Below are 576,716 nucleotides of genomic sequence, written 5' to 3' on the forward strand. Positions count from 1 at the left end.
TGAAGCTTGTGTATTACGTGGGAATGAATGAAGAGGATGTGAAGAAGATTCCTAATTTCTCTAAAAGTGAGCGTCCTAGTAGCTGCAGGTTGATCTTTCTTATTGCTATTGGTTCTCTGTCATACCTGCACATATATTAGAATGGATAAAATAGAGAAGAATTTATTTTTCATATTTTTTTTGTTTTTCTTGTTTTTCTATTATGAGCCCCAATTCATGCCTCACGGGGGCTTTCAACCTTAGTAGGTTTACCCCAGGTGCCTCAAGGGAGGTTTTCACTTGGGGATATTTTTTTTTTTCTTTTCTTTAGGCTCATTGGCTACCTTAGGGAGGTTTTCATCCCATGAGCCTACCTTAGGTGCCTTAGAGGAGGTTTTATCCTATGGTTTTTTTTTCTTTTTTCTTTTTTCTTTTTTCTTTTTTCTTTTTTCTTTTTTCTTTTTTCTTTTTTCTTTTTTCTTTTTTCTTTTTTCTTTTTTCTTTTTTCTTTTTTCTTTTTTCTTTTTTCTTTTTTCTTTTTGCTTCATGGCATACAAGCAACTTCCTATACTTTATGCTCCAAAGAACTGAATAAAACATGCAGAAGGTAACTAATTGGTTTCAGTCCTTGTGTGAAGTGAATGTTTAACCATCTAGTTTAGGATGGATATCAGCTTGAAATCATGACCAAAAACATTTATTCACACAATGCATTGGCAATCTGAACTAGGAAATAAATAACAGAGAAAACAAAACAATGAGTAAACTAATCAACAATGCATCCTTATTACTTTCAACCTTACCCTGTTTAAAAACAAAGTTATTTCCTTTATGAAATGGGTTAGAGAAACAGGACTGCACCATCGAATTCTAACATTGTGCTATTGATCATAACTAAAAGAAAACAAACTACAAGGAATCAACCTAAGTTACAAACACTGCTAAAAGAAAAAAATGAAACTAAAAACTGAACAGTAAACAAATAAAACAAAAAAAAAACTCCTCCAGTGCAGGAGCCCTATGCAACTGACTGAGTTGAGCTGCTATCTAACTGAAGATACTCTTTCAAATGATCACTGGTCAAAACATGGCTTCATATTATTAACAAGAACAAAAAGTTCAAAATTGCAGAGCTACAAGTTTGAGCTTAATACATCCAAAAAATTCAAACGGCTTTCAGTTCTGTACAACTGGTATTTAAAGAAAACATTCATAACTGTCTTTTGAGGAAAATTAGCTACAAGTGGTCTACACATATTACAACCAATTTGCGTAAATGTTTGATCAGCTACAGGTGACTTGAATTCGAATAAGGTGGTTGCATAGAATCGTTGACACAGGTGGCTGATCCGAGTTAATTCTTCAATAGATCTGTTGGATTTATTAATTAACCACGAAAGGGTAGACAAAAAGTCCTATTGCTTCTGGGTTTCATATATTTGACACCTTTGACTGTGGCCTTCAGCTGGCATTTTTGTCGATCTGGGCTGGGTGACTAGGATAGGATCCATGTTGAGATGATTCCAGAGATGCCCATGTGGCCGGTTTCTTCATTTGACACCTGTAACCTATTCAACTATGGAAGTAGATATGGAACACATGATTAGCTGCAGAATAGGCTGCCTTACATAGCTAATTTTCAAAAACTTATTTCATTCAAAAAAAAAAAGCAAAAAAAACATAAAAGTAAAACATGTCAATGATTTAATGTCTTCCTTGAGACAAAATCTATCATTTATCAGTGATGGGGATCTGTCTTTTATGGAAAACAAGAGAAAGAAGTGAGAAAAGTTGTCAAAGAGAGAGTAATTCTGAAGTCCAACAACCATGAAGGGAGATGTACCATTAATCACCCCAAGAGGAGGAATCGGCATTGATGTGTGTCATTCTGGAAAACCATCCAATTCTACTATTAGGAGGCACTATCATTACTCCCATCATCATCATCCAGGAAGAAAGGAAAAGGATTACATGCCTGAGGAGTTTAAGAAAGCCAAGCCACCCACATTTGATGGGGATATGAAAAATGAAGAGGATTTCAAAGCTTGGTTGTTAGGCATGAAGAAGTTTTTCAGAGTACATAATTATTTTGAAAATACGAAATCTAGAGTCGCCACCTACAACTTGAAAGGAAAATCAGATATATGGTGGGAAAATCTAAAGAATGTTAGAGGGGTTGTTGAGAGGGAGTTGATTTGGACGGAATTTTAAGATCTCCTCAAAGGGAAATATCTGTCTGAATGTTATTATGATGACAAGGCAAAGGAGTTCTATGAACTCAATATGGGACAGTTATCATATGATGAATATGTCACCATGTTCCTAGAATTATTAAGGTATGTTCCATATCTCAGAGATGAGAAAGCCAAGATTAAAAGGTTTATTAGTGGGTTGCCTATGGAATTAAGGGATAGAATTGAGTTGTTGGAACCTCATACCTTAAAATATGCCATTAAGAAACTAGAGCATTGTTATGAGATAACTAAACACATGCTAGAGATCGAGGGCAACTCGCGGGAAAAGAAAAATGCTAGAAATAAGAGAAATTGGCCCAAGAAAAACTTTGAAAAGAGGGAAGATAAGCAATTAACCCCTGTAAACCAATTTTAGACAAAATATAACACTGTTGTTAAGAAAAAAATGCAACAACTAGCAGTAGGGTAGACCAAGTTTGAGGGAAGAGAGCCACTAAAATGTTGGATTTGTGGTGAAAATCATAGAAAAGGGACTGCCCACATCAGCAAAATGTTGGATGAAAGTTCTATAGTGCTCAAGAAGCTCACACAATAGGTGATGTAGCTTAGAATGTGCAGAGAATTTATGCAGCAGTGGACAATCGCCAAGCAAACCACCAGGCATCCATCATTAAGATGGAAGGTAAGATGCATGACCAAGTTACCCATTTTAGTTGATTCAATGGGTTCTAATTATAGTTATGTCAGCCCAGATCTTGCTGATAAAGGAAATCTAGTCACGTAATTGCATGAAGAACCATGGTTGGTTCAGTTAGCAATCATAACAAAAAGGAAAGTCAGGCATTGGGTAAGGTCATGTGTATTCAAGCTAAGTGACATGCCTGTGAAAGCTAACTTGAATGTATGTCCATTGGGTGCATATGGCATACTATTGGACATGGATTAGTTGTATTTACATCGAACAAATGTGGATTGTTTTAACAAGGAAATTTAAAGCTTATATGAGAAAGGAGAGAGCATAGTTATGCAGGGAAAAAAGAAGCCTACAACAGTAAGGTTGATCACTATTATGCAAGCCAAACACAGCAATAGAAAGGATGCACATTGTTTGCAATGCATATTTTTAGAGATGAGAAAGATGACAGTGACAGTACGAATGAGGAAAAGGAACTGTTGAAGACGTACCATGTTTTATAGCAATATGCAGATGTCTTTCTAGGGGAGGTCCCTAGATTACCTCCTCATAGAGAGATATATTTCTCTATTGAGTTGGTACCTAGAGCAGCACCAACATCCAAGGCACCATACATAACAAGTACCCCTGAGTTGGTGGAGCTAAATTTGCAGCTAAAGGAAATTCTTGTTAAGGGTTACATAGGGCCAAGTGTGTCTCCATGGGGAGAACTTGTATTGTTTGTAAAGAAGAAAGATGGAACCCTAAGATTTTGCATTGATTACAACAAAATAAACAATGTGACCATAAAGAATAGGCACCCATTTCCAAAGATAGATGATCTCTTTGATCAGTTGAGAGGAGCGACAATCTTCTCCAAGATTTACTTGAGGTCGGGATATCATCAAGTGAGCATCAAGGAGGAGGATATCCATAAACTACTTTCATGACAAGATGTGGACACTATGAGTTTGTAGTGGTACCCTTTGGGCTTACTAATTCCCTTGCCTCATTCATGTGTTTAATGAACAATGTGTTGCATCCCTATTTGGGAAATTTTGTCATTGTATTGCTGGATGAGATATTGGTGTACTCCAATACAGAGGAAGAGCATGTAAATCATTTGGTGGTAGTGCTACAATTTCTGAGGGAGCATAATCTCTATGGAAAACTCAACAATTGTGACTTTTTCCAATCACAAATACACTATTTGGGACATGTTGTCTCTAAAGAAGAGATATTAGTTGATGCAGAGAAAATCAAAGTTATAATGGAATGGCCAACGAAGGAATGTGAATGAGATCAGGTCATTCATGGGATTGGAAGGTTACTATAGGATATTGATTAAGAATTTCCCTAAGATAGGCCACCGTATCACATCCTTGCAAAGAAAAGGGAAGAAATTTGAGTGGACAACTCAGTGTGCAGCAAGTTTTGAGCAGCTGAAGCAGTTGCTCACCAATGTTGAGAATTACAGACCCTGACAAGGATTTCGTGCACGGATGCCTGCAAGGAAGGGATCAGTGGATTCTTGATGTAGGAAGTGTAGGTTTTAACCTCGTACAGAAATTAACTGCATACGAATTCTAAAAACAGAAAATAAACAATAGCGAGAGAATAACACATAAAACAAATATACACAGAGATTTTCCCATGGATCCCAAAACCGAGACTACCAGCTTGATTTTTCATGATGTTCCTTTCAATGTTACAATACATATATATACATGTCGAAGCATCCAATACCATGGACCGAAAACAATCACACCCAAAACCATGTGCTAAAACCATGCACAAAACCATAGGTAGGTTTTCCCCACCTAATATAGGGTCCCAAAAAAAATTCCTGAGGCGCTGCCCTGGACCCTGTAGAGGGGGGCTACCCGCCCCCCCCCCCCCCCCCCTCAAACCCCCTGGATGGGGGGGCTTCCACCCCCCTAGCCATGGAAAGAATATAACACAACCCAACATTCTCCCACTTGTTGTTTTCTTTCCACAGGAGAGCTTAATCATTTATCCAAACCTCCAACACCCATTGTTTCTCTACACCAAGAGAACTTCTCAGAGCTCACATATTTTGTCAATGCATCTGCAGTATTCTTCAAAATGTCCACCTTTATGAGAAACACCTTTTTGTCTTCTACCATATCCCTCACAAAGTGATACTGAACCTCAATGTGCTTTGTCTTTGAATGGTAAGCAGGGTTCTTTGCCAAGAAAATTGCACTTTGGCTGTCACAGCCTATCCTTATAGCTCCCTATACTAACCCCATACTTGAACACAATCTCTGCAACCAAACTTCTTCCTTGCTTGCATGAGTGGCTGCCATGTATTCTTGTAGTTGATAGTGCCACTACAGATTGTTTCTTACTCATCCAACTGACTGCACCTCCAAATAGGTTAAACACATACCCACTTGTAGATCTTCTCCTATCCAAATCTCCAAGCTAGTCTGCATCAACAAAGCCATGAATATCCCAAACTCTGCCCAATCCTGGTCTTCCTTGGTAGCACAAACCATAATCACTAGTTCCACGCAAATACCCGAAAACCCGCTTCACTATTCTCCAATGCTCCTTCCCTGGTTTTGACATAAACCTACTCAATACTCCCATTGCATGTGCAATGTCTAGTCTAGTACAGACCATCGTGCATACATCAAGCTATTAACTACACTTTCATATGGAACACGGGACATGTCCTCTTCCTCTTCTTGTGTCTTGGGACACTGTTCAGCAGATAACTTTACACCTATAGGAATAGGAACCTTCACCTGTTTACTATCATGCATATTAAACCTCTGTAGTATTGTCTCGACATACTTCCTCTGCTTTAATCAGAGGTTCCTCTTTTCCCAATCTCTTTTAATTTCCATTCCCCAAAATATAGTTTGCAGTGCCAAGATCTTTGATGTCGAATTTGGAGGACAATTGGGTCTTCAAATCCTGGATAATTTCTTTGATATTTCCAACCAACAACGTGTCGTCCATATACAATACCAGATAAATAACACGGTCACCAATTAATTTAAAATACACATAGTGATCTGCTTTGCTTCTAGTGAATCCAAGTCCCCGTATAAATGTATCAAATTTATGATACCACATCCTTGGTCACTGTTTTAACCCATACAAAGACTTTTTTAACTTGCATACCAGTTCTTTCTTACCCTTCACCACAAAGCCTTCAAGTTGCTTCATGTAGATCTCCTCTTCCAGATCCTCGTGAAGAATTGTTGTCTTCACATCCATTTGTTCTACCTCAAAGTCAAAAGCAGCAACAACAGATAAAAGTAATCTAATAGAAGCTACCTTGGCAACAAGAGAAAAAATATCACAAAAATCAATTCCCGGCACCTAGGAATAACCTTTTGCTAGCAACTGAGCTTTATATTTCTCCAACTTTCCTTCTGCATTTGTCTTCTTCTTGAACACCCATTTGTTGCCAATGGGTTTCATTCCAGCTGCAACTCCACCAGATCCCATGCCTCATTTTTGTGCAAAGATGCCATTTCATCAACCATGGCCTCTTTCCAAATTTTGCTATCCTCTGAATCTACCACTTCCTTCACAGTTATGGGATCATCATCAGTAATATATAAAGCAAAATTTGAACAGAAAGCAGATGGACTATACCTTTCTAGCTGCCCTCTTTATCGAACTGATCTTCTCACACCTGGAGTTTGTGGCTCTTCATCTTTTGATTCCTCTTCTGTTGTAGAGTATGATTCTTCCTCCTTTAGCGCAAACTCTATCTTGTCAGGTTCCTTTGATTGGACTTCATGTTTAATAACATCTTTAACCTCTCTGAACACCACATCTCATTTGTACACAACCTTCCTTGTTACTAGGTTCCAAAGCTTATAACCCTTTAAACCATCCTTATACCCAATAAAGATGCACTTTTCAGATTTACTATCCAACTTTGTTCTCTTCTCCTTTGGAACATGTACATATGCATCACATCCAAATACCCTCAGATGTGAAAGAGAGGATTTCTTACCAATCCATACCTCTTGTGGAGTCTTATCCTCCAACACTGATGAAGGTGACCTTTTGACCAGGTAACATGTAGTCTCCACCTCCTCTGCCCAGAATTCTTGTCCTAACCCGGCACCACTAAGCATGCTTCTTTCCCTTTCCATCAACATCTTGTTCATTCTTTCTACAACTCCATTTTGCTCAGGTGTATATGGATTAGTCTTCTGTCGTGCTATACCACACTTCTTACAGAATTCTTCAAATTCCTTACTGCAAAACTCTCCATCGTTATCTATCCTCAACACCTTTATCTTCTTCTCTCTCTGGTTTTCCACCAGAGCCTTAAATTCTTTAAACCTGTCAAAGACTTCAGATTTCTTCTTGAGGAAATATATTCATGTATTCCTTGAAAAGTCATCTATAAATGATACATAGTACATATACTTACCCAGTGATGGAACCTTCACAGGTCCAAACACATCACTGTACACAAGCTCTAATATCTGTTTCACCCTCTTACCACCAGAGGGGAAACTCACCCGATTCTACTTCCCATATACACAATTTTCACAGGAAACAAAATCCAGAGAGCAATTAGTCATACCTTTACCATGAAGTATTCGAAGGCCCTTTTCTCCAATATGTCTAAGCCTTTGATGCCATAGCATGGTCTTTTCTCCAGAGACCACTAGATTTTATGCTCCACTTTCAGGAACCACGGAACTATTGCACCCATCAACAACAGTGCTACCTTGCAGCTTGTACAGAGTTCCAATCCGAACTCCCTGCATCAATACCAGTGCTCCATGAACCATCTTGCAGGTATCTTTCTCGAACACTGTATTTACACCTGCATCATCCAGCTTGCTTACAAAAATCAGATTTCTGGCTAATGTAGGAATATGCAGAACACCCAGAAGTGTTATAACCCTTCCACCTTGCAACTTCAACTTGAATTTTCTGTGACCAATGATTCTAGCCTTCCTGTCATCCCCCAAGAATACATCACCACCATCATATTTCTCATACTAGCAGAACCACTCTCTATGGGGAGTAAAGTGAAAGGATGCACCTGAGTCAATCAACCATGCCTCATGATCTACATGTGTACTTGAAGAAGCCACGTACACATCCCCACCTTCATCTGAGGTGGTTTTCACCTCTGCAGAAGGAGCATCATCAGATCCATTTCCTTTTTCAGGAGCTTTAGATTTGCAGTCCCTTTTGTAGTGCCCTTCCTTTCTGCATTTCCAACACACCACCTTTACAGGTTTTCCTGGAGATTTAAATCTCCCTCTAGATGTAGATCTCCCACTCGATGACTTATTTTTGCTTCTGTTATGGGACCATCCTCGTATAGACAAGGCATCACCATTTTGGCTCTCCATATTTTTCCATCTCATCTCCTCCGTCAGCAAGGATGAGACTATTTCATCAAACTGCAAAGCAATTGCATTGCTACCTATTGCAATAACCAGACTATCCCACGAATCTGGTAGAGAACACAACAAACTGATGCACTTATCTTCATCTAAAATTTTAATATCAACAAATAATAATTGACTTACCACAGTATTAAATGCATTCAGATGCTCTGTCACCTAGTCTCCATCTTTCATCCTCAGGTTATACAGCTTTTTTCCATAGGAATAGTTTATTCACCAGAGACTTAGATTGGTACAAAGTCCCTAACTTGTCCCACAAAGCCTTCATCATAGCTTCCCCTGATACATTCAGCAATACTGAATCTGAGATATACAATCGTATTGTCCTCTTTACCTTCCGATCCAACTTCTTCCATTCTTCATTGAACACTCCTGTTGGTTTAGTACCTGTATCTACCGCGATCCACTGATCTTTATCCACCAATAGATCTTCCATTTTGAGTTTCCACAACTCAAAAATCTAACCATTAAATTTCTCGATCTCTATCTTTCCACTGCTCACCATCTTCTTTCACCACCAGAATCGATCCCGCAGATCTCCCACTGAACAGGGTCTACCACAGGCCCGAGCGAAACCCCTCAGCAATAAAGGTGTCCCCTTGAAGCCAAAACAACTCTGATACCAAATGTAGGTTTTAACCCCGTACAGAAATTAACTGCATACAAATTCTAAAACCAGGAAATAAACAATAGCGAGAGAATAACACATAAAACAAATATACACAGATATTTTCCCCTAGATCCCAAAACCGGGACTACCAGCTTGATTTTTCATTATGTTCCTTTAAATGTTACAATACATGTATATACATGCTGAAGCATCCAATATCATGGACCGAAAACCATCATGCCCAAAACCATGTGCTAAAACCATGCACAAAACCATAGGTGGGTTCGCGCCACCTAATATAGGATCCCAAAAAAAATTCCCCGGGGCCTGACCCGTAGAGGGGGGCTACCCACCCCCCTCAAACCCCCTGGACAGGGGGGTTTCCGCACCCCCCCCCCCCCACCCCCGTTGCACAATCAGTGCAACGAAGGGGGGGCCCCCCCCCCCCGCCCCTATTGCACAATCAGTGCAACGAAGGGGGGGCCCCGCCCCCCCTCTAACCCCCTAGTCGTAGAAAGAATATAACACAACCCAACAGGAAGGGCAGGTAATGTGTTATGAGTCAAGAAAATTAAATGAGCATGAGGTGAATTATGTAACTCATGACTTAGAGTTAGTTGCCATCATCCATGCATTAAAGATGTGGAGGCATTATCTTGTGGGTAGGAAATTCATACTTATGACAGACCATAGTGGGTTAGAGTATTTGTTTGAGTAGCCCAAGTTGAATGCCAGACAAGAAACATGGTTTGCCACATTCAGTGAGTTTGATTTTGAAATTAGGTACATTAAGGGCAGATAAAATGAGGTTGTTGACGCTCTTAGCAGGGTAATTCAGGTGAGTCAAGTGGAAGCTATAAGTTCTTATAAAAAAACCTGGTAGAAAAGGTCAAAAATGTTGGACAACGTGATGAAAAATACCAGCAATTGAGAGGAATCTTTCTACAAGGTGGTGAGGGTGAGGAATATCACCTCACTAATGATGATCTAATCAAATTTAAAAATAAAATTTATGTACCGGACAGTGAGAAATTAAAAAGGCTCATAACGAAAGAATTCCATGTTAAGCCTTATTCAGATCAACTAGGGTACTAGAAGACCGTTACAACCATTAAAAAGTACTATTACTGGTCGAATTTGAAAAAGTAAGTAGTTCATTTTGTGGAAAAATGCATAGAACGCCAGTAGGTAAAGGCCGAGTGCAAGCATCCAATAGGTTTGTTGCAGCCTATTCCCATTCCATAATGGAAATGGGAGGTAATTTCTATGGATTTGATTACAGGATTTGCCCTGAACATCTAAGCAACATGATGAAATCATGGTAGTGCAGATAAATTAAGGTAGCTCATTTTCTAGCAGTCAATTCCACTAACTCTGGTAGTGACGTTGCATAAATCTTCATAAAGGAAACCGTGAGGATGCATGGTATCCCAAGAAAATTATGTCAAACAGAGATGTTAGGTTCACTTCAAGGTTTCGAAAGGAATTGTTTGCAGGATTGGAAACAAAGGTGGCATTTAGTACAACATATCATCCATAAAAAAATGGGTAAATAGAGAGTACTAATAGAATCCTTGAGGACATGTTAAGGATGTATTTAATGCATTAGCATAAGAAGTGGGAATAATATCTTCCACTTATGGAATTTTCTTACAATAATGGACACCAAGAATCCATAAATATGAGCCTATTTGAGGCATTGTATGGCAAGAGTTGCAACACTCCTATTAGCTGGAATGATCTAGTGACCAAGGTACATGTGGGACCTAATATGCTCAAGGATATGGAGCAGAAAGTTCATATCACAAAAAATAATTTGAAAGTGTCATAGGATAGGAAAAAGAGCTATGCAGATCAGCATAGGGTGCACAAAGAGTTCCAAGTTGGGGAACATGTTTATCAAAGAATTAAACCCAAGATAATTTCCTTAAGGATTGGGTCATATTCCAAGTTGGCACCATGAAACTATGGGGCTTTTGAGATCCTTGAGAGGATTGGATCAATGGTATATAGGTTGGCTTTACCTCCATTAGTTAAAGTTCATGATGTTTTCCATGTTTCCTTGCTTAAAAGGTATGTGCAATATTTTAATCATGTGATTGATTGGTATATGCTACAGGTGAAACCAGAGGGTGAGTTCCAACCAGAGCCAATGTGAATTCTAGACCAGAGGAGTCTCATGCTCAAAAATCGAGCCATAGAGCAAGTCAAAGTGCAATGGAAATGTTTTGGGCCAAAGGAGGCAAGTTGGGAAATGGTTGATACCATGAAAGCTAATTGCCCCTTCATGTTTGTTGGTTAAGGAAAATGTGTATATGACTGTAAATATTGTATAGAGTTGTGTATATAAAGCTCCATAAAAAAATATGTGTTGTGTTTTATTTCTAGTGTTGCATATGGGAAAAAGAACACCGAGGACGATGTTCCCTCAAGGGTGTAGGGTTTGTGATAGCACCAACCATGGTTCTCTTATAAAATGCATTGTATATATTTTTACAGAAATACAAATTCAAAGGGGGGACTGAGTCAAGGGACACTGATTCCAAAGCTGAGAGGAGGTTGCTTGCTTGGGATGTTAATGGGTTTCTTGTGCAGGAATATAAATTGTTTTGGGATACCCATTAAATTGTTGGTTGGTGAGCCTTAATAAATTGGTAAGTAAATTAATTTGGGTTGCAAGGAAGTACGCAAGCCATGCTGCCTTGAGAAACACTTACAGGGCAAGAAGACCTAAATTAAGGAAGTTGATTGTGCTGGCAGGAAGGATAGAAAAGAAATTCTAGTGCAAAAGAGAAGACAACAAAAAAGAGAGGAGTTCGACCTCATTGGGTAGACTCACTCTAACATTCAATCAAGTAGAGACATAATTATTCACTCACTCATTCATCCATACATGATTCAAAATTTAGCAAGAAAAAGGAGAAAGAAGAAAGACAATGAATTTATTTTCGGTTGGCAAGATCAGTATATAGGTGGTTTCTCCTTGGTGAGGAACAATTCCTCTCAAGTCCTTGTAAATCCAGAGGTTGGAGATGGGTTTCTCTTGATCCCTTTAGTGGTGTGGTTGGAAGACTGTGTCCTTGGAATCCTAGAGGGAGAGCGTCTGAAACCTTCTTGTTGTTGATTTACAGTGGGTTCTGGATTCCCTTAAGTGGGGGGGATCACTGTGTTTTGTTTAAGGGTGGAGATTTACTCTCTAGATTCCCTTGATATCTTTGGGGTTTTGGCAACTAGTTTCTGAATTCCCTATGCTTTATTTGACTACTGAGTGGTTGGTGGGTGGAGGAGGGAGGTCCTCTGGAGTCCCTTTTCATATGGAAGTTGGTGTTGTTATCCCTGAAGCAATCCCCTCAGTCTCTGGAATCTGGCCCAGGGGTGACAAATGCAAGTGAGCTTCGTTGTACCTATCTATGGTTGGGTGGAGAGTCCTTGTCCCCGACTCAATTGCCCAAAACATTATAAGATAAGTGTTCTTGTGCTTGCAATGTCATTAAGTATGTGTTTGTTAGAAAAATATATATTGCACAGCAATGGAACACACAAAATATTGCAGAAATATAAATACAGAAAACGCATAAAACAAGAAAGACACAGATATACGTGGTTCACCCAGTTTGGGCTACGTCCATGGACAAACAACCAATCCTTCCTTTTATTATATTATCCAGCAAACTGAAGAGATACAACCTATAGCAGATTTGTTGTAACACCCTCTTCGCTCTCAATATCCTCTCTCTTCCTCACTCAGAATACAGATCTACATAGACGCAATACAATTCCCTCATATATAGTGAGGGATTGCCTTCTAGGGCAAAAAACCCTAAACTAAACATAACTTCTACCGTCAGATCATCCGCCTAATGAACGGCCCAGATTGACTAGAAATTACTAGACTTTTACAAGGAAATTTTACATCTATTTTTAGCTTCGGGGGCACTGCCCCTGAACCCCCGCCGGGGGGGATTTACCCCCCTGCGTGGAGGGGTGTACAGTCTTCCTGGGGTATACATCCAGCTGAAACCTTTGAATACAGAAGATAATCAGGCTCCACACCCAACAGTGTTTACATTCTTGGACTGAATGGTGTGTACATAAGAAATGAGTATGTGTTATGTTTTGGATTCAATGGTGCTCATGAATGTGCTAAACAAAGTATAGTGCTTCTCTATTTAATTTATTATATCTCTGAAACATGAGATAGTGCCATTATTGTAACGTAAATTATTACGATGTTAAGAAAAGATCAAAGCATTGGAAATGGTCCCACAGGACTGATCTAGACTATCACATAATAAATAATAAAAAATGTGCAGAGTAAGGTATAAAAATGATTTATAATAACCAAATTCATTCATGAAAATATTTCTTATACAAACGCTTGTATTACATGTATAATGATTACATGTGAGACAACCTTTTGGACAGGGTTTGTGTGCGCCCATGCTATTATAAACCCTATTACAATCTATGTAGCTTGAGAGGAATTCGAGGACGACCTCCTCTTCTAACTATATTAACTTGTGACTTTACATTAGAGGCTTTGGTATCCTTGCATTTTTAGCAATCTTGGAGGTATTCAACAAGCTTCACGGTGATGATGGCCATGGCACTACAAGCCTGAGGGTGTGCCTTGGCCTACAGATGATCAAGGAGTGTTGGTCTCCTCAAGACCCTTTTGGTATTTTACAACTTTTGTGGGATCGACAGGAGAAAATCGGTGGTAATCTCATGAGGGATAGCACTAGTAGGAGTTTGTAAACCATAGAGGCCATGGCATAATGCTGGTATGAATCTAGATAATTGCAGAGCCTCTACAACCAAATCCAAAAGGTTCCCATGCTTAAAGGTCAAGGTTTTGCAACAGAGTTGTGTTACAGCGGAGTTGGGCGGCGACCCAACTTATAAACTAAATCGACATATTGTTCCGAAGAACATGGCGGAACCCTAAATGTGGAAGATTCTAATTTCCACACGCATATAACACCTTATCATGATTGGGTGATGGAAAGACGATGTGTCTGGAACAGGCATCCCAGATCATTCCCCTTGGATGAATCAAAGACGAGGTGAATAGAGGTAATTCCCACCAACGCATGTTGCTACTCCCCTCTCGTGTGACATCACCAGGAAGGGTGCGGGGATGGCGCAATTTCCCCGAACCATTAGATTTGGTGGAGGATACAAGGGTCGATCGATGTAGGGTAGGAACCCTGATTACACCGACCCATCTGTGTCTAAGTTAATAGTCGTGCTAATTGCACTAGCACAAATAGTGAATCGGAAATGTGTGATGCATCGACCGCTCAATCAGCAAAATGTGGGGAACGGGGCCATGTGGCCAAGGTGTACATGTTAACAATATGGGGACCGTCAAGGTTTGGTGGTGGGGTTAATTCAATTAAAATTAAGTAAATAAAATTATAGATATAAACCATAATGATAATATATATATATATCTTATTTAATTATATTTATTAATATTCATATATATATTATCATTATGGTTTATCATTACCCTTAATACATATATGAATATTAATAAACATAATTAAATAAGATATATATATCTATATATATATATATATATATATATATATATAAGGGAAACAAATAATAAATGTTATATAACTAATATCCCATTCCTCTAGCTGAACTAGAGGGGTTGTATTCTCAGTAACATCTTATCCCACTGGTAAATGGGGTGAGATGGGGTTGTTATAGCAACCACGAGTGAGAGAATGTTCCTTGTACTCCAAAAGTGCGCAAAGCTAAAAAGCAAAAGATGAATGTAAAAATGAACTTTGGACTCAACTCTTTATAAAAGGGGAGGACATATGCAATTATGGTTCATATTTGTGAGTTCTCTTAGTGCATATTAGGAAACTAGGAGTCGAGGTTGAATTGACTGCCACTAAGAGGTGTGATAGTACTGACTTAAAGAAGTACACTCTCGCTGTCAATAAAGAGTGCACAATCATTATCTGCAGAGAAAGTCCTTGCATTGTCACTGGGAATTGTGCAATTACTGGGAGTGAGAAATGTGTGTTCATTGTGGGTAGGGACTTCACAATCACTTAGAGCGAGGGTTATTCAGTTATTGTGAGCAATAAATGCACAGTGATTTCCATTGGAAATTGCGCAGTCACTGATTATAGGGACTACACAGTCACTGTTGTTAGAGACTACGCAATCACCAAGGCATGTGTTAACTTTTGAACACATCAAAATTTGGGCATGTGACAACAAGTAGATCGAGACTTAGGATCCCTAAAGGAATAATTTAACACTTAGATTGCAAGACCAGGCATGATCATAAGGGGGCTACAAAATTTTAAGGTTGGCAAAATTTGGAGGGTGTTGTAGCAGCAATAACATTTTTCTATCCTTAATGACTAATAATTTGACCTCGAGGTGCCTATCATGAGACTACTCTTTGCATGTAACCTAAATCTCACTACCTTTAACCTATTTAATAAGTATCAAAGCTTCCATTTTGGGAACCATCCTTTCAGGAAATTGGACATATGTAGATTTGGAAACTTATGTACGAATTTGGGACTTTTTGCATTAGCTTTGGGAATTGTTGTTGTCATGAGTTGCTAAGTAAGTATGGCACAATTTTGACCAATCATTTGTGTTCTTTTGTTGGGAATATGTTGTAGGTAACATCATCTCTTATGAGTCATATCTATTTTCCTCATTCTTAGTTCTATATGGTAGAATGGTTATTATGGGTGTGACACACCCTAGCAACCAATCTATATTGTAGCATGAGGGCATAGGTGTATGTAACACCCTCCTCCCACACTTACCCAAGACTACTGGTCCACCGAGTTAAATATGCAATGAAGAGTTAATGATATGAATAAACTCCCTAAGTACAGTTAAGGAAGTGGAACTGACAAACCAAAATTTTACAGACCTCCCTCAGGTGTTATAGGACCCCCAGGAGCTAACCAACCACCCCAGGTGCCCAATCCGTGAGTTAAATTAGATTTTCACTGACTTGGACTCTCAGTCACTCCCAAGAAAGGGAAATCCAGTAGCTAACACCCCCCCCAGTCGCTCTCATGAGCCTACATCCCAACGACTATAGCCTTTTTCACTCAATTCTGTGCTAAAAACCCCGAGATGCAAGCAACGTTTTCAAGGCTAGGACTCAAGCCTTTGCCCAAAACTTAAGGAAACTTTCAGAGAAGATAAATTAAAAGGAGAAAAGGCCTCTAAAGAAAAACTTGAACAAAGACCTAACCTGACTCATCCTAACCATGACAGGCATTTCGTCAAACACATCATGAACATGTAACGTACAGGTATTAAATACATATTTCAACATAGGGACCTCATAATTATCTGAGATTCATCAAGAAGGTCTGATGCCCTCTAATAATAGTTGCATTATCATTTATTAGGTCATACATTCATTAATCATTCATTCACTAATCAAAACATTATGATATCCATAACTAAAGTTTGTCATAAAACCATACTTATAACCAGAACAATAACAATGATAGAACAACCATAAAAGCCACATAATAGCAAGTACATTTACTCATGAAATACTAGGGAAAATAGCTATTATTAACATATCCAAAATCCAACCAAGTCAGGGACTTCCACTTACCACCGACCATAGATTGGGCTGAATCAAATCTTTCTTTCAACCAATCACCCCCGTGCCATATTCCAAGCATGAATGTGGGACTCACAACAAAACCAACTAGGGCTTCTCGGACTTTACTTTGTATCCCGCCATTATCGGTCAAGGGATTCCTAGGCCCAAACAAAGATACATACACTATAGGCTTTACAACAATCCCACCATCACTGGTCAAGGGATCACTAGGCCTAACAAGCATGGATGTCTTTGTATTCCTTCACCAATACCTTAAGGAATTTTCCTGTCTCCACCGTAATGCTTTACCGTGTATCCCGCCATTACCATTTTTTAGCACTCCATAAATTACTTTAGGTTGAGAAAGGATTACATAGGTAACCACAAACCTCTTTTTAACCAGAATCTAGCCCTGCTAGCCTAGAGAGGCCTCTCTCTATACAATCTTCAGTCAATTAGATAACTAAGTGTTTCAAATTTTAGTCTAGTTATTAAGGACAAAGAGCAATGAATTTGTTTTGATTTGTAAAAGTTTGATGGCAGAGTGATAGAGACATCCATTGGGTATCGAGTCACTTGTTTTAGAAAATTTCACTGATCAAAGTGCGATAGTGAGTAGTTCTACACTAAGGCAAAGACAGCCAATGCTTTAGATCTTAAAAATATGGTGTAGTATATGGTGGAGGAATAAAAAATTATAGTCCACTAAGCATAAAGCATCTATCAGGGATGAATTTTACACTTAGGTTCAGATGAAAAACATTAATATTATTTGAAAGGAGAAAACATAGCACCTGTTAGAGTCGGTCTAGTTATCCCTCCGTCAGAGATCAAAGCTCTTTTATGCATTTCATGTTTAGGTGTCCCATCAAATTCAATTAGTTGCATTTCGTTAGGCATGCCATAACTCTGACGGAATGGTTTGTGTTACTCATTCCCCTCGTGCTTGGCACTGCTGGTTCAGGTCTATTCATAAAAACAAGTCTTCAAAGGTCATGTACAGTCTTGTTTCAAATATATGGGTCATAACAATGGTTCTTGGTCATTAGGTCTTGGGTTGAGTCACTCTTGTTTTGCAAAGTCTAAGAAGACCAGCAGGCCAGAGGGATGTCCTCGATAGGTGGTTACTTCAATAATTTTCATCATTATACAGATAAATTAGGACTTCTCTTCAAAACTATGTTTTGAAGATAAGTCGTCATCTCATTTTTGTAAAAATCTTCAAAAATTTCAGTTCTTGAATCGTCCAAGCGCAGCCTTGGTCTCCTTTGCCAAATCATATCACAGCTATCCCTACAAAGAATTGCAAAGAAAATCATTATTTCAACCAAATTTAAGGAGGAAACCAAAAAGGTCAGAAGTCTATTAATCCTGAAAAAGTGTCAACGACAAAACATTACAAAATGGGTCATGGACCAAGCAAAAATCAAAAGGGAGTCTTTATAAAGATATTTCATGAATTTTCAACTCATTTTGCATGCCAAGAGTGAAGAACATCATTCCAAAGCGAAATTGTGAGTTTGTGAGGAAGTTGGAGCAGTTTCAGGGGTGCACGACGCATTGGACTAGGCGTGCGGCGCATCAGGGGCGCGCGGCGCATCTGACAAAAAATCGCAGTGTAAAAATACACACGCGTGACGCATCAGAGGCGCGTGGCGCGTTGGGTGAGGCGTGCGGCGCACTGGGGTTTAAGCCCAAAATTTGCTTGGAAACGCATGAACTCGCCTCCTCTCCGCACAAAATTGCAGGTAGGCTCACATCCACCACTTGTGCTTGGTTTTTGAAAGATAAACGTAATGGGTTCATGATATGTTTGCCTTAGAAATCCAAGTGGAAAGCCCTCCTTGTCAATGAAATTGCTGTAGGGTTTGAATGCAAAAAATTGCTGTAAGGGTTTCAAAAACAGAGTGTAACCAAGGTTGTCATTATTTCTCCATTTCCCTTTGTTTCCCATTCCCAAATTCACCCTTATTTTTCCCCATTAATTCCCTCCTTCATCCTACACTATAATCCCTCAAATTCTAGTCCCTCACCTCTATTACAAAACACATTATAACATCCCAAAACCCTAAAATCCAAGATTTTCATTTCCCTTCCCTTCTCTAAGTCCCTTGTTTTTATTTCCAAATTCCCTAATTCCCTAATGTTTCCCCTTTCCTAATATTCCCTTGTGCATTTGTGTCCCCTTGGTCACAGCATTTTTAGAGCAAAAGAACAGTTTACAGGCAATTGTGCACGCAGTTTATACATCAGCATATATATTCCAGCTATCTTGTTTTCAAAGACATGTCAGAGACCAAGTCAGTCTATGAGCAGGAGTATGATGGTGATTCTACACCGGAGGTAAATGTGCTAAATGTGCCATGGAGGTATCACAAAGGTGGCAAAAGTGGTCAGCATGTCAGGGAGGAGCCTACTTCTTTGGCCCAATTGCAAGCTTGCCCATTTGCAATGGATTGTTTTCGTCGTCAATCATGTTTCCAATACTATGAGATGATCTCACAAATCCAGCATCATCGGGAACTAGTCCGTTTATTTGTTCTACATTTACACGATGGTCGTGTAAACCTTGTCGGAGTGAATTTCACCTTGTCACCCGAGACTATTGCTCAGGCCACCAGGATACCAAATGTAGGGGAGGAATGGAGTAAACGCCAGCTGTTAGACAGATTCTACTATGAGCCATATATCAAACCCGGGTATATGAGACACTTGAGCGCAGTTTTTCCTTTCAGATTCCTGAGGGATGAGTATGCACCATTGATGAAACTCATCATTCGATATTTCAATTGCGAGGCAGATTCTCGCGTCTCTATGCGTACCATGTCTGTTTGTTGATGCATTTCACGAGGGTACGTATGATGAACATTTCGTTTTTCATGTGTCGCAACATAGAGAGGATGGTGCCTTTAGTACAAAGGAAAAAGCCCAGCACATCACCATAAGAGCATATATCATTATGCGTTGATCAAAATCATAGTGATGCATCAGTTGGCACAGCAGGGCATTACTTGGGAGGATTTCATCTCCCGTGATTACTTCGCAGCGCTACAGCCGCCTCCCGAGATAGTTCATGATGAGGGAGCGCCTTCACACTAGCCAGGCATTCCCAAGACTGAGCATATAAGTTCTCCTCCATATGTGACATACCAGCGAGGCCACAGGGCCTTATTTGCATCTACACGACGAGTACTATCTCCACCCGGGGTGCAAGGGGTCTCGTTGACTCCATCAGCACAGCGAGTACTATCTCCACATCATGTGGAAAGGGTCTCGCCTTCTTCTTCAGCACAGGTACAGATCCAGGATAGGGGCAAGAGGCCCATGTTTGATGAGGGTCCTTCAGGAGGTCAGGACACGGATATCATTGATCTTGATGCGAGCTCTCCTAGCTCGGAGCTAAAAGAGATCATCCGACAGCAAAGGGCTGAAAATGACTCGCTGCAAAAGAAATTGCAGATGGCTAAGTGGACGATCAACTACTTGGAGCAGCGCAACAAACAGCTGGAAGATGAACATACACTTTATGAGCTACGGCAAATCCGGGAAGACCGAGAATTGGCCCGAAAGAGACCCGGTGATTTGACACCGATTGATCGAGAGTCTATGCTCATCCGGGTGAACACTCATTTGGAGAAATTGTTGGCGAAGGTAAACAGAGACAAGTACATTTCGTCATATGAAAACTCACTATTGGGCTCGCATGCATGTTTGCAAAGCAAAAATGAAGATCCTTAAGAGGCGATTGAGCAAGGCACTAAAACGGCGGAAAAATCCTGATCCACTCCAAAGTTTGGCCGAGGCTTCACTGGCGGGGAACAATACATGATAGAGGGTCTTTACTCTGAATTTGAGCAAATTCGGAGAAATTTTTGTCATTTTTGAAAATTTTGTCCTAAAAAACAGGTTTTTTGGCTCAACGCGTAGCGCACCGTGCGCGACCCATAAGATTGGGAGGTCCAAATCACAAATGGCTTGTAGTGTTGGATTTGTCATGATGAACTATGCATGCTAAGATATGGCCAAAGCATTTCATCAAGTTCTGGGTGACCAAAAGGCTCAAAAACACCATGAAAATCACCTTTCTGCCACCTTTTGCACCAGCAGGAAGTACTTCCGGGAGAATGCACTTTTGGAGGGGAAAATGGACACCAAATTGGAAAATTTCACTTGGGTTAGAAAGTAGACATCCAGGGCCTTCCAACAAGCCAACCTGAGCTCAATTTGGATGCCGGGAAGTTCCCCAAAAACAGGTGGAAAGGCGCGCGGCGCACAGGGTTTTTTGGCACAATTTTCATCTTCAGCTCAAGAAACAAAGCCAGTTTGACAAGTTTTGACTTGTGATGTGATTTTTTCACTCCTCTTGATGTAATTAATGAAACATGATGTAATTTTTGCACTTTATTACTTGTTCTAGAAGATTCATTCGCTAAAAAGTGAAAATTAAATGAATGAATCAGTTTCCTACCTAATAGAGGCAAGTTGTTTTGACTGCCTAGATTGTAGTGCTTTGTTTAGAATTGGTTGAAACAGCTCCTAGGATGATGAGCTCGACCCCTAGAAGCAAGGGAATGGGTTGGATTGCCTATATTATGTATTTTCTTAGTCATTTTCAGGGTTGGACTCTTGGGGAAAAGGTTTTGAGACTCTATTGTACATTTTACTTCAGCATTTTGGCAAAGGAAAGACCAGGGTTTTGCAGCACTGTTTGGAATTCATGTGGCTTTATGTCTTGATGGTGTGCTTCTTTCAGTACTTGTAAGTTGTTATGTGTATCATTTTCCTTCTCTCATCTTCTGCAATTGAACAAATGAAGTGTTAAGGTAGAATTCATAATCTGTAATGCTCTGCCTTTAATTTTGTTTGATCTCCTATGTTTTCATCTGTTTAAGGAGAATTCTTGAGGTTCCTTGCTCTCCTTAGCTCCTCACCTATCTGATCTACTCACCTCATTAGATTTTAAGGCATCAAACAATTGCCTACCTTTCTCCAATCAGACCTTTGCAGAAACTGTGTCTCATCCCCGCACCCAAAATTGCCTTTCCCTTTGATTCAACAAAAACCCCAAAAAATCACCTTTAAACCTCTGCACTTAATACCTAGCCTAAGATTAGTTACAATTTCAGTAATCTCGAGCCTCATTGATTATATTTTTCCGATATTGACCCGGAGAGAGCCCTCTCCTGTCCTCGTAGGTCTAGCTACGAGGCTGAGCGTGGTTTGATGTTGCCTTGAGTTTTGCCTTCCTCGGCCTGGGGCAGATTCGAGCGTTAACAGCACCTATCTTTAATGAATTCTTTATTCACATAAATTTCATTCAAATAATGAGGAAAGTAGATTCATGGATAACTAAAAAGAAAAGAAAAAAGGTCATAGAAACACAGAAGAAATCACATCACCAAACCTTGTTGACACATGAATGCTTGAAAGAAACAACTATGGCCTTCTTCATTTACCACTAAGTATAAAAAAAATCACATCATACACCAAAACTCTCTCTCTTGCATTTTCCAATCAACCATTCTTCATAGTTTGTATACCTTAAATACATTTTAGCAAAGCAGATCGATATGACCAGACACAGTGTACTGCTTATCCACTGAGTGTATCGAATCCAACTTAACTTAGCAACATCGTGTTGTTTTTTAACAAAAGCTAAAACAAAGCTGACATAAAAACTGCAATTTTATCCTTAAAAAGAAAGTAACTTTATCTTATCTCCTAGCTAATGGCCTATCCATTCATATTATATGTATCTCTATCCTTAATCATCAACACAACAAAGTTCAATCTAAATAAAAAAAGAGGAAACAACAAGTAGTTGAGTTGCGCAGTAGTTGCACAGTAAGCTCCAGCCTGGAATACACACGTGTAACACTGACTGACAGGCTGGCTGATGAAGATGATGACTAGGTGAATTGGGTGGAGAGGGACCCATATGATGTATCCTTTCGCACATGCAAGCTCCAAACCTGTTCAATTTCACCCTTGTGAGCAAAATTTTAAATATGAAGTTGAACACCTTTCTCGCTTCAGAACAGAACTAAGACTAGCAAGTTATCACTTTAGCCTTATGTCTCCCAAACAACATCCAAAACCACAAAACTTATCCATCATTATCCCAAAAACTAAAAAATAAGGTGAAATATCCAATAACTGGAAGAAAAAAAAAATGGACTTACTGGATGAGGACTTAACATCTTTGCAAGAGGTCTTAGTTTATCTAGCTGGTTGTAATTGTGGATGTGGCTTTGGTTGTGTAGGCACACTTTCATATGTTTGTTTATATTTCTTCAACCGTCTCCTAGCTTTTGACAGCATTTACTTCATTAGCCTTAACCTCTTCCTCAAAATCAAATTTCTCATGTAATAATTTCTTAAATTATTATGCAAGGGAAGATTCCATTTCATGAATTGTTTGGCTTCATTAAGTGCATCTATGGCTTCTACAATTTGAGTATCAAATTCTTTAATAGTATCATTGATGGCCTTCTTGTATTTTTCATTGTTCTCTTCTATTTGATCAGCTTGCCTTTGGCAAACTTCAATCTCTTCGAACAACCTCTAATATGCATTCCACTCATCAAACGCTAGTTTTTCTGTTGATTGAAAAACCTCCTTCATTTGTTCTTTCCACCTAGTTGTAGCCCTTGCTGCCTTTGTCATAGGTTTTCTTGGTTGTACTTTAGGTTCTTCCATTTCTTCCAAATATATCACATGTTTCCATTTTTCTTGGGTAGTGAGTCTAGGTGGTCCTTTAGATTTGTCACTTTCTTCCTGTTGAGTTTCCTTTGCTACTGTGTGTATAAACTCCTTATTTTCCTTTTGAAAATAGGAAATATGAAGCTAGGCTTTGGCGAGATCATCTTGTAATTTTGCAATTTCACTGTATTTTTCCTCTTCCATTTGAACATTTAGTGCTTCACCTGTGTCCTTCATTGGAATATCTTCGAGAATATTAATTGTTTGTTGAGCAGTTGGCTCCTCATTCATCTGTTTGGTTCTCAATCTAGTTCCTCGTCTGAAAAAAAAAAAAAAAAAAAAAAAAAAAAAATTGTGTTTCCTCTATGGCTGCTTGAACTTTTTCTTTCCCTTTTATGGTTTCCTTCTTATCCTTAACCAGTTTTTCCATTATCTCTTTCACTGTTGCTTCAGTTTTGGGCTCTTCTTCTTCTTCATGTATCTCCATTGGGGAGATGTATGCATGAGCTAACATGCCTACATTTGACAAGAAACTCTCCCATGACATTTTCCTCTTCTCCAGCTCATGCAACACTAGCAACTTGATCAATGAAAAATGGAAAAGGTTGGGCATATGTTTATCTCCCTTTCATTGCACCCTCTCTGCCATTTTACTCAGACTCTTAAACAAAGAGTATGACAAATTTAAACTCTTCTTAGTAGTAAAATGCATGAGAAGTTTATTTTTTGGGCATGATCGTTGAGCTCTGGAGTGCTGCCATGAAACCCTAGTTGCACCTCTGCGCCCTTGCTGCTCTACGGTCCGTGGCTTTGGGCCCTCTGCCTTCCCTTTCTACGTTCTTTTTTGAGTTCCTGCAGTTCAGAGCTCTTGTCTACTGCTGGGGGGGATGAGTAAGCCGGGTTCGCCCTCATGGAGGTCCCAAGCTCGCCCCAGGCAAGCCCGCCTTCATCTGTTGAAGCCTTCTCTCGGATATTGGTCGGCTTGCCGCAGAAGAAAAAGAGTGAAGCAGCCAAGTTTTTCAAGAGGCTAGAAGACATTCCTGAAATCTCCCTGCTACTAGAGACCCCGATTCAAATCACCCTCTCCTTGGTTGAGCGGGCTCTTGTTGGCCCGTTCACTGGTTTATGACCTTCTCCTAAGACCATTGAAACATGGGTTAACAGGAACTGGGCTCCTCTGATCAAGAGCAACGTCACCTCTTACTTCTTAGGACGAGGGTTTTTCCTCTTTGAATTCACCTCAAAGGATGACAAGGACCTGATCTTTCAGAATGGCCCCTATTTCATGGGACCCCAGGGCCTATACCTCAACAGATGGATGCCGAATTTTGACCCTACAGTCGATGTTCCCACGGCTGTCCCTGTATGGGTCAGACTCCCTAATCTCCCAGTTCATCGCTGGAACTGGGACTCACTAAAACACATCGAAAGCGCCCTTGGGAAATTCATAGATAGGGCAAACAACAAAGATCAATATGATTGTGCCCGTATCTGCGTAGAAGTAGACCTAGCGGTGGGTCTCCCGGAAGCCATCAAAATCAAAGTAGGAAATTGGACCCATTTGTCGAAGCTGGATTATGAGTAGTTGCCTTTCAAATGCCGAAAATGTCATGTCTACGACCACTTTGCCAAAGGATGCCCAACCAATGTGGAACCAGATAAGGGTAAAGAAGAAGGTTGGAACGAGGTCAAGCACCAGGAAAATCCAAAAGCAGGTTGGTCCAAATGGAAGAGGTCCTTAGGCCCCCCCTCAACAACCCCCTCCCAGAATGGATCAAGAAAATAAATTCACTCCTCTAAGCTCGCAAATAGAGGAAACTCAGGAACTAGACAATCAAAAATCAACCCCTCCCTCTAAAGGTACCCGCCCCTGAGTTCCAAAGGAAACACTGTCAAAGTAGAGGAAGATGAGCATGAATCGGATTGTTGGGAGGAAGAAGGGGAAATAGGAGAACCCTAAGCTTCAATAAGGAGATCCACAAGAGGTCACAAATTAGATCGGGAAAAAAGAGAGCAGGAAACTTTCAAGGACAAGCTCCAAGGCAGCCAACCAACCCTTGAGAAGCTACTAGCATCAAAAGCAAAGATGGTGAGAAACCAGCCCCAAGGCTCCAAGGGAGCCAACCAGAAATACAAATGATGAAGATAGTCTCCTGGAACTATAGAGGTATGGGGAGCAGAAACAAAGAAGAAGCCATCAGAATTTTAATAAGAACAGAAACTCCTGACATACTTCTCATCCAGGAGACCAAACTGGAAGATTTTGTCTTCCTTAGGAAAGTAAGAAACTCTGGAACAAATGTGAGGCGAAATCAGTCTCAGCCCGAGGGGCTTCTGGAGGGTTGGGCACTCTTTGGAACGCTAGAAAATTCACAGTCATTTCTGAGACCCTCAATACTCACTGGCTGCTCTTAAAATTGTAGCACTTAGATTCAAAAGAGATTATCAGTCTCTTCAACGTGTACATCCCTGTGAACGTTGTGGAAAAAAAGGCCTGTTTGGACTCCATAAGAACCCAAGCAGATCTCGTTAATCTTGAGAATACCATCATAGCAGTAGATCTTAACCTCACTCTCTTATCAGCAGACAAGAGAGGAGGCAGCATTGTTCAAGATCCGGCAAGGGAATGGGCAGAGGACCTTATGCAGGACTGGGACCTGCTGAACATCAAGCCAATCTCTGGTAAGTACACTTGGACTAATAAAAGAATTGGCCCTAGCCACATTGCTGCCAGATTAGATAGATTCTTACTTCAAAGCTCTTTACTTCTGCTTGGATTAGAGGCTAGAGTTCATATCCTCCTATGCAGCACTTCGGATCATAAAACCATCAAGCTGGAATTGGTGTTTCAGCTTGACCTAGGTCCAATTCGCTTCAGATTTAGCCCACTCTGGGCTAAGGAATTGGACTTCATGCAATTAGTTAAGGGCATCTTGATGCAGCCAATCAAATGCTCCCCCGTTTTTGTCTCGGAGGAGAAGCTCAGAAGAGTGAAAAGGGCTTTAAAAAGCTGGGCCAAAACTCTGCCCAATCCAGCAAATGAAAGAAAAAATCTCCAACGCATTTTGGAAAATCATCATCTCCAAGCTAAAACATTTGATATAACTAAAGAGATCCTAGACAAAGAAGCCCGGCTCCAAAAACTATCACAATGCTTGTCTAGCAAAAGAAGAGTATTGGAGACTTAAGTCACGCAGCCTTTGGCTTAAAGCAAGGGATAGGAACTCTTTCGTCTTCCATAAACAAGCTCAAGCAAGGAAATGTACCAATTCCATTTCCGAAACCAAAGATGGCACTATTACTCATAAAGACAATGCAAGCATCAAAAATGCTGCCTCCCTTCACTTTAAAAGCCTGTATAGTGAAGATATAAATCTGGACCAAATCTCTGATATGATTGACGTGGTTCCCTCCTTGATTACTGTTGAAATGAATCACCTTATTGAAGCTAAAGCCTCCAAGAATGAAGTCAAGGATGCCCTTTTCGCCATGGACCCAGACAAAGCCCCTGGGCCGAATGGATTTATAGCCATATTCCTCCAATCTTGCTAGCCAATTGTGGAAAAAGATCTATACAAAATGGTTATTAAGTCCCAAGCTTGCCAGAAAATTGAAGGCAGCACGAACTCTGCTTTTCTTGTTCTCATCCCCAAAGAGAAAGGTGCCAACACCTTCAACTGGTTTCAACCGATTTCGCTATGTAATATTGGTTAGAAAATGATTACTAAACCATCGCTAATACACTTAAGCTCATCCTCCCCAAAGTCATTGCGAAAAGCCAAGGGGGATTCATTCAAGGGAGACAGATAGTGGACAATTTCATTCTGGTCCAAGAGGCAATCCACTCAAGTATGAGTCGCAAGGAAAAAGGTATGCTTGTCAAGCTCTATTTAGCAAATGCTTTTGATATAGTCAAGCATAGTTTTCTGCTGAAAGTCTTACACAAATTTGGATTTGGGGAGAAATTTATCAATTGGATTCGGGCCTGCATTTCGGACCCTTGGATTGCTCCATTAGTAAACAGTAGAGCTGCTGACTTTTTCAAAGCCACGAGAGGGCTTAGGTAGGGGTGTCGTTTCTCACCCCTTCTATTCATTCTTCAAGCCTCTATCCTCAGCTTCTATTTAGACAAAAAAATGATGGACCAGGAAATTGTTGGGCTTTGTATAGAAAGAGGTGTTAAAAAAATTAATCATGCCCTCTTTGTGGATGACACCTTGTTATTGGGAGTTGCCTCTGTGCTTATAGCCTCCAGATTTAAAGGAATCCTGGACGAGCTTTGTATGATTTCGAGAAGCAGTCTAAACAATGGCAAATGCATATCTATCGCTAGAACACCACTTCCAGCATGCTCAATTCCATTTCCAGAACCTTTGGTTTCTCAGCCTTCTCAAACTGGACTTCCTTCAAGTATCTAGGTCTTCCTGTATTTCTTAAAAGAGCCTACAACAGAGATTGGCTCCCCCAACTGGAGAAATTCAAGAACAATCTGCTTGCCTGGGGATTTTCCTAGCTCAACATTGTTGGTAAGTCTGTCCTTATTAAATCAGTCCTTAACAGTCTTCCCTTATTTCAGTTTTCTGTTCTTCTTGCTCCCTCTGGCATTGTCAGAAAAATGGAGGATATCATTCGGATATTTTTTTGGAAGGGGGGCAAGCAAAATGAGAAAAATATTTTGTTAGTCAGCTAGGATTCCATCACCAAACCGCTCTTGGAAGGAGGCTTGAACTTCAAAAATCTTGGATATCAAAATATTGCTATGGGAGCTAAGCTCATCTCGAGAATTATTGCTCCTAACCCTAGCTGGGCACTTCTAGCTCTTTGGAAAAAATACTTTAAGGGCAAGCGCTCCCACTGTCTAGACCATCCTCTGCCGCTCCTGAATACGCCCTTATAGAAGCTCTGTTTTAAAGCCTGTCCACCTATAAATACTCATGCCTACTGGGTCCCCGGCAATGGAAAAAGGATCAACCTTTGGACAGACAGAATTATGAACAATGAGCCACTGGGAGACTGTCATTGTCTTCAAGCATTGCGCAGTTGGATGATCGATGCAGGAATTCGTTCCTTGTGGGATATCTCAGTCTGGCAGGATTCACGCTGGGCTGGCTGGAAACTTGAAATGCCCCCAGACTTGTCTATGGAACGTGAGGAACTTCTCTCCAAGATTCACAGATTGGCTCCAATGCGGATGCGAAGCAGGGATTCAAGAGGTCGGGGTGTGCAGGCTGGTGGTTATTCCGTTGCTCAGGGATACGCCAAGCTGTGTGAGCGCCCCCATGTGGCCACGAATCCAGAGCCATGGAAAGGGATATGGCATTATCCCTCACTGCCAAAAATCAATTTTTTCAATTGGCTGTTATGCCATTCCAAAATATTGACAGACAATAATCTTCAGAAGCATGACTTCCACGACCCTTCAAGGTGCAAACTTTGCAAGGTAAATCAGGAAAGCGTTTCTCATTTGATGCTTGAATGTTCCTTTACATTGCAGATCTAGACCGCGTTGCTGGAAAATTTGAGTTCCAGCTTCGAGTTGCCTTCCCCCACTGCTGATTTTTTTGTCAAATGGCTGCAAAGGTACCCTAGTCCTCCTCCAAGAAACAAAATTATTAGAGCTACTTGGTTTATTCTCCATAAAATTACCTGTTGGCAGATCTGGCTTGAGAGAAACAAAAGGATTTTCAGAAACTGTGAGCAGGATGTCAAGCTAGTGGTAGTTAAAATTAAATACCAGTTAAAAGAGTGCCTGAGAGACCACAAAGATGATTTAAATCTCACCCAGCAAGATAAAAATTGGGGATCTTCTCTCGATCTTCAGTTCCAAAAATTGGCAAAGAGTATCTCCCTCCCAAAAGTTTGGCAAATAAGGGCTACAGCAAAAGAGCTCCAGGGATGGATTGCAAACCATCAGAGGCACTCTCTATTTTTTGATGGGGCTGCAAAGGGCAATCCTGGAAGAGCTGGTGCTGGAGGAGTTATATTGAATCCAGCTGGTTTTAGGATTCACAGTTTCGCCTAGGGTTTGGGCATCGCTTCCAGCATTCAAGTTGAGGCTTTGGCTCTTTTTCAAGGACTCAAGATTTTGAAAGTGCTGAACATCAGGGAGGCTAATGTTATTGGAGACTCTCAGGTTATTATTAACACTATGGTGACTCATTCTAAGCCAATGGACCTAAGGCTAGCAAGGCTGATTCACAGAATTTCAAACCTTGGAGACTCTTTCCAGAATTTGAATTTATATCATGTGTTGAGAGCTAATAATAAGGAGGTGGACACTGAAGCTAACAAAGCAGCCCTTCTTACGGCTGGTGCCCTGCTCAGAGGCAGACAGGAAATATGGGAACCAATTCCTTAAATTAGAAAATTGTCATGTTTTATTGCCTTCTATTAAATCAGTTTGTTTGTATCCAAAAGCTTGGGAAAATCTCTGAAATTGACTGCATAATAGCAGTTAAGAAGAGATGTGAGCTAAACATAATTGTCACGGTCTTGCAAGATTGTTCGGCACTTCTGGATTTAGACTCACCTTTTGTAATCCACTCTTTGGCATTAATGCCAAGTTTCTAATATATCCACTACTCGTTTCTATTAAAAAAAAATGCATGAGAAGTTTGATATGGTACTGGTATACCTTACTAAACCGACCCTCACAGGTGAAGTACCTTTAGATTACTTTCAACAACTTATTGTAATGGTTTAACAAGTATGTTCTCGGAAATGTAGTATCATACTTATCCTTGGACTAGGGTTTGACAAATTATACCTTGCAAAGGTATAATTGTAGCTTCAGAAATAGCCTTCTCTGTAACCAGAAACTCCAGATCACCCAACCTGACTCTATCTCCATTGAAATTGAAAGCAAACAGGCTTGCAAGTTGTACATGATGGCCATAAGACTGTATTTTTCACAAAAATAAATTCATTTATTGCGTTTGAAGGCCACTCTAATATTTGGATTGAAATTTACAAGGTCTAGGTTCTTGGGCTCAATGCGTAGTATGTCCCCTCCTTTGTTTTTTCTCTTGATAGCAGTGGTATCCATGTGACTTTAAAGACTACATGACATTCTTTATTTAGTTTCGTGGCACACTATTTTTGTGGTGGTATGACAACGCTATACACACATCGACAGCACCATGGAAACAAGTGATTTGGTTCTCTCACAAGTGTTAAAAAGGCTCTGCATATCAGTTTTGATTAAAACACGCTGCACATATTATAAAATGGGGGGTAATGTGGTAGGTATAAGTGGAATTTCACTAAAAGGACTTACCAAGCTTATGACTCGACACGCTCAAGCTTTGACACCACCCACACAAACCCTAGGCCTACGATTTCGATCCCCAAACTTGAACCAAAAGGGAAAATAGGGTCCTTGCACAGCAATTAGGTACTAGCGTACACAAAAATCCCTAAATGACTTAAACTGAGCTTTAATAAATGGTTGTAAGGGATGATGTATCCTACCTCAAGCTCTGAATAAAACCAATCTATGATTGTTTGTCTACTCTACAAGGTGTTGGAGGATGTTGCGCAACAACTATGAAATTTCCAGATACTGGGTAGCGCTTGTACAGCAGTCTCTTACAATGAAAAACTACTATGTATTGTTACCGTGCCTGCTGGGTTCAATCTCTAAACTAGTATATTGTTGTTGAGTATTCAAAATGGAAAAATTTGCTAGTGAACAGTGAGATAAGGGTGGCATGAAAAAATTTGAAATGTGCCTTTGTATTTTGTCCTTTAGTATGCTCGTTCATCCGATCACTTTGTTTTTTTTATTGATTTGTCATGAATGTAGGTCTAGGGCAAAGTGTTATGGGAATAATGGTAATTAGGGGCATGATGTGTGAATGATAACGATTAGACATGAGAGTATAACATAGATGATGGTAGGAAATGAGTTTAGGAATGTAGATAATGATGTTTAGAAGGTGGGTTTAAAATGGGGGGGGGTATGTATGAAGGGAATTAGTGAAATAGGGTACATGATGGAAAAATGTATGGTAGAGAGATATGAATATAATCATAAAATGTAAATGGCAAAATGACTTAATGAATCATACTCTGAAACAAGCTTAATAGAACCCTTTCAAATGAACCAAACTTATTTTTAATGGTTCTAACCAGTGAATACTAGCACATAACCCTTTGAACCTGAGCTGACTTTTTATCAACAACTGACGTTGTGACTTGACCAAGACTCCTTCCAACTTTGTGTGAACCCTTTATGAACAACTGGTAGTGATGTTGGACAGTGACCTTTAGACTATGACAACAACACTAGTTCATAGGCTAAACTGTTACTCAAAAACAAAAATTGAATGAATGAGACAAAGGTATTTGACCTCAAAACCCTAAGACCTTAACATTGGATCCAATGGGGATGGCAACCTCCTAGTGATGTGCTAAGAACATTACCACAGACTAGTACCCTAATTATACCATTAGGCAATGGAGTCAACCTAAAAACTGAAAAAAATGTAACTAATTCACTGACTCAACTTACATATGGCAGCAGATCACTCAAACCTTAGGGCCTTCTATTCGAGCTTCAAATTCTAATAATAACCACCCACACTTGGAATATTGAAAGTAAATAGGTATGTAAAATGAAATGGTGGGTTAGCTGCAAACCAAGTAAGAAAATGTTTTAGAAATCTGCCATTGACAGGCACTCCTCCAAGTGGTTCATCCGACAGATCTTTAGCAGATAAGCATTTTTTGCACAGAAAGCAGCAATTTTGAAAGGTCCTTTCCATTTATCTTTTGAACATACTGGCATCGTTGTCAGGGATCAAAATTCCAATTTTCCCTAGAAATATGTATCATTTTGAGAGCTATATCCTAGCCCTGTGGGCGACAGGTTGTTAGGCATTCATAGGCTGAAAATCACCCTGTGTTGTGATCAGTTGTATGTGAAATTGTGTGAGAAAATATGGCTTCCAGGAGACACACTAGGCAAAACCCTAATCCAAATCCTCCCAAGATTGTAAATAGTCCTGAAAGGTTGCTTAGGAAAAAGAGAGCATCTGAGGAGAGTCAAGGGAGTAATATCCCTCTTGAAAGGTCCTGCTCTTTGCCTGAAATTTTGAGCACAATTGATAAATTCCATTTATCTGTTGAACACCCTTTGTCCAAAACTAGCTCTGAGTCTTTTATTTCCAAATTTGTTGTGGATGAATCCACTTTCAGTCCTTACATCCCACTTCCAAAGACTGGGTTTGGCAAAAATTATTGTGCCAGTTCAAAAAACTTAAAGGTCTAGTCGGTAAACCACAGCAGACTGTCGAGAAGGCAATTCTTCTCCAGAAAACAATTCATTCACCAACCATAACTCCTACTTATTTTGTTGTCCCTACATATGTTATTCCTGCAATTCTATCTTTCAGTGCAAATCCTATATTGTCCGTTATTCCTACATTATCTACCATAGCCACCACTCAACAATTCTTTTTCTTCCTTCCCTTCCATCTACACCAATTACCACCACAACAAGTTCATCAACTACTCAAACCACAGTTATGGTAGCAAGATATGCCCCTCTGGTTTTACCTGCTCAGTTACATGACTTGCCTTAGAATTATGTTCAAAGTCTCCCCCAGTATCATGGCACTAGTGAAACTACTACCAAACAACATGTATATAAAGTCAATGATACCATGGACCTTGAAGAAGTTGGTCACGAGGATGTAAAGATGAGGTTGTTTGCACAGAGTTTCTCTAGAGAGGTTAAAAACTGGTTTAGACGTGTTAGAGTCAAAACTTTTGCTACCTTTCAAGAACTGGATGATGCCTTCATTGCAAGATGGGGCGAGAAAAAAAACCCTTTACAAATCCTTGTTGAATATGACAATTTGAAAAGGCATCCTGGTGAAACAGTCCAAAACTTTTCAACACGGTTCAACAAAGTGTACAACTCTATTCCAGCAAACATAAAACCCCCTCCCAGATTAGCTTTATTCCATTACCCTAATAGTTTCAATCCCGAGATGGCATACCAACTCAGAGAAAGTAATCTTGCAACACTTGAAGATATGTGGAGCAACGTAGTCAGTGTGGAGGCTAATCTATTGGTGAAGAAATCTATGATGAAATCAAAGAGAAGATTAACAGTAAAGGAAGAACCTACTACCTCATCTGATGCAAAGTTAGATACCCTAGTCAAGGCCATGGATAAAATGATGGAAAAAATAACATTGTCTGATAGGATTGCTGCTAGAGAACCTCAAGGGGGTCCACAGATTCGAAACCCAAATTTCAGAAGGAAGCCACGGGTCCAAATTAAACAAAGGGAGAAAACGGGTCTAGAACAACCACAAAAGCAAGTGAGACCACCTTTCCAGCAAAATTATGCACAAGATCAAGATAAGGAATATGAGAAGGCACCTCAGGATCAAATTCATTTTTTTGGCGATAGGCAACAAAATGTATATTTGACCAAAGAAGACCTGGAGCAAGAATAGTTTGAAAATTTTGTGACAAAAGAAGAAGAATTGTTGTTTTATCAGTCTCAGGATGATATGATGATGTTTGAATCTGAAGAGTATAAAAAATGCTATCAAAATGCCATCATGTAGGTCCAAAGGCGGTATAACTTAAGGAGAGAAATGTTGGAAACAGTTTAGCAAAGAAGGATGTAGCAGCCAGCAGTGAAAAGAAAGATGTGCCAAGTAGCAGGGGTCAGAAGAAAGATCCACCAATCATCATTCTGCAACGGAAAGATGATTCTACTAAATATAATGCACACAGGAAAGATTCAATCCCTAAGGAGGCAGATAGGACCCAGAATCCTTTCAATTTTGAGACTGAACTTGCTGAGCTTAAAATTTCTATTCCTCTAGGTGAGCTGCTGAAAAATGATCAGTATAGGGTTCAAATTTTAAAATCTTCAAGGACCGACAAGACTTATGATACTGCTAATGTCATAGATGATCATCCTGCTATCATATTCGGGCCAAAAATTGATGACAGGGGTCGGGATGGTGAAGTGCCTCCTTTTTATATGAGTTTAAATGTGCATGAGCAAATTTTGCACAATGCCATGCTAGATTTTGGGGCTTCAATAACCTAATGCCGAAGTAATTATGGAAAGGCTTGGACTTTATGTGACTAGACCATACAAAGACCTGTATTCTTTTGATTCTAGCAAGGTGAAGTGTTTGGGGTTGATAAAGGATCTAACAGATTCCCTCCAAGAGCATGGATTGCCATAGGAAATATACCTCCTAAGTTTGGCATGCTCTTATCGAGGTCCTGGATAAAAAAATTGCAATGGTTTGTGCAAACAAACATGTCTGTCTTCATTGTTTTATTTTTTTGTGGCCAAACTAGGAGACTGTATATGCAAAGAAGAGCCCACCAATTATCCTTTGTATGTAGTTCACTCTAATTTAGACTCTTTTGTTCTTTTTAATGCTAGCTATCCTAAAGAAGAGCAATCAAGTTTAGTAATTATAACATAATTAAAAGGAGAGGAAAACGCAAAACATGACAGTAAGGAAGATAAAGGACAGGACAACAAACAAGTTGATAAGAAATCTAAAGATTTGAAGGCCAAGATGAGTGAAGAAGAAGGGGAAAACAACACCTTTGGAGCCTGCATTTTGATGGTGTGGAAAGTAAAGAAGGTGTTGGAGCAAGTGTATGGCTAGTCAACCCTATAGTTGGAAAGACCAAACTGTGTTCCTATAAACTAGCTTTTGATTGCAAAAATAATGTAGCAGAGTATAAGGCACTCCTCTTGGGTTTGTAGGTCTTGAAGAAGTCAAGAGCTAGAAGGATAGTCGTTTATGGAGATTCAGAATTAGTTATAAAGAAAATTAAAGGTGAGTACCAAACAAAACATCCCAGAATGTGTGCTTATCGGAATGTTGTCCTAGACTGTTTGCGGAATTTTTCTGAGTATAATTTTTCAGTTATTCCTAGAAGATAGAATGTTGTTGCAAATGCCTTAGCTACATCAGCTTGTGATTTTGAAATTCCTAGTAACACTAAAGGAAAATATAAAGTTAAAGTTAAATATAGGCCCATTGTCCCAAATAATATGAAGCATTGGTAGATTTTTTAGAATAACAAGTAGTTGGAACAAAAATTGTTGATGAATGATGAATTTGCCAAGATGCGACTTCAGAATGACTGCAGTTGGCAAGATGATGATAAGGAAAATTTTATAAATTAGATTAAAGAAGATTTGGATAGGAATGAGACATAATTGAAGGTTTTGAAATTAAATGATAATGTCATTCCGAGAGGGATGGTACCACTGGAAGAGATTTATGACCAAAATGATGTAGATAAAAGGTCGGAGTTGATGCCTATTAAGACTAGAGTAGAGAAATGTAACATAGGTACATCATATAAGCCCAAGATGGTCAAACTATCCAAAACTCTAAGTCTAAAATTGAAGTAGAAGTATTTAGATTTTCTAAAGGAATTTTCTGATATTTTTGCCTGGGGATACGAGGATCTGAAGGTTTATGACAAGAGTATCATCCAGCACACAATTCCAATTAAAGAGGATCAAAAGCCATTCAAATAGAAGTTGCAAAGAACAAATCCTATTTTGTTGCCTTTGATCGAAAAAGAGGTAAGAAATTTATTTGATGTTGGTATCATATTACCTCTCAGATTATCTAAATGGTTGTCTAACTTAGTTCCAATCAGAAAGAAAACCGGAGAAATCAGGTTGTGTGTTGATTTTAGGAATTTGAACAAGGTATCTCTAAAGGACAATTATCCATTGCCCAAGATGGATCATATTTTTCAAAAGGTGGTGGGTGAAAGAAGGATGTCACTATTGCATGGTTTTTTGGGATACAACTAGATTCTTGTTCATCTGGAGGATCAAGACAAGATTGCATTTACTACACCATGGGGTACTTTCAAATATGCTAAAATGCCTTTTTATCTTATGAACGCAGGAGCAACATTTCAACGAGCTATGGATATATCTTTTGCGGATGAGAAGGACATATTTTTAGTGATATATCTTGATGACATTAATGTCTATTCACAGTCAAACAAAGATCATTTGCGACACTTTAGGGCAGTTTTTGAAAAGTGCAGAAAATATGGCATCTCGTTGAATCCCAAGAAGTCTTTGGTTGGGTTGGAAGAAGGAAAACTATTAGGACATATAATTTATAAAGATGCCATTAGAATAGATCCTAGCATAATAGAGGCAATTCAGAAAATGGACCTTTTGAGAAACAAAAAGGAAATTCAATCCTTTATTGGTAGGATAAACTTCTTAAGGAGATTCATCCCCAACTTGGCAGAAATTTTGAGGGAAATTACAGAAATGTTTAAAAAGTACAACAAAGGTTAAATGGAATGATGAAACCAGGAAATCTTTCAACGAGCTAAAATCAACCTTGTCCCATGCCCCTGTACTTATCATTCCAGATTACACCCAACATTTTATCATTTTATCATTTTATTCAGAGCATAGTATAACATTTGTCCTAATGCAAAAGAGCCAACAAGGTGTAGAGCAACCAATAGCATTTTTCAGCAAGACTCTCAGAGATGTTGCCCTCAAATACAACATTATGGAAAAGCAAGCCTTTGCTCTGGTGAAAGCTCTAAAGTATTTTCGGGTGAACATTTTTCATACACACATTATTACTTATCTACCAAGTTCTGTTGTGAAGGATATTCTTACTCAAAATGATCTAGAAGGTAGGATAGGTAAGTGGACCACTTCAATACTTGAGTATGACATAGATATTAAACCCACAAAGTTGATTAAAGGGCAAGGACTCACGGGGATGACGGTAGAATCAAATATGCGTGCACTTGAAATCAATTTCTTGGTTGCCCTGTCAGAGGAGGATGATTCAAGGTTAGTTCAACAGGTATCAGAAAATTCTATTGTTTCTCCATGTTATGCAGACATTTTGTATGTGTTCCATCACTTGCAAGCACCTCCAAGTTTGACCAAAACCAAACCCCGATTCCTTAAATTGAAAGCAGTCAAGTTTTAAATCATAGATCATTTTTTGTGTTGGAAAGACACTGGTGGTATGTTGTTTAATTGTCTACTCGAAGATGAAGCACAGAAGACCATAGAGGAGTTTCATAAAGGAGACTGTGGCAAACATTTGTTTTGGAATACCACTGGAAACAAGATCTTAAGGGCTGGTTTTTATTGGCCAATGATATTTGCTGATGTATATAAGAGGATTACTTGTTTTCGTGAATTCCACATATTTAAAGGAAGAAAGAAATTTCTCCCGCTGCCCCTGAAACCCATAGTAATAGAGTCACCATTTCAGCAGTGGGGACTTGATTTCATCAGTTAAATTCACTTAGCCTCATCTGGACAACATAAATGGATATTGACAACAACCAGTTATTTTTCCAAGAGGATTGAAGTAGTCCCAACTACGCAGGCTACAAATTTGGGTATCATTCAGTTTTTGGAAAGAAATATCTTGTCTGGATTCGGCTTCCCGCAGAAAATAATCACAGATAATGTTGTTTCCTTCAGATCAAATAAAATGGTGAATTTATGTCAAAAATATAACACTACCCTTGGCCAATCAACAACCTATCACCCCCAGGGTAATGGCTTAGCTGAATCTTCCAACAAAAGATTGGTTAACATAATCAAGAAATTGGTCCAAGAAAACAAAAGAAGTTGGCATAAGAAGCTAGTGAATGCATTGTGGGTTGATCGAGTAAGCACCAAAAATTCAATAGGCATGTCTCCTTTTCAATTAGTTTATGGAACATATGCAATTTTTCCTTCTTCATTAGGAGTTCAGGTGATAAAGTTGTTACAGGAGGCTGAAGTGGAACCCAATGATATACAAAGAAGAATTAGTCAAATGATACAACGCCAGCGGTCTAGAGAAGAAGTGTTCAAGAATACTGAGTTGATACAAGACCGGATCAAAAATATTTATGACGGGAGGAATAAGGCAGATGATTTTCAAATTGGATACTTAGTATTAAAATGGAATGTTAGGAATGAAGAGAAAGGTAAGCACGAGAAGTTTCAAAATTTCTCGAAAGGACCTTTCAAAATTGTTGCTTTCTGTGGAAAAAATGTTTATTTGCTCGAATATTTGTCAAATGAACCACTTGGAGGAGGGTTTGTCAATGGCAGGCTGCTAAAACATTTTCTTACCTAAAGTTGCAGCTAACCCAACATTTCATTGTACATACTAATTTACATTCAATATTGCAAGTGCGACAGGTATTATTGGAATTTTAAGCCTGAGGAGAAGGACCTAAGGTTCTCGTGATCTACAACCATATTTTTTACGGTGCTGGACCAGCCAACATGTCAGGGGATCTCTCGGTAAGAAGTCCCAACTAGACCTCAGACTGTTTGGTGTCAGAGTCCCAACAGTGGGTCGTATAGTATCGCCTTGACCGTGATTGTGCACAGAGGCAAGTAAGATGTCCCTATTGGTAGTAACGGTGTGACATATGTAGCAAGCCAAGGAAGGTGCATGAACGGTTCTAACACATGGAAAGTGAGGTGAGTGCGTCGCTTGGAACCTATGGAAGCACGTAGCTTGGAAGGAAACACACGAGCGAAGATGCATCACAAACTGGAAAGAAAGTAAGCTAACAATCCAAAGTGATGGTTAAACCAACAACACATCTTAGTAAGATTCATACATACTAATACAAGAAGATTCCATACATGCATGTGTAAGAAAACAGATACATATATCATTAGAGTAACCAAGATAGCTGAAATACAATAACAATATATGTATGAAACATGTTGGCTCTGTTATATTAAGAAGTGCAAGTTCCAATCATATAATACAACCATGACCAACCACTAGTCCCAATAGCGAAGCATTACAGTCACTGTTGCCTACTCCTCCAAATAGATGTACTAGCTCTACATTGTGGAGAACTAAAGACTCGTTACAATACTCTCCAAGCTTTCTCTAAGATACTCCTATTGGAAGCTTGGCTGACCAAAAGCCTCTACAATGAGTTATGAGGTACTATATATAGCAAAGGGTGGGGTGACCCTTGACATTCCCCTTTGTGACTATTCATCTACCCTCATGAATCTTGAACTACTCTATGAATGTTACATTCAGCTATTGACACTTGAACTTCCACTTGACAAGACGTTACATACAATCTGCACATGTACCCATGTGAGACAAAATAGGCTTGAGCAAGCCATGCAAGACATCACTATGACTCGGACAACTATGGGAAGACCAACTCTTCGACATCCTCATGATGGTCAATGGTGGCGAACTGATGCCAAGCTCGATAGTCCGCGATGGTTTCCGTGTACTCTGATGAGCCCCAATTTTGGTAACATTTTGGGCTCATTTGGCCTACTTACCCTTGCTCAACCCTTCATTTTTCATCACTTATGCATCATTTCTTAGTAAATTCATGTTATTTGTAGGAAGGAGGGCAGTCACTATTCCTAGGTGGCTAATACATGTTTATTTCAGGTTTTTTGACATTAAATGGAGCAAAACCACGCAGATGAAGGCAAGGAGACAGCCAAGGTGGCATTGCGGTTTTGTAGGAAGGTTGTCCACAGACTTGAATGACCTTCCTCGTGATCTCCACCCCAACTCCGAGCTCCAACAGCTATCACCACCGAGCTAGAAGGCAGCCAACGGATTCTAAGGGAACATCAGTTTACTTTTAGTTGGTCAGCCAAGCCCCACTAATTTAGGAGGCCAGCTTGGCCCTCATAATGTATAAATATTGAGGTTGTAGCCTTCGATGGGAACTTTTGAACCTTTGTTGCAGATTCTGAATTACGAGCTATAGCTCTATTTTGCTTTTTGTAAGCCATTTTTGGCATGTTGTTAGACTTTTGACTATGATCTTTTAATAAAAGGCAGACAGATTCGAGTTCAGTTCTGAGTTCTTAGAGGAGCTATAGCTATCAGGGTTGGGCCCAACCTGAGAGCAATAGGCCTCCTTTCTTTGTATTATTACTTGTCTTTCTTTCAGCATTATATTTCTTTTCCTTTACATGCACTTGGAAACAAAGTTTGCTGAGTTGACCGTTTTGATGTGATTAGGTAAGTTAGGTTTATGAACACAATTGCTTCGGTAGTTTAGATTAGAGTAAGAGGATTGGAGTTAATCAGAGTTCAAAAAAGGGTTGAATGCACACTCACTTTCACCTCTGTTTGGGGACCGGAAGTGCAGACCGTGCCAACTACCAAAAACACTGTTTTACATATTCATGCAAGTCTTGAGGTAATGTTTTCGGTTGTAGAAATGTCCATGCATTTAGATCTTGTGGAATAACTCTTTGTTTCAGCACCATGCACGATTTCCCTTTAAACTACATTGTTGTTCTTTGGTTTCTAATAAAACAATTAGAGTAGGTTGATGGCATTTCGGTTATACGCAAGACAGAGGTGATTTGTTTCATTTACACTGCGCAGCACCACTCCATCATTTCCTTATCCTTCTAAGCCGTACCCAAGCCATCTACTTATCTCCCAGCTAGATCATTTGCCTCCCAACTCTTCTATTATCCATGTTGTTTTATCTTTTCGGCCTTCCATTGCCTCTACCCTCCTATCGACCAACCAGCTTTGCACACCCCCTCTCCATCTCATCTCTCTGTCCATAAGCCATCACAAGCTCCCCTCTCATCCTCCCTATCCACCCATACAACTCATTCACTCATCCATCACCCAAAACTCCGATTGCAGAACATCCTGCAGAAATTAGCAGACTTCCTGTAGAAATCCTGAACTTCCTGTAGAATCCCCTGCAGACATCCTGTAGAAGCTTGCAAGCACGGTTGCCAGGCATCTGAACTTTGTGAACTCCTGAGGAATGATGTTAGGGATCCCTTGGACCCTCTCAGAAGTCCTCCTGACCTTTTCCAAGCCTTCCTCCCCTTGATCTACCCCTGCACAGTCAAGACCCAGTAAGAAGCACAGTCATCATAACTCCAACCACTTGAGCAAAAATACAAAAACATGTTCTCTTCAGATGAAAGTAGTTTAGACACATGCATCTCATCTCAATAGAAGTCATGGCATCACTTTTAGAAGTTGCATTCCCACCATTGCATCGTAAGAATTAAGCTGGTAAAATTAGGGTTTACTAGGGTTTCCATGTTTTGTTGGCTTTCAGTTCATTCTTGCAAAGTAGGTTAATTTCCTTCGAGATAGCTTTCGTTCATCACTTAAAAAGCTTCTTCTGAGAACATATAGAAGTTGGCTTGAGCCCTAGCGGACTTGTGCCAGCTGACCAAGTGACAGCTGCGACAAGAGCTAGTACTTGTGCATACAGCACCGTCGCTTCCAAGTTTGTTACGAACTACCGGGTTGATAAAATTAGAGAAGGAAGACCCAGGAGTTGTAGCATTATTGCTACAATACTGGAGCCCACCATCTTTTTGGCGCCATTGCCGGGGAAGCGTCAGAGTATTAGTAATTGTTGCTTTTCTTCTACTTTCCTACTCTCGCCTTCTGCCAAGTAGTTTATTTCATTTCCATTCTGCAAAAGTAGCATAGACATTTCCTGCTTTCATAGATTAACATTTCAATTCCGCAATTTCAATTTTGCAAGCATAGATTAGCATTTCAATTCTGCAAGCATAGACTAGCATTTCCATTCCTGCAATTCCATTTGAGCAAAGTAGATTAGTTCTTTCCTGCTTTCATTTCAATTCTGCATTTTCACTTCAGCAAGATAGTTAGTTGTAGATCAATCTGTTTCAGTTTTTGCAGGTACTTGAAAAAAAAAAAAAAAAACAAACAAAACAAAACAAAACAAAAACAAAAGCAATAAAAAAAGTCTTTCCATTTCCCGCCTCGTAGGAATCGAGATAAAACAGGCAAATTCTTACCCAACACCCCCACCACATCACTGAGTCACCCTTCTCTCTTCTTCGGTGACAGTGATCCAGAAGAACCTATAGGTGAACCTCCTGAGATATACGAAGATCCTATAGCAGAAGAAGAATTAGAGACCATCCCATCTAAAGCTATGGCTGACAATAGAGGAGAAGATGAGAGAATAGAAGGTGCCTTCCCCATCCGAGAGACCAATGGAGACATGAAAATGAAGAACATTAGCCCCTCCGCTTTACCTCACTTCCATGGACTAACTACTGAAGATCCTGATACCTTCCTGTTTGAGTTTGCTGTCCTTTGTCGAACCTATGACTATATTGAAGATGAGCAGAAGCTGAAACTCTTCCCTTCAACTCTTAAGGATGCAGCATTACGCTGGTTCATGGGCTTACTTGGGAACAGTATCACCACTTGGGCTCAGATGCAGCAAGCTTTCAATACCAAGTACCGGGACTATTGTAGGTCCAAAGAAACCAAGGGAGAAATCTTTCGGATGACCATGGTAAATGATGAGTCCTTAGAAGATTATGAGGAAAGGTTCCAACTTAGCTATAAACAGGCCAGGTGCACACTTGAACTTGAATCCCTCAAGTTGGTCCTGCTCCGCGGAGTCCCTGAAGACCTCTTAGATACCCTTCACATGTTAGCTGGAGAAGATATTTACCAACTGCCTTATGAGGACATAAAGACTGTGTTTAGAAACCACTCTAGGGCAGCCCGGAAACGAGGTAGAGGAAACCTCCTCTCAGCTGGTATTCCTTTCTCCAAACATGAGTTTGCAAATCAATTAGAGGATCTCAAGTGAGGTGAGACAGACCATTGCCATGCAACTTGATACATTCAGGGTCCAGCAGAAGAAGGAAGAAGTTGAGAGGGCCTTGGCTATCTTCTGCCCTAGATGTACAAGGAGACACCCTAAGAACGAATGCCCATTACATTCGGTTGAGGTATGTTTCGTTTGTGAGGAGGACCATCCCACAAATCAATGTCCAACCTTACCGGGGCTTAAAGCCATGTACCAAGGGACAGAAGCCCCCACTGAACCTCTCTATTTCCTCAACCAAAGGAGGCCACAAGGACCTAGACCTTACCAGCAGGGGATGCAAGGGGCACCCCAAGCTTATTACAGCCCCAACCACTCCACTCCTATGCCTTCCTGGGGTCCCCCTGCTCATCCTTCCTGGTCTGTGCCCCTCCATGGTCTTATCCACCTCAGTACCATACTCAACCCACTACTCATTTGTATCACTCACATGCCCAGCCACAGCCTCAGTGGAATGCACCTCAATCGGGGTGGAGGCCCCAGTACAACACTCCTCCCGCCATTTTTCCTCCACCACCAGTTCAACCTCAACCATTACCTCCTGCTCCTCCAAGGCAACCTCAAATGCCTGCTCAACCGAACCTGAACCCCAACAACAGACAGGCCCAGCAGGTATACACTGGGGAAACATCATGCCCTACCTATGCTGTGGAGATCCAGGAGATCAATCTTCGATCTGGAAAGACTCTTCCGGATCGCCAACCTCCTCCCCCAGAGGACGAGGAAGACAAACAGGAAAGTGAACCAAAGGCCATTCCACCCTTTCCTGAGAGACTAACAGCCACCACACAACCCAACCCAGAGGAGGACGAGCTTCTAGGAGAGCTCAAACAGTTGTGTGTGAAAATACCACTTCTCCAAGCCATCAAAGATGTACCGATATACAACAAACTGGTTAAGGAAAAGTGTTTCAGACACCCAGGCAGGCGAAAGAGAGATGCTTCAACCATCAATGTCTTAGGACAACTGTCTAACCTTATGTTAGGACAAGTCATCTGCCCAAAGTACCTAGATCCTGGGAGTCCTGTAGTAGATTTCCACGTCAATGGCACCATCATACCTCACACCTTGATTGATCTGGGGGCTGCCATTAATGTGATGACCAGGGATACCATGCTCAAACTCAATCTTCAGGGTTCCCTGAGGAAGACCTCGACAGTCCTGCAACTAGCAGATCGCTCCACCGTGACTCCCGAAGGGATTGTGGAGGATGTCTTGGTCTCTGTCGACTCTTGGGAATACCCTGCAGATTTCTTGGTTCTGCAACCAAAGGCAAAGCTTACTGGATATCCTCTTATTTTGGGAAGGCCTTGGTTAGCCACTGTAGATGCTTACATAAGTTGTCGTGCAGGAAACATGACCATCAAAAATGGTCCTATGTCCAAGCAGCTAGTCCTATACCCTCCTGCCCAGCCCTCCTTAGAGCATGACTTACCACTGTGGTTGGAGGAAGGAGAAGAGGATGAGGTGTACTCAGCACCTGTGTGCACCCTAGACACCACTAGAAGAGACCCCCCAATCGAGGATGACTTGATTGAGACCTTGATCCAGAATCCACCTCCCAGTGCACTACCCTTAGAGAAATTGGTGCAGGATGCCCAAGCGAGCACCTTAGTGGACCTTTGTGCAACTAACCCTGTCACTCCCAGAATCAAAAATGTGGAGTTCGGCCCTGAGAGGACGTTAAAGATCAGCTCCTCCCTATCTCCTTCTTAAGAAAAGGAGCTGTGTAGCCTGTTGGCCAGTCATCTAGATGCTTTTGCTTGGAGCTATAAGGAGATGAAAGGAGTCCATCCTTCGGTCTGTACCCATCACATCTACATCAAAGAGGATTGTAAACCGGTTAGGCAACCCCAGAGGAGGATGAATCCAGCCCTTAAGGACATTGTCAAGGAAGAATTGCAAAAACTGTTGGATGTCGGATTCATTTACCCCATCTCAGATAGCGAATGGGTGTCCCCTCTAGTGTTGGTTCCCAAGAAAAATGGGAACTGGAGAATCTGTGTGGACTACCGAGAACTGAACAAAGCTACCAAGAAAGACCATTTCCCTCTACCTTTCATAGATCAAGTGTTGGATGGATTGGCAGGAAAGAAGTTCTTCTCTTTCCTAGATGGGTTTAGCGGGTACAACCAAATCCAAATCAGCCCGGAAGACCAAGATAAGACCACCTTCACTTGTCCTTGGGGTACCTTTGCCTACCGAGTTCTTCCCTTTGGGCTATGCAATGCTCCTGCTACCTTCCAGAGAGCTGTCTTGAGCATCTTCTCGGAGCTGGTCCATGATGCGGTGGAAATCTATATGGATGACTTCACTCCTTATGGGTCCAACTTCCAGGAAGCATTGTCCAACCTGGGAAAAGTCCTAACCAAATGCATTGAGATGAACCTGTCCCTTAGTCTTGAAAAATGTGAATTCTTGATGACTGAAGGGACCGTGCTAGGCCATACCATTTCTTGCCAAGGGTTACAAGTGGATCCTAACAAAATTGCTCTCATCAAGAAGGTTCCACCTCCCCAAAAGGTAAGGGATGTTCGGAGTTTCTTGGGATTAGCAGGGTATTACAAGAGATTCATTAAAGACTTCAGCAAGCTAGCCTCGCCATTGTTTGGCTTGTTGGCAAAAGATGTGGAGTTTAAATGGACTGACGATTGTCAGAGGGCTTTGAATGAATTAAAGGACAAGTTGGTGTCTGCCCCAATCTTGAGAGGTCCAAACTGGGCCCTACCTTTCCACATCCACACTGATGCATCGAACAAAGCCATAGGGGCAGCTTTAGGACAAGTTGAACAAAAACTTCCATATGCCATTTACTTTGTTAGCAAAAACTTATCCAAAGCTGAACTGAATTACACTGTAACCGAGAAAGAATTCTTGGCTGTGGTCCATGCACTGAACAAGTTCCGACATTATATCACTGCCTATCAAACATTTGTACATACTGATCATGCTGCAATTAGATATTTAATGAATAAACCAGATGTGAATGCTCGTATTATTAGATGTTTACTTTTGTTGCAGCAGTTTGATTTGACCATTGTTGACAAACCAGGTAAAGAAAATGTTGTTGCTGACTTTTTATCTAGATTGGACTTGTCTGCAGATGAGGATGGAACAGTGGATGACCAGATGCCTGATGAACATCTGTTTGCTATCTCAGTACTCTCTCCATGGTTTGCTGATATAGCGAACTACCTTGTTTCAGCGCAGTTCCCTCCGCACCTATCTTCAAGAGAGAAGAGCAGAATCATCAGAAAAAGTGCCTTATTTACTTGGATCGGGGGCAACCTGTTCAAGCTTGGCCCTGATCAGATCTTAAGGCGTTGTGTAAGGGAGGAGGAAGTCTTTGATATCCTCCTCACCTGTCATGATGGGCCTTGTGGAGGACATTTTGCAGCAAAGAGGACTGCCTTCAAAATCCTGCAGGCAGGCTACTATTGGCCCACACTTCATCAAGATGTCAGAAGGTATATCAGCCAATGTGACCGATGTCAAAGAATGGGGAAACCGACTCAAAGGGATGAGATGCCTCTCCAACCTCAAGTGACTCTTGAGCCATTTGAGAAGTGGGGTATGGACTTTGTGGGTCCAATCGACCCTCCTTCGAGGCAAAGGTCTTACATCATTGTGTGCACTGGCTACCTGACAAAGTGGGCAGAAACTAAGGCAATCAAAGCAGCAACAGAAGAAAAGGTGGTTGAGTTCTTAAGAAAGAACATCTACAAATTTGGCTACCCAAGAGAGCTAGTCACCGATCAAGGAAGCCAGTTCACATCCAACTTAATTGAAGACCTACTAGCTCATCACAAAATCAAGCATAGGACTTCCAACCCCTATCATCCACAGGAAAATGGGCAAGTGGAAGTCACCAACAGAGCATTGGAAGGGATTTTGACTAAGGTGGTGAGCAGCAGTAGGAAAGATTGGGCAGATCGCCTAGTTGAGGCCACATGGGCTTACAACACCACCTGGAAGACCACAACTGGCTTCACACCTTATGAGCTGGTCTATGGGAAGAAAGCTTTGCTATCCATTGAATTTGAATACAACACTTTGAGGATGGCAGCTCAACTGGACCTAGATCTCATCCATACACAACAAGAAAGGTTATTGCAGTTGAATGGACTGGACGAACACCGAATGCAGGCCCTCCTTCACTCAGAAGTGGTTCAACTTCAGAGAAAGGTGTGGCATGACCAACACCTCAATGACAAGCAATTCCAGCCAGGAGATTGGGCACTGTTGTATGACTCCAGGCACAAAGATTTCAAGGGGAAGCTGAGAACCAGATGGCTGGGACCATATGCAGTGGAAAAATGTCATGACAATGGATCTGTTCTTATTCGGACCATTGATGAGGAGGCCATCCCCATGCTTGTCAATGGGCATCGACTGAAGATCTACAAGAAACCTCTCTCAAGACAAATGTTCATCAAAACTGTGGAGAAGTCAGTACTGGTCATAGAGAAGGGTTCTGCCTCTGCTTTGGGCATACCCTGAAAGATCTAAAAAAAAAAAATAATAATAATAATAATAAAGATCCTTGGGTGAAAACCTTTCTGAGGCTCCCAAGGCAGGTGGTAGGGGTGAAAACCTCATTGAGGCGCCCCTATTGTCTTTCAAAAAAAAAAAAAAAAAAAGATTTGAAAAAAGATCCTTGAGTGAAAACCTCTCTGAGGCGCTTAAGGCAGATGGCAAGGGTGAAAACCTCATTGAGGCGCCCCTGCTATCTTTCAAAAAAAAAAAAAGGAGATAAGAAAGAAAAAAACAATAAGCAAAAAAAGACAGGGACAGCAAGTTTATAATGTGGAAATGCATGCAGGTTGCAGGTGTTCTATGAAGGAGAGGAGGTCTCTCAACTCAAAGTCAAGGATCCTTATCATGCTGCCAAGAGACCTCACCAGCACCTCCTCCAAGAATACTCATCTTCTCCAAGGTATGGGCACGATTTCATCACAACTTAGTCTTCTACAGGAAGTTACAGACTTTCTACAGGAAGTTACAGACTTTCTACAGGAAGTTCTGTATTTCTACTAAAAACTTCCTGTAGAAGTTTGGGACGGCCCAGAACTGATTATATGAGGAGATCTAATGACCAAGGTCCAGTATGGACGCATGCAAGCTACCATTTTCTCCCTCACACACTGTTGTCACCTCTTTCTACCACCCCTGTCGACATGCAATGAAGATACCTGCACCATCAAAGCAGATCATTGAGTTATCAAGAGAAAGCAATTTTTAAATGAAAAAGACGCTGAGATGCCATGCCATACCCATCCCAGCCATCCATGAGCTCTGTGAGCGTGATCGTGAGGCCACTGTCTTCGTCGTGCAGCATGCACCCGAGGAGGAAAAACTGCTACAGGACATCCTGCAGGAGTCCCGTAGCAGTTAAGCCAACTAGAGTGTACACCATTCCATCGCCTGCAACATGCAAGGATAACGCAGGCACATGCAGCCGAATCATAAGATTCATCATCAGCGGCCTGTGAAGAGGAACCTCCGGGCCTGTGCAATCCACCAGCAGCAAACAAATCTACTCATCGTCGTCCAAGAGCCTGAAAAATCGTGTCGCGGCCGCACAGGTAAGTGCCTCCACCCTTTCTTCCGTCGAATTGCATGAATTTTACTTTGAAAATGTTTGCAAGTGTGAAGTGAATGGGTTGAGCGGTTGTATGGCCAATCGACTAGCCACGTCGACCAGTCAGATGGTCTAGTCGGATGGTAAACGGTGGTCGTGGCAAAAGGAACGGGCAGTGCACACGTGAGAGCCATCCAGTCGGGGAGAAACGAGTTGTAACAGAAATGACGGCGGCGGATCTGCGGGGAATGATGCGGCAGTAAGGGAACTTGCAGAAGAATGATGGAGTGACGTCGTCCAACGGTCCGGCAGGGACAGCTCACCCCCGCGCCACGGATTCCACCGGATTCAAATCTAATCGGCTAGATTGCCACCCCACGCATTTATCATTCGCCGTTTGAAAGTCGAGTGAGCATCTGGATTCCTCTGAAGCTCGACACTCCAAGTCTTCGGCCGTTCAAACGCCTGTTAAGCAGCACAGAGAGCGCAGACCCACTACAGTATCCTCCAGAATTCGTGCGCTGCTTCTACAGGAAAGTTGCTTCTACAGGAAATTGGGTTCCTCACGTCAAAAGGTGGTGATTAAAAAGAAGGGAACCAACCGACTCAACCAAGCTAAGAGAAAATCCTGAGGTGGTGGAGTTGTTCACGCAAGCGCAATGGATGTCATTCTGCGACAAGTTGCAGGGCTATGACGATGAGGTGGCAGAGGAGTTTTTGCAAGCTCTGAAGCCGAAATCCAAAACATTGGCCACCGTTAACTTCAGGGGTTTGAGTCTCAGACTCACCCCACAATTCATCAGCCGAGTTACTGAGCTCCCAATGGGATTACCATGGGATAAAGAAGAAAGGAAACTGGGCCAGAAGGCTAAGAAAGAATTCTTTCCACCAGAGGAGGAATTCTCAGAAGATAAAAATGGGGTTCGTAGAACCAGCTTACTGCCACTGTGGAGTGAAGTTAGCCTCCAGATTATGAAGTACATCACCTGTGAAGGTCGTTTTAGCATTGTATATGGGTACCATTTTCGGTTACTCACGGAATTAAGGCACCAGATGGACCTACCTGTAGAAAACAAACTGAGTATCCCCTACTTTCTACTACAGTCTATGATTGAATGTGCCACCAAGTTAAAAGAAGGCACACCAGACCAGGTAGCCCACCATGGACTCATTAAACTCCTCGTGGAGGATGCGCTCCACACATACAAGGTTCCTCTCTCATGGGAAGCCTTCAGAAATTTGACCAAGGATGGTGATATAAAGATGTTGACCGAAGAGCTCGGTTCATCTAGCAGTGAGGAGAAGGAATCAGTGCCCGCAAGGAAGAAAGAAAAAGGCCAAAAGACCACGACCACGGAGCAGAAGAAAAAGCAAGAGAAGAAACAAGAGAAAAAGGGTGCCAAAGAGAAGGATGACACACCCATGTTGACGGCCAGAGAGAAAAGATTACAAAGCAGAGTGGACAAGGCTGAGCAGGTCCACATCAGCAAAGGCACCTCGTCAGCAGCCGCAACCAAGTCAAAAAGTAAAACACCCTCAGCAAAGCAAACTAAAGTGGTGCCACTTGTCCTTACAGGAAAACTAAAACCGGCTTCTACAGGAAGCCCGAAATCAACTGAAAAAGGGTCTTCTACAGGAAGCCCTGATAAAGCGAAACCCAAGGAGAAGAAAGCTGACATTCTTGCAAGGGAGGCAGCAGCTGTGCTGGCCGCCCTCAGTACACCTCCTAAGCCCAAGGAGAAGAGAAAGAGGGAGACCCCTCTATATTTTAAAGCTAGGAGAAGTGTGAGAATAAAGACGGGCAAGCCACAGCCTCCGTCCAGCAGCCCAATCACTATAGATGATGCCCCTACTTCACCCAAGGAGAGGTCCCCCTCAAGGATATCAGTCACCTATGAGAGGGGGAGCCCGAAGAAAACTACTTGGAAAGAAAGGTTAGACCAATTGGCTTCAAAAGCTCGGCTACAGGATGCTGAGGATGCTCTACAGGAAACCTTAGCCCGACTTAAGGAAACGGAGAGAATGGAAGGAGAAGCACCCTCATCACCACCGAGGGAGGGCGAAGTAGAGCCACCAAAAGAAGTGGAGAAACAGCATATTCCAGAGCCTAGCCCTCAGCCAAGCCTGAGTTCATATTACAACTTCTTAGAAGCTGGCAAAATTATACCTCAGAAATTCACTGTGCCACTGTTCTTTGCATTGGAGGAAGAGAGAGTACGTACGCACACGTGGATGAAAATAGCCAAGTCAAAGGGTGTGGCAGACATAGGCCCCTTGCAAGAGCAACTTAAGGAGGCTAGAAGTGAATTAGCCATGGCTAAACACGTGGCAAATTGCCAAAGAGTGTTCCTACAGGAAGAAAACGAAAAGCTTAAATTGCAGCTACAGGAGCTGAGGACAGGAACAGGTACACCCTCCAATGACACCACAGTAGAACAGCAAGGCAAAAAGGAACTGCACACCGGTCTTGGGGAACCAACCACACATCTACAGGAAGCAGAACAGCAAGCACAAATTGAGGTGCAAGCTCTCAGACAACAGCTGCAGCAGTAAGAGGCACAATTGGCCTGCATGGCCAGTTGGGCCATGGATGCTATACAATGCAGACAGCCGGCCAAATCCTATGGCCTGTACCTGAAAGACCAATGGTTGCAATTTCAAATCAATACCTTGGCGCAAAGAGGTATCTCTCAACTCCAAGACCCACAGCAATTCACTGAAGTATGCAGTACTAGTTCATCAGAGGATATGGCCAAATTAGCGGAGTTCTACCTCCATAATTTGGCCCTGCCTAATGTAATTTCATGGGATCCCAATACGGCCTTAGGAGATATGCAATTAATGGCATTTGCCTCATGGTTGAACCATGAGGACAAAAGAGCAGCAGAAGCCAAAGCGGTCATGAACCGAGAGCTGAATGAGCCATTGCTAATTCGAGCAGAACCAGGGGATCCAGTTGCACTAATCTCGGCACACCAACACTTGTCCACTGACCCTCAAGCTTCATTGAGATATATGGATCAGCAAGCCCAAGCCATAGCGCATTTTGAGGACATGGAGAGACTATTAGGAGACAACGCTGTCCAAGCTTGCATCCGCCGATGGAATACATTGGCCCACAGTCTGAAAATCAGAGAGTACCATACCCCAACTCGGATGAGGGAAGCTCTAGTACGGGTGGCCCTCTATAAGAAATCCATGCAAAACCTCCAGGCCAGCTGGATTGGCCTCAAACTAAGCCCACCACTGCTGCTAGGATTAATGGAAGGCAGCACATAGAAGGATGATAATGAACAGTGGGAAGAGGTGAACAGAAAGGCTGGGTTTCACATCAGCAAGGAGGACACTACTACAGAGGCTTGGGATGTAAGGGTGGCAGTAAAGGCAATGAAGGATGAGGAGTTGGACTAGTTGCTCAAGGATGAGAAAATATTTTAGCTGGGGGGTGATGATGAGCCCCAATTTTGGTAACATTTTGGGCTCATTTGGTCTACTTACCCTTGCTCAACCCTTCATTTTTCATCACTTATGCATCATTTCTTAGTATATTCATGTTATTTGTAGGAAGCAGGGCAGTCATTATTCCTAGGTGGCTAATACATGTTTATTTCAGGTTTTTTGACATTAAATGGAGCAAAACCACGCAGATGAAGGCAAGGAGACAGCCAAGGTGGCATTGCGGTTTTGTAGGAAGGTTGTCCACAGCCTTGAATGACCTTCCTCGTGATCTCCACCCCAACTCCGAGCTCCAACAGCTATCACCACCGAGCTAGAAGGCAGCCAACGGATTCTAAGGGAACAGCAGTTTACTTTTAGTTGGTTAGCCAAGCCCCACTAATTTAGGAGGCCAGCTTGGCCCTCATAATGTATAAATATTGAGGCTGTAGCCTTCGATGGGAACTTTTGAACCTTTGTTGCAGATTCTGAATTACGAGCTATAGCTCTGTTTTGCTTTTTGTAAGCCATTTTTGGCATGTTGTTAGACTTTTGACTATGATCTTTTAATAAAAGGCAGACAGATTCGAGTTCAGTTCTGAGTTCTTAGAGGAGCTATAGCTCTCAGGGTTGGGCCCAACCTGAGAGCAATAGGCCTCCTTTCTTTGTATTGTTACTTGTCTTTCTTTCAGCATTATATTTCTTTTCCTTTACATGCACTTGGAAACACAGTTTGCTGAGTTGACTGTTTTGATGTGATTAGGTAAGTTAGGTTTATGAACACAATTGCTTCGGTAGTTTAGATTAGAGTAAGAGGATTGGAGTTAATCAGAGTTCAAAAAAGGGTTGAATGCACACTCACTTTCACCTCTGTTTGGGGACCGGAAGTGCAGACCGTGCCAACTACCAAAAACATTGTTTTACATATTCATGCAAGTCTTGAGGTAATGTTTTCGGTTGTAGAAATGTCCATGCATTTAGATCTTGTGGAATAACTCTTTGTTTCAGCACCATGCACGATTTCCCTTTAAACTACATTGTTGTTCTTTGGTTTCTAATAAAACAATTAGAGTAGGTTGATGACATTTCGGTTATACGCAAGACAGAGGTGATTTGTTTCATTTACACTGCGCAGCACCACTCCATCATTTCCTTATCCTTCTAAGCCGTACCCAAGCCATCTACTTATCTCCCAGCTAGATCATTTGCCTCCCAACTCTTCTATTATCCATGTTGTTTTATCTTTTCGGCCTTCCATTGCCTCTACCCTCCTATCGACCAACCAGCTTTGCACAACCCCTCTCCATCTCATCTCTCTGTCCATAAGCCATCACAAGCTCCCCTCTCATCCTCCCTATCCACCCATACAGCTCATTCACTCATCCATCACCCAAAACTCCGATTGCAGAACATCCTGTAGAAATTAGCAGACTTCCTGTAGAAATCCTGAACTTCCTGTAGAATCCCCTGCAGACATCCTGTAGAAGCTTTCAAACACGGTTGCCAGGCATCTGAACTTTGTGAACTCCTGAGGAATGATGTTAGGGATCCCTTGGACCCTCTCAGAAGTCCTCCTGACCTTTTCCAAGCCTTCCTCCCCTTGATCTACCCCTGCACAGTCAAGACCCAGTAAGAAGCATAGTCATCATAACTCCAACCACTTGAGCAAAAATACAAAAACATGTTCTCTTCAGATGAAAGTAGTTTAGACACATGCATCTCATCTCAATAGAAGTCATGGCATCACTTTTAGAAGTTGCATTCCCACCATTGCATCGTAAGAATTAAGCTGGTAAAATTAGGGTTTATTAGGGTTTCCATGTTTTGTTGGCTTTCAGTTCATTCTTGCAAAGTAGGTTAATTTCCTTCGAGATAGCTTTCGTTCATCACTTAAAAAGCTTCTTCTGAGAACATATAGAAGTTGGCTTGAGCCCTAGCGGACTTGTGCCAGCTGACCAAGTGACAGCTGCGACAAGAGCTAGTACTTGTGCATACAGCACCGTTGCTTCCAAGTTTGTTACGAACTACCGGGTTGATAAAATTAGAGAAGGAAGCCCCAGGAGTTGTAGCATTATTGCTACAATACTGGAGCCCACCATCTTTTTGGCGCCATTGCCGGGGAAGCATCAGAGTATTAGTAATTGTTGCCAACCGTTGAGATGGACAATTGCCTTATGCACGGTACCAAATCTGGAATACAATGCCTGCATGACTGTCTCGAGGGACGATACTTCATCCAGTATTGCCTTCTTCAACTCTGCTCGGGCAGATGTTGTAACTAGTTCTCCCCCCTGCTTGGTCGTCTGTAACTCCTTATCGATTCGCTCGTTCTCTACTATCAAGAAGTGAACACTTGAGCTAGTGGCTTCGGTATATGCTCTGTTAGCCTTGGACAATGTTGTTGGATGCTTGCACACATCAGATACGATCACTCCTTCCTCAAACTATGCAGGATATGTGTGGTCATCCGGAGTAGACACTTTGCGCGATTGCACAACTCTATGTTGCGACTCATCGAATGATATGTCGTGCATCACTTCTTCTAGATTGTCTCCAAGGATCTCAGTATCTCCTTGGTCACTTGGGACCTTCTCTGCTTCTGGCTTCGGTGAAGCTGGTGGATCGACCTCTTGGTGGTAAGGCATGAGGTCGATGTCATGCTCTAACTTTGGTTGCTCCATCTCTGTATCCATCTGCTCACGTGCTCATTCAATATCTTGAGCGAAGTCCTCCTCCTACAACTGCTCACCCTATCTGCTTTGCGCCAGCTATTCAAATGAGTCTAATACTTGTATGGGCACAGTTTCATCAATCTATGCCTGTTGCGCCCCCTGTTGTATTTGTTTCTGCTGCTCTTCCTTTTCTTGTCTGTGAAACTCCTATTCCTTTTAGAGTTGCTCCTTCGACTCATGCAACTCCTTCATTGTTTCCTCCATCCTCTATTTTTCTCTCTGCCTTTGCGCATTCCTCTTGTCACGTTGTTGCCTCTTCCCCTCTATTGCCAAAGTTGCTTTCTACACAAGTGGGGCTGCTCTGAACTTGCAGCTTTGTTCTACCTTTGTGTTGTCAACAATCTTTCTCTTGCCTTTGTTGCGCGTCGATATGCTTACCTCTGTTACTGATGCTGGTGCTCTCCTAGATGCTACTTCGCTAACCATTCCACAACGATGCCCACTGGTTCATTGGGCCTGGAGAAGTTGTGACAATATCTCCATTGGTCTTCTTCAGCCCAATGACATACCCCGTGGATCCACGGAAATTTCACTCTCGCGTAGTGATCCTTCAAAAAACAATGCAGGTCATACAGATTGAAGCTTCTGGCGCTGAAAGTAAATTTCTTGAACTCTTCTATCTCGACATCCGCATGCTTGAGATTTCATATCTCATACAACACAATATGAAATGGAAGAGTGGGCTAGGGTTCCTTCTTCTTCTGGTGCAGCCTAGCTGACGGTCCTGTAGAGACGTGGTATGACACTTCTTGTATGATGACCTTGTCCGTGGCAAACTTTGGCAAAACATGCGGAGGATTCTCCACATTGTACATCCGTATGAAGGTTCCAAATGGTGAGGCATACCAATCCGCTATGTCGATCAGTGCCTCCATTATTGTCTTTGACATGCAAGGTGGATCCTGCTCAAATATCATCTTGTACACTGAGGTGGCGAAATGATTTGACAGTTGTGTGATGACTCCATGAAAGTTGAATTCAAAAAACAGTTTACAATAAGTGTTGACAGAGGTTTCTGTTGGTGTCCATGCCCACTTCAAGCCCGAGAATTCTTGATGAGCACAAATTGCATCCAAGATGTAAGCAGACATGTATATTTATTCTTATTGACCTTTAGGCGGCTTTCGAGCTCCTGCGACTTGTTCCTTCAGCTTGTACGCCAACATGTCGGACAAGTTTCATGCTTTGCCTTCACTGCCCAGTTGGTCCAACGCGATCACCCAATTCTGCAAGAAGGTATCTATGCTCTCTTGGTCATACCAGCGACATGAAAAGATGACCAAGTACTGATACACCTTCTGCAGTATCTTCATCTTCTAAATCAGGTTTGGTGTCATCTTGAAATTGGCTGGCTCCTTCACCCAGTTCTTCAAGATATCCCTGGAGTTGGCATTGCTGCTGAGTATGTTGAAGGGCGTCTCCATGGTGATCACTGGCTTCAGTAAATGGTACATCTACTGATAATCATGTAACTTGAGGGTAGCAATCTCTCTCCCACTAACACTTCTTAACACCATCGTCTCGAGATCAGTGTGCGAGACGATCCAATGTATCATGTTTGTGCATGGGAATGCGGCATACCTGCATGAAATCTGGTACAATCCGTACTTGTGAATGTTTACATAAACTTTGCGGTCTTCGATATCTTCCCCAAATGTTCCTGAGAATGCATCATTGACCTCTTTCCATTTCGTCTTGATGTCTTTGTCTATGATCAGCTTGGTGTCTTCGTAAATCGACAAGCTTGTAAAAACTCGCTTAACTGCATCTCCAGTTGCACTTATGTTGGTGTCCTTTGACCCTGCTCTCCTAGAGGCCATTGATCTCAAATTACAGAGAGACAGATGAACACCTATTATATCTAGAGACATGGCGACATGTATGGCAAGAAATATGTCAGTTAAAACCAAAGCAACTTGAGGATTGACATGCAACATACCCGGGGAACTATTGGCAAGGATTGCGCAATTATCAATGGGAGGCAAGGAGACTGGCTGCCGGAACTATGAAAAAGGCAGTCTGAACTATCGAGAGGCTATTTGACTACTGAAATTGCACAATGTGCAATCCAGACTGGCCTAGTGGGTGATGAGATTGTGAAATGCGCAATTTCAGTTGACAAGTGATGAGACTAGCCTAGGGACTGCATTACGCAATTTTTTGGGCCAGCAGACACTGCCTCTTAGAATTCTACAAAGCAAGAATGGAGGGCACTAATTGGCTAGATTTGTGCATTTTCTGGGAGGAAGGCAGAGCCTTCCCTCTCAGAATTGCGCAATAAGATCCGGGCCAGGCAGAGTCCGGGACAAGGTTGCCCAGACTCGCCAATGGGCAACCAAAAGCATATGGATATGTGAATGCATGGCGACACTGAGCGTAAGAAAGAGTGAATGATCATGCATGAAAACAATGAATGTAAGATTCAAAAAATGGAACAACATGCATGTGTGTGAAACGAGTCATTGATCGGTGATTGTTCGCGCAAAACAGTATCATACATGCAACAATAATGAGATGAAAACGAAAACTAAAATGGTCCTTGTACAGGCTAACATGCATGCAAACGATAGCAAGCGTTCATAGAAATCAAGCAGACAATACTCACACAAGCCAAAACACAAAAAGCGACAGAAATGCTGCAAAACACAAGTAAAGCGGACTTACCCAAAAATAGCTTAGTTGGATGTGCCAAACACTCCTGGATGTGCTGTGGGATGTTAGAGCTCCAAGATCAATGTGAAGAATTAGCTCTGAAGCATCGAAATAAATAAGTTTGAGGCTCATGATGCGCATGCCACAAATATAGGAAAAAGCGACACTTATAGGAAAGTTTTTAAAATGATCTTTGCATGTAACCTTCCAGCTGCTAAAAATAAATCCCTAAAATCTAGGGATTCTTTTTGCATATAGCTTCTTCTATTTTTGTGAAAAAGTAGCCCATGCATTCAAGTCAAGTTGTTGGGTCCCAGGTGGAACCGTCAACCTGAAGGAACATGCAACAACCTGCTTGACTGAGGGAGATTTTTGCACAATTTCTAGGAGGAGTTGGGCTGGCTGTCTAGAGGGATTGCGCAATTTCTAGGAGGAGCAGCTGACTGCTGCCCAGAATTGCGCAATTTCTGGGATGAGCTATAATGTTGGGAAAGATTGCACAATTTTCCTAAGGAAGGTTGTTTGACTGCATTGCACAATTTTTGGGCCCAGCAGATTTGCGCATTTTTTGGAGGGAAGGTTGGTTCCCCTCCAGAATTGTACAATTTTCTGAGGGAGCTGCTCAACTAGCAGCTAGCCCAAGTCCAGAGTGGCAACGTGTGAGGCGAGTGAATCAATCTATCATGCAAAGGTTGTAAAGCTGGTAAAAAACTAATGAAGCCTATGTAATTGACAGTGGAAGACATGTTGCTAAGGATGGTTGGTAGGGAGGCTTCAAAATGAAGCTAAGGAAAAATTTTGGAGAGTGGTTGTAGGTGCTGCAACACTTGGTGACACACTGGTAGAACTCTAGCTCTCTAAATGGACCTTGTTCATAAAAAGCAATTCTAACACCTCCAGAAGTATTGTTCAGTTCTCTGTTCATCTTGTTTTCCACACTTGCTTGATTGTAAGATATAGAATCTGCCAAGATCTTCGCCGGTCGACACGCATTCCAAGCCAAGCCAACACAGTTGTTTCGATTGCAGTGACGAGTATATTGGTGCACAATCTTTATGGTCATCTGAGTTTTAGTTTCATCTCTGGTGTTGCTCCGCTGCTAGCAGGCCTGGACAGTACCCCGTCTGAGTCACACAGGAACACAAGCATCGCTCTGCTGCCAGCGAGCCTAGTTAGTACCCCAAAAAAGTTATTTGTATCACCTCTCTGCTCAAGAAGCCTTTCTCTTCTTTCACCTAATTCATTTTTCATTTTTTCGAAATTTTTCACATTTTCATTTTTCGTAACTATGCATAACACTTATTCATTTCAGAGGCAAAAGAGGGATCCCGACTTATTGAGAGAAGAAGAGGTTATCCCTTCAAAGAAGTAGTTTATATATACCTCTGACATGATTTTTAAGGTTTTCCCCCTCACCTTACTCTACTTGACTGAGCTAACAAGGATTAACCCAAAAACAACCGACTAGAGTAGGTGACACTAGTTAGCGCACAAGCGTTGTGTTTTCACCAAGGTTCACTTCGAACAATACGTATTTTCCATCGACGTATCATGAGCTGAAGATAACAATTTCTTCATACGGAGGCAGGATGACAGATAACCAAGTATTGATAACTGCACAAGTCCTCTTGTACTTTACCCAGCTTGTTTCAAGAGTCGCACATGGTTCCATGTGAAACTAACCTACTGATGGAAATAAGAAAACAAACAAAAAACAAAGCAAAAGTAGAAGTAAATGCATAAGCAAAGCGAGTACGCAAACAAGCAAGCAAGAAGCAAACTGAAAAAATAAGAAGCAACATTTGTGCAAGAAAACAAACCAAAAGAGAACACTACTCCTACTCCTAAGCTAATGGTGCATGGGTCTGCTCACATGAAGTGATACTTCTAATGCAGTCACCGGCGCATTGGTCAACCCATGTTGGTGAAGGCATGGTTCGCGAGCAACACAGTTGTGCAAACCATAAAATAAGAAAGATAGAAGAATGAAGACAAACACACCCTGAGCTTAAATGCGTCCACAGATGATAGTGCAAGTGCATGAAATGAAATCTGTGGACTTACCATGGCGTTGTGCGAAATTGCGTGCAGTTGTTAAGCATACGCATACTCTTGATTGTGACATGCAATAAAACGTGAGAAGGGTAGACCACTTAGGTTGAGCAAGTGTGCTTGTTACGTAATATTCCTCCAATTCATGAGCGACAGGATCGTGTAGTTCGAGTGCAGGAAGAGAAATCTAAGTGTTAGATTGATCTTCAATGCATACAAATGAGTACTGAGGAGCCTCGGGTGTTTGAACAATTTCATGATCGAAAGTGAAACCGACCCCAGGACAGCAAGGGCCTGACCTAACCATCAGCTCGGGCTGAAGTGCCTCGAAAGCCTATAGGGTTTCGACTTCATCGACAAATAGATCATCGTAGACTAGTGTCTTTTACAGATTAACAACAATTGAATCAACATCATGATAATATGAAGATGTAGATACACATGCAAAAGCATGGATAGCAGAATCACCAAAGATGTTAGGAAAAAAAGGAGGAGGTTGGGACGGAAGGGAGTCATCCTTCGCCGAGGATTGATCCTCAAGCTCCCATTCATACTCTTCGTGATTAAAAACTCAAGCTCCTCATGATGGTCAATGGTGGTGAACTGATGCCAAGCTTGGTAGTCTGCGATGGTGTCCGTGTACTCTGTGGTGACATCTTTCTAGAAACGAACTCTTGCCTCTGTTGCATCTGGGTACACTGCTTTGGCTTCTCTGTCCAACTCATCTTATAACATGCACATCATTTCCTTGAGTGCGATCGGACCAGCGACATATTGATGCATAGTGTCTACACTGATCGCCAAGTATACGTTGGTGGCTATGCACATCAGCTCCTCAGAGTACGAGTATAGCTCCAGTCAGACTTGTGCCTTTGTCTTTGTCTCAGTGAGTGTCCCAATAGAGGGGATCACATGTGTGTGCATAACAACATCCATGCTTCCGAATACTCATGCATGGGAAGCCTGCAAACTAGTGATGAGTTGAAGGAGTTCTTGATAGTTCCATATCTCACTCCAGATGCATGCCTTCAACTCAACCACTCTAGGCTTCATCATCTTGGGAAAGTGTAACGGGGATCCCTTGTAGTGCATTATCCATGTTTGCATGTAATCGACAACAGCATGAAAGTTTGACAAGATACGTGCTCTCCCGGCATTGCTGCGGCCAATCGTTGAGATGGAAAACTGCCTTATGCATGGTACCAAATCTGGAATACAACACCTGCATGATTGTCTCAAGGGATGATACTTCATCCAGTATCACCGTCTTCAAATCTTCTCGAGCAGATGCTGTAACCAGTTCTCCTCCCTGCTTGGCCATCTGTAACTCCTTCTCCATTCGCTCGTTCTCTGTTATTAAGAAGTGAACACTCGAGCTAGTGGCTTCGGCATATGCTCTTGTAGCATCAGCCAATGCTATTGGATTCTTGCGCATGTCAAATACGATCACTAGTTCCTCAAACTGCATAGGAGATCTGTGGTCATCCGGAGTAGACACTATGCACGATTTCACAACTCTATGTTGCGACACATTGAATGATATGTTGTTCATCTCTTCTTCTGGATTGTCTTCAAGGATCTCAGTATCTCCTTGGTTGCTTGGGACATGCTCTGCTTCTAGATTCGGTGAAGCCGGTGGATCAACCTCTTGGTGGTAAGGCATGAGGTCGATGTCTCGCTCTAACTCTGGTTGCTCCATCTTTGTATCCATCTACTCAAGTTCTCATTCAATCTCTTAAGCGAAGTCTTGCTCCTGCGACTGCTCACCCTTTCTGCTTTGTGCCAACTACTCGGATGAGTCTAATACCTGTACAGGCACAGTTTCATCAATTTGTGCCTGTCATGCCCCCTGTTGTATCTGTTCCTATTGCACTTCCTTTTCCTATCTTCGCATCTCCTATTCATTCTGGAGTTGCTCCTTTGACTCATGCAACTCCTTCATTGTTTCCTGCATCCTCTATTTTTCTCTCTCCCTTTGCGTGGTCCTCTTTTCACATTGTTACCTCTTCACCTCTATTTCCAAAGTTTTTTTCTACACAAGTGGGTATGTCTGAACTTGCAGCTTTGTTCTACCTCTACGTTGTCGACCACATTTATCTTGCCTTTGTCACACATCGGTATGTTTATCTTTGTTGATGTTTTTGCTGCTCTCCTAGATGTTGCTTCGCTAACCATTGCACAGTGATGCCAACTGGTTCATTGGGCCTGGAGAAGATGTGACAATATCTCCATGGGTCTTCTTCAGCCCAATGACACACCCCGAGGATCCACGGAAATTGCACTCTCGCGCAGTGATCCTTCACAAAACAATGTGGGTCATACAAATTGAAGGTTCTGGTGTAGAAAGTAAATTTATTGAACTCTTCTGTCTCGACATCCGCATGCTTGAGATTTCGTATCTCGTACAACTCGATCCACAATGGAAGAGTGGGCCATGGTGCCTTCTTCTTCTGGTGCAGCCTAGCTAATAATCTTGTCTAGATGTGGTATGACACTTCTTGCATGATGAGATTGTCCATGGAAAACTTCGACAAAACATGCGAAGGCTTCTCCACGTTGTACATCTGTATAAAGGTGCTAAATGGTGAGGCATATCAATCCGCTATGTCAATTAGTGCCTCCATTTTTGCCTTCGAAATGTAAGGTGGATCCTACTCAAATATCTTCTTGTACACTGGGGTGACAAAATGATTTGACAATTGTGTTATGACTCTCTGGAAGCTTCATTCAATAAATAGTTTACAATAACTGTTGACAGAGGTTTCCGCTGGTGTCCATGCCCACTTCAAGCTCGACAACTCCTAACGGGCATAGATTGCATCCAAGATGTAAGTGAACATGTAGATTTCTTCTTTCTGACCTTTGGGCAGTTATCGAACTCCTGTTACCTGTTCCTTCTGCCTGTGAGCCAACATGTCGGACCAGTTGCATGCTTTTCCTTCACTGGCAAGTTGGTCCAATGTGATCACCCAACTCTACGGGAAGGTCTTTGTGCTCTCTTGGCCATACAAGAGACATGCAAAGATGACCAAGTACTAATACATCTTCCGCAATATCTTTATCTTGTAAATCTGGTTGGGTGTCATCCTGAACTTGGTTGGCTCCCTCACCCAGTTCTTCAAGATATCCCTAGAGTTGGCACTGCTTGTGGGTATGCTGAAGGGTGTCTCCATGATGATCACTGGCTTTGGAAAATGGTACATCTGCTGATAATCCTCTGCCCTGAAGGTAGAAATCTTTGTCCCATTGACACTGCTTAACACCATTGTCTCGGGATTAGTGTGCAAGACGATCCAATGTATCATGTCCGCGGATGGGAACGCGGGATACCTGCATGCAATCCGGTAAAATCCGGACTTGTGAATGTTCACATAGACTTTGTGGTCTTCGAGATCTTCCCTAAATGTGCCTAAGAATGCATCATTGACCTCTTACCATTTCATCTTGATTTCTTTGTCTAAGATCAACTTGGTGTCTTTGTAAATCGGCAAACTCGTAGACACTCGCCTAACTGCATCTCTAGTTGCGCTTCTGTTGGTGTCCTTTAACCCTGCTCTCTTGGAAGCCATTGATCCTTAACTGCCGAGAGATGGAAAAATGCCTGCTATATCTGAAGACATGGCCATGTGCATGGCAAGAAATATGTTAGTTATAACCAAAGAAAACTTGGGGACTGACATGCAACATACCCAGGGAATTGCTGGCAAGGATTACGCAATTTTCACTAGCATGCTAGGAGACTGGCTGACAGAACTGTACAAAAGGAAGTCCGGACTGTCGGGAGGCTAGTCGACTGCTGGAATTGCAGTAATGCGCAAGCCAGACTGGCCTACTGAGTGCTGATATTGCGCAATGTGCAATTTCAGCTGGCAAGTGATGTAGGCCCAGGGACTGCATTGCACAATTTTCTAGGCTAGCAAACAATTCCTCTCAAAATTGCACAAAGCAACATTATAGGGCATTGACTAGCCAGATTTGCGCATTTTCTGGGAGAAAGGCAGAGCCTTCCCTCTAAGAATTGTGCAATGTTGTCCGAGCAAGGCAGAGTCCCGGACAAGGTTGCCCAGACCCGCCGATTGGAAACTAAAATCATATAGAGCTGTGAACTCATGGCGAGGTTGAGTGTAATCAGGAGTGAATTATCATGCATGAAAACAATGAATGCAATATTCAAAAAATGGAACAACATGCATGTGTGTGAAACGAGTCGCTGAATCGACAACCGTTCGTGCAAAACAGTGTCATGCATGCGACAGCAGTGAGATGAAAATGAAAACTGAAATGATGCTTGTACAGGCTAACATGCATGAAAACAACAGCAAGCGTACACAGAATCAAGCAGACAACACTCACGCAAGCCAAAACACAAAAAGGGACAGAAATGTTGCAAAAGACAAGTAAAGCGGACTTACCCAAAAATATCTAAGCTGGATGAGTGGAAGACTCCTCGATGTGTTGTGGCATGTCAGAGCTCCAAGATCATTGTGAAGAATGAGATCTAAAGCGTCGAAATAAATAGATTTGAGGCTCATGATGCGCCACAAATCTAGGAAAAAGCGACACTTGGAGGAAAGTTTCTAAAATGATATTTTCTTGTAACCTCCAGCCGCTAAAAATAGATCCCTAAAGTCTAGGGATGGCTTTTGCATGTAGCTTTTGCTATTTCGGGAAAGAGAAACCCATGCATGCAAGTCAACTTACTGGGTCCCAGGTGGAACCGATCAACCTAAAGGCACATGCAACAACCTGCTTGACTTAGGGAGATTTTTGCGCAATTTCTGGTAGGAGTTGGGCTGGCTGTCTAGAGGGATTACGCAATTTCTGGGAGGAGTTGGGCTGGCTGTCTAGAGGGATTACGCAATTTATGGGAGGAGCAGCTGACTGCTGCCCAAAATTGCACAATTTTTGGGCTGAGATGCACTGCTGGGCCAGAATGCACAATTTCCCTGAGGAAGGTTGTTTGACTACATTGTGCAATTTCTAGGCCCAGCAGATTTGTGCAATTTCTGGAGGGAAGGTTGGCTCCCCTCCAGAATTGCACAATTTTCTAAGGAATCTACTCAGCTAGCAGTTGGCCCATGTCTAGAGTGGTAGCCTATGAGGGGAGTGAAGCAAACTATCATGCATAGGCTGACAAGCTGCTGAAAAACTAATGAAAACTATGTACTTGATAGTGGAAGACATGTTGCTAAGGATGGTTGGTAGGGAGGCTCCAAAATGAAGCTAAGGAAAAATTTTGGAGGGTGGTTATAGCCACTACAACACTTGGCAACACATTGGTAGAACTCCAGCTCTCTGAATGGACCTTGTTCATGAAAAGCAAGTCTAACACCTCTAGAAGTATTGTTCAGTTCTTTATTCGTCTTGGTTTCCACACTTACTTGAATGTAAGATATAGCATCCACCAAGATCTTCGTCGATCGACACACATTCCAAGCCAATCCAACACAATTGTTTCGATTGGGGTGAGGGATATATTGGTGCATACGCTTTATGGTCATCATAGTTTTAGTTTCATCTCTGGTGTCGCTTCGTTGTCAACAGGCCTGGATAGTACCCCGATGGAGTCACGCATGAACACAAGCATCGCTCCACTGCTAGTGAACCTAGTTAGTACCCCAATGGAGTTACTTGTATCACCTCTCTATGCAGGAATCCTTTCTCTTCTTTCACCTAATCCATTTTTCATTTTTTCGACATTTTTCACATTTTCATTTTTTCATTTTTCATTTTTCGTAACTGTGCATAACACTTATTCATTTCAAAGGAGGAAGAGGGATCCCAACTTATTAAGAGCAGAAGAGGTTATCCCTTCAAAGAAGTAGTTTATATATACCTCTGACGTGCTTTTAAAGGTTTTCCCCCTCACCTTCCTCTACTTGACTGAGTTCACAAGGATTAACCCAAAAACAACTGACTAGAGTAGGTGAAACTAGTTAGCGCGCAAGCGTTGTGTTTTCACCAAAGTTCACTTTGAATAGTACGTATTTTCCATCGATGTATCATGAACTAAAGATAACAAGTTCTTCATACAGAGGCAGGATGACAGATAACCAAGTATTGATAACTACACAAGTCCTCTTGTACTTTATCCAACTTGTTTCAAGAGTCGCACACGGTTCCATGCGAAACTACCCTACGGACGGAAATAAGAAAATAAACACAAAACAAAGCAAAAGCAGAAGTAAATGCATAAGCAAAGCAAGTAAGCAAACAAGCAGGCAAGCAAGCAAACTAAAAAAGTAAGAATCAAACATGCATGCAATAAAACAAACCAAAAGAAAAAACTAGTCCTACACTTAAGCTAATGGTGCATGGTCTACTCACATGAAGTGATACTTCTAATGTAGCAACCAGCGCATTGGTTGACCCATGTTGGTGAAGGCATGGTTTGCGAGCAACACAGTTTTGCGAACCAAAAAACAAGAAAGATATAACAATGAAGACAAACATACTCTAAGCTTAAATGCGCCCACAAAACATAAGTGAGTGCAAGTGCATGACATGCAATCCGTGGACTTACCATGGTTTTGTGCGACACTGCATGCAACTGTTAAGCATACACATACTCTTGACTGTGACATGCAAACAAATGTGAGAAAGGTAGGTCACTTACATTGCACAAGTGTGCTTGTTGTGTAAGATTCCTCCAATGCATGAGCGATGGGATCATGTAGTTCGAGTGGAGGAAGCGAAGTTTGAGTGTTAGATTGATCTTCAGTGGCTACAGATCAGTAATGAGGAGCCTTGGATGTCTGAACAATTTCCTAATTGGAAGTGAAATCGAACTAAGGATATTGTGGGCCTGACATAACCATCAACTCGGGCTGAAGTGCCTTGACAGCCTACAGGGTTTCGACGTCGTCGACAGATAAATCATCGTAGACCAGTGCCTTCGACAGATTAACAATGGTTGAATCAACACCATGATCAGATGAAGAAGTATAGATATCATGACAACCAAGATCAGAAAATTTAGGATGTTTGTCGGCATCCTCATGATTCGATGAATCACACAGAGGGGTCGATGAGAAGCAAGTGGATTTTCAATGAATGATTGATTCTCTCTGTTGTTGGATGATGGACTGACATCCAGTGTGTTCTTCGAATGCTCAACAATGGGTGCATCCGTAGAGAGATATACACATGTGAAATCATGGATTGCAGAATCACTAAAGATGTCAGGAAAAAACGGAGGAGGCTCGGATGAAAGGGAGTCATCCTTCGCCAAGGATTTAATCTCAAGCTCCCAGTGATACTCTTCATGAATAACAACGTAGGTTGGTTGCGCAGGACCAACTCCATCAATAGATTGATCCTTGTTCATGACAAGTGTAGAGTCCGGAATGGAAGAACACAAGACAGTGGAATCTGGAGGATCATCACAATACGAAGAGGGAGGTTGAGGTACGAAATACATGTGACAACCCATGGGATTCACAACCCAATCTGCACGAAAATTGAGAGAAGTGATGTTGGGAGGATGTGGAAGTTGAATGGATGTGTGTGCCTGTTCTCCCACATCACTCTACAGTGGTGGAGCTGTTTGATGAGGGGATGGCGAACATTGTGACAACGACCGTGTCCGTTTGTGATTGCGCAACTCCATCACCAAAGTATGTTGAGCGGGGCTTGGTCTTGAAATTCCTTTTAGTATTAACAGACTTGGTAAGACATTACTCAAATCTATCCATGAGATAATAGAATTTCATCTAACTTTTTGGAGCTTGAAATTGCAACACACAGAAGTGATCCCAATATTTCATAGGCGATTCATGCGGGAACTTCCATTGTTCTAAAAGTGTTTTATCAAGAGGTTCTAGATCAAAATGATGGAAAGTAGATTCAATTAGATCACAGAACTTCTCAAGTGAGTACACGCTTCCGAGTGGCAGACTCCAGCACCACCGTAGTGGGGATTTGCTGATTTCGAACAAGAGATCAACACACTCCCTTGTGATGTCGAGAGGTTCGCCATACGAAAAACATGGCGGAGGGACAAGTCTGATAGTATCTATGATAGATGTATGGAGATTCAAAACAAGATGCAAGGGCTCCACTTGTCATCTCGCCCTCCTTCTAGCACCAGAAATGTTGATTGTGTTGGACCCTCCAACATGTCAGGGGATCTCCCCGGTAGGAAGTCCCAACTAGACCTCAGATCGTTTGGTGTAGGAGTCCCAGCAGTGGGTCGTACGGTATCGCCTTGACCGCGGTTGCACGCAAAGGCAAGTAATATGTCCCTGTTGGTAGCAAGGGTGTGACATGTGCAGCAAGCCAAGGAAGGTGCATGAACAGTTCTAACACACAAAAAGTGCGGTGAGTGCGCCCCTTGGAAACCTGTGGAAGCACACGGCTTAGAAGGGAACACATGAGCATAGATGAATCACAAACTGGAAAGAAAGTAAGCTAACAATCCAAAGTGATGGTAAACCAACAACACATCTCAGTAAGATCCATACATACTTATACAGGAAGAGTCCATACATGCATGCGTAAGCAAATAGATACATATATCATTAGAGTAACCAAGATAGTTGAAATACAATAAAAACATATGCATGAAACATGTTGGCTCTATTATATTAAGAAGTACAAGTTACAATCATACAGTACAACCATGACCAACCACTAGTCCCGATAGTGGAACGTTACAGTCACTGTTGCCTGCTCCTCCAAAGAGATGTACTATCTCTACACTGTGGAGAAGCCAAGGCTCGTTACAATACTCTCCAAGCTTTCTCTAAGATACTCCTATCGGAAGCTTGGCTGACCAAAATCCTCTATAATGAGTTATGAGGTACTATATATAGCAAAGGGTGGGGTGACCCTTGACATTCCCCTTTGTGATTGTTCATCTAACCTCATGACTCTTCAACTACTCTATGGTTGTTACATTCAGTTATCGACACTTGAACTTCCACTTGACAAGACGTTACATACAATCTGCACATGTACCCATGTGAGACAAAAGAGGCTTAAGCAAGCCATGCAAGACATAACTATGAATTGAACAACTGTGGGAAGACCAACTCTTCGACATCCTCATGATGGTCAACAGTGGCGAACTAATGCAAAGCATGGTAGTCTGTGATGGTGTTCGTGTACTCTGTGGTGACATCTTTCTGGAAATGAACTCTTGCCTCTGTTGCATCTGGGTACATTGCTTTGGCTCTTTTGTCCAACTCGTCTGATAACATGCGCATCATTATCTTGAGTGCAGCCAGATCAGTGACATACTGATGCATAGTGTCTACACTGATCTCCAAGTCTGCGTTGGTGCTTATACGCATCAACTCTTCAAAGTACGAGTCTAGCTCTAGTTGGACTTGTGCCTTTGTCTTTGCCTCAGTGAGTGTCCCAATAGATGGGATCGCATGTGTGTGCACAACAACATCCATGCTTCTGAAGACCCGTGCATGGGAAGCCTACAAACTAGTGATGATCTGTGGGAGTTCTTCATAGTTCCAGATTTGACTTTGGATGCATGCCTTCAACTCAACCGCTCTGGGCTTCATCATCTCGAGCAAGTGTAATGGGGCTCCCTTGTATCATATTGTCCATGTTTGCATGTAATCGACAACAGTATTCAAGTTTAACAAGATACGTGCTCTCCTTGCACATCGCTACTACCAAGCGTTGAGATGGACAAATGCCTTATGCATGGTACCAAATCTAGAATACAATGCCCATACGACTGTCTCGAGGGACGATACTTCATTCATTATCGCCTTCTCAACTCTACTCGGGTAGATGTTGTAACCAGTTCTCCTCCCTACTTGGTCGTATGTAACTCCTTAGCCATTTGCTCATTCTATGCTATCAAGAAGCGAACACTCTAGCTAGTGGCTTCGACATATGCTCTGGTAGCATCGGCCAATGCTGCTAGATGCTTGTGCATGTTAGATATGATCACTTGTTCCTCAAACTGCGTAGAAGATGTGTGTTCATCCGGAGTAGACATTCTGCACAATTGCACAAATCTATGTTGCAACTCATCGAATGATATGTTATGCATCTCTTCTTCCGGATTGTCTCCAAGGATCTCAGTATCTCCTTGGTCGCTTGGGACCTACTCTACTTCTGGATTCAGTGAAGCCGGTGGATTGACCTCTTGGTGGTAAGGCATGAGGTCGATGTCTTGCTCTAACTCTAGCTACTCCATCTCTGTATCCATCTACTCAAGTGCTCGTCCAATCTCTTGAGCGAAGTCCTGCTCCTGTGACTACTCACCCTATCTGCTTTGCGCCAGCTGCTCGGATGAGTCTAATACCTGTATGGGTGAAGTTTCATCAATTTGTGCCTGTCACACCACCTGTTGCATGTGTTCCTGTTGCACTTCCTTTTCTTGTTTGTGTAGCTTTTGTTCCTTTCGAAGTTGCTCCTTCAACTCATGCAACTCCTTCATTGTTTCCTCCATCCTTTATTTTTCTCTCTGCCTTTGCACGGTACTCTTGTCGAGTTTTTGCCTCTTCGCCTGTATTTCCAAATCTTCTTTCTGCACAATTGGGTATGCTATGAACTTGCAGCTTTGTTCTACCTCTACGTTGTTGACAATCTTTCTCTTGTCTTTGTCACGCATCGATATGTTTGCCTCTTATGTTGTTGTTGCTGCTCTCTTAAATGTTGCTTCGCTAACCATTCCACAGCGATGTTGAATGATTCATTGGGCCTGGAGAAGCTGTGACAATATCTCCATGGGTCTTCTTCAGCCCAATGACACGCCCCATGGATCCATAGAAATTGCACTCTTGCACAGTGATCCTCCATAAAACAATGCGGGTCATACAGATTGAAGATTCTGGTGCTGAAAGTAAATTTCTTAAACTCTTTTGTCCTAGATTCCGCATGCTTGAGATTCTGTATCTCGTATAACCCAATCTGCAACGTAAGAGTGCGCCAAGGTGCCTTCTTCTTCCAGTTCAGCCTAGCTGACAGTCATGCCGAGATGTGGTATGACATTTCTTGCATGAAGAGCTTGTTCGTGGCAAACTTCGGCAAAACATGTGGAGGCTTCTTCGCATTGTATATCCATATGAAGGTGCCAAACGAAGAGGCATACTAATCCGCTATGTCGACCAGTGCCTCCATTGCTGCCTTCGACATGCAAGGTGGATCCTGCTCAAATATCATCTTGTACACTGGGGTGACAAAATGATCTGACAACTGTGTGATGACTCTGTGGAAGCTGCATTCGGAAAACAATTTACAATAAGTGTTGACAGAGGTTCGCTAGTGTCCATGCCCACTTCAAGCCCGGGAACTCCTGACGGGCATAGATTGCATCCAAGATGTAAGCGAACATGTAGATTTCTTCTTGCTGACCTTTGGGCGGCTGCCGAGCTCCTATTACCTGTTCCTTCAGCCTATGAGCCAATGTGTCAGACCAGTTGCATGCTTTGCCTTCACTGGTCAGTTGGTCCAACGCGATCACTCAACTCTACGGGAAGGTCTCCATGCTCTCTTGGTCATACAATGGACATGCAAAGATGACCAAGTACTGATACGCCTTCCACAATATCTTCGCCTTGTAAATATGGTTGGGTGTCATCTTGAACTTGGTTGGCTCCTTCACCAGTTCTTCAAGATATCCCTGGAGTTGGCACTACTACTGGGTATGTTGAATGGTGTCTCCATGGTGATCACTAGCTTCGGCAAATGGTACATCTGCTGATAATCCTGTGCCCTGAAGGTAGAAATCTTTGTCCCGCTAACACTTCTTAACACCATCATCTCAGGATCATGGTGCGAGATGATCCAATGTATCATGTCTGCACATGGGAACATGGGATACCTACATGCAATCTGGTACAAGCCGGACTTGTGAATGTTCACATAGACTTTGCAGTCTTCGAGATCTTCCCCAAATGTTCCTTAGAATGCATCATTGACCTCTTTCCATTTTAGTTTGATTTCTTTGTCTACAATCAACTTGGTGTCTTCGTAAATCGACAAACTCATAGACACTCGCTTAACTGCATCTCCAATTACGCTTTCGTCAATGTCCTTTGAACCTGCTCTCTTCGAGGCCATTGATCTAGAACTGCCGAGAGATAGATGAACACCTGCTATATATGGATACATGGTAAGAAATCTGTCAGTTAAAACTAAAGCAAACTTGAGGACTGACATGCAACATACCCGGGGAACTGCCGGTAAGGATTACGCAATTTTCAATGGGAGGCTAGTTGACTGTTGGAATTGCGTAATGCGCAATCCAGACTGGCCTACTGGGTGCTAAGATTGCGCAATGCACAATTTCAGCTAGCAAGTGATGTAGGCCCAGGGACTGCATTGCACAATTTTTTGGGCCAACAAACACTGCCTCTCAGAATTGCGCAAAGAAATACTGGAGGGCATTGACTGGCTAGATTTGCGCATTTTCTGGGAGGAAGGCAGAGCCTTCCCTCTTTGAATTGTACAATGTTGTCCGGGCAAGGTTGCCCAGACCCACCGATGGGAAACTGAAATCATATGGAGATGTGAATGCATGGCGAGACTGAGTGTAATCAGGAGTGAATGACCATGCATGCAAACAACGAATGCAATATTCAAAAAATGGAACAACATGCATGTGTGAAACGAGTCACCAAATCAGCGAATGTTCGTGCAAAATAGTGTCATGAATGCGACAAGAGTGAGATGTAAACGAAAAATAAAATGGTTCTCATGCAGGTTAACATGCATGCAAACGACAACAAGCGTTCATAGAAATCAAGCATATAGCACTCACATAAGCCAAAACACAAAAAGCGACAGAAATGCTGCAAAAGACAAGTAAAGCGGACTTACCCGGAAATAGCTGAGCTGGATGTGCCAAAGACTCTTAGATGTGTTGTGGGATGTCAGAGCTCCAAGATCGATGTGAAGAATGAGCTCTAAAGCATTGAAATAAATAAGTTTGAGACTCATGACGTGCATACCACAAATCTAGGAAAGAACAACACTTGGAGGAAAGTTTCTAAAAGGATCTTTGCATGTAACCTACAACTGCTAAAAATAGATCCCTACAACCTAGGGATGTTTTTTGCATGTATCTTTTTCTATTTTGGGAAAAAGAAGCCCATGCATGCAAGTCAAGTTGTTGGGTCCCAGGTGCAACCGGTCAACCTGAAGCCACATGCAACAGCCTGCTTGACTGAGGGAGATTTTTGCGCAATTTTTGGGAGGAGTTGGGCTCACTGTCCAAGGGGATTGCTTAATTTCTGGGAGGAGCAACTGACTACTGCCCAAAATTATGCAATTTCTGGGCTGAGCTGCACTACTGGGCCAGATTTCGCAATTTTCCTGAGGAAGGTTGTTTGACTGCATTCCGCAATTTCTGGGCCTAGTAGGCCAGCCAGCATATTTGTGCAATTTCTGGAGGGAAGGCTGGTTCCCCTCCATAATTATGCAATTTTCTGAGGTTTTTGCTCAGTCAGCAGCTGGCCCAAGTCCGGAGTGGCAGCCTGTGAGGGGAGTGAAACAAACTATCATGCATAGGTTGGCAAGCTGCTGAAAAACTAATGAAGCCTATGTAATTGACAGTGCAAGACATGCTGCTAAGGATGGTTGGTAGGGAGGCTCCAAAATGAAGCTACGACAAAATTTTGGAGGGTGGTTGTAGCCGCTACAACATATATGTAAGTTTTTTAAGCCAGTGAGTTAATTCATTTTCAATCAGTTAGTTACAATTTTCAGTTTTTATGTTGACACCATTTCCAAATGGTCTAATTAGGCTACTAGTCCGCGGTAATGTTCTTGGAACCTCACTAAGAGGCTTCCATCCCCATTGGAGCCAATGTTAGGGTCTTAGGGTTCTAAGGTGAAATACCTTTGTCTCATTCGTTCATTTTGTTTTTTTGAGCAGTAGTTTAACCTATGAACTACTGTTGTTTTCATAGCCTAAAGGTAATTGTCCAACATCACTACCAGTTGTTCATACAAATTCAGAAGGAGTCTTGGTCAAGTCATGAGGTCAATTGTTTATAAAAAGTCAGCTAAGGTTTAAAGGGTTATGTGTTAGTATTCAATGGTTAGAATCATTAAAAATAATATCAGTTCATTTGAAAGGGTTTTGTTAAGCTTGTTTCGGAGTATTGTTCATTAATTCATTCCACCATTTACATTTTATTCTTCTAGTCATATCTCTCTACCATATATTTTTCCATCCTCTACCCTATTTAACTAATTCCCTTCATGCATACGCCCACCCCCCCTCCATTATAAACCCACCTTCTGAACATCATTATCTACATTCCTACACTCATTTCCTACCATCATCTATGGTATACTCTCATGTATAATCGTTATCATTCACACATCATTCCCCTTTTCCCTAGACCTACATTCAAGACAAATCAATCAAAAAAATAAAGTAATCAAATGAATGAGCACTCTAAAGGACAAAATACAAAGGTGTATTTCATTTTTTTTCATGTCACCCTTATCTCACTGTTCACTCAAAAAATTAGCCCATTCTGAAAACTTAGCCATAGCATACTAGTTAAGAGATCGAACCCAACAGGTACGATAACAAGACAAAGTTTTTTTTCACTGTAGGAGACTGTTGTACAAGCACTACCAAGAATCTGGAAATTGCACAGTTGTTGTGAAACGTTCTCCAACACCTTGCAGAGTAGACACACAATCACAGATTGGTTTTCTTCAGAGTTTGAGGTAGGATACATCATCCCTGACCACCATTTGTTGAAGGTCAGTTTAAGTCAATTAGGGATTGTTGTGTACGTTGCTACCTAACTGTTGTGCAAGGTCCCTGTTTTCCCTTTTGGTTCAAGTTTTTGGATCAAAATTGCAAGCCTAGGGTTTGTGTGAGTGCTGTCAAATCTTAAGCTTGTCGAGTCATAAGCCTGGTAAGTACTTTGAAAGAAATTCCACTTATACTATCGCATTACCCCCCATTTTATAATATGTGTAGCATGTTTCGATCAGAACTGATATGCAAAGCCTTTTTAACACTTGTTTCCATTGCACTGTCGATGTGTGTATACCACAAAACATGTGTTCCATGAACCTAAATAAAGTTTGTCATGTAGTCTTTAAAGTCACATGGATTCCATTGCTAGCAAGAGCAAACACAAAGGAGGGGACCTAGTGCACAATGAGCCCAGGAACCTAGACCTTGTAAATTTCGATCCAGCTATTAGAGTGGCCTTCGAACACACTAGATGTATTTATTTTTGTGAGAAAATACAGTCTTACGGCCATCATGTACAACTTGCAATCCTGTTTTCTTTAAATTTCAAAGGAGATAGAGTCAAGTTGGGGGATCTGTAGTTTGTGATTATAGAGAAGATTGTTTCTAAAGCTACAAATAACCCTTTGCAAGGTGAAAATTGGTTTAAGGGGCATGAACTAGATGCAGTATACTTCAAGGAATTTTTCAAACCCTAGTTCAAGGATAAGTATGATACTACATTTCCCAGAACATACTTGTTAAACCATTACTGTCAGTTGCTGAAAGTAATCCAGACATACTTCACCTATGACAGTCAGTTAGTAGGGTATACCAGTATCATATCAGACTTCTCGTGCATTTTACTTCTAGGAAGAGTTTAAATTTTCCATACTATTTGTTTAAGAGTCTGGGTAAAATGGCAGAGAGGGTGCAATCAAAGGGATATAAGCATATGCCCAGTATTTTACATTTTTCATTGATCAATTTGCCAGTGTTGCATGAGCTGGAGAAGAGGAAAATGTCATGGGAGAGTTTCTTGTCAAATATAGGCTCGTTAACTCATTCAGACATCTCCCTAATGGAGATACATGAAGAAGAAGAAGAGCCCAAAACTGAAGCAACAGTGAAAGAGATAATGGGAAAATTGGTTAGGGATAAGAAGGAAACTAGAAAAGGGAAAGAAAAAGCTCAAGCAACACCAGAGGAAACACAATTTTTATTCAAGCCAAGGACTAGATTGAGATCCAAATAGATAACCAAGGAGCCAACTCCTCAACAAACTATTAATATTCCGGAAGATATGCCAGTGAAGGACACAAATGAAGCACAATGTTCAAATGGAAGAGGACAAAGACAGTGAAATTGCAAAATTACAATATGATCTTGCCATAACCCACCTTCAGATTGCCTTTTTTCAAAAGGAAAATAAGGATCTCAGAAACACGCTAACAAAGGAAACTCAACAGGCACAAAGTGACAAATCTAAAGGACCTCCTAGACTCACTACTCAAAAAAAGGGAAACAGGTGTTAGATGTGGAAGAAATGGAAGAACCCAAGTTACAACCAAGAAAATCTATGATAAGGGCAGCAAGGGCTACATCTGGGTGGTGTTGAAGCCCCGAAAATCGAGTCGACAACAAGGGGGATACCCGCCCGGTCCGGACCTTGGTTGGCAGCTCCTTATCCGTTTGGTATAGCGAGTCCGACTGGGGATAATGGGACCAGTTTCCCAATATATGGGTGTGTGTGTGTAGAATTGGATGTTGCTGATCTAACAGTAACTATCTAAGCTATTCTAATTCAAACTTTAATCTAATTCTATGCTATGGTAATCTAATAAAAACAACACATCTAATCTATGCTAACCCGGGATGTAATTCTTTTATTATGCGATCTAAAGAGATTTCAAATAACAACTGGTAATAAATATCATTCAGCGATTATAAGAAAGGAAATCAATTAAGATGAACTATTTCGCATAAAAAGTTAGGCAAAACAGTTGTGAACAGCATATCGCATAATAAGTTATTCATACATTAAACATAAATAAATAGCTACCATCGTACAAAAGTGCCAAATGGTAACTCAAGCATTCGTGCAATAACATATAAACAACTAAAATCTGTATATCACTTTAACATATAAGCAGAAATGGTCAAGAGATAAAAGTACCATTTATGACTGGTCCTACTCATAAGCTTCAAGCAACAATGATTTATTTCTCCTTGCTCTAAAATCTACTAAGAGTACAGAAGTGCAACATCAGTAGCAGATATCAAATGCAAACATCAACAAATCCTGATCCATTCATTCACCAAAACCTCCTCTAAGGGTGCAAAAGTGCATGTTCTGAGGACAAGTTTTTGATAAATTTCTGGACCCTTCTCTAAATGCATGAGAAGGGTTTAAATACTACTAACTGAATAACTTAATTACACATATTCAGGATACGGTTTAAATGACCGCCCTTTTTCTAAGCGAAATTATTTCTAAAAATTAAATCTAATATCTAACTATTTCTGCATTTGCAACTTAATGTTGCGAGCATTCAATGTTTGCCTGGGTAGAGTTGGCTGACTGTCTTCCGCTTTTGGTTGAGCTAAGCAAACAGAAATGGCAAGAGTTGGCACCATTTTTTCCTGCAAAATAGCAGATATACTTGAGAATCATCTCTGGCTATGTGGATTTACTGTGTATGCTCAGTAATAACCCAAATTCCACTTGGTTAACCCTCAAATTGCCTCTGCCTTTGCTTTCTTGCGCTTCCGGGCTTATGAATGACTGAGCAGTTAGGGACTTTGCTTTTTGAGCAATTTTCTCAGCGATGCGCGATTAGCGCTAGGCGCTAATCGCGCATCGAAAACTGCCTCCGTTCTTTGATCCGGGCCTTTCTGGTGCGTTTTTTGCCTTTAGCGCCTTTCCTTCACCGGGTATAAGCTTTAAAATTTTGCAAACATACTGCTTTCGTGAGCTTCTAACCTTGAGCGTTAAATCGCCTGTTGATATCAACATTGTTCAACTATTCATTGAACCATGGCTCTGACTGATAGATCTGTAATGGATAGCTCAACAGTGCTCTGGAATTTGCGCTCTGTTGCATGTGGTATCCGTTCATGAGGGCATTTCTTCTCTGCTTCCGAGCCTTGGAGCTTTACCCTTTTCCTTAATCGCTCCCTGCACATTGCTTCATATTGTTTCTGTTTTTCATTCCTGCAGTTCACACATAAGGAGAGAGTAATGATAATACAAATTGACAAGAAAGCTCTCAGCTCTACGGATGTACAAAAACATGCCACCTGACGTGAACTAACTCTTCGAAAAAAACAAAACTGTCTTTCATTAACACTTGGCGTACATTCATTAATTTTCATTAACGTGCGTATTCAATTTTTCTTGAATGTTGAGCCGAGGAAAATCTGCAATGGGCGATCTCTGCGATTCACATCGCATCATTGCGTTATCGCGTTATCGCATTTTCATCAAGATGTGTTATCGCAGGGTTGACCAATCACGCTTATCGCAGAATTGCATAATGTTGTTTCGCGCGATCGCAAGATCGCCGATCGCAGTATCGCGTTATCGTAAGATCATAGATTGTTACAATTCGTTAAATAGTTATGTGTTGTTTTTGTGATGTTGCGATATGCGATATCGCATATCGGCCATCAGAGATTTCTTAAAGTTTTCGTTTATGAGCGTTTCTTAATGCATGCGATGCGATGGATTTCTCGCAATTTATCATTTTACTCACAAGGAAATGTCTTATCTTCTTCGCGTGATGTAATATTTTCTTAAGGAGTATAATACATGAGTTTTAATTGAATTTTTGAATTTTTTACTAAGGGTCCCCACTTACCTAGTGTTATTGCTAATACTAAATAAGGAGGGGGGTTGTTGGTGGCCACAACAGGTGGAAAGAACAAATGAAGGAGGCTTTTCAATCAACATAAAAACTAGTGTTTGATGATTGGAAGGAGTATGAGAGGTTGTTTGAAAATATTGAAGTTTTCCAAAGGCAAGTTGATCAAATAGAAGAGAACAACAAAACATACAAGAAGGTCATCAATGAGATTATTAAAGAAGATTATACTCAAATTGTAGAAGGCATGAATGCACTTGATGGAGCCAAACAGTTAATGAAATGGTCTCTTCCCCTGCACAAGAATTTAAAAAATTATTACATGAGAAATTTGATTTTAAGGAAGAGGTTGAGGCTAATGAAGAAAAAGTTATCAAAAGCTAGGAGGCAGTTGAAGAAATACAAACAGACATATGGAATTGTGCCTGCACAGCTAAATCCACAGCCACAGTTACAACCAACTAGAGAAACTAAGACCTCCTGCAAAGATGTTAAGTCCTCATCCATTAGACCTTCACCCAATAAAAAAGAAGGAGGTAATGTGTTTGAATCATAATGTTTTTTTAGTTACTGGAGATTTCACCTTTCGTAGTAGAGCTTATTTTTATAGTTCTGGGGAGAATGATGGATAAGTTTTGTAGATTTGGATTTTGTTTGGGAGACATAAGGCTCAAGTGATCAGTCGTTGGTCTTAGTTCTGTTTTGAAGCGGGAAAGGTGTTCTACTTCAGATCTAAAATTTTGTTGTGCAAGGGTGAAATTGAACAGGTTTGGAGCTTGCATGTGTGAAAGGATACATCAGATGGGTCCTTCTCCACCTCAATGACTTAGTCATCATCTTCATCAGCTTGTTGTTAGTCATTGTTACACGATTGTATGCCAAGTTGGAGCTTGTACAAATTCCCATTGTAGATCAACAGATTATGCAATAGACTAAAGAAAAATACAAGATCTACTTCTACAACACTTTGCGGAAGCTTAATCGAATTGAGCAAGATCAAGAGAACACATATAACTAAGAATGAGAAATCAATCACACATAACACAGAAGAAATAACCCGGGGAAAGCCTCAGCCTAAAACCCCAATCTCTATATTATCATACAAGTGGAAATCTTGTTCAAGTTACAAAAAGAATCAACTCTCAAGCTATCCTGCTCTCTCTACAATCAAACAATACAGCTCACAGACTGAATAGACATAGTATATGTCCTCCTCAAGCCCTCCAAGCCTCCTATTTCCTTGCGCAGTTTTTCTTGGGGTCCAGTGAAGCCAAATGTGTGAATTGGTCTCATCACACTCACAAAACCTGAAGAAGTAACTGCACAATCCTCAAGGAAAGAAATCCTTCTGCATGCAAGAGATATTCACAATGGAATATTCTAGCAACTGATATTACATTGTCCCTCCATTTGATCTCAACTGGGTCTCTGTTTGAACTGACATGCATGAGTTATTTATGTGAGAATATTTAGTTATCTGAAGTGTAGCAGTTACATGCATGCATGCATTAACTAACTGAACTTACATTAATTCAACAAATTGTTTGAATTCATCTAACTGGACTTGATTGAGTTAACTGAGCCAACTAATTACAACTCATCCCTATCTCTTTAACTAATGGATAAATTCCTCAATTAATGGAGAAATTGTTGGATATCCCCACATAGACTTCATGTTTGATTTTCCTTAACTAATTAACTCATGGTGAATTAATTAATTAATTTACAAACAGCTGCTAAGATCAAATTCGAATTTTACTTCACTATTTTAGTTTTAGGGACTGGCTAAAATAGGAAGGTATCCCAAAATGGTATTTATAGCAGTACTAAATTTAGCACTTCTATATTTAGCATTTCTTGTTGCTATTTTCAACACTCCCTCTCAACAAGAAAGGGATTATTAGTAACCCCAATCCTGTCTCTATGGAACTCGAACTTGCATTTTGACAATGCCTTAGTCAAAATATCTGCATCCTGTTCCTCGGTCGAAACATACAACAACAACATGATCCTCTTGACCACACAGTCTCGAAGATGGTGATACCGGATATCAATGTGCTTGGACCTGTCATGAAAAATTGGATTCTCAGAGAGTTTGATACAACTTTGGTTATCGCAGTAGATCACTGTAGGATCCATCCTCTGACCAAACAATCCCACTAGAATCTTCCGCATCCAAATGGCCTCACATGCAGCCTGACTAGCAGCCATGTATTCAGCCTTTGCTGAGCTAAGTGCAACTGATCTCTGTTTCCTACTGTACCAGGAAACTGCAATTGAACCAAGGTTGAAGATTCCTCCAGAAGTGCTCTTTTGGTCTGATGGACTCCCTGCCCAATCCGCATCTGTGAAGCCCTGAAGCTTCACTCCCTCTGTCCGTCTGTACCACAATCCGAATTGAGATGTGCCTCTGAGGTATCTCAGCACATGCTTCGTTGCCTTCCAAAACAGCTTGGTAGGCTGAACCATAGCTTGACTCAACTTGTTCACTGCAAAGCATAAGTTGGGTCGTGCGTTCACCAGATACATAAGTGAACCCACCAGCTGCCGATAAATAGTAGCAGCTACTACCTCACCTGTAGTAGCATCCTCCTTCCGCCAGTTCCCAGCTAGAGGAGTCTGCATGGGCTTGCACATCTCCATGTGAAAGCGCCTGAGTGTCTCATTGGCATACTTGCCTTGAGACACAAATACTTCACCATCTTTCTGCCACACCTCTATGCCTATAAAGTAGTGCATAAAGCCCATGTCCTTCATCTCGAACTCTCTTGCAAGGTCCTCCTTGCAAGACTGTATCAGCTGATCATTACCTGTCAAAATCAGATCATCTACATAAAGAACAATGATCAATGGTTTACCTTCTACCATGATGTGGTAAAGGTTCACATCTGCTTCACTCTTGGTGAAGCCTAAACAAGTGAAATAGCTGTTGATCCTGGTGTACCAAGCACGGGGTGCTTACTTCAGCCCATACAAAGCCCTCTTGAGTCTGCACACATGTGGCTCATGATCGAAGGTCTTGAAACTTTTTGGTTGTTCAATGTACACCTCCTCCTCAATCTTCCCATTAAGGAATGTTGTCTTCACGTCCATCTGGTGGATCTTCCACCCCATCTAAGTTGATAGTGCCAACATCGATCTAATCCATGATTACCTTGCTATGGGAGCAAAAATCTCATCGTAGTCAATCTCCTCAACCTGTGAGAAACCTCGGGCAACAAAACTTGCCTTGTGTTTCTCAACACTGCCATTAGCTGCTTGCTTTACCTTGTAAAGCCATCTGGAACTCACCATTGACTTACCCTGAGATCTTGGGACAACATCCCACACACTATTCTGAATGATAGAGTCGTACTCCTCTACCATTGCATCAACCCAGACTGGTTGTTGCACTGCCTCATCGAATGAAGAAGGTTCGGTATCTACATACTCCCCAACCAGGGCCATGTACCCAGTGTACCGCTCGGGCGACCTCCTCTATCTGCGCTGAGAAGATGGTTGTCCCACATTCTCCGGTGCCTCCAACATCAACCTGTCAGCTTCCCTTGAGCGTTTCCACCCATCTCTGTAAGTATCAGCATCAGTGGATGTCTCCACTCCTGGATCCTCTGCATGCGGCTGCTCCGCATCAATCTGAGGCTCCTCCTCCTTAGGAACTGAAATTTCCTCCTCTACATACAACTTGAGCTCCCTCTCAAGTGATAAGCGCATGGCTTTCTGCTTGTCAAACTTCATATCCCTGCGTACCACTATCCTCTGAGTGGAAGGCAGGTACACCCGAATGTTGTGGGGTGTATCCGTGTACCCCACAAGTATTCCCAACTCAGCTATTGGGTCTAGCTTCTTCCTGGCATCTTTGGTCACATGATAGTAAACTGATGATCCAAAGATTCAAAAGTGACTTACATCAGTTTGCTTCTCGGAAAAGGCCTCCATAGGTGTCTTCATCCCTAGTATACGGTGTGGGCTTCTTTTCTACAAGTATACTGTTGTATTGCATGCCTCAGACCACAAATGCAATGGTAGGATTTGGTCATGCAACATCACTCGAGTTGCTCCCACAATTGATCTGTTCTTCCTTTCGGCCACCCCATTCTGCTGTGGGTTATGGGGTGTCATCAATTCCTGTTTAATTCCTTCTGCAGCACAGAAGTCTTTAAACTGTTGGGAGACGTACTCTACACCATTGTTGCTACGCAAGGATTTTATTTTCTTCCCAGATTCTTTCTCTACCAAGGCTTTAAACTCACAAAACCTCAAGAAGGTATGATCCTTCTTTTGCATAAAGTAGATCCAGCATCTACGAGAAAAATCACCAATAAAAATAACATAGTACCTTTGTTCAGCGGTGGAGGCTGTAGAGAAAGGTCCACAAACATCTGAGTGAACTCGCTCCAGGATTACTCCAACTCTACTGTCTCGATCCGAAAAGGGAGATTTCACATACTTACCCAAGGTACAACCTTTGCATGTATTCGTCTGCTCAAGTTTTCCCTTGGGTAATCCGATAGAAATCTGTTGAATGATCTTTAGGGCTCCATGGTGCAAGTGGCCCAGTCTTCTATGCCATAGCTCGCCAACATCTTGGCTCTGGGCCATCTCAGCTTTGGAACTCAATGCAGCACAGTCGACTACCTCCAGCATGTAGATATTCTTTACTCGAATCCTAATTCGCTTTGTCTGTCCAGTACCGATATGCCTCATGAATACCTTTCCTTTACTAAAGACTACATCATAGCCTTTATCTTCTAGCATAGCGACAAACACAAGATACTTCTTCAGACCTGGTACATACTTTACATCAGTCACGGTGAGGGGAGCTCCATGCTCCCTCTAAAACACAACCGTACCTTCACCTGAAACACGGTACTTTCCATCATCGCCCATCTTGATCCGCATCTGGAGATCCTTCTCCTCCAAGGTATTGAAAATATTCTTGTCACTTGACATGTGGAATGAAGCTCCACTATCCAGGTACCACACACATCCTACCATGGATTAAACCATGCATACAATAAGCGAGAAATCTAGCTCAAATTGTGAGGCCAGTACCTCACAATCAGATCCCTTCGAGGAACCCTTCTTGGATTTCTTCTGTGGATAATTTGTAGCATAATGGCCCACTTCATGACAATGAAAGCATCGCACTTTCAATTTGTCAATCTTCTTCCCACCATGGGAAGACCCAGGTTTGGGATGGGACGCCTTCCCTTTCCCTTTCCTCACCTTACTCGCTAATGCTATATTTTCCTCATCATCTTGCTTCGATGAGGATCCATCTCTGGTGCTTCTTCTTATTTCCTCTTGCATCAGATCCGACCAAAGTCATTCCCAATCTGGTAGTTTTTCTCTTCCATTAACCGAGTCTTGGTAGCTATGCTAGCTCTTAGGAAGATCGAGGAGTGCAAGACTCACCATGTCATCATCAGCGGTCGTGATCCCTACACTTCCAAGCTCATCCCTGCAGGTGGTGAGCTTGTTCAGATATGTAGAGATCGTGTCGCCCTTTTCACACTTGATCTTACGAAGCTTGTCTTTCAGCGCCAGCTTCCTCTGATCATTGTTGTTCTAATATAGATATTTCAATGTTTTCCACATCAAAAATAGTGTCTCATTCCCATGGAGGCTTGAGACAATGTGGTCTCGAACTCCCTCCAGGAGGATTCTCCTTGCTCTAGCCAAACATTTCTTGCATTCCGCCAGTTGAGTAGCATCAGTCGACTTGGGGACTTCTTGATCAATTAAGTCCTTTAGACCGTTATCCTCTAATACTGCCTCCATGTGATCCTTCCAGGCTATACAACTTGAGCTGCCATCGAGGGCATACTCGAGTCTTACACCGCTGAACTCCATTGGTGAAATTGAGATGTGATAAGAAATTGATTTCTATATTCAAGAACCTCAAACTTCAAACTTCTCCCTTATTGTATACTATTCTTCGCCTTGATCACCTTTTCTCTGATACCATGTAGAAATTCCCATTGTAGATCAACAGATTATGCAATAGACTAAAGACAAATACAAGATCTACTTCTACAACACTTTGCGGAAGCTTAATCTAATTGAGCAAGATCAAGAGAACACATATAAATGAGAATGAGAAATCAATCACACATAACACAGAAGAAATAACCTGGGGAAAGCCTCAGCCTAAAACCCCAATCTCTATATTATCATACAAGTGGAAATCTTGTTCAAGTTACAAAAAGAATCAACTCTCAAGCTATCTTGCTTTCTCTGCAATCAAACATACAGCTCACAGATTAAATAGACATAGTATATGTCCTCCTCAAACCCTCCAAGCCTCCTATTTCGTTGCGTAGTTTTTCTTGGGGTCCAGTGTAGCCACATGTGTGAATTGGCCTCATCACACCCACAAAACCTGAAGAAGTAACTGCGCAATCCTCAAGGAAAGAATTCCTTCTGCATGCAAGAGATATTCACAATGGAATATTCTAACAACTAATAGTACATTGTCCCTCCATCTGATCTCAATTGGGTCTCTGTCTGAACTGACATGCATGAGTTATTTATGAGAGAATATTCAGTTACCTGAAGTGCAACAGTTACATTCATGCATGCATTAACTAACTGAACTTACATTAATTCAACACACTGTTTGAATTAATCTAACTGGACTTGACTCAGTTAACTAAGCCAACTAATTACAACTCATCCTTATCTCTTTAACTGAAGGATAAATTCCTCAATTAATGGAGAAACTGTTGCATGTCCCCACATAGACTTTATGTTTGATTTTCCTTAACTAATTAACTCATTGTGAATTAATTAATTATTTTACAAACAACTGCTAAGATCAAATTCGAATTTTACTTCACTATTTTAGTTTTAGGGACTGACTAAAATAGGAAGGTATCCTGAAATGCTATTTATAGCAGTACTAAATTTAGCACTTCTATATTTAGCATTTCTTGTTGCTATTTTCAACAGAACTTACTATGCAACTGTTGCACAACCCTGCACTTTTGGGCAACTCAACTACTTGTTGTTCCCACTTTTTGTATTTAGCCTGACCTTTGTTGTGTTGATGATTAAGGATAGAGATCAAGATGAAATGAATGGATAGGCCATTAGATGGGAGATAAGATAAAGTTACTTTCTTTTTAAGGATAAAATTACAGTTTTTATGTCAACTTTGTTTTAGTTTTTGTTCAAAAAAAACATGATGTTGCTAAGTTAAGTTGGGTTCGATCCACTAAGTGGATAAGCAATACATTATATCTAGTCATATTGATCTGCTTTGCTAAAATGTATTTAAGACTATACAAACTATGAAGAAAGGTTGATTGGAAAATGCAAGAGAGAGAGTTTTAGTGTATGCAGTGACTCTTTTATACTCAGCGGTAAATGAAGAAGGCCAGAGTTCTTTCTTTCAAGGATTCTTGTGTCAACAATTTTTGGTGATGCGATTTCTTTTGTGTTTGTGTCCTTTTTTTCTTTTCAGTTATCCATGAATCTACTTTCTTCAATATTTGAATGAAATTTATGTGAATATAGAATTCATCAAAGATAGGTGCTCTATTTTCTCCTTTCAAATAATATTAATGTTTTTCATATGAAGTTAAGTCTAAAATTCATCCCTGATAGATGCTTTATGTTTATTCAACTATATTATTTTATTCCTCCACCATATAATACAATAGATTTTGAACATCCAAATCATTGGCTATCTTTCCCTTAGTGCATAACTACTCACTATCCCAATTTGATCATTGAAATTTTCTAAAACAAGTGACTCCATACCCAATGGATGTCTCTATCACTCTGCCATCAAACTTTTAAAAATCAAAACAAATTCATTTCTCTTTGTCCTTAATAACTAGTCTAAAATATGAAACACTCAGTTATATAATTAACTAAAATATCCTATTGAGAGATCCCTCTCTAGGGGAGAACTGCGAGACTAGGGTTCGGGCGATGGCATTTTCTCAGGTGAATAGGGTATCTGAAGGCCCGGATGCCGCCGCCGATCACAAAGATCAACACGGCGCAGCAAAGGAGGGGTACCGGGCAGATGGCAATGCGATACATGATCGATTCAATCGGATTCTCGCATCAAACAGACCGGATCTCATCCGCTATCGAACGGAGGCGACGGTGAAGGCGATCTACAGGAGCACAATAGATCTGGTTTGTGCCGCCGCTAAGCACATAGAACAACACGGGATAGAGACGGATGGGGCCCTGGTAAATGGATGCGCAGAGTACCTTTTCTTTCGGGCTTGGTCCGGATCCACCAACGGAAAGCAGCCACAAGACTGGGATCTATACAAACAGAAATTGGGATTGCTATTTCGCTTCTGGGTTCAGGACGGATCTGGGATTCATCATACAAAACGCATGGCCACCTGTATCAAAACAGCTGGATCCCAATCTGTACCGGACAGCAGCGATTCCCCCAGCGAGGGGTATGCCTGGGAAAGGAAGCAGTGCCTGCGTTATTGGAAAAATGATCCGGCAGCATCCGGCCTGATCTGACATTATCTAGCAGATCTCAATCAATCTGGTTGATGAACAATCAAGGGGCGAGAGCTTAGATCTAGATCCACAGCGATCTACAATAGGAAATGCTGAAAAAGAACTGATCGCAAAACAACATTTTCTCTTGAGAGACAACAAGGAAACCCCACATAGATCTGGATCACAGATTCAGAACTTAGACCGAAACAGAGAACAGAGAGAGGAGTTGCCGGAAGAAACAAAAAACAATATCTTCATCAGATCCATGGAAGGAATTACACTATGCATCAGAATAGGAAAAGGGGAGGAGATAATCATCCTCAAACAGAGGATACAAGAAAGAACTGGAATAACTCCGTGCAAACAGCTTCTTCTTCACTCAGGAAAAGTATTGCAGGATGATCGCAAACTAATAGAATATGGAATAGGAAACAACTCAACAATATGCCTTAGCACAAGGATACGCGGAGGCTGTTCCGGCACAAGCACAAAAGGACCAGCATCCTTCAAAGATGCACTAAAAGGGAAGGTAGAACCACAAACGAAAACAGAGCAGCAAACTACAATACCTGGGGCCTACATTGTGGAGCAGACAACACATAATCCAGCCTTAACTATTGCTATACCAGAGGTAAACGAAATACACACTGATTATCTAACCAAAGCAGTGGTTTGCAGATTTAATGGATTCTGGCCCAAACCAGAAGCTCTCCGACAATGGATCTACTCCATATGGACAGAAAGCTGTGACATTCATTTATGCTCAAAGGGATTCTTCATTGTCAAATTTGATACCATAAAGGACAAGGAATATGCATTAAACGAAGGGCCATGGTTCTGGGGCAATGCAGGCCTGTTTGTAAAACCCTGGTTCCCAGATTTCGACCCCAACAACATGGTGGTCTCCAAAATGCCTGTATGGGTAAAACTGTTCAATCTACCTATACATTTTTGGCACTATAAAGTACTAGAAGGCATTGGCAACGCTTTGGGGACATTCCTAAAAGTAGACAGCGAGCGACTGTCAAAGGATATCTACACTTTCGCCAGGATCTGTGTGGAGGTCGATCTCAGTCAAGGACTACCGGAACACATCCTCTTACTCCACAATGGGAAGCAATGGAAACAGCCACTTGATTACGAAAACACTGCCTTTCGCTGCCGTATATGCAGACAAACTGGACATCTTCAGAGTGCCTGCCCACAAAATAAAAAAGAAAGGAAAAGAAGACAGCCCCCAAAACCAAAAGGCTGGCAGTTTTCAGCCACATGGACAGAGGACATAGAAGAGGAACAGAAGAAGGAAGACATCAGTGTACCTCAAGAAGATGCAGAAGAAGGAAATAATCCAGAAAACAAAAATGAAAGCAGCACACAATACCCACAGATAAATGAAAATCTGATTGAGTATGCTACAGATCCAAATGATAGCAAACCACAGCATCAATTTGAGAACACAGGACAGGAAGTCGGGAGCAGCAAGAGAGCACACTCTTCATCAGGATCAGATTCTGAAAAAGAAATCATGGCTGACACAAACGAACTTCAAATGACTATTGTAACTACCACACCCAACAATGAAGGTTGGCGGAAAGTGGAGAAAAAGAAAGGCAGGAGGTAGGAAAGTCTAGATTGTCTAGTTAATTGATCATTAGCTCCTGATTAGCAGGACAAGTTTTGTTACTATGAATTTTACAGCAATGCCAATGGCATCTACTTTATGTAATTTTCTAATCTTAATGAAAATTACTGATTTTTCCAGTGGAAAAAAGAGAGATCTCTCTCTAGGCCATAAGGGTTAGATTCTGGTCAAAAAGAGATTTGTGGTTACCTCTATAATCCTTTCTCGGCCTAAAGGAATTTACAGAGTGCTAACACCAGTCAAGGTATTCCTAGGCCTTTGGGTATTTTCCTGATACCACCTTACCGGGTTCCAAAACCATTTGGAAATCCAACTCAACCGAATGAAAGAACCCCATCACACCATGGTTATCTAGAAATGGCAAGGCAAGGCTGAAACCATTGTCACACCAGGAAAAACCCATGCCAATGATAGGAAGAGAACAAAATACAAACATGCATGTACCATGCATGCCAAAACTAGCAAGGAAATCATACATGCAACTTGATACCCATAAGTAATTCCGTTGTAGCCTCTTGATCCAACTCTTCCTTGCTTATTTTTGCTTCCATTTGCCTCCTTGTCCTTCCTTTGCCTTCCTTTCTCGAATGCTAGAGTGTTATAAGTGTGTAAGAGTCTGAGAGAGAGAGCTCCAACCCAAAACTGTCAAAATGTTGTGAACTGACAATTAATGCCTCTTCCCTTTCCAAAGCCCTTGTCATTGCCTTTGCCAATTTCCCTTAGCCATAATAAACCAAATGAACACCCACTAGGATGTTTTTCCCAACATTTAGCTTGGAATATGTGTCCCATGACCTTCGTTTTGCTTTTCCTTTATTAACTTTATTACATGAAATTTTAACCCAAGGTTGTTACAAACCCCTCCCCCTTAGGGGAACATCGTCCTCGGTGTTCTATGACACCTACAACCAATAAGACCGCTGAAAAGAAAAACATACTACCTATAGAGATTTATAACTTATCTCGATGTAGTATTTACAATATCAACCTACTGAAAAGCAAACCAACATGACAAACATAACAACATGACACCCATACCACTTATTGGATCTTTATAACACAACTCGTTGCAGTATTACAATGACAACCATACATAAATATGTACATATACCAAAACTCATTTCCTTCATCGGCAAATAATGAAAGCTACATAGCCCACAACTGATCAACCATCTCTCGTGTAGCTTCATCGGACCCAAAGTGCTTCCACTGCACTTTAACTTGCTCAATTTCTCGATTTTGGAGCATGAGCATCTTTCGCTGCAATATGCATTGAGGTTCCAACTGGAATTCTCCTTCTGTCAACCTGCTATACAGACCAATGAATAACATGATCAACATCCTTTACATATCTTTTAAGTGATAAAACATGGAAAACATCAGGGAATTTCACTATTGGAGGCAGTGAAAATCTATAGGCCATTGGTCCAATCCTCTCAAGGATCTCGAAAGGCCTGAAATACTGAGGTGCAAACTTCGCAAATGACCCAATCCTCAAGGAGCTCATCTGAGGCTTGATGCGTAAGTACACATGCTCTCGAACTTGAAACTCCTTAAATGCCATGTGTTGATTTTCATAACTCTTCTATCTATCCCGTGTTTCCTTTATATTCTTCTTGATAACCAATATTTCTTGTTCCATCTCTACCAACATATCCGGTCCAATCAACACCTTGTTCACTGGATCACTCCAGTTGATGGGAGTATTATAACTTTGCCCACAAAGTGCCTTATATAAACTCATCCATAGTGACTCTTGATACCCATTGTTGTAAGAAAACTATATCAGTGGAAGGTACTCTTCCCACTTATGATGTTGATTCATAACATACATTCTCAACATGTCTTCCAAAATCCTACTGACCCTCTTTGTTTGTCCATCTATCTGTGAATGATAAGTTGTGTTGAAGGCCAACTCTATACCCAAACCTGCAAATAACTACTTCCAAAACCTGGAAGTGAACTTAGCATCTCTGTCTGACACAATCTTCTTCGGAACACCATGCAAGCTCATTCTCTCCCTGATGAAAACTTGTGCTACATCACTAGCCGAATAAGTATACTTCACTGGAATGATGTGTTCTACCTTTGTCAACCTTTCAACCACAACCATAATAGAATCATGCTATCTAGATGTCCTCGGCAAACCTATAATGAAATCCATGGAAATGACCTCCCATTTCCACTCTAGAATCAGAATCGATTCTAATAGACTACTTGGATACTTACACTTTGCTTTTACCTGTTGATAATCCAAACATCTAGCCACAAACTCTACCACTTCCTTCTTCAGATTCGGCCAATAATAGAACTTCTTCATCGTTGTAAATGTCTTATGGTATCATGGGTGACCTGATTACTGCTTAGGATGAAATTCCCATAAGATAAGCTTCTTGATCTCACTATTGTCCGACACATAGATCATATCCCTAAATCTGACCAAACCATCTGCGGTGAGATGATAGTCCACATTATCGTCACATGTACCCTGTTGTTGTAACCTGTGCCTAAGCTCCCTATACCTGTCATCCTATTTTCCTTCCTGTAAGATTTGATCCTATAAATTTGTTCCATATGTACTTATAACTGCCATATGATTTACCTATACTCTTCTGCTAAGAGCATTTGCAACCCTCTTCTCCTTTCCCTTAATATACTTGATCTCGAAGTCAAACTCACTGATTGTGGCCAACCATCTAGCTTGCGTGACATTCATATTGAGTTGGTCAAATAGGTATTTAAATCCATTTTGGTCGCTCAGTAACACAAACCTCCTACCAAGAAGTTTTTTCATCCACATATTCAATGCATGGATGATTGTTGCCACCTCAAGATCATGTGTCACATAATTATGCTTGTGCTTATTTATTTTCATTGATTCGTAGCATACCACATGTCCCCCCTACATCAAGACTCCACCAAGTCCTCTCTTGTAGGCATCTGTCCACACTATAAAATCTTTATTTGGATATGAAATCTTGAGAACTGGAGCATTTGTCAGCAACTGCTTCAACTACTCAAAACTTGTTGCACATTCTTCTGTCCATTCGAATTTCTTTCCTTTCCTCTGCAATGAGGTGAAAGGATAGGCAATCCGTGAGAATTTCTTAATGAACCTCATGTAGTAACTTGCTAACCCCATGAATGATCTGATCTCATCCACATTCCTAGGAGCTGCACATTCCATGATAGCTCTTATCTTTTTCGGATCCACTACTATGCCTTCTTTGGAAACCACATGTCCCAAGTAATGTACCTTTGTCTAAAAGAAACTGCATTTGCTAAACTTGGCATACAATTAATTCTTTCTTAGCAATCTCAATACTGATGCTAAGTGTTTGGTATGATCTTCCTCATTCTTATAATATATCAGTATATCATCAATGAATACAATCACAAACTTGTCGAGATAAGGATGCAATGCACTATTCATCAAACACATGAAGGTATTTGGAGCATTAGTCAAACCAAAAGGAACCACAACAAATTCATAATGCACATACCTAGTCCAGAAAGCAGTCTTGTAGATGTCCTCTTCTTTAATGTGTACCTGATGGTATCTTGATCTCAAATCAATCTTCAAGAACATTGTTTCTCCTTTCAACTTGTCAAACAAGTCATCAATCCTCAACAATGGATACCTTTTCTTGATGGTTACCTTGTTCAACTATTTGTAATCAATGCCCAGTCTAAGAGTACCATCCTTCTTCTTCACAAACAATATCGGTGCACCCCACAACGATACACTTAGCCTAATGTATCCTTTGTCAAGCATTTCCTTCAGCTGCAACTTCAGTTCCACTAACTCTAGAGTGCTCATCCTGTATGGTTCCTTTGATGTTGGTGCTGCCCATGGTACCAACTCAATAGAAAATTCCACTTCCCTATGAGGCGACAACTCTAAAATCTCTGCTAGGAATACATCCTGAACCTACTGCAAGATCGGGTACCTATTCAAAACTTATACATCATCAACATCCTTACCTTTATTACTAGAAATATGCACTACAAATAACACATATCCTTTCCTGTGACTACGCTTCACCTGCATAGTTGTAACCATTCTAACTGATGTTGCCTTATTATTACCGTGTAAGATTCTCTCTTCTCCATTGTCATCCAAGCACTCAATAGCTTTGTCATAATAATCTACTTTGGTCTTGTGAAGGTACAACCAATCCATACCCACAAGCATATTATATGATCCCAATGGAAGTACACTTAGATGCATTGATGTAGGCATACCTTTCAACTCAAATCCACAAGATCTTAGCCAATGATGAACTCTCTTCTTAGTACCTGTAGCCAACTACACTAACCAAGAATTTTCATGCACTTCTTTATTCAAACCACACTTATCCACTAGGTTAGGATTAACATAACTATAATTAGATCCAAGGTCAATCAGAATAGAAACAACTTGATCACAAATCTTACCATCCATCTCGGTAATAGATGCTTGGTGATCTTCCTGCTTGTTATCCAATGATGCATAGAACTGAGGAATGATTTTTCCAACATCCCCAACTATCTGCGCTTCCTGTGCACTGTAGATCTTAGGCCTACCACCCTGATATGATAGACAATCATTTCTCATATGCTCCTTGTTACATATCCAACACTGCAACTCTCCCTTACCCACACCTTTATTATGTTTCCCTCCTGGATGTGACCCATGTCCTTGTCCAACTACATTAAACTTCTTGTAAGGAACCACAGTCTCTTTCTCACCTACATCCTGAGGTCTTGTTCGCTTCGGTGGCAACTTTCCCTTTCCAACCTTGCCGAGACTGGGTCTTACGCTTCATAACGATGTTTCAACTTTCTGATGGCTTCCTCCAACGATCTAGGCTCATCAAACTCAATCTTGCCTTTGAACTCTACTGGTAACCCACTATTGAATCTCTAAAACTTCGCTTTCTCCTCCTTCAGATAAGGTACATACCTCAACAACTCTAAGAATATGCTAGTATACTCGTCATCGGTCATAGACCCCATCTTCAACTCCTAGAACTCCTTCACCCTATCATCATAATATCTCTTAGATAGATACTTCTTCTTGAAAAGTGTTTCAAACTCCCTCTAAGTCAACTCCTCTTTCTAAATGCCTCTGACATTATTCATGTCTTCCCACCAAATGTTTGCTTTACCTTTAAGACATAAGTTAGTTATCATGTCTTTCATGTTCTTTGAGTAGTCATGCAATCTGAATAACTTATTCATCCCAAGCAACCAAGCTTTTTCACCCTGTGACTTCTTCATTTCTCCATCAAATGTAGGTGGCTTGAATTTTTTGAACTCATCCAGAAAATATCCCCTATCATTCCTCCTGTAAGGATTATAACGATGATGACCATGGTTCCTGTCTGAATAAGAACTAGAATAAATCCCATGTCCACTGCCTCTCCTATCAGGTGTGTCCAATAATTTTCCATCCCTAACGGTATCATCCTTGTCTGACCTATGCCCATCATGAGATTTGCTACCATAGGCTCCATTAGTCTTATTCTCCTTACCATGACTAGTCCTAAGTGGTCCCTGTCTCTGCAAGTCTGAAAAACTCTGAAGAATAACTGCATTAATCTCTGCTTGTTTCTCTTGTGCCCTGGCAAATCTCTCTTGTGACTGAATGATTATGTCATTATCTTCTTTGCAATTTATTATTTATGCCTTCAAACTTTTCAAAGTGTTTTCTATGTGAGTGGAGTACTCATTGCCATGTTGATAATATGATCTATAGGGAGAATCTTGTGAACTATAATCCACCATTTTGCTAGTCGTCTTTGATCTTCTTCTTCCTACAAGTGTATCATGTCAGCTAAACCAAAATATAAACATAACCAACATACACCAGTATAGCTTAGGGGAGGATATATCGTCTGCAAGATCAACCAGATTAACACAATACATATAAGATCATAATCATAACAGTATATAGACATAATCTCAATCATCATCCCAGTTACCATCCATGATTCCACAACTATAACACCAACTAGACACAATGCAGGCATAATAACATATATACACTAATATGTATAACAAACACATATATCCCTGACATGCATTCACGGAAAACAAATCCCAACAACAATGTCATCAACTTCTTTATGAAAACACAACTGCAACAATGACCATCGTCGTGAATACACATCAAGCTCATAGACAACCTACATGCATGCATGACAACACATTCTACCCATCCAATCCAAGGGTTGAACCATGCTCTAATACCAATCTGTAACACCCTCCTCCCACACTTACCCAAGCTTACTAGTCCACCAGGGTAAATATGTGATGAAGAGTTACTATGATATGATTCAACTCCCTAAGCACAATTAAGGAGGTGGAACTGCTAAACCAAAACTTTATAGACCTCCCTCAGGTGTTAGAAGACCCCTAGGAGCTAACCAACCACCCCAGGTGCCCAACCCTTGAGTTAACTTAGCTTTTCATTGACTTGGGCTCTCAGTCGCTCCCATGACAAGGCAATCTAGCAATTGAGACCCCCCAGTCTCTCTGATGAGCTTGCATCCTAGCCACTGCAGCTTTTTTCACTCAGTTATGTGCCAGCAACCCCGAGATCTGAGCCATTTTTTCAGGGATAGGACCTAGCCTCTACCCAAAACTTAATGAAACTCTCAGAGATGATGAATAATAAGGAGACCAGGCCTCTAAAGTAAAACTTGAACAAAGACCTAACCTGACTCATCCTAACCATGACAGACATTTTGTTAAACACATCATGAACATGTAATGTACAGGTCATAAATACACATATGAACATAGGGGCCTCATACTTATATGAGATTCATCAAGAAGGTATGATGCCCTCTCTTAATAGTTGCATTATCATCTATTAGGCCAGACATTCATTAAGCATTCATTCACTAATCAAAACATGATGAGAGCCATAACTAACGTATGTCATAAAACCATACTTATAATCGACATATAACCATAATAATAACAATGATAGAACAACCATCAAAACCACATAATAGCAATTACAGTTACTCATGGAATACTAGGGAAAAGAGATCTTATTAACATATGCAAAAGCTAACTAATTCAGGGACTTCCACGTACCACCCGACCATAGATTGGGCTGAACCAAATATTTATTTTAGGCAATCACCCCCGTGCCATATTCCAAGCATGAATGTGGGACTTAAAACAAAACTAACAAGGGCTTCTCAGGCTTTACCATATATCCTGTCATTACTAGTCAAAGGATTCCTAGGCCCGAAACCCTCATCTATACAACTAGGCTTTACCATGTATCCTGCCATTACCATTCAAGGGATTCCTAGGCCAAAATAAAGAAACATACACTACAGGCTTTACTGTAATCTTGTCATTACCGGTCAAGGGATCACTAGGCCTAACAAGCACGGATGCCTCCAGATTTCTTCACCAGTACCTTGAGGAATTTTCATGTCTCCACCCTCAGGCTTTACCGTGTATCCCGCCATTACCGATCAAGGGATTCCTATGCCTTTGGGAATTTTCCTGAGACCACCTCACCTGGTTCCAAAACCATCTGTCGATCCAACTCAATCAAATGAAAGAAGCCCATCACACCATGGCTATCCGGAAATGGCAAGGTAAGGCTGAAACCATTATCACACCTGGAAAAAGCCATGCCAATGACAACAAGATAACCAAATACACACATGCATGTACCATGCATGCCAAAACTAGCAAGGAAATCATACATGTAGCTCGATACCTGCAAGTAACCCTACTATAGCCGCTTGATCCAACTCTTTCATGCTTGATCTTTGCTTCCCTTTGCCTCCTTGTCCTTCCTTTTCCTTCCTTTCTCCAATGCTAGACTGCTCCAAGACTGCTCTAAGTGTGCACGAGTATGAGAGAGATAGAGAATAGAGAGAGAGATCCAACCCAAAACTGTCAAAAGGCTATGAATTGATTCTCATAAGCCTTTTTATTAATGAGACCTCTATTTTCTTCAATTTCCATTATTTTCCTTCAATTTCCTCCTCACATGCAACATGTGACCTTTCACCTTCCTTTTCTCCTAATTTTCTTTATGTCATAAATAAAATGTCAAATAATGTCTCTTGCTTTTCCAAAGCCTTTTTCATTGCCTTTGCCAATTTCCCTTAGCCATAATAAACCAAATGAACACCCACTAGGATGTTTTGCCCAACATTCAACTTGGAATGCATGTCCCATGACCTTGGTCTTATTTTGCCTTTATTAACTTTATTACATGAACTTTTAACCCAGGGTTGTTATAGTGTAGATTCACACCATATCTTATGGGGTGGAGGTGTTGAAATGTATTCCTAATCTACATTGTAGTTCGACAGTTGGAGGTGTAAATTCACATTATAGTTTGTGAGTTGGAGGTGTTGATGTTTACTAATGACTGCTTCACCAAATTGAGCATCGTGGCCTTATACATGTTCTATTTCAGGTTGCTACTGTTTCATTGAGTTCCTATTTTATATCTTGCCACCTATTTTGGGAAGCTTAACTTTTAATATGTTGAGAGAATCTAACCTTGTGTTGAGCTTTAGGGCCCTTTTAGAGGTTAATGATAACACCTCTAACAATACATATGGTTGGAAGGAAATCATCCATGAGTGAATATTCCCCAACAACTTTTTATGTGGACTAGTTGAAGGCTTGGTTTACACCAAAAAGTAGACTTCATTGAGGCACATTTGGCACGATTAAATGTTAAGTTATGGTTCTATTATTATTTAATTATTATTTGATGTGACCTACCTATTGAGTAAATGTGTACTTCTGCTTATTATTGAGTTGTATCATGTTGTAGAACCACCATAGTAGGCCACCACAACTAGGTTGACTGAATTGTTACTGTGCTATTTGAATATTGTCTAACTAGATTAGAGTTTGAAACCAAAAGTTGACAAAAAAAATATTTTTTCATTCATTGAAAAAACAATAATTTAAAATATATCAAAAGCAATTTTTTAATCACTTAAAAATTAATAATATCAAAACTAAATATAATTATCATTTAAATTTTATAGTAATTTAATTATAAAGTTAAATATTATCAATCTTATTAATAAAAATATATTGACACTAAACATGGTTATGCTTGATTAGAACAAAAGCTTATAATCAATTATGACTAGGCCTTGCTTACATTCACAATTAAAAATCTAAAGAAAATCTAAAAGACATCAACATGTATGCTTGTATAATCTCAGAAAATAAGTCATTAAATTTAACACAACATATTATAGCTAAAATTACACTCATCCACATATCCACAATACAAATAGGAGTGACTCCATCTTAACTTAACTTAATATTAAATCATATTCACAATAATCATTATTATGTTGATAAGAACACTAACTTTATTATTATTATGTTGATAAGAACACTAATTAAATTGGTATCCCTATCCTCACTATTGAGCATCTTCACTCTCGACTCAATGATGTATATCCCCTCTCATGATTTAGATGTACCGAATATTTTATAAAATATATGTTCATGACTATCCATACATTCAATGATATATTATTGCCTCGTGGTTTGGAAGTTGATATTTGTTAAAATATATAACTTTATAAGTAGCCATTGCGCTTTTTAAAAAGTAATATTTTAAAAATGAATAGAGAAAAGGAAAAATAATTATATGATTAATTTTCCACATCACCTTCTACATAAAAGCCACTACTTGTATATATCCCTGAAATGTGTTATTTAGTATTTATTTATTATTATCGTTCCTTATCTCATAGTGGTGCTCCATGCATTTCACTACTGGCCCACTTTCTAGAGAATACCGTTAATGCTTTTTATAAAATATTCTAGTTGTTCCTATAGTCGGTTTCTTCATTGTGTACGCCCTTCAACAATTCTAAGTGGATGAATGTTTTTCTTGGGGTACAAGTGAAGTTCATGCAAGATTCATTTAAGGTAAAATTTCCAAATTTAAATTAAAAAAAAAAATTAAATATAAATATATTTTTTTTCTTCTTAGTAATTTAATAAATATATTAAATTATTTTGTAAGGAGGTGCGTTCTATATTTTAGTATACTGAAGATGTGTAATTTTTTCTTATTCAACGTTGAGTTGAGTCTAGTTTGTTTTGTTGTTTTTGTTTTTTTTTAAATCATTTAGAAAAGAAAAGAAAAAACCAAATGACTTTTTATATTAATATTAGGTTGTTTACATATAGTAAAATTTTCCAAAAAAATCACCATTTCTAGTGATTTGTCTAAGTGCATTAAATGTTATCACATATGCGTGCTTGAATTATGCCTTTGTAAAGATTGATATGTGTAATAGAAACATATAATAATCAATACTTCTCAAAATTTTATGACATTTATACAAAATATGACAACATAGAAGATGAGTAACAAGAGAGATTAAACTTATGTGTAGTGGATTTTCTCCATCCTTTGTAGCTTGTCATCGTAGTAGGCAAAATATATAATCCCCCTAGGTAGATATATGTGTCTCAGCTTTGATAATGCATCAACAACCCCATTTTGTTCTCTGTATATGTGGGAAAAAGTCACCCCACTGAAAAGTTTAATCAGCATCCTAATTATTTTCATCCAACTAATGAGCATAGGAGGGTCGAAAGAACGTTTCTCCATAGCCCAATCAATAACAAGCTTTGAATCGCCAAAGAAATCAATTGACTCTATAGATAAAATGCGTGCACAAAATAATATCCCCCAAAGAGGAATGGTCTCCTCCCTAGTGTTGGATCTCATCCCACTATTCCAACTAAAATGATAATAGTGACTAGGCTTTATGATGACAAATGCCTCACTACCACACTTATAATTCCTTGTCGCCCCATCAAAAAAACCTATAGGAAATATGCACCATATATTCAATAACTAAAAGCATCTTGAATTTCTCTTATATACCACAGACCCAATTTCATTGAAATGTGCACATATCTTCAAGCAGATACATTTAATGCTGAGTGGAGAATTATAAAAAAATAATAACATTTCTACCTCTCCAAATTCCCCAGAAAATGTAAATAGGAAGTGAGTGATATTCCTTATAGCTCGACCATTGGTCCTGTAAACACGCTTCTATAGATGTGGAATTCCAATTTACAAGTATATTCAAGATATTCATCACTTTGATCCATAATGATACTGCAAATAGATATTTTAGGAAAAGGTGAACCACGTCCTCTAGCTCATTCTGGTACAAAACATACCTTTCAAGACCGATGAACACATGCCTACACAGATTATCCCAAGTTAAAATTATATTTTTCCATGCCAAACACCCAAAGCATTTGAGATTATGTCGAAGATTCCATTGCCATATTTTATTGAACCACCCATAATCACACATTGTTGATGTGCACACGTGATATACCTATATGCCTCAGCAACATTGATCTGTCCCTACATTGATTTCTTATCCCATGCGACGATATCATCCTTCCCATTCAAAGTGATATCGACCAGGTATAAATTGCAAATATACATGTCCCAAGATACAACAAATTCGCCATATAAACCTAAATCCTTAGAGCTAATCCAAGAAGGACATTTAGTGTTTGAATAAAAAGGAAATTGTATTTGATTTATGAAATAATAACCAAATTATGTGAACTTGATAAGCATGATGGGAAATGTATGGTCACCAACAAATCCTCTAATAGGATCCAAACCATCTCCACCAAATTTCTTGAATCAATCTCCCAGCTCAAATTTCTAATCAATCATTGTTTCACTTTGTTAAAATTGCTCCATATATATGAGATAGAGCATGGACATTGGGCTCCCTCCTTTATCCATTCCAGAACAGACTAATTTCTAAGGTATTTATCCTTTATAATCCTTTGCCAATAAGTCATCACCATTTAATGCACGCCATAAGCTCTTAACCAACGCGCAACCAAATTGCTCAATGTTATTTATACCCCGTCCTCCATCCTCAATCCCCATAGAAATGTCCTCCAACCGAACAAGATGTGTCTTTTTTACATAAATGGAACCCGCTCATAAAAATTTGGAGATAAATGAATTAACCCTCCTGATAATATTTTGGGCATTAGATACAAATGCATCCAATATACTGTAATACTCTGTAAGACAAACTGCACAAGGATCATCCTTCCCCCAAGAGTCAACCATATATGTCCTCAGGATGACAATCATCACTCAATTTTTTCAACATTGAGTGGACACATATCCCTTTTAAAATAAAAATTAAATATTCTATTTATATTTTTATGTAATTTGATCCCTCTCAATGCAACCACTTATAAAGGAGATGTGGTAAAACTAGCTTAGATCCATCTTAATTTTGGATCTATCGAGTGTTGAGAGGGATCAAACATCTTCTCACTCTAAAAGAGGTTTGCACGTCGAGAGATTTGAACACTCTTAGCTCTTGGTAGATCCTGAGTTAAGATGGATCTAAGTTAGTTAAATATATACATATAGACTATTTTACCTCAATTTTATTTTAATTATTATTTATTTTATTTTAATTGATTTTTAATTTTATTTTTATGTAATTTGACTAAGTCAAAATGTTTACATAACATAACAAGACAAAACATTACAACATCTCTTCCATACTAGACTAGAAAGAACATCTCAACACAAACATTTCACTCTCAGTCAACCATAAATAAAATATTAGGATGTCCATGTTAACATAATTTTACATTAACTTTAGAGAGATAAAGTACTTAAAAGTGAAAAAGGGAAGAAAAACAAAAAAAACAAAATCTTATATTTTCACTTTTCAGTGAAGATGTATAATTCTTAATATTTTAATATATAATTTAAATAAACTTTTTGAGTCTCCATATTACCTAGTACGTTTCAATATCAACTTCTTAAATATATATGTATATATAGAGAAAGCAAAATTAATTGTGATAAAATATTTCAATGTTCAAAGAGAAAAGTAGTTGAAAGATAAACAAAATCAATTACTTTTTAATAAAAGAGATATGCAATTCATTAAATATTTAATATAAAAGTGATATATAGTATTTAAAAGTTTGTGGTTAGTTCTCAGAAACCCTCATGGCAATCAAGACTATCATTGTTATGTCTATGGCATCTCCACTAACATTATCAAATGGCCACAATCTGTTTGAGTCAAAGTTCAAGGGGTCCATGGTTCGAATCTTGCAGAGAGCATTTTCCTTTACACTGTAGCCCAGGTGCTAACAATCGTCGCAAAGGCCAAGAAGTCTATTGTCATGCGTAAGGAGAGTTCATAGGTCGAGGTATATGTCAATATTTTGAAAGAAGACGTCGATCTAATTGAAAAAACCCCATAAGAACCATATCTGGACATGGTTGTAGTAGTTGTCGATGTCGCGGGGGTTAGAGGACCCTAATCCCGTGGTTGAAACTTATGGTGATCTGCGGCTCCATTCAAAGGAAATCAGAGGCTCCCATAGAGAGGTGGGTTGAGGAACCCCCACGTAGCTCCTAGATTATATGTTGTCGGGAGATAGTGTGCCAAATTCACCAACCTGTTATCAGATCTTTATCAAACTCCCCTTTGGGAAGTCACTACTCATTAGGATTTTCTCCTCAGATCTGGTTCGAGACCTCAAGTTTTATTTAGAGCTCCAAGTGAGTGTTCACTCAAGCATGTAACACCTATTTTTTTAAGGTAAGTAGTTGGAGGATTCTTCTCCCCTATTAGTTTAAAACATTGGTAAAGATGCCATTGTTTTTATTGTTCTTCATCTACAAGGGGGGATTGAAGGTAAGCCTTCCCCCTCTCAGTCTTTTTGTTATAAATATGTCACCCATGCTCAGCCCCCTCTAAGGTAGATTAGGCTAGACGACTCTTGGGTCATTTTTAGTGGAAAAAAATGAGGAAGTTACCTCCTTAGAAATTTGCCACTCGAATCTAAAGGATCTTAATCAGTTGTAATCCTAATATGTCGTTTTAATGGCTTCTAGCCCCACACAAACGATCTTTGCCAATGGATCCATTTTATATGGACCAAGAATTGTAAGGTTATTTTTTGCTCAAAAGGCTTCTTCACTGTGTTATTTAGGTAATTCATAAGATTATCGAAAATCTTTATCTAAAGGGCCCTGGTTTTGGGGCAATGTTGGAGTATTTTTAACCCCTTGGTTCCCAGACTTTAACCCTTTTACAATTGTCATTGCCAAAATGCCAATATGGGTCATGCTTCCTAATTTTCCAGCTCACTTGTGCACTACACAATCCTTCAGGGCGTTGGAGACTCTTTGGGTCGTTAACTTACTATTGATGCCTCTCATGGGTAGTTTGGTGTATATGTTTGGGGCAGAATTTGTGTTGAAATTGATATTAGTAAAGGGCTACCAGACCAAATCAATTTAAAAATCGGTGATTTTCACTGGATCCAGGCTCTAGACTATGAGAATATTGCTTTTCATTGCCGCTTATGTCATCAAACAGGCCACTTATAGAATTCTTACTTGGTGTTGAATTCTCAATAGAAGCGAAATGTCCACAATTCCAAAACTAAAAGTTGGAAGCCTTGGAACCCTCCTCCTATGGAGGGTGAGGCCTCCTCTACATCAAACAAGGACAATGAATAAGTTGACGATGAAATCCAATCGGGGGACATGGTCTAAGACTTAAGGCCTCAAACATCTCTTACCACACCTAGTGTGGATCATGCTCCTTCAACAAACACATAGATATTGAATAGTAATGCTTCTCCGGGTATATTGAAATGAGTTCATGAGTCGACTTCTTAGACTCTGATAAGGAATTTCCATTAGCACACGGTGATAATTTTCAAATTGCTTTGATCAAAATACGTTCAGAAGGTTGGGTCAAGGTTTCAAAAAATAAAGGAAAGAAAGGTCACCTTGAGGATCAACCCCAATTTGGGTGATTCTCCTCTCTAGTTGTTTCTTTTGTCCCTTTACGTCTACTTTGCTATTCTTAGTATCATTCATCTCTACTTTGATACCATTAGTATAGGGCACACTGAGCCAAAAAAAGAGTCATGATAACAAATGATCTAATTATAGAGATATAACAGATTCAATATCGAGCTCCTAAAATCAAGAAAAAGAATGACTCGAATCAAGAAAATAGAAACACCTCGTAGGCAAAATTGGAGGGATGATTTGAAGAATGTGATAAAAGATATGATCAATAAGATCAATGGTATAGAATAAAAATTGAATGGAAACATGGAATATTTGAAGAAAGACATGGAAGGTTTGAAGGAAGGTGACAAAGTCGCTACAAGAAAGGCTTCTTAATGGTGAAAAGGTAGAAGAGAAAACTCGTGATGAGAACAAAAGTGATGTTAATCATGATTTCATAGAATCGTGTTGGATTGAAGACTCACCATGTTCCAAAGACTGATATGAGGAATTTTGGTGGCAAGGATCCCGTAACATGGATACTACAGATGGAGCAATATTTTGATCTACATGATGTGCAACGGCCACAAAAGGTACGTATTGCATCTTTATATTTAGAATCGAATCAGTTTGTATGGTATAGAGGGCTTTATTATCATAAACCACTTGTCACCTGGTCAATTTTCACGGAGGAAATGATAGCTCATTATGAGGATGCAAAGAGAAACACCTTCTTTAACCAATTGATAAATCTCAAACAAAAGGGTTCAATGGCAGAGCACATTGAAGAATTCCAAAAATTGAATATAAGGGTAAAAGATATTCCATAGGAGCATAGAATTGATGTGTTCATAGGGACTTTAAAGGATAACATCCAACATGAGGTTCGCCTTTGGGAACCTGATTCATTGGAGAAAGCATTCAGGTTGGCAAGAAAAATTGAAAGCAAAAATATGGCAACAAGGAAGCTTACCACTCACAACTATAAAGATGGAAGTGTTTCCTACCCTAGCCTTCCACAACCTACAAGGTTGACACCACAACAATTGGAAAAAAAGAGAGGAGAAAAAGGGCTTTGCTACAATTGTGATAACAAATACACTAGAGGTCGTAAGTGTGTTGAGAAGAAATTATTTTACATAGATTGTGAAGAGGAGGAAGAAAAGGAACAAGAAACGTCAAAAGAAGAGGATATACACCAAGAACCAAACCTAAAGAAAGAAGAAATGAATATGACCATATCTTGTAATGCATTGGCAGGAATTACCTCTCCTCAAACTCTCAAGATAGAAGGACAGATCAAGAAGAAAAAGGTAACAATATTGATTGATTCGGGTAGTAGCCATAATTTTATTCATTGTAAGATAGCCAAGGAATTGAATTGCTTCCTATATCCAACACTAGAGTGTCAAGTGATGGTTGCAAATGGAGGAACAATAAATTTCTCTCGAAAGTGCCATAATATCAAGCTATCCACGGGAGAATATGTAATGAATAGTTCAATGCTTTCCATTCCGATGGGCAGTGTTGATGTTGTATTAGGAATCCAATGGCTACAAGCTTTGGGTACGATAGCTTTTAATTTTCAAGAAATTTTCTTGAAATTGTTTTGGGAAGGAAAGGAAGTTGAATTAAGGGGTATCGCAGGGAAACCGAGAAAGATAATCAGCTCTAACAGCATGACAAAGCTTCTAAAGATAGAACAACGAGGTGTAATTGCACAATTGTGTTCACGAGAGGTTCCCATATCGAAATCATCTATTTCTCTAGATATCCAAAAAAAATTGGACAACCATTCCAAGGTCTTTGAGACTCCCAAAGGCCTCCCACCTATTCGTGACCATGATCATGCTATTCATTTGATTCCAGGAAGTGTTCCCCCAAACATCAAGCCTTACAGATATCCATATCCCCAAAAGAGTGAAATTGAACATATGGTTGCAGAAATGCTAGAGGTTGGTATAATTCAACCTAGTCAAAGTTCTTTCTCTGCTCCAGTGGTATTGGTACACAAGAAGGATGGATAATGGTGCACGTGTCTGGATTATAGGGAGCTCAACAAGCTTACTATTAAAGATAAATTTCCCATTCATGTCATTGATGAATTATTGGATCATTTTACTTCACCAAGTTGGATCTTCATTCGGGATATCATAAAATCAAAAAGAAAACTGAAGACATTCCAAAAATAGCATTTAGAACTCATGAGGGTCATTATGAATTTGTGTTCATGCCTTTTGGCCTTACCAATGCACCTTCTACATTTCAAGGTTTGATGAATTCCATTTTCAAACCCTTCCTTAGAAAATTTGTGGTAGTGTTTTTTGATGATATACTAATCTACATCAAGTCTTGGAAGGATCATGTTCAACATGTTGACAGGGTGCTCAAACTATTGGAGGAGAAACAATTATATGCAAAAAAAGCTCCAAATGTTTCTTTGGAGTACAAGAGGTGGAATATTTGGGTCATATTGTATCTCATGAAGGTGTTAAGGTGGACCCTAGCAAAATTAAAGCCATTTAGGAATGGAAAATTCGCAAATCCATAAAGCATCTGAGAGGATTTCTCAGGTTGACAGGGTATTATCACAAGTTTGTTAAGAATTATGGGAGAATAGCAGCACCTCTAACAACATTACTAAATAAAGATGCATTTTCTTGGACTCTAGAAGCAACGAAGGCCTTTGAACATCTTAAAGAGGCAATGTGCCAAGCACCGGTCTTAGCTACGCCAGACTTCACAAAAACCTTTATTGTGAAATGTGATGCCTCAAGAAATGGAATTGGTGTTGTTTTAATGCAAAAAGAAAGACCCATTGCTTTCGAAAGTCGTCCAATCAAAGGAAAGTATTTACACAAAACTATTTATGAGAAGGAAATGTTGGCAATACTACATGCACTTAAGAAATGGAGACCTTACCTAATGGGAAGACATTTAAGGGTAAAAACGGATCATGATAGTCTTAAATACTTTTTAGAACAAAGATTGTCTTCAGAAGAACAACAAAAATGGGTCACAAAGATGTTGGGTTATGACTTTGAAATCATCTACAAAAAAGGGAACCAAAATGTTGTTGCAGATGCACTCTCAAGAAAGGATGAGGATGTGGAAGCATTGTTTTGTGCCATTTCTATTATCCAACTAGATTGGATAAACAAAGCAAGGGATGAATGGAAGAATGACGAAGAAGTGTGGGCACTCATTCAAAAGGTGCGAAGATCCCAATTCAAACAATATTGCTAGAACTTGATGAGGAAGGAAAAATCATATTGGAACCTGAAGCAGTCACAGAAACAAGAAATCGAGAGCTATGAAATCAATCAATTTCAGAGTGTCTCATCAAGTGGAAGAACTTACCCGCTGAAGATTCCACATGGGAGGATGAGAATTTTATATAGAAGCATCCAAAACTACTCAAGCATTGAGGACAACACTTTTTGAAGGAGAGGGGCATGTTAGGTCCCTATACTACTAATGTAACCCCTTATTGCTATTAGTGCAAACCCCTTATTGTATTATTGTGCTCATATAGTCCCCGTGTTGTTATTATTGTGCCCCATAGAATCCCACTATTGTTATTGTTGTGCCCCTACAGCATTATTGTTATGTAGGCTCTGATTGTATTGGGACCCCTTAGACTCCTATATATAGAAAGGAGGTCTTGTCATTCGTATCATCGAAGAATTGTTCATTTGTGTAATGTAAAGGAGGTTGCCCCCTCAAAGACACTTATTTTGAAGTCGTTGATATATATTTTCTTTTATTTTGTGAGCTGGTTGCATAAAAAAGTTTAAGATATGTAGTCTATAAAATCCAAGTTCCCAAGGGAATGGATTAAAAAATGCACTTTAGGCGTTGAATCCATTTATGAATTCAAAAATGCAATTGAGACAATGGAAAATTACACCATGGTGTTTGTGTTTGTGCGTGTATATATCTTAACCATGGATTTATCAAGCACCAAGAGAGATCAAATTTCTTAAGGTGCAAACCTTTTTTCAAATTGTGCACTCTAAAAGAGGTTTGCACCTCAAAAGATCTTATCCCTCTCGACACTTGCTAGATATGTGGTTAATATGGAGCTATACTAGTATAATTATATTTAATTTTTATTTGGTTTTTAATGAGTAAACTTGCATTGCTCTAGGTTGTAAATTAGTTGGTACTAAAGTGTATTATTAATGCATTATTTATAACGACATTGGTTTAAACCTCGACTAGCTTTGTGTGCCACGATTGGGACCTTGTGGACAACCCTGGAGGTTATAGTGATAACGAATGGAATCAACCTAGTGTGACACAAGTAAGAATCGGCCCTAGTTTTCGATTCCACTAGTTAAAAAAAAATCCCCTTTAAATTACTATTTTTCAAATATCTTGTAAGCTTTTCCTTGCAATTTTTCCATATATCTTACCACTTATACTTTGTCACATGGATTCAAGTTCACCTTCTCTTCATTATGTCTGGTAAGATTTTCCTTCCATATATCTTACCACTTATACTTTGTCACATGGATTCAAGTTCACCTTCTCTTCATTGTGTCTGGTAAGCTTTTCCTTCCATATATCTTGCCACTTATACTTTGTCACATGGATTCAAGTTCACCTTCTCTTCACTATGTCTGGTAAGCTTTTCCTTCCATATATCTTGCCACTTATACTTTGTCACATGGATTCAAGTTCACCTTCTCTTCACTATGCCTGGTAAGCTTTTCCTTCCATATATCTTACCACTTATACTTTGTCACATGGATTCAAGTTCACCTTCTCTTCACTATGTTTGGTAAGCTTTTCCTTCCATATATCTTACCACTTATACTTTGTCACATGGAATCAAGTTCACATTCTCTTCACTATGTCTAGTAAGCTTTTCCTTCCATATATCTTACCACTTACACTTTATCACATGGATTCAAGTTCACATTCTCTTCACTATGTCTCATAAGCTTTTCCTTGAAATTCTTCCACATATTACTACTTCCACTTCGTGACATGGATTGAGGTTCACCTTCTTTGTACTATATTTTTTAGTTTTTTTTTTTTTTTTTGACGAAAACGGGTATGGGGTATTTATATTCCTCTTGGGCTAAATGCCGGTAAACTGATTACATAGAGGTCTTCTTTATTCTGATGCGGGTCACTTCTGTGAGTGAGCATGCATCTTATTCTTACAAAGTTCTTCCTTGATCTAGTGTCTATGTTTTTAATTCTTGAAATTTTCCCCCACTTGGAGATACAGACAAATTGCTTTAAGAGTAGGCAGTAAAACATTGCAGCCTGCAGATTAAGGGATGGGATCCCATGATTCTTCTTTGTCTTTCTGCTTGATCCCTGTTGGGAGGAGAGTAGCTTTATTGGCCTCTTTGTCCGCCTCTTTATTGAGGGCTCTCAGCACATGAAAGTAGTTTAAGCTCTGGAAGCGTTTCCCAAGGCCCTTGATTTTGGATATCAGTCTAATAAGCTTGAGATCCGTCACTGCAGAGTTGGATATCATTGCATCTATTATAATTTGAGAGTCACCGATTACATTGGCTGCTTCAATATTTATGTCTTGGAGGAACTTGAGGCCTTGATATAGAGCTAGAGCCTCAGCTTGAACGCTGGTTGTATATCCAAGCCCCCATGCGAAGGAATGAATTATTTCCCCATTTGGATTCACTATGACCCCTCCTGCACCAGCTTTGCCCGGGTTTCCCTTTGCTGCCCCATCAAAGAAGAGGGAATGTCTTGAAAGCGAATTGAGCCATTCTTGAAAGTCATCTTCAGATTTTCTTATATGCCAATTTTTGTAAGAGAGGGCAGTTCTGTCTGCTGGTTGGAATTGCAAGCCAATGAGAGAACCCCAGGAAATGTCTTGTTGGTTGAGGTTTGAATCATCTTTAATGTCAGCTAGGCATTCCTTGATTTGGCTTTTAACTTTGCTCTCTAAAACCTTGCTGCTCTGATTTGTGCCTCTGAAAATTCTTCTATTACGTTCAAGCCAAATTTGCCAGCAGATAGTCTTTGGAAGAATGGCCCATGCTGTTTTAACTACCTGATTTTTTGGAGGCTGACCTGGATATCTGGCTGTCCAATTTGAGAACAGCTCCACAATGGAATTAGGCAATAAGAAGTTGGAGTTCAAATTCTGAACGAAAGAGCACCAGATTCGTTTGGAGAACTTGCATTCAAGAATTATATGAGCAGCTGTCTCAGAGTTTTCTTTGCACAATGGGCATATAGATGGTCCATGAATTCCTTTTCTTTGCAGAATATCGTATGTAAGAATTCTTTCATGACAGAGTTTCCAGGCAAAAAAATCCGTCTTGGGCCATGAGGGGGTGCGCCATACTCCTTGCCAAGGTGCTGGATTGGGAGGAACATGGGGTTTCTCATTTAGCTTTCTGTATCCCATGGAAACCGTGTACCCTCTGTCATGTGATCCCCATCCCTTCTGATCCTTTTTTCTCATCTGCGTGGGGGCCAGGCCATGGAGATGCTCTGTCAGCGTGATCCATTCATTGCGCAGGTGGTCCAGCACTTCCACGCTCTTCCAGCCCGCCCAAGACTCATCGTGCCATAGTGAAATATCCCAGAGAGTGCGCAGCCCGTTGCTGTCCATCCACGTACGCAGATCACTGATGGCGGTTCTATTTTCCATAGGCTCCATGTTCATTATTCTATCAGACCAGATGTTAATCCTCCTGCCATTCCCGGGGATCCAGAATGAGTGCGTTCTGATTAGAGGGCCTGCTTTAGCATATAGTTTGAGGAATGGCGAGTTCTGCTTGAGGAGTGGTGAATTCTGAACCTGAATTTCATTCTCTAAACATCTTAACCGAGATCCCCTGAAATACTTTTTCCATAAAGCGAGCTGAGCCCATCCAGGTTTGGGCGCAATGATCCTCCAGATGGTCTTTGCTGCCATAGCCACGTTCTGGTGACCTATGTTTTTGAAATTCAGACCGCCTTCCCACAGCGGTTTGGCAATAGTTTCCCAGCGGATGAGAGGGATTTTCCTTTCATTTTGCTTTCCGCCCTTCCAAAAAAACCTGCGCATAAACTCATCCATCTTGTTAAGAATGGTTATTGGAGCAAGGAGTCCTGCAAAATGGAATATTGGGAGGCTGGAGAGCACAGATTTCACAAGGACTGACTTGCCAGCAGCGTTGAGCCAGCGGAAGCCCCAGGATTGGATCCTAGACTTGAATTTTTCAAGCTGAGGATGCCAGTCTTTGACAGAGAGCCTTTTATGACAGACAGGGAGGCCCAGATATTTAAAAGAGGTCCAGGAGGATGTGGCAGCAAAATCCAGACATCTAGAGATAGCAGAGAGAATCCTGGGCGAGGTATTCCAGCTGTAAATATGACATTTGTTCTTGTTAAGAGCGCTGCCAGAGGCCTTGATGGAGACATCCAGGGCAGCTTTAAACTTAGAGGCAGAGGAGAGGGTGGCACTGCCTAACAGCAGGGTATCGTCCGCAAATAAGGCATGGTTTAAGCTTTTAACTCCTCTAGCTATACACAGACCATTGATATCATGATCTTGCATCTTTTTATCTAACAAAAAACTGAAGACAGAGGCTTGAATGACAAAGAGCAGGGGGGACAGGGGGCATCCCTGCCTGAGGCCTCTCGAGGCTTTGAAAAATTCAGTGGCTCTTCCGTTTACAAGGGGGGCAATCCAAGGCTCTGAGATGCAATCCCGGACCCACTTTATAAAATTTGCTCCAAAACCAAATTTACACATAACTTTTAAAAGAAATCTATGATTGACTCGATCAAAGGCATTTGCTAAATCGAGTTTGATCACCATACCTTGTTCCTTTCGGAGAAGACTTGAATGTATTGCCTCTTGAACGAGAGTGTAGTTGTCCACGATTTGCCTTCCCTGTATAAAGCCTCCTTGATTTTCCAGAATAATTTTTGGCAGGATGGGCTTCAGCCTGTTTGCAATGACCTTGGTAATTAATTTGTACCCAGTGTTGCAAAGCGAGATCGGGCGAAATCTGCTGAAATTGTTGGCACCTTTTTCCTTTGGTATGAGAGCTAGGAAAGCAGAGTTTGTGCTGCCTCCTATTTTCTGAGAATTTTGAGACTTTTGTACCATTTTAAGAAGGTCCTTTTCAACAATCGGCCAGCAGACTTGAAGAAACCTGGCAGAGAAGCCATCTGGTCCCGGGGCCTTGTCCGGATCCATGTCAAAGAGGGCTTTTTTAACTTCCTCTTTAGTGATTTTGGCCTCTAGAATCCTGTTCATACGAGGAGAGATTGCTTGAGGGATAATGTCTAGCAGCTCTTGGTGCTGGAGCGGCTCCTGATCATCAGTGTATAGATTTTGGAAATGTAAGAAGGCTGCTTTCTTGATGTCTGCAAATTCCTTGTGCGTATCATTATCTTCCTTGATCTCAGAAATAGTGTTAAAGCATTTCCTAGCCTGGGCTTGCTTATGAAAGAAGCCCGTATTCCTATCCCCTGCTTTAAGCCACAGATTTCGCGATTTTAATCTCCAGTATTCTTCTTCGGCCAAGCAGGCCTTATGATAGCTCTGCTGTAGCTGAGTTTCTTGGTCTATCATCTCCTCTGTGATTATGGCGCTCTCCATGCAAGTTTGATGAGAGGCAAGAGAGGATTTGATGACTTTCCTTTCTGTTGCAGGATTTGGAAGGGTTTTTGCCCAGCGTTTCAAGACTCCTTTTACCCTTCTGAGCTTTTCCTCCCAAATGAAGAAAGGTGAGCCTTTAACAGGCTGGCTCCAACAGTCTTTGATTGATTGCATGAAAAGGGGCTCCTTTACCCAGAGGGGACTGAATCGGAAGGGGATGGGGCCCAGATCTAGGTGGGCAAGTAGCTCTAGCTTTACCGGCTTATGATCCGAGATGCTGCAAGGAAGAATGTGCATTCTAGGTTCTAGACCAAGTAGCAGGAAAGAACTTTGGATGAAAAATCTATCTAGCCTGGCAGCAATATGCCCAGGTCCTACTCTTTTGTTAGACCATGAGAACTTACCTGTTGAGGGCTTGATGTCCAGCAAGTCCCAATCTTGCAGAAGATCCTCCGCCCATTCTCTTGCCGGATCTCGGACTATGCTTCCTCCCCTCTTCTCAGATGAGTGGAGAGTGAGATTGAGGTCTCCAGCAATGATTGTATTTTCCAGACTTATCAGATATGCCTGTCTTTTTATAGAATCCCAACAATCCTTTTTCTCCCTTATATTGACTGGAGAATATACATTGAAGAGAGTAATGATTTCCTTTGTGTCAAGGTTCTGCATTTTTAGCAGCAACCAATGAGTGTTACTTGCTTCAAAGGTGAGTGCATATTTCTTGGAGTTCCATAGAGTACCGATCCCTCCTGAGGCACCCCTGGCTGAAATTGCTCTTGCTTCGCTTTTAGGCCACAAATTTTTGCTTATTTGCAGGAAGAGTTTGTCTTCCAGTTTGGTCTCCTGGATGAGAAGTATGTCTGGGGCTTCTGTTCTTATTAGATTTCTTATGGCTTCTTCCTTGACTTTGCTCCCCATACCTCTACAGTTCCAGGAGATGGCCTTCATTATTTATGCTTCTGCTGGGCTCCCTTGGAGCCTTGGGGCTGGTTTTTCAACATTTTGGGCTTTGAGGCTAGGAGTTTTTCCAGAGTTGGTTGGCTGCCCTGTAGCTTATCTTTGTAGGTCTGCTGCTCTCTTTTTTCTTTATCTGTTTTGCGACCTCTTGCAGATCTTCTTACCGAGGTTTGGGACTCTCCTATTTCTCCTTCTTCTTCTGACTCCTCAGTTTCTTGCTCTTCTTCCTCGTCTTCTGGGACCATGTCTTTGGGGTTCTCAGCTTCTTTGGGGGAAGCTGGAGGTGTGCTTTTCCTTGAGGATTCTGGCTTTTGGATCTCTGCCTCTGGAGTGTCTTCTGTCGGTTGGCTTAGAAGGTCAAATTTGTTTTCTTGCACCTTTTTTGTAGGGGGTCTCTGGGCATTAACCTGAAGATTGCCTTTGCCGGATGGTCCACCCTATTTCTGCCCCTTGTGGTTGGCTCTAGCTCGTCTTATTTGATTCCAGCCCTCTTCATTTCCTTTCTCTGGCTCTGGGTTAGTCGGGCAGTTTCTAGCGAAGTGCCCATACACGTGGCATTTCTTGCATTTGAAAGACAGCTGTTCATAATCCAAGATCTGCACATGGGACCAGCTGCCGACTTTGATTTTGATTGCTTCTGGTAAATCCTCCTCTAGATCTACTCCACACATATCCTGGCACAATCGTATTGATCCTTGTTGCTTGCCCGATCTATGAATTTCCCGAGGGAGTTGCCAATGTGTTTCAAGGAATCCCAGTTCCAACAGTGAACCGACAGATTTGGGAGACGAACCCATACTGGAACAGCCTTGGGAACATCTACCGCCGGGTCGAAATCCGGTGTCCATTTATTCAGATAGAGACCCTGAGGACCCATGAAATACGGTCCATTTCTAAAGATCAGGTCTTTGTCTTCTCTGGAGGTAAATTCGAAAAGAAAAAACCCTCGCCCTAGAAAGTAAGAGGTAACACTTTGACTGATCAGAGGCGCCTAGTTCCTGTTAACCCATTGCTCTGTAGTTTTCAGGGAGGGCCAAAGTCCTGTGAATTGGCCAATAAGTCCCCGATCCGCTAGCGACAAAGCTACTTGCATGGGAGTCTCCGGAGGCAGAGAGATCTCTGGAATTTCATCTAATTTCTTGACGAATTTAGAGGCATCATTTCTTTTTTTCGGAGGCAAGCCTACCAGGAGCTGATTAAATGCCTCTACGGCAGGACCGGAGGGCGGATCTTGGCCCTGAGTCTCCATCAGGCTTGATGCCGGCCGCCACAAGGGCAGCGCAGTAAAGGCCACCCCCTAGCCAGAAGGGCGACTGACTGTCTTGGTTCCGATCAGATCTGAAGCCGCAGATTGCAGGATCAACAAAATCGAGGAGGATCGCAGGTTTTAGAGCCCGCGGAGGGCAGGTCGAGGGGAGCCGAGGCTCGTAGCAGCAGACCTGGTCGCGCTCTCCTCCTGAAGCTTGGTCGTTAAAAGTTCCTTAGTGTTATTAAATGCATTTCTCATGATTTTTCTATGGTCAAGGCGCGATAAATCATATTGGTTGTTCTAGATCTTGTCATTAACGGTAATCATTTTTAAATCTAGAGTCAACTATATTTTTTAGTTATTATTAAGTCATATAATTTATATTTAACCATTCTTTTGCTTTTAAAAGATTTTGAATTTCATTTAGTAATTATAGTTTACTATAAAACTATCCATTTTTAATTTTTATAATTAAGGTTCATATATAATATTAATGTGTTATTCATCTATTTTTTCTTATAAATTTCAATCTAACTAGTAAATTTGGCCACATAATATTAGAATTTCTAAAAGCAATACTTATCATATATTTTGGAGTGGTCAAGATGTCTGTTTCCCTTTTCTATATTAAATTATTTAATTTACATATTTGTTTCAAATTTTTGATAAAATAATATAAAAAAAAACTAATAATAATAAGGTCACCTACTTATGTGTCCTTATATCATGGTTTCATTAAATCAATAAATATGTTTTTTATTATATATAAACAAAATCTCTTAACCAAAAACCCATACCTCTTTCTTCTTCTTTTTTAGTATGAAAAAGCTTGATAGTATTAAAAACCAATAATCATATAAATACATGAGTATAATCTGAGATAGAAGAAGTAACATGGCTGTACAGCTGGATAGAGAATAGTGGGAAGCAAAATTGCCTGAAAGCCAAAAGTACCCAAATGCACCGGAAGAAGAAGTCTTCATGTGCAGTACATCAAAGGGAAAAAAGAACAGTGCTTTTACCAGATTGATGGCCTGAATAAGAAAAATCCTCAATAAAGGTCGAAATATGCTAGTAGGTCTAGCGAATGCCTTATGTACAAAAAAAGATTGCATTGAAACATACTTGGGAGATGATATGAAACAAGAGAATTATGAGCCAGGTAGAGAAATGTCCTTAATCGAATGAGTTTCAGCTTCCATTTTTATGTCCATTTTCCAATTTCCCAATTGAATTAGGAGTCCTCTCTTTGACAATTCATCAGCTTGTGTATTCTGGGATCTACTGACATGATGAATAGTATAATCCTTCCTCCTTTTCCATAGTGTGTCTATTATGTTCATCCATCCAGAAAGTTGTTGATTTTCTATAATACTCTTTGTTGTGATATGGTCAATAATTATTTTAGAGTCACCATAGATTTTTAAAGACAGAATATTTAGGAATAAGCCAAAGTATAGTAACTCTAATAGCACCATAGGCTCAACCTTGTTGTTGGTTGCTTTTCCCCCATTCAAGTATATAGAGAAATGTTGATCTTCTTTCATGACTATGAAAACCCCACATGCTCATATACCATTTTGTGCCGCCCCATCAAAATAAGCTCTTGGGAGATTCATTTGGCATGTTGTCTGCTCCTTTGATTTGTCCAATTTATGCTGAGAAACCTTAGGAGGGATGGAGTTATATAGAGATATGATGTTTTCAAAAATGGATCCAAAAGATTCCTTTCTGTTTTGGAACAAAGTGTTGTTTCTCCATTTCCATATAAACCAAAACACTAGTTGAGGAATAGGCCTCTAAATTGCTTTCTAGTTGCTCCACCAATACAGAGCTTCTTTTAGTGAAGGACGTGGAACAAAATTGAAACCAAAATAGGAAGCAAGGTTCCTCCATAGCTGGAGAGAGTCAATGCAATGCAAAAACATGTGAAGGTTGTTTTCAGCCTTTGCTTTACAACATAAGCATATACCAGGACCTTACTAGTTCCTCTTTTGCAAGTTTTCCCATGTTAGATTTTTGTTATGGAAAACTAACCATGAAAAAATGATGATTTTATGAGGGCTTCCAGTTTTCCATAATGATAAGGGATAAATGCTAAGTGATTGCATAGATTGATACCTGATGAGAGTTGAGTAGATTTCTTTTACATTAGCCATGTCCTTTCCACCATATCCCTTCCAGATAAGAGTATCCTCGGCTTCAGTTCTATAGATTCCTCTATTCCTTATAATCCACTGTATCTGAGTCCACTGTTGAGCTAATGAATATTTTAAGCCCAATGACGAAGTAGATTTCTAGATGGGGAAAGGCCCCTGCCAGTCTGAGATGAGTTGATTCCATGTGAAAAACCCCTTTCGATGGAAAAATTCCATTAGTTGTCTTGATATATTTATATCATCTCCCCCACCCGATATAGGGTCAAGTCCAATAATTATCTTATTTCCTGTTTGAAATCTCCAGGCCAGGTTCTAAAGGAAAAAAGATTGAATTTTCCTAAAAATCATCCAGATGGCAGAACCGTGAGAAGACCTAATCGATCCCTTCCTGTACCGAAACGAGATATCTCTACTTGCCATATACTTTTTCTTAATGGATCTACTCCATATATTGTCCCCAAATACGCCTTTCCATAAAGATTTGCATCGCAATGCCCTCCCAAAAGTGCGGAGATCCATTATTCCCCATCCCCCCTGATTCTTAGGAAGAGTAAGGTCAGATAGTTTGGACAAGTGATATTTACTTTTCTCCTTATTTCCTCCCCATATAAAGTTTGCAGTCATTTTGTTTAGCATATGAATGACACTGGCCGGTATATGAAATAGGTGAGCCCAGTAAACTGATATCAGAGCCAGCACAACTTGAGCTAAAACTGCTCTTCCTGCTATGGAGAGACACTTATATTCCCATTCATTTATCCTTTTAAAAAATTCGGTCTGTAATCCATAGCCAATCTGATTTTGAGTAGCCCACTGGTTTTAGATGAAAACCCAAGTATTTCATGCCTTCGCTTATGGACTTTGCTTCAATCTTGAATAGATGAACCAGGTATTCTATAAATTCTCTATTAACTTCTCCATGATAGAAAGAGGATTTCCTATCATTTATAAAGAGACCCGTAGCTTTTTGGAATTTTTACAATATCTCATGTAAACAATTCCAAGTAAGCCGACAGAGCATGCCAAAGATCAAGATGTCGTCCACAAACAAGTTATGTGATATAAAATTTCCTCTGCTAATCATTAGTGGGCGACATCTTTTTTCCATGTGTTATCACTAGAATCTATAGTTCATGTATATGTTAATTGTCCATAAGTTTTTATAAAGTCTTGAGGTCTTGTAAATAGGTTTGTTAACTTATGTCAATTTCAAATTTTGAAATTCAAGAGTTATGAATGAAATTCGTGTAAAGGCAAGGGCATTAGTCATCTTCCATCATGGTTAGTTATGTCATGTCATGTCATTGGTACTTGCGCAGTTTCGCAGCGTGGGTATGATTTCTTAGGTACTTGCGCAGTTTCGTAGCGCGAGTGTGATTGGTCAGTTCTGCTGCTAAATAATGTTTGCGTGTTTTCGTAGCGGCCCGTTTGTCAGCGATTTCGTAGCGCATTCCTTTAAATTTGAACTGCCCGCGCTACGAAATCGGGGTTTCGGGCTGTTGTGCAGCATTTTTCCTTGAATGTCTAATCCGAGAAATAGTGAGTCACGAGTCCGGTTATGATTGTTTCCTCACACCATTTATGTGTCATGATTAACCATTACTTTGCCATCAGGTCTGATTTCATTGAGCTAGGTGTCAGTTTGGAGGACGTTATAGGAAGTGGTCATTCCATAATGTGTTTTTCATAACATATGAATGTCTTCTGCTCTATGAAAAGCGTGAGCTTTATTCTAAACAGACTACTGCAAGCGAGCCTGATTTCTACAGCCAAAGAGTGTTTTCGTGCTGCAAACCATCGTCATTTCCTTGTGTAGAATTGTGCAAAGAAACATGGAAAGAAAGGAGCACCGTTCGGGTAGATGTGTGAGAACAGAGCCGGAGGGATTAGATGTAACCCTCAGGAATGAGGAAGTAGCAAAGGCGTTCAGAGGTGCTGGTTGTTGGCGGTTCTGTGAAAAACTCAAAGGTGGACATGCAGAAGTGACCAAGGCATTTGCAGTGAACTTCACGGGATTAAATTCAAAGGTGGCCATGCTGGAGTTTCCGGTTTCCCCTGAAGTCATTTCTACAGTCACAGAAATCCCAAGAGGTGGCCAAGAATGGTTCAAGAATTTCAAGTTTGATATGGGTCCGTGTAAGGAGTTCTTAAAGGCACCATATGTAGACGAAGATCTTACTAAAGCTGTCCCAAGGAGCTATCTTAAGGAGAATTATGCTACATTATTGACATGCATCCAGAAGTACTTGACATGTGAAGGTCGGTACAACAAAGTCTACTCATATCATTTCAAGCTGCTACTACACTTCACTGGTAAGAGCTCAATAGACATCCCTTTTTACTTATTCAGGAGTATTACTAAGATGTGTGACAAGATTCAGTTGAAGAAGGAAGCTTATGAAACATCTCTTTTCCATCATGGTCTGGTTAAATTATTGGTGTTGGATAGCCTACATAAAATTGGTAAGGACTGGGATTCGTTTGTATTCATGGCCGGTTTCCCTAGTAAAACGGGCCTCACTCCATTACCTGTAAGAGAAAGAGAAGATAGGAGTGAGGATACTACTTTGGCTGAGATTAGGAAAGAAATAACAGACCATAAGAAGCCCAAAGCTAAAACAAAGAAGCCAGAGAGGTCTGTAACAGTCAAAGAAACACCTGAAGCATCAACAAAGAAGACTCCTAAGTTAGCAGTTAAAGAAACTCCTGAAGCATCAGTAGTCAAATCTTCAAAATCATCTAAAGTATCTGAAAAAGAAGCTTCTAAGTTGCCTCTTAAAGAAACACCAGAATCATCTAAACAGAAGACTCACAAAAGAAAAGATGAAATTAGGTCTAGTGAAGTTGAAAGAGTTTCAAGAGTAAGAACTAGAGGCCAGCTGAACAAAGAAAAAGGAAAATCAGCTCATGTGGAAGAGAGTCCTGTTTCTAAGGGTAGTCTAAATGATTTGTTGGAAGCCATTGAATTAGAACAAGAACATTCAATTCAAGTTGAACCACTTGAAATAGAACTAGATCAATTGGTATCACCTATGCATATTGATCTAACACAATCTTCACCTGAGAGTTCTAAGAAGTCAAAGGCTTCCAAAAGGTTAAAGTTTGAAGAACCAGGTGAAGAGTATGCCTTTAAACCTCGCAGACCAATGACTAGGAGGCAAATGAAGGAAGCAGAAAAGGCTCAAAAAGAGAAAGTCCCTTCAGACATGCCTAGGACAGAGGCACTTGAAATCTTCTCTGAAATAGTCCAAGCAGTTAAAAACAAGAATAAGGACAATAAGGTGGTTATTAGTCAAAGTGGAAATGTGATTGCCATTAAAAAGCAAGCTGGAGCAAGTAAGGAGATACCTCAGGTTCATAATATTTTTAAAGAGAAGGCAGTGAGATATACTAGTTACAAGAAAGCTGTGATGAAAGGTAAAACAAGTTTGATCAGTCAAGCTAGTTCGGTATCTGATGCCTATGTATGGACAGTACCAGCTCTAAAACAGGCAAAAACTATGAAACAAATGAATGCAAGTCTAAGAGCAGAGAACAAGAAGTTGAAGGAGGAAGTCATCAGCCTGAAAGAAAAGCTAGACAAGCTAGCTAAATGATTCAAGGAGAAATGTGTTTTCTCAAATTTTGATATATTTTGGGCCATTGTCTTTTTAAAAGTTTTTGAGACTTTTTTGTGTCTTCACACCTGTATGGAAAGACTAAAGGAATCATAGATTTGAAATATTGCTGTTTTGAGGTTCATATATTTAATTTTGATGACCTACAGCAGTTTCGTAGCGCGCTACGAAACTGCTGTAGATGGCTGGTTAGGTTTAAAGCTTGAGTTGGAATGCTGAGGTCAGCATATATTTAAAGAGATGGTTTAATATCAGCATGGAGATTATAGAAGATCAGTCAGATATTTTGAAAAGGAGGCCAGGTGTAAATATTCAAAGAAAAAGCCGAAGTTTTGTCTTTTGCCTAAAAGTCACTTTATCTCCGAAATTTTAGGGTTTGGATAGAGCTGCTGAGGTGTTAAATGATACACTTGTCCAGTTGTGGGATGGCTGGGTTATGAGTTCTCTTCAGTCACACGGGACTATCCAAGGTTTAAATGGCTTAAAGATGGATCATTAATATATGAACACCGAGGGGAGGCAGCAACCAAGAATATAGGCTTCATTTTCTTTTCGGTTGTTGAATCATCTATGCATCAAGTATCCGGAGCTGTATATACATTGAATCTGTTTTAAGTTTGGATATGGCTATTATTGCAATACTACAGGTGGCAAGCTCCAAGGACACAGCAGGGTATACAAGGAAGAAGACTTAAAGTGCCAATATGATGGAATCCTCTGTTTTCGTAACATCATATCTCTTGTAATCAATTAGTTTGTTTATGTTATTGTTAAGGTCATTTATGTCAAAAGCCCGAGCTCCCTTCATGCTTGATGAGGAGTCTCGTACAGTAGTGTTTTGATAGGCTATATATAGGAATAACTTAGATGTAAAAAAGGTTGGATACTTAATAGAAAAAGTGTGTTGTTTTGGGCCACTGTAAGACCTTTTTTGACAGTAATAGTAAAACAGAGTTATTCTCTTCTCAAGATTCTCGAAGGATTGTCATGGTCAAATGAAATGATGATGTGTTATACCTTATGTTATTTTATGGTTTTGTTGTATGCAATCACTCAGAATTCATAATTATATGCTCTGACTTCCTGTGTATACATCAAGCTATGTGTGGTGGAATATGTTTGACTTGTAATGCTAAGAGCCTTGATTTCTATGAGATCACTGTGTTTTTCTTGTCTACTTGATATTATAGACTCCATAGCCCAATGAGATATCTTTTGGTGTGTTTCCAACCAGTTATATTTTCATAAGTAAATAAAGAGTTAGCCATCTAGTGTGTGAAGGATTTTATCAAGAGTTTTGAGAGAGCCCTCTCTGATCAAAGAGGCTAATCTTTGGTCTAAAGATAGGTTGAAATAGTTACATGAGACCATGCTTAGTTGCAGCCCTCAGTACTGGTTTTGTGATAACATTTTGGTGCGTCTGCCGAGAGCTTAAGATTGAATTTCTGAAGGTAGCAGGAGTTCAAATGATTTTCGAGGCTGCATTCTACCTTGGTGACTCCATTTGTTATTTTAAAGTTTAAAGGTGGCTTCGAAAGGAAGGTACACAAGGAGTAACCCTGATCCAAATCCACCTAGTCCTGTGGAAAATCCGAATATCATCTCAAGGAGTAAACAAAGATTCTCTGACATACCAGGTACTTCAAGTATTTCAAAGTCATTATTTACTGAGTTTTCTTGAAGTCTTGAGAACAAACTTGTGGATGATAAGGTTCAAGAGGTCATATTAAGGTCTGAAAATGAAGAAGAAGTAATAGGCATTATCTTGGATTTACAGAAGAGAGGTATTGATACCTCTTCTTTAATTTCACAAAAAGATAAAGAGGAGTTTTGGGAAATTGTTTCTTCTGAGCTTTTGTTAGAAAAAGAAGATTTAAAACAGCTCAAGGAGCTTGATCCTTTTGAAATTCTGCTTAACTCAAACCTTGGGTTACCTCTCCCAAATTGGAGCTCTTTTGTTGGTGGGTTACAAAGTCCTAATAGTCCTTTTCGTACTCATATTTTGTCCTCAGCTTCTGCAAGTCCAAACAGTCCTCAACTCACATCTCATACTAGTCCTGGTCATAGCATACCTATTGTTGCTGTTCCTCCTTTCATCATGGCTGTACCTGCAAGGTATGCGCCTTTGGCCCTCCCTGCTGTTTTGCATGACTTACCAAATAAATATGCTTCTAAGATTCCAACCTAGGGAGGGGATGAAGACATTACAGCTGAAGAGCATGTAGATAGATTCAATGACTTTATTGATAGGTATGAAGTAGATGATGAAGATGTCAAATTGAGATTATTTGCTCAGTCCTTTATTGGGGAAGTTAGGAAATGGTTCAAAGCCTTGGGAGCTGGTAGTATTCACAGTTGGATTGAGTTTGAAGATAGTTTTTTGAGAAAATGGGGAAATAGAACTAATCCAGTACAGGCCCTCACTGAATATAATAATTTGAGAAGAGCCCCAGATGAGACTATTCAAAACTTTTCTAAGAGGTTCAATAAGATTTACAATTCCATTCCAGCTCACTTAAAACCTCCTGGAGCCCTGGCCCAACTAAGATATGCTGAGTCCTTTGAATCTGATTTTTCTCTCTTACTCAGAGAAAGAGAGTCTGCTACATTGGCTGATATGCAAAATGATGCTATCAAAGTTGAAGTAAATATACTTGCTGCTAAAAAGTCTAAGATGGCTAAGACCAAAATTAAGGAAGAGGAGAGGCCCTCTACTTCAGCTCAAGATGAAAAATTTGAAACCATGATGAAGACTATGGAAAAGTTAATGGACCAATTAGCACTTGGGAATACTGCTGCTCCTCAAGCACAACAAGAATCTCGGTTTAGAAATCCTCAGTTTAGGAGACCTCAAAATCAACAACGGCCAAGGGAAAATAGAAATCAGCCAGCTGATCCTCCTGTAAGACCTCCATTTCAGCAAAATATGGTAGATGGTGAGGAAGAGACTGAGGAACCAGAAGAAGCTATTCATTGTCTTGGTGAAGAAGATTCAGAAATCTTTTTAACAAAAGAAGAGCATGATGAGTCTAGCCAACAAAAAGTTGAGGAAGAACCTTCAGATTTCCTAAAGGGGTATCAGCATGCCATTTTTGAAATTCAAAAGCAATATAATCTCAGAAATAGAGAGGTGCCTATTACAGCAAATAAGGGTCAGCTTAAGAAGAATATTCCAAAAGCAGTGGAAGACAAAAAAGAAAAGCCAAAACAAGCTGAAGAAAAAGGTGATGCTCCTATTGAAAAGAAAGAGAATCAAGCTCTTGTTCTTCCTAAGGAAGTTGAGAAGTCTACTCCAGGATTCAATATAGAAAATGAGATTTCTAAAATTAAAATATCAGTCCCATTTAATGAACTTTTGAAAGTAAACAAGTATAGAAGCAAGATTGTGGAAATGCTTAATTCTCCCCCGGGAGGAGCTGATATTCTAAATTTGCAAGAAGACAATCCTATCATTTGTTTGGGCCCAAGGCTTGAAGATGAGCAGAATGATGAATTTCCTCCTTTTTATATAAGCATCAATATACATGAAATGACTCTTCATAATGCCATGTTGGACTCAGGAGCATCTCATAATCTTATGCCCAAAGTCATTATGGAAAGGTTAGGATTGGAAGTGACCAGACCTTATAAAGATTTATTTTCTTTTGATTCTAAGAGGGTGCATTGTATTGGGTTAATTAAGGATGTTGTTGTGGCTCTTACACAAATCCCAGCCAAAACCACTGTCATGGATATTGTTGTGGCTGATGTTCCACCTAAATTTGGAATATTACTTTCAAGATCATGGGCAGCTAAAATTAAGGGTACTATGCAAATGGATTTGACTTATGCTACTATTCCAGTATTTGGAGAGCAGAGAAGGTTATACCGGGAAACAAGGATGGCATATATGGTGAGTAGTAAGGATAAACCACAGAATTTTCCTATCTATTCTTGTGATACATGCTTGGGATCAGCCATTCTATTTAATGAATCAGTGGGAGAAGAATCACAGAAAGAAAAAGCAGAAAATCAGTGTGAAGAGTTGCAGCAAAGTAATGAAGAAGACATTTCTGGTTGCTGGTCTTTGTATTTTGATGGAGCAGCAGGGAAGGAAGGAGCTGGCGCTGGAATTTGGATCATGAGTCCAGCTGATGAGAGTAAGTTTCTGTCTTATAAGCTCAATTTTGATTGCACAAATAACATGGCCGAGTATGAGTCCTTGGTTTTAGGCCTAGAAAATTTGATTGAGTTCAAGGCAAAAAACATTGCTGTTTATGGGGACTCTGAGCTAGTTATAAAGCAAGTTCAAGGTGTTTATCAAACAAAAGATGCAAGAATGAGAGCTTATAGGAATTTGGTGTTAGAATTGTTGGAAAAGTTTCAATCATACACTTTCAATGTCATAACCAGAGAACAGAATTCCATGGCAGATTCTCTTGCTGTAGCAGCTAGTCTTTTTGTCATTCCTAAACATGCTTCTGACAGTTATGAAGTCAAAGTCCGCCATAGGCCAGTAATCCCTGATAATATATTAAATTGGCAAGTCTTTGAAGATGACCAGCAGGTGAAAAGTTTCATAGAATTGAAAGGAGAATTTGAGCATTGTCAAATTGATCAGCAAAACATGTTAGTTGAAACAAAAGAAAAGTCTGAGGTATTACAGCTCCAAAATAATCTCATCCCTAAAGGTCTTATTCCACTTGAGAAGCTTTTTGATCAGAATGATGTCTTTAAGGCACCAAGGTTGCAAGCAAATGAAGAGGAGATAGAAAACTGCAATCTAGGTGATTTAGTAGCGCCTAAATTGATCAAAATTTCAAAATTTTTATCAGCTGATCTAAAGGTTAAGTACATTGATCTGATGAAGAAGTTTATTGATGTGTTTGCTTGGAATTATACTGATCTCAAACAATATGATTCCTCAGTTATACAACATACAATCCCCATCAAGCCAAATGAGAAACCTTTTAAGCAAAAATTGAGAAGAATAAATCCTCTGCTAATGCCATTAATTGAGAAAGAAGTCAAGAAGCTGTATGATGCAAAGATCATTGTTCCTATCAGATTTTCAAATTGGTTAGCCAACTTGGTTCCAGTGAGGAAAAAGAACGGAGAAATAAGGATTTGCATAGACTTTAGGAATTTGAACAAGGCTTCACTCAAGGACAATTATCCTCTTCCTAAAATGGATCTCATGTTGCAGAATATTGTAGGTTCTCAAAGAATGTCAATGTTAGATGGCTTTTCAGGATACAACCAAATCCTTGTTCATCCAGAGGATCAGGAGAAGACAGCCTTTACTACACCATGGGGCACATTTATGTATGCCAAGATGCCCTTTGGCCTCATGAATGCAGGGGCGACTTTCCAAAGGGCTATGGACATTGCTTTTGCAGAGGAGAGAGATAAATTAGTTGTGGTATACCTTGATGATATCACAGTATTTTCAAAGAGAGAGGAAGATCATTTAAAGCATCTAGAAAAGATATTATTGAAGTGTAGAAGGTTCGGCATTTCTTTGAATCCAACTAAAAGTATCTTTGCTTTGACTTCTGGTAAGTTGCTTGGGCATATCATTTCTCAAGAAGGCATTAAAATAGATCCAAATAGAGTTAGTGCTATTTCAAGGCTGGATTTGCCAAGGAGTAAGAAAGAAGTTCAGTCTTTTCTTGGTAAAGTCAATTTTGTTAGGAGGTTCATTCCTAACTTTGCAGAGGTGGTTAAGCACATCACAAAAATGCTAAAGAAGGGAGCAGACTTTAGGTGGACAGCTGAGGCAAGAAAGTCATTTGAAGAAATTAAAAAAGCACTCACTCAAGCACCGGTGCTTATTAGTCCTGATTTCTCCAAGGAATTTTTAATATTCACTTATGCCTCTGAAGATACAATCGCTGGAGTTCTTTTGCAGAAAGGGGATCAAGGTACTGAGCAGCCTATTTCATTCTTTAGTAAAACATTGGCAAATGCTGAATTAAAGTATAACATTTTAGAAAAGCAAGCATATGCTTTGGTTAAGGCAATCAAAGATTTTAGAATCTATGTGCTTCATTCTCATATTATTGCATTTGTGCCAAGTGCTGTTATTAAAGAAATTCTCACACAAGCAGACCCGGATGGTAAAAGAGGGAAATGGATAGCCAAATTGTTGGAATATGATATTGAAATTAGGCCAACTAAATTGGTGAAAGGCCAAGGGTTAGCAGAGTTGCTAACTCACTCAAATCTAGACTGCAGTGATATTAATTTTAATGCAGAAATATCAGAAATTTTTGAAGAAGAAGAAGAGTTGGTTCAAATCAATGAAAAATTTCTGATATCTGAATGGTATAAGGATGTCTCATTTGTACTACAGCACAACAGAGCCCCTGACAATCTTCCCAAGTCTAGAGCTCGTTTCATCAAGCTGAAATCTCTTAAATATTTTGTTTATGAGCAGAATTTATTTTGGAAGGATGCTGGAGGGATTCTACTAAGTTGCTTGGTTGAAGAAGAGGCTGATAGAGTGATTGAAGAATTTCACAAAGGAGACTGTGGAGGTCACCATTATTGGAAGGCTACTGCTAACAAAATATTGAGAGCTGGGTATTTTTGGCCCACCATGTTCAAAGATATTTATAAAAAGGTTGCAGCCTGTCATGAATGTCAGTTGTTTGAAGGTAAAAGAAAGCTCATGCCTATGCCTCTAGTTCCTATTTATGTAGAGGCGCCTTTTCAGCAGTGGGGGCTAGATTTTATAGGTGAGATACATCCCTCTTCATCAGGCCAACATCGGTGGATACTTACAGCCACAGATTATTTCACAAAGTGGATAGAGGCAGTGCCAACTAGACAAGCTAATGATGCAGTCATTATTTCCTTCTTAGAGAACAATATTTTATCAAGGTTTGGATGTCCACTCAAGCTTATCACAGATAATGCTCAAGCATTTAAGTCTAAGAGAATGATAAACTTTTGCCACCAATATCATATTACTCTTGGTCACTCAACAGCTTATTATCCACAAGGCAATGGTCTAGCTGAAAGTTCAAATAAGAGTCTTGTGAGGATTATCAAGAAATTGCTGGAGGAAAACAAGAAAACTTGGCATTTGAAACTGAAGTATGCATTATGGGCTGATCGCATTTGCACTAAAAGATCTATTGGAACCTCTCCTTATGAACTTGTGTACGGAGCAGAAGCTATTTTTCCAACGTCTCTTGGTGTCCCAGTTATGAAATTAATTCAAGGACTTGAAGAAGAGCCCAATGCCATACAGAGGAGGATTAATCAATTGATTGCATTACAAGAAAAAAGGAATGAAGTGGTTGAAGATTATCAACAAAATCAGAATAGAGTCAAGAGGGCTTTTGACAAGAAGATTAAAGATGTGACCTTTCAAATTAATGACAAGGTTTTGAAATGGGAAGCCAAAATTGAGGAAAAGGGCAAACATGGTAAGTTTGAGAATTTATGGAAGGGGCCATATTTGATCTCTGCCTTCCATGGAAACAATACTTACATTTTGCAAGAAGTTGATGGATCACAGTATGCTGGTGGGCCTGTCAATGGTAGGTTCTTAAAGCATTATTATCAGTGAAAAGTCTGCCAAGTAGTTCATGATCATTGTAAATAATCATTGCTTTTGAAGTGTTTTGTGCTAGCAATAAGTGACAAGCTGAACTAGCAGATTTTAGCCCGAGGAGAAGGCCCACAAAGTTTGAGAGGAATGCTTGTCAGCCAGATGTGAGTGTAATAAATGGATAAAGCACTGGTACTACGTGTTCTTAGTGTACCACAGGGGCACACTATCCCTAGTGGAGCCGCTGTTATCACTAGAATCTATAGTTCATGTATATGTTAATTGTCCATAAGTTTTTATAAAGTCTTGAGGTCTTGTAAATAGGTTTGTTAACTTATGTCAATTTCAAATTTTGAAATTCAAGAGTTATGAATGAAATTCGTGTAAAGGCAAGGGCATTAGTCATCTTCCATCATGGTTAGTTATGTCATGTCATGTCATTGGTACTTGCGCAGTTTCGCAGCGCGGGTATGATTTCTTAGGTACTTGCGCAGTTTCGTAGCGCGAGTGTGATTGGTCAGTTCTGCTGCTAAATAATGTTTGCGTGTTTTCGTAGCGGCCCGTTTGTCAGCGATTTCGTAGCGCATTCCTTTAAATTTGAACTGCCCGCGCTACGAAATCGAGGTTTCGGGCTGTTGTGCAGCATTTTTCCTTGAATGTCTAATCCGAGAAATAGTGAGTCACGAGTCCGGTTATGATTGTTTCCTCACACCATTTATGTGTCATGATTAGCCATTACTTTGCCATCAGGTCTGATTTCATTGAGCTAGGTGTCAGTTTGGAGGACGTTATAGGAAGTGGTCATTCCATAATGTGTTTTTCATAACATATGAATGTCTTCTGCTCTATGAAAAGCGTGAGCTTTATTCTAAACAGACTACTGCAAGCGAGCCTGATTTCTACAGCCAAAGAGTGTTTTCGTGCTGCAAACCATCGTCATTTCCTTGTGTAGAATTGTGCAAAGAAACATGGAAAGAAAGGAGCACCGTTCGGGTAGATGTGTGAGAACAGAGCCGGAGGGATTAGATGTAACCCTCAGGAATGAGGAAGTAGCAAAGGCGTTCAGAGGTGCTGGTTGTTGGCGGTTCTGTGAAAAACTCAAAGGTGGACATGCAGAAGTGACCAAGGCATTTGCAGTGAACTTCACGGGATTAAATTCAAAGGTGGCCATGCTGGAGTTTCCGGTTTCCCCTGAAGTCATTTCTACAGTCACAGAAATCCCAAGAGGTGGCCAAGAATGGTTCAAGAATTTCAAGTTTGATATGGGTCTGTGTAAGGAGTTCTTAAAGGCACCATATGTAGACGAAGATCTTACTAAAGCTGTCCCAAGGAGCTATCTTAAGGAGAATTATGCTACATTATTGACATGCATCCAGAAGTACTTGACATGTGAAGGTCGATACAACAAAGTCTACTCATATCATTTCAAGCTGCTACTACACTTCACTGGTAAGAGCTCAATAGACATCCCTTTTTACTTATTCAGGAGTATTACTAAGATGTGTGACAAGATTCAGTTGAAGAAGGAAGCTTATGAAACATCTCTTTTCCATCATGGTCTGGTTAAATTATTGGTGTTGGATAGCCTACATAAAATTGGTAAGGACTGGGATTCGTTTGTATTCATGGCCGGTTTCCCTAGTAAAACGGGCCTCACTCCATTACCTGTAAGAGAAAGAGAAGATAGGAGTGAGGATACTACTTTGGCTGAGATTAGGAAAGAAATAACAGACCATAAGAAGCCCAAAGCTAAAATAAAGAAGCCAGAGAGGTCTGTAACAGTCAAAGAAACACCTGAAGCATCAACAAAGAAGACTCCTAAGTTAGCAGTTAAAGAAACTCCTGAAGCATCAGTAGTCAAATCTTCAAAATCATCTAAAGTATCTGAAAAAGAAGCTTCTAAGTTGCCTCTTAAAGAAACACCAGAATCATCTAAACAGAAGACTCACAAAAGAAAAGATGAAATTAAGTCTAGTGAAGTTGAAAGAGTTTCAAGAGTAAGAACTAGAGGCCAGCTGAACAAAGAAAAAGGAAAATCAGCTCATGTGGAAGAGAGTCCTGTTTCTAAGGGTAGTCTAAATGATTTGTTGGAAGCCATTGAATTAGAACAAGAACATTCAATTCAAGTTGAACCACTTGAAATAGAACTAGATCAATTGGTATCACCTATGCATATTGATCTAACACAATCTTCACCTGAGAGTTCTAAGAAGTCAAAGGCTTCCAAAAGGTTAAAGTTTGAAGAACCAGGTGAAGAGTATGCCTTTAAACCTCGCAGACCAATGACTAGGAGGCAAATGAAGGAAGCAGAAAAGGCTCAAAAAGAGAAAGTCCCTTCAGACATGCCTAGGACAGAGGCACTTGAAATCTTCTCTGAAATAGTCCAAGCAGTTAAAAACAAGAATAAGGACAATAAGGTGGTTATTAGTCAAAGTGGAAATGTGATTGCCATTAAAAAGCAAGCTGGAGCAAGTAAGGAGATACCTCAGGTTCATAATATTTTTAAAGAGAAGGCAGTGAGATATACTAGTTACAAGAAAGCTGTGATGAAAGGTAAAACAAGTTTGATCAGTCAAGCTAGTTCGGTATCTGATGCCTATGTATGGACAGTACCAGCTCTAAAACAGGCAAAAACTATGAAACAAATGAATGCAAGTCTAAGAGCAGAGAACAAGAAGTTGAAGGAGGAAGTCATCAGCCTGAAAGAAAAGCTAGACAAGCTAGCTAAATGATTCAAGGAGAAATGTGTTTTCTCAAATTTTGATATATTTTGGGCCATTGTCTTTTTAAAAGTTTTTGAGACTTTTTTGTGTCTTCACACCTGTATGGAAAGACTAAAGGAATCATAGATTTGAAATATTGCTGTTTTGAGGTTCATATATTTAATTTTGATGACCTACAGCAGTTTCGTAGCGCGCTACGAAACTGCTGTAGATGGCTGGTTAGGTTTAAAGCTTGAGTTGGAATGCTGAGGTCAGCATATATTTAAAGAGATGGTTTAATATCAGCATGGAGATTATAGAAGATCAGTCAGATATTTTGAAAAGGAGGCCAGGTGTAAATATTCAAAGAAAAAGCCGCAAGTTTTGTCTTTTGCCTAAAAGTCACTTTATCTCCGAAATTTTAGGGTTTGGATAGAGCTGCTGAGGTGTTAAATGATACACTTGTCCAGTTGTGGGATGGCTGGGTTATGAGTTCTCTTCAGTCACACGGGACTATCCAAGGTTTAAATGGCTTAAAGATGGATCATTAATATATGAACACCGAGGGGAGGCAGCAACCAAGAATATAGGCTTCATTTTCTTTTCGGTTGTTGAATCATCTATGCATCAAGTATCCGGAGTTGTATATACATTGAATCTGTTTTAAGTTTGGATATGGCTATTATTGCAATACTACAGGTGGCAAGCTCCAAGGACACAGCAGGGTATACAAGGAAGAAGACTTAAAGTGCCAATATGATGGAATCCTCTGTTTTCGTAGCATCATATCTCTTGTAATCAATTAGTTTGTTTATGTTATTGTTAAGGTCATTTATGTCAAAAGCCCGAGCTCCCTTCATGCTTGATGAGGAGTCTCGTACAGTAGTGTTTTGATAGGCTATATATAGGAATAACTTAGATGTAAAAAAGGTTGGATACTTAATAGAAAAAGTGTGTTGTTTTGGGCCACTGTAAGACCTTTTTTGACAGTAATAGTAAAACAGAGTTATTCTCTTCTCAAGATTCTCGAAGGATTGTCATGGTCAAATGAAATGATGATGTGTTATACCTTATGTTATTTTATGGTTTTGTTGTATGCAATCACTTAGAATTCATAATTATATGCTCTGACTTCCTGTGTATACAGCAAGCTATGTGTGGTGGAATATGTTTGACTTGTAATGCTAAGAGCCTTGATTTCTATGAGATCACTGTGTTTTTCTTGTCTACTTGATATTATAGACTCCATAGCCCAATGAGATATCTTTTGGTGTGTTTCCAACCAGTTATATTTTCATAAGTAAATAAAGAGTTAGCCATCTAGTGTGTGAAGGATTTTATCAAGAGTTTTGAGAGAGCCCTCTCTGATCAAAGAGGCTAATCTTTGGTCTAAAGATAGGTTGAAATAGTTACATGAGACCATGCTTAGTTGCAGCCCTCAGTACTGGTTTTGTGATAACACCATGACCACTCTTTTGATATGAAGGCTTAATGAATCCATAACTAAAATAAACAAGAGAGGAGATAGAGAACACCCCTGCCTTAGACCCCTAGCAGCTGAGAAAAAAGATGATGGTAAACCATTGATGATGATAGCATAATTTACTTTTTCCACACAAGCCATTATCCAGTTTGAACATTGAGAATTTAGGCCATTTTTTATGAGCAGACATATTAAGAAGCCCCAGTCCAGGCAATCATAGGCTTTCTTGAGATCAATTTTTAGAATGGCCGCTTCCATTTTTTTGTATGCATCGAATGCAGGCTCTCCTGAGTGCTTGCAACCGCCTCCAAGATATTCCTTCCCTGAAGAAACCCATGTTGTTCCTGAGTCAAGTATTTGGATAGAGTACCCCTAATTCTTCCCGCAATGATTTTGGATATGATTTTATAAATGATATTACACAGAGATATAGGCCTATAATCTAAAAACGAGCAGGTTCCCATCTTTTTCGGAATGAGAGCTATGTAGGTAGAAGAGATGTTCTTGTGAATTTTACCCTTTACTCTAGATTCCTCTACCATACTCAATATTTCATTTTTCATTAGATCAAAAAAAAGTAAGAAAAACTTGATCGTCCATACGTCAGAACCCGAACTTTTGTCTTTTTTGAATGACTTCATTACCATTAGGAGCTCCTCCTCAGTAACAGGTTGGAAAAGCCTATAATTTTGCTCCATGTCAAACATAGTAGGGAATAAGTCAATTCCCCAGAGTATATCCTCTATCCTACAGTCCCCATTTCTTTTGTATGCTTTTTCAAAAAAATTCACTGCCTCTTTTGAGATGTCTTCCTGAGAGTGAAACAGATTACCCTCCTCATCTTTTATCTCCCAAATAGTATTCCTTTCCCATCTGGAGTTTGCAAATCTATGGAATTTTTTGTTTTTGTTTTTATCACCATCTTTTAGCCATAATGCACGACTTTTGAGTCTCCAAGTCGTTTCTTCTATGGCCAGTAAATTATGCTTTTTCCTTTCCAAATCCTTGATATGACAGCGTAATTCTGGAGAAATAGAATTATCTGTCAATTTCGCAGCTGTTCTATCCAATTCCAATTGTATGTCAGACAATGCTTTTCTGTTCAAGAGTCTCTTTCTGGCTTGCCAATCTTTAATTTTCTTTCTAAGAGTCTCAAGCTTACTCAAGAATGTCATAGAGGGAGAAGGATGGTCAAGAGTAAGGTTGCTTTGCCAATGTTTCTGAATAAGATCATTAAATTCTACATCATCTAGCCAGACTCTGTTAAATTTGAAAGGATAGCCTTTTCTGAAACTTTGATTTCTCCATTGAAGTAAGATGGGTCTGTGATCAGAGATGAAGCATTTTATAATATTCGAGAAAGGAACCCCTAGACGGTCCAATAAAATGATATGAATTAGAAACCGATCTAATCTTTTTGCAATATAAGTTGCTCCAGTTCTACCATTATCCCAAGTCAGTTCCATTTGTGCACGGCAAACATCCACAAAATTTTGCTGCAACATAGCCTCTTTTATGGATCCTGCCAGCGGATCATTCTTCCTTCCACCTCCCCAAACTTCGTCTGAGGTCAACGTGAAGTTTAGATCCCCAACTATCATCATTGATTCTATCTCCATAATTTCTGAAGTGAGGAGACGGTTCCAGAAGGAAAACTGGTCCTTGTATGGAGCATATACATTCAGGATATGAAAAGAGCCCGAAAAACCCCTAAAATTTGCCTGAAGTAAGATGCCCGCAAAACATCTGAAGGCCCTTGCCGAAATCCAAAAAGGATCCCATAGAACAGCCAACCCCCCAGATTGACCATTTGCCTCAGTAGCAGCAATATGCCATGAATGATACATACGTCTAAAATATGATATGGATTCAGGAACTCCATTCATGGTTTCCTGAATGAGAAGAATCTTGGGCTGAGAAGACAAAAATAGATCCTTTAGGGCCAAGTATTTATGGTCCGCCCCAAGACCTCTTATGTTCATAGATAGAATGTGAATCATGAAGGCCTATTCCCGGCTTGGCTTGCTCTAAGAGGCCCGTTTTCAGCAGGATCAATGATGGGAATGTCAATTAGGGAGAGGTCACGGAAGTCAATCTGGGAATTATCATTTTTGCCTCTAAAATGCCTACTACCTTTGTTTTGCTTTCTTCTAACAGTAATATTCATTACGGAGGAAGGACTGATAATAGGGAGAGGATTATTGGGCTTGTGGATAGTGAGTGGATGCAGCTCAAGTGATTTTTTCCTCAACAAAAGTCTAAATCACTTCCAACTGAGTTTATGGGAGATGAGATAGGTGAATTTTGAGGCGTGACAAAGATACAAGGAGCCTTCCCTTTAGCTTCAGATGAAATCTTTATAGGAGATGGAGATGAAGATGGAATGTAAGTGATATGAGAAGTAGATGGAACATCAAGACAAGGAGGAGAAATAGGTAAAGGGGAACAAATTCCTTTATCAGCTTGTGTGGCAGCCCGCACCATAGCGGACGTGTCAGATTCATCCGTTATGATTTCCATAAGACCGAGGCTCCCGGAAAAACGTCAGCCACGCTGATCGATGATGTGAGAAATTTGAATGAGCGAATTACAAGGATGCGACCAGAATTTAATGGAGCTTGACTGAACCCAGTACGATCCAGATCAGGAAAGGATTGTCCACATTATGGGAAATATTCCCATTACCTAAACTCTGACAAAAAAGGATGAATCTGGAAAAACGGAACTCAGCCTTTCCAAAAAGGACTAGTCCTTGAGTACTTTCGCTGACAGGAGTGAAAAGGCAATGACGTAAGTGGCTGATAAAGAAAGGAAGGTGCTTACTACGATGAAGAGAACGATGGCGAGAAAGGACAGATCCCAAGAAATTATCATACATAAGCCTACGTCACTGAACCCCCCGGTCCCGGAAAAATAGAGACTAGTAAGAAACCGGCCCTGGAAAAACCAGAGAGAAGAAAACAAAGGGTTTTGCCTTCAGGTGATAGGTCGAGGAACCAAAGAGGAGATAACCAGAGGGAACTGCCTTCAGGAGGCAAGCCGGGAAAAGTCGCAAAGACTCTTAAGAAGAAACTTAAATTCCAGATTATGAAAAATATGGAAGTGATATGCAACAAATGTAACATCCATTGCATTTGCACCACCAGTTTCCAATTTTGAAACTAAAATTTTTACATGGCCTAGATATAAAACAAAACTCCGATATCTTAAAGATTGAGTTGAGAAACTTTGCTTGCTTAATGAAAAATGCTTTTATATCCTCAAAGATACTGTTAAAACAGAACAGTGACATATGTTGATCTCTAAATTCATCTTAGATTTGTAAAAAATGAAACATCAAGCAGGAACCATGATAGATTTTTCCATATATACTAAGATTTTCGAAATAACCAGGATTTAACTGAGGATATGGCTGCAAATGGCTTACCTCTTTACCACGAAGAAAGCCGCGACCGAGCCTCCCCAAGAACCCACGCTCCCTTCGTTCATTCACGAGCCTTCCTCTAGAGTAACAGATGCATATCCTTATGCAGACCAACCAGTACCGGAAACAAGTGATATAGACTTAAAAAACCCCAAATCTGATGTCGAAGGTCAGGAAAAACAGGGAAATGAAGATAGACTGATAGATATCAGGTTACCCCTACAGGCTTCTATGCAGATTAAATCAAACCAGCTTTCCCAAAATGGCCCTGGCAATGATTTGCAGAGACGATTAGGGGAAGAGACTGTATGTAAAACCTATAATTCGAGCCTAATATGGACCCTGAAAACGAAAGACGAAAGTCCTCAGCCGATGCACTGAGGCCCTTAGGGAAAGAGAATCGTAAAAAAACTAAAGCGAAAGTTCAGTCCAGGAAGAAAAAACCGCTATATACTAACAGGGATGAAGGAGAGATAGGTGATGTCTGTACGAAAATGACACGATACGCTCATACGAAAGGCACTTGCATGCCCATGTGAGGACTAGGTGTTTCATGGTCCATGAACCTTCCTCGAAATAGATGCTACGTGTCCGAAATAACTATTCCCGCCTGGTCCCTAGTGAGAGAACAACAGTTGTCGCAGTCCATGATCCTGTAGATTCCGTTAAATTGTCGATTGTGGGTTCTCAGCTCGGTTAAGCTCGGCTCCTTCCACTATTATTTGTTTTTCTTACATCCATAATCATTATTACAAACTCGACTTGTATCATCATCCATATAACAAAGGTGTTAAATTCTCAAATTTGAAAATACAAAGATAAATTCTCAAATTTGAAAATACAAAACCATTATCTTTGATAATTATTATTAGAAACTCACCTTATATCATCACTGATAACAAATGTGTGTTGAATTCTAAAGCTTTATATATATGGAATTTAAAAGTGCTTTAATGAATATGTTTTAAAGGACTGCATTGAAAAAACAAAACTGTGTATATATTGTACTACCAAAACTGCTCAACTGTTTATATATTTTACTACCAAGACTACTCAAGATGTGCACTTGATTTGTCATGTGTGAAACTCAATAAAAATCAATGAATAACTTTATGCAATGGCCATCTTGTAAGTGCACTTTGCTTCATCTATTAAAACATATGCCATATGAGTAGAATGTATTAGAGCAAGGATGTATAGCAATGCAACAACTTTATAAGTGCAATTTGCTTTATGCATTAAAACTTGTGTCATATGAGTAGAATGTATTATATCAAGACTGTATAATGATGTAACACAGGTTGTAGGTCAAAATTTTGGTATAAATAGAGTTGATTTATTTATAAAATTATGGTGGCGTAATTTCTCATATATTGCAGTTTTAAGGTCAATTTTTCATATATTGAAGTTTTAATGAGATAGATATATATATATTGAAATATTAGATTTTTGATAGTTGAGTGATTATTGTCTATTTTTTTGTTACATTTTTTTTTTGATTTAAAAAAAGAAATAAAAAGTTTTAATGATAATTTTATTATGGTTATATCTATATTTTTGAAATATTGGGTTTTTGATAGTTGAGTGATTATTGTCTATTTTTTGTTAAATTTATCTATTTGACTTTAAAAATAATGCTTATTGTTTTACGATTCATATTAAGATTTGAATCTATGTATATTTACGCAAAGTTCTTCCTAACCACATTATGTTAGAAAATAATTATTAAAATTGAATCAAATTCTTAGATTACAAAAATGTTACCTTTTGGGGCAAACTTTGCTTCGATCATGATCACATGATGATTTCTTGCTCAATGACAAAATCCACTCCAATGCCAAAGGAAAAGCTTTAAAGGCATTGCAATGATAAGACTCTAAGCTATATGGCCATCAACCTAATAGATCTAATTAAGATCCCACTAGAATCAATATTCATTTCTTCTCCAACTACATCTTTTTTGGTGTCTTAGAGTATTATAAACGTCAATGAGATTCCCATATTCAATGATGTAACTCCCCTCCCTCTTATTCCTAATCTCAATATTCATTTTAAAGTAAGAAATGGGAGAGGTGAATCAAATTCTTTAGATTAAGAAAGGGATTGACTTCTGTGTTTATAACATATGCATAATAGTAACCAATGGTGTTCAGTGCACCAAGAAGGTAATAGTAAATATCACAACTATGAGAAATTGCAAGAATAACATAAATATAGAAGTATGATTATTTATAGATATTAATTATCGTTTAGATTCTAAGAAAGAGGTCAATATTAAAGCGTTAACAATATAAGTTTAGTTAATAGTTGAAAAAGAGAAGAATGATCATTTAATTGAGTAAGTGGCTATGTATGGACATCCATGTCTTATAAATTCAACATAAGAGATCAATATTTTATGAAATATAATGGATTTGGTAAAGGGAAATATTTTATTATATTGAATATGAAACTATACTTTCAATTGATAAACAAAATTTAAATAATTAACTATCTAATAAAAAATTTAAATTATTAATTGTCTAATAAAAAATATATATCCTTTTTTTTTTTAAATATAAAAGTTTTAAATTAAAAATTTATAAAAAAATCCACATTCCAAATATTTAATCGAGTTGACTTAAAAATTAAATTTAAAATATTTGCTATCAAAATACATTTTTATTATTACTATTTTAGTGTAAAAAGTTTATATAAAGTAAATGTTCCACTAATTCACTCGTAACACATCTACTTTATATTAAATTATAAAACAAGATCAATCAATATATAAATAGTTTCTAATATTATATTTATATATTTTCATTAAACAGTGAAATGAAAATAGTTTCATTAATATAAATAGTTTTATATATTTATATATTTTTGAGTTAAGACCTTTTTAGTATCTTTTAATTTAATTAATTAATTTATAATAAAATTTTATAAAATAGTTAAAAGCTCTCTGTAATATATCCCTTTCACTTCTAATTTAATAATTATATAACTAACTAACATTTTATTTTTCAGTTAAAATAATTTTATTTTATTTATTTATTTATATATATATATATTTTAATTAAGTATGGTTATGCCCTAGGTCCAGTTCAACTAACCGTTTCCTAGTCAAATTTAGCCGTTAGTATACCGTTAGAGGTTCTGCTCTGACAATTTAACATGCGAAGCTAGGTCTGATTCTTCAACTTGTCCTGACGATGAACCACACTGGTTGGTTCGAAATTTGTCGATAAATGAAATATCATGTGATTTACCCAGAAAAATCTCTCATAAAGATCAATCAACATAATGAAAAATAAAATAATAAACTCAATAGAAAAGTAAAATAATAAAACACATTATATTACATTTTGGTGATAAATATATTTTTCTTTATTTCTTGAAAATTATACATATAAATAATTATAAAATGATTAAAATAAGACAATAAAACAATTTAATCTCTTATCAAATTTATTAGTTACTTTTAAAGATTCACTGTGTAAGTTTATATATATATATAATTATAAAAAATATTAAATTAGATATCATTTTTGGGATTCAACTGCGTTAAGTAAGTCATTCAAACGTATGACCATTTCCATGAGAGGTAGTTGTAACTGACTAATTTCTCATGATTTTTGAATAGTTCACTTAGCACTCATTGCATCGGGTGATGCACGAATCACATAGCATCAATCATCACTTCCGGGGCTTGCACCCGGTAACCAGGACTTCCGAGGAGGTCACCCATCCCAGAACTCCTCTGGCTCAAGCGCGCTTAACTGTGGAGTTTTTCCCACAATCAAGCCCACTTAGCTTGCTACCCCATTTGCAAAACCTTAGCAAGTATTGTGCCTCATGAACCATTCAAGTAGAGATCCCTTGATTCTTTTTGAATTTAAGTATGGGGGATTTACGCAGTGCATTATATTAGATATCATTTTTGGGATTCAACTGCGTTAAGTAAGTCATTCAAACGTATGACCATTTCCATGAGAGGTAGTCGTAACTGACTAATTTCTCATGATTTTTGAATAGTTCACTTAGCACTCATTGCATCGGGTGATGCTCACAGGGGTGAAGAAGTGGGATTGAAACTAAAAATTAACTAAAATCTATTAAAAAATCCACATTCAAAATATTTAATTTCATTGACTTGAAGATTAAATTTAAACATTTGATATCAAAATACATTCTTCTTATTACTATTTTAATATAAAAAGTTTATATAAAAAGAGATTTTTTTATTTTTTTTAACAGTGGAATTGGCAACGGGGTCGATTCTGACCGCTACCTATATAACCACTGGGAGCATGCGCCCGCCCCTCTCCACAACTCCGTTTTAGTCCGGGGGATTTGAACTCGTGACCTTCAGTGCGGAGTCGCCTTTCTAACGACTTCCCGCAATGTGATTACCAACTCGCCTACCCCGTGGGACTATATAAAAAGAGCATTTCACTAACTCACTTGTAACATAAAGTTACAAAATACATCTATTAACATAATGAAAAATAAAATAATAAACCCAATAAAAAAGTAAAATAATAAATAATAAAACATATTATATTGCATTCTAGTGATAAATATATATATATTTTTTATTTATTTATTGAAAATTATGTTTATACATAAATATAAAACGAGTAAAATAAAAAAATAAACAATTTAATCTCTTAAAATTTATGTTATTGAGCATAAAAAGATTGATTGATTAGTTATTTTTTAAAATTTATGTTATTGAGTATAAAAAGATTGAGTGGTAGGTTTTCATAATTAATTATGATAATTTTTTTATTATATATATATTAACATGAATGGATGTGTTGGAAACAAAAAAAGTTGAAAAATAAAAATTAAAGTATTTAATTGAATTATAATATGTTTAAAAAATTGTTTGTTTTTGTTTTTTTATTTTTTATTATTAAAGTAAAAGTTTTAATATGGAGAATATATCCAATATATGCAAGATCATATTTTGATCTATAAATTAGTTGGATTATGGTTTTCTGAAAAGACTTTGATTGGGTGGATCTAAAATAAATGGAACCCCAGGGTAAAAAAGAATTAAGAATTGGAGTTAGGGGTTAAGGTTTTTTTTTACAGTCATTTTCTCCAACTTGGAAGACATATTGCGAGTTTTGAAGGAGGGTCGTATTTTTTCAACAATGTAGGGCTCTTATGTGAATGTATAAGGAGCAATATAATCCAGAGAAGGATGATTTCTTTGTAGCCATGGTGTGGATCCATCTCTTTTCTCTTACCAATGAATATTGGGGGGAGGAAACCCTTAAAGGTATTGGCAATGCCATCGACAATTTTGTCAAAGTGTCAGAGGCTACAAGAGAGGGATGTACACTTCATATGCACATATCCATGTTTACATGAATATCTCCCAACGTCCATCGATATTCACTATCAGGATAGTGTTTGAAGTAGTCTCTAGATTATGAATAAGTCCCCTTTAGATGCAAACGTTGTCATCAATACACGCATCTTATTAAAGATTGTCTAATGAATATCAAGGAATTGTTTAAAGAAAATCCTTCTAAAAAAGAGCTAGTTGGCTGGGAAAATTTCCCCATAGAAGAAGAAGTTTGAGTCCCTGAAGCACCTCAAATCCTGACCAGATCCCTAAATTGGAAAACAGGTTCGAGTCTCTCTCCTCTTTGCAGGAGGCTTCAAAGCGTGTTAACATTCAATTAAGCATGCAATCAATAGAAGGTAAATCCCATACCCCTACAAAGGCCATGCAAAAGTATCTTGAAGAGCACCAACAAAATCCATTACCACAGGAAATGGTTAACTCTCCTTCTGAAGAAGCTGATGCATAATCTCTTCCAGAAGATACATATCTAGACGACCCATGACTGATTTCCCTTGCGACAAAATGACATGGAAAAGATGTGAAGGAAATGCCACATCGTGAAGCTAGGATTTTGTAAGGCCTATCTTTGAAGCAAGCAATTCGGCTCGAGTTCCTCACAATTTGATCTAAGGGTTCAAAAGATGGATTTCAAGGTGGACTCCAAGAAAGACAAAGAAGATAAAGAAGAAGGCCGCAAGAGCAATAAGGCATGGATCCAAGAAGACGATGAAGAATTAGTTAACTCAGGAAAAGTCATGTAAATATCTGAGGCATTTCCCCCCTTAAAATCTTGAATCCACGAGGAGTTTTCTATGTTGTTATGAATAACGTAGTCATTTTTTGAATCTATGTTATTGGTACAAAACATGTAGTCTCAAGTATTTGCTAGATGTTAGTCCTCTTTTGGAAATTCGAGCTATATGCGACTTTTTATGATTAATGAGTAGATCCATTTACCCCACAAATAAGTAATAGTTTTGTATCGTCTGTGAGTAGGATACGGCATTTCAAGTTTTGGTTTGATCTGATTAGCCACTAGAAAGACCATACTAGATGCATAATTTCAATCTCTTTAAAAGAGCACCAGACAAAAAACTAAATCTATCTTTTGAGTCCAAACAACTAAAACAGATAGTTGAGCCTCTTGAGACTATTGCAGACTAATAATTACAAAATTGTTGAATAAGATAAAACTAAAGAAACTAAAATACAATTAGGAGTTATCTAAATCAGTGGCTTCAACTTGGATGGGCTCCTTGTTGCTACGAGGAGAGCAACCTGGTTCAAGAGGGATGCCCATGTATTTTTCAATGTGTCTTAGCCTTCGATCCTTGTTGCCAATTGCCTTTGCATGTGATCCAAAGGGAGAAGAAATGTCCTCTACTTTCATTTCTCTTTATTAGAATTCTGCCTAGGAGAAATTTTAGGTGCCAGCAGATATCCACAGTGTACATGTATTAATTGTATCTTTCGCTAATATGACCAATGTCAAGAATCCAATCAACAAACTTTGCTAACACTTTAGTGCCTACAAGGGTGTGACACTCGTGTCCAATTCCCTTTCAACCCAAGATATTTCTTCTTGCACTAGCTGTGGAGTGAGTTCTCTGAACCTAAATGCAGAGCTTTCAACCATTAATTGGGCCTAAGTACACCAACTTTCTTGATAATATGCAGCTCCTCGGTGGACATAGGCACATTAGTGCAATATGGTGCCTTGATTTGGTGTTATTGAATAGACAAATTGGACTGCAAATCTTGCAAGCGAGGAGCATAAATTCATAGATAAATTAGGCTTGTGATTTGCGAAACCAATGAGAGTTGACTCAACCCTAGGGGGAGGTCTAGAGCTTCCAACACTAGGAGGATTGCTAATGGCTTAAGGAGAGCAAGAAGGCTCTCTCCCAGAGGCGAGTTCGTAACATTCCCCTTGTTTAGATATAACAGATCACATGAAAATAAAGATAATGGAAAATAAAGAAATTTCCTAGTGGAGAAAATCACAAACTTATGTGACCAAACTTAGTCGCTTTCCACGACCTACAAGCTAACCAAATTTGGAACTATCTGACACAAATGGCTCAGTTGGTTCCTTCTCAAATTGAGCCTACATGTTGGAAGATCTGATAGAATTTTGAAAAATGACCAGGAAATCTCGGAAGCAAGCTCGTATTTCCAGCCTAATCTCCTGACGAAGCTGCTAGTATGTGTGTATGCCCAAAATACTGACCTAAATAGATGCCAAAGAGGCATAACCATGAACCACTGCTATAGTAGATAGGAAAAACACTAAGCCCGAGTGCATTGAGGAGGTTTTCTCCCCAAGTTGCTTCCTTGGGACTTGAATCCTAGTTGGAGGCCTTCTGTGAAGTGATGAATAATGAAATCCTTAAGTTGGAGACGAGACCTTAACCCTTTTGCATGCCACCAAATGAATGCATTATTAATGAGACTAGACAAAACGATAGGCACATCGAGTGAGCGAGTATCCATTTCAAATATGATTTTAGATTTAATCTGCTTTGCCCCATTGAATGTCAATTGCAGGGTCTGAAGGCAAGCTCTATATAGATTGTTGGGAGATGAGTGAATGAGCTCCCTTGTTTCTGCTACATATAGTATGACAAGCCACTATGAGAGCGTGCTACCACATCCCATGAGCATGTGACCTGATGGGATGGCAACAACTTCCCCGCCACACTTTCTCGATTCTAACACCCATCCAAAAATCAAATTATAAAAAATTTAAACATATAAAAATTATTAAAATTAATTTCTTTATTCATAAATAAATAATTCAAACTCCATAAAATTTAAATATTAATATAAAAATATTTCTTATTATTATTATTATTTATAATCGATCTTAAAACAAAGTCCAATTGTTTCAAGTTCTTGTCTTTTAATCAAAATTTTGTAATGAATATTGTGGTGAGAGCACCTTTATTTTTACATGACATCCATTTTAAATACATAAATAACTCTTAAATTTTAAAAACATAAAATAAAATATTTAGACTGCCCTATGACGTTGATACATTTAATAAAGCGAATTAAATATAATTAATAAAATTTAATTCAAGCCAAAGGATGAAAAAGGAGAAAATGTTCTCATAGATGAGAGCCACTCAAATTCTACTATTACATCATACTTCCAAACGTAGACCAACCAGTTAGGTGGGACGTGGGACGGACCATGGTAAAAACTGAAATCTATTTCACAGGTAAACACTGAGTCAACCTCGACCTCGGGAAGCGGAAATTAATGCATCTCCCTTGTTTTTCATTCACTATTTCGACGAACTCCATTCATTCAATGCAAGTTACATCATAAAAGTAGACTTACGTTTCCATTTTGAGCGGGGCGTGGGTTTTAGTTTTGGCCTCTAGTGGTGGGAGAAGATAGTGAAATAAAGACTTCACATGTCATTTTTTCACTCCACTTTTTTAATGCGGGGCTCTGCTGCTTTGCTAAGCTCTGGATAACATGCAAACAATCCCACAAACAGCAGGTAACAGCGGTACAGCATCAACTAGTCCAAGCCAAAGCTGAAGTCCATGTCTTTTGAAAAATCCACAATGCCACTCTTTGCTTAGTTTCGGGTTTGTTTTCTTTTTGGGAGAAAGAAGAGAGCTACCGAGGAAGGAAGCAATCAAAGTGGCAATCAAATCAGGATTTGATGGAGAAACTCGAGGTGCTCGAGTGGGTCTGTCTTCTCCGAAGGTATGCAGTCCCATAAAGTCGATCCAACTGAAATTTTTTACATATGGTGATCTCAGACTCTACAACGGACCCCGCTAGCAGAATTCAGATAATGATATCAGAGTTCATATTGATGTTTGCAGTTTTGGTAGATTAGGTTTTATGCCAGTGGATGGTAGGAATGGTTAAATGAGGAAAGGACATTGGTGCTGATGACCCAATAGGCGAAAAATTTCATTCGGGCGTTCATGGCCTTTACAGAGGTTAGCCACTAATTGATAATCCGGGTTTACTGAGTTTTAGGGCAAACAGAGAGCAAGGATCCTCTACTAGGGCCATTTTATATTGAGAATCAGGTGGGTTTTAGTAGAAAAGCACAGTACTAGTTTTACTGGTTACCAGAGGCAGGGTCACCACTGCAAGGCACGCCAGGAAGGCTGCTTTTGAGGCTTACAACGTAAGTCAATACATCATTGGCTCTATACTGAAATGCAATATATGCAGTGCATATATTTTAGTGATAGTTATGAGAAAGTCGAGATCATTTTTTTTTGTAATGCTTGTGTACATATGTGGTCGTTAGTGACAATTTGGGATCTTCTGTTTTCAGGATTTTTTGTTTCTAAATGTGTGTGCAGATAATGTATCAAGTGAACAATTCAAGCATGCCGTCACTTGAAAAGCCCCCATCTTTTGAGGAAACACAGGGTGGACCCCTTGAAGGCACAAATCTTCCTGGGGATGCATGTTTAGTTCTCACAACGGATCCCAAGCCTCGACTCCGATGGACTACTGAGCTTCATGAGCGTTTTGTCGATGCTGTTACTCAGCTTGGCGGTCCTGACAGTAAGTACTTCACACAAAACACACCTTGTTTATTTTGAACTTTATCCAAAGCTTGGGCTAATAGCCTAATAGTTAGTGTAAAAATTTTGTTCTATTCAGTAGAGAAATGAAGCAACTGAAAATCATGTCCCAATATTGCTTGGAACTGTCAAAACTTAATACAAAGGACGAACTCTGCCTTGCTGGCTTGATGTTTGTGTATTTGTAGCTGGGTGGTTATTCTGTGAACATCCTTTGTATGCACGTTAACTATTTCCTGCGACTAGCTATTATCTATTTCATACTCATGGGATAGAGAATGTGAAAGCACGAAGATACAACACTTTTTTCGTTTTCTTGAGGTGAAATGTGCGCTGATGATGCTTTATGTTTCTTTCACAGTTACACATTTTGGTAAAATTTCACATGTCAAAGATTTCTTTATTTGTCTCTCTTGCTAAAATCTTAGTGAAATAGTCTGTGTCATATGGAATCCAGGAATTGTTTACGACATATGACTTACAGGTCTGGCAAGACAGGTATTACCATTTAGCCCCCCAATGCCTGATTGGGGCAAACAAATTTTTTAGGGGAATATACACCGGAGTCTCGTAACAGATTCAGGAAAAGTTTGGGATGTATTTGCTAAAATGTAGGTCTGTATCTTCATTCGAGATCATCAGGAGTCTTGACCTTACACGTCATTCTTTGGTCCTCATCCAAGAATTGAGAGTCTCTAAGCAGTCTGTGACAGTCAGGATTATGAAACCGAGTTTTAATCACGCGGATTGGGGCACATTGTCTGGATCACAGGTCATCGTTGCAATCTGATTTACAGTTGACATATGTATAGGTGCGGAGTTGATTTCAGTTCACGAAGATTAAGGGTGATGAATATAAGAAGGCCAAATCTTGGAGGTTAAAAATTAAAATAAAACAAAAAGTAAAAGAATGGAAATTTATTTGGGATTAAATCTTTGATTTAAATAGGTAATGTTTAAAGGGGGTTATTGTTTTATCTGGTTAATATTTCATGTTTCAAAGGTATTAAAATTCTTTGATTACAGGACAGGTGGCAGCATAATATTTGGCTATGCAGGTATCTTTGGCATATTATTCCCACACATCTCAGCCATTGATGATTGTTAAATGATAGCATTTGACCTTGATCTGGATCTGATCAGTTTGTTTGGCATCGAATGCTTGAAGGCAATGCGAGAATAGATTTGACTCGATCTCAAGGGCTTTGTAATGGGCTAAAGTTGAATGGAACATGAGGGCTTCATGTTTGTTTCAAGGATGTTTGTCCGAAGTCGATAGATTTTGAAGCTTGAACGAAAGGCAGTTGATGACTTGCCTTGAACAGAAGTCCTGGAAGAAGTCAATACTTAAAGCATGTGACCGACAAAGATGCAGAAAACATGGAAAATGGTTGTTAACTAAACTGATCAATAACTGAATCAGTTATTGCAAACCCAACACAAAAGGGAATTGGTTCCATTTGATCCATTTGATCCATTTGGAATTTGATTCCTTGACTTCCAGTTTCAATTTACTTCTGTGGGATCCAATTCAGAAATAGTTCTGGACAGTACATTAGAAAGACAAATATTAGAGAGAGATTATGGTAATGGTCATATGTTAAATGTAATATTATATTTTTGTGCTTTAATTTAATAAAGATAAGTGGCTTAAATTAATAAAGTCACATGTTATAAATAATATTAAGTTAAACCGGGTTAGTCATGTCTTAATGAAACAGGGTGGTTGTACGGGGTAGCCTCGCTCCTCTTTATATATTGAGTCTTGACATTTTCCATATTAAGTTATAACAAGAAATATCTCCATTTCTTCTGTCTCTTCTCTTTTTGCAAATATTCTGCTATTGTGTATGTCCATTTACCCAACAACAATGGGTCCAAAGACCAAGGTAACACAAGAGAGTTGAGTGTATTTAATCACCAGAAAAATATAGATTTAGTGGCAAATTCAGTTTGCGTAGAGTTAGAAGCAATCAAACTAAGAGGGGAATAAAATAGTAGGTGACCGAGTCAAGATATTGCCTAGCATCCATGGACTTGAGATTGAGCTGATCATATTCACTGAAGTATTAAAGAAATTATATGCATGAAACTTATACTAGCACTTTCTAGTGGAATTGATAGTGCACTAATCCGTTGTTTGCCAATATTGACCATATCACAGGTCGAGCTAAACCTGTAGCACTCTTGATTGAGGTTCAAGAAAATAGTTAGCAATTAAACTTATAAATCTAGATAAGAAAGCTTTGAAAAGTCAGGTTTAGGCCTTGATCCTGGTCTTAAATTTTGACAAGCTTGTGAAGATAGAGAATAATACTTTGTAGTTTGTAGTTGTTGGAAGAATTGCAAGTTGGTTGCATTTTTGATGTACAGCATGTGATTGAGAGTGGAAACACCATATCGGATGAGGCAATTTCCATTTTTGGAAATTTAGGCATCTCGACACTGTGGTTACTTGGACCTTAAATCCAATTCAAGTAAAGCCATTAAACCTTTACAAGAATCAACTAAGAAGGCTGAGAGAGATTTCTAGTGGGATCTGAATTTGCACGCCAACAAGTGGAAGTTTCAAATCATAGATGTTTAATTGAAGTTCAAGGAAGGATGAAAGTGAGTTGACAAAAATTGATGAACTTGTGTCTTTGGTGATGGGGATCAGTGAAGTCCAAGTGCAATTTGAAGGTTTGACAAAGTCCAATCATAATTTGAAGGATCATTTTGGTATCAAAGACTAGATCTTTGGTAATTAAAATCAGATCAAATCAAATTTCGGTATTGAAGTTTGTTTCATGCTGATGGATTCCAAGAACTTGCAACCTGAAGGCCTAAGCCAAGAAGGTTGAGGACAAAGTTGAAGATTAAAAAAGAACAAACTATGGGTATGAAAAGAAACCAATAGATTGTAACAAGAGAAACACCGCAAGAGCCTGAAAATATTGGAGAAGGAAGACAGCTAGAGTATCGTCCCAAATTAAATAATCGGACAACATAAAATATCTTTGAGACTTGGCAATGAGCTAGAAGATGAACTCCTAAAGCCAACATCAAAACTCTGCTAAATTTTGAAATTCACCAGAAGAGAAGCTCAATATGCTTCAATGATTCATGCTGACTAATTTGAGTAATTTTTGGAACCAATTCCATGATGCCAAACAACAATATTCTTACTAGTCAAATGCAAATGACATGATACAACTATATATGTTAGTTGTGGAAACCAGACTTGTGATCCTAGTTGTTTCAATTTGATGGAAATTTGGAAATCCATAGCTTTATTTGGGATATAGATGCCAATAGACTTGATTATTGGTTAAGATAGCTTGATATGTACTTTGAGACACAAGAATATTCAAACTTGCAAAAGATAATTTTTTCTAAGCTGAATATGAGTAGAGCAACACCAATAACTTTGTTGAAGGCCAATGATAGTTAGGTAATATGTCTATTAGCAACTAGTAAAACTTTCAGCAGTCATGGAGCAAGTTTTCTATAGTAGAGTATGAGAGAAGTTTGAAGATTAAAGGGTAATTTTTGAAGTAGAAGTTGGGCCAAGCAATATCATAATATATTGAATAGTTGCATTGATACATACATTTTAAATCTTGAAATCTGTCATGTACCTAATTGCCCATTTATTCAATGGGGCTTGCCAATATTTTGGTCTTTTTTTTACTTTGGTACCACCTTGTAGCATATCTGCGTTCAAATGCTATTTTTCATTGCGGACAGTTGAATTTTGCTTCAACTCTAATTGTTTGTCGATGGTAGTCAGAAATGTCATGTGACAACCTTGTGAAACCCCTTGACAAATGATTCTAACTAGATGAACAACTACGTAATACTAGCTACTGCTACAATAACACATAAACCAAGAACCATCTAACTGAAATAAAGTGGTATTTCAAAGATCTGATTGCAATATTAGTATTCATTCCATCAAAGCTAAAAGAGAACTGCACTAAAAACAAATGATGCTTTTCTTTTAAATGAAGCTTCAATGATTTTGAATTCTAGAAGAGGGATCCACTCCCTAGCTGTAGGCACTCCTATTCACATGTTGTTCCTGACCAGCGGCACAAGTGATCCATGTGCATAGAAAGAACTCTCTTACTATCTATAACAAGCTGCAATTGTTATACCTTTGCTAACATCCTCACTAAAAGAAGGGCAAAGGTATGTTGTATCAACATAAAACCCTTGCTAGCTTACTCACTAAAGCAAGTAGAGAGCTATAGCAAAACAAGACTTCAACAATGAAGAAACTAGTACTATAGTTGCTAAATACCTTTTTAGCCTACTCGCTAGAATAAGGACTTTTGGTTGGCCTCCTCACTAGATAAAGGGAAACTCTATTAATATTGCAACAAATTTCTTGAATCAGTCTCCCATTACCATTCTCGCATTGTTGGAAATACATAATGAATGAATGGAACGAAAATGCTATAGATAGCCACATGTTGTCTCATATACTTTTTACCTGCAAATATGTGTTAGCTTTTGGGGTTACTCCAAAAGAGTTTCCACCTTGCTAGGAGAGCGTCTCCTAGCCTATTGGTGATGCTTCATAATAGTGTTGCACATATCGCAATAATATCAAAGTTATCCCAATATAACTGCCAAACTACCCATTGTTGACATTATCGCCATAACTTATCGCGATAATTTCTTTCTTTTGAATTTATCACAATAATTACCTAATTTATCATGACTATTTAGGAAATTATTGAGATAATTTTGAAATTATTGAGATAATTTCGAAATTATTGCCTTGTCTCTATCAATTTCAACTTATTACCATTTTTTCTTTTCTTTTAGCCATAGTTTTTTAAAAGTGAGTTAGGGGATTGAACTGGTATTCCATAAAGCAAACAAGGGGAAATCTGTTGTTTTCATTTTCCAAGATTCATCTCATGAGATAGATACCCTAATAAAAATGACATTTCCTTTATCTTTCATTTTTATCCTTTTACTTAAATTTTTAACATTACCATTAGTTGACTCAGTATGTTTGGGAGTGGTTCCGACCTCATTGGATTTCATGTGGAGAAAGTAGGATTTTAGATCCTGTTATTGCACAATCTAGCAGGCCCTAAGGAAGGAAAGCCTATGGGTCAAAAAGCTAGACTAAGTGATAACAATGGGATAATGGCCCACTGTCACCTTAGCCAGTGTCCCCCGATCTTTACGGACGTTCACCGATGGGAGGAGTCCCGGTAGATAGATAATTACCTTTGATTGATATTCCAGGGTTTATGGTACTAGGTGATACAGTAAAGTCTCTTGAAGTAAGCTTTGTATGATGTTTTGACACTTCTAAAAGGCCCTTCGCTCCCTTTAAGAGACCTAGATAGATCTTGCATGAGACCCAGGGTTTTGTGAATTATCGTGGTTAAAGGTACTCTCGAGGTCAAGGCAAGGAGAAAAAAGGGCTTCTTATGGTTTACTCCATCGAGTAGTATGCTCATACAACCTTCAAAGAAGTCCCCAAGTTAAAGGAATGCAAGCTATGGTTTCCATTCTAGGGCACACTTAGGGCAAAATTTTCTATGGATGAAAACAGAATGGATTCCTAAAAAACTTTGAGGTCTTGTACAAAAGACCCTAAGCTCGATGTATGTGCTCTCAGAATCCACCAATTCATCCTCTAATGCAATTTGCTCTATGCCCTAGCCTAACCGTCCAAGAAGAGGGGACTTAAATTTTAGAAGGAGAAAATATGGAGGAGAAAAGGTTTGATCACCAAATGGCTTGGACCAATGCCTTCTCCTTTAGGCTATGGAGTCCTTGATGCTCTAGATTTGTTAAAATCATCCTTAAGGAGGCTAAAGGTTAATGCCCTAGCTACCAACCTGCAATAATTACCCACTCAAAATTTATGGAGTTCCATGGAAGAAAACTAGTTTTTCATCCACTAGGAACATTCATCACATGTCATGCTATGAGTAACATATGCGATTGCCAACCAAATGACTTTCAAATTGATTTTCAACAATTAGGGAACAATATAACAATAATCTAGTTACAACAATTCCATACATTATACATTTTTCAAGAACAAAACTTCAACTATAGGCACATACAAGGTGACAATATGATATATCCATCCACAAATCAAGAAATGGCTCCAAAGAAGATCGAATTTCAGCTCCAAATATTGAAATGCATCCACGACATCCAATAGCCAATCCAAAGAAAAAGTGCGAATTTGCCAAGAAGGCCGAAGTTCCCAAGTGTGATGATGATCCATGACAAATAAAGTCAAGTTCTTTTTATATGAGACATAGTTGGTCGAATTATTAGCTTAAGAGCCCCTAACATTATAAAAATGTATAAAATACATCCCTTGCTCACAAGCTAACCAAGTAGCTTTTACAAATTATGAATAAGCCATCCAAGTGCTAGCCGAATTGATGATGTCATGCTGATGTAGGGTCGTTGGAGGGCCACATTGAGTCCTCTTGGCGCCAAAATGTGTGATAGGGCTCAATAGATCACGAACTAGGGGTGACCCCTATCTCTCTATGCAAGTCATCATGTGGGGCCTCAAATTGGTTTTGGGGCACGAAAGCTGGTCTCATGGGTCTCCTGGTGATGGAATAGTCTGTAGTGCTCCAATACTGAAGGCTCTGATGATGGTGCTTGCCTTCTCATGTCTCAAGGGGTGAGACAAACCTCCTTTGGGCCTTGGAATAGCCGCTGACCATGTGATCCAAGTGCATCATCTTGTGAACGAAGTGGGGCAATGAGTAGACTGTTGACGGTGATGAGGGTGCCTATGGCTTGAAATGATGCTCTACACATGATAGGAGTCCCATGGCTCTCAACGCTTCCCTTGGGGATGCCAATATGATCCTTTGGTGGGCTTGGGCCCCAATTAAGTTGCTCAACCCATGATGAAACCACCTGCCAATTACATATACGATCCAATGCACTTCTTCACCATTAGGTACAACAATTTATTAGTGCATCTAAGTGAACCAATCTTGTTAATCAAGGGCAAAATGAGACTTCATATGGGGTTTTAATCTCGTAATAGTGTTAACTCCTTGGGTAGGAGTCACTAATAAACAACCCTTTTAGGTGTTCCCAACCCCTAAGGGAAAGGATAGTTCCTTGGTACATTAGTGTCATTGATGATGAATGGATGGGGACACGGGGGTCTCAGGGCCTATTGTCGCTCAAATTGTACATGCATGATGCGACAATGATTAGGGCGGGGGTTGTCACTCTGATCCTCGCCCTCTCCATTCTAGCCGTCTCCATACAATAGGCTATGGGGGGTGGTCCCTATGAAATGTGAAGATGCAAGACTTGTTGGCAACCAACAAGTCCGGGAGACACAACTAAATGGCCTAGCAATTTGGTTGATTTAGCAAGTTTAAGGATTAGATTAGATTATCCTGAGAGACCAGTGCCTTATGGAGTGAAATACTTGCTTGATAAATTATATACCAAGTAACCTAATGAACAATTGCTGCTTTGAGGATGCTTCATTATTCTAGATGAGATTGAACACCTAAAATCTAGGTGAGATGTAAAATCTTGGTTTGTTTTAGTTAGATGCCTACTTTAAATGTATCCTTCCTCTTAACTGTTTTGAAGCTAGTCTCTAGAGTAGGTTGTGAGAGAGAAGCCAAGGGGAAGCAGGCTAGGGCCTGGTTAACGATACCTCCCCATGGGTTCTAACCACCCGATGTCTCTGGTGCTGCAGAGACCGTGGCTCTGACGACTACAAAGTCACTGTGTTAACCACTAAAGAATTTCTAGACTGAGAAAGGTGGTCCTATTCTCTATCGACCAAGCTTAAGCTTGGAAGTAAATTAATTAGTTCAATAGACTAATCCTAGTATGCAAGTTCAAGAGATGGATGAGTGCTTCTTAAGGCGAGGTTATTAAAAAATTCTTAAGAACTTAGTTACGATGATCTTCAATTATGACAATAAAGTACTTAAACAATGTATGAATGATGATCTCAACCATAGGAGGAAAAGTGCTCAAACTTAACGGAGTCAGAAAATGCAGCCAATATAACCAAAAGACAATTGCTTAAGTGATAAACAAAACAAAATCAATGCTCCTTCAAGATTATAATCAACAAATTACCAATATACCAAGATACACAATTAGATTCTCTTATCAAACTTATGATCCACAAGAGATATTCAATTTGACCATGAACAATAAATCCACTTATCAAATGACAATAATGGCAATAGGAAAATTTAGAGCATTTATCCACAATGTCACTTAGAGCAATTTATCAATTAGAGCACTTGTGTGAGTGAATGCAAGAAAGATAGATGCCAATAGCCAAATTTCAAGTCCAAAATCACTTCAACCACAAATGATTATGAATTATAAGAGCCTATTAGCCAATTTTAGAGACTTATGTGTGACATATTACTGCAGCAACCTTGTTTTCAGAGGTCTGCAATTTTATATCAGCAGTCAAGAATGAATGCAAAATGCCAAATATGAGCTGGAAAATCAAAGCATTCAACTTCCAATGATATTTACTTGATTATAGGACTGCGTGGACACTATGGATTGTGAAAATTCGAGAATCCAACCCGAATCTACTACTGCAACAACTGATTAAACTTCTCCTATTTGTTAATTACTGAAACAAATTATTTACTGCTTCCTACAACAAATATCGAAGCTAATACAACTACAACCTTCGCTTAATTAATTAATTTGCCCAAAACAAGAACAAAACAATAGAGAAAGATACACACAAGTGACACAATATTTTTTGGACAAATGTCCCCGAAAAAACCCAATGCAGGAAAACCAGTGCAGCAGATTTGAGGGTTTTTATTATTATGCAGAAGTATTCTAAATACAACTCTGGATGCCCTCCCGACAATCCAGTTACAGAGAAAATCACTTGGCAAGAAAGGCTGGTGAGATTGCCTCACTCAACACTGCTGATCCGACAGCTGAACTGCGAGTTCCTAGGCTACTTCTATGCTACCCCTGTGTGGGCCATGTGTCAACCTCTAAGTCACTGCGTTAGCCCAACTGAGAATTGATCTCCCTTCAGGAGCCTTTTCTAGCTCTCCCGGCTCAGAAACGTTAGCTTCTTTAGCAAATTCAGACCTCTGTGCTGGAAGATGCTGCTTTGCTTTGCATGGGGCTTGCGTGAGCCCTTCCTGGCTTTGTGTCACCCTCTCTACCCTCTGCGCTGCCTCTTCTGTGTGTGTTCCTGCCTCTCTGCTGAGTATTCTTGGCTTCAGAGAAGATCCAACAACCAAAACTCTCTCAGCCCCTCTCTGCAATAGTTCACTATTGAAATTCACTCGACAGTTGCTCTGCTTCAGAACATCGAACTTCTGAACTCTCTGTGTGTTTTTCCAAGTGACCTTCAAGCCTCCTTAAATAATCTCCTTGTTGACATTCAACGACCCAAATTAGAAGGTAATCAATGGCTAAGATCATTTTTATTTGATCCCCGTCTTCTTCTAGAAGTTACACCCACAGTTAATATTAATAATAATACCCTTTAATTATTTTATTTTCCTAAATTTAGACCTAGGGTCCCTTTAAAAATAATTAATTATATTAATATAACTGTTTCTGGGTGGAATTTCCCAAAACTTTCTGGGTTCTTTGGAATACATATGCCTAAGCCTCTCTGCAAATTTGCAGACTTAGAGCACATCCGATGCTACTAGAAATCAACATGGATCAGATTTATTATGCTCAGATTAGATCTCAAAATTATGCATCTCTGACTTGAAACAACTCGGAAAATCATTGATTTAGTCTTTAATAAACCCACAAGGTGTCAATTTATTAATATCACAATAACTCTAATGATTAGCTAATTAGGTTAAGTGATTATTAGATGATCTTTTGGTCATTTTTATCACCACTGCAAACTTTTATATCAGACGTTATGCAGTAAATTTCAGATCTTTAAATATTATTACAACCTTCTGAAAATGATCAAATATGCAAGAAGGAGAAAGCCCAATGAGTGCAAGTGACAATATAATGATGAAATATGATTATCAATGGGTTATTATGCCACTGTTATGAAAATTTATCACCATTGTGAGTGTTTTTATGTGGCTGTAGCAAACATATCAGATTTGAAACTAACCAGTCAGCCCACAAGAACACCACTTATATGCACTCAAATTAACTTAGGCTTATTTCTAAATGCGTTAGGTGATTTATTGATGAATCTAGGCTTATTAAAAATGTGTTTAGGCCTAAGTTGCCGGAAACGGCTACCTCCAACCCCAAAACGCCGTTTTGCCGTTTCAGATCCGGATCTGCATATGAAACGCTGGAACAACGTTTTCGTTGACGTTTTTTTCATGGAAACGAAATGTTTTTTTTTTTTTTTTTTTTTTTTTTTTTTTTTTTTTTTTTTTTTCTCCAACCGTTTTTCTTGGCGTTTTGTCTGAAAAACTTGCTGTTTTAAAAAAATCGTGAAACATATTGGCCAAAAAAAAAACGTTTTCCGAAAATGACCGAATCTGCCCGCCAGGAACGGTCGATTTAGTTTTAATTCTTAAAGTTTTTGATCCTATTTTTTTATTATAACCACCGAACAAGTTACAAACCTAACCTAAAAGTGTCGGAGTGAACAATATAGCCGCAGAGACTTGTTGAAAGTTGAAACATTATTGTGTTTCATGATTCATTGCCGCTGAGACTTGTTGAACTGTTTCATCATTGGTTTTACTTGAAACATCGCCGCCGAGCTGCTTGAGTCGTCGAGAGTGACTGTTTTGTCCAAGGTAAGTAATAAATAAGACTTTAACATTACTGATATTTATTATTTAGTATTTACAAATGACTTCTCTTAAAATTTTTATAGTGAATTTAATATTTATCCTCAATATCATGGTTCATATCCATAACACAGTTTGCATTGTGCAACAAAGCAAACATCCAAATGTTTACTGTTCAGTTTATAAACGATAAATCGATCATGAATAGACTAATATTTGTATTCCATCTTATATGTTGGCTCCCCTGGAGTGAAAGAGTGACAGGCACTGCTTTGATGAGGATCATTAGGATAACCACTATCTATGCTGCCTTTATGGCGAATGTATCCTCAATAGCATGGTTTATATCCATATCTGACTTTGCAACAAAGAAAGCATCCAAATGTTTGCTGTTCAGTTTATGAACTATAAATCAGTTCATGAATCATTGAATAGACTAGGGTTTGTTGTTCAGTTTTACTAGGGTTTTCTTGAGATCTGAAGACTGAGATACATATTTTATTTTTTTTAAAATTTTAAGTTTGTAAATTGTAACTTGTTTTGAACTTTTGAAATACATATATGATATTTGTCAATTTTATTTTTCAGTTTCATTTACATCATCATCATCATCATCATTCATGGCAACTTCAAGTTCAGCCATTCATGAGGCAGAGGAAGTGGAACATGAAATTGAATCAGCCCCTAAAGTTGATCCAAAGTCACCACTTTGGAAATATGTAACTACTGTTGGGAAGATCCAAGGAGGTGGATCATTGGCATGGGTTTGCAGTGAGTGTAAAAAGGAGTATAAGGGATCATACACACGGGTTAAAGCACATTTGCTTGGGTTAAAAGGCAATGGGGTTCGAATATGCAGTGGCCCACCTAAAGAGAATGGGATAGATGGAAATGGTTTAAGCAAGGCAAAACTTGCAAAATATCAGAGAGAACAAGGCGAGGCAAATGCTAAAGCAAATGAGGCAAATCCTGCCTCCCATTTAAAACACCCAACAAGGTTGGGAGCATCTTCATCAAAGCCTCCACTTCATTCTCATGGAATTGTTTGTTCAAAGCGGTCAAATTTGGGACTGCTTGAAAAGAGTTTTAATAATGATGCTCGAGAGATAGCAGATGCAGCTATAGCCTAATGCATTTATGCAAATGGTCTTCCCTTTAACCTTGTGCGATCTCCTTACTGGGCAAAGATGATAAAAACAATGAATGAAGCCCCAAGAGGGTATAAGAGCCCTAGATATGAGAAGGTATGCACCACATTGTTGAATGCTGAAAAGTTAGATTTGGAGGCTAAATTAAGCCCCGTTCACCATTCATGGCTTATTTTAGGGGTGTCCATCATTTTTGATGGATGGAAAGATCAAAGAAATAGGCCTTTAATCAATGTGATTGCTCAGAGCCCACTGGGGGCAATGTTTTTGAAGGCAGTGGATTGTGAGGGGCAGATGAAAGATTCTCAATTCATTGCTAACATCTTGATTGAAGCAATTGAATTGGTGGGGCCTGAAAAATGTTGTCCAGGTAATAACTGACAATGCAATAGTGTGTAGAGCAGTAGGCCTAATTATTGAAGGCAAATATCAACACATCTTTTGGACCCCTTGTGCTGTACATTCATTGAACCTCATGTTGAGCAAGATGGGGAAGCAAATTTAGTGGATTCGAGTTATTTTTGAAGAGGCAAAATAAATTCAAGCCTTTATCACAAACCGCCACATGTCCCAAGGCATCTATAGGGAATTTGCTAAGCTGGAGCTCCTTAAGGTACCTATACTTTAAGGTTTATTTCATAAATTCTAATTTTTGACTCTAAATTCAAATATCTAAATTGGATTCTCAAATGTCATGATTCGTGGATCATAATAGTTATTATTCAATCAAATTGTGATTTTTAATTTGTTGAAAATTGAAACATTGGCAATTTGGCACCTGCAGGCTGCCGAGACTCTATTTGCTTCTCACATCATAGTCTTAACAAGGCTTATGCAAGTGAAAGAAGCATTACAATCAATGGTACGAAGTTCTCTTTGGAATCAATGGTGGCAATCCCAATCTGATAGAGCACAAGCAATGAAACGGTTGGTTGTTGATGATGAATGGTGGGATAAGGTGGAGTACCTCTTGGCATTTACTAAGCCAATTGTGGATTTGCTTCGTATGTTTGACACATATATGCCTAATTTGGGAGAGGTGTATGAGGGCATTGATTCCATGATAGAGAAGATAAGGTTGGTTATAAATGCCAAGGAGAATGACCCAGATGAATTCTTTTACAAAGAAGTAAAAGATTGTTGAAATTTCTAAGTCTAACTCGTTAGAATTTTTCTTGCACTATTTGGTTTATTTCTCCTACTTGTTTAATTACTGAACAAGTTATACAACCATATAAATACTGAAATAAACACAATGCAGTCTCAACCATCTACAGATCATCAACTGAAAGAAATAGACAAACACATAAGGGACACCATTATTTTTGGACAATCATCCCCGGAAAAACTCAACTTGGGAAAACCAGTGCAACAATTCTGAGGGTTTTATCATTAAACATATTTTCTTGAGTACAATTGGGTGCCAAACTGGCTCACTCGACAGAGAAATCTATTTGGCAATAATACCTCTCTTCGGAAGCAGATATTCTAAAAGTCTGCTTCACGAAACTCTCTCCAGCACCTCTCTGAGGCTCTATGTCAACCCTCCTGGCCTTTGCGTCAGCCTACAAAGGCTCTGCACTGGCTCCCTGGCCCTCTGCGTCACCCACGCAGGCCCTCTGGCCCTTTGCGTAGTCACTCTGGCCCTCTGCGTGGCTCCTGTAGGTTCTGCGTCTGCCTCTCTGCCTCTGCGTTGGTCTTCCGACACTATCTCTGCCTCTCTACTATGCACTCATTGCCCCTCGCTGCAACTCTGATCACTGGTTCGATTTCTCTTAGCAAACCTCGCTCTAGAAAATCGAACTGACTGATCAATTTGGTGTATCTCCAATTGACCCTCAAGCCTCCTCTTATACTTTTTCTGTTGAGTCTTCAACGGTCGAGATTACATCTCTAATCAACGGCTAAGATTAGTTTTGGCTTGATCCATGTCATTTAGAGCCTTCTCATCCAGTTTTATATTAATACCCATTAATATTTTTATTTTCCTAAGTTTAGACATAGGAACCCATTAAAAATATTAATTATTTTAATATCTCCTTAACCGGGTGGAATTTCCCTAAACCATTTCTGGGTCTTGGAGATCTCATGTGCTTTAGCCTCTCCATCAATTTTCATGGCTAGAGCACATCCGATGCTACCCTAAATCAACACTCCCTCTTAGAGAGGAATGTGCTCTAGTAATGCTCCACCAATGAACATCACCTTGATCATCTTGCATCGGTACTTGTGCTGATGCTTGGCCTTCCTACCCAACACCCTTTGCACTGCTGCATCCTGTACTGCTGCTCATGGCTCTACCATTGCCACTGCTACATCTGTATGGAAGCTCCCTCTGCATCCGTGCTACTGTTGGTCCTTCCTCCCAACTGCATCTGCACTACAACCCTCTCTCATCATGCTGCCCATAGCACTACCACTGCTACTGCTGCACTGCAACCCAGTTACTGAGACAATGATAACTGATCTACCCAACTATTGACATTCCTGTCACGCTAGAAACCATCCTGATGCTGAAGCTCTCTCTACTGCTATCCTGTGCTCCCTCTGTTGCCTCTCGCACTGCTGCAAACGCCTCTGTGCCTTCTTGCAACCTTCTCTGTGCCTCTCGCACTGCTGCAACCCTCTCTGCGCTGCCAGGGACTACTGCACTCTAGCACTCTTTGCCGCTCCATCCGCATCCGCTTCTACTGACATCCGCCATCCTGCTACTGTCACTTCGGGGCTCTCGTAGCTGGATATGATCCAAGAGTTTGGGTACCTCAAGGATCTTGCCCCTCATCTCCTGTAGTCCTCCTGACTACAGCTCGATGTCTCCCCACCTCTTCTCTAGAGGTACATGAGCACTCATGGCACAATCGTCATCATCCTCTACCTCCTTTTCCGCCTTAGCCGGCGTTGCCTTGGAGTCAGACGCCTCTCCCTTATTCTTCTTCCTAGGACACTGGGTTGCATAATGGCCCAGCTCCCCACAGTTGAAGCACTTAATCTTGGAGAGGTCCTTTTTCTTCCTCTTCCCTTGCTGCCCCGCAGATGCCAGAGCCGCATCCTCTTCCTCCTATTTCTTGACTGGGGTTCCTTTTCCACTACTTCTCGCCTTGGTTAGTTGTCCGATCTCTTCTTGACGAAGAGCTGCCCACCGTTCTTCCCAATCTGGAAGATTCGCTTTGCCCAAAATGCTTTGGACGAATGTCTCCCATTCCTCGGAGACTGCGTTCAGGGCGGTCCTCACCATCAACTCCTGGTCCGACATGGCCCCTATGGAAGTTAGTTGGTCCTGAATATCCTGCAACCTGCTGAGAAAGTGATCTATCTGCTCCCCCTTTTGCATCTGATACAACTGCAGCTGATTCTCCAGTAGCATCTTCCTTTTGCACAGAAGTGCCATGATACAATGTTGTCAAGGTGTACCACATCTCCTTTGCCGTATTCTTGTCGGCAATATGCTGAACTACATGATCCTTGACCCCATCAAGGATTATGCACTTTGCCTTGGCCATCACATCCTAATACTTTTCGTTATCACCTGGGTAGACTAGGATAGCCACGGTTCTCAAGGCGAAGGCCTTGATGCAATGTCTATCTAGAACAGACAGGATCCTAGCCTTCCAGATGACAAAGTTGGATGCCTCGTCCAGCCTGTCTTGATCCCTTAGTCCGTTCATGGCCATCTCTGCTCTTCTTTTCGACTCCTTTGAGTCTCTACTTCCCTCTTGGAAGTTCTCTCTTCGACTCCCTCTGAGTCTCTACTTCCCTCCTGGAAGTTCTCTTCTAGACTCCTTAGAGTCTCGATTTCTCTCCCGGAAATCCTTCTGTCAATAGTCGAATCGTACCTCTCCGATCTCCTTTGCTCCTGCAACACTGATCTGGATTTCCTGGCTAGAAATCCACCTAGGTAGCGACTCCCTCTACCTTGGTTCTGTCTCGTTAGGTACTGTTCTACCTCGACAGCAACAACACCCCACCAACTTCACACTCCATAATCTGCCCACAACTTCCTATGCCCCAACAACTGAAGAATTGAGCCTCTAGGCTCTGCGCAATCCCGACAGTGGTTGAATCGCTCCACTAGCCAACTGCGTCACTCCTACTTGGCTGAGCAGGATGACGTGGCTCTTCGTGAGCCTCTTCTGCCTCTCACTGCTTCTGCGTTAGCCCCTTCTCTGGCTCGAACTGATGACGCAGGCCCTCTGCGTCACCCCTTCTCTGTTGCTTTCTTCTTAGGAACAACTTCTGTCACTTAGGACAACTGTTTCTGCTGCAAATTCTCTGATTCAGCTAGTGCCTTCAGCTCTCCTGTGATCTACAATGCTCTGATACCATGTTGAAATTTCTAAGTCTAACCCGTTAGAAATTTTCCTGCACTATCTGGTTTATTTCTCCTACTTGTTTAATTACTGAACAAGTTATTTAACCATATAAATACTGAAATAAACACAATGCAGTCTCAACCATCTACAAATCATCAACTGAAAAAAATAGACAAACACACAAGGGACACCGTTATTTTTGGACAATCGTCCTCGGTAAAACCCAACTTGGGAAAACCGGTGCAACAGTTCTGAGGGTTTTATTATTAAGCAGATTTTCTTGAGTACAACTAGGTGCCAAATTGGCTCACCCGACAGAGATCTATCTGGTAGTAATACCTCTCTTTGGAAGCAGATATTCTGAAATTATGCTCCACGAAACTCTCTCCAGCACCAATCTGAGGCTCTGCGTCAACCCTTCTGGCCTCTACGTCAGCCAAGAACCCCCTGCGTTAGCCTATAGAGACTCTGCGCTGGTTCCCTGGTCCTCTGCGTCACCCACGCACGTCCTCTGGCCCTCTGCGCAGTTACCCTGGCCCTCTGCGTGGATCCTGCAGGTTCTGCGTCTGCCTTTGCGTTGGTCTTCCAACACTATCTCTTCCTCTCTGCTATGCACTCACTGCCCCTCGCTGCAACTCTGATCAATGGTTCGATTTCTCTTAGCAAACCCCACTCTAGAAAATCGAACTGACTGATCAATCTGGTGTATCTCCAATTGAGCCTCAAGCCTCCTCTTATACTTTTTCTGTTGAGTCTTCAACGATCGAGATTACATCTCTAATCAACGACTAAGATTAGATTTGGCTTGATCCATGTCATTTATAACTTTCTCACTCAGTTTTATATTAATACACATTAATATTTTTAACTTCCTAAGTTTAGACTTAGGAACCCATTAAAAATATTAATTATTTTAATATCTCCTTAACCGGGTGGAATTTCCCCAAACCATTTCTATGACTTGGAGATCTCATGTGCTTTAGCCTCTCCACAAATTTTCATGGTTAGAGCACATCCGATGCTACCCCAAATCAACAAAGATATATTGACCAAAAGGTGGAACAAGATGACCACCCCATTTCACCTTTTAGCCTATGCAGTGAATCCAAAATATTACGCTGCAGAGTTGCTAAGTGATCCAGAAAGAACCGTATTAAACAAAGACCCAGAAGTCGTAGAAGGATTTAAAAATGCTTTTAGAAAGCTTTTTGTAGATCCGAAATTGGGCTTTTGGATTCGTGCACAATTTTCTCATTTTGTGGGATCAGAGGGTTGGGGTTGTGATATTGAGTGTATGCGGGACAAGACCAGATTAAGTCCAATTGAGTGGTGGAACTTCTATGGTGGGGCACTTCCACATATCCAAAAATTGGCCATCAAGATCTTGTCACAGTTTTCTAGTTCCTCTTCAGCAGAAAGGAATTGGAGTACATACGGCTTCATCCATTCAGCGAGGTGAAACTGTTTGGGCTCTAAGAAGGCTGAGGAACTAGTGTATGTTCATTCAAACCTTCGCCTTATGTCACACAAGAGAGATGAATACAAATTTGGGCCCACCAAATTATGGGACGTGGAACTAGAGTTGCTTGACTTGGATATGACATTGAATGCCATGTCTCATATGAATTTGTTTGATGCGGAGTCACCAATAGGTGGATCTTCAAGTGGACATGGCAGCAATGTTCCCAGTCCCACTTCTAGAGAGGATGTGGAACCTTCTAGTGGCATGAATGAAGACATATTTGATGATATGTAAATGTAATTTATGATGGTGTTTTAAATTTTAAACTTTTGAACAACCATATGAGTTATGAATAATGATAGTAGACTGGCAGTCGTAGTTCATTTTGTACTTTGTACTATGTAGTAATTAGTATACAATATTAATTTTGGTAATGATGGTGTAACTTGTCATGTTGATAACTTGATGATTGAAATTTGAAACAAAAACTTGATGATATGTTGAATCATGAATATTATAATAATCATTAATGATGATGACAATGTTTATGCTGAATTGATGATGATGAATCATGACAGATCATAGATGATAATTGATTATGTATTTATAGTCTTTAGATCTAATCTAGATTCTAAAATATGAATGGTAATATGAAAGTTTTATTTATATATATATATATATTTTTTTTTTTTTTGTTTTTTATTATGTGCCGTTTCCTGCCGTATCGTATCCAGATTTTTTGAAAATTTGCCGTATCCATTTTAGTGCAACTTAGGTTTAGGCCCTAATTTTACTGCTGTCATAAATTACTTCAGAATTCAATTTTAGGACAGGGGTGAAACAAAAAGGCTAGAGAGCCAAACCAAGAGGCCTTGAGGCCTAATTGAAGGCTAGATTGACTTCCATTGAGTTTGGCTACCTGCAAACACCCAATTAGCTCAAATAAATGCTGCAAAACCAAATGTTAGAGATAAAATGTCAATCCCTTGAAGAAACCCTTGTTTGCAATGAGATCTAGCCCTTGTAGGGCTTACGACCTTCTTAATGCTTGCGAAATAGGTCCCAAACACTAGCCTTTTAGGTTGGTTAAGGGCTAGGGCCTTCAGAAATGGGTTTCTTCCTCGATTTGAAGATAAACAATTTGCGAAAATGGGCTCAAAAACCTTAACGTCTCATAAGAAAATGGAAAAATAAACTCCTAAAATGGCTATATACAATGAAAAATAATTACAAGGGTTTGTAAAAAAATTATTTACAATATTTGTGTTGATTTTTAATGTACCTTGGACAAGTGGTTTCCCATGGGTTAGTCTCTACCTAGGGAAAAGTGTCCAAAATAATTCTTTTCCCAAGTGCGACTTTATAAAGTGAAAGTGACTTTATAAGTGGTAAAGTCAATGTTAAATTATAAAGTGAAAAGTGACTTTAGACATAAAGTACAATGTGGGTACTTTATTTAATGGGTGAGTTAAAAAATAGAAAGTGAGAATTAAATGCACATTTATTCTCATCCCTTGATCTAAATGAATCTGAGCCATTAGATCATAGGGTTGCCCAAAAGTCATTTAGGGAAACAAAATGGGGAAAAGAAAAGAGAGACTGCATTCATTCTTCATGAGCAGATTGGAGAAAGGAGGCTGAGAGCTAGAGAAAAATTCTGAACGAGAAATTTGTTGCAGCACGCTGAAGGAGTGATTTCTGGGCATGGAAATCAAGGTTTAGAAGACAACATAAGGTACAGTACGAACAACATTGAATGTTGTGAGTTGCATGCCGTTTGAGAGAAGTTTATGAATAATTTTTTTTTGAAAAATTCTGTATAGTCCGTATAGCGGTACGAAAATCCGTACAGTCCATACGATACAGTCCGTACAATCATGTCTGTACAATACATATTTTCAGCTTAAAGTGGGCACAAAAATCGAGGCAAAGTGGGCACGATTTTCAAGGAGTTTTGGGCTGAAGAGATAAGTTGTATTTTGTTGTTTTGTTTTATCTGCAAATGTATTTTCCTGAACTTGAAAGATAAATAAATTTGAAGAACTCTCTAACAGGTTTTCCCCGGAGAAGATTGAAGGGCTTTTGCATGGGTCTAAGTTGACCAAAATTCTGTGTATTTTTGTGTGTTGCTGGTCTGGTTATGTCCATATTTATTTTCAGCATGTGTTGACAATCCCATGTGTTTTAATCTAAAAATTTCATTTCCAGAATTCTATATGTTGAATGTATGTTTATGGAAAAGGACATTTTAACTGAATGGGAGTGATAAGGTGAAATTAAAACTGGGTTGGGATTGTTGGAAACTTTTTTTTAGTCATCAAATTTCAACATGGTATCAGAGCTATATGCTGAAAATTGCAGTTTGAACAACAGACAGTAGTTTGGGACAACAAACAGTGGTTTGGACAACAAACTGAATTTTTGGACAACAAACTTAGTTTGGACAACAAACTGAACTTTTGGGACCGCAAGGTGAAATTTCACACAAACTGAACTTTTGAGACAACAAGGTGCGCTGGAAAGTTTATTTCTCCATTTTCTTGGTTTTGTAAATTTTGGACAGCAGTCATGGCCATGTTCTTAAGGATAGAGGACAAACTGGATGGGATATCCAACTATGCCGGAAGGATAGAATTCAGACGGTGTTTGAGGAGGCAACAATTTGGGACATAGTGTGGCAAGTGGTTGTACCTCCCGCTGCTACAGATGAACTTGCTGAATTCACAAAGAATAATGCAAACGCAAAAAGGATTTTGATGGAAACACATATGCATATCAGATGTGGACAACTCTCTCTATCAGAGTACCAATGAGAGCAGGAAGATGGTACTCAAAGAACAATTGAAGAACATTAGGATGACAAAGGCTGAAAGTGCAGTTCATTATCTTGGTAGGGTCAAACAGGTACGTGATGATTTGACTGCTATTGGTAAGACAGTTGCACCCACAGAGTTAGTCAGGAGAGCTGTAGCGGGACTTCCTAAGTCTTGGGAGGTCTTTGGAGATGCTGTTAACTATAGGGAGAATCTTCCCAATTGGGACAGATTCTGGGATGATTGTGTGCAGCATGAGATACGAAAGACTGGCAGTGGTGTGGTGAAGATAGCAGATGAGGAGGATGTATCCTTAAGAGCCAGGGGGAAGAACAAAGGGAAGGCCAAGAAAGGGGTCTCATCGGATGGGGCTAAGGGAAAGGAGAAGAAGAAGAAAAATACGGATATGTCCAAAGTCAAATGTTGGGCATGTCAGAAGATGGGACACTATGATGCTACGTGTCATGAGAGGAAGAACAAGGGGAAGAAGGGTACTACAACTTCAACAGAGGTAGAGCAGTTTGCTTCACAGTTTGACCAAGACTTTGCATTTATTACTTCTACATCTAGTAGGAGTACATCATCTGATGTGTAGTACATAGACAGTGGGGCTTCCCGCCATATGACAGGTGCACGAGAGTTGTTTTCAGAGCTTGCGGAGAGGGCACTTGATATTGAGATTGTACTAGGAGATGATCGCACTGTGAGAGCTGTTGGTGTGGGGACTGTGACCTTTGAGAGGGAGCCTTTTCCTCCTTTGAAGGTCATGGATGTTTTGTATGTTCCGGGGATGAAGAAGAACTTGATTTTAGTGTTTGCTATGGAGGAGAAGGGGTTTGACGTCACTTTCTCAGGAGGGCAGGTATTGATGCATCCCAGGGGAGCTTCCATCACTTCGGCCAAAGTGATTGGAGTCCGCTCTGGAAAACTATACATGTTCAATTTTCAATCGGCAGGAGCATTGGTGAGTAGCACATCTGGTAACACTCACACTAGTACCACCAGCAGCAGAGACTTGTGCGAGTTATGGCACCAGAGGATGGCGCATATGCATCATGGAGCTTTGAGAGCACTGAGGGAGATCACCACTGGAGTTCCTGATTTCAGTGTCGAGCATTATGAGGTCTGCAGAGGGTGTGCTTTGGGCAAGTACACCAAGTTACCATTCCCAATGAGCGATAACAGATGTACATGTATACTAGACTTGATTCATACTGATGTTAGTGGCCGTATGTCTCATGTGTCTTTGGGTGGTTACGAGTATTATGTTATATTCATTGATGACTACTCTAGGAGGACTCGGATATATTTCCTGAAGACCGAAGGTGAGGTCTTCAGTTGCTTTAAAGAGTTCAAAGCTCTTGTGGAAAAGCAGACAGGTAGGAAGATTCGGGTCTTGCGGTCAGACAATGGTGGTGAGTACACCGATGGTGGGTTTTCTGACTTCTGTGGACAAGAGGGCATTAGGAGAGAGTTCACGGTTCCTTACAACCCTAACAGAATGGGGTGTCTGAAAGGAGGAACAGAGCTATTGTTGGGGCTGCTAGAGCGATGATTTATGATCAGGGGTTGCCTTTGTTTTTGTGGGATGAGGCTTGCGATACTGCTGTTTATCTTCAGAACAGGAGTCCTCACAGAGTATTGGGGAATATGACTCCTGAGTGAGGCTTTCACTAGAGAGAAGCCTCATGTGGCACATCTTCGTATCTTTGAATGTCTCACATATTCTTATATCCCCAAGGAGCAGAGGACGAAGCTGGAACCCATGACAGAGAAGGGTATCTTTATGGGTTACAACGAGACTTTGAAGGCCTATTGGATCTTCATTCCTTCTAAACGGAGAGTGGTGATTAGGAGGGATGTGAAGTTCGAGGAGGAGAGGGCCTATCGGAGATCAAGAGAGTATGATGAGAGAGGTCAGGTACATGGAGCAAGACCTCAGGGTTCTAGATCGACTAGTATAGGAGGTACTTCAGTGTCAATGACATCTGGGGCACCAGTGGCGAGTTCACCGAACACTTCTTTAGGGAGTCCATTGGTACAAAGTTCACATGGCACTTTAGCTGACACAGGCACTGGTTCTTTGAGGACAAGTGTTGTTGAAGGCACACCAGGGTTAGTTGGCAGACCTTCAGGTTCACCAGACTGGGGGGTAGAGGATGAGGTTCCCTATGGGGAAGCTTCTTCAGGGAAGAGGAGGCGCAAGTGGCTTCAAGACACCTTGAAGGAAGCGAAGTCTGTTGGTCCTTCGAAGAGGGTGAACAGGGAGAGTGTGCCTTTTGCAGTTATGTAGCCAAGGCTACCAACATTGTTGAATCTGAGCCTATTAGCTATGAGGAGGTTGCCAGCCAGGAGGTATAGAGAGAAGTTATGGTGGAGTAGTATGCCTCTATCATTCATAACAATGTTTGGGAAGTGGTGCCTAGGCCTGAGGGTAAGTCAGTTGTGACTTCCAGGTGGCTCTACAAAATCAAGCATGATGTGGGTGGCATCATTGAGAAGTTCAATGCGAGGTTTGTGGCTAGAGGGTTCTCACAGATAGAGGGAGTTGACTATGATGATACCTTCGCTCTCGTAGCTCGGTACACTTCTATCTGGTCCCTTATTTCTATTGTTGCAGAAATGGGTTGGCAGATCCATTAGATGGATGTGAAGACCGCATTTCTGAACCTAGTTATAGAGGAGGAGGTGTATGTTGAGCAGCCACAAGGCTTTGAGGTACTTGAGGGGGAGACCCATGTATGCTGGTTGAGGCGAGCACTCTATGGACTTAAGCAAGCTCCGAGAGCTTGGTATTCAAGGATTGATACTTACTTGCAGCAGATGGGTTTCACGAGGAGTGATGCAGATCCGAACCTATACTACATTGTTGTAGGGGATGATCCACTCATTCTTGTGTTGTATGTTGATGACTTGTTCATTACTGGGGAAAATAGACTGATTAGTGGTTGCAAGGAGGATCTTGCTATGGAGTTCGAGATGAAGGACATTAGGCTGATGCATTACTTTTTGGGGCTTGAGGTGTGGCAGGAGGAGGGGAATATCTTTTTGGGGTAGGGGCAGTTTGTTGTGGATGTGTTGAGCAGATTTCACATGGCACACTGTAGACCCATGTCTACACCTATGATCACCAACTAGAAGAAGCTTCATGCTTCAGATTCTAGTTTGGTGGATCCCACATTGTATAGGCAGCTTATTGGGTCCTTGATGTATTTGGTCAACACTAGGCCAGATATATGCTTTGCAGTGAACACACTTAGCCATTTCATGGTTGAGCCCAGGAAAGTCCACTGGGTAGCTGCAAAGCACATTCTTCGCTAAGTGCAGGGTATTGTTGATTATGGTCTGGACTATAGGCGAGGAGATGGAGTGAGGTTGGTAGGTTACACAGATTCAGATTGGGCAAGCTGTGCTTCTGACATGAAAATCACTTTAGGGTGTTGCTTCGGATTGGGTTCGGCAGTTGTGTCGTGGTTCAGTCGAAAGCAAAAGTCAGTTGCTTTGAGCTCTTCTAAGGCTGAGTATATGGCTGCTAGTCAGGCTAGTTGTGAGGCCATTTGGCTTCGCAAGTTGTTGTATGGCCTATTTGATCAGGAGTTGAGACCGACGATTATTCACTGTGATAATCAGAGTTGCATTAAACTCACGGAGAATCAAGTGTTTCATGACAGGTCAAAACACATTGGCATCATATATCATTTCATCAGGGACTGTGTTCAGAAGAGGGCAATGAAGCTGGAGTATATACCAACAGATGAGTAGGTGGCTGATGTTCTCACGAAGTCCTTGCCCAGAGGCAAGAATGTCCAATTTAGGGACAAAATGGGTGTGGTGAGAAACACTTTCCTTGGTAAGAGGGAGTGTTGATTTTTAATGTACCTTGGACAAGTGGTTTCCCATGGGTTAGTATTTACCTAGGGAAAAGTGTCCAAAATAATTCTTTTCTTAAGTGTGACTTTATTAAGTGAAAGTGACTTTATAAGTGGCAAAATCAATGTTAAATTATAAAGTGAAAAGTGACTTTAGCCATAAAGTACAATGTGGGTACTTTATTTAATGGGTGAGTTAAAAAATAGAAAGTGAGAATTAAATGCACATATATTCTCATTCCTTGATCTAAATGAATCTGAGCCATTAGATTTTAGGGTTGCCCAAAAGTCATTTAGGGAAACAAAAGGGGGAAAAGAAAAGAGACACTGCATTCATTTTTCACGAGCAAATTGGAGAAATGAGGCTGAGAGCTGGAGAAAAGTTTTGAAGGAGAAATTTGTTGCAGCAAGTTGAAGGAGTGATTTTTGGGTATGGAAATCAAGGTTAACAAGACAACAGAAGGTACAGTACGAACAACATTGAATGCTGTGAGTTGCATGCCGTTCGAGAAAAGTTTTTGATTTTTTTGAAAAAATCCGTACAGGCAGTACAACGATACAAAATTCGTACAGTACAGGTACAGTGGTATCCGTACAATACATATTTTCAGCTTCAAGTGGGCACAAAAATCGAGGCAAGGTGGGCACTGTTTTCAAGGAGTTTTGGGTCGAAGAGGTAAGTTGTATTTTGTTGTTTTGTTTTGTTGGCAAATGTATTTTTCCTGAACTTGAAAGATAAATAAATTTGAAGAGCTCTCTAACAGGTTTTCCGCGGAGAAGATTGAAGGGGTTTTGCTTAGGTCTAAGTTGACCAAAAATCTGTGTGTATTTTTATGTGTGTTGCTGGTCTGGTTATGTCCATATTTATTTTCAGCATGTGTTGATAGTCCCATGTGTTTTAATCTGAAAATTTCGTTTCCAAAATTCTATATGTTGAATGTATGTTTATGGGAAATGGCATTTAACTGAATGGGAGTGATAAGGTGAAATTAAAACCGGGTTGGGATTGTTGGAAACTTTTTTTTAGCTATCAAATTTCAACAATTTACAAATAAAATTTAAGCTCTAATTAGCAAATTAATTCATTTTAGCCCAAGATCAAATAAGAATTATTCTTGAGAATTTTGAAATAAAATTTATGGATGAATAATTTCTTAACATAGCCAAGCCAAAACCCTCATGCAAAATAATCTACCAAAATGAAAGCTTAGAGCCCAAACAAGGTTGGCTCTTCTCCACACTCTGTGAACTTGGAGCCCAAGGGCCAACATACCTGTAAATCTCTATAAAAATTTCTCAAGATAAACTGTTAATTCATATAGTGAATCAAATCACCTAAGATAACTCGTGCCAATAGAATGTTCTTATCACTGACAAATGAAATAACAGTTAAAATTCACTTGCACAATATAGGATAAACACATAGCGAACACATACCACAAATCAACAGATAGAGGAACATCATGAACTGGACCCCAAAGTCTTCTTATTATAATAAAAAAATGTTCCCAACAGAGTTGTAGCCCAGTACAAAAAAAAAATCTCATTCAAAAGATCTAAAAATAGAAGCTCAATAACTTCTTTATATAGAGAAACCCCTCCAAGTGGAAAATAACGACTAGTTGGCTTGATCCTCGTCAAAATAATCTCGACCGTTGAAAATAGCTTGATCATCTTTTAATTTCCACTGTTGAATTTTTAATTTTGAGGAAAATTGGAAATTTTTTTAAAAGCCACATTTAATTAATCCAGAAATTAATATTTTGGATTAATTTCCTCAAAAAATTGACTTCGACTTAACCACCAAGGTCCAAGGGCTCAAATTTTCTTAAAATATCCATTTTTCCCTTGGTGGAGGACTTCCAAAAATTGACTTTCCTTTGACCCACGAAACTTTGATTATTTTCCACTTGGAGAGAATTTAATTTCTCTATAATTATTTTTGACTCAAAATTAATTAATTTTTTGGCTTAGGATTTTTATTTAATTTAACTAGAAAAATTAATTAATTGACACTAGAGGGGATTGATATTTTTTCCACCCTCAAATATTTTAGCCATGGTTTCTAGGTATGAGGTACCATGCACTAAAATATTTTTTATATTACATATTGCAATTAATTCAACCCTCAAAGGTGGAATACACCTTTGCACATAGATCCTTACGACTTTACCCAATTCTGCGACTCAATATGATCTAGTATATACCAAGTGGTTTGTAAAAAAATAAATTAGCCAAATGTGCTTAAATTATTTCCAAACCACTTTTGCAAAGACTCGATATAACACTAGGACTCACCTGAGACCCCGTCAATGAATTCCACCCTTGCTTTGGGGTTTAAGCTAGAAGAAAAACTCTGTCGATTATCCATGTTTAGAAACACACAATTCGGTGAGGTTAAAAAACTTCCTAGGATGAAATTGGTCGCCAAAATTAGAGGCTTACATAGGTGTTGTTACATAATTGAACTTTTGAAAAAATTTCTTCGCATCTTTACATTTTGCTTCCTTGGACTGTTGACAAAGTGTGGTCAATAAGGCCAAATGCCACGGGTTAAAGGGTGGCAATGATGAGGGATTCCACATCTTGGGTATATAGATGTAGAAGGGAGTAATCGTGGATACATGAGTTACTCGACCTTTTTTTTTCCACCCTCCTTTATTTGCCTTTTCTTGATTTTTCTTTGTATTACTGCTCGGGGCTCCAAGAAATGAGAGCATGCTGTGTATGATTTGAAGCAGTTATTACCTCCTTAAGGTGGGGTAGTTCGTCGCCCACCAAGGGTTGGGATGCGCATGGGTTCCTTAATGATGTTGGGGTACTCATGGGGGAACTTTAGGAACCGAGGTGATGGCCATAATTATAAGGGTAGAGCTCATGTTTCTCTTTGCCCATGTGCTATATTTAATGTCTCGACCATCTTTTGCATTTCTTTTTTTTTTGTTTCTTGCTTGTGGCCATGATATGCTTTTCACTTTCTTTTAGTTGCATCAACTTTCGAGGCAACATTTCCAGGCCCGACCCAAATATGTGGACTGTTGATTTTTGTAGCTTGGTAGGTACTTCAAGCCTTGAGGATCGAGGGTTTGGAGGAAGGAGCTCCACAAGTGGCCTTGTGGGCTTGAAACCCAAGACTGGGGTTTTGCACCCATTGATGTTTGGGCCAAAACCATGATGATACTTTGACATGTGATGGATAGAGATGATAGAGGATGTCGGGACGATTTCAACACATCGAGAATCATTGAATTCCGAGTTGTCAAAGTGGAGTTATGGATTTTTGAAGATATAATGTGGGTTTGTGGCTCATGTTTGAGGTCGGCTAGAGTCATAATAGGCCTTATGACAACTGGACAAGCCCACTAGGGAAGCCACATGAATTAGTATAAATATAGCTCAAGTGTCAGGCTATGAGATAGATCCTTGAGCAAAAGGTTTCTCACATTAGGTGAAGTGGGCTGCAGAAAGAAGGCAGATTCCAACGAAGGAGAAGATGGCTACTTGAGCATCTTCATGACTATTCTGGGAGTCGAGTTAATCTGCAATAAGGGTCGCGGTGTTTGAGGCATGGTTGGGCTGATTTTGGCAGATCTTGTAGGTGTGTTTCCTCTTCGTTTTGGAGCAGTGCAGACCTGTGTTATTGCAGGAGCTTAGTGTGTCTTGGAGAGGGGTTGAGAGGCCTAGAAGCATCCTCATGCTAGGTTGCATGCACAAGCAGTCCAAGCACAGGATTGGAAGAGCACATTAGGGCTGATTTGTCACTGAAATAGGCCGCAAGCCTTTCTGCTGTAGTGCAGGTGATGGTACAATTGTTTGAAGGTGGCTGGGAGGCCTAGAAGGCAGCCTAGCCTAAGCCGTAGCCACAAGGAAAGGAAGCGAAGTGTATGAGCCTGTTTTGGAGGACAAACGTAGGTTGTTGCAAAAGGGAATTGGGAGTGTCAAGTACCCTAACCAACTCTGTTATAAACTTATAAGTATACAGGAGCCCAGGACAAGTGAAGCAAGAATAAGGTATGGTTGTCTTCATTTGTTAATGATAGATGCTAGAGGATGTGGGTCCTAGATTAGGACAAGTTGAGGGCATCTAGAGGTGAAAATCATCATCAACATTACACAATGTCAAGAGGAGCAACATAACGTTTTAGGGCAGTTTGGTCATCCTCTTGAGTTGATGATTTGCAGGTGGATGGGTGTCTTAGGAGAGGACATGTTGAGAAGTCTGTTAGCAACCATGTGGAAGGGTATCCATAGGTGTTGGATGCCCTAACTAGGAGCAAATGCTACAATAGGATTGGTCACTTGTGGATTGTTGGAGGGCAGCGTGAGAGTGGACCAAGTGTGGATGTGGATTGGGTATTTATGGTCTGTTGGAGGACAGCGTGATAATGCCCAAGTTAGAGCCCAATGTGCACCATCTTCATGGAGTTAGGTGGTTGCTAGAGTGGCAGTGGTGTTGAGATCAAGGGTCTGATCAACCAGGAGCAATTTTGAATAGTGTGTGGAGGACATCTACAAAAGAAGATGGGTAGTCCTCCTAGCCCGTGTTCATTGTGAGAGATGGACATCTTGCAGTGATAGGTGGCAACCTCCGGGCCCTATGTTGGTCTTCATTGGAGCTTGGTCTTCATTGGAGAAACGTAGGAAGACCATAGTGGGCTGAAGTCCCTGAGTAGCTGAGGAGCAACAGTGGGCATTTGTGAGTTGTTCACAAACGAAGTTGTGAACAACTCTACAGGAGTCTCGATGTGTTGTGCCCTTGATGGACTAAGACACAATTAATGAGCAGATTCAATAGCCAAGGTTTAGTGGCCAGATGGACGTGGATTGTTGATAGAGGTAGTGTTGCAGATCGGGGTTCGAAGGACTTGGCAGGTATAGGGTATGACCAAGGCAACTGTGAGGAGCTCTACACCAGCTAAACAATCAAAGTATCTTGTTGAGGGTAGATTGGTTGTTGATGGACTGACACCAAGCCCCAGTTTTGTATTCTTGTACTAGTGGGATGTATGAGCGCCATTATCCCTGGTATGGGAACCCTAGACTATTGTATTATTTAGTTTGATTAATATAACGAAGTTGGGTCACTGTACAAAATTGTAAAAAGTTGTCTATATTTTGTGCACTAGTAGATTTATTGTTGTTTACATTTTGCTGTGCAAAGTAGTTTCGTTGTGATTCTTGGTTTGGTAGCATTAGAGATTTAAGATGCTATCCCAGACACCAAGATCGTGGAAAAACAACAGACAAGGGGAGGGGGTCTGCCAGTGCCTTGTGGACCTAGTGGTCATGTGGACCCGAAGAAGGAAAAGGGTAAAATAGGGCTTGTAATGTGCGTAGGGGAGTGAAAAATGTGGAATGAGATAATGGGATCACGCAACCAAAATCGGGGTTTCCCAAGTAGTGTTGTTCCTAAAACCATAGGTCAATAGGGGAGATTTCGGGGACTAGGATTGAGGATTAACCCCTCATTTAAGGTGAGGGAACAAACCCACGATAAAAACCCCTCCTTCTTCCAAGTTACCCAAGAATCCATTCCTGAGTGCCTAAGAAAAACAAGCATAAGCGTCTGATTGCATAATGAAAAACATACCTTTTGGGTTGGATGGCCCACCTTCAAACATATGCTCTCCATAGATGGGCGAGGGGAAATATAACTGATGTAGGGAGTGAAGGTCAAATGAAACAATGTATCGGCTACACTAGTGGCTGTAAGGGGCTATTGGCTGCCAATTGCCGGTTGAAGAGAGATCTAGGAGAAAATTTCTCCTATGGGGTCACCCACTTTTGGTGGGTAAGAAATTCCTAGGCCCACCCATTAATCAGTAGGTGCAAGTGATCAATGACATAACACGGGGATTAGTAGGTGCAAGTGATCCTTGACTTAACATGGGGTTTAGTAGATGCAAGTGGTCAATGACATAACATGGGGTTTTCATGGAGGATGGCCCTATCTTGTACTAACTATGAAATTTCAACATCCTTAAATGTTATGATGTGAAGAGGGAGCAATCGTGGGACTTGAGTTACCCCTTTTCTCAGCCTATTTTTACATATATAGCTTGGGTTACAAGCTCTCATTGATTATATCGTTGACCTCTCGAAGCATTTCATTGCTCATTGGGTTTGGGATATTCAAAGGTCCTTTCATTTAGATAGGTCATGCATAGTAACTATCCCTTGGTTAACATTTCCCTCTTGTAAATAATTGTAATTATTATTAAAATCATTGTGAGAGGGACATGAATTCCATTGCTTGAGGAGATGGTTGTTTTTAAATATCAGTCCTAGTTAGTTGAAAATAATTAAATATGCTGACTGTGCATTAAATTAACTGAAAGAGGAAGGCCTAGCCCAAGTGTCCATTAGGCCCAACCACAAGCAAGAAGAGGACAAAATTTAAAGACATGCATGGGTTACGCTGTCAAGCACTTGACTGTTGTGCGATCGTGGGGGCAGGATGGACAATTAGTCCATTAGGAAAAAGGAGGACCTGACTACATGGATATTCACACATACATGCTCTCTCTTGATCTCACGCGCAGAGAAGTGCACGTTATTAACAACAAATGCAACATTCAAAGCTACTGTGTGGGAGAGAACACATTATTTAGAAATGCTGTGTAAGAACCCAGAGCTGAGATGGAGATCAAGTGATCCTTAACACTGAATTGGATCCTGGAAAAAGGCACAAGCTGAGGAACCCTCTGAGTCAGGATTGCTGGGTGAATTATTTCAGAGACCATGGCTTGCCTTTAAGGCTGAAGAAACCACTGGAAGCTCGTGGCTTGATCAACTTGTTGGATTGGAAGGATTCACTCTGGTGCTTGTGAGGACTGAAAGAACCACGAAGAGTTGCCTTAGAGCTAAAGCTTTGGTGCTTGACTCATCAATGAACCGCTTGGAGAATGAATTCTTTACCCATCATTAGTTTAACCACTGAAGAACCTTCATTATAGTGGACTATTTTCTCCTGAAAGTGAGCTAAAGTTCTTTGCAGTGTGAGGTGTTGGTATGGATGTGAATATGCCTAAACAATGTGATTGACAAGTGTCTAGCTAGTGCATGAAGGTAGTGTGGCCTGGCGACATCCTGTTTTAGCTGTTTTGCTGGGTAAAACCCTCAGAAGCACTCCACCTCAAGCTTTGGAATCCAACTCGGGGGTGATATCTACTAGTAACAGTCGTTGTAGCTTGTTTATGGTTGGGTGGAGAGTTAAAGTCCCACTCTCAGTTGGAACACTTCTGTACTGTTTATGATAAGTGCTTCTTATGCTCATTATTCACAATAAAATATGTTTACATTCTAGTTGAAATGGTGTTAGTAATGCACGAGACATGTTTGCGTTATTATTATCTATAAGATTGACTAATATGTCGTGTTACTGTTTTAAAGGTGTTGGGATAGCATGTGAGAGTATTGGTTATGTCACAAACTCACAACAATAGTTAGCATGGGAAATTCCTTCCTTATTGCAGCGTGGTGATTATGTGGATTGCAAGCTCTCACTAACATTGTGTATGTGGTATTACTGAGGAATTCCTCCACTTTTATCCTTATTAACATATAACTTTATATGGTGGTCTCCTCCATGTCTTCAGTAATGTATACCATGGTTCTGGGTTTATATTACCCTGTTAACAAGAGCTCAAGCCAGTGTGAACCTTGCGTTTCGGTGCTGCGGGTGGCACTACTTCATGAGCTTGAATGACTTACGTTCCTCCACTTCACACAATGTTGCTTCTTTTCTATGCGCATGATGATGTTGAATTTCTCAACGCTTGGTGCTATATTTTGTATGCTGTCTCGGTGATGGAATAATGCGATAAATCCCTGTTTGAATGGCTAGTTATAACCATGGTGCTCAACTGGATTTGTACTCTATTAGTGTGATTATATATATATATATATAATGGTTATTTTTTGATTGTAACTTGTATGAAAGCTCCATGAATTGCACAAACATGAACTTGTTTTGATTACGAGTTTAGGGCAACATATTGGAGATCCCCCTCTCCTCGTTGGTTTGTTGGTCTGCTTATCTCGTCTGAAGGTTTTCTAAGCCTTCCAATAACGCAGACCCAAGTTCTTGGGTCAATATTTTCACCTTCTCCAAGGTTAGGGTTGAGAAAGCCTTGTTCTCCTTGCGGTGGAGGAGATTACTTCAAAGAGCCCTGATGACTTAGTTTATGCTTCCCGGTTTGGCGTGATGCTGCTTGTATGCCATAGGTATGATGGGAATTTGTTTCCCCTATGGATGTTTACTCTTTTATGTGATTCTGGTTAATTTTATATGTTTTGGGATGATGATTTGATCCTTAAGGAGACTGCAGACCTTTGGGAGGCCTAGATGGATGAGTCCCTACACTGTGTCTTGGATTTTTGTCATCAAGAATCCAGAGAAGGTATTCTTGTAGTAAGCTGACGAGGGATAGTACCTGAATGTGCTTCATAAACCCTTAATCGCTATGGTTAGGCTTTGGTGCAAGTCCAGGCGTTTGTAGAACCAACGTAGCGAGACATGGTCGAAATCCTTTGCAAATGACCCTATGTGGGTTCTATACAGCCCAAGCATGGGACAAAACCACTGTGACATTTAATAGGTGCATGTAACTGCGTGCATAACGTAGGGCGGGAGGAAGACCCTTTCTCTTATCCTTAGGCTCTTAGTCTTATCCATGATACTGGATGAGTTTGTCGGACAACACGACGATCGACTTGAAGGCCTAGTTGCTAGCTATATGACCACAACGTGAGACCATATGATAGAGCTCATATGATCAACGGTTGGGAATAAGCGAGGGAAACCAATGGCTGAGGAGAAACCTGGGATGACGTAAGCCCTAATGTTACAACGGATAAATCCCTCTTGCTGACAAGAGCGATCTCCCTAGATCCTAAAGGAAACTAGAAACAAACAGACAATTGAATGACTCTTTCCCTAAGCTTATTTTGTTCGAATTGTAAATACAAGAGTAGGAGAATAAGCCTCTTACCTATTTGCGAAATGCTTGATGAAGATCCTTGCTCTGTCTCGATGAAGCTTCCCGATGCTCAAAAAGACCTGCAATCATAGACATAAAAGAGATCAAAGGCATATGCAATCATAACAATTCAAACAAGCTTAATCTAATGATCAAGGAGATTAGAAATTGAGATTATCTTACTGAATATCAAAAGAATCATAAACCATTCATCATTTCAATAAGACAATACAATGGGAAAAATGATTCATTTGTATTAATTCAAGGATAAAGAAGAGCCTTACAACCTTTGCCTTGATGTCATGAGGTTCCTCCCAAATGCCTCTAAACCTCTCCTTAGTTGATAAGCCTTCCAATCTAAATCCAACAACATAAGTGTATCTTTTCTAAACCTCCTAATCCCTCTATCCTCTAGTCAATTTATAGGCCAAGAGGAAGAAGTTTCAGATCCAAAAGAGAAGGATGAGATCCTCTAATTGGGGAATTAGGGTTCCTTGATGAAAGGGAATTAGCTCCATGATTTGAGGGGTATGGCTTGAATAGATATGACCTAGAAGCTTTCAGTTGGGATATATTCAACCAACAATGCTTCTGGAATTCGCTTTTTATTTTTACTTTTCTTTGATTTACCTGTGTAGTCTATAGTGGAAGACAGAGCGCAGTTCTGCGCAGTTATCAGGGATAGAAACTGCAAATGTGCGGAAACTTACTAGGAAAAGTGTGCAGGTCACACTTAACAAGTCATAAAGCCATTTTACCCAAAATTCACATCTTCTTCAAGGGTTTTTTATTGTTTGACTTCTAAGGGAGTGTAATGGAACATGTTTATGGATGGTGAGAGATCCATTTTAATGGTCAAGTGTCATGGTGACAAAATGACGTGTAACACCTGAGGATACGTCTCAGAAGCTCGCAAATAGTTGCGCAAGGGAGAGATCAGGTTGACTCAACACCAGGTTAGCGTGGCAGAGCCAGTGGGGTGGAGAAGGCCGGGGTGATTTGGAGTCCTCGTATTGGCCAGTGGAAAGGCCCAATATTCATGCAAAGGGGTTGTCACAATGGAAAAAGGACTTAAGACGGGCCTCGCTTCGACGGAGAAACCAGTGCAGCAAATGATGGGAAAATTTAGGCCTTATCATGTTGGATCTTTAGGCATGGCATTATATTTGGAATCAATGTTTTGGTCTTGTAGCATAGAGTTGATTACAAAATTTTGATTCGTTTTGCACAAAGGTATACCACAGAGGGGCTCGGTCCTTTAGAGAGATATGTCACAGATAAGACTTGCTTTGTATGCCTTTTATCATTCATACAATTACATGCCTCGGAGATTCCATAGAGTTATGAGATGATCCATATGGTTTTGGTTCCTTTGATAGACATAGTTCCTTTAACTTTAGATCACAATGCACATGGTGAGCCTTAGATCTTCACGACACACTTCTGTCCTTCGTCCTAAGTTTCTAGGATTCAGATTTGAATATGGATACAGATCCGCTAGTTCTTTGAAAAGCCAGGATCTGGATACAACAAGGAAACGACAAGTACAATCATATATAAAATATTTTATAATTTTTAAAAATTAAATTTGTATAAAAATAAAATAAAAACATATATTAATTTTTAAATATATAGTTTTTATATATAATACTTATAAAAATAATTATTGAATGAATAATATCAGAATTAATGTATTATTTATAAATATTAATTAAGCATTAATTAAATTTATATAAAAATAAAAAACATGAAAATTTTAAACATATAAGTTCTATATAATTCTTTTAAAAATAATTATTAATTTAATAATATTAGAATTTTATTGTATCATAATATTCGAACATTAATTCTTATTTATAATGTTTCAATTAAATGGCTATTAAACATACTTTATAGAACTTACTTTTTTACACTATTTGCCCTTTACTTGGGCCCACTAGCTCGATGTGATATTCCCACTTAGCAATACTGCTTAGGGAAATATCAATCTTGCCCAATTTTGTCTTATTTCATGTTTGCACTTAGGAGATGTGGGTTTAGAGGTCCCACATGATTTTCGGGATTAAGTGGGAGCCGAAACATTAGGAAGGAAGGGAAATATTACGGCTCTAGTGGAGTGTGGGGGCCACCCCATGGAGAATTACGACCCACATGTGGAAGACACTCTTATTGGAGCGAAGTTGGTGGGGAAAGTCGAGCTGGGCCCACATAAGCATCTTGGATGCTAACCATAGATAATTCTTAGTGCTGCTTACAATGTTCTACATGCATCATCTGTAGAGAATACTTTAGTCTTCCATAATTTATCTTATCACAGTTCAGATCGACTGACTTAGTTCATGTGATTAGTCTTTCCTTTGAGTACAAGTCTCGGTGGCATAGCTACTACTCATACTCGTGCGACACGTAAGAGCTTCATATATCTTACTTATCACAATCCTTTCTTCAAGGAGATATAACATTGCTTTTGATAATTTGTTTCACAGAGTTCACAAAGATAGGCCTTATCGTGCTGGATCCTTAGGCTTGGCATCATATTTGCAGATAATTCGGCTCTTTTAAGTTTTACAACAGAGTCTCGACTTCTAGTGATGATTTCGGTCCCTTTCACAGACTATATACCTCAGTCTTTTGGTCTTGTAGCATAGAGTTGATTACAAAATTTTGATTCATTTTGCACAAAGGTATACCATAGAGAGGCTCGGTCCTTTAGAGAGATATGTCACAGATAAGACTTGTTTTGTATGCCTTTCATCATTCGTACAATTACATACCTCACAGATTCCATAGAGTTATGAGATGATCCATATGGTTTTGGTTTGTTTCATAGACATAGTTTCTTTAACTGCAGATCACAATGCACATGGTGAGCCTTAGATCTTCATGACACACTTTTGTCCTTCATATAAATTCTGTCCTTCGTCCTAAGTTTCTAGGATTCAGATTTGAATACGGATACAGATCTGCTAGTTCTTTGAAAAGCCAGGATCTGGATACGACAAGGAAACAACAAGTACAATCATATATAAAATATTTTATAATTTTTAAAAATTAAATTTGTATAAAAATAAAATAAAAACATATAATAATTTTGAAATATATAGTTTTTATATATAATACTTATAAAACTAATTATTGAATGAATAATATCAGAATTAATGTATTATTTATAAATATTAATTAAGCATTAATTAAATTTATATAAAAATAAAAAACATGAAAATTTTAAATATATAAGTTCTATATAATTCTTTTAAAAATAATTATTAATTTAATAATATTAGAATTTTATTGTATCATAATATGCAAACATTAATTCTTATTTATAATGTTTAAATTAAATGGCTATTAAACATACTTTATAGAACTTACTTTTTTACACTATTCGCCCTTTACTTGGGCCTATTAGCCCGATGTGATATTCCAACTTAGCAATATTGCCAAGGGAAATATCAATCTTGCTGTAATGTCCATTCCTAAACTATTTTGGAGGAGATGGGGGCCATTCGATTTTATTAGGAGACTTAGGAGTTAGAAGTAAGTTATTTTGGTTTTGTTCACACAAGGAAAATAAGCACTTCCTAAGCCAATAGTTCGAATTGCATGAGAGGGGAAAATTGATGGCTTAGTGACAGACCCACGAAGGAAGGAAAATTGAGGGAAAAAGTCCTCCACTAAATCTATATAAGGAAGGTAGTTCTCCTCATTTCATTCATCTTATTGGAGTATATCGATTTCTGTTTGGTTGCTCGAGCTGCTTAGTTGAGTCATTGGCTGTTTAGCACGAGTTCTTTAGGCGAAGAGCTCACCCTTTCTTTGGGGGACTTCGAGTGCCACCCTAAGAAGGTTTTTCTTTATTTCTTCAGGAGGAGGAACTCATTGTGATTTTTAGCGATTGCATTCATCTCTGGGTGGTGCGTATCACTGGAGGGCGTAGTGAACAGGAGGTTGATTTTGCTTGTGGTGTCTTGTAGTGGATTTTGGGTGAGAGATTTTCCGGAGAGGAGGCATCGGAGGATTGTTGGCATTTGGGAGAATTTTGGAGGTGGAGTGTGCTATCTTGCAGGGTGACTTTCACACTTCCTGGGCCAGCTCAGAGGTAGCACTGGGTGCTCATGTGGATGGTAGAGTATCAATATTTGAGGTTGAACTTCACCGTGGAGGTTAAGGGAAATATTTGGAGAGGTGATTGGTGCATTTTTGAAGCTTGGAGGAGGATTCGTTGGTGTTCCTTGCAGGCTGTATTCCTTGAGCAGTTTGGAGGGCATAGGGCCTATTAGAGGCCGAATTTGGAAGGTCAAAATCCGGCCAAACCATTTCTAGGTTTTTGACAAGGATCCCAGATATAAAGTTTCAAAATTTTCTGAGCACCGGAAGTGGGGTTTCCAACTGTATCTTTGCAACAGACAGTGTAGAACAACTGGGGATTGCACAGTGCATTTGGGGGTCGATTTTGGGAGGTGAAAATCAGGCCAAACCATTTCTGGGTTTTTGTGGGTTTTGGTCAAAGAGCTCGGGGCTGAATTTGTAGCATTTTTTGAGCAGCGAAAGTGGAGTTTCTTGCAGTTCCTTTCCAGCTAGCAATGTAGTTTTCTAGGCAGCGCAAAGCATTAGAGGAGCAAATATTTTCCAGTACTTGATATCATTGTCTCATCACCTGGATTCTGTCATGCTTGCCATTGAGGCAAGCCCAGGTGCATTCATCCTTACTATTTTACTGCTCCATTGATTAATAAAATGGCTTAGCTAGTTCTACTTCTACAGTTTTTATGAGCATGTGTTGTTTGTTAAAATTTTTTGTGTTGAGAATCGTCTTTGCTTTGCATATCACTATTTTTCCGATTTCAGAACATTACAATGGTATCAGAGCCATAATCTTGGCTCAGCCTGTGGGAAACCTTTCGTGCTATGACAAGACCAGAATAAAAGCTAGGAAATCACGGGATCCAAAGAAAGGTTAGAATCAAACATGGCAGTAACCTTGAATGAGGTGATTAGGTTGCAACAAATGAGGATTGACATTGGGGAGAAGTTGATTCATTCCGCAATTTGGAATCCGGACACGATTGCAACTGATGTGGAGTTATTGGGAGCAAACTGGAGGGCATACCAATCACTTGGTCATGGCATTCAGGTGTCCCTCTCTTTTTGGGAGTTCTGTGAAATAAGAGGCATGCACAAACCAATGGAGATTCAGTGGGATTTTGCTGGGATGATGAGGAGGATTAAGGAAGAAGATGAGAGAGTAGTTCAAGGGGCCATGGTTGGCAAGGAGATAGTTGAGCATACACCCGTTGATGAGATGCCATCCGTTGTTGAGGTATCCATTGATGAGGTATCCCAGGTTGTGATTGAGATCTTAGGTGATAGTAGCGCACCATAGGTTGATGAGGTGTCAGGAAACATCCCCACTATCGATGAGGAGCCAATAGATACAGAGGCATCCAGATCTATGACACAGTTGCCGGACGATAGTCACCTACAATTGACTGATGAGCATGTCTTGCATGTTGGGTTGTCTAGGGAGGAGCAGTTGGAGGCTCATGTCGAGCCCATGATGGAGGAGGATTTGCAACCATCCTTTGGGCTAGCCAGTGATGAGGGGTAGCATCGAGACCACACGTTGGGATTTCAGCACAGTTCACTTCAGAGGCACACTGACAGGATCTACATCGTTATCGACCCATCTTTACACATTGGATTGAGAGTGGCGGAGTTGTCTAGACATACCAGAAGGGATGACCAGGTTAGCAACACTGTTGGGTCACGTTTGCCCATTGGAGAGAGAGAGACAGAGCTACCTAGTCGTATCTCATGTGTTGATGTGGGTAGGGGGATGAGACGATCAAAGTTGCACAAGATGCAAGATCTGCATGTCGGGCTTATTCTATGTGCTGGAATTTGTGCATTCGATCCCTCTCTTAGGGTTGGATGGCGAGAGATTCTGAGTTGGTACTCGGTGCAATGGGCTATGGAGATGGTAGTGGACCGACATGAAGCTCAACAGGAGCTTTCATGCATTGGGGATACCGGAAGCCCAGACTGGCATTGGGATCTAGGTGGGACTACCTATCATTCCCCGGATATACTGGTTGACTGCGACCGTGGTGGTGTAGTTGGCCTAGCGGTTGAGTACACACATTCCCTAGGGGAGTTTTGGCTAGTACCAACGACCAACCAGTTTGTGGGCAGACTCCTTGGGTTGTCTTGGTATGACAATTGTGCATGGGATCACACGACGATCATCATACTCTGGCGAGAGTTTGTCGGAGGAGGTGGCACCGATAGGCCACTAAACAATGCCTTGTATGGAGGTGGGGATTCTTCACATTTGCGTGGGGCATGGAGGAGCATAACAGTGGTGGCATTGTTACTAGTACCTAGGGAGATTCACTTCTTGGGTCCCTTAGGGAGGATTTGGAGGGGAGATCCCCTCGTCGAAGAGCATAGTGATGCGATGGTGGAGGTGATGATACAGATTGGGTGTAGGCCGACACATATGGACACCGCTTTAGGCCATCACATCTAGGGATGGGTAGGAGCATCTAGTGTGGAGCAGTGGTCTGCAAATAGGCATGGAGACGCATGGGGGTGTGTCGTAGTATGTTGGACTTCGTTATGGAGTGGGAGTGCCTCACACCACATTGAGTACATGCGGGGTGTGACTGGTGCAGTGACACTGGTGGGACCCAAGACGGTATAGGATGGTATAGCCGTAGTCGTAAGTATCTAGTGTTGTACCGGGACAGATTGCGGCGTACAGTGGCATGTTAAGGAGTGTGGACATACTTGGTGGTATGCAGTGGCAAATGATGCAACGCAACAGGCGCTTGGAGTGTTGCCTCCCAGGAGACTTATGGACAGAGGCGTTACGTGTACCATTGGGTGCAGGCCACCTAGGATCAATGAGGACACTATTGAGCATCTGGGGAGACCATGTTTAGTGGAGACGGGGCTTCGAGGGGGTTATTAGCAAATCCGAGACAGAGAGGGGGTCATCTGTGCGATTACTCTTGAGTATTCCGACAGACTCTTGATCATACTCTTTGGGACATACCCACCCATCATCCTCCAATGTTTCTTATAGTCGCAAAGGGTTTGGTTTTTGCCCTTTGACACTCTCCATTCAGTTAGCAGGGCATGGGAGGCTCACCCTTGGCAGTTGGATGAGACACCATGTGTCATGGGCCGTAAGGAGACTCTCTAGTTGAGACACTTGGTAGGTGCACGAGTTAACAATTACAAACTTAGGGATGGAATGGTTGATTGTCGAGGTAGCATATGTTCCACCCCTAGGCTCACACTTGGGAAGGTGACTGATAGGGAGTTACATGGTGCTTTTTCAGTTGGACAGCTCGAGGTGTTAGGTGAGCATGAGGTGCGGAGGACAGTAGTCCTTGTTGGCAGGATGATGCCTAGGCTTCCGACAGTACTCGGGCACATCATCAGGAGCTGGGATAACAGATCTCATTGTGTGATTTGGTAGGCACAGAGCAGTTGGATATTCACGACACATGTTCTTGATGCTCGATGCCTACCTATTGGATACTTACATGAGGTAGAGACGGGGCACAGAGGGGTCCCAATAGCTAGTAGCATATCACAATGACAAACAAAGAGCATTGGGTGTTGTGGATCTCCAGTATGGTTATGGGATCCAGTGGATTGGTGGGATACTCCCCTCCTCAGTGAGCATGATCGGGATAACAAGCAGACTGATTCATTCACAGGCGGACACATGGGCGATCATCGAAGTCCTCACTATAGGACAAGGTAGATTGTTGCTCAGGATTTGGGCTAGCCATGGAGTGATAGGCGCTGGCACTGTTGAGTCACTTTGGCAAGATTGACCTAGCCTCGATCATCGCATAGATTATGGCCGAGAGTTATGGGAGAGGAGGTTCTGGTATGAGCATGCTAGATAGTCATTCATGACCAAAGTGTCACAATGTCAGCAAGATAGGTTCCTTCTGTGATGGGAAGGGGATTTTGGCATAACAGGGCTAAGCAGTTCAACTACCCGTAGAGGTGAGTTGGTTTCTACAGGGGAGGGTCATCCAGATCTTCCATTTGGTTTTAGTGATTCATTGATGGTGTGGGGAACTTCACCAGTGTGGCAAGGTGATTGACAGGAGGAGATCAGGGGAGGCCCGGGTAGACGAGGGTTCAATTTCACCAGGATTGGATTGCATCTTCAGGAGTTTACTCTTGTAGTGCATGAGATGGACTACTCAGTAGGGAAATTTCATGGGGAGTTGGGTAGAGTCCTACATTATCATGATGCTCTACTTATTGCTAGTATGCAGAGGGCTTCTGGTACCTGTATCTGGTTGGATAACGAGTGGAGCAAGGTGTGCTTCACATTGATTAGGATGGCTTGGGACCAGTGTTGCAGGAATCGCCCCCCCCCCCCCGGATCCAAAGGCAGAATCGCGGATCGGAGCGAATCGATCCGGAATCCCCAGTGGAAGCGCGGATCCGTTTTTGAGGTGGCGCGATTCCGGGTTAAAAAAACGATTCCTGCCATTTGAGGTTGCGGCCCCCCGGAATCGCGCATCCCTGGACGCAACCTTGACGCAACCTGGACGCAACCCACCAATATGACATCATTCTCATATAGGATTCCTAATACCATATAACTTGAGCATTGTAGCCTGAATATACGGTCTTACTGCTCTGAATACAATGTCAACTCAATGAATATACATTGAAAAAGGGCGGGTTGCGTGGCGCAACCGGAAGCGCAATCATCTACTGAACTGATGGATGCACTTCTATATATTCATATACTGTACCATCATACATAGGGATGCCATACATATTTGTGAGATTGATACACACACACACACATAAATATATACAACTGTTGAAGTTGAGGTCATGCATATACTGCTGTAATTAGAACATAGCAATACCATACTCAAGCTATTTGAGCAGTGATATCCATACATAATGCTAAGTGCATATAAGAATGAAGAAGTCTCTGCTTATAGGTTTATACCCATCATTGCCAATATTGGGAAGCCATACCAATATTGATCTATATGAGAAACGATAACATATATATGACTGAAGCAAGTGACATGTCCATATTGAATTGATGTCATGAACAAATGTCATAATGCAAAGAATCATACTGAAGCATATGCCAATGATCATATGACACTATTGGTAAATCATACCAGGAGCAAGAGCATAGCCATATAACGAACGTCCAATTATTCCAGAGGTGCAGTATCAAATTATCAATACACTGTGAGAGTAGATCTGAGAGACTTCCTTGTAAAGTCTGCAATTCTTGCTAATGTAGTTTGTTGCCCTTACCTTGCTTCAAATCACTGTGATCTTATGTCCAACTAACTATGCTGATCTACTAGGTATTCAATGTACTGCTGGTGGGGCTTAAGGTTCCTCCTCAAGCCTCCTACAATTCACGGTTTTGCTACAACAAGGTCTAGGTCTTCATATACATGAAGTTATACTTGGTTATAACTGCACTGATCCTCAGGATGACTGTGGCCTGGGTAGAGGACCTTAACTAGGCCTTCACCCCCTCAAAACAGACCCCCCAAGCTGCTGTAGAAACAACCCTTCTTTGTGGCCTAGAGAAGAATGAGAATCTCCTTCGATGACAAGGAACCACCCCCCTTTACCTGTGCTGTTGCTTGAGATGACTGCAGCTAGGGCAGTAGGTCCCTTCTAGGCCTCTTGGCGCTCTCAAATCCTCCTCCTCATACAGCTGTAGCAGCACCTTCCTGCAGCCTTGTAAACAGAGACAAACCCTCCACAAAATAGCACAGAAAAAGCATCAATACTTCTTGACTTGTGGCCTGATCTAGCAAGTGAGATGCTGCCCTAAATAGTCTTGAATTAGCTCTCCAAGCCTCCTTGCTGGCTGCTTCCATTAAATGCTGAAGGAGGACTTTGCAATCATGGTTTGCATTTTCAAATTTGATTTGTGGCCTTCATGAGCAATTGAGCCCAGCTCTGACATATTCCCAAACTTGAATTCTAACAGTCCCTTGCTTGATAGAAACTTGATAACTTTCCTTGTGATTGCATTCCTTCTCTTGCTTGAGCTTGTCCTATGAAATTTTATAGGCATCAAGCAGTATCAAATTGATACTGATGTATGTTTGTAATAGCTAGAATATAGATGATTGTTGTACATACTAGTAACTACAATGGAATCATGGATGCCATATCTATCTTGATTTATGCAAAAATATGCATGTTTTCATGTCTTCTACAATTAATTTGGTATTTGGGATGTTTTTTTTGAGTATAAATGCAAAAAAATATAAAAAAATATATATATATAGCAGACGCTTCCGCGGACGCTTCGCTTCCTAGATTTTTGGAAAATGACGCTTCCGCGCTCCGCGCTTCCGCTTCGCGCTTCCGCTTCGCTCCCGCTTCGTGCAACATTGCTTGGGACCCTGGTATCGAGGGATTCCTTCATGTCGAGACAGTGCTGAGATTGGGGATGACTCAATGGTACATTTGGGACCCTGGTATTATTGGTGGTTATAGTGGTGATCAACAGTCAGAGAGGACACTTGTTCAGGCATTGCTTGAGGACAAGCAATTTTTGGCGGGGAGGAATGTAATGTCCCTTCCTAAACTATTTTGGAACATGATTTATTTCTACATTTTGGGGCCAATTTTGGAGGAGATGGGGCCCATTCGATTTTATTAGGAGACTTAGGAGTTAGAAGTAAGTTATTTTGGTTTTGTTCACACAAGGAAAATAAGCACTTCCTAAGCCAATAGTTCGAATTGCATGAGAGGGGAAAATCGATGGCTTAGTGATAGACCCACGAAGGAGGGAAAATGGAGGGAAAAAGTGCTCCACTAAATCTATATAAGGAAGGTAGCTCTCCTCATTTCATTCATCTTATTGGAGTATATCGATTTCTCTTTGGTTGCTCGAGCTGCTTAGCCGAGTCACTAGCTGTTTAGCACGAGTTCTTCAGGCGAAGAACTCACCCTTTCTTCGGGGGACTTTGAGTGCCACCCTAGGAAGGTTTTTCTTCATTTCTTCAGGAGGAGGATCTCATTGTGATTTCCAGCGATTGCATTCATCTTTGGGTGGTGCATATTACTGGAGGGCGTAGTGAAGAGGAGGTTGATTTTGCTTGTGGTGTCTTGTAGTGGATTTTGGGTGAGAGATTTTCTAGAGAGGAGGCATCGGAGGATTGTTGGCATTTGGGAGAATTTTGGAGGTGGAGGAGTGAGCTATCTTGCAGGGTGAGTTTCGCACTTCTTGGGGCAGCGCAGAGGCGACACTGGGTGTTCACGTGGAGGGTAGAGTATCAATATTTATGGTTGAACTTCACCGTGGAGGTTAAGGGAAATATTTGGAGAGGTGATTGGTGCATTTTTGAAGCTTGGAGGAGGATTTCGTTGGTGTTCCTTGTAGGCCATATTCCTTGAGAAGTTTGGAGGGCGTAGGGCCTATTGGAGGCCAAATTTGGAAGGTCAAAATCTGGCCAAACCATTTCTAGGTTTTTGACAAGGATCCAAGATATAAAGTTTCAAAATTTTCTGAGCACTGAAAGTGTGGTTTCTAGTCGTATCTTTGCAGCAGACAATGTAGAATTGTTGGGGATTGCACAATGCCTTTGGGGGTCGATTTTGGGAGGTCAAAATCGGGCCAAACCATTTCTGGGTTTTTGTGGGTTTTGGTCAAGGAGCTTGGGGCTGAATTTGTAGCATTTTCCGAGCAGCGGAAGTGGAGTTTCTTGCAGTTCCTTTCCAGCCAGCAGTGTAGTTTTTTAGGCAGCGCAGAGCATTAGAGGAGCAAACATTTTCCAGTACTTGATATCATTGTCTCATCACCTAGATTCTGTCATGCTTGCCATTGAGGCAAGCCCAGGTGCATTCATCCATACTATTTTATTGCTCCATTGATTAATAAAATGGCTCAGCTGGTTCTACTTCTAGAGTTTTTATGAGCATGTGTTGTTTGTTAAAATTTTCTGTGTTGAGAATCCTCTTTGCTTTGCATATCACTATTTTTACTATTTCAGAACATTACACTTGCCCCATTTTGTCTTATTTCATGTTTGCACTTAGGAGATGTGGGATAAGAGGTCCCACATGAATTTTAGGATTAAGTGGGGGCCCAAACATTAGGAAGGAAGGGAAATATTGCGACTCTAGCGGAGCGTGGGGGCCACCCCATGGAAAGTCGAGCTGGGCCCACATGGGCATTTTGGAGGCTCTTTGATAAATAGAGCAAGAGGCACTCATTTTGGTCATTCATCCATCTATTCGAAAATTGTGTCTTTGACATAGTACGCTTGAGCGGAAGCCAAGTCTGCAGTGTTGTTTAGCACACGAGTGTCTCTGAGAGGAGATCTCAACCCTTGCTTTGGTGGACTTCGAGTGCCAATCCAAGGAGGGAGTCCTACCTATACCAGCAGCAGGGAGTGCGAGTTCGTGGTGAGAATTGGTAGCAACAGTAAGCTCTTGGAGGAGGCACGCTTGGAGGTTGTGGAGTGAAGGGGTTAGTTAGGGACTGAAACTTGAGGTGAAGTTTGGGGAAGTGTTGTGGGGGATTTTCCAGCATTTTGGCGGAGTAACAAACACAACATTTGCTTCAGGTTACATCCGCTGCTTGTGGTGGAGGGCCAAGCATTTGGGGGTCAATTTTGGAGCATCAAAACTAGGACAAACTCTTTCCGGGTTTTTCTGGGTTTATCGAGGAGATACCAAGATTTAATTTGGCAGAATTTTCTGGGCAGATTTTGAGGTGTCAAACAGGGGTCCCAACTTAGCGAGTAGCTTGAGGAGCTAGGGGAAAATTGGGCTGAAATTCCAAGGTCAACATTTGGCCAATTTCTTTGTGGGTTATTGGTGGAGAGGTCGAGGCTAATTTCCCGAAATTTTCTGAGCACCCGAGGAGGCCCTAGCAACAGTTCTTTGCTGCCAGCAACATATTTTCTGGGTAGTTTCAGTGCAGAGCCAAGAGAGAGCAGCAACAAATTTGAGAGGGATTTCTCATTATTCATTTGGGCTTAGCTAGCTTGCCTTGAGCAAGCCCAGGTGCAGTCTTTCCAACACCTCATTGTACCCTCGTCTTATTATAATAAAATGGCTTAAGAGCACAGATTTTGGTGAAACTTCATGGTCTGACTCGTGTTTGATTTTCGTGGTTTTATGTCTATGTTTGCTTTGTTATTTACTGTAAAAATTTCCTAGGAATATTACAGTGGTATCAGAGCCATAATCTTGGCTCAGCCTGTGGGAAACCCTTCGTTCTATGACAAGACCATAATAAAAAGCTAAGAAATCATGGGATCCAAAGAAAGATTAGAATCAAACAACATGGCAGTAAGCTTGAATGAGGTGATTAGGATGCAAGAAATGATGATTGATGTGGGGGAGAAGTTGATTCATTCCGCAATTGGGAATCGGGCCCATTCTCAATTATACAACAAATCCACTATGCCCAAAATTATGGGTAATGCATCAAGATGGGAAGACATGATTGCAATTAATGTGGAGTTATTGGAAGCAAATTGGAGGGCATACCAATTATTGGGTCATGGCATTTAGGCGTTCCTCTCTTTTTGGGAGTTCTGTGAACTAAGAGGCATGCACAAACCAATGGGGACTCAGTGGAATTATGCTGGGATGATGAGGAGGATTAAGGAAGAAGACGAGAGAGTAGTTTAAGGGGCCATGGTTGGCAATGAGACAGTTGAGCATACACTCGTTGATGAGATGCCATCCGTTGTTGAGGTATCCCGGGTTGTGACCTAGTTCTCAGGGGATAGTAGCGCACCACAGGTTGATGAGGTGCCGGGAGACATCTCCACTATTGATGAGGAGCCAATAGGTACAGAGGCATCCATATTTGTGACAGAATTGCTGGACGACAGTCACCTACAGCTAACTGGTGAGCATGTCTTGCATGTTGGGTTGTCTATGGAGGAGCAGTCAGAGGCTCGTGTTGAGTCCATGATGGAGGAGGATGTGCAACCATCCTTTGGGCTAGCCATTGATGAGGGGCAACATAGAGATCACACATTGGGATTTCAACACAGTTCGCCTTAGAGGCACAGTGGTGGGATCTACACCGTTATTAGGCCACCCATATGCATTGGGTTGAGAGAGGTAGAGTTGTCTAGACATACCAGAGGGGATGACCAGGTTAGCAACACTGTTGGGTCACCTTTTCCCATTGGAGAGAGGGAGACGAAGCTACTTAGTCAGATCTCATGTGTTATCCCGGATAGCGGGATGAGACGATCGGAGTTGCACAAGGTGCAACATCTGCATGTTGGGGTTGTTCTATGTGTGGGAGTTCGTGCATTCAATCCCTCTCTTGGGGTTGGATGGCGAGAGATTCTGAATTGGTACCCGATGGAGTGGACTGGACTCATGGAGATGGTCATAGTTTGGAGTAAAGCTCAGTGGGAGCTCTTAGACACCGAGGGCATTGGAGGCCCAGAATGGCATTGGGATCCAAGTGAAGCTCCCTATTTGATATCAGACGTGCAGGATGGCTATGGCATTGATGAGGTATTTGACTCGGTGGTGGAGCACATACATTTCCTAGGGGAATTCTAGTCGACATTAGCAGATAGGCGGTTTGTGAGCAGGCTCCATGGATTGTATTGGCATGTTGATTGCGCATGGGGTCGCAAGATGATTAACATTCTCTGGCAGGAGCTGGTAGGAGGAGGTGGCATGGGTAGGCCACCAGATTGGGCATTGTATGGAGATGATGTTCTCCCATTTGGGTATTGGGAACAAGAGTCACTGAGGATCGACACAACAGAGATATCCCCTTTAGCAGGTGTGGAGTTAGGCCGCCTAGGTCTACCAGGGCAGATGAGGAGGTGTAGATCACTTCGTGGCAGGTGTACTTGTAGCGTGGTGGTTGCATGGGCCCATATGGGATTCCCTATGGTACATGGTGGCATGGCATTGAGCATTGGTATCCGGAGGTGCATGGAGTTATGCCACAGAGTTCAATGTTATGCAAGGGTGTGTAGGGGTATGTACTTGTGTGCAGCCGAGCAAGATGATGCACAACAGGTTGTCAGAGTGTTGCCGCCAGAGAGATATCCTGACGAGGGAATTAAGCACGCCATTGGGTTTGGCACACAAAGATTTGGAGAGCGAGTTGATCACAGGGCCCACCGCGATCTTCCATTTATCACTCTCCTGCATTGCACACTGACACAGGGGACTTGGATATCATCTCTTGATGCTCTCATCACGAGCAATAGGACCCATGGTTCATCTGAGACAGTTGGATGGGACACAATGCATTGGGACAAAGGATTTCTAGTTGTGGCATATGGTCAGGACGTGAGTTGTTGGATGCAGGCTCAGGGGTAGTCTGATCTCTTGAAGAGGTAACACTTGCACCACCCTTGAGCCCACACTCTGGGTGATACATGATCCCCTTTTGTTGAGACATTTCGAGGTGTCTCTGGAGCATCTACAACAATTGGTGGACCTTGCTTATAGGCGGATGTTTAGACTTCGGGCAATATTGCGGAGCACTTTTAAGAGGAAGGACGACAGATCCCACTATGTGGTATAGCTGGTGTAGCGCTGTGTCGCATGCACCAGATTGGTTCGTGATGTATGGAGTTCATATATTGATTGCACGCAGGGACTTGAGACGTGGTACAGGTTGGTTCCATCAACTGTCAGGACTATGCCACAGTCGTTCTGGCTGTGGGATTCAGGGGTTTGGTTGGTCGATTGGACACTCTTCTTCATGGTGAGTGGGATCAGGATAGGGGATGACCCAACTCACCCTTGGTTTGACATGTGGGGGAGCATTGAGGCCTTGATTGCATGGCAAGGTTGGTTTTCCTTGTTATCGCTATGGATCAGGGTGAGTGTTGGATGGGTAGGAGGTGACATCATGGAGGTGCTTGGTCCAGATGCATTGGGACTCCATAGATGTTTTTCCATCAGGTCCCAAGAGAGGTGGATACAACTTGAGCATGAGGGGCAGATTGTCATGATCATAGTTGCGTAACGACAGCATAGTGGCACCCTTTTTAGACTAGCATGGGATTCGGGCATCATAGGACTTGGCAGTACAACTACCCTTGGGGATGAGTTGATTTCTACAGGGGAAGATCATTTAGATCTTCCATTGGGCTTTGGTGACTCACTGATGGCATGGGGGACTTCATTAGCATGGCAGGTGGGCCAGCAGGATGATATCAGGAGAAGCTCACGTGAGTGAGATGCTCTCTTTGCAGGGATTGAGTGGTATCTTCAAAAGTATATCCTTGGGGTGCATGGGATGGCCTACGTGGTAGGACAACTTCAGGAGGAGTTGGGCATAGTGCCACATTATCATGATCCCCTACTTATTGATGGTATACAGGGGACTTCTGGTACTTATACCGGGCAAGATAGTGAGTGGAGCGAGGGGAGTTTTCGGCGGGACAGGATGACTTGGGATCCTGGTATTGAGGGATTCTTTCATGTCGGGACAGTGCAGAGGTCAGGGATGAACCAGTGGCGCATCTGGGACCCGACACATTTTTGCAGTGACAATAGGGAGCAACAACTAGAGAGAGCTTCGTTCGGCATTTGCCTGAGGACAAGCAACATTTTGGTGGGGAGGATTGTGATATTCCCACTTACTAATATTGCTAAGGGAGATACCAATGTTGTCCAATTTTGTCTTATTTCATGTTTGCACTTAGGAGATGTGGGTTCAAGGGTCCCACATGAATTTTGGGATTAAGTGGGGGACCAAACATTGGGAAGGAAGGGAAATATTGCGGCTCTAGTGGAGCATGGGGGCCACCCCATGGAGAATTACGACCCACATGTGGAAGACACTTTCATTGGAGCGAAGTTGGTGGGGAAAGTCGAGTTGGACCCACATGGGCATCTTGGAGGCTCTTTGATAAATAGAGCAAGAGGCACTCATTTTGTTCATTCATTCATCTATTAAAAAATTGTCTTTGACATAGCACACTTGAGTGGAAGCCAAGTCTGCAGTGTTGTTTAGCACACGAGTGTCTCCGAGTGGAGATCTCAACCCTTGCTTTGGTGGGCTTCAAGTGCTATCCTAAGGAGGGAGTCCTACCTATACCAGTTCGTACCAACAACAGGGTGTTCGAGTTCATGGTGAGAATTGATAGCAACAGTATAGGGACTGCGCAACTCTTCGAGGAGGCATGCTTGGAGGTTGTGGAGTGAAGGGAGTTAGGCACTGAAACTTGAGGTGGAGTCCGGGGAAGTGTTGTGGGGGATTTTCCAACATTTTGGAGGAGCAACAAACACAATAGTTGCTTCAGGTTACATCTTCTGCTTGTGGAGGAGGGCCAAGCATTTGGGGGTTAATTTTGGAGTGTCAAAACTAGGACAAACTCTTTTTGGGTTTTTCTGGGTTTATTGAGGAGAGGCTAAGATTAATTTGGTAGAATTTTCTAGGCAGATTTGAGGGGTCCCAACTCAACCAACAACTAGAGGAGCTAGGGTAAAATTGGGCTGAAATTCCAAGGTCAACATTTGGCCAATTCCTTCGTGGGTTTTTGTGGGTTATTGTTGGAGAGCCCGAGGGTAATTTCCCATAATTTTCTGAGCACCCGAGGAGGCCCTAGCAACAGTTCTTTGTAGCTAGCAACATATTTTCTGGGCAATTTCAGCGTAGAGCCAAGAGAGAGCAACAACAAATTTGAGAGGGATTTCTCATTATTCATTTGGGCCTAGCTAGCTTGCCTTCAGCAAGCCCGGGTGCACTCTTTCCAACACCTCATTGTACCCTCTTCTTATTATAATAAAATGGCTTAGTAACGCAAATTTTGGTGAAACATCATGGTCTGACTCATGTGTTTGATTTTCGTGGTTTTATGTCTATGTTAGCTTTGTTATTTACTGTAAAAACTCCCTAGGAATATTACACCTAACAATAAACTTTTGGCCCCTTGACCATTTACCCTTTCCATTGTCAGTTGCATCGTACTGCAGACAATAAATCTCAGAATCCCGATCAGACTTGTAGACGTTATGCTTTGCCTACGACTTTACCCTTGGAGAGTATAAACATAAAAATTTATTAGAATATCTAATAAATGTTCGTATCTTATAATCTTTACCTCGTGCATTAAAGTTTATAATATGCTCTGCATTTAGGATTATAATATCATCAACCAAGGGAAAATTAAAGAACTAGCGCGTGCCAACTCCGTAGTTTTATTATTCGTATCGCTAATTTGTTAGCGCATGCCAACTCCTTAGTTTATTATTCGTATCGCTGATTTGTCCATTATTAGGCGAGTCGTCTGTGGACTTTGTCATTCTGTAATTTTACATGGATGCCTACTTTGGAATTTTGCGCTGATATCAAACAATTTTACACATGGAAAGATGCTGGCGGATCTGTGTGGATCCAGATTTGCATCTGTCTTCGATCCGGGGTTCCGCGGATGAGGTCACTGGGCCTCATGGATCCATTAACATAACCTTCGTCCCTCAGGTGTATAACCTCAAAGCTCGCATATAAGCACAATGCCATAGAAAGTTTCGAATACCATTGCAATATAATGTCATAGAAGGTTTGGATTAGTCATAGGTTTAGGCCATTGTCTTTATCTTTGTAAACACTTCGTTGTTCTTGGCATAGACTGTATAGAAGAATAGATATAAAAATTCTTTTTTTGAAATTAGATGCTTTATCATACTAGACTTTGATGCTTTCATAGAGAATGAGATGGATTTCCTCAACCTCATCATTTGTCCCAAAACATGTCTACTTAAACTTCTGGAAATTCAGATGCCTTGGTTAGTGTTGTCCTTTGAGATGACTCTAGGTCAGTTAGTCATGCCAGAGCATCTAAAATGTTTTGTTTGTTTTTAAAGGTTTATGGATGACCAATGTTATGAATTATTGAAAACAGGTGCTTAAGCCTTAACAGTTACTAAGTTGGATGAAAGGGCTGCTATTTGTCTAGCTATAGTTAATTGATTTAAAGTGAGTGAATAGCAGAATCTTAATGAAATATAACTTGCTAAATATTCAGACATAATATTTGATTGGTTATAAGAAAAGAATACAGGCAAACAACGTTTCTTGTAGAACAAAATATATTTAAATGAATGCAGATTTGTGTGACAATTAATTGATATAGAGGAGCTTATAATAACAGATAGTCTTATAAACTAGTCCCTAGTTATTGTTGATAACTTCACAGGGGATTTAAGACTGACTGATACTCAGTATGATCTTACCCAGATCTCTGCATAAAGACTTAAATATATGAAGAAAGACATAATGAAATAAGCACATATGAAAAACTTACTAGGAGACAAAACTATAGAAGGCAAATTCAGAATCCTTTCATTAACTTGGCAAATCTCCAGCTCAGTTACAATTCTGTTCTCAAAGCTCATCCAAGGGTTCAACCCTTAATAACTCGAAGGAGGAGTTATTTATACAAAATTTCTTCTAGATATTTTCAAAACAAAAATACAAAAATAGTACAAAACTATAGGAATTTCAAAACTGCTAAGTGTTGGCACTATTCTTTAGGAATCTGTTGATGATGTGGTCCCCAAAAAGTGCTGCCCAGCTGTCCTTCAGTTGTTGATGAAAGTTACTCAATAACTTCACACAAGTGATCCCATCAGTCTTCACTTGGTATAGCAAGATTTACCAATTTCCTGTAAACTTCATCAACCTCGGTGTATTTCTCAAAAGTGGGCTTATTTACAAAAATATGTTTAATCTCATGCTTAATAGTCAAGTCAAAATCTAAAGCTTCTAACGCTTGTTTCCCTGTAATATGACCCTTTATGCCTGCAAAGTTTTCTTTATTAGTTGCTATGGTATAAATATTTTGGCAATATTCTTCCAAACTGATCAACTTGTCATTTGGGGCCACTAATCCTGGCAGTCCTCTCTGATTCAGTAAATTAAACTTAAAATGAAACCTTTGAACAAAAACCTTCAAGGTTTGGCACTTAGTCTCTAACTGAGTCATCAGGTTCTTTTTCTGCAAAACCTTCTTGATCTCCAAAATGGTTTATGTTCTGTCCAGAATCTCAATCTGCTCCAACTCGACCCTAGTTTTTGAATTTAGAACTCTGATCATGTCTGTAGCTTCACTTGGTTTGTCTTTAAGAAGCTGCTTCACTTCATCAATGGCTACTTGACATCTGTTTATGAGTTCCTCCTGCTAAAAAATGATCTGAATGGAGGGCCATACTTCAGTTATGGCCTGACTAATATCTGCCCAAATGCTTTCCTTGGCTTGGGCCAAGGTTTGAGCCATCAATGACTCACTCTGCAACTCTTCAATTCTTCTGTTCAACCTGTGTGTTTTTTGCATTTCTTCAACATACAGAGTATCATTCTTTATCTTCTGAGCTTCCAGATTCTTGAATTTCTTATGAAGCCTTTCATTTTCTTGTTTCTGGTGAGTCAACTCTTGTAAGAGTTTGTTCAATTCCCCTGCTGTTGATGTAGATTCTGCTGTGGTTGATGTAGATTCCCCTGCTGTTCTGGACACTGTAATAGGAATAGCTATGATGGGAGCTATAACTAACTGAGTAAATTGCTCTTTTTCCTTAAGCAATTTCTCAATTTGCTCCTCCATGGTCTTTATCTGTACATTCTTCTCAATGATCAGTTTGAGCATTTCTTCCTTGTGCTGTTCACTTTCTGCTATCTCCTTGGTTTGGGGGTCCTCTGTAGAAGGCAATTTCAGCTGCTTCCTCAATGTTGCAATATCTGTGTTTTTCTTTTTGATAATATCTTCAGCAGCTTTAACATCAGTAGGGTCATATCCAATTTTAATTACTAAGTCCTCTAATGACTTGACCCTGTTATCCTTTGCTAAAGATGATATTTTCTCAATCTTCAATTGTGACTGCACATTTGACAGAGCAGTTTTAAGTTTTGACAATGCCATAGCAGTATTGGTCATGGTAGAGAAAAGCATCTCACCAGACTGCCTATGCATGTCCATTTGATCAATTGGGTGTATCTGATTAGCATCAAAAGAAAATAAATTTTTCTTGTAATTAGAAGAACCCTTGGGAAAAGGCACTTGAGCCTGTAGAAAATCCATTTGCATTCTTCCCTTTTCGCTGTCAAAAGTTGTCAACAACCTGTGCTATGAAGTAGAAGTCTGCTTCCAAAACTGTGCATAAACATTTGCCTTTAAAGCTTCATTCTTCTGCTTAATTTCAAGGAAATTAGTGAAGACATTTGACTCCTCTGTTTCACTTGGTCCTGCAGATTGAGTGATCTCTAACAAATTCTGTGAAGCAGAAGAAGAAGATGGAGTAGTGATTACAGGTTCTTCTGTCCCTATGGAAACCTGTGAATCATCCAAATTGATGATGATAGGCTCCTTCTGACCCTGAGTAGTAGTAGTGCCTTTGGATTCAGTCCTTGATTTTTTCTGATAGTGAATGAATTCCTTTTCTCCAACTGTTGATGATGAAGATCCTTCTTTGGGCCTCTTGTCATGCTTGGTTTGAGAAGTAGGAGTCTGAAGAGTAGAAGGAGGTAAAACCTATTCTTCTACTTCTTGAAGAGTATTCTCTTCCCACTATTCTTGGTTTCTAAACTTCTCAATATCTGGTCTTGGTGTATGATTGTAAGGTGTGGTTTTGAGTTCCACCCTTAAGTCTATGATAACACTGAATGGGTCATAAGACCAGGGGAAGCTTGGTTGGATACCCATCTGTTTTAGTATGGTATTCGCTTCTAAACCTGCTAATCTAGTATTACAAATGAAAGATCCTACCTGTGCTTTTATCTTGAACTGATATCTCCTCTTCCCTGAAATAAAATGAAGCTCATCCATATTCATCATTTGCCTAATATATTCCTGAGAGAAAATTCTCATTGGAACATATTTGGGCAACTTATATGGAGCCGATTTGCAGCCATATAATTTGATCTTTGTGTAGTTCTGGTAAAGATACCGGTCTCCTGTTCTAACTTAATCACTGAGATGCATGAATCTTTTGATTTCTGTACTGATCCTAGGTTCACTTTGACTGCTGAGAAGTTGTGCAACTGGGTGAATGAAACAATCAATGAAGTTTGAAAATCTGAACTCAGTTGAGTTCTTCCTAACCAATGAGGTCCACTATGTGACTGCTTGATTCTCTTGTTGATCATCCTGCTTGTGCAAAACAATAGGTAACTTGTCTCCCTGCTGAAAAATAAACATATGAACTAGCACAAAGGAGTATTTAAACACTCCTTTAGTAGTGATATTCATCAATTGTTCATGCATAGCTTCAACCAAAAATTGACTGTAGTTATACATGAAGGCAGGTTTGTTTTCTTTAGAAAAAATTGACAGATAGCCTAGGATAGCTTCATCTACCCATTGATTTGTTTGGTAGCCTAACAAGCAAGAAATTAGGGAAATTATGTGCTTAGCTCTCTCAGGGAACATGGATGCTGGATAAGGAGGATTCTTTTTAGGGAGCTCAACATCTTCAGGGAGAAAGATCTAAAAAATTTGAGCTCTTTGAGGGAAGGTGAGCTTATGATATAGGTCAATTAAGGTTGCAGTGGAGAAAAAGCTAAGGGAATCGTTTTCAGGGATCAAAAGCATTTTATTAATGGTTTATGGGGTGATAGATATCAGAATGTCTCCATTATGAGCTACCACGGTTCTCTGTAAAGGATTATACTTGGCTTGGCACCAGATGACTAAATCAGGAAAGGAATAGGTCTGAGGAAACATATATAAAGGTAGAAGGGATTCCCATAGGTTTATGTCATCTTTAGAATCAATGTAGGTCTGTTTCAGCCAATTGTGCAATTCGAACATGTTGAATTCACATTCTGTGTCTGCAATCTTAAAATATTGGTTAGCTAATGGGATATGGTCCAGGTCTAAGGCATCAGAGGCCTTTGGGGTTTCTTGCACTGCAGAGGAACTAAAAGATGGCTTGTATTTCTTCTTTGGAGCCATAATATCAGAACTGAAATGGTGGATGGTAGAAAAGTCGCAGAGATACTTTCAGAGGACGCGTATTGTTGCAGGCTCAACTTGACAGAGATTGTAAAACAGGAATAGTGAAATTAAAACAGTGAAAGAGCAATTGAGGAAAATGGGTGTAATGGGGCGAAGGAATATTTATCATTGGATTAAGGCTACAGTTACAGGAAAGCAATCGCTGATTGGCTAATTGGGAATTAAATGCAGGGAGATCAGCAACGGGAGGCAATAAATGGCGACAACGGATAAGCGGGAATGGATAAGCCACAACGGGTGAGAACACGTGGCGTGGAGCGGTTGGAGGCGGAAGACACGAGAGATGTTACCGTTGGCGCGATATCGGGAAGCGCGGGAAGGTAGATAGTGGATTTCGGAGGGGGGGTAGGTGGTAAGCGGTAAGGAGCGAGGGGGGTGCGAAGTGCGGAGGTGGTGACACGTAAGTGGGGGGCCTGTGCGGGCAAAACAACTTTTCGCACCTCCCTACCATTATCCCGTATCATGGCGAGGGGATGCGAAATAGCTTCCCCGCCGTTGATCTGGACGGGGAGGCGGATCACCGTCGGATATTGCTCAACTTTTATCGCTTGTCGACAAATCATTTTGTTGTATATGACTTTGACATAAAAAACATACAAATGTTTATTTACAAATAATTAATCACCATTAAAAGGTAATTAAACGCTAATTGAAAACTAATCTAATTTGGACACATTTAGACTAGCTGCCCTTATTTAACTAATTCACTAATTAAGCCTAATCTAATACAACTTGGCCAAATTTTGAGCATATTAGGCCATTTATTTATCCTATTCTATCCTATCTATTAATGTTCAACCAAGATTAAACTCTTTGGTTGAACTTATTCTCTAATCTAATACTTAAATTTAAATGGTTTGATCAAGGTTAAACGGTTTGATCCAAATCAAAAGAAAAGGCTGTGGCATAAAAACAAGATGCACACAAACCTTTGTTTATTACGAATGCAATTTATTTCTTGAAGTGGCATTTAAACAAGCACACTTGTACAATTTTTTGATTTTCTTTGATGGGGTTTTATTTCATCTCTTCTTTTTATTTTCTATTTTTTAAATTTACATTCTTTTTTTCATACCCTATTTTATAAAATAAAAACTAACTTATAGAAAATAAAGCATGTTACAACAGTTACCTTGGAGATTGGACAAGTATTATTGTTTCTTGTTGTCATAAAAAATGCCTTAAATCTGTCAATAAGTTAGGGTACATAATGCATGTTTATGTACTTAAGATGTCACTATCCAAAGAAACTTGGATGTCATAGAGAAATTCTATTTCTTCATAGAAGTGTCATTTTGGATGTTGGAGAGGTAATGTAATTCTGATCTCAAAAGATTTCTGATGTCCACAAGAACTTTCGCATTAACATGTGCTTCTGAAACTGACAGTCATCAAAACTTCAGTGTAACTTCTTAACTTCTAGCGCAACACAGTGAGGAAACTTGGCCTTTATATCTGATATCACATAAGCCTTTCGGTTCTCTTTAAAAGTCTCGACCCACCTTGCTATAGTACAAAGATTTCAGGTTGAAGTACAAAGAGAAAATGAATATGCCTTACACGCCTTGAGGCTTGAACAAACCTTCTAAACCTTCTTAGATTCTCATTCCTTTCATAAATGATTATTCTTCAATCTTCCTAGCTCTGAAACCATGTTGAGAAACCAAGTGTGGTGAGATTATGCTTGATTTCTCTATCTTGACGATTACTTGTGAATGTTTAACGTCTTCTTATTACTTCTTAAGCGTTCTTTATCAAGAAATTATACAAATGTTTAGTCTTTCAAGAAAAACAAAGAGACAAGAGACACAAACATTAGGCTCCAAGCCAAGGCAAAACCCCACAAAGGGGAAAACCCATCAATCCTTCTCTTATAGAATCAGATCAAAATGAGATATCCAAGACCAAGACCAAGACTAAAACCATCACCAATAATGCCAAGTTAAACCCTCCTTCAAGTCACCTCTAATGTCAAAGTCAACGACGCTCAAACTGCCCCAAATTTGGGCAACTCTTGGAATTTCAGTCCCCTAAAATTTTGGGCCTGCAATAGCCCAGAGAAATTTGGCCTTCAAGTCTGAAATTCGGTCAAGCAAAATTGTCTCTTCTTTGACTTCATTTCTCTCTCCTTTGACTTCTGCTTCTTGTCCTCTTTCACATGGTTGATATGTACTTCTTGATGGTCGAATTGGTAAGTTCCAATAGGGTCAAACTACCTTCTATATATATAATTGTCCAGGAGGTTGAATAGGTGGCTTTTGGAAGCCCAAGCCAACTTCTTCCAAGGAGGGTCGACTTGACAATTTTGGTGGACTTTGGCTCAATATAAAATTCAAAATTCTTTTGTTAAAGAGTGCAACTAGGGGCTAATTCTTCTTCCTAGAATCCTTTTATGATATATATATATATATATACAATCATAAATAATGAATAATTAATTAATAATTAGTGTTGAAGAGTCATGTCTCTAAGGACATGACCATTCGTTGAAAATAACTCATACTCACATAAATAACATATTTACCATTTACTATTGTTAGAAAATCAGAAATATTTTCTTATGATGATAATTACTTGTGATATCTTTGAATTCTTATTATTTTTCTTATGTTCCTTTTTATCTTAGTTCATTAAGCAATTACCAAATCCAAAACACAAAGATCAATGACCCCAGATATAGGCACTCAGCCAGGGCTAAAACCCCTATATAGGGAAAATCTAGTCAATAACTCTTCCTTCAATAATTCAAAATGAGATGGACCAAGACCCTAGACCAACAGACCTTCCTCCTCCACCAAGTCAACTTTTCAATATGATTTAGCACACTTTAGTAGTCTCTTCTTGTCCAATAGCTTCGACCCAACAACAATCCAAAAATTTCAGCGTCCTAACAACAAAACTTCGACCTCCAGTAGCAAAATTTCGGCCCAACTTTAGTACTACGGATTTTGGCCCTTCCATCAGCTTCACAGCTTCACACATGTGAGAAAAAGAGAGAGAATTTCGACTTCTTATGCTTGTGAGAGACCTCCTTCTCCTTCGCTATCCTTTTCTTCTTTTTTCCTTGAAATTCACACTTTTTTTGGGCCCAAAAGTTGCAGATCGAACTTCTTGTGAGTGAGTGACAAATGAGGTCGAGTTGCTGCCTTTATATAGTGATTCTGCTACCCAGTTTAGGCCGATTTGTCCAGTTTGAGGTTGACTTGGTGGAGGAGTCCTAATTGACCTATTTTATAATAAAATAAATTTATTCTTTGACAAATAAATCCCAAGAATGGTTCTTTACATTATGATATGGACAATGACACTTGACATAAACCCTAGAAGCCTTAAATGGAGGTTTTGACCTAAAAACAATTGACCCAAGCATGAAACCCATGCTTTAATAAGTCAATTTCTTTAATAATAAAATTTCTTTTTCTTTCTTTTGACAAATATATTTCATCATGACTCAAATACAATTATGAAGACCAACACTAGTTACATTCTTCAACACTCCCTCTTAACTAGGGAGTTATTCATAATTACCTATATTTATAGAGGTACATGGAAGATCTCCAAAATGAACTATGAAGAGTTCTAGCACACTCGGTGTTGTGGACTAGATACCTGACCAGGGTAATTTATCCGAGTGGGACTAAGATGGACCCAAGTTTTTAACCAGTCTAGGTACCATTAGGCTTACTTGCTAACTATCAACCCAGGGATCTAGGTGCGTATCCAAGGTCGGAGCTCCATGACCAATGCCACTATCCCTCTTCGGGATCTAGACATCAACACATAGGCTGACCAAATGTCCTCCCATGCATCGACCATTAGATGGTTCAACTCTCCCTATCAAACTATATATATATCCATTTGTCCAAGCATGCTTCTAGAGTGTTCAACCTTATTATGGAGAGATTTACCTGTACAAACGCAAACCTCAAGCAATAATAAACTTTTAAATATGCATACAAACAAATACAAACCTTCGGGGTCCTCAATCGTTCCGATGCTACTTTCAACATCAAGTTGGAAGCTTTCTTCTTCTTTCATTTCTTTAGCAACACCAAATACATCTACAGATCTTTTTCAAGTCTTTTTGTTTATGAACATTTTATTGACAGTACTTTTGCTTACTTCTGAGTATTCATTTTCATAATATGCCCTCCCTCTTAACTGGGGAGAGATACCCTTTCTTCTATCCAGGCTCCCTCTTAACTTGGAGAGATCAACAACTTCATAACATCAGAAAAACTTCATTCTTTCAAGGCTTCATCTTTCTTATGGCATCAAGGTCATCTTGATCATCATCATTGTTATAGCTTCCTTTCATCATGCTTATTATTATAAACATCTTCAATCACAAACATCTTCAACATCTTGAAGATCATGCATCTGCAAAACTTTAATAGCAAATACAACAAAGTACAAATATATGAAAGCATGAAATTAACTAAATCATATAATGGAAGCATTGAAACATTCAAACTTTAGACATCAAATACCTAAACTTAGTTCATAGTCGACAAGAGACATATCTTTTACATATTAGACTTTCAACTTCTTGCTAGAGATTTGTCATAAACCCTAGACTCAAATTCAACAATCAAATTACAATCCAATCATAGAACTATATATCTAGGGCTTCAATATTACTTTTAGAATTATGTGGAAAATTCTATTAGGATTTATTGCAAAACCTAGATTTTCATTATAACAATTGAAAACAATATCATTATATCCTAGAAAACCAATCCCTACTAAGGTTATGTTACAAACCCTAGATTTCATGAGTATCAACAATTAAGTTAGCATACTTGAATATATCTAGGATTTCATACTAGCATCTCACAACAATATCTACTAAGTGGACCCAATATACAAATATTAATAGATCAAAGTTAGATATACAACAATTTTGACCAGACTAGGGTTTCGATTAGACAAATGAATATGTACCTAGGGTTTCATTCCTATGATCTTACTATGACTATTCAAAGGTTTAGCTTATAAACCCTAATTTACCAAACCCTAAAGTTCATAACTTAGACATTGACAACAAACCCTAAAGGGCTAGGGTTTCCATCATAATAATATCAAAATTCTAAACATTAAGAGAATCAAATTTCTAGACTTCATCAACGACCTTGAGTAGATTAGGTTTTCATAAATATAGATTTACCCTTAGGTTAGGGTTTTATAGTGGTCCCACAAGAATGATAATATAATGAGGGTAGATTCAATCTAATGATTAATCACCCTAACAAGAATCTCTTATGATTCAAAACCCTAGACATCTCTTATGATTCAAAATTCTAAACATCAAGAGAATCAAATTTCTAGACTTCATCAACAACCCTGAGTAGACTAGGTTTTCATTAATATAGACACACCCTTAGGTTAGGGTTTTATAGTGGTTCCATAAGAATGATAATATAATGAGGGTAGATTCAATCTAATGATTAATCACCCTAACAAGAATGTCATATGATTCAAAACCCAAGACATAACGATGTTAGTAATGTAAAGCAAATTTCAAAAGAAGAATGATCGTACCTTTTACATGAAGATAACTTTAAAGCTTATAGTCTAAGACATACCTTGAGATGTTCTATAACAAACCTTGTAGGGCATCAACTCTTAAAGGGCAAAACTTCTTCCATGCTTCTATCCTTTGAAGTTTCCTCCATAACTCTTGAGTATTCAACAAGCTTTCCTAACCAAGGAAAATATAAAGAAAAGATTATTAGCTTACAATACAAACACATTTTGATATGAGAGAGAAAACAAATATAAAAGAGGAGACAAGGAATAAAATACTATCTTTTGATAAAATGGTGAAGGCTCCCTCTTAATCCAATCTCGAGGGATACCTATAACTCATCAAAATAATTTAAAAATATTCTAATAAGACATGTTAGACCTATAAACTCTAGAAATCGAAACATAAAGGAAAACAATTCAAAAAGACTAAGAGGGCTATGTGAGAGAGAGAGGACTTAGTAGTATAAGTCCTTGACTTCTGATTCTTTGGTCTTGTTTTTCTTAGGTGGATCTTCATCAACAACATTCACATGCTCCCTTTCTGTCTTCTTATTTCTTGGATTCTCTGGACAATGGCTTCTATAGTGACCCATCTTTTGATAGTTGTAAAATTTAATCTTGGATAGGTCCATTTTCTTCTTTGGTCCTTTGAATTTCTTGAAGGTTCCCTTCTTGTTGTGATGAGTAGAATAGACATTTGAGGTGTTTTCTTCTTCATCCTCCTTGTTGTTTACTAACGATATTTTGGTTTCTTTTTGACCACATGCATTCCACATTTGTTCAAATGTTGGAGTATCCTTCCAACTGTTAAGTCATGATGCAAAGGCAATCCAAGATTTTGGTAGTCCTAGAAGGGCAGTAATTACGAGCTCCTTTTCTAGGACAAATTCATCTATTCCTTGGAGTTCATCTCTGATTCTAGATATCCTTATAAATTATGATGAGACGGTATCGTCATTTGTCATCTTAACAGTTCTTAGTTCATTCTTGAGGCTTGCTATTTGACCAATGTTCTTGACTGTGAATAACTTGGAGAGAGCTTCATACATTCCTTGAGTGGAATTTATGTTGGATATGTATGGAATTAAGTTATCCTTAACTCCATCCACTATAAGGATCATAGCCAAGATATTTCTCTAAACTTTTCTTTTTTTGCTTCATTTGATTCATATTTAGGCTTCTTGATTTTTCCTTGAACGAGATCCAAAACTTTGTTCTTTTCGAAAATGAGGTCTATTCTCTTTTTCCAAGCCCTATAGTTGGAGGCCCCTTCTAATTTGTTTTCTCCCTTCATTGAGTTTGACATAGTTCCTGTAGATAGTAAGATTTTCACCATATATGATCCCCTTGAACTTTCCTTGATCTCTTTTAAGTTTTACCTCGATAGATCTTTAACCTGACTTTTTCTTCCTTCTTCACCTTAGCTTTGATACCATGTTAGAAAATCATAAAGATAGAAATATTTTATTATTATGTTAATTACTTGTGATATCTTCGAATTCTTATTATTTTCCTTATGTTCCTTTTTATATTAGTTCATCAAGCAATTACCAAATCCAAAACACAAAAATCAGTGACACCAGATATAGGCACTTAGCCAGGGCTAAATCCCTATATAGGGGAAAACCCAGTCAAGAACTCTTCCTACAGTAATTCAAAATGAGACGGACCAAGACCCTAAACCAGTGATGCGAACATCGTAGTTAAATCGATATTTTTTCGAAAAAATCGCGATCCGATCCCAAAAAATCATGGGGCCGTGGAACGACGAGTTTTAAAAGCGATTTTTAGTTTTTTTTTTGCTCATATTTTTTTTTTTTTTAGTCAGACAGAGGGCAAGAGTGAGAACTAAGGAGGAGGAGAACATATCTACAAGGGGAAAAGAGGAGAAAAGTGAAGGAATTTAGCATTCTGGGCAAAACAATTTCAAGTTTGGACCAAGTTTCTTCGGCAAAGCGTGGTTTTCAAGTATGGGTATCAAATTTGGCTAATTTTTTTTTTTTCTTGTTTTTCCTTGGGTTTCTATCACCCATTTATTTTCCATGATTTTTGTTTGGATTTGATTGCGTTTTTTTTCAATTTTGTTGCATTTAGTGGAGAGGGTTTGTTTTGGTCAAAAATACAAAAACTTGATTGTTAGATTTATTTGTTTAATTTCTTCTTGTGCCCTAGTTTTTTCCATCATTTTTGCTTGGGTTTGAATGTGTATTTTTTGCCATTATTGTTGCATTGAGTTGAGCGTTTCTTTTGTCAAAATTCAAGATGTTGTATGTAAATTTTAATTTAATTTTTTTAACTTGCAATTCTTCTTGTGCCCTAGGTTCAAACTTCAAACTTCATCTTACATTAAAACTCAAGAGTTCAACAAAGTTACAAACATGCCAAGTAAATTGGACTCTTTGTGGGAATTTGGTGAACCTGATGAAGGGTTTGACAAAGCAAATTTCACTTGCAAGTTATGTGGGTATCATATGACAGGGGGGGTATACAGATTGAAGTATCACTTTGCACATGTTCCTAGACGCGAGGTAGGACCTTGCACAAATACAAATCCATAAATCATTCGAAGAGCCCTCAGATCATTGGAAGAAATAGAGCAAACCAAATTGTCCAAGTCAGCTCTGAAGAGTCAACTAGCAGGGAGTAGAGTGTCAGGATTGGGAGGTGAACATGAGAGTGGTACTGGTTCTACTTCACCATCAACGTTTACAGCCAACCGTGTAGCTACCTCATCATTTTTTGTTCATAGAACCACACCTGGTTCACAACCATATATCTCTTCAGTTATTAAAAAAAGGGAGAAAGAAGACGCTGACAAGTTGTTGGGCAAGTTTCTTCTTTGGAGTGATATTTCTTTCAGCGTTGCAAGGAACAATCCATTTTCCCAGCCCATGGTTGATGCTATTGCTATTGTTGGCCCAGGGCACAAAGTCCCTTCTTATGATGACTTTAGAGGGCGCCTTCTTCAAAATGAAAAGGTTGACTGCACTAAGAGATTGGAGGAGTTTAGGGCATCATGGGCACACACAAGATGCACTGTGATGTCAGATGGTTGGACTGATCAAAAAAGTAGAAGCCTTATTAACTTCTTGGTTAATTGTCCCAAAAGGACAATGTTTATGAAATCTGTTGATGCATCTGCACATATAAAAGATGCACGGTTATTATGTGATTTGTTGGATGTGTTCATTCAGGAGGTGGGTCCACAACATGTTGTCCAAGTCATAACGAACAATGCTGCAAATTATGTTGCTGCTGACAAGATTCTTATGGAGAGGCATCCTACCTTATTTTGGACACCTTGTGTTGCACACGGCATTGATTTGATGTTGGAGGACATAAGAAAAATTCCTTTTGTCAAGGATATTGTTGAGTGACCGAAAAGCATTACAAAATTTATATATAATCATGCATCTGTGCTTCATTTGATGAAAACATTCACCAACAACAAGGAGTTGGTGCACCTTGCCATTACACGATTTGCCACCAGTTTCATATCTCTCCAATCCCTCTTGAATTCTATGTGGGATGTGAAGAGAATGCTTCTTTCAGAGGAGTGGCGTGCTTTGGCATTTAGCCGCAAACAGAGGGAGAGACCATATTCAGGTTGGTTTCATACCAGGAAAGCTTTTGGGCGAGAGTGCAAGAGGTGTGTAGCATTACTGAACTTTTGGTAAATGTTCTTCGATTAGTTGATGGATATGGCCAAAGAATCCATTCAGACCTACTATGATGATAAGGGGGATGAGGGGTTTGAGAAACAACAACTCCTATGGGAAGTGATTGATGAGCGATGGAACAATACACTCCATTGTCCCATTCATGCTGTAGGGATCTACCCGAACTCCACATTTGCTTACTCATGTGGTTTCTTATTTGATGTTGAGGTCATAGATGGATTCTTCACTTGTGTTCAGAGGATGGTGCCATCTCCAACGAAACGTGCAGAAATCTCCAAAGAAATGGAGATATACTGGATGGAAGGTGGCACATTTAGATTTGACATGGTTGGTGTGGATAGGAAGACTAAAATGCCAGGTAAGCTTTAGTTTGTTTCAAATTTCATTGTCTCTTCAAGTTCATACTTTGCTTGAACTTTCAGATTTCATTTTTTTTCTTATGTTTATCTTATTTGTTGTAGATACATGGTGGAGAAGCTATGGTGGTAGAGCATCCAATCTACGAAGGCTTGTCATTCAAGTGCTCAGCCAAACATGTAGCTTCTCGGGATGCAAGTGCAACTGGAGTGTATTTGAAAAAATACACACCAAGAAGCGCAACAGGTTAAAATATTCCAAATTTCCAATTAATTTTTTGAATTTCATTAAATAATAATTTTTTTATAATTATTATTTTATTATTTAGAATTTATTAATTTATGACCCTTGTACAGGTTGGAGTCCCAACGACTTAATGACATGGTCTACAACTACTACAATCTTCGATTGTGGGTGAGGCAACTTGAGAGGACACCTGATGTGGAGGCCATCTCATTTAATGGGATTGACACCACTGCTGCATGGAGGGTTGAGGCCGAGAGGCCTATCAAGGAGTCGACCCCTGATTGGTTAGAGCAGGGGTTAGTGGAGGGGGTAGAGGAGGAGGAGGAGGAGGAGCAACAGGAGGAGGAGGTGACACCACCTACCCAGGCTATCCCTATCACCAGTAGAGGATGTGGTCTACCTCCTGTAGCTCCTAGTTCTTCAGCTTCTAGAGCACAACAGAGTCCACTGCCAGCTCCACCACCATCTACATCTAGAGGGAAAGCTGTTGCATTTCTTGCAAGAGGGGTAGAGGAAATCAATAGTATTAATTATTTGGTTCATTTCATTGTATATGACATTATGACTCATGATATGAGATACATTATTATATTTTTTGTTGATATTTTGAGGCTGAGTTGGGACTCTATGAAAATTTCTGAATCTAACACATCAGAAACCCCTACTGCAATATCTGGTTTACTATCTCCTACTTGTTCTTTACATTAACAAGTTATTTATTAACATAAACATCGAAGTAAACACAATTGCAACCTTCACAAATATAAAGATCAACCACTGAAATAAACTGAGACAACACAAGGGACACCGTTATTTTTGGACAATCGTCCTCGGAAAAACCCAATCCGGGAAAACTGGTTCAACATATATGGGGGTTTTATTATTAAGTAGATTTATGAATACAACTAGGGTGCTAGAATTGGCTCAACCTTCAGAGAATATCATTGGCAACAATACCTCTAATCGAAGACGGATATTTCGGATGAACAATCCCACAGTGACTCTGGCTGTTCCTTGTGCTGGATAGCGAAAGTTGCTCCACACACTCCTTTGGAACTGCGTCACCCTCTTCGGAACTACGTCACCCTCTCTGGCTTTGCGTAAGCCAATCAGCTCTCAGTCTGTCCCACTTAATCACCTCAAGGCAACCTCTGAAGCTCACTGCGTACTTTGCGTCAGCCTCTACGGCCTCTGCGTCAGCTTCTTTGGCCCTCTACGTGCTCTGCGTTGGCCTCCTTAGCCTTTGCGTCAACCCTTGCTGCCTCCGCGTCAGCCTTCCTAGGCTTTGCGCTGCCTCTTCAGGCACTTTGCTGCCTCTCTGATATGTATTCTTCAGCCTTGGATCAAAATCCTCTTGTTGAACTGCCCCTCGCTATAATTGATCACTCACTCGATTTCCTCAGCAAACCCTTCCTCAGAAAATCGAATTCTTGATTTCTCTTGGTGTATCTCCAATTGACCCTCAAGCCTCTTCTTATACTTTTCCTGTTGACGATTCAATTACCGAGATTACGTCCCTAATTAACGACTAAGATTAGATCTCGCTTGATCCTCGTTATTTAGAACTTTCTTTCCCATATTATATTAATACACATTAATATTTTCATTTTCCTAAGTTTAGATTTAAGGTCTCATTAAAAATATTAATTATTTTAATATCTCTCCATCCGGGTGGAATTTCTCGAAATGATTTTTGGGTCTTGGAGATCTCATGTGCCTTAGCCTCTCCACCAATTTTCATGGCTAGAGCACATCCGATGCTACCAAAAATCAACACTCCCTCTTAGCGAGGAATGTGCCCTAGTAATGCTTCACCATAGAAACATCACATTGATCTTTCGCATTGGTACCTATGCTGATGCTTGGCCTACTGCTTTAAATCCCCTGCACTGCTGCTTTCTGTACCACTGCCCATGACACTGCCACTTCCTTATCTGTACTGCAACTCCCTCTCAACATGTTGCATCATGCTGCCCATAACACTGCCATTGCTAATCGCTGCATTGCAACTCAGTTACCAAGAAGTAAGTATTTGACTTCACCCAAACATTGACATCCTGGTTAGTTTGGAAGCCTCGTGATGCTGAAGCTACCTCTGCTGCTATCATGTGCTCCCTCTGCTGCAGCTGTGCTGCTGCAATCTCTTTTGTGCCTCTCGCACTGCTGCGACCTTCACTGCGTTGCTACAGACCTTTGCACTCTAGCACTACCTTGCTACTCTGTCACACCTTGCTCCACCTGACACCTGTTAGCATGCTACTGTCGTTAAGGGCTCCCATAGTCAGATGTGATCCAAGAGTTTGGGCACCTCAAGAATCCTGCCCCAGGATGTAGTCCTCTCGACTACAACTCTATGTCTCCCCACCTCTTCTCTAGAGGCGCATGAGCACTCATGGCACAATCGTCATGAGTCTCGACAACCTTCTCCGCCTTTGCTGGAGCTGCCTTTGAGTCGGAAGCTTCTCCCTTGCGTTTCTTCCTGGGGCACTGAGAGGCATAATGTCCCAGCTCCCCACAATTGAAGCACTTGACCTTGGAGATGTCTTTCTTCTTCCTCTTGTGAACCCCATGCCGTCCCTTAGATGCTAGAGACGCATCCTCCTCCTCTTTCTTGATTCGAGCCCCCTTGTTGCTACTCCCTGTCTTGGTCAATCTCTTGAGCTCTTCCTGTTGAAGAGCTGTCCACATCTCTTCCCAACTGGGGAGAGTCGCTTTGCCCAAAATTCTTTGGACAAATGTCTCCCACTCCTCGGAGACTGCGTTCAGGGCAGTCCTAACCATGAACTCTGGATCCGGTGTAGACCCCACGGAAGCAAGTTGGTATCGAATCCCTTGTAACTTGAGAAGAAAGTGATCTATCTCCTCTCCTTTTTGCATCTGATATGACTTCAACTGATTTTCCAATAACATCTTCCGCTGCACGGAAGAGCCCTGGTATAAGGTGGTCAGGGTCTACCACATCTCTCTTGCTGTGTTCTTCTCAGCAATATGTGGTATGACATGATCCTTGACCCTGTCTAGGATCATGCATTTTGCCTTCGCCTGGGCCTCCTCATACTTCTCATTTGCATCAGGGTCAACTGGGACAACTATGGTTCTCAAGGCATAGTCCTTGATGCGATGTTTATCCAGGATTGCCAGGATCCTGGCCTTCCAGATGACAAAATTGGAAGCCCTGTCCAGTCTGTCTTAATCCTTCAATCTGTTTACTGCCATCTTCGCCCTTCTTCTAGACTCCCTCTGAGTCTCGACTTCCCTCGTGGAAATCCTTTTGCCAACTGTCGAATCACTCCTCTCTAATCCCCCTTTGCTGCTGCAACTCGGATCTGGATCTCTCGCTAGAAATCCATCGAGGTAGTGCTTTCCTCTACCTTGGTTTTGTCTCCTTAGACATTGTTCTGTATAGACAGAAACAACACCCCACCAGCTCCTCAAATCACAATCTGCACAGCTCCCTTAGCCTCAACATCTGAAGAATCTGAGCCCCTCTAGCTTTGTGCAATCACAATGAGAGCTAGATCAACACCTCCTAGCCTCAGTGTTGATCCTTCCTGGCTGAGAAAGGTGACCGGGCACTACGTAGGCCTGATCTGCCCCCCTCTGCCTCTGAACTGGCCTTTCTCCTAGTCTAGAACACTGATGTAGGCTCTGCGTGAGCCTTTGCGTCACCCTCTTAGCACTGCGTCATTCCTCCTCTTGCCTCTTCAACTTTGGAACAACGCTCTCTCGGGACAGTTGCTTCTCTGCAACAAATCCTCAGATTTCTTCTGCTGGTGTCTTCAGTCCTCCTTGATCTGCAATCGCTCTGATACCATGTGAAAATTTCCGAATCTAACACATCATAAAACCCTATTGCAATATCTGGTTTACTGTCTCCTACTTGTTTACATTAACAAGTTATTTATTAACATAAACATCGAAGTAAACACAATTGTAGCCATCACAAATATACAGATCAACAACTGAAATAAACTGAGACAACATAAGGGACACCGTTATTTTTGGACAATCGTCCTCGGAAAAACCCAATGCGGGAAAACCAGTGCAACATATATGAGGGTTTTATTATTAAGCAGATTTTTGAATACAACTATGGTGCCAGGAATGGCTCACCCTTCAGAGAATATCCTTGGCAACAATACCTCTATCCGGAGATAGATATTCGGCTAATCAGCAAACGGATGAACAATCCCATAGTGACTCCAGCTGTTCCTTGTGTTGGATAGCGAACGCTGCTCCACGCACTCCTCTGGAACTGCATTACCCTCTTCGGAACTGCGTCACCCTACCTGGCCCTGCGTCAGCCAATCAACTCTCAGTCTGTCCCACTGAATCACATCAGTGCAGCCTTTGAAGCTCACTGTGTATTTCGTGTCATCCTTTCCGGCCTCTACGTCAACTTCTTTTGCCCTCTGTGTGCTCTGCGTTGGCCTCTTTAGCCTCTGCGTCAACTCTTGCTGCCTCTGCGTCAACCTTCGTAGGCTCTGCATTGCCTCTTTCGACACTTTGCTGCCTCTCTGATATGTATTCTTCAGCCTTGGATCGAAATCCTCTTGCTGAACTGCCCCTCGCTGCAACTGATCACTCACTCGATTTCCTTAGCAAACCCTTCCCCAAAAAATTGAATTCTTGATCTCTCTTGGTGTATTTCCAATTGACCCTCAAGCCTCTTCTTATACTTTTCCTGTTGACGATTCAACGACCGAGATTAAGTCCCTAATCAACGGCTAAGATTAGATCTGGATTGATCCTCGTTATTTAGAACTTTCTCACCCATATTATATTAATACACATTAATATTTTAATTTTCATAAGCTTAGACTTAGGGTCTCATTAAAAATATTAATTATTTTAATATCTCTCCATTCGGGTGGAATTTCTCCAAACGATTTATGGGTCTTGGAGATCTCATGTGTCTTAGCCTCTCCACCAATTTTCATGGCTAGAGCACATTTGATGCTACCAAAAGTCAACACTCAGGACATGATTCACTGTTATGTGTGATGTAGCACTAGAAATGATATTACACATCTTATATATCAGTTCTTTTATCATATTTATGTGTCAATGCATTTATTTTATGTTGTGGATGCTTTAGACATTAAAAAGTTTGAAAAATTTGAATATTTTTGTAATTGCCGATTTTTACCGATTTTTTCCCGCTTTCCCTGGTTTTTTCCGATTTCGAACCCTCGCCGATTTAATCCCGATCATGATGTTCACAACACTTCCCTAGACTAACAGACCTTCCTCCTCCACCAAGTTAGCTTTTCAATATGATTTAACACACTTTAGTAGTCTCTTCTTGTCCAACAACTTCGACCCAGCAACAATCCAAAAATTTCGGCTTCCTAGCAATAGAAATTCGACCCCCAGCAGTAGAATTTCGGCCCAACTTCAGTATTGTAGATTTTGGCCCTTCCAACAACTTCACAACTTCACACGTGTGAGAAAGAGAGAGAATTTTGACTTCTTATGCTTGTGAGAGACCTCCTTCTCCTTCACTATCATTTTCTTCTTCTTTCCTTGAAATTCACACTTTTTTTGGCCCCAAAAGTTGCAGATCGAACTTCTTGTGAGTGAGTGACAAATGAGGTCGAGTTGCTGCTTTTATATAGTGATTCTGTTACCCAGTTTAGTTCGACTTGTCCAGTTTGAGGCCGACTTGGTGGAAGAGGCCTAATTGACCAATTTTATAATAAAATAAATTTCTTCTTTGAGAAATAAATCCCAAGGGTTCTTTACATTATGACATGGACGGGGACACTTGACATAAACACTAGAAGCCTTGAATGGAGGCTTTGACCTAAAAACAATTGACACAAGCATGAAACCCATGGTTTAATAAGTCAATTTCTTTAATCATATATATATATATATACATTTTTTTTTTTTTGACAAACATATTTCATTATGACTCAAATACAGTTATGAAGACTGACACTAGTTACATTCTTCAACAACTACCCACCTTAATTTAAGCAAGTATTTGCGTAAAAGATGGGATAAGGAAAAATATGTAAATAAATATACTTACCAGGAGTTACTGCCCACCATTATTTACGGGTTCTTCAACACTTTAACAAATATGGGTAAAAATGTAAATATGCAAACTTACTAGAATTTAATTTACAAAGATACATGATCCAATTTACAAAGAGACATGTCTCTTGGGTATCTTGAGTATAAAATTCACTTGAAACTTTTCATTTTACACAATTCACTTATCATCTCATATCTTCTTGTACTTATTGTTGATGTTCTATCTACAATTACTGTCAATGATGATCTAAAGTGAATGCTATTGAAGTTTTAATGTGATTGCTATTGGAATTTGAAGTAAAGTTCTTATTGGGCTAATAAGACACTGAAGTAATTGTTGCAAGCATAGAACATGTTAGAAAATCAGAAGGGCAGAATGATTTTCTTATATAGATAATTACTTGTGATTCTTTTACCTTTATGTTCTTCTTTTATCTTTTAGTTCATCAAGAAATTACCAAAACAATAACACAAGGACAACAGATGTAGGTGGACAACTAGGGCAAAACCCCTATCTAGGGGAAAACCCAGTCAACAATTCTTCTTTCAATAGTTTCTCGAGATAATCCAAGACTCTTGACCTAGACAAAGACTTCCTCCACACCAAGTCAACCCTCAATTCTTCTTGTAGATGATGACCCTTCAAAAGCAACTTCGACCTAGCGGTAGCAACAACTTCGACCCAGTAGCAGCGTCGACCCAGTGGCAGTAGCAGCAGCAGCTTCGACTATACTAGAAAAACTTCGATCTCCCTTGATACACCTCAGAAGTGAGTGAGACTCGTCCCAAAATTTCGACCTTGAGGTCTTCTATCTTCCTCTAGAAACTCACTTCTTTCCAGCTCTTCTTCTAGCCCTTTACCAACTTCGCATTTCCAGCTTCCAACTTAAGATATCGAACTATGAGTGAGAGAGTGTGAAATGCTCCAAATGAATTCGAACTGCCTTGTATATATAGCCTTCCAGGGAGGTCGAATTACTCTTCTTGAGGACAACTTGGTGTGGAGGAGACTAAATTCTTTTTTGACTCAAAAATAATTCTTTCTACATGATTCGAAAGCCCGAGAAGTGTCTCTTTTAATGTACAATGACTCTAATGACTCAGAATAAATCCTACAAGTCCTCAATGGGGAGTTTGACATAAAACGTGATGACCCAAGGATGAAACCCATGCTTTAATAAGTCATAATAATAATGAAAATATTTTCTTCATTCTTTTGATAAGTACATCTCAAATACATTTATGAAGACTGAACTTAGTTACATATTTCAATAGAACATACCATCAAATTTAACATGGTATTAGAGCCCAGGTGAAGACAAGCCCAAGAAACAAGAGAAGCAATCACTGTTGAATAATTGATGTTGTTGAACAAGGTTTGTTGGAACAAGTCTCCATGGCTACTCACTCTTATTTCAAGACAGAGGATAAGCTCAATGACAAATGAGATTATCATGCCTGGAAGACGACTCTTGATTTGACCTTGGAGGAACATGAAGTGTTGGATTATGTGCAAGGGAAAGTGTGTTGAAGAATATAGGGCAATGTAGATAATGAGATTCTTCTTCTCATGGTAACTATTTGTGAGTTATTTAACTTTACTTCTTAGCACAATCTTCACTTGTTATTATTATTAGAGTGTGTCTTCTTGGTTCATCAAATAGCTTCCAAAACAAAGAGACAAGAACACAAGATGTTTAGCTTTCTGCCAAGTCCAAAACCTCTCCCTCTTGGAGAGGAAAACCCGCACGAAATTCTTCTTATAGAGACTCCGATTGACGAATACCAAGACCATGAACCTTGACTTATGATGCACTCCAATACCAAGACACCAATCCTCTTCTTCGTTGCTGTTGAGGTCATCATCACTGCTGGTTCATCATTGTTCCATCATCACTTAGATCATTGCAGCCTTCTCACCGAAATCATCTCTACAACACCATCATTACTATTACCGAGATCTTCATTAGAGTACCACAGGGACCATGATTGTGACTGGGATCATCACTGTATCTAGAAGGTATGTTGAGACTGTATGATCACTGAGATCCTCTTCATCATGAATACACCAAGACTGTGAGACAGTGACTGGGACCATGATTGTGACTGGGATCATCACTGTATCTAGAAGGTATGTTGAGACTGTATGATCACTGAGATCCTCTTCATCATGAATACACCAAGACTGTGAGACAATGATTACTGTGACTGTGTTTGTAGTATATATGTCGAGATAGAGTTTTGAGATCTTTCTTATAATTATGCTGAGACTGTGAGATAGTGACTGTGTTGTTTCTTGTACTGAGACTATCATTACACCGACTCTGTAACTGTGCCTACGAAGTTTCAGAGACCTCCGAAGTTGTGTCCTCCTGTAGTGTGGATTGCAAACCCCTGTACCCATTTGAAAATTATCCTGTGACAGACATCCAAAAATCTCAGACAAATTCGAGTTCTATGTCTTTGTTTTGCGCAGACCCTAGCTGGGTATATATAGTAATTCGTCCTCCATATTGAGCTGACATGACAATGTGAAGAGGTGTGTCCGTTAATGCAAGTCGACATGATTTATATTTAATTCATTTGCTGGCCGACTTCTTCAAGACGATTGTGCTTGTCTTTGGAGGGTTATTGTGGACTCATATATATATTTTTCTCATGCTCAAGAAAAGCTTCATACATGACATTGATTCTTTGACTTTCTAAAAGCACTTAAACACGTGTTTGACCTATTCAATGAGCAAGAAACTCATTTTTATAAATGACAAAATAATATTTCTTTTCTTTTACAAGTACAAAGATCAAAATTACATTTATGAAGACGGAACCTAGTTACACTTCCTTCAACACGTACTCTTAACTAGGGAGGTATTCATAATGGTACTTGGTCATTCTCAATCTGAAGAATTTCTCATAAGAAGAATCAGATTGGTAACCTATCTGTATAGCATCATAGTAACCAACATTGTTTCCACAACAAGGCCTTGATTGACAACTCTATCTCTCATTAGATTAGAGCTCAATGTTAGCGAAACCAATGACTATAGACACCTTCATCATTGTCTCTGAAGGTACATACCCACCTGGGTGTTCACTGAGTATGACCTTCTAGGACTATTCTTATCTTGGGTTCCCAACCCTCAAAGAATATCGGTCCTCTTGCCTACTCTTATCTTGGATGCCCTACACATCCTCAAAGAGCATCGAATGCCAGATGATTACCCAATCCTTCCATTCTTTCTTCCTAGGTGAAGACAAGAATGTTGTGTCTATCTCTCCCTCTTAACTAAGGAGGATGTTGTGTCTATCTCTCCCTCTTAACTAGGGAGGATGTGCCCATTCCTATAAAGGAATGTACCCAAGTTCCCTCTGACCAGGAACTTGCCCAATCTCCCTCTCAATTAGGGACTTGTCGGTGCTCCCTTTTAACTAGGGACTATCTTTTTCATCATCAACTTCTTTTTTGTGGGTCCTTCAGTTGCTTGATCAATTTCCTTGATGTCATGAAATTCAATCGAGCTTCTTCCTTGTAGGGCATTAGCCGTTGATCACTTTTCTTCTTAGTTCGTCATGTCATTCCTTTCTTCATGGAAAGTGGCCTTCTTGATACATTTCTGGAACCTTCGTCATATGGCTACTTCTTCCTTATCATGTTTCTTTCAGGGATTTCCTTCCTCCACATGAATGATAGTTGTACTTGTACTTACAACTCTTGTGCCAGTAGCTCTGCATGAACTCATCCAGATATTATTCAAGAAATCAAAACATAACATTAAATCAAATTGTACCTTTCGAGATGGCTCTTCATCATGACATCGTTATGTAGGTATCAACATCTTGCATACATGTTGACACATCTCCCAAAGATATTCATAGTCAAGGGTCTCCATGCTTTTCAGACTTCCATCAGAGTCTTCATATATTTCCGGGAGATTTGCTAGTCAAATCTTCTTGGTCTTTTGGATGTTGATCGCCTTCATCAGGGTTGCATATCTCACGATTTCTTCCTTCCTCACACATTCCATTCCCAGGACCTTTCAATCAGAGTTTCTTCATTGTGGTCAACCACCTCATACTTCATATGAGGATATATTATGTTGATTTAATCTAGTGTGACTTATTCTTTCCTGCATCCTTTTAGAGGAGGAGATCCTTTTTCTCTTGATCATGCTTCTCAAGATAAAAGTAATGATCCATGTTACCTGCAACCATATGACATGACATTATAATATTAAACACAAGAATACATACCTCATTTTACCTTTAGATCATCTAGGCTTCTTCCAGCAGCTTCGCTGACTGAAAAGATCTTCAATCCCTTGATCTGCTTTATTTCTCATGTCATCATACCATCATCTCATGAATTCAATAAGTTGGATTTCCTGATGAAACACTTGCTTCCTCTCTAGATCAGTGAACCCTCCAATGAGGATTCCTTAAGAGAATCTTGAGGATCTTGTATATCCCCATTTGGCAGATGTTTCCTTTTTGTATGATGAGCCTTGTCCTAGATGACTTCATCCTTTTCTTGAATGTCCAATGAGGTTCCCAAGAGCTATATCCTTCATGTTTGTTTGTCATGGACTTTGTCCTCCATGATTCCCATTGTGATGTCCTGAGCTCTCGTTTCTAATGCCTCCATGATGGCACGATCCATCTTATTATCATGGTCATATCTGTAACTGAAGATTTAGGAGCTTATGATAGGACCTTTTTGTGAGGGATACCATCTTACTCATAGGAGAGATTTGTTACTCCCTCTTTTCCTCAGTTTCCTCATGTAACGACCAAAAGTCATATACGCAGCGGAAATATTTAAAATACTTGTAAACAAAGACATGCATGGTAGGATAGTAATTGTAATTGTATATTGAATAAAAGAATTGATGATAGAATGAGTACAAATGAGAATGAGGGTCATGTATATATAGCTAGGTAAGTACCCTTTCACGAATAGGCATGTCTCTAAGACATGCCTTTTCATTATTAATTAACTAACCATTAGTTAATTTACTTATTATTTATTATTATAATTATTATATTTATATTATTATAATTATTATTTATTTTTACATAATTTATGTTCATAACCCTGCTTTCTCCTTCAAAAAGCTTTGTCCTCAAAGCTTGTTGATGAAAGGGCTTGATCTCTTTTCTACCACGGATGTCTTCTACTTGATATCTTTTTTTGCTATGAATGTCTTCTCGTCTCAGAACAATCATCTTTGTCGATACAGGTTGATATGATCCTTGGAGTGATATATAAAATTGTCTTACTGAGAATGGATCGGACCATCCTAGATTAACCTTCTGTGGAATCTTCTGATCACTGGAATTTTGTAACAAATTGTTATTAGTAGACTGAATTGAGCTCACTTGAATATTTTTTGTAACATAAGTTTGTTTTTTATGTTCTGAGTGATACGGATTTGTAGATTGATTAAGGGGTCTACTCTTGTGATTTGGATGTGATAAGGAGTTTGTATTGTTTGAACTTCCTTTAACTTTTTATGACAGTTTCATGATTGCCATCAGGCATTGTTGTTGTTGACTTAACTACTGAATCTTTATTTGGGGTGTCCTTTGTTTGAACGACAACCTCTGAGTACGTTTTTACTTCAATAGGGTTTGGATTTGCCTGAACTGCGAGATTAGTTGTCTTGATCTCTGTTTCTTTAGTTTGCACTGCTACATCTGGAGATTTTGATGCTTCCTTTGCGACAAGTTCTTTGAACCTATTCGTTAATGACTTCTTTTCGTCCTTGAGTTTTTTAATCTGTTTGAACAAATTTTGATTATGATTTTTGAGACCTAAGCATTCCTCATTCTCTGAGTCAACTTTATTTTGGCCTTCACGCTTCTCGTCTTTTAAACACTTGATTTGTTCTACTAATGTTTGGTTAAGGTTCTTTAAACGTAAATTTTCTTCTTTTTGTTCTAATAAATGCTCTTTGAGTTCCTTCTTTGATGCTTGAGCTTTCTTGACTTGTTCAAGTAGTTTTTCTTGGTGAATTCTGAGGCGCGAAATTTCTTTGTCTTTGCTGCAAAGACTTCTTCAAGCTCTTTTTGCTCATTTGATATCGTTTTTCTGTTATCTTGAAACATCAAGTCTGAGATATCCTTAAGGTCTTCTAATGAAGATTTTATTGATTTTGATTTACTTGTTATGTCTCGAAACATGACCATCTTCTCTTTATAAGGAAACGTCAAAGCTTGTTTCTTTATGTTTAACATGAATGTATCCAAATCCTTAAACCAGGGTTGACCGAGTATGATGTCAGTATTTTTATCCGTCCTTACAACATGAAATTGAGATATGTAGTCATAATGACCTAATGTCACTTGTAGATCACTAATTTTATACTCGTTTTGGTCAATTTTTTTTTTTTTTACACCAATGCTTAGCTCTGGAATTAATAGTTGATTTGCCAAGTTGATGTTGATATAATTTTTATCATTGCTTGGGTTGATGGCGACATTAACTTCTCTTCCTTGGATACTTCCTTTTAATGTAATTACTTTGTGATCTGTAACTGAAAGACCATTGTAGGAAAACCTTTCTTCTTTCGTCATTTTAGATATGAGCTCCATCATTTTTTTTTTCAATGATTGATCCCATTTGTTTTGTCGAGATGACTTCAGGTATTATATTTAAAGTTCCTTTGGACTTTGTACTTCAAACCCCCTTTAAAAGTTCCTTTTTAATATATATATATATATATATATATATATATATAATTCTTCAAAACTCTTTTAATCCAAATTCCTATTATCCTTAATATTTCAAAAATCCCTTGTATTTTTTTTATATAATTCTACTTACGCTTTTTTTCCTATTGTATTTTAAAAACAATATTTAAATATTGTTTCAATTGACTTCTTTTAAATATCTTATTGTCCTTTGTATTTATTTTTTAAATTTCATATAACTCTTTAAATTTTAATTCAACTTCATTCTAACGTAAACTCTTAATTGATATTTTCTCCTTATGTAACCTTTTATAATACTATCTGTGTTGTACTTGTATATATTTTCAATAATTTTATGACTTGAATTTTTCTTTAAATACCCCTTTATAATATAATACTTCTCTTTATATATCTTTTATTTATATTTTTTTTTTCTTTTTGAAAAGTCATAACACTAGTGAAACGTGGCTATTCACCTTTGGTGTATATTATAAAATATATGTTCACTTATGTACTTTTGACTCGGTTAATGTTCTCCACGTAAAAAGTAAACTTACCATTCACATAAAGAGATTTTGTATTCTTTTTGCTTTTCTTTTACTTTTAAAATACCATGAGCAATTACCATTGGTTTCTAAAACCATGGGCTTGTAAACCACTTAATGAAGAATCAAAATAATATTATCTACTCTTCGCGTAAAAAGTATAACTTACCATTCACGTAAAGGGATTTTGTATTCTTTTTGTTTTTCTTTTACTTTTAGAATACCATGGGCAATTACCACGAGTTTTTAAAACCACGGGCTTCTCCACGTAAAATGTAAAACTTACCATTCACATAAAGAGATTTTGTATTCCTTTTGTTTTTCTTTTACTTTTAAAATACCATGGGCAATTAACATGGGTTTCTATAACCACAAGTTTGTAAGCCACTTAATGAAGAATCAAGATAATATTATCTACTCTTCCTTCTCTTACATCTCTTACGTATAGTTTTAACTATATTTGGAAAGTTTCCCTCTTTAAGTATGGGGGATTTACGCAGTGCATTATATTAGATATCATTTTTGGGATTCAACTGCGTTAAGTAAGTCATTCAAACGTATGACCATTTCCATGAGAGATAGTCGTAACTGACTAATTTCTCATGATTTTTGAATAGTTCACTTAGCACTCATTGCATCGGGTGATGCTCACAGGGGTGAAGAAGTGGGATTGAAACTAGTGAAATGTGGAGAACGAATCACATAGCATCAATCATCACTTCCGGGGCTTGCACCCGGTAACCAGGACTTCCCAGGAGGTCACCCATCCCAGAACTCCTCTGGCTCAAGCGCGCTTAACTGTGGAGTTTTTCCACAATCAAGCCCACTTAGCTTGCTACCCCATTTGCAAAACCTTAGCAAGTATTGTGCCTCATGAACCATTCAAGTAGAGATCCCTTGACTCTTTTTGAATTTAAGTATGGGGGATTTACGCAGTGCATTATATTAGATATCATTTTTGGGATTCAACTGCGTTAAGTAAGTCATTCAAACGTATGACCATTTCCATGAGAGATAGTCGTAACTGACTAATTTCTCATGATTTTTGAATAGTTCACTTAGCACTCATTGCATCGGGTGATGCTCACAGGGGTGAAGAAGTGGGATTGAAACTAGTGAAATGTGGAGAACGAATCACATAGCATCAATCATCACTTCCGGGGCTTGCACCCGGTAACCAGGACTTCCCAGGAGGTCACCCATCCCAGAACTCCTCTGGCTCAAGCGCGCTTAACTGTGGAGTTTTTCCACAATCAAGCCCACTTAGCTTGCTACCCCATTTGCAAAACCTTAGCAAGTATTGTGCCTCATGAACCATTCAAGTAGAGATCCCTTGACTCTTTTTGAATTTAAGTATGGGGGATTTACGCAGTGCATTATATTAGATATCATTTTTGGGATTCAACTGCGTTAAGTAAGTCATTCAAACGTATGACCATTTCCATGAGAGATAGTCGTAACTGACTAATTTCTCATGATTTTTGAATAGTTCACTTAGCACTCATTGCATCGGGTGATGCTCACAGGGGTGAAGAAGTGGGATTGAAACTAGTGAAATGTGGAGAACGAATCACATAGCATCAATCATCACTTCCGGGGCTTGCACCCGGTAACCAGGACTTCCCAGGAGGTCACCCATCCCTCTTATCTTTATTATGCACTTTTTATCAATAATGTAGAACCTTTTTTATATATATGAATGTTCTACTTCAAAATTTACATCGGACTATATTTATTTATTTATTTTTTAATCTTTATATGTACTTATTTTATTTTATTTTTTTCTTTGTTTGAATTTGATTTTTTTCTATATTTTTTTTTAGTTTTATTTTCTCTCCATATATATTAATTTTTTTTTGAATGGCCAAATGCTTGATAGTGAAATGGAGAAACTCCAAATTCTTGTAGTGAAACGCTTCAACAACAACAATGTTGATGAATTTGACGGTCAAAGACCTGGATCGGAGAACACACCTCTGTGCAACGGTTGAGCGACCAGAGGATCGAACAACTCTGATACCAATGTAACGACCAAAAGTCGTATACGCAGTGGAAATATTTAAAATACTTCGTAAACAAAGACATGCATGGTAGGAGAGTAATTGTAATTGTATATTGAATAAAAGAATTGATGATAGAATGTGTACAAATGAGAATGAGGGTCATGTATATATAGCTAGGTAAGTACCCTTTCACGAACAGGCATGTCTCTAAGACATGCCTTTTCATTATTAACTAACTAACCATTAGTTAATTTACTTATTATTTATTATTATATTTATATTATTATGATTATTATTTATTATTTATTTTTACATAATTTATGTTCATAACAAGATCCTTTTTCTCTTGATCATGCTTCTCAAGATAGAAGTAATGATCCATGTTACCTACAACCATATGACATGACATTATAATATTAAACACAAGAATACATACCTCATTTTACCTTTAGGTCATCTAGGATTCTTCCAACAGTTTCCCTGACTAAAAGATCTTCAATCCCTTGATCTGCTTCATTTCTCATGTCATCATACCATCATCTCATGAATTCCATAAGTTGGATTTCCTGATGAAACACTTGCTTCCTCTCTAGATCAGTGAACCCTCCAATGAGGATTCCTTCAGAGAATCTTGAGGATCTTGTATATCCCCATTTGGCAGATGTTTCCTTTTTGTATGATGAGCCTTGTCCTAGATGATTTCATCCTTTTCTTCAATGTCCAATGAGGTTCCCAAGAGCTATATCCTTCATGTTTGTTTGTCATGGATTTTGTCCTCCATGATTCCCATTGTGATGTCCTGAGCTCTTGTTTCTAATGCTTCCATGATGGCACGATGCATCTTATTGTCATGGTCATATCTATAACTGAAGATTTAGGAGCTTATGATAGGACCTTTTTGTGAGGGATACCATCTTACTCATAGGAGAGATTTGTTACTCCCTCTTTTCCTCAGTTTCCTCCATCTTTCCTGTGATATGAGCTTCTTTCTATAATCTTTCCATAGCATTGAATCTCATCTATACTTATTCTGTCTTGCTTGAGGACCAAACTTGCCTTTCCTTTCTGCAAATGTTGTTCTTTATCCTTCAATACTTTTGTCATCAACTTGTCTTTCTCTATCTAACATAGAGACCACAAATTGTTGAGTGATGTTACATTCTTGTTCATGGATATTTGTTACCTTTCTTATTTGTTAGAACAATGATGATTATCTTATTATCATCTTTCCTAGATCTCCCAGTTGAGATCTCATGAAGACATTCCTTCGTTCTTTTGATACCTTCAATCAGGTCTAAGTGATATGACCTTCACTGCGATTTAGAGAGTATTTCAAGGCACTCGAAGAAATCTTCACTGGAAAGAAACCTAATGTTGCACATTTTAGAATTTTTGGTTGTCCTATATATTTTCATGTATCGAAAGAGAAAAGGAACTTTTAGAGAAAGTAAGAAGCCTACCAAGTATCAAGGATACTTGGCTACCATGTGTATTATCATTCAAACCGAACCTTGCACTTTCGAAGAAGCTGTGAAGCACCGGGTATGGAAAGGATGCTATGGCCGAGGAATATGAGTCAATCATGAAGAATAATGTCTGGGAAGTGGTTCATAGACCCAAGAACAAGTTTGTAGTCACTTTGAAATGGATCTACAAAATTAAACATGGAGCTGATGGAATTGCTGGGAAATACAAGGCATGGTTCGTGGCTCGTGGCTTCTCACAAAAGAAAGGAATCGACTATGATGATATTTTTGCTCCAGTTGCCCGATACACCACTATACGATCCATAATTGCTCTTACTGCAAATCAAGGATGGAGCCTGCATCAAATGGATGTCAAGACCACATTCTTACATGGCTCACTTAAGGAAGAAGTCTACTTGGAACAACCTCAGGGGTTTGAAGAGTAGGATAGAAAAACTCATGTATGCAGGTTGAAGAAAGCCCTCTATGGGTTAAAGCAAGCCCCTAGGGCTTGGTATGAGAGGATTGATAGCTATCTCATGAAGCTGGGATTTACAAGGAGCTATGTTGATCCAAACTTATACTTCAAGGTTGAAAAGGACATGCCACTTATTTTGGTCTTATATGTTGATGATCTATTTCTGATTGGTGTAGATTCTCTCATTTATTAATGTAAGAGGATGTTGACTTCTGTATTCGAGATGAAGGATCCAAGATTGATGCATTACTTCCTAGGCTTGGAGGTCTGGAAAAAGTCAGGTGAGATTTTCCTTTCTCAAGGAAAATATATTGTGAAGCTGTTAGAAAGATGTGGCATGGAGGATTGCAAGTCTATGACTAGACTGATGGAACTAAATTTCAATAAGCTATGTGAAAGTGTTGTTGGTCTAATTTTGGCAAATCCTACTGAATATAGACAACTAGTGGGAACATTGATGTTCTTGGTGAACACACGATCAGACATATGCTTTGCTATTAATACATGGAGTCAATTTATGGTTGAGCCTTATCATATGCATTAGGTTGTTGCAAAGAATCTTCTAAGATATCATCATGGTACACTACTGGGGATCTGAGATTACATGGATACACTGATGCCGATTGGACTGGCAGTGTGGTGGATAAAAAGAGAACATATGGATGTTTTTTTAATTTGGGATCCGCTTCCATCTCATGGACGAGCTGAAAACAAAAGTCTGTTACACTAAGCACCGCTGAGGTTGAATATATTGCAACTAGTATGGCTTGTTGTGAAGCCATTTGTTTGAGGAAGCTCTTCAGTGAGCTATTTGAGCACGTGATGGATACCACCATCATTTATTGTGATAATCAAAGTGGGATTCGCCTTTCAGAGAATCCTGTGTTCCACGACCGATCCAAGCATATTGATATTAGGTACCATTTTATTCTAGATATGGTACAATGGGGAGCAATAAGGCTCCAACACATTAGGACGGATGAATAAGTTGCTGACATCCTCACAAAGCCTTTGGGAAAGACCAAGTTCTTAGCCTTCAAAGAGAGACTTGGAGTTGTGGAAAGACCCTCCCATGAGGGCCCTGATTGAGTTGGACATTGAGCTCTGGGAGCTCTTGGGGGCCTGGGGTATTGAAAAGTGTAACTAGGTTCGGAGCTCTTGGGGGCCTGGGGTATTGAAAAGTGTAACTAGGTTCAGTCTTCTTAATGACATGTAATTATGATTTTATGTAATGAGATGTAAAGAAAAAAATAAAAATTATTATATTGACTTGCTTCATGGGTTTCATGAGCAAGAGATTTTGTTTTCGAGTCAAGACTCCCATTGAGAGCCTTTAGGAATTATTTGTCATCTAGTCATAAAATGATAGAGTCATTGTCATGTAATGAAGTCATATTACACTTTGTAAAAGGTCAATCTTGTCTATGTAAAGTATCTTCCGAGAACTTGTCACTTATCCTCTTCAAATCGGCTTAAAATGATGGAAGAACATGCTAGAAAAAGTCGGCCTAACCTCTAGTGATCATGTCAGCCTAAAGGACATGAGATGAGGCGTATAGAAAGCCTAACTCAGCCTCACTTGAAAGCAAGCAACTCGACAAGCTTTTGGTCAAGTAGAAGTGCGAAGAAAGGGTGAAGAAGGAGTGCGAAGAAGGGGCTGCAAAGAGAAGTGCGAAGGTAGGATAAGAAAGTTTCTTGTGGACATAGTGAAGAGAGATTCTTTTGGATTAGTGAAGAAAGAGTTTCTTTTGGGGCAATGAAGAAGGTTTCTTTTGGAGCAATGAAGAAGGTTTCTTCTGGGGTAGCGAAGGAGGTTTCTTCTGGGGTCAGCTAAGAAAGGGTTTCTTCTAGGGCACTTGTTATGGGTAATCGAGGTAGAGATCTAGAGACCGAGTTTCTCTAGAGGAGATCAGTGAAAGTCTAGAGATCGAGATTCTCTAGGAGAAGTCGAGAAGAAGCAGCGTGAAGGATAGAGAGAAAGTTTCTCTGGAAGGAGCCGAGGAGAGCAGTTCGAGATCAAGAAGAAAGTTGAAGGTTAGAGGTAGAGCATCAAGGATAGTGACAAGGTTCTTGGGAGGATACTAGAGTCAAGGGTCTGTGTCATGGTCTTGGTACTCGTCAATTGAAGATCTAGAAGAAGAATTTTGATTGGGTTTTCCTCTCAAGAGGTGAGAGGTTTTGGCCTTGGCTGACAAGCCTACATACTGTGTCACTTGTCTTTTATTGTGCATATTGGTAATTGTCTTGATGAAAATACCACAATAATAACATAACAAAGAAAAGACTATAAGTTAAGAAGTAAAAGTATATCACAAGCAATTATCAAGCAGAGAAATCTTTTAACTATTCATGCCCTAGATTTCTCAACATGTTATCAGAGCTAAGGTGCTGAAGACAAGAAGGGGCATTCAAGCAAATAGACACACGAGAATCAAGCCTCAAAGAAGGATTGTAGCAAATCTTAGTGCTGCCAAGGACAAGATCTTCAACATCCTAGAGCGAAGAAATCTACACCAACATGATTCTTGAAACCATCTTCAAGAAAGAAGGAAGAATAAATCATTCAAGGAGGATCGTGAATCAAGCTATTGCTTATCAAACTCTCAAGAAGCAAATCCTCTATCAACATCAAGATTAAGAAGGAAGCAGGAAGAAAGACCGAAACCCTAGAAGCACTTCAGAGATCATCACTCATGCATCACCAAAGAAGTGGAAGCTCTTCAAATCTAAGGTAATCTTCTCTCTATTGAAGCAATGATCTCATTTGAAAGGGATCATCTGAAGCAATAAGTTCATCGTCAAGTTGAAGATTCTATCTTCACAAGTAAGTACCTTTTATTATAATCTAATCTAGTAAAGATGACTTCATGTTTCAAGGAGAACCAAAAGCTGGTTGGGATATCAAACTTCCTTGTATGGAAAAGAAGGATAGACATAGCCCTTGAAGTAAATGAAGTCATTGATCACGTCCATGGAAAGGTCTCCAAGCCATTCGAAGAACAAGCATCATCTTAATACATGGAAAGGGATCTCAAGGCTTAAAAGATTTTGAAGGAGTCTATCAAAGATCCTCTCATTTCCTATGTAGCTGAGTTGGAGACATCTAAAGAAATATATGATAAGATGGGAGTAATTTTCTCTAAAAGCACGATAGAAAAGATCATATCACTTAGATCTGATCTATATAAATTGAAGGTGTCAAGGATGAAGGGGTATCGTCATTTCTCTCAAAAGCATCTGAAATAAAAGGTCAATTACAGGATATAGGAGAGATGGTATCTGATTACGAAATAATCTCTGTGATTCTAAATGCATTGAGTGATGAACAAGGTAACCTCATATCTACTAGGGAAGAGGAAGCTACCCCGTTCATCAAATTATGGTCTCTCTGCAAGGAAGAAGAAGATAGGTTGAAGAAAGAAAGTAACAACAACTCAGATAGAAGGGATCAATCAATGACAAGAAGAAAAGGAAAATTTGGAAAGTTTGATCCTCTAAAGAAAAAGAAGAAGAACATGGCTAAGGAGAGATGCTATGGTTGTCGGAAACTTAGGCATTATAGAAGAGATTGTCCTAAACGTAGTAAGGACAAGAGGGATAGGGAAGAAGCCCACATTACCGAAGAAGTGAAAGAGCCTGAGACAAAGAAGTTTAAGATTGAAGAAGTAAAATATATCTACTATGACTAAGATGATCTTCTTCACTAGAAGGTACTTTTCACCTGTAATTTATAGATAGGAAGCAATGTAAATAATGTTGGAATTTCTAAGTCTAACTGTTAGAAACCCTTCATGTACTTTTCTGATTTATTTCTGCCTACTTGTTCTGATTAATTAACAAGTTATTTACCATGTAAATACTGAAAATAAATACAAGTACATGCTCAACACATTACAGATCATCAACTGAAGGAAACAAAACAAGCACACAAGTGACACCGTTGTTTTTGGACTAATGTCCCTGGAAAAACCCAATGCGGGAAAACTGATGCAGCTATCTGAGGGTTTTATTATTATGTAGTTTCTGAATACAATCTGGGTGCTAAAACCGGCTAACTCAACAGAGAATAATCTCGGTAGTAGTACCTCTCTACTCGGAAGCTGATATTCTGGCTGAAACGTCAGATAAACACTCCGACAGCTCCCAGCTCCAATCTGCCCCACGAAAACCCCAACGTCAGCCTCTAGGGACTGCGTCAGCCCTTTCTGGCACAACGTCTGCCCAACGTCACCCTAGCTCGCCCTTCGACAACGTCTAGAGGCACTGCTCCAGCCCTTAGAGCCTCTGCGTCACCCATGCTAGCTCTCTGAGGCACTGCGCAGCTCCTGGCTGCCTCTGCGTGAGCCCTGGCTGGCTTTGCGTGAACCTCTGGCTGGCTCTGCGTCCCTCTCTCGGCTTCTGTGTTGATCCTCCCGGTACTATCTCTGCCTCTCTGCTTCTGTACTCACTTCCCCTCAGCTGCAACTCTGATTATTCTTTCGACTTTCTCAACAAACCCTGCCCCAGAAAATCAAAATCTTGATCAACTCGGTGTGTTCTCCAAGTGACTCTCAAGCCTCCTCTTATACTTTTCTCGTTGACAATTCAACGACCGAGATTAAGTCCCTAATCAACAGCTAAGATTAGATCTGGCTTGATCCATAACACGGTTTTATATTAATTCACATTAATATTTTATTTTCCCTAAGTTTAGACTTAGGGACTCCATTAAAAATATTAATTATTTTAATATCTCTCAAATTGTTTAGAATCTGCCCAAACCATTTCTGGGTATTGGAGATCTCATGTGCCTTAGCCTCTCCACCAATTTTCGAGGCTAGAGCACATCCGATGCTACCCCAAATCAACACTCCCTTTTAGTGAGGACTGTGCTCTAGTAATACTCCTAATTGAGCATCACCTTAATCATCCGACATCGGTCCCTGTGTTGATGCTAGGCCTGCTGCCCAACATCCTCTGCACTGCTGCATCATATATTGCTACCCATGGCCCTGCCACTGCCACTGCTGCATCTGTACGACAACTCCCTCTGCATCTGTGCTGCTGCCCATGGCCCTGCCACTGTCGCATTTGCACTGCAACCCCTCTCATCATGCTGCATTGTGCTGCCCATAACACTGCCACTGCTAACTGCTGCACTGCAACTCAGTTACTGAGAAGTAAGTAATTGATCTCCCAACTTTGACATCTCCGTTAGGCTAGAAACACTCCTGATGTTGAAGCTCCCTCTCTCATTGACAAGTGCTCCCTCTCTGATCTCTGCGTTGTTGCATCAACTCTGTGCATCTTGCACTGCTGCCGCACACTGTCCTAGGATTCCTGCACTGTAGCTCCCTCTATCGCTCCATCCGCATCCGTCTCTACCGATATCTGCCAGTACTGCTACTCCTCTTTGAGGCTCCTGTAGCCAGTGATAATTCGAGAGGTTGGGTACCTCAAGGATCTCGCCCCTTATCGCCTGTAGTTCGTCTGACTACAGCGCGATGTCTCCCCACCTCTGCTCAAGTGGCGTGTGAGCACTCATTGCACAATCATCATCTGTCTCCACTTCCTTTTCCACCCTTGTTGGCGTCGCCTTGGTCTCAGAAGCGTCTCCCTTGCTCTTCTTCCTTGGACACCGGGTCGCATAATGATTGAGTTCCCCACAGTGGAAGCATTTGACCTTGGAGAGGTCCTTCTTCTTCCGTTTCTCCTTCTTTCCCTTAGATGCTAGGGCAACATCCACCTCCTCCTCCTTCTTGATTCTGACCCCCTTGACGCTGCTTCCCGCCTTGCTTAGCCTTCTGATCTCTTCTTGGCGAAGAGCCGCCCACATTTCCTCCCAGTCTGGAAGGGTCGTCCTGCCGAGTATGCTCTAGACAAACACCTCCCAGTCTTCTGAGATTGCGTTCAGGGTTGTTCTCACCATCAATTCTTGATTTGGCGGGGCCCCTATGGAAGTCAGTTGATCCCGGATCTCCTTCAATCGACCGAGGAAGGTGTCAATCTGTTCTCCCTTCTGCATCTGGTATGACCGCAATTGATTTTCTAGTAGCATCTTCCTCTGCACGGAAGTATGCTGATACAACTTCTTTAGGGCCTCCCACATCTCATTTGCCGTATTCTTCTCGGCAATGTGTGGTACTATATGGTCCTTGACCCTGTCAAGGATGATGCCCTTGGCCCTTGCCATTACATCCTCGTACTTATCATTATCAACCGGGTCAACTGGGACTGTTATTGTCCTCAAGGCGAAGTGCTTGAGACGGTTCTTGTCTAGAACGGATAAGATTCTGGCCTTCTAGACTATGAAGTTTGAGGCTCCATCTAGTCTGTCCTGGTCTCTTACCTCGTTCACTGCCATCTCGCTGCTCCTCTACTTCCCTCCTGGAAGTTCTTGGTGTGACTCCCTTTGAGCCTCGATTTCCCTCCTAGAAACCCTTCTGCCAATGTCTAAATGCCCCCACTCCGATCGTTAGTGCAGCTGCACTGCTGATCCGGATTTTTTGGCTAGAAATCCTCCGGTAGCAACTCCCTCCACCTTGGTCTTGCCCTGTTAGGTACTGTTTTGACTACAGTACCCCACCAGCTTCACTCTGCAACTTTCCCACAACCTCCTAAGCCCTAGCAAACTGAAGGTTAGAGCTTCTAGGCTTTGCGCAATCACGACAACAGCAAAATCCGCACCTCTTGGCCACGATCGTCAATCCTTCCTGACTGAGAAAGATGACCGGGCACTGTGTAGGTCGAGTCTGCTCCCCTCTGCCACTGCGCTGATCCTCTTCCCGGCTCAAACTTGATGACGCAGGCACTGCGTCACCCCTTCCTTGCTGCTTCTCTGCTAGGAACAACTTCTGTCACTCGGGACAGCTGTTTTCTGCTGCTGCTGCTCTGCTCGGCTGATGTCCTCAGTTCTCCTGTGATTTGCAACCACGCTCTGATACCATGTTGGAATTTCTAAGTCTAACTGTTAGAAACCCTTCATGTACTTTTCTGATTTATTTATGCCTACTTGTTCTGATTAATTAACAAGTTATTTACCATGTAAATACTGAAAATAAATACAAGTACATGCTCAACACATTACAGATCATCAACTGAAGGAAACAAAACAAGCACACAAGTGACACCGTTGTTTTTGGACCAATGTCCCCAGAAAAACCCAATGCGAGAAAACCAATGCAGCTATCTGAGGGTTTTATTATTATGTAGTTTCTGAATACAATTTGGGTGCCAAAACCGGCTCACCCAACAGAGAATAATCTTGGCAGTAGTACCTCTCTACTCGGAAGCAGATATTTTGGCTGAAACCTCGGATAAACACTCCGACAGCTCCCAGCTCCAATCTGCCCCACGAAAACCCCAACGTCAGCCTCTAGGGACTGCGTCAACCCTTTTTGGCCCAACGTCTGCCCAATGTCACCCTAGCTCGCCCAGCGTCAGCCTCTGGAGGCATTGCATCAGCCCTTAGAGCCTCTACGTCACCCACGCTGGCTCTCTGAGGCACTGCACAGCTCTTGGCTGCCTCTGCATGAACCTCTGGCTGGCTCTGCGTCCCTCTCTCTTGGCTTCTGCGCTTATCCTCCCGGTACTATCTTTGCCTCTCTGCTTCTGTATTCACTGCCCTTCAGCTGCAACTCTGATCACTCTTTCGACTTCCTCAGCAAATCCTACCCCAGAAAATCGAAATCTTGATAAACTCGATGTGTTCTCCAAGTGATCCTCAAGCCTCTTATACTTTTCTCGTTGACAATTCAACTGCCGAGATTATGTCCCTAATCAACGACTAAGATTAGATCTGGCTTGATCCATGACTTTTGGACTCTTCTAACATAGTTTTATATTAATTCACATTAATATTTTGTTTTCCCTAAATTTAGAGTTAGGGACTCCATTAAAAATATTAATTATTTTAATATCTCTCAAGCTGTTTAAAATCTGCCCAAACCAATTCTGGGTATTGGAGATCCTATGTGCCTTAGCCTCTCCACCAATTTTTGAGGCTAGAGCACATCCGATGCTACCCCAAATCAACAAATAAGATAGGATGCAGCAGATTAAAAAATAACATTCGGATAGAAGCATTAGAAATAAGAGCTCGTGACATGAGTAGCAGAAATAATGTCTGAAAGAAATTCTATCAAGTACAAAGAGTAAGAGCTCTTGGAAACCTCAATGAAATCCCAAGTGCTACTTATTGAAAGAAGTAGAGTTCATCATCGACTGAGATCATCATACTATAGTCAACGTTTGCCAAGTGGGGATATGAAAGATCCTCAAGTTTCTCTGATGGAATCCTTATCAAAGGATTCACCGATTTAGAAAGGAAGCAAGAGTTTCATCATAAATTCCTACTCGTGGTATTCAACAGATCATGATATGATGACACAACAGAAAAGCAGGTCTAAAGGTTAAAGTTTTTTCGTTCAAATGAAGCTACTACAGGAAGTCTGAATGACCGAAAGGAAAGATGAGTTATGTATGCTTACATAGGATAGTATGAAAAGTCATGTCATATGGTTGTAGATAATATGGATCACTATTTCCATCATGGGAAATATGATTAAGAGAAGAAAGGATATCCTCCTCCGAAAGATTGTAGAAAGGCATAAGTCACACTAGATGAAATCAACATAATATATTCTCATATGAATCACGAGGAAGCTGACTACGATTGAGGAACTCTGATTAGAAGCTCCTGGGAATGAAGTGTGTGAAAAGAAAGGAAGAAATCGTAAAATATGTAACAAAGGTAGAAGGCATTCAACATCCGAAGTCCAAGAAGATTTGACTAAGAATATCTCCCGGAAAGATATGAAGACTCTGATGGAAGTTGGAAAAAGATAGAGACCCTTGACAATGGATATCTGTGGGAGATGTGTCAATCTGCATGCAAGACGCTGATACCTACAAGAAGATGTCATGATAAAAGACCATCACAATGGTAATGTTTGATTTAAGTGTTCATTTGATTTTTGAACTAATATCTGAATGGGCTTATGTAGGACTGCCAAAGGGAAGATTTGTAGATGACTTCCAAGAGGACCATATTGAAGGATGTAAGATCCTTCCGGAAAATATGGCATGAAAGTAGAATGACATGAAGCAAAGCTAGATGGAAAAACTGATGGATCACTTTCTGATGAAATGAGGACATGACTAACTCATGGATGAAAGTGATGGATGGTCTGTGCCCTATGAAGAAGTCCCCGAAAGATGAAGACTCCATGACAAAAGAAATTGATGACATCAAAGAAGAGAGGAGTTCTTTAGGCAGCTTGTTGTTCCACATGAGGAGCTGCTGTAGGTCCCTAGTTAAGAGGGAGCCTAAAAAGAAGTTTCTTACTTGGAAGAAACTTGGAAATTCCTAAGACAAGAGGGAGCTTAGGTACATTCCTTTCGAGTAGAAATGAGTACATTCCTTTATTGGAATTTGGAATACATCCTCCCTATTTGAGAGGGAGACATAGACATGTCATTTTGGTCTTCACTTGGCAAGACATAATGGAGGATTGGGTAATTATTTGGCATCCGATACTCTTTGGTGATGAGATAGGGCATCCAATGGAAGAGTAGTCGTGGAGGACCGATATTCTTTGAGGACTAGGGAGTCCAAGATAAGAATAGTCCCCATGGAACACACCTTGAGTACCTGGGCAGGGATGTTCCAAGAGAGACAATGATGAGGGTGTATATAAATCATTGGTTTCATTAGCATTGAGCTCAGATCTTGTCGAGTTAAGGAGCTGTTAGTCAAGGCCTTGCTATGTAACAGTGCTGGTTGATATGATGCTATACAAATGAGTTACCAATCAAAATTCTTCTTATGAGAAATTCTTCAGATTGAGAAAGTCCAAGTACCATTATGGATACCTCCCTAGTTAAGAGGGAGTGTTGAAAACTGTAACTATGTTTGGTCTTCATAATGACATGTAATTATGATTTTATGTAATGAGATGTAAAGAAGAAAAATAAAAATTATTATATTGACTTGCTTCATGGGTTTCATGAGTCAGATTTTGTTTTTGAGTCAAGACTCCCATTGAGAGTCTTAAGCAATTATTTTTCATGTAGTCATAAAATGATAGAGTCATTGTCATGTAATGAAGTCATGCTACACTTTGTAAAAGGCCAATCTTATCTGTGTAAGGTATCCTTCAAGAACTTGTCACTTATCCTCTTCAAGTCGGCCTACAATGATGGAAGAACATGCTAGAAGAAGTCGTCCTAACCTCTAGTGATCATGTCGGCCTAAAGGACATGAGATGAGGTGTATATAAAGCGTAACTCAACCTCACTTGAAAGCAAGCAACTCAACAAGCTATTGGTCAAGCAGAAGTGCGAAGAAAGGGTGAAGAAGGAGTGCGAAGAAGGGGCTGCAAAGAGGAGTGCGAAGGTAGGATAAGAAGGTTTCTTCTGGGCATAGTGAAGAGAGATTCTTCTGGATCAGTGAAGAAAGAGTTTCTTCTGGGGCAGCGAAGAAGGTTTCTTTTGGAGCAGCGATGAAGGTTTCTTCTGGGGTAGCGAAGGAGGTTTCTTTTGGGTTAGCTAAGAAAGGGTTTCTTTTGGGGCACTTGTTTTGGGTAACCGAGGTAGAGATCTAGAGACCGAGTTTCTCTAGAGGAGACCAGTGAAAGCCTAGAGATCGAGATTCTCTTGGAGAAGTTGAGAAGAAGCAGTGTGAAGGATAGAGACCAAGTTTCTCTGGAAGGAGCTGAGGAGAGCAATTCGAGATCAAGAAGAAAGTCGAAGGGAAGAGGTAGAGCATCAAGGATAGTGACAAGGTTCTTGGGAGGATACTAGAGTCAAGGGTCTGTGTCATGGTCTTGGTACTTGTCAATTGAAGATCTAGAAGAAGAATTTTGATCGGGTTTTCCTCTCAAGAGGTGAGAGGTTTTGGCCCTGGCTGACAAGCCTACATACTGTGTCACTTGTCTTTTATTATGCATATTGGTAATTGTCTTGATGAAAATAACACAATAATAGCATAACAAAGAAAAGACTATAAGTTAAGAAGTAAAAGTATATCACAAGCAATTATCAAGTAGAGAAATCTTTTAACTATACATGCCCTACATTTCTCAACATGGGGTACTTCTTCGAGCTATATGAGCACAAATTGAGTAGTTCACCTTCCCTTGTGGAGTACATACCCTAGCATGTGAGCATACGGTGAGTGGTTCACCTTCCCCTGTGGAAACCCCAAGATATATCCTACCCTTGTAGTCTGGGACTCTTGAGAAGTACCTCTCATTTGGCCAATGAGTTGGGAAAAGTGGTTAGGGTTAATTAGTACTATTGAAGGACGCGTTAGGTACTACTATATTCCTTATGACTAAGATGTATGCTATTCAACAACTTGATCACTAAGGATCAAGCCTGGTAGGGGTTCTATCTTGGACATGAGGACTTGCCTCTGCCATTTTGGCAAGAGTGGCTAGGTCTTGTGACCCACCGTCTTTCAATTCTTTCTTATTGGACTATGATATCAATCTTCAACAAAGACGAGACAAGTTGCAGAAATGGTGCATGATGGACACGATGACATAGCCATGGATGAACGTTGACAGGTGGAATTCCTCCCTAGTTGAGAGAGAGTGTTAAAGAGTGCAACTAGGGGCTAATTCCCCTTCCTAGAAGCCTTTTATGAACAATATATATATATATATATATAACAATCATAAATAATGAATAATTAACTAATAACTAGTGTTAAAGAGTCATGTGTCTAAGAACATCACCATTCGTTGAAAATAGCTCATACTCACGTATACCATAAGTTACTACCCAATATAATTTAAGCAAGTATTTGCGTAGAAGATGGGATAAGGAATGTTAGGTCCCTATAATACTAGTGATTCCCCCATTACTATTGTCATTGTATCCATTGTTGTTATTATTGTGCCCCTATTGTCCCCATATTGTTATGAGTGTGCCCCATAGAAACCCACTATTGTTATTGTTGTGCCCTTATGTTATTACTGTTAGGTCGGCTTGATTATATTGTGACCCTTTAGACTCCTATATATAGAAGGGAGGTTTAGTCATTTGTATCATCCAAGAATTGTTTATTTGTGTAATGTAAAGGAGGTTGCCACTCGAAGAGGCTGAATCCTAAGGCGTTGATCTATCTTTTCTATCTTTTTGTGAGCTAGTTTCCTAACATTTGGTATCAGAGCTTTGGATTCTAGGGTTTCGCTGCTCCAAACAGGGCATCATGGCATTTTTGCTATAACTTTTTTCTGCGATGTTTCAGAAGCTAAAAAAAAACCCATTTGAACCGAAATTGTTCTGAACTTCGGGTCCGAATTTCAAAGATTGTCTCACTATATTTTCGGAGATATGATCTGAGGAAATTAGGGTTTTTGCATACTCCCGAATTACATTCCAAACAAGTGGCCTAGGGAAAATTATCATAATTTTTGTTCTGAGCATCAGATTGAAATTTCGTAAGAAGTTTCAGAAAGAGGACGGCCTTTAGTTTTCTGTATATCAGTTTCAGTTACTAAGGTCGAAACACTGACACGTGGCACTTCGTACAAGTTTGCTCCATTGAACTAGTCTATAATCAGGTCACTGTGGTTGATTGGCATAACTCTTCCTTGGAGAGTCCAATCTTGATCAGACTTGCGGGGTTAGAAAGAAGACTCAAAGGGCTACTGCAGGACGCGATTTCAGATATTCGAGATCCGCAGTTACAGAGATACAACAGATTCAATATTGAGCTCTTACAAAGTGAAAAAAAGACATGTAGTTTTTTTTTTTAAATTTTGCATAAGATTGATTTGAAAAATTAGTTTGAAGGAATTCAAAAGGAATAGTGAATAATTATTAGCATTAATTGATGCCCCGAAGAAAGAAAATGGAAACACCTAGTAAGAAACTTGAAAGCTCTAGCATGACTCGTGAAGAAGAGGAAGAAATGCAACATGATATATCAAAATTACAAGACCAAGTACAACAAATTTCACTCTCACAAAAGGTAACTGAAGCCAAGATGAATGGCGTGGAAGCTAATATGAATGGCATGCAAGTTAAGATGGATGGCATGGACGCTAAGATGAATGGCATGGACACTAAGATGGAAGAATTGAAGATAAATTTGAATAAGTTGCTACAAGAAATGGTTACTAATGGTGAAAGGGTAGTAAAGGAAACTCATGATGAGAACAAAAGAAATGTTAATCATGATTTCATAGACTCTAATGTTGGATTGAAGACCCACCATGTTCCAAAAATCGATATGAGGAAGTTTGATGGCAAGGATCCCAGAACATGGATACTACAGATGGAGCAATTTTTCGATCTCCATAATGTGCAAAACACACAAAAGATACGTATTGCAACTTTATATTCGGAACAAAATCAGTTTGTATGGTATCGATGGCTTTGCTATCTGTTGTCGCGCAAACTGGCACGACAACGCTCAGACCGGGGGCTGTCACTCTGATCCCCGGTCTCTCCGTTTAAGCCTGTCTCCCACGGCTAAGGGGGGTAGACCCTGAGGAAAGACAAGGGCCAACTGCCACAACAGTTGGGCCAGGAGACGAAAAGCACTAAAATGACTTGACGAATTGAGCAGACCAGTGCCTTAAAAGATCTAAATGATTACTAGCTAGATGATCGAAGAACATGAACCACGACCAGCAATCATCAGGAAAAGAGAGCAATGCTTTAAATATTCAGTAAAACCACAACGCTCATCAAGTGACGATATCCAGCAACTTAAAAGAAATAAATCGCTTCAAACAACAGAGAAACCAGATATCAATTTCGTGCTCAGATCTCAGCGTGAAAGATACAGCATAAATAAAAGACTGAAATGGCAAAAACAATTTTCCAAATTTTTTTTTTTTTTTGATATAACCAAAAAAACTAGAAATCTAATTAAAATCTAATCTGACAAAAGAAAACTAATTTTTTTTTTTTTTTTATATTATAAAAATTAAAAAATAAATCTAATAAAAAAAATTTAAAATTTTAAAATCTATTCTAAAAAAAAACTAATATTAAACTAAAACTGAACTAAACCAAACATGGAAAATCTAATTCAAAAATTTAATTAAAACATAAATATTTTTTTTTTGGCCTTTTTATGAATTTACATCAAAATGAAACCCAAAAAGAAAGAATTAACATTTTAAACAAAATAAAATAAACTACATAGCTATCCTAAATAAAAAAAAGAAATCTAAAAAATTCACGTTAAACCCCTTTTTATATTTTTTTTTTTTTTTTATTTTTTATATTAGAAAAATCTAAAAAAAAGGAACGATCTATCTGAAAATTTAAAATCTAACAAATAAAATTAAAATCTAATAGAATCAACCTACGCTATGCATCGAAATAGCAGCTACGCCTATCCAAAAGAAACTCAGAACGAAACCCGCAGCCTTATGTCAATATACAGACTTCAAATGCGTGGAAATATGACTGCAACAAGGGCACGAATCATATATGGAAACCCTAGCCGCGGCAGCAAGAAAATCGATGATAAAAAAAAACGCAGACGCATTACTGAGGGTAACTCGACGGCAGACAAGATGAGGTGATGGCGTATTCAGTAAACAAATGCACAGCCGAGCACGACGGACCGCAAACAAGATTTGCTGATCTGCTATGAATACAGACAGCGGATTCAACGCATTCAAAACCACAGGCGAAATTATTCTGATTCAGTGGGAACGAAAATGAAGAGGGAAAGCGTCCAAAATGAAAACGTAACAGGCAGCAAAGAAAAACACGTGAAAACTTAATCCCCACGCCAAAAAAAACTTCAGGCAGAAAAGGAAACGATGTCACAGTCTCACACCGGGCAAAGGAAAACGCTGGGGAACACAATGTCTTAGTGAAATTCGAGCAATCAAATGCAAATGATAGACCAACAGCATGCAATGCAACCGGTTGAGCTTTACGCTGACTTTCAACTGAGGAACAAAAAAAAAAACGATTTCATATAACATAAATTCGCATACCCGTGGCAGTCTTCAAACAATGGCGGATAGTCGATGATGATGCGCGGCTCCGGCAGATCAAGGAAAATACGCACAGGTTTCCAGATTTGCACTAGCGATCAGAGCTGGAGACGATGGCTTGTATAACAATCGAATTTGATGGCGGCAGTATGATCTTCAGATTTTAGTTTGAGCGGCCACAAACTCTCCTCACGGCAGCCACTAAATCGAAAAACTAATATGGGCACGGTCTTGTTGTTTGCTGCCCTGATGCCAAACACAAACAACTACACCAGAGCTGTGATAGCACATAAGTGGACAGAGAAACTTTCAAACAGATCAAACGTAACCCTTTTCTGAGAATACAAGATGCGTTGGCCAAGAAAATTATCGGGGAAATGCAGAGTCGAATCACTTCAATTGAAAGAGACTTTCGTACCTGGCGTCTGAGAGACGGATTCGCTGAAATTTTACCTGAGTGTTTTATGCTGCTGAGACCAAATCTGAAGATTCCCTCAAATAATGATTTCGTTTTGCCTGTTTGAAGCATGAATTCAATGCATTTTTGTTGTGGACAGGGAAAATGGCGGACAGAACAGTGTAATGATAACCCTGGAAAACAGCAAATAAGAGCCTAGCAGGGATATGCAAAATTTTCAGAGTAAAACCTTCAAAATTTACCCATAGTTACAGAAATTCTACAGCTCTAGAACAGCCAGATTTAACCATGATTACAGTAACATTTTCAAGATATCAAACATTTGAACTTTACTGTGAAATAAAGAAAATCCCTCATGTAAAACAGGAAATGAACCCTAAGAGATTAACCCAGGGCACAAACAGCTGGGCTCTGCACAGAACAGCTTGTGGGAGTCGGCTGGTTCAGCCCAGAACTTCCCCAAACGCCCACAGATAACCTTCACCTAAAAGTTTCCTGCACACCTCAAGCAAGCATCAGTAAAAGAGGGCAGGGAATGCTGCTAGATTTCAAGAGAAAATGGAGATACCTGCCATTTTCCAGAAACCCTACAGCATTCAGACCCTAGCACGTGAGCAAGATACCTGTACTCACAATGCTCTGAAAAAATCAGCTATTTTAACTGTTGAAAACTGAAATATGCAAAAAAAAAAACAAACACCTCACAGCAATTCCAGAGAGTAACACCAGCCAGTTTGAACCCCAAAGTCTTTTTATTAATCAGAAATCAGTTTACAAGAAGAGCTTTCAGTACAGACTCACAGTTCAGATAAACCTAAAAATGACCCCCTAAGACCCTATATAAAGGAAATGATCCCAACGGCTAGTTTTGGGTGATCCACAAAAATATTATTATTTTATTGCTTAGGGTTTTTGCTTTATGCTTTTTATTATTTTTTTATTATTTTTTAGTTTTTTATTTTTTATTTTTTATTTTTTATTTTTTATTTATTTATTTATAAAAAAATTTTAAATTTATTTTAAGATGGACAATCAAACCCAGCCGTTGGAATCATCACCTAGCACCTAGGACCTAGGACTCATGAGGGGATTTACAACATTTTCAACCCTCAAGACACATTTCATCATGATTTTTTTTTACAATTTTTACAATTTACATCTCAAAGGGATGAATCCACTTAATACAGACCCTCATAGACCACCCAGTTCTGCGACACAGCTATAATCTAGCTGATTAACATGCTAGGGTTCTCCTAAAGTCCTAATAACAAAATGCATCCCGGCTTTGGGGTCGGGTTTGAAGGAAAACTCTGCCGATCCATGGATCGGTGAGACTAAAAGCCTCCCGGGACGCAGATCGTCATTAGAAAGTTAGGTCCACCTAGGCAACTTTACATACATGACTCTGATCTGCTTAGATTATTTACATTTCAAACATGCAGACTGGGTTTACAACAGGAAAGATCAAGCTGTCGATGATTGTAGGCCGGCACAGACATGTCGCTCAGGAGCTACCCTTCTCTGCCAACAGAAAGGAGGTGTACTGCATGGGTAGTTGACCAGTAGTGGTCAACATCTGGCTCTACTTGGGGACACGTTGCTGCACTGGTAGGAATGTGAGAATCCAGAATCTGCATCCATACAACACACAAATAAAAATAAGTAGCGCCCATTCCCAAATCATCATATGCATTAAGTACAGGAAAGATAAAAGCTCTTCATTTATTGACTAACTAATAACATGAAAAGTAAATCTAATCTTAAAAACAGAAATGAAATGCTGAAAAGACAAGGAGTAGGGATAGAAATACAATACAGAAGATGCCCCATGGCATCAGATATCATCTCTGAAGAACAGCTTGAGCATTTGGCCGTTCGCTGGTAGATGAAGTGGCTCACCATCCAATCTGCTCAAGTGGAATGAGTTTGGACCAGCTATGTCTCTAATGATGTACGGTCCCAACCACAAGCTGTCAAACTTTTTATGCTTTCCTGGTTTTTCATTTTTGCGATCCCAAAGTAAAACCATATCTCCAACCTGCAAAGATCTAGATCTAGAGCATTTATCAAAGCTTTTCTTAATATTAGATTGATTTTTACATACATTTTCAAAAGCTGTCCGACGAGTCTCATCTAATTCCACAATCTGATCTATCCTATTCTGAACAACATCTTTATCAGTGGAAAATTTTTGGAGGAGCTGATAGGCTGGCAGTTTTAGGTGCACAGGTAAGGTAACATCCAAGCCATAAACCAATTCAAAGGGAGATTTACCAGTAGATTTCTTCTTAGTAATTCTGTCTGCCCACAAAGCATACTTGATTTTGCTGTCCCAAGACTTCTTGTTATCTCCTACTATTTTCTTGATAATGGTTATGAGATTTTTATTACTTGATTCAGCCAAACCATTACCCTGAGGATAGTAATTCGACGAATGAGATAAGACAATGCCATATTTGAAACAAAAAGATGTAAACTCTGAAGAACTGAAAGCCTTGGCATTGTCAGTAGTGATCTTAGCGGGGACACCAAATCTAGTAATGATATTATTCTCAATGAAATCCATAATCACCTTTTCAGTGGCATTCTTAGCAGGAATGGCTTCGACCCATTTAGTGAAATAATCAGTAGCAGTCAAAATCCAAGAGTAGCCATTGCTAGAATTTTCATGGAACTTCCCTATGAAGTCCAGACCCCAATGCTGAAAAGGTGCCTCTACAATAACAGGTTGTAGAGGAAGGGCAGCAAGCTTCTGTTTCCCAGTGAACAGTTGACAGGCGTGACACGTTCTAACATACTTGTGCACATCAGAAAAAATCGAAGGCCAATAATAGCCAGCTCTCAGGATTTTGTGGGCAGTAGTTCTAGCGGCATAATGACCACCACAAAATCCTGAATGAAATTCGGAGATTAACCTTTTGGACTCAATATCGTCAACACACCTAAGCACTATGCCCTCAGGATTTCTCCATCCAAGGCCATCCTTCATAAGGCAATACTTAGTGGCCTTTAGTCTAAGAGCCCTTCTCTTATGAGCGACTAAATGGTTAGGACACGCAAGATTTGTCAAGTAGTAAACTATGTCCTTATACCATTCATGCTCTGCTAATTTTCTCAATTCTGGTGAAGTTAGATCGTCAAGGCAAAACAGACCAAGAGTCTTTTCATTACTTTCAGCTAACATTTGAGCTAAACCTTGGCCTTTGATCAGCTTAGTGGGTCTAATCTCTAAATCATACTCCTGTATCTTAGTAACCCACCTAGCACGAGTCCCTAAGCAATCAGTTTGAGTTAATATGTCTTTAACAGCAGAATGTGGGACGAAAGCGATGATCTTAGAATAACCCACATAAGTTTTAAAATGCTTAAGAGACTTGACTAGGGCATAAGCCTGCTTTTCCATGGTATTGTACTTCAATTCGGAGTTTTGAAGTGCTCTACTCATGAAAGCGATAGGCTGCTCGTGACCCTCTCTATTCTTTTGAAGTAAGACACCGGCAATGGTATCCTCAGAAGCGAAAGAAAAAATCATGAAATCTTTGGAGTAATCAGGACTAACAAGGACAGGAGCCTTCGCGATAGCAGACTTGATTTCTTGGAAAGCCCTTTTGCCCTCTTCTTGCCAGACAAATTTCACATCCTTCTTCAGAAGACTTTGAATGGGCTTAGCTATTTCCGCATAATTCGGGATGAATCTTCTAATAAAATTTATCTTTCCAAGGAAAGACTGAAGGGACTTGAGGTTATGCGGGAGAGGAATCTTTTGAATTGCTTCAACTCGTTCAGGATCGACCCTGACTCCTTCCTTAGAAATGATATGACCCAGAAGTTTCCCTTCAGTTACCCCAAAGACAGATTTAGCCGGATTCAAAGAGATCCCATATTCTCTGCATCTATTGAAAACTTTCCTAAGATGATCTATATGGCTGATACCATCCTTAGAGAAAACAGTAAGATCGTCTTGGTAAATTTCGATAATTTTCCCGATTAATCCTTTGAAGGCATAATCCATGGCCCTCTGGAAAGTAGCCCCAGCATTTGTTAACCCAAATGGCATTCTGATGTATTCAAAAGTGCCCCATGGTGTTGTGAACGTGGTCTTGTGTCGATCTTCCTTTTTAACCCAAACTTGATTATACCCCGAAAAACCGTCTATCAATGACATCATCCCAGACCCAGTTACTCTTTGCAACAAAGTTTCCATTTTTGGCAAAGGGTAATTATCCTTTTTGCACGCTAGATTAAGGTTTCTAAAATCGACACAAAGTCTTATTGTACCATTCTTCTTCCTGACAATCACCAAATTCGAACACCATGTCGAATGCCTAGTTTGAGCGATGATTCCTGCTGCAAGCATCTTCGCAAGTTCTTTTTGGACCAGGGGGGCTAACTTAGGATTAATCTGCCTAAGTTTCTGCCGAAAAGGTTTAGCATTTTCGTCCTTTAAGGGAATAGTATGCTCCATAATATCTTCCCTGTAGCCCTTCAACTCATCATAGGAAAAAGCCAAAACATCTCGATATTCACGAAGTAAACCAATTAACTTTTTCCTTTCCTCCAGACTAGTACCTTTACCGATTTTAACCATTTTCGGATTTTCAAAAGTACCAATGTTAACTTCAAGGTACTCGCCTGGGTCCAACTTGTCTTCTTCTCTCAGCTTCGTGGCATCATGCCGATCAAAATATTGCTCTAAGGCAACTACATTTCTGGGAGTGGGATTTATGATATGTCCTTGATCTAAAGACCCATCCTCGCCAGAAACTAGCCGGAAATCCTCAAACTCGTCTAAACTATTGAGAAAACGAACGACTTGCTTTTCATCATTAAAAACTTGCCAATGCTCTGAGTTGTCTGGGACGGATGGTCTGAATATTATCTCCATTTTAATTTTATCGTTGATTAACTCATCAGACAACTGGAAAGTGCTAGCAGCTACGGCAAGTTCATCTGCCGAACTATTTAGCTCTCTAGGAATTGCTTCAAGGTTAAGGGCATCGAAATGCTCCATAGTATCCCACACAGCATTTCGATAGTTTCTTAATCTCTGATTTCTACACGTGAATTTGTTCTTAAGCTGCATGATAACCAGATCGGAATCCCCCTTTATGCTAAGTAACTTAATCTTCAAGGCTTTGGCCAGTTCAAGGCCCAACAATATGGCTTCATACTCAGCGACATTGTTGGTTGCTTCAAATTCTAGACGATAGGCAAACTTGAATACGTGACCAAAGGGAGACTTAAGCACAATTCCAGCACCCTTACCATGACTAGAGAACGCACCATCGAAATACATATACCAGACTTCATCTTCAAGACTTTTGACCTTTTCGTCGGGAGGAGCTATGAAGTTAGACAGGATAGCATAGTTCCCGATGTCAGATTGCTCTCTAATTATTTCGTTATGAGGCTTTTTAGGATTTTCAACATGAAATTTCCTCTCAGGCTCTCTATTTAGTCTAACGAAACCGTCACCGCTAGGAGAAGGAATCATAGCATATGACCAATTCATCTGAATGCTTCCCCCTAGATCAGAGGCCCACTTCCTAGATAACAGCATACCCCAAGCATCAGGTACATCAACAACAACAATATCCATAACAACCATGATGTCTGGGTAAACCGAAAGATGGACTTGCAAATCCTTGATTAAACCATGAACTTCGATTTTCTTAGAATCCATGGCACATATATTATAGTAGGGTCTGGAAACTCTTAAGTTAAGCTGTTCCATAACCCTTTTAGTCATAACACAAGCAGATGCACCTGAATCCAACATGCAGTTATTCAATTTATACCCATTGACTAACAAGGTGATAAAGAAGGGTTGATGATCCTTGTTATCAGCATCTACGCTTTGCAGATAGATAGGAGCATCATGATAGTCAACCTCACGAATCCTCTGCTGAGAAGCGTTGACTTGAGGACCTTGAATTGCTTTTAGTAACTTGTCCCTTTGGGAAGGGATCTTAGCGATCTCAGACACGGGAACCCAGATTTTAGCATTATTAAACCAATTCCCCAAATCGACATCTATTCCAGAGTTTATACCAGGGCTCAAAGTTCGAGGAGGAATTTGATTTCCGCTCTGATCTTTATCCCTTCTCTGGTATGTTAAACCCTTATCTCTAGCAATTTCTAGAATTTTCTCAGGAGAGGGTTTCTCACCATATAACCTGGCCAAAATGTCATCTTCGCTTTCAAGGTTATTTATACCAAAAGCAGATTGAGGATTCACAACATCATAGCTCCTTTCCTTAACCTCTATCCAATCATTCATGGGCAAAGGAAACTTGCTCCCTACTACGTTTATTTGCTCACCTGTCCCAAGCATTCCATTATCGAGAAGTCTTCTGATAATGAGACAAGAGGATTCTTCGTGAAAATCAGCACAAGCACGACAGTAAGGAGGAGCATCATCCACCAGGTTGGTAAGCGGATTAGGGGGCCTTTGCTCACTAGATTGACCCTTTCTTTGCCAGTTACTATTTCTGTTATTATTATTTCGAGGCTGAAAATTTTGCGGTTGCGCTCTTTCCATTTGAATCAACCTATTCTGCAAAGTGTTTATCTCCTTGTTATGGTTAATTTCCATGTTTTGAATTTTCTGAAGCAATTTGAGAACAAGTTCATTTTCAGGCTCTTGGACTGCTTTTCCCTTAGGTTCCTTTAGTTTTGTAGCAGCCCTATCAAAACCTGGGATTTCAGATTTCCCAGACGCTGCCTTGTCCTTTTCAAGTTCTACAGCTAAGGCTTGGCAATCACGATAATCAGTAAGTTTAGCACGCCTTAACTCATAAGATGGTTCGGGACCAAAGGCATCGATATAAAAATCTTGGAGAGTTTTATCTGAAGGTTTATAGTCTTGAGGTAATTCTCTAATAATACCATTAAACCTTCTGTTAAATTCTTCAACAGTTTCGTCTTCTCTCTTTTTCATCAGAGTAAGAGCTCTTACAAGATGTCTTCCCTCTCTCTTATCTCCAAATTTTTCTCTAAATGCAGTAATGAGTGATTGTAGAGAGTCAAAAGTATTAGGAGGTTTTTCTGTATACCAGTCATGAGCATCACCTCCTAGAGTCAAGACAAAAAGGGTCATCCTAACATCTTCATGATCAAAATCAGGAGATCTAGCATACTTAGCCATCCATATGTTGAAATCTCGTAAATGGGAATTAACAGTAATGGCATTATCTCCATGAAAGCTAGGCAATTTGTCTATCCCAACAGATGGAATATCATTGGGGGCTCCAGGAATGTTAGAAAAATTACAAGGGGCAAACAGACTCATGGTGCTGCGCTTAACTTGACCTTTAAAGAGCAAATGAATATCGGAGAGGGCTTCTTGTCCAAGATTTCCAAGAAGTGTACGAGAAGCGAGTTTGTGTGATCGCACCCTATAAACCTTTTCAGGATCAGGAGTAGGATTGCACAGACTGCTCGGATGTCTTCTAGTGTACACTCTTGCAGATAATATAGGAAGTGGAGTCGCCACTTGAACAAGAAGCTAAGCACGGAAAAGCTTGAAAAACAAGGACCAAGGACAGAAAAACTCTATCCCCGGCAACGGCGCCAAAAAATGTTGTCGCGCAAACTGGCACGACAACGCTCAGACCGGGGGCTGTCACTCTGATCCCCGGTCTCTCCGTTTAAGCCTGTCTCCCACGGCTAAGGGGGGTAGACCCTGAGGAAAGACAAGGGCCAACTGCCACAACAGTTGGGCCAGGAGACGAAAAGCACTAAAATGACTTGACGAATTGAGCAGACCAGTGCCTTAAAAGATCTAAATGATTACTAGCTAGATGATCGAAGAACATGAACCACGACCAGCAATCATCAGGAAAAGAGAGCAATGCTTTAAATATTCAGTAAAACCACAACGCTCATCAAGTGACGATATCCAGCAACTTAAAAGAAATAAATCGCTTCAAACAGCAGAGAAACCAGATATCAATTTCGTGCTCAGATCTCAGCGTGAAAGATAAGCATAAATAAAAGACTGAACTGGCAAAAACAATTTTCCAAATTTTTTTTTTTTTTTGATATAACCAAAAAAACTAGAAATCTAATTAAAATCTAATCTGACAAAAGAAAACTAATTTTTTTTTTTTTTTTTTTTTATATTATAAAAATTAAAAAATAAATCTAATAAAAAAAATTTAAAATTTTAAAATCTATTCTAAAAAAAAACTAATATTAAACTAAAACTGAACTAAACCAAACATGGAAAATCTAATTCAAAAATTTAATTAAAACATAAATATTTTTTTTTTGGCCTTTTTATGAATTTACATCAAAATGAAACCCAAAAAGAAAGAATTAACATTTTAAACAAAATAAAATAAACTACATAGCTATCCTAAATAAAAAAAAGAAATCTAAAAAATTCACGTTAAACCCCTTTTTATATTTTTTTTTTTTGTTTATTTTTTATATTAGAAAAATCTAAAAAAAAGGAACGATCTATCTGAAAATTTAAAATCTAACAAATAAAATTAAAATCTAATAGAATCAACCTACGCTATGCATCGAAATAGCAGCTACGCCTATCCAAAAGAAACTCAGAACGAAACCCGCAGCCTTATGTCAATATACAGACTTCAAATGCGTGGAAATATGACTGCAACAAGGGCACGAATCATATATGGAAACCCTAGCCGCGGCAGCAAGAAAATCGATGATAAAAAAAAACGCAGACGCATTACTGAGGGTAACTCGACGGCAGACAAGATGAGGTGATGGCGTATTCAGTAAACAAATGCACAGCCGAGCACGACGGACCGCAAACAAGATTTGCTGATCTGCTATGAATACAGACAGCGGATTCAACGCATTCAAAACCACAGGCGAAATTATTCTGATTCAGTGGGAACGAAAATGAAGAGGGAAAGCGTCCAAAATGAAAACGTAACAGGCAGCAAAGAAAAACACGTGAAAACTTAATCCCCACGCCAAAAAAAACTTCAGGCAGAAAAGGAAACGATGTCACAGTCTCACACCGGGCAAAGGAAAACGCTGGGGAACACAATGTCTTAGTGAAATTCGAGCAATCAAATGCAAATGATAGACCAACAGCATGCAATGCAACCGGTTGAGCTTTACGCTGACTTTCAACTGAGGAACAAAAAAAAAACGATTTCATATAACATAAATTCGCATACCCGTGGCAGTCTTCAACAATGGCGGATAGTCGATGATGATGCGCGGCTCCGGCAAATCAAGGAAAATACGCACAGGTTTCCAGATTTGCACTAGCGATCAGAGCTGGAGACGATGGCTTGTATAACAATCGAATTTGATGGCGGCAGTATGGTCTTCAGATTTTAGTTTGAGCAGCCACAAACTCTCCTCACGGCAGCCACTAAATCGAAAAACTAATATGGGCACAGTCTTGTTGTTTGCTGCCCTGATGCCAAACACAAACAACTACACCAGAGCTGTGATAGCACCTAAGTGGACAGAGAAACTTCCAAAAAGATCAAACGCAACCCTTTTCTGAGAATACAAGATGCGTTGGCCAAGAAAATTTTCGGGGAAATGCAGAGTCGAATCAATTCAATTGAAAGAGACTTTAGTACCTGGCATCTGAGAGACGGATTCGCTGAAATTTTACCTGAGTGTTTTATGCTGCTGAGACCAAATCTGAAGATTCCCTCAAATAATGATTTCGTTTTGCCTGTTTGAAGCATGAATTCAATGCATTTTTTTTGTGGACAGGGAAAATGGCGGACAGAAAAGTGTAATGATAACCCTGGAAAACAGCAAATAAGAGCCTAGCAGGGATATGCAAAATTTTCAGAGTAAAACCTTCAAAATTTACCCATAGTTACAGAAATTCTACAGCTCTAGAACAGCCAGATTTAACCATGATTACAGTAACATTTTCAAGATATCAAACATTTGAACTTTACTGTGAAATAAAGAAAATCCCTCATGTAAAACAGGAAATGAACCCTAAGAGATTAACCCAGGGCACAAACAGTTGGGCTCTGCACAGAACAGCTTGTGGGAGTCGGCTGGTTCAACCTAGAACTTCCCCAAACGCCCACAGATAACCTTCACCTAAAAGTTTACTGCACACCTCAAGCAAGCATCAGTAAAAGAGGGCAGGGAATGCTGCTAGATTTCAAGAGAAAATGGAGATACCTGCCATTTTCCAGAAACCCTACAGCATTCAGACCCTAGCACGTGAGCAAGATACCTGTACTCACAATGCTCTGAAAAAATCAGCTATTTTAACTGTTGAAAACTGAAATATGCAAAAAAAAAAACAAACACCTCACAACAATTCCAGAGAGTCACACCAGCCAGTTTGAACCCCAAAGTCTTTTTATTAATCAGAAATCAGTTTACAAGAAGAGCTTTCAGTACAGACTCACAGTTCAGATAAACCTAAAAATGACCCCCTAAGACCCTATATAAAGGAAATGATCCCAACGGCTAGTTTTGGGTGATCCACAAAAATATTATTATTTTATTGCTTAGGGTTTTTGCTTTATGCTTTTTATTATTTTTTTATTATTTTTTAGTTTTTTTTTATTTTTTATTTTTTATTTTTTATTTTTTATTTATAAAAAAATTTTAAATTTATTTTAAGATGGACAATCAAACCCAGCCGTTGGAATCATCACCTAGCACCTAGGACCTAGGACTCATGAGGGGATTTACAACATTTTCAACCCTCAAGACACATTTCATCATGATTTTTTTTTTACAATTTTTACAATTTACATCTCAAAGGGATGAATCCACTTAATACAGACCCTCATAGACCACCCAGTTCTGCGACACAGCTATAATCTAGCAGATTAACATGCTAGGGTTCTCCTAAAGTCCTAATAACAAAATGCATCCCGGCTTTGGGGTCGGGTTTGAAGGAAAACTCTGCCGATCCATGGATCGGTGAGACTAAAAACCTCCCGGGACGCAGATCGTCATTAGAAAGTTAGGTCCACCTAGGCAACTTTACATACATGACTCTGATCTGCTTAGATTATTTACATTTCAAACATGCAGACTGGGTTTACAACAGGAAAGATCAAGCTGTCGATGATTGTAGGCCGGCACAAACATGTCGCTCAGGAGCTACCCTTCTCTGCCAACAGAAAGGAGGTGTACTGCATGGGTAGTTGACCAGTAGTGGTCAACACTATCGTAAACAAATTGTCACTTGGGAAATTTTTACGGAAGAAATGATAGCACATTATGAAGATACAAAAAGCAACACCTTTTTTAACCAATTGATAAATCTCAAACAAAAGGGTTCAATGATGGAGCACATTGAGGACTTCCAAAAATTGAACATAAGGGTAAAAGATATTTCAGAGGAGCATAGGATTGATGTGTTCATAGAGACTTTAAAGGATAATATCTAACATGAGGTTTGCCTTTGGGAACCTGATTCATTAGAGAAGGCATTCAGGTTAGCAATAAAAATGGAAAGCAAAATTATGGCAATCAAGAATCCTACCACTCAAAACTATAAAGATGGAAGTGTTGTTGCCCCTAGCCTTCCACAACCTACAAGTTTGACAACACAACAATTGGAAGAAAAAAGAGCAAAATTGCTTTCTTACAGTTGTGATAGCAAATACACTAAAGGTCATAAGTGTGCTGAGAAGAAATTATTCTACATAGATTGTGAAGAGGAGGAAGAAAAGGAACAAGAAATGTCAAAAGAAGAGGATATACTCTAGGAACAAACCCTAAATAAAGAAGAAATGAATCCGACCATATCTTGTAATGCATTGGCTGGAATTACCACTACTCAAACTATCAAGATAGAAGGACATATCAAGAAGAAAAAGGTAATAGTGTTGATTGATTCGGGAAGTACCCATAATTTTATTCATTGTAGGATAGTCAAGGAATTGAATTGCTTCCTATATCCAGCACGAGAGTGTCAAGTGATGGTTGCAAGTGGAGGAACCATAAATTGCTCTGGAAAGTGCCATAATATCAAGCTATCCATGGGAGAATATGTATTGAATAGCCCTATGCTTTCCAGTCCAATGGGTGGTGCTGATGTTGTACTAGGAGTCCAATGGCTACAATCCTTGGGTATAATAGCTTTTAATTTTCAAGAACTTTTCATGAAATTTTGTGTGGAAGGAAAGGAAGTTGAATTAAGGGGTATTGCAGGGAAACCAGGAAAGATAATCAGCTCTAACGGTATGACAAAGCTTCTAAAGAAGGAACAATGAGGCGTAATTGCACAATTATATTCGCTAGAGGTTCCCACATCAAAATCATCTATTTCTGCAGATCTCCAAAAAGTCTTGGACAATCATTCCAAGGTATTTGAGACTCCTAAAGGCCTCCCACCTATTCGTGATCATGATCATGCTATTCATTTGATTCCAAGAAGTGTTCCTCCAAACATCAGGCCGTACAGATATCCCTATGCCCAAAAGAGTGAAATTGAACGTATGGTTGCAGAAATGCTAGAGGCTGGTATAATTCAACCTAGTCAAAGTTCTTTCTCTGCTCCAGTAGTATTGGTGCACAAGAAGGATGGATCATGGCGCATGTGTCCGAATTATAGGGAGGTCAACAAGCTCACTATTAAAGATAAATTTCCCATTGTTGTCATTGATGAATTATTGGATGAATTGCATGGATCAATTTACTTCACCAAATTGGATCTTCGTTCAGGATATCATCAAATCAGAATGAAGACTGAAGACATTTCGAAAACAACATTTAGAACTCATGAGGGTCATTATGGATTTTTGGTCATGCTTTTTGGCCTTTTCAATGCACCTTCTACATTTCAAGGTTTGATGAATTCCATTTTCAAACCCTTAGAAAATTTGTGTTAGTATTTTTTGATGATATACTAATCTACAACAAGTCTTGGAAGGATCATGTTGAACATGTTGACAGGGTGCTCAAACTATTGAAGGAAAAACAATTATATGCAAAAAGCTCCAAATGTTTCTTTGGAGTACAAGAGGTGGAATATCTGGGTCATATTGTATCTCATAAAGGTGTTAAGGTAGACCCTAGCAAAATTAAAGCCATTAAGGAATGAAAAATCCCCACATCCATAAAGCATTTGCGAAGATTTCTTGGGTTGACAGGGTATTATTGCAAGTTTGTTAAGAATTATTGGAGAATAGCAGCACCTCTAACAACATTATTGAAGAAAGATGCATTTTCATGGACTCCAGAAGCAACAAAGGCCTTCGAACATCTTAAAAGAGGCAATGTGCCAAGCACGGGACTTCACAAAAACCTTTATTGTGGAATGTGATGCTTCAGGAAATGGAATTGGTGCTGTTTTAATGCAAGATGAAAGATCCATTGCTTTCGAAAGTCGTCCAATCAAAGGAAAGTATTTACACAAAGCTATTTATGAGAAGGAAATGTTGGCAATATTACATGCACTTAAGAAATGGTGACCCTACCTAGTGGGAAGACACTTCAAGGTAAAAACAGATCATGATAGTCTTAAATACTTTTTAGAACAAAGATTATCCTCTGAAGAGCAACAAAAATGGGTCACAAAGATGTTGGGTTATGACTTTGAAATCATCTACAAAAAAGGGAAGCAAAATGTTGTGGCAGATGCACTCTCAAGAAAGGATGAGGATGTGGAAGCATTTTTGTGCGCCATTTCTATTATCCAACTAGATTGGATAAACGAAGCAAGGGATGAATGGAAGAATGACGAAGAAGTGTGGGCAGTCATTCAAAAGTTACAACAAGATCCCAGTACATCTGATACATTTCGCTGGAAAAATGATTTGTTATGGTACAAAGATCGCTTATACCTATGTAAGAATTCCCAACTCAAACAAAAGATTCTTATGGAATTGCACACTTCTCCCTTAGGAGGGCACTCAGGACTTTTAAAAACTTACCACAGGGTTAAGAAGAATTTTTTTGGGATGGCCTTAAATCAGATATTCAAAAGTTTGTGTTGGAATGTTTGGTTTGCCAACAAAATAAAGTTGAAGCAATTAAGACCCTAGGTCTATTACAACCTTTATCCATTCCAAGCCAACATTGGCAGGAGGTTTCAATGGTTTTTATCACAGGTTTACCCAAGTCTGAAGGAAAGAGTGTCATCATGGTGGTAGTTGACAGACTTACGAAGTATGCACACTTTTGTGCATTATCTCATCCATTTAAAGCCAATACAGTTTCTACTGCATTTATGGAAACAATTCAAAAGCTACATGGAAATCCAAAGGTTATTGTAAGCGACAAAGATCCCATTTTCACTGGAAATTTTTGGGCATTCTTGTCTCGGTACTCAGTTAGGTCATAGCTCATCTTATCATCCTCAATCTAATGGGCAAACTGAGATAGTAAACAAATGTTTGGAAGGATATCTTCGTTGCTTTGTATCTGATAAACAGACACAATGGGTCAAATGGTTGCCTTTGGTTGAATGGTGATATAACACTTCCTTCCATACTGCAACAAAAATGACCCCATTTATGGCACTTTATGGATATCATCCACCATGCATCACATCATATTTAAGAGAAAATTCTAAGGTTCAAGCTATGGAACATCACATCGAGCATCAACAAGAAGTTCTCCAACTCTTAAAGGATAACCTCACGTTGGCGCAGAATAGAATGAAACAATAGGCAGATCAACATCGCAGCGAAAGAAGTTTTGATGTAGGTGACTGGGTATTCCTACGACTACAACCATATAGACAAATGTCCTGCAAGCAAGCTAAGAAGGATAATAAATTATCACCAAAGTATTATGGTTCGTACAAGGTGTTGCAAAAGATTGGTACTATGGCATACAAATTGCAGCTTCTTGCAGCTTCCTGAGTGCACCCAGTTTTCCATGTTTTATGTTTAAAGAAGGTTATAGGTGACAAGCTCCCAGTTCAAACAATATTGCCAGAACTTGACGAGGAAGGAAAAATCATATTGGAACCGGAAGCAGTCACAGAAACAAGAACTTGACAGCTACGAAATCGATCAATTTCGGAGTATCTCATCAAGTGGAAGAACTTATCTGCTGAAGATTCGACATGGGAGGATGAGAATTTTATACAGAAGCATCCATAACTACTCAAGCGTTGAGGACAACGCTTTTTGGAAGGAGAGGGGCATGTTAAGCCCCTATAATACTAGTGATTCCCCCATTACCATTGTCATTGTATCCCTTATTGTTATTTTTGTGCCCCTATTGTCCCCATATTGTTATTAGTGTGCTCCATAGAAATCCACTATTATTATTGTTGTGCCCTTGTGTTATTACTGTTAGGTCGGCTTGATTACACTGTGACCCCTTAGACTCCTATATATAGAAGGGAGGTTTAGTCATTTGTATCATCCAAGAATTGTTCATTTGTCTAATGTAAAGGAGGTTGCCCCCTCGAAGAGGCTGAATTCTAAGGCGTTGATCTATCTTTTCTATCTTTTTGTGAGCTGGTTTACTAGCAAGGAAAAATATGTAAATAAATATACTTACCAGCAGTTACTGCCCACTATTATTATTAGAAAATCAGAAAGGCAGAAATGTTTTCTTGTTCTTGATAATTTCTTGTGATGTTTCTTATTATTACGATTCTTTATATCTTCTTTCTTTAGTTCATCAAGCAATTACCAAAAGCAACAACACAAAACAATATACACCAGATGTAGACACATGCTAGGGCAAAACCCCCCTCAAGGGGAAAACCCAGTCAAGATAATTCTTACTTTCAATAATATTCTTTGAGACTCTTTACCCTAGACCAAGACAAGACCTTCCCTCTACACCAAGTCAGCATCCTAGAATTTCGACCTTTTTCTAACAACTTCGACTATGGCAACAACTTACGACAACTGACAGCTTCTGACAACAACGAAACTTGGGAGACTTCGTTCTCCTAATCCAGAACACGAAACAAAGAAAGAGAGGCAACAAATTTCAATTTTTCCTTTCTCCTTAGACTTCCCCAAACTCGCATTCACTTTGGCTACCCGACAACAGAATTCACACCTTTTCCCAGCTACAAGAGAACTTCTCACTTCTGCCCAACAAGAAGAGATTTTCACACTTCTTCCCAGCTATAAGAGACTTCAAACTTGTGGGAGAAGGATGCTCCAAATGAATTCGATGACCTTCCTTTTATAGACTTTTTGTGGGGTCGAATAGGGTCCTTAGGCCGACTTGATCTTCTCTTAGGCCGACATGGTGTGGAGGTTACATAATTCATATTTGACTCAATACTTAACCTTTTTACACGATTAAAAAGCCCAAGAAGGGTCTCTTTAAACAATGTTTTAAAACTCCGACTCCGACACCGACTCGGTCGTTGTAAAAAATACATTAAATATTTAATTTTTTTATAAAAAAACATAATTTTAAAGATTTTCATTCATGTTTCCAAACACACAGCATTAGAATATAGATAGAAGACAACATATGATCAAAGTAGGCTCATTTATATATCCATTATATCAAAATGGCACCCAGTGCACTGTCCAATACATACATGATGATGATATAGAGATCAAAACAAAAACACACCAAGGAGGCTAGAAATGGCCTCTACAACAAAAGTAAACTGTGACCAGTACTACTTGCTATTGCTAGAGGAGCCAAGATCATCTGGATCAGAGTCAGACAGGGGGCCCCGTGGCTCCTCCTCCTCATCATCTCCAACTGCAACTGTAGAAGTGGTAGCACTAGTAGGCTGTGCAGCAACTGCAAGCTGAGATAGACGAGATATGCGCTTCTGTCGTGGCTCCACAGAAGAAGCACCTACAACTGGAGGATTTGGGGCTGGCCTTGAGGCTGGTACAAGTGGATCAAGATCTGCATTCAACTGAACATTATGTTCAAGTGATGGCTCCACCTGTAAATCCAAATCAAGATCCTCATCAGAATCAAACTCTTCTAGATGACTCTCCACTACCCAGTCTGATGTTGGATCAATGTCTTCCAACACAATGGGATTTGAATCAGGTCTTTTGTTCAACAATTGGTTGCGTCTGAGCCGGAGGTTGTATTGGACATAGACTAGATCATTTAACCGTTTTTGATCCAAACAGTTTCTCTTCTTTGAGTGAATCCTCTCAAAGACAGAGCAATTGTGCTCACTCCCAGTAGCACTGCAAGTTTGACTCAAAATACGAATTGTAAACCTCTGCAATTCAGGACAATGGCTACCAAAAGCCTCCCACCATTGTGCTGCAAAAAACATAGGAGTGTAATGAGTTAGCTTAACAAAATTACAAATTATATCCAACTTTCAAATTATAAACGATCTAACGAAATAAGTATTAAGAATTTGAAAATTGAAATTTTTGTTTACCTGGCTCATCTACTTCCCTTGCAATCTTTGCTAGGTTCTTTCCAAAGGTCCCCGAGGCATTGCTAAAGGTTGTGGCCTGTCGGTGTATCTCCAGTTGATCACACTCCAATGGGATCATGTGATCAATGCAGTCAATCAATCCATCTCTAACCTCCCCGTTCAAAGCTCCTGTCGCCTTAGCTTTATAATGATACTGTGGGTTCAAAAAGTACCCAGCTGCATGTTTAAGGCGATGGAGTTGATTGTTCCATCTTTCATCAATGATTGCCCAAATGGGCCCATACTTAGCCACTTTCCTTGTATGCCCTCTTTATTTGCTCATTTTCTTGATCCATAGCCTCATAAATGAAGCCCATAGCCAATCTTTCCCCATCCACCAACCGTAACACCTTAACCAGTGGCTCAACAAGCTTCACAACCTCTGCTGCCTTTCTCCAAAATATTTCTTCATTAACTTTCTTTTTCAATTCTTTTACTTCCAGTTTGTGAGACCACTGGCTTTGATTCCATTCTTCACTGGAAAACATCTTTTGCAAGTTTCTATGTTGTGAAAGCATAGATTGCAATGTCAAAAAATGAGTAGCAAATCTAGTGATGGTAGGCCTAATAATATCCCTGACCCCTGTGTGTTTCCTCATCAGGCTCAAAATCCATGAATGATTGTAGATAAACTTTGTTATGCTTTTGGCATGATCTACATTGTTTTTGACCCAATCTAATTTGCCAATATCCTCAAGCATAAGGTCTATGCAATGTGCAGCACATGGGGTCCAAAAGATGGTTCTGTGTTTTTCCTCTAACAGTTTACTAGCAAGAACATAGTTAGAGGCATTATCTGTAATGACTTGAACAACATAGCCACCCCCACCTCCTCAACAATCTCATCCAATAGCTGAAACAACAATTGTCCATCTTTTACCTTATCAGATGCATCAACTGATTTTAGAAACATGGTTACCTGTGGGTAGAAGATAAGAAGGTTTATGATGGTACGGTTTCTTTGATCAGTCCGTCCATCTGACATGATGGTACATCCTGTTCTTGCCCATGAGTCTTTGAAATATTTCAAATACTCATTAATGGAGGCAATTTCTTTCTGCAAATGATACCCCCTTAGCTCATGCATAGTACGACCTTTGAAGCCTTTTCCAGCAGCATGTATGGCATCAAACATAGGCTCATAATATGGTGAACGGGAAGCATTGAAGGGGATATCAGCATCATACCACCATCTAGCTATGTAATCACAAGCAGTCTCCCTTAATTCTTTCTTCCAATGGTCATCTAAAGTGGCTGCATATGACTTCTACTAGCTTGAGGACCATGTGCATCTGATGAAGAGGAGGGAGGGAAATAACTTTTGATATTCATATCACCCTTTTTCATTTTACCCTTTCCCTTTTCTTGAATAGACTCAAAAGAGGGAGGAAAATATCGGAAGGGGTTGGATGCATCAGTACAAGGGATAGAGGAAGAACCCTCGAAATCTAAATGGGGGTTGGTAGGCAACATTTTTTGTATATTCCTCTTCCTCCCAATTTCAGCTTCTAACTCTTCTTGCCTAGCCTTATCTTCTTTAAACTTCTCAAAGCTGGCTAACAAATCCTTCGTAATCTCCCCAATTTCTGGTGAGGTACATGGAGTAATTTGGCCTCTAATCCCCGCCAAGAGTTGTTTCAGCCTATTAATGCCCCCAGGACCTTCCTTAATTTTCTTATGGCAAAATTTGCAATGCATTTGACTATCAACCATTTCAACATATACCCAAGTAGCATCTTTCACTCTAGGTGCCATTTTTTGACTTCGAAATGAAAGCAAAAAATCTGAAAATGAAAAAGGAAGAAGAATTGATTCAATGTTCATTTCTTTCACAAAAAACACTCTTTAGGATTTCCAAATTTGCACATAAAATTTAATAAGCAAAACCATATTTTTACAAGTGAAAAAAATACCTCCAGGCACAAACTGCCTCCTCAAGCTTGCTCCAAGAAACCAATTCCTCAATGGAAAATGCTGCTCCAAATAGCTGCCCAAGAAGCTCCTCACTCCAGCTACAATGCTTGCCCAAGACTCCTCACTGCTGCTCCAAAAACAAACTCAACAACTCCTCACAAACTCTCACTCAAATGCATGAGATGGTTGTGAGAAAATGAGAGGGGTTGGGTGGGTTAAATAGGGTTTAAGAGAGGGGAATGGACCCCAAAGACCACATAGGCAAAAATAAGAACCGGTTTGGAGTCCCCCAAAAGAACATTAAAAAAAAAAAATCGCTGATTGATGGGTTTTACGGGCCGTTGTTCCAACCCAATTGAGTAGGTTCGGACTCGGCCGAGCCGGCCGGGTTAATACCGAGTCGGCCGAGTTGTTAGACAACCCGGCCGACCGAACCGAATCCAAGGCTGGGTCAATGCTGGAGGACTTGGCTCAGACCAACTCCGCTGAGTCGGTTCCGAGCCGACTGGTTTTGAAAACAGAGTCTTTAAATGTACAATAACTCTATAGACTCAAAATAAATCCTAGAAGTCCTCAATGGGGACTTTGACCTAAGACAAGGTGACCCAAGCATGAAACCCATTCTTTCCACAGCAATAATAATAAAAATTATTTTCTTTATTCTTTTGACAAGTACATTACATAATGACTCAAGTACATTATTGAAGACCAAACATAGTTACATTTTCTAACACTCCCTCTTAACCAGAGAGGTATTCATAATGTACTAACGCAATGGAAGATCTCAAACTATAAGAACCCCGAAGAACTTTAGGCACCACAATGCCATGGACTAGATTCCTGACCAGGGCAATCTATCCAAATAGGCACTCAATAGTTTAGGCACCGCAATGCCATGGACTAGATTCTTGACCAAGACAATCTATCCAAGTGGGACTAAGATGGACTCAAGATTTCAACGCCTTTAGTACCCTCAGGCTTACTTGCTAACCATCAACCCAAAAATCCAGGTGTGTATCCAAAACATAGCTCAATAACCAACACCATCTTTCCAACTTCAGACATCAACACAAAGTGTCAACCAAATGTCTTCCCAGGTAATGCTTCACTCACAAAGCCTCAACACCCCTTGATCCAACAGATCAAGAATGACCAATCTCTCCCAATCAAACTAATTGGTAACCAACATATTATCAAATCCTTCGAGAGATTCGCCTGTACAAACCCAACCCCAATCAATAATATACTTTCACATGTACATAATCAAAAACAAACCTTCAGGGTCTTTCAGAAAACTTGATGTTGCTTCTCAACTTTCCATTGTAGGACTATCAACCGAATCTTTGACAGAAGATTCCTCAATCTTATGTTTTCTTTCCTACATCCTAGGCAACAACATATCCTCTGAAAATCGTTCTTTAATTAACACCAAGCTATACCCTCCCTCTCAACCAGGAATCACCTCTTTATCCGGACTCCCTCTTAATCTTAGGGAGATCTCTTCTATTCAATTTCATGCTTCCTCCGAGAGATCAACTTCTTCTTTTCGACATCGGAGAATCTTTCATGGCTTCCAACCATTTCATTAGAGTTATCATCATCCTCATCATGCTTATCACATAAACGAGCATCTTCACCAAGTTGAAGATTGTATACCTACACAACTTAAATAGCAAGTACAACAAAATCTATAGAAGCGTGCTGTTAGCCATATCAGAATCACATAAGCATTTCAACTTTATACATATCAGATACCCAAACTCCATTACAAACAAGAGACATATACTCTTAACATCTTGCTAGGGACTTTTGTCACACCCTGGACTACATCAGGGTACTTCTCATTCCATCTAGGGTTTCAATGTTTCTTCCAAAGGTATGACATACCTTCCCTCAGCGTATGGAAAACCCTAGAAAAAAATTCACACAAATATAGATCTACAAAGCATCTAACAACCTTTCAAAATACATATGTTAGACTTCTCACTAGGATTCATACAAATCCTAGATTTCATACAAAAGAATCAAAGTCAATCATAGCTTAGTCATTCACTTGACCAACTTCCACTAGGGATAGTTCCAGCCCCTAGATTTTCAATCAACCATCAATCAGTGACTAACATGACCAACTACCACTTGGGTTAGTTGCACACCCTAGATTTCTGATCAATCATTAATCTTAACCAAAAAATTTAAAATTCAACAATATTTCACAAATCTCAATTTTATCATAGAGTCATCATACATTAGAGATTTCTACTACGACTAAGGTTTAACTCCAAAACCCTAGAATTCCATTTTCACAATCTCATAGATCTCAGATTGTTACATTTCACACTAAACAATGTTACTACTAGGATTTAACTGCAAAACCCTAGATTTTCATTTTCAACAGTCATTTAAATAGATCTCAGATTTATATCATACACACTAGACAATTTTACTACTAGGGTTTAGCTACAAAACCCTATATTTGCAGATATCAACATCCTAGAATCTCAGACAAGGACTTCCATTAAATCTTAAAACTTATGACCATTAATAACCATGTCAACACACACATCTAGGAATTCATAATCATTCATAAGCATATCATATGTTCGACAACATAAATATATCCGACCTAGACCAAGCTAGGGTTTCAACCAAAAGGACATATCTATACATGCCTAGATTTCATCATCATGCAAATACATTTCATATCATGTGTTAGTCAAACCCAACTTCACAATGATCAATAAGAGTTAGACACATAACCATCTTGATTACACTAGGGTTTGATCAGACAAACACACACATAACAAGGAAAACATTTCTAAGACAATATAAGGGTCTTGCTTACACATTCCACCAAACTCTAATGAGCTAGGGTTCTAATATAGAAACATAGCAAAACCATCATTTCCAAAACTTCAAAGGTTCGGGATTTTAGACCTTCTCATTTCGACCCTAACAAGTTAGGTTTTCCTGATCATACCAAAATCCCAAACATGACATCATCAATAAAACTTCAACTAGCATTTTACAATATCCCTAAGTAGGTTAGGGTTTCAGACATTCACATTAGCATACCCTTTGGTTAGGGTTTTGCAGAACCTGTCTAGGGTTCTACATTGTCAATCAAGAATATGAGAGGGGTGGGTAGATTTATCGAGAGATGAATCACCCAAAAAAGAGTCACTAAGATTCAATACAACTAGTCGTAACAAAGTTAGTAATAGATCATCAAATGAATAATCCTTTCAATCACTGTATTCAAAGCATACCTTTGTTTCTTGACTAACCTTGTCTTGAGAGATTCTCCTTCTTGCAGATGTCTTCGCTAATCAAGAAAATAGTGGGAGAAAGGTGATTAATATTTTAATATAATCAAAACTAAATGAGTACATGAACCCAAAACTGAAAAGACATGAGATACTTATCTTTGAGAGTTGTTGGGGGCTCCCTCCAAAGCTTGAGGGAAACCTACAAACTTAAAACAATACAAAAATGTCTTTTCCAAAATATGTTAAAAACATATAAATTCTAAAACATATAAAACAAGATATGTAAAGCTACAAGCAAATGACTTAATAGTGTAAGTCCCTAATGTCGGGTTCTTCGGGCTTGACTTTCTTTGAGTCTCCTTCTACAACAAGGTTGGCTTGATCCCTTCCTCTCTTCTTATTCTTTGGATTCTTGGGACAATCACTTTTGTAGTGACCCTTCTTATGACATTGATAGCACTCTATCTTGGACATGTCAACTTTCTTCCTCGGTCCCTTCGATCTCTTTCCTTTATGATGAGCAACATAAGCATTTGATACTCCTTCAGGATGGCAACCATTGAGATCCTTAATTCTTCTTGACTCCAGGTGGTCCATAATTCTTCAAAGATGGGAGCTACCTTCCAACTGTTGAGACCTGTAGTAAATGCACCCCAAGGGGGTGGTAATCTTAATAGGGCAGTGATCACAAGTTCTTTGTTCAGAACAATTTCATTGATGGCCTAGAGATCATCCCTGAGTCTAGCTATCTTCACAAAGAAGGTTGCCACAATATCTTATTTAGTCATCTTCGTATTCCTTAGCTCATTCTTCAAACTTGTTACTTGACCAATATTCTTAATAGTGAACAACTTTGACAATGCTTCATACGTTACTGAGCATGATTGATGTTAGCTATGAATGGGACAAGATTGTCCTTTATCCCTTCTACCATCATAGTCATGGCCACCAATTCTAATTCCTTGTATTTCATTTTTTCGGCATCACTGGATTCCTTTGTAGGCTTCTTTACATTTCCTTTTACCAAGTCCAGTACCTTGTTCTTTTCAAGGATTAGGTCAATCCTCTTCTTCCAGGACTTGAAGTTAGAGGCTCCTTCAAGTTTGTTCTCACCCTTGATTGAGTTAGACATCTTTCTTGAATATAATAGACTCCTTCCCTGAGATAGTCCCTTTGAATGGATCAAGTGCTTGAGACTGCCTTTTTCTTCCTTCTTCACCAAAGCTCTGATACCATGTTAGAAAATCAGAAAGGCAGAAATATTTTCTTGTTCTTGATAATTACTTGTGATGTTTCTTATTATTACGATTCTTTATATCTTCTTTCTTTAGTTCATCAAGCAATTACCAAAAGCAGCAGCACATAAAACAATAGACACCAGATGTAGGCACATGCCAGGGCAAAACCCCCCTCGAGGGGAAAACCCAGTCAAGATAATTCTTCCTTTCAATAGTATTCTTTGAGACTCTTCACCCTAGACCAAGACAAGACCACCTCTCTACACCAAGTTAGCGTCCCAGAATTTCGACCTCTTTCCAACAACTTTGACTAGCACAACAACTTACAGCAACTAGTAGCTTTCGACAATAGCGAAACTTGGGAGACTTCGTTCTCCCAATCCAGAACACAAAACAGAGAAAGGGAGGCAACAAAATTTCGATTTTTCCTTTCTCCTTACACTTCCCCAAACTTGCATTCACTTTGGCTTCCTGGCAACAAACTTCGCACCTTTTCCCAGCTACAAGAGAACTTCGCACTTTTGCCCAGCAACAAGAGATTTTCGCACTTCTTCCCAGCTACAAGAGAATTCGAACTTGTTAGAGAATGATGCTCCAAATAAATTCGATGACCTTCCTTTTATAGGCTTCTTGTGCGGTCGAATAGGGTCCTTAGGCCGACTTGATCTTCTCTTAGGCCAACATGGTGAGGAGGTTACATAATTCATATTCGACTCAATACTTAACCTTTTTACATGATTCAAAAGCCCAAGAAGAGTCTCTTTAAATGTACAATAACTCTATAGACTCAGAATAAATCCTAGAAGTCCTCAATGGGGACTTTGACCTAAGTCAAGGTGATCCAAGCATGAAACCCATGCTTTAATAAGCCATAACAATAATAATAAAAATTCTTTTCTTTATTCTTTTGACAAACACATTATTGAAGATCGAACATAGTTACATTTTCTAACAATTATTTACAGATTCTTCAAGACTTTAACAAATATGGGTAAAAATGTAATGTGCAAACTTACTAGAATTTAATTTACAAAGATACATGATCCAATTTACAAAGAGACATGTCTCTTGGGTATCTTGAGTATAAAATCCACTTGAAAATTTTCATTTTAGAAAATTCACTTATCATCTCATATCTTCTTGTACTTATTGTTGATGTTCTATCTACAATTACTGTTAATGATGATCTAAAGTGAATGCTACTGAAGTTGTAATGTGATTGCTATTGGAATATGAAGTAAAGTTTTTATTGGGCTAATAAGACATTGAAGTAATTGTTGCAATCATAAAATATACCATAAAATTTAACATCTTTTCTTACAAATGTCCAAATGGGACATGACTCTAGTACAATTTCTTTTGAATCATAATAAATTCTTTTGACTCTTTTTGACTCCTTGAGCATGAAGAACATGCTTTGACCAAAATAAAATAATAATGATAATGAATATAATAAATACATACATGATAACATTACATTGTGAAGACAGACACTAGTTGCAATTCCAACTGGCAATTCTAACTTGCTCCCCCCTTGCCCCCCCAACCCCCCCCCCACACACACACACACACACACATATATATATATGTATATAAACCATTGGAAAGGGCCATGTTCGGTGTCATCTTGAAGGCTCATTAATTCCAGTAGACTGCAGATACACCAACCTGAAGGCTATTCATTAATGGCACTCAGGTCATAGTGAAGACAGACACTATGACCTGATAGACATAATTGATAAAATTACATTGTGAAGACAGACACTAGTTGCAATTCCAACTGGCAATTCTAACTTGCTCCCCCCTTGCCCCCCCAACCCACACACACATATATATGTATATAAACCATTGGAAAGGGTCATGTTCGGTGTCATCTTGAAGGCTCATTAATTCCAGTAGACTGCAGATACACCAACCTGAAGGCTATTCATTAATGGCACTTAGGTCATAGTATGTGCATATTATTAGTTGATAGGCTATTGCGTCAATGTGGTAGAGCCATAATAAAGGCCACACTTGGTCATCAACTACGCAGGGGAAACAAGCTTGGGTCATCCCGGGATTTGAATCTGGGTCATCCTCACAACAATTTCTAAACTACAACTATATATATGTATGTATGTATGCATGCATGCATGCCATTTCCTTGTATCTGGAGTTTATTTCTCAAGAAAATCAGCAGATGCAGATTTCAATTTGTTTCCATGCAACATAGGTTGCAGTTAGATGGATATGGAAGTATATTAATTACATGCATGAAGCTACAACAAATTTTTTACACATGCAAGCACAAAATTCACACATGCAAATATAGATCAGTGAACCATAAATCTGAGCCATTTTATTAAATTTTCAACTGGAACAGAGTACCATGAGTGGAATGATAGAACCTGGGCTTGCTAATGCAAGCATGCAATACCCAAGTGAAGATCTAAGCAAAACTCCAACTAAAATGGTTCAATTTGTCCCGAATCCCAATCCACTCCCAGAAAATTTTGCAGTTGTTGTTGGAGGTGAACTGTGATTTATGACATCAAATTTGCTCTGAAAATTATACAAAATTAACTTGAGGCTTCTCTCACCCAAATCTACCAAACACAAAAAAATCTTGGGCTAATCCCAGCTGACCCAGAAAGCCCAAAAATGTGCAAATTACCCAGAGAATGATGTTGCTACTGCTACTGCTGCTAGAGAAGAAACTGAAATTATGACCTCAATAATGCCTGAATTGACTTGAAATTGCAGCCACAGACTTCTCTCCTATAACCCAGTAATACCCATAAAAGGTTTGGCCTAACTCCAAGCCAAAATCGAACCCACAATGTGATGCAAACTGCCCAACTAACCAACAATATGCCCTACTATAAGAATGTACGATTCTAGCCCGAATACTACCTGGAAAATTCTATAAAATTAGCTATAGGCTCCTCACACCCCAACCAACAAAACCCAGAAATTGTTTGGGCTAATTCCAGCTGAACCAGAATGCCCAAAATAGAACGAATCTCCCAACTGCACAGTTTTGTGCCTAATCAAAGAGAAACCGCTGAGAAATGATAAAACTCTCCTGCAAATGGCTGAGAAATTGTGCACAAATATCCTCCGGCAAATAGCTATCACTCCCAACTAAAAACTCCTGGAAAATATTAACACAAACATCAACAAGAACTCTTTTCTCAAACCCTTGCATAGGCTCTATTAGAAAAAATTCGGCCCAGCTAAAAGATACACGAACATCTCTGAAAAATCGTGCCAAACTCTAATCAGTGGAAAATCCCCTGCAAATACGTGGAACCTGCAATAGAAAGATGATGCTCCAAATAACCTCCGGGGTTTGTCTTCTACAATAAACTCCAATGGAAGTCTTGAAATAGACTCCCCCAAAGCCCCACTAGGGAGACACTCAAAGTTCTCCCAAGATAGAGTTGGAATTTCTGCCTGGAAATCTGTTGTGCTAAGCAACACTGGTTGTCTTGGCTAAACAGCTCAAGAGAATTCAAGTTTAGATTTCAAATAGAAGTGATAAGATAGAATGGTTTGCAATTGAGTTCCTCCTCTTTTTATAATTCTTCATGGAGCGTCCTTCTAGCTTTTAGATCTTTCCTTTTTCCTTATTATTTTATTGGTGTGGGCCATTTTCCACTTTTTGCTGCCATTTGAATAAAATAATTATTTTCTTCAAGTCTCCAATAAAATATTACTTTGCTGCCATTCTCCATTAAAAATATAATTTACCTCCCCTCTCTAATAAAATACTATTTTGATGCCATTCTCCATTAAAATAATAATTTCTGCTCTTCTCCCACAAAATCATATTTTCTCCTTTTTATTTAATATCTCCAAAATTGAAAAACTCCTTAGTGAATTTTGCACACACAGAAATTGGGGACATGGCAAAGTCTAACAGGGAATTGTGTGTTTGTCACAAAGTAGAGGCTATCAAGCATGTATCTGGGAGTGCAAAATTGGTAGATCGTAGAAACTTCTGGGAAAAGGTTGCCTCTGAGCATGCCATTCTTTTTGTTAGCCCTGTTTATTGGAAAGGAGTCATTTTGGAAGAAAGAAGGATGATTGGGTGGTATGGCAGAAGAATATAGTGTTGATTTTCTAGGAGAAATTTGATCTTCTATTCCGATAATAACTTTCCAATGAATTTTTAACCAATTCATTATATGTCACTTTCATCATTAAGCAATTATACGTAGAAAAGTTCAACAGTAATGCAATAATGACAGTAGGATTATAAAGAGACAGCCAAACACGAGACACAAAATTTTACCCTGGGAAAACCCTAACTAGGGAAAAAAATTTGTTCAATTCAATGACTGTACAATCTGATTTTCCCAGTCAAATTTGGTCAAACAAGACCAACAAACTAACACAATTTAAACCTGGTCAAACTGTCGAAATTAGTCTCAGTCAATCTGCGGTCAAACTACCCAGAAACAGGCTGAATTTCTTCCTGAAGCTGCCCAGAAATCTCGGTCTGCTGCCCAGAAAGATGCCCAGAATATTCAGTGAGCCAATTAAACCCTGTGATCCACACGTGCGAGGTGACAGGTCAACGCTGGTCGAAGTGATGATCTGCTACAGAAATTCTGTCAGTGAGAAATTTGGCTCCTTCCTCAGGCTTCTCTCTCCTTTGATGTGTGAACAGAAGAATAGATGCTTATGAGTTGATCCAAATTAGTCTCAAAGTGATGAGGTCGAATGACAATATGTAGTGGTTTAGGGGTGCCCCAAAAGGTTTTTCTGCTTTGTTGGGTCGACTTGAATAGTTGGAGCTGACTTGAATTTTGGAGGCAAAATAATTTCAAAGTTAAATTTTCAATTCCTTCCCTTTTATTTTCCTTTAAGGGCAGACTTGAATACCGACCACAGCTAACAAAATTCAACATATAGAACACCATTGTAAAGTTTTGTTAAGAATTGGAGCATGTTCTGGAAATGCATTGTAAGTCAAATGTATTGCAATTCAAACTTTTGTAGTTACATATTTTAATCTTCTTGTAATGACAGTTTATATATGTCGCATTGACTTTTTAAATATATAGTATTATGTTATAGGTGCTTAGGAAGTTCAGTTATTCCTTTTCCTTGCGCTAGATTAATTTTAAACAAGCTTCTGGCACTGTGATGGACTTTTATAGAAAAGGGCATCCATCTATTTGCTATGCTCTCTCATAATTGGTATTGACTCACAGAGGCTACTCCAAAGACTATCATGAGAGCCATGGGCGTGAAAGGGCTTACACTTTACCACCTGAAAAGTCATCTTCAGGTACCTGCCATTTGATGAATTATTTTCAATGTAAATGTTTGAGGTCATAGTCATGCAACTGTTTGATTTTTGACTTAATGAAATCTACAACATTGATTGATGATTATAAATGAAATGCTTAACATTGATCAATGGTTATAAATGAAAAGGAGAAAAAAGAGATTCATAGAATTAAGTTTGCAAACTGGAGACTAGTTCAATTTCTTATGTTACATGCACTTCTTTCACTGGAGTTGAGTAGAACTGTCAACCGTATGGACTCTGAATGTTCACATGCTGGTTTGGTACAAGTTTGCATTTCATCTTGTTATGAATCTTACACATTGATAGGGATTTAACTCGTTTTATTATTTTGCTTAAATCTCACACATTGGTAGGAATTTGACTTGTTTTATTATTTTGTTTAATTTGCAGAAATACAGGCTTGGAAAACAACCTTTTAAAGAGTTCAGCGATCAATCAAACAAGGATGGTAAGAGAGATCCCCAACTTACTTCCCTTTCAGGCCTATTTTGTTCAATGTGTATTACCATGCTGTAGATGATTACAATAATGACAATCAGATGCACCCTGATCTGGTCCATTGGCTATCTATCTGTGTGAAAGTTGAAACCTTTCAAGTAGTTTATGTAAACCATCTGTAGGCTACAACATGCAAAATGACCCTAACTACTGAATTTCAGATTTTCAAATAACACATGGTCAATGAAAATTTTGAAGAAGGAAGAAAACTTCCAGTGGCCACAATTTTCTATCTGCAAAGCAGAGATACAATCTGTCCAAGGCTAGCCAATCAACTAAGAAAAGAGGTTTAATCCATCCACAGGTCACCCGTTCAGGTTGTTTCAGGCAGGGATATATTTGACAGGGCCTATGGTTCCTCATTTGCAGGACATAATGCATTTGGATATTCTTCCAGTGAATATCCAAAGATGATGGCTGAAGATGACATTCCACTTGCCATTAACATAATGTCATAGGTTTGGCCTTGATTAGGATATGGATTCTTCATGTCATCTGCATTGAACACTGAATTTTCCACTCAAAAGTTGTCATCTTATAATAAGGTGCTGTCTTCAATTCTTTTGAAAACCCATTCTGAAGGATCTCCTACATTTTGTCGTAGGATCTCCTATGAGTTCAGTGTTTCAGTGGTTATAGCCATGACTAGTAGGGAGTGTGTAATATGCGTTGACGCGAGAGCAAGATGGAAAGCTGAAAAGCTTCAACCATATAAATTACATGGCCCATTGAGCATGCAAACAGATCATGGATAACAAAATAGAAGGCAGTTAATGAAACTCTGAAGCAACCATACTATCACAGTTCACAATTTTGTCTCAAATTAAAACAACATGTTCTTTTACCTGAGCTGCCTTTACATTTGCAAATAATAATATTAATACTACTTATACAATACCGTGGTCTACACGATACCATGGGCACAAAATAAGAAATGGGTCATAGCACTGATACACATCCCAAATGTAAAAATAATGGCGAACATATTGCAGTTGTCATTTTGTGGACATCAACCACTCCAACAATTCTTATGTTGGTTTCTTTACCTGTTGCTCCACACACATTCCACTTCCTGTTGTGGCGCAGCATGATTAGCAGACTCCACAGCAGAAGATTTGACAGCAGTAGACTCGGAGAAAAATACACAGATTCCTTGCCCTGGTTCCCTTGTGTTACTGTCAGGACAGTGGAGTAAAGGTGTCTTGGAGGGTGTGCAGCATAAGTAGACAGTGATAGAGGGTGCATGCATGCATCAGTCTTGGACAATTTCTAGTTTTAATTATTTCCAGAAATTGGTTTTTCTTATTTTAGTTTTGTCTTTCCAGATCTAGCTAAAGACAGCCTAAAGTGCATTAGAGAGGCTTTTCCAGATTTAGTACAGGGCACAGATCCCTAGGAGTGAGGCTTACTTTCATGCATACATTAACTTCTAGTGGACATTGTATTCTACAAAATTTACTAATGTAGGGAGGGCACATTATTACAGTCAGGGTTAGGGTTTGACATGTTCAACCTAGGTGCCTTAATTAAACTGCTTACATGCGGTGTACATCCTATTCTCTCCTACTATTTAATGGAGAGATAGGGGCAGACCATTGAGATATTGTTAAATCCTGAACATACCACCCAGCAACTAGTTCCTAGCAGATTTATTACAGATCTACTAAATAAAAGTGCAACTATGTTCTTAACATAATTATTAAACAGAAACAAAACATTGTACAACCTATCTCAATCACATGTGACACATACAAATTGTTCCCAATCAAATCAGTTCTTCATTAAATATTCAATTAGAACTTACTTGGGCTCTCGTCTTGGGATAATGGCCCAATTGAGAAATTTACAGTTACAACATACCCTGGATCTGATCTAGTTGATCAGGCCCTAGATCATTTTTTGATCTGCTTGGCTGACCTGGATCTCCAATGCTGCACCCCTGCATCTTTTGTGGACTCGGCACACTTGTGTATCACACTCCTCACTTGAGAAAATCCCTCTCTCAATAGCTTGTGCTACTGTATGGTGTGTCCTTTTCCTCTCCTTACCCTTGATTTTATAACTTTACATTGAGCTAAATCCATAACCCTAATCTCCAAAGTGATGGATGGCCGAGATTAAATCTTGCCTCACTTGAGATAAACGATTGAAATTAAAACATAATCAATAAAATAAATACTTTGCTTTTACTAGTTTATTTAGCTCAATAGCCAACATAATTAATTATGTGCTTTTCGTAAGTTAGACTTAGGCTAAGCTAAAATGGCAATTGAGCAAGTATCCTAAGGAGACTTTGGGTGATTTCTGGACACCTAGACACTTAGGTCTATGTAGAAGTACTTGCTTGAGCTACAAACATCAACACTCCCTCTTAGCTAGGGAGGTACTTTTGCTGCCTGAAACTGTCTCTGATATTGGAACTACATTCACTCCCATGGCTGCTCCCTCCTAATTGGAGGCCTTCCTTGTCACCTAGTTTGGAATCATCCTCGAAGACCTACTCTCTTTGGACTTGTTCCTAGAAGCTTTTTGCTCTTGAACATCTTGTAAGGTCAACTCATATCTAGAGACCTTCTTGATAGACTTGGAAGGATTCGTTGACTGCTGCTGTCCACTTGAACCTGAACCTGAAGGTTGACTCCCTTTGAACTGCTCAACATTGGAGCTTCTCGCTCCCTGTTCTTTGTCACTATTTTGCTTCTTGCAATTGCTAAAATAGGTTGACCATTTAGCCTATGTAGGTTTCCCTCTCTAACTCCAATGATGTGGCCATCATTTGAGCTATATCCCATGGGTTTGATCAATTCTTGTATGTCCTAGAATGCTACACCAAACCTTTCTTTTCTATCATAGAGAATGAGAGCAAACTCCACCTCAGTGACACCCATAGCACGTCCATCACTTTCAACCTTCCGCTTGATTGAAGTTGGAATATCATTCTTCCAACTCTCTTCATTGCGTGTTTGGTATGAACAAAATCTACGTGCAACTCTGAGTTCGCTCTGTCAGGCTGTCAAAAAACTCCCGTGCCCCTGTCATATGTTGTGTGGCTCCAATATCTAGTAGCCACACACCAACTAGTATGGTGCTTGAGGAAAGGTAGGAGACAAGTGGGAATATTATCTCAAACCTTCTGGCAAACTCTTCCACTTGAGCTTCTACCGATGCAACTAAAGTTGACTATGTACTCTCTCTGCCTTTTTTCCTATTTGGGCACTATGAAGCCTAGTGTCCAATCTTATGACAAGAAAAACACTTGACCTTAGTCAAATTCTTCTTCTTCTTTGGCTATGAGGTCGACTCTTCACTCCTGCTCGAACCTTTTCCCTTGTTCTTCACTATATTACCAAAAAGTGCCACATCCTCGTCATCTTCTTGTTTGCTAGCTTTGGCGTTTGATTGCACCTTCATCTCCTCTTGGATGCAATCATCCCATAGCCTCTCAAATGAGGGGTGGTTCTCTCGAGCATTAGACTCCTTTGACTAATGGATCCCACGTCTTTAAGAAACTGTTCAATAACAAAATTACTAACTCAGTGTCGTCCACCTTTTCCCCCACTGTTGCAAGTTGATCACAAATCTGAGTGATTTCATCAGTTAACTTGTCACTTTGTCAGATTTGGTCATTTGCGTAGACTGAAAATTGTCTCTCAATACCATTTTCTAGGTAACAATCTTGCTTTGGTATAAATCCACCAAAGCATCGAACATCTCCTTGGCTGACTTCTTCTTGGACAATTGATGGATCAAATGGTCTTTCACCGCATCCTAGGGCATCTTTTGTACCTTTAATTCCCTCTTAGCTAGGGTGGCCTTCACCATGGCAGCTATTGACTTTGGGATCACTTTCTCAACAATTGTCCAAAGATCATTTTCCTTGAGAAATAGGGTGACCCTAGCCTTCCAAGGTAGGAAATTTGAGGCTTTTTCCAATCTGTCTTCAAATTGAAGAGCCACTAAAGTCATCTTGACCAAATCTCATTTGAATAATTTTCCCGGTCCTTTCGACACCCAAATCTGTTGCCAATCTGTAGCTATTGCCTGCTACTAATACTTCTGTTTCTGCAATTGAGTTTGGCTTCTTGTGGTTGTTCTACTATCACTGGTTACTTGTGGTTACACACCCACGTTTTGCAACACCCCGTCTCAATGTTAGCACTCCTGTGCACAATAACTTGTTTGGTGGCACATGCACCCCAACGGTTCTGTTGATCCAATCCCTGCTACCAGTGTTGCCAGCGACTCTGCCCCACGCAGCTTGAACTCATGTGTCGATTTGCTGCTCTTGTCTCATGTGCATGTCCATAGATCCTGAGCTCTGGCCTTGTGCATTGTCTCATTCGTGTGTTGTGGCTATATCTCGGCCTTACTACATGTTCCTGGCCTTGACACCACTTCCTTTGTGGCTGGCCGTCACTTATAGTGGTTGGTGGCCCTTTTTCTTCCCTGAGCTCAGTGATATTGGTCAACAACCTTTGCGATATGATCCTCGCCTGTGCCTATTGTCCGTACTAGCCTATCGACTCAATACTTCGCATGACCTAACATTTGCTGTTGTCCAACCCCATGACATGTGCGTTGACATCCTCCCGCTTGCAACCCTGTTGATCCAACACCCAGTTGCTTCCTTTTCCTTGTGCTCATGTGACTGTTTCCTATGGATGCCCCTCTGTAGGCTCTTGGTGTCGACCCTGGTGGCAAGTTTTATAGACCGCGATTGTTGGCCAACTTCGGTTACGAACCCACTCAACTATCAACCTCTTTTTTTTTTTTTTTTTTTTTAATTTCCATTTTTTAATTTATCCTTTATTGTGCCTTAGTTGCCATATGATTTTTCTAGCCCATACGGATTTTTGTTTCTCCACCTTGGCCGTTGTACAACATATGACCTTTTGCTTCTCCGTCTGAAATTTTTCTTTGCTGCCAGTACGGTTGCGGTCGAACTTGGCCCTTGCAATGCTTGTATGAACTTGACACCTTGAGTTTGCTTCAAAGTTTATGCTTTGATACTATGTTAAATCTTGAACCTAGCACCTAACACTTAGTTCCTAGTAGATTTATTATAGATCTACGGTATAAAAGCACGAATAGGTTCTTAACATAATTATTCAGTAGAAGAAAAACATTACACAACAAATCTCAATCAAATGTGACACATACAAATTCTGCGCCAGTGTTGAAAATATCGGTATCGGCAAAATATCGGCGAGGGTCCAAAAAATATCTTATCGGCAATATCGGCGAAAATATCGGCAAATATCGGCAAGCATAAAAAATAATTTTTTCAAATTTTTAAATATAGCCGATATTTTCAAAATATCGCGATATTTTGTCGATATTTTCTGATATTTGCCGATATTTTGAAAATATCGCGATATTTTCAAAACAGAAAATATCGCGATATTTTCTCGGCGATATATCGTTTTGCCGAAAATATCGCGATATTTCCGAATATCGCCGATATTATCAACAGTGTTCTGCGCAATCAAATAAGTTCTTTATTAGATCTTAATCATAACCTACTTGGGATCTCGTCCTGGGATAATGGCCCAACTGAGAAATTTATAGCTACAACATACTCTGGGTCTGATCCAGCTAATTAACCCCTAGATTTGTCCTTGATTTGCTTGGCTGATCTAGGTCTCTAACGTTGCACCCCTGCACCTTCCTCAGACTCGACACACTTGAATATCACACTCCTCACTTGAGAAAATCCCTCTCTCAATGGGTTGTACCACTGTATGGTGCATCCTTCTCTTCTCCTTAGCCTTGCTTTTATAACTTTACTTTGACCTAAACCCCTAGCCGTAATCTCCAAAGTGATGGATGACCGAAATTAGATCTTGCCTCGATTGAGATCAACGGTTGAGATTAAAACATAATTACTAAAGTAAATACTCAATTTTTGCTAAGTTTTTTTAGCTCACTAGCCAACCCAAATAATTATGTGCTTTTCTTAAGACGTACACTAAATTACAATAGAAACTTACTCAATATTTGAGCAAGTGTCCTGTGGAAACTTTGGGCGACTTCTGCACGTCTAGACACTTAGGCATGTGCAGAAGCACATGCCTGAGCTACAAACGTCAATATATATGTCTCAGGGATTTTGGGAAAGGAGTTGCCAGACAATTTTCTGTTATGGTGTTAATAGACAGTGCAATTGAGTGTTGGAGATTTGTGCTTGCTGTCATAATTTTGAGTTTGATGTGTTTGTAGATCTAGCATTCCTTTACCTGTAGCACTCATTTTTTTTGGGATATTTCGTCAAACACATGGCAAGCATAGTATCCCTCTCAAGAAGTTACACTTGGCTTATGGGTTTTTACAAATAGTTAACATGCCACATTCATAAAATCCCTTGAATGAAATTTATTACAATAGAGACAAGATCACGAATGCTCACTTAGCAACAAAAAGAAACCCTTACTCAATAAACGACAAATTTGTAGCTTGGACATAAACTCATTAGAGGGTTTATTTATGAAATAACAAGAGAATTACAAGCAATTGTTGCACTCGAGATTCAATTTGATACAAGGCTCGACGACAAGTCAAGACTTAGAAATAACATGCCCCTTTGGATTGCCCTTCGAACTAAGACTCGACCTTCTTGGCAATATTACCTTGCACCCACAAATTTGGAGATCTCTCGCCCCTGCCCTGCAACTCGATTTTTCACTGGGTTTGCAATGATTCCAACTTCTTGCGAGCTACCAAGAGAGTGTTCTCGGACTGCAACAAGTGACAACTCAGTCTCTCTATGATGTAACTCTTCCTGCTATTAACATATAGCTTGCATTGCTTCAAGTGGGAGATCCAATTTGTCACATATTCAAATATTTAGACCTATGTTGCATGAAACGTCTAGGAACTCGACGTTTCGTGCCATATTGGTACCTGAAGTGCTGAAACTCGGCTGAAGTGCAGGTGTTGTACCGTCATCTATGAGAGTTAATATAGACTTGGTTTTTCTTCTAAATTGTCATCTATGGGTCTTAATCCTTTTTTCTTGCAAGATAATGTGTTCTTCACTTATATATATATATATATATATATATATATGATGTTTCAACCAACGTTTCCATTTTTGGGAGGTGACGTTTCTAAATGTACCTGTTTTGGAAACTCCAAAGCATTTCGACTGGCATCACCAAGAGAAATTCCCTTATGTTTTACAATTCATTGCTATAGAGGAGCACTTGGCCATACCAATGGAACTTGCGGCACATGGGAACCCGTGCAATTGATAGAGTCCTCGGCTACAGGAAGGGAAACACTCGGTTTATCAGCCCACGTGTCGACCTTCTTATAGCGATAATTTCAGCCACGTTGCTAATGAGTGGAGTCATTGTGTGTGTTGACCACTCCGTGTCAACTACCTTATAGCAGTACACATGTTTGCAAAGGAATTTCATCATGTTCGAGCAGTCAGATATGCAAGATTCATCATCATCATTTGTCAATCTATTAGAGTTGTAAACCCAAATTCTGCGAGTTTATTGTAAACGATGTTAGTATGACCGTTTAATTATGTAACAACACCTAGGCAAGCCTATGATTTTAGCAAAGGATTTCATCCTAAGAAGTTTTTTAACCTCACTGAATTATGTGTCTTTCTAAACACGGATAGTGGACAAAGTTTTTCTTCCAACTTAAACCCCAAAGCTAGGGTGGAATTCATTGACAAGGTCTTGGGTGAGTCCTAGTGTTATATCGAGTCTTTTGTAAAAGTGTGTTTGGGAATAATTTAAGCACATTTGGCTAATTATTTTATTACAAACACACTTGGTCTATACTAGATCATATTGTGTCGCAGAATTGGGTAAATTATTAAGGGTTTATTTCTAAAGGTGTTTTCCCCTTTCAAGGGTTGAATTAATTGTAATATCTTGATGTAAAAATATTTTGGTGCATGGTACCTCATATTTAGACACCATCGCTAAAATATTTAAGGGTGGAAAAAATTATTAATACCCTTTAGTGTAGTGTTCCACGGGGACACGTCCCCCCCTGGGAAACGCATCCCCGCGCTTCCTTGCGCTCTGACGATGTGGGGATGTCTGGGAGACGTTTCCCCATGTCCCCAAAATACGGAAATGCGAGGAAACTCGAAGGGGGGACGTTTCCTGCATTTCCAAAAAAATTTGAGGTCAAATCATAATAAAAGTCAAATCCCTAAATCTTTTAATAAAATATTATAAATATACTATGAATCGATGAGAGGAAGGGATTTTTTGGTTATATCATATTTGAAGGGACTAGCAACACGATGGGATGTTGATCTAGAGGATGATGCACAAGTAGATATGGAGGAGGGACTTGGACACAAATGGGGTTGGTTGGTGTGCCACTTAGCATGTTTGAGAAAGCAGGTGATTCCGATTCAGATGATGACATGGTTGATCCTGATTTATTCATGCAACAACTGGATGCAGAGACTAGTGGGGCATTACCTTGAGCAATTATGCTCATCTGTCATTTGATATGTTCTTATGTTATCTGCTTTTTGGTTTCGGACTGCAGTTGAATCTTGATATATGATATATTAGACTTGACTCTATAAAAATTTGAATCTTGATGTATCAAACTTGACTTTTATTTCAATATTCAGTATTCACAGTTGGAACTTCAATATGGTTTAAACTTTTATTTTCATTGTACAATGTTACAGTTACATGTATGATTGTATCATGCTTTTCATTTTAAATTTGTTTCAGTTATATGATTCATCGATTTATCCTTCATGATGTAAGTGTTATATAATGATAAAGACAGTTAAATTATAAAATTTCACTGATATATTTATAACTTTTTAGTATTTTACTATTTTTGTTTGGGTCCCTTGTGTTAAAGACCTTGACGCCCCCTCACGTTTCCTAAAAATTGGTGGGGAGATTTTGCATAGGTCGCATCTGCGTTCCCCTGCTCGCCGGTCCCCACGTCTCAGAAACTTCGTGGAACTATGCTTTAGTGTCAATTAATTAATTTTTTTGGCTAAATTAAATTAAAATCCTAAGCCAGAAAATTAATTATTTTCGAGTCAAAAAATAATTATTTTTATTTTTGGTTTTCTAGCAAAAAGTGGCAAAAATATTAGCTAGAAAATGGTCAAAAAATTAAAATTGAGAGAAAATAAAATTCTCTCCAAGTGGAAAAACGAATTTTGGAGAAAGTGGTCATTTCCAAGGAAGAATTAAATTGACAAACCCAATTCCAAGGCAAAAAAATCACAAGAAATTCTTTGGGACCAAAAAATAATTATTTTTTCAAGAAAATTATATTTTTTGGGTCCAATTAATTGAAGAAAATATGTGGGTCCAAAAGAAGTCCAATTTCCAGGGTCCTTTATCAAGGAAAAATTCAAATTTTTAACAAAATTTGAGCTTATGGACTAAGGTGATTAAGTAAAAAATGATTTTTTGAGGAAAAATGGTCAACATAATATTTTTTGGACCAGGAAAAAATGGAATTATTATGGCATTCGAATTTCTTCATCAAGTTCAAGGGATGAGATTTATTTTTGGCATGGATCAAGCACCAAGTAGTTGTTTATCTAGGATCAAATAAAGAATGTGCAACTTATTGGACCTAGCCGTTTTCCACTTGTAGGGGGATCTAAATCTCTCTATTTTCTATATAAGGAAGCTATTTGCTCCTCATTTGACGCCGAAAGTTTTGTAAAGAAGCTCTGAGTCAAGCTCCGCTGCCATAATATTTTTCTGGAAATAATAAAGAAGTCTTTGGGGTTTATTCATGGTGGTGTTCCTCTTCTGCTTCTTGTGGCAATACTTTTCTGAATCGTCTTCTTAATGCTCTACTGACATTAATTTTTTATAAGTTATTATTTCATTAGCCAGTTGTTGGATTAACTATTTGCACAGGTGTCTTGCATTAGTTGTTGGGCTTAGAAAAACATTTTAAATCAATTGATCTAGTAGGCATCTGTAGATTTTTTTGAGATGTATTGTGTTATCTAACCTCTAGTGATCTAATAACTTGATCTTAAGTGTGTAGATATTATTACAGTGTTCAGATCTTGGGTGCGAGGGAAGTCTTCGGCTAGACCAACCCACTCTCGAGTCAAGAAGACTCAAGGGCCCATCTAATTAAATTTTGAAACTTATCTAACGATTTGTTTTGCAGTGGATTTGACTATTGCTTACCATAAAAAAAAATTATTTCTCTAATCTATTTGAATTTATTTGTGCTCCAATTGATAGATCTGATCATTAGAGCTATTAATCGCTAGACAAGGGAGTGGAGTTGGACTCATGCTCCTCTGGATCTAGTCCATTGTTAATATTGTAGATTGATTTTGTAAATAATTTTTATCTAACCCTTGCACATTTTTTTTTTCATTTTTTTATTTTATTTAGTATTTGGGCTTTTCTAATCTGGGTTTTGCAGATCTAAAGATAGATAAAGGTTTTGTTCACTAAGTGAATTTTGCAGGCATTAAAGGCTAGTTTTTTTTTTTTGACCAATATTCACGTGTTTGCAGGCCTAGTAGAGAATTTGGAAGGTCTGGTACTGAATATTGCCATAACAATTTCAGATTTGAAGCTTTCTCCATTGCAGACCCTAATCTTACGAAAACTAATAAATACAAAGCCAAAAACACTTCAAAATTAACTCATATCAATCACACATCAACCACAGGTGCTTTGGTTATCATATCTTGCTATTTTGAGGGTTGACTGGGGTTGTTAATGGGTTGATATCATTATTACGGTGGTTGTCACAAAATAATAAAGTTTGAAGTATTTTATTTCAGTACCTAATCTCAAGAACAACAACAATAATAGAGCTTAAAAACACTAAAGAATCATCATAAAAGCTTAATAAGGGTTTGGCTATTGCATTTTGGTGACTGATCTAGAGCTATAGATATCTGATCTTACCATGCAGGTGGCACTACAGTGGTATATTTACATTGAAATTGGTTCTTGTGCATTATCTTTTTTGTTCCTTGCATTTTGGTGGCTAATTGTGAATAATCTGAGGGCTGATTTCATCATTAAAGACTGCTATATTCTTGACAGAGGTTACAGTGGGCTTATATTGTCTTGACAGTGGTATATTGAAAGTCTAACACATTGTTTTTAGCATCAAAATTGGTCCTTGTGCTAATCATTGTTTTGCAACGATATTGTCACTGAAGTTCGGTGAACCATTTGACTAAGGAGACACACTTGGGCAGAGAACCTTTCTCACTGTTATAATTGTCATCATTATTGGAGAGCCAAAGTTTTTGAGGTCTGATCATTGAGGAAATTCCTGAGGACATCTCAAGATGATTTTTGTCTTTAAGTCTTTTGGTTATGAAAGCTCATTCTTGTTGTGAGATTCCTTGAAGAAGAGCTCTCTCTATGTCTAAAAGGCTCTTCCATCTTTGTAATTCTATTTAATAAAAGAGATTTTTTTTTCTCTTGGGGAGCTTGGGACTTAGATCCCTTGGCATCCGCTATCTCATTATTTAAAAAGGAGAACTAACACACTAATTTACTTCTGCCTACTAACTTGCATTTGCATTCTAACTTTATTTGCATTGGATAGTTTATTTTTTTGTTGCATTTCATCATTTTGAAAATCACTGTTAGCAATTTCTTTCTTTTAGTTATTTGTGTTTATGTCATTAAATTTCACTTGCTCCTATTCTCTATATCTCACAAGTGAAGAACGCTAAACGCTATAACAAAAGACTTTTGAAATTGTTGTCGTTATCATTATCTTAAGTTTGCTTCATTGAGTTGCTCTTAGAAATCTTGTAACCTTGTGATCTAAGTTGGTATCTTAATAAAGCTTGGTTATAAGTAATTTACATCTTTACATTGAGGCATATTGTCATTGAAACTATCTAACTTTGTCATCATTTGCATTTGGATCCTCGTTTAGATTGCATCCTTAAAATTTGCCTCCAAGCCTAAGCTTGGTTGAAAGAAAATTAGGGCCGCTTTTCTTTTGTAGCTTGCGAAGGATAGACCCTCTTCAGTGATTAACACAGTAACCTTGCAGTCGTCAGAGCCACAGTCTTTGCAGCGCCAGAGGTATCGAGTGGTTAGTTCTCAAGGGGAGGGATCATTGACCAAGCCATAGCTTGCTTTCTCTCCACAACTTACTCTAGAGGCTAGCCTCAAAACAACTAGGAGGAAGGATTAATCTAGGTTAGGCATCTTAATTAAAAATAACCAAGATTTTTCAAATCACATTAGCTTAGATCTTGCATTCATTCCTTGTTGATCATTGGTGATTGGAATTGTGGGCTAAATTTATAATTTGTAAGTTTATGAAGATAATTAAATGAAAACAAAATAATATCAGAGAGACAAAAACATGGCGGAAAAGGCTTTAAACCTGATTGTATTGTATATTCACAAAGAATGATGATACAATATAAATACATCAAGCTATGTCTCAAGATAGTTAGTCTATCTTGGACATGCAATCTCTTGGTTGGAGTGAATATCTCAGCCAACAAACTCCCAAGTATTAGGAACAAACTCATTCTAGAATTGATGAGCACAAGTAGGAATTATATTTTCCAAGTTTCATAATTTTATTATTTTGGACTTATTGATTGTGAGTATGAGGCTAGCATTTTATTGTATATGGAAATATCATCTTTTCTTGCAATTATCTTTCTTTAAGGTTCATTGCTCATATATCTGGTTATCTTGGTCTTTAATTTTCTATGCTAACTCTTCTCACAACATTATTGTTATTGAAACTCTGAGTATCTATTTCTTGCAAGTTTCTAAATTTCCATTGAGGATTGCATAGGCACTGGTCTGTTACATTTATATTTTGTATCTGCCTTATTGATCCCGATTGCATTTATCTTAATTTGCATTGCTCATAAACTCTCACACTTGCTTTAAGTAATAATCAAGTTACATCAATAATAATTGCCTTGCCCTTAATCTCCTAGGACTTGTTGTTCCAACAAGTTTTCTCTTTCATCATTAACTTTAGGGACTACCCCCCTTGACTTAGCTAGGAGAGAGTCTAAATAGAGTGAATAGGGATTTAGAGTGACAACCCCTGTTCTGAGCGTTGCGCCTTAGGTGTGCACTTCAAGCGACAACAAGGTGCACTGGTTTCAATCCTACATGACTGGAAATAACTATTATCCGACTTAACACTTAATAGTTCGGCCCTCCAATGATTCATGGCCTCATATAATCCGGTCTATTACTTTGAAGGAATTCGATCTCTTCTTGAACTTGAACCCTCTAGTTAGAATCACTCCTACTTTGGCACTTGCAAAGTAATTCGTCAATTTAGATTCTTGGCAGCTGCAACAACTTATTAATTAAGCACCAGTGAGTGGACTTGTATTATCCCTCCTCTTCCTTCAATATAAACACACTCGAGAGATCTGAAGTAATCCCTCCCGGTGATTGGCTAGGATGTATTCTTGCAACACCGAAACCAATTTTGCTAGATCAGCTAGCGTGGATCTTGCACCATCGAAACTACCCTCCTTGTTGAAGTATGTAACTAGGTTCAGTCTTCATAATGACGTGTAATCATGATTTTATGTAATTAATGAAAAAAAAAGAAATTAAAATTATTTTTTTATGCTTGAGGCATGGGTTTCATGGTCAAGGAATTTAATTTTGTAGATCAAGCTCCCATTGTGAGCTATTAGGTTTGGTCATTCATTCATAGAGTCTATTGAGTCAATGTCATGTATTGAAGATCCATTTGGGCATGTTACATATTGTAAAAGGAGAATTTATTTGAGTCATAAACCCTCCAAGACCTTGTCACAAGTAGTCCATCTAGTTGGCCTTCAAAAGGAGATGAAGATCATTCGAAAAGAGGATGCCGACCTACACACTTGCTGAAGTTAGCTTATTTCTTAGGCATGCTACTACATATAGAGAGGACTCAGCCTCACTTGAAGACAATTCGATCAAGCATCCAAAAACAAGAGATCAAGTGCGAGAAACACAAGAGAAGAAGCTCATCATCAAGCGAAGAAAGGAGGAGAAGAAGCCAAAATAGTTTTGATCTGTTTTGGGGCAATTACCTTTCACATGTGCGAAGAAGACTAGTGTCATCTACTGCAGAGGAAGCTGAAATCATCACAGTCATCTTAGAAGACCAAATTGAGGAAGAAAGACAAGTTAATTTACAAGTCGAATTGCAGAAGGAGTCTCCATCTAAGCGAAGGGAATCAAGGGATAAAATTAGTGTTGATCCCTCACACGTGCTGCAACTAGGGTTTCTAAAGAGGCCGAGAGTTGCAGGTCTGAGCCAATAGGTCGAAATCAGAAGGGTAGTCGAGATCTAAGGTGAAGCAAGCAGTTTGACTAGCGTTGACTCAAGGAAGAAGAATTCGTTCAAAGAAGCCTTGTGACTTGGTCTTGGAGAGGTTAGTAGGTCAAGGGTCTTGGTCTTGGAATTCATCACTTGAAGATTCTATAAGAAGGAGAATTTGTTTGGGTTTTCCTCTCAACTTGGAGAGGTTTTGGACTTGGATGATCACCTATTTATGATTTGGTAGCTGTTTGATGATAGAAAACATTAACACAATCAAGTGAAAGAAAGAAGTTATTAAAAGTCCAAGTAAATTTGCATCACAAACAATTATCATTAAAGAGAAATCACATCATCCCTTTGCCCTAGATTTCTCAACACTCCTCACACTGGGTTTTCACCCTTTCTTCAAGCTCCATGACCTCTCAGACCAATTATCATACAATCATCTAAATCATCATGTCCAAGAGGAAGCTCTCGTCCTCCTTTTTATGTCATGAGACATGAGAGTATGATGGGCAATTACCATGGGTCATATGTGTTGATTTTTCAGTACAATTGATACAAGTACTTTATTTCTGAACTATGGTAATTACTTGTGAATATACATTATAGTTCTTTTATCTTCAACAAGCAATCACACTTCATTAATTCAACTAATAACCATGCAAATAAAGTAGATATCACAATGTGTGAGAGAGAGAGATATGTGAGTGATAAGTGTGTGTAAAATGAAAAAGTTCAAGTGTATTTTATAGCCAAGATACCCAAGAGACATGTCTCTTAAATTAAATCATGTCTCTTTGTAAATTAAATTCTAGTAAGTTTGCACATTTACATTTTTACTCATATTTTTTAACATGTTAAAGATCACATAAATAATGGTAGGCAGTAACTCCTGGTAAGTTTATTTATTTACATCTTGTTCCTATTTTGTCGTTTATGCAAATACTTTCTTAAATTATGGTGGGTAGTTACTAATGGTAAATATGTTATGTGAGTATGAGCTATTTTCAAGAATCTTAATTTTAGGTGGTTTTGTTGATTTCCTTTCTTCTAATTTAAAATTTAATTTTCTTTCGTGTCTTTACATAGTATTATAAATACATCAAAGATTATGAAGACCAACCATAGCTACATTCTTTAACACTCCCTTTTAGCTAGGGAGGTATTAATAATGACTATCCAGATTTTTTCTGTAGACATGATCTTTCTAAAAGAATATATAATCTCATCGATAACATCTTTATATAGGTCAATACCCTTGATCTACATCAAAATCATTATCACTATGTACCGCAACCCAAGTTAGATCTCCTAACCGATGGTGCTTACTCAATTAGTCACCATGATCTGGTGGGCGCCTCACCTCATGGTACTCTGACTAGTTTAGCTTTGCCATCCCCCAAGGTCAAACCCTATGGAAACCAATGTCCCAAATCTAAGGCCTCTCTCTAGGTCATGATGTTGAAGAGGCACCAACTCCATGAATCTCCGAGCCCCAGAGACCATTCCTTTCAAGAATGTTCGTCCCTCATGCAATGTTACCAACAGCCTGGGTCATGCTTCTGTTGTCATCAATAGTCTGAGCCATACCCCTGTTGTCCACCCATCAACTGTGTTGGAAAATGTAACTAGGTTCGGTCTTCATAATTACCATTATACTTGTGTCATTGTATATTTCATATAAAAGCAAAAGAAGAAAAATAAATTATTACTATTATTATTATTTCATTAGTCAAGCATGTTCTTCATGCTTCTAGGGTTTATTGAGTCAAAAAATATTTATCATGAGTCAGTCTATTGTACCGGAATCAAGTCCCATTTGGACTTTTGGAAGAAGAAGGACAAATAATTTTATTTGAGTCAAAACAATGATTTTGTCAGCTACATGACCAAGTCGGCCTTGGAAGGGACAATTTGACATCCTAGATGTGTATATATAGAGAGCAATTCGACCTCAGTTGGACACACATATTAGCAACTTTGATTTCTGTGCAAGCAAGAGCAAGGAGGCAAGTGAAAATCAAAGAAGAAAGGGCTAAAATTAGAGAGAGAGCTGTTGTCGCAAAAAATGTCTAGGCACTGCGACAACGACTCAGATCGGGGGTTGTCACCCTGATCCCCAATCTCTTCATTTAAGTTGTCTCCCCACAACAGGCTAAGGGGGGTAGACAAAATGAAGGAGAACTAGTTGGGAACCAACCAGTTCGGGAGTCACAGTGAAGCGACCAAGTACTTGATTTAGCTTTAGCAAGACTTATAGGATTCGATTATATTTAAGCAATTGATACCAGTGCCTTATGGAGTCAACTATCTTGCTAGGAAATTTAGGACCACGTAATTGATTTGCAACTGCTGCTTAAATGAATAACTGTTTTATATGAAGTGCAGATCCTAAAACTAATGTGAGATGCATGAATCTTGGTTAATTTTAATTAAATGCCTATCTAAGTTTTAACCCTTCGATCCTTTCTATATTGATCCTGATTCCGTAGTACGTGGCAAAGAGAAGATAAGGTGAAACACACTAAGGTGTGATTAACGATACCTCTCTTGAAAATCTAACATACCCGGTGCCTCTGGCGCTGCAGAGAGCTGTGGCTCTGACGAATGCAAGGTTACCGTTTTAAATACTATTAAAAGCAAGCTTCTCAAGCAAATATGGATGGGTATCTATCGTTCTATCGATCAAGCTTATGCTTGGAAGTAAATTTTAATTATGCAGAACTAACTTAATATGCAAATGCTCGAGATGATTAGAAGATGAAATGAAGTTAGATTCAATGGTTGAAAGCGCTTATGTCACGATCTATCAAAGCCCTTAATCACCAAAATGAAATGTTCACTTCACTAAACAAAGACTAAGATATAAACTTCTCAGCAATATTACAATTAAACCACAAGCTTACTTAAAATCTAATATAATTATAGCTCAAAAAGAACAAAAGCTTCTTCAGAATTTAATATCAATGCCAATAGATGCTCAAAAATACTCGGCTTCAAAAAACGAAAGATATGCAATTTACCACAGTTCCATGAAAAAGTACTTAAAAATTACTTGAATACCTAGAAGTTTAATAGGCAATAAATATTCAATAATTCAAGCAATTAAACCACGGTTAGAATTACTTTAACGACGAGCAATCTCAATAGATGTGAAGCATATGAAAATGTTCAAAACCTTAGTATGCAAAATACTTTAGCGATTAAATTTCGAAAATTTATTACCATGTAGAACCATGAAATTCAAAAAATTCTAGAATTAAAATGATTTTTCTAAAATGACCCCAATCTAGAAAAATTTCTTGCTTTCCTATAGTCAAACTTTAGAGATGATTTAAAAAATCAACTCACACAGAAAGCTACCTTCATGCGGATTCCCACCATCACCCAGCCCAAAAGATTGGCGTTCTGAACACTCTTGCCATTAGAGCCCTCCGAGTTTCTGACTCAGAACATATAAATGAAGAAAAGAGGCATTTAGTTTCAACTTTCAAGAATATAGGCTACAAGGATCATGAGATTAAAAAAGTCATAAAGAAAGCTGAAAAGAGGTTGTCATCTCCCAAACCTAAAGAGGAGGATCAACCTCATGGTGGTAAGGTTTTTCTACCTTATATCCATGGGGTCACAGATAAAATGGCAAAGATCCTAAGAAAGAAAAACATTCTAACGCAATTCTTAGCTCCTGGTACCATCAGACAAAGTTTAAAATCTGTTAAAGATGATATTGACAAACAGCAGCTTAAAGGAGTCTATAAAATAGACTGTTCGTGTGGGAAAAGCTACATAGGTGAAACTGGTCGCTCCCTCCAGACAAGACTGAAAGAACATGGCGCTGACATCAGGAATGGAAGATCACGTACCTCAGCCTTGGCAGAGCACTCCTCGAAAACTAAACACCACATCTGCTTAGAAAACGCATCAATTATCGCGAGAGAAGAGCAGCATCAGAAACGGAAAATCAGAGAAGCCCTCGAAATCTTGAAGCATCCGTGTAATCTGAACAGAGATAGCGGTTTGGAGATCAGCGGAAGCTGGCTTCCCCTCATCAGTGAAATCAAGAAACGTCAGCCCGGCCCCAGGTAAGTTGTCGATCAGGTAAGATAGTTATTAATATAGATATTAACATAAGTTTACATATTATTTTAGATATTAACATAGTTTTGATTTTAATACTAAGTTTGTCATTAAGTTATTTATATTCCATTAATGCTCTGATTATTAAAATAACTTCAAGCATGGATTTTAATTTAGACATTAATGTATGTTTTAATAGAGTTTAGATTTTAAATATAGATTGAATTTAGAATTTAATATAGAATGAATATAGAATTTATGTTATATTAATATTAATTTATTTAGATATTGTTATAGATATTAGGGTTTATTGATATTAATTCTATTATCTATATTAAGTTATATTAGTTTTTCAGGTTAAAAAATTTTAAGTTATATAAGGCTCAAGTTTTATAAAAAGCTTTAAGTTATTTAGTCATTAAGTTATATAAATATTAATATTATATTAATATTATATAGATATGAGGTTATATAAATATTAATATTATATAGATATTAGGATTTATGATATCAATACTAATACATATATTAGTTTTTAGACATTAATATTATTATAAAAATTTTATGTTATATATAAAGAATTATGATATTAATATTTATATTAGTTTTAGAGTCTGATATAGGTAATAGGCTTTATTGATATTAACTCTATTATATATATATTAAGTTATATAGATTTTAGGTTATTCAATTATTAAGTTATATAGTAATCATATTTCATAAATACGAAGTTAAAAAAAATAAAAATAAAATAAATAAATTTAATTTTAATGTTATATATTAGGATTCATGATATTAATATTAACATATACTTTAGTTTTAGATATCATTATCATTATAGATTTTAGGTTATTTAATGTTTTATGATATTAATATTAATATATATATATTAGTTTTTAATATTAATATTAATTTAGATTTTAGTTTAAAGTTTTTATTTTATAGATATTAAATGAATGATATTATTTTAAAATTAAAATTAAAATTAAAATTAAAAATAAAATTAAAATTAAAATTAGGTTTCATTATTTATCTCTCTGGCCGACCTGTGCTGTTCCTTTAACATTCATCCCTCTTGAGTATTTATTTCCTTTATCTGTCTCTTCTTTTTATCATCTTTCTCTGATCATCTTTCTCTTTTCCCTGATGATGGATCCCATTTGGGATTCGAAACGTTGGTGTAAAAATTCCATTACTGTGGGTTCTCCGGTCAAAAATTCAAAAAGCTCAAACCACAGATCTCTGAAATCCGATTTAAAAAATATTTAAATGTGTTTTGACTATAGAGAAAAAAACTACCCCTCAAAAGATTTTTCTTTGAAGATTAAAAAAGCCCAAACCCTTAACACAAAAACCCCAAGAAGAAACTTTAGATTAAAAATTTAATTATTCTTTCGGCAAATTAACTGTGCTAAGTCTTATGAATAAAATTTTTTATGTGGCAAAAAGTTTAATTTAATTTTTAATGGGCCAAAGGCTACATAAAAAATTTCAATTTGAAATATTAAAGCCTTCCTTTTAGATTTAATTTTTTTTTTTAAAACGTTAAAAGCAATAAATGAAAATTGGATTTTTTTTAAAGCTTTCTTTTGGATTTAAACAAAATCAAAACAAAAATAAAAAAAATTGTTAAATTTGGCAACTAGGGCCAAACTTCACTTTGGACAACTCATATGAGGCAGCTGCCATTTTTATTGGATACCTCTCTCTGAGAGGTGTAGGATTGATCTAAAGATCATCTCATTCTGACATGTACAAATGGAATTATGAATTTATTTTGTTTATGGACAAATTGTCAAGGTCGACCAACAAACTAATGTAGGCTCAGAAGTCCAACAATCACGTCTATTCATTTTCAATGTTGCATATAAATAGAAGGAGCCTCCTCATTTAGACACTTCACTCACTCAGATATCTCTCTCTCCTTCATTGATTGTGTACAGATTTCTGAGGCAACTCTCCACACGTACGAAGAAGGGCAGTTTTGTTCTTGCGTTGACCGAAGTTGCAGGAAGGGTTTTTGACCAACGTTGACCAACAATGTTGACCTGTTTGACTACAGTTTTGTAAGGGTTATCTCTGTTTGGGGAAGCCGCATTTCTGGGCATAGAAAACGAGGTAGACCGTATTGTTTGACCAACATTGATTTTAGAAGGGTTTGACTGCAACATTGACTTTTGTTGACCAGGTTTGATTGGATATTTTCAGACTATTTTTGGGCTGATTTGGGTGTTTGTTAGAGGCTGATTTGACCAAGTTAGACCGAGTTGTTTTGGAGGCCAAATTCTGCCCTGTTGAACAATGTTCATTTTCTGGTTAGGGCTTTCTGTAGCTGTTGTTTGTTGGGACAAATTTCACTGTGATTGGGCAAGTGAATATTGCATATCGTACTCTCTATCTCTCTCTCTGTTGAATTTTTGTAGAATAATAAGAAGAATTGATCAAAGGGTTTCCCCACAATGGGGTTTGTCCCTGGTTGGTGCCATATCTTGTGTCCTTTTGTCTTGGCTTGTCTTCTACTGTTATTGTTTATGTTCTATCTGCATTTTACTATCATGTTGATGTGATTGCTAATCTAGATATTGATATTGGGCTAATAAGAAAATTGAAGTAAAATGGCTCTTAACCATAGAACATGCCATTGCTATTTAAAATTAACATGGTATCAAATTTGAGGTGAAGGCACGGCCCAAGCAAGAGTGAGAAGAGTAATCACTGATCAAGGACAAGATTCAATGGCCTCCAGATCCCACTTCAAGTCTGATGATAAGCTTCATGATAAGTGTGATTATCATGCATGGAAGATGTCTCTTGATTTGACTTTAGAAGAGCAAGATGTTATGGATTATGTGCAGGGAAAGATTTTAGAACCAACTTCAAATGCACCGGCTGCTGCTAAGACAAAGTACAAGAAAGGTGAAGTCAAAGCCAAGAAGATCATCAAGGATTCTATTCATAAGAATTTAGTTGCTTACATCTCCGATTTGAACACATCAAAGGAGATATATGACAGGTTCGTTTGTGCATGTTCAAATCTAGCAATGCAAACCAAGTTCTCTTTTTCAAAAACACGCTGAAGGATATAAAGAAGGGAAGAGGCGAAGACATTCAATCCTACTTCATGAGGATTACTGAGATAAAAAATGATATTCTTTCGATTGGAGAAGCTATTGTTGATAGGGAGCTTACTCTCATTGCCCTTGGAGGACTCCCTCGTGAATGGCACGTGTTCAACACCACTATTCTTAACAACAACAAGATTCCAGGTTTTGAAGAATTGCTGACTAGATGTTCTCAAGAAGAAACAAGGATGATGGAACTAGATATGCCTTCAAATAGGAATGATCCTACTGCATTCTCCGCTCATGCTAAAAAGAAGAACAATGCAGGTTCAAAGAAGCAATGTCAAGGAAGGCCGGGTTTCAAAAATGGAAGGAAGGGAAGATGCTTCATTTGCAACAAGTTTGGCCACTATGCTAGGGAGTGTCCTAATAGAAGGGATACACCTCATGATGATGACAACCACAACAACAACAATTTCAGGGGCAACAACAATCAAAGGAATGGCAGATTCAACAACCGAGGAAAAAGGAATGCTCCCGCTCCTCATCAAGGAAATGGTCGCCCTCCCAAGAGATCAAGAAACACCAGGTATGATGAATCTAATGTTGTTGATAACAAGCAAAAATAATTTTATCTTATATCTGCCCTCTCTACTGCATCTCCTCTGGACACTTTGGGAAATTGGTTGATTGATAGTGGTGCCTCAAGGCACTTCACTGGGTATAAGGAAGCTCTTTCAATTTTGATTGAAAAGAATACAAATTTGAAAATTATCCTTGGAGACAATGCCACGTATCCCGTGAAGGGAGTTGGGAATGTTACTCTTCAATTGAATCAAGGTAACAACATTCATCTACAAGAAGTACTATATGTACCAGATCTAAAGAAGAACTTGGTATCTATCTCGGCGATGGAAGACAAAGGATTCAAGGTGGCATTCATCGATGGGAAGGTACGTGTGTGGAATAAAAATTTCAAAGATGCATTTACACTTGGATCCAGGGTTGATAACCTATATCAAGTTGGAGGATGTCCATTCGATGCTATGTCTTGCAACACATCACTTCAATCCGAATTATGGCACCGAAGGTTTGCTCATCTGCATTATAAGGCTCTACCCGATGTGAGGAAGATGGTGACAGGTATGCCCGAATTTAAAGTAGAACATGAAGGTGATTGTTAGGGGTGTGTCGAAGGAAGGCATACAAGGGGACCATTCCCCTCAAGTGATAGCAAGACTACCGACATATTGCAATTGGTTCATTTTGATCTATTTGGTATGATGTTCGTGAATTCATTGGGAGGATATTTATATTATGCTATCTTTATGGATGATTTCTCTCGCAAGACTTGGATATATTTCTTGAAGAAAAAGGACAAAGTATTCTCATGGTTCCAATCTTTCAAAGCTTTGGTCGAAAATCAAACTGGGAAGAAGATCAAATTATTGAGGACCGATAATGGAACCGAATATGAATAAAATGAGTTCAATAACTATTGTAGAGAAGTTGGCATTAAGAGGGAGACTACTACCGCATATACTCTTGAGAAAAATGGTGTTGCGGAAAGGAAGAACTGTTCTATTGTAGAAGCCACGTGTGCCATGCTTCATGATCAAAGCCTTCTGAAGTTCTTATGGGTCGAAGCTGCAAACACTGTCGTGTATGTTCAAAATAGATGCTCTCATCAAGCGTTGGACTCTAAAACTCTCGAAGAAGTTTTCATTGGTAAGAAACCTGATGTTTCTCACTTTAGAATTTTTGATAGCCCCTGATATTTTCATGTGTCGAAAGAAAAGAGAAGCAGATTGGATGCTTCTGGAAAGAAAGGAACATTTGTGGGCTATAGTGAAGCTTCTAAGGCATATAGAATCTATGTGCCTGGTTAAAGAGAAGTGGAGATAAGTCATGATGTCACCTTCGATGAGGATGCAGCCCTTGGGAAGATTAGTAACCTTCCTATTCCAAGGAAGGACAAAGAAGCAGATTTAGGAAAGCAGGGAGAACTGCAGGATGAGCTAATGCCCGATGTTGAAGGACCAATGGATCCCATTGATCCACCCACTCATGAGCCCTCCTCCTCAAAAAGGAGACCCTCATGGCTTAGGGAAACTCTCGAAGATGCCAAGAGACATGTTGCACCTAGGGGGACATTTCATGAAAGTAAGAAGCTGAATAGGTACCAAGGGTACTTAACTGCAATGAGCACCATTGTTTGATCTGAGCCTTGCACATTCGAAGAAGCTGTAAAGCACCAAGTTTGGAAGGATGCTATGAACGAAGAGTACGAGTCCATTATGAAGAATGATGTCTGGGATGTGGTCTCCATACCCAAGGACAAACCTGTTGTCACCTCGAAATGGCTCTACAAGATCAAGCATGGAGCTGAGGGAAGTGCTAAAAAGTTCAAGGCTAGATTTGTTGCTCGAGGCTTCTCTCAATATGAAGGTGTGGACTACGATGAGATATTTGCACTTGTTGCCCGATATACCATTATCCATTCAATTATAGCCCTTCATGCCTCGCAAGGATGGAATCTACACCAGCTGGATGTCAAGATCACCTTCTTACATGGTTCAATTAAAGAGGGAGTCTATGTAGAACAACCTGAGGGGTTCAAAGTTCAAGATTGTCAGACACATATATGTAGGTTGAAGAAAGCCCTCTATGGGTTGAAGCAAGCTCCTCGAGCTTGGTATGAGAGGATCAACAACTATCTGATGAAGCTGGGATTTACAAGAAGTGAAGTTGATCCGAACCTTTACTTTAAGGTTGAGAATGATATACCTCTCATATTGGTACTTTATGTGGACTATCTCTTTTTGATAGGTGCAGACCCTCTTATTCATCAATGTAAGAGTGAGTTGGCTTCCGAATTCAAGATGAAGGACCTAGGATTGATGCATTACTTCCTAGGGTTGGAGGTCTGGCAAAAGCCAGGTGAGATTTTCCTTTCTCAAGGAAAATACATCATGAAGCTACGTGAAATATTTGGGATGGTGGACTGCAAGTCCGTGACTACTCTGATGGAAGTTAACTTCAAGAAGTTATGTGGAAGTGCTACTGGGCCCGATTTGGGAAATCCTTTTGAGTATCGTCAACTCATGGGGGCCTTGATGTTCCTTTTGAACTCCCGTCCGGACATATGTTTTGCAGTGAATACATTGAGTCAGTTTATGGTCGAGCCTCATCATATATATTGGATTGCTGCCAAGAATCTCTTGAGATATCTCCAGGGCACAATCACTTATGGACTAAGGTACACTGCCGGGAATGTGAGGCTCCAGGGTTACTCCAATGCAGACTGGGCTGACAGTGTGGTGGATCGAAAAGCACATCTGGATGTTGCTTCTCTCTAGGTTCTGCTTCGATATCCCGGATGAGCAGGAAGCAATTGTCGGTATGACCTCCCGTGAAGGTGTTTGGTTGAGGAAGCTCTTTAGTGAGCTGTTTGGACATGTGCTAGATACCACCGTGATCTATTGCGACAACCAGAGTGGGATTCGTCTTTCTGAGAATCCTGTGTTTCACGACCGCTCCAAGCATATTGATATTAGGTACCACTTTATCCGGGATATGGTACAATGGGGAGCAATAAGGCTCTGTCATAGTGGGATTGATGATCATGTCACAGATATTCTTACAAAGCTCCTAGGGAAGGTCAAATTCTTAACCTTATGTGAACGACTTGGAGTCGTGGAGAGACCCTCTTATGAGGGTCTCGTATGAGATGGATGTTGAGCTCTGGGAGCTTTGGGGGGCTTGGGGTACTTCTTGGAGCGATGAACGACCATAGGGTGAGTGGTTCACCTTCCCTTGTGATACCCCATGTTGAGATATGAATAGGATGAGTGGTTCACCTTCTCCTATGCATATAAGTAGGATGAGTGATTCACCTTCTCCTGCCGGTAGTTCCTACCCATGAAGTCTAAGACTCATAGGAAGTACCTCTCATCTGGCCAATGAGTAGAAAAATGAGGATAGGGACCATAGTAGTACACGATGCGTGTACTACTGTACTCTCTATGCTAGGATGTATGATATTGATCTGGGATCAATGAAAACTGACTTCGAGTCAGTTAAGAGTGGTATGACACATTCAATTATTGGAGATTGACTTCGGGTCAGTGGAGAATGGTATGCTACATTCTCGATCATTCATTCTTTCTTCATGGTTCAACAGAGCAAAGAAGAGCAGAGACAAGGATGGTACAGATTGTCAGACAGTTTGGCATGTGAAGTTCTCCCTAGTTGAGAGGGAGTGTTAAATTTGGTAACTAGGGCCAAACTTCACCTTGGACAACTCATATGAGGCAGCTGATATTTTTTATTGAATTCCTCTCTCAGAGAGGTGTAGGATTCATCTAAAGATCATCTCATTCTGACATGTACAAATGGAATTATGAATTTATTTTGTTTATGGACAAATAGTCAAGGTCGGCCAACAAACTAATGTAGGCGGAAAAGCCCAACAATGACGTCTATTCATCCTCAACATTGCATATAAATAGGAGCCTCCTCCTCATTTAGACACTTCACTCACTCACATATCTCTCTCTCCTTCATTGATGGGGTACAGATTTTTGAGGCAACTCCCCACATGTGCGAAGAAGGGAAGAAGGGCAGTTCTGTTCCTGCGTTGACCAACGTTGACCGAAGTTGCAAGAAGGGTTTTTGACCAGCGTTGACCACTAGCATTGACCTATTTAACTGCGGTTTTGTGAGAGTTATTTTTGTTTGGGCATGCCGCATTTTTGGGTACAAAAAACGAGGCAGACTGTACTGTTTGACCAGCGTTGACTGTAAAATGGTTTGACTGTAGTGTTGAATTTTGTTGACCAGGTTTCACTAGATATTTTCAGATTGTTTTTGGGCTGATTTAACCCTCTGTTGGGGGCCGAGTTGACCAAGTTAGAACGAGCTGTTTTGGAGGTCAAATTTTGCCCTGTTGAACAACATTGACTTTCTGGTTAGGCCTTTTTGTAGCTGCTGTTAGTTGGGACAAATTTCACTGTGATTGGGCAAGTGAATATTGCATATTGTACTCTCTCTCTATGCTGAACTTTTGAAGAATAATAAGAAGAATTGATCAAAGGGTTTCCCCACATTGGGGTTTGTCCCTGGCTGGTGCCATATCTTGTGTCCTCTTGTCTTGGCTAGTCTTCTATTGTCATTGTTTATGTTCTATCTGCATTTTGCTATCATGTTGATGTGATTGCTCATCTGGATATTGATATTGGGCTAATAAGAAAATTGAGGTAAAATTGCTCTTAAGCATAGAACATACCATTGCTATCTAAAGTTAACAAAAATGAAAAGTAAACTCGTAAAAAAAAATCGAATTTTTGTGTTATAAAAACTAAACCCCAAGGAAAATTAAAACAAAAGATAAAAAGAAAAACAAAAAGAGGAAATCAGAAAGGTAAATTGAATGTTTGTATACAAGTAAGAAGAACGACAAATGAAGGAGACGCGGAAGAGGAGTTTGCAGGTCGAAGGAACAATGATTGGAAGGAGAGCCACGACAGGGAGATGGCAGCACTGAGGGTCGCGAGCTAGAACAAGGAAGATGGGTCGAACAACAAGGAAGAAAGGGAGGAAACAACCGCAGAGGGGAGTGTCGCGGAAAAGAAGAGACATTAAGGAGGACGTGGGGAAGAATGATGAGCTCACATGGAGGGAACTGAAGCTGCGGGTTAGGGAAGGAAAGCATGCAGCGGAAGAGGGAAATGAAACACTCGGAGGAGAGGAGTACAGGCAAAGAGGAAAAGCCGACACAGAAGGATGAAACGTGAGGGAGAAAAGATAAAAACGGGCAACAGATCGAAGGGAGAAAAACGCAGAGGAGGAGGGAGCTGAAGAAAAGGAAAAACACAGCAAAAGAAAACACAAATAGAAGGAGCAAGGAAATTTTAAAGGGATTCAGGGCAGCAAACAATAGCCGAAGAACCTCAAAACAAACCCAAAAAGTTTAAATTTCAAACCAATATATTCCTGTTTTAAAATTTGCTCTCAGAAAACCTTAGATCTGAATTTGAAACCCTCAGACTGAAAATAATTTTGAAATAATGTCCCTGCAAAATGGTATTAAGGCCAGATCTTGCCCTCAAGGGTCTAGATTTGGCTTCAAATTAACCTTTTCCTTAAGATCTGCACCTGCAAAATGAAAAAAAATATACCCAGAACCCAGATATAAAACAAAATGAATAAAAACCCCGAAAACCCAAATTAGAAAATTTTAAGATATATATATATATATATATATATATATATATATATATTTTATAGATCTATGCACAAAAGTTGCAGATCTATCAGATCTGAGGAGTATGAGTCCAACTCCGCTCCTAGATGTGATAATCTAAGGCTCTTAATATCCAGATCTATCAATTCTTCCACAAAATATTTAAAAGATTTGAAATTTTAGAGAGGTACTAGCCCCAAAACACCCTGCAGAAAAAAAAAAGAAAAAGATTAATCGTTAGATAAATCCTGAGGCTTATATGAAATAGGCTCTTCGGAAAATGTGCTGAGAGTTTGCTGGTCCAACCGAGGACTATCCCCAAACGCTCAATGAGAACTTGAGAGATCTTCTGCAAACACTAGATCAACCATGAAACCAAGTAGAGAAATAGAACAACAATAAAATTCTATAGAAATAAAGATACCTGCTACTTCAATCAAAATTAAAAATGTTACCCTAGATCCAACAAACTGAATAAGATACTTGTATTCAGATTATTCTAAGAGAGCTATTGATTGATAGTTTTCACATAATATTAAACAAAAATTAAAACAATGTTACCATAGATTCATGAAGAGGAAGACCAATGCACGTTGAAAACCCCAAAGACTTTTGCATTAATGCCAAAAGGTATACAAGAGAGTTTGAGAGCTTAGTACATGATTCAAAGATCGGACGAAAAGATAGACTGACACCGACCTGTAATTTATAGGTAAAATCTCTAACGACTAGTTGGATTAATCCCTATCAAATTAATCTCGACCGTTCATAAAGATGTGATTAATCTTTAATCATCATCATTGAAAGTATTTAATTTTTGAGGAAAAACCGAATTTTTAATTTAATTGATTTTTAATTAACTAAAAATTAATTATTTAGAGTCAATTTCCTAAAAAATTTGACTTTGACTTAACCACCAGGGCCCAAGGGTTCAAAATTTCTTGATTTCTTCGATATTCTCTTGGCTGGGGACCTCCAAAAATTAACTTCGTTAAAACCCACGAATTTCACCATTGGAGAATTTAATTTTACCTTGCACACAAAATTAATTAAATTTATGGCATAGGATTTTAATTTAATTTTGCTAGAAAATTTAATTAATTGACTTATGAGGGGATCAATTATTTTTCTACATTCTAATACTTAGCCACGGTGTGTAATTATGAGGGCCCGCACACTAAATATTTTTTATATCAAGATTTTTCATTTTAATACATGGAGAGGGAAATCCCATTCGTTATAGATCCTCAAAAAATACACATTTCTGCGACACAAAATGTAGTCCAGTAAACCAAATGACTTGTAATAAAATAATCTAGCCAATTAGTTAGGATTATTCTCAAATCACTTTTACATAGATTTGATCTAAAACATTAGGATTCACCTAAGGTCTTAGCGGCAAAATCCATTCTAGCTTTGGGGTAAGAGTGGAGGGAAAAACTCTACCAATCATTTGTCTCTAGTGACATAGATGAATCAGTGAGACAAAAACCTTCTAGAATGGAGATCGTCACCAAATCCATAGTTTTACCAAAGTCGTTACATATACACATGGTCATACTAGGATTAGTTACATTATACATATGCAGAATGGGTTGACATCTTTACAAAATTGCCGACCGATGATGAAATTTGAAAGGCGCGAACAACTTGAACATGATAGATCCCTTTTGCAAGAAAAGATGTGTACTGCTATGGGGTCGTTGACACAACGTGGTCAACATCTGGCTCTACTTGGGGACACGTTGCTTCATCGGAGGAATGTGAGAATCCAGAATCTGCATCCAAACAACATACAAGATTATATAAGTAGCGTCCATCCAAAATTCATCATATAATATTAAGCACATGAAAATAGAAGCTCTTCATTTATTAACTATTCTACTAACATGAAATGTAAATCTAATCTAACTAGAAAATGAAATGCTGAATTAACAGGGTGTAGGGTTAGAGATACAATACAAAGGATGCCCTGTGGCATTAGATGTGTTCAATATAGTGCATACTGAGCATTTGCCTGCTTTCTGGCAAATCTGTGGGTTGTTTTTCGGATGTGCCATGCCCGATCCTGCATATTGTAGGACTTTGTCTTATCCGAAAATCGAGTTGCTCTCAGCCATCCGATACATCAAATCACTGCCTTTTGCTTTTCTGTTTTTTGCTCTTCTTTTGGGTGGGCTGTGATTTCAACAATGAGACCACTATAGATTTCCTGCCTTGACCTTGAAGATGTTTGGACAAAAGATCTGAAGAATTTGAAGTATGCCCAATCTTATTCTGACTATACTCTGTTAATGGTGATACATAAGCTCAGTCTTCCTTAACCAAAGTCAACTTGTCCTTAATAACCTCCTTGCAATGAGACGGGAAATGCTTCGGTGGACTGAGAGATTTGTGAGTCATGACAAACCCTTTGTGCTTTGATCTAACCCGAAGTCTCAGAACTTGTGCATTTTTCATCATTTTTAGCTTATCTTGAAGAGTGATATTTTCAATTCTGATGGCATCAATTTGGTTAGAGTGTAAAAGCTTCATAGCATTGATTTCGTTGGCATGGCTTTCCTCCATAGTCAATAATTTATTCTGAAAACACATTTGACTAGCTTCCATATCTTTTATTAATTGCACTTGCTTTTCCTCCATGGCTAACAATTTGTGTTGAAGAGAAATCTGAGCAACTTCCATGTCCTTCATCCTTGTGTTATGATTTGCTTGAATAATACTCATTTCTTTCTCATGATGATTCTGCATGTCAGTCCTCATAGCCTCCATCTTCTGAGCACACTTTTCTACTATGGTGGCTATGAAATCGTAGTGATTAATTTTCATGATTTCTATCTCCTCATCACATTTTTCTATTTTGGTGTATAAAGTTCTCATATGCTTGGCATAATCAACTATCAATTTTTCTTGATTAATTATCATGTTTTTTACTAGCTGTGTTTGACTGAACTGCATATCTTTAACCAACTTCTTTAGTTCTTTAATAACATGCTTATCATTTTCCCTTTCATTGTTGACACTGATTTGACAACTTGTTTCTGCTTTTCCACTATCATGGATTTGTCTTGCAACAATACAATTGGATTCATCATGAGAACATTCACAATGCCTGCAATATGGCATATTTTGATATGGAGAATTGTCTTGAAATATTTTGTTGATAGTTGGGTTCTTTACAAGATCACTTTCATCCTTCTGCGTGTTGATTTGTGGTAGCATCGGATGTGCTCTAGCCATGAAAATTGGTGAAGAGGCTAAGGAACATAAGATCTCCAAGACCCAGAAATGGTTTGGGGAAATTCCACTCGGTTGGAGAGATATTAAAATAATTAATATTTTTAATGGGGTTCCTAAGTCTAAACTTAAGAAAATTAAAATATTAATGGGTATTAATATAAAACTGGGTGAGAATGTTCTAAATGACATGGATCAAGCCAAATCTAATGTTAGCTATTGATTAGGGACTTAATATCGGCCGTTGAAGACTCAACAGGAAAAGTATAAGAGGAGGCTTGAGGGTCAACTGGAGATACACCACATTGATCAGTCAGTTCGATTTTCTGGAGCAGGGTTTGCTGAGAGAATCGCGCTAGTGATCTGTTGCAGCGAGGGGTAGTTCGGCACAAGGCCGAGAATACATAGTAGAGAGGCAGAGATAGTACCAGAGAGACAACGCAGAGCCTGGAGAGGCTGACACAGAGGCAGCTGGGAGCTATGCAGAGGCTGAAGAGGCCAGCGTGGGTGACGCAGAGGGTCTGAGAGCTGACACAAAGAGCCAAGGGGCTGACGCAAAGGCTTCAGTAGTTGTGCAGAGGCTAGCAAAGCTGACGCATGGCCAAGAGGCAGCGCCGAGAGATTTTCGTGGGGCAGACTGAGTGCTGGTGAGTTGAGATGGTGGCACAGTCCCTATCAGAGTGACGCAGAGCAGTGGAAGCTGTTATAGTTGCTGTGGGATTGTTCATCCGGTGATTGATCAGCTGAAATATCTATCTCCGATGAGTGGTACTACTGCCGAGGGCATTCTCTGTTGGGTGAGCCATTTTTGGCACCCTAGTTGTATTCAGAAACTGCATAATAATAAAACCTCATATATGCTGCACCGGTTTTCTTGCATTGGGTTTTCCGGGGACGATTGTCCAAAAATAACGGTGTCCCTTGTGTGTTTGTCTCAGTTATTTCAGTTGTTGATCTGTATATGAGTTAAGGCTGCATGTGTGTTTATTTGCAGTATTTATATTTATAAATAACTTGTTAATGAAAAGAACAAGTAGGAGAAAATAAACCAGATAATGTAGTAGGGATTTCTAACGTGTTAGAATTATAAATTTCAACACTGCGTAGTACTAGGGGCACAAGGCGAGCATCTTGATCTTCATATCTATTTCTAAAAGCATCGATGATGTCTAGCATCACCTTCCAAGGAAAGGACAAAGAGCCACATCTTGACATCTTCATAATTATACCGTGAAGGCCTACAATATATTATCATACAACGACCAAAATTTAAGAGATGTTTTGCAGCAATGATTGCATTATTACCCGTGAACGAAGGCAATTTATTAATGGCATCTTCTGGAAAATCATGAAGAAAGTTAGTAAAATGACACAGGGAAAACAAGTCATCCCTGATGACTTGCTTAAAGGGAAAGGAGGGACCAAATGGATGCTAGAGAGAGACCCTTGCTCAAGAAAATCAAGAGATCCCCAAGAAGCGAGCTTCTAGCAAAAATTCTTGTAAGAAATGAAAGAAGTGGAGTCGCCACTTGAACATGAATCTAGCTCTAAGATCCAAAAGGAAAAAATCGGAAGGTTGGTCAGGGAGAAGCAGATGGATACAGGGAGGGTTTCTTGTCTATGAAATAATGGATGAATAAGTGGAGTCACCACCCAAACAAGAAATCAACTGAAATGTCCAGGTGCTAAAAGTGCAGATCAAAGGATTAATGAGATGATGAAAGATAAGGTGATGAAAAGATGAAGAAATATAATGGCGTCATAATAATGGCGTTGATGGGATAAGAAATGATTACAAAATTGAAAAGATGAAGATGAATGTCGTAAAGCCAAGGTCCAATAAATTGGTCCCCGGGAATGGCGCCAAAAAATGTTGTGCCAGTTGATGGGCTTAAATGAATGGCGGAAAAGATTAAATGATTTGAAAAATGTCGTGAGGACCAAGGACAGAAAAAAATCTATCCTCGAGAACAACGCCAAAAAATGTTGTCGCACAGAATGTCTAGGCACTGCAACAACAAATCAGATCGGGGGTTGTCTCCCTGATTCCCAATCTCTCCGTTTAAGCTGTCTCCCCATAGCAAGCTAAAGGGGTTAGACCCTACGAAAATGAAACGAAGGAGAACTAGTTGGGAACCAACCGATTCGGGAGACATAGTTAAGCGACCAAGTACTTGATTTAGATTTAGCAAGACTTATAGGATTCGATTAGATTTAAGCAATTGGTACCATGGCTTTATGGAGTCAACTATCTTTCTAGGAAATATAGTACCAAGTAATTGATTTGCATCTGCTGCTTGAATGAATAACTATCTTATATGAAGTGCAAATCCTAAAAATAATGTGAGATGTAGGAATCTTGGTTAATTTTAGTTAAATGCCTATCTAAGTTTTAACCCTTCGATCCTTTCCATATTGAGCCTGATTCCTTAGTACATGTCAGAGAGAATATAAGGTGAAGCACACTAAGGTGTGATTAACGATACCTCTCCTGAAAATCTAACATACTCGGTGCCTTTGGCACTGCAGAGAGCTGTGGCTCTGACGACTGCAAGGTCATCATTTTAAATACTATTAAAAGCAGGTTTTTCAAGCAAAGATGGATGGGTACCTATCGTTCTATCGATCAAGCTTATGCTTGGAATTAAATTTTAATTATGCAGAACTAACTTAATATGCAAATGCACGAGATGATTAGAAGATGAGATGAAGTTAGATTCAATGGTTGAAAACGCTTATGTCGCGATCTATCAAAGCCCGTAATCACCAAAATGAAATGTTCACTTCAGTAGACAAAGACTGAAAGAAAAACTTCTCAGCAATATCACAATTAAACCACAACCTTACTTCAAATTTTTTAACACAATTATAGCTCAAAGAGAACAAAAACTTCTTCACAATTTAATATCAATGCCAATAGATGCTAAAAAATACTCAGTTAAAAAAAACGAAAGATATTCAATTTACCACAGTTCCATGAAAACATACTTAAAAATTACTTGAAGAATTTTCAGAAGTTTAATAGGCAATAAATATTCAATAATTCAAGTAATTAAACCACACTTAGAATTACTTTAACGACGAGCAATCTCAATAGATGTGAAGCATAAGAAAATGTTCAAAACCTTAGTATGCAAAATACTTTAGCAATTAAATTTCAAAAATCTATTACCATGTAGAACCATGAAATTCAAATGCTAGACACTTCAATTAATTCCAGAATTAAAATGATTTTTCTTAAGTGACCCTAGTCCAGAAAAAATTCTTGCTTTTGTATAGTCAAACTTTAGAGATGATATAAAAAATATTTAAATGTGCTTTGACTATAGAGAAAAAAAATTACCCCTTAAAAGATTTCACTTTTAAGATTAAAAAATCCCAAACCCTTAACACAAAGACCCCAAAAAGGAACTTTAGATTAAGAATTTAATTGTTTCTTCGACAAATTTAATGTGCCAAGTCTTATGAACAAAAATTTTAATGTGGAAAAAAGTTTAATTTAATTTTTAATGGGCCAAAGGCAACATAATAAATTTCAATTTGAAATATTAAAGCCTTCTTTTTAGATTTAATTCTTTTTTTAAAACGTTAAACGCAACAAATGGAAATTGAATTTTCTTTTTAAAGCTTTCTTTTGGATTTAAACAAAATCGAAACAATAAGTAAAAAATGAAAAGCAAACTCGAATTTTTGTGTTATAAAAACTAAAACCTACGGAAAATTAAAGCAAATGATAAAAAGAAAAATCAAAAGAGGAAATCGGAAAGGTGAATCGAATGTTTGTATGCAGGTAAGAAGAGTGGCAGATGAAGGAGACGCAGAAGAGGAGTTTGCAGGTTGAAGGAACAATGATTAGGAGAGCCATGACAGGGAGATGGCAGCACTGAGGGCTGCGGGCTAGAACGAGGAAAATGGGTCGAGCAGCGAGGAAGAAAGGAAAGAAACAACTGCAGAGGAGAGTGACGTGGAAAATAAGAGACAATAAGGAGGACGCGGGGAAGAGGGATGAGCTCACGAGGAGGGAGCCGACGCTGCTGGTTAGGGAAAGGAGAGCATGCAACGGAAGAGGGAAATGAAACACGCGGAGGAGAGGAGGACGGGCAAAGAGGAAAAGCTGACGTAGAAGGATGAAACGTGAGGGAGAAAAGGTAAATCAGGCTGCAGATTGAAGTGAGAAAAACACAGAGGAGAAGGGAGTTGAAGAGGAAAAACGCAACAAAAGAAAACGCAGACAGAAGGAACAATGAAATTTTAAAGGGCTTTAGGGCAACAAACGGTAGCCCAAGAACCTCAGAACAAACCCAGAAAATTTAAATTTCAAACCAATATATTCCTGCTTTAAAATTTGCTCTCAGAAAATCTCACATCTGAATTTGAAACCCTCGGACTGAAAATAATTTTGAATAATGTCCCTGCAAAATGGTATTGAGGCTAGATCTTGCCCTTCAGGGTCTAGATCTGGCTTCAAATTAAACTTTTCCTTAAGATCTGCACCTGCAAAATGAAAACAAAAATACGCAGAACCCAGATATAAAACAAAATGAATAAAAACCCCAAAAACCCAAATTAGAAAATTTTAAGATCTCTCTCTCTATATATATATTTTAAAGATCTATGCACAAAAGTTGCAGATCTATCAGATCTGAGGAGTATGAGTCTAACTCTGCTCCTAGATCTGATAATATAAGGCTCTTAATAGCTAGATATATCAATTTTTCCACAAAATATTTAAAAGATTTTGAAATTTTAGAGAGGTATTAGCCCCAAAACAACCCTGCAGAAAAAAAAAGATTAATCATTAGATAAACCCTGGGGCTTATATGAAGTAGCCTCTTTAGAAAATATGTGCTGAGAGTTGGCTGGTTCAATCGAGGACTACGCCTAAACGCTCAATGAAAACCTGAGAGATCTTCTGCAAACATTAGATCAACCATCAAACCAAGTAGAGAAACAGAACAACAATAATATTATGAAGAAATAGAGATAATCGCTACTTCAATCAAAATTAAAAATGTTACCCTAGATTCCAACAAACTGAATAAGGTACATGTATTTAGATTATTCTAAGAGAGCTATTGATTGATAGTTTTCACATAATATTGAGCAAAAATTAAAACAATGTTACCATAGATTCATGAAGAGGAACACTAACACACGTTGAAAACCCCGAAGACTTTTGCATTAGTTCCAAAAAGTATACAAGGGAGATTGAGAGCTTGGTACACGATCCAAAGATCGGATGAAAAGATAGACTGACACCGACCTCTAATTTATAGGTAAAATCTCCAATGGCTAGTTGGCTTGATTGCTGTCAAATTAATCTTGACCGTTCATAAAGATTTAATTAATCTTTAATCATCATCGTCGAAATTATTTAATTTTTGAGGAAAAATCGAAATTTTCATTTAATTGATTTTTAATTAACTAAAAATTAATTATTTATAGTTAATTTCCTCAAAATTTTGATTTTGACTTAACCACCAAGGCCCAGGGTCCAAAATTTCTTGATTTCTTCAATATCCCCTTGGTTGGGGACCTCCAAAAATTAACTTCTTTAAAACCCACGAATTTCACCATTGGAGAATTTAATTTTACTTAGGACACAAAATTAATTAAACCTCTGGCTTAGGGTTTTAACTTAATTTTGCCAGAAAATTTAATTAATTGACTTATGAGGGGAATACTTATTTTTCCAACCCTCTAATACTTAGCCATGGTGTCTAATATTGAGGGACCATGCTCTAAATATTTTTTACATCAAGAATTTCCATTTCAATACATGGAGGGGGAAACCTCATTCATTATAGATCCTCAAAAAATACCTATTTCTGCGACACAAATATAATCCAGTAGACCAAGTGACTTGTAATAAAATTATCTAGCCAATTAGTTAGGATTATTCCCAAATCACTTGTAAATAGACTCTATCTAAAGCACTAGGACTCGCCTAAGATCTTAGCGACAAAATCCATTCTAGCTTTGGGGTAAGAGTGGAGGGAAAAATTCTGCCAATCATTTGTGTCTAGAGACTTAGATGAATCAGTGAGACAAAAAACCTCTTAGAATGGAGATTGTCACCAAAACCATAGGTTTTCCTAGGCTGTTACATACAGACATGGTCATACTAGGATTATTTACATTATACACATGCAGAATGGGTTGACATCATTACAAAACTGCCCACTGATGATGAAATTTGAAAAGCGCGAACAGTCGAACATGATAGATCCCTTTTGCGAAAAAGGGGTGTACTGCTATGGGGTTGTTGACACAAAGTGGTCAACAAGAACGTAGGTCAAGAAGGAAGAAAAATTGAACTTTTGTCTATCTTTGTTCACACATGCAAAATACTCGGGCAACTCTGCGAATTACTGTTGAGGTATGTACCTTGGGAGGTACTCCAAGCCTTGAGGATCGAGGGTTTGGAGGAGTATTTTGTCTTTGTTTAAGGGCTGCAGAGAAGTTTGTAGGTACAACACTGTTGGAGGACTTGTAGAAGGGTTGAGAGGGTTGGTTTAGTCCCTCTCTCCTAGCCGCAGTCATCAAGTATAGGCCGCAACCCAAACAATGGTATTTTCCTGTCCAAGTAAGCCATTTAGCTATTCGTGGAGTTGCAGGAGTTCTGAGGTGGAGTCTTGGGGCCTATAATAGTGTATGAAAAAGGGTAGAAGGCAACAAAGAAGGGAAACCTAGTGGGACAGGGAGGAAGAGTGACTTGGAGCAGAATTAGGGTTGTTGTGATGCCCTAACCAGAGCTCAGAGATTGCATAAAACCCAAGGCAAGGAGCCAACAATAGTATGTTGTAGATGACTCCTTGATGATGGTTGAATGCTTGAAGATGAGTGTCCTAGAAGAGGACAATTCGTGAATTTTGTTGGCAGCCGAGAGGAAGGGTTTCCTAGATGTTTGGATGCCCTAACTAGGAGCAGATGCTACAACAAGGATTGGTCATCGGGTTTTGTTCGAGGGCAGCGTGAGCTGGACCAATTGTGGACAATGGATTGGGCATTTATGGTCTGTTGGAGGGTAGTGTGATAGTGCCCAAGTTGGAGCTTGTTGTGCACCATTTTCATGGACTTTGGTGGTTGCTAGAGTGGCAATTGTTGAGCTCGAGGGTTTGATCATCCAGGAGGAGTTTTGAGTAGCTCTAGACTTGTATGTGGAGAAGTACATCTACAACAAATTATGGGTAGTCCTCCTAGCTCGTGTTCGTTGTGGGAGATGGACATCTTGCAATTATAGGTGGCAGTTCTTTGTGCCCTATGTTAGTATTCATTGGAGAAGCGCAGGAAGACTATAGTGGGTTGAAGTCCCTGAGTAGTTGAGGAGCAGCAGTGGGAAGTTGTAAGTTGTTCACAAACGGAGTTGTGAACAACTCAATAGGAGTCTCGATGTGTTGTGCCCTTGATGGACTAAGGCACAACTAGTGAGCAGATTGGATATCAGAGATTCTGTGGCCAGATGGACATGGGGCATTGGTAGAGGTAAGTGTTGTAGATCGGGAGCCGAAGGACCGGACATGTACATGGTATGACTGAGAGGAGTTGAGAGAGTGCGCTACATCAACCAGATGGCCAGAGTATCTTATTGAGGGTAGTTTGGTTGTCGATGGAATGACAAGAAGCCCCAGTTTTGTATTCTTGTACTTGTGGATATTTGAGGGTCATTATCCCTGGTACGGGAGCCTTAGAGTGTTGTATAATTCAATTTGATCAATATAACGAAGTTGGGTTATTGTGCAAAATTGTGTAAAAAATTGTCTATATTTTGTGCACTAGTAGATTTACTACTGTTTATATTTTGATGTGCAAAGTAGCTTCGTTGTGATTCTTGGTTTGGTAGCGTCAGTGACTTAAGATTCTATCCTAGTCATCAAGATCGTGGAAAAACAACAATTACAAGGTCAAAATTCTGCTTCTGCGAAGGTGCTGGGGCAACTCTGTGAAGTTGCAAGTTCGAAATTTTGATTTGAAGAGCTTTGACCTTTGTTGACTTGATTGGACTTGACTTGGTTTAGGAATGCTTGAAGTAGGGCTGACTTGGTTCTTGTGGAAGGTCTTGGTCTTGGTTTTTGGGTCTTGGATTTCTCACTTTGATCTGATTATGTAAGAAGGGAAGATTGGTTGGGTTTTTCCCCTTGTGGGGTTTCGCCATGGCTTTGTAGCCTACGTCTTGTGTTCATTTTCTTTTGTAATCTTCATGGTTTATGTTTTGTTAATTGTTTGATGAAGAGAACATAATAAAAGTAATAAGAAGCCAACACATATTCACAAGCAATTATCAAGTAAGAGAAATCAACCCTAATTTGCTGCCCTATTGATTTCTCAACAAACAATCCAGGCCAAGCTCCTTTTGTTACCAACAGTTCGAGCCATGCCCTCCCTCTCACTGATAGAGTTCTCCACTAGGCCAAGCTTGTCTCTGAAGTATACAAACTTTGCTCGAGACATAGGTTTTGTTAGAATGTCAACCGTCTGCTCATCAGTGGAGATATAGTGGAGCCTCACCGCTCCCTTCTGTAGCATATCGCGAATATAGTGGTACTTGATCTCAATATGCTTTCTCTTATCACAAAACACTGGATTATCTGTTAGCTTCACACAACTTTGACTATCACAAAACATCAAAGTTGGTTCTAGCATCTTGTTGAACAATCTAGGGAGTAGCTTCTAAAGCCATACTCTCTCACAACATGCCAAACAAGTTGCGAGATACTCTGCTTCTGCAATACTGAGTGCGACGGAGGTTTGCTTCTTGCTCATCTGAGATATCATAGCAAAACCCAAACTAAAGCATACACTAGATGTGCTCTTCTCGTCATTCGCACCCTCTGCCCAATCAGAATCCATACATCCCTAAGCTGTATCTACCATTCGAAGCATATCTCAAACAATAGTCAATAGTACCACACAAATATCTCAATATATGCTTTGCTACAATCCAATGCTCATGCCTTGGTTCCATCTGGAATTGGCTCAGTATGTTTACTGCAAAGAAAATATGTGGCTTGGTATTTACCAAATACATCAATGTTCCCATCAACTTCCAATATATGGACGAATCCACCAGGTTAGATGCAAAATCTCTCAACTTTCTCAGGTTCGTCACCATAGGAGTTTCCATAGACTTGCACTCCATCATGCCAAACTTCTGAAGGATCTTGATGACATATTTTCCTTGTCCAAGAAGGATTTCACTAGGGTTTTGCCAGACTTCCAACCCCAAATAGTAATGCATCAAGCCAAGATCCTTCATGTCAAATTCAGAGGCCAACTCCCTTTTACACTGAGCAATAAGATGCTCTACACTAGTCAGGAACAAATCATCAACATATAGTAGCAGTATCACTGACTCACCTTTTACAACCTTGATATAAAGATTTGGATCAACAACACTTTTAGAGAAACCAAGTCTCGTCAGATATCCATCAATTCTAGAATACCAAGCTCTCGAAGCTTGTTTGAGTCCATACAAGACCTTCTTTAATCTACACACGTGAGATTCTCTATCATGAACCTCAAAACCTTATGGTTGCTCTAGGTACACCTCTTCCTCAATTACACATTGAGGAATGCAGTCTTCACATCCATCTGATGTAGCTTCCATCCCATAAATGAAGCAAGAGAGACAAGAGATCTAATCGTGGTGTACCTGACAACTGGTGCAAAGAATTCATCATAGTCTTATCCCTCTTTCTGGGAGAATCCTCTAGCCATGAATCTTGCCTTGTATTTGTCAATGCTCCCATCTATTGCATGCTTGATCTTGTAAATCCACTTTGAGGTTACCACAAACTTTCCTTTAGGTCTTGGAACAATTTCCCAAACATCGTTCTTCATAATAGATTGGTATTCCTCCATCATTGCATCCTTCCACACTTGTGAAGTAGTTGCTTCCTCGAAGTTGGAAGGTTCAAAGTCAATCAGATTAGTCATTAAAGTTGCATAACCAGAATACCTCTTAGGTTTCTTAGATTCCTCGAAGGTGCCTTGTGGAGCCGCATGTCCTTTTGCATCTTGCAAAGTAGATTTTAGCCAAGTTGGTCTTTTTCTATTTTCGGGAACAACCATAGGATCCAACAGTTCACAAGGTCCTTTTGGCATATCTTCATGATCTTTAGGATGACTAGAGGATGAGGGAGGACTTGTAACCTCTTCTTTAGGAGCCACATGCTTCTTCTCTTCATCTTCAGTGTCTGAGTGCTCTTCTTTGGATTTCCAATAAGTGCATCTTCATCAAAAGTCACGTCTTTTCTTACTTCCACTTGTCATTGCCCTGGAACATAGATCTTATAGGCTTTTGATGATTCACTATACCCAACAAATATTCCCTTCTTATTGGAAGGCTCTAACTTGTTTCTCTTATCCTTGGGTACATGTATGAACACTGGACAACCAAAGATTCTCATATGATCAACCTGTGGTTTCTGACCTGTGAATGCTTCTTCGAGAGTCTTATCTTCCAGAAGCCTATGAGGACTTCTATTCAAGATGTAGACAGTTGTCTTGGCAACTTCTCCCCACAAGAACATTGGTACATCTTGATCATGTATCATCGCCTTCATGGACTCTTCAATAGAGTTGTTCTTTCTTTTGGCTACTCCATTCTGCTGAGGATTATAGGGAACCATCAGCTCCGTCTTAATCCCAACTTCCTTACAATCATGTCCCCAATAATTAATTTTGCTAAGTAAATTCTGCATTTTTGCAATTTTGGCATTATAAAGTATTATAAAGTATTTTGGCAAATAAAACTTAGGAAAAGTGGGTTGAGGAGCCACTCACTTTATTTTTGGAGGAAGAAATATTAGAGAAAAGGAAATAATTTTTGGTTAAGAGGAATGTGGGGACCACCAAAAAGAAAAATTCGACCCCCTTGAGAAATTCACACTAGGAGAAGGAAAGAGAAAGGGAGGGAGTTTGAACTTGTGGAGAGAGGGGACCATGCAAGGAGAAAGGGACCAACATCTATAAATAGCACATGGGGGCTCAATTTTTTGCATCTTTTGCTCATCTATTTTCTGAAGATCAAACTGTCTCTTGGAGGTTGTTCAACACGAGGTGCAGAGCTGTTTAGCTCAAGTGTTTCAAGTGGAATTCACCCTCATTTCAGAGAACCTCGAGTGCCTCCCTAGTGAGGCTTTCAGAAGTCTATTCTAGGGCTTCCATTGGATTGACTGCAAGGATTTCACTCAAGATTTCGTACTCCTAAGGCGCCAAAGGAAAATTTGCAGAGATTTGTATGAGGAGCTCAATTGATTATAGGGTCCGGGCTTTTGCAGGGAATTCTCACTTGGAAAAACAAGGAGATTGGTGCAAGTTTGTGGGGCTGGCATAGTGGCATTTCATTGGGCTGAATTCTTCTCCTTCTTGGGCTTTCATAAGGGTTTCTGGGCACAATATAGCGCAAAGATTTGGAGTTGAGATTTGCGCTGGAGTTGGGTTGGAATTTTGTGGTCAACACTAGAGGAATATTTGCAGAGAATTTCTAGCTACTTGAGGGAGGAAATTGGAGTTACTTTGTAATAGAGATTTTCGGCTAAGTGTAGAGCAAATTAGCTAGGATTTTCACGCTATTTTGGGCATTTTGGGTCCACTGTGTTTAGCCCAAAAGATTTTTGGGTTTTGTTGGATTGGGTGTGAGGAGCCTGTAGCTATTTTTTTTTTTTTAATCAGAATTTTTGGAGCAGAATTTGAGGGCCAAAATCACAGATTCCCTCCAGTAGCAGCAATAGAAATTTCTGGGCAGTGCAAATTGCTAGATTTAGCCATTTCAGTTGGAGATTTCACTTTATTTTCACTTGGGCGTTGCATGCTTGTAGTAGCAAGACCATGTTCTATCATTCCACTCCATTTGTACTCCGTTGCAACTTTGAAGTTTAATAAAACGACTCAGATTTATGGCTCATATTCTAAGGTTCACTGATTTACACTTGCATGTGTGAATTTGTGCTTGCATGTGTGAAATTATTTGCTGTAGTTTAGTGCATGTATTTGATATTCACTGTATTTTCTAGTTAGGAACATTACAATGGTATTAGAGCATGTTCTTGGCTTGCTGTGGGCACAAGAGCAGGTGATGACACAACCTTTTGGTGGAGCAGTCTTATTGTTACTGAGGCAGAGGCAAAGGTAGAGGAAGAGGTCGTGGTAGAGAAAAAGAAGCACTTGATCCTTTTTTCGATATAGAGCTTGCCAACGTCAGAGAAAATATGGGTGACAAGAGAGGGAAACAAGCAGCGCACGCAGAATGCTAGAGACCCTTGTTGGAGGAGTTAGTGAGATCGAACCAACAAATGATGGCGTAAAATCAACAGGTCATAGACATGATGAGGGAGATGAGTGGGTTGGAGTTGCAAAACATACAAGGAAGGCCGCAAGGAGGATCCAATGATGGAGAAGGAGGGTCCCAGACTGGAGAGGGAAGTCATGTGCATGCACGCACAGACAAATAGAGTACCCACACCTATGGCCAGACAATGAGACCTACAGAGTTCCCACACCTATGGCACAAGAGTAGGTGATGACACAACCTTTTGGTGGAGTAGTGTTATTGTTACTGAGGCAGAGGCAGAGGCAGAGGTAGAGGAAGAGGTCGTGGTAGAGAAAAAGAAGCACTTGATCCTTTTGTTGATACAAAGCTTGACAACGTTAGAGAAAATATGGGTGACAGAGAGGGCAACAAGCAACGAACGCAGAATACTAGAGACCCCTTGTTGGAGGAGTTAGTGAGATCGAACCAGCAGATGATGGCGTAGAATCAACAGGTTATAGACATGATGAGGGATATGAGTGGGTTGCAGTTGTAGAACATACAAGGAAGGGCGCAAGGGGATCTAATGATGGAGAAGGAGGGTCCCAGACTGGAGAGGGCAGTCATGTGCATGCATGCACAAACAAACAGAGTACCCACATGTATGGCCGGACAATGAGACCCACAATGCCTAGTTTCCTTGAGGAGCCAGAGAGAGAGAGAGTGAACGAGATGCATTTGATGAGCTAATGAGATCCTTTACTGATGGGGTTGTTGAGTATGAGACATTAGATCCCCAGGTCTAGCGAGTTTTATCGTTTAGGGACTATTGCCACCTAAAGGAAAGTATAGATCTGGGACAGGAGTTCCTTTCAAGGGGGACAACACCAGGGTGCTCAGAAGATAGTAGGGAAGGTAACACTACCATATTTTGATGGATCAACTAGGAGTTTGCACAGAGCGTGGATTCAGAAGTTAGATACATACCTCCACCTGAACCCCATGAGGGAGACAATTGCGATCATATTTGCCCCACTTCACTTGGAGGGAGATGTGCAAGAGTGGTGGTATCATGGATTGGTCACATTGGGGCATGCATCGATCACATCCTATATTGAGTTTATGTGGAGATTGGTGGAGAGGTTTGCTAGGAAGGATCTCAAGCTACACTTCAGGGAGTTGGCCAACTTGAAGCAGACAGACAGCGCTGCGGCATACATGGCGGAGTTCCAAGGACTAGCTGTCATGGTCTCCGAGATCTCAAAGACGAGGCTGATGATGTTGTTCATTGAGTGGCTGGTAGAGCTACTTCGTGGTTGGGTTCTAGCTTATAGGTTGATATCATTGCAGGATGCTATTAATCGGACCTGAGACATGCTTGATGCGGTTTCGATGACCAGGACACTTGTACCACCCAAGCTTACCTTTCCCCAGAAAGGTAAGGACATTCGACCTCCTCAGAAGCAGTGGACAGGGCAAGGACAGTTGGATGATAATACCAAGAGAGATCTCTGGAGGAGGAAACTATGCTTTACTTGCCAGGAGCCATGGGCACCAAGGCACCAAGGCACCAATACACCAAGGGCAAGGCCCAACACATAGAGGTGTTTTCTAATAGTGAGCCGAAGGATATGGATGAGTTGAAGACGAATGGAGGTAATTGCGTCCTATAGATTATGGGAGGACGACAACCCTCATCGCTTAGAGGAGGGGGGCCACCACTACCTATAAGAGGAGTTATTACTTCGCTTCGTGGAGTTCCGAATTATCTAACATTGAGGATCAGTGGCATAGTTCAGGGGCAATGTGTAATATCCCCAATTTTGATTTTACACATTAGAGACAATTTTTGGAAGAGGAGGCAATTCTAGCATTGGGACTTAGGAGGAAAAAGGGAAATTGCAGCTCTAGTGGAACATGGGGCCCACAAGAGAGAGAAATTTGGCCCAAGAAGGGAACTCACACTCTTGGAGGAGAGAGAAAAGAGGAGGGGGTGCGAATTAGGAGAGAGAAAGAGTGGGGGCCACCAAGGGAGAAAAGGAGGCCAACAATTATAAATAAGGAGAAGAGGCCTTCATTTGCATCTTTTGACAATTTAACTTTTGAACACAAGTTTTCTTGAGTTGTTTAGCCAAGTCAATCGTTTCTATTTAGCATGAAGGATTCCCAAGCGAGAATTCCACCTCTAATTTCAGTGAACTTCGAGTGTCACCCTAGGAGAGTAGAGAGAAGTCTATCTCAGGACTTCTAAAGGAGCTACATTGCAGATCATTTCCAGCTGGTGTGTATTTTCCTTGGGCACAAAAGTTGTTTGAAGCACCCTAATTGAGATCAACTATAGATTGCCAGAGTTCTGGATGACTTGCAGGAGTTTTTCCCACATTGCCAGAGATTTTGCAACGAATTTGTTGTGCTGTGAGGCAGGGATTTTGAGGAGCCATTTCTATCACTCTAAACATTGTGCAGGGGTTTCTGGCTTAGCTTGCGCAAGGGAAGAAGGGAGAAGAATTTGTGGAGAGATAGGGGCTAGAGATAGGAGGTATTTATCAGTGGAGAATTAGCCAGAGATGAGAGAAATTTCCCGTGGTAGATTTGGGGCATAATTCAGTAATATCAAAACCGTGGGGCCAGAACCCAGGAGTGACTACAATGCTCAAATTTTTTTCTGGGTTTGGTGAGAGGAGGCTAGGATTAATTTTGCAGAATTTTTTGAAAATTTCCAAGGGTAGAATTCCTAGTTCCATCGAGCAGCCAACATCATAAATTGTTGGACGACACAGTTCACCTTGGAACCATTTCCACCACATAGGTTCGTGAGATATTTTTGGGTCTTGCCGGGTATCTAGTGAGGAGGCCACCATCATAGTTTCAGTTCATTCCGGGCATTCTTTAGAGTAGTCCTCCAGTTTCCTTCCAGCAACAGAGAGTTGTTCTTCCTAGGCATGCATAGTTCTTCTTGGGGGATCTTTCCAATATTTGAGCATTGTAGTCACTCCCGAGTTCTTTCCATAGCTTGCAGTAGCAAGCCCAGGTTCCTTTGATCTCATTTATTGTACTCATATTTATCAAAATTAATACAATGACTCGGAGTTTTTGCTCATATTTCCGTGTTCAAATGTGTATGGTTGTGCATTTCTAAATTTTGTAGTTGTAGCTAGTTCATTGCTTTTGTTATCTACAATATTTTTCCATTTGGAATATTACAATGGTATTAGAGCATGATCTTGGCTTGTTGTGGGGTAGCCAACGAGATCATGGAAGATTTTGGCATGTATGCAGGATGACGGTTTAAACAATAGAGTCTAGACAACCCATGGCTCAAGGGAGATTCAGTATGCATGAATTTTGTGGTGGAATCTGCTGGAACGATGAGAGATTGTCTCAGTTGAGGAGGGTGATGAACTTGATCCATGCTCATCCTTACAACAAAGACACTTGAGGTGTGCAGACCGTAGGGGTGCAACCATTTACACCATGTGGGGAAAGTCAACAGAATTAGGGCACTGGAACTCCTCAAAAGGAGAAGATAGGACAAGGATAGTTAGAGGGTAAGACCAAGGGGCACTTTTGCTGGTGGAGACTTGATTTTAGTTATCAGGAGCCTTGGGAGGAGGTTGAGCATGAGGCCGAGGGCACGCAGGGTTGTGAGGAGCATGTAGATATACCCAGTGTGATGCAGGAATCACCCTTGTCTGAGATTCCTTTGATAGCTCGGATTGACATCTTGTGGGGAAGAGTAGAACATACACCCATAGGGCCATCCATTGACGAGGTGCCAGGAGACACAAAGGTGTCCACCATTGGGGAGGTGGCATCTGTTGTTGAGGTATCCATTGATGAGGTGTCCGGGGTAGTGTCTGAGTTTTTAGGTGATAGCAACACACAACAGATTGATGAAGTGCCAGGAGACATCCCTAGTTGATGAGGTGCCAAGAGGCACAAAGGTGTCCACTGTTGATGAGGTGCCATCTGTTGTTGAGGGATCCATTGATGAGGCATCTATGTCCATGACCAAGTCTCAGGACGACAACCACCTACTACTGACTGGTGAGAATGCCTTGCATATTGGGATGTTTATGGAGGAGCAGTTGGAGGTTCATGTTGAGCCCATGATGGAGGAGGATGTGCAACCATCATTTGGGCTAGCCATTGATGAGGGTCAACATAAAGAGCACACATTGGGATTTCAATAGAGTTCACTTCAGAGGCACGTTGATAGGTCCTACAATGTTATTAGCCCACCCCTATGCATTGGATTGAGAGAGGCAGAGTTTTCTTGACAGACCATTAGGGATGAGCAGGTCACCAGGACTGAGCAAAATGAGCTGAGTATGACACTGCATGAGCCTCGAGGGCTTGTTCCTTCCACAGGAGTTTGTGCCTTTTTGATCCCTTTTTGGGATACGATGGCAAGAGGTATTGAGTTGGTACCCAGTGATGCAGTCTGGGTGTTTGGATCTATTCATGGCCAGGGGCATAGTCCAACAGGGGCCATGGGTTACCATAGGAGTCCGAGGGCTAGATTGTTGTTGGGATCCAGATGGGGTTCCTCGCCACAACATGGGTTTGGTTAGTGGTGGTATTAGCAGTGCGATGGATCTAGTGATCGAGCGCCCACACACTTTCAGATCTCCATCAACACTAGTGACAAGATGGTTTGACAGGGGAGCAGACAAATTTCATGAGTTATCTTGGCATATTGATCATGCGTGGGGGCATAGGGTGATTAGCCTACTCTGGCAGGAGTTTGTAGGTGGAGGTGGCATTGACATGCCACCAGACAGGGCATCATATTGAGACGGTGCTCTCTCATTGATGTATTGGGCATTGGAGCTACCGAGGTTCGACACGGTAGCTTTATTCCCAATTGCATGTCAGGAGTTGGGCCACTCAAGTGTACCTGGGTAGATGAGGAGGTGTAGATCACATCGTGGTGGGTGTACTAGCAGAGTGGTGGATGCATGTGCACATATGGGATGTGCTATAGTACATGGAACGACATTGAGCGTTGGTATCCAATGGTGCATGGAGTTGTGCCACGGAGTTCAGCGCTATGCAAAGGAGTGCAGGGGTATGTATTTGTGTGCAACACAACACGATAATGCACAACAGGTTGTTGGAGTCTTGCCACCAGAGAGATCTCCTTACAGGGACATCAGACACACCATTGGATTTGGCACACCCAGATTTGGAGAGCGAGCTGATCACAGGATCAACCGTGAGCTTCCATTTATCACTCTCCAACATTGCACACTGACATAGGGGACTTGGATATTGTCTCTTGACTCTCATCATGAGCAACAAGACCCAAGAGGTTCATCTGAGACAATTGGACAAGGCGCGGTGCATCGGGAGAGAGGCTTTCCAGCTGTGGCATATTGTCAAGGTGCAAGTTGGCAGATGCAGGCTTGGGGGTAGTTCGATCTTCTGCAGAGTTAGCACTTGTACCACCCTTGAGCCCATGCTTAGGTAGATGCATGACCCCTTTTTGACAAGACATTCCAAGGTGTCTCAGGAGCATTTACAACAGTTGGTGGACCTTACTTGCAGACAAATGTTTAGACTCTAGGCAGTATTAGGAGCGCTTTCAGGAGGAAGGATGATAGATCCCACTGCATGGTATGGCCGACGCAAGGCAATTTTTCACGTACCAGATTGGTTCGCGATGTAGGGAGTCCATATATTGGTTGCACGTAGGGACTTGAGACATGGTACAGGTTGGTGCCAACATCAGTTAGGATGATGCCACAACCGTTCTAGCTGTGGGATCTAGGGATTTGGTTGGTTGGTTGTACACTTTGTTTCGTAATGAGCGGGATCAGGGCAGAGGATGACCTAGCTCACACTTGGTTTGACATGTGGGGGAGCGTTGAGGCCTTTGTTGCATGGCAAGGATGGTTTTCCTTGTTGTTGCTACGGATCAAGGTGAGTGTTGGATGGGTAGGCTTTGACATAATGGAGATGCCTAGGCTAAATGCTTTAGGACTCTATAGATATTTTACCATTAGATCCTAGGAGGGGAGGATACAACTTGCACATGATGGGTAGACCGCCATGGTCAGAGTTGCACAACGACAACATGGTGGCACCCTTTTTAGACTAGCATGGGATCTGGGCATCGCAAGACTTGGTAGTACAACTACGGTTGGGGATGAGATGATTTCTATAGGGGAAGATCATTTAGATCTTCCATTGGGATTTTGTGACTAACTGATGGCATGGGGGACTTCATGAGCATGACAAATTGGTCAGCAGGTGGATATCAAGGGAAGCCCATGGAGGAGAGACTTCATCCCCACGGGGATTGGGTTGTATCTTCAGGAGTTTACCCTTGGAGTGCAGGAGGTGGACTACTCGGTAGGGCAACTTCATGGGGAGTTGGACAAAATCCTACATTATCATGATGCTCTACTTATTGATAGTATGCAGAGGGCTTTTGGTACTTATAACTGGCTAGACAGTGAGCAGAGCAAGGGGTGCTTCATAGTGATCAGGATGGCTTTGGATTTGGGTATCGGGGGATTCCTTCATGATCAGGCATTGCAGATATCAGGGATGACTCAGTGGCATATTTGGGACCCTGGTATTACTGGTGGTGATAGTGGTGATCAGTGATTAGAGGGGGCGCTTGTTCACACATAGCTTGAGGACAAGTAATTTTTGGTGGGGAGGACTGTAATATCCCCAATTTTGATTTTGCGCATTAGAGACAATTTTTGGAAGAGGAGGCAATTCTGACATTGGGATTTGGGAGGAAAAAGGGAAATTGCAGCTCTAGTGGAACATGTGGCCCACAAGAGAGAGAAATTTGGCCCAAGAAGAGAAGTCACTCTTGGAGGAGAGAGAAAAAAGGAGGGTTACAAATTAAGAGAGGAAGAGTGGGGGCCACCAAGGGAGAAAAGGAGGCCAATAATTATAAATAAGGAGAAGAGGCCTTCATTTGCATCTTTTGACAATTCAACTTCTAAACACAAGTTTTCTTGCGCTGTTTATCCTAGTCAATTGGTGTTGTTTAGCACGAGGGATTCCCAAACAGGAATTCCACCTCTACCTTCGGAACCCCAAGTGTCACCCTAAGAGAGTAGAGAGAAATCTATCACAGGACTTCTAAAGGAGCTACATTGCAGAGCATTTCCAGTTGGTGTGTATTTTGCTTGGGCGTAGAAGTTCTTTGAAGCACCCCAATTGAGATCAGCTATAGATTGCTAGAGTTCCGGAGGATTTGCAAGAGGTTTTCCCACACATTGCCAGAGATTTTGTAGCAAATTTGTTGGGCTGTGAGGTAGGGATTTTGAGGAGCCATTTCTCTCACCTTGAACATTGCGTAGGGGTTTCTGGCTTAACCTATGCAACAGAAGAAAGGAGAAAAATTAATTGAGAGATAGGGGCTGGAGATGGGAGGTATTTCTTAGTGGAGAATTAGCCGGAGCTAGGAGAAATTTCCTGTGGTAGATTTGGGGCATAATTTAGTAATATCAAAACTATGGGGAGTTTTTTTGGCCAGATTGGGCAATTTGCACTTGTTGGGGGTCACTGGGGGTCGGTGGATTCAACCCAAACCCTCTTTGTTTTTTTGTGGGTTTGGTGAGAGGAGGCTAGGATTAATTTTGCAGAATTTTCTTAGCACTTATGAGGGTAGAATTCCTAGTTCCATCCAACAACCAAGAACAAAAATTGTTGGAGGAGGGCATAGTTCACCATGGGACCATTTCCACCACTTGGGTTCGTGAGATATTTCTGGGTCTTGCCGGGTATTTAGTGTGGAGGCCACCATCAAAGTTTTAGTTCATTCTGTGCACTCTTCAGAGCAATCCTCCAATTTCCTGCGAGCAACGAGTAGTTCTTTCTGGGCATGCACAATTCTTCCTGGGGGATCTTTCCAGCATTTGAGCATTGTAGTCACTCTTGGGTTCTTTCCATAGCTTGCAGTAGCAAGCCTAGGTTCCTCTGATCTCATTTATTGTACTCATATTTATCAAAATTAATACAATGACTCAGAGTTTTTGTTCATATTTCTGTGTTCAAATGTGTATGGTTGTGCATTTATGAATTTTGTAGTTGTAGCTAGTTTATTGCTTCTGTTATCTACGATATTTTTCCATTTGGAATATTACACAATGAGTGTCAGTTTTAGTAGACAGTGGGGCTACTCACAATTTTATTGATGCGCAGTTGGTGGAGTAGAGAGGTGTACACACATAGATGCTTTTGAGGGATTTTCAGTATTGGTGCCAGGAGATAGAACCATGAAGTGCACGAGATATGTTCCCAGTATGACCCTGACCATGGGGAATTACTTTGTGAAAAACCATTTCTTTGTTGTTCATGTTCTGGACACCAATGTGGTGATGGGTGTCCAATGGCTATATTCTCTGGGGCGTGTCACGACAGATTGGAAGACACTGGAGATGGAGTTTGTTGGGCCAGATGGGAAGCTGGTAGTATCGAGAGGAATGCATTCACACCCACCACAGACTGTGTTAGCTCACAGGATGGAGGCCGATTTGAGACATGGTGATATAGCATCGGTAATAGAGCTACGCATTTCAGAGACAGGGAAACAGGGGCAATCAACACAGCCGAATATTTTGGTGTTATTGGAGAAGCATCAGGCAGTGTTTGGAGACATCTCACCAGGCCGTCCACTAGACAAGGGGTTTGAGCACACTATAGAGTTGGAGGAGGGAGTGGATGTTGTCATCACCACTACTTACATACATCCCATGGCGTATCGGGATGAGATTGAGAGGGCCATTCAAGAGTTGTTGGCATTTGGGCACATTAGGCCTAGTTCCAATCCCTTTGCTTCTTCAGTTGTGCTGGTGAAGAAGAAGGATGGGACAATACGCATGTGCATCGACTACATGGCATTGAAGAACTTGTACCCGATTCCGTGCATTGATGAGCTGATGGATGAGCTTAGTGGAGCCAAATACTTCTCTAAGATAAACTTGCTCTTGGGATGCCATTAGATTCGGGTGAGAGAGCAGAATATCCTGAAGACTGCGTTCCAATGCCACTATGGACACTTTGAGTTCCTGGTGATGCCCTTTGGGCTAACCAACACACTAGTGACCTTCCAGCCTTGCACGAACCATGTGTTTCGCAAACAATTGTGCAAATTTGTGCTGGTTGTTGATTTGGGGTAGCATCGGATGTGCTCTAGCCATGAAAATTGGTGGAGAGGCTAAACCACATGAGATCTCCAAGACCCATAAATGGTTTGGGGAAATTCTACCCGGTTAAGGAGATATTAAAATAATTAATATTTTTAATGGAGTTCCTAAGTCTAAACTTATGAAAAATAAAATATTAATGGGTGTTAATGTAAAACTGGGTTAGAAGGTTGTAAATGACATGGATCAAGCCAAATCTAATCTTAGCCGTTGATTAGAGATGTAATCTTGGCCGTTGAAGGACCAATAGGAAACGTATAAGAGGAGGCTTGAGGGTCAGTTGGAGAATACACCAGAGTGATCAGTCATTCGATTTTCTAGAGCGGGGTTTGCTAAGAGAAATCGAAGCAGTGATCAGAGTTGCAGCAAGGGGCAGTGAGTACGAGGCAGAGAGACAAAAATAGTGCCGGAAGACCAACGCAGAGGCAGAGAGGCAGACGCAGAGCCAGAAGGAGCCACACAGAGGCTAGCAGGGACTGCGTGGAGGCCAGAAGGGCCTGCGTCATCCACGTAGAGGCTGCAGGAGTGACGTAGAGAGCCAGAGAGGCTGCACAGAGCCTCCGAGGGCTGACACAGAGGGTTTCAGGTTGACGCGGAGGCTAGGAGGGTTGACGTAGAGGGTTTCAGGTTGACGCAGAGGCCAGGAGGGCTGACGCAGTGCTTCAGATTGCGCTGGAGATGGTTTTGTGGGGCGACTTTCTGAATATTTGCTTCCGAAGAGAGGTACTACTGTCGGGTTATTTTTTTCTCTGTCGGGTTAGCCAGTTTGGCACCCAGTGTACTCAAGGAAAAACTACATAATAATAGAACCCTCAGAACTGTTTTATCGGTTTTCCCAAATTGGGTTTTTCCGGGGACGATTGTCCAAAAATAACGGTGTTGCTTGTGTGTTTGTCTATTTCTTTCGGCTATTGATCTGTAGATGGTTGAGACTATATTGTCTTTATTCAGTGTTTATATGAGTAAATAACTTGTTAGTAATTAAACAAGTAGGAGAAATAAACCTGAGAATACAGATAAAATTTCTAACGGGTAATACTTAGAAATTTCAACATGGTATTAGAGGGTTGCAGGTCACAGGAGAGCTGAAGGCACCAGCTGAATAAGAGGATTTGTAGCAGAAACAATTGCCCAGAGTGACAGAGGTTGTTCCTAGCAGAGAGCAACAGAGAAGGGTTGACGCAGAGGGCCTACGTCATCAGTTCGAGCCAGAGAGAGGCCAGTGCAGAGGCTAAGGAAGGCAGAAGAGGCTTACGAAGAGCCACATAGAGACCAGGAGGGTTGACGCAGTTCGCCAAGGGAGAAAATTAGCCTTCCCGGGATTGCACAGAGCCTAAAGGCTCAGTTCTTTAGTTGCTGGGGCATAGGAGGCTGTGGGAAGATTGCGGGGAGTGAAGCTGGTGGGGGTGTTGTTGCTGCTGAGACAGAATAGTACCTAACGGGGCAAAACCAAGGTAGAGGGAGTCGCTACCTAGGAAAATTTATAGCCAAGAAATCCAGATCAATGTTGCAGGTGCATAGGAGATCGGAGAGGTGTGACTCGATGGTTAGCAAGCGGATTTCCAAGAGGGAAATCGAGAATCAGAGGGAGTCTAGTGGAGAACTTCCAGGAGGGGAGTAGCGACTCAGAGGGAGTCTAGGAGAACTTCCAGGAGGGAAGTTGAGACTCAGAGGAGTCGAAAACAAGAGCAGAGAGATGGCCATGAATGGACTGAGGGATCAGGACAGGTTGGATGGGGCGTTCAACTTTGTCATCTGGAAGGCTAGGATCCTGTCCGTTCTAGATAGACATCGCATCGAGGCCTTCGCCTTGAGAACTGTGGCTATCCTAGTTGTTCTAACGGACAATGAAAATTATGAGGATGCGATGGCCAAGGTGAAATGCATAATCCTTGATGGGGTCAAGGATCATGTGGTCCAGCGTATTGTCGAGAAGGAGACGGCAAAGGAAATGTGGGACACCTTGAAGACATTGTATCAACACACTTCAGTGTAGAGGAAGATGCTACTGGAGAATCAACTGCGGTCATACCAGATGCAGAAGGGGGAGCAGAAAGATCACTTCCTCGACAGGTTGAAGGAGATCCGGGACCAACTGACTTCTGTAGGGGCCACACCAGATCAGGAGTTGATGGTGAGGACCACTCTAAACGCAGTCTCCGAGGAGTGGGAGACATTCATCCAGAGTATTCTGGGCAGAGCGAATCTTCTAGATTGGGAAGAATTGTGGGCGGCACTTTGCCAAGAAGAGATTAGACGGTTGACCAAAACGGGAAGTAGCGGTAAAGGAGCCCGGGTCGAGACAGAGGAGGAAGAGGATGCAGCTCTAGCATCTGCGGGGAAGCAGGAGAAGAGGAAGAAAAAGGACCTCTCCAAGATAAAGTGCTTCAACTGTGGGGAACTGGGGCATTATGTGAACCAATGTCTGAGGAAGAAGAATAAGGGAGAGGCGTCTGACTCCAAGGCAGCACCAGTGAAGACGAAAATGGAGGTAGAGGAGGATGACGATTGTGCCATGAGTGCTCATGTGGCTCTAGAGTAGAGGTGGGGAGATATCGAGCTGTAGTCAGGAGGACTACAGGTGATGAGGGGTAGGATCCTTGAGATACCCATACTCTTGGATTATACCTGGCTACGGGAGCCCCGAAGTGAGAGTAGCAGGATGGCGGATGTCGGTAGAAAAGGATGCGGATGAAGCGGCAGAGAGTGCTAGAGTGCAGTAGTGCCAGGCAGCGCAAAGAGGCTTGCAACAGTGCAAGAAGTAGAGAGGAGGTTGCAACAGTGCAGGATGGCACAAAGAGGTTTGCAGCGGTGCGATAGGCATAGAGTTGTGGCAACAACGCAGATGTAGCAGAGGGGGCACAGTATAGCGACAGAGAGAGCTTCAACATCGTGAGTGTTTCTAGCCTGATAGGGATGTCAGTAGTTGGGTGGATCAATTACTTACTTCTCAGAGATTGAGTTGCAGTGTAGTAGCACGATGCAACATGATGAGAGAGAACTGTAGTGCAGATGCAGTGTTGGGAGAAAGGAACAACAACAACATGGATGCAGAGGGAGCTGCCGTACGGATGTAGCAGTGGCAATGGCAGGGCCATGGGAAGTAGTGCAGAGGATGTTGGGCAGGGAGGCCTAGCATCAGCACAGGTACCGATGCCATATAATCAGAGTGATGCTCATTTGGAGTATTACTAAAGCACAATCCTCGCTAAGAGAGAGTGTTGATTTGGGGTAGCATTGGATGTGCTCTAGCCATGAAAATTGGTGGAGAGGCTAAAGCACATGAGATCTCCAAGGCTCAGAAATGGTTTGGGGAAGTCTACCTGGTTAAGGAGATATTAAAATAATTAATATTTTTAATGGAGTTCCTAAGTCTAAACTTAGGAAAAATAAAATATTAATGGGTACTAATATAAAACTGGGTTAGAAGGTTCTAAATGACATGGATCAAGCCAAATCTATTATTAGCCTTTGATTAGAGATGTAATGTTGGCCGTTGAAGGACCAACAAGAAAAGTATAAGAGGAGGCTTGAGGGTCAGTTGGAGAATACACCAAAGTGACTAGTCATTTGATTTTCTAAAGCAGGGTTTGCTAAGAGAAATCGAACCAGTGATCAGAGTTGCAGTGAGTATGAGGTAGAGAGGCATAGATAGTGCCGGAAGACCAGTGCAGAGGCAAAGAGGCAGACACAGAGCCAGAAGGAGCCATGCAGAGACTGCGTAGAGGCCAGAAGGGCCTGTGTCATCCATGCAGAGGCTACAGGAGTGACGCAGAGAGCCAGAGAGGCTGCGCAGAGCCTCAGAGGGCTGATGCAGAAGGTTTCAGGCTGACGCAGAGGCCAGGAGGGCTGACATAGTGCTTCAGATTGTGTTGGAGAGGGTTTCATGGGGCAAACTTTCTGAATATCTGCTTCCAAAGAGAGGTACTACTGCCGGGTTAGTTTTTTTCTCTATCGGGTGAGCTAGTTTGGCACCTAGTGGTACTCAAGGAAAAACTGCATAATGATAAAACCCTCAGAACTGCTGCACCGGTTTTCCCAAGTTGGGTTTTTCTGGGGACGATTGTCCAAGAATAGCAGTATCACTTGTGCGTTTGTCTATTTCTTTCAGCTGTTGATCTGTAGATGGTTGAGACTGTATTGTGTTTATTTCATTGTTTATATGAGTAAATAACTTGTTAGTAATTAAACAAGTAGGAGAAATAAACTAGAGAATACAGATAAAATTTCTAACGGGTAATACTTAGAAATTTCAACATTGGTGTTCTTCGATGACATCTTGATATACACCAAGACTTGGGAATAACATTTGTAGTGCTTGGAGGAGGTCTTACGCATCTTGGAGGAGCAACAATTTTATGCCAAGATGTCCAAGTGCGAGTTTGGGATGACAAAGATGTTGTATCTTGGGCATGTGATTGGGAGGATGGAGTTAGTGTTCATCAAGAGAAGATTAGGGCTATTCTGGATTGGCCTACACCCAAGAATGTGACGGAGTTGCAGGGGTTCCTGGATATATGCACATATTACAAGCGGTTCGTCAAGGGGTTTTTTGCCAGCTAGCAACACCTGTTGCAGATTTGACGAAGAAGGGAGCGTTCAAATGGACAATGTGGCACGAGAGGCTTTTGAGTGCCTCAAGAGAGTGATGAGTAGTTACCTGCTTTGTCCTTACCGATTTTTTTGCAGCCTTTTGTTTTGGAGTGTGATGCATCAGGGGAGGACATTGGAGCGGTTTTGATGCAGGGAGGCCATTCGATTGCTTTCGAGAGTTGAAAGTTACAGAGCCATGAGAAATTGTATTCCATATATGATAAAGAGATGTTGGCCATCATGCATGCATTGGATAAGTTCCAACAATACTTGGTGGGAAACAGGTTTAAGGTGAAGATTGATCACAATTGTCTTTGATTCTTTTTGGAGTAGAGGGAGATTCAGGAGAGGCAACAAAAATGGGTCAGTAAAATCCAATGATTTCGAGATAGAGTATGTCAAGGGCAAGCAGAACGTTGTAGTAGATGCACTATCTAGGAGGCCCACCACACTCTTGCTCATGGATATCATATAGGATTGGAAGGCATAGTTGCTGGTAGAGTACTCCAAGAATCAACAGGCATGCAAGATCATGGATGGCACTTTTGGGGATGACAGATATCAGGTGATGGATGAGGTCATATATTATAAGGATAAGATATATTTGGTGTTGGGCTCACAGTTGAGGGAAAATATTTTGAATGCGACAAATGACTCACTCACAGTAGGGCATTAGGGATTTTTCAAAACCTACTGGACCATCAGTGAGCGTTTTACTAGGAGAGGCATCAAGGAGGATGTTCTGGGGCATGTTTAAGAGTGTGATGTTTGTTAGAGGAACAAGGGGGCACAAACACATCCAACTGGCTTCCTTCAACCCCCTCTGATTCCAGAGAGGAAGTGGGAGAGATCTCTATGGATTTCATCACCGGACTTCCAATAGTACAGGGGCGTGATTCTAGTTATGTGGTGGTGGACAAATTGACCAAGTTTGGTCATTTTTTTGCAATTCCATCTTGGTCCTCAACTTCACAGATAGCTGAGCTGTTTTTCAGGGAGGTCTTCAAGTTGCATGGTCTTCCTAATACCATCATAAGTGATAGGGACAACAGGTTTATGGAGACTTTTTAGCAGGAGTTATTTAGATTGGTGGTCACTGAACTCACTCCTAGCACTAGCTACCAGCCCCAGACAGATGGGCAGACAAAGATCGTGAATAATGGTTGGAGGGATATTTGCGAAACTATGTGATAGCGCAGTAGCGGGCATGGGTGAAGTGGCTACACTTGGGGGAGTACTACTACAACACCAATCACCATATTTCCATCGGTATGTTACCTTTCCGTGCACTTGATGGTTATGATGCATTGTGATCCAGGTGGATGTTGGTGGCCACCCACCTATCCCATTTGGACCCCCACAACTGTCTCTTTCAGCTTTTGTTAGTTTCCTAAATTGTAGCACAATTTACTATTTTTAGCAGTTTTTCGGGTCCTGAGCTTCCGGAGCCGTTTTGAGGCCCTAAACGACGTTTTTTGGGAAATCTGGGGCAACATGGGTCCATGGACCCATGTTGCCCCCAAAGTGGTAGTGCTCGGATAGATCTTTCTAACGAGCTATTGTATGCGTCAAACGGAGATCATATGCCAAAGTTACGACCCCGGGAAATTGATGTACCAATTTACCCAAGCGGGGCCCACAATTTGGCATTTCATCTTCTAGGGTTAGGTTTTGGAATGTTAAGGGTTTTCCATTGTTTCTCAACAGTAAATAGGCCTTCGAGCCTCATTGTAACACAGTTCAAAACAGTTCAGAGGCATGTAGCTGCCACATCTCTTCTCAGAGATAAGCTACCATCGCCCTAGCTGGTTTATTCCCATTTCTTTTTATAAGCATATTTCAGTATTTTATAGTAATGAAATGAAGTATTATTTCCGCTGCATATCTGTCTTTATGGTTATCTCTGTGTTTTATTGCGTTCCTGTCTAAATCCGGATCAATGGTATTAGAGCGGTCTGCTTTTTCTCTGTTTTTCTTTGCATGTCCCCAACGAGGTCGGGATATAAGGAGTTAGGGCTTGAACTGGTCAAACCTTTGCAAGACTAGCCTCGCAAATCCCGTCGGCCTCCCATGGCGGATGAGAAGAAAGACGAGGGGGCAGGAGATCTTATCAAAATCTTGCTCAAAGAAGCGCTCGAGCGGCAAAGGAACGCGATGATGGATAGCTTTGCGCAGATCCTTCAGCGGCTACCCAGAGGCGACGCATCGGCTTCCAACAGCTACTCTAGAAACGCCACACCATTTAAGGTACAAGTTAATTTTGAAATCCCCATCTTCGAGGGTCAAATAGACGCAGATGCCATAGATAAATGGTTAAATCTGCTAGATGGGTATTTTTCTGTTCATGAATTTTCAAGTTGGGAAAAGATTGTTTTCGCTCTTCTCAAAGCAGCCCTCCACGTCAAGGACTGGTGGGAAACCTACTGCGAGCAGAAGGATGAAAGTACAGGCTCACTATTTTCAGCCGCAACCACTTGGAATGACTTCCGGGATGCCATCAAGGAGCAGTACTACCCTGTCGGAAGCTATGAGGACAAATACATCAACTCAAGATTTCACACTCGGGCGCAGAAGGAAACTTGTAGAGATTTGTGGGAGCAACTCACTTGATTATAGGATCTGGGTTTTTTAGGGAATTCTCACTTGGAAAAACGAAGAGATTAGTGCAAGTTTGCAGGGCTAGCATAGTAACATTTCACTCAGCTGAATCCTTCTCCTTCTTGGGCCTGTGCAAGGGTTTTTGGGTACAATATAGCGCAAGGTTTTGGAGTTGAGATTTGAGCTAGAGTTGGGTTGGAATTTTGTGCTCAACACTGAAGGAATATTTGCAGAGAATTTCGAGCTACTTGAGGGAGGAAATTGGAGTTACTTTGCAACAAAGATTTTTGGCTGGGTGCAAAGCATATTAGCTAGGATTTTTGCACTATTTTGGGCATTCCGGGTCAGTTGGATTTAGCCCAAAATATTTATGGGTTTTGTTGGATTGAGTGTGAGGAGCCTGTAGCTAATTTTTCAGATTGTTTGGAGTAGATTTTGAGGGCCAAAATCACAAATTACCTCCAGGAGTAGCGGTAGGCTGGCAATAACAAAAATGTCTGGGCAGTCGTAGATTGAGCCATTTCAGTTGGAGATTTCACTTTATTTTCACATGGGTGTTGCATGCTTGCAGTAGCAAGCCCAAGTTCTATCATTCCACTCCATTTGTGCTCTGTTCCAACTTTGAAGTTTAATAAAATTGCCCATATTTATGGCTCCTATTTTATGGTTCACTGATTTATACTTGCATGTGTGAATTTGTGTTTGCATGTGTGAAATTCCTTGATGTAGTTTAGTGCATGTATTTGATATTCACTGTATTTCCTAGCTAGGAACATTACACTTACAGAAGGCAATGTGTTCCTTGGAGGTTTATTCTCCTCCATTATCTGATCTAAGGATCTTGATTCTCTTCCTTGTCTGGTTCTCCACATCTTGTGGGAGAGGTCATCGATAAATGATACATAGTATAGAGCGTCTCCAAGAGATTTCATCGACATGGGACCACACACATCAAAGTGGACTAGATCCAAAATTTCTTTGGACCTATGTTCACTGCTTGGAAAGGGTTTCTTAACATTCTTTCCAAGAGCACATCCCTTACACACACCTTTATGATCTATTTGCAAATCTAGTACACCTGAAACAATCTTCTTCAAAGCTAGCAAGGCTCTATAATGAAGATGTGCATATCTCTTATGCCATAGCTCACTAGGGTTAATATCATTATGTACTAAAGCTTTGGAAGATTGCCCCAGGAGTCTATACAACCTTCCTTCACGAATCCCAATAACCCTAGTAGAGCTTATACTAGAGCCCTTGTCCCACACAAGGAATTTCCCATCAATGAAGGCCACTCTATCTCCTCTATCTTCTAAACATGAAATTGAAACCAAATTCTTTTTCAAACCTGGAACATAGAGTATGTTGCTCAAGTGAATGCTTTCACCTATTTCCAGTTCAACGGATGTTGTCCCAATTCCTTTGATTGCATAGCTGTTGTTGTCTCCAAGCTCTACCTTTTGTGCCAATCTTCTTTCCATCAAACTTGTAAAATGATCATGCTCCCCTGTCATATGTCTTGAAGCTCCACTATCAATCAACCATATATTGTTGTCATCTGCAAGAGATCTTGCAAGTGCGGAATAGTAGAAGTGATCTTTATCTCCTTCAACTTTGGATCTCTTGGACTGCTCATCAAATTCTGCCATGGTAGCATGCTAATTTCCTCTCTTCTTCCTATCATTGAACCTTTCAGGACATTGGGCTTTGAAGTGAACAAATTTGTTGCAATGAAAGCATTGAATTTGAGACATATCTTTCTTCCTTTGAGGATTGAGTTTGTTATCAAAACCCTTTTTCTTCTTCTAAAAACTAGGCTTCTTTCTTCCTTCAACTTTCTTGGAACGAGCTACATAGGCTTGAGAATCTTCTTCTTCTTTTGGCTTTCTTTCTCTAGATAAAAGTTTTGATTCTTCCTGAGCACAAGCTGCCCATAGTTCTTCAAAACTTGGAGTTTCGTTTCGACTACTTTTACTTGTTGCAAATGAATCCCATGAACGTGGTAGCCCATTAAGTGTTGAAGTCACAAGTTCTTTATCAAAGAAAATTTCATCAATAACTTGTAGTTTATCTCTTCGCTCAGAAATGCTCAAAAAGCATGAAGCCACTACATCGTTCTTTGTCATTCTTATATCACAAATCTCATATCTCAAGCTCATGACTTGACCATATTGTTGACAATATATAACTTATTTAGGGCATCATACATCTTTGAAGTGTCAAGATTTGTGTGTTAAATTTTCAGATTGTTCTATGTTGTTTCAATTACTTTAGCCCAGTTCAATTCTTGAATCAACAATCTTTTCAATAACATTTAATGTTTCCAATCATCAACAGTAATTGAAGATAGAACAATAAATGCAATGACAAAGGAGACAATCAACACATCAACAAGAGACATCAAGTTTGGTCAAAGACTAGGGAAAAATCCCACAAGGGGGAAAACTCTTTGAAATTCTTCTTTTATTAGATTATCATAAAATGTTCTACAGAGAGTTCAATGAGGCCAATACAATATCATCCAACAAAATTATCCCAACAACATTTAGAAATGTGTTTTTGGCATCAATTAGATCAGAGACAACTTTTCCTGTTTGCGGTCAACTGCGGTCAGCTGTGGTTAAATGTCAAATTTTAGCCGTAGTTTCTAGTTGCATAAAGGAAGAGGTATGTGTGCGATTGCAAGCTTCCAGTTGCTACCTTGAGCCTGCAAGCCTGTGGCTACATTCGAAAATGGCCTTTGACAAGCCTGCGGTTGTGACCCAAAACCCTAGAAACACGTGCGAGCTTCGGACCTTGTAATCTCAGACCTGTGCAAAACAATTTCCTCGACCCAGCCTCACACATGTGCGAACCAATCAATGAAGAAGAGAAGAAGAAGATGCTTAGTGAAGTGCAAATGAGCTTGAGGTCACTTGTATTTATAGGCCTCCAAGGGTGTCCAATTTGCTGATAGGGTCGATCTATCCAAATGTGCATATATGGGCTTTTCTTCATAAGTACACTTTCCCTCAACCTATTTGAGTGCTTCAATAGTCAAAATTGCCCTCTTGAAAATAGGAATCTAGTCCCATGGTTGGAATTTGTCACTGAGCTGCCAAATTAACACTCCCTCTCAACTAAAGGAGAAATTCCAACTACATCATGTAATAATCATGTGTATCCTGTTATCATATCATGTCCCATCTCTACTCAACTCTATCTACTGAAACATTCTCGAATCTAAAGAAGAAGAATTATTGGCCCCTCTATAACGTTGGAGAGCACATCTCAACCTGAAACTACATCGAGGAGCACATCTCAACCTGAAATGTCATGGGAACTAAACATCTTCAACCCCATATCAAACAATAGGTGATATAGGGGAGCACATCTCAGCCCATCCTATTTCCTATTGATCTTCCCAACAATGATCCTCAAGAGTCATGTGGTAGAACACTTGCATCATAATCCGAGCTTGGGTGAGATACCTGATTTACCAAAGGTAAGGACCACACACCGCCAAGCCTGCTCAACCCATTGGCCAGACGGGGAGGGACAATACCAACAAGCCCAACTTGTGGATATGATGCCAACTAGGGTATACTTTGCAAAGACCAAGATAGGGGGGATACCTGAGTTGTCAAAATAGACAAATGATCACACACACTCTATGGGTGACAGATAGGGGTGATACCCTATTGTCCAGAGATCCCTCAACCCTAGGAGGCCTCCATCTCAATTACACACCCTCGGAGCTCAAACAGGGGGAAGAGCTTGCTCAGTGTCCTTGATCAATGATGCCCCTTATCAGGGGGGGGTCACATTTTTTAGTCAAAGCGGCGCTTGGAAGACTAAGAACTTCCCTTTCGGTAAAGCCTTGGTAAGAATGTCTGCAATCTGCTCATCTGTCGATATATGATGGAGCTAACAAATCCTCTCTTCGCCATGTCTCTAATGTAATGATATCAAATCTCTATGTGCTTGGACTTGTCATGAAACACAGGATTCTCTGCCAAACAGATCCCACTCTTGTTGTCGCAATATATCATTATAGTATCTAGGACCTGCTCAAATAGCTCTCCAAAGAGCTTTCTTAGCCAAACTGCTTCATAACCAACCATTCTATCGACAATGTATTCTTCCTCGGCAATACTTAGTGCTACAAACTTTTGCTTCTTGCTCATCCAAGATGTCATGGCAGATCCAAGGCTAAAACAACATATGGACGTACTCTTCCTGTCGAGAATGTTTCCTGCCCAGTCAACATCAATATATACATGAAGTCGAACATCTTTGGCATAATATCTTAGACCAAGGGTGATTGTCCCATGAAAATATCTCAAAATGTGTTTGGCAACGATACAATGTGCATGTAGAGGCTCAGTCATGAATTGAATCAACATGTTCACTGCGTAGCGTATGTCCGGACGAGTGTTCACTAAGAATATCAAAGACTCAATCAATTGCCTATACTTGGATGGATTCGCCAAATCAGGTCCTATAGCTTCTCCACATAACTTCTTGAAATTCATTTCCATCGGTGTGGGTAGGGACTTGCATTCTACCATTCCAAATCTCTCCAACAACTTCACGACATATTTTCCTTGTGAAAGGAAAATCTCACCAAGCCTTTGCCACACCTCAAGGCCTAGAAAGTAGTGCATGAGTCCAAGGTCCTTCATCTCGAATTCAGAGGCTAACTCCCTCTTACACTCAATCATCAGGGGTTCACTACCTGTCAAGAATCAATTGTCAACATATAAAACCAAAATCAACAACATACATTGGACTACCTTGAAGTAGAGGTTGGGATCGACATTGCTTCTTGTGAATCCCAGCTTCGCTAGATAATTGTCAATGTGGGCGTGCCATGCTTTGGGGGCTTGCTTCAAACCATACAATGCCTTCAACCTGCAAACATGTGTCTTTCCTCTACATCAAATCCTTGTGGCTACTCAATGTACACTTCTTCTTGTAACATACCATGGAGGAATGTTGTCTTCACGTCCATTTGATGAAGGGTCTATCCTCGACTTGCGGCAAGAGCAACTATCCTACGAATGGTTGTATATCAAGCCATAGATGTAAATATATCATCATAATATTCTCCCTCCTTTTGGGAGAATCCTCTGGCCACAAACCTTGCCTTGTATTTCTCAATGCTATCATCAACTCCATGTTTAATCCTGAATAACCACTTTGAAGTCACCACGGATTTCCCTTTCAGTCTCAGCACAACATCCCATACGTCATTCTTCATAATTGATTCATATTCTTTTGCCATAACATCCTTCCAAACTTGTTTTTTCACGACTTCTTCAAAGGTGGGAGGTTCAACTTGAACCATAATGCTCATTCCTGTGAGATATCCCTGGTAACTGCATGGCTTCTTCCTTTCTCTAAAAGATCTTATCTCGTCTCTCATCATCCTGTAATGTGTCACAGAGCCAAAGTGGTCTCTTCCTAGTTGGAGGATCACTTGGAGGAGGATCTAAGGGATCCATAGGCTCCATGGGATCATCAACAATGTCTGTCTCAGATTCGGGCACAGAAGGACCATCTAAAATATCCATATCATCATTCCTCTTCTTAGGAGGAGGAGGCGGAGGAAGGTCCTATGCTTTCCCAAGGGAAACACCTTCATCGAAAGTTACATCCTTGCTAATTTCAACCTTCCTTTGACCATGAATATATATTTTAAATGCTTTAGAATTTTCACAATATCAACCAAACATACCTTTTCTTCCGGTAGCTTGCAACTTGTTTCTTTTATCCTTCAGTACATGAAAATATACGAAGCATCCAAATATACAAAGGTGGCTAACATCAGGCTTGACACCTGTGTACACTGCTTCGGGGATCTTGTTGTCCAATGCTTGATGAGGTACCCTGTTTTGAACATATACGGAAACATTCATTACTTCTCAACAAAGCAACTTATACAACTTTTGATCATGGAACATGGCACGAGCGACTTCTACAACAAACTTATTATTTCTTTCAGATACTCCGTTTTGTTCGGGAGTATAGAGCACAATCATCTCTTTCTTGATACCTTCCTTCTTGCAAAAATCAATGAGCTCCTTTGATATGTATTCTCCACCATTGTCAGACCTGCATATCTTGATTTTCTTCCCTATTTGATTTTTGACTAAAGCTTTGAACTCCTTGAACATTTTGAAGGCATCATCTTTGTGCTTCAAATAGTATATCCATTTCTGCCTTTAGAAATCATCAATGAATGTGATGTAGTAAAGACGATCACCAATAGAATGCACAGGCATCGGACCACATATGTCAGAATGAATGAGATGGAGGATGTCATTCATCTTGTTCTCGCTAGAGGGGAATGGTCCCCTTGTCTTATTTCCACTGGCACAACCTGGACATACTCCATCATGTTGGGCTTGAACATCGGGAATACCAAAGACCAATTTCTTCAATTTCGGAAGAGCATCATAATGTAGATGGGCCAATCTTCGATGCCATAGCTCGCTTAGATGATTAGTATCATGGACCAATGCTAGAAGAGGTCTTCCAGTGACTCTATAGAGTCCTTCAAATCTCGATCCCAATGTGAATGCATCTCTCATAGGTGATCCAACAGGCCAAGTAAGAACCTTTCCCTTGATGAAGGCAACCCTCATCCCTTTGTATTCGAAAGTGGATATTGATACCAAATTCTTCTTCAATATTGAGACATACATCACATCATGGAGCAAAACAGATTCCCTGGAATCCAAATGAAATTTGATGAACCCAAAGCCTTTGATGGGATGAGTGGAGTTGTCTGCAAGAATAATTTTCAAATTTGACTCCCTCTCTACCAAATTAGAGAGAACTTCCTTATACTTAGAGAAATGATAAGTGGCCACACTATTAACCAACCAACTATCCCACGAATCCAGAGTAGAGGAACTAGTAAGGGCAAAAATAAGAATATATTCAGATTGATTGGCAACATTAATTTCATACCTAGAGAATCTTGACTTCTTTTGAGGACGACGATCTTCTTCATGATCACTTGGAGCATCTCTTCTTCTTCTTTCATCTCTTCCATTGCGATCATTCCTTTGGTCATCTCTTCTTCTTTGATCGTCAAATTTCTTGTTGTTGCTTCTAGTGTTGTAGAGTGGACCATTTTTCTTCTTGGGGCAATCTTGAGCATAGTGGCCTCTCTTATGACAATTGAAGCATTCAATGTGCAATGATTCCTTGGATCTTCCAAACCTTCTATTTGAAGTTCGAGGAGGAGGCTTTCTTGAATTTGATGGACCTCCTTTTCCTTTCTTCTTCTTCTTGTCGTGAGTGATGAATGCAACGGGCTCTCCTTCTTCATGCTTCTATATCTTGCCTCTGGGAACCATCCTTGATTCTTCTTGAGTGAGCTTTCCAACAATCTCATCAGATGACAGAAAAACGTTGTTGTTGCTTATAGTAATAATGAAGGTTTTTCAAATAGGAGGTAGACCTCTAAGAGTAACAATCACCAATTCCTTGTCAGACACAGTGTCTTCAACTCTTTGAAATTGATCTCTAAGACGAGATATCCTCATAATGTAGGATTGTACAAACTCGGCTTTGTTCATCTTCATATCGTTGAGTTGAATCTCTTTCAAGGCGATGATTTCATTCAAATTGTTGACTTCATACATGCCAACTATCTTGTCATACATGTCCTTAGACTTCCTCAAATTTCCAACATATGCAAGTAAACTATCTTGTAAACCATCAACTATAATTTGCTTTGCTTGCAACACACCTTTCTTGTACATGTTCTTGGTGGCAGTGGAAGCATTCTACAGAGGCTCAGGTACTTTTCCTTGATTGTATTGCAAAACATCATTGTTATCAGCTATGATCTCCAACCTGATTTTCCATGCAGCAAAGTTAGATGAATCACCCAACTTTTCATGTTCCTTGAAGAAAGAGGAAGACATCTTGACTTCACTAGATAGGTTCCTTCAACTTTCCAAAGATGATTGCTTCAATGCTCGTCCCCTTTTAGGCTTGTCCTTCACCTTAGCTCTGATTCCATGTTAAATTCTTAGATTGTTCTATGATGTTTCAATTACTTTAGCCCAATTCAATTCTTCAATTAGCAATCTTTTGAATAGCAATTAATTTTTCCAATCATCAACAGTGATTGAAGATAGAACAGTAAATGCAATGACAAAGGAGACAATCAACACATCAATAAGAGACACCAGGTTTGGTCAAAGACTAGGGAAAAACTCCACAAGGGGGAAAACCCTTTGAAATTCTTCTCCTATTAGATTGTCATAAAATGTTCGACAGAGAGTACAATGAGCCAAATACAATATCATCCAACAAAATTATCCTAACAGCATTCAAAAATGTGTTTCTGGCATCAATATAGATCATAGACAACTTTTCCTGTTTGCGGTCCAGTACGGTTAGCTGTGGTCAAATGTCAAATTTTAGCCCTACTTTTTAGTCACAGGGAGGAAGAGGTATGTGTGCGATTGAGAAATTCCAGTCGCTACCTTGAGCCTGCAAGCCTGTGGCTATAGTCGAAAATTGTCTTTGACAAGCCTGCGATTGTGACCCAACACCCTAGAAACACATGCGAGCTTTGAACCCTGTAATCTCGGACCTGTGCGAAACAATTTCCTTGACCCAACCTTAGACATGTGTGAATCAATCAATGAAGAAGAGAAAAAGATGCTTAGTTATGTCCAAATGAGCTTGAGGGGACTTGTATTTATAGGCTTCCAATGGTGTCCAATTTGTTGTTAGGGCTGACCTGTCCAAATGTGCATATATGGGATTTTCTTCACAAGTACACTTCCCCTTAACCAATTTGAGTGCTTCAACAGTCAAAATTCGTCCTCTCGAAAAGAGGAATCTAGTGGTTGGAATTTGTCACTGAGCTGCCAAATTAACGTTGAGATGTATGGAATAAGATGGCCCTTGATGGAGTCCATAATAATGCTCATGGCAGTGGTGTCATCTTTCTTGTACTTCATCCTTCCAGCTTCATCTGTAGGTTCAATCAGTTTGCCTTGCGCAATTTCCAAAAGATCTTCTTTTGCAAGAATTAGGGAAATTCTTGTCTTCCAATCGCTAAACTTAGTGGCCCCCTCTAACTTGTTCTCTCATTTCATAGTTGAGGCCCCATATGCAACTTGAATATAGATCTATGGTTTCTTCAAAGTGATCTCAAGGTAGGGTTTTTCAAGGAGTGATCTCTGTGCTCTTTCGTTTACGAAAGATCTGATACCATGTTGATTTAAGTACAATTGATACAAGTACTTTATTTATCAACTATGATAATTACTTGTGAATATATATTATAGTTCTTTTATCTTCATCAAGCAATCACACTTCAGAAATTCAACTAATAACCATGAAAAGAAAGTAGATATTGTTGTAGAATGTAACTAGCTTTTGTCCTCATAATGACTTGTAATTATGAATTTATGTATTGAAGAAGACAACTAAAATGTATTTTGTAATACTTGCATCACGGATTTCATGAGCAAGGAGTTTTTATTATAGGTCAAAGACTTCTTCTTGATGTCTTTAGGAATTTGTCTTGTCATAAATATAATTAGAGTCATGTATATGAAGTCATGTTACACTTGTGTAAAGGACAAATTATTGATAAAACTGTATGCTCCAAGACCTTGTCACTATCTCCTTGAAGACGGCCTCAAAACAAAGAATGCACAAACTCAAGTCGGCTCAAAGTGAAGGCACAACTATTCATAGATCATGTCGGCTCATTTTCAGTGGAAAACCTCTATATATACCCATGTGGACTTGCACAAATTACAGTAAGAACAATTCAGAAATGTATGAGATTTCAGATAGCTTCTGTGAAAGAACAGTGAGAAAGAATGGTTTTCTGGGTGCGTAAAAAGGAGACAAGCCAGTGAAGGAAGGGTCTGAGTTTTGGTGTGAAACAAAGAGATATTTCAGTGATGGAAAAGGGAAGCACAGTGCAGGAAATAAGATCTCGTGGTTTTGGGTCTAAGTCTGTAATGATAGTGTGATTACAGTGCATGAAAGAAGGGAAGTCTACCACAGAAAGGAGACATCTTCAGTGTGAAAGAAGGCACATACAAATGCATCTACAATTCGGTTTTAATTTGAAAGGAGGCTAGATATATCTTGGACTTGAATCGACATACCTCAGAAAGGAACCAGAAGTAAGTACTGTAAATAGGAAGCTTACTATAGCATGATCAATGGCTCGGTCTTGAACTTTAAATATATCTAAAGGACACTGAAAATAGACCAAGAAGGAAACTCCAGGAGAAGGCCAAGGAAGAGTTTAGACTAGGGACTGAGTCTCCCTAGTGTTGGTGTAGAACGATGCAGAAAAAGAAGATCACCAGTGACAAGGTCATGGAGACATATTGGTGTCAAGGGTCTGTGTCATGGTCATGGTACGTGTCAATTGAAGAGCTATAAGAAGAATTACTTCTGGGTTTTCCTCTCCAAGAGGGAGAGGTTTTGGCCTTGGCTTGAAAGCCTAAATTTTGTGTCTCTTGTGCATTTGATAATTGACTTGATGAAGAACATAATAATGTAAAGAAAGATAAGATCTAAGAAGAATAACAAAATCACAAGTAATTATCATGAAAGAGAAATTAAATTAAACGCCTAATTTCTCAACAGATATCACAATGTTTGTGAGAGAGAGATATATGAGTGATAAGTGTGTATGTAAAATGAAAAGGTTAGAGTGTTTTTTATACTCGAGATACCCAAGAGACATGTCTCTTAAATTAAATCATGTCTCCTTCTACATGAAATTCTAGTAAGTTTGCACATTTACATTTTTACTCATATTTGTTAAAGTGTTGAAGATCGCATAAATAATGGTTGACACTAACTCGTGGTAAGTATATTTATTTACATCTTGTTCCTATTTCGCCTTTTATGGAAAGACTTGCTTAAATTATGGTGGGCAGTAACTGATGGTATATATGTTATTTACGTGAGTATGAGCTATTTTCAAGAATCTTTGGTTTAGATGGTTTTGTTGATATACTTTCTTTTAATTTTCTTTCTTCTAATTTAAAATTTAATCTTCTTTCATGTTTTTACATAGTATTATAAATACATCAAGGATTATGAAGACCGACCATAGCTACATTCTTCAACAATATATATACCATGGATACCTTTTTTTTGCTATTTTTGTTAAAGTTGATAAGGTTTTATTTCTTGATTAAAGTCAATTATTTCCTCCTTCTTGGAAAGGGACATTACATTTTCGATGAGTTTGGGTGTTGTTCTTGAGCTGAATGATATCTTTAATGTTCTTGGTTTAATGAAGAATCTTCTATAGTTTCTTGCATGACATATCTATAGTGTATGGTTGAGTTTGATGATTAGCAAGTGATCATTAGAGAACATAACCTTGGTCTTGGTCAAGTTTTGGCCATAAGAGTGTATGAAGGTGGCATGTATAGGGTGCTAGTAGAGCTAATGAAGCATGATGCTTTAGTGCATAACATTGACAATCTATGTGAGCTATGACATTGGCAATCTATGTGAGCTATGACATTAGCTATTTGGTCACTTGCACTAAAGAATACTACCTCCCTTGAATTACATGGTACAAAGATTGACATACTTAAAGAACGAGAAGACAATATTGTCCAAGGTTTGTGCACTTGGTAAGCATGCCATGATTGATTTCCCAGGTAGTGAGCATAAATCAAGAGAGATACTTGATTTGAGTCATTTAATTGTGTATGTTAAACACAACTATGGCGAAGATAGAAGATATGAAGGGTCAACCTTGAATGCATTATTATTCACAATGATACATATTTATAAAAGTCTAGTGACCCTGTGTTTCATATTCCAAGTGGTCTCTTGGACTCCCTTTGACTGTTCAGCTTCCACACCAACCCTTAGAGGATAAGGTGTCCAACATTCCCCCCCTTAATCCGAAGCGGTATGCATGAGTCCAAGAAGAGAGATGTAATAGAAAATGTGCAAAAATATGCATGGCAACACTAGGCTGAATGTGCTCTCTGAAATGTAGGTATAAGGGGGTGGTTTAAGGATGACCACCAACACTGGAACACTTAGTTTAGTTCCTAGAACTCTTCCAAATCAGGCAAGAAGCTGAAATTTTCTGCTAGATGAAGGGTCCCTAATGATTTGGAGAGGGAGACCTTCAACCCGAAAAAGGGAGGTCTACAACCTGTGGTGGTTTAAGGATGACCACCAACTATGGAATGCTTAATGCAATTCCTGGAACTCTTCCAAAACTGGCAAGAAGCTGAAGTCTTCTGCCAGAGGAAGTGTCGCCAATTCTTTGAAGAGGGAGAAGCTCAACCTGAAAAGGGAGATCTCAACCCTGCATAGATGGTTTAAGGCTGACCACCAACGAAGGGCATGCTCAGGGGAATTTCTGTCTCTGGCTACAACTCTGAATCTGGTATGGCAGGTTGTGGTTCAGGCTTGCTTGATGTGGCTTTGAAGCTTTTATATGATCATCACTTCCCCCCTGTCAGATACAAGGTGAGAAGATGGAGAAAACTCAACTGCAAGACTTTTCAATACTCTAGAACAAGTTTTGACATATGACTGGAATATCTTCTTGGTTGTTGAAGCCCATTGCCAAGAAGCGATCCATTCAAGATGAATCTTTTTTCTTGTAGGAGGCTTGTTTTTGAAGCATCTGTTTGAAGAATGAGTGGTTTTATGACAATGCTCACATCGGTGAAGATCAAAACAATGCTCTTTCATATGGCCAACTCTATCACAATGTTGACATTTAACATTCTGTTGTGGTTGTCGTGGAAGAAAAACCAAAATCTGGAACAACTACAGGTGAACTGTCATGAAGAAATTCGACACTATGGAACTCGATGGGCCTTGAGTAATCTGGAATATGAAAGGAAACATCCTTATCATATCCAAGACTAGTTTTGTGTTTGTTATGGAGAAGCTCTTCCCAAGGTCTGATGATGGGCTTGGGAAGTGTATGCTGAATTTATGCTTCTTTTTTCAAATTTGCTCCTTCGTTGGGCACTAGATCTGAATCAAATTCAACATTATTGACTTGCTGCTGATGGGAGTCCGTCTCAATGTTATGAACAAAAACAGGTTCAGAATGTTGTTTTTTCTGTAACTCATCGTGCTGTAGCTGTGATTCAAGCTGCAAATATTCAATGTTTTCTCTTGCATTTCGTAAACAAGTTCGAATATTAGAGAGAGTGTCCTTATTGATTTGGACTGTGTTATGAGCAGTAGATAACATTAGAGTGTTTGATAACTCTAAAAATTCATCAAGTCTAGCCATGTGTGGGCGGAATACTGCTGCAATGGCTACTAGAATATGAACATAAGGAAGCTTCTCTTGAAACCAAATCTTACAGAAACAAATAAATGCTCCAAAAGTATAGATCACCAACCCATAGGAATATGTGTCAACGCACACACTAGGCTTCAACACACTTATTGGTTAGATATACATACAAGTAACATAAACCCTAGGCATATAATACAAAAAACCATATACATTCCACGACTTTCAAAAACCAATGGCATATAAAATCAACACACCATTTACAGTCCACGGGCCCGTTTCAACTTCAACGCACTCACCTCTAACATTTAACATGAGAGAGAGAGGACAACTTGTTTTTGTTCATGCGGGTTGCCCTACCACAAACATGCCCAAATGCCTTTGCAACTCGTTCCTTTATACTATTGTCTTCTTAACAATGACTTCTCCTTGAATTCAGTAGTGTTGTAATAATTCTAAGAAGAGGAAGATATTAAAATAAAACAAACAACGCCTCACTCCTCCGAAACAACTGTAAACAAAAGCACAATGGCTTTGGTTCCACCAACACATTGTATCAACAATTGTTCCTGCAACATCTCAACTCATGCCAGGTCGTGATGGAGTGCCTTTTGAATTATGGGTCCAGGATGAAAGGGAATCAAAAGGACAGAAGGGCAAACAATATAATTGGGAGTCAGCTAAATGCTCTTGAATGAAGAAACCGATGGAATGCGAAGAGTTGACTGCAAAAGTTGAGACATTGACTTCTGAGAACATGGCACTCATAAATGGAATAAATCTTATTGTAGAGGAATTTGAAAAGCTTGCTTCCGAGAATGAATCACTAAATGTAACGTTTAGGAATTTACAAAGAGAGGATAGAGTAGGAGATTCAGAAAGAAATGGTCCTAGAGAGACACAGTCATAGTTTATGCAAAAAGGAGGCAATGGCTGTCCTCAAGTTCTATCTAAAATAAGCAATTCAAGCTCTAGCCAAAGAGATGGTCAAAAACAGCCTGGGCATCTCTATTCCTTCCTTCTTCAAGTGACCGATATACCTAGATATAATGACATCGCCGGTGAGCCTGGGCACCGAAGTTACATACGACAGGTCCAACATTATGCAGTGGTTGGACGAGGGCAACAACACATGCTCGACCACCATGCAGGCCCTTGAGAGAAAAGATGTAATTCCCAATTACATGCTCCGACGATTGATCTAGTATGGTTTGCATCAAACACGATCCCGACATGTTCCAATTTTGAAACTTCTTCGCAAAGTTTCAACTAGAGCGAACCCCGATTCGAGGTTCACGATACTGGCAAGATCCTCGAGGGCATAAGAAATGGCATCACAGGGTCAGAGACATTAAAGATACCTATCAAATATGCGGTAGAATCGGAGAAGAATCAGGAGATCTTAGTCAAGGTCGGGGCCGTGCCAATTTTAACGCAAATTCTTTCGATACTCCATCTGGATAGAAAAACGATGGAAATATCCGATCTGGTCGAGTCGACTTCCTCAAGAGCTCGGTGCAAATGTCTTAAGGTGGACAAAATAACAGATCTGCAGTGTGGCTAGCGTTACACACACTGTGATAGCCAGGTATTGGGTAGACCATATAAGAGGCAGGTTTTCTAAGAGATAACAGAGTCAAGCCATAATGGTAGAGGTAGGCGCTATGTTAGATAATGTAGCCTGTCAAGTAATGCAGGCACAGGGATAGGTAGAGGGTTAGGTGCTCACGGAAGGTTAGGTAAAACTTATGAGCAAAGATTTAGAAGTGCAGGAATGATGTGCATAGAAAAGGTCACAAAATCAATGGCTCAAAATAGAACAGCCCCAGAATTCCCGGGTTCTGATATCATGTTAAACACAACTATGGCGAAGACAGAAGATATGAAGGATCAACCTCAAATGCATTATTATTCACAATGATACATATTTATACAAGTCTAGTGACCCTTGGTTTCATATTCCAAGTTGTCTCTTAGACTCCCTTTGATTGTTTAATTTCCACACCAACCCTTAGAGGATTAGGTGTCCAATAGTGTAGACCAATGTGTTCAATTTCTTTGGCAAGTAGTTTATCCTATGTTACTTTTATTAATGATTCCCTTAGGAAGACTTGGATTTATCTTATAAGACAAGGATGAAGTGTTTAGTAAGTTCGCAAAGCTCAAGGCCTTAATTTAGAAAAGAAGATGGGTCAAAATATCAATGTGCTAAAGTTTGATACTGAAAGAGAGTACACCTCCAAAGGCTTTGATGTCTTTTGCAGGGAAGTAGAGATCAAGAGGGAGTTGGCTATACCATACAACTTGTTGAGATTTGGTAGCTTTGGAGGTACTCAAAGCCCTATGCTTCAGGGTTTGGAGGTTGGAATTCCACAAATGGCCTTGTGGGCTTAGAACCCAAGCATGTGGGCTTTGAACCCAGGTTGGTGGGTGTGAAACCATGAGGTAGTTGAGTGATTTGACACACGGAGGTGTTAGAGGACCGTTAGAAGAAAAAGGGGTAGCGAAAATCACTCAAATCGAAGGTCTAGAACATGAGTTATTAATGTATTTGTATGCTGGTGGGTTGCACAAGGAGAAGTTCAGGTCGATTGGGTTAGCTTGAGCCCCAAAAGACAAGTTGTTGGCACCCAAGGATGGCATATAAATAGAAGGTGAAGTGGAGGTCATTTCTCCACATCCAAATGTGCAACACATCAAAGATAATACCTCTGATTTGGACAACGAGACTGAGGCAGCGAAGCAAGGACGACGGAGCATGAATTTTAGGAGGAGTCTCTCTTGGTTTGGGTGCAAATTCTCTTGCATGCCTAGGCCGTAGATCTGAGGTGAATATTGGGAGTTTTTTGTGCATATTTGTGTGGTATATTATCTTTGTTCAGGGCCACAGGTACTGTTGTAGGAACAATGAGTTGTGGACGCTGTTTGGAGGGTTGGGAGGCCTAGTTTAGGGTCTCCTCTTCAAGCCACAATCACTAGAAGGAGGCCGCAACTAGAACAAGGATTTCTCCTTGAGTTTGGGGCTGGTTTGTATTGTTGTAGCAGGTCTGTTTATTGTTAGGTGGTTTGTGGAGCTTCCAAGGCCTACAACAATGCATGAGTATGCCTAGAAGGACAAGGAAGAGGAACCTAGTTGGAGAAAGAAACATAGTAGTTTGGAGCAAGGTTTAGGGTCGCTGGTGTGCCCTAACCAGTGCTCTAGATGCACAACTCCCGAGGCAGGAGGACAAAAACATTGTGTTGCAAATGATCTCTTGTTGATGGTTGGTTGCTAGTGGGTGTAGAGGTCCTAGAAGAGGACTAGTTTGTATTTAACACTCGTGGACTGTTGGAGGGCAGTGAGAGAGTGGACCAAGTGTGCCCTAAGTGCAGTGCATTGAAGGACTAATGAGCTGCTATGACAGGCAGAGTTGATAAGCTCATTGACTGATCTTTGGAGGACTAACTAAGGACATCATAGAGGAGCAATTTGTAGCCCAAGTTCATTGTTGGAGAAGAGACATTTGACAATGATAGGTGGCAACCATCTTGCTCTATGTTTGTCTTCGTTGGAGCAGTGCAAGAAGACAATACTGGGAAAAAGTCCCTAAGTAGCTGAGGAACAGTAGTGGTTAAGAAGACTTAAAGTGTTGTGGCCTTGAAGGATGAAGGAGCAACTAGTGAGCGTGAAGACCCTATGAGTTGGATCATTGATGGACTAATGAGCAGCTAGAGGGCAGATTGGATAGTCGAGTTCAATGGCCTAAAGGAGTTGGTACATTGATAGAGGTAGTGTTGCAGAAAGGAAGCAAAGGACCCGCAGTGTGTTAGGATATGACAAAGAGGATGTGATTGTGCACTACATTAGCTAGATCGTCAGTGTATCTTGTTCTTGTATTCTTGTACTAGTAAATGTATGAGGGCCATTATACTTAGTATGAGAGCCCTAGACTGTTTTATTATTAGTTTGATTGATATAATGAAGTTGGGTTGTTGATTAAATTTGTAAAAAGTTGTGTATATTTTGTGCACTAATAGATTTACTTTTGTATTATATTCCGCAATCCATAGTAGTCCTGTTGTGATACTAGGATTGGTAGTGTTAGTGATTTACGATTCTATCCTAGACAACACAACCCACATCATAATTGGGTTGTAGAGAGGAGGAATTTGTTAAAATATGAAACTACGGTCAAATTCCACCTTAGACAACTCATATGATGAAGATGATGATGGCAATGAATTCCTCTTTTCGAGAGGACCAAAATCGACCTAAAGATTACCCCATTTGGACAAGCAAAAGTTGGTTTTTGGATTTATGTACCCACACATGAACATTTGGACAAGTTGGCCTCAACATCAAATGGACATTATTGGACACCCAAGAAAGCCTATAAATACAAGTGACCTAGAGCTCATTTGGATATCAATCAAGCATTTTCTTCTCTTCTTTCTGAATTGGTTCACACAAGTTCGATGAAGGAAGCTCGCATAGGGTTCGAAGTTTCAAGTCTACGACACGTAAGGATTAGGGTTTCTATTTGCTGGTCGCTCGCATGTCACTGGGCTAAATTGACCACAGTAGCACGCTTTACAGGGGCTACGAGAACGACTGAGAAGCTTTAGTTGCATGCATGTCAACTTGAAGGGAGCGACTGGGGTTTTGAGCTAGGGTTTCGCATTTGGCTGAAGTTGACCAGAGCCGACCGAAAGCTGAAGGGCTTCTCTCTGTACCACAGTGACTCTGGAAGTTTGTGTCAGATTTGTATTGGGTTACTTTGTTGGATATTGTATTGGGCTCATTATACTCTCTGCTAAACATTTTATGATAGTCTAATAGAAGAAGAATTTCAAAGGATTTTCCTCCTTGTGGCGTTTTTCCCTGGTCTTTGACCAAATCTAGTATCTCTTATTGATGTGTTGATTGTCTCCTTTGTCATTGCATTTATTGTTCTATCTTCAATTACTGTTAATGAATGTAAAGACTAATTGTAGTTGGAAATATTGCTAATTGAAGTGTGAAAGTGGGCTAAAGTAATTGATTCGGCATAGAACAATTTGAAAATTAATGTGGTATCAGAGCTAAGGTGAAGGACAAGCCCAAAAAGAGACAAGCTTTGAAGCAATCATCTTTGGAGAGTTGAAAGAGATGATCTAGTCAAAGTCAAGATGACTTCCTTCTTCAAGAGTGATGAAAGTTGGGTGATTCATCCAATTTTACTGCATGGAAAGTCAAGTTGGAGATATAGCTGATAACAATGACTGCAATGGAAGAGAAAATAACTCAAAATTCTCCAGATACGAAAGTAATGTTGCAAATCAATCTAAATATATTCTTATTTCTACCATTGCTTGTTCATCTCCTCCGGATTTGTGGGATAGTTGGTTGGTTGATAGTGGGGCCACTCATTACTTCTCTGGATATAAGGAAGTTCTCTCTAATTTGGTAGAGAGGGAGTCAAATTTGAAAATCATTCTTGGAGACAACTCCACTCATCCCGTTAAAGGTTTTGGGTTTGTCAAATTCATTAAAATTATGGGGAATATGTTTTGCTACATGATGTGATGTATGTGCTTGGGTTGAAGAAGAATTTGGTATCAATATCCGCTTTGGAAGACAAAGGGATGAGGGTTACCTTCATCAAGATAAAAGTTCTTACTTGGCCTGTTGGATCACCTATGAAAGATGCATTCACATTGGGATCGAGATATGAAGGACTTTACAGGGTCACTGGGAGACCACTTCTAGCATTGGTTCATAATAATAATCATCTAAGTGAATTATGGCATTGAAGGTTGGCTAGTCTACATAAGATGCTCTTTCGAAATTGGTCTCATGGATTCCAAAGGTTCAAGCCCAACATGATGGAGTATGTCCAGGTTGTGTGAGTGGAAGGATGACAAGGGGGCCATTCCCGTCTAGTGAGAACAAGAAAAATGACATCCTCCATCTCATTCATTCTAATATATGTGGTTTGATGCCTGTGCTGTCAAGTAATGTTGCAAATCAATCTGAATATATTTTTATTTCTGCCCTTGCTTGTTCATCTCCTCCGGATTCGTGGGATAGTTGGTTGGTTGATAGTGGGGCCACTCATTACTTCTCTGGATATAAGGAAGTTCTCTCTAATTTGGTAGAGAGGGAGTCAAATTTAAAAATCATTCTTGGAGACAACTCCACTCATCCCGTTAAAGGTTTTGGGTTCGTCAATTTCATTTAAATTCTGGGGAATATGTTTTGCTACATGATGTGATGTATGTGCCTGGGTTGAAGAAGAATTTGGTATCAATATCCGCTTTGGAAGACAAAGGGATGAGGGTTACCTGCATCAAGATAAAAGTTCTTACTTGGCCTGTTGGATCACCTATGAAAGATGCATTCACATTGGGATCGAGATATGAAGGAATTTACAGGGTCACTGGGAGACCACTTCTAGCATTGGTTCATAATACTAATCATCTAAGTGAATTATGGCACTGAAGGTTGGCTCGTCTACATATGATGCTCTTTCGAAATTGGTCTCATGGATTCCAAAGGTTCAAGCCCAACATGATGGAGTATGTCCAGGTTGTGTGAGTGGAAAGATGACAAGGGGGCCATTCTCGTCTAGTGAGAACAAGAAAAATGACATCCTCCATCTCATTCATTCTGATATATGTGGTCTGATGCCCGTGTTGTCTATTGGTGGCCATCTCTACTACATTACATTCATTGATGACTTTTCAAGGAAAACTTGGATATACTATTTGAAGCATAAGGATGAAGCCTTCGAAACATTCAAGGAGTTCAAAGCATTGGTTGAAAATCAAACAGGAAAAAAGATCAAAATATTCAAGTTCGATGATGTTGGAGAATACATGTCAAACGAGTTCATTGACTTTTTCAAGAAGGAAGGTGTCAAGAAGGAAACAATTGTGCCATATACTCCCAAACAAAATGGTCTAATTGAAAGGAAGAACATGTCTATAATAGAAGCTACCCGAGCGATGCTCCATGATCGAAATTTGCCTAAGTTCCTTTGGGCCGAAGCTTCCCATGCTGCAGTGTATGTTCAAAACAGGGTGCCTCATCAAGCATTGGAAAACAAAGACCAAATTGATTCAACATTGAACAATATGAAAATTAACATAACTGGTCTATCATTGAAACAACCAAAGAAATGATCGACGACATGGATTTTCCCATGAGTCTTCGGAAAGAGGCATACAACACTACAATCTATATTCTAAACAAATGTCCTCACAAGATATTGAAGGATAAGACATTAGAAAAAGCTTTTATTGGTGTGAAATCTTAGGTATCTCACTTTTGTGTATTTGGTGTCCTCATATTCAAGCATCATGGGTATATTTGTTGGTTATAGTTATACCTTCAGACTTATTGGATGTATAATCCATTACAATGGGAGGTAGTGGTAAGTTGTGGTGTTAAATTTGATTAGGATGGATGGCTCTCTAAGTCTCTAAAGCTTGTGGTTTAGGAGGGAGATAAGCTTGTGCCCTAAAGGCTAATAAAAAAGAAGAAAAAATAGATTCATATCAACAAGGTTCAAGTGATAGAACAATGACCATCCACCTCAACTAGGAAGCTAAAATAGCTTAACTAGACATTGTAGGGGGCATAATTACAAGTGTTGATACTTGTGCTACAGTGGCCATGGTTTTTAAGGTACATGCGTGAGCTACGAATGATTGCATATTGAAGGCATTGGTGTTTAAAAATGTAACTAAGTTCGGTCTTCATAATTATCATTGTACTTTATCAATATGTATTTCATGTAAAAACAAAAAGAAGAAAAATAATTTTATTATTATTATTATTTTCTACTCAACGCATGTTCTTCATGCTTCTAGGATTTATTGAGTCAATAAGAAAATTTGTCATGAGTCAAAGTCCCATTGGGACTATTTCTAAGAAAATGATTTTTATTTATTTATTTTTTGTTTATTTTGAGTCAAAAGAGTCGATTTTGTCACGACAAGACGAAGTTGGCCCTCCAAATGTGGACAAGGTGGCCAACCCGTAAGTTGTGTCTCTTCATGTGGTTGAACAACTATATATTGGAAAATGTGCTTCACATTTTGTCAACCAATTCGATTCATGTGCAAGCACGAAGAAGAAAATCAGTGAAGCAAAAGGAGGAAGAGAGCAAAGTTAAAGGAGAGAAAAAGTCTTGTTTTTCTGCCCTAATCTGTTCACACGTGCAGGGATCTTCTGTGGTTTTTTAGAGTTGTTACAAGGCCGAAATTTTAGGGCCCGAAATTTCAGGGGTTCGAGATTTTAGGGATTGACCAAAATTGAAAAAGTTGACGAACGTTGACTTTTGTTGACTTTGATTTGTTGAAAATGGATTGAAGCAGAGCAAACTTGGGTCTCTGTGGCAGTTTTGGTCTTGGTCTTGGGTCTTGGATATCTCACTTTGATTTGATTCTATAAGAAAAGGATTTTCTTAGGTTTTCCCCCTTGTGGAGTTTTGCCCTTGCTTGGAGCCTAATTTCTTGTGATCTTCATGTTTTGTATTTTGGTAATTGCTTGATGAAGAAGAACATAATATTTAATAAGAAGCCAAAAAACATTCACAAGTAATTATCAATGAAGAGAAATCTACCCTAATCTACATGCGTTATGATTTCTCAACATGGTATCAGAGCTAAGGTGAAGGGGAGGCAGGTAGTTTAAAGATCACTTCTAACACATTATTGTAGTAGTCTGTCGTAGCTATTACAACCACCCTCCAAAATTTTGCCTATGCTTTGTTTTTGGAGCCTTCCTTGTGTCCACAGGAGCTTATCATTCATTGTCGTCAAGTATTCATGCTATGATCAGGATTTGTCTTTCATGCTGTGCTTGTGATGTGTTGATCCTGGTTATATATCTTTTAGACACAAGCTATCTCTTGACTTGACTTTGCAGCATCGCTGGTCTTACCTCCAGAAACTGTGCACTCTTGGAAGGCAGGCCAACCTTGAGGATCTGAACTGCGCAATCTAGATAGGCAGACCAACCTTGAGCTCAGAAACTGCGCAATTTTGTGAGACAACCCGATCTTAAGCTTAAAAACGACACAAAGCTTCCTTTGAGCTCAGAAACTGCGCAATTCACTGAGTTAAGAAGTTGCATAGTGGTTGGAAATTGCGTAATCATTCTTAGTAGTGTGAATGGCCAGTTTTTCGAAAAAGCAAAATGAAAAAAAAAACAAAAAAGCAAAATGTGAAAAACAAAAAAGAAAAAAGCATCCCTAGAAAATAGGGAGTGGATAATTAGTTTCCCAAAGGATGACACAAGTTGCTATTTTTGGAATTCTGACAAGTGTCGCCTAGATCTATATAAATGACGTCCCTAGAGCTCATTTGTACATTCGATCTTGGAGCTCTAGGCTTCCCAAGAAGATCAAGGAGCCTTCGGTGGAGTTTGGGGTGCTTTTCGTGGTGAGTTTTTCTTTTGTCATCTTTTGTTGCTTTTTCTGTTGCTTTTTGTCATTTCACTTCTTTGAGTGTTGTTTTGCTTGTTTCTTTTCATGGTTGCTAGCGTTTTAATTTATATTAGCTTGTACAGGTGTTGGCTCGGTTCGTCATACCCTTTTTACAAGTGTCGCATCAAGTTTCTTGTTTTGACCATTAGTGGTCGCCGTTTCGGCGACTGCGTATGCATGTTTGTTTTTCCTTTTGCATGTTGATCTTCTGTACTTAATCTTCACTAATTGATCTTGCCTTAGTCAGATCTATACTCTAACTTGCACTGTCACTCAAATCTACCACTTTCCTAGCGTCTTTCAGGGCAGATCTGCCCATCACTTGGCCGACAATTGCCTTGCTCAGCTAGGCATTGTGCAAGTCCAAGACTGAAGCTTCAAGCTTAGCCTCTAAGACTACACAATGAGCACTATCTGGCTAGTCCAACTGCGCATTGTGCAATTCCAAGGCTAAAGCCACACCCTTGGCCACTGAGATTGCACAATGCATAGTCTCTCCCTCAGTCTGCCTAGGCTGAGACTATGCATTGCGAACTCTCAAGCCTCAAGCTGCTCCCCTGGTTGTTGAGACTGTGCACTGCGTAGTTCTTGGAGCCAGCATCTGCCCTGAACTCAGGATTTGCACAATTCTTCCCTTCAGTCTTGTGGTTGCTGCCTTGATCTTGCTGTGTGAGTCTTTTTGTTGAACCTAATTCATGTTGTCCATGAGCGCCTTTCCTCCTACAGGTATTGCAGTTGTTGAGCACTTCTCATCATCAGTTACTGTCATCATGGTACCAAAGAGGTTTGCTTCAAAGGACACCACAGAAAGCAACACTGGGGAGGCAGTTTAGAGTACTCCAATGAACTTACCAGTTTTCACAGATACTCGTATGTTTATGGAAAAAGAGTCAAATATCACATGGCACAAAGTGAATGAGGATTTCTCAGCAAGAAGCTTCAAAGTGGATCTTGAGGACAAACAAGGGTATATCAATGTCCAAAAGTCAAGGTTACATAAGGTTGCATGCAGGTATTCGGCTTTCCCATGTGCAAACGTTGTTAGCTGGATAGTTTTTCATATAGATTCTAAGACTGACTCTGAACAATGCCAGTGGACTAAGGCTTGATTCTTTTCTGGCACCGGATTACCATCTCCTGTACCATTTGCCAAAGCCGGAATCACTCATGGATTCTTATTCTATGCTGCCACCTGCTACTTGAGCACAAAGGAGGTTGTCAAAGGCTAGGTGAAAGAGAAAACAAAGTTCCGTCAGACACCCAACAACACCTACAAGACAAAGTCTCTCAGGAAGGCTTATCAGTACTTGATAGTTTTATGTTGCAGATTTTATGGTCAATAGAGTATTGAGACATTTTCCGAAGGGTTTGCTGAACCAGGTTGTAAACGAAGGAAAACCATTCAACTGGTCAAACTTGTTGGTTCAACAACTGAAGATTCATGTAACTAATGCCCAAAGTTCTCCCAAGGGCAAGCAATTTACGCTCACAATTCATTCCCTGGCATGAATTGGACCTGGACACCAAGAGAGTCTACTGTGCACATCTACTGCAAGCTGCTTTCGGAGTGCAGCCACAAAGGAGTAATTGAAAGGCTGACTGGTCACTTCCTCATTCCGTTATACAAGTCAATCTTTGAGGAAGAGCCACCTTGCATGTCACATGGGGCAATGTAAGTAGTGTCGGAGAGAGCAAATTGGTTTGCCTCATCGGATGGCACTTTCCTCAGAGTGTTTGGTGGATAGAAATTGCCGCATCTTCTGCCAAGGTATGCCACCGATACGTTAGTCATTCAAGAAGTTGCTTACCATCTTACCACAGGGTTATCAATAATTCTACACAGGGAGAAGAAAACACCTTGGCCCGCTCATCCTATGTAGACCGGATTGTACAAAACCAAGAATCTGAAAGTTGCAGACACCAAAGGCAAGGAGATAGAAAAATTCGCATTTGGTCATTTAGAATTCAATCCATACAATCCCGGGAATGTTCGTAAAGATCACTGTGCAAGGATTCATTATTAGTGGCCAAGCGGGACCTTTCACAGACCCAAGTTGGAAGCATGGAAAAATTGTTATAATGCCTCCATTTCATGCGAACCAATGAACTTCATTGGAACATCACAGGTTACTTCGCAGAAAGAAGTCACTCCAGAGGCAGTACCAGCGGAAAGGCGCAAACCAGTGCGCGAAAAGGGCAAGAGGAAAGCTGCGCACAATCTAGTGGAAGAGAAGTGCTGCAAGATGAAAGAAGATCCAATCGTCTTGAAAGCGACCATAACAACAAAGAAGAGGAGGAAGTAAAGGAAGCAGGAGGAAGAGATGAAGCAAAGGGAAGAACAAGAGTAGAGGAGATTGGAAGAAGAAGAAGAAGAAGAAGAAGAAGAAGAAGAAGAAGAAAGGTGGAGAATGGAAGAAGAAGAAGCAACACGAAAACAAGCCGATGAACAAGAGCAAAACCGACTACTAGGAGAGGGGAGCGAACATTTGTAGGACGAGGAGCTCCTTCAAGAGATTGAGTTGATCGTGATTCAAGAAATGGAGGTGGAACTAGAGCCGTTGAACCAAGATGTTGACCTGATGCCGAGCACTCAACAGGTCACCATTCAATCTCCCCCTCCTCCAGTAGCAGAGTAAGCTCCAAGTGAGGAAGAGGAAATTGTTCCTCTTAATGAGGGTCTGGTTATGGATACGTACAATCTGACTTACGACGAGCTTCAAAAGAAGATTGTACAAGCAAGGAAGAAACATTTTTTGGACGATCTCGCATCTCCTACATTCATCAAAGAAAGGGTGATTGTGACAGACACTAGAAGGAATCCAAATGCCATTTCCGCAACCAACTTGGCCTTCGCAGGTGTTACAAAGTTAAACACGGTGTATCTGATGGTCGAGAACAAATAGTTGGCAAAGAACTTATAGGCTATGAGGCAAGAAGTTGAACAACTCCGAGCAGAGGTTTAGAACGCAATTCCCACGCAAGTTTATCTGGAAGAACTTAAGGCAACCATACTTGGTGAAGTATCGACATTGGGAGAAACTATGCGGAGCTTGTATGAAGAGATCGTCACCGTGCATAAAGTAGTTGTCCGCTTGCATGACATGCAATAGAAGTGTAAGGATAATGCCAAAGCTCTCAAGGCTGTCCATACAACCATCATTGCCGTGCATGAATGGTCAATGCAATACAAAGGGGCACTGTCTGAGTTGGCGAAGAAAACAAGGCAATAGGCAGAGTTGGAGAAAGCACAAGTGCGGATGATCATTCAGAGTAACAAACAACTCGCCTCATTCATCGCCAATATTCAGGCCTCATATGCACGATTGTACAAAAACGTGGATTTCATGGTGAAATTGCACAAGATCTCGTTAGTTGGCTTACTTACTAAAGCCAAATGCAGGAATCAGGTCAGGCAGGAGGTTGAAGAATACTTGGACCGGTTTAAACAGGTTTCTACCAAGGAATACCTTGAAGTGAACAAGCAGAATATGCAGAAGTACATTGGTGGCCCTGTCCAGATCAATAACATGTTGCTCCTGCTAAAGAAGGAAACTCAAACTGGTTCCAAATCAGTGTACCCGGATGCCATGGAGGCTAGAGTCCACTTCCAGCCTGATCCCATCGCATAGTTTGGGGAAGTCATCGCGCAATACAAAGCTTGGCACTGTCATGTGACCGAGAACCTACAAGTCGAAGTTGTTGAGCTGGAGTTTCCCCAAACTCAAGCTTAACTTATTTGTCTTATTAGGCTGTCTAGTTGGCTCTACCCAATTTTGTCCTATATGGGTATGAGTATATTGTAATATTCTTTTGTAATTAATTTGTAAGTGGAATTCCAAGTGTCAATTGTGGAATGTGAAGAGTCATTTTGTAAAGAAGTTGAAGAGTCATGAGAGAAGTCCAAGAGTCACAAAAGGGAGATGAATACTCAACCCTTTTGTTATAAATATGTTCTCATAACTCATGTAAAAGGCTTTTGGGAGCCAAGCTTTTGGCTAGGTTTTTAGCTTAAGATCAGGCGCTTGTGAGTTTGTTAAGAGCCTTGGCTTCTCCGTAGCATAGAAGGAGTATCTTTCTTTGGACGAGCAGGTGTAGATTTCATGTTCCACTATTGGGGCTAGTGGTTCGTCAATGGTATATGTATGCTCGGAACTTTCACTTTTATAAAAGATCAAAGCCAACACGTTTTCAAGCATATGTTGTGAATATAGTAGGACTATTCTTGTTATGTTTGCAATATATGTTCACTTATGCTTAATGCTTATGAACTATTTCATTTGAATTAGTATGAATCTTGTTGAAATCGCGTTGTTGTGTATTTCCCTCATGGTTAACGTGTGAACTATTTCGTAGGCTAACTCGTGATGTCTTTATGATCGTCTGTTCCTTTCAAGTTACGTACTATTACATGCTTCTAAAGGGCCCACTTACTTTCCCTTCGTGTGTTAGAACTTAGAACCTTTCATACATTGCACTTGGCCTTCCGCAGAGTCACAAACTTGTTTCCCAAAGTCACGAATACACCACTCTGTGCGTTATTGCAGCCAAGGCACATCATTAAAATCCACTGCCTGGGCAACTGGGTCGTATTCTAGATGGGGCTCCTACACCAAACGTGTGAGGTCTAGTTGGGACTTCATATCGGGGAGACGCCCTGATTGTTGGCGGGTCCAACACCGTCAACATTTCTGGTGCTAGAAGGAGGGCCAGATGACAAGCTGCGTCCGTGAAGCTTGTTTGAACTTTCCTTATCTTTAATGGCTTCTTCCCATATCTTAACCGCAACATGTTTTTCCAAAGCCACATTTCTGAAAGTGCCCACGGGGATAATCAATGACTTGTCAAACCTGAAATTTGATGGGGAGGGTGGAACAACCATTCTCTAGCACACCGCTCGCTTTCTTGAATTTTGTACGAAGCACAATATTCACTGTGAGGATGCTGCTTGCAGGTTGTTCGTTCTCACTTTCGAAGCGCGCGTCAAGGAATGGTGTTATACACTACCAACCGTTTCTATACACTATTTCAAACATCTTGTCAAAGAGCTCTTCCATGCCTTTGGCAGGTATGTTTACAAATCTGTTTTCAAGAAAATCATGCATTTAAGAAAAACCCCTGATGAATCTCTTAACAATTTTCACGATCGTTTCATTCATTTTCGTTTTGAATTTTCTGAAGATGATATTGATTGGAATTTAATGAAAGAGAAGTTCGAATTTCTTGTACTTTTTTCGATGAATTCAAAAAAATATGAATCTTTCGAAAGTCTCCCTACATATACTGGTTATGGGGCTCCGAAATTTGTGATGAAGGAAGTTGCTGTTCCAAGTGACTCTTCGTCTTCCCCTCATCAAACAACTCCATTTACGTAGGTTGAGGTTGGAGAACTTGAGAGTCCATCCGTTGATCTCCCACCATCTTCTCCCACCTCACATATTCAAAATTTAAACGCAAGTTTGGACTACAAATCTAATTTTTTTGGTGATGTTCTTTCTCCTCGCCCTCCATCCGTTGATTCATTTGGTTCTGCCGATTACGAGTTATTGTGTTCACCGGTTTCAATCGTTTTTTCTGATGTTCATGAGGATCAAACTTAGGATGGAGTTACTGTTGACCAATCAACTTGCGATATCATTCACGATGATTATGTGTGGGATTCTATTTCTGAACAAGAATCTGCGTTACAAGATAATGTTACTCCTTGCTCACCTCTTCCTCATTATCCTGACATCTTCCATGATTCTGTCATACCTGTTGAATCTTTTGAAGGATCAGTTTCTGACGATGTTAACTCTGATCATACTCAGAACTCGTGGAATGCCAGTTTTACATTTGAACATGGAGAGGAAGAATCTTCTCTTCTCGATCCCTCCAATCAATCATATGATTATTTTGAAGAAACAAAGGGTGAAATTTGTCGTTTTCAATCTTCCCCTTTCTACGATTCATCAGATCAAGAGGATGCCTCTGTTTTTGATAATGAACTTTCTGATCATGGCTGTCGTGATCTATTCATTGAATCATCTGGTGACGACTTTGATTTTTCCATTATTGATCTTTATAAGCCATTGATTTTTGATGATCTATCGTTTGATGTGTTGGAACTACCGCACGCTGTCGATGCTCTTCAACCCGATCTCATGGTTATGTCAGATAGTCTTGAGGCTAGTTCCAATCATGATCAGGATATTGATGTATCTTTCGAGGTTCCCCATCATTCGATCACGACAATTGAAAATCAATCCTTTCAACAATCTTTGCACCCTCCATCTGCTTTGCAGAATGCCATCACTCAATCATTGGAGGATCATACCTGGCAAGCTTATTCGCGAAATGTAAGTTTTTCACTTTCCTTATGTTTACTGAGTTCAAAAGTTCGAAAGGATGCTCTTGCATGCTACCGTGTTGCGATGTGTACAAACACCACAATGCATCCGCAAAGTGTTTTGCATGTGCTTTTTTGTCATATTTTTTTGCGTGCATTTTTACTCTTCGAATGTTAATACATGCATTGATTTATCTTTTTGCTCTGTTATTGTGCCTGAATATCTCCCTTAATATGGATTCCCTCGCGTATATAGGTCAACCTATGCATCGGTAGTTACACTGGAAGTTTCATAGCCTGGCATATTCTCGATCAGTTTAGGAGTAGTAGTTTGTCTGTTTTCTTTGTTTTGTTTTGTTTTTGTTTACTTTCCGCCCTACTCTTTTCTTTCCTTTTCATTGTAGGATAGCTTCCGCATGAGACCGTGTTGGTTTCCGAAGCAAGCATGGTGAAGTTCGAGAGGAAGTTGTGCTACTGTCAATGCTTGGTTATCTAATTATTCCCTCTCTTTGCCTAGATCTTGCACCTTTAATCAATGATACCTTGATGGAAAAAACGTTCTTTTCAGGAGAAAACCGTAGTGGAATCATGATGCCTAATCTATAACTAGGACCACCTACTCTAATCGGTTTTATAATTGTTCAGTTTCGCCTTTTCAACTAAGTTGAGAAGAGCAAGGAGGGGAGGAAACTTTAACAAGTGAATTGTGTTTCAGAGGTGTAAAATATCCTTCTTTGAAGGGACAACCTCTAGTGCTCTCAATAAGTTTGGATCCCTCTTCTGCCTCATTAAATCAGTAAGTGCCTATTCACAGTACTTTGAACAAAAATGCAAAAAATAATAAAAGGCAAAAGAGGAGAAAGGCTTCCTGCGCAGAGAGGTGAAGCAAGCAATTGCGCTCGGGTACTGTCTAGGCTCGCTGGCAGCGAAACAATATTTGTGCAACAGAGCAACACCAGAGATGTAAACCAAGACTTTGACAATCCTGTTTCACTTGTGTATCTATATACTCCCTATCCCCAATCGAAACAACTAAGTTTGACTTGCCTTTGTTAGTGTGCCGCCGATGAAGAGAATGGTAGGGACTATATCTTTAACTTAAGCTAAGTAAAGAAGCTATGGTGATCAATGAACTGAACAATACTTCCTGAAGAGTTAGACCTGTTTTACATGAAGCAAGACCCATACAGAGAGCTGGAGTTCTACCAGTGTGTCGCCAAGTGTTGTAGCTGCTACAACCACCCTCCAAAATTTTGTCCATGCTTTGATTTTGGAGCCTTCCCTTCTGTTCACAGGAGCTTATCATTCACTGTCGTCAAATATTCATGCTATGATTAAGACTTGTCTTTCATGCTGTGATTGTGATGAGTTGATCTCGGTTTCATATCTTTTAGACGCAAGTTTTCTCTTGACTTGACTTTGCAACGTTGTCGATCTTTTCTCCAAAATTTGCATAATCTTGGAAGGCAGCCTAGCCTTGAGGATCTAAACTGCGCAATCCAAAGAGGTAGACCAACCTTGAGCTCAGAAACTGCGCAATTCTGGGAGACAACCCGACCTTAAGCTTATAAAATGCGCAAAGCTTCCCTTGAGCTCAGGAATTGTGCAATTCACCGAGTCAAGAAGTTGCCCAGTGGTTGGAAATTGCCCAATCCTTCTTGGGAGTGTGAATGGCCGGTTTCTTGAAAAAGAAGAAGAGCAAAAAAGCAAAAAGCATCCCTAGAAAATAGGGAGTGGATAATTAATTTCCCGAAGGATGACACAAGTTGCTATTTTTGGAATTCTGCCAAGTGTCACTTTTTCCTTGATTTTAGGCATGCACGTCATAAAACCTAATCAACCTAGATCTATATAATGGACACCCCTAGAGCTCATTTGTACATTCGATCTTGGAGCTCTAGCCTTCCCAAGGAGATCAAGGAGCCTTCGGTGGAGTTTGCGGCGCTTTTCCAGGTGAGTTTTGCTTTTGTCGTCTTTTGTCGCTTTTTCTGTTGCTTTTTGTCGTTTCGCTTTTGTGAGTGCTGTTTTGCTTGTTTCTTTTCATGGTTGCTGGCGTTTTAACTTATACTAGCTTGTACAAGTGTTGGTTTGGTCCGTCGTTTGCCTTTTACAAGTGTCCAATCAATTCTTTTGTTTTGACCATTAGTGGTCGCCGTTTCAGCAACTCCCAATGCATGTTTGTTTTTCCTTTTGCATGTTGACATTTTGCACTTAATATTCACTGATTGATCTTGCCGTAGTCAGATCTACACTCTAACTTGCACATTCACTCAGATATGCCACTTCCCCAGCCTCTTTCTAGGCAGATCTGCCCATCACTTGGCCAACAACTGCGTTGCTTAGCTGGGCATTGCACAAGTCCAAGGCTCAAGCTTCAAGCTTGGCCTCTGAGACTGCGCAATGCACAGTATCTGGCTAGCCCAACTGCGCGTTGTGCAGTTCCAAGGCTCCAGCCACACCCTTGGCCACAAAGACCTCACAATGCACAATCTCTCCCTTAGTCTGCCCAAGCTAAGAATGCACATTGCGCAATCTCAAGCGTCAAGTTGCTCCCCTGGCTGTTGAGACTGTGCAATGCGCAGTTCTTGGAGCCAACCTCTGTCCTCAGCTCAGGATTTGCGCAATTATTCCCTTCAATCTTGTGGTTGTTGCCTTGATCTTGCTGTGTGAGTCTTTTCGGTGAAGCTAATTCATGTTTTCCATGAGTGCTTTTCCTCTGACAGGTATTGCAGTTGTTGAGCACTTCTCTTCATTAGTTATTGTCATCATGGCACCAAAGAGATCTGCTTCAAAGGACACCACAAAAAGCAACACCGGGTAGGCAGTTGAGAGCAATGTTGCAGTAATCGTTATCGGGATAATATCGGCGAGGGAAAAAATCGGAAAAAGTCGGAAAAAATCGTAAAAATCGGGAAATAATCGTAAAATACAAAAATATTCATTTTTTTTCAATTTTTTTAATATCTAAAGCATCTACAACATAAAATAAATACATTGACACATAAATATGATAAAAGAACTAATATATAAGATGTGTAATATCATTTCTAGTGCTACATCACACATAATAGTGAATCATGTCCTGAATAGTCAGTCCTGACTCCTGAGTCCCAACTCAGCCTCAAAATATCAACAAAAAATATAATAATGTATCTCATATCATGAGTCATAATGTCATATACAATGAAATGAACCAAATAACTAATGCCACTGATTTCCTCTACCCCTCTTGAGAAAATGCAATAGCTTTCCCTCTAGATGTAGATGCTGGTGGCGTTGGCAATGGACTCTCCTGTGCTCTAGAAGCTGAAGAACTAGGAGCTATAGGAGGTAGACCATGTCCTCTACTGGTGACAGGGGTAGCCTGGGTAGGTTGTGTCACCTCCTCATCAAAAAATCAGCGAAATTAAGAAAAAAAATTCAAGATTTTTTCCCAAAAAATCACTATTTTTTTCGTAATAATCGCGATAATTTCAAGTTATCGCGATTATTTTACGACTTTTTGCAAAAAAAATTTCACGTAATAATCGGGCGATAATATCACCATTTTCAAAAAACCGCGATTTTCGATATTATCGCGATTTTCGCAACACTGGTTGAGAGTACTCTAATGAACTTACCAGTTTTCACAGATACTCAACTTTTTATAGAAAAAGAGTCAGATATCACATGGCACAAAGTGAATGAGGCTTTCTCAGCAAGAAGCTTCAAAGCAGATCTTGCGAACCTGCAGGTGTATATCAATGTCCAAAAGTCAGGGTTACATAAGGTTGGACGCAGGTATCCGACTTTCCAATGTGCAAACATTGTCAGTGTGATAATTTCGCATATAGATTCCAAGACTATGACTCTGAACAATGCCAACGCACAAAGGCTTGCTTCTTTTCTGGCACCGAATTAACATCACATGTACCATTCGCCGAAGCCGAAATCACTCATGGATTCTTACTTCTATGCTACTACCAACTACTTGAGCACAAAGGAGGTTGTCAAAGACTAGGTGAAAGAGCCAACATAGTTCCGCTAGACACCCACCAACACCTATAAGACAAAGTCTCTCAGGAAGGCTTATCATTGCTTTATAGCTTTATGTTGCACAATCTATGGTCAGCAGAGTACTGAGACCTTCTCTGAAGGGTGGGCATTCTTGCTGAACCAGGTTGTGAATGAAGGAAAACCATTCAACTGGTTAGACTTGTTGGCTCAACAACTGAAGGTCCATGTAGTTAATGCCCAGAGTCTTCCCAAGGGCAAACAAGTCAGATTTTACATTTCGGCCTACTTGCTAGATGCAATTTGCGCTCACAATTCATTCTCTGGCATGAATTGGACCTGGACACCAAGAGAGTGCCGTTCACATCTACTGCAAGCCTCTTTCAGAGTGCAACCACAAAAGAGTAATCAAAAGGCTGACTGATCACTTTCTCATTCTGTTATACAAGTTAATCTTTGAGGAAGAGCCACCTTGCATGTCATGTGGGGCAATGGAAGTAGTGTCGAAGAGAGCTGATTGGTTTGCCTCACCAGATGGCACTTTCCTCAGAGCGTTTGGCAGATAGAAATCGCCGCATCTTCTGCCGAGGTATGCCACCGATAAGTTAGTCACGCAAGAAGTTGCTTACCATCTTTCCACAGGTTTATTAACAATTTGGCACAGGAAGAAGAAAACACCTTGGCCGACTCTTCTTATGCAGATCGAATTGTACAAAATCAAGAATCTGAAAGTTGCAGACACCGATGGCAAGGAGATAGAAAAATTCGCATTCGGTCGTTTGGACTTCAATTCGTACGATCTCGGGAATGGTCATAAAGACTATTGTGCAAGGATTCATTATCAGTGGCCAAGCAGGACCTTTCGTAGACCCAGGGAGGAAGCATGGAAAAATTGTTATAATGCCTCCAAGTCCCGCGAACCAGTCAACTTCGTTTGAACATCACAGGTTACTCCGCAGAAAGAAGTCACTCCAGATGTAGTACTAGCGGAAAGGCGCAAACCAGTACGCAAAGAGGGCAAGAGGAAAGCTGCGCACAATCCAATGGAAGAGAAGAGCCGCAAGATGAAAGCAGATCCAATCATCTTGAAAGCGGCCATAACAACAGAGAAGAGGAGGAAGCAAAGGAAGAGGGAGGAAGAGATGAAGTAGAGGGAAGAACAAGAGCAGAGGAGATTGGAAGAAGAAAGGCGAAGACAAGAAGAAGAAGAAGAAGAAAAAGAAAGGAGGAGAATGGAAGAAGAAGAAGCAACACGAAAACAAGCTAAGGAACAAGAGAAAAACCGTCTACCAGGAGAGGAGAATTCACAGTTGTAGGACAAGGAGCTTGCTCAAGGGATTGAGGAGTTGATCGTGATTCAAGACATGGAACCGAAGCTATTGAACCAATATGTTGACATGATGCTGAGCATGTTGAATATTCTAGGTCAAATGCGTGATTCTTCGTTACTTTGATAACAATTTGTGGAGTATTTTTGCTTTTCCTTATTAGTTTATTCTTCTTCTTCTTCTTATTAGTGCATATGTATGTACTTCATAAACTGTTGCCAAAACATAAAAACAAGAACACAAGATGTTGGCTCTCTACCAAGGCCAAAACCTCTCTTCCCTTGAGAGGAAAACCCTTTAGTGAATTTCTCTTATTGAAGCTTCTATTGATCAATGCCAAACCCTAGACCCTTGACTAGAGTATCCTCCAAGCACAAGTCAAGTCCTTCCTTCTTTCTGCACCTTAGTCCCCGACACTTCTTCCGGCACTTCTTCCGACACTTTGTTCTTTGGCACTTCGTTCTCCTTCTTTTGGCACTTCTTTCTCTTACTATGATTCTTGTCTAGAGATAGACCTTCCTTGAGTGAGTCTTCTAGATGCGATGTTCCTCTTCTATCCCTTGCTCAAGTATACTTCAAATTTGACCAACTGAGATCCTTCTTCAGCATATGACTATTTTGCTGTTCTGCTGCCCTAGTTTTTCACGTGTGGTGAGTACCCTTAGTGAATTAGTGTCTTTTTTCCTTCATTAGAGAGAGGGGCTTCTTCGCTTGGCCTTATGAGCCTAGTGTCAAATCCAAACGACACGAAATTGTGGACTGCTTGTCCCTGCTGTCATACCCACAAATTTCTCCTTCTCTTCCTCGCACGTGTGACTGTTTCTAGCCCTAGAAACAGTGCTTTACCTTCGTTTTTCTTCTTTCTTCCTTCGCTGCACCTTGGAGACCCTTTAGACTTCCCTTCCCTTCCTTCTCTCAACTTATCTCTTCGCTGATTTCAGAGCTTGCTTGAATGCGTTATGGAGGAGTGGACAACCTCTATATATAGAGGTCTGTCCCTCCATTTAGGCCGACTAGAATGCCGACTAGTCACCTTGTTTGTAGGCCGACTTTGAGGGTTGTTTGGAGGTTGATTTGTTGAGCAGACTTCAGATAGATTCCGTGGTGGTGTAGCATGCTTGAAGGAGCTTCTAGATGGTGCCATTGCATAGGAGTAGACTTTGACTTTGGTTGGAGGTATTCTTTTTGACTTTGTAACATGCCCTTAAGGTATTCAACCTATTCTTTTGACTATTTGACTCACCTATTGTTAAAATTGGTAACCAGGGCAAAACTTCATGTGGGTCATCTTATTCATGGCTAATAATATTTTTATTAGATTCCTCTCGTCGAGAGGTGTAGGATTGATATAAAGATCATCCAATTCCGATAAGTATTCATGGAGATATGAATTTATTTTGATTATGGAATTATTATCAAGCCGACCTACAACTCATGTAGGCTCAGAAGCCCAACAGTCGCATCTATTCACCCACCAACGTTGTGTATAAATATAAGAGGACTTTTCCTCATTTAGACTCACTCATCTCATCACATCTCTCTCTCTCTCTACTGCGCAGATATGAGTCTCTTCTCTACTGCGCTGAAATGGGTCTCTCTCTCTCACACATGTGAAGCCGGAAGTTGTTGAATTTGAAGCTGCAACTGCAGAAGTAAAGATTGACTTGCGTGGCCTAGAATATCTCCTCTTTGGAACTGCGCTGTAGGTTCATCTGAACCTCCTTTGAAAGCCGCAACTTTTGGTGGTGGACGGAAGTCAATCCGACGAACGGTTTGCAAGATATCGACTGCCCTAGTCTGAAGCCAGAAACTGCTGATGCCACTGATCTAGGGTTTGCTACTGCTGATATGAATCAGATTTATTGTACTATTTCTCTCTGCTGAATTATTGAAGATAAAAGAAGATTTGATCAAAGGGTTTCCCCACACATTGTGGGGTTTGTCCCTGGCTAGCCGCCACATCTTGTGTCTCTTGTCTTGGCTTGTTTTCTGTCGATCGTTTAATGTTATATCTGCACTTTACTTTATGTACATGTGATTGCTAATTGGTGGAATATAATAAGAAAAAGAAGTAAACTGTTATAAGCATAGAACATACCATAACTTAACATGGTATCAGAGCTGAGGTGAAGACAAAGCCCGAGCAAGAGCTAGAGCAATCATTGAAGAGAAGATTGGCAAGGCTATCCTAAAAGAACTATGGGGTCCTCAACACTCTTTCCTGCCGAAGACAAGCTCCGGGAGAAAGCTGACTATCACGGATGAAAGATGTCTATCGATCTAACCCTTGAAGATCAAGGAGTGCTGGACCATGTAAGAGGCAATATTGTTGAGCCTTCATCAAATGCATCTGCTGCTGCCTGGAACAAATGGAAAAATGGAGAAGTCAAAACAAAGAAGATCATCTGGGACTCTATCGACAAGCGCTTGGTGGCCTACATCTCTGATCTAGACACCTCCAAGGAAATCTACGACAGACTGGTGAGTTTATTTAAAGTTAATGATGCAAATCAAGTTTTGTTTCTTAGAAATACGCTGAGGGAAATCAAGAAGGGTAAAGATGAAAGTATGCAAGCATACTTCTTAAGAATCACTGAGATCAAGAACGATCTCCTATCTATTGGGGAAACTATTATTGACAGAGAAATGGCACTCACAACTCTTGAAGGATTACCATCTAAATGGTATGTGTTCAAGACTACTCTTCTAAACTATAATGTAATTCCTGGTTTCGAGGAATTAATGGCTAGATGCTTTCAAGAAGAAACAAGGGAAGAAGTGTAAGAAATGCCCATGCTTAAAGGTCCTCCTGCTGCCTTTTCTTTTCATTTCAGGGACTAAATCAAAAGGAAAGGCTGGACCTAAGGCTAGAAGAAAATGACGATGTTACATTTGCGATAAAGCAAGTCACTATGCAAGGGAGTGCCCTGATAGAAAGGACTCACTCTAGGACGATGATCAAAATCCCTTTGATGTCAATCAAAGGAATGACAAATTCAACAGCAAAGGTAAGAGGAGAGCTGGGAATCAAGGAAGAGGACAAGCATTCAAGAAGGCCAGAAATTCCAGGATGTATTAAATGCACTTGACCTCAAAAAGAACCTAGTTTCCATCTCGGGAACGAAAGACAAAGGCTACAAGTTAACCTTCAGCGATGGCAAGGTATGTATATGGAAAAATAATGTTAAAGATGCCTTTACTCTTGGGTTTAGTGTTGATTCATTATATCAGGTCGATGGAAGTCTGCTAGGTGTCATGTCTTATGACACATCTCTTCAGTCTGAACTTTGGCATTAGAGGTTTTCCCCCCTTCATTATAAAGCTATACTTGGTGTAAGACATATGGTGATAGGGATGCCCGAATTCTGAATAGAGAATGAAGGTGTATGTCCAGGATGTGCTGAAGGAAAACTCAAAAGGGGACCATTCCCCTCAAGCCAAAACTAGACCTCTGATATATTACAATTGGTTCACTCAGGCATACCTGAGGTTGGCATTAAGAGGGAGACTACTACACCACATACTCCTGAGCAGAATGGTGTGGTGGGAAGGAAGAACCGCACGATGATGGAAGCTGTCTAGGCCATGCTACATGATCAAAGACTTCTGATGTTTCTATGGGCTGAAACTACAATCACCATCGTATATGTACAAAATTGATGCCCTCATCAAGCATTGGGTTCCAAGACTCCTAAAGAAAAGTTCACCGCAATGTGAACAACCTTTCGACTTTGAGGAGCTCTCAAGAAGCCAACACCAGGGAACCGAAAGAAAAGGATGATGAATCAATGCCTGATGTAGAAGAACCCATGGATCTGATAGATTCTCATCCACATGAGCCTTCCTCTTCTAGGAAGAGGCCTTCATGGCTTAGGGGGATACTTGATGATGCTAAAGGACATACTGCACCCTGAGGAACCTTCCGTCAAAGTAAGAAACTTAATAGGTATCAAGGATACCTGACCATCATGAGCACGATCATACAAAATGAGCCTTCGTCATTCTCAGATACCGTCAAGCATCAAGTATGGAAGGATGCTATGACCATAGAATATGAGTCTATTATGGAGAATGATGTCTGGGAAGTAGCTCCCAGACCCTGGACAAGACAATTATTACTTCAAAATGGCTTTACAAGATAAAGCATGCAGCAGATGGAAGCTCAGAAAAGTATAAGGCTCGTTTTTGTTGCTTGAGGTTTCTCCCAAAAGGAAGGTATAGACTATGATGAGATATTTGCACTTGTTGCCAAATATACGACCATCCGCTCGATCATAGCCCTTGCCGCTTCACAAGGATGGAAGCTACATCAGATGGATGTCAAGACTGCGTTCTTGCATGGCTCGATCAAAGAAGAGGTCTACGTGAAGCAACCCGAAGGATTTGAGATTTATGATCGAAAATCTCATGTATGCAGGTTGAAGAAAGCTCTCTATGGGCTGAAGCAAGCACCCCGAGCATGGTATGAGAGGATCGATAGCTACTTGATGAAGTTGGGATTCACTAGGAATGAAGCCGATCCTAACCTTTACTTTAAGGTTGAAGATGACAAGCCTCTCATACTGGTATTGCATGTGGATGACCTCTTTCTCACAGGTGCAGACCCTATCATTCACAAATGTAAGAGGGAGCTAGCCTCTGAATTTGAAATGAAAGACCTAGGACTGATGCACTACTTCCTAGGACTTGAAGTATGGCAGAAGCCAAGGGAAATTTTCCTATCTCAAGGGAAATATGTGGTAAAGATATTGGAAAGATTTGGTATGATGGACTGCAAGCCTGTGACTACCTCGAGGATCTTAACTTTTAGAAGTTAAATGGTAGTGATGTCAGACCAGATTTGGGAAATGCCTCTGAGTTTCATAAACTCGTTCGCATTGATGTTCTTGGTGAACCTCCGTCCGAACATATTTTTTGCAGTTAGCATTGTGAGCTCATATTTGGTTGAGCCTCACTGGATTGATGCCAGGAATCTTCTGAGATGTCTTCAGGACACAATTTCTCATGGATTAAGATACACTGCCGGAGATGTGAGACTACTTGGATATACTGATGTTGATTGAGCAGGCAGTGTGGTGGACCGTAAGAGCACTTCCGGGCGCTGTTTCACCTTGGGATCTGCTTCGATATCCTGGATGAGCAGGAAGCAGAAGTCGGTGGCTTTGAGCACCGCCGAAGCAGGATATATTGTTGCTAGCATAACCTCGTGTGAGGTAGTCTGGTTGCGAAAGCTCTTCAGTGAGCTGTTTGGATTTACATTGGATACCACTGTGATTCTCTATAACAACCAGAGGTGGGATTCGATTATTGAGGAATCCCGTATTCGTCGATTTCTCCAGCAGATAGACATCATCTTGGATATGGTAAGTTGATGAGCAAGGAGGCTCCATCGCATTAAGGTGATGTACAGGTTGATACACCTTGTCAAAGCCCCGAGGAAAGATCTAATCTGTGATTTTCCCAAACGACTTGGAGTCGGTAAGAAACCCTTGTACAAGGGTCCTGCATGTTGCATACATTGAGCTCTGGGAGCTCTTAGGGCTTGCAGTTATTACTGGAGCAACATATGACCACAGGGTGATTCACCCTCCCCTGGTGGTGCACACTGGAACAAGATGATTCGCTCTCTTGTGGGACAAGATGATTCACTCTCTTGTGGAACAGGATGATTCGCTCTCCTGTGTAGCAAGATGATGAGTTCTCCTGTGAGGCCTGGATTGATGTGTTCTCCATGGCGATTGTAGCAAGATTGATGAGTTCTCTTGTGAGGCCTGGATTGATGTGTTCTCCATGGCGGCCTGGATTGATGTGTTCTCCATGGCAATTGTAGCAGGATTGATGTGTTCTCTTGTGAGGCCTGGATTGATGTGTTCTCCATGGCAATTGTAGCAGGATTGATGTGTTCTCCTGTGAGGATAGGATTGATTAGTTCTCCTGTCGAGGCATCCTACCCATGCAGTCTGGGACTCATGGGAAGTACCTCTCATCTGATCAATGAGCAGGGAAATGAAGTTAGGGACCATAGTAGTACCGATGGACGCATCGTTGTAACTACCGTACTCCCTACGCTAGGATGACCTCCATTGATCTGGGATCAATGATACTGGTCTGGGACCAGTGGTAGGAGTTGTACCATACTATGACGCTGACTTCGGGTCGGCTGAGACTGGTCTGGGATCAGTGGTACATACTTTGAGACTGACTTTGAGTCAGTGGAGGATGATATTGGTCTGGGACCATTGGAGTTGTACTCACTATGACGCTGATGTTGGGTTGGTTGAGACTGGTCTGGGACCAGTGGTACATACTCTGAGACTGACTTTGAGTCAGTATGATACATCCTCGATCATTTCTTCTTCTTCATAATTCGTACAAAAGCAGAGTAGAACAGAACAATGCAAGAGCAGAGTAGAACAGAACAAAACAGTACAGATTAGTACAGGGCAGAACAAGACATAGCAGAACAAGCAAAATAGAGCAGAGCAGGGCAAGGGTCAGGCTGTACAAGGCAGTGCATTTGATGGATGAATAGTAACGACCGATAGACAGATTGCAGATAAAGTTCTCCATGGTTGAGAGGGAGTGTTAAAATTGGCAACCAGGGCAAAACTTCATGTGTGTCATCTTATTCATGGCTAATAATATTTTTATTAGATTCCTCTCGTCGAGAGGTGTAGGATTGATATAAAGATCATCCAATTCCAATAAGTATTCATGGAGATATGAATTTATTTTGATTATGGAATTATTATCAAGCCGACCTACAACTCATGTAGGCTCAGAAGCCCAACAGTCGCATCTATTCACCCACCAACGTTGTGTATAAATATAAGAGGACTTTTCCTCATTTAGACTCACTCATCTCATCACATCTCTCTCTCTCTCTACTGCGCAGATATGAGTCTCTTCTCTACTGCGCTGAAATGGGTCTCTCTCTCTCACACATGTGAAGCCGGAAGCTGTTGAATTTGAAGCTGCAACTGCAGAAGTAAAGATTGACTTGCGTGGCCTAGAAGATCTCCTCTTTGGAACTGCGCTGTAGGTTCATCTGAACCTCCTTTGAAAGCCGCAACTTTTGGTGGTGGAATGAAGTCAATCCGACGAACGGTTTGCAAGATATCGACTGCCCTAGTCTGAAGCCGGAAACTGCTGATGCTACTGGTCTAGGGTTTGCTACTGCTGATATGAATCAGATTTATTGTACTATTTCTCTCTGCTGAATTATTGAAGATAAAAGAAGATTTGATCAAAGGGTTTCCCCACACATTGTGGGGTTTGTCCCTGGCTAGCCGCCACATCTTGTGTCTCTTGTCATGGCTTGTTTTCTGTTGATCGTTTAATGTTCTATATGCACTTTACTTTATGTACATGTGATTGCTAATCGGTGGAATATAATAAGAAAAAGAAGTAAACTGTTATAAGCATAGAACATACCATAACTTAACACCTATAGCACTTTAAATAGTGCTAGGCCTATTTCAATGAGCAAGAAACTCATTGACATACATTATAAAATAATATTTCTTTTCTGGAATAAATACAAATATCAAAAGTACATTTATGAATACCGAAACTAGTTACATTTCCTTCAACAGAGCATTCAGCAGGTCACCGTTCAATCTCCCCCTCCTCCAGCGGCAGAGCAAGCTCCAAGAAAGGAAGAGGAAATTGTTCCTCTTAATGAGGGTTCGATTGAGGACATGCACAATCTGACTTACGATGAGCTTTAGAAGAAGATTGTACAAGCAAGGAAGAAACATTTTCCGGACGATCTGGCATCTCCTGCATTCATCAGAGAAAGGGTGATTGTGATAGACACTACAAGGAATCCAAATGCCATTGCTGTAGACAACTTGGCCTTCGTGGGTGCTACAATGTTAAACACGGAGTATCTGATGGCTGAGAAAAAACAGTTGGTGAAGAACTTACAGGCTATGAGGCAAGAAGTTGAATAACTCCAAGCAGAGGTTCAGAACGCAACTCTCGTAGAGGTTTATCTGGAAGAACTTAAGGCAACCATACTTGGTGAAGTATCGATATTGGGAGAAACTATGAGGAGCTTGTATGAGGAGCTCGTCACTGTGCATAAAGCAGTTGTCCACTTGCACGTCATGCAACAAAAGTGTAAGGATAATGCCAAAGCTCTCAAGGCTATACATACAACCATCATTGTCGTGCATGAGTGGTCAATGCAATAAAAAGGGGCATCGTTCGAGTTAGAGAAAGCACAAGTGTGAATGATCATTCATAGTAATAAACAACTCGCCTCATTCATCGCTAATATTCAGGTCTCATATGCACAAGATCCCATTAGTTGGCTCTCTCATTGAAGCCAAACGTAGGAATCAAGTTAGGCAGGGGGTTGAAGAATACTTGGACTGGTTTAGATAGATTGCTAGCAAGGAAGATCTTTGAGTGAACAAGCAAAATATGTAGAAGTACATTGGTGGCCCTGTGCAGATCAATACCATGTTGCTCCTTCTAAAGAAGGAAACTCAGACCAGTTCCAAATTAGTTTACTTGGATGCCATGGAGGATAGAGTCCGCTTCCAGCCCGATCCCATCGAACAGTTTAGGGAAAGTATCGCGCAGTACAAAGCTTTGCACCGTCATGTGATCGAGAACCTACACATCGAAGTTTGCTGAGCAGGTGTTTCCCCAAACTCAAGCTTAACTTATTTGTCTTATTAGGTTGTCGAGTTGGCTCTACCCAATTTTTTCCTATATGGGTACGAGTATATTGTAATATTTTTTTGTAATTAATTTGTAAGTGGAATTCCAAGTGTCAATTGTGAAATGTGAAGAGTCATTTTGTAAAGAAGTTGAAGAGTCATGAGAGAAGTCCAAGAGTCACAGAAGGGAGATGATTAGTCACCCCTTTTGTTATAAATATGTTCTCATAGCACATGCAAAGGGCTTTTGGGAGCCAAGCTTTTGGCTAGGCATTTAGCTTATGATCGAGAGCTTGGGAGTTTGTTAAGAGCCTTGGCTTCTCCGTAGCATAGAGGGAGTATCTTTCTTTTGAGGAGCAGGTGTAGACTTCATGTTCCACTATTGGGGCTAGTGGTTCGTCAATGGTATATGTATGCTTGAAACTTTCACTTTAATAAAAGCTTTGGCACATTTTCATGCATATGTTGTGAATATAGTAGGACTATTCTTGTTATGTTTGCAATATATGTTATTTCACTTGCTCTAACACTTATGAAATATTTTGTTTGCGTTAGTATGAATCTTGTTGAATGCGTACTGTTGTTTATTTCTGTCATTGTTAACGTGTGAACAATTTCGCAGGCTAACTTGTGATGTCTTTATGATCGTGTGTTCTTTTCAAGCTGTGTACTATTACAAGCTTCTAAGGGGCCCACTCATTTTCCCTTCTTGTGTTAGAACCTTTCATACATTGCACTTGGCCTTCCGCAGAGTCACACACTTGTTTCCCAAAGTCACAAATACAACACTTTATGCGTTATTGCAGCCAAGGCACATCATTAAAACCCACTGCTTCGGCAACCAGGCTGTATTCCAGATGGGGCTCCTACACTAAATGGTGTGAGGTCTAGTTTGGACTTCATATCAGGCAGACCCCCTTAATGTTGAGGGGTCCAACACCGTCAACATAGTCATCTCTCCAAAAAGAAGGTTTGAAGAAAACATTCTCTTAGCAAGTCTCTCCATCTTTGTCAAAGGACATTATTGAAGGCTTTTGACTCTCACTCACTCATCCACATTCTTGGAGACACTGTTACAACAACTTCTCCTCTTTGACAAAATTTTACATGAACAATCTATTCTCTAGTATATACATGACAAATATGAACCTGTGACAAACCTTTTGTGGTGGCATCCGAATGGCACTATGATATACAAAATCTCTTTGTGATACTATGATATACGAATTCAAGTTCTATGGCATACCTATCTGAGTTCTGTATCACACAAGTTTGATTTCTGGGACACACATATCCAAAGTTTTGAAGACACTTACATCTGAAATTCCTAAGGCATGTGAACAAGATTCTAAGGCATTGTTTGTGCAAAGATCCCGTGGTATTATCTTTGTACTAGGGCGAAATGATGAACGAGGTTTACGACAAATATTTTTCTTTTATGGACAGTTTTGTGGACAATGCCAAGTCCGCATCAAATCTCTTCTTACATATTAGACGTAGTCCATATTATTCTAAGACGAAGAAGGACTATTGAAGGATGAAATTAGAAGTTACAGTTGATTTCTCCTAGCACTCAAAACGATCAAAAGACCAAGTGCATTCATTCTATCTAAGTAGCCGAAGTAATGTAGTAGAGATATATTATTGGTCGAGTTCAAAGGTTTCGTGACACTTTTATGAGGTCTATCCGAAACTATATAAGGCAGCTCAACTCATTTGGAGACCATCCATTTTTGACATCCAAAAAGGCCATTATCTCCATAATCAATACAATTTTGTGGCACTATGATTATATACATAAGGGATGAAGGACATAAGTGTGTTATAGTTAAAGGAACGAAAACCATTTGGATCATTTCCAAGGCATGAATAATGAAGATATACAAAGCAACATCTTTCTGTGATATTTATGGCAACATAACTGAGTTCATTATGAGACCATTGTTACTACAATGGACGAGGTATCCAGAGGATAAAAGTGTGAAAACTTGTGTCCAGAAAAATACATAAGACAACTCTTTTGAAGAACGAAACCTTCCAGAATTCATCTCCTCGGTTCACATCCTAGTTTGAAGATCGAGACGTTGGAACTTTGTGGATGAATTGTGATTTCAAGCTTTATCTCTGTGACACCAATGCATGAAGCAGTCACATTACCCAAATCTCCTTCTTATACATAATAAAATAATGAGTGACATCAATGAAGCCGACCTGAAGTATGAAAGAAATGATTTAAAGGATTAAAACAAAGTTGCAAGTTGCCAAAATTGAAAAACGTTACTCTGTGTTACATACAAAGGACAAAAGTTTGGGATATGTATAAAGGGTGATGAAGCTCATCTCTACGATATGAATATGAGAAGCAACCTTTTTTGAATGAAGTTAGTACATGTCAACTGGAGGAATAAGACCAGATCTCTGCAAAGGAAGACAGGTAAAATAAAAAAGTAAATATAAATTTTGTTCATTTGCATCAAAGAATCTATGTCAAGTATATTGAACATAACAGTAAGGCTTCTAAGCAATGATGAAGCCTAGTCTAGAAAGCAAGAGTAAGCTAATAAAATAGTGACAAGGTTTGCACAGACGCATTAACTGACATGATAGCATTCTAATTCCATCCTTACATATGTAGACTAGGTTTCATGATCAAGGAATGAAATCCTTTGTATAGAAAGAATGTGAATAATATCTCTAGGATTTTGCAACTAATCCAATTGCATTCTTGTAGAATTTGCAATTTCTAACATGACAGACCTTGAGGACCTTAACAAATCTAAGGTTTTGCATCTAACTCTCTTGTGTGGTTGTAGAATTTTGCAATCCTTGAATGGAAAATCTTAATGGCTATGAAGAATCGAGGGTTTGTAGAACTTGTAGTTTGTGAGGTCTTGTACACTTTTGGCATTTAGGGTTTATAGACCCTAGCAAAAAGTTTGAGTTAGGAAACTCTAGAATAGAAACCCTAGCTAACCACTTTTGTTGTAAAAAGAAAATCTAGCTCTTGAGATTGATAGGAATGACATCATGTTGATGTGAGGACAAGGTTGATGAAAAGATCCAAGATTAAGAGGGAGTTGACTCTCTTCAAAAGGATAAGTATTCTATACCTACTCTCTTTAATTATTACTATTGTTATGCACTTTGCCTTTTGTTCTTTCATAGTCTTCTAACAAAGGTTGCAGGTCAAGACAAGATCTATCTATGCTTGACTAACAGAAGGAAGATTTGGAAGAACATAGCAAAGAACGAAGACAAGAAGAAAGTAGCTTGAAGTATGCATCAAAGGAAGTCAAGGAAAGAAGTTTACCTATCTCAGCTAGAAAGAGGAAGATGTCAGATCCTGGATGGATGCAATACTACTTGAAGGTTGGCAGAAAATCTGAAGAAGTTTGTGATAAAAAAGAGAAGGTGACAGATCAATGACAAGATCACATGACAAAAAGTTGAAGAGTTTTGATATCATTGCACTAGTAGCTGATTGGTTTGATTCAAGAACACTTTGATTGGGCTGATAATACTATCGCAGATAAGAATACTAATGATGAGATGACATGATTTCTTGGAAGAGTTTGAAGCAAAATCCTTGTGCAAATCAACTGTGAAGAAGTTTGGCTCCGTAAGATGTTTGAGGAACTACTTAATGACATGTTGAAGCTACGTGAAGATTGACAAAAATCCAGTAAGGTCGAAGTTGGTTATGATGTGATGCAAATAGGAGCCGAACAACTACAATAGATCTCCACGAAAGAACATGTAGCTGATGCTTGGTTGAATATTTTTGAGACAAGGTTAGGCTTGTGGTTATTCCTCCCTATTTGAGAGGGAGTGAGGATGGACACTATATTCTCCATGTGTCATGCACTATGGCTAGGACTAACAATCGTAAGCCTAGTGAAGGCAGTAGTAGGGAGAATGGAGGATTGGATAAGCATCTGGGACCGATACTCCTTGAGGAATGGTATCCAAGATAGGACTAGTCCTGTGGACCGATACTCTTTGAGGATACGGTATCCAAGATAAGAGTACTCCCGAGGATCGATATTCTTTGAGGATGGGTGATATCCAAGATAAGAATAGTCCTATGAGGGCATACCTGGTGAACATTCATATGGGGTATGTGCCTAGAGAAAGGCAGTGGTGGTGTCTAAATTTATGCCTCCTAGCATTGTGCTCTGATTTAGTGGAGAGATAGAGCTTGCTCGTCAAGGCCTTGCTATGTTTGACAATGCTGACTATGATGATAAAGATGCTTATCAATCTGAACTCTTCTTATGAGAATATTTCAATTTGAGAGTATCCCAGTATCCTGTTGAGTCATTATGGATACCTCCCTAGTTAAGAGGGAGTGCTGAAAAATGTAACTAGGTTCGATCTTCAAAATTATCGTTGTACTTGTATCAATATGTATTTCATGTAAAAGCAAAAAGAAGAAAAAGAAATTTATTATTATTATTATTTTCTAGTCAAAACACGTTCTTCATGCTTCTACGGTTTATTGAGTCAATAAGAAAATTTGTCATGAATCAAAGTCCCATTCTTCTTATTATTATATCAAATGTGCAACAAAGAGAGAGAGAGTACAATAAAGTCAAAATTCACTTGCCAAATAATGATCAAAGCATCCCTTTGAAATCTAAATTTTTCCTACAACAGTCAACAACTCTAACCAGAAAGTCAACACTGGTCAAAGAAACAACAAACTGTCTTTAATGCAGCTCGGTCATACCCAATCAAACTCATCCTTCTAAGGTGGTAAAAGTCAGCCCAAAACAATCTTGAAAACAATGGTCAAACTTGGTCAAATTCTGCGGTCAGCCTTGCGGTCAACTCTGTGGTCAGCATAGTCAACATGCTTAGAAAATCTCGGCTTGTGTGCCAAACAGTGCGGCCTAGTCAAATAGAGTCAAAGCCTCCAAAATCGCAGTCAAACTTGGTCAAACAGTGCTTGGTCAATGCTGGTCAAACCCTGCTTCAGACCTGAAATTCGGCCTCTGAAATTTGTCCTCTTTTCCAGCCACGTGTAAGATGAAGCGCTGCCCAGTAAGTTGTACAAACCAATCAAATGAGGAGAGAGAAGAAGAAGATGAGTTCATAAGGTGCCACATGAGGTTGGAGGTCTCTCTTATTTATACAAGAGATTCTTAGTAGCAATCTAATGAATGTGATGAGGCTCAACCCTAAATTGACTCAAAGTATTCACAACGAAGCATATGTCAAGTCGGGTGTTTACCAAGAGGACTAGGCCCCCCACAAGTTGTCGATACTCGAAAGGGTTTGCTAATTTGGGCCCAAAAACACTTCGACATGGCTTCTTGAAGTTGAGTTCCATCGTAGTAGACACGGACTTGTAATCAACCATCCCACATCTCTCTAGAAGCTTCACAATGTATTTTCCTTGAGAAAGGAAAATCTCGCCTAGCTTTTGCCAGATCTCTAGGCTTAGGAAGTAGTGCATCAGTCCTAGGTCCTTCATCTCGAACTCGGAAGTCAACTCCCTCTTGCATTGATAAATGAGAGGGTTCGCACCGGTCATATAGAGACCATCAACATAAAGGATTAAAATGAGAGGCATGTCCTTTTCAACCTTGGAAGTATAGGTTTGGATCAACATAGCTGCTTGTAAATCCCAACTTCATAAGATAATTGTCAATTCTCTCATACCAAGCCCTAGGGGCTTGCTTCAACCCATAGAGGGCTTTCTTCAACTTGCATGCATGTGTCCTTTGATCTTGTTCTTCGAACCCCTGAGGTTGTTCAAAGTAGACTTCCTCCTTAAGCGAGCCATGCAAGAAAGCAATCTTGACATCCATTTGATATAGGCTCCATCCTTGGTTGGCAGTGAGAGCAATAATAGATTGGATAGTAGTATATCGGGCAATTGGTGCAAATATATCGTCATAGTCCACTCCTTCCTTTTGAGAGAAGCCACGAGCAATAAACCTAGCCTTATTTTTTTCAGCACTCCCATCAACGCCATGTTTAATTTTGTAAAGCCATTTTGAGGTGACCACAAACTTGTCCTTGGGTCTAGGCACCACGTCCTAGACATCATTCTTCATGATAGAGTCATATTCCTCATTCATTGCATCCTTCCATACTTGGTGTTTTACAACTTCTTCGAACGTGCATGTTTAAGCTTGAACAATAATGCTTATGGCAACCAAGTAGCCTTGATACCTGTTCAGCTTCTTACTTTCACGAAATGTCCCTCTTGGAGTAGTATGTCTTTCAGCATCTTTGAGAGTATCTTTGAGTCATAGAGGTCGTTTCGTTGAGGTAGAGGGATCACCAAGAGGTGGATCAATAGGATCCATCGAGCCTTCAACAGAGGGCACATGCTTATTTGTCGGAAGTTCATCATTTCTTCCTAGAAGCTTCCAACTTATTCCTTTTCTCTTTAGGCACGTGAAAATACATGGGACAACCAAATATTCTAAAATAAGAAACATCAGGTTTTTTTACCAGTGAAGACTTCTTTGGGTCTCTTGAAATCCAAAGCTTGATGCGGGCTCCTATTTTGAACATATACGACAATGTTGGCAGCTTCTCCCCATAATAACTTTGGTTGGCCCATTTCATGGAGCATGGCACAGGAGGTTTCAATGATTGTTCAATTCTTCCTTTAAGCAACGCCATTATGCTCAGGAGCGTATGGGACAATTGTCTCCCTCTTAATGCCAACCTCTTTGCAAAAGTCATTGAATTCATTTGATTCATATTCCATTCCATTGTCGGTCCTCAATATCTTGATCTTCTTCCTTGTTTGATTTTCCACCAATGCCTTGAAAGAACGGAACCATTTGAACACTTCGTCCTTCTTCTTCAAGGAATAAATCCATGTTTTGTGAGAGTAGTCATCCATAAAGATTGCATAATATGAGTATCCTCCCAATGATGTTATGGGTAACATACTAGACAGGTCAAAATGGACCAATTGAAGAATATCGGTTGTGTTGCTCTCACTAGAAGGGAATGGTCCCTTTGTATGTTTCCCAATTGCACAACCCTGACAAACGCCTTCATGGTTCATCTTAAACTCGGGCATACCTCTGACCATCTTCACATTGTAGAGAAGTATCACTCGCCAAAGATCCCAAAGGACTTCCTCCAACTTGATGGAGACCGGCAACCCTAAATCCAAGAGTAAATGTATCTTTAGGGTTTTTTTTGCCAAATGCGTACCTTTCCATCAATGAATGCTACCTTGAAGCCTTTGTCATCCATCGCAGAAATAAACACCAGGTTCTTCTTCAAATCATGCACATACAACACTTCTTGTAGATGTATGGTTTGACCTGGATTCAATTGAAGAGTGATAGTACCTATCCCTTTCACTGGGTAGGTGGCGTTATCTCCAAGTATGATCTTTAGATTGGTCATCTTTTCAACCAAATTTGGGAGGGCCTCCTTGTATCCAGTTAAGTGCCTTGAGGCTCCACTACCAATCAACCAATAATCCAATGTATCTGGAGGAGAGGCAGTAGATAGAGAGAAAATAAGATAAAACTCGTCTTGTTTTTCTTCCACATTACTTTCATCATACCTGGCATTTCTTGTCCTCTTCTTTCTTTTCTTGTCCTCTTCTTTCCTTTTCTTGTTGCGCTTCTTGAGTTTAGGACAATTCCTTTTGAAGTGCCCATATTCATTACATTCATAGCACTAGATTTTATACATGTCAATTTTCTTTTGAAATCTTTTCTGAAGTTAAAACTTTCTGAACTTCGCTTTCCTCCTTTTCATAGTTGCATATGCTTGTGTTTTTTCATTTGATCCAACGCCATTCTTTGCCTTTAATCTGGTTTCTTCAATCTTACATAATGACCACAGATCACTGAATGGAGTGGCTTCTTTTTTTCCATACTTGCTTGATACAAAGTTGCCTCATTCATCTGGTAGTGCATTGAGTTCAAGAGGGGTCATTTATGGATCTGACATAGTTTTTCCTAGCTCTTGTAGTTGATCCTTACTTGAGATACCTTCATGAGATATGAGGCTACCCCTTCTTCCTTTGATGCTTCCATCTTGTATAATTTGGTTCTTAAAGATATTATTTCCCCTATAGTACTTACAGAGAACAACCCCACCAATTTGTCATAGATTTCTTTTGATGTCTTCAATTTTGCTACATAGGGAATGAGAGAATCCTTGATCTATTCAATGAGGATCCTTTGAATGCTTACTGTTGAAGAAAGTGTAACTAGGTTCGGTATTTACAAATGTAATTTGATCTTTGTAGTTGTCAAGAAAAAGAAATATTATTTTTGTAAATTATAAGAATGAGTTTCTTGCTCATTTCATAGGTCTAGGAAAATCAAAGAGTCAAATTTATGTATAATGAGCTCTTCTTGAGCCTATGTGTAAATTAATACTAGTCTAAAAAGCCCTCCAAGACAAGCACAATCCTCCAAGACATGCACAAGCAGAAGTTTGCCAGCAAAACAATGTGAAACACAGTCATGTCGGCCTACAAACGAATATAAATGACAAGTCGGCTCACAAAAAGAGACACAACCCTTCACTCTGTCATGTCAACTTATTTATGATGGCAGAACCACTATAAATAGGTGTTAAGGTTCGGAATTACAGTCAGGATCTTCGGACATCTCTCTGAAACTTCGATGACACAATGGGTGCAGGAGACACAAAATTTCACACTCCGTAATCTCGGATGGGTGTAGGAGACAGAATTTCAGAGAAGTATCTTCGCATGACAGTAAGGATGGACAACATCATTGTAATCTCGGATGGGTGTCACTGAAATGATTACAATCTCGACATAATGGTGAGGATCTCAATACAAGAAGGGAACACTCTGTCTCAATATACTAGACAGTATCATGAAGGCCTCTGCGTAGGAAGAAAAGGCAATCACAAGACCTCAGCGTAATGATACCTATGGTATCGGTCATAATCCTTATGAAGAAACCTCATTGACATGGTAGTGATCTCAGTAATAGTACAACAGTGATCTCGTTCTCGATGAAGGTGTAGCATAGGTGCAACAATGTTGAAGATCTCGATGAAGGAGCAGACATGGTGTAGTAATGATGATCTCAATAAAGCAGTAGTGATGATTATGATCTCAGCAGAATAGGAGGATTGGTGTCTTGGTCTTGGAGTGACCTAGTAGGTCAAGGGTCAAGGTCTTGACATTCGTCAATTGGAATCTCTATAAGAAGAATTTTGTGCGGGTTTTCCTCTCCAAGAGGGAGAGGTTTTGGCCCTAGCAGAAAGCCAACATCGTGTGTTCTTATCTCTTTTATTTTGGTAGCTATTTGATAAACTAAGAAGACACACTCTAATAATAAGTGAAGACTATGTTAAGAAGAAAAGTTAAAACTCCTCACAAATAGTTATCAAGATAAGAAGAATCACATTAACTATAAGTGCCCTAGATTCTTCAACACTTACTTCACATTTAATATACTTTGATAATGCTTGAGATTGCTCTTTTGGAGGTTTGGTGATTGAGCCCTTTGAAATATTCATTAACTTCATTTTCTATGAGGATCAAATCTATTCTCTTATTCCATGCAAGTGAGTTCGAAGCCCTAACAAGTTTATTGTTCTCCTTGCATAAAGTAGTCGTTTGGTTTGTAGATTGAGACATGAAATATAAAGTACTTACTTGACAAATGAGGATGCTTCTTTGATGATGATGTCTTCCACTATATGCCTTTTTTGATGATGATCGTCCTTCTTCAAGAATGCCAATGCTTCTTCTTTAGTATAAGGAGAGATATTCTTCTTCTTTCAAAGATGTTTGAGATATGCTCTTTCCTTGAATATGATGGAGATTACTTTAGATTCTTTAGATGATGATGAATTGCTTTTCTTGCTTCCTTTGGTTGATAATGTAGAATGTGGAGGTTTCCAAGAATGCTTCAAGTGAGTAGAGTCCTCCTTTCTTTGAGTGGAGGTAGGGTCCTTGAAGTGTTCTTCTTCTTCCAAGAGTTTTTCCTTGAAAATGATAGAGTCTTTGTGATGTGTTGACTAGTCCTCCTTGATGCTCTTCTTCTTGTATTTGGCCCTTGTGTATCCTTCTTCAATTGAGTGATCTTCAAGCTGCCTCTCCTTGTCGCCTTAGCTATGATACCATGTTGAGAAGTCTAGGGCAGCTAGATTAGGGTGATTTCTCTTTTCTTTGATAATTTCTTGTAATGTTCTTTACTTCAAGTTGTAGTAATTATAACTAGCTTCTTCTTATCTTGATTATTATAGTGTTCTTATCACCAAATAAATACCAAACTGTGAAGATCATTAACACAAATGGACATAGGATATAGGCTGCTAGCCAGGGCCAAAACCTCTCCTAGAGAGGAAAACCCATAAGAAATTCTTTTCTTCTTATAGAATCTTCAAGTGACGAATTCCAAGACCTCTAGACCCAAGACTGAGACCCCTCCAAGACCAAGTCTATCTTCCTTTAGATGAGCTCCTTTTCACAAAAGTCAATACTAGTCAACCAACTTCAAAACTTTAGATTCCGGCCTCAAAATTTTGACTACTTCTTTAGGTCTGCAACTTTTCAGCCTCTACTGTAGTTCTAGTTTTCGCATGTGTGAGTGATTTAGGGTAGAATAAGGTCCTTTTGATCCCTCACTTGTATTGCTTCTTTCTCCTTCGTTATTCGGCTTTCCAACTTGATCTTTTGATACCAAACTTTAGCTCCTTTTAGATGGCTGCAATTAGGTCCTTGCTACAGCAAAGTTTGCCCTAATTCCTTCGCACGTGTGGGATAATGTGGCCCAAAAATACACTTCAAAACTTCGATCTCTCTTCCTTCATTTCTCCTCTTCTTTGCTAAACCTTTTGGTCTCTTTCTTGTCCTTGTGATCGAACTTCTTTGAGGATCTACAAATGAGGTCGAATAACATTGTATATATACACTTTCATGAAGCTCGAACAACCCTAATGAGTTCGACTTGATCTCTTGAAAGCCGACTTGATCTTGGAGGGTCTTTTTGACATAGTTTTGATTCTAATCAATTCTTTTGACTCGATACAAGATGCCCAATAGGGTCTTAGACTCTTAGTACATATGACAATAACTCTTTGATTTCTTTGACTCTATGACAAAGCCTAGAAGCGCACAATGGGTGCTTGACCTCAAACAAATCGAGCTTGAGCATGAAACCCATGCTATAAAATAATAATATTAAAATTTTCTTTCTCTTTACATGATACATAAAGTCAAGAATACATAAGACTTTATGAAGACCGAACCTAGTTACATATTTTAACAGTGCTTGCCCTCCCATGTATCAAGGTGGGACAAACCTTCTCTGGGCGTCAGATTAGCTGCCAAACCCTGTATACAATGCTAAGCCGACTTGGGGCACTGTTGGTCCAAGTGCATCATCTCGCATATAATGTGGGGCAATGAACAAGCTGCTGAAGGTGCTGAGGTAGCTCGTGGCGTAAGATAATGCTTTGTCACATGATGGAAACCCATGGCTCTCAATGCTTTCCCTACAAGTTTCGATATGATCCTTTGGTGGGCTTGGGCCCTAGTTAAGTTGCCCAACCCATGATGAAGCCTCTTGCCAATTTTGTATAAGATCCAATGCGTCTCCTCACATTCAGATACAATAATTCATTAGTGCACATGAGTGAATAAGCTTGTTAATCAAGGGTAGAAATGATAGTTCATAGTGGGTTTCTCTTCCAAATTTGGGGTTTTGAACATGTAATGGTGTTACTTCCCTAGGTAGGAGTGGCTAATAAACAACCTTATTAGGTGTTCCCAGCCCCTAAAGGGAAGAACATGTCCAAGGCACATCCTTCAAGTGGTAGGTGTCATGTGGATAATGATGAGGTGGATAGGGACATAGGTGTCTCAAGGTCGAATGGCATGCGCTAAAGGGTGGTAATGATGAGGGGTGCCCACATATTTGGTGTATGAATGTAGGAGGGAGCAATCGTGGTACATGAGTTACCCCGACCTTCGCTTTTCCACCCTTCTTCATTTACCCTTTTCCTTTTATTGATTTTTCATTTATTTTACTGCTAGGGGATCCAGGGGATGAGAGTATGATGTGTATGATATAACAGTGATTACCACCTTAAGGTGGGGTAGTTCATTACCCACCAGGGGTTGGGACATTCATGGGTTCCTTAATGATGCAAGGGGCACTCATAGGGTTCCCTAGGAACCAGGGTAATGGCTATAATGATAGGGGTAGAGTTCATGATTCGCTTTTTCCCACGTGCTAAATTTTATCGTTCCAGGCCTTACCCAGACATGTGGGAAAGGGGAGGGGAGTATGAGAGCTTTGTGGACCTAGTGGTCATGTGGAGCCAGTGGGGAAAAATGATGAAAGAGGGCATGTAATGTGCGAAGGGGAGTGAAAAATGTGGAAGGGGAAAATGGGACCATGCTATCAAAATTAGAGTTTCCCAAGTAGTGCCCATCATAAAGTTGTAAGCTGGTAGGGGAGATCCCATGGGACTAGGGTTTAGGATTAAGCCCCTAGTTAAGGGAACAAGAATATAGTCAAAACCCTTCCTCCTTCCAAGTCACCCAATAATCCATACCCAAGTGTGCTCGAGAAAAACAAGCATAAACACCCAATGTTTTGAAACTCCGACTCCGACTCCGCAACGGTAATGACTCGGCCGGCTCGATTTCAATGACTCGGTCGTTGTAAAAAATACATTAAATATTTATTTTTTTTATTAAAAAACATAATTTTAAATATTTTAAACATAATTTTAAAGATTTTCATTCATGTTTCCAAACACACAACATTATAATATAGATGGAAGACAACATATGATCAAAGTAGGCTCTTTGCTTCTGTTCAATTTGTACATTAAACCTTGACTGTCAATCTTGACATTGTCACTATACAACAACCACTGTTGCCCTCGACACAAACACTGCAATGCTCACGAATGAATATGCAATAGGGAGCTCATGGCGCAGTTGCCAAATCAACTATGCCAAGCTGCTTTCAATCTTACACTGCTGCACTGGTGCCGAAAGGATGTATCAACAAATATGCTGCGAGCAGTGAGGCTCAGAGTTAGATGTCTTAGGTCAGCTCTATGACCTTGAAAATATCTCAACCTCTGCCCAAGGAGGCTTACTGGCATGCGTCTTATAGCTGCTCAGATATAGCAATGAAGCACCTTCCAGAGTGCTACAACAATGATGAAACATAAACCTTTACTGCCCCCTATCTTAGAATGAAGGACTGTTGATGAAGTAAGCCAGAATATGTAAATGAACTCCTGATCATGAGACCAATTCCGATGATGATAACCTTACTATAGACAAAGACATATTCTTCTACAAATCTTCAACTTCAGTCAATAAGAGGAATGCTACTACATACAGTGCCTCTGTCTTTTCACTTAGAATCATCAAGACTCACAACTGCAATGTGAATACCCTTACTGCAAACCAATGAAACATGAACCTCTCACTGCTGCAATATAAGCCACTGAACCTTACACTGTCAGAAGGTGCCTACCATTAATTTCTAACTGCTACTATTGGAGGCACTAGCACTGCTGAAGTAATGATTGATGATGTAGTCCTACTCAATCTGCTTGTCAAGTCACCTTGGAAATTCAATTGTGAATAGAAGACCACGTTTGAAGTTTGAACTTTGTAGATGATGATGTATATAAAGGATCAATACTTCAGTGCAATAAGTAGGTAATAAATGCGAAACGGATCTCATTGACTAAGCCAATCACAGAGCTAAATGATTCAGAGTTTTAAGCCTCATACAGTTGTGCAAGTCTGCAAGAACAGTCCTTATTAGCTTGAGAATGGACTTTGCTGACCTGCCCAGCCGTCCCCTTGTGACTTGGCCGAGTCAAATCGGATCCGGCCGGGTTGACCGAGTCACACATGACTCGGTCGAGTCATTCAATGACTCGGCCGAGTCATGTGTGACTCGGTCAACCGGACCGGTTACTTGGCCGGGTCACTCCTCCAGCAATCGACTCGGTTCGACTTGGCCGTTTCGGTTTCGAAACGGCCGGTTTGTAAAACACTGTAAACACCTAGTTGCATAATGAAAATTCATACCTTTAAGATTGGATGGCCCACCTTCAAACATATGATCTCGATAGATGGGCGAGGGGACATATGAGTGGCTTAGGGAGTAGAGACATCTCACACAATATTGGCTACATTGGTGTCTGTCAGGGTCTGTTTTCTTCCGACTGAAGACAAATCTAGGAGAAAAATTCTCTTATGGGGTCACCCACTGGTGGTGGGTAACATACCAACTCCCTAGAAGCTAAAATAATTGAAGTAGAAGCCATTTACCAATTATGTTTTCATGGAGAAAAAGTAAAAGTTTGAAAAATGATTAAAACATCAGAGAAAAGTCTTCTAAAACAATAAAAAACTAAGTTGGCATCCATGCAAAGGATGATAGAATTTCATGTTTATCTTGCTTTCATCCATTAGTACTAAGGGAAAGTTGATTTCCTTAAAGTGAGCTTCTATATTTGCATATTTGAGAGACAAAGTGTGGGTTAGAGAGCATTCTTTTAGAGAAGATTGTAGCAGTTGGCAGCTCTTCACTTCTCCATCCTCCTAGACCTTATACCACTACCTCCACTGCAAGCAAGGAAATGAATGGCAACGTGTCACCTATGATTCACTATGTTGCAATCAATCTCTTGGGTAATATGTGATTTGGTAAGATTATGGTTCGTTTTAGATCTTTGAACCTATCAGATGTCATTGAATAAACTATTTTGTACTGTTATAGCATTTGATAGTACACTTATTTTGAATCTCCTTCACCTAAGGTGCACATTCATTTCACTGATGTCCATTACGTTCATTGCTACAATGATCTTGAAGATTTGATCTCAACCACTCTTAATTTTATTTAAATTCATCCTTGCTTTTGACTACTTGTTGGAAACTCAAGAGTGAATATTTTGTGTGCTAATCACATTGGAGTTTACACAAATTAGTTCATTTGATCATAATAGCATGTAATGCCTAGGAAGACCCCCGAAACTAGAAAAACATCAATTCAGACATAGAGGTATCTAGCATAACGAGGCTAGGTGGCCTATAATTAATAGGTAAGTCTGTTGGTGTACATTTGCATCGAAACAAATTGGCACCATTGTCGAGGACTTTGTCAATTCTCGAATATCTTTAACAACATAAGTGAGACTTTCTTTCTATAACATAATTTCTACCTCACTGGGAAACTCTGTTGTTGTAGGATGTTATCCCATTGGACAACTTGAGAAGATCTCCATGTTGAAAAATGTGTAACTAGGTTCAGTCTTCATAAGTATGAAATGTATTCTTGTAAAAATAAAGTGAAAAATAAATTATTATTATTATTGGTGCATGGGTTTCATGCTCAAGTTCTTTTATTTTATAGGTCAAACACCCATTGAGTGCTTCTAGGGTTTGTCCTAGGTATAAGAGTCATTGTCATATATTGAAAGACCTGATGGGCACATTGTAAATTGTAAAGAAAAATTTATTGTCTTTAAAGTGTCAAAATACCTCCAAGATCAAGTCGGCCTAATGAGTTGTCAAGTCGGCCTACATGAAGAGCCATGTCCACCCTTGAAGAAGCCTATATATAAGAGGAACTCGTCCTCCATTTGGATCAGTCACTCACTCATGTCTTATGTGAAGAAGCAGAAGAAGAAGAAGTCAAGAAGGAAGTGTGAAGAAGTTGAAGTGCTTTTGGGCCTTATCTATTCTTGTGGGAAGATCAAAGTTAGGGTTTTCTGCGCTGGATCTTTTGGGGTTCGATTTTGGAACCAGAAGAGAAGGAAAGGCAAGCGAAGGTCTCTTAGGGCATCTTACTAGCCTTAGGACTCAAGTCAAGGCAAGCGAAGTCAAGAGGAAGGCTATTAGAGGGAGATTGAAGTCTTCTAGAGAAGTAGCAGCAGTTGCTGGGCAGCAAAATTTCAGATCTTCTGGGAGGTCGAAGATATTGTAGTAGGAGGCCGTGGTAGACTTGATCTTGGAGGGTATTTGTCTGGGTCTAGGTCATGGTATTCGTCAATTGAAAGATCTGAAAGATAAGAAGAGAATTACGGGTTTTCCCCTCAAGAGGAGGGGTTTTGGCCCTGGCTTGCAACCTATATATTGTGTCACTGTTCTTACTGTTCTGGTAGCTATTTGATGTATTGCACATTGGAATAATAACGAACAAAGCTAATAAGAAAAAGGCAACACAAACAGTTATCAAGTTAAGAGAATTAACATATTCATTGCCCTATTGAATTCTCAACACTCCATGAATCGAATTATATTTGGAACACAAAGGTATATCACCTATTGAACATCTCTTGGCGACTCCATTGCAAAAGGATCATGATTGATTATGGATGTTGAATACATTTACTAGGTCTAGGATAATTTTTCCCTGGTTTACTAGCTTTCTCACATTAAGAGGGGAGAAGATGAAACTATCCTTGAGTTTCATGCAGATTTGTCTAGGCATTGCATAAGATCTCCTAGTCATTCCAACCAATAAACATTTTTATCGATTATGCATTTGCTTTTGATTCATAGTTCCATTCCCTCTTTTGAAGTGAAAACCCAACAAATTTAAGGAAGGCTTTCTTTACTGCCCTAAGATTATAGGAATTCCTTCTTGTTGGAGAAGAACATAATAGTGGAAACCTTGCATATGATGGAGTTGTCAATGATTAAGGGGATGATGATGATGTCTTGTGTGGATAACATGAACCAATGGTTGCGTTATTTGGGACATATGTAGACTTCTGTGAAAGATGAAGAACCAAATTTACAAGTGGGTTTGTTGATTTCTTTCATTAGTGATGATAAAATTCAAAAGGAAGGGCAACAAATCTGCTATGCATAATTGAATCAGAAAAATACTTTATCCTTTCATATGTTGATGTTGGTTCAAGATTAGTTCGATAGGATACAATTTGCAACAAGGGGAACAACTTGGGGTGCAACTTTTAGTTCAACCAGAAGATGATCTTCATCGTAGTTTGCCCATGATCTTGCATTCAGGTTTTTTTCTTAGATAGGTCCTTGAGTGGACCATTGCTTGGATTTCATGATTAGTCATGATACAATTAAGTTGAAGATGTTGGAGGTGCTTTGGGAGGTAGATCTGGAGATTTTTATTTCTTCTAGTTTTTTCTTGATCATAGTGAGGGACCATGCTCTAAGTTTCAACCAACATACCTACTTGGTTGCTTGACTAAGCACATGAATACTTTTTTTTGCCTTAGGAGACTTTGTGATTGGTGTTGGAGAGTTGACTATGTTGAATATTTCAGCAGAATCAATCATCTGTTTGCATGGTTGCATTGGTCATTTATGTTGATAGATAATTGCAGATCTGATGAACTGCTAGAATCAAAGGTTTTTATGCTTTTAAATTAAAAAAAATAAAGCAAAAACAAGAAAAACGAAAAAAGGTTAGGGAAATTTTTTAGGGTTTGTGTGTAGGAATTTACAGGGTAAGTTCCTCAGACAGAACACCAAAGGACACCGCTCACACACAGATCACAGATCAATACACCAGTATTTTGACGTGGTTAAAACCCTCAAAGAGGGAAACAGTCCACGGCCTGAGCCAACGCGGCCACTTCAGGCAATTTACTAATAAAAGAATGAAAATTTACATAAGCTTCTCTCATGAACGGTTAACCTACAAATGACCCTCCATGCTCTTTAAATAGAGGTCATGGACCAATCGGGTGTTAAGCCACGGATCAAGTGTCGGTAATACCGAGGAGAGAATGAACCGTCGGATCAGTGCATATCGTGACCGTCAGATTGTAAGTTACAAAATGTACATAGTAAAGAAACACACTTTATCTAACTCTATACTAGACCAAGTTATACTTAACTATTTCCTATGTGTCGGAATATCCTAACATCCCCCCTTAAGAACAACTTGGGATAGGATTGAAGGATTTACAAATATGACACAATAGGAGAAGGAAGGAGGCACTAGAGCCTATCCCCCCTTAGTGACAACTTCTTGAACTCCAACCATAAATCGAAGTTTAGTGAACTTCGCCTCTGTGAGAGCTTTTGTAAAGATGTCTGCAACTTGATCATCTGTTGAACAATATTGCACTTCAAGTACATGGTCGTGGATGAGCTTTCTGATGAAGTGCATGTGCAGTTCAATGTGTTTGCTGCGTTGATGTTGGACTGGATCTTTGCATAGTTGAGTGGCACTTTGATTATCACACCAAAGTGTAGTCGGATGCTGCTACTGAAAGCCAAACTCTGACAGGATCTGACGAAGCCACAAGGCTTCTTTACTAGCTTCGACGACACCACGATACTCTGCTTCTGCTGAAGAAAGAGAAATGGCACCTTGTTTCTTGCAAGCCCATGTAATAGGTCCTGAACCAAGAGTGAACACATACCCTGCAGTAGACTTCCGATCATCAGGGTCACCAGCGCAATCGGAATCAGTGAAACCAACCAATAGAGGAGCTTCTTTGGCACTGTAATGAATCCCAAACTGAACTGTACCTCGAACATAACGAAGTATTCTTTTAGCTGCTTTCCAATGACTTTCATGTGGGTTTTGCATAAACCGAGCAACAAGGCCAACGACAAAGGAAAGGTCAGGACGAGTATGGGTTAGATACAAAAGTTTTCCTACAAGTTGACGGTATAAGGTAGCATCAACTTCAAGAGAAGTACAAGTGATTGAAAGTTTGACTGCAGACTGAAAGGGAGAAGGGGCTGGCTTATAGTCTTCCATGTGAAAATGGCGTAGAATATCACAGGCATACTTGGACTGGGAAAGGGAAATACCTTCCTTGGATTGCAAGACTTGAAGACCAAGAAAATAATGTAAGTTTCCTAAGTCTGTCATTTCAAACTTCTTTTTATGGCTGGACTTCACATGGTTGATAAGGTTGGGATCACTACCAGTGAGGATAAGATCATCAACATAAAGAACAAGAATGATAAGAGACTTGCCCACTTTCTTGGTGTAGACAGTGTTGTCAGAATGACACCTAGAAAAGCCAGATTCTAAAAGAAAGCTATCCATTTTGGCATACCAAGCCCGAGGAGCTTGCTTGAGACCATAAAGGGATTTCTTAAGCCGACATACAAGGCTGGAGTCTGTTTGTATAAAGCCAATAGGTTGTTCCATTTAGATTTCTTCATGCAAGTCCCCATGCAAGAAGGCAGATTTAACATCCATCTGATGGACTTCCCATTTGAAAGAGGCAGCAAGGGAAAGAACAAGGCGGATAGAGTTCATTTTGGCAACAGGGGAGAAGGTTTCAGTGTAGTCAATGCCTTCAACTTGTGAAAAACCATTAGCAACAGGACGAGCTTTATGTTTATCAACTTTCCCATCTGGTCCATACTTGGTTCTGTAAACCCATTTGCATCTAACAAGTTTTCGTCCCTTTGGTAGAGGAACAAGATCCCATGTATCATTTGCCAATAATGAATGATATTCTTCATTCATAGCTGCTTCCCAATCTAGATGGCCTGAAGCTTCTGCAAAGGTGTCAGGATCATAATTCACTGAAGCTTGAGCCAGTAAAGAAGAGGCTCTATCGAACTGAGAACGTGTACGTCGCTGATCTATAGGATCACCGACAAGATCACCTGCTGCATCTCGAGTAGCACAGACCCATTTTGGAAGCTGAGGAGCTGAAGGAGGATCCTGAGAAGGTGGGGGAGGATTGTCATCCTCACTCTCATCATCTGAAGAAGAAATATTTTCAAAAGTAGAAGAGATAGGGAGAGGTGGCACATCCGCCGAACTAGGCTCGCAGGCCGATATATTTTCAGCAAACTTTACATCTCTTCTAACGATAACATTTTTGGACTTAAGTGGAATAAGTCTATATCCTTTGACATCTTCAGAATATCCAACAAAAATACATTTTTCACTCTTAGGTTCTAATGCTTTATGTTTCTCATCTGGAATATGGGCCCATGCTTCACTTCCAAAAACACGAAAGTGACTTACATCTGGTTTAATTGAGCTCCATGCTTCTTTTGGAGTGATATTCTTTAAAACCTTAGTAGGAGTGCGATTTATTATGTAATTTGCACAGTTAATTGCTTCTACCCAATAACTAAGACTAAGTCCTTTAGATTGAAGCATACAATTAGCCATTTCCTTTAAGGTGCGATTCTTCCTTTCAGCTACACCATTTTGTTGTGGAGTATATGGAACAATATGTTGCATTTGAATTCCATTCTCAGTGCAAAAGTTGATGAATTTGTTGTTAACATATTCTCCACCATTATCAGATCTTAGCTTAAGAATTTGATGTCCAGATTGTTTTTCAACAAAGGCCTTAAAGGCCAAGAACATGTTAAATACTTCACTCTTGAGTTTTAAGAAGTATACCCAAGTGCGTCTGGAGAAATCATCAATGAAAGTTAAGAAATACTTGTAGCCAGAGAATGAAACAACTGGAAGTGAACCACATAAATCACTATGCACGAACTGTAAAGGGGCTGAGGCGTGCCAAGAGGCACGTTTTTCAAAACTGTCCCGATGATGTTTTCCGAGTACACATCCGGAACAAACACCATCTCTGCAAGATACCATTGGAAGACCTGTCACCATATTTTCTTTACATAGATTCTAAAGAGAGCGATAGTTTAAGTGACCAAATCACTCATGCCAAAGTTTGCTCACTTCATCATTATGAGCAACAAATACTGAGGGAAGATTTGATGACCCTGTGAAACTTATACAACGTTGTAGAATCATCAACAATGCCAGTAGCTAAAATTTGTCTAGGATCTCTTAGGTCCTTAATTACAACATCGTGAGGTGAAAATTCAATGATTTTACCTTCACCTGAATGAGTTATCTGATATACAGATAGAAGGTTGCAGGATAAGGTTGGAACACATAATACATCATTAAACTGACCATTGTCTATATGAACAGTTCCAGTCCCTACAACACTAAGAGATCTATCATCACCAACATATATATTTTTGGTGTTACAATCATTTAAAGAAGAAAACATGGCTTTGTTTTTGGCCATGTGATAAGAAGCTCCAGAATCAATGAGCCACTCATGAGAATGAGAAGAAGAAGATACATTTAGTGCATAGCCAGACCGAGATGCTTGACAACCACATGCAGAAAGTGCCATTCCGGAAGATGAGGTTGAAGTTGAAGAGTGCTCCAAATGAATGTTATGCTTCTTCATTGCTGCTTCCAAGGCTTCCATCTTCTTAAAGCATTTGGATTCTAAGTGGCCATCTCGATTACAAAAGTTGCAATGTCTATCAGTCTTCCTCCCTTTGTTTTTATTTGTCTTATCATTTTGTTGAAATGATTTTTCATTTTGAGGCTCAAATTGCTTAGGACCCTTGTTTGGTTTAGGACCATTCCTTTTAGGATACAACTTCTTAGGATTCTTTGGATTTGGTTGCTGCTGGGCGGCTAATGATTTCTTAGAAGAGTTTCCAAGATTACGAAGACCAAGGTGTAAGAGTTTTTTTTGTTCTCTTATTAAAGAATCACAAAAAGAATCAAAGGAAGGGGAGTTGTAGTCTTGTCCTCAATGTTTTAAAACTCCGACTCCGACTCCGACTCGGCCGAGGATCGACTCCGAATCCGACTCCGAAATGGTAATGACTCGGCCGGCTCGATTTCAATGACTCGGTCGTTGTAAAAAATACATTAAATATTTTTTTTTTTATTAAAAAACATAATTTTAAATATTTTAAACATAATTTTAAAGATTTTCATTCATGTTTCCAAACACACAGCATTATAATATAGATGGAAGACAACATATGATCAAAGTAGGCTCTTTGCTTCTGTTCAATTTGTACATTAAACCTTGACTGTCAATCTTGACATTGTCACTATACAACAACCACTGTTGCCCTCGACACAAACACTGCAATGCTCATGAATGAATATGCAATAGGGAGCTCATGGCGCAGTTGCTAAATCAACTATGCCAAGCTGCTTTCAATCTTACACTGCTGCACTGGTGCCGAAAGGATGTATCAACAAATATGCTGCGAGCAGTGAGGCTCAGAGCTAGATGTCTTAGGTCAGCTCTATGACCTTGAAAATATCTCAACCTCTGCCCAAGGAGGCTTACTGGCATGCGTCTTATAGCTGCTCAAATATAGCAATGAAGCACCTTCCAGAGTGCTACAACAATGATGAAACATAAACCTTTACTGCCCCCTATCTTAGAATGAAGGACTGTTGATGAAGTAAGCCAGAATATGTAAATGAACTCCTGATCATGAGACCAATTCCGATGATGATAACCTTACTATAGACAAAGACATATTCTTCTACAAATCTTCAACTTCAGTCAATAAGAGGAATGCTACTACATACAGTGCCTCTGTCTTTTCACTTAGAATCATCAAGACTCACAACTGCAATGTGAATACCCTTACTGCAAACCAATGAAACATGAACCTCTCACTGCTGCAATATAAGCCACTGAACCTTACACTGTCAGAAGGTGCCTACCATTAATTTCTAACTGCTACTATTGGAGGCACTGGCACTGCTGAAGTAATGATTGATGATGTAGTCCTACTCAATCTGCTTATCAAGTCACCTTGGAAATTCAATTGTGAATAGAAGACCACGTTTGAAGTTTGAACTTTGTAGATGATGATGTATATAAAGGATCAATACTTCAGTGCAATAAGTAGGTAATAAATGCGAAACGGATCTCATTGACTAAGCCAATCACAGAGCTAAATGATTCAGAGTTTTAAGCCTCATACAGTTGTGCAAGTCTGCAAGAACAGTCCTTATTAGCTTGAGAATGGACTTTGCTGACCTGCCCAGCCGTCCCCTTGTGACTCGGTCGAGTCAAATCGGATCCGGCCGGGTTGACCGAGTCACACATGACTCGGTCAACCGGACCGGTTACTTGGCCGGGTCACTCCTCCAGCAATCGACTCAGTTCGACTCGGCCGTTTCGGTTTCGAAACAGCCGGTTTGTAAAACACTGCTTGTCCTTGAGAAATGAAGGCTTCTCTTGTAGAATGGAAGGTGGAAACAAACACAGAATAGGCTGGTCCCAACTTAGTAAGAATTGAATAGATAAGGCTACTATCTTCTTTCTTAGCCTTAACACCTTCCAAGAGAAGTCTAATGGTCTTGAACTTGGACAAAAAATCTTCAATGCAAGAAAAATTATTCGGGTCCAATGTAAGCAACTCATTTTCGAGTTGATGGGCTTTAAGTTCATTTTTAATTCCAAAGACTTTAGTGATCTGTTTCATTGCTTCCTCAGGAGTATCAAGTTCTGCAATATGGAATCTAAGATTTGGAGAAATAGACATCCCTATCAACCCACGTGCTTGATCTTGCCTATTTTCCCATTTAGCCGCCTTATCTTCATCTTTCGGTTTGGTTTCTTGGCCTGAGGCTATTCTATAGAGACCTTTACTTCTAAGTAAATCCACAACGTAGGACCACCATTGGAAGTAGTTGGTGCTGTCAAGAATAACTTGGCATGGACTTTCCATTTTAACAGAAACTGAAGCTATAGATGCTGAAACTAAGTGTTGCAATGGAAAGATCTCGAAAGATTAGGCTGTTTAAAAAAAAAACGGTTCTGAAAACAGCTTCCGGATGAAGAAGTTATGGCTTTTTGAAGAAAATTTGATGAAGTCGCCGACGAAGTGCGGGAATGTGCGGAAATGAAAAATCTGTCCCCATAAAAATGAGACTTGAACTCAAGACCTCTACTCTCATAAATTAGCTTTGGACCAAGTGAGCTATACAAAAAGTTTGAGAGAGAGAGAGAGGGGGGGGGTTGAAGCTTTGGGTTGCGTGCTTGCTTTGAGAAAGCTCTTTTTCCCTACAAAACAAAAAAACACAAAACCCAACACGGACATACAAAAAAAAAAAAAAACAAACCTTGCGGCTCGAAGTTAGCTTTAGCCGGAAACTAAATATTTTCCTCAATGTTTCTGATTTTCCGAGATCACACTAAGGCGCAACAGAAAAGAGCATACGCATGAGAAAAATCATTCCTTTTTGTTTCTGATTTGCCCAAATCGCACAGAGTCACGGGACAAAGAGCATACGCAGAAATGAAAGGTATAGATCCAGTAATAAAAAAGGCTAAATAAACCGAAACCGAAATAAACAGAGAGAAAATAACTGTAACTGCAAATAAACACTGTATACCTCCAGATCTTAAAAATGACGCAGCTAGGGCTACCGGAAACCTTTTCGTGTGAAACGAAAGGGGTTCCTCACTGGAACAGATGCTCCCAACACAACAGAGCAGTCCTCTCGGCCCGAAAGCAGTCAGAAACAATAGATCTAGGAAACAGTAGTCAGATGCAGTTCTACCGGCTTCAGATTTGGATCACCAACGGACGCGGCCCTCAAATAGCTCTGATACCATGTAGGAATTTACAGGGTAAGTTCCTCAGACAAAACACCAAAGGACACCGCTCACACACAGATCACAGATCAATACACCAGTGTTTTGACGTGGTTAAAACCCTCAAAGAGGGAAACAGTCCACGACCTGAGCCAACGCGGCCACTTCAGGCAATTTATTTATAAAAGAATGAAAATTTACATAAGCTTCTCTCATGAACGGTTAACCTACAAATGACCCTCCATGCTCTTTAAATAAAGGTCATGGACCAATTGGGTGTTAAGCCACGGATCAAGTGTCGGTAATACCGAGGAGAGAATGAACCGTCGGATCACTACATATCGTGACCGTCGGATTGTAAGTTACAAAATGTACATAGTAAAGAAACACACTTTACCTAACTCTATACTAGACCAAGTTATACTTAACTATTTCCTATGTGTCGGAATATCCTAACATTGTGTTGGGTAGTAGTCAATGGTTTGCTGTTTTTCTTTTGCCGAGATGTCATTTCGATCTTATTGTTTTCATTTTCTGATAGCTATATTGGCATGTTTTTCTGCTTTATTTTAGCTTTAGACTTGTTTCTGTTAGCCAATAAGCATAATATAAAGCCTTGGACATTTGCAAGTAGTCTTGGGTCCTTTATTTTTGTTGTTTCCTTGCATCTTCAACCAATATTGCTGGTTTGAGTTAAAATTGCTGAATTTGATGTCACATGACAATTGCTTGATTATTTGAGACATGTTTATGGTCTGGATGAGGTTCTTATTTATTATATTGCATTGACCTAATCCAATATTAAGACAGTTAGGCATGGGCAACATTGAGCAGACAGTAGAAGGTGTCTTGAAACATGCTATTGTCTTGTCTCTTCACGTCCTATTGTTGAGTTATTTCTTGTTGGTCATTTGCCTCATCTAGCCCTAAGGACACGACAATGCATATTTGTACGGCAGGATTTTTGTTTTGTGCTAAGTCGAAAGGTTTTCATCATTGGCTCTTTCCTAGCAGATCATTCGTCATTGACTCTGGTTCATCATCTAAGGTTTTGATCCATAAGCGACAAAGCTTTCATGGTTGGTAGCCTAATTGGCGACCATCTCACATGTAACAGTGTTGAGCATCATTGGGATTTGATTCGATTAGCTTCATTGATTTTCGACTTCAGAACATTTTTCACACAAATGGGTTGTGCTTGTACCTTAGAGCCCATTAGCCTTACTAGTGGGTTTCTTCATGTGTGGTAGGTGTCTTCATCATTAGCATTTAACGTGATGGATTTCTCTCCATTGTTGACTTTAGCTCATTTTCCAATGGGAGGAGTGTATTGGTTGCAGAAATCGTGGGTTGCAGTTGCAGACAACTATACATGTTTGATTTTCCTTGCTCTAATTGAATAATCGAGGTGCCAAGTAGTTGACTCCATAGGTAAGTGGATAGGCGCTTTTTGACATGCTAGTTTCAATCGATCGATTGTAGAGTTTGAGTATAGAGATTTAGTGTTCCCTCGACAATTTGCAAGGATATGTCGTTTCCCTGAGTTGCTATTGATAATCCCTAGTAGTACTTGTGCAATTCTAGGGTTAAGATCCAAATCACAGTTATCTCATTTAAGATGCATTTGGATATTGACATGTATTAGGGCTCTCTCCAAAGTCAATTTCATCAAATACCAAAAAATTTCTATTTTTAGTAGTTTTTTTAGTACTCAAAGATCAGGGGCTTGCATGTTAGAGATAATTATATATTCTTGATCCTTGTAAAAAGGGGAGTCCAATGAAACTAATTTTAACTGCATGCGAGACGATTAGTCTAGCTTGCTTTTTTACTCTTTCATTTTTTCTTTTTAGAAGATAGACTAATGCTCCATCTCTTCGAGATTAGTCTTTCTTGGTTTTTACTTTTTGTTTTTTGCTATTCTGGAGGAAGATTGTGTTTTGGGCACATCTATTATTAGTAGTTTCTGTGAATGGCGGGTATAAGTTGAATGTCTTGGTTCTAAGCATGCAGTGGTGGAGTGGTTCAAGGATTCCATTGAGTGAAGAGTGATGAGTCAAAGCTCTGTGTTGTGCAAGTAGATTTTCTCCTAGGGTGACATGTGACAGTTTGGTGGAGGGTGTCCATTTTTAATGAGAATACTAAAGTTTGACTTATGTGAAAACCCTAATTTGAGTGGCTATATTTAGGCTTATTCTTGCCAAGTTTGGCTTTCCAAACCTTGATTCCATATGCTAAATTTGATCACTGCACAACCTAGTTTGACCTAATTTAAGCCTTGAGTGTTTTGTACCCTAACTTTCCCTTTTCATTTTTTATTGGCAAACATGCTAAGTTACCATGGTTGTCAAGAAAAGATTAAAGCTTAGCTTTATCCAATTATTTAGCATGGTAATAAAGTCCCACTCCAAAAAGGTTAAAAGAATAATTAAGCAGGTGACTTTTACCAATTCTGTTTGCATGGAAAAGTTTAAATAAGTAAAAACTGGAAAAGGGATTAGAACAATAGAGAAAGGCTTGCTAAAACAACAAGAAACTAAGTTGGCAGTCATCCAAAGGATGATGGAATTTGGCATGACTTTTTCACTTTCATTCAAGGGCAAATTGATTCCCTTAGAGTGAACTTCTATATTTGCAGACTTGAAAGACAAAGAGGGGGTCAGACTGTATTCTTTCAGAGTAGATTGTAGTAGTTGACAACTTTTAACACTTCCATCCTACAAGACCTTAGAGCACTAGTTCCACTGCAAGCAAGGAGATCCATGGCAGATTGTCACCTATGACTGAGTATGATGCAATCTTCTTGTCACCTAATCATTGGGATTGGGTGAATATGTGTAAATAGTGTAAATACAAACTAAGGAGAGCTAGAATATGAAGAGACAATGGGAGATGAAGCCTAAGAGTCTCTCCCTCCATGTATATATATATGATCAACCTTAATGCAAAATCACAATTTAGTTTGAGGAGTTACCTCCTGGCCTGACATGGTATCAGAGCTCAGGTCCCAGCCACTATTTTTGGCTCCCTTCCTACCCTTGTAACTCCCTTCTGCCCATGTTCTGCATTTCTGCATCCTGACACATCTGCCTTCTGCCAGAACAAATTACTCATCTTTTCATCGAAGAACCGAACCTCACTAGTTATTAGCGGTGTGCTCCCTGCACTCTCGACCTCTGGACTATGAGACAGGTGCATAGAAAAGACCGAGCGACAAATTGACTCTAAACGCTGGTGATTCTCTGTGCATGAATGGTATTTTCGCTGAACTTTTGAGGGTTGAAACATTTATTGTTTTTCAAGAATGTAGTCTATGACTGTGACTGTGTATTACATTAAGTTCGATGTTTGTATTACCGTTGACTACACTCAACTCTACTCCATGGTTCTGTTGAATATTGACACGTTGGTGGTATTTCATTTGTGATTTAAAACGAAATCACCCTCCTTTGAAACCACCTTTCGCAGCTACGTAATACCACACTCCGCATACCTCTGTCTCATATTACACGCACTGGTTATACCTCTCCAACGTTGGTATACCACACACCAGTTACCTATAATGCTGGCTTGTATCGCCCCCATCATTGCTCCCATACTCCACATTGCGTTTTTTTAATATAACTGTGGTATAACCTCGACATACCACAGTCCTCTGCCACCAGTTTGTTTGTAACAATAACATATCCTCCTCGCTCGGTAATACCACTCTAACACCTAGTTTTTATTACCATTGCATATCATTGTGTTGTCGTTGAATAATGCGGATCCAAATCGTGGGGCGCGAACCCGCCTCCCAATACTGGCTCTGTCACATAACGTTGAATATTATGTTGATCATAACCGTCACCATATAAGCCCTCCCCCATATATACCTCTGTGATATATATCAGAATTGTAGATTTTACCAACAAAAGTGCAATTTTTTTATATATTGGCAGCAGAGTACATTTTTAAAATGTATTCATTGATATCTATTGTTGGAGTAGTTTTCTTTGGAAAAGAGAACTATCCTGAATGGTCACAAAAAATAAAACACACTCTCATTTTCAATGAGTTGTGGAAAGGAGTTTGTGTAGGAGAAGGAGATAATGAACCTGCAAAGCCCACCTCAAATAAGGAGATTTCCATTTGGGAAAACAAGAACAACAAGGCTTATGCCTTGATTGCAACATTTGTAAATGAAGAGGTGAGTTGCCATATTTCACCATTTTCAAATGCTTTTGAGGCTTTACAGAAGGTGAATGAACTCTATACTCACACTCTGAACTTGAAGTTGTCCAATTGATGATTAAATTGTTCAGTCTTGAATTGAAAAATGATGACCCTCTTGCTTTAGCATCAGAAGTAAGATCTATTATGCATGATATCAAAACCACTGGTGTTCAAATAAACATTCCTCTCATAGCTTATGTCAAGGCACTATATCCCACTTATTCAAATTATCTTGAGTCATTGCAAACAAGTGGAAACCTTAAGGAGATTACCTTTGACTCCCTTGAGAAAAAGTTTCCTGAGCAAGAAAAGGCCTTTGGGAAGATGACAACTCAGTCTTCTGAAGAGGCTGTGTCTTGCACATAAAGAGAAGAACCATGCACAAGATTCTTCTATAGGAAGAGGTGGCTGAAGAGGTAGAGGAAGAAGGAATTTTAGAGGCAGGGGGCATACAGTTCCAAGGAGAAAACTCTGATCTTCATTGCATACGTTGCAATAGAGATGGACATGATGCATCTACATGTAAGTTGCCTTGGGACAGAATTGAGCAGGAAAGAAATGAAGCCAAAGGTAAAACCAATGACAAAGGGAAAGGTAAAGCACCCGAATCCACTCACTATGTTGTGGCACATTGTAATATTGGAGTAATTGAAGACTTGTTTAATGCTTCACTTGCTTCTTGGAAAAATGATTGGTTGCTTGATTCAGGAGCAACTTGCCACATGACCTTTAGAAGAGATTTTTTTGAAGAATTTACTGACAATGTTGATGGAGCAGTATACTTTGCAGACAAGTCAAAACTCAAGCCATTAGGGCTTGGCACAATCAAGCTCAAACTGCCTGGTCTTCCAGACTTTCTTCTGCATGGTGTTTTATATCCCCTGGAGATGAGGAGAAACTTGCTGTCTTTGGTCCACATCCGCCAACAAGACATTCCATTCATGTGTTTGATGGCAAGGTTAATGTCAGAAAAGCATCAGATCACGCACTTGTCATGACAGGGATAGAAGAAAAAAGACTTCTGAAGCTGAAAAGTACCTTTGGTCATGCAAAACACTTCTCTTACAGTTCTCATTATGATGAAGGTACATTTCCAGCAAGTCTTTTATGGTATGCTAGATTTGGACACTTGAATTATGACAACCTCCTTATGTTGAAGAAAAGTGGTGTTACTGGCTTGCCTACAATTTCTAGGAAACTTAAGCAATGTGATGCTTGTATCTTAGGAAAGCACAACAACAATCTTTTCATGATTCACATTCCAGAGCACATAGAAAACTTGAACTTATTCATTCAGACTTATGTGGCCCAATGCTTGTTCCTTCTGCAAATGGAAATAAATATATGATGACATTTATTGATGACTACACCAGAATGTGTTGGGTTTATTTATTGAAGAAGAAATTTGATGCTTTTCAAACATTGAAGAACTTTCATGCATGGATTGAAAATGATGCACAATCTCATATTGGCTCTGTTTGCACTGATAATGGAAAATAATACACTTCAAATGAATTTGAAAACTATCTTCGCTAGCATGGGATCAAACATCAAACAACTATGCCTTATAATCCCCAACATAATGGAGTAGCTAAAAGAATGAACAGGACAATCTTAAATATGGTACATTCCATGATGTTTTTCAAGAATGTAAAATTGATGTTTTGCGCTGATGCGGTTCTATGTGCTGTGTATGTAAAGAATAGGTGTCTATCTAATGTTATTAGAAACAAGACTCATTATGAAATGTGGTATGGCCACATTCCTTCTGTAAAGCATCTTAGGGTCTTTGGTTCCACTTGTTGTGCCTTGATACCAATGGAACAAAGAAACAAACTTGGTGCAAGGAGTCGTAAGTGTATCTTCTTGGGGTATTCAAATACTTCCAAAGCATACTGTCTCTATGATGAAGTTAATAAGAAGTTTGTAGTGTCTAGAGATGCGATCTTTCTTGAATCTTCCAACGCTGACAATTTTGTTGAGCAGCAACTTGATCGCTTGGATAGATTCAGACATGCCAAGTCTTTTCAAGAATTTGATAATGAGATTTCACATCTTGAAGGGGGGATTCCTCTACTGGATCAATCTGTGGAATCTTCTTCTGAAGTACTCTCTCCCCCACATGAAGCTCCAGCCACTGATGATACTTTGAGTGATGTGATTGATAGAATTGGGAGACTCAATCTTGATTCAGCCCCAACTCGGTCAACTGAGCCACCTAGGCCATCTCAGAAAGGTCCTCCAAAATGGTTGACAAAGACACTTGAAAGTGTTCATTGTGATGAGGTTAGAAAGACAGGAACAAGAAATTCAACTAGTCAAAATGGAGGTGATGTAGACAATTTTGATTCACCCATTGATATGGATGTTTCTTATGATTGTGAACTGAATTTGTCTGCAGATTTTGAACCAAGTTCCTTCAAATAAGCCTCTTCTCATGATGAATGGAAAGAAGTAATGCAGAAAGAGTATGATGCCTTGATAAAGAATGGCACTTGGAAGCTGGTTGATCCTCCATTGGGAACCAAACCAATAGGCTGCAAGTGGGTCTACAAGAACAAGTATATAGTTGATGGCTCACTTGACAAGCACATAGCCAGACTTGTGGCAAAAGGTTTTGCATAGAAGAAAGGGGTTGACTATGTGGAGACTTTTGCCCCCACAGGAAAATGGGCTACCATCCAGACACTCTTTGCTTTGGCAGCTTAGAACGGTTGGAAACTCCATCAAATGGGATGTAAAACCACTTTCTTGAATGAAGATCTGAAAGAGAATGTTTTTATGTCCCAACCAGAAGGATTTATTGTGAAGGGTCAAGAACGTAAAGTATGCAAGCTTGTAAAATCCTTGTATGGCCTCAAGCAAGCACTGCGAGCCTAGTAGAAGTTAACGGAGCATCTTCTGAAACTCAAGTTCAAACACTATGATCTTGATGATGCAACTTTGTTTGTCAAGAAAGTTGGCAAAACAATTGTGTATCTTGTGGTGTATGTAGATGATCTTTTGATGACTGGGAACAATGAGAGCTATATTGCATCCATAATGAAGGAATTGAGGAAAGTTTTTGATATGACAGACTTGGGGTATGTTCACTACTATCTTGGTATTGAAGTAACTCAACATCCGAAGTTTATATTCCTCTCTCAGAAGAAGTACATTTGAGATCTGTTGAACAAATTTGGCATAGCTGAGTGCAATCCTTTGACTACTCCAATGGAACAAAACTTAAAGCTCACATCCACTGAAGGAAAAGAATTTAAGGATGCAACAAAGTATAGACAACTTGTAAGAAGTCTCAACTATCTGACTACTATCAGACCAGACATTTCATTTGTTGTTGGAATCCTTTTCGGGTTTATGCAAAAGCCTTGTGAGGGACATTGGTCTGTTGCGAAAAGAGTTCTAAAGTACTTGAAAGGAACTCAAGACTTTGGAGTTAAATATACACAGGTGGGCGACTTCAGCTTGATTGGATACTTTGATTCGGACTTCGATGGAGATAAAGAAACTGGGGTATTTACTTCAGGTTATGCTATGAGTCTTGGATCATGCGCTGTCTCCTGGAGGTCACACAAACAATTAGTTCCAACAGATTTCACAACAGAGGCAGAATGTGGCAGCAACTGAAGCAACAAAGGAAATTGTGTGGCTCAGGAAAATTCTGGAAGATTTGCAAGTGAAACAAGTGCATTCAACTCCACTCATGATTGATGACACTTTTGCAATAAAGTTGGCCACGAACCCAAAGTTCCATGATCGAATGAAGCACATCAATACAAAATACCATCTGATTCAACATCATGTTGAGGCCAAAACAATCCATTTACGCCATTGTTCCACAAATGAGCAGATTGCAGACATCTTCACCAAAGCGCTTGGAAGAGAAAAGTTCGAAAGATTTAGAACAATGCTTGGACTCACAAACATCCCTTCAGGTTAAGGGGGGGAATGCTGATACCTAATCATTGTGTAAATAGTGTAAATAGAAAATAAGGAGCGCTGGAATATGAAGAGACACTGGGAGAGGAAGCCCAAGAGTCTCTCCCTCCATGTATATATCTATGATCGGACTTAATGCAAAATCACAATTCAGTTTGAGTTACCTCATGGCCTGACAAATCTCATGGGTAATATGTGATTGGGAAAATTAAGATCTGTTCTAGCTCTTTGAACCTATCGGTTGTTATTAGTTAAGTTGTTTTGAAGTGTTATGGTAGTGTATAGTGCATTTATTTTGAATCTTCTTCACCTAAGGTGCACATTCATTTCACTCATGTCCATTAAATTCGTTGTTAACTGTCATTAAGATCTGATCTCAACCACTTTTATTTAATTCATCCTCTCTTTTGATTGCTTATTGGCAGCTCAAGAGTTAGTTTTTTGTGTGCTAATCACATTGGAGTTTATGCATATCAGTTCTTTGATAACAGCATACAGCCCCTAGGTACACGCCCCCCCCGAACTTGGAAAAGCATCAAGCCCGAATGGAGAGGCATCTAGCAGTGATGGGGCTAGATGGCCTATAATATTAGGCAGTTCTGCTGGTCCAAATTTGTGTGTAAACAGGGCTTAATACTAGTTTTTATTGACTATAATTAGCATGCAATAGATTTTTGTTAGTAGGTTGTAAAGTCTTTTATACAGGGAGATTATGGTGGTGTGCATTAAATTGCCATGGTGTGCATTAAATTTCCAAGTGTTCGATGATTTTAGCTGGTTGTAGCAATAATAGAGTAGGTTTCTTTGACAGCTTGGAGAATAATAGTTGTCTCTGTGTTGCTATTATGCCATTGAAAGTTGCATAATGCTGTAAATAGTCACCCTAGACTTGTTAAATGACTTTCACAAGGTGGTGTTGGGATTCAGGAAGGCTTCTTGAAGGATAGGCCTGTGGGCAGACTCTTCTTGGTATTCTGTATATACAAATTTTAGTTGGGTCAGCTTTGATTGCTTTTTTCTTTTCAACTGCATAGAGGAAACTTGTAGGCAGAACCTGGTCTTGAGCATCGACCTCCATTTTCAGTTTGGATGGTTTCTTAAAGGATTTTGTAATTTGGGTGAATTGATTTGAACGAATACATTCTGTTCAATGCCTAGTTACTTTTTGTTTGTTGAGAGCGCTTCCTGCGAAATATTATATGCTTTGTGTGATGTATATGCAAATGTCAAATTGGGGCCTACATGATTTGCGAACTTGGCAAGCTCTGACGATAACTATCATAATAGTTTTTCAGTATGTGAGAATTGATCTTTGTTTGTCAACTGCAGTTAGCACCAAGTCCCAAGTGAGTGTTCTGTTCATTGTATTGCTATGTCACTAATTATTTGTTATATCTACAATTGGCAGCGTCTTGCCTAACAGACGGTCAGGGAGCAAGTACTTGTTCATCTTCAAAAATGATAAACCAAGATGTGAATGAGTAAGTACTATAAGCTACATGCCTATGGTAAAGATAGGCTTGCATTAAAGCTGCACGATGAATATGCAGTGATAAGTGTTTAACTTTTTTGCAGGAGCTTCCAGATAACAGAGGCACTGCGAGTACAGATGGAAGTACAGAGGAGACTCCACGAGCAGCTAGAGGTATGATGAATATAATATTTTTTCATATGTGGAGGCAAGATAGTAGTTGGCTACTGCATCTTTGTTATGAAATCTGTCTAGACGCTTTCAGTATTTTATGATAAAGATTTTCTTCTATTGGTCAAACAGGTTCAAAGACACCTGCAACTTAGAATAGAAGCCCAAGGAAAGTACCTGCAATCTATATTAGAAAAGGCATGTCAGGCTCTTGCAGACCAAACTATAGCCTCTGCAGGTTTAGAAGCTGCAAGGCAAGAACTCTCTGAACTGGCAATGAAAGTCTCAAATGGATGCTTGAGCTCTCCTTTTGAAACTGTGAATTTGCCATCTTTACCAGAAATCCCACAAATTCATGTCGATGAAAGTGCTTTACACCAGCAAACTCAGTTAACAGACTGCTCTGTAGATAGTTGCCTGACATCCAATGAAAGTACTCCAAAGATTCCACACGAGGATATGCAAGCTGTGAGAAATAAAAGATCAAGACCATTATACTGTGACAATGATGCCTTAGTTTGGGAGAATGATGTCCGTAATGATTTAAGGTTACAGGAACTCAGTGCTGCCTGCTTATCACAGGTGGGAAATGTGACTGAAGAAGAGCCGATGCCATCTGTTTCTCCTATTGAAAGCCACTCTGAAAGGAATTCTATGAAGGATGAATTTGATACAAGAATGACAAAAGCAAAGGATGGTATGGGCAACCCAACAGACAGAGAGCTCCAAAATTCACCTAAACTTGAAAGGCCTGCTGCAAGAAGAGCCACAAACCTTGTTCACGATAGAATCTCTTCACAAGTGAAGGGTGGTCCCTTTTTTCTCTAAAGAAAGTGAAGATGAAAAGAAGTAAGCTGTAAACAATCTTGATTCCCAAGGCCATAGGCAGCTGTTCCAGTGTTGACCGGAGGGTGAGAATCAACTCCAATGATAAAATGCATTCTTAAAACATGGGTTTAGATTTGAATGGATTATAGACGTTTAAGCAATCAAACTTGTATGAAGCATATTGTTTTTAGTTTGCGAGACATACGGTCTTAGTCTACCTCTTATTTATATGTTTCTTTCACCTCAAATTTGCCTAAGTAGATATAAGCGATTTCATAAATTTAGTAGGGCAGTGATGTTTGGGAAGATTGTACCTCCAGAAACAACTAATTTGCTAATAGAGACCTAATGTTTCAGAAGTACAATTTATACTGTAAATATAACTGTTTTAAGACTAGTTTTCCTTCAAGATTTTCTTTGATATTAAGAATTCAAGAACTAAGCTTGAAATATTTGTAGTAGTGCAGGATTTTCTTGTTATTTTACATTTTCAAAAGAAAAACTTGAAAAATTGCATTGCAAGGCTTCACAATAAGGAATGGTTTAGTGAGCTGCTAGCTTTTCCCTTGTGATTCTAATATCTAATCCTGAATTATTATGGAATTAAGTTGTTTATCTATTGATTCGTCTGGTCATTGTGAAAATAATTTTTTGGATTGATTGTGGATTTCACAAGTGAGTTTAACATTTTTCGAGTTTTGGGGAGCCTTATTTTCTCATATGGGCCCAACATTTTTAATGGGTAAAGGAAGCTGCTTTTAAATTGAAAACATACAAAATATGTTTTTGGCTATGTGCAAATTTGGGGTTTTTGTGATCTTCCAGAACTTGTCTTCTGTTGATATCAGGATGTCTTTAACAAGTATAGTTTTTATGAAGTGATACATAGATGACGAGTTTAGGCAAATAGAACACCTGAAAAGTATATTTGATGATGTTGGACTCATTTTGTCATTTATTTCAGTTCATTTTCCTTTTCTGTAATCACAGTTGCTTTGGAAAGTTGTTTAAATAGCTTGGTCACGTGGCAAGACAAGGGTCTTCCCACCCTACTAGCTGTTGATTTTAAACTAGGGAATAGCTTAGAACAATTTACTTGTTTTCACAGTATCAAATCACCATTAGCATTATCTAATTACTTCTTTAAACAGTTATAAGAAAATCATTTATAAGCATAAAAGAGCAGTAAAAAAATTACAGTAGAAACATTAAGAAACCATGAGACAAGACAGAAATTAGGCTCACAGCCATGGAAAAACCCACAGGGGAAAACCCAGAAAAAGTCCTTTCTTATGAGGGAGAGAGTTTCCAGATTCATCAATACATCATAAATAACAATAGCAGAATAATAGCCAAACCAGTGACCAAAATTATGATCAAGTGGCATGTCAAAATCCAACTCACTGAAATTTTGGCCTACTGAAATTTTGGCCCTCCTGTAATTTCGCTGGATCAAGTTGATGTGTCCAAATGAGGAGAAATGATCTCCTTTATGTAGCCTTCAAGTGGAAGTCGAATGGGTGCCTCTTAGGGGTTAGGGGTCCAACTGACCTAATAAATTTGGAGGCAAAATAGAAAACTCAAATCACTGATCATGGCTACTATATTTTTCCACTCTTTTTAGTTTTTTAGCTAGGGAAGTACTTTTCATTCTCTGTCAGGATCAATTTCCCTGACCAAGTATAGGTAACAATATTTTATGATAGTCCAAGATTCAATTCGCTATGACAACGTACTGTCCCCAGGTAATTCCGCATACAAACAATTCACCGAATATGTTCAATGATATTGCCAGATGGAAAAATATCGTCAAACCACCAGTGTTTAGATAATCCATAGTAGATTTTTATTAACATAACTCATCCTATGCACATTATAACATCCTTAACTCATTATTAACCCCGAATTTTGACGCGACAATTGAGCCCGACCATAATGCTCACAGATCAAGGTAAACAAAATCTTATTGATTGATTATTAACCACTCCAAAATATATGCAGACTTGCGCAACAAGCTTCAGATCCAACTTGAGTTTGAGGCGTCTCGAGAACCCTGACAAAACTACCCTCCAATATGGATCGAGCGATGACCCGTGCTAAACCTTCGCAGACAACGATTAGTCTGAAACGTTGGAAGGAAAATCCTGATGACAATGTGTATAGAAATATCGATCTGCTGACTTCGGTATCTCAAGAGTGGCTCGGGCCTTCCTCAGAAAGCCCTCGCACAATATCTCAAAATCCAAAGTGTTGCGGCTTATTCATGCGCCCTCGGTGCTTCAGTCGCTTATCTCGGGTGGCTTAGGGATGGCCCTAGATGAATAAGATTAATTTTGATTTTAGACTTCTTGTGATCCATGCTGACTTTGATAAATTCTTTTGGATTAATCACATTATGAGTTTTTGTCGATCAAAAATTCATGATGGGATTAATCCAAAAGAATTTATCAAAATAATAGTTACTGTGACAACTTTGAGACGTTGTATTCTTGTCACGTTTCCTGTGCAACGACGAATTCCGTCAGTGCTTCAATTCTGCCACAGAAAAAGTCAATTTGAATCGTTTATCAGGGGTCCAATTTGCTTCAATTGTTATGGGGTTAACCTTGGGAGAAGACCTAAGCCAAAACAAGAGATGAGAACATATAGAACTTTGCTAACCTTGTGTCAAAACAAAACTTTGTTGTTTCTCCAACTAATATAATATTCATGCGTTATAATGGAGAGAAAAGGGAGAATGGTGTCAACTAGAGTGGAATCTTTCACCATCGAAATTGATAATGAAAAACGATGCTTAAAACCTTCAGAGTTAATAATCAAAATAGAATGAAATGATCCACACTCGATGATCCTAAATGACTTCAATCCATTTTCATTTATTGATTGCTAGAGGGGCTTCATCTTTCTTGAGTGATTGAGTAATCCTTACTCCAAACCCCAAATTTGGGTTTTTAAAGCCCATCTGCTCCAAAACTTGTCCAGTAATGACTATTTTGGGGTTTTCCCCTTTTTAATGGGTTATAACCTACATGGATAGATAGTCTAATGTATCCCTTTTGTTCTCAATTTGTAGAGGACATTACAGTCCCCTTGTTGAAGAATCTAGGGCAAATTAAGTTTAATCAAATTCTTCTTGCCATGATAACTGTTTGAGGTATATTAACTTTTTCTTATTATCACAATCTTGTTATTATTAGAGTGTGTCTTCTTAGCTCATCAAATAGTTACCAAAACAAAAGAGACAGGGATATAAGATGTTCGCTTTCTGCTAGGGCCAAAACCTCACTTTTTGAGAGGAAAACCCGCACAAAATTCTTCTTATAGGGATTCCAATTGACGAATACCAAGACCATGACGCTTGACCTATTAGGCCACTCCAAGACCAAGACATCAAGCCTCTTCTTTGTCATTGTTGAGATCATCATCATCACTGCTGCTTCACCGAGGTCATCATTATTGTACCTTCACTAAGATATTCATCATAACAACGAGATCATTGTTGCTGCACTATTGCCACACCTTTATGAGATCTTCACCTTGTAAATTTCTCCATCAATATCATGACTATACCGAGATCATAATTGGATCTATCATGACTGCATCTAGAAGTATGTCGAGACCTAGTGTGTCACTGTGAGATCTCCTCATCACAAATATATTGAGATCATGACTGCGTTCAGGATGAATGCCAAGACAAAGTGTGATATTGTGGGATCACCAATATCCTTGTCATCACTACTATGCTAAGAATGTGATTGTTTTTCTTCCTTCACCGAGATCTTCATGATATTGTCTAGTATGCTAAGACAATGATGATTGTGAGACTTTACTTCTAGGGAATCCATCCGAGAATCACAGACCCACTTTACTCATCCGAGTTTCTGAACCACTGCACTCATCCGAAAATATTGAACCATTGTACTTACCCGAGATTTTTGAACCACTGTACTTTCTGTACCCATCCGAAAATCTGAACTTCCTGTACCATTCGAAAATTATAGGTAATCCGAGTTCTGTGTTTTCTGTGGTGACCCTAGCCGCATATATATAGTGGTCTACCTCTACATTTGAGTTGACATGACATGCTGAACGAGTGTGTCTCTATAGGTGAACCGACATGACTTCTTTAGCTATTTTGTAGGCCGACTTCTTCAAAAGGGATTGTGCTTGTCTTTGGAGGGCTTCTAGACTTTCCTATAGACTTGTATACCTTAAATATAGGCTCAAAAAGAGCTTCTTCATACATGACATTGACTCTTTGACTTATTAATAAATCAGAAGGCTCTCAATGGGAGCCACTACCAAATAAACCTCTTTCTCATGAAACCCGTGCAGCAAGGCATATAAAAATAATTTTATTTCTTTCATTTCATCATTTACAAGATCATGTCATTATGAAGATCAAACCTAATTACACTTTCTTCAACACTCTCATAACTAGGGAGGTATTCATAATGGTACTTGGTCATTCTCAATCTGAATAATTTCTCATAAGAAGAATCGGATTGGTAACCCATCTATATAACATCATAGTAACCAATATTGTTTCCACAACAAGGCCTTGACTGACAACTTTATCTCTCATTAGGTCAAAGCACAATGTTGGCGAGACCAATGATTATAGACACCTTCATCATTGTCTCTCAAGGTACATATCCACCTGGTTGTTCACTGAGTATGACCTTCTAGGACTATTCTTATCTTGGGTTCCCAACCCTCAAAGAATATCGGTCCTTTTGCATACTCTTATTTTGGATGCCCTACACATCCTCAAAGAGCATCAGATGCCAGATGATTTACACAATCTTCCATTATGTCTTCTCAACTGAAGACTAGAATGTCATGTCTATCTCTCCCTCTCAAGTAGGGAGAACATATTCCACAAAGGAATGTACTCATTCCCATACAAGGAATGTACCAAAGCTCCCTCTTGGCTTAGGAATTACCAAGTTTCTTCCAACTAAACAACAATGCTGAAAACACCCAACTGCTCATGAAAAGCTCCTTCCTTCGATGTCATGAATTTCTTTGATGTTGAGGAGTCTTCATCTTTGGGATCTCTTCATTAGGGCATAGATCATCCATCACTTTCATCCACGAGTCATGTCTTCATTCTGTCAGAAAGTGATCCATTAATCTTCTCATCTGGTCTAGCTTCATGTCATGCTGCTATCCTTCAGACCATATTTCTTTCAAGGATCTTTCATCCTGCCATATGGTTATCAACTGTGGAAGACATATACTTCCCATTGGCAGCCTTGCATAAGCTCATAAGATATTATTTAATTATAAAAATCACAAGTTACCTTAGTGATGATCTTTCATCATGACATCTTCCTATAGGAATCGACATCCTTTTTACAGTTTGACACATCTCTCTAAAGATATGTATTGTCAAGGGTCTCCATCTTTTCCGGACTTCTATCAAAGTCTACATATCTTCTCAGGGGATTTCCTTGTCAAGTATTCTTGGTTCCCTTGGATGTTGACTGCCTCTTATCATGGTTTCATATCTTGTGTTCTCTTCCTTTCATCACACATTCTATTCCTAGGAGCTTTCAATCAGAGCTCCTTGATTGTAGTCAACCACCTCATACTTCATATGATGACATATTATGTTGATTTCTTCTAATGTGACTTATGCCTTTCTGCATTCTTTTAGAGGAGGAGATCCTTTCCCCTTGATCATGCTTCTCAAGATAGAAGTAGTGATCCATGTTCCTGCAACCATACGACATGACTTTATAACATTAAATACTAGCATACATACCTCATTTTACCTTTAGGTCATCTAGGCTTCTTTCAACAACTTCCTTGATTGAAAAGATCTTCAATCCCTTGATCTGCTTCATCATACCATCATCCCATGAATTCCATAAGTTGGAGTTCCTGATGAAACACTTGCTTCCTCTCTAAACTAGTGAATCCTTCGATGAGGATTCCTTCAGAGAATCTTGAGGATCTTGCATATCCCCATCTGGCAAATGTTTCCTTTTTGCCTTGATGTATGATGAGCCTTGTCTTGAAAGACTTCTTCCTTTCTTGCAATGTCCATTGAGGTTCCCAAGAGCTATATCCTTCATGTTTCACTGCCATGGATTTTGTCTTTCATGATTCCCATTGTAATGTCACGAGCTCTTGTTTCTGATGCTTCCATGATGCAATGATGCATCTTATTATCATGGTCATATCTATAACACACGATTTAGGAGCTTATGATAGGACCCTTTTGTGAGAGATATCATCTCAATCATAGTAGAGATCTGTTACTCCCTTTTCCTTGGCCCTTTTCTTCAGCTCCCTCCATCTTTGCAGTGATATGAGCTTTCTTTCCATAATCTTTCCATAGCACTGTTCTCTCTTGTTTGAGGACCAAACTTCCCTTTCGTTTCTGCAAATGTTTGAGGCTTTTAACCTTCAACACTTTTGCCCTCAACTTGTCTTTCTCTATCTAGCATAGAGACCATAAATTGTTGAATGAGATAACCTTCTTGTTCATGGACATTTGTTACTTTGCTTATCAGTTAGAACAATGATGATTATCTTCTTATCATCTCTCCTAGATCTCTCAATTGAGATCTCATGAAGATGTTCCTTTATTCTTTCATACCTTCAATTTTTTGTAGATCGGGTCTAAGTGATGTGACCTTCTTTACTGCATTTTCAGAGAGTATATCTTCTAGTATGTCATATATCTCTTTGATGTCTCATCTCCTGCTACATAAGGATGAGAGGCCCTTAAGAGTTCCCTCTCATGAATTCAAAGGAAACCTTTTTCCTTGATATGTTCACTGACTTCTCTTATCTATGAGGATTATGACAATCCTTCTTATTCCATGCAAGGACCTTTGATGACCCATCCAACCTATAGATCTCCTTGCAATTATGAAGTCATTTTACCAAATTGATTAATGAAAAATACTTACTTGGCAAGAGAAGATAAAATCTTCACCTTGATCATGTTGAAGATGCATTGATGCTTCCTCTGGGTGATCTTCGAGTTGATGTGATTTTATTGTAGATCCTTGCTTGAGTTGCCTAGCATGAACAACTGAAATCCCTTTTTAAAGATCTTTGAGACCTTTTTGCACTGTCCAACACCAAGCACCGAAACTGCTCCAGTGTATAAGTTGTTGAGATCACCGTTGTATGATAGAGATTGTAATGCCACCAAATTTGTGGCTAGCATCGTGGTTATTTCAAGGCTAAAGAGAGGGGCTAAATTAGCACAGAGACTGTGAGAGGTACCGAAGAATTGTCATGTCTTCTTTTGACTAAGATTACTTAATCATATTGTGGCACCGAGATGTTAATAACATAGCTCTAAGACTGTGGGTAGTATGAGACTATGAAATTATCCGAGAACTTCAGATAAGGATCCAAATCAGTCTTGTTGTAGGAATAAATTGTCTTGTTGTTTTACACTGATCCTTCAATCTTTGATGTAGGTTTTGAAACACAAAGCCCTTCAACTTTCTTTGATGCCCTTCTTGAAAACTAGTCCTTGAATGTCTCTTTTTGCTGCCCTTCCTTTGACTTCAGCGCCTTAGCTCTGATACCATGTTGAAGAATCTAGGACCAATTAAGTTTAATCAGATTCTTCTCTCCATGATAACTATTTGTGAGGTATTTTAACTTTTTCTTACTATCACAATCTTCTTATTATTATTAAACTCTGTTTTCTTAGTTCATCAAATAGTTACCAAAACAAAAGAGATAGGAACACAAGATGTTGGCTTTTTTCCAGGCCAAAACCTCTCACTCTTTGAGAGGAAAACCCACACAAAGTTCTTCTTATAGGGATTCCAATTGACGAATACCAAGACCATGACCCTTGACCTATTAGGCCACTCCAAGACCAAGACACCAATCCTCTTCTTTGTCACTGCTGAGATCATCATCATCACTGTTGCTTCACCGAGGTCATCATTGTTGTACCTTCACTGAGATATTCATCATAACAACGAGATCATTGCTGTTGCACCATTGCCACACCTTTACCGAGATCTTCACCTTGTAATTATGTCTTCATCAAGATCATCAGTATACCGAGTTCATAATTGAATCTATCATGACTGCATCTAGAAGTATGCCGAGACCAAGTGTGTCACTGTGAGATCTCCTCATCACAAATATACTGAGATCATGACTACGTCCAGGATGAATATCGAGATAGAGTGTGATATTGTGGGATCACTAAGATCCTTTTCATCACTACTATGTTGAGACTGTGACTGCATTTTTCTTCCTTCACCGGGATCTTCATGATACTGTCTAGTATGCCGAGACAATGATGATTGTGAGACTTTACTTCTGGGGAATCCATCCGAGAAACACAGACCAACTGTACTCATCCGAGTTTCTGAAACACTGTACCCATCCGAAAATATTGAACCATTGTACTTCTTATACCCATCCGAAAATTTGAACTTCCTGTACCATCCGAAAATTATAGGTAATCTGAGTTCTGTGTTTTTTGTGGTGACCATAGTCGCATATACATAGTGGTTTGCCTCTACATTTGAGTCAACATGACATGTTGAACAAGTTTATTCAACCAACTCAAAAAATATAAGAAAAGATAGATAAACGACTTCAAAATTAGCCTCTTCGAGGTGGCAACCTCCTTTACATTACACAAATGAATAATTATTGGATGATACAAATGAAAAAACCTCATTTCTATATATAGAAGTCTAAGGGGTCACAATATAATAAAAGCCGAGATAACAATAATAATATAAGGGCACAATAATAACAATAGTGGGATTTTACGGGGCACAATAATAACAATATGGGGACAATAGGAGCACACCAATAACAATAAGGGCTACAATGATAATAGTAATGGGGGAATCACTAGTATTATAGGGACCTAACATACCCCTTTTCTTCAAAAAAGTGTTGTCCTCAACGCTTGAGCAGTTCTGGATGCTTCAGTATAAAATTCTCATCCTCCCATGTGGAATATTCAGCGGGTAAGTCCTTCCACTTGATGAGATACTCTGAAATTGATCGATTTCGTAGTTGTTGAGTTCTTGTTTCTGTGACTGCTTCATGTTCCAATATGATTTTTCCTTCCTCGTCAAGTTCTGACAATATTTGTTTGAACTGGAAGCTTGTCACCTATAACATTCTTTAAGCATGAAACATGGAAAATTGGGTGCACTCGGGAAGTTGCAGGAAGCTCCAATTTGTATGCCATAGTACTAATCTTTTGCAACACCTTGTATGGACCATAATACTTTGATGATAATTTATTATCCTTCTTAGCTTGTGTGAGGGACATTTGTTTATATGGTTGTAGCTGTAGAAATACCCAGTCACCTACATCAAAACTTCTTTCGCTGCGATGTTGATTTGCTTGTTGTTTCATTCTATTCTGTGCCAAAGTGAGGTTATCCTTTAAGAGTTGGAGAACTTGTTGTTGATGCGCGATGTGATCTTCCATTGCTTGAACCTTAGAATTTTCTTTTAAATATGATGTGATGGAGGGTGGATGATATCCATAAAGTGCCATAAATGGGGTCATTTTTGTTGCAGTATGGAAGGAAGTGTTATACCACCATTCAACCAGAGAAAACCATTTGACCCATTGTGTCTGTTTATCAAATACGAAGCAACGAAGATATCCTTCCAAAAATTTGTTTACTATATCAGTTTGCCCATCAAATTGAGGATGATAAGATGAGCTATGAGCTAACTAAGTACCAAGAGAGGAAAATATTTATGTCCAAAAATTTCTAGTGGAAATGGGATCTCTTTTGTTTACAATAATCTTTGGGTTTCCATGTAGCTTTTGAATTGTTTCATAAATGCAGTAGAAATTGTATTGGTTTTAAATGGATGAGATAATGCTCAAAAGTGTGCATACTTGGTAAGTCTATCAACTACCACCATGATGACACTCTTTCCTTCGGACTTGGGTAAACCTGTGATAAAACCCATTGAAACCTCCTCTCAACATTGGCTTGGAATGGATAAAGGTTGTAATAGACCTGGGGTCTTAATTGTTTCAACTTTATTTTGTTGGCAAACCAAACATTCCGCCACAAAATTTTGAATATCTGATTTAAGGCCATTCCAAAAAAATTTCTTCTTAACCTTGTGGTAAGTTTTTAAAAATCCTGAGTGCCCTCCTAAGGGAGAAGTGTGCAATTCCATTTGTGACCCATTTTTGCTACTCTTCTGAAGATAATCGTTGTTTTAAAAAGTATTTAAGACTATCATGATCCATTTTTACCTTGAAGTGTCTTCCCATTAGGTATGGTCGCCATTTCTTAAGTGCATGTAGCATTGCCAACATTTCATTCTCATAAATAGCTTTTTGTAAATACTTTATTTGATTAGACGACTTTTGAAAGAAATGGGTCTTTCTTTTTGCATTAAAACAACACCAATTCCATTTCCTGAGGCATCACATTCCATAATAAAGGTTTTTGTGAAGTCCGGCGTAGCTAAGACTGGTTCTTGACACATTGCCTCTTTAAGATGTTCAAAGGCCTTCGTTGCTTCTGGAGTCCACGAATATGCATCTTTCTTCAATAATGTTGTTAGAGGTGTTGCTATTCTCCTATAATTTTTAACAAACTTGCGATGATACCCTGTCAATATGAGAAATCTTCATAGATGCTTTATGGATGTGGGGATTTTCCATTCCTTAACGACTTTAATTTTGCTAGGGTCTACCTTACAACCTTCATGAGATACAATATGACCCAAATATTCCACCTCTTGTACTCCAAAGAAACATTTGGAGCTTTTTGCATATAATTGTTCCTCCTCCAATAGTTTGAGCACCTTGTCAACATGTTGAACATGATCCTTCCAAGACTTGAAGTAGATTAGTATAGCATCAAAAAATACTACCACAATTTTTCTAAGGGTGGGTTTGAAAATGGAATTCATCAAACCTTCAAATGTAGAAGGCACATTGGTAAGGCCAAAAGGCATGAACACAAATTCATAATGACCCTCATGAGTTTTAAACGTTGTTTTCAGAATGTCTTCAGTCTTCATTCTAATTTGATGATATCCTGAACGAAGATCCAACTTGGTGAAGTAAATTGATCCATGCAATTCATCCAATAATTCATCAATGACAAGAATGTGAAATTTATCCTTAATAGTAAGCTTGTTGAGCTCCCTATAATCCAGACACATGCGCCATGATCCATCCTTCTTGTGCACCAATACTACTGGAGCAGAGAAAGAACTTTGACTAGGTTGAATTATACCAACCTCTAGTATTTTTGCAACCATACGTTCAATTTCACTCTTTTTGGCGTAGGGATATCTGACAGGCATGATGTTTGGAGGAACACTTTCTAGAATCAAATGAATAACATGATCATGATCACCAATAGGTGGGAGGCCTTTGTGAGTCTCAAATACCTTGGAATGATTGTCCAAGACTTTTTAGAGATTTGGAGAAATAGATGATTTCGATGTGGGAACCTCTAGCGAACATAATTGTGCAATTACGCCTCGTTGTCATTTCTTTATAAGATTTGTCATTCTGTTAGAGCTGATTATCTTTCCTGGTTTCCCTGCGATACCTCTTAATTCAACTTCCTTTCATTCAGAAGAAAATTTCAAGAAAAGTTCTTGAAAATTAAAAGCTATCGTACCCAAAGATTGTAGTTATCGTTCTCATATTACAACATCAACACCACTCATTGGAATGGAAAGCATTGGGATATTCAATACATATTATCCCATGGATAGCTTGATATTATGACGCTTTCTAGAGCAATTTATGGTTCCTCCACTCGCAACCATCACTTGACAGTTTAGTGCCGGATATAGGAAGCAATTCAATTCCTTTCCTTGGCTATCTTGCAATGAATAAAGTTATGGGTACTAACCGAATCAATCAACACTATTACCTTTTTCTTCTTGATATGTCCTATCTTGATAGTTTGAGGAGTGGTAATTCCGGGCAATGCATTACAAGATATGGTCGGATTCATTTCTTCTTTCTCTACGGTTTGTTCCTGGATTATATCCTCTTCTTTTTCCTTTTCTTGTTCCTTTTCTTCTTCCTCTTCACAATCTATGTAAAATAATTTCTTCTCAGCACACTTATGACCTTTAGTGTATTTTCTACCACAACTGTAACAAAACCATTTTTCTCTTTTTTCTTCCAATTGTTGTGGTGTCAACCTTGTAGGTTGTGGAAGGCTAGGGGTAGCAACACTTCCATTTTTATAGTTGTGAGTGGTAGGCTTCCTTGTTGCCATAATTTTGCTTGCCATTTTTCTTGCTAACTTGAATTCTTTCTCCAATGAATCAGGTTCCCAAAGGTGAAACTCATGTTGGATGTTAACCTTTAAAGTCCTATAAACACATCAATCCTATGATCCTATGGAATATCATTTACCCTTATATTCAAGTTTTGGAAGTCCTTAATGTGATCCATTATTGAACCATTTGGTTTGAGATTTATCAATTGGCTAAAAAAGGTGTTTCTTTTTGTATCCTCATAATGTGCTACCATTTCTTCCGTAAAAATTGCCCAAGTGAATTTGTTTACGAGAGCAAAGCCATCGATACCATACAAATTGATCTGGTTCCAAATATAAAATTGTAATGCGTACCTTTTTTGTGTTTTGCACACTATGGAGATCGAAATATTGCTCCATATGTAGTATCCATGTTACGGGATCCTTGCCATCAAACTTCCTCACATTGATCTTTTGAACATGGTGGGTCTTCAATCCTGTTGATAAATTAAGGGCAATCTGAATTATTCAATTTCTCTTAATTGTGATAGCTACTTGAGATATTGCTTCTTTAGATTTTTCTTCTTTTTATTGTTATCTTCAAACAGTTACCAAAACAAGAAGATCAAAATACACAAGTACACAAAATATTGGCACCATGCCAGGGAAAAAACCTCTCCAAAATCTGAGAGGAAAAACCCTTTGAACTCTTCCTTATAGAACCTTTATTGAGAAGTTACATGACCCAAACATTGACTCAGAAATGCCTTCAACATCAAATGACAATACCTCTAGACGTGTACCCAAACATACTATGCGTTTCTGCAGTGAATGACACTCTGCACCAACAATTTCGGATAGGCTCTTCCAGCCTTGTTTTACCCTCGCACTTTTATGTAAATCCTCCATACATTGATAGATCAATGATTAGGCTTGATTAGAAGGCTTCGAAAGGCAACAACATTGAGTGTTCAAAAACAATGAAAGTAGAACCCTTTGATTTCAGAACACAGTCATATATGAGAATAATGTTAGGGCTCTTCTAGCCCTATGATACCTTCGCTCTTTTCAACGACAAGCTTATCCTTGAATTTGCGGCTAGACCAACGTTTCAAATCAACCATACAGTTACGAAATTTCAAGCCCTAATCTAGATCTGTATGTCATGGGGGAGAGGAGACTCGTTGGTATATTCGTATGAGGGAACATACCTCCTCACTTGATGCAGCTACTCTTCCTTCCTTCGGCCTTATCACTGTTGCTCCACTTCGTGAGTGAGTGTGAATGAATTGCGTTTTGGAGGAGCCAAACATAGCCTATATATAGGCTTACCTTCTCATCCATTGAGCCAACGTGAACCTATATTAGGCTGACATGTCCCTTTTAATTAATTAATTAATTAAGCTGATGTGAATCTGGAGGGCTTCCATAATTTTCTTTGAGTGGTTTCCTTGCAATGAATCTGTGGGTACACATTGGAGGGTTTCATTGATGATCTAGAAAGACTTACATTCATTAAATTTACATGAACAATAATACATGACTATCTTCATTTACATGACTTGTCTATGGCTCTCAATTAGAGCACAAAAAATAATAATTCTTTGATACAAAAATACATAGTTCCAAAATTTGACATAATGAAGACCGAACCTAGTTACACTATTTTCAACACTCCCTCTTAACTAGGGAGGTATTCATACATACATGGTACATGGACATTCTCAATACAAGAGTTCTCATAAGCAAAGAGTCAGATTAGTTATCCATCTGTTCTAGCATCATTTTAACCAACATTGTTTCCATATAGCAAGGCCTTGACTAATCGCTCTATCTCTCAAATAGATCAGAGCACAATGTTGGCGAGACCAATGAATTATAGACACACTCGTCATTGTCTCTCTTAGGGTCATACCCACCCGGGTGTTCTCCGAGTATGCCCTACTAGGACTATTCTCATCTTGGGTTCCCAGCCCTCAAGAATATCGATCCTCTTGCCCACTCTTGTCTTGGATGCCCTACCACATCCTCAAAGAGTGTCGGATGCCAGATGATAACTCAATCCTCCATTTCTTCTTCATTCTCGGAAGACAGAAATGTAGTGTCTATCTTTCCCGCTCAAATAGGGACGACATATCAACCAGACCAAGCTTGTCTCGAAAGTACACAAGCTTCTTGTTTGGAAGCGATTTCGTTAATATGTCGGCGGTCTGCTCATATGGGGCAACATACTATAGCTTCAACACTCCATCCTACACCAGTGTCCGAATATAATGATACTTGTTATATATGTGCTTTGTCTTTCCATGAAACACTGGGTCCTCAGACAATCTTATACAACTGGTATTATCACAATGAATAATTGTAGGGGCCAACGATCCTGTAAGTAAGTCGGATAACAATTTCCTTAACCAGACGATTCTCGGCTGACTTCACATGGTGCTATATACTCGGCTTCAACTCTACTTAAGGCAACTGTCTCTTGGTTTCTGCTCATCCAAGAGACCATTGAGGATCCTAGACTGAAGCATCCTCCAGTTGTGCTTTTTCCATCCTTCTCGCTGCCTCCCCAATCGGAATCAGTAAATCCTGTCAGAAGTACATCTTTCCCTGTCTCATATTTTAGGCAGTGATGGAAGGTTACCCCTAAGTATCTCAGTATATGCTTGGCTGCCACCCAATGGTCATGAAGAGGATCCATCTGGAACTGACTGATAACATTCACTGCAAGACATATATCTGGCCGAGTACTTACCAGGTACATCAAGGATCCAATTAATTGCCTGTACCTTGTGGGATCCACCAGAATGGATTCAGAGTTTCTCAACAGTCTCAGGTTCGTGATCATCAGAGTCATCATAGGATTGCATTCCATGATATCAAACCTTTTGAGAATTTCAATCAAATATTTCCCTTGACTCAAATAAATCTCATTGGGTTCTTGCCATACTCCCAAACCCAAATAATAGTGCATGTATCTTAGATCCTTCATATCGAATTCTGTAGTTAGTTGTTTCTTATATTCTTGAATACGTTCCTCTACACCAGTTAGTAGAAGATCATCTACATAAAGTAAGATGATAACAGGTCCATCTCTTACCACTCTGATGTAGAGGTTAGGATCATCCGAACTTTTGGTAAAGCCCAATCTTTTCAAATAAGCGTCCATCCTGGCATACCATTCTCTAGGTGCCTGCTTGAGGCCATATAGAGCCTTTTTCAACCTGCAAACATAACCTTCTTTACCTTTGACCTTGAATCCCAAAGGTTGCTCAATATAGACTTCTTCATTTATGGTGCCATTCAGAAATGCAGTCTTTACGTCCATTTGATGAACTTTCCATTTCATGGATGCAACTAGAGAAATAAATGAACGAATGGTTGTATATCTTGCTGTAGGAGCAAAGGTTTCTTCATAGTCAATTCCTTCTTCTTGTGAGAAACCCCTGGCCACAAACTGGCTTTGTATTTGTCTATGCTCCGATTCGCAGCATGCTTAATTTTGTAAATCCATTTCTAAGTTACCACATATTGGTTTTCCGATCTAGGAACAACTTCCCAAACCCCATTCTTCATTATCGATTGGTATTCCTCATTCATGGCAGAATTCCACTCAAGATGCTTGGAAGCTTCTTCAGACGTGGATGGCTCATCTTCTATCAATTTTGACATGTAGGTTGCATATCCAGAGTACCTTTTGGGTTTCTTGCTTTCTCTAAATTTTCTACTTGCCTGATGTCCTTTAGCTTCTTTAAGTGTGGAGGTCAACCAATTAGGTCTCTTCCTCTTCTATGGGATAATGACAGGTTCACTCAGACCTTCATCTTCTTGATTAGTATTGTCTTCTTCTTTGTTGACTTCTTCCTCGCATATAGGAATATCTTCTTCATTGGAATCAGATGAAATGTCTTTTGACCTTTTGAATGCAATATTTTCATCAAATATTACAACTTGGCTTACCTCTATATGATGTCCTTCTTTGATGTAGATTCTATAAGCCTTGGATGAATTACTATATCTCAAAAATATTCCCTTCTTGCTTGTTGGATCTAGCTTCTTCCTTTTATGCTTGGGAATGTGGATATATACCAGACACCAAAATATTCAAAGATGATCCATGGTAGGCTTCTTCCCGGTGAGGACTTCCTCAGGTGTTCGATTATTCAGAGACCTATGGGGACTTCTATTCTGAACATACACAACAATCTTTGTTGCTTCACCCCATAGGAATTTCGGTAGATCATGGTCATGAATCATAGCTTTGGAACTTTCTTCTATGGCTCTGTTCTTTCTTTCATCTATCCCATTCCGCTCAGGATTATGCAGAACTATAAGCTCCCTCTTAATCCCTACCTTCTTAGAGAAGGCTATGATTTCTTTCGAAGTGTATTCTCCATCGTTGTCAGATCTCAAAATCTTGACTTTCCTTTCTATGAGATTTTCTACTTCGGCTTTGAACTCTTGAAATTTTGAAAAGAATTCATCTTTGGATTTAGGAAGGTATACCCAAGTTTTCCTAGAGTGGTCATCTATAAAGGTGACATAGTATAGATGTCCTCCAAGAGATTTGGTCATTGGACCACAGACATCAGAGTGTATAAGATCAAGTATTTCTTGAGCACGGGATGTGCTATGTCCAAATGGCTTCTTTGCAATCTTGCCCAATGCACAAGCCTTGCATATACCTTCATGTTCTTGCTTAAGATTTGGGATTCCATTCACTATGGATATCAGGGTTGGAAGAATTTTGAAGTGTAAGTGACCCAACCTTCTATGCCATAATTCACATGGGATGATTTCAGTATGTACGAGTGCTTGATTTGAAGGAGAGGCTAATTTGTATAATCTGCCTTCTCGGACACCAATGGTTCTAGCTTTTTCAAGACTTGAATATTTAGCCCAAACAACTACCTTTCCATTTATAAAAGCTACTCTATCACCCTTTTCTTCTAAAGATGAAATAGAAATAAGATTTTTTCACAGACCTGGAACATAGAGGATGTTGTTGAGATGAATGCTGCTTCCGTCATCAAGATTGATAGAGGTAGATCCGATGCCTTTCACTGGATAGTATTTGTTGTCACCAAGATCGACAGAATAGGAGGAATTTCCCTTGGAGAGAGTCTTGAGGTGATGATGGCGACTTGTCATATGCCTTGAAGCTCCATTGTTTATTATCCAAATGTTTTCATCTTCGAATGTGCCCGAGAGTGTAGAGAATAAACCATAAGATTTTGTAGATCTGTCAGATTTGGAGATTAGATAAACCCATGCTTACTTGATCTTTTGATTGATGAGGTTTTTCAACCATAGCCCAATACTTTCCAACTGCTGCATGAGGGATTTGATCCTCTTTCTTCCCTTTGATGAACCACCCTCTGATACCATATTGGGAAATTAAGGGCAATCTGAATTATTCAATTTCTCTTAATTGTGATAACTGCTTGAGAAATTACTTCTTTAGATTTTTCTTCTTTATACTGTTATATTCAAACAATTACCAAAACAAGAAGATCAAAATACACAAGTACATAAAATATTGGCACCATGCCAGGGAAAAAACCTCTCCAAAATCTGAGATGAAAAACCCTTTGAACTCTTTCTTATAGAATCTTTATTGAGAAGTTACATGACCCAAGCAAATGCCTTCAACATCACATGACAATACCTCTAGATGTGTACCCAAACATATTGTGCGTTTCTGCAGTGAATGATAGTCTGCACCAACAATTTCGGATAGGCTCTTTCAACCTTGTTTTACCCTCACACTTTATGTAGATCCTCCATACATTGATAAATCGATGATTAGGCTTGATTAGAAGGCTTTAAAAGGCAATAACATTGACTGTTCAAAAACAACAAAAGAAGAACCCTTTGATTTCAAAATGTAATCATATATGAGAATAGTGTTAGGGCTCTTCTAGCCCTATGATACCTTTGCTCTTTTCAACGGAAATATTCTCCTTGAATTTGCGGCTAGAACAACCTTTCAAATCAAACATACAGTTATGAAATGTCAAGTCCTAATCCAGATCTGTATGCCGTGAGGGAGAGCAGACTCATTGATATATTTGTATGAGGGAACAAACCTCCTCACTTGCTGCAGATACTCTTCCTTCCTTCAGTGCTTCTCCTCTTCGTGAATGAGTGTGAATGAATTGCATTTTGGAGGAGCCAAACGTAGCCTATATATAAGATTACCTTCTCATCCATTGAGCCGATGTGAGCCTAGATTAGGTCGACATGTCCCTTTTAATTACTTAATTAATTAAGTTGACGTGAATGTGGAAGGCTTCCATAATTTTCTTTGAGCGGCTTCCTTGCAATGAATTTGTGGGTACACGTTGGAGGGTTTCATCGATGATGTTGAAGGACTCACATTCATTACATTTACATGAACAATAATACATGTCTGTCTTCATTTACATGACTTGTCTATGGCTCTCAATTAGAGCACAAAAAAAAATAATTCTTTGATACAAAAATACAGAGTTCCAAAATTTGTCATATTGAAGACCGAACTTAGTTACACTATTTTCAACAAATACAATGTTAGAGTCTATGAAATCATGATTAAAATTTATTTTGTTCTCAACATGAGTTTCCTTTACTACCCTTTCGCCATTAGTAAACATTTCTTGTAGCAACTTTGTCAAATCTATTTTCAAATCTTCCATGTTGCCTTTCAGTTTTTCTTCTATACCATCCATCTTAGCATCCATGCCATTCATTTTAGCTTCCATGCCATCCATGTTAGCTTCCACGCCTTTCTTTAAACCATCCATCTTAGCTTCTGTTACCGTTTGTGAGAGTGGAATTTGTTGCACTTGGTCTCGTAATTTTGATATATCATGTTGCATTTCTTCCTCTTCTTCATGAGTCATGCTAGAGCTTTCAGGTTGCTTACTAGGTGTTTCCATTTTCTTTCTTCGGGGCATCAATTAATGATAATTATGCTTCACTATGCCCTTTGGATCACTTCAAACTATTTTTTCAACCCAAACTTATGAAAAATTAAAAAAAAAAACTACACACATTTTTTCGCTTTGTAGGAGCTCGATATTGAATCTGTTGTATCTTTGTAATTGCGGATCTCCAAGGTCTGAAATTTCATCTTGCGGTATCTCTCTGAGTCCTCTTTCCAATGCCACCAGTCTGATCGAAATTGGATTCTACAAGAAAGAGTTATGCCTAATCTCCCAAGATGACCTTATTATATACTTTTTCAGTAGAGTTGTACAAAGTGCCACATGTCACTGTTTCAACCTTCAGATCTAAAAATGATACACAGAAACTATAGTCCGTCCTCTTTCTGCGACTTCTTATGAAATTTCAATCCGATTCTCAGAGAGAAAGTTATGATGATTTTCCTAAGGTCATTTGTTTGGGATGTAATTCGGGAGCCTGCAAAAACCCTAACTTCCTTGGATCATATCTCCGAAAATATAGAGAGAAAATATCTGAAGTTCGAACTTGAGGTTCATAGAGATTTCAGCTCAAATGGGTTTTAATTTTAGCTTCTGAAACGTCGTAGAAACAAAGTTATAGCGAAAATGTCGCAATGACCTGTTTGGAGTAGCGAAACCCTAGAATCCAAAGCTCTGATACCAAATGTTATGCAACCAGCTCACAAAATAGAAGGAAAGATAGATAAACGAGTTCAAAATCAGCGTATTTGAGGTGGAAATCTCCTTTACATTGCACAAATGAATAATTATTGGATGATACAAATGAAAAAACCTCCTTTCTATATATAGGAATCTAAGGGGTCACAATATAATCAAAGATGGCATAACGATAATAATATAAGGGCATAATAATAACAATAGTGAGCTTTTATGGGGCACAATAATAAAAATATGGGGACAATAGGGGCACAACAATAACAATAAGGGCTAGAATGACAATAGTAATGGGGGAATCACTAGTATTATAGAGACTTAACAATAGGTATCTCTCTATAGGTGAGCCGACATGACTGTTTTAAGCTATTTTGGAGGCCGACTTCTTCAGGAAGGATTGTGCTTGTATTTAGAGGGCTTCTAGACTTTCCTATAAACTTGTATACTTTAAACATATGCTCAAGAAGAGCTTCTTCATACATGACATTGACTCTTTGAATTATTAATAAATCCTAATGCTCTCAATGGGAGCCACTACCAAATAAACCTCTTGCTCATGAAACCCATGCAACAAGGCATATAAAAATAATTTTATCTCTTTCATATCATAATTTACAAAGATCATGTCATTATGAAGACCATACCTAGTTACACTTTCTTCAACACCCCTTGCATGAAATTGCTTGCCCTCAAGCAATTGCAAGTTTGGGTGTTGCAAAATCCATTATCCTTCCCATGTCGCATCCTCCTCCAGTAAAATTTTCCACCTGGTGAGATATTCCAAGTTACTCTTCTTAACTTCTTTTCTCGCATGACCATGATCATTTCTGGAATTAGTTCTAGTTTCCTTTCTTCACCTAATCTTGGAAATTCAACAGAGGTGGTGAATCACTGACCCACAACCTTCTTGAGACATGACACTTGGAATACATTGTGAATACCACTGTCACTTAGTAGCTTCAACTCATATGCCACCTCGTCCACTCTACGGATAACTTTGTAAGGTCCATAAAATCTCAACTTCAATTTTTCTGCCCTGCTCTTCTTGAGTGTAGACTTTCTATAGGGTTGCAACCACAAGAAAACAAGATCTCCTACCTCAAAATTGCACTCTGCTTGATATTGGTTTGCGTACATTTTTTTGCCAATTTTAATCACCCTGTATGTTTACCTTGAGTACCCTGAGAATGTCCTGACTCTCTTGTATCCAATCTTTGGCAAGGGGTGCCTTGTTTTCTCCAAAAAATATGTCGATGAAGGAGGATGCATCATATCTATACAGAGCCCTGAAGCGTGTCATCCCAATGGACAAGTGGTAGGTGGTATTGTAGTAATGTTCCCCAAGGTACAACCACTTAATCTATAGCTCATTAGAGAAATTTTGAGGTCTAAAATGGGCCTCCTAAGTAATATTATAAATTAATAGTGGAAATAATAAAATAAGATTAGATTACATAATCAATTTTTAGAGGGAAAAGAGAAAAAACTACTTTTTTTTCAACTTGTATTTTCAATTTATCTCCCTACAGTTTTTCTCAAATTTCAAGCAGGAGCACTTGTTGGATGCAAAATTTAATTCCTCAACCAAGGAGTATCCATGTTGCATACTTTAGATGGGCCCTACTACAAGAAAAATGAGAAAAACATGAAAAAACATGATTGCAATAATGCTTTTTCATATATTTGTCATTTTTCTTGTAGTAGGGCCCATCAAAAGTATGCAACATGGATACTCCTTGGATGATGAATTAAATTCCGCATCCAATGAGTGTTCCCTCTCGAAATTTGGGTAAAAAACTAGGGAGATAAGTTGAAAATACTAGTTTACAAAATATTTTTTTATATTTTTATTTTTTAATCTTTTTACTTTTTTACTCCAAAAATGGTGAATCATCCCCCATAGTTGATATCATCATCTTGAATCCTATTGGTTCTTATAAAATTGATTTTGGTTTTACATTTTTGTTTTCAGGCCAATTTTAGACCTCAAAATTTCTCCAATTTTGCTGAGTTATCACATAGTTGCACAGATACCCATCAATCCATTTATTCACAATTTCTGTTTGACCGTTGGTTTGCGGGTGATAGCTAGTGCTAGGGTTCAATTCAATTCCCACTAGTCTGAAAAGTTCTTGTGAAAATGCACCTATAAATATGCTATCACGATCGTTGACTATATTCTTTGGTAGACCATGTAGCTTAGATACCTCTTTGAAGAACAATTCTGCCACTTGTTTGGTAGAGTAATCAACTGCGATGGCAAATAATTGTGTGAATTTAGCCAACCTTTCTACTACTGTGTATATGCAGTCCTTGCCTTGTGTTTTGGGTAACCCTATGATAAAGTCCATCGAGATTCTCTCCCATTTCTGTATTGAAATTGGTAGAGGTTGGAGAAGACCTACGAGATGTGTTTGCTCAACCTTATTATGTTGACATGTCATGCATTCCCTAACATATTTCATCACATCTTCCTTGAGCCCTTTCCATGAGAACTGTTCCTGAATCCGCCGATACATCTTAAAGAACACCTGATGTCCAACTGAAGGAATATCATGTGTAACCTTCAAAATTTTCTCCTTGAGTGTAGACTCAGGAACTAGGTATATCCTATTTTTATAGTAAATGACTTCATCAACTATTTTGTACTTGTTATCCTGGATGATTTTGCCGACTAGTGCACAAGCAAACTGGTTCTTGACATATTCAAATGAGAGGTGTGCCTTCCAGTCCTATGTGAGTTTCATGAGGGCACATGCTGCTGGTTTCCTAGAAAGTGCATCAACTGCAATGTTCTTCTTCCCCTTCACATAATTTCAAAATCATAAGCTTGGATTTTTCTTACCCATTTATGTTGTCATTCGTTTAGGTCCTTTGTAGTTTGTTGTGGTGTGTCCTGACTATGAGCCTATTGCCCACCAAATACTATCTAAACTTTGCCAATGCATGCATGATAGCCAACATCTCCCTGTCATATATGGAGTAAAGTCTTTTATATCTTCTAGCTTCTTTCGAATGCCATAGGGTGGCCCTTTTTCATTAGGACAACACCTATTCCTTCTCCTGATGCATCACACTTTAATATGAACGATTGACCAAAGTCGGGAAGAGCCAGTACTGGAGATGAGCTCATTATTTCCTTGAGCTTGTTAAATGCCCTGTAAGATTCTTCTATCCACCTGAATGCTCCCTTTTTAGTTAAGTCTGTAAAAGGTGCACAATTGGGAGAACCCTTTAGTGAATCGTGCAACTGCAAATCCCTAAGAACCCTTGTAATTTTGTCAAGGTTTTGGGTGTAGGCCAATCCACTATTGCCTGGATTTTCTCTTAATGAACTTGTACCCCTCTTGCGCTAATCATATGTTCCAAATAAAGAATTTTCATCAACTCGAACTCGCACTTTGATGCCTTGGCATAAAGACACTGTTCTTGCATGATGCTCAAAATTTGAAATAAATGTCCCAAATGATCAACCCATGTCTTAATGTAGATGAGAAGGTCGTCAAATAATACCAATAAAAATAAATTTCCTTAACTGCTTGTTGAAGATGCTGTTAATGCAGGATTGGATGGTAGCGGGGGCATTGGTTAGCCCAAATGGCATGACTAGAAATTCAAAGTGCCTGTAGTTGCATCATAATGTTGTTTTTGGCACATCTTCCTCTCGAACTCGAATTTGATGATACCCGAATTGTAAATCGATCTTTGAAAAGTATAAAATCCCATGGAGCTCATCTAACAACTCATCGATCCTGGGAATGGGATACCTGTTTTTGATGGTTTTATTGTTGAGAGCTCGGTAATCAATACACATTCTCCATGCGCTATCCTTCTTCTTCACCAAAACTATGGACGACATAAACAGGCTTGAGCTGGGTCTGATATGGTCCATGGCTAACAATTCTTGGATTGTTTTTTCTATCTCGTCCTCGAACTTCTTCAGATGCTGGTACGGTGTAGTAATCACAGGGTTAGCTCCTTCTTCCTATTCAATAGTATGCTCAAACCCTCTCTTGGAGGAATGTCACCAAACACTGGAGTATGCTTGTGTAGTACTTGTTGAATATTTATCTTGTATTGTGGTTTGTCATTGTTGGTAGTTTTTTAGGTCATGAACTTACATTCTGTCACATATGATATATCCCCATGCTTGAAGAGGGCTTCCATCCTCCTAGCTGACATGACCTATGGGCCACCATTTGACATGCCTCTTAATACAACCTTATTGCCATTTGGTGCTCTGAATTCCATTTCCAACACTTGGTAGTCCATCGTGTGCTTGCCCAACGAATACAACCATTGAACCCCTAATACCATGTTGAGGTTTGCAAGATCTATTACATAAAAATCACTAGTAAAAGTATAATTACTGAGAGTTACACTCAAACCTGGAATCATTCATGTGCAATCCAAGTTGTACCCATCTGCAACTATCACATCCAATCCTTCGAATTCTTTGGTGGGAAGCCCACTTTTAGCGACTAGTGCTACATCCATGAAGTTGTGTGTGGCCCCACCATCAATTAGGGTTTTGATGTGTTTTCCCTTGATGACTCCCTTGACCTTGAAGGTGTAATACTTGGGTGTGTCTGAAAGGGTTGCAATCTTAACTTGTGGTCGTTTTTTCTTTTCTTCGCTGGTTCTTTTTTCATGCGTTAGTTCTTCCTTGGGGATGTTAGAATTTTCTTCTTCCTTTGCTTCCTTCTGTGGTGGCTCTTCATCGATACTTGGTGTGGCCTCTTCTTCTTCTTTGTCGTCAGAGAGTACTTCGAAGTAATGGATCTTCCCCTTTCCTAAACAACGATGTCCAGGTTCCCATGGTTCCCTGCAAGTAAAACATAGGTTTTTTCTCCTTAGTTCGCTTCGAGTTTCCTCATCTAGTCTATCCCTCATGGGCCCATCACGTTGGAAAGACTTCTTCTCCTTATTTTTTGGAGGAAATGTCTCGAGTCTTCTTTTGGCTTCTTGAAGAGTGGTGGGATTGAATGCCTTGGCCCATCCTTATAGGCGCCAAGCTAATGCTTCAATGAAAATCATAACTAATCGCTCTTCAGATATATCTGTTACCATAACTGCGATGTATTTAAATTCTCTAATAAACTCTTCATGTGACTCTGTTTGTTTAAGTAGTGCGAATGCTCTAAGGTGGATTTCTAGGTTATTTCGATCAAATATTTGTATCAACCTTTGTGCAAATTCTTCATAAGAAGTGATGTTGACATGTCCCAAAGTCACTAGACCATGATACCACTACTCATGTGCTTCCCCTTCTAAATGTAATGTGGCAAATTGGATTGCATCTACTTTGGCCATAGGATTGAACTGAAGTAGGTGTCCAATTTTTGCACCCAATCCATTGCTCTACATTTAGATGATCCATCAAATGACGATAAAGGAAGTTTACTCATCTTGCGAGCTAATTCTACATTAAGTTCTCCCCAGGGTTTATCCCTGTATTAGATCTTTCTATACTCGTTGAAGGTCATAATTGCTCGAGTATTTTCTTCTAATCTTGCATAGTCCTGAACATAATTGTTAAGGAGTTTATTTGGCTCAACTACTTCTTGGGTTGCTGGCACATGATTATCTGTGAATTGTGGTAGAAGAGGCTGGCTTCTCTTTTTTTTGTTTGATTGGTGGTTGGGCGGACCAAGATTATGGTTTCCACTTCCCTTCGTGGTATTTCTATTGGTGACAATGATATTTGGCTATCCTGTGATGTGAGCGATCAACAATGTGATTTGTTGTTGCCCTTGGGTCAATACCTGTGCTATCTATTGTTGCCCTTGAATCATTTGTTGCCCTTGATGATTCAACTGTTGATGCATCTGTTGCTCTCCTTGTATTAATTCTTGAAGTAGAATACCAAAGTCATGTTCTCCTTGACCTATTCTATCTCCCATGGTGGAAAGATGGGTATTCCTATTTTTCCTTACAATGAATTTGATTGTATCCATGGGAAACATGCACGGATCATATACTCACTGCTGGTAGGATGCTAGTGCTCTGATACCACTGCAGTATTCTAGGGTAATTAGTTGCACAAAAATATCAAGGGTTTCACATACTTTTCCAAGTGTACATTTGTTGCAATTGAAATTAATAAAATCCCCTTAATAATACGACAATTAAACAACCATTTTAATAATGCGACAAAAAAGTAAACAATATTTTATAATAGTCCAAGATTTAATTCACTATGACAATGAATTGTCCGCACATAAGTCCATGTACAAACAATTCACCAAATATGCTCAATGATATTTCCAGATGGAAAAATACTGTCAACCCACCAGTCCTTAGATAATCCACAATAGATTTTTATAGACATAACTCATCCTATGCACATTATAACATCCTTAACTCATTATTAACCCCGAATTGTAACGCGACAATTGAGCCCGACCATATGACTTACAGACCAAGGTAAACATCATCTTGTTGACTGATTATTAATCGCTCCAAACCATGTGCAGACCCACACAACAAGCCTCAAAACTGACTTAAGTTAGAGGCGTTTCAAGAACCCTGACAAAAAATATCTCCAACATGGATCGATGTGCTCAACCTCCACATCCAACGATCAGCCAAAAATGCTGCAAGGAAAAACTCGACGATAATTTGTGTACATAAATCTCGATCCTCTGACTTCGGTATCTCAAGAGTGGATCAATCCTTCCTCATAAAGCCCTCACATAGATCTCAAGAGTTTCAACTTATTCATGCAATCTTGGTTCTTCAGTTGTTGATCTCGGGTTGCTCATGGATGACGCCAGATCGACTCAAATATTAATTTTGGCTACTACGATAACCTTCATGCGTTGTATACTTGTTGTGTTTCCTTAGTTCTGTGCAATGGCGAATTCTGTTGACAATTCACTTCTGCTACATAAAAAGTCAAACTGAATCGTTCATCCTTATAAGGGGTCCAATCTACTTCAATTTTCACAGGGTTAACCTTGGGAGAAGACTTGAGTGAAAACAAGAGATGAAAACATATACTAGAAGTTTGCTACCCTATAGTATTCTTGTGCCAAACCATAATTTGGTTGTTTCTCCAACTAATATTCCCGCGCCAGAATAGAGAGAAAATAAAGAATGGTGTCAACTAGGGTGGAATCTTTCACCACCGAAATTGGCAATGAAAAATGGGTCTTAAAACCCTCAGAGCTAATGCTCAAAACATAATGAAATGGTCCACACTTGATGATCTAAATGACTTCAATCCATCTTCATTTATAGACTTCTAGAGGGGCTTCATCTTTCTCGAGTGATTGAGTAATCCTGACTCCAAACCCCAACTTTGGGTTTTTAAAATCCAACTACCCCAAAACTTTCCCAACAATGGTTATTTTGGGGTTTTCCCTTTTTTGATGGACTATAGCCTACTGTGATAGATAGGCCAATGAGTCCCTTTTGTCTTCAATTTGTAGAGGACATTACAAACCAATAGGTCTCACAACAGACAACCTAAGGGAGGAACCAATAATACATTTCCTGACCCACAAGGTCTCATGACACATAGTCTATAGGAGGAATCAACAATACATCTCCCAGACAACAAGGTCTCATGGCACACAACCTATAGGAGGAATCAATAATACATCTCCCAGGCTACAAGGTCTCATGACACACAACCTACAGGAGGAATCAATAATACATCTCCCAGACCACAAGGTCTCACAACACAACCTACAAAAGATCGTCATGTTGACCACATTTGTGTCAACTACCCCAAGAAGGAAAGTACGTAGCAATGGATAAATTTTTTCAAAGACATCATCATCATACAACTTCCAAATTTATCAGTGTATCCCAAATTCTATAGCCCCATGAGCCATCATTGTAAAATGATTCTAGTATCCTTATAAAGCCATGTAAAAACATCTAGGTAGCTTATAACTCTTAGAAAAGAGTCCCCTATAGGGAGTTTTTTACCTTCCACCAATTATTCACGTTTTTTAACCCAAATAATTGGCAGAGTTTTTCTCTCATGCTTACGCCAAAGCCAGAGTGAGGCTTGATGATAAGGTCTTAGGTGAGTCCTAGTGTTACAAAGTCTATGTAATTATCATACTAGATCATCTATCTTATGTCGCAAAATTTGATTGAGTCTAGAGGTTATGTTTTAAATGTAAAATTTTCCCTTTTATATGGAATGATCATGTAATGTTTGATGTAAAAAGTATTGTTTATGAATATTTTAGATGGATGATTAATCATAGTTAGACATCATCTCCTAAATATTTTTAAGACCCACTTTGAATGTGAAAATATGTGTAAATCCCCTTTAGAGTCACTAAATTTAATTTATGGCAAAAAATGGCAAAAACATTAAGCTAAAAAATAGTGGAAGATTAAAAATGAGAGAAAATAAAAATTCTCTCCAAATGGAAAAATGAAATTTGGAGAAACACGACCTTCCTGAAGAATATTAAATTTGAAGGACCCAATTTCAAGGAGAAAAATCCCTCAAAAATTTGTGGGTCCAAAATAAATTAATTTTATGAGGTCCTCCATCAAAGGAAAAACCAAAATTTTAAGAAAATCAAATCTTTGGACAATGGTTGTTAAGTCAAAGATCAATTTTCAAGGAAAAAAAGTTGGAAAAAATATTTTTTAGACCAGGATCAAGGCCTTTATAAATAAATTCGATTTTTTTCTTCCACATCAAAATTTATGATTTAATTTTGGCATGAATCAAGCAACAACCAGTCTTTATTCTCCAAGATCAAGTCAAAATTGTGCACTTCTTTGGACCTAGCCTTTTTCCACTTGGAGGGAGATCTAGATCTCTCTATTTTCTATATAAAGAAGCATATGCTCCTCGTTGTATCATATGATTTTTCGATTGCGCACTAACTATCAAAGCTCTCTTGTAAATTTTTGAAATAATAATGCAAAATCCTTGGGGTTTTCATTGATGGTGATGTTTCACTCATGTTTCTTATGGTAATACTGCTCTTGATGCTTTACTGAATAATATTTTGTAAGTCGCTCATTAGTCTTTGTGGAATAACTTATTGCACAAGTATCTTGCATTGGTTATTGGATCTAAAGTAACATTTTAATTTGAATGAATAAACAAGTCTCTATAATACTCAAAAATTAAATTGTTAAATTACGTCTCTATTGATCTAACTATTGATCTAATAACTTGATTTTGAGTGTGCAAAGATCTTTTTTATATTCAAAACTTGGGTGAGAGGGGAAGTCCTTGGTTGGACCAACCAACTCCCCGATCATGAGATGTAAGGAGCCCACAGATTGGATTCCAAAACTTAATCTAACAAATATTTCCTTGCAGAGCTTCTTGGCTAGTGTCTCATTTATCTTTCAAAACTTTTACTTACTACACTTTCTGCTACTTAGAGCTATTGTTCACTAGACAAAGAAATGGAGCCAGACCCATATTCCTCTTGATATAGTTAAATGTAAATATTTTGTGTATAAATCTGGAACTAGTACATATTTATATCTATATTGTGTATAAATTTTTTTGTGTTTCTCTTTGTAGATCTGAACGCTGAAGGTCAGAAAATTGATTTATATTCTAGATCTATTTTTTTGGTAGGTGGATCTATTCCAAATTTGACAAGAATATCAATTTTTTCTTTTTCAGCCTTCTTCCTCCTCCTTACAAGTGTGAAGGGATCAAATTTTTTTGAAGCCATCTTGCTAGGCTGAAAGGAATTTGCCTTCTTTTCTCCACTAAAATCGAAAGCCCTTGCAAAGAGGAATTAAATCATAATTTTGAAGAGTTTTTATTACAAGTGTGAAGGGATCAAATTTTTTTGAAGCCATCTTGCTAGGCTGAAAGGAATTTTGCCTTGTTTTCTCCATTAAAATCGAAAGCCCTTGCAAAGAGGAATTAAATCATAATTTTGAAGAATTTTTATTTTGAATTTCGTTGGGGATTTCTCAAGGGTTTGGAGCATTTATCCTTGCCCTAGCTCGATTTTTCCTTGAGGATCTATTTACTGTTTCGCTTGAATTTTTGGCTTGAGCTTGAATTGGAATATCTTTAAAGGAAGCTGTGAGGGTTTAAGGGAGGCTTTCCTCTCCAAGTTCGAAATTTTCTGGGTATTCCGATTTCAGAAAAATTTTTGTAATTCTTTTTAGGAATTTCAGCGAGGGCTTTTACTATACTCTTGGCATAAAAGAAAAACAATTCCAGGCTGCAAAGGGTTTCTATAGCTCGATTTGGTGATAAATCTAACTTTATATTTTGCAGTGATCCAACAAACAAGATTCAAAAGGGTTTTACCATAGTATTTCGGCTGAAGTTTCGGTTTTTTGAGGTTAGCTTTTATTGCAATTTTTTTTAGAATGCTGCATACATTTCGGGTCCTTTTTCCATAAGCCAGCCAAAATTCCTCCTCTGGCGCAAAAGGGTTTATGGCTTGACGTCTGCAAACAATGAATTTTTTTGCGATTTTAGGGCCTGGAAAATCAATGGAAATAAATCATAAATTCTAGACCATTTTTCTGCCTGGCCGTGAGCCCTTTAAAATCGGTTTTTCTTTGAGCTGAGAGCCGAAGAGTTGCACATTTTCCATCAGCTGGACGCAAGCCATAAAAGGCAGATTTTGTTTCTTTGGAGTGAAATTCTCTTTCAAGCACAGAGGTAAAAAATTCTGGAAGCTTGGAAGTTCAAACCAAACTTCCAATTTCTTCTCTGGAAACCGTCATCAAATCCGAGCACTCTGCCGCAAGCAAAACTGTGAGCAAGAATCTATATAAACGTTTTTTTAATTGTTTAGAGACTTGGGTAACGCTTAATTTTTCCAAGGTTCCTCTTAACCCTAGCTCATTGAATACGGGTGGGATTTTTTGCAAATTGATTTCAAACACCAAAAGTTTTAGAGTGGATTTTTGGAATTTTAGAATATCCATGAGACTCTTTGCAAATTGATTCCAAACATCAAAACTCTTAGAATGGATTTTAAATTAGAAAAAATCATTTCACTTTTAAGATATTTTTTTAATTGTAAAATCATTATAAATTGCTTTCTCATTGATATCTTAAGAGAGACATTTTAAAAACATATTTTGTAAATCCTCCTTAAAGTTGGAACCCTCACATTTCTATGGGGATCCTCTTGTAATAAAATAATTTTTTTAGCAAAAGCTTGGGGTTTCCCTATGGTATCCTATCTCTTATTTGGTTCAAAGGGCTTTTACTAATTTATTAACTTTGTTATGTTTTTTAATAACATTTATTAATTCGTAGCATTTAAGCGTTAGATTTAGATTTAATATTATTTTGCTAATAATCACTTGTTCTTATCTTGATCTAATTATATGTTGGTTTTATTAATCAATTTAATTAAAAATGCATTTAATACTTTAATCTAACTTGTTAATTGGTATCTTTATTGAAATTGTTCTATCTTTTTATAGGTCCAATTTGCATTGTTTTATTGCTTAAAATTTTTATTTACTTCATTAATTATTGACATAAGCTAATTTTATTGTAATTGAATAAATTGTGCTCAAAGTGTTAAGTATTCATTTAATGATATAAGTGGAATGGTATTTGCTATTGATAAATTTGAAATACATTTCACATTTTGGAGCATTATGTTTTAATTAATCTCATTGAAGCTTTTGATTAAGATCTCATTACTAATTTGCATTTGATTTCATTTACTTATGTTTTATTGTGAAATACATAATTGTTTCTTTGGAATCATATTAATGCTTTAAAACACATCTTAATTTGACAAATTTAAAGTGAGATTGTATTTTGTTATTGATACATTTAAAACATTTCACTTTTGAAGCATTGTGGTTGATTTCATTTGGGGCATTTGTTTAATATTTGCATTTCATATTAGATCTAGATTGCATCCTAAATTTACCTCAAAGCATAAGCTTGGCTGAATAGAAAGATAAGACCACCTTCTTCATCCAATTTGTGAAGCTTGACCCTTGCTTAACAGTTAAAACAAATGACCTTGTAGCTCTCTTGTGGGCAATCCCTTGTAGGAACAAAGGCACTTAGGTTGTTAGAACACCAGGATAGGTATTGTGAATGAGGCCTTAGCCTCCTTCCATTAGATTTCTTTCTACAACCTTGTGTAAGACTTGTTTCAAAACAATTGAGGAGAAAGATTCATCTAAGTTAGGCATGGTCTCTTGTGGGCAATCCCTTGTAGGAACAAAGGCACTTAGGTCGTTAGAACACCAGGGTAGGTATTGTTAATGAGGCCTTAGCCTCCTTCCGTTAGATTTCTTTCTACAACCTTGTGTAAGACTTGTTTCAAAACAATTGAGGAGAAAGATTCATCTAAGTTAGGCATTAACTAAAAATAAACAAGATCTTGCATCTCACATTAAATTAGATCTCGCATCTCATCTTGCATTTGATCATTTGATAAGTCGTATTGTGAGGTCAATATTGTAATTGCAGTCTTGTTGTACTTTTGAACATCATAATCATTTGAAAGCATAATTTTCTTTCTTGCAATTGTTCTTAATTTGTTCAATGCTCATATTTTTGGTTATCTTGATATGCTATACTAACATTCTCTTTTTAACGTTACTTATCTAGTAACTTGAAGCTTTTTCATATTGTGCAAGTGATATAATCTGTGTTAAGCATCATTCATAAGGCACTGGTCTATACAATGTTAATCTCATTGTTGCCACATTGATCTTAAATTGAATATATCATTTAATACAAATACATTGCTCATTAATAATTTCACTTGCTAACTCTATCCAACTCCAAGTTGTCTGGAGAGGAAGTGATCTTGCCCTTAGTCCCTCCTAGGTCCCCCCCCTTCCATCTACCCTTAGGGGCAACCCCCTTTAGCTTGTCTAGGAGAGAGCTTAAACGAAGTGAGTAGAGATCAGAGTGACAACTCCTAATCTGAGCGTTTTTCCTTGGGTGTACGCTTAGGCAATAATAAGTCCATAATATGATGCTATGTAATGCTTCCTCTTGAAGGGGATTCTCAATCATTCTAGTTTCTTCACATAAACAACTAATTCAACATCATAAATGTAGACATGGTGGATTTCAGTACTTTACCAACCATTTCAATAAACAAAAGAATTCAATTGTTCATTTAGCTTCATTCAGAGCTTCTCTCATAAGTAAACATCATCAACTATCATTAGACAATAATAGACTTCAACATCAACTTCTTTCAGAAGCAATCATTGACAACCATAGTAGAGTCCAATAATAAGTGGCTTCTCACATAAGCGAATATTAGTATCCATAGTTGAATTCAATGGATAATAAATGGATTCTCTCAGAAGCAACCAACAACAGACCATAATCAAATTCAACAAATAATAAATGACTTCTCATAGAAGCAGGCATCAACAACCATAACAAATAATAAGTGGCTTATCACGGAAGCAGGCATAAACAACCATAGAAAGATCCAACAAACTTCAATAAAAACAAAACATTAGCAGACAAATCAACGAACCAATCAGAGAATCAACTAAATCAACATCAAAGTCTTGTAGTTTCATTAAATCATTCATTAGGGAGATTTTGATGGATTCGTAGTCCATTGTGCCAAAGATATCACCAGGCTCATGCCTCAAAAACAACTCCCTCTCACACATAAGTCCTCTACATAACAGAAAAATCACAGGCTCATCTTTAGCATATCTGCATGAGCATCGGTCTTCAAAATTTCTAGCCACCTTTATGGAAATGTGCTTCAATTAGGCTGATCTTGTCTTCTCCCTCTAAGTATAGAGCCCATGACGAGTCTTTTTTGCACATTGTTATTTTGTCATTTCAAACGATTGTGACACCTTGGCAGTCTCCATTATGTACCTGCAATCGTCACTAGGAGGCTATGGAAGAATAAGAACAACCAAGCAAGCTAAGAGACTCACAATGAAATAATCCATAGAAACAATCAAGATAAGACTTATCTCTTGAGAATGTATCAACTCCCTCTTGATCTAAGCCTTCACAGATCTAGTCAAACTTGTCCACATCATTAAGAAATGACTTCGTTCATACTATGAAAATTCCTTGAAATGCAACAACTAGAAATATTTCTTCTAATTGATAAATCAATTATACGGTTTATTTTGTTTACAACAAAATAATGAAATATTCACACTGCTATTTCTTCACCATAAAAATTATTTGTAGAAACAAAAATAGGAACTGAGAAATGCTAGCACACACAAAAATATTGACACCATTATTTTTGGACGAATGTCCCTAAAAAACCCAGTTTGGGAAAACTAGTGCAATAACTAAGGATTTGTTTTATTATGCAATAGTGAATTATGAGTACAATATTTGGAATCCCATTTGGCTATCTAATTAACAAGTATTTGACAAAAATATTTGGAGAGAAAATTCTCCCTCCATAAACAAACCCTGATCTCTGTCTTTTTTTGAAAACTGACTGTCCAACCCCTGCGCAGGTCAATTCTTCTTCTAGCGATCCACTCGACTATGCTATGAAAACTTGTGTGATCCTCACGATTGTACTAGGAAAACTCATGTGACCCTAATTGTGACCCGTCAGAAAAATCTGCATGACCCTTGCGGCTATTCTAGGCTAGCTTCACCATGGAATATATCTGTCACTTGCTGCCGCCTCTCCGGAACTGGAAATCTCTCTTCGGATCAATGTCTTTATGCCTAAGACAATTGCTACTCAATCTCTGATTTGATCTTTCCTGGTGATCACTTGCACTAGAGTATCGAATTGTTTAGATCACTGGGTATTTGCAATATGTGTTTTTCATGTACCCATCGAACTCTTCTTATAATCTCTAGTTGGGACTCCAACGACCAAGATTAAATCTTAATCAATGATTGAGATTATGTCTAAGGTGATCTGTGTGAGTTTATAGATAATCACACCATTCTCAATTAATTCCTATTAATTAACCACTTTTCCTAAGTTAGACTTAGGAAATTTTTAATTATGGTCAATTAATTTAATTAAGCCATCTCTAGGTGGAATCTCCAAAAATGTCTTTTGGGTTTTGGAGAACTCTTGTGTTTTAACCTCTCCATAAAGTTTTGAGACCAGAACACCATCCGATGCTACAAAAACTAACACTCCCTCTTAGCGAGGAGGGTGTTCTCTCCAACTAGTGTTTCACAACAATTACAGCACCATGTCTCTGCAACATCCTCCAACCATGCTGTTGATGTTTGACCACTGTGACTCTGAATCCTATGCCAATGAATATAGCTGAACCAGAATGCTACATTTGTGCTGTTGTTGACACTACACTGTACATCTTGTACTATTGCAAACTCTGCATTTTCATTGCAACTCAACTCCCTCTTAATTGTTGTTGTTGTTGTTGCAACTACTGCAACTATGTCTCTGTGATGCAACTATCTTCTAAGTCTTTGACTGTTACTAGCCTTTGAATTTTCTACTAAGAAATCTACGTTGTTTTGACTCTGCTACTAAGCCTCTTACTTTGTTGTGAACACTGCTTTGCGCTTCTCAGCATTTGACCACAACTAGTTTGCAACTGTCACTCTGGCGCTGATTGCATCAACTGACACTGATAATCCTGCTACTAAATATTGTTGCCCTTGTAACAAGGTAATGATCCAGGAGGAAGACACCATATGATGCAAACCTCAATGGACCCTTCCCAAATATCTACAAATATTTGGGAATAAAGCTCCATATCGCCCCACCTCACTCCTGGAGCTATAACAACTTGTCTATCTCTGTGGATGTTGCTGCCTGATCCTGCTTCTCCTACTTGTACTTCTTTCGTTGAGGAAAATGAATACTGTAGTGGCTAGACTCACCATACTTGAAGTACTTGACCTTAGATAGATCCTTTTTTTCTTCTTCTCCCCCTGCGACCTTGTCCCTAACTGTGACCCTTTGATGCAAGGGCTACATTATCTTCCTCCTTCACACCTTTTGATTCCTTGCTACCGCTACCACTTATGGAGGTCTTTGTAAGTTCTTGCCTCATCTCCTCTTGTTGTAGGTCTAACGACATCATGTCCCACCTAGGTAGTGTATCTCATTCCAAAATACCTTGGATGAATATTTCCCAATCCTCTTAACTAAGGAGGTATTCATAATCCATACATGGTACTTGAATGTTCTCATATTGAAAATTCTCATAAGAAGAGTCGGATTAGTAAGCCATCTCATAAACTATTTTATATATAAGTTTTAAGCCATTATATAATCGGATTGGTAAGCCATCTCACAAGAAGACTTTTCAACTTATATCTATGCATCTCATCATACCAACCAACATTGTCACATAACAAGGCCTTTATTAACAACTCTATCTCTCCACAATATTAGGGCACAATGTTAGCGAAACAATGATAGATAGACACCATCATCATTGTCTCTTAAAGAAAATTCCTACCTGAATTTTCACAAGGTATGTCCTTCTAGGAAAATTCCTGTCTTGGAATAACACATCCTTAAGGAATTTCCTCTTTGACTACTCTTACTTATTGGATGCCCTATCACATCCTCAAAGAGTATCAGAAACCAGATGCTTACCTAATCCTCCATTCTATCCTCATAAAAATGAGACAATAATGATGTGTCTATCTCTCCCTCTCAACTAGGGAGGGTCTACACATTCCTATAAAATGAATATTCCCAAGCTTCCTTTTAACAAGGGACTTGCTCAAGCTCCCTCTCAACTAGGGACTTTTTTCCAACAAAAACTATCTGCTCTTTGGTGGAGATAATGGTACTATCAACTTCTTGTAGGGATCCTATTTCTACATCATGTCATGAACTTCATATTCTTCATCATGGAGCCTCCTTCATCATCACTTCATTGTAGGGCATCGACCATCTTCTTCATCAATTTTCCTTCAACGAACCATAATGTTAAAACAATTGTCATGTCATCCTTTTCTTCATCGGAAAGTGACCTTTTAGTCCACATCTAGCTTTTCTTCATAAAACTACCTCTTCCAAGTCATGCTTCTTTCAGGATCTTCTATCCAATCACATGAGTATTAGTTGTAGGTGACTTCTACAACCTTATTTCGATAGCCTTGTAACAACCCACCTAGATATTTTAAAAAAGCAAAATTAACATCTAATCAAAGTTACCTTTTTATGATGGCCTTTCGTCATGACATCAACTTCTTGCAACATTAACATCCCGCACATGTATGAATCCGTCTTCAAGACACATATTACCAAGGTTTTCCTTTTCCAACATGCCTATCAAGGTATTCATACCTTCTTCATGGAGCTGTCATAGCTAATCCTTCTAGTTATCAGATGTTGATCACTTAACTGATCTTACATGACTATAGTTGCATCTTTCATGAACTCTTCTTCCTTTCTTCACATATTGCTTCCCCAGGAAATTCTATACATAGTTCCTTCCTTATAGGAACCATAATTTTCAACCACCTCATCTTCCATATGAGGTCATATTATGTTGATTTCATCTCATCAATATATAGAAGATTTCAAGGCACATTGTCTACATGCCTTCATGTATCATTCTAATGGAAGAGATCCTTCTTCTTTGATCATGCTCATGAGATAGATCATTCAACCATGCTATCTAAAACTATATGATGAAATGAATTTATCTATAAGATATATACATACCTCTTCCTTCTTTTGGTCATCTAGACTTCCTTCTAGCGGCTTCCTTTCCTTGCTTGAAGATAAAAGTAATTAAACCAACTTGACATGCTGCACTCCTTTGTCAACATACCATCATCCTCCTAAAAAATGGATCTCACACAAGGTGGAATGTGACAATCATCGAGACACTTACTTCTTCCAAGTAGAGGTGAACCTTCTTATACATATTTGTAGAAATTCCTTGTAGATTCAAACAACTAATTGTAGCTTACTAAAACAATAGACTTGAATCTACTCAACTTATCAATGTAAACAATTAAACAACCGTGAATTCACGAAGCATATAAGAGAAAGAATTAAATCAACACATTACACAATTATTTCTTGAGGAAAGCCACACTTAAAAACCCCTGCTATATATATATATATATATATATATATATATATATATATATATATATATATATATTGCATTAATAAGAAAATATGAGAAGATTACAATGCTTTGCTCAAGCCCGAACAACCTTTGCACTATCTTTATCTGTCTCACTGCTTTCTAGACAAGCCCAGGCCAATACTTAACCAAATTTTTTCTTGCCCAAGTCCCTATTTCCTTTAGTTGTTTCCTTGGGAATTAGCCTCCTATTAATTAGGAAAATTCCTTAATATGAATTGCACAATCCTCATAGGGCTTCCTCTAACTGCATGCACTACCTGTACAATTCATATGATTATACGATCGATAGTACATTGTCCTTGAACTCGAATCTCAACTGGGTAACTCTCATATCTGACATGCATGAGTTATTTATGAGTGAATCATTAGTTAACTTGTTGAACACATGAAGCAACACCCCATTATTTGACCTCTTACTAGTTCCTCCATTAGTTGGAACTAGTTTAAATCACTTTAAACTCAGATAAAATGAATTTTAATTACAACTCAAAATAAACTCAACCAATGCTCCTATAAAGTAGGAGACACTCTACATGACTCAATTTAGACCCTAAACTCGAATTAACGAAGCCAACTAAGTCAAATTAACTTAGTTAACCCATACAAGTTGTCTTATGATGTGGAATTACAATTTTATTCCTAATTTAATTCAAGGGCAAAATTAAATTAGGATTTTATTTTTGCATTTTAAACACTCCCTCTCAACAAGAAAGGGATTATCAAATACCCCAATCTTGCCTCCATGTAACTCGAATTTTCCTCTTGAAACTACCTTAGTCAATATGTATGCATCCTGTTCCTTTGTAGGGAAGTACTCCAACAACATGATTCTCCTCTGCACACAATCTCATAGATGGTGATACAGATGTCAATATGCTTGGACTAATCATGAAAAACTAGATTCTCAGAGAGTTTGATACAAATTTTATTTTCATAGTAAATCACTGTAGGATCCATTTGCTGACCAAATATCCCAACAAGGATCTTCCTCATTCAGATAGCTTCACAAGTTGCTTGAATAGCAACCATGTACTCTACTTCTGTCGAACTAAGTGCTACTGATCTTCGCTTCCTACTATATCAAGAAACTACTACTGACCCAATACTGCAAATTCCCCCGGATGTTCTCTCCCTGTCAGATGGAATCCCTACCCAATATGCATCTATGAAGCCTTGAAGCTTCACTCCCTCTGTCCGTCTGTACCAAAAACCAAACTGAGTGGTGCCTTTGAGGTATCTCAACACATGTTTAGTTTCCTTTCAATAAAGTTTGGTTGGCTTAACCATTTCTTTACTAAGATGGTCAACTACAAAATATATGTCCGGTCGTGTGTTCACCAAATACATAAGTGAACCTACAAGCTTCCTGTAAATAGTAGCCTCCACTACTTCACCTGAAGTAACATCTTCCTTCCTCCAATTTCCTATTAGAGGAGTCTCCATGGGTTTGCTACTCTCAATGTGGAACTTCTTTAGTATCTCGTTCATATACTTTCCCTGAGAGACAAACAATTCCTCATATACTTGCCATACTTCCATACCAAGGAAAGAATGCATGAGCCCTAGGTCCTTCATCTTGAATTCTCTTGCAAGATCCTCTTTGCAAGCTTTTACTAGATTCTCATCACCTGTTAGAATTAAACCATTGACATATAATACTATAATCAATAATTTATCTTCAACCACAATCCGGTAAATGTTTGCATCTGCTTCACTTGTGGTGAAGCCCAACCTGGTGAAATAGCTGTCAATCTTGGCATACCAAGTATGAGGTGCTTGTTTCAATCCATACAATGCTCGCTTGAGTCTGCACACATGCAACTCCCTGTTGAAGGTCGCAAATCCTTCCAATTGTTCAATATACACCTCTTCCTCAATCACTCCATTGAGAAATGTTGTCTTCACATCCATCTGATGTATCTTCCATCCCATCTACGCTAAAAGTGCCATAATAGATCTGATTGAAGAGTACCTTGCTATTGGAGAAAATTCCTCTTCATAATCAATTCCCTCCACTTGAGAGAACCCTCTGACCAGAAATCTAGCCTTGTGTTTCTCCACACTCCCATATGCTTCTTGCTTTACCTTGTAAAGCCATCTGGAACTCACCATTGACTTGTCTGCTAGTATTGGGACCACTTCCCAAACAATTTTTTTGATAATGGAGTCATACTCCTCTACCATGGCACCAACCCATACTAGTTGTTGCGCTACTTCCTCGAATGAGGATGGCTCAATCTCTACACTCTCGCTCATCAGATCCATGTAGCTAGTGTACCAATTTGGTGACCTCCTTTGCCTGCGCTATGATGTGGATTCTCCCACATTCTCTCTAGCATCATGCATCAATATATCAATCTCTCTGGTGCACTTCCTTCCATCTTTGGAAGTCTTTGCATGAGTGGGTGCTTCCACTCTCTACCCCTTTGCATGAGTGGGTGCTTTCACTCTCTACCCCTCTGCATGTGGCTGCTCCACATCATACTAAGGTTCTTCCTTTGGAATCAAATGCTCCTCATCTACATGTAACTAAATCTCCCTCTCAAGGGAACATCTCATGGCCTTCTCTTCATCAAACTTCACATCTCGACGAACCACTATCATCTTGTGAGATGGAAGGTACACTCGAGAGTTGTGAGCTGTTTGAGTGTACCCCACAATTATGCCTAACTCAATTGTTGGTTCTAGCTTTTTCCTTGAATCCTTGGTAGCATGATAGTAAACTGATGAACCAAAGATCATGAAGTGTTCTATATCTAGTTTCTTACCCGAAAACGCTTCTTCTAGTGTAATCATCCTAAGAATCTGATGAGGACTCCTATTCTGCACATATACAACTGTGTTGCATGCTTTAGCCCACAAGTACAATGGTAGGCCTTGATCATGTAACATCACCTGTGCAGCTCCCACAATACTTGTTCTTCCTTTCAACCACCCCATTCTGTTGTGGGTTATGGGGTGCTATTAACTCCCATCGAATGCCTTTTGATGCACATAAGTTCTTGAATTTGTTCAACACATATTCTCCACCATTATCGCTCCTGAGGGCCTTCACTTTCCTTCCAGTTTCTTTCTCAACAAGTGCTTTAAATTCACAAAATTTAGAGAACGTCTGATCTTTCTTTTGCATGAAGAAAATCCAACACTTACGTGAGAAATCATTTACAAATATTACATAATACCTGTGCTTTGCCATGGAGGTTATCAAGAACGGTCCACACACATTCGAGTGAACTCTTTTAAGGGTTGCTTGCACTCGACTGTCCTTATCATGAAAGGTGGCTTCGATGTACTTTCCCAATGTACACCCTTTGCATGTATCTCTTTGCTCTAGTGTACCCTTGGGAAGTCCTGTAGAAATCTGTTCCATGATCTTCAAATATCCATGGCGAAGATGGCCCAATCTTCTATGCCATAATTCATCGATGTCTCGGCTTTACACCTTCTCTTCTTTTGTGATCAAAGAAGCACAATATTCTACATCCAATTATTAGAGGTTCTTCACCTGAACCCTGATCCGATTCACTTTTCCTGAGGCTATGTGATGAAGGAAAGCCTTCCTTTGCTAAATATCACATTGTAGCCACAGTCCTCCAACATAGCAACTGAAACCAAAATATTCTTCAACCCTGGAACATACATGAAATCTTTTAATGTGAGAGGACAACCCGAATCCCTCTGAAAAGTAATAGTATCGATGCTGGTCGTGTTATACCTTCCATCGTCTCCCATTTCGATATGCATCTAGAGGTCCTTCTCCTCAAAGTCACTGAAGAATTATTTGTTGTTGGTCATATGGAATGAGGCTCCACTATCCAGATACCACACACTGCCCATCACTAATGTCACTATGCAAGCAATGAGGATGAAATATAACTTGAATTATGAAGAAATAGCTTCATCTTCCGCTCCTCCTGAGGGATTCTTACTGACCTTCTTATGCGGACACTTCATGGCATAGTGTCCCAGCTCATGAAAGTGAAAACATTTAATCTTCGACAAGTCTTTCTTCTTGTTTCCCTAACTAAAATCTCCTTTAGATTGGAATTTATTTCCTTTCCATTTGTTTTGGGAAGTTTTAGTGTCCACGGATAAACGCTTAAACCCCTAGACTAGTAGCTAAGTCTAGACCAACAGTGCAAAGCATTCTCTACTTTTTCTATAACCAATAGATTAAATAAGATAGTAAAGAAGCCTACCTGAGGCTTTCGCTTACTCCTTATCTCCCTTTACCAATCCCGTCGCTCCTTTCCGTACTTAATCCACTTGAAAAGTACCTGCACACAGACAGAAGACAAAAACCGATCAAAGCATATGATAATGATCTATTGATTAAACATAGCATGGAATCAAGTACATAATACACATATGAAAGCATCAATGAACAATAAAAACATATGGAAAAAGCTTTGAACACTTTATTAGTAAAAGGAAGAGTTACAACCCAATTTGCTTGATTTAGTATCACTCCTCCAGTTCAATCCCATCCTCTCCTCATAACAAGCAAGACATTTTGACATCATTACAATACTTGAAACCAACTCAAGTCTCATACTAATAGCATCTCCCTATAATTCAATGATTTCTAGCCCCTGATCACTTAGATGAGTGGTCTATTTATAGGTGAACGAAGAAAGTTATGCCATAAATGGTGATAATGAATGCCCTCGCAAACTTAGGAGTTAGTTCCATGGAGGAAGGGATAAAGGGATTGACGTTCCTTAACTCCCTTCCTCATCCAATTTCGAGCCCAAAGGAGTGGATAGCCTTGGGAAACTTCCAGAAGCATCCTATGGATAATAATATTCCAAACCCCAATGCATATTTTGCTCAAATTCGCCTAGCGCAGGCCAAAGAGGGCTCAAGTGCGCTGCAATGCACCTTGGAAATGTACTGGGCTGCACTGTAGTGCACCCTGATAAAGGCCTGCTTGCACTGATATTCTCAGAGGCAGTTTTTGGATGATTTCAGTCATGGAATCTATTGGGAAGGAGGAATTCTGATGGTTGACTTTATTTAGGGCATGTAACAACTGAATTAGGGTTTGATGGGCCCTAATAGTACTAATTTGTAAGTCGAGGTTGATGTGCCCAAATGGATCTGTAACAATTTCCCCTTAAAGCATGAAGTTGGAAATATGTATGTCGAGTGAAATGCTTTACTATGTGGAGAGGAGGTTTCAAAGTGGAAGGTGACCTGCATCAATTACAATACATATATCACGATAATTTGATTTTTTCTCATGAACACGCTGAGGGAAGGCATATCCATGCTAACTTATAAACTTTCATTACATGTACAAATCTAGTCGTCTACAGATATAGACCCATGAATGGATGACCATGAATGTAAGGCCATTGTACATTTGATTTAGTACTCCTGAAAATATTGCAGCTCGGATGGATGAAACTATATCCGGGGTCTTCAATCTCGTTCAACCTTTTGCTCAAGTACAAGTCTAACCATGTGAATAGATGATCTAAAGTCAAACATGAGAAGACATCGTCTGATTACCAACCAATGATGTAAGCCATTAACTGACGCGAGAGGAATCACCGATAATGATCATGACCCTTAAGGTACTGCAGTACATTTCGCATGGTGTGAATAAATGATTTGATGTCGAACACCATACAAAGTCTTTCGGTCGAAGGCCAATGACGTCAACCTATCGTCGGAAGCGAGAAACTTGCCATTGATGTATGCAAGCCTCAAGGTACTGAAGGGGTGTTTCTAAGTCAACTTCTTGGATAATGTGTTGATGTCGACAAGAAGCGACTTGTCACAGGAGGGCCTTGATGTATCCCACATCAACAACACGAAACAAGGTAAATGATTTTGGAAATGAAAATTGACTGACGACAAAAGGTTCAGGAATGACAGTCATGAAAATGAAGGTTTATGGTATTGCAAAGGATGAATTTTGAACTGAATGACTTCTCTTGAACATGTCGGCGACACTAAAATGAATTGGTAGCATTGACCCAAAACAAAGTAATGGATGGTATGATGGACCAACGATGTGATAAACATCAAGCTAAATGACCAAACCCACATAGTCACGATGATGAGGTGAAAGTGTCATGTTCAAGAGCGACTTGCTACTATAAAGTGTTTTCCCCTTTTTCCAATTTTCTCCAGTCATTTCTGACTAGTACCTCTTTATTTTTTATCAAGCTTGAGGAGGATAACATATGCTTGTTGTATAATTCCACCCTTCGGGTGAATCCCGCTATTTGATGTTTTAACGAGTCTAGCAAAGCTGAAACTCGGTCTTGTCTAGATGGACAAGTTTGTCACTATTTGATGTTTTTAATGAGTTTAACAACAAAGATAACTCGATCATTTTCATATTTAGAGAGTTTGAAAAGGGACAAAAAGAAAACTCCACAAGTTCTTTTTCGTAAATTAATCTCTCAAGTTCGAAAAAGCATAAAATAATACAAGAGAGATATCGTTTCCAATCCTTTAACGAGCTGGAAAGGACAAGAGCTCGACAATCTTTTCATATTTTGAGAGTCTGAAAAGATCTTAAAGAGGACTCCAAGGGGGGTTATTTTTTCGTTTTTAACAAGGCTCAAAAAAGAGATAAAAGTTTGCTTTGTGGTCAAAGATGTTCAATTTAATTTGAGCATGTTAAATTCTGCATGTCAGTTGTCAATCCTGCTCAAAACACCATCAAAAATAGATTAAAAGTACCTATTTCATGGATAAAATGAATAAAAACTAATGTTTACTTGATTAATGTGCAAGAAATAAACATAAAAACAAGTTTTACCATTCATTTTTACCATTTCACATTTACCCTTTGATTTTGGTGCTCTGGAGCAGTTTTTACCTCGAAATTCACCAGCTAATTGCAAAATATTTAGTGGACCATTCCTCGTGCTTTCCAGACTAGGTAGGAGCTATCTCTGTTTTCTTTCATTTCATATCATTCATTTTCAGTTTCAGGAAAAAATTTTGAGTTTTTGGGGTCCCTGGGGTTTCAACTTTCAAACCTAGGATCAACACACCCTTTCATCATCGAAAGGTGTGTTGCAGTGCACTTACCTAGAAGGCTGTCTGTATTGCAGTGCAATGTCTCTAGGGTTGGGCTGCGCTGAGCGCAAAACCCAATATCATTCAACTGTTTTCACCCAAAAATTCTTTTGTTTTTTGCAAGAAATGGATCCTAATTTTCCTTATGGTTGTATTTTCAGGTATTCATCGGATCAGAATGATGATTACATGGAGAGAACGAGAGCATGAAGAACAAGATATGATTGCCCTAAATAACCAGGGCATAGTTGAGGCCCTAAGGAATTGCGGGTTACTCAAATATTTCTGATTATCTGGTATGAGGCAACAAATTGAGCTTTTGCAGTTCCTTGTTTGTTCATGGGATCCTACTGATCAGTCATTTCACATTAGAGACAAAGTGGTCTCAATTACCATCGATGACATATACTTTCTTACCAGACTGTCGAGGTGGGGTGCCCCCATCTCACTTTCTGGATTTTCCAAAGGGGGTGAATCAGTGAGAGATTACATACGACAGTTCTGTCAGCTAGGTGCACAACGTAGCAGGGACGGAAATATTAACATCAGGGATGTCAGTGATTTACCATTGAGGATGATTCTCTTTACTATTGCCAAATTGGTTGGCGGTGTGACACTACATTTGGCAAACAAATCATACATGCAATATGCATTGGAGTGTTTAGAGCCAAAAGTGTTCAACTGGTGTGAGGCAGTACTTTCGTCCTTGAAAGAACAACTAACCAAGGTGAAAAGCAAAAGGACAAAGAACTTTGGCTATGGTTCGATCCTGATTTCTTTCTCCTTGGAGAGAATTCCACTTATGCAGCCACAACTTATTTCACTGGGTGTATCTGGACCTAGGAATCCACGGATGCAGAGATGGGTAGATCTTATGGCTAGGCATGCTGGTCAGTCATTGATCACATTTACCCCTACATTCTTTGAGTGGCTTGATTGACAGGATATGGCCATCGCAGAGTATCCATATTTAGGGATTTATTTCTGTGGAGATCCAGACTTGATGTTACCAGTTGGAGCACAGTGTGGAGCTATAGGTAAATTGTTTGACCAAAGTGTTTTTTTATTTTAAAGTTTATACATTTTTGTTTTTTGTTTTTTTATTATTTCGAAGACTAAACAAAATCATTTTTTATGTATGCAAAAGTTGGAATTGTTGGACCTGTGGGGCACCAATGAGAGGTAGGTGGGCCAGCACAGAGACCTATTGGGAGAGCAGTTCTCGAGACTTAGATTTAGCCGAGACATTGGCTGAACTACAAGACCACATAGAGGGTTTGACCCTAGGCATTCCGGATGTTCGGATCGAGGAGTTGCCTATGCGACTGCAACGCCACACCATTGGTGTGCCGAGTCGTTGGATGAGACTTTTATGCATGATAGCACATGCTGTGACCTATTATCATGAGCAGCACTAGTCTACTTAGATGTTTTCTGCATACATTTTGAGTTTTCGGGTCAGATGACCAATTTTTATCTTGGACACAAACTATTTGTAAAAACTTTTAAAACAACTATCTATTTTACTTTCAGAGTTTTATTATGGTTATGTGATGCAATCCTATTCAACTGATGATGTGAATTGAAAATATTTACTTTACATATGTCACAAATGTCTATTTAACACATAATTCGCTAGAGAATCAGTTAATGTGTTTAGATTTATGGAAATATGCTGATATTGAATAAACTCAAAATACCTTTCCAAAATACGAACTCTAAGGAACATGCGATGAATTCCTGGATTTCAGACGGTATAAACGCTAGTGAGTTGTAGTACAACGAGTTGTGAGTCCAACCTAATGATGATTCGACATATGCCAAGTGAAATGGCATCAGAGAGAAGTTCAATCAACGTGCTATACTCAGTGATATTGTTCATCGATCGACCAATACAAATCCCTCTAAAAATCACTAACTCACCGCTTGGAGCAAAAATGGCCCATGTTGCAGAGGATAGGTTCTGCGTACTACGAATAGCCCCATCAATGTAACCAACAAATGGTTCTGAAAAGTTCGACATCTGCAACAAATGCAAAGTGGATTACTTAACCAAATAAGAACTCTAAAAGAAACACACACAAACACATGCAATAAAAGCATATATACAGTGGGTTTTACTATACTTAACTAAGCATAGTAATGTTTAAGGTACAACCCATTTCGGGGCTGCGAAAATGAAATCCCATCATAGTCCACTAACTCATAGGCACCTTTCATCAAAACATGCTTAACAATATAAGGGCCCATCCATAGTGGTTCAAATTTTCCTGCTCCAAGTTTATCAGGCTCCTGATCGTAAAGCAAGACCAAGTCACCTTCTGAGATGACACGAGGCTTGATGTTTTTATCATATTTCGCCTTAATACATTTCTTATGTGCTTTGTTAGCTAATGAGACATCATGATGGTTTTCATTCAGAGGGATTAACTCCAAGAAACACGCTTCTATTTCAAAAGTGTCGGGTAGCAGGTCAATCACGAGCTTGAGAGATGAGATTTCACATTGAATTGGTAAGACTGCTTCCAAACCATACAGCAACTAAAAGGGTGTGAATCTGGTCGCATTTCTCACCAAGGTTCGATATACCCACAGAGCCGAGTACAAGATTAAATGCCAATTTCTTTTATGAACTCCAATTATTATTTGCAATATGCGCTTAAGGAATTTGTTGATGGCCTCAACTTGTCCATTAGCTTGCGGGTAGTATGGAGTAGAACTATCATGTGATAGTCATAACTTGGTGGTCAATTCAACCATCATGTGATTGCGAAAATGCGATCCATGATCTGTAACTATGGCTTGTGGTACACCAAACCGGACAATCACATGGTTGAAGAAAAATAAAGCAGCCTTTTCACCACTGTTGTTTAATGTTGGCATCGCCTCGGCCATTTGGTAAAATAGTCAACGACGACTATAATATACCCATGCCCCTCGGTCGAGGTGGGGTTACATGTCATAAAGTCAATGCCCCATTTGGTGAATGGGCCAACAACAACGACTGGATACAATGGTGCAGGTGGTAATCTGGTTTTTTGGTCATATATCTGGCACACATGAAAACTTCTGACAGCAATAATACAATCTTTGAATATGGTTGGCCAGAAGTAACCAACACGGAGAATTCTCTGCGCGGTAGCATACCCAGATAAGTGTCCACCACAAGCACCTAAATGACATTCATTCAAAGCTTTCTCAGCTTCCTCATGAGTGAGGCACCTATGTAAAATCGTATCGACACCACGACGATAAAGCGTATCACCAATGATTAGATAATCTTTGGCTTGGTATCGGGTACGTCACTGTTCAGAGCGAGAGGTATTAGGCTAGAAAGATTGGGTCTGGAGATAGACCAGTATATCTCCATACCATGGATCACTTGATGAGATAAGAAACAGAGACTCATCCAAGATTGATGCTTCTGATGTTGAATCATTGGAGGATGAGGGAAGGTCGCAAAGTAACTCGACGAAAACAAGAGATTTCTTTGATTTAGATTTGATGAATTCCAAATCAAATTCCTACAAAATAACTATCCATTTTGAATATTTGCCCCCCCCCCCCCAACAATTGACATGATAAAACGTATGTCATAGGGTTGCAATCCGAAATAATAGTAGTTTTACGGAGGAGGATGTAATGACGAAATCTCTGCACAGCTTGAACGACTGCCAAAGCTAACTTTTCGACATAGGAATACTTACTTTCTATATCGTTGAGATTACGACTCAAGTAATAAATAGGATGTTCAATTCCACTTTCTTCTTGGACTAAAACCATGCCAATGGTTGTATCTGCAGCGATGAGATACAGGTAATAGTCTTTTTGATAGTTTGGGGCATACATTAATGATGCTCTAATAAGGGAATATTTAAGAACATCGAAGGAAGCTTGCGCAACCTAATCCCAACGGAAGGGTACCCCTTTCTTCAATAGATGTGTAAAACCTTTAGCCAATTCAGCATAGTTTGGAATGAACCTCCTCAAAAAGTTTGCCTTCCCTTGAAGTCTCTGTAACTGTAACAAGTTTAAAGGTGGAGGCAAGTCAAGGATTGCCTGAACCTTAATTGGATCGAGTCGAATTCCATCTTTTGAGACCACGAATCCAAGAAATCAACTAGAGCCAACACAAAACACACACTTGTGTGGATTGAGTCGTATCTTGTAGTGTCGGCACCGTAAAAATATTGCTGTCAAATGTTGCGGTTGATTAATCGACGTTCGTGAATGAGCAAGAAAATCATCAAGATAAGGTTGAACAACGTGCTTGATGTCATGGAAGGCATAATTCATTGCCCTCTAAAATTTTGCCCCTACATTCTTCAAACCAAAAGGTAACTTTCGATAGGCGAATGTGCCCCACGGACAAATAAAAGTTGTTTTAGATTGGTCTTGTGGGCAGATATTGATTTGATTGTAGCCAGAAAATCCATCCATGAATGATAAGATTTCACATCCGTCACATTCATCAATAATCTAGTCGATAAAGGGTGTAGGATAATTGTCTTTTGGACATGCTTGATTTACATCCCTATAATCGACGCACACTCAAATTGTCCCTTGTTTTTTCATAACTGAAACAATGTTAGATATCTAGTTGGTAAGAGGTACAGGGAAAATGAAGCCAGCACGCAAAATTTTTTCAACTTCTGCTTTAATGGCATCGACTTTCTTTGGATGAATAGGTCGAAGCCGTTGTCGTACTAGTTGGACATCAGGGTACATTTTGATTTCATGTTCAACAATGCTTGAGTCAATTCCTGACATCTCCTTGTAAGACCATGCAAAAATATCTCTAAATTCACGAAAGAGAGCATGGTAATTATCAAGTTCCAATGGAGAACAAGATTTTCCGACATGAATGTTTTCTACAATGTTAGGCTTGGTTGAAATGTTTATAGAAATTGTTTCTTCTATGTTTTACAAATTACGCTCAGAATCTATAGTATCTACTCTAACGGAATTTGACAGGAAATCAATGATTGATGGGTGGTTTAGCTCACTTGAATAATCTTCGATGTCATCTAGAAGATGGGAACGATGATGATAATCTTCCCACAGTTCCTCTCCTATCATCATTGATTGGACAATTCCTTCATCCATAGAATGTATACGTGAAAAAGGATCCGAAGAGGTACCATATTCTAACGACCTATCTACCCATACAATTGTTGAGTGTGGATTTGGGTTTGTTGCACAAGCCCAAAAGATTGATTGCTATGATGATTCAATGGGGCTTAATGAAAACACCTCAATATTATATCAACTTCAACTTGGTTGGTAATCCTCCTTAAATCAGATGAGGTGGAGGAAATCATGTTGCAAGTCTCCACTCTTGCCACTTCCACCAAATCAGATGGTGACAGGAGGGTAAAAGTACCCATTAGGGAAGGATCTTTAAAGAGACCTACTCCAACACTTTGATGTGACATCAGGGGTCCATGTACCAATGGAATGATTCCCGTAGCCTGTGAACTATTGGAAAAGAAGGCTAGCTGATCAATGACTATGATTCCACCCTTAAAAGGGAATGTAATAGTACGAAAGTACGTGGAAACCACAAAAACTATAGCATATACCCAAGGCGTTCTTGGTAAAATGTTGTAATTGAGGGGTCTGTCAACTACCTCAACTTCAACGGTAACTGTTTTTCCCCCAAGTTCGATTTGTAGGTTACTCAAAATCCCACATGGAGTATATGTTCTTCCATCAAAAGCTTTCAACGTAGTTGGTGATCATGACAACAACAGTGAACCAAGTGTTTTCCAGCAGCTCATGGACATAATGCAAGTAGATGCCCCCTCATCAATAATAGTTCGGTGAACATTCTTATTGAGAGCTTTTACTTGGATTAGGAAAGCTAATTGCGCCAGTAACTGTGGTGAATATCCCGCATGGTTAAAAACCACAAGATTTGAATCTGTAGGATCTATTTTGCCTATTGCTGACAGTAAAGCTTGCTTCTGGGAGGGATAGTTTTGCAACACCTCGAGTGTCGACATAGCGGAAGGTGATTGAGCAAGATCTTCCACTATGTTATAATTTTGAGTTGCTTGAGCCCAAGGGTTGAATGTTGATTTGTGCACAACTCCCTTTGGTGGTTTTATTGTCAATTCAGGTACAATGGGTGGAACAACTTCAGATGAAGTCGAAGTCAAAGGATTTCGAAGGATTAGGTTGATTAGTGGCCTCATTATTCGACGACGACAAATTTCCATAATCTTTGTTTCTCGTTGACACCAAAACTTCATTTTGTGGCTTTGTGATGGATAACATGAGTACTTGGGATGTGGAAGCATGGTCTGTTGCAACCAAATGTGTCTCTGGGGTTGGAAACAGATCAGTCAACACTGCGATGTGTTTGAAGTCTTTAAAAGTTTAGAGACCTCAGAGTGATGTGGAAAGTCTCTTGTAAAATGCTCGTCATTACATATCATACATGGATAATGAGGTTTCCTTGCTGAAGTAGAGGAATCAGATGATTTCTCTGGAGGGGAATTTTCTTGTTTCTTTTTGTTTTTCCCCTTTTTCTTGCTCCCTGGTTGCTTTGGATTTTTGTCTTTGTCAGATGACACAACATTAATCTTGGAGGCAAGAGTATTTTCTGATGCATTGGTAGTTTGATTGGAAACAACAAGAGTTTGACCAAATGGTCTTCCTGCTATTTGTGTGCTTGAAGAACCGATCACACCATCGCCGACATGAGAGTCCTTACTCGATTGTGGAGGAGGGGGAACAGTGAAAGCTGGTCGAGGTGCATTGGGAATTTTATCATAAAGCGTGCCGGATTGTGTGTAAATCAAATCCAAGTATTGGGCATGAGCAATGACTTGCTCTTTTGTGACAACTCCACCTTTTGCCACATCCTCGGTGATTGATGGCAACAAGGATTTTATGAACCACTCAGCTAAAAGCTGATCGGGAACATATGTCTTAACCATTCGATGACGACGCTGCCACTCATGAATATGATCTGATATATGGGTAGCAGTAGTCTATTTAAAGTTGGTTAGGAGTTCCGTTCCAGTCTTGTATTTGATAGGTAACTGGAAGTGGGTCAAAAAAGTAGTGGCTAAAGTGGTGAAATTATCGAAAGAAGCTCTTGGTAATTCAATGTACCATTTAGCAGCTGGACCAGTAAGTGTTCTTTGGAAAAGACGAAGTTTAATTGAATCGTCATTTAAGGAGTTTGATGAACACCACAAATGAAAGGTCATAACATGATTTGATGGGTCTTCTCCAGGATTTCCGTTAAATTTCGGAATGTCAGATGGTAACTTATGTGGAATTACTGGCCACCAAGGTGCATATAATATTGGATCATTAGTGAGTCGATTTAAATCTGGTAATTCTAAAGTTGCTACAAATGGAAACTATTGATTCAAGTTAGGTTGAGCATACCTGGGATATGATGGAATTTCCTGAGCAATAGGTCTTTGCATACCGACATAGGGCATCTGCATTTGGTAACCTTGGTATGGTTGTTGAACAAAACCAGTATAAGGTGGTTGTTAATAACCAGGTTGAATGTGTGGTTGTCCATAACCTGTAAAGCCTTATTGACCAGGACCTTAGTAATTTTGAGATTGACCAAAACCAGGTTGAGCCCGTGGAACAAGTCCAAACTGGGGTTAGAATTGCTGGAATTGGGGTTGTTGAAATTGAGGCTTCCACGATTGTTGAATCAATTGTTGTTGTTGTTGGTACAACTGTTATGGATTTAATGGTTGTTGTTGTCCAGCAATGAAAGGTTGGTCAGGTTGTGAATAAACTATACCAGTGTAAGCCTGGGTCAGTCTAGATAAGGGTATACTAACCTGAGGTTGTTGCTGAACTCCAGAAACAAGTGGTTGTTGTACAACAACTTGAGGAACTTGAACTTCTTGACTTGAAACTTGTGATTGCAAGGTAGAAGGATCAGTTTGTACCGGTTGAGATACAATAGTTTGAACTTGTGACTATGGTACAGTAGTAACAATAGGTGTAGTGGGAATAGCTGAAACAGTTTGCATTGGTTGTGTTGGATACACAAGCCTTGGTTGAACTGGCATTGTTGGTTTCCATTGACAAATTGTAATTCCAGATTGACTTGAATACTGTGGGATATTACCATATGGTAGTCCCCCGGAATAAGGAGGATACAGTGAATAAGAATATTGCTCTCCATATGGTGGAAATCCAGTATTTAATGGATACATAGGTTTTTTTGACCAGATTTCCTGCTTGATATTGATAAGCAGGATCAAACTGTTGAGTTCCCATTAGAGAAGAACCAGGTAAAATTCCGGTTGAGGACATGGGTGATGACCATGGTGTGGAAGCAACCCCTGAGCGGGTTCCAGACAATGATTGGTAACCAACTGGGACGGACGATTCACTGTTGGCATTATGATTCAAGTGTTGTCCTTGATGGCAACTCACTCAGAGGTTGGTACAGGTGCTCAGAGGTTGGTACAGGTGATGGCAACTTAATCAGAGGACAGATCTTAGTACAGCATGCCAAGAAAGTTCATACACGCAGGTTCGTTAAGCCCAAGTCGCGTATACAAGCAGGTTCACTATATACCAAGTCGCGTATACGCAGGTTCGTTATATACCAAGTCGTGTGTACACGCTGGTTGGCTTCAGTAAAAGCGCATGTATGTGGAAAACTTATCTTTGGTCCACGGTGGTTATTCCTTGGAAGTTGTGCCTATGGTTTTGGACCTTGATGTCTCAACGATCGTGTTGATCCCTAGTTTTGAAGCTGATGGTATTGGGTTACTATGGTTTTGGACCGTGGTATTGTAAAGGGCCTAAGGCTATATAAGGAGAAGATCATTAGGCAAGTGGTAGCAAGCATTGGGTGTCTGACGAAGTGAGAATATCTGGTATCACTGTTTATCTGTTCGGGACGCTTGGCAAGGGTCGGATCTGACAGCGAAGGCATAAGTAATTATTTCTAGATCTGCACGCGGGTTGCCTTTGGAGAAAGCGCGTATACACGCGGTTTTGGTACAGTGAAGTAGCGTATGCATAATAAGATTTGATATTTCAGGTTGCTGTTGATTCTGGTGGTTGTTGCAGAGTTCTGGGCTCTGGTTTGGGTTCTGTGTTCTTGATGACAGGATTTCAGTGATTCAGTATTGGGTTGTTTAATGAATTATGATGCAAGTATAAGTTGATGATTGTATTGCAGTAATGTTTGTTTTGTACTCTTGGATCCAGTCCGAAAATTGATGAAACGTGGTCCCTGAAGGAAAGAAGGTTGTAGGGTCAGCACCTACGTACTAGTAAATGGATCGGCTAGTACAAGAGCTGAGGGGGTTGTAGCTCCCTTCCAGAAGTAGTTGGAAAACGAGAGAGGGTTGTAGCCCTCTGCAGGTTGTAGCCTGCGTACTGGTAAAGGACTGCACCAGTACATTGTAAAAGAAGTTTCTTATTAAAGAAGAAAGAGACGATTTGCAGCAGGTGGTTTTCACCCACATTGGGTTTCCACCTTATATCATGGTGTTCATGTGTGTGGCTCTTGTGTGATGTTCTGTTCTGTTATACTGCACCTGTTTACTGTTAAATATGCTTAATAATGTTCTTATGCATTTACTGAAGATTAAGCTAACTGAATCATAAGATCTCTGGATATACGCTAGTTGCATTAGACACAGTAGCGTGTACACGCGGGTTCACTTAATTGAAGTAGCGTATATGTTTCTGAGTATGAAATTGGAAAGGTTTTACTGATCTGATAATACTGATTCACCCCCCCCCTCTCAGTATTATTTCCAACAATTGGTATCAGAGCAGGTCCTTCAGAGGAAGCTTGATCGCTTGAAGGAAAAGATCCATCAGAATGGCTAATCTAGAAAGAGAGGCACACATCAGGCCACCAGTCTTTGACGGGAACAATTTTACTCACTGGAAGATAAGAACCACTGCATATCTACAATCACTTGGAGCAGAAATTTGGGGAATCGTAGAAGGAGGATACAAATTCCCATCAGCAACTCCTACAGATCCAGCAGAGAAAAAGCAATATGAGCTCAATGCCAAAGCTGTTACTGTCCTATTGAGTAGTTTGACATAATCAGAATTTATGAAGATCATGCATTTCAAATCAGCTAAGGAAATATGGGACAAAATCGTCACAAGCTACGAAGGAGATGATCAGGTAAAAAGAGCAAAGCTTCAAACTCTCAGAATCCGGTATGAAACTCTTAAGATGCATAGTAATGAAAGCATAGCTAATTATTTCCTGCGTATGGATGAGATTGTGAATTGTATGAGGGATCTGGGTGAAGAATTTGAGGAAGTTGTCTTAGTTGAAAAGGTTTTGAGATCTCTGTCTGCTAAATTTGATTCTAAAGTATCTGCCATAGAAGAAAAGGAGAATGTGCAGAAAATCACCATGTCACAGCTTCACGGGATCTTAACTGCTTTTGAAATGCGACAAGAGGTACCACCAGAAGCCGCATTCGAAGTGTCAGAGGAAGAAGATGAGGTAAATTTTGTCAAGAATCTTGAACGGGGAACTGGACGGTTCAAAGGTAAGCTACCTTTCAAATGTTTTCTATGTGGTAGAGTTGGTCACTATGCTGCTAGATGCCCTCATAACAAAGGAAAGATATCTGAAGAAGATGGTAGAAGCTATTATACCCATATTACAAGTCCATTCAATGATAGTGAAGATATTAGAAGTCTCATGGCACATGAAAAGAAGAATGCTTCATCCAATAATAGCAAAGATATTAAAAGTCTCATGGCACATGAAAAGAAGAATGTAGAAACTGAAGAAGTTACCAAATTAAATGAACAATTGGAGACAGTAACCAGGGTAAGGGAGAAATTGCAGGATGTAGTAAAGGATCAGAGCATAACTATTCAAAGGCTTGAATCAAAGATCCTCTCTCTAAAAGAAGATCTTAAAAAATCAAGAGAACAGAACAAAGAAGCTCTTGAAGATTAAGAACATGAAGTGATCAAACTAAAGTGACAAGTGGAAGAAGGAAGAAAAGCTGAAGAAGACCTAAGGGATCAGTATCTGATAAAGGAAGAACAACATCAAGTTGAGGTAAATATCTTGAAAGGTAAACTAGAAGAAAAGAATAAGCTTTTACGATTTCAAGATAGTACGAAAGTCTTGGATGATATTCTTAATAGCCAAAGGTCTCCTGCTATCAAAACTGGTCTTGGTTTTCATGAATATGTTGAAGGTGAATCTAGTTCACAAGGTGAGGCAAGAAACTCTAATGAGAAATCTGAAATGCTCAACAAGGAACAACCAAGGAAAGAAATTCCTCAAGGAAGATCCTTTACTCCTAACTATGGACGTGATAGACGATTATTTCCTCCACTGAATAATGTTGAATGTTATGTATGTCATAATCTTGGACATGTTGTAGCCAGATGTAGAAGTAGAATGGTTCAAGAAAGATCATCGCATCCCAGGTATTTCAGAGGATATTGCTTTGCCTGCAATGCATATGGACACAAAGCAATTGATTGTGATAGAAGGAACATGAAAAATGTAAGGTGTTATACATGCAACAACTATGGGCATAAAGCAAAGGAATGCAGGAGTAGATTTCAAAATTCAAAACAAGAGGATCATACATCATCACAATTCCAGGAACTGAAGAAGACAGAGACAGAAAGGTGTGGCATAATTCAGACAGCTGACATAATAGACACAGGGGAATCTGAAAGTGATGAAATTCAGTATTCCATCCTGCATACGCTGATATAATGAAGACAAGTCGCGTATATACGCGAGTTATAGGCTGCAAAGTCGCGTATATGAAGAAAGGGCAGCAGAACAGACCCAGGTTCAGTCATGGTTGGCTCAGGCTCAGGGGGAGCAGAACAGACTCAGGAAATGGTTCAGTCATGGTTGGCTCACACTCAGGGGGAGCATATACTTCAAATCATTCATTGTTGGCATTATGGTTAGAAGTTGCTGATGAAACTAAATGATACATCTTGTTGTTTGATCAAAGGAATAGTATTGCAGGCTGATGCTTATGGTACAGATCTGAATGGCTGGTCTTAGAACCTGCATCTGCTCAGGGGGAGCATGGATGGATTGATACAACTTGGCATATACAAAGGGGGAGCCAAATCAGAAACTTCAGCATGTACTCAGCGGGAGTATGGACAGCCGTATGGACAGTAAAAGGTATACCAAAGAAGAGAATATCTTGGTCCGCCCTTTACCCTTGATGTCAAAGGGGGAGAGTGACTTGGTGTGGTGGTTGCCATCAAGTCCAAAGGGGGAGATTGTTGGCATTATGATTCAAGTGTTGTCCTTGATGGCAACTCACTCAGAGGTTGGTACAGGTGCTCAGAGGTTGGTACAGGTGCTCAGAGGTTGGTACAGGTGATGGCAACTTAATCAGAGGACAGATCTTAGTACATCATGCCAAGAAAGTTCATACATGTAGGTTCGTTAAGCCCAAGTCGCGTATACAAGCAGGTTCACTATATACCAAGTCGCTTATACGCAGGTTCGCTATATACCAAGTCGCGTGTACACGCTGGATGGCTTCAGTAAAAGCGCGTGTATGTGGAAAACTTATCTTTGGTCCACGGCGGTTATTCCTTGGAAGTTGTGCCTATGGTTTTGGACCTTGATGTCTCGACGATCGTGTTGATCCCTAGTTTTGAAGCTGATGGTATTGGGTTACTATGGTTTTGGACCGTGGTATTGTAAAGGGCCTAAGGCTATATAAGGAGAAGATCATTAGGCAAGTGGTAGCAAGCATTGGGTGTCTGACGAAGTGAGAATATCTGGTATCACTGTTTATCTGTTCGGGATGCTTGGCAAGGGTCGGATCTGACAGCGAAGGCATAAGTAATTATTTCTAGATCTGCACGCGGGTTGCCTTTGGAGAAAGCGCGTATACACGCGGTTTTGGTACAGTGAAGTAGCGTATGCATAATAAGATTTGATATTTCAGGTTGCTGTTGATTCTGGTGGTTGTTGCAGAGTTCTGGGCTCTGGTTTGGGTTCTGTGTTCTTGATGACAGGATTTCAGTGATTCAGTATTGGGTTGTTTAATGAATTATGATGCAAGTATAAGTTGATGATTGTATTGCAGTAATGTTTGTTTTTTACTCTTGGATCCAGTCTGAAAATTGATGAAATGTGGTCCCTAAAGGAAAGAAGGTTGTAGGGTCAGCACCTACGTACTAGTAAATGGATCGGCTAGTACAAGAGCTGAGGGGGTTGTAGCTCCCTTCCAGAAGTAGTTGGAAAACGAGAGAGGGTTGTAGCCCTCTGCAGGTTGTAGCCTGCGTACTGGTAAAGGACTGCACCAGTACATTGTAAAAGAAGTTTCTTATTAAAGAAGAAAGAGACGATTTGCAGCAGGTGGTTTTCACCCACATTGGGTTTCCACCTTATATCATGGTGTTCATGTGTGTGCTCTTGTGTGATGTTCTATTCTGTTATACTGCACCTGTTTACTGTTAAATATGCTTAATAATGTTCTGATGCATTTACTGAAGATTAAGCTAACTGAATCATAAGATCTCTGGATATACGCTAGTTGCATTAGACACAGTAGCGTGTACACGCGGGTTCACTTAATTGAAGTAGCGTATATGTTTCTGAGTATGAAATTGGAAAGGTTTTACTGATCTGATAATACTGATTCACCCCCCCCCCTCTCAGTATTATTTCCAACATTCACCATACAAGTGTGACTCAGGTGTGGTAGAAAACATCGAAGAGGTTACAACAGAAGATTTTGCTGCAGCTGCATTAGATGATACAGTCTGAGATGTTGACGGTTGTTCAGCCATAGTTAACTGACCCAAAAGTTGTCCTAAATATTCGACAGGTACTTGAAAAGAAGCAGGATCAAATGAAGCGAATAAATCAGGAGTATTAGGGTAAAGATAAAGTCCAGTTCCAAAGTGAAATGGGGTTTCAAGTGTGGAATCTTCTTCCAATTCCTCCTCTATAGCAATTAAACATGGTGGAAGAACTTCACCGTCAGGTCCGTAAAAGATTTCTGGAGTTGATGAAGTTGAAGTTTCAATATTTATTGATGTTTGACCGGTTGATAGTCTTCCAGTAAAGTAACAACTTCTGAATGTTCAAATTCGAAGTCCAGATGTTCGTGTAAATGAACAACAGTTTCAGAAAGAGGTTCCTGAACAACTTCAGGTTCAGATGTAACTTTTGTTTGAACTGGGATAGATTCTGGATTAACTTCTGGTTGAGCTGATTCAAGTTTCGAATTACTTTCTTGTTGAGCAATTTCAAGTTGAGGATCAACTTATTGTTGAACAACTTCGGTCACTGTTTCACTAGGATTAGTGATAATGTCCTAAGGTAATTGTGAAACTTCTTCTTTAGGAACAGATGTACAAGAAATAGTTGGAGTAACTGGAGTCTCTGTACTTACCAAAATAGATGATTCAGTTAACTCAGATGAAGAACTAGGAGTTCTTTATGTTCTAGACTCAGTTAAGCGAGACTGCTTTGCATGAATTAGTGTTGCTTCGGGAGGCAAAGGCAGTTTTCTCATTGTTCTCTGCGAGCGATGGGGTATGGGTTGATGTTCCTCCATGATTGCTGATTAATTTTATTATCAAAAAAGAAATAAACAAAAAGGGGTAAACTAGGAAAAAGGTCTACCAAGCAACTGTGAACTGCAGAATACCTCTTGGCGAACTAAGAAGTACGGGCAGGCAATCTCCCCGAATGCTGTGTTCGGTGTATCACAGTTTACAAGGCAGCTGACTCGGTTACTTAAGGATGGATAGCAACCTAGAGTTGTCTAACCATATATACTTGAAGGTACATGGAGGCCCAGTTCGTATAAGCGTTGTTTAATGCAAAACCGCACAGTGAGAGCATTCCCATATACTTTACATACTGTAACACCACCCTATATACCCGAAGGTATGTGGACAAGCTACGATATACTCACGTATGTGGAATGAGGTATCACACTCAGGATGTATTTCAGACAAGTTAGCGACAACTGCTTTGTTTTACGACGCTGGAACATGTATCTAGCCTATAACCACTAAATGTTCTCGCTAATGACAATACTCCATTAGGTAAATTGATGTTTATTTTAAGTTGATCTTGCTTAAGAATTTTACTTTCAAGTTCACCATGTGATGTATTCTAAAATTCCTAGGAATGCAACTATCATGATAAGCATTCTTTCCATTCAATTTAACGATGAAAATCCTAGCTACTTAGGGATAGAGCAATCAGATTTCTTTTGATCAAAGAGCAAAGAGCACAATCTAAATGCAAATTCCCTACACTATTCCTATCAGCACACACAAACTTTTTCAATGCAACATGCATGTATTTCTTTTCGATTTCCCTTAATGTGAATGAACAAAAAGGAAAACTAATGCACAATCGATCAATAAACTCTTTTCATAAAAATGACAATTTTGTGACAATTTCTTTTCAAGGAAAGGAAGACTTTACGACACTTTCGTTTTCAAAGAAATGAGGAATTACGACACTTTCAATGAAAAGACTAATCATATGCACACATCAATCAATCGATCTTTCATGAATGAAGATTTTACGACAATTCAATTTTCGAAGGAAAAGACGATTTTACGACACTTTCTTTCGATAAAGACCAATCGACCAAAAACCAACTTTCGACTATAGATTGAAAATGAAAAAGTAAATACATAAGAAACATTTATCAATCCTAGTCTAAGTAGGGCCAATTAAGGAGATGAAAAACATTTTTAAGAGACAAGACATCATTGACATTCAACAACTCATTCAAGCAAGAGAAAATTAGCAAAAAGCTTCAGCTCCTAGATGGGAAACTGACCCTCAAGGGATCAGTGCAGGATATAGTGAGGGATAGTGCACTTCAGTGCACTGGCTCTATGCAGGAAGTGCATTCCAGTGCAATGTGTCCTTCATTGGGTTGTGCTGGTGACAGTAAGCAATTTTTGAAGGCAATTTGACACAGTTTTGACTCAATTTTCAATGAAAGGAGACTGAAATTCAATCAACGACCACAAGTACAATATGTAGAAATTTCTTAAGATGCTGATAAGCTACTAAGATTGATGATCGCTCCCCAGTGGAGTCACCAATTTTTTTTGGGAAGTTTTAGTGTCTATTAATAAACGCTTAAACCCCTAGACTAGTAGCTAAGTCTAGAACAACAGTGCAAAGAATTCTCTACTTTTTCTATAACCAATAGATTAAATAAGATAGTAAGGAAGCCTACCTGAAGCTTTCACTTACTCCTTATCTTCCTTGACCAATCCTGTCACTCCTTTCTGTAATTAATCAACTTGAAAAGTACCTGCACATAGACAAAAGACAAAAACCAATCAAAGCATACGATAATGATCTATTGATTACACATAGCATGGAATCAAGTACATATTACACATATGAAAGCATCAATGAACAATACAAACATATGGAAAAAACTTTGAACACTTTATTAGTAAAAGGAAGAGTTACAACCCAATTTTCTTGATTCAATATCACTCCTATAGTTCAATCCCATCTTCTCCTCATAACAAGCAAGACATTTTGACATCATTACAATACTGGAAACCAACTCAAGTCTCATACTAATAGCATCTCCCTATAATTCAATGATTTCTAGCCCCTGATCACTTAGATGAGTGGTCTTTTTATAGGTGAATGAAGGAAGTTATGCCATAAATGGTGATAATTAATTCCCTCCCAAACTTAGGATTTAGTTCCTTGGAGGAAGGGATAAAGGGATTGATGTTCCTTAACTCCCTTCCTCATCCAATTTAGAGCCAAAAGGAGTGGATAGCCTTGGGAAACTTCTAGAAGCATCCTATGGATACGAATATTCCAAACCCCAATGCATATTTCGCTCAAATTTGGCTAGCGCAGGCCAAAAAGGGCTCAAGTGCGCTGCAATGCACCCTGGAAATGTACTGGGCTGCACTGCAGTGCACCTTGATAAAGGCTTGCCTACGCTGATCTTCTCAGAGGTAGTTTTTGGATGATTTCAGTCATGGAATCTCTTGGGAAGGAGGCATTCTGATGGTTGAATTCATTTAGGGCATGTAACAACTGAATTAGGGTTGACGGGTCCCAATAGTACTTATCTGTAAGTTGGGGTTGATGTGCCCAAATGGATCTGTAACACTCCTTGTGCATCTAGGTAAGAAAATGGCTAAGGCTCTCTCTGCTTCCTCTTTCTTTCTCTTGGTGTGCATAGTTTCCATTTGTAGGGCAAGGCTTTGCAACATTTCACTCTTGAAATCTTCCAGCATATTTCCAATTTCACCTTTGATGGATGTAATGGAAGAGGATGGACTGGCCATCGATTGAGTGCCCCTACCCTTTTTCATAGCTGCCCTAGAATGGTTCCTAAAGGCAGTCTTCATATCCTCAAAGGGTAGCTGATAGATGTCCCCTCTTGCTAGAAGGTTTATGGTATCCAGAAGATCTTCCCTTACCCCTTTGAGCACGACTAGCCTCAATGACTCATGATCAAGTGTGCACTGTCCCTTTTGTAGCTAATATGGAATATTTTTTCATAATCCTATAGGGATTCATCATGCCCTATGGTCATCCTAAAAATTTCCTCTTTAGTGTATTTGGACTTACAGTAGTCTCGATACTTGTTGTTAAAGTCTTGTTACAGCTGAGCCCAGGTTGTGATGCTATCCCTTGAACCAACGCAAAGCTACATCCTTGAGAGTGGATGAGAATAGATTCAACTTCTGCTCATCATTAGTGTAATCATAAGTTCTTCATATGACAACAAACTCAAACGAGAAAGTGTCTGGATCTTCTGAGGTCTGGCCACAGAAATGAGGAAGAACAGAGGGGCTTATGTTTTTCTTCTTGGTATCCCCATTAGTTTCTCTGATGGGAAGGCACCCTCAATTCTTTCTCTATCTCCTCTGCCATTTCTAATTTCAGCCATTAGGTCAGTTGGAATGGGTTCTCCTTGTTATCCTCCCCCTATTGGATCTTCAAATATCTCTGGTTGTTCACCTAAGGGGTCCTCCAATTCACAACCACCGAAGAAGAGGGAAAGTTGGTTGTTTGAAGCGGTGGGGGTATTTGGTAGAAATTTTCCTAAGTTATCCCTATTTCTATGAGGCATAAAATAAGTGTGTGTTTTTTTTTATAGATTTGAGAATAATTGTAGAATTGAAATGACAAACTGAATGGAAACTAACTGACTAAATGAAAACTAATCGCTTGAATGAAATCTCACTTGCAAAATGGAAAAGAAAGAAAACTAAATTACTTTTGCAGAAATGAAGGTAATAACAGAATGTTAGAGATAATAAATGGAAGAAAGAAAGTAGAAATCACATATTACTCAAACACCTCCCCGGAAACGACCCCAAAAAGTGATGAGCACCAGTATTGTAGCAAGAATGCTGCAAATCTTGGGGCTAACAACTTTACTTTATCAACCCGAGGTTCGTAAAAACTTGGAGGTGACAGTGTTTTATACACAAGTAAATGTGATGGGTTCGGTCTTTGTCACTGCTAAGCTGGCGATAGACCAGTAAGGTTTTTCAAGCCAAACTTATGTTGATTCAGAAGAAGCTTGATTACCAATGGAGAAAAGGGAAATCTACACTAAAAGAAATCTTGTCTACTGCTATAAGGAAAAGACTTAAAATCAAATGCTTAAACACACCATTCATTTAATCTAACTTCTAAGAGGATTTTCTTGAAGAGACTGGTAAGTTATCATATGTGCAATACTACTATCCTAGGCATGCAATTTGAACAATCAAACATTTTACTATTGTGCATGTAAATGAACAAAATAACTATTTTTTCCTTTTTTGTTTGAATGTGTGAATGCTAACTTATTTAATGATGTGGCAGGTGGGTTAGGGATGATGGCGGTAGATGGCTTGGGAGGCAAGTGGGGGTCCTTTCCTAGCTTCCTAGGTGAATTTTCCACAATTCGGCCTCAAAACAGGCCACTATAGGTCAACCTACAGAATGTCCTAATGCATCCTACAGGATGTCCTAATGCGTCTTACAGGATGTCCTAATGCTCCTACAAGATCCCCTGTATACCTGCAGGATACAACCGAGAAAAAAAGGAGGGATTTGGAAGGTGATTTAAGGCTTAGGGAAGGTGAATGGTGGGTGAAATGAGGCAATGGAGTGCGGAGGACTCCTTCAGAGATCAAAACAGAGTTGTGAGATGGTTGGATTATCTCAAAACGCTTGGAGAAGTATTCTTGTGGAATGATGAATTTGGTGAGGGATTTAGTGAAATAAAGTGATAATCATGGATGGATGAGGTTAGGATGGGTTTATTGATCATGAAATCTCTCTATACTGCTGAAACTCCTATGCTGCATCAATCATTGACATTTATCCATAAATCATTTAACTAAGGAAAACAAAATTTCATGAGCTAAATGCCTATTTCATGCAATAATATGAAACCTTGATGAGATCTAATGTAAGACTAAAGATAACAGAAATGAAAATTAAATCTTATTCTTGAAATCTAGTAAAATGCTAACCTAAGTAACAGAAAAACCTAAATTCTATGCGAAATCTGAATTTTGTTTTTTTGGGGCTGCATAGGAGTTCTTTCCTCAAATCACGGTCCTTGAAGGGAGGAGTGAGGCCAAATCCACATACTAACATCTTTCTGATATTCCTTTATATTCCTAAGCTAATGCTGAAGTAATTCACAAATGGAAGCAAACTAATCAAATCCACAACTACTTGCAATGAAATGATGCTAGAGACAATTCAACCATTAATCTATAAAATCAGCTAAGCATACAAATACAAGAAGAGGAGCCTTTTCTTCTAGGGTTGGGCCCTAACCCAAGAGCTTCAGCCCTTTGAGTCAATTCAGTGTTAGATCAAGGAAATGCTCATTCTCATTATCAAAACAAAAAATTACATAACAATGTCTTCTATGAGTCTTGAACTCAAAAATGCCTAGTGTTTTTACAAAAAAAAAATTCGAATCATAATGAGGCTCTAGGCCTCCTTATTTATAAAACTAAAGTCTCCAATGACTTCCTTAAATCTAGGGAGGCTCGACTCCCAAAATTGAGATGAACTGGCTCTTTAACTGTCATTGGCTCGGCTGTCTTTTGATCTTCATGACTTGGCTGCTTGTAACTCCAAGCTAGTGTGATTTGATGGAGGAGTATTCAAATGAGTGAGGAGTAAATGAGGAGGATATATCCCCTACAATATCTCCCCCTTGTCTCATTCAAGATTCAGCCCTTAATTAGCCAAAATTTCCTTGAACTGCTCTAAATTACCTGCAATCAATGCACATTAGTCCACTAGGCATACTATCTCACTTTGACTCATCTCATTAAGAAAAATATAATCAAAATATGTAAGAAATTATGAGAAGAGTTTATTTGAATAAGCTAGGAGATGTATTAAGGTCCATATAGTACCCAATGATGAGGCTCATAAATCTTATTCCTGTTTTAGACAACTTTTTTGATGAACATCTATTTTCTATAATAGCTAAAACCCCACGGTTTGTAGATGTAGCTAATTATTTATCATCTGGAATATTAAGATCTCATTTCACTAGCAAGCAGAAAAGAAAATTAATTAGAGAGAGTGGTAGATATAGTTGGGTCAATGGTGAACTCTTCTATATTGGTCCTGATCTTTTATAAGAAAATTTGTAAGAGAAGATGAAATTATTGATATTCTAAAAGCATGTCATGATGAACCATGTTGTCGCCATTTTGTAGATAAACGAACAATATACAAGGTTCTCAATCTTAGCTAATACTGGCCAACAATTTTCAAGGACTCAAAGGCCTATGTCAAAAGATGTGATAGTTGTTAAAGAACTAGAAGACCTGTAGTATCAGATGAGATGCCATTGAAACCACAAGCCCTTATAGAACCATTTGAACAATGGGCTCTTGATGTTGTGGGACCTATTAACTTTCCTTTGAATGGAAAGAAGTACATCTTAGTGTGTACAAACTATGTTAGAAAATGGGTAGAAGAAAAATCAGTGACACAAGCAATAGAAGAAACGGTGGTTCATTCCTCTTTGAAGAAATCTTTGTAAGATTTGGAGTTCCAAGGCAGATTGTTACAAACCAGGGATCACAGTTCACTTCTAAACTTGTCTGAGATCTTACATAAAAATACAAAATCAAGAATAGAAAGTATACTCTGTATCATCCTAAAGAAAAAGGACAAGTGGAATATACTAATAAGGTTTTAGAAAACATCATGACAAAGACAATGCAAATGAATAGAAAAGACTGGTTAGAAAAATTAAAATATGCATTACAGGCATACAAAATTACATGGAAAAATACTACTCGATTCAGCCCATATCAACTGGTATATGGTAAAGAAGTTTTGTTACCATTCAAATTTCAAATTCATACATTTAAACTTGTAGCAAAATTGGGATTGGACATGTTAGAAGCCCAACGATAGAGAATTATGCAACTGAATGAACTAGACGAGATCAGACAACAAGCTGTTGAGCATACATCACTAGTACAACAACAGAGAATCAAATGGAATCACATATTTATCAAAAACAATTTTTTTCATAAGGGAGACTGGGCACTTCTTTTCGATTACAAGTAAAAATATTTCAAAGCTAAGTTTATTACTCATTGTCTTGGGCCATATGAGATAAAAGAAATCTTTGACAATGGAGTAGTTAAGATCAAGACAATTGATGAAGTTGCCATTTCATTTTTAGTTAATGGTCATAGACTCAAAGTTTATAATAAGCCTATCAATAAAGAAGACTTTCTGAAGAGAGTCTCAGTAGAAAACAATATGGAAGTACTGGAAAAACATAGTGATATGCCTTCCCTACTTCCAGAATAAAAAATAAAAAAAAAAGTTCAAAAATAATAAAGGAGTTTAGTTGTGAAAATCCAGGATACTGACACAATAAAATCTCGAATTCATATCGGAAAACCAACTTGTTTGGCCAATCTAAATTCTCTTTTATGTTTTTCAATTTCATTTTGCATAATCATCATCTAAAATTCAAATACTTGAGGACAAGTCTCAAGATCAGCAAGGGGGAAGATTCATAATAAACCAACAAACTATGCAACTAGTTTAATGTCAAGCAATTGTATCGCAGAAGGGACCTGAGACATCATAATAAATATTTATCAGTAAGGGACCTGAACAAGATCAATGATATTCTATTGCATAAGGGACCTAATTATTCATCTGAAAAGCAACATCAAAGGGACCTGAGAAGCAGCTACAAGCATCTACAATCCAGCAAAATCATTCAGCAGAATTCATTTTGAGGTCAAAGTATCGTCATCATTAGCAAAAGATCGAGTGTTGACAAAAGAGATAAGGTCATCATCAACAGAAGAAAATCATTGACAATGAGCTATCAAGAGAAATGAAAGCACTTTAAGTTTAAAGTATTATTAATGCTTTCGATTTTGAAATTTTTTCTAAGATTGTTAAACTAGTTTAAACTTGAATATGCACTACCCCTATCTATGTATATATATCATACTACATTATCGTGCATAACCCTATATCCTACATCACCCTACATTATATACATTTACCTCTTACATTGTTCATTCACCTTATTACATTCATTAACCTTATTATAACCTTAGATTTATCAATTCATCATTCACTCAACCACATTTATTTGCATTTTCGACCAGAATTTTTGGCCACATCTCCTTTTTGGGCCATTTTTTTTTTTCCTCTTGGAAAATTGCCTACAAAACAAGAAGGATTAGTCTCATATGCCTACAAAAAAAGAACAAAGAGAGTTAGTATCATTACAAATATACTCAACATCTTATTTTAAAAAGAATTTGATTTGAAATGACCCAAGATTATGGTCATTTCAAAAGAAGTCAATACATAAGTATATGTAAATGATGACACAAAAAAAGAGAGGCAAGTATGCAATGATAAAGGCATAATAATGGATATGCAACATGCAATGCATGTATAATGGATCTAAAAATGCACAATGCACAACCATAATGCATAATAAAGAAAGAAAACAATGCAAAAGTCATAGACTAGTCCTAATAGTGATGACTATTCAAAGCTCTAAACTACAAATAGTTACGATCTATGATGCCACATTAAAAACAAACAAAAAAAGTGTCAAGACATGTACAATGGACAACACTCATGTTACAAAACAGTGATAAGAGTATAAAATCATGATGCAAGTTATGTACAAAGTTTAAACAAATGGTAAGCTATGTATAAAGGGAATAGAGTTATATCATTCACATAAGACCATGATTCATCAAGTAAAACACGTGGCAGCCAAAGGTACAAGTGATGGGATGAACAATCAGCTAATCAAATCGGAAACATGCAGCACCAAACGGTCAAAATATGTTTCAAAGGGTTGCATTCACAATTGAACATTGTCTGCGCATTTTTCTTCATCATCACACCTAACTTTCATGATAACCCATCTTAGAATGAAAGGACACTACATATTCATTGTTTATCCATAGCCTAAAGAAAATACAACAAACAAACCCTCTTTGACTAAGAAATATGCAGAGATCGAAAGAGAACCGCGTGCAAAGATGAGAACTCTCTGTAGTAGAGATAGCATGAGGAATTGCGTGGAGAAATAAGGAGGAGCATTATGTTTAAAAGGAGGTGAGATTGGAGAGCGTCAAATTGAGATTTCCTCTGCGCTGAGCATACATATCCTCTATCAAATCCCATAAATTACACAGTGATTAGGTAAGAGTAGATCTCGGGGTCTTCTCAATAGTTAAAATATTTCTAAGATTGTGTTATTCTCTCCGAAAGGGTTCAACTTAAGTTGTTGTTTAAATGTGTCATACTATGAGAGAAACATAACTTCAGTCCTATATTAGCAATACTTTGTCACCCTAAAAAGGCTCTTCCACCTGTAGACCAATGGTTTTTCGAATTGCTGGAGACAGAGAGTTTAACTAGGATTGTATGTTTACATAAGAGAAAACAAACCTTAACAAGATAATCTCTACAAGGTTTCGATAGTCATTTGCAGCTTTCCTCATACAATTTTAAACACAATTTGCCAAATTTTTACATAAAAAACACATTGAGCAGTTTTGTATGAAACTTTTCAAACATAGAATGTTTTTCATCGATTTTTATGGGCAATTTTGCAAACAATGAGGATTTTTAAACACATTTCTGCAAACAATGAGAGGATTTTGTAGTGGAGATGTTTTTACATGGTTTTTCACATAGTGAGATTTTTTTTTACCCAGTTTTACAAACAAAGGATTTTTTTAAAATACCATTTGCAGTACAAGACAGATAAATTGAAGAGATAAAGGCAGAAGAAGAAGACAAAGTTCCGGTAAGTACATTAACCATGATTTTTATCCAAATATTGCATGAATGGGAAGGTAATATATATATATATATATATATTGCTTGTTATATTCATGACGAGGTTATTTACTGGAAAAGGCCATATTAATTGGTACATAGATCAGATGCAAATGGAAACCAAAAATGAACCTAAAGACTTCAAGATAGAAAACTGGAGTAAGGATAGAGTAGAGAAACTATACCAAGCAGAGCTACTAGATTTTCTTAAAAATTTATACGGTCATAATGATAAAATCACATAGGAGTTCATAGAACATTTTGAACATGGACAAACCAGAGTTGGTGAACTTTCTATACCATTGAACCCAACCTTTTTTTCTCAAGCATTGGACCTTTAAGGAGAAGGGATGGACCTTTTTCTTGGAGAAACAAAGGAAGGGGTCCTTTGATAGGACAAGAGGGATGATTGGCTCAGAGAGCCATGGTCAGAGTTGGTTTTGATTATCCAGAAGTACTTCACTTGTGATAATCGGTGCAGTGTGGTATACCTTTATCATATCAAATTGCTTCAACATTTGAAGGGAGATTGTAAAATCAACTTACCCTACTTCTTTTCAAAAAGCCTAACCAAAATGATAGAGAATGTCAAAAACAAAAAATAATCCAAGGAACCCAATATATATCATCATGGGCTAATCAAGATACTTGTTGAGTATCAAGTAAGGAATAAGGGGTTTCTTTGGAAGAATTTTTTGGCAAAACATAATTTTGAAGTAAAAACAAGAAGTATCATGCATTCTCCTTTGTATCCTAAGACAAGATTGAAGAAGAAGCAAGATGATATTATGATTGAAAAATAGAAATCCTTTATGTCCTTTGCTACGAGGCCTAGAAGAAAATCACAAGAGGAACCAAGCAACAAAGCAAAATATCCAGAAATTGAAATTATTGGAACCGAGCCTCCACAAACATCAAAGGAGATTGATGAGATTATACAAAGATTGGAGGAGGAAGTCTAGGAAGAGCCCATAGTAAAAGAATCCTATTTTGAGGATGCTTGGGTAGGAGCCACCTCATCTCACTCATATGCCAAAGAGACCAGGGAATAATCTAAAGAACTACATAGTGAAGTATATCTTAAGAAAATAATAGAGTTGACAAGTGAGCTGGAAGACAGCAAGATCATGGAGAGACATTTTAAAAAGGAGAAAAAATGTATAAATAAAATAACAACAATATAATCAAGGAGAAAAAAGAAATTGAGTGAGTAGATTAAAAATCTTGAGACTCAAAATATCCTCATCTCCAAACAAGCCTACAGATGGCTAAAGGAGAAAAAGTTATGGAACTACAAAAATGAGAAACAAAAAGTGAATATTTCCATCTACAAAGAAGAGAAACATGAGGGTATTGACATTATCCTTTAGGCTACATAGGAAGAAGCTATAGGATTAGGAACAATAGGGGCATCATCGCTCATGAGATCCAAACGGAGGAGGCAAGCATGATGACATGCTTGAACATTAGCAAGGTGGAGATGTTGGCCCTCAATTTTGGTTATCTTTGCCTATCCTAAATCCATTTATTTACCACCATGTTCCATCCTATTTCACCTATATATTGCTCATTTTAGTCCTACTTTCATATTCACGTAATTAAATTAAGTTTTTCAATTTTTGGAAATTTTTGTAAAAATTGAGTTTTAAGAGTAAATTTGGACTACATTATTTTTTTTTTAATAGCTTTATGGAAATCATATGTCCAGGACACCTGGGCAAGATCTAAGAACATATTTTGAAATCTTGGGAACCAAAAATGAATAAAAACCTATTGGTTCAGTCAAATTGAGCAAAAAAGGCCCAGTCAACGTTGGTCAAACTTGAACTGTCATTCAGGAATTCCTAGTGAAAAGGAGAAAATTTATTATTTTTCTGGGATTTTTCCTGATTTTGTGAACCAGAATTGATGAGTTTGACATGTATGGATGGATTAGGATTGATAAGGATGTTAGAGCCATTATAACAAAGTTTGTTTATGATTTTCTTGTTTAAACAGAGTTTATGGACCATTTAGAGTGTAATTTTGTATTAAGATTATTGGAGACTTTTGAGGTAATTTGAAGAATCATTTCTACTGTTCTATTTTTTGTTCATGTTGTGGACGATTTATTAAGTTAGCTGTAGTTGAAGAGTTCTTCAGGTGTACAAGGCAAGGTTGGAGGGCCCCCATACCAAGATCAGTACACTTTGGTTAAATTTCTATAAATTAGTGTAGTTTTGATTTAGTAATTCTTATTTCAGTTTTATGATTCAGTTACTTAGAGGTGTTATGATTTTTGTATGATTTTTGGATTATTTTGGTTTAAAATCTAATTTGCGTATTAAAGGAAAAACAAGGATTTAAGTTAAATTCTCTAATCTATAAAATTATGAACCACAACTAAAAGTCATCCTTTTGCATTTCTTGGATTGTTTCTTGAATTCCAGTTTATGATTTGATGAAATGGTAATGTTGTTGGAGTAGAACCGTGAGAAAGGAAAATCAGGACCTCCTAAGTTAGGAGCCTCTTCTCTTTCTTTCTACACATCACAAACTACTACTCTTTAGTTTATCTTCTTGAGGACAGTACTATGGGGAAGGACAACCAGGACCTCCTAAGTTAGGAGCATCTTCCTTCGCTTACTACATCTTGAATCAGAGACTTTTTAGTTTCTTTAAACTTAGAACTTATTTGTAATATGCATTTCCCTTAACCTTTGAGCCTTTCCTTCCAAAATTGACTTTACTTGAAATCCATATACTTTGGACATGCTTCCAAGTCTACAAATCCATATTGACAAGTAAAACACCTGCGTTAGTTTACTTAGTAAATTGACCTAACAAGGGGATGGTTGTTTCTTTGAGGGTTTAGTCCCTATGTATATTACTTTCTTTTATATGACACTTTACTTTTCCCACCATGCTATCAATAGGGAGATTCTTATCAAAAAATATTCATCTATTGCACTTCTTCCACACTGCTCAAAGAATGAAACCCGGTACTAGATTCCAAGTGAGATTCACCACCTTCTTTTTTGTATAGTGTAGTCTCTATTTCCTTACCCTTTCCTATATATTTTCCAGATGTCAGTCTCTTTGTCTAAAGATAAAAATCGTCAAGTTGCATAACACATCCATATAGCTGTAGGTGTTCAATAGGTGATTAATATTCTTCTTTGCATTTTCAGATATGCAGCACCATGAGGATCCAATATAAACTCTCTTAAGTATATATTCCTAGGTTAAAACCTTCTTGTGTATGGTCAGCCACAGGAAATTTTTTATTTTTTGTCGATGTGCTGACATTCATAATTTTTGTTATACCAATGTAGTTGTCACTAAGCTATATTTTCGCTTTCTTACGATTGAACTCCCCTCCTTATTTTTTCCCCAATATTAGTTGGTCTTGGTCCTCATTAAAAAATATTGTTTTGTTACTCATATCCTCTATTAAACGCTGAACTACCTGGTCATTCTGGGTTGGTTGTTGAAAAATGGTAAGGTTCCATTGTCTCCACTTGTTATTTTATAGTCCCTATTCCAATAATTAGTGGACTTCTTTGTAACGTCAATTTTCATTAACTATTGGATGGGGTGCCATTCCTCCCTGTTTAACTTAGATTGTTGCTGCCACGTATCATCTAATATTAGGACTTCCCTTAAATTTCTATTTTCCCATAAGAAATTATGTTGTATTATCTATCTATTATTCCAAGTTAAGTTCCAAATTGCTAACCCATAAATAGATGTCGATAAGCGTACTAGGTATTTTGCATGGAAATTAGGCACATAATTTTTCTTTCACAGCCTTACCCATGGTGTTGACCCCACCATTAACCACATCCACCATAATTTTGGTTGACTTTATTTATTAATTATCTTTGGATCCTGGTGATTGAGACCTCCTGCATATTTTGGTTTACAAATTGTATTTAAGGCCATTAGTGCCCATTTTCTTTTATTGTATGCCTTGCACCAAATGAAGTTCAACTCAATTACCCTGATATTTCGAAAAATTCCTTTAGGATATGGGGGGATAGATAAAATGCAACCCATAATTGCTTGTAACACCGTCTTGGTCAGTACAAGATGACTGACTAGGTTTACAGCCCTGAAATTCCATCTATTTACCCTATCCTCAAGGATTTAGATAACCATTTACCAATTCTATTTCTTCCATGATTGAGCCATTAGAGAGACCCAAAGGTATTTGGAAAAGACGGATCTTCTCTAGAAGCCTAATATAGCACTTAAATTTCTCTACATTTCAATGTGAGTGTTCAAGAAAAAAATCGTGGACTCAAAATGGTTTATTGAAGAGCCTCATCATTGGGTAACTATATGGACCTTAATTTACCTCCTATCTTATTCAAATCAACTCTTCTCATAATTTATTACATATTTTGATTGTACTATGCTTATTCAAAGTGAGATATTATGCCTAGTGTACTATTATGCATTGATTGCAGGTTTTTGAGAGAAAATCATGGAAATTTTCGCTAATTAAGGGCTGAAACTCGAATGAGATAAGGAGGAGAGATTGTAGGAGGTAGATCCTCATTTACTCCTCTCTCATTCGAATATTCCTCCATCAATCACACTAGCTCGGAGTATAAGCAGCCAATTCATGGAGATGAAAAGGCAACCGAGCATGTGATCATCAAAGAGCTAGTTTATCTCAAGTTTGGGAGCTGAGCCTCCCTATATTTAAGGAAGTCATTGGAGACTTCAGTTGTATAAATAAGAAGGCCTAGAGCCTCATTAGGATTCAAATTTTTGCTCTAAAAACACTAGTCATTTTCGAGTTCAAGACTTGTGGAAGACATTGTTATGTAATTTTCTGTTTTGATAATGAGAATGAGCATTTTCTTGATCCAGCACTGAGTTGACTCAGAGGGCTGAAGCTCTTGGGTTAGGGCCCAAGCCTAGTAGTAAATTATCCTCTTCTTGTATTTTTATTCTTAGTTGATTTCATAGTTGAATTGTCTTTAACATTATTTTATTGCAAGTAGTTGTGGATTTGATTAGATTGCTTCCATTGTGCTTTACTTCAGCTGCTGCTTAGAAGGATAAAGGAAAATTAAAAGGTTTTCAGTAGGTAGATTTGGCCTCACTTCTTCCTTCAGGGATCATGGTTTGAGGAAAGAACCCCTATGCATCCCAAAAAGACAGAATTCTAGTTTCTCATGGAATTTAGGGTTTTCTGTACTTAGGCCAGCATTTGATTAGTTTGCAAGAATAGGATTTAGTTATCATTTCTTCTATATTTAGTATTACATTAGATCTCACCAAGGTTTCATATTATTTCTCAAGGTTTCCTCATGCATGAAATAGGAAACTAGCTCATGAAATTTTGTTTTCCTTAGTTAATTGAAATCCTCTTCTTTACATGATTTATGGATAAATGTTAATGGTTGATTCAGTGAAGGAGTTTCAACAGTACATAGAGATGTCATGATCAGAAACCTCATCCCAACCTCATTCATCCATGATCATTCCTTCCTTTCACCAAAACCCTCACCAATTTCATCATTTCACAAGAATACTTCTTCAAGCTTGTTGAGCAAATCCAGCCATCTCCCAACTCTGGTTTTGAGTTCTCAAGTGGTCCTAGGAACTCCCTGGCCTCATTCCATCCATGAAAAACCTTCCCTAAGCCTTCCACCACCTTTAACATCCCTCCTTTTCCTCTCGGCTATATCCTGTAGGAATACAGGGGATCTTGTAGGAATTCAGGACATTAGGACATCCTGTAGATTGACCTGTAGTGGCCTGTTTTGAGGCTGATTTGTGAAAAAAGCCCTTAGGAAGCTAGATAAGGACCCCTACTTGTCTCCCAAGCCTTAAAACCATTCACCATCATCCCTAAACCACCTGCCACATCACCAAAAGAAGTTAGTTCTCACACTTTCACACAAAAAAAAGACAAAAATAAAAACAGAGTTATTTTGTTCATTTACATGCACAGTAGTAGAATGTTTGATGTTTCAATTTGCATTCTTAGGATAGTAGGATTGCATACATGTTAACTTAGCACTCTCTCAAAGAAAAGCCTCTTAGCATTTAGTTAGAAAAATGGTGTCTTTTGGCATTTGATTTAAGTCTTTTTCGTCACTGCAGTAGACAAGCTTTCCCTTAGTGTAGATTTATCTTTTCCTCATTTGTAATCAAGCTTCTTTTCAATCAATAGAAGTCTGGTTTGAAAAACCTTAGTGCTCTATTGCCAACTTAGCAGTGACAAAGCGCAGACCCATCACACTTACTTGTGTATACAGAATTGTCACCTCCAAGTTTGTATGAACCTCGATTAATAAAGTAAAGTTGGTAGCCCCAGGAGTTGCAGCATTCTTGCTGCAATACTGGCGCTCATCACTTTTTGGTGCCATTGCCAGGGAGGTGTTTGAGTAATATGTGATTTATGCTTTCTTTCTTCCATTTCTTATCTTCGACATTCTGGTATTAGTTTCATTTCTGAAAAATTAATTTAGTTTGCTTTCTTTTCCATTCTGCATCCTTTGCTTTCTTTTCCATTCTGGAAGTGAGATTTCATTCAAGCACTTAGTTTTCATTCATTCAGTTACTTTCCATTCAGTTTTCAGTTTCAATTCTTCAATTATTTTCAAATATTGAAAAAAACACAAAACAAACCAAAAACACTTCTTTCATGTCTCATAGGAATAGGGATAACTTAGGAAAATTTCTGCCAAATACCCCCACCGCTTCAAACAACCAACTTTCCCTCTTCTTCGGTGGCTGTGAATTGGAGGAACCCTTAGGTGAGCAACAAAATATATTTGAAGAGACTACAAGGGGAGGAGAATAAGAAGAACCCATTCCAACTAACCCAATGGATGAAAATAGAAACGACAGAGGAAATAGAGAAAGAGTAGAGGGTACCTTTCCCATCAGAGAAACTAATGGGGATACCAAGATGAAGAATATAAGCCCCTCTTCTCTTCCTCATTTCCATGGCCTAACCTTAGAAGATCCAGACACTTTCATGTATGAGTTTGTTTTCATATGTAGAACCTATGTTTGCACCAATTATGAGAAGAAGTTGAAACTATTCCCATCCACTCTCAAGGATGCAACTTTGCGTTGGTTCATGGGTCTACCTGGGGATAACATCACAACTTGGGCTAAGATGCAGCAAGCCTTCAACAACAAGTATCGAGACTACTGCACGTCCAAAGACACTATAGAAGAAACTTTTAGGATGACCTTAGGGAACGATGAATCCGTAAAAGATTATGAAGAAAGATTCTAGCTTAGCGACAAAAGGGCTAGGTGCACACTTGATCCTGAGTCACTAAAGCTAGTCTGACTTAGAGGGGTAAGGGAAGATCTTCTGGATACCCTAAACCTGCTAGTAGGTGGGGACATATACCAACTACCCTATGAAGATATCAAGACTGTCTTTAGGAACCATTCTAGGGCAGCTAGGAAAAAGGGTAGGGGTAGCCAACCTATGGTAAGTCCATCCTCTTCCAATATATCCATCAAATGTGAAATTGCAAATATTCTAGAATATTTCAAGAGTGAGATGCTACAAACCCTTTCTCTACAGATGGACACTATGCACATCAAGAGAAAGAGGGAGGAGGCAAAGAGAGCCTTAGCCATTTTCTACCCTAGATGCACCAGGAGGAACCCTATGAATGAATTTCCATTGAATCTGATTGAAGTTTGCTTGGTCTCTGAAGAAAACAACTCTACAGAAAAGTTCCCTTCTCTACCTAGACTAAAGGATGCGTATCAGGGGATTGAATGGGTGACTGAACAATGCTACTACATAAATCAAAGGAGACCTCATGGGCCTTGGCCATAGAATCAGGGCATGAAAGGGTCATGCCATGCTTATTACAACCCTAACTAGACCACGCCCATTTGATTTTGGGGGCACCTTGCTCATCCTTCCTAGTCTACACCTCCTCCTTGGCCCTTTGCACCTCAGTACCATTCCCAGCCAACCAGCCAGTCATTTCAGCCATATGCTACACTTTAGCCTAAGTGGAATGCACCACCCCAGGTGTGGAGGCCCCCATGCAATAATGCTCTGGCTTCATTGCCTTCACCACCTACTCAACCATAAATTTTACACCCTGCTCCACCTAAACGACCCCAGATGCATGCACAGCCAAATCGAACCTGAACAACAGATAGACATAGCAAGTATACAGTGGAGAGACATCATATCCTACTTATGCTGTGGAGATTCTAGAAATCAACTTGAGATTTGGGAGAGTACTCCCGACAACTAACCTCTACCTCCACCTAGGGAGAGTGAGTAAGAAAGAGAGGAAATCATGCCTAGATTAAATCCTCCGCCCTTGCTTGAGAGATTAGCTCATCTAGTCTAGCCTACCCCAAAAGAGAATGAACTTCTGGGTGGATTGAAAAATCTATGTGTCAAAATTCCACTTCTCCAAGCCATAAAGGATGTACATATTTATAAAAAGTTGATTAAGGAGAAGTGCTTCAAACATCTAGGGAGGCGAAAAAGAGACAACCCTACCATTAATGTCATTGGACAACTGTCCGACTTGATGCCGCGACAGGTAATTTGGCCGAAATATTTGGACCCTAGAAGCCCTGTAGTATATGTGAACATCAATGGGACAATTTTCCCACACACTTTGATTGATATTGGGGCTTCCATTAATGTGATGACTAAGGACACCATGCTAAATTTCAACCTCCAAGGTTCATTGAGAAATACCACAATAGTCTTGCAACTTGCAGACCGTTCCACACTGACCCCTGAGGGGATTGTGGACGATGTGATGGTCTCCATTGACTCTTGGGAGTACCATGCAGACTTCCTAGTTCTCCAGCCTAAGGCCAAGCTTACTGGTTATCCTCTCATCCTTGGGAGGCCTTGGTTAGCCACTCCCTATGCCTACATCAGTTGTAGGGCTGGAAATATGACTATGAAAAATGGGCATATGTCTAAGGAGTTAGTCATGTACCCTCCTGCTCAGCCATCTCTAGAACATGAATTACCTTTATGGCTGGAAGAGGAGGAAGAAGATGAAGTTTATTCATCCCAACTCTATACCGTAGAAACAACCATGGGAGGAGGAGAACCAGATGAAGATGATTTGATTGAACACATACTCCAAAGTCCAACTCCCAACACATTGTCCTCAGAGGAAGTAGTAAAGGAAACCCAGAACAACCATTAGATTGAACTATGCTTAGCTGATTCAAACCCTACCTGTGTCAAAACCATAGAATTCGGCCCTGAGAGAACTTTAAAAATCAACCCATCTCTTTCTGTACACCAAGAAGAAAATTTGTGCAACATGCTAAGGGAAAATTTGGATGCCTTTGCTTGGAATTACAAGGAAATGAAGGGAGTGCACCCCTCGGTGTGTACTCACCACATTTATATCAAAGAAGGTTTCAAACCAATCCGACAACCCCAAAGGAGAATGAATCCAGCTCTCAATGATATAGTCAAAGAATAACTACAAAAGCTGATAGATGAAGGATTCATTTACCCTATCTTGGACAGTGAGTGGGTCACTCCTTTGGTGTTGGTTCCAAAGAAAATTGGGAAGTGGAGGATTTGTGTCGATTATAGAGAGTTAAACAAAGCAACAAAGAAGGACCATTTACCTCTACCTTTCATTGACCAAGTGCTAGATGGCCTCACAAGGAAAAAGTTTTTCTCTTTCCTAGATGGGTTTAGCAGGTACAATCAAATCCGGATCAGCCCAGAAGACCAGGATAAAACTACCTTCACTTGTCCTTGGGGTAATTTCGCCTATAGGGTCCTTCCTTTTGGCCTATGCAATTCCCTTGACACTTTCCAGAGAGTAGTCCTGAGTATCTTTGCCTAGCTAGTCCATCATGCAATAGAGATTTATATGGATGATTTTACACCCTATGGGTGTGATTTAGAGGCGGCTTTTTCCAACTTAGGTAAGGCTTTGAAAAATGCATTGAAATGAACCTGTCCCTTAGTCCTAAAAAATGTGAGTTCTTGATGACTGTAGGGGTTGTTCTAGGTCATTCAATATCCCAGCAAGGATTGCAGGTGGACCCAAACAAAATAACCATCATCCAAAGGGTTCCAACTCCGCAAAAATAGAGAGATGTCAAAAGTTTTTTAGGTTTAGCTGGATAATATCAGAGGTTTATAAAATACTTCAGTAAGTTAGCTTCTACTTTATTTGGGTTGTTGGCCAAAGACTCTGAATTTGTATGCTCAAAAAGCTATCAAGAGGCCTTGACACCCTGAAGGACAAGTTGACCACTGCACCTATTATCCAAGGCCCAAATTGGGCCCTTCCTTTTCATATACATGTTGATTCCTCACACAAATCCATAGGAGCAACTCTAGGCCAGATAGATGACACATTACCTTATGCCATTTACTTCATCAGTAAGAATCTCTCAAAGTCCGAATTGAACTACATAGTGACCAAAAAGGAGCTCCTAGTTGTTATGCATTCATTAAAAAAATTTACGCATTACATTATAGGTTACCAAACATTTGTACACACTGACCATGCTGCAGTTAAATATTTGATGAATAACTTGATGTGAATGCCCAGATTATGAGATGGTTACTTTTATTACAACAGTTTGATCTAACTATTATTGATAAGCCTGGAAAGGAGAATGTTGTTGCATATTTTTGGTCGATATTAACATTTCCCGTAGGGGAGGAAGGAATGGTTGATGATCAGTTACCAAATGAACACTTATTCGCAATTTCAGTTCTCTCTCCATGGTTTGCTGACATAGAAAACTACTTGGTGTCTGCACAGTTCCCACCGAATTTGTCCTCCAAAGAGAAAGGAAATATTGTGAGGAAGAGTGCCCCATTCACTTGGATTGGCGGAAACCTCTTCAAACTAGGCCCAAATCAAATTCTGAGAAGATGTGTCAGGGAGGATGAAGTCTTTGAAATCCTTCTAACCTGTCATGATGGGCCTTCTGGAGGTCACTTTGTAGCCAAAAGGACAACATTCAAGGTGTTACAAGCTGGTTATTATTGGCCCACTCTTCATCAAGATGTGAGAAGGTATACTAGTCAGTTTGATCAGTGCCAAAGGATGGGAAAACCTACTCCAAGGGATGAAATGCCTCTGCAACCTCAAGTGGCTTTCGAGCCATTTGACAAGTGGGGCATGGATTTCATTGGACCTATTGACCCTCCATCAAATAAAAAGCAGTACGTCATTGTGTGTACTGAATATTTGACCAAATGCGCTGAAACCAAGGCAATCAAGGTATCAACAGAGGAGAAAGTGGCTAAGTTCTTAGGGGAGAATGCATTTTACAAGTTTGGGTACCCTAGAGAATTGGTCATTGATCAAGGTAGCTAGTTTACATCTCACATGATTGAAGACTTGTTAAGCCAACACAAGATCAAGCATAGAACCTCGACTCCTTATCCCCCACAAGCTAATGGGCAAGTGAAGGTGACCAACATAGCACTGGAGGGAATTCTGACCAAAGTAGTTAGCATCAACATAAAAGATTGGGTAGAAAGGTTAGTTGAGGCCACTTGGGCCTACAATACCACTTGGAAGACCACCACTGGATTCACTCCCTATGAGTTGGTCTATGTGAAGAAGGCCCTGTTGTCCATTGAATTTGAGTACAATACATTAAGGATGGCAACCCAACTAGATCTAGATCTCAGTAGTACACAAAAAGAGAGATTACTCCAGCTGAATGGGTTAGATGAGTTTAGAATGCAGGCCCTCCTACACATAGAGGTGGCTCAAATTCAGAGGAAAATATGGCATGACAAGAATATCAAGGAAAAACAATTTCAAGAATGTGATTGGGCTTTGTTATATGATTCCAAATATAAAGATTTTAAGGGCAAGTTAAGGACTAGTTGGTTAGGGCCTTATGTCATAGAGAAATGTCATGATAATGGTTCAGTACAGATTAGAACCATTATTGTAGACACCATTCCTTTACTTGTTAATGGGCGCCGATTGAAGGTTTACAAGAAGCCATTGTCAAAGCAAGAGTTCATTAATGGCATTAGAAAGAAAGTGATGGTGGTGGAGCAAGTCTCATCCTCTACCTCATCAAGTCAGTGAAAAAGAAAAAAAAAAAAAAAAAAGAAAAAAAAGAAAGAAAAAAAAAAGGAGACTCAGGTGAAAACCTCCATGAGGCACTTGAGTCCCACTGTTGGGTTGAAAACATCTTGAGGCAGCCCAGTGGTGTCAAAAAAGAAAAAGAAAAAAAGAAGAAGAAGAAATAAAAAGATCTTTGGGTGAAAACCTCTTGGAGGCAGACTAGTTGCTTTCAAAAAATGTATATATCTATATCTATATCTATATCTATTTCTATATATATATATATATATATTTAAAGAGAAAAGAAAATTTTTAAAATATTGTTTGCAGGATAGCAGGAGGAGGATCAAAGAAACAGGAGAGGATCAAAGGGGGCCTATCCAGTTCATGTTTTTATTTCTCCATTCATTATCCTTCATCATTCCATCGTTCCCTCCATTTTTCCACTCATTTAACTCAGTTTTCAAGGGTTTTGTGTTTTCTACAGGATTCCCTATAAACCTATAGGATTCCCTGAAAACCTACAGGATAATGCTGTAGGAATTACAGTGGCTTGGGAATCCCAAAGGAAGTAACCCTAGAACAAGGGGATAACCTGCCCATGTAAAAAAAAAAAAATTCTACGTCACCATCGCAACACCATATCTCTTTCCAACATGATCACCCTTGCATTCATAAAAAAAAGGTCAGTTTAATTTTTTTTTACAGTTTTCAAAGAAAAAAAACAAATATAAAAGAGGATGAAGACATAGAACAAGGGGACAACACGTGGAGGCTATTTTCCTTGTTCACAAATCCCTAGACCCCTTCTCTTCCCATGCCAACCACCCTCATGCTCTAGTAGTGGAAAATGATTAAAAAGTTTTGAGGGAGAAGCAACTACAGGACATCCTATAGGAAATCCTGTAGCAGCCTATCCCATAAAACAAAAAAATCACAGGTTGCAGTCAGCTTCAAGCATGGAAATCCAGAGGTCAAGGAAGCTCTTCTAGAGCTTAGAAGTAGCATCAGGATCATTAACATCAACATCCAGTACATGTACATCAAAGAAAAACATCAGAGGGAAATAATAAAAATAAAAAAAGAGAGGAGAAAGACAAATATGAGAAGGGGAATGGAAAAGGGGAGACATAAGACAAAAAAGAATCACCTAGGGCATCCCCAAAACCAACTGAGAAATAGGCAGCAGCTTCCCTCACTCCCCTTGGTACCCCTATCAAACAAAAAGGGAAGAGATAGAGACAAACTCCATTGTACTTTAGGACAAGAAAAAGTACAAGAATAAGGCAAGGAGAACCTCAAACTCTCACCAAGGTTCCTATTGTCATTGAAGACTCACCCAAACAATAGGAAAATATAGCTCCTCTTATGAAAAATCAAGTAGAAGGATCATCACGACAAGACTCTCCCAAGTTTCCTATCACTTATGTTAGGAGGCCTGTCACTAGATCTGCCTCATCCAAAGGAAAAGGCCTCCTACAGTATACACATAAGGACCTAGAGGAGGTAGAGGCAAACCTACAGGAAACTCTGCTAAACCTACAAGAAACTCAGATATTGGAGAAAGAAAGGAGTATGCTGCAAGAAACAAAAAAGGACGATCTAGAGCTAAGGGAACCTAGTCCTCAAACTAACCTTGACTCCTACTATAGGTTCATTGAAGGGGGTAGGGTCATTCCACAAAAATTTCCCATCCCATTATTCTTTGAGCTTGGGAAAGAAAGGGAAAGAACACATAGATGGATGCAAATTGCCAAATCCAAAGGAGTGGAGGACATAGGTCACATTGAGGAGAAAGTAAAGGAGATGGGCAGAGAACTAAGCAACCTAAGGGATAGAGAGGCAATGATGAAAGTTCAGTTGAAGGCAGGAAATGCATGGTTAAGAGGACGACTACAAGAGAAAGAGAATCAATTGGAACCCATGGCCAGTCTATCCTTAGAGGCAATCTAGTGCAGTATTCCAGCTAAGTCCTATGCATTGTATCTTAGGGAACAGTGATTGCAGTTCCAAATCAAGACTTTAGCACAGAGAGGCACTATGTCATTCCAGGATTATAGATAATTTTTCAATCTTTGTGATCAAAGAACATTGGAGGATAGGGCTAAAATTTCTGAGTTCTACCTACATAACTTAGCCTTGAGAGATCTGAATGTGTGGAATGCTAATTCAAAACTAAGGGACTTACAGTTGATGGCTTTGGCATCATGGATGAACCATGAGGAAGCAAGGGATGTAGAAATGAAGATAATAATAGCAAGGGAAGAAATAGAACCTCTCATAATAATAGCTGAGCAGTCAAATCCAATGGCCACCCATAACTTGATTGTAGATGACCCTCAACTTGCACCTAGGTACCTTGCTACCCAAGAGTAAGCAATCACACACTTTCAAGACATGTTTAGGCTGTTAGGGGATGACAACATGCAAAATTTCCAAAGGAGATGGAACACTCTGCACTATAGATTGAAAATAAGAGAGTACCATTCTCCTCAGCGAATGAGAGAAGCACTAAACAGGACACCCATGCACAAGCAAGCTCTCCAAAGACTCAAAGTCAATTGGATTGGCTTGAAACTTAGTCCGCCACTACTCTTAGAAATGTTGGAAGGAAGGAAGGAAGAGGAAGAAAGAAAGCAGTGGGAGGAGATAGAAAGGAAGGAAGGATTCTATGCGTAGGAAGAGGAAACTAAAGCAAAAGAATGGGATGTCAAGGAGACCACTAGAGCAATGAAGGACATGGATATTGATTGAGTTGCTCAGAAGATGAACAACACTTTCATTAGTAGGGTGATGATGAGCCTCATCATTGGGTAACTATATGGACCTTAATACCTTATTCAAATAAACTCTTCTCATAATTTATTTACATATTTTGGTTGTATTTTTCTTAATGAGATGAGTCAAAGTGAGATATTATGCCTAGTGGACTAATATGCATCGATTGCAGGTTTTTGAGAGAAAATCATAGAAATTTTGGCTAATTAAGGGTTGAAACTCGAATGAGAAAAGGAGGAGAGATTGTAGGAGGTAGATCCTCCTCATTTACTCCTCACTCATTCTAATATTCCTCCATCAATCACACTAGCTCGAAGTATAAGCAGCCAAGTCATGGAGATCAAAAGGCAGTTGAGCAAGTGATCCTCAAATAGCTAGTTTACCTCGAGTTTGGAAGCCTAGCCTCCCTATATATAAGGAAGTTGTTGGAGACTTCAGTTGTATAAATAAGAAGGCCTAGAGCCTCATTAGGATTCAAATTTTTGTTGTAAAAACACTAGTCTTTTTCGAGTTCAAGACTTGTGGAAGACATTGTTATGTAATTTTCTATTTTGATAATGAGAATGAGCATTTCCTTGATCCAACACTGAGTTGACTCAGAGGGCTGAAGCTCTTGGGTTAGGGCCCAACCCTAGCAGCAAAGGCTCCTCTTCTTGTATTTGTATGCTTAGTTGATTTCATAGTTGATCCCAAAAAATCTTTTCCTTGTGATGCATTAAAGAATTACATATTAAGCTTGCATTTAACCATGAAATTACAAGTGCAGAAAGAAGAGGAAGAGAAGAATAGCAAGTCACGCATAGAAGACACATGATTGATATCAGAGTTCGTCCATGAGGGAATACGTCTCCGGGCCCTGCTCGAATTAGTGGGGAGGCCTTGTTTTCATTAGATGGAAAAATAATGAAAGTACATCAAAAGGCAAAATGATGACCTTACACCTCCAAAATTGAAGAAGCCCGAAAATTGCAGATCTTTGATGGAGAAACGGACAACACCGTTGAGTTCGTGGCATTGAGAAATGCTGAAACCATATAAAATTTGTCGAAAAATGACAAAGTGAAAATCTGGCCCCTTGGAGAAATTTCTGAGATCATGGTTTCGGTCCCCTCTCTACACTGCTCATGGTTCCACCTGCATAGAAATGTGTGCCTGCTCCTAGCCTCCTCCCCGGGGCACTGTGCAAAAATGTTGAAATACTTTTTGGTGGGCGGATTAAATAAGAAGTATCGTTGGGCACAATGGCAAACATGCAATTTGGTTGAGGAGGGTTTGGGGGATCAAATCCTGCCCCTCCCGAATTAACATACATGTGCTTTTGTTGATTTGGCCATTGGGCAGCAGGTCCACTGTTTTGGTGGCCCGTGCCCCCTTTTCCATCGTCAGTTTCGTGTTAAAGGTGTGGTGGAGGGGCAGCGGGGTTGACAGCCTGCGCCCCACCATATATATATATAACATGTTGGTTGGGTGGACTCCGGGGTGGTGGGGTTATGGCCACCCATCCCCAATTCATTATGGTGTTTGGTTATAGTGGTTTCAGGGGCGGTGGAGTCATGACTGCCCGCCTCGTATTTTTTTAATATATATATATATATATATATATATATATATATATATATATATATATATATATATATAGATAACCACCGACCCTTTTGGAATTTTCTAGAACCTCAGGTGGTAGAAGACAAATTAATGGACCCACAATTTTTCCTGGAAAACTCGCCGTATTCCAGTGCCGGATGGTTTCCAAATTGCACCCTCCTTAAGCCTGCCACATGGGTAAGTCAACCCACAACTTTGACTACTTCTATCTTCTTCATACAAACTCGGATTGGAGTGTAGTTTGCACTGCTGGAATCAGGGCGACGATCACTTCGATCTATTGTTAAGTCAATCAACTTTCTACCACTTTGAATTTTGAGCCCTTTTCATGTCACTGGTGTCTGGAGATTCACCTGGATCAATCCTCCCCACTAAAGAGCTTTTGCACCCCAAAATAATTTACACTTAGCACACTATTTGTGTCCTTTTCAATCCACACTTTCAGTCACTTGCACGTGAAACTGGTATATCTTTTGCAATCATGCACACTACACATGACTCAACAACCCTTCCTTGCCAAGAGTTTATAGCACACACTCATTGGCCAAGGATTACATAAAAAGTAATCAATATCTAAACTACTAATAAAGAAAGGAAAAAATATCATTGTTGCATTTTGAAGTGATGGGAAACACACCATCGCTTTTACATTTACTTGCAACGTATGATTTACAATGGTGGCCATAACAAGATACTACCTCTAAAAAAACCAAATTAATAAAGCGGACCACCATGAATGGGGTGGATTCATTTGTTGAACATGTTCACCTTTCGACGCCTCTAGCGATGTTTCTAGAGCATGGAGCATCGAAGACGTGGTTTGTTGGTGTCCCTCTTTGTTGTAATGACTACAACGATTCTTTTTCCTCCAAACTTTTGGGGCTGCCTTAGGGTAATTTCCCCTGGTGTTCCTCTGATAAGTGTTCATGGGGCCCTCACTATCGTTGGACTGTGAGGAAGGAATTTCATCATCTGTCGTTGGCTGGTTACTAACTATATTTAAGGTTTCTCCCATTTCCTTTTTGGCGTATCCGAGCCTTGCATGATGCGGAAATTCCTTGACTTCGATGGGCTTTACGATGCCTTGGCCTTTGATGTCGAGGCCCTTTCCCTGATACCCCATCTTCTTCAATAGTTTGGATCCAATCCTTGTAGTATGTTTTCAAAAGCAACGAATTCATTATCATGAAAATCATATGAAATCGGAGAATTTCTTTTTACCTCCAGATAGTGATGCTGCAGCTTTTCCAAGGCCTCATCCTTGGCTTGCAATTGGCGTAGTAATCTTTGTTTTTCTTCCCTTGCCTCCTGTAGAAGTCTCCTTAGCTCAGCATTCTCTTCTTGGATGCGGTGGTTGATCTCCTCAAGTTCTTAGAGTCCTGCTATGTGGAGTTCCCTTTTTGTTATGTCTGTTGAAATCCTTGATTCATTGCCGGAATCAAACCCCAAATCTATGGGTCCTCCTATCATGATCCCAAGGGTTGCAAACATCATTTCATCGCTAGAATCAGACCCCAAGTCAATGGGCCTACCTTGTGCCAATCCTACAGCTGTGACTGTCTCATCTTCCTCTGACTGAAAATCTTGGCTTTGTTGCATGGTGGTTACGACCTTTTGCTTCCCCTTTCTATCATTCCTTTTAGGTCTCAGCTCAGGGTGCATCTTCCAGCAATTTTCTTTGTCATGCCCCTCTTTCTCACAATGTGTACAAGAGGGATTTTCTCCCCTTCTCTCGGCTATTGCTGTTCTCTTTGGGGGGTCATCGTGTTCATGTGTTCCCCTGTTTTCCAGATGAATGGCCTTTACACTGGCCGAGTCAATGGTAGTAGGTTCAAAAATTAATAACAAATGTCTAATGTAACTATGTAATGATCCAATATACTTAGTTACCACTTCAGGTGAATCTAATGATAAGCCCAAGTTTAGTGCTTGTTTTCTAAATTCCTCGGTAAATCTTTGCATGTTTTGTCCCTTGCCTTGCCTTAGGTATTGCCACTCCATTAAGGCCTTTTTCTTATAACCCAAGGGATAGAATTGATCTTTTAATGCAGAAATAAAACTTTGCCACGACGAAAGAAGATTACCCATCCTCTTATCGCTTCGCAATTTTCTCTCCCACCAGACGAGAGTGGTGTCGTTCAGCCGAAGGGAGGCCAACTGGATTTTTGCCTTGTCCTCCTCGATTCAATGAACCCTATAGTAGACTTCAATTTTCTTAATCCAATTGTTCAGTTTCTCTGAATTACTTTCATTGTTATACATAGGGAGATCATATTTTACATCTAACTTAAAGAAAGGCTTTTTAGAGGAGTTTCCTGTATTCGTATGATTATGGTGAGAAGAAGAGGAAGAATAACTTTCACTTGCTGGCAGAGAAGGAGGTGGATCTCCTCCATCATCTTTGTGCACTGAACCTTGTCCTTCTGGAGATTTTTCCCCTGCACTCTCAAGTTTTTCAAGTCTTGAGAACATCTTCTAAACATGATATACCATCGTGTAGAAAGTATTGTGGAAGTTTACCTCCTCTTCATATCGAACATTGTCCTCCTCACCCATGTTTCTCCTTCGATGCGCATGTCTTGCTTCGGAATCAAAAGACTTTAATTCACCTTCACCTCTTCGCAACTTATTTCTGGTTAGCATGCAAACATGCAATTGGCATCCACAAAGTCCTGCTTTGATACCACTTGATCCCAAAAAATCTTTTCCTTGTGATGCATTAAATAATTACATATTAAGATTGCATTTAACTATGAAATTACAAGTGCATAAAGAAGAGGAAGAGAAGAATAGCAAGTCACGCATAGAAGACACAAGATTGATATCGGATTTTTTCCAGGAGGGACTACGTCTCTGGGCCTTGCTCGAATTAGTGGGGAGGCCCTGTTTTCATTAGATGGAAAAATATTGAAATTACATCAAAAGTCAAAATGACAACCTTATACCTCCAAAATTGAAGAAGCCTGAAAATTGCAGATCTCTGATGGAGAAATAGACAACACCATTGAGTTCGTGGCGTCGAGAAATGTTGAAACCATATAAAATTTGTCGAAAACTGACAAAGTGAAAATCTGGCCCCCTGGAGAAATTGCTCAAATCATGGTTCTAGTCCCCTCTCTGCAATGCTCATGGTTCCACCTGCATAGAAATGTGTGCCCACTCTTGGCCTCCTCCCCATCGCACTATGCAAAAAGGTTGAAATACTTTTTGGTGGGAAAATTAAACAAGAAGTACTGTTGGGCACAATGGCAAACATGGAATTTGGTTGAGGAGGGGTTGGGGGATCAAATCCCGCCCCTCTCAAATTAACATACATGTGATTTTTTTGATCTTGCCGTTGGGCGGCGGTTCCACTGTTTTGGTGGCCCGCGCCCCCTTTTCCGCTGTCAATTTCACGTTAAAGGTGTGGTGGAGGGGTTGATAGCCTGCTCCCCATGATATATATAACATGTTGGTTGGGTGGACTTCAGGGTGGCGGGGTCATGGCCACCCAGCCCCAATTTAATATGGTGTTTGGTTATAGCGGTTCCGGGGGCAGCGAGGTCATGACTGAAGGCCCCGTATTTTATATATATATATATATATGTATATGTATATGTATATGTATACGTATACGTATACGTATACGTATACATATACGTATACGTATACATATACGTATACATATACATATACATATACATATACATATACATATACATATACATATACATATACATATACATATACATATACATATACATATACATATACATATACATATATATATATATATATATATATATATATATCTATATAATAATAATAATAATAATAATAATAATAATAAATAACCATCAGCCCTTTTGGAATTTTCCAGAACCTTAGGTGGTAGAAGACAAATTAACGGACCCAAAATTTTTCCTGGAAAACTAGCCAAATTCTGGTGTCGGATGCTTGCCAAATTGCGGCCTCCTTAAGCTTGCCACATGGGTAAGTCAACCCACAACTTTGATAGCTTCTATCTTCTTCATACAGACTTGGATTGGAGTGTCAATTGCACCATTGGAATCAGGGTGACGAGAACTTTGATTTGATGTCAAGTTAATCAACTTTTTGCCACTTTGAGTTTTGAGCCTTTTTCATGTCACTGGTGTCTAGAGATTCACCTGGATCAATAATAGAATTGTCTTTAGCATTATTTCATTGCAAGTAGCTGTGGATTTGATTAGATTGCTTCCATTTGTGCTTTAATTCAGTAGTTGCTTAGAAGGATAAAGGAAAATCAAAAGGTTGTCAGTACGTAGATTTGGCCTCACTTCTTCCTTCAGGGATCATGGTTTGAGGAAAGAACCCCTATGCAGCCCCAAAAAGACAGAATTCTAGTTTCTCATGGAATTTAGGGTTTTCTGTACTTAGGCTAGCATTTGATTAGTTTGCAAGAATAGGATTTAGTTATCATTTCTCCTATCTTTTGTATTACATTAGATCTCACCAAGGTTTCATATTATTTCACAAGGTTTCCTCATGCATGAAATAGGCAACTAGCTCATGAAATTTTGTTTTCCTTAGTTAATTGAAATCCTCTTTTTTACATGATTTATGGATAAATGTCAATGGTTGATGCAGTGAAGGAGTTTCAGTAGTACATAGAGATGTAATGATCAAAAACATCATCCCAACCTCATTCATCCATGATCATTCCTTCCTTTCACCAAAACCCTCGCCAAGTTCATCATTTCACAAGAGTACTTCTCTAAGCTTGTTGAGAAAATCCAGCCATCTCCCAACTCTGGTTTTGAGTTTTGAAGTGGTCCTAGGAACTCCCTAGCCTCATTCCATCCATGAACCACCTTCCCTAAGCCTTCCACCACCTTTAACATCCATCCTTTTCCTCTCAGCTGTATCCTGTAGGAATACAGGGGATCCTGTAGGAATTCAGGACATCCTGTAGAATGCATTAGGACATCCTATAGATTGACCTGTAGTGGCCTGTTTTGAGTTCGATTTGTGAAAAAAGCCCCTAGGAAGCTAGAGAAGGACCCCTACTTGTCTTCCAAGCCTTAAAAACATTCACCATCATCCCTAAGCCACCTGCCACATCACCAAAAGAATTTAGTTCTCACACTTTCACACAAAAAAAAGACAAAAAGAAAAACAGAGTTATTTTGTTCATTTACATGCACAGTAGTAGAATGTTTGATGTTTCAATTTGCATTCTTAGGATAGTAGGATTGCATACATGTTAACTTAGCACTCTTTTGAAGCAAAGCTTCTTAGAAGTTAGTTATAAAAATGGTGTGTTTTAGCATTTCATTTTAGTCTTTTTCTTCACTGTAGTAGACAAGCTTTCCCTTAGTGTAGATTTCTCTTTTCCTCATTGGTAATCAAGCTTCTTCTGAATCCATATAAGTATGTTTTGAAAAAACTTAGTGGTCTATAGCCATCTTAGCAGTGACAAAGAGCAGACCCATCACACTTACTTGTGTATACAACATTGTCACCTCCAAGTTTGTATGAACCGCGGGTTGATAAAGTAAAGTTGGTAGCCAAAGGAGTTGCAACATTCTTGCTGCAATAATGGTTCTCATCCTTTATATCCATATTTTAGGCTAACACAAAAGTTTCCAAGATGATATTAAAAGAGCGATCCTCCTTTATAGTGGAAATACACTGCAACATGGTATCATTCCCAAAATGATGATGCATTGTAGCCTAATTTTCTTCATGTAATTGAAGGCCTCTTATATCCCCTTCTCTATTAGTTGTAGAGAGTGCTGTCTGAGGCCTTCGATCATATATATTCATCCTATCTTCCTTAACCCAAAGGATTTGATTAGAGTTTCTATGTTCAATTGTTTAATGGTGAAAGAACTTAGTGTTCTTCTCACCTTCCCTAAGCCATAGAACTCATGATTTTTGTTTCCATAGAATTTCCCCCTGTCTACTTCTATCCTCCAAAAAATTTAGAAGCTCTATCTCCTCTTTTGTCATTTAGTCCAAGTACCCTTCTATCACTAGTGTCCTTTGTAATGCTTCCATATTCAATTCCGAGTCCCTTTTTGCTTGGAGGATATTATCAAATCTGTTCTTATTACACTGCTTTAGTTTTGATTTTATATATCTTAACCTTTCCTACAATATGTACATCTTGGAATATTTGATTGAGATTAGATCTCCTGAACACTATTTGATATTTTCAATGAAGGAGAGATTCTCTAGCCAAAATGCCTCAAATCTAAACAGTCTATTTTTTTGGGTACTTGACATCGTTATCATTAATATCACAGATCAATGACCTGATCCTCTACAAGGGAGGATATTTTCTTCTATATATAGCCCTTTCATTACCAAATCCTTTGAAACTAAATATATATCTAACCTTGATGCAAATTAATGTTGCCCTCCACGCTTATTACTCTAGGTGAAATAACCATTGGTTGTTTCCACATCAATTAGATTAGCATCATCAATAATTTTGTTTTAAATATTCGAAGTCTCTATCTATGCATCTTTGGCCTCCCTTTTTCTTTGATAGGGAGGATATTATCAATCCCCCTTTTAGAATCTAGGGGAGGTGACCTTTTCTATTTATAAGTTGTTTCAAAGCTTGAAGGAAGCTAAGATTATCCTCTAACCTTTGGGTCCCGTAAAAATTTGTAAATACGAGCAACCTCACGACCCCTGAAAATCACATTTCAAATGATAAATAAGATCTCGTGGCCTCCACACCAATTAGATTCACGACCTGGTTTCCACCAGGTCATCAAGAAACTTGCAAAACCTTGCGCTACAACCTTCATAACCTTAAAACCCATAACTAATTTCCTAATTACCTCCATGATATTTTCTATAAAAAAAAAATCTTGTAAAAAAACAAGGTCTCTATGTTCCATTTTAATATTCTTCTTAATCAATCCATGTTTCATGACGCTATTTATGCCTTTTGAATTCCATGTTAAAAATTTCATGATTAACTACAAATATTGGGTTGTGATATTAGCACTCTCATATTAACTGATTTGATCAGCATGGCTCCGAGTATTGGGTGTGTGTTATATTATTTCCATGACTAGTCAAAGCCCCCCCTTTGCATTGTGCTCGACATAGTAGGGGGGTGGAAGCCCACCCTGTCGGGGAGCTTCAGCTGGGCGGCAGCCCCCCTGCACGGGGTCCTTGGAAGTGCCATGGGAAAATATTTTTCCTATATATATGTGGACCCAATGATGGCGGGTAGACCCAAAGATGGTGGGTGAACCTACCCATGGTTTTGTGCATGGGTTTTGCACATATTTTTGGGCATGATAGTTTTAGGCGTAGGGTATTTTGTATATCTGTTCAAGGTAACTATGGTTATGTTCTAATCCAAGGTTAATGGATTGGGGTTTATGAATTCTTTGGCATGTATATATATGTATTGTACCATTGAAAGGAACATAATGAAAAATCAATCTCGTAGTCCCAATTTTGGGATCGAGGGGAAAATATATGTGTATATTTAACTTATTTTCTCGCCATTGTATATTTCTATTTTTAAAATTCATTTGTAGGTAATTTTTGTACAGGGTTAAAACCTACATCTGGAATCAGACTTGTTTCAGTTTCAATGGATACCCTTGTTGCTAAGGGGTTTTTCGCGGGCCTATGGTAGACCCTTTTCAGTGGGAGATCTACGAGATTGACTGTTGCGGTGAACAAACATGACGAGCACTTGAAAGATAGAGATTGAGAAATTTAATGGTCATAGTTTTGATTTGTGGAAGCTCAATATGGAGCATCTTCTGGTGGATACAGATCAGTGGATGGCAGTAGATCTAGGTACTAAAGAAACGATAATGTCAGCATAAGATTGGGTGATGTTGGATTGGAAGGAAAATACAAAAATATGGTTGTGTATCTTAGATTCAGTAGTATTGATTGTATCAGGGGAAGCTACAATGAAGGGTTTGTGGGTCAAGTTAGGGGTTTTTTACCAATCTAAGTATCTAGTGAAGATATTGTTCCAGCCAAAAAAGCCTTATAACCTAGGGATGAAGGGTGGAGACTCGATGAAAGGGCATTTGAATACCTTCAAAACTGTGGTAAGCCAGTTTTTATTTATTGGTATAAAAATTTCACACAAAGATAAGTGCATCGATTTGTTTTGTTCTTTACTAGATTTGTGGGATAGTCTAGTTGTTGCAATAGATAATAATACAACTACCTTAAATTTTGATGAAAAGTCTCATCCTTGCTGTTGGAGGAGATGAGACAGAAAAATATGGAGAGCTAAAATGGAGATGCTTTGTCTTACAAGGATGGTCCCATAATAGAAACAAAAATAAGTTCTCAAGTGGGAGATCTAAATCTAGAGGGAGATCTAAATCTCCAGGAAAACCTCTAAGGGTGTGTTGGACATGTGGAAAGGAAGGGCACTATGAAAATGAATGTAGATCTCAAGATCCTAAGAAAGGAAAGGGTTCTATGATGGTCATTCTACAAAGGTGGAAACCACCTTAGAGGAAGGTGGAGATGTGTACTTGTCTTCTTATTCGAGTACACATGTAGATAATGAGGTATGGTTGATTAACTGAAGTGCATTCTTTCACTTCACTCCCCATAGGTAGTGATTCTGCTAGTATGAGAAATATGATGATGGTGATGTCTTATTTAGGTATTATAGGAAGATCAGAATAATCAGACGTGGAAAATTCAAGTTGAAGTTGCAAGGTCGAAGGATTAGAACACTTGCTGGTGTTCTTCATATTCCTACACTAGTCAGAAAATTTTTGTAAGGAAGATGGATGATGTAGGTGTAAAAATAGTGTTCGATAAAGATACCTGTAAGATGGTTCGAGGATCATTGGTATTGATTTAGGGAGTTGAGATTGGAACTGTTGGCAAGCTTATGGGTAGCACTATTATTGATGGGTGCATGAGTTATGTGGTTCGTGAAAGTGGATCAACAAATCTAGTGGTATCTCAAGAAATTACCATGTTGTGGCATCAAAGGTTTGGACATATTGGAGAGAAGGGCCTTTGAATACCACATGGTAATGGTATGGTAGAAGGTATGCCTAATTTCTCTATGATTTTTTTTATTTTTGTGAACATTGTGTATATGGGAAGTAGAATCTGGTGAGTTTCCCATATGGTGCTAAGAGGGCAAACATTAGAACTTATGTACAGTGATGTGTTTAGACATGTGTCGGTTCCATCAATAGGTAAGTTTGTGTACTATGTCTCATTTATAGAAGAATTGTTGAGGAATACATGGATATATTTCCTTAGGAAGAAATTTCAAGCGTTCAGTAGGTTTAAAGAATTTAAGTCTTTGGTGGAAAATAAAACAGATAAGAAGATACAGGTGTTAAGGAAAAATAATGGTGGAGAGTTATACAAGGAGGAATTTCAAGATTTCTGTAAGAATTGTGGCATATCACGACAAAAGACTAATCCCTGCACACCTCAGAAAAATGGAGGTGCAGAATGAATGACCAAGATGTTGATGGAAAAGGAAAGAAGGATGGTCAGTGGTGTCGGGTTACGACAAGAATTATGGGTAGAGGTAGTGGAGATTACATGTTACCCAGTTAATAGATCACCTTCATCAACGTTAGAGGATTAGACTCTATATGAGGTATGGACTAGTAAGAAACCCTGTCTTTCACATCTGAGGGTATTTGGATGTGATGGATATGTACATGTTTGAAAGGAGAAAAGAACTAAGTTGGATATTAAATTTGAAAGGTGCATGTTTATTGTGTATAGGATGATTTCGAACCCAAAAGCGAAGAAGGTTGTGTAAAACCGAGATATAGTGTTTAGAGAGATGAAATATCTTATTAAGCATGAAGTCTTATCAAAGGAACCTGAGAAGATTGAGTTTGAGCTAAAGGGGGAAGAATCAGACTCTACAGTAGAACAGGAATCAGAAGAGGAAGATATAGAAATTCCATCTTTGAGAAGATTAGTTCGAGAGAGAAGGAAAAAAGAAAGATATAGTTGATATGATTTTTGTTCAAATTTTGATTCATCTATTACTGATGATGTGTTGATTTGTGTAGCTTGGGATGTACTCCAAGCCCCAAGGTTCAGGGTTTGGAGGGAAAATCACCACAAGGGAAACTTGTGGGTTTGGAACCCAAGCATGGAGTATTGACACCCATCGAGATATGGGAAAAAACGATGATGGATTTATGACATGTTATTGTTAAGGATGAAAGCTCTTAGAAAGATGATTCCAACCCAATGAAAATAGTCTGAATTTGAGTTGGAATTAGAGAGATATTGATTTTTGAAGTTGAAAAATTAATTATTGGTTGTCAAGTAGGCCACTTTATGTAAATGAGATCCAATGGATGTGTGACATCAAATGAGACATTGAGCCTTCATATGTGTATAAATATGAAGTGATATGGAGTCATTTAGGCATCTAGCAAGGGAAATGTATACCTAAGAAGAACTTGGATAGCTCTAAAATTAAGGATGCAACAAGGAGAGGCTACAAAGAGGAGAGAAGAGGATTGTTCTAGGGTAGGAATTATTTTGAAATAAGTCGCGTTTGTTGTGTCAGGTGTAGATTGTTTCAAAGATGAAACATGGCCATCAAAGGGTTGCTTTGGAGGGTTGCAGTCATGTTTTTGAAGACCACAACCCGGGAAGGTCAAGTAGGCCAACTTTATGTAAATGAGATCCAATGGATGTGTGACATCAAATGAGACATTGAGCCTTCATATGTGTATAAATATGAAGTGATATGGAGTCATTTAGGCATCTAGCAAGGGAAATGTATACCTGAGAAGAACTTAGATAGCTCTAAAATTAAGGACGCAACAAGGAGAGGCTACAATGAAGAGAGAAGAGGATTGTTCTAGGGTAGGAAGTATTTTGAAATAAGTCGCGTTTGTTGTGTCAGGTGCGGATTGTTTCAAGGGTGAAACATGGCCATCAAAGGGTTGCAGTCATGTTTTTGAAGACCACAGCTCAGGAAGGAGTAGCGAGACTATTTCAGGGTTTTTGGAGGGTGGAAAGTCCTCCCAAGAGGTTGGAACGACCCTAGTTTGGGAGTTGAAAGGTGCCGCAGTCCTCTTAGGGAGACCGTCCCATGTCTTGGGATGTAAACTACCTAAGGAGAGAAACATAAGGGGCAACAAGCACTTAGAGGATAACCATGGAAAAGAAGAAAATTTTTGGCTAGTTCATTGGGTGGTTAAGGGACTGTGGTTAGTACCCTAACCAGCCCCAGAATTGCAGCATTGCAAAAATTTGAAACAACAGTGTTTTTGTATGTGTTAGGTCACAATTTGTTGACTAGATTTGGATCATTCTAGCAGTCTATCAGAGCCAAGTGTTGGAGTTGTCTTGGATGTGAAGAAACTCCAACTAGGAGAAAATCTTGCAGTGATGAGAATGGGTGTCATAGAGTTGGTTGGAGGGCAACAAGTTGGCTACCAAAACTATTGTAGAAATTTCACCTATAGATCACCTGATAATGCAATATACTAAAGCAAAATACTTGATCTACTTCTACAAACAAACTTGCGGAAGCTTAATCGATTTTGAGCAGGATCAAATAGAACACTTATAACAAAGAATGAGAAATCAATCACACATGAACACAGAAGAATACTATGGGGAAAGCCTTAGCTAAAAACCCCTCTATCTGCATTATCATACAAGTGGAAATATCTCCGGATTACACAAAGCTTTAGCTCACAAGATATCCAGCTCTCAGTACAATCCCTCAAAGCTGCTCATAGACAGTCAAAGGCTTCTCACAAAACTTCTCCTCTACCCTCCAAGCCTCCTATTTCCTTGTGCAGTTTCTCCTCGGTCCTCAAGCTGACACCTGTGTGTAATTACCTCCCACAATGCTCACTAACCTCTGAAATAACTGTGCAATCTTGAAGGAGATAATTCCTTCTGCATGGATGAGTTTCCTTTATAGGAAAATTCCTCCAACTGATAGTACACTGTCCCTTCCTTTGATCTCAACTGGGCCTCTGACTGAACTGACATGCATGAGTTATTTATGAGAGAATATTTAGTTATCTGAAGTACACTAGTTACATGCATGCATGCATTAACTAACTGAACTCACAATCAGTTCCACAAACGGTTGGAACCAATCTAACTGGACTTAACTCAGTTAACTGAGCTAACTAATTACAACTCAAAGTACATCTCATCCCGATCTCCTTAATTAAGGGATAACTTCCTCAATCAAAGGGGTAGCTGTTGCATGTCTTCACAAAGACTTCATGTTTGATTTTCTCCAACTAATTAACTCAAGATGAATTAATTAATTATTTTTCAAACAACTGCTAAGATCAAATTCAAATTTTAATTCTCAATTTTAGTTCAGGGACTAACTAAAATTGGAATGTATCCCGAAATGATATTTATAGGAATGCTATTTTTAGCATTTCTATTTTATCATTCCTTGTTGTTATTTCCAACACTGGTACCTAAAATGCTATTTATAGCAATGTTATTTATATCATTTCTATTTTTAACATTTCTTGTTGCTATTTTCAACAAGTATCCCTAGAGAAGAAGATAGGAAGGACTTTGTTGGTGCGAGATTGGGTGATGTTTTGGTACTGAAGTGCACCACTTTGATGAATGAATGTTGTTGCCAGTTGTTAGGTTCCCATATTGTCTATTTTTGACTGTATATTTTGCCATTATATTACCCTCTTCAACCCTTAGTTGAAAGCCTTTGCTAGTGTTTTGGCTTAATCACTCCAAAAGGTATAGAGTAACTTTCCTCATTGCTATATGTTTAATTATTCAACACGTAATCATGCTATCTTTATAATTGTTCCCTGAAGTTGATTAAAGTGCTGACCAATTGCTGAAACTGCCTAACTGGCAGGATCACATTTTTCCGTTGCTGAAACAGCGGAAACAGCGCAAACCGTGAAGCTGAAACAGCAAGAACAACATGAACCTCGAAGCTGAAACAACACGAACAACACGTGCACTTTGAGGAACAGTTGAGATTTGCGTAACAAATCTGCATTGGCAAAGGAGTTTGACCGATTACTATATTGGTCGTAATGATCATGATCCTCATGACTGTAACAATATTTTGTTATCAAGAACTGACTTTCCTATTTTTGGTACAAAAGGGTTGAATCAGAATGTATGAAAATCTTTTGTAATAGATGTCTCCTCTATAAAGAGGAGACATCTACATTAGAGAGGGGGACGAAAAGGAGGGAAAACAAGCTGTAACATAGAAACTGTAGTGAAGGGATGAGACTGAATCTCTTTTTGTAATATGGTTTATTGGCAGATGAATACAATCCTGTTCTGAGTATTTTATCTTAGTGTCTGTGTTTTGGGGAATCTTGTGAGAAGGACAGGGCCCACCTTCATCACAAGATTCACCCATCTTCTTTCTGTTGTGTGGTGTGTGTGTGATTTCTGTTTATATCACAGTTACTGCTTCTAATGATATTTACTTTTGCTGAAACTCTGTTTTCCTTTTTAACTGATTAATGTTGCATATGAGTGCCTCACTGGTGATTAAGATTTACAGAGTGTATTGGTGAATTGGAAAACAGAGGCAGGTGCTGAAAGTCCTTACTATGAGGATAGGGTCCTGATCCTTTGTTGCAGGACAACCATCACTTCCTTTTGCAGATTTGTTTCCTTTAAGTTATTTGTTCTTACTTCATTTTCTGCAATAGGCTGTAACTACTGTAACTGCTGTAACACAGAGTAGGGATTTAATAGATAGTAGATTGTTTATACTACAGCTTTTAATACCATTAAGATTGAGTACATACAGTATGTAGTCACCTTTGGAATAATCAGACTTTCCCGGGTTGATAATTTATGTGGCACTCGACTGTTTTATTAATAAACAATTAAAGTGACCAACATTTTGGCGCCGTTGCCGGGGAAGGCGACTGAAGATTTTAAGGGTATTAACATTTTTCTTTAGAAATGCAGGATGCATGAGAGGACGCAAGAAGGTTAACCATTCAGGCGGCAAAGGCAAAGGAGGAGGAAGAAAAACTTTTATTGATGATATTATTTCAAAAGCTGAGACATCCCAGAGGTTAAGCTCTCGAAGGCCACAGACCCAACACTCTTCCCAGACAGATTATCAGACAGAGGAAGTAGTGGGACCAGAGAGGGTTATAGAACCATCAGAATATACTGAGGAACCGGTGGAAGAAGACGAACGACCAGTAGAAGAACCAATAGAGGAAGTTAAGGTGGAGGAACCAGTGCAGGACATTGAAATTCCAACAGAAAACTCCGAAGACCGGGCAAGCGCATCAGGAAAACAACCAATGGAGGATAACAATGAAGGACTTTTCGGTGGAGGTCGCAGAATAGAGGGAAGGGGAGAAAATTCTCTCTCCACCCTGGAATTCCCCATTGGAGATCTCCCCAGAGGAGCAACTCCTATGAAGAATATCCCACTTTCAGCATTACCCAATTTCCATGGGTTATCCACAGAAGATCCTGATGAATTTCTTTTTGAATTTGATATATTGTGTAGAAGCTATGACTATGTTAATGCTGCTCAGAAATTGAAGTTGTTTCCAGCTACATTAAAAGGGAACGCATTAAGATGGTTCATGAGCTTGGGAGCTCATGTGATTACAACATGGGACCAGATGAAGGAGAAATTTTTGGCTAAATACCAAGATTATTGTCGAACAAGAGAAAGGAAGGAGGAATTATTCAAGATGACTCAGAAGGAGGACGAAAGTCTGGAGGACTTCGTGGAAAGGCTACAGTATAACTTACAGCGATCTGATCATCCTGATATGAGTAAGGATATTCTCAAGTCAATATTGCTAAAAGGGGTACGAGATGATTGTTTAGATATGTTGAATATGCTTGGAAAAGGAGACATATCTAAGGAATCCTATGATGAGATTATCAATCTCTGTAAAAGATGTTCGAGAGGAGCAGCAAGCAGACCAAAGAGCAAAGACAATACATACTCAAGAGTCCAGAAATCAGCAAGTGGAGGAGCAACACGGGCTGAAATAGGTAACTTACTTGAAGAATTTAAAACTGAAATGTTAAGCTCTTTTGCTTCACAAATTGATACCTTGCAGGTTAAAAAGAAGCAGGCAGAAGCAGAAGCTGCTCTGGCTATTTTCTGCTCTAAATGCAGGGAAAAACACCCACTAAGGGAATGCCCCCTGGACAAGGTACCAATCTGCACTATCTGTGAAAAGGACCATGAGACTCAACAATGCCCTTCTTTGCCAGGAATAAAAGCAGCACTGCAGCCAACTGAAGAAGAAGCTGAAGCAGTGTACCTCCTCACATAGAGAAGGCAATGGCAACCACGAGGACAAGGTACGAATTCTAACATGTCGTTTAATCGTTGGAATAATCATCCTCCTTTTCAAACAAATTACCCACCCTTCAATCAAATGCAGTACCCACACCTTAATCAAATGAATTTCCCACCCATGCAGCAACCGAACCCTCCTTTTGTTGATCCTACGATGTGGAATCCCTGGGCTCTACAACAAACCTATTATAATCAATGGAACCCGAATTGGACAGCTCCACAGATCCCATTTCCAAACCAATTACCTCAGTATCAGCAATCTCTCTCCTTACCATCAAATGCCCCACCAAATAATCAGACAATGAGACCCAGCTGCCTGTACAACCTAACCCCAACCCGAATAATAATAAAGCTCTGCAGGTAATTGATGTTCAAAACCAACTGGTTTCCCCTATGCAATGTAATGACATTCATTTACGCTCTGGAAGAATAGTTGAACCCATTATTGATGACATTACTTCCGATTCTGATAAAGAAGAAATCGGAAAAGAAAAGTCATCTAATGCTGAAACAATTGGATCATCCTCTAATAACAATGCTGAAACAGTTGAAACATCCTCTAAAAAGACTGCTGAAGCAGCAGAGCCACCATTCCCTGAACATTTGGCTCTTACCAAAACACTTGAGCCACCTGCTTTTAATCTGTTAGGAGAGCTGCATAATTTATATGTTAAAATTCCACTCTTACAAGCACTGAGAGATGTACCGATTTATGCTAGAACTGTTAGAGATATTTGTATTAAGAAACCTGGAAGAAAAGCTAAGGACCCCCTCACAGTTCATGTGATGGGTGATCTAGCTGCTCTAATGTCAGAAAAAAATCCCCCTGTGAAATATGGTGACCCTGGTCACCCTACAGTCATAGTTTAGGTTGGTAAAACCTTTGTTTCTAGAGTTCTAGTAGATCTGGGTGCTGCAATAAACATCATGACACTGGAAACAGCACAGTTACTGCAGTTAAAATTTTTTATTAGGGAAACCCCAACCATTCTAGAGCTGGCTGACCGCTCCACAATCAAACCTGAAGGAGTCATTGAAGACCTGATAATTTCAGTCGAATCTTGGAACTACCCAGCTGATTTTGTGGTGTTACAGACCAAAACAAAGTTGGGGGGTCATCCATTGATTTTAGGGAGACCTTGGCTGGCTACAGCAGATGCCTTCATCAGCTGTAGGTCAGGTTCAATGACAATTTCTAATGGATGTGAAACCAAACAGCTTACTCTGTACCCTCATGCTACACCTATGATTAATAATGACAACTCTGTGTGGTTAGATTATGAGGATGATGAGACTCAACCCATCTTGACTGTCGGACAAGCCCTAACTTTTAAAGATTCAACCGAAGATGAATTAATTAGTAGCTTTATTTCTGAACCTTCTTCAGTTAACTCTGAAATATATGATCACTTGACTACAATCTTGGAATCTGAATCACAGCAAAATCTTAAAACTAAAGACTTATCTCAGACATCAGCTGACACCTCCTCCAAAAGTATAACAGTCGAAATCGAGCCTGGCAAAACATTAAATATAAACCCTAACCTAATAGATGTTGAAACACAACAGTTAATGAAGTTACTCCATGAGAATAAACAAGCATTCGCATGGGATTACACAGATATGAAGGGAATTTCTTCTGAATTATGTACTCACCGTATTTATATTAAAGAAGGATCCCGCCCATTCTGTCAACCCCAACGACGAATGAATCCCAATTTAAGGGAAATTGTGAAGGAAGAACTTCAAAAACTGTTGAATGCAGGATTTATATATCCTATATCTGATAGTGAATGGGTTTCACCATTAGTAATAGTACCTAAGAAAAATGGGAAATGGAGAGTGTGTGTGGATTACAGAGCTCTAAATAAGGCTACTCAGAAAGATCATTTTCCCTTACCATTTATTGATCAGGTACTAGATAATTTGGTGGGTAAGAGATTCTTTTCCTTTTTGGATGGATTTAGTGGATATAATCAGATCAAGATTGCACCCCAAGATCAGGACAAGACCACTTTTACTAGTCCATGGGGAACTTTTGCCTATAGAGTTCTTCCATTTGGACTATGTAATGCCCCAACAACATTTCAAAGAGCGGTAATAGGAATTTTTTCTGATATGCTTAATGATTCCTTAGAAATATTTATGGATGACTTTACTCCTTATGGTGTGACTTTTGAAGATGCTTTACAAAACCTTGAAAAAGTACTTAAACGGTGTATAGAAGCACATCTTGCCTTAAGTACTGAAAAATGTCATATGATGATGAATCAAGGTATTGTTTTGGGACACTTCATTTCATTCCTAGGAATTCAAGTTGATCCAGCTAAAGTACAAGTAATTCAGACTCTGCCTATCCCTAAAACACAAACTGATGTAAGAAGTTTTTTAGGACATGCTGGATATTATAGAAGATTTATCAAGGATTTTTCTAAAATAGCTTCTCCTTTGTTTGTGTTACTTATGAAAAATGCTGAATTTAAGTGGACTGATGGTTGTCAAAAAGCATTCAATGAACTTAAACATCAATTGTCTACAGCTCCCATTTTAAGAGGACCTGACTGGGCACTCCCCTTTCATATATCCTCTGATGCTTCAGATACTGCAATTAGAGTTGTCTTGGGTCAAGAAGAAAACAATCTTCCCTATGCTATCTATTTTATTAGTAAAAATATGACCCCTGCTGAACTTAATTATACAGTCACCGAGAAAGAATTCTTAGCAGTTATTTATGCTATTAATAAGTTTCGACATTATATTACTGGTTACACTACTTTTGTGCATACTGATCACTCAGCCATTAAATATTTAATGAACAAATCAGTTACAAATGCTCGAGTTACCAGATGGTTATTATTATTACAAGAATTTGATATCACAATTGTAGATCGACCAGGTAAAGAAAATGTAGTTGCTGATTTTCTTTCTCGGTTAAAAACTGATGAAAATATTCCAGTGGATGATTCTTTTCCTGATGAATATTTATTTGCAGTATCTGCTCACTCACCTTGGTATGCAGACATTGCCAATTACTTAGTTGCAGGGAAACTACCATCACACCTATCGCACAGAGAGAAAAAAAAGATCGTTCAGCAAAGTGCTAGGTACAGCTGGATAAGTGGGTGTCTCTTTCACACAGGACTCGATCAGGAAATTCGAAGATGCATCAGAGAAGATGAAGTTTATGATATATTGAAGGCTTGCCACGATGGCCCTTGTGGAGGGCATTTTGCGGACAAAAGAAAAACACACAAAGTTCTTAGAATGGGTTACTATTGGCCCTCACTTTTCAAGGACGCAAAGAAATATGTTAGGGCCTGCGATAGCTGTCAGAGAATGGGCCAGCCTAATCACAGGGATGAAATGCCACTTAACCCCTAGGTAATACTTGAACCTTTTGAAAGATGGGCACTAGATTTTATAGGTCCCATCAATCCTCCATCCAATCAAAGAGTTTATATACTGGTTTGCACAGATTATATGACTAAGTGGGTAGAAGCTAAGGCACTCATCAAAGCTAATGAAGAATCAGTGTTAACTTTTCTATTTGAAGAAATCTTTGTTAGGTTTGGTTTGCCTAGAGAGCTAGTTACAGATGGAGGACCTCCTTTTAATTCTCATGGCTTCAAAGATACACTCCAGAAATATCACATTAAGCATAAAATGACTACATCTTATCACCCCTAGGCAAATGGGCAAGTGGAAAGTACAAATAAAGTCATAGAAGCCATTTTAACAAAGACAGTCAAGGAGAATAGAAGGGACTGGTTTCAAAGGTTGCCTGAAGCATTATGGGCTTACAGAACTACTTGGAGGAACACTACGGGTTTTTCACCTTATGAATTAGTTTATGGTAAAAGTGCTGTTTTTCCTGTGGAATTTGAAATCAAAACCTTAAGGACTGCTTTAGCTGTTAACCTTGATTTGACTGATGCACAGACAGCTAGGTTGCAGCAGCTTCAGGAATTGGATGAAAAGAGGTTGGATGCCATCCATCAAACAACTATGATACAACAACAAAGAACCAGGTGGCATGACAAAACTATTAAGCACAAGCAGTTTCAAAAAGGTAATTGGGCCTTACTGTATGACTCCCGTTTTGAAAATTTTCAGGGGAAATTAAGAACAAGGTGGCTAGGACCTTATGAAGTAGATGCCATTTTTCCAAATGGAACAGTCAGACTCCTAACGATTGATGATAGTAGAACACCATTATTAGTGAATGGGTATCGACTCCGTTTGTATCAACGACCTATTTCTAAAGAGGATTTCAAAGCCACTTGCATGACAGACATACACTATGCCTTTTTGGGGGAACCAGCTATCCCTCAATGCACTTAATTTCCTGTTTATGTATTTATTTTTAGATTAGATTTCTTAACTAATAATCCTTTTCAAGGGTTGCCATGTTACAATTAATTATTTTGCAGATCTTATCTTTGGATGGTGGCTGAAAAGAAAAATTCCAATATAGGAAGAATTAATCTGCAGATTGGAAAAGCATTGCCATGTCATTCCAGATCATAATTCATTCCCTCCACCATTTCCCGCTGCTGATTCACCGTTTCCTGTTGTCGATACACCATTTCCCATTGCTGATACACCATTTCCCGTTGCCGATACACCATTTCCCGTTGCCGATACACCATTTCCCATTGCTGAAACACCACTTTCCAGTGTCGAAACACCAAATCCCACTGCTTAAACACCAATCTTTTCTATTTTCCTAAATATCCCCATTTTTACTCCCGAGAATGAACTATTATTTCAATAGAAACATATCATTCTTTATTCAAAGGAATCAGCCATTTATCCTGTTAATAATACCCCTTCACTACTGCCTCTCGTGAATAATAAAAACCTCGTGTATAAAAACCCTCACACCTTACAAACCCTTTCTATAATGATCATTGACCTATTAAGGACGAGATAACACTTTTCGGCGCAACAACCAAAGGTAATTGTAAAGGTATGCATGTTATGTGTGAATATTAAATTGTAGTTAATGAGGAGATAGTTGACATGACCGCTAAAAGCGTCGTACTGCCAACCATATCATTCAACCACAGTTGGGGGGGGATTACTGAAATATTGTAATCATTACATAACATGCCGATCACCGCCATCCCTATTCCTCACGGTTGTGTCTAATCCACCTTGTTTATGCCTTATCACGTCATAATTTCATTTTGCAACGTTCTGCTCTGTTTCGACCTTGGCAACTCGGCTATGCACTTTGTATTCTGCCTAAAACAGTAACCATGGGAGGAGATGCTGTTAGACATGAACTGGGCTCGACGGCATTACTGGAACTTTACCTAGACGCATACCAAATCTTCCTACAAGCAGGATGGGTGGACTATTTCAGAAGAATTCCGGATTTTGATTTGCAGCAGGTTCTTGAATTTGCATGCAATTTGAGGGAGGGGTACTCTACTGTCCAAGGGGTGAGAATCCCAGTAATAGAAGAAGACATAGCGCAAGTTTCGGGGCTTCCAACCAACGGTATTTGCTGTTCAGCAGGAAGCATCTTATCCTCAATGCACAACAAGATTTCCTGTTACCTGGGGAGCAGGTGGAAGCCAAAGGCAGGGGTGTTGCGCTTCGATCACTACCACCACCTTGGCCAAAGGTGGCAAAATTCGTCAAGCATTACTTCACTTGCGAGGGCCGCTATCAGGTAGTCTACCAACATGACTTTGTTCTATTAAATCATTTGCGGCATGGTCGTCTAGTAAATATGCCTTATTATCTCCTTGGATGTCTAAAAAATATGGCACACTATACTGTGAACGCAAGGCACCAACTCCTCTGCCTCACGCACCATCGTTTGGTCCAGCTCCTGATAAATAGAGGCTTCACCCTGCATAATCCACCTCCCCTCATTAACCCTCCCCAGCAAGCTGAGGAAAATCCTCAGCAAAATGAAGAAAATTCCCAGCAAGATGCTGAAACTCAGCAACCAGCAGCAGGAACACCCCAATTAAGCACTGAAAATCTGCTGCAGTCCTCACCCCATGATGAAGCCGAACCATCCACTCCCATAGTTCATGTCCCTACCGATGATTCAGATGAGGATACCCTCATCACTTTCCTTAAGAGGAAAAAGCAACAGAAAACTGCAACCCCATTAAAAAGAAGAACCAGGGCCTCAGTAAAGGCAGCTACTATTTCTGATGATTCCCTTACCCTGAGTAAAAGTCCTCGCAAGAGGAAAACTACTGTCTCTCCTGGTTCCCTACCTCGGCAACGAACAAGGTTGTTTGCAGCAACCGAGGCCGTTATTCCAAATGTCCCTCCTATCATTTTAAATCCCCGTATTCCGCATAGCCCTGAACCTTCACCTCCTTCACCCTCAGATGCCGAAATTCAAAGTGTTCACGATTTTGTGACATCATTTTTCTCAACAGAGGTAGCTGCTCCACAAGAACCAGCTGCCGACAAATTCAAAATAGACATCCAAGATGATATAGGACATGTGGCTGTTACACAAGAACCAACCACTGACCCAATAGGTGCCACACAAGAACCACCTGTTGGGGAGCAAAAAGAAGACGACCTGCATGTGGCTGTTACACAAGAACCAACCACTGACCCAATAGGTGCCACACAAGAACCACCTGTTGGGGAGCAAAAAGAAGACGACTTGCATGTGGCTGTTACACAAAGACCAGCCACTGACCCAATAGGTGCCACACAAGAACCACCTGTTGGGGAGCAAGAAGAAGATGCCCTAGGTGAAACTGATACACAAACTGACCCAATAGGTGAAACACAAGAACCACCTATTGGGGACGCATATGATGAAGTTAATGCTGAACAACAATTCTCTTCTCCTGTGGAATCTGTAACTATAGAAGCCCCGGTTACTTTAGCCTCCCTACAAGAAGAAAATGAGTTCTTAAAATCAGAAATTAAGGCCTATCAGAAAGAGTTAGCAATGGCTAGGGAAGCCTATAAAGAAGAACTCAATCTGTACATGTTAGCTCAGGTAGCATCTCAAGCTGAAAAGAGTGTAGAGAAAGAGCAATACAGTGAATACATGTGTAGTGAATGTGGGGATATCTATACTCAAGCAGGATATAAGATAATTGCAGTCCCATTGACTGGAGCCAGCCCTGTTATATTTAAAAAGGAACACCCTGCTATTACACAAGAACCAACAGGGTCTTCAAGGATTTCAGAAGAAGAAATAGAACCATCCCGGCCTACCCAAGTTATTGATGAGCAGAAACCAGAATCAAAATCCTTTACAACTGTGCATATACAAACTGAACCTCCCTGTGTTAGCAATGCTCATGCACAGACTTCTAGTTTTCAAGAATTAAGCAACACATGGAAAGCAGAATAAGAGCTCTCCCAAGGAAAGGCATTTCAACAACAGAAGTAATTATGGCTTAACTATGCCTATAGGAATTGGGAAGCAATGGAATAGTCTCATGCACAGCACAAAGAAAATAAGCAATTAAAAGCCAGACTGTCCCTTATCTTTGATTTGGTCCAGCACTTACTGGCTACAAGAAAGCCTTCTTTTAATTATTCTGTATTCTTGAGAGAACGCTTAGCATTCCTCCAATTAAAAGCAATAAAGGATGGAAGACCACACCAGGTCTCTACACCACAGCAATTCATTGAAACTTTTGCAGAAGCACCAAACAATGACCAGAATTTGCTGTGCGAACTCTATCTTCACAATGAGGCTATGCCTGAAGATAGAAAGATTAATTTACTTCCTATTTGTGGTGATATTCAAATAAGAGCTTTTATTTCCTTTTTGGCCAACCAGCTTACTTGGCAGAATGCTTTCATGTCTGCAAAACACAATGAGGAGAACTATCTTCTTTGGATTCATCCGGAACCACAGAATGCAGCCATCTTCCTTATGGAACATCAACGGGATCTACGAGAACCAGGGATGACCGATCACATTAGGAATCTGCAAGCAGCAGTCTTGGAAGACTGCCAACATTATGTCAAAACTAAAGGACCTCTGGCCATAAAAGCAAATGAATTATTCTGGGAACACTGTCCCAAAGAAAGACGGGAATACCATCCCTACAATCCCCTCAATCTTCAGGCAGCAATCTCACAGATACCTGATTATGTAAAATGCATGAGACAATGTGCTGAACGGTGGATTGGTTACCGTTTTCATTTCCCTCTCTTATGGCTTCCTGGAGAACAATACAAGGCTCAATTTACATTGGCTAAAAAGGAAGAATTGGCAACATGGAAAAGACTTCAGAATGTCCAAGGGTTCAGAGACAAGGTTGACAACACCTTTTACACTTACTGCATAAGCAATCTACACTATTCAATCCAGTATTCTGATTCCTATTTAGAGTAGACGTTGTATGCGGACATGCAACATTTTCAGTTGGGGGGGATGTTAGGTTCCCACATTGTCTATTTTTGACTGTATATTTTGCCATTATATTACCCTCTTCAACCCTTAGTTGAAAGCCTTTGCTAGTGTTTTGGCTTACTCACTCCAAAAGGTACAGAGTAACTTTCCTCATTACTATATGTTTAATTATTCAACACGTAATCATGTTATCTTTATAATTGTTCCCTGAAGTTGATTAAAGTGCTGACCAATTGCTGAAACAACCTAACTGGCAGGATCACATTTTGCCGTTGGTGAAACAGCGGAAACAACGCAAACCGTGAAGCTGAAACAGCAAGAACAACATGAACCTCAAAGCTGAAACAACACGAACAACACGTGCACTTTGAGGAACAGTTGAGATTTGCGTAACAAATCTGCATCGACAAAGGAGTCTGACCGATTACTATATTGGTCATAATGATCATGATCCTCATGACTGTAACAATATTTTGTTATCAAGAACTGACTTTCCTATTTTTGGTACAAAAGGGTTGAATCAGAATGTACGAAAATATTTTGTAATAGATGTCTCCTCTATAAAGAGGAGACATCTACATTAGAGAGGGGGATGAAAAGGAGGGAAAACAAGCTGTAACACAGAAATTGTAGTGAAGGGATGAGACTGAATCTCTTTTTGTAATATGGTTTATTGGCAGATGAATACAATCCTGTTCTGAGTATTTTATCTTAGTTTCTATGTTTTGGGGAATCTTGTGAGAAGGACAGGGCCCACCTTCATCACAAGATTCACCCATCTTCTTTTTGTTTTGTGGTGTGTGTGCGATTTCTGTTTATATCACAGTTACTGCTTCTAATGATATTTACTTTTGCTGAAACTCTGTTTTCCTTTTTAACTGATTAATGTTGCATATGAGTGCCTCACCGGTGATTAAGATTTACAGAGTGTATTGGTGAACTGGACAACAGAGGTAGGTGCTGAAAGTCCTTACTCTGAGGATAGGGTCCCGATCCTTTGTTGCAGGACATCCATCACTTCCTTTTGCAGATTTGTTTCCTTTAAGTTATTTGTTCTTACTTCATTTTCTGCAATAGGCTGTAATTACTGTAACTGCTGTAACACAGAGTAGGGATTTAATAGATAGTAGACTGTTTATACTACAACTTTTAATACCATTAAGATTGAGTACATACAGTACATAGTCCCCTTTGGAATAATTAGACTTTCCCGGGTTGATAATTTATGTGGCACTCGACTGTTTTATTAATAAACAATTAAAGTGACCAACACCAGCCTGGAAGATTGGAGCTCGGCAATTAGGCCTACCCAGAGAGCAGTTGATGAGCTTGTGTTCATTGTAGTAGACATGACTTGTAGTAGTGGTAGGAGGCATCCCTCCTAAAGTCTCGAAGTGTATATTCCTTGATGGGGTAAGGCACTAATAGTGAGTAGTACAGAAGGAAACGATCGGTAGGATGAGATATGACATAGAAACTGCAACGAAGATTGTCATCATATCTTGTAAACCATAGGTTGTTGTATTAATCAGTTTGTTTAACATAACTAATATTTGGATTGTACATATTGTACAATTTTGTTTAAAACTATGTACATCGTGCCTATGTGATTTACTTCTTTATATTTATGCTATGCAAAGTAGTTCATGGTTGAGATTCTTGGTTTGGTAGCATCAATGATTTTAAGGCTCTAACCTAGACCCAAGTTTGTGGAACTTCAACATGGTATTAGAGCATTTCTAAGCTACCTTGGAAGTAAGTAAATCAGAGTTATGTGCAACAAAGTACAACTTGAGAGGAAGTTGGTCAGATTGTGAGGGAAGGATTCACTACAATGTCAATGTTGGAGGGAGGCATATAATATGAGGACAGCCTGAAGGGGTTGTCCAACTATACTCTGTGGAAGGAAATGATCAAGTTGATCTTGCAGGTCAATAGGATCTGTGATTTTTCCAAGAAAGAGATCAAGAAGTCAACCGACCCTAATGAGATGGAAATATGGGAATATTGGATGTGAGGGCAAGACTGATCATCCTAGATGGTGTTAGGGATGCCGTAATACCTCATTTGTCTAGGGAGAACACCGCAGATGAGATGTGGGTATCTCTTTAGAATTTGTTCAAGAAGAAAAATGTGAAACATGTATTGGTATTAACAATGTAAACTTTGAAACGGGAACTCATATTGTTACCCGTTTTGTAGAGATAGCAAAAAAGTGACCTGATTTTGGAAAGGGGTGATGCAGAACACACATGCAATTTTTAGAGCCTAGTTTTTGACACTATAATTTTTTTATGTACATTGCATTTTAGAATGGTAGTGTTTTTTATGCTGATTTAAAAACGTGGTAATTCTACACCAGGCCCTTCTTTTAAAAGGCTTTTTTTTTAATATATTTTATAATGTATGAAATGTAAATAATTATTTTGTAAATTTTATAATTTTTGAAGTGGTCTTTTTCTTCATATTTTCTTGTTTTTATTTTAATTTTATTTTTTTTGTACTGAGGTTTTTATTGTTTTGCATATTTAAAGAAGAAGGTTGATATTTTGAATTTTCGATATTCTACATATTTATACATCGTTAATTAATTTTTCAATCCACAAGAAATAATTGTTTCTAAAAAACAATATTTTTTAACAATGAACATAAAAATAGCCATTTTTAACATAAATATAACTAAAAAACCACACATTTTGATAATTTTTTGCTACAATTGACATGCGAAAATCACAATTTTTATACGAAAATTTTAACTAAAAATAGTTAAATAATAGTTTTTTTTTAATGAATTTCATGTCAAAAAATAATAATAATCACTTTTTTTTCAAAAAATAATGATTAACTTAAAAATTAATGCGAAAATCACATATTACAAATATTGAATGCATAACAACCTTAATTGAGTGTATATTCTTCTCATAAAATGTCAAAGTCAAAACATTGCAAGTATAACTACTTAATAGTTACAAAAAATGAGCTTGATTTCCAAGCATAACTTAAATTTAATCAACAATGTCACATAATCCAAACTCTTCGTCCTCTAGAGTTTCATCATTGTCTTCTTCCACAATATTTTCTGCTTCCTTTTGCTCATTTTCGTCTTCTAATGGATCTTTGATGTCTGCGAATCTCCCAATGTATGTCTTTCCAAACATCCCATGTAATGGTGGTTGAGGTTCCTTTGCCTTTTTTGCCACACGTGATTCACTAAAGTCCCCTTTCTTCAACCCAATTTCTTGCATTGCATCTGAAAGAAATTGAAGAGCATTAATTCTTTGCTGAATGAAATTGCATTGTAATGGATCTTTTTCAATTGCAATGCAATTTCTTCCTTTTTGAAGGCAGCATGCTAGTGTTGTACCTAATTATCAAGCACAAAAGAAATAATGAAGTAAATTAGTACAATGACATATTAATTTAAAAATAACATATTGAAATTCAATTCCATATAATAAAACTTACCTGAGCCAGAAAATAAATCCAGAACCCAATCTCCTTCATTTGAACATATGTCTATAAGATAGTTAATCAATAATTGTGGTTTTTGATAAATGTTACCTATCTCTCCTTTTGCTTCTTTGTCTTCATATGTTAGTTTTCTCACAATAGCATCATAAGTCAATATTTGGCTATGACTCTTTCCGTTTACCCGATTAAAAATCATAGACATATAGCTATCATCTTTTGCCCAACTATCAATATGAATTAACTCACAATCATTTATAAATAGTTGATCTTCACGGTTAAGAAGATTTGAATTTTTCCTGTAACATGAAATAGTAAAAGTTCAATCAACTTGTACATAAATGAATTTTTCAACATTAATCAAATATACATTTTAAACGTCTTACCATGTAAGCTGCATCCTTGAATTTGTTTTCCCCTTGAAGCTTGACAATATCATTGCCAATTGTGTGTCTGAATGAAATATCACAAATCTCCATAATGGTGATGATGTGACTTCTACAAATCCCGCAACCAATTTACTAAGAGCTTGATAAGTATAAGGGTCACTATCATAGTCAATGTTTGGAATATTGAAACCATGGGGAATATCTGCAATAACTAGGGCATACTCCCTTTTAGGTATGAGTTTAGCAATGTCTTCACAGTCGCCTTGTATTACTTGATATTGAATAGTGTCTAGCCCATTCCAAATGAAATGAGTAAGAGTTGGATCAAGTTCAACATTCTTAATACGTTGCTTCCTTAGTCTTTCGATCTTTATTTTTTCAATAAAGGTTCTGAAGCTAGTTGGCACTCCATTATCATCCTTCTTCATCTTTTATAAAATAAACAAATATATGTGTAAGTTATAAATTAAAAATAGTACACAGATGAATAAAAATGAATGTGTAAATCAAGATATCTTTTTAAATGCAAGATAAAAAGCTTTTAATGTTGATGTAGAACTTGAATCTGGATAGTTGCGTACAACATCATCCCAACTATCTTCATTCAACAATTTAACCATTTGTTCTTGAATTTTCATGTAAACTTTGTGACTGCATAGATAAAGTAACAAAAAGTTAATATAATGATATGTATAACAAATACTACCAAGAACAACATGTTTTATTTAAAAGAAAATTATAATCTAGAAATAAATAAAAATAATTCAACAAACTTACTTTTGAAATTCCTCAGACATTTCCTCCAATGATAATTCCCCTGACTTCACACGAGATAATATTGTTTTGACAATTTTTTCATCTTTCACTCCTTGCATTGCTCTCCAAGGTGTGATAGTCATATCTTCTAGAAGCTGCTTCAATTCAGGAGCTGATTTACTGCTGCTACATATTAATGTCTTAGACTTTTTGACCTTCTGGTTTTTAATGCCAATGTTTTCCCACATGCTAAAAATCTCATCAATCAACTTCCAAACATCTCCAATTCCAAATGCCAATTGGAAAATGTTATCAACACCTCTAAATAAATCACTAGGAAGGTTGCGTTTTCCACCTTTTGAATTGGGTTTGTCTTCAATTTGATAGCCTATTTCCATACAACATTCCCTTCGAAAATCTGCAGTAACATTTATCCTATCCCCTCCACATTTTTCTTGAAATTCACTATGAATAAATCTAACCCTTTGAATGAAAGTCATAGACATCCTATATTCATTATTTGAATTATGATCCCATGCCACTAAATTTGCTTCTGTATCCAATAAACCAGCATAAATGATACATTTCATTGTTTCAAAACGTGGGTTATTGGGATATTCCTCCATCAATTGTCTTTGAGCTTCTACATAATGGTTCCCCCCAAGCACATAAAAATTGTATTCAAAACATTTTGACTTTTCAAATGCTTCTTTGTTGGGAACTTGAACTGGATCAACAAGAAGCACATAATTAACCACATGAGCATATGGATTTTACCTCATCAATGTCTTCAAGTTGTGAACATGCAGATGGTGTCTTTCTGACTTGATATTGACATTGTCCTTCACTTGCCTTATAGGTTTGTCTGACATTAAGTTGAAATGTACGACCACCATCAATTAAGTTTCTCTTTGTCAAATTCTGTCGAATGGCATTTTGTTTTGTTTTGATAATGCCATCCTCTAAATCAGCTCCTGGTGTAATGATTTCTCTGATTTCTTTTTAAGTTTCACTAGGTTCTTGACTGCTGGTAATGACTACTTCAAAATCTTCAACTTTACTTTTCTTCGTCATAACATTCTCAACAGATTTATTCTTGGGCATTGTTACTTTTGGTCTTTTACAGCTCTTCTCAGTTCCAATGTCATCTTCAATAATGACAACATATGCTTCACTGTCAGTTTCAACTTCATCATCCTCAAAAGTAACTTGTCTACCCTTGCTAGATTTATCCACTAGAGGCCTTTTTTTTCTGATCCTTTGGATGTAGTTTTGTAGCATCATCAATTACTACATTTTGCTTGTTTTCCATATCTTCTTCTGACACTGAGTAAAAACTGCTGACAACTTTCATGATATCATGCTCTATGAAATGAATGACTCCCAACCTAATTGAACAACTTTCAACAAAATTCTGCCAAAAAAATATCATATGTCAATAAAAATAAAGTTAAAAAAATATAGCGAGACACTTTCAAGAACACAAAATACAAATATAAATAACAATACTTACGATGTTTTGTTTCATCTCATTTACGATTTGTTTACACAACTTTGTAGATATCTCTCTCGTGTCATAAATGAATATAATAGTTGATATTTAATCCTTTCATGTGACATGGGAGCTTTTGTAAGTATGTAAACAACTTCAGTGTCAGGTACCGAACACATATCTATGACTCTTCCGATCAGCTCATAAATTCCCTTATCATTCAGTATATCAATATATAGATATATATTCACATTTTGGCTTTCTCTTTCTTTCACATACCATATTCTTGCTCAGAATTTCACCTCTTTTGAATTCTTCCAGTCTGAAATCATCTTCTTATCATTTGAGGCACTTGAAAGATTTGTAGCCATGAGCTCAGGTGGAGTTCATTCACTAATGTTTTTTGAAGATGCACCTTTAAGAGTCTTTGGTCCAGAAAGATTCACAGAAATCTTCTTTGATGCCATTTTCCTGAAAAATAGAAACACATAAATCAATAAATAACGAAAACATATTAACTTAAATCCACAACGAAAATATATCATAAATTTTTAATTTGTATAATCAGATAATTGAAATTAAAAAAATATTAACATTAAGAAATGGCAGAAGCCCACCGACACCACCCCGTCCATCCACGGAGTGGTGGGCGATTCCGAGAATCGTGCAACCTCCGCGGGCAGACGGGCAGGCCGCCATGGTGGCGTAGGATGGGGTTGCGGCAGCTCCTCACCGCACCACCCAGGTGGCCCGTCTGCCCCTTCCGCCCACACACCCCCTCCCTACACGCCCATCCCTCCACCCTTGCCCTCATGGCTGCCCCTTCCTCCCGCCCCACTCCTCACCTCCCTCCCGGCCGCCTCTTCCACCCTCCCCACATCGCCCACCCTACCCGCCTCCTCCCCCGACCCCTTCCCGCCCCTCGCATGTGCCCCTTTCCCCTCTCCCACCACTCCCCTCACCCCCTCACTCCCACTCCTTCCCCACCCTACCACCCCTCACGGCCACCCCTTCCCACCTCCCTACTTCCGCCCCTTCACACCCCCCTTCCCCCACCTTACCCGTCCCCTCCCCCCACACTCCCCTCGCTACCCCATCACGCCCCTTCTCACCCCTGCCCACCGCACCCGGTGCCCTGTCTGCTCACCTCGCCTGGCGCCCACCGACCCCGCCCACCACACCCACCGCCCCTACACCCCTCTTCCTACCCCCCCACTCCCGCCCCTTTCCACCACCCTTCCCCCACCCTTCACCCTAACCGCCCCTCCCCCCCACACTCCCCTCCTCACCCCCTCATGCCCCTCCTCACCCCCGCCCGGCCCAGCCACCTCACCCAGCCACCCCATCCCATCCACCCGTCCCACCCACCCCACCCGGCCACCCCACCCGGGGGTGGGGAGGGGAGTGTGGGGGGTAAGGGCGGGAGGGGGTGCAGTGGGGGTAAGGGCGCGTGTGGGGTGCGAGGTGGGGTGAGGGGTGGCAGGAGGTTGAATGGGGTGAGGGGTGGGCAGGGGTGCGGGGAGTGTGGGGGGCAGGGGTGGATGCGGTGGAGGTAGGGGGTGGGGATAGGCAGAATGAGGGGAGGCAATGGGTGAGGGCAGGGGAGGGGGGTGAGGCGTGACAAGGTGGGTGGTGGCGGAGCGGGTGCATGGGGTGGAGTGGGGTACAGGGTCGGGTGGTTGGACGGTCGGACCGCTGAGGTGGCGTGGTGTGGGGGTGCCCAGTTTTACTGGGCCCACTATGCTCATGACGGAAGTATTGATTAATTTGGCTGACAAAAGGTATTAATTTAAAAAAAAAAAATATACTTCATTAAACTAATTTAATATGAAAATTTTGAAGGAAAAAAATTTAACTGACCTTTCAATTGCGAGAATTCTTCATTGAATATGTTGTTGATAGCAATGTAGCTGCTCCACAAATTCGCTCCAAGTCTTTCAACAAACCTCAGAAAACCTTGATGTAATGTGAGTAATAGTGATAATGGAATTTAGTATATAGGTGAAATTACGGAGATGTTTTACCGTACGGTGAATGCGGGATTAATTAGTTTTAAAAAATTTTAACATGTTAATTTTTTTATGGCGATGAAGGAAAATATGATAAAGCGAATATTATGGAATTGTTTTACAGCGGGGTGAATGTGGGATTAATTTGTTTTAGAATGTATTATAAAAATTAAAAAAAAACATTTAATTGTTTAGTAAATATTATATACTTTGACTATTAAAATAATTTAGGTAGAAGTTGTAGTTTACAATTTTAACTTTAATGATTTATTTCATAAAAGAATTTAGTTTACATTTTTCATTAAATTGTATAATAAAATAATGAAGATAAATAAATCTCACAAACTTTTAGGAGGGAAATATTTTCGCGAAACTTTTTGGGGGGAAAATTTTTGGAGGGAAAATTTCATTCTCTAAGCTATATAATATCTTTAGGAGACTCTCCATTTGTATCATTCAACATCTTCTATTTGAAAGGGATGGATTGTCCTGATAGTGAAGTTTCGATTTATACAACATCAACATCTTCATTGCATAACAACTCTATTCATATGGATGAATATAGCGGGAATTGTTCCACTATGAATAGAAAGTCAATTCTTTCACTTAGTCCTGATCCTAAGGACTATGAGAGAAGCACTAATGAAAGAGGGGATGGAGAATTTCAAATAAATAAAGAGTCACAGATTCCACTTAGTCCGAATTCAAAGGACTATGAAAGCAACAGTGATGATGAGCTTGATGACAAATTTCAAAAGAATGGAGTGTCACGATGTCCACTTAGTCCTAATTCTAAGGACTATGAGAGAAACAATGATGAAGAGCATGATGGTGAAGTTCAAAAGAATGGAGTGTCATGGTGTCCACTTAGTCCTAATTCTAAGGACTATGAGAGCAACAATGTTGAAGAGCATGATGACGAATTTCAAAAGAATGGAGTGTCACGGTGTCCACTTAGTCCTAATTCTAAGGACTATGAGAGCAACAATGATGAAGAGCGTGATAACGAATTTCAAAAGAATGGAGTGTCAAAGTGTCCACTTAGTCCTAATTCTAAGGACTATGAGAGTAGCAGTGATGAAGAGCATGATGATGAATTTCAAAAGTATGGAGTGTCACGGTGTCCAGTCAGTCCTAATTCTAAGGACTATGAGAGAAGCAGTGATGAAGAGCGGGATGATGAATTTCAAAAGTATGGAGTTTCACAGTGTCCAGTTAGTCCTAATTCTGAGGACTATGAGAGCAACATTGACGAAGAGCGTGATGATGAATTTCAAAAGAATGGAGTGTTACAATGTCCTCTTAGTCCTAATTCTAAGGACTATGAGAGAAGCAATGATGAAGGACAGGATGATGCACTTAGTCTTAATTCTAATGAGTATAAAGGTAGTAGTGATGAAGGACAGGATGATGCACTTAGTCCTAATTCTATGGACTATGAGAGTAGCACTGAAAATGCACATGAGGAAGAATATCCAATAAACATCGAGTCAAATTTTCCATTGAGTCCGAATTCTAAGGACTATGACAGTAGCACTGAAGAAGGGGAAGATGAAGAATATCTTCCAAGTCAGTATTTGAAAATCACAGCTGATCATAGTGTGGATAACATTCCTCTTAATGATGATGAAAATACTTATACAAATGATGATCCAATGATGGAGATGTTGCCAAGAAATATTGTATCGAGGAGTAGGAGCAGACCTTTTCGTATCAATGCAAGATGTTCTAGTTATACAAGGGGTAGAGCAGAATATATGACGAGAAGAAGTTCTATCAGCACACTCATTTCAAGTGAATGTTGCCAAAAAAATTGCTTGAAACATATGGATTTCAAATTTGCATTAGAGAGTAGGAAGAGATATTTGTCAACGAATAAAAGCATGAAAAATTCATATTTAGTTGGGTGCATGCAATCTACATTGTCAGGTTATGATTATCATAGTAGGACTTTATTTATCTGTAGAAAAGCTTTCAAGATGTTTCATTTGATTTGGAATTTTCGTCTCTCGAGAATTCAAGAAAATTTGGAAAAGGATCCCACATTTTATTCAGAAGTATGTCATAAAAGACAATTTGGGCCACTATCAAATACTGCAATGTCATGGATGAAATATTTCTTTTCAAAGCATGGAGAGTGTATGCCAAATAGAGAGACAATACATATTCCAGATAATTTTTCAAGACGAGAAATCTACAACTTATACAAAGAATATGTAGAAGGTGCTGAGGGACATGGCCGGTTTATTACGTATCGATATTTTGTGAAGGTATGGAAGAAAGAATTCAACAATGTCCATATTCTTAAGAAGACAAGGATGGGGATGTGCAATACATGTGCTTCTCTTAAATAAAAAATGGACAAATGTGAAGGATTAGAAAGAGGTAAGCATTCATAACTTTAACTTGTAAAATTGTATATTCATCAAGTATGAAAACATATTTCTTAATGGCTTTCTTTTATGTTGTGTAGATTCAATTGTCAAAGAACTTCAAGAGCATCACGAACAACAAACAAATGAAAGGAAAAAGTTGTACAAGCATCGAAAGAAGTGTTATGATAATCCGAATAAATATTTGGGTTTGATAATTGATGGTATGGACCAGAAGAAAACACTTTTACCACATTTTGTTCGCACACCCAAAAATTTACAGGAGGAAAATTTTATTTAGTATCACTTGGTCGATTGTATGGTCTTCAATGGGAAAATGTTGCCAAGGGTGTACTTCACAGCTCCAAATATTCATAATGATGCAAATCTGACCATAACCATAATTCATGATGTGCTTTCTCATTGGTCTGGTAATCTTCCTAAAGTTTTGTATCTACAATTGGACAACACTTGCCATGCAAAAAAAATCAGGTTTTTTTTGGATATCTAAACATGCTTGTTGAATTGAGAATTTTTCAGAAGGTAAAGGTTGGTTTCCTTCTTGTTGGGCACACTCATGACCATATTGATAAGATGCTCAGTCTTTTTTCAGTCACATTGAGGAGGAAGGAAGTTGGGAGCTTGCCATCATTAATTGAATGTATTAAGAAATCATACATGCCAGAGCCTACTTTTGATGTGTTGGAAGAAACTGTTGACATGCGAAGGTTTATTATGGGATCATATGGTGAGGGGAAATGCATTGAAAAACTTAATGAGATTAGCTTCCAACATCAATTTCGCATCAAAAAAATTGATGGGAAAACACCAATATGGGGCAAGAAGTATTCAACTACTGCAGAATGGGCACTGTCATCAGGTTTGCAATTTTTGAAGTTCATTCTAGATTATCCAATATTTGCATCAAAAATATTGTTATTACAATCAGTTGGTGAAGTTCATAATGCACGCAGACAAAATAGAGATATAAACTATTCTGATTGCCTAGAAGAAATCAAAAAATGTATTAGATATACATATGAGTACTTTGACATTGCTGATTCAGTTTGGTGGGAGTCCTTTTTCAATTATCAAAGTGATATCATTTCAACAACAACAAATGGAGATATACCTTTGAAAAATACATTTATTTGGCTACAAAATGTGTTGAATGCACATGAGGAAATGAACATTGTTAAACAACAACAATCTCAAGGTATTATTAATTCTTCACAGGCAGAGGAAAGAGAGATGTATATTGGTTCCAGAAGATCTGATGTACAACGTGAAGCCATGGAAGACCTTTACAGGGGTTCAGTACAGGATATTAAGGAGGGTTGCATGATCGTAATGCTGGCAGATGGAGATCCCAATGGCTATCCATTTTGGGTTGCCAAAGTTATAAAGGTCTTTACAGAAAATGACGATGTTACAAGTGTTGAAGTACATTGGTATGCCACAAATACACACCCATTCAATGGTGTGTATAAGTCAAAGATGGTAGTTGACAAAAAAAATGGTGGAAAGAGAAAAAGAAAGGGTACGAATATAAATTGTCGCCGCACAGACATATTAAAATTGGAGGATGTTGACATACTTTTTTATGACTTCAATTTAACAAAGAGAGGAACTCTTCGCTTCAAGATGATAGAGATTCTAAAAAGGTTGTTACTAGAAGGAACAGTGTTGAGATGGGAGTCTGCTGAAACCAGTCGTAGATCTAGAAGAATTTTGAAACCTGAAATGATGGGCATGCATGTGGACTTAGATGGGGCACTAGTTGATGAAATAGAAGAATATGGAACATCTTCGTCAGAATCCAGTCACTCATCTGAAGATGTGAATTCTGATGGTGTGCAAGAAAATATGAGTGATTTTGAATAATTGTTTAAGACAGTTTATCTAACTGATGTATGCATCGTATCTTGAAATAAAATTTTTGATTTCCATATGGTGTTAAATGAGAAGTTATGAGTCATTTTTATGTTGTTGGATTATATGTCTTAATTATGATAAGTTTTTTTGTTTAGAATATCTACAATGAAACATTAAATTAGAGATATAATGTATGTTTCATTCAACATACAAATAATGACTTTTGAATTCATTTAGTGATGTAATTTGTTTATAATGTCATGGTTTTTTTATTTTATGGTTGAAAATTTTTCAATTTCATTTGTATCTAGCATGTTATGGTTGAGAACATGTTGAATTTATACTTAGGAAAGAAAAATGTTATTCTACCAAAAACATTAGTGTGTTTTTTTTTCTCATAAACAACTTTGTTATCCACACTAAAAATTTGGTTTTACTAGCATTTTTTTTTTTTTAATTTTGAAGATTGACCCTAAAAAAAATCATCGTTCCAGTATCATCACTTTTTCGTTTTCAAGTTGTATTTTGCATGAAAATTTCGTTTTCACTGCCATTTTTAAAACATGTTAAAAATTGTCCCTAAAAAAAAACCATCGTTCCAGTATACACACTTTTTGTTTTTAGCACTGTTTTTGGTGTTTTTTTGGCATTTTCTGGCCATAGTTCCCGTTTCAAAGTTTACATCGTTTATTGGAGGATAAGTTGAAGTCTACCAAGATGTTAAAGGGTGAAAGTGTGACCTCATATCTGACGAGACTATCTCAGGTCAAAGATGATCTTGCTACCATCGGTGTGACTCTCTTGGATGGAGACCTGGTAAGGATTGCCTTAAAAGGCTTCATCGAGGAATGTAAGCCCTTCATCAAAGGAATCGTTGCCAGGGAGAAGATGCTAAACTGGGATAGGTTGTGGGAAGAATTGATTCAAGAATAATTGCGAGATGAGGATCTTCAGTTGAAGCAGAAAGCTTGAGATGATGATATGTCACTTGCATCATGAATGAAGGGTAAGCAGCAGAAGGACCTGAGTAAAGTCAAGTGTTTCAATTATAGCGAGATGGGTCATTTTTTGTCGAGATGTCTGATGAAGAAGAAGGGAAATGATCAGAATAAGAAAGGAAATAAGGTCATCAGTGTTTCGACTTTAGCGGAGATGGACGATCTTTCCAGGAGATTGGAAGAGGAGGAATTTGCTATGATTCCTCATTTAGAGCAGAGTACTATCACTGAGGATGGATGGTACGTGGACAATGGTGCAAGGAAGCATGTGACAGGGTCATAGTAGGCTTTTGAGACTCTAGCTGGATGGGAGTCGAAAGTTTCACATGGTGTTGGATGACAAGAGTGAGTTGGATATCTGAGGATCGGGTGTTGTGCCATTGAGAATGGAGATAGGACATATGATGTGGGTCCAAGATGTAGTGTTTATACCATGAATCAGATATAGCGTGATTTCTGTCTCGATGATCGAGAGGAAATGGTTTGATGTCTTGTTCGAGGATGGGAAGGTAAGACTGAGTCTCAGAGGCTTTAGGTCCTGTTATCACTCAGATTTTCCTTGAAGTTGTTAGAAGAAGGAAAGGGGTCCGAGGTAATCACAAACCAAATTTTAAGTAGAGAATCTAGCCAATCTGTACTCAGAGAGGGCTCTCTCTTTAAGATTTAGCTTTGTTTTATAGGATATTAGGCTAGTTATGAAAGCTTGGGGGTTTTGATTGTGTTTGGTGGTGGAATCAGGAGTAGATAGATAGAATAGTGTATTTCAGGCCATTGGGCTATGGAGTCAGCTGAGGATGGCTTAACTAAATTAGGTTTCTTCAACAAATGAGGGCTTCATAGGGCAATATAGTCAAATAAGAGACAAATGGTAACTTTAAAGGGTGAAATGGACTTAAAAGGGACGAAGGGCAATTAAAGATCCTTCAACAAGTTTTAAGAGGAGGGAAATTGGGTGATCACTAATAAAAAGCAATTAAGAATTTCTTATTAAATGACCACAATGATAAAATAAGAAGCAAGGAGCAGTTAATAATTACTTGCCTATGATAGCTTTGAAGAAACATTAAGAATATAAATGCTTTTAAAGACAAAATGCAATGAAACACTTTTTGAAATATATTTTTTCGTTTATTATTCAAATATGAAACACAAGTGAAATATTAAACCAGAAAACAGTAAAACACATAATATATAGAATACTTATTTTTCCAACGTTTGACACATGAATCCTGTAAAATTCCTTTGCTTTATTTCTTCATCTAGCCAGCCATACAAGAGTTGTTCAACATCACTTTATTCCAAAATAATAAGTCTACAGAAATTTCTAAGAATCCACCCTAAGTACTTCGAATGGGGAAGTACTTATACAAAACTTTACAACAAAATATCTCATAACTGAGAGAGATATAATCTAGGAAGACTAACTATATGTTACATAAAAGTAGAGATAGATGGTTTTGAAGATAGAAGCTAAAAGTGAACTGATGGATTGCTGTCCCTGTTTTTGTGAATGGGCTGGAGGTAGGCCCTATGTTTGAGCATCTTGCTCTCTTGCCCGTAATTCTGTGCTGGCTGTTTGCTTTTCATCTTCTTACTGATATTCTTTGACTTGTTCTGATACTCTTTACCTGCTTTATCCCTATTCATATTCTTTTACCAAAATTGACTATGGTAAATACTTCAACTTTACTTTTTACCAAGGTAAATCATAAAATGTTTTCATATCTGTCCACCAATCATCCCTTGGTATCTTGGTCCTTTGTAGCTTCTTGAATATTTCATCAGTCTTAATATATTTTACAAAAACTTGCCTGAACATGAAACAAATGTTTCAATTCATGCTCAACATAGAAGAGGTTCTCTAGACCGTCATAGAAAACTCTGCCTGTAGGGAGTTCCTTGGGTGCAGATGAACTAGCTTGGTTATTTTCATACCGATCCAATTTTTCAATATAATCCTCATGCCTCATCAATTTATCATTAATAACTAAAGGACTGGGAAGTCCTTTACTCTGTAAAATGCCAAAATTTTCCATAAATTCATCAATGTCCTCCTGCATGTTCTGACATTCTCTTTCTAAATTCTGCATTAGAGACCTTTTGGTTAAGACCTTCTTGATTTCTAGGATAGTTCCAGTTCTATCCTCAATATTAAGCTGTTCCAACTAGTATTTATTTCTGCTATTCAAAAAATTTATTAGCCGGATAGCTTCTTTAAGCTTCCCTCCTAACTCTCCCTTAGTTTTCTGAATCTCTTGAAGAGCCACTTTCACCAGGTCAATCTGTTAAAAAATAATTTGTATGGATGAACAAACATCATTTATTGATTGGGTGATGTTAGTCCATAGAATTTTCCTAATATCTGTTAAAGGTTTTTCAAAAGTGAGGTCCTTTTCTAATGTTTTTACTTGTTGAGCCAAGCCTTTATTTTTCCTCACTTCTTCAGCAAAATTGATCTTGGGCACATCCTATTTCTGCTCTAAGGTGACAAAATTTTCCTTTACCTTCTGTAATTCAGAAACTTAGAGTTTCATCTCCTCCATGGACTTGATTAATTCTCCTATGCTTTGACCTGAAGTTCCTGCCTATGCTGTATCTGTGATTGTACCTGTAACTGCTCCTGTGATAGCTTCAGCTGTGGCCAAAGGGACATTTGGTGCAAGAGCTGTTGCCAATGTTGAAGGAATTGTTGTGGAGACTATTGGTACTACATTCTAAGGCTGAGAGGTCGAGTCACTCTGCCTACTTTTTAGTGATTTTTCTAATTCCTACTCAGTCTCCTTCAATTGTTCATTTAGCTTGAGGACTAGGTCCATAAGCTCTTCTTCAACCTTCTTTTCAATAACTCCAGCAGTTTGTGGATGCCTTGATGGAGGCAACTTTAACTGCTTTCTCAAGGCAGCTATGTCTTCATCTTTCTTCTTTATCAAGGCCTCTGCAGCTTTTACATCTTTTGGGTTATGATCCAATCCAATAATCAACTCCTCTAGTGATTTGATTCTGTTGTCTTTAGCCTGTGAGGAGGGTCTTTCTAGCTACAACTGAGCAGTAGTGTTGTTCAATGAGTTTTCCAATCTGTATGCCATCATGGCCTTGCTTGTTAATGTTGAATACACCATTTCCCCTGTCTGCTTATGTAATTCAATTTGGTCTAGGGGGTGAATGTCCTTGGCCATGACCTCAAAATCAGTTTTGAGGTAGTCTGCAAGTGACTGAGGCTATTGTACTTTGGACTTTAAAAAGCTCAATTTCATTTTGCCTTCCTTGATCTCATAAGCTGACATCAACTTAGTTTGATTGGTAGGAGCCATCTTCATATATTGATTTTAGACTTAGGCCCTTAATGGTTCATTTCTGGCCTTTATCTCTTTGAATTTTTCTTTGATGTCTAGGGACTTGTTAGCTGAAGGTGAAGGATGAAACTTCAACGCTTTGGTGTCTCTCCAGCTCTTGTCTTTGTGAACTAGAAGGTGTCCCACCAGCTGGGAATGTATGCTGATTGTCTGCACCTTCTCTTCTCAAACTCCTTGTAGTTTCTTCAAAAAATTCTTCCTCTGAATGAGGATTTAGTGTGTGCCTCTTAGCACCAGACTGGTCTGACGGACCACTAGCGGGGGTAGCTACTTCCCTATCTTTTAAATCTCTTTTCCTCATTTAGAGGAGTCTGAAAAATTGGGGGGTCTCCCATGTTAACTTGAGCCGGGTGGGTCTGTGTTTGAGCCTGTTCTTGAGAGGTTTCAGGCTGCTTTGACATGCTTGATTGACCTATTGCTAGAGTGCTGGTTTCTTGTTATTTTCCTTGTGATGGTTCTGTAAGTGGTGCACTAGTCTCCTGTGAGTGCCTTTGAGAGGTATCAACTATTGAGGCACTAGTCCCTGATGCTGGCTTGTGAGAAGTCTCAACTGGCACCTGTTCAAAAGAATCCAGGTCAAGTGTCTTTTCTAGGTCTTTCATTACATTTTCTACATTGACCTGATCACTATCCATCTCTACAAGAGTTCCTTCTCTCCATTCATCCATATTAGCATATTGCTCAATCTCTGGAATTCTGTGATGAAAATATGGTGATAGTCTATTTTTCATTCTCCTATCACAAATGAAACTATGTGGGTCATATTTCCAACTAAAACTTTTGTTTAATTTCATGTGGTCTTCTAGGATTTGTTCTGCTGCTTTCCATGCTTCCCTATTGTTGCAGACAAATGGGCCTAAGTGATCCTTGATTCTCAACTGTGCTTTCTTCTTGGCCTTGGTAAAGTGGATTAGATCTGAGTATATCATTTGTCTATAATACTCCAATGCAAACAACCTCATTGGAACATATTTTGGTAGCTTGAATGGGGGAAGCTCATAGCCATATATCTTGATCTCTATGTGATTTTGGTACAAGTACCAGTCACCTACCTTGTACTGTTTGGATAGCTGAAGGATCCTTTTGATTTCATCACTAATCCTAGGAGGAGGATTTCCTGTCAGCATGGTGGTTACTGGGTGGACAAATTGGTCAATGAACTCATTATATGAATAGGGACAAGCAAAATAATGGTGGAAGATTGAAGTCCAAAAAATAACTGACTTTGGGTTACCCTTTGTATCAAGTTTAATGATAGAAAATGGGAACCTGTCAGACTGATAATAGAGAATGAGGTGATATATGAATGCGGAATATTTGAAAACCTTTTAATTTTCCAGTCTCATGAACTGGTCATAAATTTTTTCAGCAATAAATGCAGCATGATTGTACTTGACAGCAAGGGGCTGACTAGGGGTAAATATGGACATCAACACTAGGGTCAATTCATCTACATGTTCACTAGTGTTGAATCCCATGACAACAACTATCATATCAACTACAATTTTACCTGTATCTGTGAAAAAATCTGACATATAAGGAGGGGGATCTTTGGGTTGATGGTTCTTATCCACAAAAGTTTGACAAAGGCGACTGAGTTCATACTGGGACAATTTGGATGATTTCTCAAGAAAATCTCCAAGGGAAATGGGGGTGCGGGCTTGACTAGGTTGAAATTGAAGCATCTCATCAATGGAGTTTGCAGTAATGGTGAAGAGGACTGTTTGATTTGGGGAAATTACTGCTCTGAGGTTGGGATCATAGTTGGCATGACATTGATGGATAATGTTAGGGAAAATGTGCACAGAGGGGAGAAAGTATATTGGGAGATTGGATTCCCACAGTCCTATGGTATCATTGCCATTCAAATGATTATCTCGACATTGACAAAAGACTTTTAGGTGGTCTTTATCAGTGCTTAGGTATTTTATTTGAAAATCCTTATCTGCTAGGGGCAGATAGTCTAAATCATGGTGGAGGTAGTAATAGGAGCAATATTTAGGGAAACGGGGGTTTCCATTCTGGTTCTTGTGGATTCAGAAAGGAAACTGGGTTTTTATGGGAAATTGGTGAAAACAGAGGGTCTGGGGAACTTGAATTTCAAGTGTGGTAACTGAATTATGGTTAAATTTTGGGTTCTTTTCAATTAATTGCAGAGAAAGCAAGTATTCAGAGGGTTTCTTGATGGGAATTGGTAAATACCTGATTTTAGGGATGGGCAACGGAATGCAGGTACACTGGGTGTGAATGGAGGACTCTGAGTGGCGTCGACTACAAATTTTGAAGTTGGTTGGCGGCTGGGAGCACGAGCTGGTTGACCTCGTCGTTAAGTTTGCATGGATGTATGCGTTCACAGAATAGAACGACAAAATGATTTCTTTTGTTTTTTATACAAAGTCAAAAATTTCAGGATTTGGACGGGTGGTGTCAGTAGGCGAATGATTTGATTTTTTGTCACTAGAGGGAGGCAGTAAGTGGTTTTTATTGCACCGCTAATGCAGGGGAGGTAGTATTTGGGCTCATCCACGCGATTCCATAGGATAAGCGACGCATGGTGAGGGCACTATTTACAAAACCGCTTGTGATCGCGTGCTAACGTTTGGTTGCGGAGGGTTGTGCGATATTCATGACAGTCGTCGGATCTGAAGGGCTTGATCAGATGATTATCGGGGAGGTGATGTGACAGGAGTTTAATGAGGGCAGGCCCAACATAATTAAGGGTTTTTTAATTATATCGGGAGTGACGGGATTGGCATAAAAAGTTATTAATTAACCGTGGGGGTTAATTAATCCTTATTTAATATGGTGGGGTCGGGGTTCTTGATTAGTTACGGATTAACTAATTAATCCCAATTAAGAGTGTATTATGGTTATATTTTAACCTGAGGGGCGGGATATATAAGATTTCGTGGTTTTTACATAGTTAAAGTAATACAGGAGCGGGTAACCTTTATAGGGGAACTATATAATAGTATAAGTTAGTAATTAATATGACCAAATGAAGGGAAAAAGCGCTAAGTCTAAAAAATTTTCATGTGCATATTTAAAACTTAGGCTAAGTGAAAATGAGGGTTGTTATGGAAGATATTTTAATTTCCCTAAGTAAAATAGAATTTTACTTAGGGAAACTTTATTAGGGAAATGAATAACTTATTGAAGGGGGATGAATGTTGATGAAGGGGTTTTAAGTACTTAGGCATTATAAGTTATTGGGCCAAGGGTCCTATTAGTGTCAGTCTTTCCAGCCTTCCTACAGTGATCAAACATGCTCTTACAAAGTGGTCTCAGAGTGTCAAGGTCAAATTTTGTCATTTCAGTGAGTCTTCAAGCAAAATTTGGTCACTAGGCATTAGGTCTAGGGTTTGCCCAAATGTCAGTCCATGTCATAATTAAGTTGAGCCTATCATCATTAAGAGGGTTTTCATTATCATGTCAGTGTTGAATGAGTCATTTTACACCTTATTCATGCTTCAGTTGTGCCTAGGTAAGGTCATTTCCCTCTCCTAGGGTTTTGAAAGCTAATATCTCTTGGACGGTCAAATCATCGGCAAAACTTGTATCCTGATGTTCATACACCTTCCCCTATCCATAAAGTACCTTATCAAACATTTCCCATCCCTTAGATCCGCCAAATTCCTCATTTTTGCACAAACCCTAGTTTCTAGCTACAACCTGGCAATTTTCTAGGTTTGGCCTGTGTTTTGCTCTTTTGGACCCCTTCCCCTCACTCAATCTCTGATATTCCACTTTCCCCTGCTTTCTAACATCCCTCCCCACTCCAAAAAATTTCCCCAAGAATTTAGAAGCCCCCTATCCCCTTCATTTCGCTTCATTTCGACAAAATTCCTTGTTTCACACATCGGGACAAGTTTCACTCAAATGATGTTTCAGAGCAATAAAAGATGAATTTTGGGAAATTGAGAGAGGTTTCTGTTCAAAACATGCCAAGGAAGAAAAACCTCCTTCACGATTTGCACAGGTGTCATGGTTTGAGAGAAATTTCAAGAATACCGTTGCCTCAGGAGAATCAAAGACACCTCTGAAGTGACCTGGGAAAATCAAGTTTTCTCCTAGCTTGGTTGCCAAATGATTTGCTTGATGGGTAAAATGATAACTAGAATAAAATAGCTTTCCAATTCACTATCATGAGCTCAATTTGGGATTGAGGAAGGCATTCAAAAGTTGACTGCAACAACACTCTTCCTTGAGGCAGCCTCATTTGGCACTTTTTCACCAGTATTGGGAGATTTGATTTTTGACAGGTTAAAGGAACTCAAAATTGAAAAATTATAGTTGGGTTGGAAAGTAGACGCAAAGACCTTTCCAACGAACTATCCTGCACCCAATTCTGACACCGGGAAGGCCTCCAAAAGCCTCCTGCAAAACGCGACCCGTTGAGCCTGGCGCGCGACCCGTCAGGAGGGCGCGACCCGTCAGAGGCCATCCAGCAGTTCAATTTTTGAACGGGCGCGACCCGTCAAGTGCGCGTGACCCGTTGGGCGTGGTGCACGACCCGTCAAGGTTTCCCCTGCAAACTCGAAATAAAATCGCTCAAACTCCCTCAAATCTTCAAGATTGTTCGAGGTAGGCCCTCTACACTTCAGTTTGGTGGTTGGTTATGATTGATGACCCTAATGCTTGTGTTTAAAAGTTAAATTGTGCAAGTGGATGAAATTTCAAATGACTGTAATGTTAATGTTTAAATGTGCTAGGGTTTGTGTTGTTTCAAGGTATTTCCCTTGGTAAATTGTTTCCCTCCTTCCCTTTGTACTCATATTTGCATTCATATCTATTTTCCCCATGCTATGTTGTAAATAATTGCAAACCCTCCCCTCTCCCTAATCACAAAAAATACAAACCCTACCCCCCTCCCAAAGCATCAAAATTCAAACCCTACTCTTGCTTCACCATATGCATGCTATAAACATAAAAATTTCTTGGTGAATATGTGAAAGGTTTTGTAAATAAGTTTCCAAATGTTCCCTTGTTACATACATGTATTCCCTTATGTTCACTGTTTATACATGTATTCCTATATGCAGTGATTTTGTAAATGATTCCCTATATCCTTGTTATGTACATGTATGCCTGTATATATGCAAATATTTGTTTGCAATGTATTCCCAAAATTCCCTGTTATTCATATATTCCCAATTCCTTGTGCAAAAGGTCCCTCCCCTAACATTTCCCTCATGTCATTGTCCCCTTGAAACATCATAGAATTCAGCACTTTTAAAGGCAGAAACAACAATACATTTTGTCCATTTTGCTCCTCAAACATGTCAGACACTGAAACATATGAGCAGAGTGCTGACCATTCATCATCTCTAGAGATTGAGGTACAGAGGAGGCCACATAAAGGTGGGAAAGGTGGACATCACAGGCGAGAGGAGCCCACTTCTTTGACAAGTTTACAGGCTTGTCCTATGGCAGTTTCATGTTTCCAGTACATGTCTTGTTATGAGTTTTGCGAGAGGATCTCTCGGATTCAGCACCACCGAGAGTTGGGTCGCCTTTTTGTTTTACACTTGCATGATGGACATGTCAACCTTGCCGGGGTGGACTTCACTTTGACACCCGAGGTGATTGCACAGGCTACAGGGATTTGAACAGAAGGAGGCCCGGTGACCTATTGCCTGCTGACCGAGAGTCCATGCTCATCCAGGTAAATGCACACTTGGAGAGGCTGTTGGCTAAGGCCAACCAAGATAAAAAGTTGCTGAGGAACATGAAAAACCATTACTGGGCAAGAATGCATGTGTGCAAGGCCAAAATGAAGATGTTTCAAAGGCGGTTGTCCGAGGCCCTAAAAGGGAAAAAGAAGACCAATCCACTCCATATCTTGGCTGAAGCTTCACTCAAAGATCATGGCACTCAATAGCCTAGCCACAGCTCAAATCCCAAATTTTTTTGAGAATTTTGGGTAATTTTGGCGTTTTTTGGTAATTTACAGGTTTTGGCTCTTTAACGGGTCTCACCCCCGGTGAGACCCTTTGTCATGGCAACTCCTTTTCACAAAAACTCAGCATTTCCTGATTTGTTATGCAAAGTTACATATGCCCATGGATGGACTTGAGTTTTTATGGAGTTTTGGGCCTCTAGAAGGTCAAAATACATGAGAAATTTGACTTTCTGCCACTTTTTTGAACTCCAGAAAGCTGTCTTGGGAGAATTGGTTTTTGACAGGGCAAATGAACTCCAAATTCAAAAATTCCAGTTGGGTTGGAAATTAGACTCATAGAACTTTCCAACAAGCCCACTTTTGCTCAATTTGGCCACTTGAAAGTGCCTCAAACAGAGCTCCAAAGGGGCACGACCCGTCAGGCAGGGGGGCGCGACCTGTCAGGTAGTTTTTTGCCAGATTGCACTGTACAGCCTAGAAAACGCAGATTTGACTCAGTTTGACTTTTTGGGGTTGAAGATGATTATCTTTGATGTAATTTTTGTAACTCTAAGACACTTTTACTCTTGTTTAACACTTCTATAAGATTCATTCATGTAATGGGTAAATATGTAATGTATGAATTGGTTTCCAAGTTTATAGAGGCAAGTTGTTTTGACTGCCTAGTTTGTAGTGCTTAGTTTAGAAGTGGTTGAAACAGCTCCTAGGATAGTGAGCTCGACCCATGAAGGCAGGGAAAGAGGTTAGATTATCTATATTATGTACTTTCTTGCTCATTTTCATGGTTGGACTCTTGAGGGAGAAGCTATCATTGTATTATTTCACTGTATCTCTGCAATTTTTGGCTAAGGAAGACCAGGGTTTTGCAGTCCTCTTTGGGATTCTTGTGGACTCATGTGTTGATGGTGTGTTTCTCAATGTTCTTGTAAGCTTTGTTATGTGATTTGTTTCCTTTCTTTACTTCTGCACATTAAACAAATGAAGTGTTAAAGTAAGAATTCATGCTTGCCATGCTTTGCTTTTAAGTTTGTTTAATTTCAATGTTTTCTACTGTCTAAAGAGAATTCAAAGTTATTGTTTGCTCTATTTAGCTCTTCATCTTTCTTTCCTGACCATCCACCTCAGTTAAAGGCATCAATATTGTCTCCTACCTTGCCCCAAAGAACCCCCTGCAGAAACTGTGTCCAATCCCCGCACCCAAAATTGCCCTCTCCTCAATTTGCCACCAAAAACCCAAAAACCCCAAAATCAATCTTTCTGATCAGTTTACTAGCCTAATATTAGTGATACCTTATTGGTCATCTCATTTATTGGAGATTTTGCGACATAGACCGGAGAGAGCCTTCTCCTGCTCCGTAGGGCTAGCTACGAGGCTAAATGGTTTGATGTTGCCTTGAGGTTTACCTTTCTCAGCCTGAGGTGAAATTTCAAGCGCTAACATACTGGCGACCATACTGGGGAAAAAAACTAATCGTTTGCTCATTGACGTGTTATTTCATAAGTCTTAGACGGAGTCTGAAGATACGCCAGGTAGCCTTCGAAAACGCTCTTGTTTTACATCAGCGTTAGTAGATAAACGCTGCTTCAGTCAATCTCCGTGAGCTTGTGAACGTAGTGCTTCATTGTCACTTTATCCCAGTGTTGTGGGGAAAAGTATCCGATGCGGATGACCCTATCCCTACTCTAAAGGTGACAGTCTTTAGCAACAACTGAAAGTAAAGTTTTGATGATTTCCTTTATGAAAGTACAGAGAGAATGAAGAAAGACTAACCAACCTGGTGTCTTTCGCTTAGTCGATCCTTGTCCTCTCTCTTTGTCTCTTGTTCCCAGCTCCTTGCTCTCTTTGCCGGTCCAGCCACACACAGACCCTGCACAAACAAGAGAGCAAACTACAAGATACATGTACTCATAACTGAAGCATGGATTAGGATGAATCAAATATACATGTAAATACAATACATCAATGCAATACAAGTATATAGGAGAACATGCAAAACTTTATTGATAGAAGTAACAGGGTTCTGAGAAGGTTACAACCATTGATGGCTCCAATTCAGCAGCACCTCCCCAGCAGCAAGAACTCTCCTCTTCACCTCTAGTAAAACAATCACCCAATAGCTCTAACTGTAAACCAACAGCACCTCCTTGCTTTACACAAAATTCCAGCCTCCTTAGACCTCATAGAAGAGCTCTATATATAGGAGAGAAGAAGAAAGGATGAGTCAGCTTGAGACTGACATGAAGCTGCCTTGTGTCCTCTCCCTCTTCAGTTAATCTTCAGTTCTTGAGTCCACTTGGAGATCCTTGCTTACACATGGTGATCAAGTACCTCTTACTCATCACAGGGCGAATCTCATGAACCAAGTGTCAGTTTGGAAGCTTCCTGGGCAGTTGACACCTTGCAGAATGACTGTGCCACTTGGCCAATCTCGCCCAGCGCAGGTAGCCTTCATTAGATTTGACTTCCAGCGCAGGTACAAGGAGGAGCAGTTGCATTCCAGCGCAGATGCTCAGTGGAGCAGCTGACATGATCCAAAATAAGCCTGTTTTGAAGTGTTTTCAGGTGGAGAACTGATTGGAAGTGTTGTTGTTTGATGACCTTGTTCTTTTAGGGGTAAGAACAACATGTTTAGGGACTGAGGATCCCTGTGATTATTGACATTTCATGCTCCATGATGCGAGGCACAAAAATGTCTATAACACCCAGTATAATTGTTAACTCTGAACTTTTGGATGATAATTTGAGAGTTTTCACAGGCTGAAATCATTCATTTGGCGACTCCTTTCACTGCAAGAATCCAGCAATCTGTACTTCATGGTGACTTCACTGCAGGAAGATTAGTGGCTTTGAGATTTTCAAGATGGATCGGATCACAAGAAGATATGCTCCCTTGAGCCGAGATCACATTCCTGGTTTTCCAAATAAAATTCCAAAGGTAGATTGGCCAAGGAATCTGCCTACATTTAATGATGATGGTAAGAAGGATGCTGCTTTACATCTAGTTAGATTTCATATGCATATTCGCAAGTTGAAGGTGAATTTTCCTGAAGATTGCTTGATGAAGATATTCCTGGCCACTCTGGAAGGCGAAGCCCAATCATGGTATGAAAGTTTGCCGCTTGCTTGTATTTACTGTTTAAAGTATTTTCATGCTATGTTCATTGAACGATATAAGGACTCTTATCCATCATTAAATTTGGTTCATGACTGTTGCAAGCATGCTTATAGTTTTATTGAAAGCCTTGAGAAATATTATGAAGATGATAATTTTATGGATGTTGAGATTATGGAGGCTCTGTATGAGAATCCGTTTCAGCAGCACACAGAAATCTTAGAGGACACTTGTCAAGATCAGCAGGCTGAAGATTTCCATATGGTTGAAAATGAGGAAAGAGCAAAGGTTGTTTCAGATCTGTACATAGCAGAAGACAACATGCAGGTAATGCAGGAAAGTAATGTTCCAATCTCAGAAAGTGATGATGATAAATCAGATCGGGAGATAAATTTATATGAGGCAAAACATGTTGTTCTGGATCTCATAAAAGAGAATTGTACTGTCACGGCTGCCTCAAATGAAGAAAATGGAGTAGCAGACCTAAATGCTCTCATCTCACCAGCACTAGACCTTCATGAGGAGGTAGTCCATTGCCTCTGTGAAAACCAAGACAAGATCTTCGTTCAAGTAAGTGAAAAGGTTCTTCTGGATGAATCTATGATAGCTGATAGAAATGTTAGTGTTGGGTTTCACGAAACATCTAAAATTTCTTTTCTCATGATTGATGAATGTAATGAGAATCTGGCTATCATATCATATGAGGATGACTTACCATATATTCAAATTACAAAAGATCAAATCATTCAGGATTCCATTTTAGATTCTTCCTCCTATGTCTCATGTTTTGAAATGTTATTTCAAGAGGAGATTTGCTCATCTACTTGTTCAGAATTTTTTGAGGACCAGGAACATACTCTTCTTGAAGCACACGATGAAGGCAGATCAGAATTTGAAACAAAGGATACCTTGTTCTTTCAGCAGGAGGTGGCAATGTCAAGTCTTCATGTTTTTCAAGACCCTCTAGCAAGTTTGTTACAGTCAGCAGTGATAGTGTTTATTGCAGTGTTCAATGATGAAGCAGATCATGGTCAGCTATGTTTTTGGATGCTCAGTTATAGGTTTGTACTGTTGACCAGAAGTTCTGATAGGAAGAATCAGTCAAGAAGCCATCTTCTTGATTGGTTGCATTGGCATTTTGAAATAGTTTGATGGTATATTATTTTGTAAGAAACACCGGTGGTTGTCATCATGATTTCAAATCTTGTTGCACTGCTGCCCTTCAATAAGCTTTGTAAGTTCTTGTTTTAGTTAAGTCAGTCATGAGTCATTTGTGTTTGGTCTGTTGAGTGAGTTTTTCAAGTTATTTCAGTTTGCCATAGAGTCAATTTGAGTCAAGTTCCAGTTAAGTTTCAGTCAGTTTTCAGTCAGGTTTCAGTCAATAAATGAGTCAAAGTCTTGTGTCGTTTGCCGAAATAATGACTCCATCGCCCAATGGTTGAAAGCACTGGTCTGCTCTCCCAGAGGTCTGAGGTTCTTGGCACCTCCAAGGAGCTACCATCCCCATTGGAGCCAATGTTAGTGTCAGTCTTTCCAGCCTTCCTACAGTGATCAAATATGCTCTTACAAAGTGGTCTCAGAGTGTCAAGGTCAAATTTTGTCATTTCAGTGAGTCTTCAAGCAAAATTTGGTCACTAGGCATTAGGTCTAGGGTTTTCCCAAATGTCAGTCCATGTCATCATTCAGCTGAGCCTATCATCATTCAGAGGGTTGTCATTATCATGTCAGTGTCAAATGAGTCATTTTACACCTTATTCATGCTTCAGTTGTGCCTAGGTAAGGTCATTTCCCTCTCCTAGGGTTTTGAAAGCTAATATCTCTTGGACGGTCAAATCATCGGCAAAACTTGTATCCTGATGTTCATACACCTTCCCCTATCCTTAAAGTACCTTATCAAACATTTCCCATCCCTTAGATCTGCCAAATTCCTCATTTTTGCACAAACCCTAGTTTCTAGCTACAACCTGGCAATTTTCTAGGTTTGGCCTGTGTTTTGCTCTTTTGGACCCCTTCCCCTCACTCAATCTCTGAGATTACACTTTCCCCTGCTTCCTAACATCCCTCCCCACTCCCAAAAATTTCCCCAAGAATTTAGAAGCCCCCTATCCCCTTCATTTCGCTTCATTTCGACAAAATTCCTTGTTTCACACATCGGGACAAGTTTCACTCAAACGATGTTTCAGAGCAATAAAAGATGAATTTTGGGAAAATCAGAGATTTTTCTTTCCACAACATGCCAAGGAAGAAAAACCTCCTTCACTTTTTGCACAGGTGTCATGGTTTGAGAGAAATGTCAAGAATACCGTTGCCTCAGGAGAATCAAAGACACCTCTGAAGTGACCCTGGGAAAATCAAGTTTTCTCCTAGCTTGGTTGGCCAAATGATTTGCTTGATGGGAAAAATTATAGCTAGACACAAAGAGCTTTCTAATGAGCTATCATGAGCTCAATTTGGGGTTGAGGAAGGCATTCAAAAGTTGACTGCAACAACACTCTTCCTTGAGGCAGCCTCATTTGGCACTTTTTGACCAGTCTTGGGCGATTTGATTTTTGACAGGATAAATGAACTCCAAATTGAAAAATTCTAGTTGGGTTGGAAATTAGACTCAAATAAATTTCCAACGAGCTATCCTGTACCCAATTCCGACACCGGGAAGGCCTCCAAAAGCCTCCTGCAAAACGCGACCCGTTGAGCCTGGCGCGCGACCCGTCAAGAGGGCGCGACCCGTCAGAGGCCATCCAGCAGTTCAATTTTTGAATGGGCGCGACCCGTCAAGCGCGTGCGACCCGTTGGGTGTGGCACACGACCCGTCAAGGTTTCCCCTGCAAACTCGAAATAAAATCGCTCAAACTCCCTCAAATCTTCAAGATTGTTCGAGGTAGGCCCTCTACACTTCAGTTTGGTGGTTGGTTATGATTGATGACCCTAATGCTTGTGTTTAAAAGTTAAATTGTGCAAGTGGATGAAATTTCAAATGACTGTAATGTTAATGTTTAAATGTGCTATAGTTTGTGTTGTTTCAAGGTATTTCCCTTGGTAAATTGTTTCCCTCCTTCCCTTTGTACTCATATTTGCATTCATATCTATTTTCCCCATGCTATGTTGTAAATAATTGCAAACCCTCCCCTCTCCCTAATCACCAAAAATAAAAACCCTACCCCCCTCCCAAAGCATCAAAACTCAAACCCTACTCTTGCTTCACCATATGCATGCTATAAACATAAAAATTTCTTGGTGAATATGTGAAAGGTTTTGTAAATAAGTTTCCAAATGTTCCCTTGTTACATACATGTATTCCCTTATGTTCACTGTTTATACATGTATTCCTATATGCAGTGATTTTGTAAATGATTCCCTATATCCTTGTTATGTACATGTATGCCTGTATATATGCAAATATTTGTTTGCAATGTATTCCCAAAATTCCCTGTTATTCATATATTCCCAATTCCTTGTGCAAAAGGTCCCTCCCCTAACATTTCCCTCATGTCATTGTCCCCTTCAAACATCATAGAATTCAGCACTTTTAAAGGCAGAAACAACAGTACATTTTGTCCATTTTGCTCCTCAAACATGTCAGACACTGAAACATATGAGCAGAGTGATGACCATTCATCATCTCCAGAGATTGAGGTACAGAGGAGGCCACATAAAGGTGGGAAAGGTGGACATCACAGGCGAGAGGAGCCCACTTCTTTGACAAGTTTACAGGCTTGTCCTATGGCAGTTTCATGTTTCCAGTACATGTCTTGTTATGAGTTTTGCGAGAGGATCTCTCGGATTCAGCACCACCGAGAGTTGGGTCGCCTTTTTGTTTTAAACTTGCATGATGGACATGTCAACCTTGCCGGGGTGGACTTCACTTTGACACCCGAGGTGATTGCACAGGCTACAGGGATTTGAACAGAAGGAGGCCCGGTGACCTATTGCCTGCTGACCGAGAGTCCATGCTCATCCGGGTAAATGCACACTTGGAGAGGCTGTTGGCTAAGGCCAACCAAGATAAAAAGTTGTTGAGGAACATGAAAAACCATTACTGGGCAAGAATGCATGTGTGCAAGGCCAAAATGAAGATGTTTCAAAGGCGGTTGTCCGAGGCCCTAAAAGGGAAAAAGAAGACCAATCCACTCCGTATCTTGGCTGAGGCTTCACTCAAAGATCATGGCACTCAATAGACTAGCCATAGCTCAAATCCCAAAAAAATTTGAGAATTTTGGGTAATTTTGGCATTTTTTGGTAATTTACAGGTTTTGGCTCTTTAACGGGTCTCACCCCGGTGAGACCCTTTGTCATGGCAACTCCTTTTCACAAAAACTCAGCATTTCCTGATTTTTTATGCAAAGTTACATATGCCCATGGATGGACTTGAGTTTTTATGGAGTTTTGGGCCTCCAGAAGGTCAAAGTACATGAAAAATTTGACTTTCTGCCACTTTTTTGAACTGCAGAAAGCTGTCTTGGGAGAATTGGTTTTTGACAGGGCAAATGAACTCCAAATTCAAAAATTCCAGTTGGGTTGGAAAGTAGACTCACAGACCTTTCCAGCAAGCCCACCTTTTCTCAATTTGGCCACCTGAAATTTCCTCAAACAGAGCTCCAAAGGGGCGCGACCCGTCAGGCAGGGGGGCGCGACCTGTCAGGCAGTTTTTTGCCAGATTGCACTGTACAGCCCAGAAAACGCAGATTTCACTCAGTTTGACTTTTTGGGGTTGAAGATGATTATATTTGATGTAATTTTTGTAACTCTAAGACACTTTTACTCTTGTTTAACACTTCTAGAAGATTCATTCATGTAATGGGTAAATATGTAATGTATGAATTGGTTTCCAAGTTTATAGAGGCAAGTTGCTTTGACTGCCTAGTTTGTAGTGCTTAGTTTAGAAGTGGTTGAAACAGCTCCTAGGATAGTGAGCTCGACCCATGGAGGCAGGGAAAGAGGTTAGATCATCTATATTATGTACTTTCTTGCTCATTTTCATGGTTGGACTCTTGAGGGAGAAGCTATCATTGTATTATTTCACTGTATCTCTGCAATTTTTGGCTAAGGAAGACCAGGGTTTTGCAGTCCTCTTTGGGATTCTTGTGGACTCATGTGTTGATGGTGTGTTTCTCAATGTTCTTGTAAGCTTTGTTATGTGATTCATTTCCTTTCTTTACTTCTGCACATTAAACAAATGAAGTGTTAAAGTAAGAATTCATGCTTGCCATGCTCTGCTTTTAAGTTTGTTTAATTTCAATGTTTTCTACTGTCTAAAGAGAATTCAAAGTTATTGTTTTCTCTCTTTAGCTCTTCATCTTTCTTTCTTGACCATCCACCTCAGTTAAAGGCATCAATACTGTCTCCTACCTTGCCCCAAAGAACCCCCTGCAGAAACTGTGTCCAATCCCCGCACCCAAAATTGCCCTCTCCTTAATTTGCCACCAAAAACCCAAAAACCCCAAAATCAATCTTTCTGATCAGTTTACTAGCCTAATATCAGTGATACCTTATTGGTCATCTCATTTATTGGAGATTTTGCGAGATAGACCGGAGAGAGCCTTCTCCTGCCCCGTAGGGCTAGCTACGAGGCTAAATGGTTTGATGTTGCCTTGAAGTTTACCTTTCTCAGCCCGAGGTGAAATTTCAAGCGCTAACAGGTCCGGTCCCTCCAATAGTCAAAGAAATGATCTGAGCCCCTCTAACTTTATAGATACCTTGGGACTTAGGGGAAATTAGTGAAAATTTAGGGGAAATGAATAGGGAAGTTAATTATTTTGACTTTGCTTGCTTGAGGTGCTCTCCTTGTGATACATGCCTTTGCTTTATGATGAAAGTAAAAAGATTTACACATTTAGACATATCATTCACCACATATTATTTCTGCAACCATCATCTACTTACCCTACCTACTTAACCTAGCATTTTTACTTCTTTATTAGGGTGCACTTAGACTGGCAAACCCTTATCAAACTTTCTTTTCTTTTACATGGTGATGCCTATATAAGTCTACACTTATTACATCCAAGGGCTTAGATTAAACTATTGAGCTCCTTTTTTCACTCTACCTATTTACTTATCTGCTAAGATTACATTGTTTGGTCAAATCTTTATTCTCTATTTCTAGAACATGAAATTGAAAAATGAACTAGCGAAGCTTAAATTGTTTGACTATTCATGAATTGTGGCATATGTGACAAGCTGCACACAATAGTTTATTATACAAAAGTGAAAAAGTAGTGGCATTTATACTTGCACACTTTCTTGGTCTTTTCTCTTTTATGGGGTTCATTTTCTTTCATTTTTTGACCATCTTTTTTATTTTTTTTCACCCTTTGATTTTTGTTTTAGGGTATACCTTCCTTACATTTTTTAAATTTTTTGATTTTTTACAAATATGGAAGACCTTTGCAACAAGTAAAGGTATGAACATATTACATAGCTCATCAAGTCAATCATGATATATGACACCTATTGGTATAGGGGCATAATAGTGACTCCACTTGGGGATGGCTTTCCCTAGTGGAAAGTCAAGTACAGTAGATCAGTGGCCTTTTTAATGACTTTGACTGTGCTCTGCAATCTTATTCTGCTTGCTGCTTTATTGTATGTATGATGGTGATACTTCTGAAGCTTAGGGCCTTCTCTTCGAGCTTCAACTCCGACATTTTACTGTCCAATCAATACTTTGACATTACAAAGGATATAATATGTACATGAAGAACATGGTAACATTAGAATGTAGGATCAAAGTAATGTTTTAACATCCGACCATTAACTAGTCCTTCTTCTGCTTCTGTACCATCTACGTTTTTAAGAAAATATGCATTGTTTCCTTTGAAAGCATAGATGATGTATGGTCCTTTCCATAGGAAGTCAAAATTTCCATGTATCCCCTTGTCCTCTCTTCTGGAATCCCATATTAACACTTTGTCTCCAAGGTAGAAATCTTCTGCCTTGGTTCTTCTGTCAAATATCTTCTTAAGTTTCTCCTGCAACACTTGGTATCTTTGGTACACCTCCTCCCTGGTCTGCTACAAATTGATAGTCTAGTTTATCCTTCTTTGAATATCATTGGGTTCTACTTGAGCTTCTTGAATTATTTTCATGACAGGAACTCCTAATGATGAAGGAAAAATAGCCTCCATGCCATATACTAACTCATAAGGACTAGTTCCAATGGATTTTTTGGTTGTAAGCCTGTCTACCCATAATGCATTTATCAGTTTTTTGTTCCAAGTTTTCTTGTTTTTTTCCAATAGTTTTTTGATGATATTAATTAGACTCTTGTTGGAAGATTCGGCCAGTCCATTCCCTTGAGGGTAATAGGCTATGGAATGGCCCAATGTAATGTGATACTTGTTACAGAAATTGATCATCTTCTTTGATTTAAAAGCTGCAGCATTATCACTAATGATTTTAGTGGGGCAACCAAATCTGGACAATATATTGGTCTCTAGGAAACCTATATTCACTATGTCATTGGCCTATCTGGAAGTAATGGCCTCTATCCATTTAGTAAAATAGTCAGTGGCAGTGAGTATCCTTTATGTTGGCTTGAAGAGGGTGGATGGATTTCTCCGATGAAGTCAAGACCCCATTGTTGAAAAGGTTTCTCGGTGGAAATGGGTTTTAAGGGGAAAGGTAGCAACTTTCTCTTGTCGTCAAAGATTTGACATTTATGGTAGGAAGTCACAAATTTCTTCACATCTGCAAACAAGTTTGGCCAATAGAATCCAGCCCTTAGGATTTTATCTGCAGTTGACTTCCAATAGAGGTGTTCACCACAGTCTTCTGCATGAAATTCTTGGAGAGCCTTGTCAGCTTCATATTTTAATAAACAATTCAATAAAATTCCTTCAGGATTTTTCCAAAAAAGAGTATTATCTATGATACAAAACTTTGAAGCTTTCATTTTTAAAAGCCTATTCTTGGTTCTGGATAACCCTGGAGGAGCCTGCAGGTTTTCTAAAACATAAATTACATTAGCATAGCAAGGTGAGTCTAAAAAGGCCTGGCTGATTTGTGGAGTTGCCATCTCCTGCTCGTTATCCAGTTCATTTATGTCCAGGGCTTGACAATTCGTTTCTGCCATGAGTTTAGCCAATCCCTATCCATTTATCAATTTTGTAGGTTTTATCTCTATATCATACTCTAAGATGGTAGCAATCCATTTACCTCTTTTGCCCTCAATTCCATTCTAAGTTAGGATATCTTTGACAACTGCATTAGGTACATAAGCTATCACATGAGAGTATAATATGTAGACTCTAAAGTCTTTAATGGCCTTTACAAGTGCAAAAGCTTGCTTCTCCATGATTTTGTACTTTAATGATGCATCTCTGAGTGCTTTACTAAAAAAGGCTATAGGTTTTTCACATCCTTGATCATCCTTTTATAATAAAACAGCTGCTATAGTGTGTTCTAATGCAAAAGAAAAAATTATGAAGTCTCTATCAAATTGAGGACTTGTGAGGACCGATGTTATGGTTAAGGCCATTTTAATTTCTTCAAATGATTGCTTGGTCTCTACTTTCCATTTAACACTTGAATCCTTTTTTAGCATGTTATTTAGTAATCTAATGAGTTCTGCTAAGTTAGATATGGATTTTCTCAAAAATTTTATCTTCCCTAGGTAAGCTTGAAGTTCTTTGATACTTCTTGGATGAGGTATCTGTAGAATAGCTTTGATTCCGGAAGGGTCAATTCGAATGCCATCCTTGGATATGATATGACATAAAATTTTACCCTCCTCCAGATCGAACAAGGACTTCTTTGGATTCAAAGAAATACCATATTTTCTGCATTTTAAAAATACTTGTCTGAGATGGTCTAAGTGCTGTTGATCAGATTTAGAAAAACAGTTAGATCATCCAGATATATAACAAGAAAATCATGAATTTATTTGGCAAAGGAAATGTCCATTGCCCTTTGGAAGGTAGTTCCTGCATTTTTTAGTCCAAATGGCATCTTGATGTACATAAAAGTGCCCCATGGTGTTGTAAAAGAAGTTTTTTCTTAGTCATCAGGATGAACCAAGATCTGGTTATATCCTGAAAACCCATCTAAAAGTGAAATTATAGAAGAACCCACTACCCTTTGCAAAATATGATCCATTTTGGGTAAAGGATAGTTATCTTTAAGAGATTCGTTATTCACATTCCTCAGATCAACACATAACCTTATTTCCCTAGTTTTCTTCCTAGTAGGTACCAAGTTAGACACCCACTCTGAAAATCTAATAAGGGAAATAATCCCTGCTTCATACATGCGTTTAATTTCTTTTTCAATTAATGGTAATAACACAGGGTTGATCCTTCTGAGTTTTTTCTTAAAGGGCTTTTGATTTTCTTTCAGAGGTATAGTATGTTGGATAATGGAGGTGTCATAGGATTTCAAATCTTCATAACTCCAGGCAAAGACATCCTGGAATTCTCTCATGAGTTCGACATACTTTAACTTCTGGTCAGGAGGTAAATATTTTGACAGTTTTATCATTTTTGGATTATCCTAAGTTCCTAAGTTGTACTCTTCAATATCTGCTTTTAATGGTTCCATTTTAGGTTTCTTGGGAATGTCATTGGAATCAAATAGATCTTCTAGAGGAGTTAATCCTTTGGGTAGGTGATTGTCCTTTAGGTTGATAACCTCTGTTTCCTCATTAATTATTTCATCTAGGTCCATTTGTTTCAGGTCTTGAACTTCTTTTTATGTAAATTTTGTGGGATGAAGCATATTAATTGAACTTTGCTCTAAAATGTTTGTTTCTACCTCATCTGTCTGATTAGAATTAATAATTGTATCTACATCTATGTAACTGTTAGAAAACTCTTCATCTAAAGTTAAAAAGTTATTGATCTGCTCATCACTATCAAAAACCTGCCAGTTCTTCAGGCTATCGGGAATGGCTGGTCTATGCCTAATTTCAGCAGTAAACTGATGATTAGGTTCGAAAGGTAATTTGCAGGTGCTGGAAAACATTGCTAAGTTGTGGGCTTGCAAATTGTGTTTTCTAGGGATTGTGGCAACCTGAGTTTCCAGAAAAGTGTTGAGAATTTCTATGACTGTTCCTTTGTAATATCCTAATCTAGGATCCCTAGTTAAGTATTTTCCTTTGATCTGTTTAATAATTAATTCTGAATATTGTATAACAAACACCCTGATTGCTCCTAATCTTTTGACAAGTTTAAGACCCAGCAAGAGAGCCTCATATTCTGCCATATTATTGGTGCATTTAAAATTTATTCTGTAGGCATGGCCTTCAGCAAGATCATTTTCTAAATTGTACACCCAAACTCCCGCTCCTGCCCCTAATTTATTGACTGAGCATCAAATTCTAAATGCCAAAGAATTTCATGCTCATAATTGGTGTCAAGGGTGGTAGGAATTTGTTTAACAGTGGGATCTGGTTTTTCATTCTCATCTAATTTTTCTTTGTTATCTAATATTTCCTGGATGTGAACACTTGATTTTTCTTTTTTAATTTCTTTTGGTTCTATTGCTAAAACTTCTAAAGTGTTGGGAGGATTGGTTTCTGCATTATAAAGAATGAATGAGTCCATATCAGAGTGTACTAAGTAGATGGGGAAATTTTATGGTCTTTCTTGACTACTTACTACATATTTCATCAATGTTTCTCTGTATAGTTTCTTTGGTTGGTTGAAAACCGAGATAGTAGCATATGACATATCCAATTGAAGAGATCCCTAAAGCTTAGCACCCCAGGACCTGGACAATAACATGACATATTTTGGTGGTATATCCGCTACTACTATATCCATTAAAATTGTTTTTGCAGGGTATTGAACCAATGAGACATACAAGTCTTTTATCAATCCTAAACATCTCACCTCACTAGAATAAAAAAAAAACAAATCTTTGTATGGTCTAGTGATGTCTAGGTCTAACTTTTCCATTACAGACTTGGGCATGAGGTTATGAGATGCCCCAGAGTCAAACATGGAATTGTGAAGAATCTTATCATGTATGTTTAAGCTCACATAGAAGGGAGGAATTCCACCTTCTAATGGTTTTCCATTTACTTCTAGGCCAAAGATTAATTCAGGCTAGTCATCAAAAACATTAACTGAGTCTTCAGTTCCAGTAATTTTCAGTGATCTATTGATTTGAGTTCGGTAGGCATCATGTTTAGCTAATTCAAATAATGGAACAACAATTTTTAGCTTACCTACTTCAGTTTCTAGATTAAAGGGTTTTTCTGTTTGGACTTTTGGATTTCGAACAACAGTATTCTCTCTGTTTTCTGTGTTTTTCTCCTTTTTAGGAGTGGAATCATGATTTGATGATTCTCCTAGATCAACCTCTGGTGGTTCTTCCATAGTTCCTTTGGGAGGAAGAGAAGTGGAGGGCTGTTTTTTGTTTGGTTGATTATCAGAGACATCTTCAATTATGGGGTTAGAAGGATTAGTGTTTGATCTAGAAAGAATATGTATAGGTGTGGTGACTGTCTTACCTTTTATGGGTTGTTTTGGAACCTTTTGCTTGTTTGTTTCAGGAACATCAATTCTCCTACTTCTTAAGTTGTATTGCTTATGCACCTCAAAGATGGCTGTATCATATCCTTCCCTAAAGTCGAATGATTCACCTAACTGAGTTTGAAACTATTTAAGAATGTGGGCCTCTTGATCCTCTTGAGTCAAGAAAACTTCTCCTTCATTACTGAGTCCCATCAGATTTATTTGAGTATCTTCTACTGGATCTTCAGAGTTGGAAGCTTCTGCATAATTCTCCTGGAAAGGGGGTCTAATGTTTTGGTCTGGACCAGTCTTCCCAGTGTTTCGGTTTTGATTTTTTCTGAAATTAGGATTTCTCCAAGTGTTGGTTGGCTGACCTTCCTAAGGATCTTTCCTTTCAATTATTTCCACTCTGTCTCCTAGTCTATCCATCCCTTTAATTATGGCATCTAGTTTCTGTTCAAAGGGTGAGGCTTCTTCCTTTAATGGTATTCTCCTTTCACTCCTAGCCTTGGCTCTTTTAGACATCAGGTTGGCTTCAACACTGACTGCTATGCTTTGCATATCTTCCAAAGTACGAGGGGCTCGTTCTCTCAGCTGGAAAGCCATATCAGAATCAAATCCATCTGGGAATTTGATTAAGGCTAAATTAGGTGGGGGTCTGACGTTTTTAGGGATGGCTTTATAGACATTGTTGAATCTAGTGCAATAATTCTGCACAGTTTCTTGTGTTCCTCTATTTAGGTTTTCGTACTTAGATAGAATTTGAAGAGGATATTTCTTTTTCTCCCATCGGTTTAGGAATTGTCTATAGATATTTTCTAGGCTGTCTATACTATTTGCTACTAGAGCTCTAAACCAGGTTCTGACTTCCCCAGTTAAACTCTGAAATAATATTCTCATTTGCACATCATCAGCATCCATAAATTTCAAAGTAATCAATCATCTTCTTGGTGTGTTGTTGGGTTGTATGGGTACCAGTACCATCAAATTGAGTGATCTTACTCTAGTAATCCTGGGGCATGGCGCCTAAGTTTGCTAGTAATCCCAGGGGGGTATATCTGTTTGCCATTGCTGTAAGTAATGATGAAACAACAGCTGGGGTTGGAATAACAGTGGGTGTTTGGGTTGTGGATGGAGGGCTAGAAGACGTGGTCTGATGTGGAGTGGTTTGAGGTTGAGATGTATGAGGAAATGTTGATCAGCTTGCAGATGCAGAAGTGATTACAGAGGGATTAGGTGTTCCTTCAGTGGTAAGATCGAATTGTAGTGATTTATGCAAATGTCTATCGATTAACAAATTAACAGATTGAAACTGTAATTCTTCGATGAACAATGGGTCTGTGACTAAGTCAATTAATTCAGAATTGGATGAAGTCCTAAACAAAGAGGTCTCAAAGTATTTGTCAAAGGGTTGGTCTTCAAGGTAAATCCACCTAACAGGACAAGATGATGATCTGAAGGTGGGCCTAGAACTAATAGAACTTTCTTGTCTCCTAAGAATTCTGGGGATCATATTGGAGTTCTCAAACACTTGTGGTGGATTGGGATCAAGATTAGCTCTAGTGTAACGTGTCCTTTCTGAAGCCAAGTTTTTAGGTTTTGTTTTTGATTTTTCTTAACTGATATCAAAACAACTTCTATGATTTCTTTAAGATGATTTAGATTTAGGGTTTTAACTTTCTTAAATATTTGTTATGACTAAGGATTTGGTCTCCCCAGTGGAGTCACCACTATGTTATCACTTAGATTTTCCTTGAAGTTGTTAGAAGAAGGAAAGGGGTTCGAGGTAACCACAAACCAACTTTTAAGTATAGAATCTAGCCAATTTGTACTCAGAGAGGGCTCTCTCTTTAAGATTTAGCTTTGTTTTATAGGATATTAGGCTAGTTATGAAAGCTTGGGGGTTTTGATTGTGTTTGGTGGTGGAATTCAGGAGCAGATGGATAGAACAAAGTATTTCAAGCCATTGGGCTATGGAGTCAACTGAGGATGGCTTAACTGAATCAGGTTTCTTCAACAAAGGAGGGCTTCATAGGGCAAGATAGTCAAACAAGAGACAAATGGTAACTTTAAAGGGGAAAATGGACTTAAAAGGGAAGAAGGGCAATTAAGAATCCTTCAACAAGTTTTAAGAGGAGGGAAATTGGGTGATCACTAATAAAAAGCAATTAAGAATTTCTTATTAAATAACCACAATGATAAACTAATAAGAAAGGAGCAGTTAAGAATTCCCTTCCTATGATAGCTTTGTAGAAAACATTAAGAATATAAATGCTTTTAAAGATAGAATTCAATGAAGCACTTTCTGAAATATACTTTTTTGTTTATTATTCAGATATGAAACACAAGTGAAATATTAAACCAGAAAATAGTAAAACACATAAGATATAGAATACTTATTTGTCCAACGTTTGACACATGAATCCTGTAAAAGTCCTTTTCTTTATTTCTTCATCCAGCCAGCCATACAAGAGTTTTTCAACAACACTTTATTCCAAAATAATAAGTCTATAGAAATTTCTAATAATCCACCCTAAGTACTTCGAATGGGGAAGTACTTATACAAAAATTTACAACAAAATATCTCATAACTGAGAGAGATATAATCTAGGAAGACTAACTATATGTTACATAAAAGTAGAGATAGATGGTCTCGAAGATAGAAGCTAAAAGTGAACTGATGGCTTGCTGTCCCTATTTTTGTGAATGAGCTGGAGGTAGGCCCTATGTTTGAGCATCTTTCAGTCTTGGCCATAATTTTGTGCTGGCTGTTTTCTTTTAATCTTCTTACTAATATTCTTTGACCTATTTTGATACTCTTTACCTGCTTTATCCCTATTCATCTTCTTTTACCAAAATTGACTATGGTAAATACTTCAATTTTACTTTTTACCAAGGTAAATCATAAAATGTCTGTCATATCTGTCCACCAATCATCCCTTGGTATCCTGGTCCTTTGTAGCTTCCTGAAGATTTCATCAGCCTCAGTATATTTTACAAAATTTGGCTGAACAGGAAACAAATGTTTCAATTCATGCTCAACATAGAAGAGGTTCTCCAGAATATCATAGAGAACTCTGCCTGTAGGGAGTGCCTTGGGTGTAGATGAACTAGTAGATGAACTAGCTTGGTTATTTGCATACTGACCCAATTTTTCAATATAATCCTCACGCCTCATCAATTTATCGTTAATAACTAAAGGATCGGGAAGTCCTTTACTATGTAAAATGCCAAACTTTTCCATAAATTCATCAAAGTCCTCTTGCATGTTCTGAAATTTTCTTTCTAAATTCTGCATTAGAGACCTTTTAGTTAAGACCTTCTTGATTTCTAGGATAGTTCCAGTTCTATCCTCAATATTCAGCTGTTCCAACTAGTATTTATTTCTGTTGTTCAAAAAATTTATTAGCCTGATAGCTTCCTCAGGCTTCCCTCCTAGCTCTTCCTTAGTTTTCTGAATCTCTTGAAGAGCCACTTTCACCAGGTCAATCTGTTCAAAAATAATTTGTATGGATGACCAAACATCATTTATTGATTGAGTGATGTTGGTCCATAGAATTTTCCTAATATCTGTTAAAGGTTTTTCAAAGGTGAGGTCCTTTTCTAATGTTTTTACTTGTTGAGCCAAGCCTTTATTTTTCCTCACTTCTTTAGCAAAATTGATCTTGGACACATCATATTTCTGCTCTAAGGTGACAAATTTTTCCTTTACCTTCTATAATTCAGAAACTTCGAGTTTCATCTCCTCCATGGACTTGATTAATTCTTCTATGCTTTGACCTGAAGTTCTTGCTTGTGCTGTACCTGTGCTTGTACCTGTAACTGCTCCTGTGATAGCTTCAGCTGTGGCCAAAGGGACATTTGGTGCAAGAGCTGTTGCCAATGTTGAAGGAACTGCTGTGGAGACTATTGGTACTACATTCTGAGGCTGAGAGGTCGACTCACTCTGTCTACTTTTTAGTGATTTTTCTAATTCCTGCTCAATCTCCTTCAATTGTTCATTTAGCTTGAGGACTAGGTCCATAAGCTCTTCTTCAACCTTCTTTTCAATAACTCCAGCAGTTTGTGGATGCCTTGATGGAGGCAACTTTAACTTCTTTCTCAAGGCAACTATGTCTTCATCTTTCTTCTTTATCAATGCCTCTGCAGCTTTTACATCTTTTGGGTTATGACCCAATCCAATAATCAACTCCTCCAGTGATTTGATTCTGTTGTCTTTAGCCTGTGAGGAGGCTCTTTCTAGCTGCAACTGAGCAGTAGTGTTGTTCAATGAGTTTTCCAATCTGTGTGCCATCATGGCCTTACTTGTTAATGTGGAATACACCATTTCCCCTGTCTGCTTATGTAATTCAATCTGGTCTAGGGGGTGAATGTCCTTGTCCATGACCTCAAAATCAGTTTTGAGTTAGTCTGCAAGTGATTGAGGCTATTGTACTTTGGGCTTCAAAAAGCTCAATTGCATTTTGCCTTCCTTGATCTCATAAGCTGACATCAACCTAATCTGATTGGTAGGAGCCATCTTCATATATTGCTTGTAGACTTGGGCCCTTAATGGTTCATTTATGGCCTTCATCTCTTTGAATTTTTCTTTGATGTCTAGGGACTTGTTAGCTAAAGGCGTGAAGGATGAAACTTCAGTGCTTTGCTGTCTCTCTAGCTCTTGTCTCTGTGAACTAGAAGGTGTCCCACCGGCTGGGAATGTATACTGACTATTTGCACCTTCTCTTCTCAAACTCCCTGTAGTTTCTTCAAAAAATTCTTCCTCTGAATGAGGATTTAGCATGTGCCTCTTAGCACCTGGCTGTTCTGAGGGACCACTGGTAGGGGTAGCTACTTCCTTGTCTCTTTTTAAGCTCTTTTCATCATTCAGAGGAGTCTGCAAAATTGGGGGATCTCCCATGTTAACTTGAGCTGGGTAGGTCTGTGTTTGAGCCTGTTCTTGAGAGGTTTCAGGCTGCTTTGACATGCTTGCTTACCCTCTTGCTGGAGTGTTGTTTTTTTTTTCTTTTCCCTGTGATGGTTTTGCAGGTGGTGCACTAGTCTCCTGTGAGTGCCTTTGAGAGGTATTAGCTGTTAAGGGACTAGTCCCTGATGTTGGCTTGTGAGAATTCTCAACTGGCACCTATTCAAAAGAATCCAGGTCAAGTGTCTTTTCTAGGTCTTTCATTACATTTTCTACATTGACCTGATCACTATCCATATCTACAAGAGTTCCTTCTCTCCATTCATCCATATTAGCATATTGCTCATTCTTTGGAATTCTGTGATGAAAATATGGTGATAGTCTATTTTTCATTCTCCTATCACAAATGAAACTGTGTGGGTCATATTTCCAATTAAAACTTTTGTTTAGTTTCATGTGGTCTTCTAGGATTTGTTCGGTTGCTTTCCATGCTTCCTTATTGTTGTAGACAAATGGGCCTAAGTGATCCTTGATTCTCAACTGTGCTTTCTTCTTGGCCTTGGTAAAGTGGATCAGATATGAGTATATCATTTGTCTATAATACTCCAATTCAAACAACCTCATTGGAACATATTTTGGTAGCTTGAATGGGAGAATCTCATAACCATATATCCTGATCTCTATGTGATTCTGGTACAAGTACCAGTCACCTACCTTGTACTGTTTGGATAGCTGAGGGATCCTTTTGATTTCATCACTAATCCTAGGAGGAGGATTTCCTATCAGCATGGTGGTTACTGGGTGGACAAATTAGTCAATGGACTCATTATATGAATAGGGACAAGCAAAAGAATGGTGGAAGATTGAAGTCCAAAAAATAACTAACCTTGGGTTACCCTTTGTATCAAGTTTTTTGAGAGGAAATGGGAACCTGTCAAACTGATAATAGAGAATGAGTTGGTATATGAATGTGGAATATTTGAAAACCTTTTCATTTTCCAGTCTCATGAACTGGTCAAGGATTTTTTTAGCAATAAATGTAGCATAATTGTACTTGACAGCAGGGGGCTGACCAGGGGTAAAGATGGACATCAACACTAGGGTCAATTCATCTACATATTCACTAGTGTTGAATCCCATGACAACAACTATCATATCAATTACAATTTTACCTGTATATGTGAAAAACGCTGACATATAAGGAGGGGGATCTTTGGGTTGATGGTTCTTATCCACAAAAGTTTGACAAAGGCAATTGAGTTCATACTGGGACAATTTGGATGATTTCTCAAGAAAATCTCCAAGGGAAATGGGGGTGAGGGCTTGACTAGGTTGAAATTGAAGAATCTCATTAATGGAGTTTGCAGTAATGGTGAAGAGGACTATTTGATTTGGGGACATTACTACTCTGAGGTTGGGATCATAGTTGGCATGACACTGATGGATAATGTCAGGGAAAATGTGCACAGAGGGGAGAAAGTATATTGGGAGATTGGATTCCCATAGTCCTATGGTATCATTGCCATTCAAATGATTATCTCGGCATTGGTAAAATACTTTCAGGTGGTTTTTATCAGTGCTTAGGTATTTTATTTGAAAATCCTTATCTGCCAGGGGCAGATAGTCTAAATCACGATGGGGGGTAGTAATAGGAGCAATATTTAGGGCAACGGGGGTTTCCATTCTGGTTCTTGTGGATTCAAAAAGGAAGTTGGGGTTTTTATGGGAATTTGTGAAAACAGAGGGTCTGGGGAACTTGAATTTCAAGTGTGGTAACTGGATTATGGTTAAATTTTGGGTTCTTTTCAATTAATTACAGAGAAAGCAAATATTTAGAGGGTTTCTTGATGGGAATTGGTAAATACTTGCTTTTAGGGATGGGCAATGGAATGTAGGTACACTGGGTGTGAATGGAGGACTCTGAGCGGTGTCGACTGCAAATTTTGAAGTTGGTTGGCGGCTGGGAGCATGAGCTGGTTGACCTCATCGTTAAGTTTGCATGGATGTATGCATTCACAGCATAGAACGAAAAAATTATTTCTTTTGTTTTTTATACAAAGTAAAAAATTTGGCGAGTTTCGGGATTTCGATGGGTGGCATTAGCAGGCAAATGATTTGATTTTTTGTCGCTAGCGGGAGGCGTTAAGGGGTTTTTATCGCACCGCTAATGTAGGGGAGGCGGTATTCGGGCTCATCTGCACGATTCCATAGGATGAGCGACGCGTGGAGAGGGCACTTTTTGCAAAACCGCTCGCGATTGTACGCTAATGTTCGGTCGTGGAGGGTTGTGTGATATGCACGACAGTCGTCGGATCTGAAGGGCTTGATCAAACGACTATCGAGGAGATGATGTGATGGGAGTTTAATGAGGGCGGGCCCTACATAATTAAGGGTTTTTTAATTATATCGGGAGCGACAGGATCGGCAAAAAAAGTTATTAATTAACCATGGGGGTTAATTAATCCTTATTTAATATGGTGGGGTCGGGGTTCTTGATTAGTTATGGATTAACTAATTAATCCAAATTAAGAGTGTATTATGGTTATATTTTAACCTGAGGGGTGGGATATATAAGATTTCGAGGTTTTTACATAGTTAAAGTAATACTGGAGTGGGTAAACTTTATAGGGGAAATATATAATAGTATAAGTTAGTAATTAATATGACCAAATGAATGGAAAAAGCACTTAGTCTAAAACATTTTCATGTGCATATTTAAAACTTAGGCTAAGTGAAAATTAGGGTTATTATAGAAGATATTTTAATTTCCCTAAGTAAAATAGAATTTTACTTAGGAAAACTTTATTAGGGAAATGAATAACTTATTGAAGGGGGATGAATGTTGATGAAGGGGTTTTAAGTACTTAGGCATTATAAATTATTGGGCCGAGAGTCCGGTCCCTCCAATAGTCAGAGAAATACTCTGAGCCCCTCTAACTTTATAGATACCTTGGCACTTAGGGGAAATTAGTGAAAATTTAGGGGAAATGAATAGGGAAGTTAATTATTTTGACTTTGCTTGCTTGAGGTGTGCTCCTTCTGATACATGCCTTTGATTTATGATGAAAGTAAAAATATTTACACATTTAGACATATTATTCACCACATAATATTTCTGCAACCATCATCTACTTACCCTACCTACTTAACCTAGCATTTTTACTTCTTTATTAGGGTGCACTTAGACTGGCAAACCCTTATCAAACTTTCTTTTCTTTTACATGGTGATGCCTATCTAAGTCTACACTTATTACATCCAAGGGCTCAGATTAAACTGTTGAGCTCCTTTTTTCACTCTACCTATCTACTTATCTGCCAATATTACATTGTTTGGTTAGATCTTTATTCTCTATTTCTACAACATGAAATTGAAAAATGAACTAGCCAAGCTTAAACTATTTGACTATTCATGAATTGTGGCATAGGTGACAAGCTGCACACAATTGTTTATTATACAAAAGTGAAAAAGTAGTGGCATTTAGACTTGCACACTTTCCTGGTCTTTTCTTTTTTATGGGGTTCATTTTCTTTCATTTTTTGACCATATTTTTTTATTTCTTTTCACCATTTGACTTTTCTTTTAGGTTATACCTTCTTTACATTTTTTAAATTTTTTGATTTTTTACAAATATGGAAAACCTTTTCAACAAGTAAAGGTATGAACATATTACATAGCTCATCAAGTCAATCATGATATATGACACCTATTGGTATAGAGGCATAACAAGTTCGATGGGATTGTACTCAGAGTTAGAGATCATGGGTCTCTACAGGTTGATGTCCAAGCATGTGGATCATGGAAAGGAATGGATGGAGAAGGTACATGTTCCAAAGAAGCAAGAGTAGGTGGAGATGCAGATGTAGGATTTAAAGAAGGTATAGGTTATGGAGAAGAAGGTACAATTTCTTGAGAAGTTCCAAGTTCCAAAGACTTGGAAGGAATCTAGTTCAAGGGGGAGCTTGTAGATTTAGTGGGAGACTCTACAACTGAAGAAGAGTGCATGGTGAGTGGTGAGAAAGAACTTGGAGGATAACTGCAGAAAAAGAAGAAAATCATGGGCTAGTTCGTTGAATGGTTAAGGGACTATGGTTAGTGCCCTAACCAATCCCTGAATTAGAGCATTGCAACAAGTTGAAACAACAATGTTTTGGTATGTGTTGGGTAACATTTTGTTGACCAAATTTGGACCATTCTAGGGGCCTACGGGAGCCAAGTGTTCCAGTTATCTTGGATGTGAAGAAACTCCAACTAGGAGCAGATCTTGTAGTGATGAGATTGGGTGTCATAGAGGTGGTTGGAGAGCAACACGTTGGTTACCCAAAGTAGCCCTAGAGTAACAGACAAGAAGGGCTTTGTTGGTGCGAGATTGGATGATGTTTTGGTACCGAAGTGAAACACTTTGATGGACAAAAGTTGCTACTAATCTGCTCGGAAATTAAGCCTACCGAGAGAGCACGTTATGAGCCCATGTTCATTGTAGTAGAGATGACTTTCAGTAGTGATAGGAGGAAGTCCTCTTGGAGCGTCGAAGTGTAGATGCCTTGATGGACTAAGACACTACTAATGAGCAGTACGTAAGCAAAGGACTGGAAGGATGAGATACAACATAGAAACTGTAGCCAAGATTATCATTATATCATTACTGAGTTTGTTTAATATAACGAAGATTGGGATTGTACATATTGTACAATTTTGTTTTAAATTGTGTATGTCGTGCATATGTGATTTATTGCTTTATATTTCCGCTGCACAAAGTAGTTTATGGTTGAGATTCTTGGTTTTGTAGCGCCAATGATTTTATGACTCTAACCTAGACCCACGGTCATGAAAATTCGACATGATGATCCCATAATTATGAGGGAGGCAGTTGTTCATAGGATGGAAAACTCTGGAAAGAGGCCATGGTTTATCAAATGGCACCTTTGGACAAAAATGAGGCTTGGGATCTAGTGGAGTTGTTGGTTGGAAGGAAACCCATTGGAATAAAATGGTTGTTTAGGAAGAAGATGAATGCATAAGGAAAGGTGGAGAAATACAAGGTTCGGTTGGTAGAAAAAAGTTATTCCGAGGTTTCTATTAGATTACTTTTATCTCTTGATGCTTCTTTTGATTTTGAAATAGAATAGATGGATGTGAAGAATTGATTTCTTCATGAGGATCTACAAGAAGAGATCTACATTAAGCAACCTAAAGGATTTGTGGTGAAGCATAAGAAAGAATTGGTATGCAAGTTAAAAAAATCTCTCTGTGTTAAAATATTCACCAAGGATGTGGTATCCAATGTTTGATACATATATACGAGGAGTTGGATTCACCAGAAGAAAAACTTATCATTGTGTGTATTTTAAATTAATTGGTGATCGTTTTATATATTTGGTCTTGTATGTTGATGATATGTTGTTGATTAGAAATGATAAATAAATTATCTAGGATTTGAAGACCCAATTGTCCTCCAAATTCGACATGAAGGATCTTGGTGCTATAAAATATATTTTGGGCACGAAAATTAAATGAGATCGAGCAAAGAGAAATCTTTGGTTAAATTAGAGGAAGAATTTAGAGACAATAGTGCAAAGGTTTAATATGCAGGATAGTAAACGAGTGAAGGTTACTATTCGTGTAGGTGTAAATTTATCTATTGAACATTGTCCCAAGCCACAAGAAGAGGAAGAGGACATGTCTTATGTTCCATATGCAAGTGCAGTCGGTAGCCTATTGTATGCAATGGTTTGTATTAGATGAGACATTGCACATGCTGTGGGATTATTGAGTAGGTTTATCTCAAAACTAGGGAAGGAGCATTAGACAGTAGTGAAGCACGATTTCCCGTATTTGTGTGGCATTAGTGATTATGCTATGTGCTACCAAGGAAGACCAAGATTGAACAAAGTTTTAGAAATCCATGTCTTTGTTGATGCAGACTTGGCTAGAGATCTAGATCAAAGAAGATCGACAAGTGAGTATGTGTTTAACCTATTTGGAGGAGCAGTTAGTTGGATGAGAAAAATACACTTTGTAGTGGCTCTTTCAACTATAGAGGCTAAATACATGGAAGCCACTCATGCAAGCAATGAAGTAGCTTGGTTACATAGATTTTTCTCAAGCATGGGGTTGATACATCGAGCTATAAGGATATATTGTGACAACCAAATTTCAATTTTATTGGTAAATAAACCTACTTATCATTCGAAGACAAAGCACATTGATGTTCAGTATCACTTTGTGAGGGATATGGTTCAGTAAAGGTGGACACTGTGAAGAATTTTGTAGATGCATTCATGAAGTCTATGACCACTTAGAAGTTTTCTTGGTGTAGAGAAACCATGTGCATTGGAGGACTAGACCAATGCCAAAGCTCTTTTGTGACCCCTTGTGTGGAAAGAAAACAAGTGGGAGAATGTTGGGTGTGTGTTCTATTCTTTCAATGACTAGTTAGATGCGTGGAGGGGATCACAAGGTGGCACAAAAGGCCTCCTTGTTCATTGCGCTAGGCACAACAAGAGGGTCACAAGGGGGGTGGAGGCCCCCCTTGTCGGGAGGTTTTAGGGGGACAGTATCCCCCTACATGGGGTTGAGGGTAGGGCCAAGGGAATTTTTTTTCCTATATATATGTTTACCAAGGGGTGGAGGGCGGACGCAAGTATGGTGGGTGAACCTATCCATGGTTTTGTGAATGGGTTTTGCACATGGTTTTGGGCATGATGGTTTTCTGCCCATGGTATTTTGTAGATCCAGTCAAGGTAACTATGGTTATGTTCTAATATATGGTTATTGGATTGTGATTTATGAACACTTCAACATGTATATATGTATATATATATATATATATATATATATATATATATTGTAGCATTGAAAGGAACATAATGTAAAATCAATCAGGTAGTCCCAGTTTTGGGATCGAGGGGAAAATCTCTGTGTATATTTGTTTAATGTTCTCGCCATTGTATATTTATGTTTTAAGAACGATTTTTTAAATAATTTTTGTATAAGATTAAAACCTACACCAAGCTCCTCGAGGGCTACACCATTGGACTTCCTTCCTCTTTTCTAGTGGATGTACCATAGTGTTAAAACTATGTGAGATCTAGATGCCTTAACTCCCATATCTAATATGTTTGTATGTGGGTAAATATATACCTTAACTCCCTCTTAATTTAAATTCTTCTCCCATGAGGTGAATATACTCGATGTTATCCATTTGGTCTATTGGAATGGCCTCTAGTCCTTGTTTTATGTTGGGATGGCTTTCTCCACCATACTTTGAAGGTTGATCCCTTCTCTTTCTACTATTCTATAGATATGGGTCCTCTATACCCACTTCACTGGGGTTCATCTCAAAATATCCTTTAAAGACTTCTAAAAGATCATATATGTCCACATTTTCCCCAATATCTTCTATATGTTGCTACATTTACTCTTCCTTACGTACTACAAGTTCCTCACTTTCTTCTTCTTCAGTACCATGATTTTCCAAGTTCTCTTTTGATAGAACTTCATAATTATTCCTCTATGCATTTCTATCTCATTGAATTCTCTTTTTTTTGTTTTGGTTCACCCATCCCCTTGTATTAGGTATCACAAAACCATCAACATCCTTTCGCTCTCATTCTTTCCCCTACTCTTCACATTTATTCAGAGGGAAGTCTCGGATGAAGTGGCCAAATTTATGGTTGTGTCTGCGTGAGAAGGGGATATGATCATAATCAACAAATTGTAACCATATTTCATACTGCAATTCCAGTTTGACTGCTTCAGGAATGACGTCATAAACATTCATTTCCATATGGATGTTTTCATATGATGCATATCTTCCTTGTAGTGTTACCTTTGATATCTTAATGAAATTTTTGAGTGTATCTCATATGAGCTCTAGGGTCGAAGATAGATAGTAATCAAGGGGTAATGAGTACAATCTAACCCAAATTGGGACTCTAGTCAAGCTCTCCTTTTCTGGAGTAAATTTCTCCATCCACAACCACATGTACAGTCGAGCTCATGCCAAGAAGTAGGGAATGCCATCAAAGATTCGACCTTTGTCCTCCATATTTTCAAAGACCATAGTAAATAAACCCTTTGACCCTAGATGCAGCTCAATCCCCCCTCTTGGTTTCAAGTAATGTTTGATCCATTCACATAATGCTTCTTATGTGAAGCCAACGGCCCTTAAACTTGCATATAATTGCATGCGATCTCTAAATAAAAGTGTTTTAGCATTCATGATTAATGTCATTGGGATTACCATTCTTTTGGGCGTACACAACCCATTGGTCCCTTTTGAATTTTTCTACTAATGTTGATCTATGCATTACTTATGTCCTCAACTATTCTCTAACCATTCTTGCCAAGGTTGCCTACTCGAACCTCTCCTTGTTTGTTTTGTGACACACCTTCTGCTCTAAACCCAAAGCTCGCCTTCAACCCCTTCCCTTTATTAATTATCACATTTTGATGGGAGGGAGCCCCACTTTCTCCTCCCCGAGTGAACACCATCTCCTTCAAACCCTAACTGCACATGCACAAAAACTCTCACTCTAGCTCCCTCTCCACGAACCCTCAATTATGCAAGTATTTTGTTATTGTTTTAGCACAATTGTTTTCTCACATATTGTTGGTTGTAGTGGCTTTTAATGGCACATATAAATGTCATGGTATTTTCCCAAAGGAGCACATAGTTTTACCCACAATTATTCTATTATAAATAGAAATAACATTTAGATTTGTGCATTGTCTTCAATTATATTAAAATCAATTTGAGAAAATTTTATATTAATTGCATCCCCTCTCTCTTGAAGCATCCTAATCAATTAGTTAAAAATGTGAAATATACCATCAATTCAACATTACATTTTTTAATCCTTAGAATGGTTTTCTTGTAATATCCATCTTTATGGTTTTTCTTCAAAGTAAAGAAAACATTTTTTCTATTTTTTTACACTAAAGTTCCATTTTAAATAACTATTAAAAACCTTTTTATGTATTTGTGGGATTTCATATTGTACATAGTTTCATTAATACAGATGTTAATTTTTATTTAATATTAACATTATATGTAATACTTAATGTTTAAGTCAATTAAGTTTAGGTTGGGTGGTTCCACAAAATGGTTGTAATTCTTTGCACCCTATGGAAGTTTCAATTCTCGCAAGTTGACATCTTTATTTTGGTGCTTGGGTATTAACAACCTCTCTTGTGCCGTTTAGGTCAGAGTTCGAAAGATAAATATTAAAATCAAATCTAAAATTTAAGTATTGATATACAATTTATTTTAACTTTTAGTATTTTTTAAATTAATTCTTATTTTAAAATCAACATATTTTATAATTAAAATAATAACATCAATGTGCTTCAAAATTTATATATATATATATATATATATATATATATATATATATATATATATATATATATATATATATATTGTATTTTAAACTTAGAATTATATCTATAATATAGTTTCCATTTGTTTAGAAAGAACATATATATACAAATTAATAAAGTGAATATGGAAACTTCGTGTACACAAAATTAATCGACAAACCAAGGAATGGTTCTTAGTTGAAGTCCTCCACTCTATCTTTGCAAGTTGTCAAATCCACATAAGGCCAACCATTGTGTCATGATTGAACCAAAGTTGAATATCACAACTAAAATAACTATTACAAATATTGTTAATTTATTTTGGTAATTAAAATGTTACAAATTCTCAATACAAATTTATTTTATTTTGCTTATAATAAAAGGTATACTATCACAAATAAACTATCATATAAAAAGCTCACACCTCATGGATTTTTGGCCTCCATTGACATAAACCTCTTGTAAAGTTAAATTAATTTATTACATGTTTTTAAAAGCAGTAATTTATGTTGCAAAAGAAATATATTGTTAAAATTATATTATATTATATATATATCTATATATATATATATATATATATATATATATATATATATATATATATATATATATATATATTGGTAGGTAAGCACCCATGGGGGATTTGAACCAGTGACCTATCGCAAGGAGTGCCCTAACAGTGCACCCATTCACCATCAATCCAAGGCTCCATGGGCAAAATACTATTAAAAAATATCAAAATCTATTAAAATTTAATATATTTGACTAAGAACTAAATGAAAAAAATGATTTCCTAAACTAAATGAAATACATCTATTTCATAATAGTAATATAGTTGCCTAAACAAAGTGAAAGACATCCATTTCATAATACTAAAATATCCATGACAAATGTGATGAAGTGAACATGACCATGTAGCCACGGTGAGTTATAAAACTCAGGGTATAAGGAGAATCGCAATAAATCTCCCTCGCCATTTGAAGGGATTGTTAATATTTGATTTAAGGTTTTGTTTTACTGCTAATGTTACAATTCGTAGTGATTGGGGTGCAGGCAATAAGACAATAATTTATGTTGCAAAGGAAACATGCTCTTAGAATTATATTATATTTAATAAGATTAAAATATTATTAAAATATAATATAATTAAGTAAGAATTAAATAAAAAAAAGTATTCCCTAAGAAAAATGAAATACATTTCTTTCATAATAGTACAATAGTTGCCTAAACAAAGTCAAACACATCCATTTCATAATACTAAAATATCCATGACAAATGTTTAACATGACCATGTCAGGATAGTGCTATAAAACTATTTGTGTTGCAAAGGAAACATGCTCTTAGAATTATATTATATTTAATAAGATTAAAATATTATCAAAATCTAATATAATTAATAAGAACTAAATGAAAAAACAGAGTATTGCCTAAGCAAAATTAAATACATCTATTTCAAAATAATAAAATAGTCACCCAAACAAAGTGAAGCACATCCATTTCATAATACTAAAATATCCATGAAAAATGTTTAACATGACCATGTCTCTACCATGTTAGGCTAGTGCTATAAAACTATTTATGTTGCAAAGGAAACATGCTGTTAGAATTATATTATATTTAATAAGATTAAAATATTATTAAAATCTAATATAATTTAGTAAGAACTAAATGGAAAAACAAAGTAGTGCCTTAGAAAAATTAAATACATATATTTCATAATAGTAAAATAGTTGCATAAACAAAGTGAAACACATCCATTTCATAATACTAAAATATCCATGACAAATGTTGAACATGACCATGTCTATGCCATGTAAGGCTAGTGCGATAAAACTATTTATGTTGCAAAGGAAACATGGTGTTAGAATTATATGATACTTAATAAGATTAAAATATTATTAAAATCTAATATAATTAAGTAAGAATTGAATGAAAAAACAAAGTATTGCCTAAGAAAAATGAAATACATCTATTTCATAATAGTAAAATAGTTGCCTAAACAAAGTGAAACACATCCATTTCATAATACTAAAATATCCATGACAAATGTTGAACATGACCATGTCTCTACCATGTGAGAATAGTGCTATAAAACTATTTATGTTGCAAAGGAAACATGTTGTTAGAATTATATTATGTTTAATAAGATTAAAATATTATTAGAATCTAATATAATTAAGTAAGAACTAAATGAAAAAACAAAGTAGTCTGTAAGCAAAATTAAATACATATATTTCATAATAGTAAAATATTTGCCTAAACAAAGTGAAACACATCCATTTCATGACACTAAAATATCCATGACAAATGTTGAACATGACCATGTCTCTACCATGTCAGGCTAGTGCTATAAAACTATTTATGTTGCAAAGGAAACGTCCTCTTAGAATTATATTATATTTAATAAGATTAAAATATTATTAAAATCTAATATAATTAAGTAAGAACTAAATGAAAAAACAGAGTATTGCCTAAGCAAAATTAAATATATCTATTTCATAATAGTAAAATAGTTGCCTAAACAAAGTGAAACACATCCATTTCATAATACTAAAATAGCCATGACAAATGTTGAACATGACCATGTCTCTACCATGTCAAGCTAGTGCTATAAAACTATTTATGTTGCAAAGGAAACATGCTATTAGAATTATATTATATTTAATAAGATTAAAATATTATTAAAATCTAATATAATTAAGTAAGAACTAAATGAAAAAACAAAATATTGTCTAAGAAAAATGAAATACATGTATTTCATAATAGTAAAATATTTGCCTAAACAAAGTGAAACACCCATTTCATAATACTAAAATATCCATGACAAATGTTGAACATGACCATGTCTCTACCATGTGAGGCTAGTGGTATAAAACTATTTATGTTGCAAAGGAAACATGGTCTCAAAATGGTATTATATTTAATAAGATTAAAATATTATTAAAATATAATATAATTAAGTAAGAACTAAATGGAAAAACAGAGTATTGCCTAAGCAAAATTAAATACATATATTTCATAATAGTAAAATATTTTCCTAAACAAAGTGAAACACATCCAATTCATGCACATGACGTGCATGATGTAATGGCTGGGGTGGATGGCTTTCACACCCCCCACCCAAGTTCGAATCCTGCGAGGTTGTAAAAAGTGAGAAGTTGTAAAAAAGTGTAAAATGAGTGGGTCCTACCGAAGCTTACAAAAAAAAAAGAAACACATCCAATTCATAATACTAAAATATCCATCACAAATGTTGAACATGACCATGTCACGCCAGTGCTATAAAACTATTTAAGTTGCAAATGAAACATGCTTTTAGAATTATATTATATTTAATAAGATTAAAATATTATTAAAATATATTATAATTAAGTAAGAACTAAATGAAAAAAATGATTGCTTAAGAAAAATGAAATAATTTCATAATAGTAAAATAGTTGCCCAAACAAAGTGAAACACATCTATTTCATAATACTAAAATATCCATGACGAATGTTAATATGTGAACATGACCATGTCTCCTTAAAGCTATAAAACTATTTATGTTACAAAGGAAACATGTTGATAAAATTATATTATATTTAACAAGATTAAAATATTATTAAAATCTAATATAATTAAGTAAGGACTAAATGAAAAAGAAATGATTACTTAAACAAAATGAAATACATCTACTTCATAATAATAAAGTATTTGCCTAAACAAAGTGAAACACATCTATTTCATAATAGTAAAATAGTTGCCTAAACAAAGTGAAATACATCCATTTCATAATACTAAAATATCTATGACAAATGTTAAGAGATGAACATGACCATGTCTCAACCATGTGTGGGTAAGGCTATAAAACTATTTATGCTACAAAGGAAACATATTGATAAAATTATATTATATTTAATGAGATTAAAATATTACTAAAATCTAATATAATTATGTAAGAACTAAATGTAAAAGAAATAATTATTTAAACAAAATGAAATACATTTATTTCATAATAATAAAGTAGTTTTCTTAAAAAAATGAAATACATCCATTTCCTAATACTAAAATATCCATTGCAAATTTTAAGACGTGAACATGACCATGTCCCTAGGGCTATAAAACTGGGGCATCCTCACCAGATTGATCAGGAGGATCACAATAAAGCTCATTCACCATTTGAAGGGATTGTTAATATTTGATTTAAGGCAGTTATGGCGATTAGGTTATTTAGCTTTGCTTTACCTCTAATGTTACTAATCTCAGTGGTTGGCGTGGAAACAGTTGTGCCCATATGTAACCCGTCCACAGTCCCAGACGGAAGTGATTTTAGTCTTCTTATCAGCGTGGTGCTCAATGTTCCGCAAGAGAAAATAGCTTTCACATTTGGTTACAGCTACTCGGGGCCACATCAACATATATTTGGATCCCTCATATTAGGAAGTAATTGATGAGGATTAAACATCCTCCACATAGTTTCCTGTAATTTTTTTCTCAATAATAGTATTTATTTACAATCAATTACATTCTATTTATAAATGGGTTTTGAAATATTTTATTTATAGTCAATATTAAATGTATTAATATATATAAAATTAATATTGAAATATATTTATGACCATGGAAATTGAAATATTTTATTTAATAATAACATTAGAATATTTTTAAAGATTAAAAGAATTATACATCTTAGATTAAACATATAAATATAATAACAATGTTATGGATTGAACCATTTCTATCACATCTAACCACTAGATCTATAGTTTTTAGAGTTTTAGTGGATATAAAGTTTTTTCCCTCCCTATATGGCCATCTCAAGATGGTATCAACCTTTTCTCCCACCCCATGCTCTCCATATCATTACTTTTAACTTACTAGTTGCAAATGCGCTACAATACTAGAAGGCACAACCTTCTCATTTTGTCAAGAATATGGAGGAAATTCCAAAGGTCAAAGTTTCTGCACCAAAGTCAAGATCGTGCAACTAGATGAACATGGCTTGGTAGGAAAATTCATGGGGATTCATCACTACCTACATTCTGTGACATTGTGGGTTGCAAAGAATTGGAAACTCATGATCAAAGGTTCTACCACTTCGACTTTTTGTAGAAAATGTTTTTTTACCCTCTTTTTCAAGAACAAGGATGATTAAGACCTAATCATTTGAAGCACGCCATACTTTGTGAGGTCCCAATGGGATTGATGGAGCCCAAAATTTAACTGTAAAGTGACGTCCCATTTTTCATCCTCGTTTGGGTAAAGCTCCTTTTCTTGCCCCTATACTATTGGAATGATCCTACTTTCAGAAATATCTACAATGCACTTGGGAAATACATTGACTGAGCTGAGCCACAAGAGGGCTCTTCTCATGTGAGAGGATATTCATGGAGGTAGATTTGGATAAGGGGCTTTTGTTGATGGATATGCAAATCAATTTACACCCTTATAAATTCTTGATTGGCTATTCCAAGAAATTCGAAATGAAGCCCAATTTATAGCTTGTCTAGATATAATACAACTTCAAAGTATCTAACACAACCAATTAAAACAGCTAGGCTAAAATAATGAAAAGAAAAATAAAAATTATAGTACGGGTTTCAATATGCATTACAAAAAATGAAAAATTCTCAAACAGTGTGTTGTTGTGGAAGATATGCACATATATGTAGAATTCAGATAAAAATATGAATATGAATTCCATTACC

The 576,716-nt window shown here is 39.2% G+C and overlaps 1 protein-coding gene across 4 annotated transcripts; it reads left to right on the forward strand.

Annotated features, from left to right (window-relative positions):
- The first annotated feature begins 143,216 nt into the window (after positions 1–143,216).
- On the forward strand, positions 143,217–410,686 carry LOC149170467 (protein PHR1-LIKE 3-like). Of its 4 annotated transcripts, XM_089423906.1 has the most exons (8): positions 143,217–143,611; positions 143,734–144,047; positions 144,201–144,436; positions 272,138–272,214; positions 272,629–272,686; positions 409,204–409,276; positions 409,371–409,440; positions 409,570–410,686. In XM_089423906.1, exons 3-8 carry the CDS (start codon positions 144,217–144,219, stop codon positions 410,263–410,265), a joined length of 1,194 nt encoding a protein of 397 aa, XP_089280032.1. In that variant the 5' UTR covers positions 143,217–143,611; positions 143,734–144,047; positions 144,201–144,216; the 3' UTR covers positions 410,266–410,686. The 4 variants fall into 4 exon arrangements, with proteins under 4 accessions (XP_089280032.1, XP_089280031.1, XP_089280034.1 ...); XM_089423905.1 differs by having other exon boundaries at positions 143,217–144,047; XM_089423908.1 differs by lacking the exon at positions 143,734–144,047 and having other exon boundaries at positions 143,218–143,611; positions 144,229–144,436.
- The last annotated feature ends 166,030 nt before the right edge of the window (positions 410,687–576,716 follow it).

This window comes from Pinus tabuliformis, chromosome 4_2 (genome assembly GCF_031772625.1).
Source record: "Pinus tabuliformis cultivar Carrire ecotype Pingquan chromosome 4_2, CPIR1, whole genome shotgun sequence".
In the NCBI taxonomy this organism is placed as follows: Eukaryota; Viridiplantae; Streptophyta; class Pinopsida; order Pinales; family Pinaceae; genus Pinus; species Pinus tabuliformis.

Bases quoted from the DNA above. Each gene is read 5' to 3' on its own strand.
- LOC149170467 (XM_089423905.1), top strand. From the start codon at position 144,217: ATGTGTGTGCAGATAATGTATCAAGTGAACAATTCAAGCATGCCGTCA. The intron at 409,277-409,370 runs GTAAGTACTATA...ACTTTTTTGCAG, and splicing joins ATAAACCAAGATGTGAATGA to GAGCTTCCAGATAACAGAGG. The intron at 409,441-409,569 runs GTATGATGAATA...TTGGTCAAACAG, and splicing joins GACTCCACGAGCAGCTAGAG to GTTCAAAGACACCTGCAACT.